This window comes from Equus quagga, chromosome 3 (genome assembly GCF_021613505.1).
Source record: "Equus quagga isolate Etosha38 chromosome 3, UCLA_HA_Equagga_1.0, whole genome shotgun sequence".
Taxonomy (NCBI): Eukaryota; Metazoa; Chordata; class Mammalia; order Perissodactyla; family Equidae; genus Equus; species Equus quagga.
Genome location: NC_060269.1, coordinates 29123129 through 29699844, shown reverse-complemented (window position 1 = coordinate 29699844; position 576716 = coordinate 29123129). Strand labels below are relative to the sequence as shown.

At 41.7% G+C, this 576716-nt stretch overlaps 2 protein-coding genes across 4 annotated transcripts; one reads left to right on the top strand and one right to left on the bottom strand.

Annotated features, from left to right (window-relative positions):
- Positions 1-123665: 123665 nt before the first annotated feature.
- MAML3 (mastermind like transcriptional coactivator 3) lies at positions 123666-516055 on the top strand. 2 transcript variants are annotated; one of them, XM_046656355.1, is made up of 5 exons: positions 123666-124929; positions 354250-355842; positions 504724-504969; positions 509112-509193; positions 514871-516055. In XM_046656355.1, the coding sequence occupies exons 1-5, from the start codon at positions 124456-124458 to the stop codon at positions 515866-515868; spliced, it is 3393 nt and encodes a 1130-aa protein (XP_046512311.1). In that variant the 5' UTR covers positions 123666-124455; the 3' UTR covers positions 515869-516055. The 2 variants fall into 2 exon arrangements, with proteins under 2 accessions (XP_046512311.1, XP_046512310.1); XM_046656354.1 differs by having other exon boundaries at positions 509109-509193.
- On the bottom strand, positions 513238-551537 carry MGST2 (microsomal glutathione S-transferase 2). 2 transcript variants are annotated; one of them, XM_046656356.1, is made up of 6 exons: positions 551357-551537; positions 546494-546593; positions 526646-526716; positions 523779-523860; positions 516049-516265; positions 513238-514500 (listed from the first exon to the last, which is right to left on the bottom strand). In XM_046656356.1, the coding sequence occupies exons 1-6, from the start codon at positions 551412-551414 to the stop codon at positions 514474-514476; spliced, it is 555 nt and encodes a 184-aa protein (XP_046512312.1). In that variant the 5' UTR covers positions 551415-551537; the 3' UTR covers positions 513238-514473. The 2 variants fall into 2 exon arrangements, with proteins under 2 accessions (XP_046512312.1, XP_046512313.1); XM_046656357.1 differs by lacking the exons at positions 513238-514500; positions 516049-516265 and adding an exon at positions 523070-523292 and having other exon boundaries at positions 551357-551520.
- Positions 551538-576716: the final 25179 nt, after the last annotated feature.

The following is a 576716-nucleotide window of genomic DNA, read 5'->3' as shown; positions in this document are numbered from 1 at the left end:
TAGCAGGGGACCTTTGTGAGGAAGGGGAGACCACAGGCACTTCTGGACCACAGGACTCTGCATCTGGGGTGGAGTCAGAGAAGCAGAAACCATAGCCCTTTTTTTTTTTTTTGAGGAAGATTAGCCCTAAGCTAACATCCGCCACCAATCCTCCTCTTTTTGCTGAGGAAGATTGGCCCTGAGCTAACATCCATGCCCATCTTCCTCTACTTTATATGTGGGACGCCTGCCACAGCATGGTTTGATAAGTGGTGTGCAGGTCCATGCCCAGGGTCCAAACTGGCACACACTGGGCTGCCCAAGCAGAGCATATGAACTTAACCATTATGCCACAGGGCCAGCCCCAACCATAGCCTTTGATTTGTTCCTGCTCAGCTTTCACCGAGTCTGTGGCCTTTTCATTCCTGGGTCAGACAGCTATTGGCTGATTCTTCTCCAGAGCTAACCTTGGGGAGCCACTGTGGAAGGAATCACAGACTCCTCAAGAGAGACCTAGGCAACTGCCCACGTACCCTATGATTCTGATTTCAGCTACCGATTTCAGCTACAGACAGTGACTGAGTAGTGTTAGCTGCAAAGTCACCAAGAAGATCTTGCTCCCAAATATTGCCTCACTTGATGCCTAACTCCACCGTCATAAATCCAGTTGCAAGAGACAGGCATAGCTTTTCTTTGAAAGTCATCTGCAAATACTGTACAGGGAACGCTGATCGCTCCCTAGCCTTCTCCTGCTGATACCTAGAAATGTACAAACTACATTTCCTAGGTTTCCTTACCAACTGGGTTCCGGTTAGGTTAGGCCCAAGGGAGGCCCTAGCAGGAAGTCAGAGAGGAGACTGGGAGACGTTGGGTTATTTCCACCCATCTTTCTCTGTCTCAGGTGCTGTCTCTTGTGGTATCCATGTTTCCTCTGTGGTCCCAGTTCCCACCAGGCAGCTTGACAGCCCAGTGTCCTCCAGGTGGTCCAGGCTCTTCTCCCTTGGTACCTCCAACTCAGCCAACCTGGTTGGTCTATTGGTTAAGATTCAGTGCTCTCACTGCTGCAGCCCTGGTTCATTTTCCAGTCAGGGAACCATACTATCCATCTGTCAGTTGTCATACTGTGGTGGCTGCGTGTTGCTGTGGTGCTGAAAGCTATGCCGCCAGTATTTCAAATACAGCAGGGTCACCCACGGTGAACAGGTTTCAGTGGAGCTTCCAGGCTAAGACAGACTAAGGAGAAGTGACTGGCCACCCACTTCTGAAAAATTTGGCCACGAGAACCTAATAAATAGCAGGGAGAATTATCTGATAGAGCACCGGAAGATGAGAGGATGGTGCAAAAATACCAGGCAGGGTTCTGCTCTGCTGTACATAGACTCACAAGGAGTCGGAATCAACTCAGCAGCACTAACAACCACCTCCAGCTCTAGCCTCCAACTCTAGCTGTTACCATCTCTCCTTCATCAGCTCCTGTTGACTCTTCCACTCTTCCAACCCGTGTTTGTAGCTAGTTCCCCAATTAATTCCCTTTAGTGAACTACCTGACTTGGGCTCTGTTTTCTAGTCTCCACCGTGACTTATTCAGAGAGTTAGCATATAAACATATTATAAGTAAGCTTAATGCTTATTCTTTTTTTTCTCTCTGCAACACCTCCAGTAACAGAGGAGTCCTGGGGAGCTCAAGAAAGAGGGACTCAAAGGGGAGAAAGGGATGAAGAATTTTCCCCTTGTTTGTCTACCCTACAGAAGGCCCCTCTGACTCTAGGGTTGTGTGGGAAAGCCATAACTCCAAGCTCCCTGTCACCATCCTGCCATGTTACTCTCAGGCTTCCCATCATGGAATCTCTGCCCCAGCTGAAATCTGTTTGCCGGTACCCATGATTAATGAGCTCCCAACTGCAGCCTTTTGCACATCCATCGTCCCTCCCCAGAACAGCATCTCTCCTACTCACCTCTCTGTCTGTGTGGCTCTTCCTCCTTTGCAACCCTGCTTAAAGCCTGAAATCTGAGCCCTCTGTCCCTGTTATGTGTCCTTCGGTAAGTCACAGGTGCAATCTGAGCTCTAATGGTCTTGTGCTCTTTGTTTATTTTTGCCAGAGATCTTGTAGTTTTAATTGCACATGCTTTCCTATTTGACCAATAGAATGTTAAGGTCTGTATAGCTAGAAGGCCATGCCTATATTTCTTTTGCTGACTGTTCCTACCCCTCCCTCGGCCCCTTCAGCCCCTGGCAATTCTAACATCGAGCACTGCTCTAGTGTGTTCAACAAATATTGATATGCTGCCTAAACAAATTCCCTCAGCTAGGAAGAGAAGCCTATATCTATTTGTCAGGACAGCATGCTTTCTGTGGGAGCAACGCTGGTCTGAAAAACCTCAGATTCCCCTTTGACAGACCACCCCTAGTAGAATGCAGTCTCCAGGCATGAGGTTTGCTTTGTCATTATTTTTATTTCTCCCTGGGCCTTGCGTGTTTAAACCACATTTGCAATGGAGTTGCTTTTCCCCCAGCCCAAATCTCCTGAAGGGGATTCTTGCTGATGGCATCTGTGGCAGAGACGAGCTCATGCCTGAAGAGATAAATTATTTATGGTGAATGGTGCCCTAATGGATTGTGTGATCAATAATGCTTGGAATAGTACAGCAGCGGACAAATCACGGAAGGGCTAGAACGTGTGTCTACATCATTCTGAGAAGACTGGATCCAGCAGATAGCAAGAGGAAAAAGGGGTACTCATGACGTCAACCTTAAAATGGTTCTGGGTGAGGAGAAAAGTACAGCATTCCTTTTTTTTTTTTTAATTTAAAGGGACAGATCAGCTTTTAATCATGGGGATCACTGCACCAAAATGCAGCCAACATTATCCACTTACCAAAGACCAACCTTACTGCTCTCATCAAGCAAAGAGTCTCCCTATGTTTCTGAGTTCTCCCAGAAGTTCTGCAGAGAAAAGCTGAATTTTTCCCTGTGTGTTGGTACATGGCCTGCCTGCAAGTAATGAAGACATTAGTATCTGTTGCTCGGAGTGTTAATTGCTTCACTGTGCTTAGCTCCAGTTCCTAGGCAACATCCAATAGCTCAACAGGCCTCTTTGTGCAGACATGTGATCCCACATTTAAACTTGCTCAAGACTCTGCTCTTTTTGCCTGCTAGAAAGCTCCACTGGCTCTCAAACTGGAATTTCAAACTCAACATGTCCAGAACCAGTGGCCTTGTCTCCATATCGCTCCCCTGCCTCCTAACTGCTACCTCACTGCCCAGTCCCTCCTCCCGCACAGAGTCCCTTCGTTCCTCTTTATCTACTGTTGTCCTATCCGTAGCACCAACATCTTATATTCAGCCACGCCACCATGCCAAACTCTTCCCTTTCAAGGCCCAGCTCAAATGTCACTCCTTCCCTGAGGCCTCCTCTCAAATCAGAACCCTCATGGTACTTGGGTTTCTCCCACAGTAGTCAACATATTCTAACTGATGTTATGGATATTTGTACATGTGCCATTTCTCAAATTGCACCATGAACTCCTTCAGGGTATGGACCAGATCTTAATCGTCTTTGAATGTTCCAAAAAGACTTGCATAACACTATGGTAGACTTTCAATTAGAGTTTGTTGAATAAATGACTGAATGAACAGATCTATAAGCAGGCAGTGGAGGTGGCACAGGCAATGTTTGTTTTCTTTTTCACCTATATACCTAAAGGGTACAACAGAGAAGGGTGGTAAGGGATTAAGCCACATCAGAGGAATTCTAGGTGAAAGGTCTCCAAACTCTGTTTCACTAGACTGAGCTCCACTTCCCCTTTCCTAGATTCTTTTATATATTTCACAAAGACAGTACCAATTCCTAGTATTGCTGCCATAGCTCCAGCTGAACTGAGGAACTCAGGAGACAATCCTGTGGAAAGCAGAGAGGATCCTGGGCTCTTCTGGGCTGGTTTGGGTATGGAGAAGCTATACCAGACATTCCCAAGGCTCCAGAAGCCTCCAAAGGAAAGAAACAGATCAGAGTCCCAACCACAAGCACTGAAAAGTGCTGAGGTCATCACAGTGAGCAGCGTCTCTAGTCACTCATGTACTCCAATAACCAAGCAAGGTTAGTGGCAGGACCACAGGGCCTCAGGTTTCACTTCTACACACTCATACAGGGTTTGTCTCATCTTTCTGAATTGATGGGGTTGTCTTGGTAGACAAGGTCTGTAGGGGACCCAGAAAGAGAAAAGTATTTTTTACATGAAATTTGTACAAGGGCCTAGCCAGTAGTAGGACATTCAATAAATGGTAATTTCTTTCTGTCACCCCCTTCAGTTGGTACATTCCAAGATGCACTCCTGGATGTAACTCTCAAGAAAAGCCTTTTTGCGTAATCTCTAAAGAAAACTTTCCTTCAAGCTCTAGGAAATGGGCATCAAGGATTTGCAGGCAGTTCCCCAGACTAGGTTTCAGTAGCCACATCACATTGATTTCCAACACGTGTGGCAAAATCTCTCCTCGTTACTAGGCACTGTAAGGCTCAATTGTCGCAATGAAAACTTTAATTTTGTATTTTCTCACTTGGGTGCATTTAAGTTTTCAAACATAAAATTGAGCTAATGTCGTCTTTGAGCATTTCATTTACTTTTTTTTTCTTATAAAGGAAACCGCCCTTGAATATATTTGGCTGTGTGATTGCACAGTCAAATAAGGACATATTTAAATATTCAACTGGGTAACTGCGTCTACAATCTACTTTCATTACTGGCTTCCAACACCATACATGGATAGGAGCCCCTACCTTGATAACGTCTGTTGATATTCACTTTGGTCTCTTGTGAATGACATAAGCATTACTTAGCTGATTTATTTCCACTTCTAATCTTAGCAAATCACCTGATTATCATTGAGGATGATATCCATTCTGGAGATACTGTTCAGGATGACTTCAGGACTAGAAATAGTACCCGGCTTATTCTTAGTACATTTTACCTACAGATTTTACATATGAATGGGGAAATGAAAACCTTTGGATAATCAAGTAACTCTACACAGTCTTACATTGGTTCAACGCCCATGCGAAAAATCAAATCCATAATTCCGGCTTATTCCTTCAATTCCTCCAATTCTTTAAAGACAAGAATCTCAAAGCAGGGTATTTCCTCAATACCTTTTGGCAACAAGATTCTCCTTTCTTGTATAACTTTTCTCCTGGTCCATAACAGTAAATCATTGATGAGAGCATGAAAGAATGAAAAAATAAATAAAATGACAAAGACCTCTTTGACCTTCTGTGGTCAGGAGATTCAATGAGCTTGTCTCAATTTTGTACTCAGAAAAAAAAAAACCCAGCTGATCCAAACCATTACTTTCGAGAAATCAAAAACGTGTTCTGTGTGCTTTTGGCAATTAAACTTCTTTTTAGAAACATAAATTCTCAGAAAAATAGTGATTATGTAATTCTATGGCAGGTTGACAGTGTATGGGAAAAAGCATAATTTGCATTTATCAAAGTTCAACTGTAACTCATTGTAACATCACAACAGACCCATGCTCTCACTTGATTTTCTAAGCTATGAAGGATTGGGCAAAGGTCTACCAGAAGAAAGTTCTCAGGACCCAGACCTCACTCCAGCAGGAAATGGTGTTGGTGACAGAGTTCTGGGAGGCGCTTAGCCTGAGGCTCTCTGGAGCTGACATCCAGCACAACTGCCATCTCTGAGGAAAGCTGGATTAAGAGCTTGACACTCTGTGGTTATTAAAAGGGTTGTGAGATTATATATAGCAACGATTCGATTGAATATTCTTGAAGCCTATGGGTATAGAAGGGTCGGAGGGGAGATACTTTTGAATTTCATATACTCCACTCCTCCCCGACTCCACAGAGATGAATTGAAGTGGATTACTTTTTAGCTGAAAGGCTAATTCAGTACTTTACTGCTTTAGAACTTGCTAGAAGCAAGAAGGAAAGAATGACAGAGTTCTTTCTACCATACATTCCTCATCAGCTACATTCATCCTCCTCTCCTACAACTTCACCTATGCTCCCATCTGCAAAGCCGAGGTTAGTTCTCCATCATTCTCCATCTCCAATTCCCCTCTTGGGTGACAACTGCCTTTCTCCCTGGATCATGACCTAAATACCCTTGCTGCTTTTTGTAAGCTTGGCTCATTGTGGCAAATGTCCCTTTCTCAGGTCCCAGTTTTTTGAGGCATGTGTAATGTAAGAAGATGACTCCCTAAACCAACCAGCTCCTCGCGCTTGATCCATTGATGAAAATGTCACAGCCATTACAGAGGTGCCAGCCCTCTGTCCTAAGGTGGTGGCTCGTTCCAGAAGAAGGCTGCCTGGCATATACACACAATGTGTTTGAGGACAGGAAGTAAAGACTATTTCATCAGAAAACACCACATTAATCCATTTCCTTAAAGCCACTTAGATGCTAAAGAGCAAAAGCAGAATTCCCACCAGCGCTGTTGACATTTTTTGCCTCAGAACAATTCCCTTTCAATCAACAAAGTGAGTGCTTTGCAGGGCCTGGGCTTGGCTTGAACAGCACTAGAGAGACCAAAATACATTCCTTCAGCACCCTTCCAGCACAGACAGTCCTCCACCCAAACGGTCAGTAGGTCTTGGCTCCTTCCCCACCCCACATGCCCTGCATAGCTACCCGGTTTCTCTCCAGTGTTGTTCTGAGCCTCTGCCAACATCCAGTGATGAGGCTGACATCCGTTAGTGCTGATTATTCACGTGTTGTGCTTTCTGAGCTGGGGCTGGGCGCTGCCAAGCACCTGGAGGAGAACCCCAGTTCTGCCTGCTCTTTCCTCTGCTTTCTAAAGAAACCTGTAAGGCACCAGCAAGCATGCAGATGCAGGCTCTAGCCTTGCCTATCCATCCTCCCAAGTTGGGTGGACGGACATGAGGAAGGGGGAGCAGGAGGAAGGAAGGAGGTCAGACAGAAGTCTCGTGCCTCTCTGACACACCAGCTCTCTTTATATAGGAAACATTTCTTGTTCTTTGCTAACAAAGCTTTAGTCACTGGGAGCCTTATGCAGTCAGAGAATTTTGCTCGCAAATAAGGTGGAGAAGCTGTGATGTGCTCACCAAACCTGTTGCCTTTTTCTCTTGGACCCGCAGCTAGATGACCTTTCCCAGCCTCTTCAGTTAGATGGAGGCATGTGACTGAGTTCTGGACAGTGCAAGATGAGAGAAAGTGGTGTGTATTAACTTTAAGGCGGGTCCATAAGCCCTCCGGCAGGATCTGCATGCTCTCTCATCTCCGTTAGTGAACTTGGGAGCTGTGTGTTAAAGGCAGACGCTAGGTCCTCAGTGACTGGGGAACAATGGACTGTGCAGTGAGTGAAAAATAACCTTCGTTGTGTTAATGCCTGGAGACTTGCGGTTGTTGTTGCAGCAGCTAGCCTTACCTACCCTGACCAATACAATCATCTCCTTCCACGCCAGTCCCCGAATTGTATGGCTGTTGCTCCCAATTTTTTATATTTGGAGAAATGAAGAACTTACAGATCTTTAAAAAAGGCAAATGACATTACAGTTCTAAGGGGAGGGGGGTGTGTATTCAAATCCTTTAGCCTTAGAATCCATTTGTATCCAGTACTGCTCAAAGTAAGTAAATTCCATGGTAAAGCTTTGGTATTTCCAGTTTAATCACCGATTTGAGCTGTAGTAATATTTGTTGATATAGAGTCTATTCTATTTAGCTTCTAACTTGAAGAAATTCCCCTTGGCAGCTGAAGAATCCTAATTCCTTGAAAGGGAAAAATGAAAAAAAGGGAAAAGAAAGGAAAAGTGTTGGGGCAATTATAAACTGACTTTGTTCCTTATAAATTCGCATGACTCCTGAGTTGCTGTTTAGCATTACATTTATGTGTGTAAGTTTCTTGCAGACAAGGCCTACGCTTTATAATGATTTATATCCCTTACAATGGCTAGCATAGCGTTTTACAATTTGCTGGATATTTTAAAATAAATTCAATCTTTGTCCATCTTTTTCTTGCATCCATTAGATTATCCCTCTATTCAGTCATTTTGCATTTTTGGTCCCAAGAAAAGCAGAAATCAGAGGGAAGTGGAGTAGCTGATTCTCCCTGGGGAGGAAGGGAGGTGGAAGAAAGCCCCAAGAACTTAGAGGCTGGTGGGTCCCTGAGAAACGTCTCTTACTCCTTCTTCCAGGGGTTCAGGCTTGTGCAGGATTAGGGAGGGAAGATGGATCCTCCCTACCCATCTTGGTTGGTTCTGCCTAGAGAAGGAAGGCACCTGCATCCAGGTTCCCAGCTGGAGCCCAGGAAGCAACATAATCTCACAAAATAATACTGTTCTCATGTGCCAAGATGGTGTGGGGCACTGGTAGGATTCATGTGAGTGGAAAAGAAATGGGCAAAGATTTTGGAGAGCCTCTTGGAGATTTCTGAGGCCTGGAATTGTGGCAGAAACAGTTAACGCCTATGTGCCCAAGAGGTCCTGGAGGTAGCTGTGCGAGAGCTGGACGGCAAGGAGTCTTGTGGTCACGAACAAGGGGTGAGTCAGCAGCCACCTGGTGAACCAATAACTGAAGACCAGATGGCAAGGTGGACTCCTCGGGGGAGGCCAGCATGGATGGCGAATGATCCTGAGGACCAGATGTCCCCTCCCAATACCTGGCACTGTGTAAGCCTCCAAAATTTAGAGGCAACCCAGGAAAAGGTGAGAGGGGAGAAGTCAAATTAATTGAAAATAAATTTCTGCAACCCCAGAGGAACGGAGGCTTAAAGAGAAAAAAGCAAAACAAAGAATTATATTTCTGACACACCTGAATATTATGGAATGAAATTGATACCTGTTACTTGTGATCTAAGAAACAGGGGTTTCTATTAACCATAAAGAAAAGACAGAAGGAAATTAACTAGTATTGTGATTTCGAGAATAATGAAAACCCCACTTTCTCCCTCACTGCTGTGCTAGTCTGTGAATTTCCACCTTTATAATGTTTTCTTCTCTTAGATTTAAGATTTTCCTCTTAAAATACACACGCTGTTGAGGGATGTTAACCTTTTAGTCACTTACTACTTAATGTGAATCAGTTTATCCTGTGTTTTTCTGACATCAAGGTACAAGCAAGTGATATTTCCTAAAGAAGAGGAGAGAAAAAGAGGGCAAAGGATGGAGACAAAGGAGGGGCGTGGGAGGACAGGAGAGAAGGAATGAATCAAGAGAAAACATAATGTGCAAAACAAAGAGGAGAGTGGTACCTCTGAACCTGAACGTTGCCTGCCTCGTAATTTTGGGTAGGAGCAGCCATAAGGATAGAGCAATTCTGTCTTATTAAAAACTGCCCTGCTTCTCCTCACGGTGGCCACCCTTCCAGGGGAGGTGCAGCACTTGACGTGATTCATCTCTCAGTGCTGGGTGGGCTACAACAGCACATACCAACAGCAGTGCCCATGCAGCATCACCAGACCTTGTTCTCTCTGCACTCCTTACAGAACCTCACAAACTAATGAATTCATTAAGCCCCACACTACAGCTGCAAGGCAGGTGCCTATTAAATCAATTAAGCACCGATAAACATTATTTCAGTATAGAGACGGTGCTCCTAACAGGCAGAAAATATGATTCAGAAAAGTCCCAGGGCTTGGGAAATAATGGCTTTCTCTTGAGGAGTTAAATCAGCCTTTTGTGCGATGAGGCTGCAGCAGAAACAGAGCATATAAAGCAGGTGTTCGCTGTGACATGAATCTGAAAAGTTAAGCCAGGGTAGAAACAGGTAAATAAAAAGCGAATGTAAGACCTAAATCCCACAGCAAGGCCAGTGACAGGGAGAGAGTCACTCGGCAGCCACAGAAAGATACCATTAAGAAGGAAGAAAACAATGCCCAGTCCTTTGTGTACAAAGATAGTGAATTATTAGGTTTTTTCCCTCATCATGACCTTGTGGTATTGAGCAGCCTCCCCTCAGACAATCAGTGTTGACATCAGCTACATGCTCAGATCAATAGACATTTCATAGGATGTCGAGAAACTGTTCTCAGAGGCAAAGCAGGCAACCTGCGGACCTTGTCCACCTGCCATGTCACCTGCTTTGCTGGGAGATTAGGATGTGGAAATGGGTCAGCATCCTTCAGGGGCATCAGCGAGAGAGGCTTTTCCCCTGCACTTCAGGGATGAGCCAGTCTGCAGGTTATTTTCCACTAACCCAGGCACGTGGCCATTCATTAAATCTGGAAATAAATCATGCACTGGGCCCCAGGGGAACAGTATTTGTTTTTCAGGGTTCTAATTCATTACATCCAGCTAGAAAAGACAGCCACTCCACCCTTACCAGTTCTGAGAAAATAAATTGTTGCTTATTTTCAGCCTTTCTGCCTTAAGATTGCCCACTGCTGGTTTGGGATTGGCAAACAGCATTTCTCAAAAAGAAGATGCTCATTAAACCCATTTTGGATTTGATGCTGGTGAGTATTGATGCCGGGGGGGGGGGGGGGTTGTGAAGGCCCCCCTCATCATGAGCCTGCCACAATCGGATACAGATTCACACCTAGGCAGGTGGAAATCCCCTACCGGAGTTTGCACCATGTGCCCAGAGCAGTGAATATGAAATGTTCAGTGTAGGAGAATCACCCAGGAAACTTGTTAAACAACATCTTCCTGGGCCTGGCTCCCAAAGAGGCTGTGGCAGAGACCCAGGAGTCTGCATCTTTACAAGCCCTTGGGTGATTCTCCTGTAGGTGGTTGTGTGACCACACTTTGAGAAATCTCTCCCTGAGCCAAGCCCAGCCAGCAGGCAGGGCAACACGGAGGACAAAGCAGTGTGTCTTCCCATCTTGTGAAACACTTCTCTCCCTGCCAGTCTTGCCGACTCTCAGCCCTTGCCCTCAGGATCCTTCCTGCCTGGATTTATTCTGTTACTTCATTGCCAGATCCCGCTTGGCCAGCCTGACTCTGACCACTGACTCCTTCTGGAAAGCATGTATCTGTGTGGCTTCAACCCCAGTGTGGCGGTGTGTGGCAGATGTCATGTTCACATGGGGTGGTGGTGGACAGTTAGAGTTAGGGCTTCGGTGATTTTCTTCATGGTCCAGGCCACCAAGGTTACTTTTTTCTAGTACTGTACCCCTTACCTGCTAACTGAAGATACCAGACACAAGTTATAAACTCCCACCCCATGTAAACCCAAAGGGGAGGGATCCCCATCATTACATTATAAGCATTTTCTCCAAGAAGGAAGGAAGTATACTACTAAAATCTCCCAATTATCTGCACTAATGAAGCCATGGCACAGATAATCCAATTATTTTTTACTTTGAAATTAATTGCATGGTTTCTTGACAGCAGATATGCTTCCTAACTGTGCCTTATTTTTACTGGTGTGTGGCTGATATTTCCTAAGCCATATGCCAGCTGGTTGCATGGTGAGAGGGGAGTGTGTGGGATGGCCAGGGGAAGTTAGTATGGGATTTGATTTCAAATTTATTATGATAACTACATTTATGCTCAGTGTGTAAGCTTTCAAGTCACAGGGCCCAGACATTTGGACACAGAACACTTTTGACAACAAATAATTGTAAGAGGAAGACCGTGGACCAGTAACTAATTCTAGCTGTGTCCAGATCAGCAGAAAGGGAAACATATGTGATACCAGAGTGGATATGGATGGCATCACTGGGTCTGCACATCTACACGACAGTTTGCCAACATTTCAGGTGATGGGGGGTTGGGTGGGATGGCTTGTATGATCTCTTCTAATCTTAAAACTCCATGAACGTCGAACTGCAAACCCAGTGATCAGATGTGGGTCTAGAGAAGAGGGTGATCCTTGAAATAGACTCCACTAGCCTAGGAAACAGAACACAGCCACTAAAATTTCCTGCTGTCAGAATTTGGACTCGTTTCCTCCAAGTCTTTGAACAGGAGAATTCAGTTTGTTGGTCAGCCAATTAACATGTACCCAGATGAACTCTTCAGGGCCCAGGTCCTTTCCTGGTAATGGGCTGGGTCTTCATGTAATTAAATAGAGAATTGCATTCACGTGTGCAGGGAACTTTTATGCTTAAGCATACACTGAAGCAATAATGTCTGAAATCAAGAATCACTTAGTTTTTATGTTGGTATCAGGTGCTTCCACGGGAGGTAAACTGAGAATTGTTTGGCAGGCTACTGCCTCCTCCTCAATACCTTTCCTTGATATTGACACTGCCTGATTCTCCTGTTCATAGATGGAGAGAGTCACCGGGAAGTTGGAGGGAGATGGGCATTCCAAGTGGGTTGACCTGGCCTGAGACATCTGGAATCTATGCCTAAAACTGCCATCCTTAGCATTACTTGGTGCTTTGGAAGCCATGGTAGTTACCACACTTGCCAGTGTAGGTTTTAGGCTCTGGTTACAGGTGCCTCTGTTTGTAAGTACCTTGTACCCTAAAGGGTCTTCTTTAACTTCTTCTCAACTTAACCAAAGGGTTAGAAAAGGTATGGCTGAATAGGGGAAAGCTAAGTTAGGAACTTGTTTCTGAGGACTCTAACTTTTCTGCTGCCTGAATAACTTCTGCATCCTTTCTGAAGAGCAACCAGAGGCTGGCTCTGCTTGACTGTCCTCTTGGTAGCTATCTCCATCAATTCTGTAAGTGTGATCATCATCGAGGTGCATTACTCAGATCTCCTTTTAAGAGAATGTGTTGTGGGGACTATGGCTGATTGACAGTCTGTAGCTCCTGCACCTTTGGCTCCACTGTGAATTTCTGAACTGCTCCCAGCCAATGACAGAGAATGGTGGGGTTACTAGACCAGTCCAGTCCTGCCTAACTTGGAATTCTCTAATGAACTTTGGTTCAAGCCCTTCCCATCAACTCGGCCAAAACCTTACCTAGAACTGTACAATGGTCCATAGCTCTTCCCACTCACTCCTTCCTTCCCTGTTTTCTTTCATAGACGTCAGACCAACATTGTAGTCTAAAGACTATCTCCACCTACTCCTGCTCTTCTTTTATTCTTTGCAGGTATTTACTCCAATAAATATCTTGCACATCTAATCCTGTATGGGCATCTGCTTCTCGAAAGACACAGGAGACACCAAGAGGGGTCTGAGAAAGCTGGAAGTAAGATGGCATTTTCCAAATGGGTTACTCAATACCTGGCTGATAAGAAGGACCCCATCCTGAGTAGTATGTGGGATAAAGATATTCCCTGGCACAAGGTGGCAGCCTAATTGTTGAAGATTTCATATGCGGTTACCTAGGAAAACATTCTGATGGGGGAGAATGCCTTTGCCTGTGCAATGATTAAGACATTTGAAAGATACGGGATGGAACATGGCCTACAAGGGCAGTGGAGTTTGCTTCTTGCTACTAAATTGTACTGGTGGCCAGCAGGGGAATACTGGGAAATGGAGAGCAGTGACCATACAGATAAAAGCTAAATGTGGGAGCCAGAGGGCCTTGCTGGTGGCTTCTAAAGAGGCTTTCATCTCCTGCTGTGGAAGAGCAGATGTAGTTGAGGAACAAACTCAAAATCTGATAGTTAGGATTGTGAAGCCCCAGTGATGTTTAAATGCTCAGCGAAGGCAGATCTGTTATGGGATCAGAGCCCTGGTTAGGAAAACATGAGACCCTAAAAACTGGGATGGTGACATCTGGGTGGATAGTCCCCAGGATTTGATTCTGAACTGAACCCTCAGAGCTCTCAGAGGTGCCCCACCCCTCACCAGAGTAAGAGCTGGCATTTTTCCAATTCGGAAAGACACTGTGGAGTCCTCTCCTCTACAGGGTAACAGGTACTGACCTCAGGAGCTGTCCAATCTCTTATTCTGGCTGCCAGGCCAAAAACTAAGATTAAATTTCAGCATAATGCAACTGGGGGTATATTGGGTTTCATAAGGAAAGAAAGAGACGATATCCCAAAGAAGCTCCGAGAATTAGCTAGCATGAACTGGCAGGAGCAAGGGAGCACCCCTTGAATTAGATTTTGAACATGGTTGATCAAGATGGTTGAACTTAAGACTGAGGGCAAAACAGTTGGTCAGCCAGTGAGGGTGCTGCTTACTACCTACAATGAGAAGAAGGCACGAATGGAGGAGCAGGAGCAGAGGGTGGTCAATTCAATAAAAAGTCATCACCATTTGCTTTATTTCCTGGACATGAGAAGATTTTCAGATCTGGATCCCAATGACAAAGAGGTACCTAGATCTCTAGGCAGAATGACCCTGCAAACCATGGCAAATATGTACCATGATGATTCCCCAGTTCTTTCTCAAAGAGTTCTGCATACACTGGGGAAAGGAAAATACCCAGATATTTTGAGAACTATCAGACATAGTTCTTAGCTGGCATTGATACCTGGAGACCTGACGTGTTATCACAGGCCCCTGTTAGAGGTGGGGTTCATAAGGCCAGGAAATCAAATCGTGGCTAAAGCCTGGCTTACAGTGTGTCCTCTGGGTGGTCCGTGAATCCACCCAGTAGTCATGTCTCCAAGCCCTGACGGTGTAATTGGAATTGATACACCTGGCAGTTGGTGCAACCCCCACATTGTCCCTTGGCCTACTGAATGAGAACTACCACAGCAGGGAAGGCCAAACGGGAGCCCCTGAAATTGCCCCCACCCCTACCCTGTCTCCAGCTCAGATAGTAAATCAGAAGCAATATCATATTCCAGGGGTGGCAATTTGTGTCCATTAAAGGCTTAAAGGATACAGGGGTGGTGATCCCAAAAATATCTCTCTCTAATTTGCCAGTCCAGTCCCTATAGAAACCAGGTGGATCCTCAAGTATTACTGTTGTCTACTACAGACTTAGCCAAGTAGTAATCCTGATCAACTGCTGTGCCAGGTGTGATTTCATTGCTAGAATAGAGTAATAAGCCTCAGGTACATGGTACATGTATCAGCACATGACTAAAAAATAGTATCATAATAGTTCAATTTTGTTCTATGGCTTTTTAACTCACTTACCCTCTGTCATAATATAGTCTCAGGAGATCTGGACCATCCAGACATTCTGGGGAATGTCACATTGATCCATTACATTGATGACATCATGTTGATCGGGAAAGATGAGAAAGAGGTTGCTATACACTGAAGGCCTTGGGAAGACACCTGCACTTCAGAGGGTGAGATATATGAAGAATCAGGACACTGTCACTGCAGTGAAGTCTCTAGGGGTTCAGGACATCCCCTCTAAAGTAAAAGACAAAAGTCTTGCATCCTCCATCACAAACAAGGGAAGCACAGCACCTGATAGACCTCTTTGTCCTCTTCTGGAGACCTCACATTCCACATCCAGAAATAATAGCACATATACCAAGTGACACAGCAGACTGCCATCTCTCAGTTGGGCTTGGAGTAGGAATGGGGCCCTACATCAGCTCCAGGCTGTGAGGCAAGCTGTCCTGCCACTTGGCCTTTGATCCAGCAGACCCTATGGTTGTTGGGAGTGTCAGTAGTATAAAAAGATAGAGTATGGAGTTTATTGCAAGTCCCAGTAAGAAAACAATAAGGCAGGCTCCTGGGATTCTGGAGAAAGGCCATGCCATCTGTAGTAAAATTATAATATCTTTTGAGAATGCTCCTGGCATGTTTCTGGGCATGTTTCTGATGGAATGCTAGACCATGGGGCATCACATGACCATGCATCCAGACTTTCTATCATGATCTGGGTTCTGTTGGAATTGCCAAGTCATGAAGCCAGACAGGCCCAGAAGCAATCTATTGTAACATGGAAATTAGTGGAACCGGAAGCATGAAGAAGTTTCATGAGCAGGGAACCCATTGTAACCCATCACGCTTGCACCAGTGCCTATCCCCAGCTCTCTCCAATTGCCAAAGGAGTGCCCCATATGACCAGCTAAAGGAGGAGAAAGAAAGTCTAAGCTTGGTTTATGATGGGTCAGCTTGTCAAGGACTGTGAAAGGTCTGAGACTTTGCCCTGCTTGTGAGCTAAGAGTTTATCCTGCCACAGTTGTATGGAGGCTAGCAGACACCTTAAGGTCAGAGACAAAGAACTTTATTACTCAACACAACAGCAGTAGCTAGGGTAACCGCATTTTTTTGAACCAGTTCCCGGAGCTCCAATTCCTATAAAGCAATGCAAAGAATGCCAGGTGACACCTGCACATGTAGTGGGTTGCATTACAGGAGAGAAACCTTGAGCTTAGGAAACCCAAATCTTCTAAGTAGATAGTGAGCATGTCTGCTCTTTGCTCTGGAGGGACACGCTATCTCTGTCTTCCAAAGCTGTTGACTATACAAACATCCCAGAGAAGATGGTCTGGAACAAAGGCAGTAAGTGCCTCTCCTTGCAAACATGCAGAAACAATGGAGACCCACGGAGAGTTGTCTCTCGCATGACTTGATATGGGATGCAAACCAAAAATGAATGGTGGCTATGGGGCTGGCCTGGTGGTGCAGCAAAGTTCACACATTCTGCTTTGGCACCCTGGCATTCACCAGTTCAGATCCTGGGTGCAGAACTACGCACTGCTTGTCAAGCCATGCTGTGGCAGGTGTCCCACATATAAAGTAGAGGAAGATGGGCACAGATGTCAGCTCAGGGCCAGTCTTCCTCAGCAAAAAGAGGAGGATTGGTGGCAGATGTTAGCTCAGGGCTAATCTTCCTCAAAAAAAAAAAAAGAAAAAAAAAGAATGGCAGCCATATTACAGCCCTATTCAAGGGGTGACCTTGAAAGACAATGGACAAGGAAAACCTTCCCAATGGGCAAAGCAGGTAACAGTGCGCCTGAGGGGAGAATATATAGAAATTCCTGGGCTGACCAGAAGCCTGGGAGTAAAGGAACTGGAAGATTGGTGAGAAGTCCTGTGGTAGAGGCATGTAGATAGACAAAAGGACTTGAGCATTAAGTGTAAAGATTGTTGTATCACACTTTAATACCCACTAAAAAAGCATCCTCACAGAAGAGGTACTGAAGAACCAAGTAGACAAAATGACTTTGCCAGTTATGTTAACTATTCTTTGTCATCAGCTATCTCAGAACTGGCATAATGGACACATGAAAGGAATGGCCACAGAGACAGAGACTATGGATGGACCCAACAGTATTGACTTCCACTTAAGCAGGCTGGTCTAGACACTACTGCCTTGGAATGCCCAACCTGTCAGCAACCAAGATCAATAATGAGTCCCTGAGGTATCACTATTCCTCAAGGAGACCAATGGGCCATTTGGTGACAAGTCACCAACATTGGGCCCCCCCCCCCATCTTAGAAGGGTCAGCAGTTCCTCTTCACAAGGATAGGTATTTATCTCAAAATGAATTTGTCTTTCCTGCTCACAGAGCCTCAGCCAGCACCACTATCCAGGGGTTTATAGTATGCTTGATCCACAGTCTCAGAATCCCTAACAACATAGCATCCAACGGAGGGCCCACCTCAGGGTGAATGAAATAAGGCAGTGGAACCATGGGACCCCTCACCGTATCACATACCACACCATCCAAAATCTACCAGTCTCAGAATTTTGGAACCACCTTCTAAAAGTGCAGCTGAAATACTCTGCAACGACAGGATGCTGTTCTTCAGGATGTGGTATGTGCATTAAGTCAGAGACCCCTATGTGGTGCTGTGTCTCCAAAAGGAAAAATTACTGCGTTCAGGAATTAAGAGGTGGAAGCAGAATGACCCCACTTATCACTCCCAATGACTTATTGTACTTCTGCCCCCACAACTCTGAGCACTCCATGTTTAGCTTTCTGGTCCTGGAAGGGGCACTCTTGCAAACACAGCAAGGCACATTTTGTGTGTGCTTGTTATGTGTGTTTATGGGACATGTGTGTGGTAGTACAATGTGTGTTGTGTGTGGACATGTGAGAAGTTCCGGTATATGTGTCATGTGTGTGTTGTATGTGGTCTATCAGTTGTGTGATATGTGGCAGGTGTGTGTATGCATGGGGGGGTGTATGTGGTGGGACCATGTATGTACGTGGAGTGGAGGTGTGTTTGTATGTGTGTGCTGTGTGTGGGTGGATGTAGTATGCGTATATATACACATGTGTGGTTTGTATGTGTGTGTGAATGATATATGGGGGTATGGGTGTGCATGTGTGTTCATGTTTGTGATATGGATATGTGTGCGATATATGTGGGGTGTGTGAGGATTTCTGTATGTGTCTGATGTGTGCAAGGCATATGTATGTGTGGCATGTGTGTGCATAGTGTGTAGGTATATGTTTAGTGTGTGGGAATGTGTTTTCTGTGTGTGGTGTAGGTATGTGTGTGTTTTGTGTTTTTGTGGTGTGTGACGTGTGTAGAAGTATGTACTGAGAGTATGATCTGTATATTTGTGTGATATGTGGTGGATATGTATTGTATATGTGTGGTATGTATTTATCTGGGGTGTGTAGTACGTATAGAATTATGGGGAGTGGCATGTGTATGTACATGTAGGGGGGTATGATGTGGGGCATGAGTGATTTATGTGGGTGTGTGTTTATGTATATGGTGTGTGTGCACAAGTGTGTGCTGTGTGTGTTGTATATGTGCATAAGTATAGTGTGGGTTTGCTGTGTGTATATGTGTGTGATATATACGGATATGTGTATGTATGCTCTGTGTGACATGTATGTGTGTGGTGCATGTACGTGCGTCTGGTGCATGTGGTAGGTGTAAATGTGTGTGATAAACGGTGTTTGTGTGTCTGCAGTCTCTTTGTGGTAGGTATGTGTGTGATGTGTGTATATTTGTGTGGTGTATATGGAGGGTGTGTGTGCACAGTGCGCATGCACTTCATGCGTGTGGATGTGCACACATGTGTATGTATGTGTGTGGTCTGCACGTGCACGTAGTGTGTGTAGAGTGCGTGTGTGGAATGTGTGTATGTGCACGGGGTGTGTGTGGGCATCCAGCTGAGCAGTGAGCCCTCTGGGGGAACAGCTAGTGTCTCTTCTCCCTCTCACTTCCAGAGCACCTCTTCACTCCGCAAGATCTTGACAGCGTCGTGAGCCGACGAGAGGCCATTTCCCAAGTAGCTTGAAGGCTGCGTGACTCCCATAGTTGTCCTTGACAACCAGGCTCCAGCACCCCGCCTCCCGCATACATCACGCTGCCCAGTGTTGGGCCGGGAACTAACCAACCGTGATGTTGGCAGTCGTGCTCGTGCGCTCAAACCACCCAAGTGCATGTGAGGCGGGGCACAGGCACACAACTGCACGTACCACCCAGTCTGGGCTCCAAACAGCACTGCATTTTTAACGAGCAGACTGGCTCATTAGAGAGAAATGCAGTCTATAATTCCATGTTACATCGCCTTTTGGCTCTGTTTTGTCTTTGCAGACACCAGATCTCATCTATCGGAAGCTGCGTATGGCTCATTAAAAGGATAGCGTTAGGGAGGGGCAACAGCAGTGCTCACAGGCCAGATGCCTCTGTCCCATCCCTCCCTTTTTTTCATTTTCGCCTTTAAAATGTTTTCCTTTCCTGGTTTGGCCTTCTCTTACCCACCCAGTAAAAACTGTGGATCTGTAGTAACCGCCATCTATCAAGTACCTCCTCTGGGCCAGGTACAGGTGCACATGATCTGTGATCCTCGTGGCAACCCAGCAAAGTCAGCCTTCTAATGCCGTGGTGCAGATAAGGAAATGGAGTCTGCCTGCATGGAGGAGCGTGGGTGGGAAGCCAGTCGGTCTGGCTCTTCCCACTGTATCACCTGCATGTGGGACCACCCACATGATGGTTAGGGTTTAGCATTGTCTTGGTTCACTGAAAGGGGAGGAGGATTCTTCCCTACCTGACCTTTATTCCAAGGGAAATACTGTATTCTCATCAAAATCTCTTCTGAAATCTGGAAAAGCCCTATTTTCATATTATTTCTCTTAGCATCCCCATAGTTCACAAGACAAAAATTAAAATCTAGAGACATTCACAAAATGTCCCAGCTTTTTACGACCCCAACCAAGAATGCAGGGACCAAGAGCTCCTTTCCTGCCAGCTCTGTCATCAGTCTCTGTCTTCAAGGGACTGGCCCCTTGGACACTGCTGATCTGCTCTAGCAGTAAACCATGTACTGCATCCAATAAGTACAGTCTCGCCCTTTATTTCAGTTCAGTCACTGGGATTTTCAAAGACCTGTTTGTGACAGAGGTGTGCTCTGCTACAATTTTCCTCCTATCATCTAAATTGGCTCTTCTCTCCTTTGGCTCCTTAAGAAAAACCTGTTCCTGATTACGGTGATGTGTCTGTCGTAGGGAGGCAGGAAAAGAAATATGACATAGTGGCTATGAGCACAACTTTGGAGTAAGGCCTCAGATTCAAATCCTGTTTATACCGTACACAAACTTTGAGAGACAATTCACTTCAATTCTCTAAGCCTTAGTTTCCTCATCTGTGGTTGTGATGAAAATGTGTGCAAAGATCTCAACATGATGTCTGGCGCATGGGCAAAGTTAAAGGTGTTAACTCCTATCATTAGTGTTTCCAGTTGGACTGAATAGGAAACCATGTGAAATTTGCATGATTGTACTTTTACAGCAAGCCATTGATGATGCATCTATTTAGTTTTCCACTTGGAAAGAACATAGATTTGATTAATCATAACAAGAATTTAAAATATTTCCATTATTCAGAAATAACCTACACAGAGTCTAAGTTTGTCCCTTCCTTCCTCTCTTTTTTCCCAGTCTTTTTTTTTTTTTTGAGAGAGCCATAAATAGCAATTATATAGTCAGATTCACTGGCTCTTCCTCTCCCCGGTAACAGGCTAAAGCTTAACCTTGATTAAGCAACATCACATCTGATTCAAGTTCTCCTGCCTTCAACCCAGCCCCTGCTCCCCTGGGCTCAGCCCTGCGCCAGACTCTCCTCTCCCACTGAGCATCAGAACATTGCCAAGGCTAAGCATCCCCCAATTTTTCTTTTAAACAGTTGTCTACCTACTTGAACTTGGACCATTTTATCTATTCTACAAGACAGTCCTGCCGCTTAGAAAATGCTTGAGCATGTTAAGTTGTTTTGAAATGCCATTTCAGAAGCAGGGTCCTGAATCCAGACCATGCCCATGTATTTCACAGCCGCATCACATTGGCATTCTTTCATGGCCTGGAAACGCTTGCCACTTGCCCTTCCTGTAATGCAAGTAAAGCAAAATCTCTTGACAAAGCAAATTAGGAATAATAGATGGGTTTTTGGCACTTCCTGTGACTCAAAGCAAACCTATTTCTAGATTGTAAAGTATGAAAAGAGAGAGAGATCAGGTTGACATTGAGGAAAATTGAACATTGATAAATGAATTGCTTTCACTCAGTCTCTCAATTTCTCTCTCTCTCTCTCTCACACACACACACACATCTTTAAAGGGTACCTATTTCCCACAGATCGTACTTACGTTAATCTCAATTCAAACACAGATGCGCTGACAGCATTAGAAGTCAGTCATTTTCATTCACAAAGCTTTAGATTCCACTAAATTATTAAAGTGGGACAATGGACTTCCAATTTTGTGCCCAAACCTACTCACTAATAGAGTGACCTTCTTGTTATGGGTGAAGATATATTTGATGCTAAATTTGCTGCAAATTTTAACAGCATTCAATCTTGAGACTGTGAGTTACTGCATCCTACATGTGTTGGTACCTTACTTTGATTAAAAATGGGATAAATCAATGGGAGAGTCCTTTCACCCAAGGCCACGTTTCTTTCACATGAAGGTCATATATGCACTAATTGGACAAAATATAAATCGTGGTTCTCTCCACATTCAGTTTTGGATCCTGACCTGTTTTGTGTCAAGAAATCACAGGGAGCCCACCTTATGTCATCAAGGTTGGCTCAATTCACAGGTGATTTCCTTAAATCATAGAATGATATTAAATGCAATTCCAAAATAAGGAATGGAAAGTTCAAAGGGACATTTTTTTAAAAGCTTATAATGTTACAGAAAAGGCGATGGGAACCTTGACTTCATTTGCTTTCCTGTGTCAGAAATTTTGAGGACAGGAGAAAAATATAACTCCCACTGGTGACCCCACCATGTGCTCCCTGGGAGAAGTGATAAGGAAGAACTTCTATCATTTTGATCAGTTGAACAGCCAGTTTCTCCTTGCTTTAGGATTCATTGGTCTGGTCTCTAATTTCTATAAAGTTTAGAAATCTTGACCTTTAGTAAAATGGGTAGATCCCATTTTAACTTTTCCTGTTAAATATTAATTTTGAAGATTTTGAAGAAAATCATGCTAGGATAGTTTTTATTCCAAGATGCCCCTTCTCTAAATACATTTAATTTCTCTTAAAAATAAAATAGGTGTATTCACAGGAAAAGGAAATATACAAACCTGTTTCTTGAACACAGTGCAGGGTGTAGTCTAGACAGGAGTGAACAAAGCCAACATCTTCCACCCTCAGTGTCCCATCTCCCAAAACACACATGCCCCCAAATAGGGTTATCAGATAAAATATAGGATGCCCAGTTAAATGTGAATTTCAGATAAACAACAAATTATATTTAAGTATAAGTTTGTCCCAAATATTGCATATACTTTTTCCTTTGCTAAAGCTGGTCACCCTTCCCCAAAAGCCTTTAAGACAATGCTCCACAGCTGTCCTGGGGAGTCAGTGCTCAAGAGACTGATGATCTCACAGATTCAAGAGCAGGGAGGCACCTAAACGTCATTAAAGCAATCTTTCATTTTACAGATGATCAAACAGAGGTCAAAGAGATAAAAACCATTTTCTAAGGACACACAGCTACCTGCCCCTGTCTCCCAAGGCGGTGCTGTTCCCTCTAAGCAACACGCCTCCTTCCACTGTTCCTTGAGGAGCTGGACTCTGACTGTAGAATTAGCACAGAGACAAGTGCACCCCATTTCTCTGTGCCTCTGTCTACTACAAGTCTATCACCTTCCAGAGAAGGGAAATAGAACTGGCTACCTTCAAGGGGAGCAGGGGGCCAGGGGAGGCAAATCACAGAGAACAAAGCACAGATGAGCATCTCAATAAATTATCTTGCCACATTGGCTTCAGATATCATGTTTTCTTCACGTGGGGGCACACTCTGTTAGTAATTTGTGGTTACTGTGGTTGGTTACAGAATCTTCCCCCTGGAGACCTTTCTGAATCACAGAGAAAACCATTTGTCTTTGTTAGCCAACTTGCAGTCCTACCTAGAGACCTGCAGGAGGATGAATTTAAATAATTTCCCAAGAACTCTTCTGAACCTTGGAATCTATGAAAATTTAAACAACTAATATTATAATGTTCAGACCTAAGACTAGAATAAATGCAAAAGTAGCTCGGTGTTATTACAGAGCTTCAATATTACTCAAGGCTTTACAGAATCAAGGAAAATCCCCTTAAAGGCCATGGGAATGCCCTGGTTGCTTTTCTGAAACATCATCAGGAGGGCGTAGTGTGTTTGGTTGATGATGATTAAGGATGCTATTTATATGCATATAGGACACTCAATTGCCTTACTATTTGCAAGGGATACATTCTAGAGAGTGCTCAAAGCAGGACAATGCATTGTTCACCGATAAACAGAGATAACTGAGGTTGTAGACCCAAGTACCGAGTCCCCCCAAATTCCCAGAGACTCTCCAGTGGCGCAAGGGGCTTTATTTCCAGCTCTCCCATTCCCATGTCTTCTGCTTTCCCTGAGTAGCTGATTAGCGGGGCAGGGAGAGTGTTCAAGTGAAGCACTCCACATCCCCTTGCCTGAAGTGGTCCTAAGTTGGAGACACGGGGAAGGTCACCAGCTCCCCAGCGTTGGTTGGCTGGATGAGGGACTCACAAGGCGCAGGCAAGTTCTCTGGGACCCAGGGTGACAAAGACTGGGGCTAAAAAGCAGGAAATACAGCACTGCCTAAGAAGGCTTCCCACATAACCCAAAAAATGAAAAATTTAAGCCATGAATCTTATAGTTGGAATTGTTTCACATATCTGGGGGCTGCAAAAGGCTTTGGAGCCCACCTAGTCTATCTGTTCATCTAACCAGTGAAGAAACGAGGGACTCATAACCAGAAAGAATTTTTCAGTCTATTGTTAGGAGAGAGCCTTTCTTCCCCACACGGGTGGGTGAGCCTCATTAGTGTGAAACTCCTGGTGGTCCCCTCCTCGCCCCAACCTTATACTTTGCCTCAAGGAAGAAAGAGTGAGCTAATATGATGAGGAATCTTGGAAGAAGAAACTAGGTAAATGCCACCTAGCTTCTTCCTCCTGTCTCTTTTCTTGGGAATAAGCAATCCACTGGAAGCGTGTTCTGCTTGCCTCCTTCAGCGAAGGCACTCTCCTTGTAGGGAGGGGACAAATGGTCTGTTCAGGTACAGGGCTGTTGAGTAAGTTTGCTTATATCTAGTGTTCAGTATTTGGAATACTACTTGTCTTTCAAAACGTATAAGCCACATTCTTGAATATCAGCTTTGTAGTGATATAGATAAAAATTTGGCCTCCATCTGCCTTAGTCTTTTGCCTTATTTCTCAGTTGGTTCTGAATTCCAGCAGATTTACTGAGGGCCTTCAACTCCCCACATTCTTCAAGAGTTCTTTTTTATTTATTTATTTTTTTTGGTGAGGAAGATTGGCCCTGAGCTAACATCTGTTGCAAATCTTCCTCTTTTTGCTTGAGGAAGATTGTTGCTGAGCTAACATCTGTGCCAATCTTCCTCTATTTTTGTATGTGGGATGCCACCACAGCATGGCTTGATGAGTGGTGTATAGGTCTGTGTCCAAGATCCAAACCTGAGAACCCCAGGCCGCTGAAGCTGATCACACAAATTAAACTATTAGGCCACTGGTCCAGCCCCACATCAGGGGTTCTTAAACATTCTCAGGTCACAAACCAGTTTGAAAATCTCATGGACCCTCTCCCCAGAAAAACACATTCCCTGAAGCTGATACATGGGCTTAAACATCAGTTTAAACACACCTGCTTTCATTTTCATGATGAATTATATATGTTGATACATAAAGCAAGTCAGAAAGACTTAATAAGCTCTTTCTAGGAGTTTGTAAAAACACTGGTATTTAACAAACACCCACTAACACTCAGTTATTCTGGGCCCATGTCAAGACTGATTTATTTCATTAATTAAATAAGTAATTACTAAGGGACTGTCATGTAGCGGGCTCTCGATTAGGCACTAAAAGGGGACACAAGGAAGGACAAGATAATATTCTTGGACTCAAAAAACCCAAAGTCTAATGGAAAAAACACAATGGTAAGTAAAAGAATCACAATACAAGGTATCTTGCCTTAGGTGTGGCCATATTATTCAGCTCTTGCCAATGGATGAAATTGAAAGTGGTGTGTGCAACTTCCAGTTCATATCCTTAAAGGGAAGTAGCAAGCCCTTTCTTTCCATTTTCTGCCTTTCCTATAGCTAGAATGTAGCTGTGATGGTGAAAGTGGAGCATCCTTCCTGGACCTCAAGATGGAAGCTATGTATTGAGGATAGCAGAGCAAGAGGATATAAGAAGCTTGGGTTGCTAACACCATTGGGCCAACACAACAGCCCTGGAATGCTTACCTGGATGTTTCTGTGAGAGAGAAATTTCTGCCTTGTTTAAGCACTGTATTTTTAGGCCTCTTTGTTACAGCAGCCAAACCAGCATCTAAAGTTTGAGCTAATACAACACACAAAGGCACTGACTCATTGGTGAATGGCACATTCAATGTGATGAGCCCAGTGGGCAGATGGTATTTTTATTCTTGTGTTATAGACACAGAAACCAAGGCAAATAAATGATGTCTTCTAGCAAGTCAGAAGAATAGAATCAGAGCTAGAATTTTCCTCTTATGTTACTGAGTCTAGTACTTGCTTTACTTTGCATGTCTAGTATACAAGGATAGTCCTTGAACAAATCCTTCCAAGAAATTCCAAGTTGTTGACCAGTGGCTGCCATGTTGCAATCATTTTGCTGAGCAGTGTGGATGAAATACAAAGCAGAAACGAAGTCCTTGGTTTCGTGGCCAAGATAGTTGGTGGTAGAGGTTACTTAATCACCAAAATGAATGTATTGTTATATACTGACACAAGTTTGCTTAAGGAAAGGAACATGGACTTAAGAGAACATATTACAAAGGAAACTGACCTGGATAAGGGTAACTAGGAAGCCTTTCCTGAGGACATGTGCTTGAGCTGCATGCTGAAGGAGTAAAAGGATTTAATGAAGTAAAGAATGGGAGAGACAGAATGTTCCTGGTGGAAGCAATCATGTGTGCAAAGGCCCTTTGGTGGGAGGAAGCATGGCAGGTGTGAGGAACTGGGTGAAGGCCTGGCTGAAGTGCAGAGAGATAGGGAGAGAGTGGTGCATGATGAGATGGAAAGGTAGATGGGGCCAAACTACATACGGTCTTGAGGACCATGTTGAGGATCTTGGTCTTCAACATCAGACAGCTTCCTACCCAAGGAAGGATTTAAGCAGAGAATGGGGAGATGGGGGAGGATGGCATGATCATATATGCGAAGTGAACATTGATTCTGTCTGTATTGTGAAGAACAGATGGGGTGAGGGGTAGCAGAGTGAATGCAGGGAAATGATTGCAGTTGCCTAGGCAAGAAATGACGATCATTGGGACCAGAGTTATGTCTGGAGATGGGATAGTTGTTAGCTGGAAGTCAATTTCCTGGCACAAAAAAGAATCACACTCTTAGCCAGGTAAACTTAATTCACACGGATATCTCAAAAGAAGCAAGAGTGAAACCACAGAATTATGTAAATAGTGTGATTTGCAAGTGTGCCAAAGTTTCAGTGTCCACTATGGCAAAAATTTGCTTTTGCTAGAAGTTTTGTCACCTTTGACAAAATAAAGAGGCTTTTTCAATTTTTGGATTTGTGGTACCATCTCCCTCTCCTTAGAGAGCCAACGAATCTCTAATCATATAAGTTACATCCAGGATAAATTCTCATTTGAGCCTTTCCATAGAAATAAGCACACACCCGCTGTGGGTGTGATATTTGTTAAGTGACTAATACAGAAATCAATGGCCATCACGCTCTCTGGATGTGTCTCTACTGTTTTGTTTTGTTTCAGGATTTGTTTGTTTTTTTATGCTGCTTTTTCTACTAAAATGGGAAAATAATAATCTCTTTGTCTAAAAAGATCTCTTTGTACATATTCTTCAAAAGCTCATAAGCTACTTGAGTGAAACTATTTCCCTCCCTTTTTCACCAAAAGCACAAAGATAAGTTATTCCTTGATGAAATTATTGACTCTACATCCCACATGACTTCCTTCAATAGCAAGTAAATATTCCCTCAATAACAATGGATGCAGAATGGAATAAAAATGGAACAGCGTGGAGAATATGAAAATTCTTAGAGATTTAATAAAAGATTTCCAAGACGATCCAAGGAGGCTGGTTTTACACAAAAGGAAATTAGTAACTCACAACAGCCCTTCCCCCAACCCACCCCAGTGGGAGGGGTCTGCAGCTAGCGGGGCTGGAAGGTGACAGGCTCACGGATTCCGGCTTGGCCAAAAAGTCCGACTTGAGTCTGTGTTGAGCTCTATTTCTTTAAGCTCCCAAAAGAGAAACCCCACTCTGAGAAATGAAATCTCCTAGCTACCTTTCAAAATATTACTAATTTATATTAGGGATAATAACTATACATTTTTAAAAAAAAATTAATTCTGAAGAGCTTTCGTTTTAGACTAATCTTCAAGAAACCTTTCATTAAGTCCTTTCCAAACATACAGAAACTCAAGTTTGCAAAAGTGGTCCTTAAAAGGTGTTAACAATGAGGGAGAATAATATTAGCGTTTATATTGTTGGTATGTACATGGGGCCTCTTAACTAGGCTGACCAACCCCCTTGGTTTCCCCGGGACCGAGGGTAATTCTTGGACATGGATTTTTCTTTTAAAACTGGGACAGTTAGCGGAAACCCGAGATAACCTGGCCACCCTCTCTAATACGTATGTTCTGTTAATTTTCTGGAAAAGTTTAAGCATCAACTGATCAATAGGTTTTTATGGAGTACTTATATCTGCTCCGTACTCTCAAGGTACTGTGAGAGATACAGAAGGAGCATGTCATGAGGTCCATCCTTTGCCTGAAATTCTGTGGCTCCTCCGTTGCTTCCCAGGAGCTTATAATCTAATTTCTCTACTCAATGACCGCTTACTAAATATTGTCAGGCACTGTGGTTGGCACTTGGGATACAAAGATTAATGAGAAACTGAGTCTGGCCTCAAGGAACTTACTCTTGTGGAGAAGAAGGACCTAGATAAAATACAGCAAAACTTGGTAATGGGTATTACAGAGCTACAGCTGAGTAACAGGCAGAGCTAACTATGGCTGCAGATGCGTGGACACAATGACGGTACACGGTGATGGTACCAGGCAGCATGCGATTTGTTTCCTTCAAGCGGTGGTCCAGACTCTAGCTAATAAATACTGTAATAGTTCAAAGGAGAGAAATAACCCACTTTGCAGAGTCATCATCCCTATGTGTACAGAGGAGTTGGTTATTGAAAATATAGGATTTAAGGTAGACTATAATTTTAATATGAATTAATACAAAAAGGCTCTTGCACAGACCAATCATACTAGTACGTTATGAAACAAAGATTATGATTTATCCAGTTCTGTGCACATAAGTTGCAAAAACTAACCAACCAACAACTGAAAACAAACAGGTAGAGACGAGGTAGAGAAAATTCTAGGTAAGTATAATGGTGTCACCAAAGACTTAGGCTAGAGGCAAGAAAGGTTAACAAGCTTTGGTGTTAGATGGATTTACCAAAAGAGGAAAGCTCCATGTAGAAGATAAGGATGAGAAAAATAGGTTACAGTCAGGTGGGGAAGGATCCTGAACTGCGGAGAAGTTTGGAATTCCTTCTGCAGACACTGGGGAGCCACTGAGAGGCTTTTGCAAAGGGAAGTGCTGTGGTCAAGGTCAAAGTTATATCTTAAGAAGCTTAATCTGGCAAAAGTGATAACTCAGGTCTTGCATGAATTAGACAAGACTGAGTTAATGAATTAAAATCAAGGGAGTTTTACCATGTGTGGAAGGGAATACTAAAGGAAGTTCTCCCTTTTTACTGCAGAATGCAGCTGCTGGCTGGAGGGAGGGAGAGGTTCTTGGCACCTCCCTAAGAGGGTTGGGAAGTTGATCCACCTGCAGGGAGAGACCCCAGGCCCTCCCCTACAGAGAGAATCATGGCTGACCGGAATGAGCTCTTTCCTCCACTAAGAGCCAGCTCACCAGTGAAGAAGGTCACCTACAAGGAGAAACCAAGGGGACAAAATCTTCCAGCTCCAATTTCAAAATAAAAACAACCAGGAAAATGGTTACACCTAGGTATGTCTAGACTGAATTAAACAAAAGTAAAGAGAAAAAGCCTCTGTATCATTCCATATCATAGGCTCTTCCACATTCCTTTCTCACAGTCTATTTCCATTTCTAATTCTACCTGTGCAAAATATAATCATGCCCGCTTGTAATTACCTATGCATACATGAATACTAGGAAGTTAAACTTATTCTTCTATTTACAAAGACAGTGTGATACGTAGTAGCTTAGGAATTGCTTCTTTTCCCTGTGCTTTTAAATGTGCAACGAGTTTCTTTCTAAAACACATATTTGCAGATGTCACTTTAAACACTATTTTCTGAGATTATATTTTCCATAGAAAACAGATGTCTGCAATTATCCCTTTTTTGACCTCTGAGACTTATCAAAGTCAAATAGGTAATCATCCAATCAGACGGGCTATCATTATCAGAAGAAAAGTAATTATAATCTGAATATGTTTGAACATGATTATTATAAGCTTTAAACTGTTACACTTTTGATTGGGGCAGAATTGGAAGACATTATCACTTCATAATTCAAATGATGTAACTTCACTTGTTTTTGTCATTTAGAATCTGGAGAGCTAAATTTATTTAACAATATAATTCTTTAAACAGGAACAAATTATGCAATAATCTCTTTAAAACCATGAGAATGCTTCTCAAAATCTTGACAGTGAAATTAGGGGAATTTTTTTTTTAACTAGAGCAAATCAGAGCTCGGCACTGAGCCCGATCAGAGTGGGAAGCTTGAGGCAGACATGTTCACTTGACAGACATTTTGTGATCTGCTTGGTTCTGTTAAAGAGACCAGCTACCTTCCCACCTGCGGCTGGAGGCCCCCCACCTATTGCTGGCCCAAAGAAAAAAGAGTACTAGGCCGAATATGGAAATGGGTGAGAAAAAAAAGAAAAACTGTAGAAGAAAAAAATATCTTTCCCAAGAAGATGTGTAAACAGAAGAGTGAATTAGATTCAAAACCAAAACTGAGAATTTTTAGAAGGATTTGGGGGAAAAGAAGTGTTGAAAATGTAAGGTCTGATAGATATTGAATAAAACAGCATTTCCCATTGAAAATAATTTTGCAAAAACCTGGTAACACAATCCTTTCGTCCAGATGTTTGATGAGGTGTTTGCTTAGCTTGGTGAGAGGTCTGGATTTTTCTCCTCCATCTTTTCCAAGATCTGCTCCTTTCACGTTATGCTTTCAAGCTGATATGCTCATCTCCTGAGGAAGGAGGTGTGGAGAGGCAGGGCATTTCCGGGCTGTTGCTGGGGCCTGAGTTCACCTTGAATTGGTCAACATGTATATAGACGAGCGCTCAGAGAATTCTTGCAGCTCAGAAACGTGTGGCGTCTGTGCTCTCTGAACATGGCATGAGCTGAGCGTAGAAACAGTAAGAGACAGGAGCCTTTACAGTGTCTGAAAGGCACTGAATGGTTATTTTTCCATAAGCACAGCATTTCTTGGGACAATGGTTTAAGAGGCACCATTCAACTTGCAATTCTAGTTCTGCAGAGTGAAGACCTGAGGCTTCTCCCCAAATATAGCAGAATTTTGGTAAAAGCCAAGTATGCTCTTAATACCCTGCCACCTCCCTTGTTAAAAGTATATATTTTCTTCTTGTTGTTTCTTCTTGACTTGACTTCTTCCCTTCCCCTCTTTCCGCCATACATATGTATCCAATTCCTGTATTCAACAAAGACTCACTAAGACCTGATATGGGCCAAGCACTGTGGATATAGCAGTGAACAAAACTGACAAATATCTCTGCCCGTCTGGAGCTTACCTTCTAGTTAAATTCTTGCTAATTCCAGCTGCCGAAATGTTAACTGCTCACAAAGGTATTGATGGAGGATTGAAGGTAGTGCTTCCTTCATCACCCAGGGAATCAGCATCCCTTGGGGCAGAGCCCAGGGACAGTGTGCACTGTTAAACTCCCCTGGAGATTTAGATCCTCAGAATGTGTGAGAGTGATGGTGTAAGGTGTGACAACCCCCCAGAGATAGTGGGAGACTTGCAGAAGGGTTGATCTTGTGTTGCCTGGATCTTTCCAGGTGCCTCTTGGAATTTCACCAAGAGGAGAGGTACCCACTCGTTGCACCTCTCTGAGGCTGGGCTGCACAGAAACCTCCTGTGCTTGGTCTGTGCTGCACAGACTGGGAGCTCACTACCTTATTAATCTCTCAAAGGCAGAGCTCCTGCTTTATTAATATGACTAATGATTTATAATTCCCTATCACCTAGCACAGTGCCTGGAGCCACGTGAGTGCTCAGAAACCTCTAACTGAATGAATGGCTGTTGACTTCTCTTGCCAAAACTTTTGACGCTCTGCTCAGTCCAAGTGGAAAGAACTTTCTTTGTCTGTGAGCTCCCTGTTGGTCACAGATTCCCAGTCTAACTTATTATCTTGCAAGATGTCAAGGTGGAAATTTCCAGCTTGATTCTTACTCTGAATTTCCTCTAGCCCAGGCATTTAAATTATGGCACTACATTTCAATAGGGATATTTTGTTGATATTTATTCCACCATGCTGAGTATTTTGCACATCCATGCACTGCTTCTGATGGATTCAGCTTATTAAACTGGGTGGCGTCCAGCTGCATCTCCTATTTCTTCTCTTTCCTTCTAATCTACGTTCCAGTAACCAAGGCAGCCTATTAACACTTGGTGTTTTCGTCAGACCTTGCACATCACTGCCTTTGAGCCTTGTGATCACATCATTTCCCATTTCTTCAGAATATCTTTTCTCCTCACTGTTGCCTGGCTTCATTCTGTCCAACTGTCAAGACCCACCCAGCAAGCATGATGGCCCTGTCATCTCTGAGTAGGAGTACCCAGGAGTCTGAAAGACATTTTTTCCACAAAGCCTTTTTTGACCAGTACAAGTGATCTCTCTCCCTCTCATTGCTTTTATAATTATGTTTTGTGGAAATTATTCGACATCCTCCTTTGCTCTGTCAGTTAGGAATATGTTCTAGTTAGCCATTGCTGCATCACAATTACTCCAAAATTTAGTGGCTTAAAATAACCATTTTTATTGTATCTCATGATTTTATGGGTCAAGAATTTGGGCCAGGTTCTGCTGGCTGATCTTCTGTTTCATGAGGCATTGATGGAAGCCACTCAAAGGTATTTACCTGGCTGATGGGCTGATTCATTCACATGTCTGATACCTTGCCGGAATGGCTTGAAGGCTGGGCTCCACTGGGACTGTCACTTATAGCTTTTCCACGTGACCTCTCCGTGTGGTGGCCTCAGGGTAGTCAGATTCCTTACATGACAGCTCAGGGCTCTAAGAAAGAGTGTTCCAGCTAACAGGGTGAAAGCCATATGGCCTTTATGACCCAGCCCTAGAAGTCCCATTCTGTCACTTCTGCTGTACTCTATTCGTCAAAGCAGTTACAACTCCCTTGCCTCCAACTCAAGGATAGGAGATATGGATCTCACATTTTAATGGGAGACGTGGCAAAGGCTTTCTTGGCCATGTTTTTGAACTATCACATAATGTTTGGTTGCAGCCTTGTTTCTGGTGAAGGGACTAGAACAAATAAGCAAATGACCATAAGACTTTATAATTTTACTCTGGTATTCTGTTCTGAACTTTTGATGTTAAATTTTCTCCCCAAATATATCATTGCAAGCCCAGCAGCTTCCCCACTACTGTCTTCATCTTATGACTATGATTTGGAATAAGTATCCATATACCTGTCAGAATTGCCTAGTACAGTAAAACCCACAATGAAATGCCCTTCCCTATTGCAGGTTCATTACACAGCATGAAAAATCACATCCCCCAAGGACACAGTCTCAGATGGCATTTCTCCCTCCCACTGTAGTCTCCAGCGTGATGATGGTGTCCTGTTCAACCGGGTTCAAACATGATGCTCCTGTCATCTCTAGCGGAGGCACCAGAAGTCTGAGTGACGCCTTGTCTTGTGTCTCCAGGGCTCCACTCCCTCTGAGATCCTGGGCTCTCTGACCGACTCAACATGTCAGCAGGAGCTAAATGATGACCTCAGCGGCAGCCAAGGATTATTTTGGTTGCATTACTCTCTGTGATTATCCAAAAGGGAAAACAAAAAGTCACTTTAAAATGCAGCTTGTGCTCTTCTGGTGCAACAAAGGATCTCTTGGAAATCTTTTATTTTTTAAATGACATTATAATATATGCTTTGTTTTGTTTTCATCACTTTTATCGTCATTTCTTAACAAGGGCCCAAGTGGCTTGGCTGGGGTAAGGGGAAAAAAATTATAATGATTCATTTGTATACATTTGTCCTAGTGGGAATTTGATGTGGTGGAAATATTATTGGAATATTAAATTAGAGGCACTCAACACTATTCTCTGTTCTATTGGAAACCAGACACAAGGTACAAACGCTATATAGGGCCCATGAACGCCACTATAATTCAGTGATTCATGAATCACCCCTCCAAAGCACCTTGGTTATTTCTAAACTGAGTCAACACAGTTTTCTTCTGTGGCTGGTGTCCCTGGTGCTCCTCTTTTAGTGAATTCTTTAGCTAGCCCCTCCTTTCCCCAACTCAATTCCTTTGTTAACGTCCCTCCCTTAAGGCAAGAGCTGATATGGTTCTAGAGAGGATGGGACTAGGCAAGCATACACTCAGCTATCCTGAAGACCTCATGCTTTCCAGCAAACCTCTCCCAGCACAGTGTTCCCATCCTGGTCCTTAGCAGCTCTCCCCCTGAATCACAGCTGACCAGCTCCTGAGACCAGTATATCAGCCAGGATCTAGCCAGGAAACAGAAACCACAAGAGAATTTGAAACAGAAGGACTTGGATGCAGGAACTGATTACATGAGGGATGGAAGAGCCCAGAGGCCAGGCAGGGGGCAGTGAGGAACCCAGAGACGGCAGAGACAGGAAGGTGACATTGACACAGGGCAGAGGGAAGAGGGGAGGGGGTTCCGGAGCTCAGGGGTGTTGTCAACAGGTGGAGGCTGGAATCACAGCAGACCTACCCAGTAACAACTGGAGTCAGAGAGGCTGTGCAGCTGTACAGAAGGAGGGGAAGAGGTACATGTTTCTCCTTCCCTACCGCCATCTTCCAGTCACCTGTCAGTGCCGCCCAGCCTCCAGTCTTGGAAAAGCAATCTACAGGGGTCAGACCCCTTTGCTTCAGAACAGAGTAGGGAAAGGGCAAGAAGAAAACCCAAAGAAAACGGAGGCAGGATGTGCACTGCAGTAACCCCGCAGATCTATTCTCGTTCAGCTCTCAGTGGTCTCTCCAGGACCCAGCACACATCCATCCTCCAGCCCAAGGTCATTGGCAGCTGCTCGAAAGTCTCAGCTGCTGACATCTATTCTGAATGCGCTGATGTAAACTTGTCCAGTAACAGCCCTTCTTATTAAAGCCCCACTCTGGTCAAATCTCAGCTTCAGGCGACTTGTTCCTCCAGCCTCCCACCTTGGGCGTCTTCTCCTTGCTTACAGTTTTGCTGCCTTCTAGCTTGCTGTTGTTCCCATTGACTCTCCAGTGTCTTTACCAATTTGATTTTGTCAGAGATCCATTTTTGTAAGCTGATCCCTTGCTCCAGTGGGTAAGGTCTGAGTTTGGTATCAAATAATCCTCTTTCTCACCATAGAATATACTCGCAGTTCCTCTTCTCCAGCAGAAGGTAGTCTTTTGCTCTCAAGATAGGCCCAATTTAAGGTGGAAAGGAGTTACACCCCACTTCTTTGCATAAGAGCCTGTGTGACTGGAGACATTGTTGTGGTCAACTTTGAAAATACAACCAGCCCCAGGCAGAGACTTTATAGATTTCCTGAATCCTAATTAATAGTTTTTTATCAGATTTCCTCCCTCCCTCTGTTTCTCTCTCCCTCCCTGCCTTTTTATTTTCTTATAATACCTAGAGACAGGAAAACAATCTTTGGCAAGCAGTACATCTCTGCCTATAGCTTAATCACAGATTAAACCTTGAAAGATTTAATGACTATTTTCTCTTGATTTTCCCAGGCTAGACTCTCACCTTCACCACTAGTATATGCTAACGTATTAAAAGAAAGAAACTGAAATCAGGTTTTGTACCCAGAAAACTGACTCCACTTCCCCAGCTGGGAGTGGGAGGCCTGAGACTGCAGCTTAGGTGGGAAGATAGCTCTTGACCAAGCAGGAGGTGCCACAGTGAAAGGGGGTTTTTCAGTGCTTCCTGCCTGCCTGCCTTGATCTTTCCACAGGCAAAGAGGACAGAAAGATCAGGAAGAGTCTTTTCTGGAGTGGTCTATCTCCTACGGGGAGAGAGTGTTGAAGAGTTCACACGCAGAAGAGAAAAGATGGTCTTTCTTCCTGAAGTTAAGTATTCCACAGAAACCTGACAGATCACATCTTAATCACCAAGTAGAGGGCAAGATCCTTGAGGACAGTGCAGGCAAATACACCACACACTCTGACCGCCAAATAAGCGTTTAAATGCTTAAAAAAGAGAGGACAGAGGCTAATTTAGACCAAGTGAAAAACTCTGTCTCTGGGTTCCAATTTCCTTCTCTCAGAGGCCAATTTCTGAGAACTATTTATGATTGTGCTGAGCTTGGCTCTAAAACCCTGTGGTTTTCAAACCTTTCAGAGCTAGCCTTTCTTTATTACATCAAGTGTTTTGTAATGCCCCTTTAATATTTTGAATAAAATTAATAAACATAACCCATCCTCACACATTTCAAAAAGAAATCAACACAATGCTTTAACCAACATACAAGAAAGACACAACATTATTTATAATAAAATAATGGGCATTTCGAGGCGTAAATGTTCTAGCATTGTGCATTGTAACACTGGAAGTCGAAATCAAGTCGTGAGGCTTCACCCACGTGGAGAGGCCCCAGGAACGTAAGAGTCACAAACATGGCCGCTACTGGTGGGGTTTGCCATCGTGATGTGATTTTCCGAAATGGTAAACAACTCTTGACAATACTCTGAACAAAGCAGAGTGTGACTGTCTCCTTGATTTAAACGGATGAGTAGAATTCAGTGTATGTTAAAAACAATGCAAAAAGACCTCATGTAAACTTTTATAACTGAGTTAGGTCCCCAGATCTGTCAGATTTTTCCCCTGTGGGGATTTCCCGTAGAACACTCCGAAGTCATGTGGGATGCAAGATAATTTTGTTGTTGTTGGCCTCCACCCACGAAATGACACTAGTAACCCGTATCCTTGCAACAATCCAAAAAAAGCCCCCAAAATTTCCAAAATGCTCTGGAGGGCATTGGAAACCTGCTCTAAAGTGTTAATCAGCCAGCCTCTGTGAGTGTTTTCTAGGAAGGGTTCTAAAAAACTTAAATGTATGAAGTTATTGCTACAGTCATTATTTCCTTATCATACATGAGGAAACTGAGGCACAAAGAGGCTAAGTAACTTCTCAAGGTCAGGTCGGTGGAAGCCAAAGTAAACAGTCTAGAACCTGGGGAACCAGTGCCACTCCCTTTCTGGAGTTGCTTCACCATTCGTGACTTTTTTCCCAACCTGTTCTCTCCTGACAGGTCTTGGCTCTGATAACATGGTAAGACCTCCAGAGAATCACTGAAAGCCCTGTTTGCTGTTCTGTCCTGTTTCTCTTTCTAAGCATGACTCCAGCAGCACCGTCTTGGGGCCCTCAAAAGGACCATCCTCAGTTCACCCCTCCACGCTCTCTGAGCTGGCTTTTCTGTGGTGGGGCGCTGACCTATTTCATCCATTCTTGCGATATGATAACTAAACCAAGTAAAAGAGGCATAATTTACTGCCTGCCCTCTGCTTTTCCAATTATCCTGTTGGAGGCTCGCTAATTTTCTCCTCACCTCTCTCACCTCTCAGAGCTCTTCCGTTTGCTCTGTCAGACCGCTGGGTACAGCGATGATAACCGGTTCTTACTCCCCGAGTCATCTCAAACAAAGGCTCGCTTGCCAAATGGGATGTTTCAGAAGCGATTAGCTCACCTCTCACCCACAGCTGCTCAGCGGGCGGCACCCTGAGAGTTTCTGAGAGCAGATCTAGAATGCAGAGTGCTCTGCTCACCCCTCCTTCAGCTCTGCACGAGCACACTCAGGTTGGCCTCCTGTGCAGGTTGCTTGTAGGCTCTGCAACACCCATGGTCCTAAATTAAGTTGTGGAAGGCAAAGTCCATTTTCCTCTAGGGGACTTGATGTCAAGGAAGAAAACATCAGTCACTAGGTCTTTGAAAATCTACTAGCAACTCTGGCAAGGATCTCCAGTAGGACCTCCTCCCGGGACAACATCCAGCTGTATGTGATCTTTGGAAGAGACACAAATGCATTCGAACAGGATTATGCACATGGTTTTAATTTGCATGTGCCTGTAACAGTTAGTCTAAGGGAATTTTCAAATCATCACTTTGGTATTCTTCTCTTAGGGCTATTTCTTTTTCCCCCTTTTTCTTTACTCCTATGCAAGCGGCCACTATCATTGAACCCAACACGCTGTACTAGAAACGAGGAGAGAGAGGAAGATAGAAAAAGACAAGAAAAGAGACAAACCAAAAAGCAGAGCACATGAGGACTGTGGGGTAGAATTTTGGAGATCATAGTTTTAATCCAAAAGGCCAAAAATGGGGATCTTCAATATAGAGCCATTTGAGAGCCTGAGAGTAAACTCAGCCTTCGAAAAAGCATATAATCCCAGTCAAGTCACAGTCAGTATACATGATGTTTTCCTCAGTCATCAGCAAATATAGGTGCCATGAAAAAGACATCCTGTTCTCTTCCCACCCTTCTTCCTTTTATTGTCCCTTCAATTTTCTCCTGAATAAAACAAACACAGTGGCATTAATCCGATACTAAAGAGTCTGTCTTTCATAGGTCTAGTAGAGACATTGGTCAAGCTACCTGGAAATATTTTAAGCTTATCTTCCAAGAAAAACAAGGGGAAAAAATAAAATGGATTTTATTAGTTACATAAGTAAATAAAATATTTTAAATCATCTTTCAGACTTTACGAGTTCAAGCTCTCAGTGATTACAGTGCTGTCTAATAAGAAAATATAGTATGTCTGAGTCATTTCTCTTGTGTTTCAATTCCCCTTTTCTTGCCTGCTAGACTCTTTTGGCAACAAAACCTGGTCTTGTAGTGTCACATGCCACTGGTATCTCTTGCCTTTACCTCCTTCCAAGCTCTGGTCACACATGTTCTAACTACTCACTGGTTGTCTTCACCAAGATGTCCCTCAACAGTTCCAAACAGACACGTCCAAACCTGAACCTGCACCCCCTCAGCACAATCCCCCCTCACTCCCCATCCCTCCTATACACCCAGCCCTATGATCCCCATCCCAGATGGAAGTAACTCCATAGTATATTCGCTTATATTCAACTTTGTGACAGAGTATTTATGGACATGATGTATCCCTACACTGGACTGTAAGTTCCTTAAGAGTCAGATCTGTATCTGATTCATCTTTATATTCACCACATCATTTAGCCAACACCTTGCACACTGGAGAAGTCACTAAATGTTTATTTCATGGATAGAGAGGGCAACTCAGCATTGGAGGCAGTGGAATGGAGAAGGACTGTAATACTATTAGGACAAAGTTCAAGGCATAGGGAAGGGGAAGAATGTCCCTCTCCAAATGCCTTACTGAGTGCTCATCATTCCAAATGTTCAGTAAGGCATGGTTGACTGACTAATACTCATCTTTTGGGAAGCCATTGGAGTGGTGGGGTGATGGCATCTTATTTTCATTAGTCCTAGATGCACAAAGACAGGAGCCAGAGCAAGGGAGTATGTTATATATACTTTCTGCCTAGTGTCATGGGCAATAGACCCCAAGTCCCTGCCCCTGCTGGACTACCACAAACTTATATGACATCTACAAATTTCCAATGAAAGGTGAGAGGTCATTACTGTCATCCTCAAAGGTTTTCATTTTCCCACTATAGTATGAGCTTCCTAAGAATGAGGATCTATCTACCTTATCACTAACTTACTTCATTCATCTTTATAACTATGATGCCTGGCACACCGGTGCTCAATAAATATGTGTGGCACATCAAATGTTTCTTAGAGCTTAACATAGATGAGGTTAAAAATACTCATGTAAGGACACACAATTATTAAGAAAAACTATTAGTCAGTTGTTTTGTAATGTTCAAAGAAAATAGTCCTAGAATTAATAGGCATAAAATAAAATTTTTTTAAATATAAGCTCAGAGCAGTTTTTTTTTTCTCTCACAGTGTGTTCTCCAGACCACACTATAAGAATTACCTGGGCTATATTACATATACATACAATTTATATATATAGTATTTCAGATTCATGTGCCCCCACCCCAAAATGACTGAATGTTATTCTTTGGGTTGAGCATGGGAACCTACATTTTAAACATGCACTGTAGGAGCTGCTAAGGCAAACTAAAATTTCAGGACATTGGCCTAGAGTGACAAGTGAGAGAACTGTCACAGGGAGAGTTGAAGCAACTCTGAAGCTCAGTTATCCAAAAGATCCAAGCAATTCTCTCTCTGGATTCTTCAAGCATATGGTAAATCTCTTCTTGATTTGGATGGCTTAGAGCCAGGAAATTGGACAAGATGGCCTCACAAGATTCTTACTAAATATGTAATAGTATAAAAAACACATTTTCCATCATCCCTTCAAATTCAACATGCACAGGAACAAAACTCTGGCCTGTCATTTCTGTGGTGGTGATGAAAACAGCTCAATTGGTTTGTTTTCCTTGTAGTTGCTTTTTCTTCAGTTAATTAATTACATCCAATATTCTTGAATGCCTACTTAGTGCAAGGCCTGGGCAAGATACTTTAGAAGACATTGGGAATAGGAATCAACCATCTGAGAGGAACTCACCACCGAGGACATGTGACAAGAGGTAAGCAAATGAAAGTTAGGGAGCAACTCAAAACACTGGAGGAAATGTCACAAGACAGTGTTTGTTGAGTACATGAAATGAATCACGTAAATAATAACATCTCAGTGTGTTCTGAAGAGGGTGATCATTTCAAGCTGGGAGTACATTTGAGCCCAATCTCTAAAATGGGTGAAGATTTGGAAAGGCAGAAAGGAAAAGAAAGGGTATATCCAGGAATTGTAATGGCATGAACACATTTTAGATGAGGAGGGATAAAACCATTTGATAGAGGTGGAGGTTTAATCAGGAAAGGTGGGGAGAGATGAGCAAGTTGAAGACCTGCTTCGTGGGGGGTTCTCTTGGCCATACCAAGAGAATTGTGGACATTTTCCCATAGGGAAATTGGAGGACTGGGAGTCATACAGTTTGGAGAAAATAATTTTAACAGGATTAATCAGATGGCAATTTTAGAATGATATTTAAAGAGAAAAGATGTGAAGCAGATAGAACAGTTAGAATGCTATTGCAATGGATCAGACACAAGGGAAGAAGACTTTAACCAGGATTAGAGAACAGTGGGAATGAAAGGAAAGAAATGATTGTGAGAGATATTATGAAGTAAAGAAAGGACAACAGAACTCAGCAACCAAAGGGAGATGGGATTGCAAAGGAGAGAGGAATCAAAATGAGCATCCTTTCTCATCTTGTAAGTATTGATCACTGGTCAGCTGCATCCAACCTTTTGCAGACAAAGATGTTTCCTCTGTGTCTGAGCCTTGCCAATGTATTTTTCCATTGACTTTTATCAGCTTCAGTAATATCCCTGTCTGTGTGGATATCCAGGCATTTCTCTATAGCATTCTAATGTAAGCTGTTACCAAAGGGGCGTCCAATTCCACTTCTTGAGAGCAAACAGAGAGTCTGGCAAAAACCAGGCCACTGCGTCAGCGGTAAGTCACATCTTGGCACATCTGTCCTTCAGTTGAAGTACTCTTGGTCAGATGTAAGGAAGTAACTAGCAAAAAAAGTGGATACATGATATATAGATAGATAGATGATCGATGATAGGAGAATTATGATCAGGAGGAAATGGTCTGCACATACGAAGTGTCATCATTTCAAAAAAACTGAACCTCAACACTAGTTTCCACACTAGGTTTGGCTCTTAAGAGATGCAAATGCAAGCTATTCTTGGGGCTTGCTTAATAACTCAGAAAGAGAAGAGAAAGCAGACCCCGGAGCTCTTCAGGGAGAGCTGTGTTCCTACTTAGACACCATCTAAAGGGGTTCCTCCATTTCCACAATGAATGAATGTCTGACCAAATTTGAAAATAAGGAAGTTGAAGTGGTGACTTCAAATGAGAGAGAGGTTTGCAGGGCATTGGCCTTCTGTTCTGGAGAGGAAGGCCAATGACGGTGAAAGACAGCCTGATTATAGGGATTGTGTCTTATCCAGAGACAGGCAGAAAATGTCTTAACCCAAGCCTCAATCAAAAACTAGATATTTGATGGAGATGAGGATGGAGATGCCTCCTAGACATTTGGAAAGAGACACTGGCCTCAAGGAGAACCACAGAATACTGCAGAAAGTGGTCAATGAGGAGGTACTTCTGGAGAAAGGGACAACGTGAAACCTCCATTCAGATATGAGTAAAAGTTGCAGAGAACCTGTTAATAAACATCTTATTACAGCCAGAAAATGGGGGTAATTTCCACACCTGAGCCGCTTCCTGGAGCTGTGTGGGCAGAAGGAAAGAATCTGTGGAGCTCAAGTACCAGGCAAGGGGAGAGACAGAGCATCTCCCACAGACTGCCCAGGTGAAAGACCCCTCTGTGGAGTGGGTTTGGTAGGCTGAGAGCCAGAGCAGCGTGACCACCTCCGTGAGGAGAAGCAGCAGCCAGCGGTAGAAAGGAGAGGCAGCACTGTTCAGGGACGCCATTTCTGCCTGGGGTTCAAGTTTCTACCAGCTTCTCACCAATTCTGCCTGGAAATGTTCCCTGCTCAAGGAGCAGAGGCTGATACAGGGAATCACGACACCATAGCCAGAGGTACAGAATGGCAACAGTGCATGGATTATTCTGGCCGCTTTAGGGACCTGCCGGGGCAGAAGGCCATCATGTGGATACAGCAGGATAGAATGGTAACAATGATGATGCTGACAGGCACTTACTGAGTGCTTATCTCGTGCCAGGCACTGTGCTAATCTCCGTACACATTCTATTGCTTTAAGCCCTCACAATAAACTTATGAGACACTATTATTACCCCCAAATGAGAAGAGTGAGGCACAGAGAGGTTAAATAACTTGTCTGTATTTACACAGCCTGGGTTCCTCATCACTGCAAGATACCTCAGATGACTCTCCCCCATTTCTTTGTCTGAAAAAGCAACTCGGGGGAAGAACAGAGGCACAGATGAAGGGGCTCTCCCCTCAGCTACAGGCCTCTCCCACAGGGTTTACTCTCCCAAACAGAGGCCTTGAACAAAGCCTGTGCACAGAGCTAACCGAAAATCTTTACTTATCTTCCCAATGACAACCTGACACAGGCAAAGGGAAAAAATAAATTTGCTAAGCTTCAGATTTAGCCATTGTCCTACATCATAGGCAAGAGCATCTCTGTAATGATGAAAAGCACTATAATTTTAACCTTGCTATTGGACTAAACACAATTTACACCAGTGATGAAAAAAAAAAAAGAAAAAGATTTACAAGATGTAAGATAGAAAGATAAACTCTTGTCCCTTAGTGGCTATTAGAAACATTGCCAAAATACCATAAATGTGTGAAAGATGACATGATTATTTTTGCATTTCCACTGGGCATTTCCTACATTGCAAGAACTTATAGGGGCAGAAGTCCAGTATGCAGATGGTAGAGCTGAAGGGGAATGGAAGAAGAGCAAGCAGCAACATGCCCCGACCTTCCTCCAAGGAGGCCCCGCTGACCAAGCCCCAGGCTGGGATGGATGCAGGGCTGGTGGTATTCGGCATAGAGAGCATGCCCAGTCACCTAAGGTGCAACACCTGCCAGCATCCTCTTTATATCCTGCCTCCAGCCACCTGCTCTTAGGGCAGCTTCGATGGCAACACTCTGTCCCGCATTTCATCACGATTTGGTGTCAGATTCAGGTCCACCACAAAATCTGGAACATGAGAGAGCCGCCAGGACAGCCAAAGAGGCAAAAGGAGAACCAGCTGAGTTTTATCTACTGCTCTATAGACACAAAGCCCAATAAACAGAAGCTTCCAAGAAGTTAGAGCCACCAAGCTGGCCCCAAGGAACCAAGGGAGGTTTTATAAAAGAGAAAAGGAATAGACACCAGAATGCGGTTTAACCGAAACCAGCTTGAAATCATTCTTGCAGCTGGCCAGTCTGGACTGGTTATCCTGGAAGGGACCTCATCACCATTAGCATTTGAATGTCCAGTCACAGGAAGTTAGTCACAGCTCAGGCTGCTGAGTCAGGTCCAGGATGCAGGTTGTGTAAACGCCTGGGGGTCAATCAGGAAATGGGTCCCAAACTCCCCTGACCCAGCAGCCAACCTCATGAGCAGAAGGCAAATTTGGGCTTTGAGCTCTGAAGAACCTTGACAGTAGGATTGGCTTCAGTAAGATAGGACAACATCTGCTGGGGAAATCAGGGTTCCAAGCTCTGCTCTTCCTTTGGTACCATAGTCATTTCTTCATGTGGAGCTCAGCACAGGCTGTGCGCCTCATGGGCCTGTTATTAATATAGAAGCCCACTCACTGGGTAGGTTTCACTTTCTACAAATTGCGTACCATTTCAATGGATCCATCTCTCTCCAAAACAGATATTAAAGGAATTAATTATAGAGCATCTGCAAATCACTGGTGTTGTCCTAAAGAGAGATGCTCCGTCAATAAGTGCTGTAAAAATAGTCTTAGGAGGTGCTGGTGAAGTTAGTGCTGTGGAGTCCTTACGTGTATAGAAATAAGGGCCACACGCCAGAAGTACTGGATTGAATTATGGTGACTCCTGTGTCTGACCAAGAAAGTACTTTGTTGCTGTATTGCATATTCAAATTTAGGCTGCAAATGGAAAAACAGTTTTTACAACTCTAAATACACTTTCTACTACAGAGAATGGTGACTGAAGCGAAAGCAAAAAATAGCTGCTCGCAGCACGGTTTGAGAAAATCTAAATCTGAAAATGATCATTTTGTATTTGCATGCTACCAAATAAGGACATTGGGGAAGCAATGAGTCACCCTCACCCATATTCTAGCATTTACCAGGTTCCAGCACGAGGTGAGGGTCTTCTTTAAGATGAAATTTGGATATTCTAATATTTACATTAAACTTTATCTCACATGTGTAACCTTAAGTTGCTGTCTGAAACACGGACTGAATCACAATTTTACAGAACAGTTATGCTCTCCTCCAATGAATGATTTGAATACTGTCAAAACTTTAAATATATGGGAATAATACTTCACATTGGAAGAGTACCCTAGGCTTTCAAAAGTACTTTCCCCTACCTCATCTCATTTGATCACTTGTGATTCTCACAAAATCGAGGCAAGGTGTTTGTAAGTGTGTGGTTGTCATATTAAAATATCACTGAACTGTGGGTCTTTTTGTAGAGACAGGATGAATCACCACCGGTAGGAAAAAAAAGGAACAAACAAATGGAAACTGGGAGAGTTAGAGATCTAACTCCCTGTTAACATATCACATGGCCCCTGTAAAAACCAAAGCTCTTAAAGTGCCAAAACCCAGCAGAAAGCTTCAGGAATTGCTTACAACCTAAGTGTGTCTTCTCCTCTGTGCTTTTAGAAGACAGTTTAAAGAGAGTTAGGGAATGTTCTGGTCTTTTGTTTTGAAACCTCCTCTGCTTGTTGTCTACTTGCCTGCAGACTGTGAGATTGGTCTATTTGCTTTAAACAGACTGAACGACCTTTAAAATAAGCAGACTTCTCTGACGGGTTGACTTATTTTGGATGTGCAAAGATGTTTGCTGAGCTTCTCATCTAAGACTTGAAAATTTTTCTGTCTCACTGTGACACAGTTAAGAGTTTGAAGGGGAGCGCCGTCTGTTGTAGCACGTTTTGGAGGGTGGCAGAAGACAAATGCCTGCTCTACAGCACAATCAGCTGTCTGCACCTCCCCATGGATTTTTCATGAAACTTCGAAGGAAATCCATATTATTCAAGTTCCCAAGCACTAACTACCTTTGCCAGGAGACCACTGAACACAATTTCCAAAACTGGAAGGCATTCCTTCTTATGTTCCCAGTAGCTAGGTTAGCATTGGATCAGAGGTGCACTCCGGCCCTACATCCCAGGAAAAGCATTTTCTGGAGAGTTGTGGATAATTGCAATGGGTTTTACATATTAACTTATTATAGCAAAATAAATAAATGAAGGTGACATCCACATCGCACCCCTGCTTCATACAGAGGGGAAAAGATGAAAAGGGGAGCAAAAGGGACTGCCATCAAGCAACGACGCTTACATCCGCACCCCCACACACTGCCCCAAGTTATCAGCCATCTTTGAGGAGTTATCATACCTCACTGTGTGTGGGTTTCTTCTGCCCGAAAGGAGGCCATGAGAGTGCACAAGTCAGAGGGTCCTGGGTATCAGGACATCAAACAGCAGGTCATAATAGAAACCAGGGCTCGGGACACAGGGATTCTGGCCCTGCCTCCACCTCTAATTATTTCTGTGACTTTAGACAAGGCATTTTGTTTCATCTGTAAAACCAGGAGGCTGAACTAAGTCTTCTCCAAGGTTCCTAACAGCTCCTAAAAATTAGGATCCTTTTGGTAAGAAAGGGTAGGGAGGTTGTGAAGAGAGGCATAATTATCCCTGTCAGCTGGAAAAGAATAGACCTTGGTGGTGGGGTGAAAATAATCCACAAGGATTCCTTGTGATGGGTTGGGAAACTATATAGAAACAGAATTGTCTGTAGTGCATAACACGAGAGGAGATATATGAGACAATATAAAATGGGGCTCACGTAAGAAAGCCCACACCTTAAAGCAGAAAAGTCAGGCTTTTGAACGGAAGCTGTGCCCTATTCCTTTCTACATCTCTCCCCAGGATAATGTAGCACCTTGTGCACACAATTAAATGTCAGCCACAGAAAACATTTCCCTTGGCTTTGTTGTTCCAGAACGAGATTCTTTTGTCCTCAATATAATGGATATGCAGAAACAATGATAGAACAGAGATTTTTTCTAAAGCGATGACAAACACACTGCTGCTTCCTCCCTCCCTCCTTCCTCCTTATCCCCACCCCCAAAAATAAATCATTGTTCAAAAAAAAAAAGTCTCATTGTCTATTGTCCACGGAGATCTGGATCTGCCTAGGAACAGCTCTGGCGGGCACGCAGCGGCCCCGAGCAGCCGGTAGGTGGCGCACGAAGGCAGCGCAGGCGGGAGCGCGGGCCGATCCCGGGGGGGCTGGGGAGGGGGGGTCTCGCCGCCCCCGCCCCGCCCGCCGCCGTCTTCCACCCCCTCCTCGCGTGCTAATTGCTGGATGCTCTACTGGGACTTCGGTTAGGGGAAAAGAAAGCGGGAATGGGAGGCGGGGAGGGGAGGTGGGGAATCCGGTTCCGAATACACAAAGCCTCCGGGGTCTCGGCGGCTCAGGAGCAGGGCGCCCCCCACCTCCACCTCCTCGGGGCCGTGGCTCGGGCCGAGGAGCACACTGACCACTGCGATGAAAGTGGTGATCTGGCTGCGGAACCCCCACGCGCCGCGGTGCCTGGCGCCCGCTGAAGCCTGGACACCTCCCTCCCCAGCTCACCCATCCCCAGCGTTGGAGCCCAAGCCCACCCCAGCCGGGCGCGGGGATGCTTCCGACTCGGGGGACACCGGGGCCCGCAGGAGGAGACATGACCTGCCCCCCGGTCAGGTCCCCAAGCAGCAGGGTCTGGCTGAGCCCCAGAGCGGGAGGGTCCCAGGCGGGTGCGTGGGCCCGGCTGGCGCCATCAGCAAACCTCCTTCCAGGAGGAGCCGCGGCCAAGCCTGCCCCTCCTGAGTCGCGGGCTGGCGCTGTCAGTTCTTGCGACGATGAGGGCCACGCGGTCGTCCGACCCCCAACCTCTGTCTGGTCAAACATCGTGTTCAAATTCCTGGTGGCCTTCAAGTCAGAGGCCTGGGTTGAAACGTGAGCATTGACACCTGGGGCTTTGTGACCTCGGGGATGTTCCTCAACTCCCCAGCCCTCCATCTCCCCAGCTGTAGAAGGCCTCAATAATACCTCATAGGAACGTTGTGAGGATTTTTTTAAAAAGTGGAGCTTAACTTAGCAGGAGGCCTAGCTAGAGTAACTATTATTATTAACGACCTAACTCTCCTTGGAGGGGAGAAAGATGCACACTTGGCAGCCCTTGAGACAGATCTGGCATCACTCTTGCCTAGACTGAGGGGACGGGCTTCAAGAGGAGAGACAAGGGAACATCCTCAGACTGCTCCCTCCCAACAGATTCTTCCCATCTGTCTCTCTGCTGCCCTCAGCCCCCACCCCTCCTCCTGCGGCTGAGGCTGGGCGGAGGCTGTGTTAGGCCCTCCTTCCTCTCCCTGGGTGTCCATTCTCACTTGTTTTATGTCCCCTCAGCATTTGGAGAGTTTCTGAGAGAGTGTATCACACGGCCTTTGGAGTCAGACACGCCAGGGTTGGAGCCCTGCCACGCACCGCACTACCTGGGAAGCTGGGCAAGTCCTTCAACCTCCCTCAGCTTCACTCAGTTCGCTCCTCTATAAATGATAGTCATGACACTTAAACCTCATACGGTCCTGGGAGACCGTATATATAACCTGCTTGGCACGTACTGTCTCTTCGGTAAATTTAAAATTTTCAGTTTTACGGTTGAAGTTAGGTTAGATTATCTTGCAGAAGATAATGGAAGGTCACTGGAATTTCCACAGATATCCTCCAAAGGTGAACCCAGCAACTGCTAACAATTGGCTTCTCTACTCCTGTCTGAGTCAGCAAGGTTTATTTCCTCTCCAGGAAAACAGCAGAAATCCAGTGAGGACGCATTCTCCCAGAGCCTCAGACACTTAAATAGGCTTATTAACTTTTGGGGGCTACGAGATACCCATTTTAGAGTAATATTCCAGCTGGAAGGTTCTCTGGGAGAGTGTCTTGCTTTAAAGTTGCATTCTAAGCCACAGTATGTGCCTGGCTGATGGGTGACTCGGTGGCTCCTTCTTAGCACTCACATGTGTTATGCTACCCAAGCAGAGGTGTGGTGGCTCGGGCGTGGCACTCAGCCACCACCTGCCTGAGGTAGGCAAGAGATCGGGAACTGTTGACCTTTCTCTAAAAGGACACTTGGACGTTTCTGTGAGCATTCGATTTGTATAGTTCTTGGGAGAAGTTCAGTCATTAGGCAGACTGATTCCCATTGGCATCAGTAGGATCAATAGGCAGTTGTGGAGGCCAGCCTCCAAGATGGCCCCCAACAACTGTTGCCTCCTGATATTCATGTCCTAATGTAGTCCCCTCCCGTATTAAGCACAGCTGACTTGTGTACCAAGTGAATATTATGAAATGACACTGTATGACTTCCAAGGCTAGCACCTAAAAGACATTGCTGTCTCTTGCATCACTCACTGTGGGGAAAGCTGGCCACCATCTCATGAGGACGCTCAGGCAGCTGCACAGAGTGGTCCATATACTGAGGAACTGAGGCCTCCTGCCATCAGCCAGCACCAACTTGCCAGCCGTATGAGTGAGCCATCTTGGATGAAGCGGATCCTCTAACCCCAGTCAGGTCTTTAGATGACTGTAGCCCTGGCTGACATCTTGGCCTCATGAGAGGCTCTGAAACAAAACCACACAGTTAAGCCATCCCTGAATTCCCGACTCACAGAAAAACTGTGTGAGATAAAAACATGTAGGCCGGTTTGAGGTGTATAGATGCTGTATAGGTGACTGCTTCAGCAACCCTCAAAAAAGCCATGGGGCTTCCAGGGGCTACAGTGGGGCTAGTAATGAGGCCCCCACCCCCTCACTTAGTCAGCTTTGCTGGTTCTATACACAAGCCCCTTCTTGAGCTCACCTGAAGGCCCCACCTCCAAAGGATCTGAGGGAAAACCCAAGTTAGAGTCTCCCAGCAGCACTGAGTTAATAGGAGCCCTCACCTTTGTTTTTGAAAAGGCTTGAGAGTAGGGCATTCCTCCCCTCCCTGCGCCTCCTCCCCAGAGCCAGTTCTGGCACTTGGCCCAGTTATAAAATTGCCAGCACTGTCACTGCTTTTTGGTCTTATTATGAGTGTGTCTGTTCTGATGTGCTGGTTTCAGCATGTCGTGGGGGAAGTGTGAGCACAGAAAAGGAGGCTGTGTCAGATCTTTCACTCTTCCTGTTAGAAGCCTGCTGCTGAAAAGCCTGTGGGTCGGAGGGGAGGAGACAGGTTACCATGTCCTAAGGGGTATAGGGCCCCGCCACTCCACAGATCAGGTGTGAGAGCTACAGTGGTTGGTTACTTTGCTTCTTCCTGAAGTTTCCCTGGTCATTTCCATCGGTTGTCTGTAGCTAGAAGCATGTGGCTGAGCCTATGCCCCTAAAAGTGGTAGACTCAATCTCGTGTACCAGCTCCCTTGTGCGGGTCTCACACTTTTCACTGTTTGTCACAGTTAAAAATCACGTGTTTAATTCAAGCAGAGTGAATCACAGTGATTTACTAGATAATAGTCTTGCGCTGACCAAAGGCTAGTTGGAATCTTGTTCTTTCATGAAATATCTGCCAATGAGTATAGTTAACTCATAGTTTTGTTAAGTTTAAATGAATCTAAAATATCTGGCTGGATGTCTATACCGTTCAGCTAGAGGTCTGTTTTGTGTAAATCTTTAGATCCCCTAGATACAGGGTCACAACAGAGTTGGCTTTTGGGGAAACTTCACCCTCTTGAAAACCATCCTGATCCCCTAAAAATCCATTTCTTATTTTTGATGTGATTCTAAGTTTCAGTTTTTTATTTTTTTCAGAAAGTTTTATTTCTGCTATATTTTTAGATTCAAAAGTATTTATTTAAGGTGAACAAATGATACAGCGTACACCACTGCTGGAACTGCTTTTTAATTGAGAACAAAAAGGGAATACCTAGGACAAGAATATGCAATTACCACACTGACTGTTTTCAGTGAATTTTTGTCACTTGTTTATCTTATTGCTAACGTGATGATACAGCAATCCTTGGGAAAAGAATAACACTTGCGTTAAAGAACAAATCTAGATAAAAATGGAAAATAGAGTTAGCCGCAACCCACAAGGCCTTCTTTGGGAAGAACTCTTGAAGAAAAACCGACTCACACTTCACAGAAGAATATGGCACTGTCATTTTTCCCTTTATAGTGCCAGAGTGTTCCCGAACAAAGGCCTCAAGGCATTATCAACTCGTCGTCTATTTTTTGATGTGATTTCTATTTTCAGGACCCTGCTTTCCTCCCTCTTTGTTCCTGATGCATCTGGTCATTGGTGCCTTCTACTTTGGTCCTATCGTATTCAGTGTGACCAGCCCCCACCTGGAGAGTTCACCATGGTGACCACAAGTCAGACCGGCAGAGTTATTGTCTACCCACAGGACCAGAGGAAGACCTCAAGGATCCACCCACTCCAGTCAGACAAGCTGGAGATATGTGAAGTCTGAAGGATGATAAGGTTATTCAAACGATCTGGAACGGAACTGATAGATTATCAGTATATATCCAAGCCCTGGATATTGTTTAAAAAACAAACAAAAACCTTTTTTTTCTTTTGCTGGAATTTCTGATGGTACAGTACACAAGTCCCAATGTGTAACCTAACCAAAAATAGCTATACATTGCTTAGAAATTTACATAGCTCAACCGCTGACCTTGTAGAGTTAGGAAAAAAAGAAACTGAGGGTATTTATACTCCACTGATAAACGATGGAACAGGGTGTCTCTAAACATGTCTTCTGGCTCAAAAGTTCTACAGCTTAGACTCTCTAAGTGACTTTAATCTGATTTTAATGTTCATTCAATCAGTCAGACATTCAACAATTATTTAAATACCTATTATGCGCTGAGCACAGATAACCATTAATGAATAAGACAGACATGGATCCCTCCATACATTCTACAGACAACCAATCCACAAACAAGTGTAGATATACCTGCAACTGCATATATCCTGGGGGAAAAAATTAATGAATTCAGAGATAGAGAATAACATAGTGTGCCTACAGAGATGGATTAGAAATGGCCTTTCTAAGAAAAAAGCATTTAAGTCAACATCTGCACAATAAAAAAGGTGAACCCTTGCCACATGTCAACCTTCCAGGAAAACAACACAGTATGGGTAAAGAGCCTGAGAAGAAAAAAGTGTGATATGTTTAAAGAGTAGAACATTATGAATACAGAACTTTGTGGACTAGACAACATGCTAAATCCTAGCCTGTCAGGGTTTGATTGGGTAATTTAGTCTGGCCACCCAACCAGTTCTTAAATCCCCTTCACAATACTCCCTCTAAATAGCCAATCATCTGTGCTTGAGTCTCTTCACGCAAGGGAGTGCACTAACTCTTGAAGTGTCCATGCCAGTTTAGCTTAAAAATATGAATTTGTTCCAACCAGGAAGCTGGAACTAGAATCACGAATTGTAGTCACAGGCCTGCACCTGAGGAAATTTTCAAGTTGCAATGAAAGAAGCTACTTAGCTCTATTTACCATGCTTTATTATGTGGAGCGCCAAAGACATACAGCAGGATTTCAAGTTCATCATCCTTTTCAAGAAGAAAAAAAATGTGAGAATGATAAGACCGCTCTCACAAACTTCCCACATTTTTCTGGTGAACAAAATTCATGTCAGTATCCTGGCAAACCAATGATTGTGCAATGAAGTCACTTGTGCCCTTGAAAGACGGCCGGGTATTTGGGCCACAGTGGTGGGGTGGGAGTGACTTTCCTGTGATATTTGTGGTACATTACATAGAGGAAATGCACCGTATCCACCAGTTTTACAAAAGTCTTTGATAACGTGAGTTGACTTACACATGGCCTGTTATTGACCTGACAAAAGAAGCTCAATGGGATTCTATGAAGATTCTGCCAGTTATTTGAAGGTAGTCCCCACAGCCAGTCCATACTACTAATAGTTTGAGAGAAGTTTGAGTATTTATTTGTTCCAGAGTACAAGAAACCTAAGTTTCAAGGTGTTAGGGAGGTACTTCCAACTTAACAACCCACAGGCCATTCTCTCTTAAAGTCATTTATGAACTGTTATGTGGTGATTCCTAAGCCACCCTGCTTGAAACAGCCTCCCAAGGATTTTGGACCATCTTGCAGTGTTATAATACTGCTAAGAGTGTGAAAAGTCAAAAATCTGACCAAGAATAAATGCTAACCCATGCAGTGAAAAGCCTATTGGTAGCCAAAAGAATTTCACCACTGAAATATAAGAAAAAACCTCCAGTGAATTTTGCTGCTCAGATAGCAGAAATGCTCTAAAAGTATAAAAACTGTAGAAAAATAAAGCAAAAAGAAATCAGGATATCTTTATGGGGCTGGCAGGTGGAGTATGGTGCCCATGTGGCACCTGGTTCTAGACCAGACTAAATAAAAATCTACAGACCAGTTGTACAAATATCACAGCCACCTTCTTGAGCCAGCTCATGAGGATCACCTACCAGACCGTCACATTAAAGGGTAAGGCAGATTCACCAATATGCCTGGAATGCAGCCAGCCCACCAGGACTGAAGGGATGTTCGCTGGGCCAACCAAACGTCAAGAAGGGTTGTCAACAGGATGCTCTTAAAGTTACCCTGTGGTGAGCTGAGGTGGGACAACTCCAAGGAGTAGGCCAAAGGACTCCTTTCAAGAGTTGCTCAAGCATGACTTTTGTGATGACTTCCAGCTGTGGCAGCTTGGCAGCGAGAGCAACAGACCTTGCTGGCCAGCAGAAAGCAGAAATGGAGCTGATCCTTCTGAGCAGAGGCATCTGACAGTCAGCTCCATAAGAGAACCTATCTAGAAAGAGCAGCTGGCCGTGTGACCAAGGATTGGAATCATAAGCCGCAGGTTAGTCCTTGTGGTTTATACAACATTGAAGCACAGCCAGCTGTTCATCAGTACGGTATGGTGGTTCAGCACCCAGATTCTAGAATCAGACAGCCTGAGTTCAAATCCTGACTCCATCAGTTACTAGCTGGGTGGCCTTAGGACAGTTTCTTAACCTCTCTAAGGTCATTTCTTCACCTATAAAATGGGAATAATGGTCATACCTGCCTTATAGAGAATTCAGTGGTTGTATGTATGTCACCTGTTAGAACAGTGCCTGGCATATCAGAGGTACTCCATAAATGTTAGCTATATTATCAGTCTTTATGACTCCTCACAGGAAACTAGAGATCATGTTCTAGTTTGCCATTACCAGGTCAGTGTTCATATTTTTGCCATTTACTACTGAACGTGAAAGGCAAATTATTAAGAATTTTTAACATCACTTCCTTCCTCTGTCAAATGCAAAACATAATACTTCATGGGTTTTATGAAGATTAATAAAATAATAGGCATAAAACACCAAAAATGGAGCCTGTTACGCTGTTGGGGCTCAATAAATAGTAGCTATTATTGTTAGGTCCTGATGGCCTAGGGTCTGGCAGAGCTGTCCAATAGAAGTTTCTGTGAAGAGAGAAATGCTCCATGTCTGTGTTGCCAATATGGTAGCCAGTAGCCACTTGTGGCTATTGAGGATTCGCAAGGTGGCTAGTGTAACTGAGGAACTAAACTTTTAATTTCATTTAATTTTAATTAAAATATCCAGACATGGCGTGCAGCTAATGTATTGAATAGCGCAGGCAAGGTTGTTCAGGCTTCATCCTCTCTTCTCCATATCCTGTCTGTGCTCATGTCATGTCCATTTTGTTACCTACCTGGGGTTGGACAAGAGCAAAGAGAGAATGTAAAACCCAATTTTGGCAGGTTGGTATTGTGGCATAATAGAAAGAAGAAAAGGCAGTGAGTTTATGGGGACTGCTCTGTTCCCAGCTCTGCCTGCTGTTCTTGGGCACACCACTTAACCTCATCTTCAGAAGGGGAGATCTGATTCTGACTTGGCTTCAAAGTTCCCATCCATCACGTGATCACCAAGGGGAGAACACAGGAAATATTACATTAACTGAGATTATTTTTTAGGGACTATGGGTTGCATTTAGCTTTGTTTAGTGTCTCCCAAATGTAAAGGTCGTGCATATGAGTCTTGGTATACGAACTGATGTAAGTGAATAGAAAAAGGTAAAAAAGAAATTGAGGCCAAGAAATTAAACTCAAGGCAAAGAAAAAGGACTGTTGTGAAAAAGAACATATGTCGTATTGGAGCAGGGTGCTCCAGTTGTATCCCTATGCAGGTTTGTGGCCTCCAGCAGTGTGGGTGAGAGTGGAGAGTGCTGGGGAACTTTTGACTGATAAAGACTTTGGATACATAAACCCATAATATGATTTATTGTCTCTAGCTGAGTACAAGGTGGAAAGGAAATTCTGCCAAGCAGACCTCCTGGAATCCACCCTGGGTAGAATGAGCACAGGACAAGGAGCCTAGAGGTCTGTGTTCCTTCTCTGGATCTGTGGCTAACCAGCTGCATGACCCACAGTTAATCTGGCTAACTTCTCTGGGCCACAGTTTAATCATCTGTGCCATGAATTGGTTGGACTCGACTCCTACAAGCTTGGACAATCTGTGACTATGCTTAGAGCCCTAGAAACTTCAAAGATGCTTGCCTTTGCCAGGAGCCAAAAGTGTGAGAAATTACAGCACCTAAACCAGGTAACAACGCCCCCGCCCCACACCCACCCAGGTGTACACATACTTTTTAGTCTGCTGAAGAGGGAGGCCATGCCCTATTGGGCATGACCCCTCAGTCCCTATCTCAAACAACTATGAACCATAGGTGATGGGATCTCACTTGGCTATAATTCTGATTGATCTGGGCCTTGACAGTACCCAGAGAATGTCCTAGATTTTTTAGAGACAGAGCAAAGAAATTCCTGAAACTATCAGGTTGGTGGTGATGGTGTGTGTTTGTGTGAAGGTAAAGCGAGAAACCTCCCCACCTGCTCCTATAAATGCTGAAATATAATACACACAGTTGTCATCGCGGATGAGCTGGTGATTAGCAGGAGAAAACAACAGTGAGTTTCAGAATAGGAAAACCAGTGGCTAAAGAAAACCATCCAGGGTAACTGAGTTTATTAATCTATTTGACTTTAAATTATCTTTCCTCCACCATTTTTATAGTCTCTAAGTCCACAAATTGTTTTGAAACTCAGCCCCTCCTCCTCTGATTCTCCCAAGGCTGCTACATGATAAATAGCTCTCCATACCCTCCCTGCCCTCTCCCCCATTTCTTCTCACATTCCTTTCCATCCATGTTGATTCTTGCCAAGAGTAGGGTGGGAATCTTTACTCAACAGCCCACTTACTGCAGACCTCGTATCTAACAACAGGAAGTATTGGTTTTAGAGAACACCTGCGGAGAGATTCCTGTAGACATACGCACACCTTTTTCAGACCAGAAGTCCTCTGGAGGCAGTAAGAGCTGGACCTTGAACCCTAATAACATCACAATGAAAGTGGCGAGGCTGTAAGGCAAGCCACGTCCACTCTCCATATTAAGTCCTGCTGCTTCTTGACGTTACTGAGACTTCCCAGGTTGATTCCAAGGGCCACGAGAATAATCTCCCCTGTGGTTTCTACTTCCTGGTGACAGCCTGTCCCACTGACCTCCCTGGTCAGGAGAGTATCCTTCTCCTCTGTGGGGGCCCCTTATGACTGAATTTATGGCTCTTTTATTAGGTGGGCAGGTGCTTTAAGTGAGGGAGGAAAGAAGTGGCAAGATTTGCTTACAGTTTCAGTTCAGGAAACAAGGAAGTGGAAGAATTTATCCACAATCATTTTCTGACGTAAGGTTGCAAAATTCTTTGGGCACCATTGAGAAGAAGGCTTTTTTCTGCTTCAAGCCTAGATTTCTGGTACATTAAGACTAGAAGGGATTTCTAGATTATGAAAACTTCTATCAGAAGAGAAAGGGGCCTAGAGAGACAAAGGGGCCCAAAAGATCCTACATTACAAAGCTGGTTAGGGGCCCCAGGACTAAAGCCTGGGTGAACTGATTTCCCCAGATCTCCCCACACTCTCTCTCTGCCCTTGGTCATCTTCTAAAGGACCCTTCTGTGGTGGGCCTACACAAAAACAGAAAATCTCTGAAAGAGACATAGAAGATTGGCAACCTGTTTGCTAGCTTCTCTTTCTTTATTTCAAGGTATTCAGTATTCTGACTTTGCCCAAAAAATAAAGAGAGAAGAGAAAGAAAAGAGGATTAGATATCTTCAAAAACAAAACAAAGCAAATAAAGAAAACTGCTTTTTAAAGAAAAGTGTGTGCGTGTGTATGTGTGTGTAAAACTAGGGCCATATATCTTTTTGGAGTAAACTAAATAAAAATGTAAATAGCCTTCCCATTAAGTAGAACATACAGAACGAGGCTGCCTTTGCCTATTCCAGTTCTTAAAATCCTTAAAACTCAACGTGGGAACAAGTGATTCGCTCCACCGCAGACAGTGGGGCTCGGTCTGCTCTGCATTCTGTGAGATCGTCTCATTTCCTTTGGGCTTCTCCCGGCTTTCCCCCAACCCTTGCCAAGTTGTCTCTCTTCCATTATTAGTCATTCTAATAAACACTCCTAATAAACACAAACCCTATAAACCAATCCAAGATGCTACTTTTGGCTCCTGCGCTGCCTTTCGGAAAGACTGATACCTGCATTAACTTTGTCATCTGTCCTGGAGAAACCCAGCTGAGATCTCTAACATATTCTGTTGCAAGCTGCAATATAATGGACATATTTAGTGTACATTCTCTTGTTAAATGGAATCTGCATTCATAAGTGAACTAAAAATGCTTAATTATTAATAAGTCCCCCAGGGATTGCTGACATTTGGGATGATTTTATCATGCTGTAGATATTTAACAACATAATGTGGATGATGGTATCTAATTCAACCTCTCTCGTTTAAAAGAACATTCTCTCCCAATTTGTTTTGACTCATATGCCACATAGATTAGTCCCTGAACATCAGGCCCCGGGTGGAGGTAGAGGGAGCTTCCTGAGGAATGAGACAAGACTGAAGCTGGGTGACAGTGCAGGGAAGGCCAGGAAGAGGCACATTCAGGTAGAGGCAATGGTGCCAAGAGATGGAAGTTTCTGGAAAGATCACAGGAGTAGGGATCACTGGATTAGGTGCTAGGCTTCCAGTTCTGCAGCAATTTGCTGTGTGACTCTGATCAAATTACTTAACCTCTCCAAGACAGATTTTTCTCACATGTTTGGAAGGGAGAATGACACATTTCTTAACTACCTTATTGAATTGGGTGCAATATATGTGAAAGTACTTCCAATATGTAAAGCACTTTGTAAGGAACATATTCAAAGATGGGGAAGAAGGAAATAGCGTTTACTAAACACCCTCTATGTACCAGGGGTCGTGTTCAATACTTTTACAAACGAGAAGTCAATTAGTCTTAGCAAAAAAATCTAAGATAGGCCTGATTGCCCCATTTACAGAGGAGGATGTGGAGGCTCAGAGCTTTTGCTTAAGGTCATAAACGTAGTGAGTGGCGGAGCCAGACTGAAAACCTAAAGGGATAAGGTACGTATCTGAGTAGACAATATGTAAAGGGAAAATGGGTCACAACCTTAATTTTTAAATAGAAATGTTCAGTCAACTTAAGTATTTGGTTGACTTATACATGATGATATGCATTATCCCAATATATGAACGTTAACATGAAATTTTAATTATTTTGTCATCAGTCTAATTCTCTGTATAGTTCTAATATTAAGGAAGGAAAAATCTCTTAGTGTCAAAAATAGGTTTTTAAATAAAGTAAATGTTAAGAAGCCCTGACATTAGGTTTATATGATCTCAATCTGTTAGTAGTGGGTTGACCAATGACAGTGAGTTTTCGGCTCCTTACTTCCCTGATTCTGGGACGTCACTGTGAAACTGGCCTATGATGGAGGTTCCTCCTCCAATGGTAACAATTGTTTCTTTCTCCTCCATTTCTTTCTGCCCCTGTATTCTGCCCCAGGGTGGTGGAGATCTCATTTGCACACAAATGCTTTGTACACCGTGGCTCCTATTTTTCAGTATTCAGCCTGGTGATGAAGTTATTGATGGCTGTTTACGAGAGAGACAAAGTGGAGCAGGGTTTGGAGCAAGAGACCAGAAGCCAGTCCATCACCTGCTCCCTTGGTGACCTCACTTCACCTCCTCGTGCTTCAGTTTCTCCATCTGTTGGTGGAAAGAGTGACACACGATACCTTGCTGTCAGAGTGTCATGAACATCTTTGGAAAGCACTGGAAGATGCTAGAAGGGGCGTGAAAGACCCCATGCTTCCCTTTATGTGGTAAAATAAAACCCCATCCGATGGTCTAAAAATTACAGGACATACTTTTTAAATAAGATGATCTTATACCTGAAGAAAGTACTTGCGTTTCTTTCTTTGTCGGTGGATGGTTTTCCATGAAACCCACTTCAATGGCTGGACCTAAATATTCGTTTAAATAATGAGCAAATAAGCATAAGCCTGTACAAGGAGCACACATGGCTGCTATTATTACTACTAGTTTACTTTTCAACTACAAAATGCATCTCCATACCACTTTTAACATTTTTAATGTGCTTGCTCTCTTGCTCACACCACACACACACACACACACACAATAGAATTGTAGAGAGAAGGTATCATCACTCCTACTTTATAGATGAGAAAACAAACCAGGAGAAGTAAATGGATTGCCAAGTCCACACAGATAATTAGGGGCAGAGTTAGGAAAATAATCTAAGTCTCCTGTCTCAAAATCCAGTACTTATCCCTCTCAACTTCATTTTTTATAATCCTGAGGACTGAACTTTTTTCTCCTGTTCTTATACGTCTTTTTTCTCCACTTACTGATACCACAGGGCTGTAGGTGCCTTCTCCACATTCCTTCTCGGGGAGCGGAGCCCTCTAAAGCCGCGCTCTCATCCCCGACGTTCTCAAGTATGGTTTGCGGTGAACTGAGAGCTCAGACATGACTGTTTGCTTGTTAAGCTTGTTCCTCATTGCAAGCCCGAAGAAAAACCTGCCAAAAATCACATTACTGAGTCATCAGGACCTCCAAACGGCTCTAAGTGGAGGAGCCAGTCAAGCTGCACGAGTCATATTCAGGCTGAAATAGCCGCGTCGTGATGCTATTACAGACACGCATTTGCTTTGTATGTGCTTCCAAAGTGTATCCAGGCTGAAGAATCAGAAGGGAAAGCATGGGTTGAACACCAAAAGAGCACTTTGAACAGGTTTTTTTTTTTCTGTGGGGAATTAAATTGCAAAGATTATCAGAGGCTGATGCGGAAACTCAGACAAGCTACAGCTGAGGAGGCACTAACTCCATTGTTTGCACACATTCAGCTATGACTCGAGTTCTCTGCACGCCCTTGGCCAATCCAGGTTGCTATTACAACTCCTTCTGAGTAAGTACCCCCTGCCTGGTACCACTTTGCAGAAAAAGTTCTACTGAGATTTTCAAACAGTGAAACAGAGAAAGCTGTGAAAGGGAGCTTTCTCTGTTTCTCAACATGAGGGATAGCTAGCCCACTGCTGCTGGCCGTGGCCGGGCTGCCGAAGCTCACACAGAAAGAACAAACCCTCTCAAAGACGCTCCCGTCTGTCCCACTTGAGCTGCCACTGTCCGGGTGAGCATCCCTGAGAAATTGCCCTATAGAACAAGCAGCTCCTTTTCCACAGCAGACTCCCAGCTGCTCCCCACCTCTGAGGCTGCTGTTGGGCTTGACAGAGTGGCCGGCCCACATGGCTTGGCTCTCTCGCTGCCGAAGGCCTATTAGAAGCCCAAGCTGGAAGGCACAGGTGGGCATAAGCAATGCGCACTGCCCTAAGTCTTCTCCAGCTTTGGGTTGATGGGGTGAGGCATTTGAGGGTTGGGTGCCCTTCCCAAGCGTATCACCTCTGCACCCCTTCCTGAATAGTGCAATCACCTTCATCCACCCTAAAGCCCTGCCTGGAAACAGAACACTGCATCCAGCCCTTCCCCCAGGAGCCAGAAGGGCCAGATCTGGCCCAGAGCCAGGCTCTGAAGAAATGGCACAGGGCAGAGGGAGGCGGTGGGTGGGGCAGGGAGCCTTGTGTTACACATTCAAAGCCTAATTTTGGATCAGAGTCATACTTGTAGGCAAGCCTGAAAGATCACTAAGGCCCCAAAATGAACCCCCAGCTCTGAGGCAGGTCCTGGGTGAATCCTCAGCTCTCTTGCCCACATGCTGTTCTCCTTGGGGAGGTCAAGTTAGGCTTGTTTGGATTTTCACTGGTGTTGTTTTAAAGCCACGCCACTTGTCTTTTCACCTCCTGCTAGCTAAGGGCAGTGCACATGTTTGCAAACTGATGCAGCTGAGATGCCAACGAAAAGCCTGGGTCCCCCATGCTACTGCCCCCCGAGTTAGGCCTAGCACATGCCATCCTGCTTGAGGTGGCACCAGCTCAGACAATAGGCCACAGGGCCAGGGCAGCTGCAGGTGACAAAGCAGACACCTTCCTATTAACAATAAAAATGACTCTCTCTGACATGGAAGAGAGAGGAGACCAGACAGAGGAACGCCGGCCTCTGGGAGCTACACGAGAGAGAAGGGCTGCTCCCTGTTCTTCCAAGGGTGTGGGCACTTCCTTCGGAGAATTTGCTCCTGCCAAAAGCAGGCTGCTTCCTCCCTGGAACTCAGGGTATCAGGATGCCTGTTTGCAGAGCTGGCCAGCCAGCAGCCAGGAGCAGCTGGTTGTAATTATGCGTTGCAGCTTCAGAGGAAGTTGCTGGCTGCAGGAGCGTGTGCTGGGCCTGGCTGCACACTGGCTGCTGGGCTTAAGGGAACAATGGAGATAGAAACCGGTGGCAGCAGGGGAAGGGGAGGAGCAGGACGAGGGTGAAGACAGGCAGAAAGAAAGGGCGCGAGCTGCTCCCAGCGCTAAATATGGAGAACCCCGTGTCTGCACGCCAAGGATCCCTGATCCTGTTCCCAGACTTAAAAACAAAAGTCTGTGCCCCTCCGGGAACAGCCCCCTGACTTTTCTTTTAGAAAAGCTGTACCTGCGGAACACTGTATTTAGAGACGTGTGCCTGGCTGACATATTGAATAGCACTCCTTAGCCTGTTTAATCTAAATTGACTGCATCTTGGAAGCAGCTGGCCACAGGGAAAAACAAAAGAATTCATGATGAAAAAGGCAAATCTCTCTTAACTAGAAAGTACGGCAGCAGCAGCAGCAGTTAAACATTTCAGTACCTTGCTAAATGCTGTGCCCAGATGCCTACATCAGGAGGGAAAGAAAAAGACAACTTTATAGAAGTGAAATGTGGGTTAATTAACAAGTTTGGCGTTTTTTTTTCCTGGATGGAGAAAACTTATTAATGTCTGGATTTTTATACTTTCCAAGATTTCTTCAGGGTTTCCTAATTAGAACATAGCAGGAAAATGAACATAGAGGAAGGGGGTGGGAAATGGGTGGGGGGCTGTCTTCCCTGCTGCTGTGTTTGGAATCCCCCATCCTCACACCAGCAGGGAGCTTCTTTTCACGTATGTGGACCGTCCCATCCATGTGGTCGCTCCATGTTTCTTTTCTCCCTTCCATCAGGTTCTCTGCAGCATCCGTAAGGCTTGGACTCCCCACCAAAGTATTCAGAATCCCATGTTTTTGCCAGCTCAAGGAGAAATTTCAAGGCCCCAAATCAGACCAGTGGACAGGCCTGAGATTCCTGTGGCCTCCTGATGACCCCTCTCCACTTGTACGACTCCTGATTTATGTGGCTTTAAAAGGGCCAGTGTCCCACCTGGTATTGGGCACCCTTGATGTATAAAAGTGACAGCCATGCACAATGACATATTATTGGCTTGGGCTGGTAAATGAGGAGGCAATTTCATTACCTTTCTCCCTTGTCCATTGCCTAGCACAGGATTACTTGAAATGCTATCAATCAGTCAGCGTGAATGCAGAGAAGATGCCAGCCTGTATATGGGCATGGCAGCCTTGTTCCCTAATGATTAATGAAAATAAATGAGGACACTATTCTCTTTAGGACTGATTGCTAGGATCTCCTTATTTTCTGGGTGGAGAGATTATGGCAACAGGTCGAAAGGATTTTTCCAGTAGGGTCCCAGTAGGCAATATTTTTTCTTCCTTTTCCTTCTCTTTCCTCCAACCGGGGTCTTACATTTTCTAAACACACACACACACACACACGCAGTTAATTCCTAGAACTATGCTGTCCAGTGCAGTAGCCACTAGCCACTAATGGCAATTTAAATTAATTAAAATTTTTTAAAAATTGATAATTCAGTACTTCAGTCATTCTAGGCATATTGCAAGTGCTCCGCAGCCATGTGTGGCTACGGGCTACATACTGGACAGCACAGAATTACAGAACATTTCCGTCATTGCAGAAAGTTCTATTAGACAGCCTGTCCTAGAGCATCTATTTGCTCTTGAATCTCAGGACTCCTGTTCCTTTCAGAATCCTCTACCAATAATTTTTATGAAGGTGAAACTTGTTTTTCTTTAACCACAACTTAAATCAGAACTAATTAGCTTCCTCTGGGCTCCTAAGGGAAAGCTCCCCAGCTACTGTGCCAGTAGACCCTTTTCAAATAGCTAAGCAGGGTGTGGCATCGTAGATTTTGAAAGGACATAAAGTCAGCAGGATTAGTTTCAGGCAGTCTGACCCTCACCTATTCCTTTAGATAATTTTCCTAGGCGGTTCTTCATCATAATTAGAAGGAGCGACTGTGAGGCTAAGCGGTGAGTCAAGAAAGATACCAGGGCATCTCCATAAAAATTTGCAAAATAAATGGAGAGTAATGGCTCCTTTAGAACTACATGGTATATTACACTGCAAATTCCTGCAGGAGGCTTTGAAGCTGGGCGGAGATGCACAGAGCAAGGAGGCACTTTGATGCGGCTGGAACCACCTTCAAAGCTGCCAGGAGAGATTACAACAACTACCTGTAACCAATTGTTCAGGGCCTCTGTGTGTGGTTGGTGGAGACAGGGATTGGACCACCCAAAAATTAAACAAATAAACCCAAAGCTACACCGGAAGCACTGTACCCAAACTAACTACAACAAAAGGAAGAAAAGGATAGGATATTTAATTTAACTCTTGCTGGAAAATTAAAAATTGTACCAACACTTTCATGTACTTTTTTATTTTCTAGTTTAAAATAGAATCTTACTGGAATAAGGGACATACTTTTAATATTTAATAATTTGTCATTTCAAGTTCCTTTTTTGCAAAATTTCCAACTCTGCTTTATTCTTCTCTTTCATAGGAATGATAAACTATATATCTTATTAACAAGTTAGACATGAATACAAACTTTATCCTGAGCCTCCCAAAATTTAATTTAAGATGAGAGTACCCAAAGTGCAGGCTCTGTGACCACGTTATTGTTCACAAATTCTTATGAGCTTTTATTCTGCTGCATTGTGGGGAGGGTACCGGTGGGTAACAGCGGACCCTTGGAAGCAGATAAACAGGAAATTACCAAGGTTGCTTTCTTAGTCCAAGCTGCTTTATCACATGGCAGCTGTTATGTGTCACCACAAACCTTGGCTATCAGCTGGCCTGATTTTCCTATTTTTCAAGGGATAAATGTGGGCCCCAGCCTTGTTTGAAAGTGAAAGCTGAAACAGGGAAGGATGGTACGAAAGAGACAAGACTCGTCAAGTCCAGCTTGGAAAATTTTGAGGGTAGGAGTTAGAAGTATTTCAGAGTAAGAGATCCCAGCCCTTTTCTTTCTGACCCGCAGTGGGGAGTGTGGGGCAGTTCTGGGGGAAAGGAGTGTTGTCGAACGTTCGCTGCAGCACATTTCAGAAAATCAACGGGCTGTCTCCTAATCAGTGAGGCAGGGAGATGGTATGACAGAAGTGGTCAGCCTGGGTCCCAGTAAAACCTGGTCCCTTTTCAACCTTTCTCCCCATGCCGTGGGCTGCCTACCCTGTGAGGGAAGCAGCTCCAGGCTGAAGCAACACCTCTGAGAGTGTGGTTTGGCCCGTTTCTGAGTCATTAAACCTCCTGTGGCAGCTGAAGGCCACAGATCCTTTGGCTACAGCTATCAGATCTCTTCTTAAACTAGAGGTATCCTCATTTAAGCTTGGAAAAGGGCAGGTGGGGAGGAGGGAAGCAGGAGGGTGTCCTCCCGTCCCTCTCTGGCTGAGCCAGGCTCACTGTTTCACTCAGAGAGCAAGCAAGAAAGGTCCAAATAGTCCTCTGATCCTCGGTGAACAAATCCCCTGAAAACGAAGCTCCTTCATAATGAAGCTGGCTGTTTTCTTTTCCTTTAAGTCTTCATAAATCATATGCAGCAGTGTTGGCATGAGTCATATGGCTCGACAGCAAAGCTCCTGCTAAGCCACACAGCTGCACGGGACAAAAATACCTCGGTGAATAGAGTGTGTTTGTCCTGCATGGTTTATGGTATAAATAAGAAATCAGCAAAAATGTTGGGGTTCCCCAGCCTCTCAATTCTGCCTCCTAACCCGGTGGCTGCCTCCTCTGTGCCTTCAGCTGCCCTGTGTCAGCCCACTTCCCCACTCCCTTGCCCTTGTCAAGAAAGAAAAGGATCTGATCAGAGTCATTTTCATGTACTGATTGATTCATTGATGAGCAAACGACACATTTAAGTCTGAGTTTTTGTCAATATGGAAGCTCAGCCAGGTAAATATACTTGATCTTCTATTTCTAATGGAGTAATGAAAGACATCCCCCTTATGAAAGGACTCCAAAGATGGGGCAATATGGAACACAAAGAAATAATGTACATGTAACCCTGACCCTGAGCTTGCCCTTGGTGGGTTTGGAGGATCAGAGATGCCATTTCTCCTCTTAGATAGTCTGTGTCCTTACAGAGACATATCTGGGCCAGGCTCAGCTCCAGCTCCTCAAGGCCTGTTCTGGGGCTGCTGGGGTGACCAGAGCAGGCTGAGTCCATTCTGCTCCAGTCCAGGCCATCTGCAGTCTTCTCCTTCAAACCTTTTCCCCACTTCTCTGGCGGATCACAGATTGAGAGTCCCGCTCCCTCCTCATCCCCTCTCTCCCTCTCTTAGAACTTCCAGAATCTTGTCTTCTAGCAGCCTACTTGTATTATTTTGGTTAATATTTAATAATTCACATTGTACCCACTTCTTTTCTGTCCTTCTTGGATGAGTCCTTACGACGTCTGTGTTATTGCTTCACCGAGTAATAAGGTTTCTGACACTAAAGTGTGCTGCTGGAACGCATTTGCCTCATTAATGGAGGTATTGCTGTGTATGTGGGTCACTTAATATCTGTTAGGTGGCATATCTCATTTACCTTCAGATTAGAGTATCGTTTAATATGTATTTAGGGCTTTGGTTTTAAGAGATGTATTTTTTTAATTAAATACATATTTTGAGTCCTGACGTCTGACATGTTTTGCTTATATATAAAGTGTTTATATAATTTGCCTATCTAAGTTCAGTGAAGTATAAAATACATTAATGAATGATAGTAAATCACTCCACACATAAACCTCTATTTATTTGTGGCTGGACTAGAATCAGCCTAAGACTTTTCTAACATTCCAAGTACTATTGCTTTTGGATTTGCTTCCCCCAATACATAGGATAGAGTCCTGCCCGCGATGATGCTTTAGAACAGGTTTCCAGCCACATTTCTGCTTTGGGGTCTTAGGTGTAGAAAAACAAGGAGAAAAGTAGAAGACAAGACATTTACGGTGATCCCCTTTTCTCTTTGAACTATCTGTTGACTTCCTCAGGGAAGTCATCACCTGATGTGGTGAGAGAGAATGAACTTCAATGTCAAAGAGAACTGGATTTGAATCTATTAGCCTGTGACCTTAAACAAGTTGCTTAACCTTTCTAAGCCTCACTTTTCTCATCTTTAAAAAGTGGATAATGATACATATTTCCCGAATTGCTTGTGAAGTGGAAGTGCTCAGTCCACTCTCTGTCTGTAATGGTATTCAATAAATGCCGGTTCTCCTCCTATTCCTATCTTAACTTCAGTATTAGTATCAGATAAATCATATTTAGAAGATAATATGAGGAAGCATTTTTGTCCTGTCCCCATCACTGGGTAAGGCAATTAAGCTAAATTGTCAATTAGTTTGTGCATTTAGAATGTTACATTGGTCTCACATTGTGGAAGTCAAAGCACCAAGCCACTGCCAAAAGAGACTCCTTTGTCTGCTCATCAGCATGTGGTCATGTGGAATCAGTCCTGTGGGGAAGTGGGCAACAAGAGTCCCAGCCAGGTTCCAGGCTGGAGGAGGACCACATGAGGCATGGACCTACCTGCCACTACCAACTCCATTCTGGGGTATGTTGTGAAAGCCATGGAGCGTTACCTGCCACTCACCCACACATCCACCAAATTTCTTCTAAAGTACCACTATAAAAGGTTCATTCCTTCTGTTTAAGAGCTTGTCAGTGACAAACACACAACTCAAGATAGCTTTCTTAAGACATGGGAGTTTATTGGCTTATGTAACTTATAAGTTTAAGAAGGTGACACTGACTTCAAGTACGTCTGGAGCACATGTCTACGCACTAAACCAATCACTCTGTCTAGGACACACAAAAATTTCATTGGTTAAACTTGGGTCACAAGCCTACCTGTGGATCAAGGGACTCAGACAGTCCTCCCTACACTACATGGACAGAGAGTGAGTTTGGGGAGGTTTGCCAGGATAAAAAGATTGGTTTCTGAGCAGACAAATGCAATAGGTGTGGACTACAAGCTACTACAGAACAGAGAATATCGTGGGAATGTTAATATATAAATTCAGGTTGTCAGCTGGTGTATCAGTCAAGGGTCTAGTCAGGAGACAGAAACCACCCCAGTTATTTTAACAGAGAGAATTTAATATAAGGAATTCATAACTAGGTACAAAGTTGTTAACTAGATAACTAAATGTATAAAAAGAGGATATTAAATACTAGGGCTGGGGGGAGAAGTGGAAAGGATGAAATTGTCAAAATCTACAAGTTTGGAGGAGATGCCCTATAGAGCTAAAACTCAGACCTCCAGGGAGGGGTGATGCTTGGCTGGTGCTGGTGACTGGGGGCACACAAGGTGGCTTGTTCTGCTGGTGCTGGGCAAACTAAATACTGGATTCACTCACTGCTGTGGGAAAGAACTGCTGCTGCTGACTGAAGAAGTGGGGCTGGGGGGTTGTTTCCAGCAATGGCAAGCAGACCTCAAGCCAATAGGGAGTGAAAGGGAAGGAGTTAGTCCCTTCTCCTCCTCCAGCCTTGCAGGCTCCGTCTAATCCCCATGATTTTCAGAGCCTAACATGGAGCAGCTGGCGAAGGAGGAATATGGTTTGCAGAGTCCCAGCTCCAACATCGTAAAGCCAAGTATACAAGGGTGGGTGTGGAGCTGAGAGACAATAACTTCATAACTGGAAGGTAATCACATTTTAGTGTGCATTGGTTGCTTCCTTGAAGCTTAGCAGATAGTAAGTATACTAAAGACATGGAAGTTTGGGTGGCATTGAATAATGTGTGGAGATCTGAATCAGGATTCTCTCATACTTTCAAGTTTCCTTATTTCTTGGGCAAAGCAGACCTGATATCAGAGGGACTATACGGGGTATGACCATAAAATAAAGGGATGTGTTGCAAGGAAAATATTTCATTAACATGAGTTATTCTTTCAGGTATCCATGCTACAAGTAGGTTAAGCTTTCCCTTTTCTATCTAGGCTGTAGGTAGTCAATGTCTTGGTAATTACTGAGCCAGGTTGATCAAAGTTCAGCTGAAACTTCCTTATGACTAAGCATAAACAACCTTGCCAGAGGAAGGAGCCAGTGTGTTTATACGAAATGTTTGTCCTTTTTCTAAGGTAAGGTTCTTCTCTTGGTCAAAATTTCTCAATAGCTCTGTCACTTGAGGTGAGCTGTTGAAGACCTGAAGTTTCAGACAAATTGAATTTATCTAGTTCTTCTAACCATACTCATGTGACCACTTTGGTCAAAGCAAGTTTTGTGTGTGTGTGCTTAATAAGGCCAGGTGGAAAACACATATTCTGTGTAAGCAATAAATGTCAGAACATCAAGTACAATTTGGTGAACTTTAGTAAAACAGTTGTGAAGCAATACAGCCCTCTCTTTGCTCCAACAAATTGTGAAGGCTCCACTTTTCAAAAAAAGAGAAAAGCGGAACAGCGCTACTAAACCATGAATCCATTTTTGGTTTATTGTTAGCAAAAGGCTGTCATCAAAACTATTTTTATGTTTATTATTAAATGAGTAATAAATAACAATTGTTCCAAATAAAGATAAACTTTCAAGGAAAAAAAAATGATGGATATAGAAATCTGTCGTCCTAAGTGACTTTGAACATGATAAAAATTATAAAAATATTCTAATTTATTTCAACTAAGTGCTTTATAGTTTTTAAACTGCTTTCACATAATCCTCACAGGAACTGTGTGAGGTAGGTAAGAGTTATCATTCAATTTTATGGATTGAAAAAAAAACAAAAAGCAACTGAGGCTCCTAGAGGCTTAAGCATTTGCTTAAGTTGTAAATGGTGGAGCAGAAACCAGGTTTTCTAAATCCTAGATTGCGCATCTTTTCATTGCTACTTCCTTAACTAACTCTATGGTCAGGTTTAAGAAAATGTATAAAAGGAAGTGATCATAGCCTGCTATTTCCTATGTACCTAAAGTAGTAAGATTTATTCTTTTAGATAGTACATCTAAAATGCAATTTATAGATAATTGGGAAGCAAGATTTGGAATTTGTGAATAACAGTAATAAAAGCTAACAATTATTGATTGTTACTACTTGCCAAACTCTCTTCTTTATGCAACCTAAAACTACCCCTGAGATATATATTTCTCTTAGCCTCATTTTATAGACGGGTAAACGGAAGCTCAGCTAACTTTAACCAGTAAGTTGCAGAACAAGGATCCAGTCGAGGTTTGTCTGAGTCAAAATCCACACACGCTCCCCTTCTCCTCCAAGCGGGCTCAGCCGCCAGCAGGAATGCCTCCCTTATAAGTGCTGGTCCATCCTATTCTCCGAGACCTCCCGAACACAGAGTATCTAAAAAAGAGGGTGAAGCCACACCCTAACACACTGCAAATATATCCTCACCTGGGAAAGATATGAACTTCAGCTTTGATTTGCTGTATAATCTTGGTTAAGACCTGCCTTCATGTTCTTTCTCTGTTTACAAGGAATGACAATATCGGGGCTGTCTTCATGGCCATTTACCTGTGATTTATCTCCATAAGAGCTTGCCACCACAGGGACACACCATTGACCAGAAAAGTGGTCCTTTTCCCCTTACTGTGTTCAATATTCTAGAATGAGAAATGTCATGTAAATTCTAGTTATTACATAATTAACTATAGCGGATAATTTTTTCATATTGCAGGCCTGAAGGCAGAAACCAAAATTCAGTGCTGGCATAAGTAGTAGTGGTTTTTTTAAAAAATATTCATGCGCAATACAACATATTTTCCAAAATAGTTTGGTTGTTCTTACTAGCTTTGTGTCATCTTCAAAACATACCAGAGGCATTAATCCATACTATGGACTTGGAACTTTCTTTTTTCTGTTTAAAGTCTAACTTATTTTCAAACTATAAAACTTAAAAGTGCCTGAAACCACAAAACTTCTTTTCTTTGGCACCCATCACTGAAAAAGAGCTGAATTCTTTCCCCAAGGTTTTTATAAGGAATTTGCTCTTAGGCTAATACTTGTTAACTGAAGTTCTTTTTTCTGACCAACTTTTAATTTCCTGAAAATTGGGCTTATGATATGGAGAAGGCACTAACAAATCCTAACCTGGGATAATGAGCTGGATGGGAAAATAAGTAGTACATGGCTACTACCAGAGATGATCATGTCCACAGAATTTTTTTCCCTCCCAATTAAGTGTAGATGTGACTGTGTGAGCATGCAACAGTATTCCCTTAGTAATTGTGCTGGATTAACAGTCTAAATTTATTTTATGTAATATTCTTTTCAATAACAATGTCTATTAAAGACATCTGGTGAAAGTCTGTAATGCTTATTTCATGGATAGACAGCGTACGAGTGTGTTTTAAGGATTCTGTTTTCAGTTTAATGTTATGGGCTGTTAAGGAGAAGGTTTATGGGTGTAACATTATTAGTTGGAATTTGACTCAAATTGAAATCAGGCCCAAGAATTTACTTATCCATAATATTATGAAGGGCTTTTTAAAAGATTAAAAAGTTTAACTAAACAAGAATATTAGTATAATTTAATGTTTTACCTGCAGTTTTCAAGGCCATTCAAAACACTTCCTAATCACCAGATTTCAAATTCATATGTTAGTCTGTCATACTACAAGGCTTTTAAAAATCAGAAGTTTACTACATCAGCTCAATATTTTAACTGCAGGAGAAAAAGGCATATATACTTGCTGAACTATTTGATTATAGATTTAAAAAGAATCCCATATGTCATGCACCCTCGTTAGGATTTGAGGTGCCAGCTAAGCCATGGGGATGGTGGTGGAATGGTAAGGCACGGGGGCCCCAGTCCAGGCTTGGCCTGGACAGAAGCCACCGTACTAACACCATTGCCAAGTAGAAATGAATCACCCTACCCATTGGCTAGGCTTAGCATCCCTGTAATTTTATTTTAAAACCTCAATGATCAAGATTAAAAGAAAGCAATAAAACATATCAAATTTTTACTCGTGCTGTTTGAAGAGCCCCCCATTCTCCATGTCTATGGCCTTGACACTTCTTTTGGCATCACTATTAGTGACATGAGGAGTAATCCACCACTGTCAGGGAATTTGGCTGTTTCATCACCTACCTAAGAGACCTGCATAACTCCGTGGTGATTGCTGTCTAGATGAATTATGTGGCTCCTTCATGCACTTTTTGATTGAACAGTGATAACTCAGATAATGCATTATTCTGTGCCCCTCTCTGAAAGGAATCTGCCTTTTTTTCTTCCAGAGCAGTGAAAGAAAGACCTCATAGAGGCATTTAAAGTGACATCACCATGCCAATCCCAACTTATTACAATCAATAAGAAGCAATTGCTAGACCAAATTAAATACAATAAAGGTATATCTCATTGTCGACATTTTCATGTTTAGAGCTGGTGCTAATTGGTCATCAAGCTCTTAGAAACAAGTAGAGGAAGCAATGCCCAAAATGTAGCTGATAAAATTTATTTTATAATGTCAAATGTATACCTGCCAGTGGGAATCCACTGGCTTCTCCATCCAACCATCCATCCATCCATTCAATGTATATTGTTTGCAAGCCCACCAGATGCCTGGGCTAAACACTAGTGATTCTGCAGAAAGCTAAACAGATGTAGTGTTGCTTTCTTAGGATTTATAGTCTGTTGGGAAGACAGAAATTAAGTATTTACATGTGTGAGGAATTTTAGGAAGGAGACATACAGGATATTCTGCAAGCTTGTCACAGGAGATCCTAACCTAATCAAAGGAGTAAGAAGACTTCCCTAAAGAAATGATGCTTGAACTGAGACCTAAAGGATGAGAGACTGGGGAGGGAGACCCTGTGGCAGAAGAACAGCAAATGCAGAGTCCCTCAGGAAGGCAGGAAACGCAGGGCAAACACGAGAGACTGGGAAGTCCCTGATGAGCAGGGCCTCGGTAGGGAAAAGGAAACTGGTGCAAGATGAGGCTGATGATCCAAGCTAAGAGGCGAACAAGCCAAGAGAAAAAAAAGAATTATATCAATAAGATTTTATTATAGTATGATTCTAGAGGCATGGAGAATCTTTTAAAAAAATTTATGGGGGCTGGCCTGGTGGCGTAGTGGTTAAGTTCCCACATGCTGCTTCAGCGGCCTGGGGTTTGCATCCCTGGCTGGATGTACACGCCACTCATCAAGCCATGCTGTGGCAGTGTCCCACATACAAGACAGAAGAGGAGTGGCATGGATGTTAGCTCAGGGCCAATCTTCCTCAAGTAAGAAGAGGAAGATTGTCTACAGATGTTAGCTCAGGGTCAGTCTTCTTCATCAAAACAAACAAACAAAAAAATGTATGAAGTAAATCATATATACTGAGTATATGTATTATATGTATATATATCATAGCCATCCCTTGTGGTCTAGTGGTTGAGATTCAGGCTCTCACTTCCATGGCCTGGGTCCATTTCCTGATCAAGGAATCACACCCCCAAACCCCACCCCAGGCATCAGTTGTCATACTGGGATGGTTGCGTGTTGCTGTGATGTTGAAAGCAATGCCACTGGTATTCAAATACCAGCAGGCAGGCCGGCCTGGTGGCTTAGTGGTTAAGTTCATGTGCTCCACCTCAGCGGCCTGGGGTTCACAGGTTTGGATTCTGGGTGTAGACCTACACACGGCTCATCAAGGCATGCTGTGGCAGTGTCCCACATAGAAAAACAAATCGAGGAAGATTGGCAACAGATGTTAACTCAGGGCCAGTCCTCCTCACACACAAAAAAAATATCAGCAGGGTCACCCATGATGGACGGGATTCAGCGGAGCTCCCAGACTAACACAGACTAGGAAGAAGAACTTGGCCACCCACTTTCGAAAACCTGGCACAAAAACCCTATGAATAGCGGCAGAGAATTGTCTGATACAGGTCTGGAAGGTGAGAGGATCGTGCAGAAAGACAAGGCAGGGTTCTGCTCTGCTGCTCACAGGGTCACTAGGAGTTGGAAGAGACTCAACAGCACTAACAACAAATATATATAATATGTATATATACTATATATGGTGTATGTGTATATATATATACTGACATATAGTTTAAACAAGTATATTCTCATTAAACTATTCATAAACTATTATTTAAGCTATGTTCAAATGAAAATAATGAAATAATCATACTTGCACCCACCACCCAGCTTAAGAAATACATCTCTATAACTTTTAAGACACCCTTTATGCCCTCCCCAATATATTCCCTCTCCTTCATTTTTGTTTATAATTTTACCACGTAAGTGCACATCATAAGCAGTTTATTGGTTGTGTGTGTCTCCCTGAATTTTATATAAATGGAATTATATTCTATGTATTCTTTTGAGACTTTCTTTTTTTGCAAAAAATAATGTTGAGATTCATCCATGTTAACGTGTAAACATTTCCTTTTCATGGCAGTGGAACAGAACTTCAATTTATGGCTAAACTTCAGTTCACAGCCAAAGAAGCAAAGTAGTACAAATTTTGAAAATCTATAGGCAATTCTCAAATTTCTTCTTAGTCATTAGTATTGTTGACCTTCTTCACCTATTTTTGTAATAAGTAGCCATGGATCTGATAATGAACAATAAATGTGCCAAATAACAGCTGATACTTGCAAAAGGCTTTGCACTTCATGTCAGGCAAACCTGTCATTGCCTTTAATCCTCCCCACAACTGTGGGAGGTAGGCATGCCCCAAATTTCCATTTTGACAAGTGAGGGAATTGAGGTCTAGAGAGATCAGGTGACTTTGCGCCACTTTACATGGCAGAGGTGCAAGTGTTTTTCCCTCCTCCGCAAGGCCAAGGATTGAGCAAGGGGAGGTAAGACCAAGAAGGGACTAAGGCTTGAATGATTTGAGAACTTGTGAACAGTTTTTCCTGATATTTCATCATCTCTTTTTAACCTCTGGGTGTGAGTACAAAGACAGAAACATTCTGATTGAATCCCCAGGTCTTGAATTTACCCTTGCTTCTGGGCTTTAAGACTTGAGAGAAAAGCAACATTCCAAACCACTGCATTTGGTCTGTGAAAAGCTATGTTCAGAACCTCCTTTCTCTAACTTTGTAGTGCATTGGAATGTTTCGTGATGAGATGAATTTGCCACAAATACCTTGCATTTTAAAGTTTCCAAAGTTCTTTCACACTCTTTGTTTTTATTTATTTCTCACAACTCAGTAGCTTTCACGGGTGACATGGGCCCCACGGCGAAGCTGGACTTGGCAGGAGTTAAATGACTGTTCAGGGAAGTGGGCTTGTCAGCAGCAAAGTCCTTATCAGAACAAAGATATTCTTACTCCTGGTCCCTTTTCGTCTCCATTATAGCGTGCTCTATCTACATCCGAGAGTAATTTCAGTTATTGCAGCGCCTGAGATTATGTTCACATTGTCTCTGAGGTCTTGAATCTAAGTGGACTCCTGAGCTGATCCTTGAGCAGAAATGATTTGAAACGGGCTCCTCTGTGCAGAAGGTGAATTTCCCAGGCTGGTTCTGCAGTGCCAGGGCTGGGTCAGAACTGGACAGGCTTTAGGGGCCTTGGAGATGATGTGAAACCTTCAGTAGTGGTGTCCAGCTTGCGTGCCAACCTCTAAATTTGCATCTGTAATTTTTATTATCACCACTCTACCTCATTTCTTATGTTTTGAAATATTTTTATCTACAAAACAAACCGCTTTTAAAATATATAGGTCTTATCTTGCATAAATGAATGCCCTATTAGGCCTAACCCTGCACTAGCTCATGGGACTCCATAATACTTCCTAGGATGGTTAAGTGTCTGCAGCACAGGCCCTGAGATCCACAGTAGTCCCTTGGCATTTGAAGAGTGTGGATTCGTTGCTTGACTTATTCCAGAGAGACGCCGGGGACCCTTGACCTATACTGATTTGTAGTTTAGCTGAGACAAATTTGATTAAAGTGAGCTGCAAGGGTGGAGAGTGGACACCCAGATACTTTAGTTACTGAATGAACCTGGTCAACTGCTCGCTCTCTCAGTCTGGGAGCAGTCTCGCTGTTCTTTCTTCATTCTCAAGCAAAATTGTGGGAGATCTTATATGCTAAAGTGGTTATTTGACAGTATGGGGATTACAAAGGTCTTGGGTCTCCTTCTCAAATGCCAGGAGTCTGCTCTAGCCATTCACCACATTCTTTGAATGAAAAGCACAGGATACAATATATGTATACATATATGTATAACATACAAAAAAGATTGCAACAAATTACTCAAATATGAAAGAAATTGTATTTACTTGGTATGATTGGAACAGTGGTTCCCAACTAGTTAATTTTTGCCCCCAGGGGACTTTTGACAATACCTAGAGGTATATTTGTTGCAACTGGCCAGAGGGGATATAGGGGGGGTGGGGATGCTATTGCTTCCACTGGGCAGAGGCCAGAGATGCTGCTAATCATCCTACAGCGCCTAGAGCAGCTCTCTATAGCAAATGATTATCCAGTACAAAATCTTAATAGTGCCAAGGTTGAGAAACCCAGAATTAGAATATTTTCTCCATTGTTCCAAAATTTTATGACATTTTCATAATATACATATTAGTACATAATGTCATTGTGTTTAGGTTTTTTATCCTAAAACCAAACCGTCATAATTCTTACTTTCTGGAAAATTTGTTTTATGATTTAAGTCATGTCCTCAGCCTTCGTGAAGGGCTGATCAACCAAAAGCCAAGTGTGAGCCCTCTGCATCTTTGGTGAATGTGCTGTTGAGGACAGAGTTCACAGTGTTATTAAATTCACCTTATATAAAGATGCTCCAAAAATAAATTTTTCTTAGATCTCAGGGCCGGAAACAGTTTATCTCTGTTAGTGAACTGTTCTATTTTTTAATTTTGGACAATAAGCACAATGAGTTTCTCTCTTTGCCTTAGCTGCTAAGAAACTCATCCTCTCACCCTCTTTATTTTTTGATTCTTCCTATCTTCTCGTCTTGTTCATTTCTCCATCTGCACCTAACATGGTACTTTTTCAATTAATTAACTAACTAAAAATGCCCCTTCCTCCTATCTCCATTTCCTTCCATCCCATTAATTCTTTGTGTTTTCTCCCCATGGATTATTTTCTTTCATTATGGTTTCCATTCTGTATCTTATCTCTTTTATAATTTTAAATGTAGCTAATTTATTGTTTCTTTCAGATGGTTGCATTATCTTACATCCCGTTTGATGTTTCGGTTGCCTCTTTTTTTCACAGAAGATCTTTGCCTTTGTGTGATTTGTAATTTTTGTGCGTGAGTTTATCTTCAGTCGGAATTATTGTTTGCTTTTTGTTGTTGGAATCCCATGCAGCTTTGTTAGTTGAGGGATGAGTATGTACATATATATTCTTTTTGAAAGTTAGTAGTAGTAATTTAAAAGTATGCTTATATGCTATATTTCATAGTAAAATTTAATATAAGAAAGGCATGAAAATTGTTTGAAATTCTTATTACTTCATGATGTAAATAGTAATGGAATGAACTTGCTCTCATATAGCTGGGCATTATTAAATACGAGCATGTAGAATGTTAAAATATGAAAGATGTGTATATGATTTTTGTAAAAAAACTCCTGGCCTGGAAGTAACATACATATTTCGTCACATTTCTGTGGCAACCATTCCAATGGCCACACTTAGATGTAAAGGGAGCTGTACTCTCTAGCTGAGCAGCTGCTTCTCTGCTTTGATGGAAACGTGAATTGCAGCAGCCAGCTAGCCATCTCTGCCACAGTTGGCCTGATCCCAATGTAAAGGCCATTCTCCTTCCTTCTCTTGCCTTGTCTCCTCATGATTGAACCTTTGAATATGCTATGGTGTCTCCCCATCCAAGCCCTCATTCCACACTCAGTTCTTCTCTAGAGATGGCAGCAGGGGTTGGAAGAAAGACCTGTGTGCCCACCTGAGTGTTAATGAAGCCAGTCCTTCCCTAACCATGGAGAAGGAGTGGTGACAAGCTATGCTCTGTCCAAATATGTCTACAAGAAAGTTAACTCCATGAAGGCAAGGACTCTGCCTGTTTGTTCACCACTGTATCATCAGTACCTAAAGAGTCCCTGGCATATAGTAGGTACTCATGGATGTTTGCTGAATAAATATGAATGATTAAATACATACATAGTTTCTTTATCCTGTTTCCCACCTGGAAGAAATGGAATGTCTTTCTGCCCCTTTCATCCATTCCTCTTAGCCTTCGTATCTCATTGGACACCCACTTGCGCCACCTACAATGATGCCAAAATTTCCTAGTCTCCCATTCATCGTTCCTTGCTTAAACTCTCCGGTTTCTGCCTCATTCTGCTCCTCTCGTCTCCTGCCCTCTGCAGCACCCTCCGTCAGTTTGTTATGCCCATCCACATCTAGACCCTCTTCCTTTCACTGAAGCCTCCTTTATTTCACCTTAATGATGCTTAATAAAGTAGGAGTGAATATGTTACAGAATAATCCGCAAATGTCCTTTTGAAGCCTCTGATTTAAGTGGTGTCCCAAGGAGGCTTCAGTGGAAAAAACTGTACTTGAACCCCTCCCCTGACTGGATAATCTTTCCACCTGACAGGACAGGGCAGGTTGAGCCAGGCCACTTGGAGTAGTAACAATGCTTCCAGTTCCCCAAAGGCAGCTGCTTCACGCTCTGCGCACTGTCTCCTGCCATTGAGAGGCTCCAGCCAGCTCCTCTTTGGGGCAGAATCCCTGGCCTCTGTCCTTTGTGCCCAATGCTGCAGAGCAGGGTTTAGTTATTTCTCAAAGTCTCTTCCTCTTCCTTAAAACCCCGTCATATATGGCCCCTCTGTTTTGTATGAGCTAAGGCCAGGTGGCTGCTAGGTGCCCAGTGTTCTAACATCTCCAGAGTATATTATATAGGACCCACAAATCCAACTCCAACTACCTTAAGCAAAAGAGGAAGATTTGGAGGAAGAATGCTGTGGAACCTCTTGATAGTCAAGGAAGATCCCAGGAGAAACATGTGTCTGGAGGTTGCTATCTCTCCTCTCTATTTCTGTTGACAGATGTGTGGCATTTCCTCCATGCTACAAACTCATATCCACTGCTCCTCGGTCCAGAGGCAGGAAACATTCTGGAGAATGTTGCTGGTTACAGTTCAGCCTCCTGGAGCATGACCAGCCTAATTGTCAGTCTCAGTGCAAAATTATTAGGGAAGAAACTCATCAGCTTAGCCTGGGCCAGGATGTCACCCTTAGATGAGTTAAATCTGATCAGGTGACAGCATCAGAGTATAAAATGCCTCATTCATTTAAAAGATATTTTGAACATCTATTACATACAAAAAGCACTGTGCTAGGCAATGAGGATACAAGAGTGAAAGACAGATTTGGTCCCCACCCCTGCAGAACTTGCATTCCAGTAGGGAAGAGAATAAACATATAACACATTATCAAGTTCATGAATTTCACATTGTGATAATACCTTGATGATTATTGTGATAATACCCATGAATGTGCTACTCAGGTCTCCTTCTGCAGGGACCATATTTGACAAATGGCCCAGCTTCTGTGCCTCTGGATCCACCACCATGTTCCTTTGGAGACTTACCCTTCCCCGGTGTGGAGACACATCTTAAGGTGACCCCCAGTGAGTCATACCCTTGTAGACACCCCTTCCCTTGAGTGTAAGCAGAACTTGTGACTAGCTTCTAGGCAATAAAATATAATAAAGATGAAGGGACTTATTGCAGATGTAAATTCTCAAATCAGTCGACTGACTTAATCAAAAGGGAGATTATCCTGGTTGGGCCCAACTTAATCAGGTGAAAACCCTTAAAAGAAGGACTCAGATCCTCCCTGAGATAAGAGAAATTCTCTGGATGGTCTTGAAGAAGGAAGCAGCTGTGTTGTGAGGGGGTCTGTGAGAGGCATATGTGGCAGGGAATTGGGAGGTGGGGGGAGGCTCTAGATGCTGAGAGCAGCCCCTGGCTGACAGCCAGCATGAAAATGAGTGCCTCAGTCCTACAACTGAAAGGAACTGAATTCCGGCAACAACCATGTGAGCTTGGAAGAGGATCCTGAACTCCAAAAGAGAACAAAGCCTGACCAACACCTTGACTGTAGCCTGGTGAGACACTGAGCGGAGGATCCAGCTAAGCAGGGCCCAGACTCCTGGGAACTGTGAGATTATGAATGTCTGTTGTTTTAAGCTACCAGGGTTGTAGCAATTTTTTATGCCATGATTGAAAACTAATATATGTAGTAAGAGCTGGCACTTCCCCTGCAGTGTCTCATTCTCAGAGGCCACAATTGCCCCCCTCAGGCACTGCCCATCTCCTCTCTGGTTGCTAGGCTCATAAGTGGGGTTACATCTCAACAGACCTGGCTAGGTATGTGCTGTGCCTGACAACGGAAGAAAGAGATTATATACTACAGTGTTGTAAGAATTAGCTAGCATGTTCCAGCAGAAGCCGGAGTACCTCTGGGATTGGATTTCGAGGGTGCTTGATCAATAGGGTCAAATGTGAGATGGGATAAACATGAATTTATGGCCTTAGGGGCATTTTCTCAGGACACTGGTTTAACATTCTAGCAAGAGCCCTGGGGAACAGGGTGGTTCTTAGAAACCTGGAGAAATTGCTGGACAATGCTGAGCAAAGTGCAAATGCCTGAGTTGCCTAGGCAGATGGTAGAGGAAGGAATAAAGAGACTGAGGGAAGTGGGCATCATGGAATGGATGGATATGTTATGTGAGTCCAGAAAAACCATCAGAGGATTATGTTGGGTGGGAGGGCCCAGAGGACAGACTGTTTATCAAGGCCAATCTAGCTACTATTGCCTATGAATGTCCAACCTGTCAGCAACAGAGACCAATGCTGAGCTGCAATATGGAACTATTCCTCCAGGAGATCATCTGGCCACTTGGTGGCATATCAGCTACATTGGGCCCCTCCTATCCTAGAAAGGCCAGCTCTATATGCCCTTAGGATAATTTTCAATTCTGAGTATGAATTTGCCTTTCCTGCACATAAAGCCTCAGCTAGCACTAATAGAGAACTTACAGGATGCCAAATCCTCAGACATGATCTTCCATATAACATGACCAGGGGACCCATTTCACAGCAAAAGAGGTAAAGGAGTGGGTCCATGACCATGGGGTCCAATGGTCATATCATATAATGAACCATCCAGCCTCACAGAACACTAGAATGACCTTCTACTGTCACAGCTGAAGGGCCAGCTTAGAAGCAACACTCTGAAAAGATAGGGTACCACACTTCAGGATAGTGTATGCGTTAAATCAGAGAGGCCTCTCTACAGTGCTACCTCTCCAACGAGAAGAATACATGCATCCAGAAAAGGAGGGCTGGAAGCAGGTGTGATGCCACTTAACATCACTACCAATGACCAACTGGAGAATGAGCTCCAACTCTGAGATCTTCAGGGTTGGATGTCCCTTAGTCTTGCCAAAGGACATAGCAAGAGTCCATTGAACTATAAGATGTAATAGTTGCCAGGGCAAATTGTACCCTTCATGTTCCGGGACAAGCAGGCCAAAGGAGGAGTCACTATAGTAGCACGGGTAATTGATCCTGATCAGCAGGAGGAGCTGGAGCTGCTTTTATATACAGGGGCAAGGAGGAAACGTGTTGAGTCCAGGTATGCACTTGATGCTTCCTGGTACTTCTTTGCTGCTTTGGAACTGAGAAGGGGGTGCAAAAGCCAAGAGCTTAGACTCCTTAGGCATGAAGGTCTAGTCACATCAACAAGTAAGCCACCAAGCCCCACTGAGGTGATGGCTGAGGATGAGGGAAATTTAGAATGGATGGTGGAAAAGGGTGAAGATGAGTATCAATTGCAACCCTGAGACCAATTACGCAGGATGGGGCCATAGTTTGTACCACTAACTTCATTTTCTAAATTTCCCCTTGAGAAGAGAGACCCACAGGAACCATGGCGAAGCTACCTGAAGTTGCATGAAAAAGAAATCTGTGTGGCACAAGGAATAGATCTTGGTGCCTTAGTCAGCTCAGGCTGCTGTAATGAAATACCACATATTGGGTGGCTTAAAAAACAAACATTTATTTCTCACATTTCTGGGGGCTGGGGAGTCCAAGATCAAGGTGCTGGCTGATTCAGGATTTGGTGAGAACCTTTTTGCTGGTTTGCAGAGGGCATACTTCTTGCTGTATCTTCACATGATGGAGAGAGAGTGCCAGCAAGCTCTGGTGTCCTCTTCTTATAATGGCGCTAATCCCATCATGGGGGCTCCACCCTCATGAAAATGCACTTCTCGGATGACTAAGTGCAGGGAGCACAAGTGACTCCCAGCTGCTGCCCTTCTGGATCCACCATTGGGCTTGCACCAAGGCCAAACCTGTGGGCTCTCTACCCATGACTGAGCATGCTGGGAGTACTGATGAGGGTCCTTCAGGATGCAGGACTCCTCCAATAGGTGACTTTGGTTTGAAGATCCTCCATAGGCCTGGCTGAAACTTCCTCTGATCTGTACTGCAGTTCAAGACTCTTCCTACCCAACTCTCCTTTCTCCCTTCACTCTCCCCCTCACAAGTGTCAAACCTGAAACTGGTGGCTCTCCTCACTTCCCCTTGCTCCCTCTCCCTTTATCCTTCACAAGCAATTCCCCTAATAAATCTCTTGCATGTTTAATCCCATCTAGGAATCTGTTTCCCAGCAGACAAGTACTAAAATATTCCATAAAATATATAGGATGCTGGTTGCTATGATGGAGAATACTACGGTGGTTGGGGATGGGGAGGTGACTACTTTACATAGGACAATTGGAAGAGGCATTGGTGAGATTTGATTCCAGGCTCTAAGGAAGTGACTACTGACTTGGGATGTAAAGTAAGAAGAAGAAAAGAACCATTCAGAGAGCCAGAGGGACTGCATTCTGGCCTGGGGAATGCCGGGAAGGCTGGAGTGTCGTGGGTGAGGGACAGTGGCAAGGATAAGATGGAGAGGTCCACCAAAGGTCAGCTCCTGTGGAGTTTTGTTGATCACCTGCATAGGATGGTCAGGTAGAAACAAGGAGAACACCATCCCATGTGTATGAATAACACAGTGATGCAGAGTTTACAATTCTGTGTGGCAGCTCCTCCAGGTACTAATTTATCCATTCCTCCATCCACTTGTTCGTTCATGTTGAAGTTTTAATTCTCCAAAACAGAAAACTGCTTTCCCCTCCTTCATAGCAGGCCTGTAGAGCAAAAGCTTGTTTATAGGAGATCATGAAATTCTAGGGTCTGAACCTCAGCTTCTTAGATCCAAAAACTCAGTGTTTTCTGTCTGACCAGATGAGATCAGACGGTCAAGGATTCCCACACTAACCAAACTCAAAAGAGGCTGATGTTTACAGCAAACTAATACATAGAAAGGCAAAAGTATCAGTTAGTTAGAGTATTCTTGCTCTATAGCAAAACCTACCCAGGGAGTTAAAATTTAATCCCAGGATTGTTTTTATTAGCATCCATCCTCTCTTATTTCCCCTAATAGCCTCTTTTCTGGGTTCCACACAGATCCCACCCACGCTTGTGTTCACACATTCTTTCTTCAGACAGAGTGCAATGCAATTGATTAGATTAAAGCTTTCCTGGTTATAATCTCAGAACCATCATGCTTCGCAGAGCTTACCCTCTGGGTTATTGTGAGTGAATTTGGGGTGTTCTTATAACTTTTCAATTGCAGATTTATTGAAAAATTTTTTTGGACTATAGTTAGTAATAACTAGTAACAAATGATAATTATTAAAGATGTTATATCATGCTTGTTTATTATTGCCTAAGCCCTTTACATAAGTTATTTCATTAAATGTTTGAAACTACCCTGTGAAGGAGACATTCTGATCCCCATTTTACAGAAAAGAAACTGAGGCTTAGAGAAATTAACTGACTTGTCAATGTGACTTCAAAGCCCAGCTTTGCTTCCTTCCATTCTCTGTTATTTCTGTGCCCTTTTCTCTCTCCCTTTCTCTCATTCCCTCTTTTTCTATGTAATTTATTAAAAACTATACATGCAATATATAAAAACATTTCAAAAAATACAGAAGGGAGTAAAGTGAAAAGTAACAATGTCCACCTCATCCATTCTCACTTCCTAACCTCAGCTCTGGCCCACTGACATTCCTGGTAAAGGAAAGTCACTCAGTAACAGTTTTTTTGTGTAAATCCCACTATATTCTACACACATGGTCACACAGACACACATTTTTTTTCTTTGCGTGTTTTTTCTCTCAAAACATACATCCTGTGCATAACTTGCTTTCTGGAACATTTTCCCCTATCACTATTTACTGATGTATTTCTTTTAAATTGATTCATCTGGACACCACTATTTTCCATCCATCTGCCTATTTGTTTGGACACCAAAATCAAAGTATTTTAGTTACTATAGATACATTTTAGTATGATAGAACAATTCTTCCCCTCTAATGTTGGAATGTCTTGACAATTTTCATATCTTTTCCTCCAAATAGATTTCAGACACATTTCTTTATTCAAGTTCAAAACAATAACAGGACGGAAGAGGGAAACCCAGTAGCATTTTGATGAGATTGTGTTGAGACCATAGATGAATTTAGGGAGAATTGACATCTCTACACTATTGTGTCTTGCTCTCCAAAAATAAGGAGTATACAGTTTAGCTAAGAAATCATTTTTACAAACTAGTAACCACATAGAGTGTAGTAAGTGTTAAAACGCCATATGTGCAGGGTGTTATGAGTGTATAGAAAAGGAGTACAGACGAGAAGCACCTAGTCCAACTTCATGGTTGACTTCTAGATTAAAATGTATTTCCTACTTGTCGACTCCTGGATCCTAGTTCTGACTCCTGAAGCTACTCAGGATGTTTCATTTATCTTCCTTCTAACTGTTGAAGAAAATTTTCAGGTCTCTTAAAACTTATCCCAGTTAAACATCACAAATTACTTAAGTGACACAATTTTCCAGACTCTTCATCCCTTCCTTTTCTCTTGTAGACATCAACCTCTTAAACTGTGGTGCCCAGAATTTAATGCAGTAGATGCTTGGCCTATGAGGATTTCAAATTTGCAGTTTCAAGAAATTGTGTGAGTCTTCATGACACTATTTTCTTGAGGCACAAATTTGAATCACATAGGCTTCCGTGAGGACTATACTCATTTATCCGTCCATACCTTCACTCAACAAATATGTAGTTCACATTTGTGCTGGAATTGTCCCTGAGTGAGTCTAGCTGATTTTCAGTCATCTGCTTATGAGTCCAGGCTTGATGTTCTCTACTCGAAAGCACACGTGCATTTGGTGAAGAAATTGAGTGAGGATTCTATTCTATGTGAGGCTTCTGTATGTCTATCAAGACACTATCAAATATCTTGCTTTCCATGCTATATTTCTTTGTTCTTTTTTGCAGTTCTGTTGAAGTATAATGGATATGTAGTACACAACACATTTTTAATTGTACAATTTGATGAGGTTTTACATATGTATAAATCTATGAAGTCTTCACCAATCGAAATAATGAGCATATCCATCATCCCCCAAAGTTTCCTCATGCCCCTTAGTAATCCCTTCTCCCTAACTTCCTATCTTCCATCCCATCCCCAGGCGACCACTGATCTGTTTTCTATCACTATAGATTAGTTTGCATCTTCTAGAATTTTATACAGATGGAATCAAATGTATGTATTCTCTTTTGCTGGCTTTTTTCATTCAGCATAATTATTTTGAGATTCATCTGTGTTATTGTGTATATCAAGATTTTGTTCTTTTCACTGCTGAATAGTATTCCATCATATGGATATAGCACATTTTGTTTATCCATTCATCTGTTGGTGGGTGTGTGGTTTGTTTCCAGATTTGGGCTATTACCCAAAAAGCTGCTATAAACATTCATGTACAAATCCTGTGTGGACATATCTTTCATTTCTATTGAGTGAATATCTAGGAGTAAAATGGGCCAGTCATGTAATAGGTATATGTTTAACCTTTTAAGAAACTACCAAACTGTTTTCCAAAGTGATTGTATTATTTTACATTGCCAGCAGCAGTGAATGAGAATTGCAGTTGCTCTTTTTTTCTACTGCTATTAACAATTTAGTGAATATCCTTTCAGATACTTTAATGCACATATGTATATGTATATTTGTTATTGAGATATAATTGACATGTACCATACATTAGTTTCTGGTGTATAACATAATGATTCAATATTTGTACATATTGTGAAATAATCACCACAATAAGTCTAGTTAATATCCATCACCACACCTAGTTACAAATTTTTGTTCTTGTGATGAGAACTTTTAAGATCTAATCTCTTAGCAACTTTTAGATATGCAATACAGTATTATTAACTATAGTCCCCATATCATACATTACATCCCTATGACTTATGTATTGTATAACTGGAAGTTTGCACCTTTGACATTTTTCTTCCATTTCACACCCCCACTCCCTACCCCATCGCTAGCAACTGCCAATCTATTCTCTGTATCTATGTGTTGGGTTTGTTTGTTTGTTTTTTAGATTCCACATCTAAGTGAGCTCATATGGTATTTGTCTTTCTCTGTTTGACTTATTTCACTTTAGCATAACACCCTCAAGGTCCCCCCATGTTGTTGCAAATGGCAGGATTTCCTTCTTTTTCATTTGCTCTTTATCATCTCAAACACTTCATATGGTCTGTCTTTTTAATTTTAGCCATTCTAGTGTGTGTGTTGAGTATCTTATTAGGCTTTTAATTTGCATTTCCCTAATGACTAATGATGTTGATTGTATTTGCCACCTGTATATCTTTCTTGAGAAATGTCCATTCAAATCTTTGCCCTCTTTTTATTGGCTTGCTTTCCTTATTGAGTTGTAAGATTCCTTTATATACTCTAAACATAAGTCCTTTCTTGGATATATGACTTGCAAATATTTTCTCCAAGTTTATTTTTATGCCAATACCACACTACTGTAGTTACTGTATGTTTATAATAACACTTAAAATTATGTAGCCTACCTCCTTCAAATCTGTTATTTTTCAAAGTTGTTTTGGTTATTCTAGGTCCTTTGCACTTCCATATAAATTTTCGAACCATCTTACCAATTTATACGTTTTGAAAGCTTGCTGGGATTTAACTTAGATTGCATTAAATTCACAGATCATTTGGGGATAACTTAGGTCTTAACAATATTGAATTTTTCAATCCATGTACATGGTATAGCTCTCCTCTTACTTGAGTCTTTAATTTCTTTCAGCAATATTTTATAGTTTTAAGAGTATGGGTCTTGCACACCTATTGCCAAATTTATTCCAAAGTATATCAAATTTTTATGCTCTTGTAAATGATACCGTTTTTAAAATTTTCACTTCCAATTGTTCTTGCTAGTATATATGAAAATGCAATTGATGTTTTATTAACATTGTGTGATAAAATCTCTCTAAACTCACTCATTAGTTCTAGTAATTTTTTTAAAAATTTCTAAAGATTTTCTACATAGATGATCACTTTGTAAGCAAGTAATGACAGTTTACTTCTTGTTGTCCAATCTGCCTATTTCACTGTGTAGAACCTCCAATACAATACGCATTAGAAGAAGTAAGAACATTCTTGTCTTATTCCTGATCTTAGGAAGAAAGCAATCAGTTTTTCACCGTTAAGTATGGTGGTACCTCTAGGTTCTTTGTAAATGCCTTTTATCAGGTTGAGAAAATCCCCTTCTAGTCCTAGTTTACTGAGACTTTTTTCTTGACTTTTTTTTTTTCTTTTGAGGAAGATTAGCCCTGAGCTAACATCTGCCACCAATCCTCCTCTTTTGCTGAGGAAGATTAGCCCTGAGCTAACATTTGTGCCCATCTTCCTCTACTTTGTATGTGGGACGCCTGCCACAGCGTGACTTGACAAGCGGTGCATATGTCCGCACTTCGGATCTGAACCCGTGAAGCCCGGACCACTGAAGCGGAACATGCGAACTCCATGAACTCCAGCTCCATCTCCTCAACTTAGGGAGATGGCCAGGTCCTGCCTAGGGTCCCCCTCCCTGTACTGGGGCCTGAAAACTTTATCCAAGCAGGACACTGGGCAGCTGTAAAGATCATCTGTTTGTCTTTCCTCTCTCAATGGTCATTTTCCTGTGCTACTTGTTGTCCAACGTCGTAAAAACGCTGTTTCACATATTTCATCCATTGTTTTTACCTGTTTAGGGTGGGAAGAAAAATCTGGTTCTTGTTGATTCGCCTTGGCCAGAAGCAGAAATCCCTTATGTATTCCTATTCTATTCCTATTCGTATAGACTAAGATTGTTTTGATCCTTTTTAGAAGTCAAGTTTTACTGAGCTTTCAGTCCATCACAGTCTAAGGGTTTTTCATTTTTAACATTCAAATACCTGAAAATCAAGGTTTCCCCGACCTTGTACTTATGTGATTGATTGAGCAACTTAAAGTCAGCTCTCATGTTTATTCTGTTAATTTTCTTCGTATTACTTTTGGTTCTTAGGTATTTTGACTCTTGCTTCTGCCATCCATTCTACTATCTCGTTTATTAAATGAATATGTATCAGTGCCAATTATGTGACTGGCATTGTTCTAGATGGTACGGGGACACAAACACAGTTCTTGTTCTCATGGAGATGACATCTCAGGAGTGTGGGGAATACATCACACACAGATACAGAAATGAATTATTTCAGATAGTGATACATGCCATGAAGAAAATGAAACTGAATACTGTGACAGAGAATAACCAGGGTAGAGGAGTGGCTGCTTTAGCTTAGCTTTTCAGGGAAGTTCTTTGTACAGGTTATTGGTTGCAAACAATAGAAGACAACTCTGCTTAACTTAAGCAGAAAAACATTTTGGGGAAGAGTTTCAGGTACCTAATAGTGTTTATAAATAGCTGTATAGCCCAGCTTTGGTAGGACCCGAGGGAGGCAAAGCACAACCAAGATAAACTTACACGGTAGTCTGCATACCACCTCAACACCAACCAGCCGTGGCCATGGCTAACTGGACGACCATCACTATGATGAACTCCACTCACCTGAGATACTACTAATGTTCTACTGGACTCTCCATGGCACCAGAGCTGCCATGGACACTGCAACTTCCCCTCCCCCTGTGCATCACTCTGTTGAGATTTGAAACCAAGGACTGGAACAGATTGGCTGCATTCAAGTCATGTGCCCAGGTCTTAGTTTCCACAGGTAGGAAAAGAGAATACCTGGCCCTCAGGAGTTTTGATGGTGGGAGCCAGAGATGTTCAGTTGTTGGGCAGATAATTGACAATGTATATGGGGCTTCCCTAAAACGGTGACATTTGAAGTGATATCTAAATAATGAGAAAAGGCAGTCATATGAAGATGTGGAGGAAGCACATTCTAGATCAAGAGAGCAACAGGAGCAAAGACTAAAACAGGAATAAGCTTGGTGTTGTCAAGGGAAATAAAGTCCCTGGGTGGCTAGAGCATAGCGGACAAGGAAAGAGAGTCAACAGACAAAATCCAAGAGGTGGCAGAGGCGTGACATGTACAACCTGAGAAACCATGGAAGGGCATTTGCATGGTATTTGTGTTGCACAAGGAAACCCTTGGAGGATTGGAGGGTTATAGGAAGTAGAGTGATATGACTCCTCCTGCTGGTGTTCACTTAAAATTTAGAAAGCATTTTTTTTTCTTTTTTACATTAGATTGTAAAAATGTTATAGCAGCATTAAAGAATATTAGGAAAAAATAATTTTAAATTCCATTCTATTGGTACTAACGAGAGATTTTCACATATTGAGGTATATGGGGTAACTATTCAAGTTCAAAACTGATTCAGCTTGAACTGGAAAGCCTGACTTACGGCCCATCAAACATGCATTGTAAATCTGCTTATCCATTAAAGTAAGGAATCTCTCTTGAGATAAACAATGCATACTTCCTCTCCCATGGAACACCCTATTGGTAACACCCGGATTAGTCCCTCTCCTGGCATCATGGTCATGTTGACCTGCTAATTTGCAACTGAATACCCCTCTGAAAATGTATCCTGGGTGTGTTTACTGTATCTTCTTTGATCTAAAAAGATATAAGACTGTACTGAAACCCACGCTTCTCTGGAACGCCTTCTAAGACCTTCCTGGGTTATAATCCTCTCTTTGGTTCATAATAAATTTACCCCAATTTTGATTTATAGGTTGCTTATGGATTATTTGCGTCAACAATACCATTTTCATTTCTGCATATTCTCTTCGAATTTTGCTTTTATGCATACCTATTTTACATCTCTGCCCATGGTACATATACTTCCATGTTTTATTCTTTTTACTGAATATGTATATTTCTACATTGTTTAACACAGGGGATAACGCTGTACTGCACATTTGTCTTTATGAGCTTTCTTTAGAATGAACATTCAGGAATGGGATTACAGAGTCACAAGATACAAAGTATCATTTAAAATGTAATATATATTGCCATAGAGGTTTCTGAAAGAGTTGCATTGGTTTATAATGTTACCAAAGTTCATGAGTATATTAGTTTCACCAGTTATATAACTGCTGATTTTGCAGATGTAATTTGATTCAGGTTGCCCTCATTTTCATTTGTTTGATCTCTACCGCCACCCAAGCTCATTGAGACCACAAGGAAGCAGGGGGTGGGGCAGTAGGAAGAAGTGAGAGGGGAGGCATAATTTCTCTGGCCCAGCCTCCACCTCTAGGATTGTGGAACCGCAACCTAGACATGCCACTCTGCTCCTTCCTTGAGTCTCCTGATGTGTCTCACTGGTGTTATCTCCTTTACTGTGGCTCCCATTGCTGGCTGCTTTGGTGTCAGCTGCATGCTTCAGGGCCTGGGTCTTCGTGTCCTCCTCCTCCTCCTCCATGACTGCCCCCTTGTCCTCTGCCTTGTTTGATGGGTAACTGCTCCTCCCTTCCGTGCTTCCAGTGTCAGGTTACCGAAACGGGATAATTCCCACCATCCCCACAGCCACTAGCTTTGTTACAAAGAGTGCTTCCTGGTGATCTCAGTTTTCTTACAGAGATTCAAAGTCATTCATTCATCCAATATCTAATTATTCAACAGTGTATCAGTCAAAATCCCAGCAGAAAACAGATGGCACAATCAAACTGGGTAGAGTTTAATAAAGGAATTATTTGCAAATATGGGCAGGAGTTAAGGAAACCAACAAAGGATGATGTAGTGCCCAGGGGCTAGCAACGAACAGGGGCTGTTGACACCCAAAGGAACAAAAGGAAAGAGTGGTTACAGAAATCCAGAGAGAGCAGATTGAAGGAGAGGGCTGCCTGACAGGAGCTGTGGCCTTGGGAAGAGGGATGCAGGCAACCTCTGGCAACCCAACAAGGAGGATGTCAGGTGAACACATACCTCAAGTTCATTCTCCTCCTGCCCCCTGGTATTCTGCCATGCCCACTGGTTGAATCCAATCAGAGGCAAGAGAGCCTCTTTATGGCTCAGGAGTTGGAGGACACAATGGCAGCATCACTGCCCATGTGGACAAGTCTCCTGGAGATGAAGGATGTCCTGAGCTTCCCTTGATGACTGACATAAACATAAGGCCATCCTGGGGTTAGTCCAGATGATCTCAAGGCAAATAATGCTGCTGAGGCTGCCAGTGTTTGGAGGAGATGGTGTGAAGGGTGAAGGTCTTACCAGGAGTGTGAGAAGTTCTGGTGCCACCTCTTGACTCTCCCTAATGATGAGGAGATGTCCAGGGAGGGCAGTGTTTTCCTGAATACAGGAGATCCAAGGGCTGCTCTTAGACTCATGGCTTGGAGGTGCGGACATATTATTACTCACTCACTATTTTGCTGTGTTCAAATTACCCCATGGCCTCCCATGACCTGCTGTCTCTTGATCAAAAATATGTATTCCACTTATTTCATAACTAGCAAGTGTTGGCTCCTATCAGGTACTGGGAAAACAAATACACAAGCTACGGTTCTGTTACTCAAGAGGCTTCCAATCGAGTCGGGAGAGATCTAACTAGAACACAAAGTAACGAGCGCTGTGAGAGAAAAATACAAATGATACTATGGGAGCACAAAGGAAGTCAGGGAACGCATCCTGGGGGCGGTGGTTATCTTTTCTGTTGGGGGGGTTTCTCTGCTGAGAGCCCTCCATCCATTAAAATACAGACCCTCAGTCAGATGACATACTCAGAGACTCACTGAGACCCCATTGCTCTGCAAATTGTGAACTTTCTTCCTGTGAATATGTCTTTCAAATATATTTAAATATATTTCCTCTTTGGTGAATTATTGTTTCTATTCACCATGTTTTTTCTTACAAATTTGATTCCAGTTTTTTATATATTATAGATATTATTCTGTCATATTTGATGCAAATCTTTTTCACAGCCTAATTTATTCCTTTTAATGTTAGTGATGTTATTTTGCATTGTATGGAGATTTTAAAAGTCTACTCATTCAAACCCGTCATTTGTTAGTCTTTTCGGTTTAGATTGTTTATGGTTCTCCACAGCTGAGAACATTATCATTTTTCCACAGATCTACAAACATTTTATTCTATTTTCTACCAGATTTCATACAATTTTGAATTATTTAGTACTTTTAATCTATTTTTATTATGAATGATTTTGCATGTCCTTTAACATATGGGCATAAATTAATTCTCCTCCCCAATATTATAGTATTTTCTATACTATCATCCAATTTACTGAGAAAACTTTGGGGAGGTCCAGAGCCAGGTCTGCCAGTAAAATCACTAGAAGCTTCTTTTTGTGTTTACACTAACTCATTAATCAATATTCCTGGTGATTCCCCTGCAGACCACCTATTTCACTGTGTGTATTTTGCATGGTACTTGTCTCATTCCTGCCAGAGATAGTAAGCTTCATGAAGGTAGGCATCATCTATCCATCCCCGTCACCTAACAGAGTACGTTACACATTGTTTATTTGGCACCATAAACAATTGTTGAATGAATGAATTAAAAAAATAAGGAATTAAATAGCTCAGAATCCACCCACTGTTTTAATATCCATCTTCCTGTAAGTTCTCAAGAAAACGTGAAAGACTCTCAAATGCTACTTAAGCCACCTGACTCACATTATTTCCCAGATCCACTAGTCTGGTAGCCTTATCAGAAGAGGAAATTATGTCAGGCTCAGTGAACCCTTGGTGGATGCACGTTGACTCTCATCATCACTGCCCTCTTGTCTAAGTGCTCGCAAGACATCTGCTTAATAATCTTTTCTAGCACCTTGTCTGAAATCATCAGTAAGCTTCTTGATTTCCAGAATCCATTCCCACCTTGCCCTCACCCCTTTTGAAAACAAGGACAGGGGCCATGTCTTACTTAGCTTGGAATCCTCTTTGCTGAGCACTGTTCTGGAAAATAAAAAGTAGTTGCTTAATAAATGTTTAATGAATGAATGAATGAAAAATAGTGATTATCCGATAGAATCTTCCAGACGGCTTAAATGAAATTATCTAAATAAACATGTAACGTTGGGTAATGCACACCGTCAGCAAGAGAGCCGTGGTCCTCCTGGGTGTGATGTGAGGCAGCCCTGAGAGCGCTCACCGCCTGAGAAGGGATTCACAGAGAGGCGAAAACAGGAGCTAGTCCCTGAAGGGAGTTCTGACATCAGGGAAAAGCGCTTCCGGTCAATGTGATAATCCTCAAGTTTAGGTCCTTTGAGCAAGACATGACTCAGGCTGGGAAATGTTTGCAGAGCTGCAGCTTCAATCCAAATTGCTACTATTTGAAAGCCTTTTATTTTATTCCTTTGTCATTAAAACAAGAAAGCAAGAGAGCTTGTTATGTATCACAATTTCTTCTCAGGTCCAGCCACTTGTGCAAGGGTCCAAGCTGAATCACTAGCCAATGGGTGTGCAAGAAGAACATTTTAATATTAAAACAAAGTGCATTATAAAGTTATTTCCCTTTGAATATTTAACTTAATTCTTTAAAGTTATTGCACACGGATGGTGTTTGGTACCATTTGTCATAAAGCAGAATCAAGCTCATCTCACTGAAGGTCAGGCTGAAGGTCTTCCAGTTTAATGAAGCATCAATATTAAATTGGAATTAGGAAATTTGTATTGGAGAATCTGATAAGCAGTGCCCAATCTAAGAAGAGGAAAGCTAGCAAGGCTAACTAAGGCTACATTCTGTAAGGATGCGTTCTATCCAAGATGATCTCTTGGCCTGGAGAAATCACAGTACAGGTGAAGAAAAAGAATGCATACTCAGAGTAGACCTACCACTCCATAGGGGACTGGCAGCCGGGGTCAAGAGAGAGTCCCACTTGCTACCTTGCTCAACTCCACACCTCTCCGCAAGACTATTACAAAAACAGGGAGCCCATGGGCTGTAGTTTGCTGACAGCTGCCCTATATTCTCAACCTCTTCCAACAATGTTTCTTGACCTTCCTCTGGCTGACCCCTGGCTCTCTCTTGGACATGTCGTCCCCTGCAGCCCTCTCAGGCAGTCTAGTAGTTATTTGTACCATGCAACCAGAGGTAGAATAGGCGTTTTCCCTGTTCCATGTTGTTGCTTTGAGACTACGCTCCTTCTCTTCTTCCAGAAAACACTCAGCTTTGAATCTTATTCATCAGATGACACCACCCCTTAGTTTCGGCTATCTACTAACCCCTAGGCCACTATCCCTCACTCCTTGGAGATTTAGCAACTAATTCTATCACTGTATTCAAAGTAAGTCCAATTATTTTTCATATGATTCCAATAAGCAGATATTCCTTCCAATACCCTGATCTTTCAGTTCCTTAATCTCCTTTCTCCAGTGGCTTTGCCCTCCCTTCAATCTCTGCTACTCACTTCTATGGTCATCCCTTTGACCTTTTCACTATTAACAATTGCAACACCCAAAAAATCTTAATTTCAGACATTCTACTCTCTTACCACCACCTATTATCTCTCCAGCTGGTTCACTCTGGTACCCTAAGGAAAACAATCCTTCTCTACCACCAGGACTTTAATCCATTGCTGTTATCACCTTCTCACTGTTCCACTCCCTTGATCTGCTCTCTCCTCTCTTCTTCCAGTCTAAATTCCATAGTCTATCTTTATATCATCCCCTTGCATACAGACTTGACTTCTTGCCCCTCTCTCCCCTGCACCGGCTCAACTGAACCAAAACCCTAGTCAAATTTCAACTCTGCCTACTGGGTATTTGTACCCTCAAGGCATGTCCAAACAAACTCCCAAACATGGCCAGACAAACCCCAAACATACTGAGTGGTTTCACTTTAACTTAATGGTAACTAACCCCACATGGTCCTCAATATTGCCTGGCATTCATCCTGGTTCCATCACTTTGACCTGTTCCTAGGCGGCCAGTTCATGTCTTCCATCTCTTCAAACCTCCAACTTCTCCTCCACCCTCTTTGCTCTCAGCTGATGGTGTTGATTCCTATCTCACTGAGAAAACAGAAATGATTCTCCCAACAGCATATCCAACCACTACTTGCTATGCACATATACTCTACCTTTGGGTCCCATCCTCTCTAACCTACTCAAGGGCCTTGCCCCCACAAATGTCCCATTTCTCCTCCAGTATCACTCTGTTCCCTTTCTGTTGAATAATTCTTATTAGTGTCATAGCATGCTTTATTTTTCCCATTTGGAAAAAAAACCCTCTTGATTCTACTGCACCCCATTTATCTCTTTCCCTTCACAGCAAAACTTAAGAACTGTCTATTCCCCTTGTTAGCAGTTTCTCTTCTCCCATTCTCCCTTAAGCCCAGTCTAATCAGGCTTTCTTGCCCCCACTCAACCAAACTCCTCTTATCAAGTCACCAATGACTCCCCCTTGCTCAGCTTCAATGGGCAGTGCTTGGTCCTCATCTAATTGATCTATCAGCACATTTTCTACCTATGTATGCCTGGAAAGTCTACAGTACTTTCAGTATGCTTCTGAAGAATGGAATGGGGTTCTGGTTGTATGAAGTTAAATTTGTGGGATATAAACAAGTCAATCTATAAGAATATGTCTTATAGCTATTCAACCATCTGCCTTCTCTGAGTTAACGATGATTTATGACAGAGCCGTAGTAAGGAATGTTAATTGGCTTCATTTTAGTACACTTGGATTTGTTGCCAGGGACTGTGGATTGATGGGGGGAAGTTTTAAGGAACATTGAAATTTTTGTTTTCCAACTGAAACAGCTCTTCCACTCTACTATCTCTCTCAATATTTAGAATAACAGAGTAGTGCTAGATTTGGAATATATCTTACAGAATAACTAATCAAACCTTTCGTCTGATGGAGAAAGTCCAGAAAGGCTAAATGACCTTCCCAGAGTTTCACAGCCAATTAGCGCCCCGTTTGAGATAGAACCTGAGCTGCTCACTCCAAGTCCAACATCCTTTCTCTCCTACTTGCTGTTGACTCGCTTCCTTATGCTTCTCTCAATGGCCACATCTGCAGCCATACTTTTAATTCACTTTCAAGGGCTCCTTTTATTCTCCTGGACTGTGGTCATTAAGTCCAACATCCTTCCCCACACACTTGCAGCTGATAGGTTTTCTAACAGTTCTTTCAACGTGTACATTCCATCCTGATGCTTTTCACTCACTTTTTAGGGAGCCCTATTGTCTTCCTGAATGGTTTGGGATCTTTGGTTCCATCAAGGAATATACTTCATACTTTATCAGGCTACATCTGACAGTGGCTTTGATTTGTTGCTTTGTCCCCAAGTTATAAAAGAGATATGCTTGGCAGAATCCCAGAGTGCATTCCAGGGCCACGTACTTAAAGATGTTCTCGATTGTGCAACATTTGAAAATACAGTCCTAACACACAATTCTAGATCGGCTGCTTGTTCAGCCATCAGTCAAATGCAGTTGCAGTGTTTCCACCCCATACTTCGGGCAGCCTCTGAGCCTCCTGGCACTTTGTGACAGTCTTCAGAGCCCTGCCCAATTTGATCTGCAATTGGATTGGTTTTGTATTTATATGTACAACCAGGAAAAGGTGAGGAGAAATGAGGCGTTCCTCCTCCCCAACACACAAATGACAGACCTTGTCGGACAATAAGCAAAGACAGCTTGATGATATAAACGGGTACAAAGACCAGAGTAAAACTCACTAAAAGCTATTACCATACCTAAGCAAAGACTGAGTCAACTTAAAATGGGATTCCTAATAGCAGCTATAATGATAACTAACACCTAACTCTGTGCCAAATGCTATTTTGGACTCTTTATATGTATCATATTATTTGTATTACATTCAACCCTCACAACTCTATAAAATAGGTACAATTATGGATGAGAAACCTAAGGTACAGAGAGATTAAATAGCTGCCAAGGTCACACAGTTGATACAATAGTGGGACAAGATTTGAACCAGGGGTATTCTGACTCCAGAGCCTTCACTCCCTTTTTTTTTTGGTGAGGAAGAGTCACCTTGAGCTAACATCTGTTGCCAATCTCCTCCCCCTCTTTTTTTTTATTGAAGAAGACTGGCCCTGAGCTAACATCTGTGCCAGCCTTCCTCTATTTTGTATGTGGGTTGCCGCCTCAGCATGGTTGACAAGTGGTATAGGTCTGCACCTGGAATCTGGGCCTGTGAACCTGGGCTGCTGAAGCGGAGTGCACTAGATTTAACCACTATGCCATGGGGCCAGCCCTGGAGTCTTCACTCTTAACCATTGTATACCCTGCCTTTCTGGAAGTCACAAATAGAAGCACTAGCACCCACCATTGGCAGAACCAGGTGGAGATGTGGGGGCAAACTCTTTCCCTCTAAACAACTCTACTAGCAAGGCCAGCCCTTCAGTGGAGAAGAGTTCCTCAAGCTATCTCAATTGAGGAACTCTTAGCAGCATCCAATTTTATGCATCTCCACTTATAAATCCACTTTAAGATAATAATTTAGTCTCATCGAGCTTAGCCTACAGAGCGAGAATGCAAATCAACACATGGGCATTCTAGCTTTTTGCTCAGACTCTGTGGGTTTTGGTTAATGTGAGTCTGACAGCTCCTCTGAGTTCACCATCTGAATGCTGATGGATCAAATGCAGGGCTAAGAGCCAGAGGTCCCAGTGTAGTGAGTGCTACCCTGGGAAATCCAGCTGCTGATCTCTCCTTGAAATTGCAGACATCTTGGCATCACAAACCTTTTCCTTTGAAGCTTCAACTGTCCTATCTTCCTTATTAGATTGGTGGTTTCTTTTTTTTTTTTTTTAAGATTTTATTGTTTTCTTTTTCTCCCCAAAGCCCCCCAGTACATAGTTGTATCTTCTTCGTTGTGGGTCCTTCTAGTTGTGGCATGTGGGACGCTGCCTCAGCGTGGTTTGATGAGCAGTGCCATGTCCGCGCCCAGGATTCGAACCAACGAAACACTGGGCCGCCTGCAGCGGAGCGCGCGAACTTAACCACTCGGCCACGGGGCCAGCCCCAGATTGGTGGTTTCTTGATGGAAACTACCATGTTTCAGATGTCTTGGTATTCCCAACTGTGTCTTTCATTGCCCTGCCCACGTCCATAGGAAATTTCAGTGTGTTTCAGCTCACTTTCAACTACCAGAACTGCATCTCTGTGCTGAGAGCTTTTCCCCCTAGAGCAGCAGAAGGCACACAGCGGGCTGGAATTGCCTGGCAATTAATCTACTGCCCTTCCAATAGCCTTCAACAAATGAGTTGGGAATAGGTGTATAAATACCGCAGCACTCACCTCGCTGAGGTGGGATAATTCTGAGGCTCTGTGTTGCACCGTTTCACTGAAGGGTTGAGTTCCAGTCACCCACACTGGCATCTACCTTAATAACACACCCTTATTGGCTGCTTCCCAATCCCTGTTTCACTTCTCCACTCCTCTAGAACATCCATGTCCTCGAATCCTTGTCTCAGGGTCAGCTGTGGTGGGAACCCAAAATAAGACAGAGTGGGGAAGGCAAGTCATAGTTACAGAAGGCCTCTTGTGCCCGGCATTGTGCTAAGACTGTTACAGGTATGATTTATTTAATCCTCGCCACTGCCATGAGAGATAGGGAGCTGTTTCATAGCTGAGAAATCTGAAGCACAGAACTTGCTTATTTTGGTCAGGTAGCTGCTCAGCAGTCAAGCTGGATGCTGAACACTCACCATTCTCTTTGGCCTGATGGCTATCCTGTTTCCATCCTACCCTGTAGCCCAGGCCAGGGCTTCACATTCTGGAATCAAGACTCAAAAATGTGTGGAATCAGTTAGTTGATATTTCTGGAATAACCTCTGATGATTTATCATCCTCTTACCTTTTCTGTGGACAGATCCGCAACGATAAAACATGTATCAACATAAGCAAGTGTTTGAGACTGTGCCAAAGCTGAGGCAGGGAGCAGGCATGACTCATTAACAGCCTGCTCAGCAGGCTGGTCTGTAAAACTCTCCACATACCAACTGACGACAGACACAGAGGAGAGAAAAGAAGGAAGCCAGCTGAGGTGGAAAGACCAATGCCCACACTTACATGCCCAGTTTCACTCCTGCAAAAGCGCTTCTAAGCTAGTATGTGGACACAGCCTTAATCACTCCACTGAGAAAGACAGCTCAGTGAATGTTTAGTGTCTTCTCATATTTGGCAAATACGTGACCAGATTTTTTTTTCAGCCTCAGAGGAAAGCTATAGTTTTTTTACCCCAAAGATCTGTCTAGAGTCAGTCCCTCAGTCTTTATTGACCATATATAGAAACTTAGCGACAAGTTCTTGTTTTCAAAAACATTAGGGTCTAGTAGCAGGATTTACCAACCCAATCCCTCAGTTGAACTGAAAGTCCTCACTCTCCCCATTGTCCTGCCTCATCTGGATCTCAGAACGAAGAGCGACTGCCTTAGTCACCCAAGGACAGAATATTGACAGCTTTACTATCTTCTCAGTGATAATTTAGTAAGTATCTAGCTTCTAGACAGGCCTCAACTCCGAAGGTAAGACAAGCAGTGTTGAATAGAGGCTCTCCACACAGATCACCTATGAAGACCCTCCCTCTTGATATGATGAGATAGATTGTCTGTGAGGGAGTAATTGTCCTATAGCCACTATTGATTAAACGCTGAGAAACATGCTTAGGCTGCATTTGCTGTCAGCTGAACTAGTGATGGCTCTGTGTCTTCCTATAAATTCTTCTTTTCCAGCTGGGCTTTTTTGTGCTTTAGTATTAAAATAGACACTTCCTAATTAGACAGATCTCTGTCATGAGGATCAATCTGAGAACTTCTGTGGTATTTTCACATTAGATATCTCTTCACAAATCAACCCCGTGCTCTCCAGCTTTTCCAAATCATAACTCACTGAATAGCTCCTTAAGCAGGCAACAGCCACATAACTAGTAATTAGTGTCCTGTCAGCTGATATCAGCAGCATTAGTTTTCAGCTGCTGACATCAGCAAGTCCATCATATATTTAAAGCTATAGCTACTCTTAATTGTGATGAGTACATCTGAAATATCCAATTAATAAGATCTTTTTTTAAAAAAAATAAAGAAAACCATGTTTGGGTGAAAGTATATAAAACAAATTAAAATAAGGATTACAAGCCAAATTTCAGCACAAAAATGAGTCTGTAGGAGCCCACAGTGCTAGACAGTCTTCCAAGCTCTGGCACAGACATCTATCATAAATCCACAAACAAGTCTGCTGCCTTCTGATTAGAGGATGGAGTTGTTTGGTCAAGGTTATAGAGAACATCTGTTTTAATGACAGAAGTCAGTGGAAGAGCAGCACTTTGAGCCTCTCCGTTTTTTTATTCACTGATTGCTCATAAAAGAATTGGTGATTTTTTTCCAAATACGTTCTGATTAAAAATAAAGTAAAATAAATTCTTTATTCTTACTTCCTTATAGAAGGGAAAATACCATCTAAAGTTTGCATTTACTTGAAAATTCAAAAATTGAAATTTCAGAATGTTAATATTATCTGAACAATAGCTGTACAGTTTTTCAAAGGAGGTACAAATTGATATGACCATAATACAAAGTAGGAAAAATAGAATCATTTTAAAGAAATTAAATATGAAGAAAAATATCTATCTTACCATAAAAGCTATTTTCTACTTAGGAAATAATCAGAGAAATAATATTCTTTAAGAAATGTACTTCGTCTGTTATTTAACTTCTTCTATCCCCCCAAAGTACTATCAAAGTAGCATCTATTTTTAGACTTTGTTCTGAGGTTTTGCACCAAATTGATGATTGCTACACCTGCAAAGGCTTACCTATCAAATGGAGTTAGCATGAACCAGATCGCAATTGCAACTAAACTTATCAACCTCTAGAAAACCCAGCCTGCCACCACCAAAATACAAGAGCTCAGATTTAATAAAGGAATCCTAAACAGGTAAAGTTTTTCTTTCTCCACAATTTGAGACAGCATTTGTTCATCATATAGAAATGGCAAATATGCATGTTGGAAATTCAGAAAACAAATATGTCAGGAAGCATTTTATGCATCATTTAAAATTATATTTAAACAGTTCCCCAGCTGTAAATTAAAGAAAGGAGAAATTATGTGCCTAAGCTTTCATAAATGTCAGATACCAAATTCATAGAAATTAATAAATACAAATCAAGTACAATTTATCTTTTTTTTCATTAAATAAAACAGTAATTCACCAAGTCCAAATGAGAGTTACAGACAGTAACACATTATTAAAGGGAACAACGATACTGTATTACCAGAAATGTTTGTAACACATTAGATATGTTACCCCAAATGAACAGGAATAAATTAGAAATAGCATGTATATTTTATGACATATTGATAGTTTTTCTTCCTTGTTTAATCCATCCTTCTTTTCTCATAGTTTAACCCTTGCCCTGGGGCAACAAATACTATCAGTTCATGTCACAAACCAGTTCAGGACGATGCAATGGCTAATAGATCTGGGTCAATGGATAATAAAGGAATATTTATATATTTGGGCAAGATTGGGGAATAAAATGCTGATCCTTCACTAGCTTTTCCTGTTTGTTGACCTGCACAGCCACCTAACCCTTCTTACAGTTTTGAAAGGAGAGTCTGGACAAGGGGGCAATTTATATTGGTGGTTTGTAATTACTTGCAGTGGACTGGAACCCAGAGATGTCTCTGTGTTCTGTGGTCTAGTGCCAACTGGACTGGAGGGGGAGTGCTGAAATGAGAAAGGGGCAGAAATGAAGGCTACTTTCTTTATTAAAAAGTAACTTTTCAGATCATAAAACTTATGGTTTTTATGCAATTTAGAAATTACAGAAATAGATTAAAAAGTAAAAATTACTGATCATCTAACCCTGAGAGAGAATTTCTGTTAAATTTTGGTATGTTTCTTCTGGTCTGTCAAAATATACATATAAAACAAAATTTGAAGTATATCTTATATCCTGCTTTTATTTATGGGCATGTTTCATCTTATTAGGTATTCCTCAAACATGTATTTTTTATTGGCTACATAGTATTTTATTTTATGTACCATCATCTCTTGAGCCATCCCCTGTTGTTGGACATCTAGGTTGTTTCCAATTCTTTAATACTCTGGATAATGCAGTAACAAAAATATCCTTGTTTGTATATTCTTGTGTGCATCTTGGATTATTTCCTCAGGATAATTTCCCTATTATGATAAGCATGCTCTTGTTACATATTGCAAAATTACTTTTCAGAAAATGTAATACTGATTCACATGGCTAACACCAGTGATGGAGGGTAAAATTTAACTGTAGTCTTGCCAGCCCTCAATATTATAAATTGAAAAAAATATGTGGAAGTTTAAATAAGTGAAAATTGGTATTTCTTTTTTATTTTAATTTGCATGTCCATGGTAGGTGAATTCTGAAGAACTATTTCAATCGTTTTACTGTATTTATAAAAATACACATGATCATTAAGAAATAGAGAAAAACAGCAAAGAACATCTCCTATCTAGATATAACTAGAGACAACAATTTAAAATTTTTTATTTAACATTTCTGATATATATGGATACTGTGTACATATGAAATTAGACTATACATTATATTTTGTAACTTTTTCGTTGAACAAAATGTTTAGACACCTTTCCATATCATATAAATATAAAGCATTATTTTTAATATTTGTATAATAATTCATTATATACCATCTACTTAAGTAGTTCCGTATTCACGGGCATTTAGGTGATTTTGGAGAAACTGAACATTTTGATAATTTTTTTCTTTGCTTGAATATAAAATATCCTAAAATTTAAATGTTTTAAATAAAATATTTCAAATATACGTGAAAGTGTAAAGAATAATATAATAAACATTTCTAAGCCTACCACTCAGTTTGAACAAATCCCAACATTTTGCCTGTTAGATCAAATCTTTTTTAAAAGAAATAGAACAGTATCATATGATAAAGCCTCCCGTGTACCCCTCTCCAATCACATTCCCTTTATTTCTTCCCTAAAGGGAAATTGTGGTATAGCATTCCCATGAATGGTTTATATCTGTAATTGAATAATATATCCATCCATAAACAACATATAGCACTGTCTTTTTGTTCTTAAACTTTAAATAAATATTATTATACTCGATATAGTCTCCAACTTACTTTTTTCACTCAGCATTATATATTTTTTATTTTATTTATATTTTATTTATTTACTTTACATATATATATATATATATATATATGTTTGTTTGTTTGTTTGTTTGTTTTTTGGTGAGGAAGAGTCACCCCAAGCTAATATCCATTGCCAATCTTCTTTTTTTCCTTGAGGAAGATTGTCCCTGAGCTAACATCTGTGTCACTCTTCCTCTGTTTTGTATGTGGGATGCTGCCACAGCATGGCCAGTGAGTGGAGTAGGTTGGCACCCAGGATCCGAACCCACGAACCCAGGCACCAGAAGCAGAGTGCATTGAACTTTAACCATTTGGCCACAGGGCTGGCCCCTCAGCATTATATTTTTTAAGCTTTATCCATATTGAAACATGTAGCTGCAGGTCATTCATTTTCACAGCTGCATAGCAATACAGTGTATCACTGTGTCTGACATTTTATGTAGTCATTCTTCTATATTCAAGGACACTTGGGTAGTTTACAATATTTTGCTATTGCAAATAAGGCAGCAATTAATATTCTTGTACATTTACTTGTCGTGTAAGATTTTCTCTCGACTAGAGAGTATGTCCTAGAAAGGAAATTACTGGATGATCAAGTATAAGCATCTTAACTTTGCTTTTCAAATTGCCCTCCAAAGTTGTTCTACCGGTTTGTACCCCCAACAGTAGCACATGAGAGCCCATGTTACAGTCAGAATTTTTATTCCTTTACATCCAATAGATGTGAGAAGGTGTCTCATTTCTATTTTCACTTCCCTGATGATTAGTAAGGTTGCCCATCTTAACATATGGTTACTGACCATTCAGTTTTCTTCTTCTATAAATTGTCTGTTTGCATCTTTTGCCCATTTCTCCATTGCACTGTTTATTTTACTAACTCTTTGTGGGTTTGATACACAGCGAAAGACTTCTCCTAGTCTGTAGCTTGTCTTTTTACATATTTTGGGGTTCTGTTGTTGTTGTGTGGTTATTCTTGCTCTTGATGTTGAATTTTTAAGTTATAATATCATCACATTTACCAATATTTCTTTATGGTTTGGGATCTTGTCTCTTATATAACACATCCTTTCCTACACTGATTTGTTAGCATAAAACTTCTATATTTTCTCTTAAAAGTTTTGTTTTTCACATTTAATTCTGTAATACATCTGAATTTCTTTTTGGTATGGTGTGAGGTGGGACTCATTTCTTTTCCATACTCATTGTTTTAACGCTACTTGTCAAATTTTGATATTGGTTTGTCATGCAACCTCTGTCCTACACCAAGTTTTCCATAGGCCAATTTCTGGGTTTTCATATTTTGTTTCACTGGTTTGTCTCTCCTTGTCCTTCAGTCACACTATCGTGAATATTTTCATCTGGTATTGGGTCGAGATTGTCCCGTTTTTTTCTGTTTCCAAATTTTTTTGGCTAATGTTTGGCTTTTACTCTTCCAAATGAATTTTAGAATTAGCTTGTGAAAGTCTGTATTGTGTTTTTTACTGGAGATGTGTTTGCTTTTCAGATTAATTTGGAGGAAGTTGCCTTCTTCATAATGCATTAAGTCTTCTTGCCCAGGATCATAGCACTTCACTCCACTTGTTTGTCTTCATTCATGTTCTTCAGCAAATATTTTGTAAATTTTTTCAAAAAGTCTTATACACCTTTGTTAGACTTATTCTTAAGTATTTATAGCTTTTATTATGGTTATAAATTATTTTTGTTTATTTTCAAGTTGATTATTGTTTGTGTATAGAAATGCTATAAATCTATACTTTCCTCTTTTATCTAAGACATTTGGCATAGACCAAATTCTCTTATTAGTTCTAATAGATTGTCAGAATGCTTTTTTTGAACTTCTTTTATAGACATTCATATAGTGCACACATAGAGATAATTTTGTCTCTTCCTTTCCAGTTCTTATTCCTTTAATCATTATTTTCATCTTATTGCATTGTTGAACAATGGAGTACTAACTCAATCAGATACACTTGTACTTTTTCTTACTTTAAAGTTATAAATTTGTACAATTAAGAAAAGGACTTCTATTGTTTTCCATATTTGATATCCATTATCAGTTTCATTCAGTCTTACATTCAACTCATTTTATTCAGAGCTTACTCTGTGCCAGGAACTTTTCTAAGTGATGAGGATAGAGTTGTGAATAGGACAAAGTCCTTCATGGAGCTTAAAAGATAGTGAGGGAAACAGAAATAGATCACATATTTTTTATATATATTTATATATTTTATATACACACATAGGCACTTTCATGATATGAAGAAAAATAAAGAGTGATAGGAGAATGCTTATTGTAGATAGGGTGTTCAGAGAAGGCCTCTCTGAGAAATTAACACGTGAGCAGAGAACTGAATAAGTGAGGCGGGTTGTGCATCACAGGCTCTGAGATGGGATTCAGCATGCAGGTCATGTGTTAGGAAGTGCCCTTGGGACCAATACCTGTGGAAGTGAGAAGAAGGAGAGAAGAGTGGGCAGAGGGAGAAGCTACAGTGCAGGTCCATCAACAGCCTTGCCCATTTCAATAGGGAGCTCTAGAGCTACAATGACCCCAGCCGGGGTTTAGAATAACCAAGGACAAGGAGACTTGGCCTTTATACCCTGGTAAGGATCAGATGTTAGAGGTGGCTATCTCAGGAAGTAGTGTGACCATGAACAAGGTGGCCTTCTTCAGCTAAGACTGAAGAGACCATCCACTGCAGGCTCTCTACTGAGACTCTAGAAGGTAAGATAACAAGACCCTCTGAAGGAGATCTGGCTGAGCATCACAGGCCATGTGAAGATTTGGAAGAAAGGCAGTCCACGCAGTGGGCAGTGAAAGAAATACCTGAGTTAGGAATGAGCCTAATATGCCCAAGGAGCAGATGAGGAGCAGTGTGACTAGAAGGAAGCAAACAGGGAGAACAGTAGGAGATGAGTCACTGAGGCAGCATTGTCAGGCCATGTAGGTGATGGCAAGAAGTTTGGAACTTACCCTGAGTACAACAGAAGACTTTGGGGAGTCTTAAGAAGGGACATGACTTGAACTGAATTACGTTTTTAGAAGTTCTCTCTGGCTGCTCTTGGCAGACTTGACTACAGAGGAACAAGAGTGGAAGATGAAAGACCCATTGGGAAGCAACTGCAGTCAACTGTGTAAGAGATGATGCTGACTGAGACTGTGGAGATAGTAAGAATTGGTTGGTTTAAGGATATATTTGAAGATAAAACCAACAAGATTTAATGATGGATTGGATGTAAGGTGGAGGGAAAGAGAGTAGTCAAGGATGACCATACATATCTGGCCTGAGCAACTGGTAAAATGGAGTTGCCTTTATAAAGTCAGAAAGGCCCTGGAGAGGAAAAGGTTGTGTGTTGGTAGGGGAAGACGGGAAATCCAGAGTTCTGTTTTGGGCAAGTTAGGTTTGAGATACTTATTTTATATTCAATCAAGATATCGGCCAGGGGGTTAGAACTAGATATGCCTTTGGAGGTCACCAGTGCTCATGTGGTATTTAAAGTCACAGGAATGAATGAGATCATCAAGATGGCAAGTCTAAAGAGAGGAGGGAAAACAACGAGGATGGAGGGCTGAATCAGGGAATTTTAACATTTCATATCAGAAAGATATGGTGTCACCAGTGAATAAGAATGAGAATGGATGACCACTGATCTAGGAGGAAAAACCAGGGGAGTATAGAGTCATAGTAGCCAAGGGAAGAAAGTACTGCAAGAAAGACGGAGAGATCCTCTGTGTCAAAACCTGCTGAGAGACTAAAATAACAATTTCCCATTAAATTTGACAGTGAAATGGAAGGATTATAGCCTGATTTAGTCAGGTTGAGGAGAAAACATTAGATGAGGAGGTAGAAACAGTTAGTCTAGAAATATGATTAAAGGAATTCTCTTCTATTTATAATTTCCTAAGATTTTTAAAAACTTAAACATTTAATTTTATCCCAATATATTTGTTTGCATCTGTAGAGAATGATTTTTCTCTTTCAATCTGACAATGATTACATTCATTTATTTTATGATATTGAAACATCTTTGCATGATGAGAAAATGCCATGTAATTATGATGTATCATTTATACAGATATATACATATATGTATGTTGAATTCAATTTGTTCTTATTTTACTTAAGATTTTCCTGTCTATGTTCATAAATGAGATACTATTGTTTTATGACTATCTTTCTTATGCTATCCCTTTCTAGTTTTAGTTTCAGTTATACTACCTTCATAAAATGAATTGAGTAGCTTTTCCACTTTCTTAGTTATCTAAAATAATTTGTACAATACTAGGATTATCTGTTTAATCCCTATAAAACTGTCTGGGTCCAGGGTCTTTAGAGGTTAGGAGGTTAGGGACGGCATAGAGAATATTTTACTTCCAGATTCCATTGCTTTAATGGTTACAGATTTATTGTTGTTGGTTCTTTTTTCTTCTTGAGTCAATTTTAATGATGCCATTTCTTTCCTAGTTGCTCTGAGATCATTTCTTTGCCTTCCTGTTGCAAACTACATTTCTGAGATTCTCTATCCGATTAGCTAGTTTTGGTCAATGGTAAGTGTTAGCAGAAGACTTGTGGGTAGGAGGAAGGGAGAAGCCAAGCCATTTCTCCTGTCCTCTTTCTCCCTCCAGCAGTGGCTGTCTCTTTGGGGGTTTCACTTCCCATTAAACAGCTTTTCCCTATGGTCCGGCTTCTTCTTAGCCCCTACCACAAATCCAGCCCCGCCCCCAAAAATGCCATCTCCCCTCTTGGTCCCTTCAGCCCTAGGGGCAGTAACAACTAATCCCAGGGTTGCCTCACCACCTGCTGTTCACTTTGAAGTTCTCCTTTGTAGCAAGTCTCCTGTATTAAATTCCTTTCATTGGACTACCTGGAGGGGCTCTCTTTTCATGACTGGAACATGACTGATCCAGACGGTTTATGAAAAATCATAAAAATTAAATGTAACGACTACTCCAAATGCTGGCAAGAATGCAGAGAAACTGGATCACTCATCCATTGCTGGTCTAAATGTTAAATGGTACGTACGGCCACGCTGGGAAATAGTTTGACAGATTCTTTTAAAATTAAACATGTATTTAACATATGATTCAGCAACTGCACTCCTGGGCATTTACCACAGAGAAAGGAAAACTCATGTTCATGCAGAAACTTTTACATGAATGTTCATAGCAGCTTTATTCATAATAGCCCCAAACTGGAAACTACCCAGTTGTCCTTGGATGGGTGAATGGATGAAGAAGCTGTGGTATATCCATGACAAAAATGAGTCCTCAACAATAAAAGGAACAAAATATTGATAAATGCAACAACTTGGATGAAACTCAAGGGAATAAAGATGGATGGGAAAAAAGGTAACGTACTGAATAATTCCACTTATACAGCACTCTTGAAATAACAAAATTATAGAGATATAGAAAAGATTAGCGGTTTCCACAAGTTAGGGATGCATGGGAGAGGAAGTGGGTGTGGCTTTAAAGGGGTAGCAAAGAGGGAGCCTTATGGTGATGGTGTTCTGTATTGATTGTGGTGGTAGTTACAGGAAGCTCTTGATGTGCAGGCAATTTGTTCAGGAATCTTTTGCACTTTACAATCAAAAAGAGCAAGATAATGACAACCCGAAAACTCTGAGAATGTTGTTACAACTGAAAAGTACAGTTTCATGGAAGATGCAGAAATTTGCGTTCTTGGAATTAATCATGACATGGCATCTATGGTATTGATCAATGAGAATTACATTTTAATTTCATATTCATACAGTACATGGACAATAAAAGTTATTCTCTCTGGTTCAGTATAGTAAATACTGGATACCATGCACATTAATGCATTAAAAAATCCTTCAACTTTTAAGAAATATGTAGACATTTGGCCTTTTATTGACTAGAAGGTTTCCTATAATGTTGATTAGAAAATCATTCTGAAAAGCAATTCATCTAAAATTTTAGGATGTGAAAGTTTTAAGATTGCTAAATGTTTTTGCTTTGACATACTCCGGAGTACAATTAGGAAAAAGCTCTATTCTAAAATAATTCTTCTCCAATTAAATGAGTGGGAAAGGACTTCTTACTTCAAGTCCTTTTCTGAAATAGCAGTTTTTATAATATTCATCTGTTTGGGTTTTAATTTCCCTTATCATCACGGTTATGCAAACATGTCTCAATTTTTTTTGTTGTTGTTGTTTTTGTTTTTTTTTTGGAGGAAGATTAGCCCTCAGCTAACTACTGCCAGTCCTCCTCTTTTTGCTGAGGAAGCCTGGCTCTGAGCTAACATCCGTGCCCATCTTCCTCTAGTTTATACGTGGGACGCCTACCACAGCATGGCTGCCAAGCAGTGCCATGTCCGCACCCGGGATCCGAACCAGCGAACCCCGGGCCGCCGAGAAGCGGAACGTGCGAACTTAACCGCTGCGCCACCGGGCCGGCCCCAAACACGTCTCAATTTTTAAATACAGGTTTTTAAATCAGAAATGCAAGATACATCTCTTGAATGTTCTCAATGTATTAGCGATTAAAAATAACACTAGTATGTAGAAGGCAGATATAAAATTTGGTGATAAAATTTTTTGGATAATTAAAAAAATTCAATAAACTAGTAAGTTACTTTAATAAGTACATTTCATTTGACAATTATTTATTGTGATTGGTGATATATTTGAGTATGTCTTTATTTTGTTTTCTTTTTACCATCCTCTTCCTTTTTGTAATTTTCCTTCTTTTGCTTTCGGCTGAATCGATAAATACCTTTATTCCATTTTAAATATTCTTCTGCTGATTTTGAAATTATAAATTAAATTTCTATCCTTGTTATTGTTACCCTTATATTTTTAACCTATGTAACTATAAATTTTTATAAAAAGCTTTAAGTTATTCTTTATCACCATTCTCCTTAACACACTGAAGGTCTTGGCATGAGTCAGCCACTTATGGAACAACTCCTGATATTATTACATAGAGTTTTAATTTTTCCTCTTTTTTTAGCACAAAAAGATAATTATTACAGTCAATAGTTAATTAAAATATATCCACTTGTCAACTTCTTTGCTTATTATTATTTCTTCCATCCAATGTCTTTCTAGCTCCCCTGGTTCAAATCCTGATTCTTACCTAGCTGTGAGATCTTAATCTTCCTATACCTTAGTGTCCTCACTGTAAAATGGGGTTAAAAATGTGTTACCCTCATAGCAATATTGTGAGGATTAAAATTGATTGATGAGTGTAAAATATTAGCTATTGTTATAATTATCATTAGGCTCTTTTCCTTACATTCATGTTAATTCTTTAATGCGTCTATGAGGGGTAAACTTTGCATGGGTGAAATGTCTTTGTTTTGCCTCTTTTGAATGGTAGTTTAGTTTTAGTAGGAGAATCTAGCTAGATTGAAAATTATTTTTCAGTCTTTGGCTGTTTGAATAATTATTTCCTGTAACAGTGCTGATGAGAAGATTGTTGCCACTCCAGTTGCCCATCTTTTATAGGTAACCTGTCTTTTTCCTCTGGTAGATTTTAGGATTGTTTTGTTTGCCCTTGATGTTTTATAGTTTCCCTACAAAGTGGATTTATTTTTGTTTATGTTGCTTGGAATTTTTTGTGAACTTGTAGTTTGAGGATATATCTTCCATTCTGGAAAATTCTCAGCCTTTATCTCTTCAAATGTTGTTCCTCTGTCTTTCTCTTTCATCTATTTTTCACTAGAACTCCTATAGATTTATTTTGGAGCCTCTCCATCTATTATTCATGACTTGTAACTTCTCTTTCATAGTTTTTGTCTCCTTGTGCTGCATTCTATGTAAATTCCTCAGCACTATTTTCCAGTTCTCTCTTTGGCTGATTTCAATCTAGACTTTATCCCATCTATTAAGATTTTTAATTTCAAAGGATGCATTTTTCCAAAATTTCTAATCAGTCCTTTTTCATATATACTTGTTCTTGAGGATGTTCATATTTAATTGGTTCCTATAAATAACCACTCAATTGTGTAAATATCCACAGTTGTGCATCGAGGTATGGAAAATTCAGGATTGTGACCAGCTAAGTTTTCAAGAGGGTAAATGCTTTAAATTCATTCAATCTTATTTAGCTTTATTTTTCGTAAATCAAGTGCCTATTTTACGTAAAAATCACTCCCCTGGCACTGACGAGGATTCTTAGAATGTCTTATCTTCTGTTTAGCTTCCCATTTCATCAAGCTCAGGAAATCAACCATCTATCTGCATCAAACATAAGCACACTGCACACACATTCCCAGGAAAATCAAACTGAAGGCTAACGGACATGCAAAAATACAGTCAGTTATTTTATTATTCCTTATTTCTTCTCGGGCAGTGGAAGGGGCTCAGGTTAATTTGCATGGCTCACACAGGACAGTAATTAGAAGTTCCATGGATTTAGAATAGTACTGCCTTAGCCACAGTTCTGACAACCTGCCTCCAACCTCCCTTCAGAAAGCACTTCAGACTCATTCTTCTGTGCAAAGAAACCCAACATGCAGAGAGTCCGAAAGGATGTTAGAGAACATTTTCCTCACTAAAAAGATGTTAGCACCAAAGCATTTACTCAATGGCCCCTTTCAGTCTTTAAAATATAGCCAGTTGTCCTGGATGAGTTCTTATGTTTCCCAAGGGTGAAATGGTTTTGAGCTAGGACATTTTATTAATTCTGTTTCATCAGGAGCTCAGACTGAATGTGTCCTTTATATCTCAAAGGATCCCAAAGCCCTCAAAAAGTTATGTGCCAGATGATAACTCCCCATCTGAAGACCAGCCTTCTCTGAAGTGTTGGTCTGGACTGAATCTCGAATCTAATATTGATTCTAACTAAATGTGCCATGGGGTTGATTAGACTCACTGAACAACAGGCAAGGAATGCCTCAGTTTTCAACTTTTTGGTGTTAGATATATTTGCATTGGCATTTTCAATGGATTTTTTAATGCCCTATATTATTCAAATATTTTTCAAGGAAATGAATGTAGCTATTATATATCTTTATGCTTTAAAAAAAGATGTATGTATGTTGTTCCTTGACCCCTTTTCACTGTTTCATTGCATGGGTCTGTAACAGGGTTTACAACTTGAAATGTGAGAGCCCCTGTACTCATCTCTTCCTTAATAGGTCCCTGTAGCCTCACATTCAGTTCTACATATTAAGCGGGATAGCTTTCTTGTTGATTAGCTTTATTTATGGACAATTTCAGAATTGGAAGATGATATAGACATTAACCTTCTGATAGATAAGCACCAAGTCACCAGTAAAGTCAAGATCAGACTTAATTACTATCAGGCCTAGGATTAGAATTTGTGGTTCCTAACTCCTGGTCTAATGTCCATGAAGGCAGAAGGGCCTATAAACAAATATGAATATTTGGTCCATTCAGAAACCACCTGAGATGTCCCTAATACTTTGTAATGAGTCTATTAGTAGTATAAAAATGGTTACTTCTGACATGTTATAAACAAAATCAACAATTCATGGACCCATTATGAGGTACTTAAGAACTTTGTTTTGAAGGCTTTGAAAGGCAAAGGATGATAGCCAAAGGATCTCTCTGCAAATGGGCAGCTTTCCCAGATAGCCCCAAAAGGAAACAAGAATGAATGAATTAATGAATCAGAGTTCTTTTAATAGTTCTATTCTGATGTCTAATTGTGAAAGTAAGACCCTATGACTTCATCACAAGGTTTAGCACTCTGGCTGAAAATATTGACTAAACTTACGCTCTTTCAAGACTCTAAAATTCAAACAAGCTCTTGTCACTTAAATGGACAGAAACCCACAAAACCTTAGTTCATCATACGTACAAAACCATATTCAAAGTCACAAAGATTTTATACCATCATGAGTAGTATGTTTCCAAATGCTTAGTGTATATTAGGCAATCTCATTTAATCCCCCTAATAAACCAATGTGGTAGACCTCATAATTGATATTGATTCCATTTTACAAACAAAGAAACTGAGATTTAGAGAAGTTATATAACTTGTCAGAGTTCATGTAGCCAATAACAGCAGGGCTGGGATTTGTACCTAAGTCTCTCCGACTGCAGAGTTTAGCTCCAAATCACTATGGTATCTAAGCTCCCTTTTGGTACAGGTGGGTCCCAAGGCGAGCAGGCTCAAGACCCAGGAAGAGCCGATGTGTGTCAGTTCAAGTGTGAAGGCAGGAAAAACCCGACGTCCCAGTTTGAAGGCAGGCAGGCAGGAGGAATTCACTCTTACTTGCAAGAAAGTCAGCCTTTTTGTTCCATTCAGGCCTTCAATTAAGTGGATGAAGCCCACCGACATTAATGAGGGCAATCTGCTTTACTGTCTATTGATTTAAATATTGATCTCATCCAAAAACATGTACACAGAAAAACCCAGAATAATGTTTGACCAAGTATCTGGGCACCCTGTGGCCCCATCAAGCTGACACGTAAAATGAACCACCATAGAGGAAGAGGAGATGTGGAGAGGAAATCAAGAGTTTTGCTCTGGACATGTTAGGTTGGAGATGTTTATTGAACCTCAAAGGAGAGATGTAGTTAAGGAATTGGGTATAGAGACCAGTGTCCTTGAGCTATAGTATTTTTCTTTTCCCTCGTACATCCCATATGTAATCCTGATATAACATTCCTTGTGTTAACATTGACTTTAATTGGCCCTGCCATAGTTATTAAGATTAAATTGCTAATTTACTTACACTTATTTGACTATATCAGAAAACTTATTCCTTAAAACATCATGGCTTCTCACATTTCTGAACTTTCGCCTCTGCTCTTTCATCTTTCTAGATGCCCTCTCCTCATCTGTCCACCTGGAAAATATCTTTTTAAGATGTATCACCTCCTCCTAGCATCTTTTCCTGAATCTTTTAGACAAACCTCAGACTATAGACTCACATTCTTTCTTCTCTTCAGATTCTCCCTCCTTTTCTTTCTTTCTTTCTCTTTCTATTTTTCTTTCTTTCTAGAAAATAGAAAGTTCTCATTTTCTCTCTTTATTATACAATTATATGTAAATATTATACAATTAAGGCAATAAAGAAAGAATAAATGGTAGTAAAAAGCAACTAATGTCCCAGAGTAATGATGTTTAACTGGTTTTCTAGAGTTTGCTATATTTATCTACACAAAACTGTATAATTTTATAAAATGAGTATTTCTGTAACTTGTTTTATAACCTGCTTTTTAAAATTAACAATATGTCATGAAGAGCTTTTAATGTCAATCAATATAGTTGAACATAACTCATTTTAACAGTTGCTTATTTGAGTGTATGGCTATAATGTACTTTATTTATCTTGTCCCCTAATAGTGGCTTTCAGTTGTTTGCACTTTTTTTTTTGCTATGATAAGTAATGCAATGAATCATGTGTTCCTTTGCATGAGTCTTTTAAATCATTGCATAGATTTAATTATTTGGATATAATATAATTTTAATATAATTTATTTAACCAGTCCCTAATTGATGGATATTTCAGTCACACCACACACACACACACACACACACACACACACACACACACACACACACACGAGGTTGAAAGAATGGAAGGAAGGAAGGAAGTGAGGAAGGGAGGGAGGGAAGGAGGAAAGAAAGAAGGAAAATGTAGGAAAAGGGAGAATTATTGGCTCATATATTTGAAACTTCTAGGGCATCCTGGCTTTAGGTCCAACTGAACCCAGGACAGAAATAGTGTCATGAGGACTATCTCCAATTCATGGTTCTGTTTTTCTCTGGGTTGGCTTTATCTTCAAATAAACTTTGTCCATCTTATATCAAAGTTGCAAGCTTATGTGGCCCTTAACTTCCATGATTCCTGGAGGAGAAAATGTTCCTTTTCTGGTAGTTCCACCAAAATTCCCAGAGAGAGCTTTAATTGGACCAACCTGAGTCACACACCCATCTTAGAGTCAATCACTGTGGTCAAGAGGAAAGTGACCACATGCTCCTGGAGCCAAGGAGGGTTCAGTCTTCCCTTACCTCTGCAAACTTCATGGGTTGAAAATGTAGGTAGGAGGGTTCTGAAAAGGTACAAAGGTGTTCTGTTAACATGACAAGAGCATGGCAATCAATAAAAGGGGTGATTAGGCTTACATGTGAGGGGATGCACTATAATTAGTGTTCGGGTGGTGAACATGATGTAATGTAAACAGAATTCGAAATATGATGTACATTTGAAAAAAATAAAAATTTTAAAAAAAGCCAAAAATAACAATACTTAAGATGGATTAAGGGACCAGCCCCATGGCCCAGTGGTTAAGTTCTCGTGCTCTGCTACGGGGCGGCCCAGGGTTTTGCTGGTTCGGATCCTGGGCACGGACATGGCACCACTCATCAGGCCACGTTGAGGCGGCGTTCCACGTGTCACAACTAGGAGGACCCACAGCTAAAAATATACAACTATGTACTTGGGGGATTTGGGGGAGAAAAAGCAGAAAGAAAAAGAAAAAGAAGATTGGCAACAGTTGGTAGCTCAGGTGCCAATCTTTAAAAAAAAAAAAAAGATGGATTAACATAGTTTTTAAAAAAACACCAGTGCTCTTGTGGAAAAAAAAAGAAAGTTTTTAATGACTACAAACCTGTATAACATTGACCTGCAAGATATCCATGGTTGGAACTTCATTTTAACCAAGAGATGCCACACTGTTTCTGCTTTAAGGTTGGGTGACTCCTGCCCCTTGCCCATCAGCCTTGTCTTCTTGTCTTTTTGCAATATCTGTCAGTTACTCATCCACGGATGGTGAGCAGAATTGGATGGATGAACTTCCACTGTCCTGGACAGCCATTACTTCATCCCCATGCTAGATCTGTTCCTTATGGCAGCTGAGGTATTACAGACTTTTTACTTCTCCCATGCTGAAGATTTTCTTTAACAGAGAGTGGCAGGAGAAGATGTGGAAGAAATGAAGGGCACTGTAGCCAAAGCTGAGAACTTTGTTCTGAATTTCATAGACACCAGCTAATACACTGATCCTAAAATTGTCGCATTTCCCATAAGATTATTTTCTGACCTCACCAAAAGCCAACGTATAACCAGAGGCATGATTAGACCAAGGTATGTGGGTGACCTGGATAGGTTAGCCATTTGGTGGCCCTTGAAATCACTGTTTGGCACTTACTTAAAGGAGAAACTGAGAGTAGTGGAAGAGGCTAGATCACCAGTAGCTGTCTCCTCTCCCCTCCCAAACTTACATACCCCACTCAATAAAACAAAAACCCTGTGGTACCAGGACACACCCTTCTTAGCAGGCAAATTATTAACCATCTACCTTGGTATGACTCTAGGGTCTCCCAAACCCCACCCTACCACAACACCAGGCAGATAATCCTAGTGTTCCTCTTGAATACACAGTACTCCTCCTTGGAGTTCTAGAAAACACAGTTTTCTCCATCTCACCACACATTTAGTTGGGTCATCCTTAAACCTGCCCAGCTCAGAGGAATGAACAGAAATTTGAGGAAGCTGACATTAAGCGAGAGGATTAAACTCTGGAGCCAAAGTTAACCAGTTTGGAGCCAATGTGAATCAGGGTTTGGTGACAACAAGAAAAGAGGAATGAAATGATAATATGTTTGTGACGGAGGGTGGGGATCGGGTGGGGGAGAGAGGGAGAGTTTGCCAGCAAGAAAAAATTGAAACATAGAACTATTTTCAAACTCTTTTTAGCTGCGGAACCCTTTTTTTCAAAGGAAATCTCACTCCAATTTGAAAAAGAAGGCGGTTGAATTGAAGAGGGGCCAAGATCCAACCAATTCCTCTCCCCACCAGACAACAGCCCCCGAGGCCCCTCAGAGGGAATTCTTAGGGCTCAACGTGGCTTAAAAACCGCTGACCTCGACTGTCTACTAGAGTAACAGTGAAGAATGCAGTTTGCTCAGAGACATACTGATGTTGCCTAGGCTTTATTGCAACGTTAAACAGGGAGCACGCAGCTGAGGAACAGACGATATCAGACCATTAAACAGATACTTTGGGGTGATTTTTCACCAGACAATGAAAGTGATGTTTTGTGTTCTCAAACTGTTGTATCTTATTATTTTTTACCTTTTAAACAACATGTATAGGATGATACATCTTAAGTTGGGTGTAATTCTAACTAAACTTAATTTTTTTCCCAATCTCTTTCTTACTAGTTTTATTTTAACTGTGACAAACTTTTCTCTATCCCTTCCTCAAACTCTGGTCAATCTAGAGCTGACTACACTTCTCTTACATTAGCTTGTTGTATTATTTTCACTTCTTTCTCCCCACTAGATTGTTAGCTCCCTTGGGAGGAAAATGTTTCGGTTTAAGTATGCTTCCCTTACACCTGGCACAGGACTTGTCAATAGTCAGTAAATATTTGCTGAATGGATGACAACAGCAGCAACAGAATGGCTACAAGCCCCTACAACAACAGCAGCAACAAAACAACACAAAGGGATAGGCTAGCCCTGGTGGCCTAGTGGTTAAGTTCGGTGTGCTCAGCTTCAGGGGCCTGGGTTCGGTTCCTGCCCAGGTGTGGACCTACACCACTCTTCTGTCAGTGGCCATGCGGTGGTGGTGGCTCACATACAAAAAGAGGAAGATTGGCACTGGATGTTAGCTCAGGGCGAATCTTCCTCAGCAAACAAAAACAAAAATGAAAACATACACGAAGGGGAATCCAGACAGGCATATAAGACAGAGGCTTTGCAGCTGATGTGAATGCAAATTATGCACACTCTTTCAGCCTTCATTTCTCATCTATAAAATGGGAGTAATAATAAGGTGCATTACAGCTTTCTCAGGCATGTAGTTGTAATTGCCTTAAAGCCCTTATGTCGCCCATGAAGTAAAATAAGCATACATGGTTTGGTATATTCCTCTACTAACTCTTGGCACTCCCAAATTGTCCCCTTCCCCCTCCATTGTTTATTTTAGAGCACAGATGAAGTAGACAGACCTGTTGAATTAAAAAATATATATATTTTATAACTGAGAGCATATAGTTGAACTCATATTAAAGGCATATTTGGGCCATCTCTGGCTTACATATCTCCTAGGGTTGTTGGGATTCTTAAGTTGGTTAACATATGGAAAAAGCCTTGCCCAGTAGCTGACACATGGCCACAGGTGCACAATAAACGTGAGCCCCTTCCCCTTGCTGACAGACGGCAGAGCGCGGTGAGAGAATCTGTAAGAGGCTGGCCCTGATCCATTTGCCTCTCTTCCACCCCTGCACCTCTCCAAGCCAATTTACAGAATACCTCAACCCCCCGAGAGACAGCATTTTGAAAAATAAATCACACCTTACTATGATTTTCTTATACTGCATTCAAATAGTTTCTACAGAGTGGCAGCATAGTATTTCCCTCCTCGGGGACTGCTGTTCGGCACTGGTCACAACTCCCTTTCCAATTCTGTAACTTTGGTAAATTGTGAATCAGTCACTCTTTCATCAAATAATTCCCCAAACACAGTTACAGAGCTCTGTCATGGCCAGGCCCTGTGTTAGGCTCAAAGACCAATAAAACACAAGTAAGAGATAGACAAGAAAATCGACAGCTACAATACAATGTGCTAATGTAAGTGCCAACACAGAGAAATGCTCATGATTCTCAGAACACTGAGAAGATGATTAACCCAGAATGGGGGCTAAGGGAGGCATGGCCAAAGACAGCTTTTTGGAATAAGGACTCCTGAGCTGAATCCCTTCGAAACACTGCAGCAACAGGCTTCTGTTGAAGAGAGACCTGGGCAAAGTGCAGTAACTTTAGTTTCATAAAATGTAGAACCCTAAAATTAGAAGGAAGCTTAGGAACCTACTTCCATATCATCTTCCTTCAGTAGTGTGCTCTCTGGGCTCAGACCACCTGAGTTCAATTCAGACTTGGCTACTTTTAATTTGTGATTCAGTCTTAATCTGTGATTTAATCTTAAACTTTCTTGCCTCAGTTATTTCACTAGTGAAGTCGGTCTAATAAAAGAACCTGGAATAGAACAAATTTTCAATGAACGTTGACCATTAAAATTACATCCTAAGTTATTATTGTTGATCACCAGTAAATGTTTACAAGAAGAAAGTACAATTACTCAGTTCTTTGATTATTTGTTAAATAATCGTTTCTAAAATTAACAGTTTGGCTGCTGATAGGCCTTCAATAAATAAAAGATTTTATGAATATGTTCTCTCCAAATTTCAGAAGTTTTCAACCTCTTACATGGAAACCAGACCTTGTTCAAAGAAGGTGTTTTAAGATAAATTATTTAGCACTGAGAGTAGAGGTATGTGTGAAATAGAACGAAAGGCTTGTAAAAAATTTGTCTGCCATGGACTTTAGATAATCTTTCTCCTAATAACCATAAAACTATTATATACATATTAAAATACATGAATAAGAAAATAAACCCTATTAATTCACATTCCTCTCAAAATTTATGACATGGTCTATAGCTTAGCAAGCCCCTTCTTAACAAAAAGTGAAAATTAATAATGTAAACAGAATCTTGCTAAGAATATTTAAATACTTAAGGAACCAAACTTTTGAAACCCCCCTAGTCCATGGGGGATGTCACCCACGTACAATTGTTTCACTAGGTAGAGGGAGCTCATTAAAACAGCTCCAAGAGGCCAGTAATTGTTAGACTACACAGAATGTATGCTTCAAAAGAAATGAAACTCTACATCTTTAAAGATATTACATAATTAAGATTTTCAGTTAAATAAGGCTGACCTTTCCCCCTAATAAGGAGGTTTTATTATACACAGATACATATTAATATAACATACTCAAAGCACTAATGCTGAAAAAGGCTAGTCAAATTCACCCTTCTGGGATTTTTCCCTTTGTATTGCTACCTCCCCTCTACGTGAAGGTCAGAATTCCACACATCCAGTTAAGATGAGGGACGGGCCTGAGCCCTGGGTGCTCGTGATTCTGGCAGAGCAGATGGTGAGGGCAGTGGGCTCTTTGTCACAGATTACTTGCCCAGGCAATCGTTGTGAACTTCAGGGGATTTACAACTGCCTTCGATTTTTACTCTCTCCTCCACAGAGCTTTCTACAGTGTTTCATTCTGTGGGACATAACGGGATTTTGGCAACACTGGGCTGAACAAAGTTAAGTATGCTTTGCTGCAGATTTCTTGTGGCCTTCAACGTGGTAATAAATCTTCAAGAGAGAGATGCGGTATGGATCATCTCCTCCACTTACTTGGCTCAGAAGCCTTTCTGGTGAAACATCTTAGACGACTAGGTTCTTCAAAACACACTCTAGAAAACACTATAATAACACATCCCTGCACTGCCAAAGTAAAAAGTATAAGTCAGCTTTAATCCTTTCGATGGCAGCATTGTCCCAAGGACATAACCTCAACTTCTGGACGGCCGTGCACCATCTGGCTCCTGCTTATCTTCCCAGCCTCAGCCTCATTCCTTATCACACCATCTCACACTCACACTCCTGCGAGACAGAACTGTTGGGGGATTTGCTGAAACAACAGGCTTCGGGGCCTTGCTCTAGCTCCCCACTGCGTACCCACTGCCAACCTTAGCTTGGCTTTCTTCTAGCCAGTTTTCAGAATGAGTTCTGGAGAAACCTTCTTAGAGCCACAAGCATGTACTTGAAGCCTCTTTTATGTGTTCCTGTACCTGCTCCATATTAATCCCATTTCAGCATCATCTACTGCCCTGAGTCTAGCTGGCCATCATTAAGGTTGGGACTGTGTTCCATACGCTGTTATGCTGAACTCCCAGTGCCTACCACTGTGCCTGGCACAGAGAGGCCATAACTAAATTTACGAATTATTGAAGTGACAGCTACATCTTGCTAGGGAGTTGAGGGCACACCCCACTGCTGCCAGTAATTGAGAACTGCCTCGCCCACTCTGTGGGTATATATAAAGGTTTGCTTACCCATAGGTGGGCAGCAGAGGGTTCCTACTCTACCTGGTACAATTATGAAGCCAGTTCTACTGATCCACATTAATAAAGAAGCAGAAGTGTCCTATACACTGGAGGTTCTACACAAAGTCCTCTTTCTTAACACTGGAACATTGGGCCCTATCAGATGGACATAAGAGGATGACACAGAGTTGGCCTAAAGAAAAGTGAATCTGGTACAGCTCCTTAGAACTGCCAACTTTGGCTCAGAGCCAGAGCCTGAGGACAACTTGGTACAGGTACTTATTCAGCACACCCTTCTTCTATTTGGCATCCAGAGAGCTATCATCAAAGTCTGGGGATGCAGCTACATAATTTCTTTCTCATCACTGCTATGGCATCTCAGATTTCTTTGCCATTCTAGAGCAACAGCACTGATGATGTGGCCATGGCTCCTATCTGGAAGTTTTGCTTTGCAGCAGGCTCACATAAAAGATAAAGATGGTCATGCTATCAGAGTGCTTGGTAGGGAGAATGGACTAAAATTGCTTCCCCATTACTTGGATTTCTCTACAATTTTCAAGGAGTTCTTTAGGATGGTGACCAACAAAGCTGGCCACCTTATATGAATATATCATGAGAGTCTAGAATTAACCAGTATGAAAGCCTCTGCTTCTTCTAAGTTCACTGGAGCAGATTAACTCTCTAACTCAGAATCACTTGTCTGTGTTGCTCAAGACTCAAGTCTTGTCCACTTCCTGCTTCTTTCTTCTAATCATCCTGCACAATTAGGATGGGGTTTCTGACCTCAAGTATGTCACAGTGGAGTCCTGCACAGGTTAATTTCCTCAAAGACTCTTCTCCCATTGGCCATCATACAGCTTCACAGTCCTTCTTTTCCCCCATTTTGGTCTTGGACCTTATGGCTGCCACTCCCACCAACTTGATGAGATAAAAGATGGGTGCCAGTGTGTATGTGTGTGTGCGTGTGTGTATACCCATGAACAGCCAATCTTTCTTTTTTGTATAGTCCACTTATGCACTAAACTTGAGCGGCAAACTAGACTGTGGTTGTGCAAGAATAGCTCCATTTGTCAATGGGAAGCTCTAGGGTAAAGCCACAAAGTGTGGTCCTACACCTGCTGTTCCCCCAAAGAGAAGGATGCAAATTCTTGTGTATTTTTGGTTTCCTTTCATGATAGGAGAGGTAAATAGCTTGATGGGAATGCATGTTGCTGCCCTTGTTAGAATTTTTTTTTTTTCCAGAATGACAAACTTTCAATGAAAAGTTAAATTCTCGGGGCCAGTCACTGGCATAGTGGTTAAGTTCACACGCTATGCTTCAGCAGCCTGAGGTTCACAGCTTCGGATCCTGGGTGGGGACCTAGCACCCTCATAAAGCCACACTGTGGCAGCTTCCCACATAAAATAGAGGAAGATTGGCACAGATGTTAGCTCAGCGACAATCTTCCTCAAGCAAAAAGAGGAAGATTGGCAATAGATGTTAGCTCAGGGCTAACCTTCCTCAAAAAATAAATAAATAAATAAATTCTGAATCACAGGGAAAAGCTAGAAGTAGAACGCAAGTCTCAAAACTGAAGACCCAATGCTCAAGAACTTCAAACTTGCTGCCTGTGTAAATCAAATTGCAGTCATGTATGGGTGAGGTAGGTGTATGGGGTAGGGATAGGAATTAAGCTAAAGTGAAGAGAGAGCAGAGTGAATGCAGAGTCATGGTCTCCTCTCTGTAGTGAAGCCATGTGCTTCCTGAATTTCTTTACAGAGATTATTTAGTGAACGTGTGAAAAAGACAAAGGCCACTTTCTGATTTTTTTCTTATAATTTCTTACAACTTTCTTTATATTTTTAGAATCTGAACAGACTTTTTGCTATAGAACTCAGTTGAATTTCCTAATCGACTTGAAGGAGGGGCAGATATGATAGAGAAGGTTGTATGTTAACTAGCCCTCTGAAAAGTATGGTAACTTCAGTGAAAGATACTCTCTCACATTGGTTTCACGACTTACAGGAAACCTACACTACGTTAATCAATGTTTTGCTGCCCATTTTACCATATAATCCAGTGGATGTTAGAGATATATTTCACCATATAGACCTGATTAATTGAAGAAAAATATGGCTTCTTATTACTAACATTATGAGGTTAGAAATAGCATCCTATGCTAATCTGCAATGCCAAGAAATGAAGATGGTTTAAATCAGATCTCATGACTAATGCATGATACCCAAAGTTCTTTTATTCCTGCCTATTTTAGAACACTGGGGTGTATTTTTACCCTAAAAACTAAGTCTATAAAATTTATTGAGATAATACAAAATGCCTTATTATTAACAGCTCACAATCAAGATTTTGTCCTACTGATGATCACAGAAATGCTGTCTCTCCATTTTAATCTTTAAAGAATTATGTATATGCAATGGGTTAAGGTCACATTCAAGGATATTTGATCCTGAGTTGTTGTTATTGTTTTTGTAGATACTCAATATGTGGAAAGACAATAGAAAGTTTGGATTGCTTTCTGTGGTCGCGATTCCATTTTAATTGCACTTATTGTGAATTCATTTAAACAGAACGAAATATATCTAGCAATAAAGTTAGCCTGTTATTTTTGCTTGTTTTTGTTTTGGTCATGACAAACTGTGAAATGCTGTGCTTTTCCTATAGTTCTAGTCCATGAAATCTGCAATCTTTCCACTTGATTTATGAAGGACCCTTAATTACTGCTGTCATTAGCACCTAGTGTTCAAAACAGTCTGTTAAAATGTACTGTTACTCTCACCTCCAAGCCCCTGCTTGCTTTATTTTAATTTTTTTTGCAAGGGTAAGTAAAACAATAATAGCCTTAATAACAACAATCATTACGTACAGCGAATTAAATAATATTCCAAGTTGTTTGGTTCCTATTTATTTTTGTTTAGAATTCGGCATTTGTATGTTAAGACTGGCCTAGAGTTTGAACAAGTGTCCATAAGCAGGGTTATTACTAGCGAGGACTCCTTACCTACATTTTAAAAACAAGTCACTCATTTGCCTTTTTCTTTCCACATGGATAGGGATAACAGACAACTGCTGTGAAGCTTCAATGTTTCTGTCTGGTCATGCACAGTTCTGCAATATAATGCATAAATGTATAACAACAACTTGGGCTCGCCTGATACCTCGCTTGGAATAAGGAAATCCAGCCACGCGCGTCCACGCGGCTGTCCTTGCACGCGCACGCACGCACGCGCGCACACACACACACACACACACTCTCCCTCTCTCACACACAGGTCAAAAGTTGATTAATTCCCGAGATCCCCCAGAATCTTTCTTTTTCTCTTTTCTGGCAGCTTCGGCTTCCCAGTCGGGGTAGTAGCGAGGTTGGGGGCGTAGGAGAGGCGGGGAGGGCGCGGCGAAGGAGGCGGGAGCCGGGTGCCGGTGCGTGCCGCGCCCGCTCCTGCCGGGTGAGAGTCCGGGCCGGGTTTTGCGCCGTGTCCCCGGGCTTGTCTCACGGCCTCCAGCCGCCGCCGCTGCCGTGTTTACTGAGCTCGCGCGTCCTGATATCACTCCGCTGGCATGGAGGAGGAGGAGGAGGTGGAGGAGCGAGAGGAGGAGGAGGAGGCGGCGGCGGCGGCGGCGGCGGCGAGCAGTTGATCATTGTGATGGTGGCAGGAGCAGCGGCGGCAGCGGCAGCCCAGCCGAGCGTTAGGGGCTGCTCTCCGCGCGGCGTTTTGCAAAGGACTTCACCGATCTACTTTTGCAGTCGCCTCGGACTGTCCATGTGTTTACTTCCCCCAGCCCGAGGATTCGATATCTAGGTTCCTGTGAAATGCAACTGAGCAGCCAAAGTACTTTGAGAACACGGGGCGGCATAAACACCAAAACTTTTTTGTGGAAGGAAAATGCAATAAGCAAGCTTGCCGTTTTCCGATGCGGTGTGGAGTGAGTGTGTGTCGCGCGTGTCCGCACTGGAGGCATATGCTTGTGTGTGTACATGGGGTGTGTTTTTCGGTACGTAGGGAGAAAATGCTTGCCAACCACCGGAAATCTCCTGGAATTTATTAGAAAATAATGGATTATAAAAAGAAGGCAGGCAAGGAGCGGATCTCCCCTTGAGTTGCAACCCGATTTGCTGCTGGCTCAGTTTGTTGTGATTCTTTTTGTTGATAGGTGTCTGATGGTATTCTGATAACACCCCCCTTTTTTTCCCCTCGAGCTTTACAGTTTAAAAAAAGGAAACAAAAAAACCACCCCAAAATCTCTCCCCCTTTTTTTCGCCCCGGCGGGATCGCTGTTTCCATCCATGTGCTTGCGTCTCCCCCGCGTTCCACTTAAACTATTTTAATCCTTGGACCCAAGGAGGAGGCTGATAGGGGGGTGGATAAAAAAAGTTCTTCCAAAATAGTGTGCCCGGGGAGCAGGATGGGGGATTTCGCAGCCCCCGCTGCTGCCGCGAATGGCAGTAGTATTTGCATCAACAGTAGCCTGAACAGCAGCCTCGGCGGGGTCGGGATCGGTGTGAATAATACTCCCAATAGTACTCCTGCTGCTCCGAGTAGCAATCACCCCGCTGCCGGCTGCGGCGGCGGCGGCGGCTCCGGGGGCCCCGGCGGCGGTTCGGCGGCCGTCCCCAAGCACAGCACCGTAGTGGAGCGGCTCCGCCAGCGCATCGAGGGCTGCCGGCGGCACCACGTCAACTGCGAGAACAGGTACCAGCAGGCTCAGGTGGAGCAGCTGGAGCTGGAGCGCCGGGACACCGTGAGCCTCTACCAGCGGACCCTGGAGCAGAGGGCCAAGAAATCCGGCGTCGGCACCGGCAAGCAGCCGCACCAGAGCAAACCCCAGCAAGATGCGGAGGCAGCCTCGGCGGAGCAGAGGAACCACACGCTGATCATGGTGAGGGCGCACTGGCAGCGGGCATGGGGCGCGCGCGTCGGGGGGGGGGGCGTGGAGCTTCTTACATGGGGGGACAGGGGTCTGATTTGCACGATGGGTGAGGTGGGCTGAAGCCGAAGGGTTAATGTCAACTTTTCTGAGGCAAAAGCTGCCGTCGCCGCTACCTGTTAATCTGTCAGGGTTGTCAGATTTGGGGAAGAGGGGGCGAGAGGGGAGAAGCCAGTCACGACTGCGAGGGGCGGAGGGAGCCTGGAGGAGCGTCAGAGTGCGGCGCTGGAAAAGTTTTTTTTTCCCCTCGCTCCCTTTCTTAGATACCGATTTGAAAGAGAGTGAACCTAGAGTTGAAACCTCGCTCCTCCTCTTCACGCTCCCCATCCCACCCCACCCCTCGCCGTGCCGCCTTTCCTCCCCAGATCCGTCCCCCTTCGCCCACCCCTCTCAGCACTCCGTTGGGTGCAGAGAGAAATTGATGCTGTCGCAGATTCTGGGCGGGCACCAGGCCCCCAAACCCTGGGGGGAGTGGGGGAAGGGAGAGGCTCTCGCCTCCTCTCCTCAGCTCACCCCTTTGGGCTGAGAAAGTCTGAGAGTTTTGTGAATGAACTTTGAAGTGGGTGAGAAGCGAGCGAGGGTGGCTGCGCGCGCGCATTCGCGGGAGCGCGCGCGGATGGGGGCGCGGGTGCGCTCCCTCGCCGCTGGAGACCCGGGGCCGGCCCGGCAGGTGGAGCGGCGGGGAGGGTCGAGGGAGGAGCGGCCCGGCGGGGGCGGGAGGGGAGACCTACGCCCTCGGCTTGTGGCGAGTCCCCGCCACGCAACTTTGATGGAGATTCCTTCCTCTCCTCCCCTTAAACTTGTGCGCCGAGCCTTCCCTCCTTGGCCCCCCGCCCCGCTCCCCGCCAACTTTCCGGGCCAGTCTAATAAGCCCGGAGGAGTGGAAGGTAGCTGGGAGGTGAAAGAGGCTTAAATGGCTGGGTGGGTGGGTTCGAGGTAGGATGAGCAGCCAATGGCTTAACTTCTCGGGGAGGAAGGGGCAGTTCCCACCCCTAACCCTTGAGGGTAGAATCCTTTCTCTTATCTCCTCTCTCCGGTTCTTTTGCTTTCCTTTCTGGGTGGGGGGAGGCCGGAAGCTTGGGATGGGTGTCTGCCGCCCCCTCCCCCACCGCGCCGTCGGGGTTAGGGCTGCGCGCGGATGCGGGGTGGGCCGGGCGCTGGGAATCCGGGAGCGCGGCGGGGCCGCGCGCCTTCGCTCGGTTCCCTTGCAGACCGCACCGCGATCGGCGGCGCAGGGCCCGGCGCGGGCGGCTCTCTCGGTGTGCGGTGTATACATCGCGCACGCCCCCATTCTGGGAGTCATCGGCGCCGGGGTGGTGCCGGTGCGGCCGCGGGCTTGCGCCGGGCGCTCGGGCCGGCGCTCCTTGACAAAGAGCCGGCTTGGGGGGAGGGGAAGAGCAGCGGCTGCAGCGCTCGCTCCCCACCCCCTCCACCTCCCCCCACCCCGCACGTGAAGAGGAACAATTTGTTTATCTTGGGCTTCAAGAATCCTTCCCTCCTCCCAGTTCTCCGAGGCCGCCCAGCCCCTCCTCCCTCTCCTCCCTCCCTGGCGCGATCCTGCCCAGTCCTGCCGGCAGCACCTTCCCCCCTCTCCTTCCTCCTCCCCCCTCCTCTTCCTCCTCCATCCCTGTAGCCCGCCTTCCCCCTCCCTTTTGGAACGCGGCCGTGGGGGAGGGAGCGGGAGGCGCTTTGTCCGCCTCGCGGCCCAGCTCGGCCCCGGAGGCCGCCCCGCTGGGAGGGGCGCGGCGCCCCGCGGCCCTGCCCCCTCCCCCGCGGCCGCCCCCGCCCCCCTCGGCCCCGCTCCCCGCGCCGCGGAGCCAGCCCCGAGCGCGAAGAAGAGGCGGACTCCGTTTTGAGGAAGAACGACGGTCACAAAGTCAGGGAGGGAGGTTCTCGCTTTACAAACAGGAAGCCGAAAACCACTGACACACTGTAGCTTTTCTGATTGTACCCGGAGGCGGGGCCGGACCTGCATCTTGACTGTATCTCCTGTACCCTCCTGGTACCTGTTTCTCTCAGGGTCCGCGTCGTCTCCCACTCCCCGCCCCTCGCGCCCTTCCACGGCGGGGTGGGGGGGGGGGGGACTCGGCGAACCTAAGACTGAAGTAGAATTTGAAAGGCACTGAGAATTTCATGTTTGCCTACCCCACGCCCTGTTTTCATGTGTTTGTACACCTCACACGCACGGATGGCGTGGAAATGGGCTGCTTTCGTGAGGCGCCAAAATTTTAGTGCCACGGAGTCTTTCCCGACCTTTCCGGATAGAGGACTGCTGTGGCGCTTACCTCGCCAGCTGGGCAGTGCTGGAACAAAAGCCAAGACCGGTCCCACTGCCGGGTCGCTTTTGATCGCGGGCGAGAGGAGTAGAGTTTGCGGCCAGAAAGTTTTCGTGTTTGGGTTCTGTTCTCACACGGGTCCCCTATCGGCCCTCAGAGGGGTAAAAGGAGGACTCATGGTGCGCGCACCCGCAGGTAGAACCAAGCCCAGGATCCCGACGTTACCTGGAAGGAGGTAGCAAGCCCAAGTCAGAGCTTTTACTTTTGAAAATGAAAAGATAATGCTTACTTGAATGAAGGAGACAACAGCTGTTAATTTCGTAGTGAATCTCAGTTTAACAAGTTAACAACACATAGACTTGAAAAATGACTACCTGAAAATAACATTTTTCTGTTAGTTTTGTGACAGTAATTTAGCTTATTGATCAGACTGATGTAAACGCCAACGCTAGGTACAGAATAGTATATTCTGGCTTCAACAGTATATCATATATGCGTCTCCCATAGATATCACGGGAAGTATGTGTGATGAGTGTAATGAAAATAAACAGCTTTAAATCTTAAGCAAAGAGTTGCATGTCAATTCTGTGTGCCCCAAAAAGAAAAGAAATTAATATCATTCAATATGTTATTTTTTCTTTAAAAATAAATAGTTTAATATTCACATTGGCCCCTGAAATGAAAGAGTATTTTAGTTTAGCTTGTGTGTGAGATAAAATCTCGGAAACAGAGGTGGCAAAGAAATGTTGCTCTTCGTTTTCTTGAATTGGCTGCTGGATTATAGTTGTGCTCTGCTGGGGCACAGAACAATTATATTTAGTTCTGAGATGGGCCTATTTGGAAAGCCCTAAAGAAAAGCAATAATCAGAGGAAAATAATAATATGTAATGGTGATGATAAAAATAAAGATGAATAGGATTTTCTGTTTTATTGCTATTGTTTACCTTCTTAGGACAATGTGTCCAAAGTACTAACTATCGATTAGATGTCTTTCTGCCTGGCTTTGGTTAAGAAGGCAGTCTAATCAGAGCTTCACCTCTTTTGATTTGTATTCTCATCTTACATGTTTACAAGCATAGGCATGAAAAACAAACAAGCAAACAAAAAAACAGGATGGGAGAAGTGAAATAGAAATCTCTGGCTCCAGGCTGCTGGGAAGGGCTTGGGTTTTGTGTGGGTCCCTCAATAGCCCTCTTAGAGAGCAGTTAGCACAGGCCTGGGTTTGAAGCTGCCATTACCTCAGGTGAAAAGGTAGTTTCTGGACAAGTAGTCAAATGATGCCCCCCGACACACACTTGATTTATACAGAAGAGTTTTTTCCCCGCGCCAAGAGTTGCTGATGAGGACTATTGATTTCATCTACTAGCAAGTCTCAATTGAAAAGGTTTCTTTTCCTAAAATAGTTTTAATTATTTGTGCTAACGCGAGACATTGTTCATTCCCTGTACTTGAAGTCCTGGTTAGAATTTTAAGGTAAATTCCAATTGACATTCATTTTCAAGCCAAAAATAGATTGACTTGACAAAAATATAATCATTCACGCATGCCAGAAAGCATGATAGTGCAGTCTTCAGAATTCCAAAACCTTGGTAGTCTTAACTTGACCTGCATGGTCCCATGTTTCTGTGACCTTTCCACTATATTAGCACCATCATAACTTTCAGAGTGTGCTTAATTTGTACACAGCTTTCAGACTGCATAGATCTATGTGATTCCTGCTCTGAAGAGTTTATCATGTAAAATTCATTTGATAATAAATGTGTTAATTACTGAGTATTGGAGAAAAATGCAACCAGTCCAAAATGTTCTCATCCATTCTGGAATAGATCCAGGAAATGTCAACATATTCGTCCAGTGGTACACCTCCTTATAAATGACTGGTTTCCCATTTCTTATCCTTTTAGAGGTAAATTACTGGCTCTATATCCAGGTTTTCCGGCAAGCTTGTAACGCCAAACCATTTCTAAATCTCTCTTATGAACCTTTTCGCTGGCTTATCCTGTTCTACTGCTGTCCTGGGTGATTAGATTGACAGCTGTCTCCTTAAAACCCTTCCATGCCCACACAGGGTGTGCCTGAAGTTTGTGAAAAACTTTTTGAAAGTTCACTTGTCTTCTCTTGTCTTTTTCTTGTCTTTTAATTCTCAAAATGAATTTGTTTTTTAAAAAAAGCTCCAATGCGTATTTAATTATGTTGTTTATATTCTTTGGTTGTGGTCCATTTTATTTAGGACTGGGCAGCCAGTGATCAGAAAAGTAGAAGCACAGTTAATCATTAATCAGAATCTACAAAATGCTCTTCAGGCTGAGTTCCTTCCCAGGCAGAGCTGAATTTTCAGGCAGGTGTTATATTTCCTGTCTCATTAGGATTATAAGGGCAAGTTTTAGAATCTTTGTAGGTTTTCTGCCACCTGGTATGAGGAAATTGAACAGTCCACGTACATGGTTTACTGACATTTTTGTAAGAAGAAGGATGAGGATTTTAAACATTAAATAGAGTTATCTGCGTTTTTTTCCTAAATACCTCTCTGAGACCAATAGCTAACTTTTGTTAGAGGTTTCCTCACAGGGTTCTTCCATTTGGTTGAGGTAAGAATGGGGAATCTTTCTCTCTCCTTAGAGCCACTACCATAGAAGGAATCTATTATAATTAACCATTTTGCACGTTACATAGTAATTCTTGCACACATCTGAAGTTTTTATGTATTATTTAATGTCATTTTATTTGTGATTAGTGCACTGTGCGCTGCTTGTTAATTAAGAGTCCTGTACTATATTCTTGAGTTTCGAGTAGCTAAATGCCATCATCTCTTTCCACTTTACCCATCATAGAGAACTGTGAAATCAACCAATCAGACACCAAAATCTTACAAAGAGAACCATATTTAAAACTCAGTCCCAAGACTTTCATAATATCTGCCATTTAGGTCTCTCAAATAGCTTTGCAGTTTTCACTCTATTATTCAGAGGCTGATTATTGAGTTTTCAGATCCTATAGCTGCTTGCTTTGCCTTTATTTCCCCCTCCTGCTGCCAACCTTTTGGTCTTTTCGCTGATCGTTAGCACCTTTACCAAAGAGTGGGAAAAAGCAATAAGAAGGGAAATTTAATTTTGGTGCTTCCTACTCTCATAATTAATGAAACAATTGAGTAAGATATCAGTTATTTTGGATTAATTGTGGATTTGGTTTTGTATAACATTTGTTCTTCATTAGCACAGATAATAGAGAATAGACTGAATTTTAAAATGTCATTCATTCATTCAACAATATTGGTACACAGTCCATAGTGCTTCATAGAAGTTAAGATGCTAAATCACATTCTTGCATCCAAGACTTTGACAATGTATAGTCTTTGTAGATTTTCGGTATTACTCTAGCTAGGTTTAAAGGGATAACAGGTTTTTGTTTGTTTTTTAATCAGCATTCAGCTCGATATCAGGGTGTAATATCCCCTTCCTGTGATATTTTAACTAAAATAATATGCTTTACTTTCCTGTTGTTTCAAACTAATTTGACATTAGTTTCTGAAAACAAAAGCTGATTTACATATAACTGCTCCAAAGTTATAGGATCCCCCAAATTAAATTTTCATTGAAAATACAGCATGCTTTTCAGAGAGACACATTCCAAAAATTCATTATTCGTGTTTGTAAGTTGGAAATATAGCTTGTGGAAAATCAGCCATCACCAAGAACCGATGAATTCTCCTTAACTTAAAAAAATTTTTTTTTGTTCAAATCTAAGAAAGTTTAAAGAACTAAGGAAATAAAGTTGGATAAAATTATTCATAAGATGGAGTTGAGAGCCTGCTGTATAACAAAAACTTAAAGTTCATAGGGTTTCATTCAGTGGATCAGAGAAGGAGGACTTTTTTTTTTTTGAAGTCTACCTGGTTATTCCATCTGTTAAACAGTTGAGGGGCTTTTGAGTTGTGGATAAGCAACTCCATTTGGGAAAGAAGCACAGTGTTCCCTTAGGGCCACACACACATATGCACAGAAAAAGCAAATTACTACTACTGCTCAGGTTTTTTTAAGGCAAGCTGTGCAAACTATTCTTGGGGGAATTTAATAAAAATCTCAAAAGGCTTGCAGTACTTCCTCTGACATAAGGAAAGTCATTCCTTAAGAATAATTTAGACACCTTTTAAAAATTATATTGGACCTCCCCTTGGTTAGAATGACCTTTGTGTTGAAGGAGAATCTTTTAAAATACCAATAATTAACGTTCGTCCTCCTTAGCAATGGCTATTAAAAGTTGTGGAAAGCTCAAGTGAAATGTTTAATTTTTAAGTAACAACTTCCAGAATTTCTTTTCTGACTCCTTAAATTTCCGTTCTGTTGGGTAGAATCTGGTTGTGTAATGTTTCATGTTATGGACTCTCCAGCCTTCAACTACCTAAGGTTAATTGGGGCATATGTGGATGTTAATAGGATACATTGTTGTACCGGTCTCTTTCCCTCTCATGGTATCTTTCTCCACTTGCGGAAAACTCATGTCTGGATAGGGGCTTCTTTCCCTTCAAAAGAAAAGGCTGAAGTGCTCTGAGTCTATTTGTGCAGCTTCAACCTGGGTTGTAACTGTGACTCAGAAGGATTGCACAGCTCTAAAAGACAAGCTCTGTCAGTGCCCTTTGTTCTCACAGTAGTTGCTTATTTTTCTTTCTTTGATTGTTTGTTAGATGCTGAAAGTAGCCCAGTGATTGATAGTGAATCTAAAGGGACTGGCCCCCATTAAAGGGCTTTAAGGAACTCTAGTGGTAAGATGGGGGAGGCAAAGGGGATGAGGATTTTGGAGGCATCACCTGGAATGGATAGCAGTGGAAATACGTGAGAGAGATGATTGGTTTTGCTCGTTTGTGTAAACAGACAGTATCCTGGTGCCTTGGCAGTTCACAGAGGTAATGTACGCTTCTTGTAGTCTCTTCTGAACCTGAAGACCTTACTAAAACTTGAGTATGTATTTTGAAGAGTTAATGGCTATATTGTTTGTAGCTGGAAAAAAAAATCATATTCCTAAAACATTTCCATGCTTTCTTAAATTATTACTACAGCCATTTGAATGGATTTACTATGGAATTCCTTTAAATCAGTGATTCTCCATCAGTGGAGATTTTGTCCCCTCCCCGCCAGGAACATTTGGCAGTGCTGGGAGACAATTTTGGTTGTCACAACTGGAGGGGAGCTACTGCTGTCTAGTGGGTAGAAGCCAGGGATGTTGCTAAACATCCTACAGTTCACCCACAACAAAGAGTTACCCGGTCCAAAATACCGTATTGCTGCTGTGGAGAAACCCTGCTTTCAACGAGGAGTTCTCTTAGAATGTTGAAAATACACAGTGTGGCTTTACTCACAGCTTTTCAAAAACACTCTTATGACTTCAAGCGTGGAGAGAGGAGGAGGTGCTGGGGGGAGATAGAGAGTGCCTGGGAAGAAGTTAAAGGACTACTGTGTTGCGTTTTAGCTCTGGCCATGTAAGGACCTGGCTTTTCACTTCACGATTGCCTCTACCTCCTTGCCTGTCAGGAAGGCGAACAGCTGTCCTCCTTTTTACCTCGAGGAATGATGGTTAGGCTCAAATGAATTAATATATGTAAGAGTCCCAAAGACTTTATGGTGCTACACAAATGCTAGGCCTATTTTTATGAATTACTTTCATATCACTTAATTGTTGCCTCCTGCCCGAGTCCAGACTTAAAGTTGAGTGATTTGAAGTTTATTTTGCTCATGCATCACCCAAGGTTTAGTGACTGGGTATGAGCAACTGCTGTATATTGGACACCGTTTCTAGGTACTGGGGATACAGTGGTGAACAGGGCATCCTTGCCGTCATTGGACTCACACAGCAGAGCATCATTTCATGTTTCAGATTAGCTGTATGAAATGGTCTTTGTGGTTTTATGAGAACGTGTTAATGGAAGTCATTAAGAAACTAACATTTAGGAAAATCCTAAGGGTGCCCAATGCTTTGCATCTTCTTGCAAGGTTTCTCTAGTTACAGCTTTCTTGCATTGCTTTCCATAGCAACATTTATTTTATTATTTTTCAAATAAAATCATTTTGTAGGGGGAGAGGATTAGTCAGCATGGTGGAGAATAAGATTAAAGTATGGTTTTTAAAAATGAGGCAGATGATTGTTTTTCTTCCTTTTTTTTTGACTAGGTGACACTTGTAGCACCATGATCATGGCTTGACATTAAGCTTTTAGAGGAAATTAGACAAAGAGGAGAGCATTTAGAAAGAAGCAAGCAAAAAGGTGCAAGGACTTGAAACCATGTCACATGAAGAACAATTGGAAGACCTGTAGGTGTTTAGTCTGATTTAGAGGAAGATATGATTGCTTTCTTAAAATATTTGAAGGGCTGTCATGTGAAAAAAGGATTGGATGTGCTCTTTATGGCCTCAAGGGGATAACATTAGGATCAGTGGTTGGCGGTTATTAGGTGCCAGGCTTGGTTTAATATAAGAAAAACAATTTTATGAAAATTAAAGCTGTTCAAAGATGAAATGGGCTGTCTTGATGAGTGAAATGTTCCAGCAAAAGCTGTTCAACTGGCTGAAATGGTGGAAAAGGGATTATGACATCTTTCTTCTTTTTTTAATGATAAAACTTTTAAATAATACAGAAATAAAATACCAGTTAGATGAAGACAGGGACCTTGTCTCTTTATTCGTCTATTATATCTTCTTGACTAGAAAAAGACCTAACTGTATATAGGAGGAACACTAAATATTTGTTGAATAAATTGCTAAATGAAAATAAGTAGATTAAGAAATGACTTAATTCCTCTCCTCTGGAGTTACCATGGTTTAGAATCTCTCTCTCCAGACCTTCTTCTATTCACTTACATATATATTATATATTGTATGTCATCACACGTTAGTTTTTTCCTACATAAATGGAATCATGTTATACATATGGTTTTGAAATTCACTTTTTCCACATTAATGTATTTTGGGGATCTGTCCAAGTCAATACATATAGACCTTCAGCTCATTCTTTTTAACTGCTATATAGCATTCTTTTTCCTTTTTTTTTTTTTGAGGAAGATTAGCCCTGAGGCAACATCTGCCACCAATCCTCCTCTTTATGCTGAGGAAGATTGTCTCTGAGCTAACATCCATGCCCATCTTCCTCCACCTTATATGTGGGACGCCTGCCACAGTATGGCTTGGTAAGCAGTGTATAGGTCCGCACCGAGGATCCGAACTGGCGACTTTGGGCCACCAAAGCAAAATGTGTGAACTTAACTGCTGCGCCACTGGTCTGGCCCCCTATATAGCATTCTATAATATGAATATTCCATAATTTATTGAGAGACCCCCTCCCCCCCGTTGATAGACATTCTGGTAGTTTGTTATTTTTTGTTAATTAAACGTTGCTGCAATGAACATCCTTCTCCATGTATGTCCCTTGTACATATGTGAGCATTTCTGCAGCACAGATTTAGGGTTCTTTCTATATATGTAATATGTATAAACAGAAAAAGTTGACAAAAAAAATCTCTTAATCTAATAATGTTTAATATAGCACCTGAATCTTATTACGGCCATTTTAGTTTGTCCTGTTAAAAATACAGTGTTAGAAAAGCATCAACTCAAGGAACTGGCATTGGTCTTTGTAGTCTAAGGTGAACATTGTTACTTTTTAAAGGCTGTATATCTGGCCACACATCTTACAGGAATGACTTTCCTTCTTTTCATCCGGTCCTAAAGAGGAGGTTATGGATGGAGTAGGAGCCTAGTTAACCAGCTCCTGTTCATGAAGTGAAAGTGGGCAGTTCCCTTTCTCGGACAAGTTTGTAGTTCTCTGTGTCTCTCCTGAGCTTTGTGTCTCACAGGCCTGTGTGGCTTTATTTGTAAATGTATTTCAGTTGGTGATGTAGCACCTGGGGCAGCAGTAGGGGCAGGTGTGAGTGGTCGTAAAAATCGTGGGTCTGTGAGTCGCCAGTTCCTACAGGTTCGATTGCCCTGACTAATCCAGTCATCTGTGTAACATGGTCATAACAATCTGCTGACCTGGCCAGCTGTAGAAAATGCATCGAAGTGGACTTGCCTGGACAGTCACCTTATAGCATTTGTTTAGATGGTGAGACGTCCGATCAGTTTTCATTATACACAGGTGCTGAAGTGGTCTCAGGACTGCCTTTCGCTGGAGTTCTTGGTCATGTTCGTTTACTTTTGGCAAAACAGCTTCCCTACACCGAGATACTCATAACTATAGTCTATATTTTTATGTAGCGGGAGCAGTTTGGTTCTAGAAACTGTGCTCTTGGCTATAAGGTTATTCTACCTTCGCCAGCCTGAAGGGTTCTTTCATGAAAACGTTCTGTGAACAGCTGCCTTTTCTAAATAACCATGCTTCCCCAAGGAGCAGTCCTCACCTACTTGTCTTTCCTTTGGGTTTTCAGATCAGTTTGAACAGGAGACAAAATTAAGACATATGGTAGTGCTGGTCCTTGCCTGGCCTTGCTGTTTTATAATAAGGATCCCCACTCCGCTGTCTCCTGGCCTCACATACCTCTGGCCTTGTGTCTCCCTCTTTCTCCATCTCCTTTACCACCACCTCATGGTTCATCTCTGTTACAGTGATGGTCGGACCTGGAAACTTGTGGAAGGTGTAGGTGGCAGTTATTTGAACCACAGAAATAAACCAGAGTGGGAATGTAAATGATGGGGGGAGGGCCTAAACTTTACAGGTCCTTCTCGACCAAGGGATTCCAATAAACTAGACATTCTGCTTCAATTTATGACCTAGATACTGATTAGCAGCAGCCATTTTCTGCCTTTTAGGTGCGCCACATAGCATCTTACTGAGAAAAACCCTTTTGGCCAGCTAAGTTAATGCAGGTGCGTGGTCGGTACAGCCTTCCGGGAAGGGGGCTTCCTTCGTCTAAAGACAGCTAGGTATCTTCTGTTTCAGTAGCTTAAATGGCAAGAGTTGGTTGTGTACATAAAATAAGAACCTTGCTCCTAATCTTGAAGCTAGGCCATCCCATGTGATAAACTGAGAGATCCTGAAAGTTGCTGCTCTGGTCCTGCAATAAAATTTCAACCTTTGACTTTTCCTGCTGACAGTCAGGTTTAAACAGTGACATTAGTTTTGCTAGTCTACTGTCCCTCTGAGGAGTGTCATCTTGCTTTTTTTGTGTTTGCTTCTAATTTTTCATAGATGTTTTCTTTCATTTCTAGCAAGAGTGTTTTCTTTAAAAGATGACTTTCACCTAGGCACAAGGTGGACAACTGCCTTGCGTTTTGCATGAAGTATAACATTTATCTTTATATTGATTCTGGACAGATAAATGGCCATCTGTTTTGAATATTAGTTGTTTCATAGCTATCTGATTATAATTATTAGATAAAAACTGTTTTCCAAAGGCTCTTGAGATTACAGCTTTGTTGCAGTGAACTTCTAATTTCTAATTCCTTTGGGAAGCGTTTTCTTATTTCTCTTTGAAAGAGTCCAGAGATGATTTGTAACAGGTAACAAATGACTAGAATCAAGTTTTACCTTATTATGGCGTTTTAAAAAAACTTATCTTACAAAAGGTAAGTGTTTCGGACCTATTGGGTTTTTTTTTTGAAGATAATTCAGTAACCGTGGATATATTCATAAATAAGAGTATCTGGAATTTAATGTTAACACTTATGCAAAGAAATTTGACATATATGAGAGCTCAGCAAAATTTTCTGGATACTAAGTAAAAGACGTGAGATAAAATTGTTTTAATTGTTTATTTTTGATTTTTGGCTTCAGAATGTCTAAGTGATAATAAAGCCGGAGTTCCCAGCAGGAGGTAAAACATACATTCCCTTTGCATGCTCCCATCTTCTATTCCGGGCTCCTTTTGTCTCTGTTCTAATCCACTGTGGTATTTCAGGCCATCCTTTCTCCCTGTCTCCGTGAGAGGAGTGTGTGGCTGTAGCAGTGGACGCCTTCGCAAAGCATGCAGGTGGTGTTTATCTTTAATCACTTAAGGTATTTCCTCACAGTGGTGTGTGCAGATCAGCACTTCATGGATCATAACATTCTCTTACTCTTCACGTCCTGCGGTAGCCCTTTGCCAGATTCTCTGATGTTTGGTAAACAGAGGGAATTTATATAAAGAAGCAACTTTCTCAGTTTCGAAGTTGTAATGGCTAAATGGCTGAAAACGTATTTTGCAGTTTAACTAGGAATTCCTAAGTGGTTTGCAGCTGCTCTTGGGTTTTTACAAACATGTTCATTTTCTTCAGTGAAGCATGGAGACAATGATTTTAGATTTGGATTTCAGGCTGCTTAATTCTCACAATCTATTGAAGGAATATTTGAAAAAGTTGTTTGTCATAACAGTAAATAACCACATTCCAAAAATATTTTTGACAGGTTGTATTTGTTAGAATGGATTATTAATTTTGTGGAGCCCATAATGAACTAGAAGCATGTGATGGTAACTTTGAGAGTGACAAAGTATGACAAACTGGTACTTTGGGGATGAGGGATATCTGGCACCCAGGCTATTGAAATGCAAATAGGCTGTTGCTTTTTTTTCAGTGTTTGATCCTGTTCTTAGATTTAAAAGGCTAATACGAATCCTTCAGGGGCCTTTTATTAACTTTAAGTTTGCGGTCCCAGCCTGGAATTGGAATACTTAGAAATATGTCACAATAGTTTCAAGTAAGCGAGCTTAATGATAGTGTGTACTTGGAGAATCTAGTCTTGGTTCCCTCTGCTGAGGCACAGGTTGTCTGTGTTACTGGTTTGGTAGGCTTCATGTTTATCTGTGGTCTGGAATGTCAAAGGGTTGCAAACCTAAGAATTCTGCTTCCCTCTTTACCCTAAAGTAATGGTGTAGGAGTTTCTGCTATTGGCTCATGGGAGTGGGGACAACCGTATATGGAAGAGGAAAGGGGGATTGGCTGGTTTGGTATTCTCATCCACTCTTTATAATGCCATTCTCATTACTCTATTAACAAAGAGTGGATACTTTGAATGATTGTTTATGCTTGTCTCTTCCTTCACAGTATAATGCACACTTCACTTGTTTTCTTCAACTTTTCGTAATATATGTGTTTATGATACACTGAAGAGCAATAAATTTGAGAAGAGAGATAATTAGCTTTGACAGACTTACAGATATGAGACTGTAAGAGGAGGAAGCAAAAGAGTTGCTTAAGACAAGGATTCCATTACTGAGTTTGAGGGAAATTACTCAAGTAAGTTCTTCAGTGTGAAAATGCACAACTGTATGGTTATAGGAAGAAGTGGATTATTTTGATTTTTAAAATTTAAACATTTTTCATAGTTTAAAAGCTCTATTTTTTAGTTCTCAAAATAGATTTTTTTCTTTTGGTGAGGAAAATTTGCTCTGAGTTAACATCTGTTCCCAGTCTTCCTCTCTTTTTGTGGGGTTGCCACCACAGCATGGCTTGACCAGTGTTGTATGTCCGTGCCCGGGTTCCGAACCTGTGAACCCAGGGTGCTGAAGTGAAGTGCACTGGACTTAACCACTATGCCATGGGGCCGGCCCCTCAAAATAGAATTTTTAAATGGAGGAATTTAAGATACTGAGTAATAAAATGGGAGGAAGGAACAGCAACTCAGCCACTGGTGTTAAAAATTCCTTATGTTGTTCTCGGCGCCCTTGATCTTTAATCCCGTACATCATTTTTGAGGAAACTTTCTTTAACAGCTATCTTACCTTAAAGAGTAATTTTCCTTTTATTTTGGTGGCTTATGCATTCAAGGAAGTGGCCTTCAAGAAACTTGGCTCATTCCGCATTAACTTGACTTAGTAGTCCATCTTGCTCTTCCCAATTTGAGGATCCTTTGCAAAGTGGACAATAAAACTGTCTTGATGTCTATAAAGGAGATTAACCATGGGTTGGGTTAAATTGTTCCTATTATTCTACATTATTTTCTATTTTCTGGATTAAAAAGAAAACTTGTAGAATGGAGAGTGAGAGATTGATTATGGCAAAAAAGGGTGGGCGGTGAAATTCATGTCATCTAAGTAAAAGAAATCTAAGTAAAAGCAATGAGTAAGTCGGGCTCCGGTATTGCCATTATTTCTTTGGCTCTTCCTCCTTGGGCCAAGACATGCCCTCATTCACAATGGAGGTCATGATGATACAAGAGGAAAATAAAGGATCTGTCTAGGACCTTCTGAGATATACTGGCTTAATGCTCGTAAGAGAGAGAAGAGGAGGCTTTTTAGGGGAATTTCACTGAGAAAGAAAATGTTTAGACAGTTTACAGTCAAGTCTGCGGGATGAGTTACACTTGGTTACTGTCATCTCTGGGCAGCAGTCTCTGAGCATTGACTAGGGACTTGCTTGAAGGAGCTCCAAGGAAAGGAGAATGGGGAGAGCTGAAGGGTCTGAATTTCTCTATAAATTGAACCCGGTGTCACTGAGGGTCAGAGTGAGGAGCTCCTTGAAAATGTCCAGCTTTTCTTCTCTCCATACCCAGGAGCTGCTTCTGCTTCCCCCACCCGCTCCATTCCTATGTCTTTTGTTCCATGAATAAATATTATGTGGTTTGGTGCTCATTATTCTTTGATATGAAAAAAGGCAATTCATTAGGTTGAAGGAGGAGGAGGGGGGCACCATTTTTCACTCAGTGCATCAAGCGCAGTTACACAGATTTGAATTCCCAGAAAAGTAATAAAACAGTGAAAATAATGATAAACCAGCTCCTAGGCTGACAGCTGTGCAGCTCACAGGAACACTGAAGATAGGTCCCAGTGTTGCAGCAGGACAATATTGTGGAGCATATGGTGCCATTGCAAGCCAGTTGTTGAACTCGGTGCCCGGCTTTTGTTTGGGGGACTCTCCCAGCCTTGGGTCTGTGGTAGCTCTTCAGAAACTTCTGGTCTCATTGGGAGGAGGGCTGTTGGCACCATGCCAGCCTACTGCACGGTGGCTAACTCAGGCCATGCGGAAAAGCTCATGCTTGAAGAGCATTCACGCCTCCTTCCTTGGTCACTAATCAAATCATTTATTTGGTGAGTATAAATTGGGATCTTTTTCCACAGCAGCCCAGTGGCTATGTTACAAAAGGAAAATTTTCTATAGGAATGCCAATTAATTATTAGGTGCATTAATTCACTAGTGCTCAGTTCTTCTTGTGAGAGTGAAAATTGTTTTGTTTTGTGTTAGTGCTTTTCAGATGAACTTTGCACATTACTTCTTCATTCTTCAGGCTAGAATAGCTAAAACCAGAAAGTATGTTAGGGCCAGTGTTGCTGCTAGAAAGGAGAGAGAGTCCCCGTCTATCTAGTTTTTACAAGACAGTGCTAAAATAGGCCCTTTGCTTAGCATGGGTCTATTTTTTAAATGTGTGAAGCTGGCATGTGTGTGTGCATAAAAAGACTAATTAACTCCACTTTCCTCTGGAGGGGTCTCCTTGGCTGTCCTGTTAATGTGCTCCACGCTGGCCAGAGTGGTGCCGTGATGCTGAATCCTTTCTGACTTCAACCTCTATGTAGTCGTGGTCATCCATTCTGGTTCCTTTACTCTTGACTCCAAAGTGTAAGGGAAGATCCAGAAGGGCTGCATGGTCCTGGGAGAGTAGTTCCTACAAACATAGCAGAAGGCGAGTCTCAAAGAGAATCACACTCCATGAGGAAGGGCTGGGGCCTGTGCTATTGTGCTCCGTGCGTGAGAATATTTTTATTTCAGGAGCTAAAAGGAGAAAACTGATGGTCTTGATTCTCTGATTGAAGAGCACCAGATGTCACCATATTCTTGGTCTCTATGGGACCTTTTTTTGCAGAACACCCATAAAGGAGGTGTTCTCCTGTTGGGATCAGTGAATTTCTTTTTCTCATGATCGAATGTCATTACAAGGCCAAATCTAGTGGAAAAAAATATACATATATATGTATATGTTTATTTATTTATTTCTGTGATGTTCTACTAATCCCTAATCAGAGATTACATTTTAACACTGGGGTGCTGATACTTTTTCAGGCCTTAGTTTTACATTTTTGATCACTAGCCGTGAAAAAATGTTTTTAGATAAAAGAAAATAGATCTGTTACAAATCTTCTCTAAGTGGATATGTATTTGCTGTAGCATTCAGGGGCTGGGAAAGTTTATGTCTCTGTCCTGGGTGTGATTCGGAGCATCCAGAGAAGTGGTTGGGGTCCTGTTTTCTGTTTACTTGTTAGGTTGGTTGTAGGAGCTCCTTGACTGTGTGAACATCCTTGCAACCTTTCCTTGATGGTGTATTTACACAAGTCAAAGTCAGGGGAAAAGTATTTCTGTTTTCACTTTCTAGAGTTTTCTGAGTTAGAGGAGCAATCTTTACCTTCTCTCCCTTTAAGAAATGGAAGCAAGAAGGTAATGACAGAAAAAGACCTGTACTTGACTCTTCTTTCTCCTTCCCCTGAGCACTATGGCGCCAACCACAGCCACTCCTGGATGTTTTACTACTACTGTCACAATCTCCCCCAAGGGAGAATGTAGAGAAGGCAGAAGGAAGGATTGGGAATAAGAAGGAGAGCTAGGAGGGAAAGCTGGAGAAAAGGGGGAAAAGGAGATGGTAAGAAATAAGGCATTTCAGGGTGTTAAGAATAGGTGAAAATTTAGATAGATACAATATCCTTATTTGGATTAAATTAAATCTGTGAGTATTTTATAGCCATTTTACATTCACACAATAGTGTTAGACATTCTAATCATGCAGCACGTTTGTGGGACAAATGGAGGTGCAGGGAGACCCAGCTCACTTACTAGGTCACCAGGTAAGTAAGTGGCAAAGTGAAAGTAGAAACAGGCCATTCAGTGTTCTGCCTCTGGTGCAGCTTTTCCAGTTGCACTAGGAATGTGGAAATCCAGCTGTGTTGTTTTACAAATTTTTAGGAAATATAATCTTCAGGGGTTATGGGGACAGTTCAATTAAAAAAAACTTGCCCCCGATGTGATTTGTATTATAATTATTTAATACCTAAAGGACGCTTATAATTGAATTTTGGGGTGCTTCATTTACATTCTAGCTGGCGAGAGTTAGAAATACTGTCACTTTGTGGTCCTCTAATCACTGTCCCAAACATTCACAAAATGTCCTGTGATTCAATTATAAGTATCATCTGGGGACCGTGTAATTATATACTGTCTAGTTATCATTATAAAGCACCAGGGGACAGTGAGCCAATCAGGTAGCCCTAGTGACTGGTTGTTCATAACCCTGTAATTGATAGCACAAGGTGCTTTGGGTAATACTACAGATTTTATAAGGGAGGATGGATCTAATCTTAGGGGCAGGAAAGGGTTACTACTAATTTTTAAGTTACACAAATAGGACTTTTGAAGTAAATGCATACTGATGTGATAATATTAAATAACCCAACTGACAAATTTATTTATTTAGAATAAATTTATTTATTTAGAATAAATTTATTTATTTAGAATAAATGAAATATGACATCTAAAGATATAGACCAGAGACTCTATAGCTTACAATGAAAGAAAGAGAGAGGGTACTGTTGTGTAGGGAAAGCTATTTCCTTGTAAAACTAAAGTGAAACAAAGCACAATACAAGAAAATATGCCACATATAGGAAATAATTACTAGATATGGGTACCTAGTAATCTTTGAATTGAAGAATGGAGAACGAATGTTTTGAAGGATATTTGTACAAAATAAGGAGTCTTCTGCCTGCTCCTCCCAAGGCACCGTGGAGGCGTTTACTTGCAGACTTTGCCTCCTTCCAGAGCTCTTTAAAGTAGACACCAGCTCTCAACAGCCGTCGCTTCTGAGTAGTGTTCAAACACCCCTGACATGAGTCCCTTGGGATATCATTATCTAGTCTCATATTTAACCTTTTTCTAATAGCCTCCCCAAAGTCCAGAGTTTTTGGTTAGTGCCAGAGGAAGTTATAAAAGATGTTTTTCCCCCCCTTGACTGCCCAGCTGTGAGAAACATGGTTATCTGGAAGTCATCTTTGTTTTCCCTTTTTTTGTCCTATGAGGGACCACGTATATGTGAAAGTAAAGTGAGTTGTTGTTGAGATAGGCCAAGCTTTGTGGCAAGTGTCAATACTTTAATAAGAACTTCTCTTTTTCCAGTTTTTACTGAGCCTCTTGCTTGATTAACTCTATTCTTCTGGGAGAGAAGGGCCGGGGAGTACATACATTCATAGAGTATGTGCCTCTCCTCCTCTTCTCTCTTCCTAAGCTTATTATTAGTGAAGCATGCATGCCAATAAGAGGTCAGATACAAGCTGCAGAGCTGTGGACAGACCTGAGAGCAGCGGCGGTGGTTATACTGGTATAGTCCCCACCTTGGTACCTCCTTATGGTAAACAAAACCAGTTTGCCCAATCTCCACACAACCTCATGACCACTGTGCCTTTGGAAGGATGGTACTTTCTTATTAAGAGAAGCATATGGAAATGATGACGTCTCTGATGCCTTACATAGAAATTGGAGAGAGCATTCACGAATTTAGGAGGGTGGAGAACACCCAGAATGTCTCATTCTGAGAGGAGGCTGGAGGCAGATGATATAAAGAAACTTCCCCTTCACTGCTTCACAGCTTCTGGCCTGGTGTTGGGGGCAGTAGGCTGACTGTAGATGTTCTGGCCTCACCGTCACCACTAATGGAGATGGATGGGATGGGCCATGGAGAGGAGAGCTAGATGGAAGAAGGAGGAAGAAAAAGGAAATAAATAAGGGCAAAGACTGCTGGGAGACATTTGGATGTGGACTCTTCATTACCAAGAATTGATTTTTCAAATAGTGGGAGGGACAGTGTCTCCACTTTTCTTGGAGATAGCTTATATAAATTTCATTCTGACTTTCCTTCCTGGCTTGTGGTTCTGCACAACTTTCAAGGAGCCCTCTGCCTCTATTGAGTCCTTGGGCAGAAAGAGCTTGTGGTTCTGTGGGAGAAGTGAGGCCACCCCTTGAGTGGATCTCCTCCTTCTAATCCATTACTTAGGAAATCCCATCCTTCCCCTGATGATGGCTCTACCCTGTGCTCTCTGGGAGCTGCGCACAAGTAAACATCCAGCCTTTGGTCTTGGCAGAGGTCTACTGCTTTGGGGATTTCCCCTACTTTTCTCTTGGCCTGTTGTGTAGGTTTCCCAGGCTGAATCAACACCAAGCCAGTAACTTCCTCTGGATGGCTATATTATCCATCTGTGTTTCACAGACAGAATTTTTGATGATCGAATATAACAAATGCTCCCACTATCACTTCTGTCTCTGGCTCTCATCCCCATGATTGGGATCCAGTGTGGTCTAACTAAAAACCTTTATATTGGGAGCCAGGAAATCAGGTCTAGTTCAGGTTTTGCCACAATAAATTGTGTGACCTTGAGCAAGTCACTTAATCTCTTAGGATCACAAAACTCATTGTTTGATTCAATGGATTAGTAAGGACACTTAGAGTAGGAAGGAAACAGGTTTGTGAAATGCAAATTTTTAGTAACTTTGTGTAGCCATGCTGCTACTACCTTAAATCCTAGAAATATCTGCATCCTTCTTTCTGGCTACCTAGAGGCCCCCACCACAGCAGAAACAAACAAAGGCTGGAGCTTCACTGAAATGACTAGAAGATTTTGTCTAGCAGATCATAATTTATACATTTAATGCATATGTGCATGTGCCCTGCTTGGAAATACAGTGTGTAAAATTAGGCAAGTCAGCAAGATGTGAAGGGATGTGTCCTAATTCTGCTGGTCCTTTCTGTTTAAAACCCTGGGCCTCTCCTTCCCTTTTCATGCTCTCCTGTGCACGATGTGGTGGTTGTCCTCTGTTGCTTATGGGTGAGTGACCAACAGTGCATGGTGAGGTCCTTCAAAGCAGAGATTGGGCCTGGCTTATAGGAGGAACTCAAAAAATGTTTGTTGAATGGACCTGAACTATAATATTGGCTAAGATATTTCATGTCTTTATTAATTATGGTGTTAGTCCTGAATTTCAGGGCTAGAGTCTTAAATGTGGCTAACAAAACCAACTTTGTTTCTAGTTGGTTGGAGTCCCTTTCTTTCTCTTGTCTTTCAGTTGGTACTTATCCATCTGCCATCCAATAGCGAAACCAAGGCATAGTTTTTTATACCATTTCTTAATGATTCATAAGTAAAACCCTTCCTTCAATAAGGCCAAATAATATCTCAAAGATTTTAATCAGTTTTTAAAGATCATTATACAAACTTCAGTTTATAGGTCTTTTTAGCAGGTATGTATAGGTGAGTCTCAGGATGATTTTTTTAGACTCCCAATTTCTTACTAGTAGACTATCTCACAACATAATACTGTACCATTTTTAGTTGAATTTCCTTTGGAAATATCCATTTGAACAGATAAAATTGTGAGGGTGAGAAATGGGCCAACTTACAGGACTCACAATCTGTGCAAATGATGTGGACATAGTCTGTGAATATAGATATTGTTTCTTCAATTCTAAAGATGTAGCTTTATAGTAGGTTTACCAGTACTTTTTCTAAAGAAAGAATTTCATAAATTAGAATGCTTGGATTATCTCAATAAAGCAAGATAAATAACAGAAAACTTTCCAGATGTAGTATACTATCTAGTATTTTCTTGTATATATAGTTATTTTTCTGTCCTCTGCATCCCTTCCTTTGGGCAAGCATACTTTCTCTCTTGTTCTCTCTGACTAGTTTTGACAAGCGTTATGGAAAAACAGGAGAAGCCCTCATAATTAAGTCAGATTCAGAGTGTTTTGCTAACAGCTCATGTTCTTTTTTAACTTCAAGGTAAAAGATAAAAGTCACTCCAAAAAAATTAAAGGACAAGAGAAATGAACTTGGTTGAGTTTAACGTTAGTTTCTGGCTTGGGGATTACACAGATGATTCTGTTGCTGTAATGCACCGTGAACTTCTTGTTACATGCCACAATTACCCCTCCCCTCCCCCCAAAACCCGTACCTGCTTGGTTTTAAGTTTGCAGATAGAAGGTTTTTTTCTTAAATTTTTCTCATCTATCTTGTGTCTGACACCTGCTTAGACTTGTTATTGGTGCCCTTTCAACCAGTGCTGTTTCATTAGAATAGTTACAAATAATAGGCCATCAGCCTGAAAACTCCTCCTGTTCTCATTTTCTTTTCAGCTCTCTGGCAGACAAAGACTCAGCTTGTATTTCCAGAGGGCCAGGGGAAATTATTAAGAAGGAAAAATCTACCCTTTCTTTTGCCTTCACCTTTTGAAAATACATGCTGTGGTCAAAATCAGTTTTGACTTAATTTGATAAAAACTAGTTGTCTCATCAGAGAAGGAAGGTTTGTGTAAGAAATGAGGTGTGTGTGTGTGTTTAGGAATTTGGTTAAATTTTGGTTTTACCTCAGAATGGGATAGCTCATGCTTTTAAGCTATTCATTTATATAGCAACTATGTGGCTTCCAGAATTTGCCATGGCCTGGAAGGGGGCCTCCATGATCCTATTAATGGAAAAAGTAATAATAGTAACAGCTCTCATTTCATGAGTGCCAGACACTGTTTTAAATACTTTACATGTCATCCTCTCTTTTAATTTTCACAACCATCCTATGAGGCTGTTATAATTATTGTTTCCATTGAAAAGATGAGGCTACTGAGTCCCCAAGAGTTTTGATTACTTGTCAAGGTTCATGAGTGGTAGAACAGGGATTCAAACCCAGACAGTATTGCTCCAGAGGTGTGACTAACTACTGTGTCTGATTACTTCTCCGTGTTGGTCCTAGGAGGAGGCTGAGGGCTTGAGGACTTTGGAAGGCTGTTTTCCTGTGCCAGTGGAGCAGGGTTGAAGGGAAATCTTGAAGGTGCTCACTCAGATGGTACTTTTTTATCATTTATTCCCTGACTGACTCTCTCCGCTTTGCCCTCACCTCGAGGACTGGGTGATACCTCTGGGTTGCTGGGGGTCAGCTCTGGGTTGCCTGGCTCCTACGTGTGGCCTGATGGCCGTGGTTGTTCTCAAAATGTACTGTCTGCCTCTATCAATTTATTCCTCTCCCAGATTACCAAAGTCAGAATCTTATTCGGGCTTTGAGTAAAAGTCTAGAGGACTAGTGCTGCTGCCTTTGGAGCTGTGTGTGGTGAGAGCCTGCGTGTGCACACTTTTTGATGGTACACGCAAGGCTTTCCAAGAGCGCCAGGTCCTGGAGGTTAGGAGGAAGTCTCTGTTCCACACACGCAGTTGCCTGAGGTGAGCAGATGCTCCCTAGCAGGAACCAACTAGTGATCAGAGCTTGAAGCTGCATAAAGGCAGGGATTTTTGTTTCTTTTGTTCCCTGCAGTTTTCTGAGCCTGGAATGGTTCTTCAGACATAGTAGGTGCTCAGTGCAAATCTGTGAACTTAATTAATTTTATAGCCAAGCATGGTTGTCCCTTGGCACAAAGTTTTCTCTGTAAATTTCATACTTTCCTCTCCATCCTTCCCTTCTTATGAACTACCAGAGTTCTCTCATCCATGAATTTATCCACGTCCTTCTTGAGCGTATGAATACTTTTGGCTTCTGCACCTCCTGAGGTGATGAGTTCTCTGTTTTTATGAGGAAGAGATCTTGCCTCTTAGGTGTTCTAAAGCACCCTTCATAATCAAAGGTGGGAGGAGAGGTTTGGAGCAAACCAGAGAGGAAAATGGATAGATGAGGGGGTAAAAAAGAGTCATGGCACAGGCGAAGGGGCCTCCCCTGGGAGAAGAGGAGAAGTCTGTCTTATCACTTAGGTTTTGATGTGCTGGCGACACAGTCTTTGAGGCAATGGATAAAGGCAGTGATTCTGTAATTTAGTGAAGTGACTATTTCATGAGAGGAGTGGCTCAAAGGTTTGATGACACATGAGTTCTTTTGACCTTTCATTCCTGGTCAGCTCTTGATACACACGTACAATTTTGGGAACTAAGTGAAATATAGAATGGAGGCTTGGCTTCTGTTCTGGTGAATAGTGTCCTTAATATTAAATCTCTGTGCCTTTAGTAAAGTTACTTGATATCTAGGCCTCAGTTTCTCCACCTGTAAAGCAAGGATAATGTAGTTCCATCCACATAGTGCTGATGTGAGGACTGAGATATAATTCATGTAGAATTTTCAGTAAAGTTCTAGATACACAATAAGGATTCTATAAATATCAGCTGTTATTATTAGCACACTACTGAGATGCCTACTATTGTGCCTCGTGTTGGCAGGCTCAGCAGGTAGCCAACGTGATTTCTCCAAAAAAACTAGAGCATGACTCTAAGTGTGTGGTGGCTGTTGTAGGGGGAGTAGAGCTATTGCTGGCCTTCTTGTACATTGTACATCTTGTCTGGAAAGTATTTATCATGTGTAGACCCCACTGCAGTGACTTTCAGTCTAAGTCCAAATTCCTTCAACACTTCTTATTGGTTGTCATTCATTTTGGACTTGCCGTACACCGTCTTCCATTATTTATCATTGACCATTCACATGGCACCTTTAATGAGCCAGCTGCTGGGCTAAGCAATGAAAAAATACTGCAGCTGGGCTATGGTTCCTGCCCTGGAGGAGCTTGAGGAGGGTTTGGGTGGGTGAAGGATGGAGGTGTGAAACATGGGGCATGAGCAGGGAATCATGAGTGGTTTGTTGTTGTGAATTAGTGTTGTTGAAACAGAAGGTTCAGGGCAGAAAGTGGTAGGAGAAGAGGCTGGTAAGATAGGCAGAGATTAGGACGGAGAGGGCCTTATATGTCATGCTCCAGAGCTTGAACCGTATGATATAGATGAAGAGAAACCATCAAAGGGTTGTAAACAAGGGAGTGACATGGTCAGTAGACTTTAGATAAAGCACTCTGTCAGCAATATGTAGGATGGGTTTTGAGATGAAGACTGGAGGCAGGGAGGTCAGTTAGGAGAGCATTGAATACTCCAGCAGGAGATGTCGAAGAGCCTGAAGTAGGTGAATGGTAGGTAGAGATGGAGACGTGAGACCATTTTCAAAAAATATCAAGGAAGTAATCACTGAGTAGACCGGAATGATTGAGAGAAGTCAGAGATGACTTCAGATTTCTGGTTTGGATGACAGCATCATTACCCAATATAGGAAATGCCTTAAGTTTTGGAAGGAAGAGGATCAGTTCATCTTTGGACAATGCAAAGTTTAATGGGGTTATGGTCCATCCTGAAGGGATGTCAGTAGTCATTTGGATATACAGGCCTAGAATTTAGCCTGGAGGTCTGAGTTGCAAGTATAGGCATTGAAGATGGCTAAAACTTCAGATTGGATGAAACTGGCAAAGGGTATATAGCATAAGAGGAGAAGAACAAGAGCAGGAACCTTGGAAACAACATTCAATGTAGTTTTGGAGGCGGACATACTCAAAAGAAGACGAAAGAGGAATAGTCCCATTAGTGAGGAGTTGGGGGGAATATTGAAAACTAAGGAGAGTGTATGAAGCAAGATGAGGACCAAACGATGCCCTGGGATGTGGCAACTGGAAGCTCCTAGCTTTTTGTCAGGGTAGTTGCAATGGGATGGTGTGCATAGAGAGAGTGAATGAGAAGTGTGGAAGAGGAAAGGCTGGCTCGATAGGAAAAAACAGCATGCATAGGAAGGTAGGGAGGTGGCCAGGAGGAGGTCTCACCTCAAGAGAGAGGGCCCCCTTTGAGTACTTTGAGTAGTTGGCAAGCCTCTTGGAGATAGAGATATCTTGAATATTTGTGGCTTTGCACTTGTTGTTTTTACAATGCCTGTTGTGATCTATTATGATGATGATGATGATTATTTTAAAAGAGGGTCCATTAAATTGAATTATGGCATTGCCTCTTTAAGACTTAGACATTCTCCTCTACACAGGAGTGATATGATCAGTTGGTTTACTTGTGTATGAGTATGTGTCTGTAATATAATTTGGATTCTTGCAAAGGACAAGTAAGAGAAATAAAGTCATGTGATTACCAATAAAATATTTTGTGGTGAATACTTTATTGTTTTCAAATACACACATTTTAGTAGCTTTTATTTTGTAAAAAACATGTTCTTTTTATTGAGTATTTATCAGTTTACATACATTAATATTAATTTCTGTTCTGATATGAGTTGCAGCGTCTTTTAATAGAATCTATGCGAATGGAATGTCAAAACTCCAGGATATTGAAAAATAAGCTAAAGTTGGGCTTAATTAAAAAAGCAAAGTCGTTGCCCAGTTTCTTTAATTAAAGAACATTAGAGAACAATTAATTTCTATGAATCATTTCTTTTGGAAGAATTTGCCTTTTCTGCATTATAGAATCTGACTCTTTACATTGGATATAGGGTGTTTCTAGACTTGGTATCAACCTGGTGGGACTTGCCTTCTTGGCAGTTTCAAACGTTGGACAAGCTACTCTGTTCATGATCCTAATCATGGAATTCAGCATGCCCAAGGGTCTGCCGCCTGCACCATGGACTTTCCTGTAGTAAGGACAAGGTGTGATCCATGTTTTCTGGGAATTTATTAGCTAAACGACTGTGAAGAGGAGGCAACTCATGACTTATTAGGGCTGGAAATAGGCCTGGTAGCCTTGAAAGTCCAGACACGAAATCCACCTTCCCTAGTTGGTCTGCTTTTTAAAGAAGTACCTGGGCTTCTGTTTTATGATAGCTTTTGGCTTCTATTCTTTCATCTAGATTTTATTGTGCTTCTAGGGATAACTTGTACAGGGTCCCCAGGCTCTTGAGAGAACACTTCCTAATGGCTTTTATTTCTTTCCAAATTAAGACAGACTTGGAAATGTCGGAGCGTTTTTCCCTCCTGGAGGTTTTCTCACCAGGCCTAGTCAGTGCAGTGTAAGGAGGCTGCATGACTCCAGGAGAAACAGCAATGCACGAGGCACCTGCTGGGAGCTGCAAAAAGAAGTCAGGACAAGGCTTGGTCTTGGGTGCATTTAGGGGCTAATCAAGAAGGCAATATCTTGGGCATAGTTTCAGAGTAGCTATGATTTTTTAGCTCTCCATTCACAGGTGTCAAGATGCTGACATACATGGCAGTGAGCACAGTGGATGAAGACTAGATGTTCAGGAAGCCTCAAGGAAACTTTGGAGAGAAAAGGCAGAATGTGTGATTGTTAAAAAACTCAGAGAAAAGGGTAAAGGTAGGCCTGTTGGAAGGAAAAGCATTTTGACCGCTCAAGTTGGAAGTTTGAGAAGAGGGAAAACTAGTAAGTGATCATTGGAAAATGTTTGGAAATTTTGGAGGAAAGTCTGACTGGGTTTTCCCTTAAAACTGGAGTAAAATTTAGGGATTTGCATTTCAAGCTTTATCCACTTTGGAGTTTGTAGTGAAAAGTGACACAAAGGGAGTGTTATTTGTCTTGACGCTGAATAAAACAGACCTCACCTTGCTCTACCCCAGAAACCTTACAAAGATTTTTTTGCCCTGTCTCCTTCCCCTTTTTTATTTATAGGTGAGTTCTTTCTCACCTCCTCACCTTTATTTCGTTATTCAGAGGGTCTGTGCAGTGCCTGACCGCACAAAAAGAAATCAACTTTCTTTTAAAGATGTTGCCCCACAAAATCCAATTTAAAATTTTTTGCTCTTTAAATCCTTCATCTCATTCAGATCCAAATGGTCAGGAGTAAAACTGGACTTCAAAGATGATTCTCTGATGGAGCGGGCTGTGCCGTTGTTTTCTTCTGTGCCTGGAAAGGGGATTCCTCGGAACTGATCAGGCTTAGGAACCAGAAAACAGAAGGTATCATGAAAGTTACATTTGAGAGAGAGAGAGAAAATATGAAATTATGTTCAAGAAGTTCACCCACTTGCACATCTTAGAATAATCAATTTCTCATCTTCTTTTTAAAAACTTAAGAATATATATGTTTCCAAAAAAAATTACTCATAACTCCACTATTCAGAGGTGACATGCTATGAAATTGGGGTATAACTTTTCAGACCTTTTTTTTATTGTGTGTGTGTAGACACATATGTTACCTTTACCCTTTTCCCACAATTGTCAATCCCTTATAATTAACTTCATGGTTTATTTTGTATGTATTTTTGTAAGCCACCTTCCACCTTTTCTGGGACAAGGTAGGACTAAATAAATATGGGGTCCCAGTGTAGTTTATTGTAAAAGTAAATGTGATCCAAATTGTGCCAGCTCTTCTCCGATTGTGGCTCTCTCTTTAAAAAGCTATAGAGCTTTTTACCTAGGAGAAGTTGGAAATGCTCAAAATTTCTATTTTTGTCTTTTTCTAGTATCGTGACCATATTGGTTTAGTAGAGAATGGAGGAGATTGGAGGATGAGATAGTAAGAAAAGTATTTCAGAAAAGCTCAAATGTTATCGATATGATCAGAACTCTAAGTACTTGAAGTACAAGCGGATATTTACTTAAAATTTAGTTAAATAGTGCTGTGCTTTATTTTAAGAAATGATGATACTTTCAGTTTTACAAAATATTTTTACTAAATGGATTCAAGCTTGATTATTCTTGTCATCGAAGTGTTTTTCTTTAGATAGTTCACCTCAGTACCCTTTAAGTACAAATGCCTCTAATATATTTTGTAAATTTTGTTTTGGTTTATAAAACTTGACCTAGATGCCATTTTGAGGGAACAAAGTCAGTTAATTAAATAAAGTTTATCTGTAAAACTCTTTTTGCTTTGCCATGTAGAGTCTCTATCAATACAAATAAATCAGTGGCTAATATATAAAAATAGAGGCTATCCCCTCACCCCAGGGTCTTCATAGCCGGACACATCCTTTTCTGTTTCAGAGTGGGGGTTTAGTCCTGAATGCCAGCCAAAGAATATTTCTGATTAATTTCAGAGGACATTGAAACTTATTTGCTATTAGAATCAAGGGAAAGAGATGTTATGTTGTGAAGTGGCCAAGACAGTTTTCTGAGGCTTCAAAGATCAGATTATTTATGTGAAAATAAGGAGTCTTTAACATTTTAAATTTTACTGGCAATGGTAAGTCCCAATGAAACATTAATATTTCAGCCTCTTCAGCACAATTAGAGACGATAAATCTCTGCTTCAGAAACCACTGTGCAAAATAAAACAAACAAAAACTTTAAGAAGCCAAGAAGTTGAGTCTGAGCTCATCATAGTTTATGTGCCCAAATGAAAATGACTTTGCCTTTTGATGTTTCTCTCTATGGCATATCCAGGGGCAGAATTTTCAGTCAAAGAGCTCTTCTGTAAACTTAGAAAAATGTAGACAATATTAAAAGCTTAATACTAAGTCTGTCCCTCAGTCTGGATTCAGAGTTTTTAGCCCAAAAGATTTGCTTTGATACTGGAAGTACATTTTCCCTAAAACCACCGTGTTTAAAAAAAATAATAGTTAAAGATCACCACGATGTAACCCATTCCTAAGGCTGCTGTTGACTTGCAAACTGAATGTTACTGTGCCTCTTTAGCTATGGGAACAAGTGGCAAAGGACACCTTTTTGCTATCTGTTGGTAATTTCAAAATGAAAAGTGAGAGTGAAAAGAACAGCTAATAACATAATCCATATGTTTCTCCATGAGGGGAAAAAAAAGATTAAGGAGAAACTGTTAGATCTTAGCTGTGACCAGTCTTTACATGGGAAGAGATTAATTCTAATGGACTAACTATATCTAAAATTAGAACTGTGGGAAAAGGATTATATGCAACAAAATGCAAAAGATTAATGTGGAAGCATGATTCCTAAGGATTGGATACCCTTAAAATATTAATCTACATTAGACACATTTGCACATTTCCATGTTATCAATAAGGAAATAGAGAAACAAGAATGATATCAGTTTAGCTAAAGGTGTCGTTAATTTGTCTTTGGTTAATAACTACTTTTATAAGACATCTAGCTTGGATGTGCAGCTTTTTGTATAAGGTATCGGTAGTAACCTGTAATTTCATACTGCTCGTTACTCATTAGGAGAGGCTCTTAGAGTCACATGGTAGGCGTCACACTTTGGTTAGCTTTTAACCTCAGGAGAGACTTGATTGTGATTGGAAGTCTCTTTTCAAGCGCACAGTAATTAGTAATCTGCTTCTCTAGCACAGCTAATAGTAGTTGACTAAATGGAGAGATTTAGAGATGTATGGCCACAGAAGAGTGCCTGTCTTCAAATGCATAAATATTGTGTATCCCAAAGTGTCTCTTTAGAGGATACTATAAGTCTGTAATGATTGTATTTAGGTACAGTAAATGAATCACCAGTTCGTATCCATAAATGGATGGTGAGGTGTAAGAAAAGTGTATCCAGGTCAATTAAATCTAGTTCTTTCTAATATGTCTTTAATGGCTGAATCTAGGTTCCTTTTGTGTCACCTGAAATGGGTAGACAGATGGTTACAATTCCATCTCAAGCATATCTATTAAAAATTGTTGATTACAGTGATGACATCTTTTAAAATGGTCTAGAAAGGGTTATGTAGTGGAAGACTAAGTAGGTTTTTCTATCAGGTGAGATTGAAGCTGAGGACAAGATCTTGAGGTTGACCTTATCAGGGTGAATTTTGAAAACCACCTTTACACTCTATCTAACTTTTCCCTTGAATTCTGTGGGAAATGCTGTCATAGACTTTGACTTTTAGAATGTACATTGAAGGTGTCTTTAACTGAAGCTGCTGCTAACAACCATTCCTAGCTAACAAGCCTGCGTGAATTTCCAAATCCCTTGTCAAAAAGTAATGATTGGTTTGGATGACTACATTTAGAATGTGGGACCCTCTGTCCTTCCCCTGTGTGCCATCAGACGCCTTGGCAGAAGGAGAGAATCTAGTCAACTTGGACCACTTGGTCAGAAGTGGCTCTTGTGTATGTTATTTTTGCCACTGGAGAGAGTGTCCTGCTCTCTTCCCCTGCTACAGCTTGTTCAATTCCAGTGGGCTGTAATATAAATATTGACCAGAGAAATGAATCAGGACTGGCCCAACTATTTTCAGTGTTACATACTTCCATCTGTTAGGAACTCATTTTTTTTCCACAATGTGATATAGATGCCCACAAAGGTAGTCAAGGTTGTGATTCTGCTATCAGATTCTCATGTGTAGTATGTATTATTATTATTATTAGCTGATACTTATATGGTACTTACTGTGTACCAGACACTGTACTAAGCATTTTACTCTTACTAGCTCGTTTAATCTTCAAAACAACCAACAAAATAGGAGTATTCACAGATGAAGAAGCTGAGGCACAGAGAGGCTAAGTGACTTGACCAAGGTCATACAACTAGTAAGTGGTAGAGCTGTGGTTTGAACTCTGCTTCCAGAGTCTGCGCTCATGACTATTATTTTTTAAAAGACCGAATATAGTTTCCTTTTTTTTTCCTCCACAGGAAAACCCTTAAATATTTTGACTTATGGGTTATAGCTGACATCAGAGAGCAAATCTTTTGTGGCCAATGTCTAGCTGTAGACTCTGAAGAAATGCCTTCTGTGGAGGTCGCGATTCTCATTTTAGAACATTTTGTAAATGAATTTAGTTTGTTCTTTTAGAGTTTCATTTATTTGTACATTTGCATATATTACTAGATATGATTATCTGTGATGAGCCTTGAAAATGCGTACACACAAACTGCCCTGAGGATTACCAGATAAAATTCTCCTCTTTAATCTGAACTGTTGACCTCTGATATTGTCTGATATACTTAGAGAATCTGTTTTGCTCCTTGCATAATCTCAGATTTTTGTAACTTTATTAAGGATATAGCTGTAATTTAGAAACTTTTTATTTGTATTTTAATGAAACCTGGGAAGGTGGCATCAGATTGGACCAATATCTCTATTCTCTACTTAGGATTTTGATGTGTTTCATGAATTTTCAAAAAACTTTGTTTTATAAAGAATTTCTGATACCTCATGTGGTCACTGATGGATCATTTGAATATTTTCTTAAGGAAATAAATATTCTGTAAATCATCCTTTTTAAGTTTTGTATTAAGGATATGCTTAAAAACAAAATTGCATTCAAATTTAACTTTAATTGGGGGATTCGACTTTTATATGGTCAGCTTCTCTAAGTAAAAGTGGAAATTGAGGAATTCTGTTGGGAATACCTTTTAAAAGTCTTACTTGAGAGAGAATAATGAGTGTTTAAGAAAATATGAGGGAAGTCTATGGATCAATATAAAGCCAAACCTTTGCTTCTGGATAATAATAAGTAAGATATAAGGTAATGGCCTTCCCCATAATTAGGATTTTGCTTGTATTAAGACCCTAAAAATCACCACAGATCACACTAAGGATAAAAGAGGAGACAAAGAAATCTCCATCCCGAGAACAAAAAGTAGAACATTTTTCTTCCACTGAGGAAGAGGAAAGACAGTCAAAGTCTGGAACGAGGCATGTTCTGCAAGCTAGAGATTCGACCCTGAGTTGAGGTGCCTAGGTTATTAGTGAGAGCACTTGGAAAGCTTATACCTCGGAGGGTGATCCAAGTAGCTCTGCTCTGTGTCCGTGGGTAAATTGCCCTATGCTTTTTACACCTGTGAGGAGAGATCTAAATCCAAAGTGCTGACCCTTGTCATCAAGACCAATCCCGTGACACTTCTTTGCATGATGTGTTACTGATTGAATTTGGCTGACTGTATTTAGCTTCCTTAAAACCTGCTGCTGTTTCAGTTGAGTAAAGCATGATTCACTTCCTGCCCTGTAGGGTGTAAACCAGCTCTAATGGTTTAGTCTGGAATTGGCCAAAGCCATGGAGGATGGAGAGAATGGCAACTTTTGAAGCCGTGGGGTTGGTGCCCAGGGTTAGCGTGGCAGTTTCTAACCTAACTCTCTGAAGGAATTGAATCCTTCGAGGCATCCAAAAGGCAGTTGGCTCCACGTGACTTGTAGTTTCGAGTTTCTTTGTCAGCCTCCTCGTCCTTCTACTGAAGTAGACTAGACACCCTCTTGATTTCTGAGGACTGGCAATAGCCTAGAACATGCAAGAGCAATGTTCTGTGTGTAGGTGTCTTCCCCTGGAGACCACAGGAGCAACACTTAAGGGCCAGTTATGAATAAGGAGCTCCCTGCATCTTAAAGTACAAAAGGGCCGATTCTCTTGGGGACCCTGGACATAGGATGGAGTTGTTTGGAGTACATGAACAAAAGTGAAAATTCAGAATATAGGAATACAGTATGACTAGATTAATTTGAACCCAGGTGTTCAGAATTTGTAGTAATTGTAACATAACTTTTTACTTCACATGAAAGAGTATCAGTAAACAACAGAATAATAAAACAGGAGTAGGGGAGAATATTTAACCCATTAATAAAGTAAACTGCCTTTATTTAGAATCATCTACTTTTTTTTTGTTAACAGGGAACAATAAAATAATTGCAAATAAAATCACCAAAGTGAGGATATTAAAGGACATGTATTTAGCAAATATTTATGGTCTGTACCATTCTATCTATTTCAAAGTAATTCCTAGTTTTTATTAGTCCATGTCATCTTACCTTCAATATGTGAATTAGTAAATATTTTCTGTGTTTAAACTGGCATCTTCATTTCCAATGACTTTGTGTATTTGGTGGGGAAACCTCCTATAATAAAACCTAAATTTAAAAAGGATGATTTTTGCATTATAAAAAAGAATCTTAATTTTTTCAAGGTCTTTACCTTCGTATTCATTTAATGGCAAGATTTCCCCATACAAATGTTTGGTTATTTGTATTCAGGTTTTCAGAAGCATTTCAGTTGCATAAATTGAGTGCACTTACTTTGTGCTCCTTATGCATCAGTTTCCAATTCATCATCAAGGAATATATAGAATATGTCATCAAGAAATGACCATATGCAATTGTTCTTAAGTCTCCTACTTGCCTCTGAATATCCCTGTGGTCCTGGGGTCTGCCCAAAGAGACCAGTTACGTCCCAGATTCATCCTGGTGCTGGTTTTTGTGCTCATTGACTTGTGTTATTGTGGATGTAAACATTTATGTATTAATGTGCTTGCCCCAGTAAGAATTATAAGAGATATTTTGTAGCTTTGCATCCTCGACTTGTTTATGAATTGTTCATTGAGGGCATTTTTTTCTAGCCATAGTTTTATTTTAAAAGTGAAAATTTAGAGTGAAAGCGTTTGTGTTAATTAAGAGTGAACTCTTGAGTTTCAGGAAGAGGAAAAACTTGTACTTTAAGACTTAAAAATAAGCTGTATTGTTATGGGCTATGAATAACTCAAAAGTAGTGCTAACTCATGTGGAAGTCTTTGTGGAATAAAATCTTTGGGTAGAAAGGTAATGAACTGAAAACAAATTATTTTATATATCTATATAGGACAAATGTTTAACAAAATTTCAGCAGCATAATTAGTACATTGCAGTGAAGTAAAACTTCATGGCTCTTGTCCTATGAAATATTATGGCTCTATAGGGTACAAGTTTGGGGCTTTTTATTTAAATAAGACATTTTGTTTATGAGTTGTATGAAACAGCGGTGTAGTTTCACTGTTAAAAATCTAGTGCAACAAATAGAGACAGTTGGAAATTTTAACACTAATTGAATATTTGATGTTAAAGGATTATTATTAAAATACCTTTTAGATGTGATAATGGTATTATGGTTATGTTTTTGAAAAAAGAGACAGTAATGTTTAAAGGTACATTCTGAAATATTTACAGATAGGATATCATGACTGAGATTTGCTTTAATATAATATGAAAGGAGAAAGTGGATGTCTTAGTTCTTTTGGGCTGCTATAACAAATTACCACAGACTGGGTGGCTTATAAATAACAGAAATTTATTGCTCACAGTTCTGGAGGCTGGAAGTTGAGATCAGGGTGCCAGCATGGTCAAGAGTTCTCTTCTGGGTCACAGGCTTCTTGTATCCTCATATGGCAGAAAGGGCTGGGACTCTCCCTGGAGCCTCTTTGATGAGGCACTAACCCTGTTCATGCAGGTTCCACCCGCATGACTTAAGCATCTCCCAAAGGCGACACCTACTCATATCATCACCTTTGGGGGTTAGGATTTCAACATATGAATTTGGGGGGGCACAAATATTCAGGCTGTAGCATTAGATGCCAGGTATACATGGAACAGGATAGGCCATGAGTTGAAACTGGGCAGCGGGGATTCATTACGTTATTCTGACTACATTTGTATGTTTGAAATGTTTAATAACAGAGTTTTAAAAAGAGAAAAAGACACACACACATATATACAAAACTTACACAGTAGAAATACATGGATATTTCAAAGATAGTTAAGGAGAGTTTCAAGAAAGGAGGTGCCTAAAAATATCAGCAGTTTGATTACAGTGCAATTATATACAGCTATATGCAGCTACATGATTTTGAAACCCAATAATATTGTAGGTTTATTTTAATTAAGATAAACCTCCACTTAGGTGAAAGGAAAAAGAACATTTGCAGTTTTGGGAACAGTCTTTAATTCATCAAACATTTTTTTAAAAGCCCCTCTTTGCCAGAAACTGTAGAGATTGCTGGAAATTCAAAGAAGAACATGGACACAGGCCTTGTACTAATGTAGCTGGTGAGATTTCTACATGTCATTCCCCAGTATCGTGTCATAAGGGCTCTGCTAGACTTATAAAAAACGATTATAGAAACACAGAGGTTGGAATGTTTTAATTCTACTTTTGTAAGGCAGGAGGAGCAGGTAAGGAGCATATCAGGAAAGACTGTGCAGGGAGCTGGCATCTGATCTAGGCCTTGAGGGATGGGCAGGGTTTTTCTAGGCAGGGAAGGTGGGAAGGCCATTACAGGTGTAGGAAGCAGCATGATCAGCAGCACAGAGGTGTGAAAAGGAGTTCGGCCAATGGTAATAGGTTCGGTGAGTGCGAAGAACCAGGTAAAATGGGGTCGGCACTGTGGAGAATGAGGCAGATACAGGAACATGAAAGTCAGATCTAAAATGTCAGTTCTCCCCCCAGCCTGAAGAGGAACATCATTTGTTGAGTTGTTACCCTAAATTTCCAGGTCCAGTTGCAGGCTTCACCTGCGACTTTGGGTAGGATTTGTCACCCTAGTTTGATTGGAGGAGTTCTAGGTATCCTAGCTGCAGTGTCACTTCACTTGGGTGAACAGTCTGGCATTTGTGTACAGATGAAGTTTGTTAACAAACAGCCAGCAAGACTCTCCACTCCTCTGCCAAACAGGTTCTCCCGTGCTTTTGTGGGAGTTCTGGTGGCTATCCTACTTTATGTTGAATGATACTGGAGGGGTTTGAAGCCCATCTAGTAGGTATGTCCTCAATCCTGGTTCCTGGAGTAGAAACTGGAGGCTCTGACTCTCTCAGACCAGTGGAGGGCTGTCTGACTGGCCTCGCTGAAGAATTATTCTCCTACTGCTAGACCTTAGGATCTGTGGGCAAGAAGCTGGAATTGCTTGTGAGCAGAGGTGGGTTTTTACCATGAAGCAGGTGAAGCCTGCGCTTCAGGTCCCGTCACTTGCACGGCCCTTTATAAAGTTCTGGGAGGGGCCCTAGAAATTTTCATGTAGTCCTTCTTTCTTTTATATTAGTAATTTTATTGTTAAAAAATTAAATATCATTGGCTTCAGGCCCCACAAAACCTGAAACTGCCCTTCCTTCTGAGCATCTTAAAGAAAGTTCTTTGCTTTATTTTTTCTTTCTGAAAAGAACAGATAACAATATCTCCTCTCTCATAGATGGATCACAGAGTAATTACTAAGCAATTGTATGTAAAATGGAACCAGAAGCTATTTTCTGAGCAAGTGAAATGTGACAAATAATTTGGTACTGACACAAGAGGGGAAGGCTTCCTTCCCCTCCTCGTTGTAGGTTCCCTGGTTAGGCTCTACTACTTCTGCAAAGAAGCTGTGCTAAATTTGGCCCTGTCCAGGGCAGACTGGCTGACATGCTGTCCTTTGTCTCTACCATCCTGCACTTGCTTTGGAACTCTGATCTCTGTGTTCTGACTTTTCTCCTCTCTGACCTGAAGCTACCCCATGGCTTTCATAGCCCAGCTGTGTATGGCCAGTTAAAGCCAGTTCTGATGTCACTGGGAGTGAGCCCATGAAAAAGGTACACTAGGCTACTTTCTCCAGATTGACCAGAGATGTTTCCATCTACACTTAACAGACTAACACTTATTTTTACACTGCTTTCATTAATGTACTTGCATCATAGTCTTGAAAACCATCAAGTCAACATATTACCTTAAAAAATATGGAACATGACTTGGAGAAAAGGCTACTTCTTGGATTGAGGTAGGGAAAATAAAACATGGGTCTAGAATATCTTGTTGAGCCAGAAAGTAGAGGGAGTGGTCAAAGAATCAAAAGGATTGAGGAGCCTGCTTGGTGGGCTCCCACTGGCCAAATTGGGAGAATTTGAATATCAAAATAAATATGGTAATGGATTATAACCAATTTAGTAAAAGAAACCCTAAATCTGTACTGATACAGGAATTGAACAAATAAGTAAATGTGTGTGTTGGGGGAGGGGGAAATAGCAAAAGCTCTTACTTAGAAGGCCAGCTAATAAGTATAAAAGGAATGATGGAGTTACAAAATCATCAATGTATGCTAAGATTGGTAGGTAAAAGTTTGATGAGGAACAGGATATTTACATGGTCTCAAAGTATCTCCCCACAGATTACAAAGGTAAATATGGTAACTTTGTATAGCAGAGAAATCGAAGGGATATCACTTTAACCCAATGATCCAAGTTAATATTGCCAACACAGAGACAACCAACATCATTTGCCTCTTGATATGATGCGCTAAAGACACAGAATTATTTCTGAGTTATTCCAAAAAGGAATTATGTAAATCTAATCATGAATAAACACCAGACAAACCCAAATTGAGGGTCATTCTATAAGGTAATGTGCCCATAATCTTCAAAAATGTCAAGGTCAAGAAGACAAAGAATTACTGAGGAAGGCAGGGTAAGGGCTGGGACTACAGAAATGAACGAGTTGAAGGGAGAGAACAAATACTTCCATTCTTTCTTTTGGTTGTGGGAGCTTCTGGCTTCCTCAAGAGGGGGTTTCCAAACCAGTTTTCAGAGTTTGCTCTTCAAGTGAGGTGGCATAGTAGAGAAGAACCTTTTAAATGAAGATTACAAAAGATGTTACAGAAAACTGTTACAAGTTGGATCTCCTCTCACGATGTGGGGTGACAGATAGGAAATTCTTTTGCCAATGGCAACTTGTTTTCCAGCTCTCTTCTATCAAGACCTTTGTATTTGTTGTCTAAATGGTGTTTTTCAAATTCCATCGTGAGGGAGAGGGGACAAAGCTGGGATGACTAAGTGAAATCCACAAATGATTATATAAAAACATTTCATCAAAGTGTTGTCAGTTGGCAGAATAGATTGGAATGTTCTAGTCATGGGTTGGCTATTTTGACTAGAGATTACTCAACATCCATGTGTTTGCTGGCATCTTTATCTGTGGTGTCCTATAGAAAATTACACAAACTACTGAATTTTTCTATTAGGAAGCTCAGCCTCAGTTTTATCTCATACCATCTTTGTCCAGCCTCTGGTAATGACTGCTAATGTGGCCAAAGGAGGATCAAGAGAACATAAAAAGACCTGTCCACCAACCACCAAATAATTAAAGTGACTGTGTTACAGAGGCCTTTGGTTAATCAGGCTTTTCATGTTTGTTATATAATGTATATAATGCCATGTTTAATGCATAGTGTACGTAATGTTAGTTCATAACTACGATGTTTTGACAGCTGGTTAAATGTTTATGACTGTGGTTTTTAGGATTTAGCCTAAATAAAACACTTTAGGCTCATTCTGACAGGTGTACAAATACTAATCTAAGAATTAAGTTTTTATACTTAAAAGTTACATACTTTTGTTCTTTTGTGGATTAGTATTTGTTCTATCATATGAAATTGCTTATTTTATTTTAATAGGAGTATTTTATGTTAACCACGAAGCTAAGTCCCACTTCATTTAACTTTCTTGGTAGTTAATGAGTAGATGATGGGTATGATTTTATTTCTGTGAAATGACTGAAATTAGAAAAGGGTGGAGCAGCCTTACCAAGAGCTGGGTGCCCACACCTGAAAGGTTATCTCTCTCCGTGCCCTCGTGTTCATTTTTGGCTCTTTGTAGTTTGCTTTTCAAGTCCATGTGACTTTTGACTTTGCCTTTAAATTTAATTACTCTTTCCTGTAAGTGCTTTTCTCTACAAGGTTTTTCCACAAAACTGTTTGCTGGCCAAAGTTCACTTTTTAATACTGTATGAATCATATTTTTCTCAAAGACAGCATTGTACCCACCACTAAGAATGTGCAGTCCTGAATCCAAAAATCAGACAGTCAAGTATCCATTTTAGTTATTTGCATGTGAAGGAGAGGGGTTCAAGAGTACTGGAAAAAATGATGATAGGAGAAGTGTCCATATTGAAGGCCTCTGCTTGTTCCTGATTTCCACCCTTGTGAGCTGTCGTACTGTTCAGTGTCACACACTGTCGTAGGGGGATTGTAATACTGTCTGAGGATTGCAGTGGTAGTAATGAAACGCCTATAGAATAGGCTGAAATTGGGAAATTTTCCTAATTTCCTTACTCAAATTTTAAAAAATCTTAAAGTGATAATCAGTGAACTAGACATACTTATATATCCCTCTTGCTGGCTGGGCATTCTTTGCCTGCAAAGGGACAGTTCACACACAGTCACCTACGTTTATACCAGTCCCAGCCTCGTCTTTCTCCCACACGGCCTCCCTTTCCACTTAAGGTTTCTTTTAGTTTTTGCAAAGCAGCCATGTGAGAGGAATAAAATAATTTTGAAGAGCATTATATGGTGGGAATTTTGACAATAAGTGGAAGATGGTAATTACTCTCTTCCATTAGACTCAGTGGCTTTGGACAGATAAGCTGTATTGAAACGTGTGACCAGGGCATGGGATCATGGATTGTCTTTCACTGTTGTCATGGCGACAGTGATGCAGGTGGCCTATAACTGCCGGGCTGTCAGATCTTATACATCAAACTGGTGCTAAGTGAAAATATGTTAGAGGCATTGGGGAAAAAATTGCCAGCAGTGTTTATAGGATCAGCTGGAGAAAAGCTAGCCTAGTTGGAGAAAAGATTTTCGTTAAAAGCTCTAGGTGATTCTGAAGAAGTCAGAGTTTTTACTTTTTATTAACAAGATGAAAGTTGACTATTAAAAGGAAAAAATGGTGTCTGGATGTTGCACTGCTGTCTGCATACACATAATTAACATGATGCCTTTCTGCTTCCCCCTTGAGCTAATGTGATAATGTAGTGGTTTCAGAAGAGGCAAGGAGACACCGTGTGGTCTAGAAGCTTTGCTTGGGGCTTAGGGAACCTGCGCTGCACACTGCAAAAGGTTTGAGCCTTCTTTTTCCAGAGAGATTCACTGAATTTTTGTTAGTAAGAAGTGGTGAGAAATCGTTGTAGAATTCTAATACAGCATCTTAAGTATCATATAGAGTTATGCTCAGTTATGCATATTGGACTAGATCTGTGTGAATGTAGGAGGGTACATTCCAATATGCAGAGTTTCCTCTTTGTGAAACACAATTACCACATCTCTCTTTTTTCTCTTTTTCTTTCCTCTTCTTTTTTTTCAATATCTTCTCTCTCTCCTTAAAAATTTGTAAATGCCTTAAACTGAAACCCTCAAATGCTAAGCAACAATGAGTATAACGTGTGTGTGTGTGTGTGTGTGTGTGTGTGTCTGTGCACGCATGTGTGGTGCCTTGTCTCAAGAAGTTGAAACTAGCTTTATAGTTCTCATTTAATCATACTATCTTGGTAAATAGGAAGAAAAAAATCATGTATATTTCCATTTCCATGTTATATTTGAAGAAAAAGAGGTATCTTGAAGTTTAAAAAGTATTCCTGGGCAGGACAGTCTGTTCATTGGTGAGTTAAGCATAACAGATGAAGCAGTGGATAATTCCTGGTAGGCCCCTGAGTTAGGCAGTGTGGCCCCAGCTTCTGACATTTTACTTGGGGTATCTTCTTTGGCATATTCTTCAGCATTGAAATCTAAGTTAACAGGAGTAGGTATTATTACATTTATATGCCATTGGCATGTAATTATCAGTTAGATTGTTAGGGATTCAGTTTAATCCACACACGTGTACTGACCATGTACTAAATGGTAGGTATTTTGCTTGTACTGGTATTCAAAAGGAAGTAGCTCTAACATTTGTTAAGTACCTAGTATATGTGAGGTAATTAAGTTATTTAATCCTCACAGTAATCTTGGAAAATAGATATACCATTACAATTTCACCGATAAGAACCTCGACAAAACCAAGATTCAGATGTCTGACTGCAGACTCCATGTATTTTTTTTCTACTATGTGGTTTCAAGAGATGTAGAAGATGAGCTTTGCCTTCAAGGAGCTCACAGTTTCATTGGAGACCCAGGGAAGCATTTAATAATTACAATATAGCTTGTTAAGTGCTATAATAGACATATGCACCAAGGAGTACAAAGCAGGGGGCATCTGACTCCCAAGGAGCCCATAATGGAGCTGGTTATTAAAGGATGAATAGATAATTTGAAGGTAGATGAAGTGGAAAGGGAATTCCAGGCAGAGGGGACACCATAAGTAAAGACACAAAAGAATGAGACCATGGAATATTCTGGAATGAGAAGTATGTGTGTGTGTGTGAGTATGTGTATGCATGTGTGTTGGGTTGAGTTAGTTATTTGAGGGATGGGAGCAGGGTAAAAGTATATAAAGTGATTCCCTAGAGTTAGTATAGGATAACCCAGTATGTCTCTTGTCATATATGTGATTTGGGGTTCAAAGACTGTGGTTGTGGTTGTTGCCTTCTAAGTTCCTACAAGCTGGAGGTTGTTGATTCGCATGATAATTCCCTCTAGATTTTGTTTTATTTTAATTTCTGTTTTTCTCTCAGTACCTTCTCATTTTTCAGAATAGTTCTTGCTCACCCTTCCATTGTCTTTTCTTTCATCATTCTGGTTGAAGGCTCTCTTCTTTACCTAAAGAAGCATTTTTTCAATCCATAGTCTGTGAGACTCTAAATAAAAGAAGATATTAGGCAGAACAGGTAAAGAGTCTGGTCACGTATCAGTCCCAGAAAAATAATTTAAATAATTAAGATGAGAAAGATTTGTACGTTCAAAGGACTCAAAGATGATGGTTCTTCAGCTTATCTATACAGAAGAGACAAAAGGATGACAGATTCCTTTGAAGAAGATTCCTATGAGGAGGAACCCATAATTTTAGAAAGTAAAGTGAAAGCTGCCCTGAAAATACTGGGAAGAAATAAGTCACCAGGGGTGGATGGGATATCAATGGAATTATTGCAAGCCACGGAGACTAAATCTGCCCAAATCCTAATGAGAATATGCCAACAAATGTGGAAAACAAAACGATGGCCTCCAGACTGGAAACACTCTTTCTATATTTCTCAAGCCCCAGAAAAGGAGATGCCAAGTTGTGCAGTAACACTAGGACCATTGCTCTAATTTCCCATGCAAGCAAAATGATGCTCAAGGTGCTGTAAGAAAGACTTTTACCTTATGTGGAGCAAGAAATGCCTCACCTCCAAGCTGGATTTTGAAAAGGGAGACATACATGAGATCTAATTGCATTTATTTGTTGGCTACTGGAGTGGTCCAAAGAATTTCAGAGGAAGATTAGTTTGTGTTTTATAGACTACAGTAGAGCCTTTGACTGCGTGGATCCTGAAAAGCTATGGGCTGCTTTGAAAGAAATGGGCATGCCTCAGCACTTGGTTGTCCTGGTATATAACCTGTATTGGGAATAAGAAGCCACTGTCAGGGTAGAACATGGAGAGACATAATGGTTTCCTATAGGCACAGGTGTCAGACAAGGGTGCATTTTATCTCCCTGTTTTGTTTGTATACAGAATATATGAAGCAAAAAACTGGGTTAGATTCAGATGAAGGAGTGAAGATTGGTGGAAGAAATATCAACAATCTAAGATATGCAGATGATACCATCCTACTGGCAGAAAGCAGCAATGACGTGAAAGGACTTCTGATGAAAGTGAAAGAAGAAAGTGTCAAAACAGGACTGCATTTGGACATCAAGAAGACAGAAATCATGACTACAGGACTACGCAACTTTAACGTAGACAATGAAGACACTGAAATTGTTAAAAATTTTGTTTACCTTGGTTCGGTCATCTATTTAAATGGAGACTGCAGCCAGGAAAGCAAGGGAAGACTGGTGCTTGGAAGGACAGCAATGAAGGAATTAGGAAGGATCATCAAGTGTAAGGAAGGGTCAGTAGAAACTAAAGCCAAGATTATCCACACCCTTGTGTTCCCGATTACTATGTACAGGTGCAAAAGCTGGACAGTGAAGAAGGCTGACGGGAAAAAAATTGATTCATTTGAAATACGGCGTTGGAGGAGAGCTCTGCAGATACCCTGGACTGTCAGAAAGACGAACAAGTGGGTCCAAGAGCAAATTAAGCCTGTAGTATTGCTGGAGGCAAAATGATAAAACTGAGGCTGTCCTGCTTTGGGCACATCATGAGAAGGCAGGATTCTTTGGAAAAGACTATAGAGCTGGGACAAGTAGAAGGCAGTAGGAAAAGAGGAAGACGAAATATGAGATGGATTGACTCCATAAAGGAAGCCATTGGCATGAGTCTACAGAAGCTGAGTAGGGCTGTTGAGGACAGGAGATTGTAAACATCAGTCATTCATAGGGTTGCCAGGAGTCAGAGCTGACTTGATGGGACGTAACAACAAGGCTGATTGAAAACTAGACTCAGCTTTAATGTCTGTGCTAACTACTGACCAATATATTTTCATCATGTAGTTTATATACATAATGGAGATTTTAGTCCTCCATTCAATAATGTGCATAAATTCTCTGCTTTTTGTTTTCTTGTTTTCATAAAGACACCACCCCCTTTTAACACTAACTCCCTGATTAATAGATTTCATTCTAGAAATTAATCTCAGGGTTTTGCTAAGCCTTGCCTATTTTAGATCAAAAAAGAAAAATAATGAATTGTTCTCGAGCTGTGATTATTTGTCGGTGTACAAATGGCCCAGGTAGTTATAATACTGATGACTAAGAAAAAGATGACATTAAAGCCAGAAAAAGTGATGAAATGGAGTGTTGGTGTGCAGCAGCCTGCATTGCCACACAAACTAGTTTGTCGATATAAGATTTCAGATCCTGGTACTTTAGAGGTATTTGGAAATACCTATTTTTTGTTTTGTTTTGTTTTGGACAAAGAAACTAGAGTCTAAGGTCGCAGTTGCATAAGGAAGATTCTTCTTGACTTTTACATCTTGCTTGTCTGTGGATGCCCACACGTGAATGTATACTTCTGTTGGATTGATATGTCTAAGACTAGTGCATATAGCAATTTACCCTGTGTATTATGTAAGGAAATCTACTCCAAAGAGCTGTAAATCCCTTGACCAGAACTGGGGCTTATGACAGTAAGGAGAAATTGGAAGGAAAAGAATATTTCTGTGACACCCAGGGCTAAATAGAAGGATTAGTCACTTTACCCTTGTCTCCAAGCAGGGAATGTCTAATCAAAGAGAAAGATTTTTGGAAACAATAGAAAATGGAAAATTAATTTAAGCTTCCTCTCCCTCAATCTTTTTACATATCTCAGGAGGGGTTCTTCTTTTTTACTAAGAAAAGTCAGTTTTTACAAAGAAATATCCTGAAATAAAGATGACAAGTGATTCCTTCATGTTGGGATGACTGTCCCTGGTGGTATAGCATAATGCAGAGTGATGGGATTGTTAGTAAGGAGTCTTAAAAGTGGGATTAAGAGCACTGAGGTGGAAAAAACATGCTAGCTCATTTAAAATCGTTTTTGAATTTGGAAAACTGTAGCCACTTCATATTCAGTTATAATTTTTTCAAGGACAGAAATGTTTTCCTAATTATTTCATTGGGTGTTTTCACAGCCAGATCTCAGGATTTCAACATCACATCAATGGCCAGTAGGTATCTCCATCACTGGATTGATGGTCATGGATATATTGACCAGATTGTGGAAGAGGGTGTCATTTTTTCCCTACCATGTTCCCCACAAGCAACGTCTCAGAGTTATATGCCCACTTATTAATTTGTCTGTTAAGCTATTTAAACAGGGAGCTGTTTTGTTAGACTTTACCAATACCAGGGTTTGTAAACAAGAAAAATGGATGTGATCTAACTTGAAAATCCCCTGGGGGGGCCGGCCCTATGGCTGAGTGGTTAAGTTTGCGCACTCTGCTTCTTCGGCCCAGGGTTTTGCTGGTTTGGATCCTGGGCGTGGACCTAACACCGCTCATCAAGCCATACTGAGGCAGTGTCCCACATAGCAGAACCAAAGGACCTACAGCTAGAATATACAACTATGTACTGGGGGGCTTTGGGGAGAAGAAGAAGGAAAAAAAAAATCGGCAACAGATGTTAGCTCAGGTGCCAATCTTTAAAAAAGAAAAGAAAAGAAAAGAAAATGCCCTGTAGGGAATAACCCTGTTTTGACAGACAATGGCATGGCTGACCTGTTGGATCTTTTCATGTTTAATTCCTATTATTCATTCCACAAGGTACTAAGAGTTTCTGTAGGAGCCCTTGACACTTACCTGCGCTTAGTTTGGCTCAAAAAGTAGAGCAGGAGATATAGACTGATGAGAATTTGAATGGAGTGTCAAGCTAAGACCAAGATAATGTAGTTTCACATGAAACTTCTAGATCAACCAGTGGTTAAATCTAATATCATTACTAATTTGATCACCATTTTAAAGTGTTTTTTTTCAAGTTATAAGTAAAATGATTTATCCACAAATGTGAATTAGTAAAGAAGGATTTTATTTTACACAACATCTTTTTGTGGTAAGACACAAAAAAGGTATAAGGGAGTTACATGCTGGTGGTGGTGGCTGTGAAGAGAGTGGAGGGCTGTCTGTGGTCAGAGAGCTTCAGGACAAGGACCCTGGAATGTATTGCTGCTAAGCAGGGGATCCTGGTGGAAATATCAGGATTATCTTTTATTCCTTACATAAGCACTCTGGGTCTTCTACACCCACTTAGAAAGTTCAGAGAGAAAGGCTGAAAGGCTTTAAATTAATATCTCAGATGAAGGACAATGCCATTAACAGAATATTAAAATATACACATTAAAATATATATGTAATTTTAAATTCCTTTAGTTTGTAAAAAAGAAAAGTTTTATAATAGTGCCTTAATTCTCTTATTTGGGTACTATATTGTTGGTTTTTAGTACCAAATGAGCATCTCTATTTGAGAACAGAGGTTACCGATATGTGTACAGTGGTACATACTGTATCTTTACTGGGAGAAAAGAGTAGAGAAATATTATTATGAGTCATTTCCTGACCAGTAGGATGGGTTGGCCTGTCAACCAAAATTTGGTCTCTGCTGTGGTAAAGCTGAGAATGTGGTTTTGATGTTAATGTGGTAGTAGCCAGTAAGACCGAAGATGAAGCAGAATTTTTACCTCATTAGCCACGTCTTAGGGTTAGCTTGTAAGGCTTGACCATCTTGCAGAGCCCAGGAAAGTGATGTCGTGAGGACAGGTAATGGGCAACATAGGTTTCATCTCTTTCCAAATTTCATCAGTCCTGCTGTGTCTCATATTTGTTACGGAATGATTCACATAGAAAAACCATTTGGAATTTTCATATATCTTTAAAACAATGCTTCAGCGTGTCTTAATGCTTTATATAAAGTTGTAGCTCTAATACGCTGGTTTAATTTTACATGAAACCAGAATTTCAGATGAAAGACTTCCTAATACACAAAAGAATCTCAGCTCTTTCTCAGAACCCAAACAAACACATACATAAACAACAACAATAAAAGAGTTCCCATTAAGATTTTTAGAACACAAATATCCATTTAAATGCACCTAACAATTCTCTGCTAGCAGCCATTTTAAATTATTGTTCTTTTTAAAAGGAAAATCCAATATAGTTGAAAGCTTGTGCTTTATAAATATAAGATGCTTCTTTGCATTATCTGAGAAAAGGAGAGAAGCAGGTCTTGCTTTTTTGGATTTAACATATTTTAGCTAATCAGAAAATCTTTATTAATTGCATTTATAAGCTACATAGCACAGCAAGAGGGTCTTTGAAGTTTATTGGTTACAAAAACGTGATGAAAAAAATTAAATTGTATATTACCTTGTCATTTTGCACAAAGCGTGTCATTGGGTTGTGCCCTGCCAGTGGCTTCTAGTAGGAGAGCAAACACTGGTTCTCAAGCCCTTCCTCATCATTTGAGAGGATGGGGGCGTTTCCTGCTGTTGCAGCAAAGCCAGCATGGGGGTGCTGGGAGAGGACTCAGCCTGGAAGAGTAAGTTTGAGTGTGAGCTACATTTCCTGCCTTGCTAAGAGTCAGTTTTTCTGGATTTTGTACTTGCCTTTCTGCATTTCAGCTTCCTTTCTCTCCTTCACATCCATACTCTGGCCTCCATTCCCTTAACTTTGTGTAATGGGAGATTACACAAAGCCATTTTCTGTGGACATAGATTGAGGCGGTGGTGGGACGGTGAAGCTGTCCACGACAGCACAGACAGCAATTGGGTGGATAGTATGGGAAGTGGCAGGGAGCCAGGATGCACACCGCAGCTCTACCACTGGCTAGCTTTGTGATTTGAGGAGATGTTATGGACTGAATTATATCCCCCCAGAATTCATAGGTTGAAGTTCTAACCCCCCAGTGTGACTGTATTTGGAGATAGCACCTTTAGAGAGATAATTAAGGTTAAATGAGGTCAAAGGGTGGAGCCCTAATCCCGTATGACTGGTGTCCATACAAGAAGACAAAGAGACACCAGGAGAGCCTGTGCACAGAGAAAAGGCCCTGTGAGTCACAGTGAGAAGGTGGCCACCTGCAAGCCAAGGAGAGAGGCCTCTGGAGAAACCTTGATCTTGGACTTCTAGCCTCCAGAATTGTGAGAAATTTCTGATGTTTAAGCCACCCAGTCTGTGGTATTTTGTCATGGCAGCAATAGCAAACTATTACAAGAGAGTTACAAAATCTTTCTAGGCCTCAATTTCCCCATCTAAATTTAAGGTAGAGTCTTTCCTATGTTATAGGATTGTTGTATGAGAAATGACATAATGCAGTCAGCATAGTGCCTCAATAGATGCCGTCTCATATGTGGAAGAATCAGTGCCTGAAGAACAGGCTAGTGTCCATATTCTAAGAGCCCAGGATCTTTGCCGAGTGCCCAGCATTACAACAAAACAAGACAAATCATTACATATGTAGGTTTTGAGTTTTCCACCACATTTTGCCTGGCTGAGGCTTTGTGGAAGACCTAGACGTATGGCACAGATCGTCCCAACACATGTTATAGCTCCTTCAAAAGTTCGTTGAATTCTCCATACGTTTTAGTGTTTTCTTTGCTATACTTTAAAGACAATAAAAGGGAAATCCAGTAAATTTCAAACAAATGCTCGGCTGACCCAGCACGTGGAATTGCATCTACTCATTCAGGCTATTTTATCCACTAGAATCACATATATCTGCAAAATAATGATAACTTGAATTTACCTAGCATTGTTTGGCCAAGGAACTGAAGAAATCTTCAATGCATAACCTGATTTATTTAACTTCATTTACTTCTAACTTATACTGATCTAAAAGCTATCAGATATGATTCTCCCCACGAGATAGCTAGACAGTTGAAGGCACAAAGATTTCTTCCTCACATGCACAAGGGGTGTGGGTGGTAAAAGAATGGAATGGGGAGTGTCCTGGCTTCCTGTACAGTGTTATACTGGGTTGTTCCTGAAGTTATCTGTTAACTATATCTGTCCAAATATTAGTGACGAGTCTGTCTTTTTCCTTCTCAAAGTAAAGAATAAAGCTTAGGTTCGTCTAATACAATGTTCTTTACTAAGCTGGCAGTCAGTAAATCAAATCCCCAAACAAATAGGATTGAACACCCACTCTGTGCCACGTCCTGTGGCATAAGGGTATAGTGTAAGATGTGGGAGCTGCCCTCAAGTTGCTGATCATCTGGTCCAGAGAGATCTCCCAGGCTGTAAGACAGTTACACAATACACGTGTGTGCACATTTCTTTAAGATAAGTTAGGTTTCCCCAAACTATTCTATCTGTTGACAAAAAGGAGAAGTATCCCCTTTGGAAGAAAAGTATTCTATTAGGTAGCTAGGACGCTGAATCAAAAGTGATGAAGATGGCGTTCCAGTTACCTATTGCTGCTAACAAACCACATCAAAACTTGGTGGCTTAAAACACCCACCATTTAATTATGTCTGTGATTTTGTTAATCATGAATTCAAGCAGGCCTCAGCTAGGTGATTATTCTATTCCACATAGCATTGACTCTGGTCACTCAATGGTATTCAGTGGTTGTCAATGGTTGGTCTGGTCTGGAGGGTCCAATATGGCTTCCCTTGCCTGCTTGGCTCCTTGGCAAGGATGCCTAGAAGGCTGATCTCCCCTGGGTCCCTCTTCCTCTCCATGTAGATTCACGGTCTCTCCATGAGATTTCTCCGCTAGGACAATCAGATTTCTCACAGGGAGGTTCAGGGTCTCATGAGACCAAGACCAAAGCTGTTAGTCATATTAAATGCTAGTCTTGGAAATGGCATAATATCACTCTATTGGTCAAAAACGATCACAGGCAGCTCATATTCAAGGAGAGGGAAATAGATTCAGCTGTCAATGGGAGAACAATCAAAGACTTTGTGGCCATCTTTAATCTACCATAGATGGCATACACCTCTGTGATTTGCTGGCAGGAGGGTTAATTTTTTTTTTTTTTAAATACAGCCAAAACTTCATTTCCAGTGCATTTTAGTTTCCTTTTGCCAGAATTTGAAGCACCTTGGAAATGTCTTGCCCCATTTTTACCTTCGATCTTCTTCATGTAAGGAAAGAATACTTAAAAAAAAGAAATGAATAAAATTTGGTCTATCATGGAGGAACTAACCATCCTGTGGAGAAGAACCATCATGGATATAGATAACTGTAGAACACAAAGCTTAAGTAATAAATTTGAGAAAAGTTTCATCAAGGCATGAGTGGAGCACTGAGCCAGCCAAGGATATCGGGGAGGTTTTCAAAGGGGAAGTGGCATTTGAGCTGAGCCTTGAGGGGGACAGTGGTCTCTACAGATGGGAGGGGGTGGAGTGGGGATGGCATCTAGGAGGAGGGGCAGAGAGAGTCAATGCACCAGAGCAGATGGTGTGCTCCGCAAACAATGGCCGGAGCCTGGAACGTGGGGGCTGTGGTCGTTCAGGGGGCAGAGGTGGGGTGGTCATGGGAGGCGAGGCTGAGCAGATGGGTTGGGGACATGTGGACTTTGCTCTGAATGCAGATTTGTTCTGAATGTAATCACCGTAGAAGGATTTGTGGCAGAGGAGTGCCGTGATCAAATTTCTGATTCTGAACGCTCTTTCTCATAGTAGGTTTGGGATGGATTGGAGGAATTGCAGACAAGAGGCCAAGAAACCAGTTAGAGACTTGTAGTCTAGGAGACGAGTCATGGGCAGCAGAATGGAAGAGAAAGGTTTTGAGAGTGATCTGTTGGGGGAGGGGGCGGTGGAACAACTTTTTCTGAATGCCTAACCCATGTCCAAATACTCTGCTTATATCCTTTAATTTATTTCTCTTGAAAATCCATTTTTCAGATGAAGTCACTGAGGCTTAGAGACATTTAAGAACCTCCTTGACATTGGATAGCTGGAAGTGAGTAGGATTGAGATTCAAAGTCAGGTGTGTTTGGCTACAGAGCGTCTTTGACTTTCCATAAAACCTCATTGCCTTACCCATTAAAAATAACTGAAAATTTCTTATTTAGGAGACTAGGTGGATTGTTGTGCCAGCGATAAAAATAGAGAACACAGAATTTTGCTTAAAGCTTTTAAAAATGTTTGCCCCTGAGTTGTATATATGTATGTATGTGTGTGTATCAATCACATACTTCCAACTTGAAGATAGTTTTAAAACACTTAAAACTTTCAGCTAGTTTCTTTAGTTTATCAATTCTGTTGACTTAAATGTTAGAGAGAAGCAAGTAAAATACACAACTTAGGTCAGTTTACCTGTTAACTGCCTCTATTTTTTGTGCATAAATTATTCTTGGCTTAATAACCAGTTTTATTGCATATTAGAATCTTGTAAACAAAGAATCTATTGTGCCACATATGGAACAGACCAAGACAGCAGGGAGGGCTGGGGAGGAAAAGTACAAATGAGTCAGAGAGTAAGAGAAACAATGTAGCAGTTCTTTTGGAACTTCCTCTGCATAGAGCTACATCTCCCCCTCCCCCTTCACAAAATAAGTCACTTTTCTCATTTTAAGAGCAAAAAGGCAAGCGGGACAACAATCTGTGTCTCTTCAATTCTATTTCTGCCTAAACCCTGAAGGCCAGTGTGTGGGTTGCTCTAGCTCTCTGCGTTTGGCTTCCCAGGTGAACAGCCTGACACGAACCAGTAGCCACAGGGCCTTTGTGCTTGGGTGCTCAGGACCCATGGCTGCAGGCTAAGTCTCACTTGAAAATGCAATTCTTGGTGCAGATCACAATGAGATGTGAAAATGATGGCATCCGGAAGGTTGGTACCGCATCCACTTGGTTTCATTTTCCCAGGTTTTCAGAGCCCTTGGCAACTCCCCGGTGATGACATGTAAAGGATGAGAAGAGGGATCTGGATTCTCTTTTTTGTTGCTGACGCTCCATGGCTAGAACAGAGCCTGTGTGTAGTAGGTGCTCAGTAAATATTTACTGAAAAAGTGATGGCTTAAACGCCATGTGCCAGGTTCTGCTAGGTGCTTTGTGTCTGATGTCTCGTTTAATCTTCACAAAACAGTGAACCTAGCCCTCCATTAAACAGAGGATGAAATCAGTACCCAGAGAAGTCCAGTAACTTGCATGTAATAGAGCTGGAATTCAAACCTGGATTTGTATAGCTCTTAAACCCATGCCCTTGTGAGTGCGCTGCGCTATTATATTCTTTATAAGAAATTGTTTGGGTATAAATCATACTTCACACATGGCAAAATAGAATTCACCCCAATTTGAAAATATGAGTACTCTTAAGAGCTCCCTAGATGGATCACATAATAGGTGCTTAATAAATGGTGAATAAATGAATGACTCATGTGTATGTCTCTCTAGTCTGCTACGTTGTTCTTAACTATTGTGGAGAAAAATATGGAAGACCCGAAGATTTTTAACTTTAAAAATGTTATTTTCAAGACAAGTTTCTTAATGGAGGTGGGTTGACAAAAATGTCTAACCAATCAATGATAGCTGTTTAATGCTCCCTATCCTATGCCAGTTTGGAAACATTTGGTAAAAATGCAATATTGGGAATGTTGTAGTAATTTCCCCCATCTTGCTAAAAGTGTTCATTTCCCTCTTGTCACCAGGAAGGGAAGAAAGAGTAAGCTAGGAGATGCAGTCGTGAAATTTCTGGTTTTTCAGGAATGGTCAGATAAGTGGCCAAACTTTAGCTTCTTTCCCATCATTCTCTTTACCTAACTCTTTGATATTGTTCATAGGATTAACCAATTTCTTTTTTCTGTCCACCCTCCACCCTTTCTTTCCCCTCAGTATATTCCTTCTTGCAATATCCTGTTTCTAAAAAAGTTTCTCATTTAATATTTTCTAACCCAACAGCCTTTTCTTTTAATCTCATTTCAAACTCCTGTTTTTTGTGAAAAATAGCCAGGTATCTCTCATCCCCTCCTTCTTTGGATTTACCTGGCTTGTACCTGCTGCACCACTAAGGCAGTGATGAACACGTGACTGGTATGAAGTGAACAAAACCCAGTCTTCACCTTTTCCCTCATGTAAGCTGCACCTGTATATTTGAGGGTCTCAAAAAAGGTGGTGAAAGGCAGTGGGACAGAAGAAGGAAGAGAGAGACAGAGGAGAGAGGGTCATCGAGACTGAAAGAAAATTGTTTCGGAAGTGGAACCTGCCTTGAAATAGATTCATCTCTTGTGCTCTTGACCTGAATTTAAATCTTAGTCCATTAGCGTTTTGCATGGATGGGGAGGTGTGGGACATGCTATATTTGGTAGCTTTTTGGCAGATAGGGTTTCCTGTTTCACTGTGTTTTAAAATAAAGCTGCATATACAAATGAATTCTCTAGGGTGTTGAGTTGTTTTAGGTCACACACTCTTGGTGGGCAAGGCATGTGACATGGTCACTTAACAGTTCCACACTGGGTGAGGTTAAGCAATGGCTCATTTGTCAGATATCTCAGCAGTAAAATTTCCAGATCAACACAGTCTACCCCAGTAAGTGTTAAAATTTAAACAAAAAACAAAACCAACCCAAACACTTTGATAGAAATCCTTAAATCTTTCTTAAAATATTCTACATTTCCTTTTCTTTGCAAGTAGAGAATATTGGACAGAAATCAACTCTTTCTTGCTATCTCAGTCATCATTATAAGGGCAAATATTGTACCTCTCTTGTGTGATGGTGTCATTAGGGTCTGTTAATATGTGTGGAACTCATTGTCCCTGAACATGAAATGTCCCCAGATTGCTGAGTACTTTGTGTTCTTTTAGTTCGTCTCTTCTTTTGCATATGGTTAACACTTGCACTGTTATCACTGTGTCGTGTTGGTCCCTAGGAGCCGCTTTCCACCCCAACTCGCCTCATATTTTACATCTGACTTGCTATGACTGGGGAATGAGATAGCACAGATTATCAGAGGTGGAGTTAAAGCAAGAACAGATAGACTCTGAATGCAGACCAGATGACCCCGAAAAACTTATCTCTTTAAGCTCTAGTGTGTGTACTTTTCTGTTATTTTGGCTTCTCAGAAGCATGTTCGACTGAGGTTCCAGATTGTATTCTGGTTAGTTAAGGTTTCAAGACAAGTGAGCTGTCATTTTGTGACTCATCGTGTACTGTTTTAAGCAGCTACGCAGCCTCAGAGAATAAAAGGATGTCTAATCATCTCCAGTTTCCTGTCATGGTTGACGTCATTGTCATCGTCATCATCTCCAACTCCATCACTTAAATAAGTACCCAAAGTACAAGAGTTGTCAGACAAAATATGTTACGTAGACACAATCCTTGGTGTCTAGAAGTCTGTCTTCTTTAAATAGATAACACCAAAATGGATCTAATTCAGACTAAGGTGTTGATTGCCAGGCGGTAATAGATGGCGTTAGCCAGTAATCTGAAAGTACAAATTCAGCATCCCAGTTGCTGAGAGCCTACTGTGTGTAACAGGTATCCATTGTGTGTAATTAGGTGCTGAGACTAGAAGCAGAAATATTATAGTCCCCCCGAAGTTGACCTTAAGGAAGTAGATGCAATAACAGAAATGTGTGTGAGCTGTGTGGGAGCCCAGAGGAGCAGCATACAGCCTAGTCTGGAGGTGGAGAAGCAGAGAAAGATGATACTTGAGCAAAGTCATGGTTATTAGCTGGATGAAGGGGTGAGAGGGGCTGTTCTGTGAGGAGGGTGGAGCCTCAACAAGAGCATGGAGGCAGGAAGCATCCTGGTGGGGCAGGCGCTGAGTGCAGGTCCGTGCTGTAGGGAGTGACTGAGGTGAAGGTGGAAAGGAACACAGGTTCCCGAGGGTCATGCTGAGGGGCTTGGAGAGCGGGGCAGAGAGACATTGGACCGTGGAGTTAGATTTATGCATTAGGTCCCTCCTGGCAGGGGTTTTAGTGAGGAGGATGGGTTTGGGCTTGAACTAGGGCCATGGCCTTATTTCTGGAGCTAGGAGCTAGATTTGAGAAATGTGTGTGAAGTACATTTCAAAAAGCTTGCAGATGGGATGTAGGAGATGAATAGAGAAAGCAGTAAAGCGTGACCCCCCCAGCCCCGAGTGCAGGTGGTGTCACACACGGAAGCATCACACTGGAGAGGAAAATAATGGATTCAGCTTTGGATATGTAGGTTTGTCCTGTTTGTGGAGATGTCCAGGCTGAGCTCTCAGTATGTTCTCGGAGAATCTGGGGTTAGTAGTTCCACCGATTTGCTCTTTGAAACTTGGAGAGAGCCACCGAGGTTGCTGGGAATAGATAAGGTGAGAGCAAGATTCTTCCCATTCAGTGAAAATCGAATCTGACAAAAGAAAGTGAAGAAAGATAGGGTGTACCCGCACTGCAGGGGACTCTGACTTGTTTGAGAAAAGCAAGGCTCCAGACTAGGGGCAGCTCTTGAGACAGTTGATAGCAGCGGCCCAGGCTGTGACAGGGCAGCTCCTCTGTCGATGGGCGCTCAGATCTGCCCTGCTGATCGGCCTGGGTTTTGTTCTTGGCCGTCAGTGGCCGGCTTCCAAACCTCCACTGGGCTCCCACTCACGGGGGAAGGGCCAGAGAAGAGGAACTTGTTTCCCCATAAAGTGACTTTTGGCTTTAAGACAAAAGAAAAAGAACAATTTATTGCACACTTTATGATCCAGAGAGAAGCTATTGATCAGCCGAGAAACAGAGAGAGAGAAGATGCAAGAGAGACAGACAGAGGGAGGAAGGGAGGGAGAAGATGTTCAAGTAGTTTATTCATCTTGAAACAACATTTTAAAAAACAAAAAAGCGAAAGGAAGAGAAAGTTACTTTTGTGGGGTCCTTAATTAGGAAGTTGACACTCTGGCCACTAGCTGTCTTTGGAACTACTGTCCATCTTTTGAAGTGCTCTCTCTTCCTCAGAGATGGGTCAGGGTGATGACTTGAAAGGAGCAAGAAAGGAGCGAGTTGCTTCCAAGTGGAAGGTTTTCTTAATTAGAAGGCCCTAGAGGACATGAGGGAGGACCATCTGTCTCCGCTCGTGTGGCTGGCCACGGTCAGCATTGGTGGCTCCTGGTTGGCTTTATTTGAGTTGTGATTTTTCTTTGTGATGCACTGAACAGATTCCCTTCTCTCCTATTCAGTGGGGAGCATGTAGCCTGAGGATGGCAGTTAGCTATAGCTAAGCCATCTCTTCTTTGCACAGCCCAAGATGAGGTGTACAATTAGTTTGGCACCTCACTAGCCCTTTCAGACGTTCTCTGTGCACACAGTGGGAGGACAAGTCCGTCCTCGGAGAGCCCCTCTCTCCCTCCGCCTCCCAAATTTCTCCTTACCTGGTTGAAATCCTGGTGTACACGGACCTTGCCTGCAAATAGAACTGACGGCACCTGTACGTCATCAGTCCCGGCGAAGCTCATTGGCAGAGAAGTTGCGAGTCTTATTTTAGACCCAGAGACTGGGCTGTGTGGATCCAGCTAGAACAGGTCTCTTCCAGCCTCAGGGCCGGCCCTCCTCCTCCGGTTGCTGGGGCTTCAGAGGGTGGAATGTCAGAGGGAGCTTGCTGCTAACTGCAGGGTGAGCAGGACAACCTCGCTGCTATTTAGCTGGGAAAAGGAAGATGCTGACAACCCTGAGATCGCTTACCACCCAGCAAGCTGATATTCTGCCCTCCACCCTGGCGCACGCTGCCTTCCCAGTTGCTGTTAACTGACTAGTGCATCAGGCAGGAGCTCGGTTATAAAAGATCCTGTCTGTTCCTCGAATTCTCGTCCTTTCCTCTTTTCTTCCATAGTCAGAGTTTAAAACATGTGCTTATTTCCCTAAAGTAGACCAAGTGCCTTCTGAAGGACGTCTCAGGTTAGGTTAATACATTTCAACTAAGATCTGCTTCCTCTGCAAACAGGGGAGGTTTCAACCTTCTGGGATAAAAGCCTTCATGCCGTGAACAGTGGTCCTAGATTTGATCCAGGAAGGCAGAGTAAACAAAATGTATGAAAAGGCAAGACTTGACTTTTGTGGTTAGGACCCACTGAGCAACCAGAAAGGATATCTTTTCAGAAATTAACAATCTGGACATGTGATCTGGCAAAAGCTTTTTTAAAAAAAATTTAATTATAAAAATTCACATCTGGTTATGCCTTTACAGAATCTTTTTTGTTTAAATAAAATTTTGTGACTAAGTATAAATTTACCACAAACCTATCATTTGACAATAGGATACAAATATAATTTTTAGATATTTCAACTCAGGATCACGTAAGAAAATTCACAAGTTCCCTATAGTTTAGGGCCAGTTATAGATGGATGAACCCCCCGTATAGAAATCTGAGTGCATAAAAGAGCAGTGAGAACTGAATTAAGGTTCTCCTGTCTTCACATTTGGACACTGTGCCTGCCTTGATTTCACAATAATATATTGCAGTCATTCCTGCCACTTCCACTACTTGTCTCTTGTCTGCTGTCATGCTTAGCAGCTAAAATTTCTATTGCTTTAATATGACCATCATTATTAGTGACTTGGGCTTTTAAGAGTCAGATATTCCTTTTTTCGGTTGCCTCAATATAGACCCAGGCTCAGAACAAAACCGGAGTGTGGTCAGGGATCCTCGGGTCCCTCTGGAGCAGTTTGGAGGGCTTCTCTTCACAATACCTCTGCAGCCCCCACAGAGCAGCCAGCAGTGAGGTGTGGGTTCCTCCAGCCCCTGGTAGCCAGTCACCTCCTGTCCCCGTTTCCTGTTCCGCTGTCTACTGGGCCGGGCCCCTGACGGCACAAATTGAAACGCAAATGACAGCAGTAATTGGCTGAGAGATAAACCACAACGAATGAGTGAGCAGTGCGGTGGGAAGTTAAGTAGCTAAGTGACAATTACTGCTCTGCAGCCTCCGGGATCATGAGCAGTTGGGCCGTTTGTTCTCGGTTTTAAAGGAGCAATAACACCTTAATTGGAGGAGGGCTTCTCGGTTAACGTGGCTCACCCGGATTCTCATCTGATTCTGCTTTGAGGAGTGAGAGTAGGTGGCCTGGAGAAGGATTGCTTTGTTGACTGCCTCCCCCCAACCCTGGACCCTTCCCCTACTCCAACTGGATTAGAATTTTGGAGATTTATGTCCTTGATTGTGGTAAACTGAGAGGTGGTTTAGTTTGAAGGTTTCCTAAAAGCTCTCTTGCAGGAGGGAGGCACTGGTTGTCTCTCTGTCACAAGATTCTGGTGTCTACATCACGGAAAAGCAGGACCTTAAACTCAAAGTTGTCGTCTTTCCCTCCAGGAAGTCCATTAACCCTCTCATTTTCTTTTTAAGAGTTTTATTCCAGAAATGATCTATCAGCCAGATACAGCAGTGAACAACAGAAATGGTCCCTGCCCTTTTTGGAGTTTAGAGTCTGGTTTGAAGAGACGGATAGGAAAGAAATAAAACGATGGTCTGCTATTTTACTTGCTCAAAGTGAAGATCCTTAATAAAGAGAAGCTTGGGGTCCTGTGAAAGTTGGGGGACACAGGGGAAAGGAGAAGATGCAGTCTAGTGTAGGCTGGGCTAGGCCTGCCCTGCTTTCTTTGAAAGGCCATTTGAGCCTTGTTCTGGTCATAAACAACCATTAAGATGATGAGCTTGGACTTGAGATAAGCAGACTAAACAAACCCATGAACTAGTTGAGAGCCTTTTCTCTGTGTAATCTGCCTTTCTACTGCATTCAGACTAAGTTCTCAGGGTCTAAATACCTTACAAGTACTGTCTAATGGGCTCGTCAGTTTTTGTTTGTTTGGTTTCCTTCAGCCTAGGCAGCTTGGTCACTTTTTACTAACCATCCCCTCTGGTTGAAAGGGTTCTAACAGCTTCTTTTGCTTGTGCAGAGAACTGGTCATTTCAGGAAGAGGGGCTTATCTGCTTTGGGACAGGTCCTACCTCGAGGCCCAAACCTACATAAAACAGCAGAATGATGAAAGGAAAAGTAGACCCTTACTAGTAGCAGGTGGGAGAAGCTCAGCCCTTCTCTTGCCTAGTCTTGGAAGGCCTTAGGCAAAGCTCACCTCTCAGATAAGGCCAGCTTTGCCGCAGGCCATGAGGGTGGAATAGGAAGATGCAGTTGGACCTGATTGTGAAAGTCATCTATGTAGGGCTTTTTGCCATGGTCATGCACTGCGTAACAATATTTCGGTCAACTGTGGACCACATAGAGGACGGTGGTCCCGCACAATTAGTACCTTATAGCCTAGGTGTGTAGTAGGCTGTACCATCTAGGTTTGTGTAAAGACACATTGTGTGATGTTTGCACAATGATGAAATCGCCTAATGACATCTTTCTCAGAACGTATCCCTGTCATTAAGCAATGCATGACTACATACACTTCTCCATGAACTCACCAGGCACAGATGGAGATGCTGGCTTGTCGAATTGGAAAAGGCCTTTCTGTCCAGTTGCTGAAGAAAGCCTAGATAAGACTTCATGGAATCACATGGTAGTAGCTATAGACTCTCCAAGAACATGAATAAATTGTTCCTTTAAATAAAGCTTTTCTGCACAGGGTCTTAGCTTTGTGGTAAGAATCAGGCTGTCTAGATTTGGATTCAGACTCTGCAGCCTATTAGCCATTTGACCTTGAGACATTGGTTAATCTCTCAGTTTCTCAACTGTCAATGAGGGTAACAATGTAACTCCTATCAGGATTGTTCTGAGAACTGAACGAGTTACGATAGCACTTAGTAAAGCTCTCTGTAAGCACTTAGAATAGTGCCTGGGACACAGTAAGTGCTAAGGAAATGTTAGCTGTTGTTGTTAATGCTGTGTTGTTATTATTCATCTTCTGTACCTCATATCTTTAGTATGAATCACAAGAGAAATAACAACATTCTAACATTCCGTGAACGCTATGCAGGGCCTGGGCAGCCCCAGCATCATTCCCACTTGGATTCATTTTACTTTCCATTGTTAGATGCATCACACTGGAAAATGAGCTACGCAGAAAGGATTCTGTAGAATGTCTGTCTAAAGATTAAAAACAACACTAACACCACAAACACACGCAGCGAATTATTTAGATACAAACTTGGTTCATCAGTCTTGGAACAGAATGATGATAGCAAATACAGAAGGTTAATGTTAACTTCTTAGGGGAAACTATCCAGCTATTATATTGTCAAAAATTGCATTGAATTTGGAGAAATATATTTTTTAATGCCTTAAGTCATTTAATTCACATACAGCAAAATTCACTCCTTTTGTTGTCCTGTTCTGTGAATTTTGGCAAATGCGTAGTCATATAATTACCACCATAATCAAGATACAGAACAATTCCATTGCTCCACCTCCAAAGAAAATCTCCTCATGCTACCCCTTTGTAGCCAACCCCTCCCCCTACCTTTGGTCCCTAACAACCACTGGTCTGCTCTCTGTCCCTATAGTTTTGCCTTTTCTGGAATGTCATGTGAATGTAATCATAGAGTATGTAGCCTTTTGGGTCTGACTTCTTCACTTAAATGCATAATGCATTTAAGATTCATTCCTGCTGTTGTGTGTGTCAGTAAAGAGCTTATTTTTAACTCATAAATCACTGAATTCTAGAGCTGGATGGAATTTTCAAGATCAGAGCCAAACATTCTCATTTCCCAGGTGAAGAAACAGAGACCCCCTAGGATGAAGTGACTTGCCCAAGGTCATGAAGCCAATTAAAGAAAGAGCATGAACTTGGAATTCAGGCAGCATCTGTTAAGTCGTGCTGGGGTTAAGAAGAACGTGTAGCTGGTTGTCAAGGGGGACTTCCATGCTTCTTCTTCTTATTTTTGACCAAAATCTGATCAAGGAAGCTGAGCCTTATTTATGACAGTTTTGGAAGGAGTAGATTTCTAGGAGATAGAATTTCTTTAGAACATATATGGATTAGTCTCTTGGTAATACATTTCTTCCTGTGGCACATCTGTATGTTTGCTGGTATTAATCATAATTGTGATTTAATAACAGAGCTTAACCTAAAGGCCTATTATTTATGTTGTGTTTACGATAAGTTCTTTTTGATATCTAATTTATAGCAGTTTTCTGAATATTACTATCTTCTTTTTTAGTTGACATTTTAAATACCAATATGTTTCTAGGTGGCTTATTCTAGAAGACACAGCTAGTGGATCCAGATCGGAATTAAGAGCTATTGATTCCTTAGTTCGCTTCTTAAATAATTATTTGTGGAAATTCTACTATGAAGAAAGCACTGAACTATGGGAGATACAGTTAATTAAGAAGTTTACGTTTGAATAGGTACTATGAAATGGGCACACAAGAAATTCTAATTCAGATAAGTTCTTTTGAGTACACCTGGAATTTTGCTAGGCACGGTGAAGATATGAAGATGATAATGCAAACTCGCTTTCCTCAAGAAGCTTATGAATACCAGAGAGAGGTACAAATAGAGTGCGATTGGAAATGCGGTTTCTCTGTTGGGAACCAGTTGGGATACAGTTTAGTGGTGCATAAAGCCGATGCGTAAAGGTCAGAGCTGTACTATAGGAATTTTATCTGGTAGCACCACATAGGATAGATGGAGGGGCAAAAACTGGAAACTGAAAAGAGTTTCCTGGGAAATGCTTTAGCCTGGGCAGAAGTGAGGAAAGCCCAAGCCGTGGGGCAGTGGGAATGGAAAGGGAAAGGTGTTTTGGAGGTGGAACTAACTGGGTGAAAAAGGGAGCGTTCGAAGAAGAGTATGAGATGGTGCCCTGGAGGACTGGGCGGGCAGCCCTGACTTGATAGAGAGATTGGGGTTTTCCTGGGAGAAGGGGGGTTTAGGTAAGTGGATGGTAGAGAATTTAGCAAGGGAGGTGGGAAAGGGCTTTCTCCCTGTGACCAGGTCAATTTTGTGTGAATGAAATTTTGTGTGAATAATTTTTCCTATGTGTGGACCTGTTAATAAATATTTATGATTGATTATTACTCATTTCCAGAAGGCTAAATAGTTTCCATTTTCTTTGAGTAGATAAGTCTGGTTTCTGTCCTAAAGAATTGGTAGCGTAGGTAGTTACTATTAAACAATTATTTTTGACCCCTTCTCCCACCTACGGCATGATTCAGTGCTTAAAAAAAGGCAGTGTGTGTAGTGAAGGAGACAGACAGTTTACACAGGATGGAATACAGACCATAAATTATCACTCTTAAAAGTACACGCCCTAGTTAGGAGTTAAAGGAACATATATTGACAACTTTAAGGTGAAGTTGTGTATCTAGAAGACTTAGAAACAAAGTAAATAGAAGTTTTATACCCACTTTTGATCACAGTGTGGGAAAACATCTTCACCTACATTTTTCTGATGTTCTTATAAAAGGTATGATATATACAGGGAAGAAGCTTGCAATAATTAAGAAAAACTAAAACTTTACTTTTCATGGCCTTAAAACCATAAAAAAAAACTGCAAATAATTGTAAAGAATGAAGTTTCTTATGGCAGCATTTTTTACAACAGTGAAAAACTAAAAACAGTACAAATCCCCAAATAACAGAATATCAAGGCAAACTGCTTAATAGGATATTTTATTTCTTAGAATGGGATGCTGTGAAAGGGACATGTATCTAGAGGAACATTGAGTGGCAAGATGTGGAAGATCGCCTTGGACCTTCTGCTGACAGCTAGAGAATATGCCTTTACTCAAAGAACTTAGAGTCACAGAAAAAAATGAAAGTTTATAATACAGGGAAGGGATTGGTAGAAGAGTCTGTTTGTGTTTTCATTGTTTTCCGAAGTGAGTCAAATGGGGGCACAGTTGAAAACAGGAAGAAAATATCTAGTGAAGTAGTTTACTGTTCCTTAGCCCCCCCACCCTGCTCTCTCTCCTCCTCCTTCCCCTCTGTAAGTGGTTCAGGTTCCATTTATATTAACTCTATATTCACGAGACAGAGTGCTAGGATGAATTAAACTATCTGTGAGAGTCTGAAAGCTGGTACTTTAGTTCTGATTCTGTCATACCTGTAAGATCTGGAGCCAGTCACATAATTTTTAATATTTTAAATTTCCTGGTCTTCTCTGTTCTCACATTGATGCTGAGAAGATCATTGAAATAAAACAGGTAAAAGCACTTGAAGCATTTTGACAACTTGGTAGTATTTTGTTTAACTCTGCTGTGAGCAGAAAGGGAAATAAAAGAAATGGATCCCAGAGCTGAACTGGTGAGAGTTTTGAGTATGAAAATGTGTTTGTCAAAGTGGAATTAAAGAAAGAAAAGTTGCAGGACACTATGTGGACAGGGTCTTATGGCCAAGTTTTGTAAAAGCCCATGGGCATGTTAGAACCCTCTGCAAAGATCAGCTATTCCAGCTTAGAGCAACTTTGAACACATCGCTGAAGCTTTTAATGTTTTATGTATGTGCAGAAAGATGCTCTTATATCAGAAAACAAACATGCATGGAGGGTCTTTAAGAGCCGTTACCTAGATTCAGAAAAGACTTGTGTTGAATCCAAGAAGGAAAAGCATCTTGGTGAAGTGGGAAGGTCATGTGAGTTTAGTTAGGGCCAGAATTTCCTTTAGTAAAGTAAATTTAGACCAGTTAAAGGAGAAAGCATAAATTTTGACTGGTAAAAATATAAAAATATTAGAGGCCTGAGAAGCAATTTGTAAGACAAATGGCCACAGATATAAAATAATTAAAAATGATGGTTTTCAGAACAACTGGAGAGCTACAGTCTCTGGGAGAATGTGACTGTGAATGAAGGCAGCAGCTGTATCCAACAGTGGGATTTCAGGTGTTTCTACAGTTTCATACTGTTGTATGGCTGCCTCATTCTTTATTTTGAAACTGTATTATAAACTCAAATTGCAAGGTACTTGTGGGCTAAGCATGCTCTTGTGTGAGAGACAAGAAAAGAAATCAGGAGTATTTTCAGAATTCTCGGTTTCATACTATGTGTTGCTTGCTTTGGCCAAGCAGCTCTAAAAACATGACTTTCCTAAGGAGCTTGTGTGTGGGCACAGAGAGCAGGAGTCAGTCAGAAGTGAGAGGGACCAGGGCAGGGACCCATCTTATGTTTTCCTTTTCCTAAAGAGTCAAATAGGGGCAAACTTAAGAGGGAGAGAACCCTTTTAGCATATGAGTGAGGAGTAATAGCTATCGCAGGTGCACAGTGTGGCACAGGTAACCAGGGCAGGGAATGAAGTAATTGCCTCCTGAGTTTTATAGGTACCGTCAGGCCTGGGCTCTGTCCCCTGTGAAACTGACCCAAACTGGGGGTGTCCTTTGAAGTTACTGACGGCTTCACTTGGACCAGCCCTATGACTGCAAAGCAAGATGACTAACTGGTCCCAAATGTGTAACTACCCATTACCTGTTTGTTAAGAGCTTGGGAAGAAATAAGCAAAGAAAACACAAAAACAGGTTAGACAACAGCTAGTTAGACCTTTTGTTTTTTCCATGCTGTGGCTGCTAGGTAAACAAATCCTTGATTTCGTGAACTTGTTCACAGCCTGCTGACAGCTTCGATGTGGTCCTGGGAGCAGATACGGAGATGCAGATAGCCCTAGAGGAGACTTTAAAGGGGCGCATTTCCAAATTACCACCCGGCAACTGCAGTCTCAGTAACAAGAACAATCGCTCGACACTAAACAGTATGAACTATCCTTTTTAAAAAAACTGTTTTCTAAGGTTGCTATTTGACTAGGTGGTTAATTGTAGGAAAAAAACGCAGCATTTTAACTATTAGACCTTTGTATTTTCCCATCTTACGATAAAACCTTGAACACAATGCGTTCAAGCCATGTCTGAGTCTGCAAGGTAGGTTAAAGGATTCTCTGTCTCTGAAAAAATAAGCCTTGTTTATTGAGTCCAAAAATAGTTGCTAAAACTTCCTCTTTTCTTTTTGTTTATGAATCTTTTTCGTTTTGGAGGTCAGGAAACAAATGCTGGCTTGAGGTCGTGCTTCATAAGTAACCGGAGGTGAAAAGTGGAATATTAGGAGTAAAGTGATGGGAAAGGAGGTGATGAGGGAACTCTGAGACATAACTCCTCAGATACAGGAAGTTGGAGAATTTAGGAAGAAATAAACTTGAAAATGGCAGATCTACCAGTAAAAATGTATAATGAAATAAACAACATCGTCATTGTCTTGGGGACTCTGATCTTTAGAATAATAGAATGCCAGCATGACAGACTTTCATTCCTTGTGGACACATGGATAGGACATTGCTTGTATGGCAGCAAATCATAAAAAATAGCTGACAAAAATTTTGTAAACAGGTAAAACATTTAAATGATTGTAATAGGACAAAGAAACATGGCTTTAAATTTGTGTTTGCCACTAAAGGGTAAATATCTGAGTAGTCATTGGCCCTTTGTCCACTAATTTATATTTTCAGTAAGAGTTTGGCAAAGTTTCTCTTAAGTGCATATTGTAGGATAACAGGAGTCATTCATTTATTCATTCATTCAGCACCTATTGAGTGCTGAGTGATGGTGACATATCACCAGAATTAGGGAGACACGGTTGGCCGTTCTCTGCTGGCAGCAAGGTTAACAGTTGCACCTGGTACTCCCAAAGTCGAGTTCCACTATCAGCAGGTTAAATCTAAGGTGTTTCTTTTGCTACCGAGTTTCTTTGAAGCCTGCAGGACAAGCCAGTGCGAGGGAGAGAGCTCTGGCCTGGAGGAGGAGGGGAGTGGGCCAAATGCCTATGGACGGCCTGGGAGAGGGAGGGAACGGCAAGTTGATTTTAAAACAAAACAAAAACCCCAAAGCTTGCTGTTGATAAAACATCATTTCGCCTAGTTAAAAACGTGGAAGGCTTAGGGGAACCTTCTGGTAGAACTGAGAGAGGTCAATCTGAAGAATAACTACAGTATCCAGAGAGGTGCATGGCAGCCTGGTGGCATAACTTTCATAGGCAGACGTGCATGTTAGAAAAAGCATATGATTCAGGAAAGATTTCAGTGTCAGGTTTGAGGAGCCCAGATGACATTTATTTGCCAACAAGGAGCATATTCATCTGTATTCCTCCTTGTTTTTCTGATTACTTAAGATTCCATATTAGACCCTTGTAACCCCCTAAATCTGGCCCCTGGGCAAGAAGGGTGAAAGTGTTCTGAAATGGCACGTAGTGGGAGTGTTTGTTGATCCGGACAATGATTTGCTGAGCATCAGTTACAGGCATTAAAGTAGTGAGTATTTTCTTCTCCTACCTAAGAAGAATGGGAAATATGGGGAAAAATAGGAGAAGCGCATTACTGCTTCTAAAAAGGCAAAGCTTCTTTCTGAAGATGAGCTGGGATGTACTGGAAAGAGACAAGACCTGAGTTTTATCATCAGTTCTCTACTTACTAGCTAGGTTGTTTTGGAAAAATCACTTAGCAATTCAGAGCCTTAGTTTTTTCTTTCATAAAATGGGGATAATAATTTCTACACTTCTCCCTCCTAGATTTGTTGCGAATAAGAAGTGATATTGTTCATAGAAAGAATGTTCATAGAACATTCATATGAACATAATGTTCATAGAAAGAGTCAACTGTTAAGCACTGTATATACATGTAAGATGATTGTTATTAAAAAAATAATAATAACATACCCAGCATGGACTAGCACTATTGGCTAATCTCACCTGTTTTCAGAGATCAGTTGCTAGATGGAGCCTCAGAAGTACAGTTGACTTGTAAACAGAACTTTTTCTGGTTCTGTTTGATGTTAGGGCTGTTGGTTATGAGCTCAGCCCCCGTGGGGCCCAGGTGTTGCACTCTGGTCTCCAACTTTAGGGTGCACTTGTAGCAGTTTTGACAAGTCCTAAATTCAGTTTCTTTAAAAAAAAATTCCTGAGTGGATTCGTTCTGTTCTGGGGAAAGCCTACTGGGTGCTTTGTGACTGCCTTATTTGAACTTTCCCCCACAATGTTGCTGAGACAGACTTGGCCTGTGAGATTGAACACCGTAGGCAGTGGACCCTGAAGGCCTTACATTGATGCAGGCTTGTGGTCACGGTATGGCACCTACTGTGGGCAGAGCCCCATGTTAGGCCCAAAAGGCTACAGGGAAGGAGGAAGGACACTGGGATGCAAATGGAAATAAACCATTCCTCAGATTCTGTGGAGATGCTCCCCGTGCTGCAGGCCTGCCTTCCCTCCCAGAGAGAGCATGCTGCTTTACCGTGTATGTATGCTGTGTCTCTGTGTGGCTTGTTTTAAATTGGACCAGGCCTGAAAAATGAAAGGGAGGAATTTCACTCTGAGAACATATGGAGATGACCAAACTCATCCCGCTTGGGCCCCCCAGCAGAAGAAACTTGCACTGTTGTCATGAACAGTAGTGTGTCATAAAACATTCTTTCCTTGAACCCTTTTGAGTGGGAAGGAGGCACAAGGGGAGAACACAGCAGGAATTCTTTCTTTTCAGCTTCTTCCTACCCTGTTGCTTACATTCACTCAACAGATCTTATTGGGCTGCTCCTGTGTGTGAGCGAGAGAAAGAGACAGAGCGTGTGTTTTATGGAGGAGACTGATTAGCTTGGGCCCTGTTTTTGTTGTCATTGGTGGTGCTATGGATCCTATTTTATGTTTACTGCCCATTGACATTTCTTAAAAGGAGTCTTCAAAGCAGAAAGTCCTATTTGGAAGACAGGTTTCTGGGCAGTAAAGTTGACAGGGTTTAACATTGGGAAAGTAAACCTAATAGAAAAAGAAAGCAGGATAAACAACTCCAGCTCCATTCCACAAAGGCTTTTGATGGGAAAAGGCCCTGTTTATGAAGCTCTAGGGGCAGGGCTACACCGCTCACAGCCTTCAGCCGGGAGAGCAGGAGATGTGTTTCTTACCTTCCCACTAGATGACCTCAGCATTTGCAGCAGTGGCTAAATATTAAAGCCATTAGATAAAACCATGCCAGTAAGACTTCAGTGTTTACTAACAGGATTTCTCAAATCAAGTCCCTGTTGACTTGTTTTCACCTCTCTACCTCTTCCTCCTTCCAGTCACCCGATATCAGTGCTCCTCCCTTCGTCAGCCAACCAATGCCTGCATATTTAGTGAAATTTGCATTTATATATTGAACTGGAAACTGACTTGCTTAAGGTAACCAAGGCAGTAACTCAAAAGTTTTATTTCAAGAAACACACAGTGTTGGTATATAATGAGACTGTTGTTGTGTGGTCCTTGGGCAGACCGTTTTTCTCCTCAGTAAGTCGGTGAGGGTTTTGCTGGTGGGATTTCAGGAGTGGGTTGTAGATGTGTGTTTACATTTGTGTCCATGTACAAATGTGTATGCATATTTTGGTTTTCTTGATGTGTTTAATGCTATGACAAAGACATTTCTTATACCCACACCTCTTCATAAACAGAATTCCAGGAAAAAAATAGCTAGGCAGAGGAAGCCTAAAATATATTTAGAAGATAAAAGTGATATTGCTATGACCACAGAGAGTAAAACAAAAAATAAAGAAGAGGTAGAGGGTGTAATGTGGTCCATGTATTGTAACATATGTCTTTATAGTAAGGTATGGGGGAGAAAGGAACCCATCTAGGAGATCATATGTTTTGTTTAATGATGTATAAATATTTGGCTATTCTTAATAATTAGAACTATTAATTACTTTTTCCTCTATAGAGACTATTCAGTTCAGAATTCCCTTTTACATACAAACAAACAAAAAGATTGTATGGAGTTTTGCCTTATGTGGACTAGATCAGCAGTTTAAAGCCAGGTGTTGGTTTGAGTGGCATCAGTGTCTGAAGCTGAAGTAGCCATCACTGCTAGCTTCTCACCTCATTTTCTGCAGTAGCCAGGAAGGCTTCTGCACTGGGAAAACATAAATCAAAGGTAAAAACTGAACAACAGAAAATTTTCATATATTTTCTTAACTCCATGGTGAGTGCTTACTATCTGCAATTTTAGATTTTAGGTTTTTTAGCAGTGCTCTGCAAACTGCCTGTGGCGAAAGACTAGTTTCTCCTTCTCCTATTTCCAATCCATTGTGGACCACATGTACAGTAAAAATGAATTAGTAGAAAAATGATCACCTGCTTGGATGTTCCTTCAATTACAAATTGCTATAAAGGCTTCTAGCTGTGCACTTCTAGGGCCTGTCCTCATCCTGTGGATGTGGAATATTACCATGTTGGGGATGCGCTCTGGGTCCAGAGACCATACGTTGAATGACGCTGTCTTCAGGCATGTTTTGACCTATGACTGGAGCTTCTGCCTGTGATGGTTAAAGAAAAAAAACAACTAAAGAAGAGATATTTCAGCCATTTGTCATTGCTGCAAGCATTTCTGTGCTAGCTCATTCTAGCTCCTTCATTAGTATTTGCTTTCCATTCTTTATATTGTGTACCCAGGGTTAATTACACATGTCTTAACTTCCCGTTTCATACAAATTAACCTTTACTTCCAAAATATAAGTGATTACATGCGCTTCTTTTCCCCAAAAATAACTACCGCACTATGGTATTCTTTGTTCAAGGAAGTAGCATATTGTTTTATTTTTTTCTTAAATACATTTGAAATAAATCCAAACACCTGTCTTGCATTTTGTAAACATATATTTTGGAGTGAATTACACCTTCCATGATTCCATACATTCTACAGGTCAGTCTGAGACATTTACATAACAATTAAGAAAATAAATATTCTGCTAACTTCCTGTCTTTGGCTTTGAATGCCTATAAACAGGGCAGTAAATAAGAAGGTCTTGGGATTAGTAATGCAGAATTCACTCTGGTTGGGGGTCATCTGGGAAATACCTACTTTCTCATATATGGCTAAACTTTGACTAAACAGCTTTTAGGATTCAGAGGCAACTTTCTTTTGGAGATGGGAGTTGTTTACTCTTTAGTTTCCCAATGAAAGGAGTAAAAATATAGATATGTAGAACTATCATTTGCTTCTTACATTTCCCACATTCATTCATGAATCTAATTTCTCCCAATTCCTTCCTTTTTTTAAAGACGGTTGACCATCCTGCTGAAGAGGTTGCCTCCCTTTTTGAAGAGTGAGGCAGAGGTTTCTTTGTCAGTGGTGAACACCAGAAAAGAGAGGGCGCTGAGCACCTGATCCCAGTTTTGCCTGGTTTTCTTAGTGACCCTACTGTGGGATTCAGAAGACGGAGTTCTCATATCTGGATGAGCAGAGCCCTTGGGGTTTTCATGTGCCATTGTGGACATAGTTTAGTAACTTAGCATGCACCCAGACCTTTCTCTCTCTCTCTCCTGCCTATCCTTCCTCCTGTAACATTGGCCTCTAGGACCTGGGAGGTGGCAGTGTCTGTCCATCCATCCGTCCGTTCCCCCCCGCCCTTCCTTTCCAGTCCTCAAGATGGGCCCTAGTGAATCTGTGCTGAGTTAGGAGCTTTCCTACCCTTAGAGCCAGCACCAAGCAGTTCCGTCGTCCTGGTAGTAGATGCTGGAGACAAAGCTTAATTTATTGGACTCTATAGCTGTCTTTTCATTTTTATGCCATTCTTGTTTATTCTTGCTCTACTCCACCCTTTTAATCTTTAATTTTCCCTTTTTAAAATTTTCTTGTAAAGATACAAATTACTCATCAAGTCCTGGCAGGCTTAAGGACTGGAGTGCGAGGGTCTTCTAAAAGCGAAGTTCGAAGTGGCCACCGCTGATCACCATGGCATAGCCAGTGTCACATTAATAGCCCTGAGCTCTTGTAGCTTTGCTCAAAGCACCGTGTGGGAGGCACAGAAGTGTAATAAAAATGGTAATGATTAAAAGAGTCCTATTTTTCTGTAGGGTTCTTCTGCCATTTCTAAACTAAAGTGGGGGTCATATGGCTTATGCTTAGCTGTTGATAAAGCTGGAAATCATTAGTGTGGGAGTGGGTGATATATTTTTAAAAACCCAGACATCCTATTTTTGTTCCTTGGTGCTGGAGTTGACTGCTATGGTGCCTTCTTGTCCTTTGCCTATATTCTTTATCCCTGTTGTTTTTAGGCCTCTTGGAAAGAACAAAGGAGAGAGGAAGAGAGGAGGGACAGACCTAACTTCTAGGAAAGGCTGTTGGTTGCAACTGATTCATTTCCAGAAGTATTTGGGGACAGAAGGACTTGACCTTACTTTTAACTCTGCTTTGCTCAGACGGGGAGTGACTTTGATAAATGCTACTAGTCCCCTGTGCAAAGATTTGACATCTGTTATCCCTAGTGAATAGCACAGCAACCCTAAGATAGCTGTTATCATCAGCCCCACTTGGAGGATGAGTAAACAAAGGGTGGAGCGGTTTAATGACTTGCCCAATGTCACAGAGCTTTGTGAGAGTTAGAATTTGAATTCAAATCTGTTTGACTCCAAAAGCTAAGTGTTGTGTTGAGAAGGGGCAATGTGATGGATAAACCCATTGGCCTCTTCTTCGGACGCTTCAGGGCTGCCTGTGACATGGGCAGCCAGATTTTGTTGGGTGTGGAGGGAACAGCCGTCTGCTTCCTTTCATGGCAGTGGTGACTGGGCAGGTATGAATTAGGAACACTGGTATTATAAAGTACATTGATAAGATTTCTGCTCTAGACGTAGACAAATGAAGAGAAGATTCTTCAGGGTGTTTCAAATTAAAGAACTTGGCAGAAAATATTGAAGATAAGAACACATTCCCTGTATCTGCACATGAGTGGGAGCTGTGCCCCAGTCAGGGAATAGCAACCTCTGGCAGCCATCTTCAAGAACAACTTTGCAAAAGATGGTTAGAAGGGACAGATAGATGCAGGCGGGTTTCCGGGAAACGGGGTGCCCATGCAGAGCCACAGGTGAAAGAGGCCAAATGCTAGCTCAGAATAGATGGCAAAGAAAATGAGCTTTTGAGAAGGGTAGAAACAGCCTCAACAAAGTCTGACGAAGCAAAGGGCACTGAGAAAAGTAGGGCATAGGTGAAGGCAGGACTTTCAGGGAGCCCGAGACCTTGAAGAGAGACAGAAAGGAAAACTGCACAGTCAGTACAAAATGATTGGAGACTGCTCAATCTAAGCACAAAAATCTCACTTGTCTCATTTTTATATGCACACCTCCACCAGTCAAGAAGATTGGTTGAGTTTTATTTTTATTGTTTGTTTTACAAATGCAATGGGCATATATTTTCATTTTGAAGATATAAAATTTAAATGTTAAATATCTTTTCTTTTTTTTTTTAGATGGTGCAAAAAAATCTAAAGCAGAATCCTCAGCCTCCATAACATCTCATTTGATCTTCACAGACCTTGGGTTGGGGGATAGAGAGGGAATATTCCTGGAAAGAATAAAGAATAAATAACTTTTATATTGTTTTAAAATATGTAAAGTGCATGTATGTGTATTATATGTTCTTCATAATACCATGGGAGGAAGATTGGTTGGTGAACTTATTAACTGACAGACATCTAGATTTTGATGTCAGGAGCACAAGAGACTTGCATTTTGTTAACTTGTCTTTTTCCTGTGAATTTATGTTTTGCTTTTTTCTTAGTTCTTTAGTCATTTTGGAGAATCCCAACCATGTCTTGGCCAGGATATAGAAAGGACTCCTTATAGTGAAGTGGTTAAGAGCCATGACACTGGAAGGGGAAATACCTGGATGCAATTTCTGCCTCTGTCACTTGCTGGCAGTGTGATCTTGGGCAAGTGGCTTATCCACTCCAGTTTTCTCATCTGTAAATTGGCAGTAACACCTGCCTCTGAGAGATGGCATGAGGATTAAATGAGATGATAGATCTAAAGCATTGAACATAGTGCCAAGCCTGTAATAAGTACTCAATATAGTAGATTGCTATTACTGTAGTTATTATTAGTTTTCTCCCCCTAGAGGTCAGTTGTGGTGGCTGCTGAGGATTTTGCCTGAGATGTTTTCTAAGAACCAGGGAGAGCTGGCAGATAGAAGGAAAACAGGTAGAAACTAGGAGCAGCTGGGGATGCATAGTGACGCTATTCTTCATGGTTTGTCCTCTTCTTTTTCCAATTTCTTTGCTCCCTTCTCTGAACCTGGCCTTGTATTTGATTTTGGTGACCCTGGTTCCTACTTAACCCTTAAGGTTTCTCAGTGGTTTCCTCTTCAGTACTCTCCAATCAAAGTACTAAAGTGAGTTGTTGGCAAAAAGTAAGATATGGGTTATTTTGAAGACTATTTTTTCCAGTTTCAGAAGCTGTGAATGTTGATTGACGTTGACTCAGAACCTGCTGCCCTAAAGTGGCAGGTGGGAATCCCCATACCTCTTTCTCTTGTATTCCTGTGGGTTCCCAGCATAGCACCTCACACCGAGTAGGTGCTCATTGATGGGTGGGGAAAAACATCCAAAGGGTCAGGGAGTATGTCTGTCTGTACTAGAGTTCTTCTGATGGAAGTTCATGAGAGATCAAGTTGAAAAGGTGGATATAAACTGGTACAGAAAACCAGACAGTGGCAGATATGTCAATTTTTTGTCCTCCCATCAGGTTCACTAGGGCTGTTATCATCCTCTTGCCCTCCCCTCCTCCCCCAAACCCACACACACTCTTTTTGTTATACAGGTGGAGGAGTGACTTAAATTTAGAGAAATTTTACCCTGGAAACATGTTGTCAAGATGAACACATGAGACCCCCTGTTTCTTTTTACATCTGTGTGAACCCAGAAGAGGTGCCAAAGAAGTGACAGTTGCAGCCAGCATATCATCTTCTATGTCCCTTTGTATTTTTCCATTTCTGAGGTACTTATGTCTAGAGAAGGAGGGATTATTGGCAGCTATTGTGACTTCTAAATGGTTTTCTTCGTTATTAATATGTCGAGGGAATGGGTGGAAGGGAAGCCGGAAGTGTCTGGATGACAAACCAATGTTGAGGTGTTTGTGGTTGCTGTTTGGATCACAACAGGCTGTCTGTTCTTTCCCTTCCTCCCCCACATCCACCGCATGGCCTCCTATCTCAGACATGAACACATTCTTCAAATGGCACATTCTGGGACATTCTTGCACCCCACACCAGCCTGCCCAAGGGACTTTAGGATAATGAATGAGAGCTTTCTTAACTAATGATATTCTTGACCATCTGTCCAGCTGGTCACTGAGAACATAAGGCAGATGCTCTTTTTTTTTTAAATCCTGGTCTTTGTAAAATTATAAATGTAAAGATTTTTCTTATTGAAGCTGAAAGAGGATGTCTGTTGATACATTTTCACTGTGGGTTTTGTTTTTGTTAAGTATGATTACTGTGAGGCAGTGAGTCTAAGAAAAAGGTGATTATTTTAAGTCCTGGGCTAGTGTGTCTGTGTTTATATTTATTCTCTGCCACTTTGGATTTCTCAGTGTTAAAAAAGTAGGTGTCTTGACCCCTCTGTTTTTAACATTTAAAGCTAACAGGGGCAATGGGAATTTAGGAAGGGAGGGGGGGTCTCACCTCAGTGTAAAAGCTATAAAATGAGAAAGCTGGGCAAGTGTTTGCTCCTGCATGGTTTCGTCGAGCTACACGACTGTATCTCGAGGAAAAGGCTGGCGGGCTCAATCAGATGGATCAAGTTCAGAGCAGCCTTGCAGCTTTTGTGGATGGTGTTTCTGAGAGGAAGGAGTGGGTGTGTGCGCTCAAGTCCGCACACACGTGTGTCCTCTGTGGCAGCCCTTTCGAACAGCTGTTGAGAAACTGCTGGTTGTTTTGTCCTCCCTAACAATGACAAGGCATGGTATGAATGCTCAGGAACTGAGAGACAAAGAAGGCTGTAAAAGATGGGACTTCGGCAAGTGATCCTGGAAGCTGGAGTTTAGGGCAGAAGGATGCCACATTTCCTGCTGACATGACACACTTATGTCTTGTGGGAAGTTGGGCTGTTCTCATAAAGACCCGGGTGCCGAGCTGCAAGGAGACTGGCCAGCCTGGGCGGTGCTGTGTAGTTATTACTGTGGAGGAGGTTCCTTTCTGAAGAGGGACGGGGCATTTCTACTTCCTAGAGCTGTTTCAGTGACGACCACCTTGACCAAATGCAGAGGGGAAAATCATTTGTGTGTGTACAGTCTCAGTCAAGTTCAAATACAGATGACAATAAGCTAAAGTATAGATAAGTTGCCTTGGGTAGATGTCCTTCTCAAGAAGCTCATTTGAAGTCATCTGCCCATTCTGGAGGGTTTAAAACTTGTTCATCGTCACATAGGTGCCATCTTTATTTCAAGGGCTTATTTTTTGTGATTCTAATTCGGGCTTTGCTAAGCAGAGGCCAATTTCATTTTGGTTCTTGGATGTCGGTGGCGGGGCTGCTGCACAGTGTTTTCCTTGTTTTTGTGGGTTCTGCCGTCGGTTGTGATGCTTGCTTTTTGTTTTTTTTCCCCTCTAGAGTGTGTGCTACTTTATTTTGATTATCTTCATCAGTGAACTGAAAAAGTAAGCTCAATTTCAAAAGGGAGAAATGTTTTCATAATGGAAAAACATGATTGTAATAGGTTAAGATAAGATTGTCTGTAGGTCTCAAAGTCAAAGTACTCACTTAGGTTAAAATATTTAGAGAGTTCCTTTCCCAGGCATTTATTTTATCATGAATTTATGCAATTCATTCAACAAATACTTCTGAAGCCTTTTCTAAGTGCCAATATTAAAGTGGATACCAGAAATGCAGTGGTGAATAAGATGGATATGTCTCTGTCCTCACAGAAGTTGGAGTCTGGCTCATTTTTAGTTTCATATTTTTTTAAAAAACAACTCCAGTGTGTGACCTTTCTCTGTAGTGTGATTTAACTCTATATTCTGTTCTGTAGGCCCTCTGCCCACAAAAGCCACCTCTCCTCTCTCCTTCTCTCATAACATCAGGAACCTCTATACATACTAGACATACAATGGATTTGCTTCTTTTTAACTTTATTTTATTTTTTTTAATTTATTAACCTTTATTTTAATTTTTTTAATTGCAGTAACATTGGTTTAAAACGTTATATAAATTTCAGGTGTACATCGTAATATATTTCAAATTCTGTATAGATTACACCATGTTCACCACCCAAAGACTAACTATGTGGATTTGTTTCTTAATCTGATTTCCTCTACGGAAGAAAGAGGCAGCTACTCCACGGTAGAACCTTGTCAAAGGAAAAAGACTCCACATTTTGCCTTCTCCTACTGGATAATAACATTTTGAAGTTGTAATAATCAAGGTGAAAAATTTTTTATGTCATGTTGAAGCTGATAAAATTACATATTGATTATGTGATTATTCAAGCAACTTAGAAAACCTGATTTTTCTTAAAGTTATCCATCTTGGGCATTTCCTTTGTTCCTTTTCACATTTTTCAGAACATAAAGGAGGATAAGAAGTTCTGAAAGTCTGATCTGTCAAATTGTGAAATTTGTCAGCAGCCCCTTCAATGCTTGAATTGAACATTGAACGTTTGGAAGTTTGGATTGAACTTCCTTCTAGTAGGAAGGTAGAGAGGTAGATAGAAACTGGACAAAATGAGGATTAATGGGTAATAATTATATGAATAGCTAACATATATTGACTGCTTACTGTCTACTATGGAATGGTCTAAGAATTTTTAAATAGCAATAATAATACAAAAACAACACATATTTATTGAGCGCCAACTATGTGTTTGGCCCTATTCTTAGCCTTTTATAGGTATTTACACATTTAATCCTCACAACTACAATATGGGATAGGTGGTATTATATGTTATTGTTTTCAAAATGAGAGAACAGATTTTAGAGGGGTAAAGTAATGTGTTTTAAGGTCCAGTTTGTAAGTGATAGGGTCGGGATTCAGTTCTACGTTTTTCTCACTTGAAAGGTGAAAGAGTAAGCTCCTGGTAGAGTTCTCTTTCCTGAATAGTGTTTTTCTTCCTTCTCTTACAAATTTAGGAACTGGCGTAATGAGTCTGAAAAGTTCCTGGGCAGAGGCCCTCGTATCTACCCCATATTTTGGATACTCTTTTGTGAGTTGACTTCAATTTGGTGGCCGTGCCATACCTTCCCTTTGAGAAAAGGAATCATAATATGCCTTCCAAACATTTATTGACACTCCTATGTAAAAAGCCTGTGTGTGCTCAGGTTTATCGGCACAAATTAAACTATCTGCAAGGAATTATAGAGAATGCAAAGACTGAGAAAACCATTATGACAGTTGTAAAACATGGCACCAAAATTTTTTGATACTCATCCCATTGCGAGGTGAGGTCTATATCTCCTTGTATCTGGGCAGGCTTTTGACTACGTGGACCAACAGAATACGTGGAAGTGATACTTCATGACTTCCAAGGTTTCCACAGCTAGGTCAGAAAAGGCCATCTGTCCTAACTTTTGCCTGGTCTTCCAGGGACCCTTGCTCTGGTGGAGGCCAGCTGCAACTTAAGACCAACTACCCTACTGTCACTTACCTGCCATGCAGATGAACCATGTTGCATGGCCAGCCCAGGGGAGCCTTCTGATAATGCAGGGCCAACAGACTTGTGACTGTGACTGTGACTGTGAGAAATCCTAAGTGAGCCCTTCCCAAATTTCTGACTCACTAAAACAAAATGGTTGTTTTAAGCCACTGAGTTTTGGGAAGGGCTATTATAATCTACAGGAATTAACTATGCATACAAAATCTAAAAATCTTCAAGCTTTGAAACCAAATACTATGTGGTTTACTGATTTCCTTTTTTTTTTTACCAATTATGTTGAAAAGGATCATCACTTATAATGTGAATATATTGCAGTGTTAACAGTGGTCACTTAATTTAGAGATAATATAAATTCTAAATAATATTTTCCATGTAGTGATTTCTGTATTTATTTAAAAATTACTAGTATTTATTCTAATTGTTTTAGGAACTTTGTTCCTCAACTTATCCTTTCTTTTCTGTTCACCAAAAGCAGGTAAAATAAGGTTAAGATGGACATTTGTGTAATACCTGAAATATAAATTTTAAATGTTTGAAAACTTTAGATAGAGGAGGAAATTCAGTCTTATGTTATTTTTATTATCACAAATAGATTTAGCTGCCTAATCTTGACAGCTGAGTATGATTTTTGCAGAATAGCACAGATAGTACAGAAAACTCTCCTGCTTTGGGAATTTAATACTATCAACCACACCCCTCCCCATTCCAATTACTTTTATATTCTGGGGCCTTATAATTTATAGCATATGAAATTGTTAGCAAGTTTTATTGTAAATACCTTAGGCTGTCTCCCTCCTCTGACTTTGTGGCTGTCCCCAGCACTTCTCTGAGAATCTGTGTGACAGATTTGCAGACTCTTGGCCATTTTGATAACTGGGCTGAAATCGTGTCCCTGAGCAGGAGAGGAAATTAAAACCTTTCTGAGAGCCTTGGATCTTTTTCTCTGTTCCTTCTCTTCTTTTTTCTTCTCATTTTTCTTATTCTCTCTCTGTCTCATAGACACACACACACACACAAACCCTGAATGATCCACTGGGGTTGTAATATTTAGTGATTTCCTTGATTACTATCCTGAGTCCTTCTCACTGCTTCCAAACTAATGAAAATATTCCAGAAAGCTTTGATACTGGAGAAAAAGCATGCCAAAATGCATCATTCAGGGATTCATATGTGAACACTGTTGTTGAGATTGCTCATATAAGAGATGCTGGCCCTAACCCATTTACATATAAGATTGGAAGTCTTTGAGATTAAAAATAGCCTGTGTGGTATAAAATCCCCTTCATTCTGTGCGTGAATAATTGGCATGAAAAGATTTGCAGTTCATCTCTCAACACTGATCTAAAGATATCAGGTTCAAAGTGATACTAGTCAAGACTTAAATTGGATGGGATCTCCCAGAAAGGAGGCAGCAGCTAGTAGGATGAGAGAATCTGGGCAGTCCTGGTACTGCCTGCCAAGTGCTCAACTATTCCAGACCAGGTCAGGCTGTAGCTTCTGCAGCAGCTCCTACACAGGCCTTCCGTGTTACGTGTATTCCCTGCCTCTGTGACTTCACTGGAAATAGAGCTGGGATTCACTTAACATTTGTCATTTTATAATTATTCAGCTTTGAATCCCTAAACTTTACATTAGTCATTTTCAGCAATATGATTGTTTGGACTCCTATTTTTTGGATTTACTTGTCTTTCAAACTAAAGTGGAACTCCTTCCTCTTAGATTAATTCCCAGGGCACATCTATCCACATACATGTCAAATTGGGCAAGCTGCCGACCTGTGTGGTCTGAGAGGTCTAATCTGAGAGAGAATTCTGTAAGTGTCAGGATGATACTTCCTAAAACCTCTGCTATGGATAGCAAGCAGAGAGATGCAGACCTTATTCAGGGAACCAGCATGTCTTAGGAGCTTTCCTTTATTGTATGTCTTCCATGCAATAAAGGTACTATGTTAGCTATATAATAGTTTATTTATTCCTCAAAACAAGTTCAAAGAGATTATCCGCACTCCATTGTTAGAAAGTCAAGACGCAGAGTAGTTACTAGTCCTGCCCAGTAACAAAGTTGTGATCAAACTCAGGTCTGTCTGCTGCTCAAGTCTGTGCCCTTTCTGGATTCTGATTCTAACACATCAGTCTTGAAAAGCAAAGGTCTCATCTGGGATGTTTCATCCATCTGATTTACTTGTTTTCACCCATCCTTTCTGGTCTGCCTCGTGCATGAGACACATGGATGTGTCCCTGAAAACTGTGTGTAAATCAGTCATTGCTAACAGTGTGCGCTAAGAGGCCTCACGATTTAAGCTCTTACAAACGAGGAAGACCTTGAGTAAATCCTTTTGTAAAGTTAGGATGTCATGCACTGATTGAGTAGATGCTTACTGAGCAGCTCCTTCATGGCAGGAGCTGAGTGTTGGTATGCTTCCTCATGGAGCTTACTATCGGGTAGAGGTGCCAGCAGGAATTGGTGGGGAGGGGATGGGGCAGAGGAAAGCCCTTTTTATGATAAGAATAATCTCAGACTGATTCAGTTGATCTATAACTTTGGATTTTCACATTTTCGATTACTTTTTAAACAAGGAGTAAAACTTAGAACTCCTGTATGGGCTGGGAGATACTTTTACGGCAGGGATCTGCCAAAGGTTGAAAAATCTTAACATGGGTGAGTCAGGGCCTAAATTCTCCCCGCAAACTCTATTAGCTTTGCAAGCCTGATGATTTGTGAAGGTCAGCACAGACTGTCTGAGCTGAGTTTAATCCAGAAGGTTTTGAAGATGGTAAAGCCAAAAGACATTGATTTTGAAAAGTTACAGGTCTGTGGGTGAAAGGCTGCTCCTGATTTCCCAAGGCATTTTATGGGAGAAATCGTACCATCAGTAGAGCCAACTGCTCCGTGCAGTAATTATATTTATTTTCCTCCTTCTTCGATAGAATAAATACTGGCAATGTGTGTCAGGGGCAAAAAAAGAAACTTCAAAAGAGAGATGAGATTCTATCTTGATGGAATTTTACAAAGGAAAGTAAAGGCAAACCATAATTGCAAACACACCTGAGTATTTAATGTCAGCTTAATTCATACTTTCACCTCCATATGTGTACGCATCACAAAACGCCTTTTGGATTTTGTTGGCAAGCCCTCTATAGAATAGAAAATCTTTACTTCTGTTTCCCTGTGAGGTCTTGGCATTTCATGGTGGACATAGCTTCATGGATGGGAGTTCTACCCTGTAAGTATCTTTACATGTCAATGGAAGGTAAAGAAAACCTCAATTCAGACAGACATGTGGTTGAAAAAATGTGATCTCTGTGTATTTAAACATTTGGCGATTTGGGTGAAAGAGTTTTCAGTTTCAGGAGATGAGAAATTTGGAATGATTGGAGGCTTCCAGCAATTTGAAAAGAGCCTTGAGAAAGCCTTCTAGTAATTAGAAGAGAGGTTTAAGAAAGAACCTAAAAAGGCCCGCTTTAATTTTAGGGCACAGCTGTCGTTCTGTTGTTTTTGGTAAGATGAGGAGGAATGAGGGTCCTGAGAGAGAGGCATGCTTGTTTTTCTGATAGGGAGACAGGAAAGGAAGGGGCATGCATCTCGATGGACAGTCTGAGCTGATCAGTACACAACACTGTGAGATACTGGCTTCCGAAGAGCAGAGTCAGAAGGGCTCAAGTCTTGTTCCTTATCGATCTGCTGGGAACCAGAGGACCCAGTCTCAATGGCTACCCTCTACCTTTCTCTGAGGAATCAGACAAACACACTAGTGCTTGAAGAGTAGAAAGGCAAAAAGCCCAACTATATAAACAAGAGAAACATTCACGGTTCAGTAAAAGCCCACGATAAAGTACTTTTCTATGCCACCTATTTGGTAAACTTTGGATGAGATTACGTTCCCTTTACATTTTGTCTTATATAACATCTTCCTCATCAAAACACAAAAGGCGTATAATGTGCTCTTACATTTCCTCTGGCACGAGTGTTATATCAGAATGCTAAGATCTCTCTTTTTTTTTTTTTGAGGAAGATTAGCTCTGAGTTCACATCTGCTGCCAGTCCTCCTCTTTTTTCCTGAAGAAGACTGGCCCTGAGCTAACACACATGCCCATCTTCCTCTACTTTATACGTGGGATGCCTACCACAGCATGGCGTGCCAAGTGGTGCCATGTCCACACCCGGGATCCAAACTGGTGAACCCCGGGCTGCCAAAGCAGAACGTGCGCACTTAACCGCTGCGCCACCCGGCCGGCCCCTAAGATCTCTTACTTAAGGAACAGTTAATTATTTCCCCCTCAATTCAGTCATTCCTATAGGCAGTTTCTTTGTAGAGATGCATTTTTTTTTCTTGAAATACCTCCCAAAGATCAGATTCTTCAAAGAACCAAATCAAAAGAGATTGTTAGAAATTCAGAAAGCAGACACCCGTTTATGTGATTAAATATGGATTATAATCAAGCTGTTGAAATTTGCTTCTGATTTTCTCAATAAGAAATGGAGTTTTTCTAGCTGCTCTATGGAGAGAGAAGAGGGGGGCATGAGGTGTCTTGATACATTCTTAAATAATCTCTCTTTTCAACATGCCAAATGTGACTTATTCTACCAGTATCCACCCATAGCGTCTGTTTGTATATTGAACATTTCAGAGGGCACCAAGCAGCACGTCATAGTGCTGCTGTATGTTTAGCAAAATCTTAGGCTAAAAGAAGAGAACTTGAAATCTTTTTCCTTGCCCTTTTTTTTTACAGCAAGCAAACAAGTAAACAAGGCACTTTGACTTATAGTATTCTGGATGGTCAGTTAATATCAGTTGTAGTATCTCAGCCATGTGCCAGAAGATTCTGATTTCATGATGTTTACAAATATGAAGATCACGTGTCCTTTAAACAAGGATCCCAAAGTAAAATGTGAAAGGAAATATTGGCTCCTGTGGGAAATAGATTAGGAAATCCTTTAAGGCTATCCAAAATGTGGATCAGCTAGCTTCAGGCAGGAAGCAGAGAAAGTGCTGACAGCACCCACTCAGTTTGTACGTGGGAGGAAGTAAGAGAGCCTCTCTTACCAGTGGACACTAGCGGGTTTTGGTTTTCCACATGAGAAGGTATAACTTGAGTCATGTCTTCCTTGATTCCTTCCTGAGACGGATACATCTATTCCTTTTTTTAATATTGACCATTTATTACAGTCCTATCCTACTCTTGAGATTTGTTCTCTCTCTCTCTCTCTGTCTTTCTTCTCATCTTTCAGTTCACACCTCGCTGTCTCTTTGCTACATAGCTCAGTGATATTTAAAAAGAAAAGAACGATGAAGGCTTTGGGATCCAGCTAAACTGAGTTCCAGCTATGTTTCTTCACAGCCCTGTGATCTTAGGCAGGTTCCTCAACAGCCCTGTGCCTCTGGTTTCCTCATCTAGAATGGATAACAATACCAACTTCATGTGAGGATCTAACTAGATAATGTACATAAAATGCTTAGCACAGTGCCTGGCACCTAGCAAATATTTAATGAACGATAGTTATGACTGTGATATTAAAAATATTAAGATGAATGTTGCAGTGACTCACTTGTAAACCACAGAAACATTTCACCTCCTGGAACTCAGTTATTCAGTCACCTTCTCTGCTGATCAGGAATAAAAACAAGGAAATATTGTACAATTAAGGAAGTAAGCAGAAAAGCCTCTAAATAGCCAAAATAGATACCCAAAATCTATGCCCTAGAACTATGCACTTGCATCCCAGGGTTGCTTTTCCAGTTCTTACGCAGTTCTTTACTCATTTGATCCTATGTATTTGTATTTTACACATGGTCTTTAACAACTGTGATGGCTGATTTCTAAACCTATAGCAGATTAGATGACAGCAAATTAGAAGGGAGAAGGACCAACAGAGGCAGCTACATGGTGGGCAGAAATAAGTAATAACTCAATAGCAAATAGAAGGAAAACCCATTGAAAGCGGACAGAAAACTCTAAGAGCACAGAAATTCAGAGCCATTTAGTTGGCCTGTGTCAAACTCACTTGGAGGACTTGTTAAAACACAGATGGCTTGGCCTCACCCAATAGTATCTGAGTCAGTCAGTTTAAGGAGGGTCTGTGTATGCAGTTTCAACAAGTTCCCAGGTCTTGTGCTCCTGGGACCACACTGGTATAGAGACAGTACACCATCGAATGGTATACTGCCTAATTTTCGTGATCCAGAGACCAAGAAGGAAGCTTAATTGTGTTCGCTATTCTCTGTTCAAGAAAAGGGGCTTTCGCTCCATTCTAGAAAGATATTATATTCAAAATAATTAATTAAAAATAACCTTTTTGTGCGTAAAGAGGGAACTTTCAACTATCCAGAAGAGATGGCAGTCCACAGTGATGCATTGTCTGAGACTCCTGGGTAGCCAAATCTTCAGGTGTTGTTATAATGATGGTGGGAGGTATCTGTCCTCACTTGACAATCCTATTTATGATTTTTTGGAGGTATGTGTGTTTGTGTGATTGCTGTGCCTCCTCCTCCTTTTCTTAGTGACTTTCTAGACAAAAAGTCTTCACAAACAGATGTTTTTTCTGCCACACCAACTGTTTGATTCAACTTAGCTCTCATAAATAGTTGAATTTGTTTCAGTAACAATGTCAAAACACTGGGCTCTGTGGCAGTTGCATATACAGGCACCATATTGCCATTCTCTTCTCAGTTCCTTTTGCCAGTCAGTGGTAATTTCTGCCAACACCAAATGAAATAAAGTCTAAGTAACAAGTCGTGTACTAAGGTGACCGTTTGTGGAAGAGGCAACAGCCTTCCTCATGAAGACCATCTCCATTCTGAACATGAGATTTAAAATTTTTTTATTAAGTTAGAGGAAGATGTATCTAGATTGGCAAAAATTATTACTGGCTAAAGTTAAATTTTAGTAACTAGGTATAAACCTGGTCTTGTTACTTTTTTGAATTGACATATTGGAACTCTTGCATTATGGCAAACTTTGATCATTGTTTTGATTACAGAAATCCTTCAGAATTCTCTCATACCAGACCTTCTAAGAAGAGCATTTTGTTTCTTGCTAATCTTAGAAGTGCTGGAGTGCTGTCTTCCTCCTATATCAGGGGCAGTATGTTTTTTAACTAGAGAGAATGTAGTCTTCCATATCATAGTTAGCGGATTACTTTCATTAAGCAGATCTCTCTCTAGGATAAATCTCCTAGGTGCAATGAACTGTTTAACTTACTTAGGGACGATGTTTTCTTTTGAGTCCAATTCTGCTAAAAAGTGATGACTATTCCCAGGGTGTTCACTGAAAAATGAAATACGGCTTTAGGGTTTGGTGCTGTGACTGAAGGAGTAGGAAAAGAAAAGGGGAGATGAGTAGAGCTTTGAAAATCCACTTCTGGGTGAGGGTGCCACATAGAAATCTACATGAGATGTGCATGCCTTGTTGTCACTACTATGATATGAAATCTGAGCCATGGTATTCCTTGATGATAACTTGGACTAAAAACAAAAATGCCTGGTACCACAGTTGCTTATGCTTCTTGCCTGTTTAGCTGAGCAGATTATTCTCTGCTGATGTCATTAAATTTCAACTGAAACCTGAACCCTCTGGCTGAAATCCAGTGGCATGTATAGTTAGATTTCTATTTACATGTGATCATGCTGATCATTGCATTAATACTGTAATTAGGAATAGGTCAAACCTTTTATTTCTGTCTGAACACTACAAAATATTCAGTACCTTATTTAAATAGATTCTAGAATGTTTAAGAACATCAGAGTATCATTTATAACAGCAATGTTTTAGGTAGGCAATGGCTATTCAAACACTGTTTTATAACATAAATATAGGTTCTGACACTCTCTATAGGAGAAATCCATAACATAAGCAAGACATTAATTTTCCTTTTAATTTAGTATCTGGCTTTGAAATGGCTTTCTATGCGTTTACTGTGCTTGGCCATGTTAGCACTGATCTAATGCCCTGTTCAATGAAATCTTTATAATATTTTCTAGGATATGTGTTACTGAGCTGTATCAGGGGCAGGGTATTGGAGTTAAATTGGGAGAAGTTAGTCCATCTTGGTTCACAGTTTTTACTTTGATTTCAGGCCGGTGCTAATGAAGTCTGTGACTTCTAATGGCTTTACTGTCCCTTTTCTTTGATGCCGTTGCAAATCCCAGCTAGACTCTTCTAGACCTTTATTAATATAAATAAAAATTGATACTGCTTCATATATCACATCACGTATCTAAATTAAAGATGTTTTGGGTTCTAAATATAGTAGCTATTTTGCTGGAGAAAAACATTTTTACCCATGTTTTAAATGCGTCTTACATTTGGAAAAGATGCATATTTTATTTTGCCATTGCAGTGCCATAGAAACCCTGAGAATTTCTGCAAAACTAACAAATCCTTTTATTGTTTCTATCTCCTAGCTTGGTCTTTAACTCTCATAGACACATTTAAAAATCATCAAGGTCAGTTTTCACCCCAGCCTCCTTTGTACTGGTTGACTCCCTTCAGTGGGGAATATGCTAATACAAATTTATAAAATTTGACCTATATCGCACTGTCTTCTGATTCAGACATGGTAATAATCCCTTTATTGAACATTCATCCATTTCTTTATGCATTTCTTTTATGCTTTTTTAAATATAAGGATTTATTTTACTTCCTTCATGATCAGACAATGAGAATGTCAGAGCATTTCTTTTCAGCTTTGACCTAAATCCCCAGTCAGTAAGTGCTCCTAAGCACATTCCTTAGGAACAACGTGTTATCAGATTTTTAAAACTTTTCCATCCCTAAGTATGCTATACGGTAGGGGAAAGTGATTTCCTTCAGGGAAAGGAACATTCTGTCTGCCACTAGTCATTTCTTCAGGAAATGTTTACTGAATTCCTACTTTCTTCCTGTGACTGTGCTTATTGAAGACCTACTGTGTCCCTGTGAATGTGCTGGGATATTACAGTGAATAAGAAAGATGTTTTTCTTTCTTTCATCAAGCTCAAAGCCACCCTAAAACTTTTGATAATATAATGATAGCTATTTTTTTGTAGTATCCAACTATTTCAGACAGATTTAAAAAATGAAAATAAACCTCAAGTAGAAATAATGGGAGTTGTTCTAGAAAGCACTGAATGATGGTTCTGCTCTACATTTAGAATTTCTAGGCAGTAAGTGAAATCACAATGGAAAAAACAATCTTCACCTGAATCATGATGTTCAGCATGCGCAGAAGAACAGATGATAGAACCAGCATTTTACATACCAGATACAGTCTTTGCAGGAGAAAACATATCCCCAGACTCTTCTTTCATTTCTCTCATGCCTGTTGTCTTGTTCTTTTTCTTCCATTTCTCTTTTCTAACTGTGCTTGGATTTTTTTTTAAGATTGGCACCTGAGCTAACGTGTTGCCAATCTTTCTTTTTTTTTCCTTCTTCTTTCCAAAGGCCTCCAGTACATAGTTGTGTATTCTAGTTGTAGGTCCCTCTAGTTGTGGTATGTGGGATGCTGCCACAGCATGGCCTGATGAGCGGTGCCATGTCTGCACCCAGGATCCAAAGCGGCGAAACCCTGGGCCGCCAAAGTGGAGCACGTGAACTCAACCACTCAGCCACGGGCCTGGCCCCTGTGCTTGGGGTTTTTGTTGGCTCAGTTACATGAAGACTCATGTTTAAACCCAAAGGATTAATTCAGAAGAATAAGTACTTTATATGAAAACATTATTGTAGTTCTTTTTAAAACAACAAAAAAATTATAAGACAAATGAAATGCTCACTAATAGGGGAATAACAAAACAAAAATAATAGGAATACCAGAAAGCTGTAACATGATGTTGGGCACTAAGTTGAAATGTGGAATCATGAAATAACATAACTGAGACAAGGAGAATACAGATACTATGAATATACATATTAACAATAATGCTATCTCTCTAAACTCTTCCATTTCATATCTAATATCTATCTATCCGTCCATGGACCAAAATCAAGCAGAAATAATGAAAGAATTACATCAAATATTAGGTTATTTTTCTTACCACAGTGACTTAAATTAGTAATTAAAAACATATTCTAAACATGAAGGGCTTTCCTCCAAAATAAATGAACTGTTTAAGGGAAAACAAAATTCTATTTTACTTTTTAGAAGAATCATACTTGTTTTCCCTTACTGGTCCATTATGTATTGATATTTAATTTTAAAAGGGTATGGTACCTAATTTTTCAGATGAATAAAATAAAACTTCTCCAGAAATCCACATTCTGGCTTTTAAGAAAGTCATTTTTTTAAAGAGAAAATGAGAGTAACTCTACATTTAATTGGAAGTTAAACTTCCATCAACTTCAGCCATCTGGAACCTGGAAGGGGGTTTAAAAAAAACAAAATAAAGGGGCTGGCCTGGTGGCACAGTGGTTAAGTTTGCATGTTCCGCTTCGGTGGCCCAGGGTTCGCCGGTTGGGATCCCGGGTGTGGACATCGCACTGCTTGTCAAGCTGTGCTGTGGCAGGCATCCCACATGTAAAGTAGAGGAGGATGGGCATGGATATTAGCTCAGGGCCAGTCTTCCTCAGCAAAAAGAGGAGGATTGGAAGCAGATGTTAGCTGAGGGCTAATCTTCCTCAAAAAAAAAAAAAAATTACAAATAAAAATCTCTGAGAGAGTGTGGGGGAAAACCCTTCACAACGAACCCCGGAGAGGCCAGAGCCACTCTGAGATCCTCAGCAAGCCAACCAAGTATGAAATAAGAGAACAGACTAGAAGCAGTGTGAAAGCCAGAAGTGCAGAGAGCAGAGAGTAGAAGAAAAGAAAGATAAAAAGCAGAGTTGGACACCTGGAAGCCATGGCAGTTTGGGGTCTTCAGTGTAGGGTCAAAGAGCTCTACTGAGTTCAACACCACCTCTCCCCCAATATAATTGAATAAGAACTTAGTATTACTAATAATATTCATAATGATGATCCCATAATAAGCCTTCAAGAAAATGGTATTTTCTGTTTAAGAATACAACTATGTAATGTTTTAGAAAGATTTCCATAAAAACAGCTTTTACTTCAATGACTAAAACTTCAGTATCTGGATAATTCAATTATGTGGAATACTATATTTCTCTTAAAGCCAGATAAAGTGCTATCTTAGCCATCATTAGATCATTCTTTTGCTGACCAAGAGGCTGTTCCTTAGATTTCCTGTTTTAATGCCAATAAATTGACTGATTTTTGTCCTCTTCTTCTATAATTCCACAAAAAAAACCTTCTGGCAAGTAGTATCAAAGAATCAGTCTTTTGGGGCAAATTTCATTTTGGATTCCTCAGACATGGTTTTTAGTATTTTTTTTTTTTTAATGAGAATAACTTTCTAGTTAACCTTTTATTAACAAATAGAGCAAAAATTTACCATCTCATTCTCTGATATTAAAAAAGTAAATAGCTTCTGCAGGCACAAAGATGAGAAGGCCTCTGAGATTGAGAAGGTGAGTCAACGTGGCATTTCAGTATTTTATAACTTGGCGGTTAACAGCGCCGGATTTAGAGTTAGAATGCATGGATTTACTAGCCTTATGTCATTGGACCAGTTACTTAACTTCTCTAATCCTCAGTTTCTACATCTAAAAAAATGGGCTGTATGTAATAGGGCTGTTGGGATAATCCGTTTAAAGTGCTTAGTTTAGTGCCTGTACGCAGTAAGCACTCAAAAGTTGTGAGCTATTATTATTACTCACTGATTTGTTTTAATGGCCAGAAGACAAAGATGTAGAGCGTGATTGAATCTTTTCTTAATGACTCAAGGGGAATATGAAAAGAAAACTAACATTAACTGAAGACGACCTGTGTGCCAGGCCTTGAAATAGGTGCTTTTTAGAAGTATGTCTTGACACCCTTAGAAGATACTTGGGAAGCTGAAGTATAGAGAGGTTATTCCTGATTATGAACACCAGTTAATCTGCTGAAGTGAAGGTACCTTGTGACAGGAACCATGTGGCCTTGAAGGCTGTGTACATACATGTAATAGGTACCCCAGTGATTTCCAGAAGGATCAGTCTTAACCTCCAGGTAACACCTCAGTCAGTCTTCTCTGTCTGTGTCTCCCTGTCCTTATTTCTAATGCCTCATGCCCTTGTTGCTGCAGCTGATTCTCATTCCCCTCTTTTTCTTCCTTCTCTTCCTTCCATGTGCTTTTATTTCTTGTCTGTTATCTCTTCTGTCATCAGCTATCCATTTCTTGGATAAGTAGGTCTGTTGTAGACACGGAGAGCCAGTCAATGTCTTTCTTGCCTGTTTTACAGCTGACTGACTGACCCCTCGTCAGGTGACCAGTGTAAGTCCTTGGCTTAGGGTCTGGCTCTTTGGCTCACCCTCTGTCCCTGGCACTTAGAGCACTGCCTGGCCCACATGAGTATTCAGTAGGGACTTGATGAAAGAACTCCTGATGTGTATTTTTGGCCTTTTGGCTTTTTGCAGTCATGTTTACCTGTGGCTGACTGCTCAGGGGCTATGTTTTTACCTCCAGAGAGGTGGTGGGATATGTGTTTCTAAGCTCCTTTTGAATCTGGGGTTTTCCCAGAATTCTAAAGGATCTAGAAAGCTAGATTCAGATAAGCAAAATATGGCCATAGTATGATTTACATGTATTCATTTAGACAGCTGATTAGTGACAGCAATTCAATACCCTCTCTTTAAAAAGAATAAATAAACGAGCAAACAAAAATAATAAGAAAACTGCCCCCAGGGAGCTGTCTAAATAAGGGGCAAAAAATTCTGTCTGCTCTGGGACCTTTTTTTCAGATTAGTATTGGTAGTTTATCAAATACAGTAAGCCTGCTTGGAACAAGCCAGTACCTTCCTAATATACCCGTAGAATTGCAACAAACAGCAAAGAAGCACATTTATTTTAAATCATTTACTTTTAACGAATCAATGAGCTATTTAGGGTAGGGGGGTAGTGTCAATAAGAATAACAAATTCTTGAATGAGAAGGGACTTGAGAGGCCATGTGGTGTGACCTCAAATAATACAGAAATTCCTTCTGCAGAATCCCTGACAGATGGTCATACACTTGTGTTTTGAATACTTTTTAGTGTCAGGAAATGTGTTATTTCAAGAGGCAATGTATTTCAATGTTGGACAGTTCCAGAAGTTAAAAAATAAAATTTTCATACATTAAGACAAAATTTGTATCCTTTCTAACCTCCATCCACTAGTTGCAGAATATTTATTAAATATTTCTACAGTTGTATTTTAGCATAAGGTGACCAAAAAGCTGTCAAGCGTTTATTGAACCCGAGTGGAAATTCCTTACTGTTTGATGCTGTGATGACATTGAAGGTTGTCAGGTAGTCTCTGCCTCTGGGGAGCTCACAGACTAGTTAGCAGACAGGATAAACACACACTAAATTAACTGACAAGTGATGTTCAGAGGACTGAAGCTTTCCTTTTCCTGTCATAGATATGGAAGTCTTAAAGGAGGAAGTTAGATACGGGAAATAAGCCTTGAAATATGAGTATGATTTTGCCAGGCAGCAAAGGCATGAAAACAGGAGAGGGGAACATAGGGTTATAGGCAAATAATGAAGAGACCACCCTCCCAGTAGACACAGAGGATAGTAACGGAAATTAAGTTAAATAAGAAGGATAGGGAGGAACCTGAAAGCTCTGACGAAATCTTTAATTAATCAATCCATCACGTCTTCTGCTACTGTTTTTCACATCATAAAATAATACATGCTTGTAATAAAAATGCAAACAATACAGAAATGTCTTAATTAAAAAGTAGGAAGAAAAAGAACTTATCTTTTTGTTCCCCTCCCCATTCTCTAAACCTAACCACAGTTTTAGCCACTTGATGTATATTCTAGGAATTGCAAAACTATGGTCCGTGAAGCAAAGCGAGCCCACCACCTGTTTCTGTACGGTCCACGGGCTAAGGATGATTTTTACATATTTAAATGGTTGGAAAAAAGAAGAAGAATATTTCATGAGATATAAAGATTGTATGAAATTCAAATTTTATTGTCCATAAATAAAGTTTTGAATTTTGTCAATAAAAAGATTTGTGGAAATTTGCTTTCTCTCTTGTTATGTAAGTATCCATATGAGAGCTTCGATTTTGCCTTTTGGCCCCCCAAACCTAAAATAGTTGCTAAATAAATAGTCCTTTACAGAAAAGATTTGCTGGCCCTAGTATATTTGTTCAAAAAAATTTTTATAAGTATACACACATATACATGTTTATGGTGTTCTGTTTTTTTAAATAAACGTGGGATTGTATGAGCCATGTTATGACAAAGTTCTTTAGATCTAAAATGATTAAATAAGTAAGCGCCACTGTTGGTTGTGAGGGTAACAGGTGTCTCAAAGCCAGACAGCCCAGAGGAGAAAGCCAAGGATAAGGGAATGTGGCCCGTGCAATGATACAGGTGTACAGTGATGTGCTCCCAGCCTGGATTATCTGAATTCAGATGGGCGTGGGAGCCAGAGGTGGGACATTCCAAAAGAATAGTCCAGGCATGTTGCTCACTGAAGGAGATGAGATGGGGATCAGTCAAAGGTGTCCCCCATTTTCAGGTCAGTACTGTGGAAGACACGAAGAATATTGGAAAGGACTGCTGGGGGAGGCAAGTATCAGACTTGCCAAATTTGAAGAGGTCTATGCGGCTCTAAGCAGGAGTACCAGTTGTTGGTGCTGACAATTCGTGTTACCATCTGAAGAATGCGTAACCCCTCACCATGCATTTGGATCTTGCGTGATTGATTTAATAAAATACAGTTCTCATATTTTGAATGAGGGGAGTTCTAGGTGCCTGTTTTCAGCTATATACAACGCATAAGCGATGTTCGTTAGGTTAAAGCTGGATATTTGGGCTTTTAGTTAAAACACTATCTGGGAAAGGAATGAATCATGGGGACAAATTTATCACCATTTACCTTCCCTATTAGGGGAAAACAGTTGTAGATTTAAGAATATTTTGAGGGCAGGAGCCTCTCCTTATACAGAAATACGTGGGATTTTTGAGGGACATTTAAGGATGTCATTTCTACCACCCTCATCCCACTGAACAGATTTTTACACATGGGGCTGTGTGATTCATGGCATAGTCATAGAGGTTTACTTTGCATGCATAATATGGGTTTGTGCTCAGGTGTGTTCTGCTAGTGTGAAATTCTGTGACAAAGAATGAAACTTTCACTGTTGTCTGTTAATTAGACCACATAACTGGGTAGCCCATAGTAGCTCCACCTTGTGGATTGTGTCTCAGTGGTGAGCTCATGCAGCTACTTTCAGAGATAGCCTCTCACTTAATGTTCATTTTAGTGTTAAAATGCTAGACAGGGAGGTAGCTATAGGTGGGTCAATTAGCCTTTCATTTGATTTCTATTGGAACCGTGTCTGGGTTTTTCATAGGTGTTACTTAAGCCTTCCACATACTATTTTTTTTGCCTTAAACCATTTCGTGAAAGCAACCAATAAAAGAGATCACAAAATAAGAAACTTGAAGAAGAATGTAAATAGAAGGACATCCCAACTCTGAGACAGGGGCACAAATGAACACACGGGGCTGAGGCATCCACTGAGGTGTGAGGTAGACCTGACTGTCTTCAGAGGGAATTGCCTGGTACCAGTGGCCCAGGGGCCGAGCCATGGGCTTTAAATCAGGAAGCCTGGTTCTTACTTCTCCATCTCTACCGGCTTGCTCTGTAACGTTGGCGAACTATAGAACTCCTCTATTTCCCAGTTAGGAAATGAGAATATCACAATTTAACATCCAGCTATTCCACGTGGAGAGTTTGGAAATAAAAAGCAAAATATTTCTGAAGCACTTTGAGCATCCTCAGAGAAGAGTGATATTTGAATGTTCATCATTACTAAGGTTCTGTTCATTGCGTCCCTATCTTGGTGAAGACTCATTAGATATCCTTTGCCGAAAAGGAATCCAGCTGTACCATCTGAACCATGACTTTTATAATCATGCTGACTTACTACTCCTGGCACCTTTAATGTGGTTCTAAACTTCATGCCCATATGGGGGGAAATCGTGGATTCTGTTAGTAGTGACATTGTTTCTTGTTCTTACTGGAGAAAAGAATCATAGACTTATAGATACTTTTGTTATTAACATATAGGCACTTTTGCTATGCTTTCAGAAAAGTATGACTTGGACTTTTACAATTCAGTGGATTTTTTTTTCTCAGTGGGAAGGGATTTCTGGGATCTGACTAAATGCGTCGTGTAAAAGAAATATGAATTAGTTACCAGGCTATTAAAAAATGGTGGAAGTGGAGTTTCCAAAAACCTCTATTGTATTAGTGCTTCACTGTCATATTTTTCTCTATAGAGGAAAATTCAGTGGATGCTGGATAAAAGTTTCCTTTTTCCCAAGATAATTTAATCAGGTATCAACGAGGATTGTTAAGACAGTGATTTCACCTCAGTGAATCCAAAGGAGGTGTGGGCTCTTATCAAACTACGTTTTCCCTCAGTCTTGTGTAGAAACACCACTAGTTAGTGTCTTTATGCGAGGGAGTGTGTCTTCACCCCCGGGGTGAAGACCGCTGGCCTATTAGGAGGTCCCGAGTTACAGGTTCTGAGGCCAGCCAAGGGGCGAGGGGCTGAAAGTTTTCTCGTGCAGGTGTTAGCCCAGAGTATTGGGAAGTGTGTTGGGTGGAGCCCGCCTCAGTGGAGCCAGTGGCTGGTTTTGAGAACCTGCTAGGTGATATGAGGCTGTACAGCTGTGCCCCGATCAGTAGGTGTCACTGTAGTCAGTGGCTTTTCCTGCTCAGAACTGAAGGGGTTAATTGGGGTTGGTTTCCTTGGGCTGAGAGAGGTCCATCTGTGCCCTGCAGGGTGTATGCCTTTGTCCCTAGGGCCCCAGTTGATCCAATGAAGGGCCCCAGTCCATACTCAAGGCACCATTTTTCTCTTAAGAAGGGAAGAAAGATACTTTCCCATCTATCTTTTAGAGTCCAAGGCTAGCCTGTTTGGTGTTATGGGCTGGGTTGGGGTGGGGTGGATAAATAGGTGAGATAATCCTTCTAAAGTTTTCTGGGGACCTAGGACAGAGGGGAAGGGAACATTATAGTAAGAGAAATGAAAGAATATGGAAGAGCAGAATACATTTCCTTGTTGCTACTGGCCCTGAGCCCTGTTACACTCAGGCAGTGTGAGCTTTCAGTACTTCTCTTAGCATCCTTCTCAGAAATTTCCCCTTTACCGCAGAGGAAGCAAAGAAAAAAAATCTCTTTCTAGCAGAGATGTAATTCTCTTTTGCCACTTTCCACTCCAGAAAGTTAATTTTCAGACACTAAAATGGAATTTAGGATTTAGAAATAGCTACTTTGTTGACTAATTAAAAAAAAAAATCCTGTGATTACATAGCCAATTGCTTTTTCAAGTACACCCAATTTTACTTTTTCTTTTCTAGTAGCACCCTGGTGTGAAAACAAAATAAAACCTAGTAAACTCACTATAGAGTTTTAGATTCATCTTAAGTCTTATTTTTTGCCTGGATAACCCATCTCTCTCCCCTCCCACCAGCCATGCAGCAAAGTGTAGTTTGTCCTTAAAAAAAATACATGAAGGCATTATATATGATTTATACCTAGATACTCAGTAAAAATAACTCATCTAGCCTTTGCTCCCCACCCCCCACGCCCCCCGTAGCCTGCCCTTTGGTTGTTAACACTCTGATTAAGCCTTGCTCTTAATGGTACAATATGTTAAGCTCAGACTGCTCTCTTTCTCTCTCTCTTCCCTTCTGTCTCCCTCTGAGCGAGTGGCTCGTTTTAAACCCTCCGCACACTCGCTGAGCCAGGTGGCGTTGCTTCCTGCCTCTCCTGCTCGCTGTTGCTAAGTGAGAGGCACCATATCACACATAAAGCTGAACCAATAGCATCCTGACCCCCATAGGCTGGTAAAAGCTGAAGAAAGAGACTCCCACAGTGTTGTCTGTGGCCGGTGGGTCCTCCTCCCCCTCCTTCTGCCCTCCCACCTTTTCTTTTCCAACAGGAAGGGGAGGCGGTGAGGGATGTAGGAGGAAGAGGGAAGAAAGAGAATGGGGGAGGTGAATCCTAATATGCCTTGCTGTACTTGAGATAAATGCCATTTTTTCTTTGTGAAGAAAAGGAATGGTCGCTTCTCTTGAGCAATCACAGACCGGCAGACGTGCTTCTTTCTGCCCCCAAACTGCCTGTGTTGTCAAAGCTCAAACTCTGAATAAGATATCTGTCGACCTCCATATCTGCTTTGCTTCTCCCTCTCTTTTTCTCTCTTGACATAGCTGTGAATCTTTCAATCTCCACAGTTTTGCAGATCTTGGCATCGCCTATTCATCCTTCATCTTCTCCTCTCCTGCTTCCTTTCCGTCTCACGATATTCTCCCATTCCATAATGCATTTCCTTGAATGTAAAAATCAGCAACGGATATTTTATATATCGCCCTTTGGAGGAAGTCATCAGATCATCCTAGGGAATGGGGCAGGAGAGGAGGAATATTTATAAAGGTAATTAAAAAAAATATCCCCTGTTAAGAATGTCATAGTTCTTGGCAAGGTCTGTGCAAGCACAAAGTGAAATGAAAGGCTGTTCTTAACTGGATAACTGCCAGTATAGACAGCCAGTGGTATAGTTGAGATTATACAGAGGAAATGACCTTTCTCCTATAATTACCTGGATATTTTGGGCAACATCAGACCCAAGTTACCTGGGTAATTATGGCTTTGTAGATCTGACCTTGAAACAACAGATTCCAGTTACGTTTTTTGTGGAAAGTGTTTGCCGTCTTTGGTGATAAAAGTAGTGAAGGCAGCCACTGTTTTTGCGACCGTGTGAAATCCAGTTACAAGGAGACTTTCTTCGGTTCTGTGCCCAGTAGGTTCCCAGTAAATTTCTCCTGGCCTTTTGGAGATGGCTTTATTATTTGGTCACTCATGTTCCTTTTGAAAAAATAACTTGTGTTTATTTCTCAGTCGAGGGTGTTGTGGTTTCCTGTAACCTATTCCTGGATTTGCTTGTGTTTTGGTGGGATATCAAAAGGATGATATTCATGGTTAAACTGTCCATTTCCATCAAGAAATTTTCCTTTCATACTTAAAATACTATCCTACTACTGGATCAGAAATCCATTCCACTTAGTTGTTATCACACAGAAAAGTGATCATTATTCTCACACTCCACCTGCTTTTTTCAGCCTTTGTACTAATTTTTGTCTTGTTTTTTTTGAACCAAAACTAAAATGTTTTCATAAAGGGAAGCATGTGGGATCTGATTAACCAAAAGGGAATTTCCAGTGAAAAACCTTACCAAATGTTGAGTAACTTTTTGTTTTAAGAGCCTATCTTTTTTTTATTATGAAGTAAAAGACAGTTGATGCCACCAGTTTTCACATACACACCATTTAAAGCTAAAATTCGTAGATAATCTCCAGACCTCATTTTACTAACTTTCAGTCTCTTCCAGGTTAAACCAGAACTATTTACAGGTAGCCACACGCTCAGATCTGAGTGATATCTTTGTCTTCTGCCATGCCCATTTTTGAGGGGAGGTGTTAATGACAAACTGAGGCTCCAAAAGTAGGCAAAGGAGTTAAAAAAAGAAAGGACTGGCCAGCATGTCCTGTAAGACTGACTTGCCCGCAGTTGGTCAGTACGTTGGTATTATTAGTTATTATTCATTCACGGCTCATCTATTTTATGTTCAGCCCTGTGCTGAGAGTTTTGAGCTGGAAATGCAGTGTAAGCCAGGTCCTGCCTGGTGCCTCCGTCTCTGGGTTGCAGCCCTCTCGGTTTTACCAACTTCATTATTCAGATACAGGCGCCATGCTCCAGCCAAGTAGACCTGCCAGGCCCAGCTCTTCCTGCTTTTCTCTTTCTAGATGATAATTCTCTTCCTTTCAGTCCCTGTTTCACATCCACCTGTCCACCTCCACTGCCCTGAATTTCCTTACTCAGCCATCCAAGCACAGATCCTTTGAAGTCCCTCAGCACTTTCTCCCCAAATTTGTACTTGTTTAACATTCTTTCTAGATATTAGTTATGACTTCTCTGTGCTGGATACCTGATGTGGCCTCTGTTTTCTACCCGCTGTACCTTTGCTGAAGTTAGGTTCTACTTCCAGACTGCTTCTCTTCCCCCCTCCCTCCCTGTGGAAATCTTAGCCTCGGAAGCCCATCTCAAATACAGCTTCCTCAGGAAAACTTTTCTCTCAGCCTCTCCCATTCAGACCGCATCTTCCAGTCCTCTGAAGCACCGTAGTCTTTCTTCCTACCTCTCTTTAGAAACTCCCCATGTTCTGCTTTAACTTGTGCTTTCTGTATCCTTGGTAGTGCCAACAGCTCAGAGGAGGGCTGTAGCCACTCTCCTATATTCCGCATTGGCCTCCCTGCAAAGCCACTTCAAATAAATGTATAATTACGTACAGACTGCCCTTGCTATGCAAACCCAGCTTCAAGACAGTCTCCCCAGTGCCCTTTGCATCCCAATTGCTAACCCTAAATTCCTCCTTTATAGAAATTCTGAAACTATGTCCTCCCCACTTTATTTTAAGCTATGCAGGGCCGCAGCTGTGTCTTCCTCGTCTTCCCATTTCCCAAAGTTTCTAACATAAGTGCCCAGCGCCCAATAGGCACTGAAAAATACCTATTGAATTGTCACATCGTGAAGCCCAGGAAACCTTGAAGATTATGTCTGAACCTTAAAGATTACGTCTCTAACTCACCAGGTTTTCAAACTGTACGTGTAGGGTAGAGTGGAATCTTATGTGAATATTTTAAGTTAGATCATGAGATCAAAAAGTTTAGTTAAATATTATTGTACTTATCCATCAGGAGAGGCTAGGTGATGATATAGTAACAAACAATCTCCAAATCTTAATGGTTTTAAACAACAAAACTTTAGTTCTCGCTCACGTTTATTGTGGGTCGCTGGGGAGAGGAAGAGCTCTGTTATCATCGTCACTCAGGGGCTCATTCTGACAAAACTCCCCAGTACCTCATCCCAGTGGTTGTGCCAAAGGAAAGAGGGCTCCGGAAGGTCGAACAGCAGCAATTTAATTACAGGCTAGAAATGGTACCTGGCATGCGGCTCACAATTTATTCCTCAGAACTAGTCACATGATCCCATCTAACCACATAAGGGCCAGGAAGTGCAGTTCCTCCTGCAAGACAGAGCCAGAAATATTTGGAAAATGGCATGAAATAACTCCCACACTTTATTATTTCACTCAAAGGTTTTTAGACGAAGTTTATATTTAATATTGAGCTCCACCGCATGGAGAATATACACAAATCCTCTCCCTTTGCATACAGTATTCTTTCCCTCACCCACCAAGACAGATTGCTTTGCTTAACTCTAGAAGACTTGGCCACAGCAATTAAGGGATAAGTGGTTCTGTTGTCTCTAAGTATAAAATGGAGAATTTGCCCATTGTTTACACCTCTTCAACTGCTCTTACCAATACTTCAGAGGCTCTTATGATGGGTAAATTATGCTCTAGGCACCTATCCAAGGACTGCCCCCAGGTTCACTTTGAGTGTTGCTACAGTCAGGATCGTACAAAATCAGTACAAGGTTTTATGAGTTTATTCTAAGAAATTAGTCAGAGAGTGTACGAATACTACGTAATAGCTGCATTATTTTTCATAGTAAAAATCTGGAAACAGCCTAAATATCCAACAATAAGGGGTTAGCTATGTTAGTTATGGTCTGTGTAGAAAATGGAGTGTATGTAGCCATTAAAATTATATATTAGAAGAATATTTAATAAGAGTAAAAAAATGTTAGCAATATATTGATTGCTAAGTTAAAAAAAACAGGCACTAGAACAGAATATATAGCAGATTCTGCTTTTTAAAAGTGCATTATAACTGGAAAGACATATGCTAATATGTGAATGTGAACAAGGCTTATCTCCGTGGTAATATTATGAGTGGTTTTTGTGCTTTTTCCCTTGCTTTTTTTCTTTTTTTTTTTTTAAGTAAGCACAAATGACTTTTGTTGCGCATAAGGAGATATGTAAATATCTCTGGCCTCTGATGTTTGTTAATTTCAAGTAACATTCATGGTGTTAGTTCTCTTAGGTGAGCAGTTTGGAATAAGAGGCACACAGACAATTCTGGTATATAGTGGAATGGGCCTAGTACCAAGACCAGGGTTCCGAAACAGTGTTCCTGTGGATCAAGAGACAGTTTGACGTTAGTTCACACTTGTCCACGCATATGCGTTTTACCATTTCTTGCCCTTTCTTCCTCTGAGGCGCTGTATAGATCTTTCATGGCATTTGACTTGACATTTCACAGCTGCTGCAAATCCACTAAGCAGGGGCATGACACTGGCACTTTGAGGCCGCCGGTAGCACATTGGTTTGTAAAGAGACTCTAAATTTGCTGAGATAGTGAAAAACTGGCATGTATTTATTTTGGGATGATACAAATTCTTGTGAAATAGGGACCCATTCTGGAAGAACTTGTTACGCTCATTCATCTTGTGTTGCTCACTGAGCTATAATGCTACAGCTGTCATCCACTTTCAATGAACGATTGTCATATTGTCAATCCACAATAATACGTAACAATTTTCATTCTCCATGTTGAAGTATCGCCATTGTAGTATAATTCAGTTCATATTAACAATGCTTTGATGACAATTCCTTTCCACTCCACCCTTTTCGCCCTCCCTCTCGCCTTTTCTTAACCAGAGGGAAATGTATTTTGACAATATCTCCAGTGTTAACAGATTTCTGCTTTTAAAACATTTTGGGCCCATAGCCCTCGTTGAAACTGCAGAGAACACGTCAATCTATTTTTTTCTTTCTTATGGAACTATCTTGGGATTAGGTAGTGCCTTACCCAAAGGAACTGAAAGTATTTTTACCCATTTGTCTTATTTATTCTTAAAACATCCCCATGGAAAAGGAACATGTATTATTATTCCCTTTTTATAAGGAGCATAATTAGAACTCAACTCTCGTCACTTTAGGTTCTACCATCTGTTCCTTAGAAAAGGCTGCGTATTTTTCTAAGTTTTAACAGTGATGTCAGGAGCTGTTTACTCGGAGGAATTAACTACTCTAATGAATTTATATTCAATGATTTTCCCTAGAGGGGAGATTGGTTCTATGTATGAGTCTTCACCAATTTTCAAGGTACTTTCCTGTCACAATAGACTCTTTTAAACTGATTGAGAGTGTTGTCTTCGTTAGAATTTTCCCAAGAGGTAACTCTAGGTGGGCACAGTTGATATGATTAAAATATATTGTGCATTCTTGTTTAAGTTGTTCCAGGTACAGTGCTGCAATTTTAAAATTAAAAGTTCATCGTGGCTGTTGGACGTTTTCACTTTTCTCATTTTTTAATTCTTTGCTAGTCCAAATACTTGCCCAAAAACATGTGGCAGAATGTGGGGAGATGGAGAGAGTTCGGGGAAGGGAGGAAGTTGGATGTCAGAAACCACCAGAAATTTTTGTAAGGTCACGAATCCCCCAGATGACTGCTTGGAAAATGTTACAGTATCGCCTTCCTGGGGCCTCTTCCTCAGTATTCTTATAAACTGAAAATCAGGGCTTTTGAAACAGCGCATTTCTCAAATACAGAGAAACAACATTGAAACTGGGTGGAGAAAAGAATTCTGTCTGGGATCTGAGAGTTGAACAGAGCCTTAGGCAAATGAATATTGATTTAACAGATAGAAGTGTCTCCTATTCTGCATCCATAAATGAAGACTTGAGAGAGAGAGAAGAGGGGTGAGAAGCAGAAGGGAAGGGAAAAATACATTTATAAAATATGCATTTCATGTTCTAATTGTCAGTGCTGAGTGCTATCATGTATGTTGGAACAGCCCCGAATTTGAACAGTTTGTCTCTTTGTCCCCATAGTTAGACCTTTTTTTTTTTTTTATCAGACTTGGGTCCCTTTCTGTTCCTGAGCCTTTCAGGGCATTATACCACCCAAGTGTAGACACCTCAGGGATGTGAAGTAGAAGACTGTTACTCAACAGCTTGGAACAGGAAGTGGAGACCCTGCCACTAACTGAAACCTCAAACTTCATGTAAAGTTTGTACCCACTTGGAATATTGCCAGGGCCCCAGGACGGCTATCTCTCCTCCAGCCGGAAGCACCATGGGGCCCACAGGAAGCTCCACAGTCACTCTTTGCATGCAACACTGCCTTGTCACAGGGTCCCTATGCAACTGGGTCTGACAAATGAGACGTCAACCTTACTTTTGACTTTTCCCCTTTTAAAAAACAGCGCTATATCAGGGTGGGGATACAGTGGGGGTAGGGATGTGTGTGAGGCGTGGTCTTGTTGACCCATTGTTGGGGTCACGGATAGGGGTAGGGATGAGGTTAGGGGTAGGGATGTGTGTGAGGCATGGTGTTGTTGACCCATTTGTTGTTTATAAGGCAATCGTTTGTGGTATGGATAAGCTCTGCCTGAAGCCTTTACAGCCACAAGTTAGAAACAGTCAACATGACTTTTGCATCCCTTCCTTCATTCATTTATTCACTCCTGTTTAATGAAATGGTCGACGGTGCTGGGTCTGGAGTTAGACAGCTGGGCTTGAATCCTAGCTCTGACATTTCCTGGCTGTGTGATTTGGGCTCACTACTTACTTCTCATTACTAAAATGTGGATAACAATAATTCCTCCTTCCCAGGAGCTTCGTGAGGATTAAATGAATTAATGTGTGCTCCAAACAGCACCTTACACTTAATAAGATCTTGGTAAAGGTTAGCTGTTTTATTCATTTGTCTCATAAATGAGAGACTCCTATCCAGATAGTCTCACTAAGATCTCTAGTTAAAGGTCTCTCATGAAATAGTCAAGCTCTCTGGGTGATGGAATTGCAACATTCTTTTTAAATCTTAGAGGCAGTTCTTTTTGTTGTTGTTGTATTTATCATTGTCTGAATCATTCTTTAAAAAATAAATATTTTCCCATCTTAAACAGTGCTAGAGATGAGATCTTTCCTCTGATTGAGGGAACGGGCATGGATTTAATTCCATTTCCTCAATTTTGAATCGTTGATCCCCCTGCCTTGCCTTCTCTTCCCTTCTCTTCTGTCTCTTCCATCCTCTTTCTTCTTAGGTCCCTTTATCATGGTTCTACCTCTGCCCTACTCCACGGAGCCTGAGCTAGCAAAGGTATACATATCCAGTGATATGTATATAGCCACTCTCATTCATAGCTGTTGCTCCAAGACTCACTCCCAAAGTAGTGTAATTTGCCTCTCTAAACTTTGGAAACCTCAATATGCATTTGTACAGAAATGCTTGCATATAATTGGACATTAAAAACTCCTGCCTAAAGAAAATGAGGTCTGATTTTAAATGTCAGGAATATAAAAGTTTAAAAAATATTCACAGTGCATCATGCCACACAGTGGTTCCATGATGTCTTCCATGAAAGTTGCAGAGAATGCATTTCAGAGTCAAGCAGAATGGATCAAACACTGGATAAATAGTAATTGTAGTTCTGCTCTTTCAGGGATTTGAGTTGAATTAAATGCATTAGCTCAGATTGTCATAACGTCTCCAGAATAGAAGGAGAGTAATATTTTATGTTTATGTAATAGTAGAAGAAGACTATTATTATGCATAATATATATATGTTTGAATCCTATTTAAATCAGTGGAGGGTTCATTCCTGACACTGATTCCCATACTCTGGCAAGATGAGGTCAGTACGAAAGACATACATACGGTAATTACTCTGTGTGTAATTTAACATTTGCATTTTTCACAAAATTATGGTGTCCTTTAGTTAAGCACTTTACCTGCGTATTGTTGGTGTTTTCACAGAGTGTGCTTAAATGTTCTCATTTCTGTTGAACATAATGGTAGATGTAGTGTGGGTTAGGAGAAGGAGAGATGGACGCCTTGGTGGATGTCGCCCGTATTAACCTTGCATGGAGAGAGGAAGTTGCATTACTCGTGGATGTTCAGGTGGGGAAAGATCCTCACCCTCTTCCTAGAGATGAATTCTGTTTATGAATTCTTCATGATGGTTGAAAACCACACATGATGACTACCTCGCTCTCAGGAGTTTAGGTAAATTTTGAGGTGTATCTCCTAACTTTGGGATGTATTTCTTTGTTTCCCTCTGTCTCCTACTCAATATCCATTCACTCCTCCAGATGATTAGAGATGCCCTCAACCTGTGATGGACTAGAAATGAAAATGAGAAAGCACTCCTACCTTGAAAGATCTTGTAAGATCCCTCCTTCCCTCTCCCTCTCCCTCTTTTTTCTCATATGAGACTAGATACACTGCTACATAAAAGCAGAAGTCAGGCAGTGCCCTGCCTTTTTTCCTGGGCCTTTTCTACCCTAAACTTTCAGTTCTTGAGTGCATTCTGGTCTTACTAGTGTGTCCACCTATGTCTTCATGCAGTCCGTTTTCCTCATTCACTTCTTTAGCTTCTGTGAGTGTTTGTGTATGACTGTTTGTCCCCCTGCCCCAGCAGGGGCAAAGGAGTTGGCCTTTGCTCTCGAGTGTGTTTTCTTTTCTTTTTTGGGGGGTGGTGGAGGAGGAGGAATTGGTAGTGATGATAGTAGAGTATATTTGGTTTTAAGAGGTAAAAGAGAGCAGTCTCAGAGTGCTCTATAGCAGTGTGTTAGCACTCCACATCAGGGTAGCTCTTTGTTGGTTCACCAGGACAGTCTCCTGAGGTACTCCTTTTGTCAAATACCTGCCTGACCTTGTGTTCGGGAAGCACTAATGAGGAGTAGGAAATGCAGAAACGGAGTGAGGGGAGTCGTGCAATACACAAGCAGGGACAATGCAGCATGATGAATGCAGTGTGAGGGCTGTGCCTAAAGTGCTGTGGGGCCAATAGGAGGAGCAGAAGAGGGAAGGATCTGGAAGAGGTGAAGTCACCTTAGGGTCAGGGCATGCTGACTCGGAGAATGCTGATGTTTCTAAGCAAGGCATGTTGAACTCTCAGACCACTCATGTGCACGAGAGTAAAGATTGCCATGTGCAGTCACCTGGGACATGGCCCCTTGGCTGGTGGGTTGCAGGAGTGAGTGGGCACACAGATTTCCACCTGAATGTGCCCAGGTGACCCTCCTGGGGAGGATTCCAGCAGCAGGTCGGATGTTATGGCATCATCATCCAAAGCTTCAATGATGTTTCCACAAATAATGTCTCAACCTCACCAGCCTCACCTTGGCTCTCCCTTTGGAATTTACTCTTCTTTCTGTTATTCCCTGAGACTTCATTCTAAGGAAGATATGGCATTTTGTTTACTTTGCCCTAATTTACCTTAGTGTTATTCCTGTATGTAGAGAAGTAGCCCTGTCGTTACAGCTGTCATCCCAGGAGCACCTTCCCAAATAACAGCTGAGCTTGGCATGTGCCAGTCTCTGTTCTTTGTTTTATGTAGACTAACTCCTTTAATCCTCATAACAACTGTGTGAGGTAGGAACTATTATCTGCATTTTACAGATGGGGAAATTGAGGTACATGGAGTGCAGTATTTGCCCAAGGCCACACATTGAGTAAGTGGTAGAGCTGGCATTATAGATCCAGACAGTCTGGCTTAGAAGTTATGCTCTAAATACAGACTAGGTCCTTCCTCGAGATACTGTGTGCAGTCATGGTGCTGGGCCTAGGAAGTCAGGGGAGGAAAATGCAAGATCCTTGCCTCCAGTAGAGACAAAAGACATGTATAAAAATATCAGAAGCCGTGTAGGGGTCTCCCCATATTGACGTGTTGCCTTTTGTTTGTTTTCAACAACCTTAAAGTTTTATTTAGAGTAATGAGAGGTGCACCTTGCCAGCCAGCTGTGTGACCTTGCACGAGTCATTTTGTTCCCTGCCTTATCTGTAAACTGAGGGAGTTGGATCAAATTATCTTCAAAGTCTCTTCCAGCTCTGAAGTTGTTTGGTTCTGTGCTTTTGGAGAGTTTTCACATAGAGCACTCAGTGGCATTAAAAACATTGAGTGCTTCCAAGTGCATTTCTCTCTGATTCTCTTCTTCACCCGTGTAGAATTTCTGAAGCATCCTGTGATCTTTATTAATCACACAGAGACTGTCATCTTCTCAGACTCCAGTGGAATGGCTAAGGTGCCCTCTGCAGAAGATATCATGGCTAATGTTCTCATTACTGACTAATTGGCTAAAGAGACTTCTCTCACATTGCATTTAGCCTGATTGATAGTTTTCTATCACCTGATGGGTGGAATGGACAACCAAACCAATTATCACTGCAAAGAGAGGCCCATACAGCAGAGCAGTGCAGCCTGAGACAAAAGGCCCTTATAGATTATGTCTAGTCAGGGTGCCTGCTGAGAGTTTGTTAAATGAAATGATTTTCTGAAAAGTACAGTTTGACATGCCTTGAAACACATGTACCTTAGGTCACCCTTAAGCTCACTGGGCCTTGTCTTATTGAAGGAGGGTGTGTTTCTGGTTATGTTTCAAACATGGATAGCTTGGATAACTAGTTAGCTGTGTAACTAACACTAGTTAGCTTTGTGCTGAGTGAAACTGCATCCATTTGTTCAGCACTGAAGCTGCAGGCCTCCCATGAGTCATGTCACACCGAGACACGCTCTCCTTAGATGCAATCTTGTAGACATAGGGCATTACTCAGATTCCTTTTTATATTCATTTTCTTTTTATGTTGCTTAGGCTGTTTAGAGGAAATAATATTCAGGTCACTTGCTTAGTCATTTAAATTGAGTCCATTTCTTTTTAGCTAATGCATTAATTCATCGAAATCTCTGTTTAAAGCATAAACTCCACTTTTAGAGTGGAAGAATAATAATGTAAGGGTTCACATTAAAAACTGAGTCAGGGAACTTCTTGATCAGAAGTTCTTCTTGATCCTTTTTTTGAAAGCAGAGAGTCAGAAGTCATGTATAGTGTTTCACTCTCAACAGCCTTGATTTTTGAGTTTTTCTGGGAAAGAAAAGTCAGGGTTCTTAGTGCCTCACTTTCCCAGTAATCTACTGAACTGTATTGCACACTCAGCAGCAGACCAAGAGATGCCAGTGAAATAATACGATGTCTCTACTTCGGTTGCCCCTAAGCAGGGCCACAGTGATGTAAGCTTATGCTTGGGATCTTTGGAACTTGTGACAATATTGGCATCATAGAAATTCTTGTGGTTGAAGCAAGTTTCAGTCCATATTGGAAAGTAGGAATGAGGAGCCCAGGGAATGGCTGTAATCGCAGCATGCACCATGTCAAACTCCTGAGTGTTGTTATCTTCCACTTGTCTTCTTTGCTTATTTTTTTGAAAAGAGGAGCAGGTTGCTTAGTTTTTCAAAAAACTGAGATGTGATTGATACTAAAAGCTGTACATATTTAATGTATGCAACCTAATGAGTTTGGAGATAAGGATGCATTCATGAGACCATCACCACAATCAAGGCCATAAACTTATCCATCATCTCCTGATGATGTTTTCTTCTGCCTCCTTTATCTTATTTTTTCACAGCTTTTTAAAATATTTTTTTCTTTTGTGGTAAGAGCACTTAACATAAGACCTACCCTCTTAGCAAATTTATATAAGTATACAATTCAGTATTGTTTATTGGCCCTCTGTGGTACAATAGATCTTCAGAACTTATTCATTTTGCACGTTGAAACTTTGTAGCCTTTGACCAACATCTCCCCATTTTGCCCTTCCCTCTTTGAGTTGTCTTCTAAAAGACACACCAAAAATTTGCTTCTCAAGATCAGCTCTAGGGGACCAACTGCCGGGAAAAGAAATGAAAGAAAGCAGGATTATTTTTGTAACCTAAGAACTTTTAAGTAAATTGTTCTTGTGTGACTGTTAAATAGAGAGAATTAGGAAGAAAGAACATTTCACTTGGCGTAGAAAAAGGAAGGCTGGAGCGCATTGACGGTGCTTGAGGCAGAAAACAGGAAGCTGTTCCTTCTCATCATCCCCCGTTCCTTCTGCCCAAGGAGATCCTACTATAGCTGTGCTTGGAGTCTGCACCGAGCCATCAAAGAGGTCGAGGCGAAGGTGCCGACCCAGCTCAGCACTCGACTTGAAAGGGTCATTGTGTGGCACAGCAGTGGCATGGCTGTTTCAAGAAGAGCAGGTTTGAAATCGTTGTAGCTCTTTCATCCTCCATGTAGTATTCCCTGACAATGACGATGGAGCCAGTAAATACTTATGTTCCTGCCTGGTGGGTGACTGAGGTCTTTGTCTACATCCCGCCCCCAACTGCTGTATCTACCTGCTGCAAATGAATCCAGGAAAGCAGTTGTGCCGACTGTGACATGGGCAATTGATAGATTATCCTCTTCCGTCATATTAGCACTGACTGTGTCAGAATGGGCCTCAAACGCATTAGAAAAACACATGTGCTTATTACTTAATGAAAACCTCGACCAGCAGGGTATCTAAGCTCAGTTAACAGCAGAAATACTGTTAACAACAGAATAAGGCTGTAGTACAGCAACAGGCCATTTAGAAAAGGAATATGTCCTGATCCTTATGTTCCTATACAATCATTCCCTTTTGTAGGTATGCTTTGTTTCTGGTTTAAGTTCATCTCACTCTATTCTCAACTATGCTGTTTGTTCTTCTATGAGCTCCTCGATAAGAAATAACAGCATGGTAAACTCTAACAAAAAAGTAGACAGTGTGTTCTGAAAAGAAGTAAACTAAAGTTTTACCCCTCAACCTTAGATGGCGCGATTTGGTGTTAAACTTTATTGTTTTATTAGCATTTTAATGGGAAGACTTCCATATATTCCCCAGAGGTAAAGACATGGTTTGTTTCTTAAAAGCTATATTTTGTTAAGCGATGATTCAGTAATTATACTATTGGGTAAAACAAGGAGAAAAATCTGGGTCCTGAGTTCAAACATCAGATCTGAAAAAATACTGTTGATTTCACTCATTTGGAACATGAACTTTCCATCTTTGAGGGTTTCACCTGAGAACATCTTTGGTCCATATTATTGGACAACTAAGCACGTTTTTAACCTGTATCTGGTAATTGTTTTGAGTAGAGCTTGTGAACGTTATTCTGCCTGCCTCTACCCATGTATAAGCCCCACTGATGTGTTATTTGATTTGGTTATACATCATTAACTGGAATTTACTGGCATTAGACAAGCAGGGAGTCAAAATACAATCAAATAATGGTAATGCCTTTTTTATTGCTCCATCTTCAACTCTAAAGCAAAACAAAAATTCGTTCAGTTACTGAATAGTTGAATTTATAGATATATTAGCATTGGACAGTAAAGCATCAGCAAACTATTAAGAGTTTAAAGTTTTTGGAAATGTATTCCTTTTCTGTCAAAGTCAGATGACAGCCAAACTATCACATGTCAGATGTTCATTTATAAGGAATTAACTTCCAGGTTGAGTGTTGGGATCAGTTTGTATTCGTCTCTTCTCTTCAATGAGGTCACCTGATAAGCAGCGAGAGCACTGGCCATGGATGAGAAACCCTGGGTCCTAGTCTTGCCTGTGTCGTGATACTTGGCTGGCTTACCTCACAGGATCCTTGTGAAAGGTGTAGAAACCTTTGGAAACACTTGGGTGCTATACAAAGCTAATGCTGTTGTTATTATTATTATTATTGGTCCACACTGTGAGAAGAGCTGTATATAATGATGACTTTGAGACCCATTGCAAGATGGTTAGTCATAGAAAACAATTTGTTTATGTTCAGGTTGTTGTAGTTTCAAAGGCAGGTAAATCATTTAATATATCTTACAAAGATTTTTAGATAAGAAATGAAAAAAATTTTTTGAAGTCTCACACCATTACTTAATGCAGGCAGACATCATTCCATTTTATACTCAGTGCCTTGCCAACATTTGAACATGCACACAGTTCTTACACATAAATTATTTAATCCCCCTTACAGCACTATGTGATGGGTACTGTCGTTGTACCCATTTTACACATATGGAAACTGAGACCTACAGAGATTAGGTGATTTGTCCAAGATCACAGAGCTGGTAAGCAACAGAGTTGATCTGAATCCAGATACCCTGATTCTAGAATCAGTGTTCTTAATCACCGTGCCATACGGCCTCATGTAGCACCTGGTGCAAATAGATACCCAGTGAGTATTTGGTGAGTGATTATCAAATGTCTTTAGAGATTCAAGGTGCCCTTCAGTCTGGGATCATTCAGCCTTTCCTTCTGACCCTTGTTTCTCAGTATTCCACCACTCAAAACCAATAAAACCTTTTTTCACCCTGTCTTCCACTTTTCACTTTTCCTTATATTCGTTCGTTCATTCATTTACTAATTTATTCTTTTGGCAACAGTTCTTTTGATCCTGTACTCCAAACTAGTAATACGGAGTTTGGAAAACAAAACGAAGTACATGGCGTCTATGCCTGTAGAGTTCACAGTCAAATGGGGGAGGCTGAATCATAAGCAGAGTAGTTATGGTCTTTTGTAGAAAGAATCTATAGGAAAAGTATGAGCAGAAGAAGCTGTAGCAAACTGTGTGAACTAAGGGAAGGCCTCATGGGGCAAGTGACATTTGAGCTGGAATTTAAGATGTGTAGGAGTTTACAGGTGGAGAAATAGGGAAGAACAGAGGGAACAGTATATGCAAAGGCAAGGAACCAGAATATGGAAAGAAATTCAGTATGGCAGTGAAAACTGAAACTAAAGGTTTGGGTAAGATTGTGAAGAGCTCTAGGCCGTGGGTTCAGCTTCATCCTGTAGGTGAAATATTTGAGATATCTCATGAAGATGAGGCCCTGTATACATTTATTGGCACCACTGTACCTCCCTGGTAGGCCCTTTCCCATACCTTGCCTCTTTATGCTCCATCTTTTTCAAGGCTTGAATCCTTCCTGTTCTGCATGAGCTTCTTCCTTTTCTGAATTCCTACATTTTGTATTTGGAAATTAATTACTACCTCTCATTTATGGTCATCTTTTCATGGGCTGTGTCCTTGCTACAGGGCGTGACAGATAGTTATGAAGGGCAAGAAAATGATCTTGAAATTTGTTTCTACATGGCTCTCAGTGCAACGCTGGTCAGGCTGTGTTCAATAGGTATTTTTAGGTCTATTGATTATGTGAAATCCATATAGGAAGAAGAAGTTCAGCTCGATGCTTATTTTTCTATATCTTCTTGAAAAGTCAAGTACCAACTAGTGCTCTGAACACCTATTCATAGTTACAAGCTGGTGGCCTTTTCCAGAAAACACAATTTCTCCCTTGCTATAATCTTTTTTTTTTAAAGATTTTATTTTTCATTTTTCTCCCAAAGTCCCCCGGTACATAGTTGTGTATTTTAAGTTGTGGGTCCTTCTAGTTGTGGCACACGGGACGCCACCTCAGCATGGCCTGATGAGCGGGGCCATGTCCGCGCCTAGGATTTGAACTGGCGAAACCCTGGGCCGCTGAAGCAGAGCTCACGAACTCAACCACTCGGCCATGGGGCTGGCCCCCCTTTGCTATAATCTTTTGACCAGAAAAAAATCAACCAGAGCATGAGAGCTAAAAGGGATCTTGGAGGCTAAGCAGCCAGTTCCATTCCTCATTCTTTACAAACAATGAGAGAGTTTTGTTTTGCTTTGTTTTTTGAATGGCAGAAATGACATAAATTCATTGCAAGAAATTTTGGAATTTATCCAAAAGTGCAAAGAAGGAAGAATAGAAATTGATCATGTTCCTAGATCACTAGTAAGTTTTCCTTAGAATAAATGTTTAGAAGTGACATTGAGAGGTTGAAGAGGGTTCACATGTTAAAAGTCTTTTATAACATATTGCTAAATGCCATTCAGTGAGATGATACGAGTTTACCTAATTGTACCAGCAATGTGTGTGTGAGTCTAGTATTTTTATTTTCAGGTAATCTGCAACAGAAATTATTTTCAGATAACTAACAGTTTTTGTAGTCAAAGGACTTTGAGCTTGCTTAGGCGTCATGGAGGAACTGAATGGAAAAGTGAGATGATTTTAAATATCTGGTTTAATTATAACAAATTAATACTTTTAGTCTCCTTGAAAGCAGGATAATTTCAAGTCAGAAATTATCATTCAGATTAAAACCACTCTGCATTCAATGCTAGAGGTTCAACAAATTCCAAAACTAGGTCATCTGCCACAAAAATAGGCCAGAACAACCACTTTCAATTTTGCTTGAATTTTATCACTCACTCTGATAAAAAGGCACTTAACCTCTTTGAGCTTCCCTTTGCCTTGTCTTTTGAAATGAGTAGGTTGAACTAAACTATATCTAGAACCATTTTCAGTGCGATTATAGAACCCTCTCTCTAAATTGATATGGATACAGCTAGAGCTGTGGGAATACTGTTTGGTGGGTGGGAAGATGAGACCTGCCTAGTTAAAGGCTGAGGTAAATCTGAGGCTGAGCTAGTTAGGGTGCAAAGTTCCATGTTTTCTTTCGACAATTTTTATTTATTCAGTACTCGCTGTGGAAGGTGTTTGGCCAGTCAGCCAGAACAGAGGCTGCAGAGTTAGTTCCAGCTGCTGATACAGTTGCTTCCGGTCAGGTTTGGGAGTGAGGGATGGAAGAATGGAAGGCAGCAAGAATGAAAGTAGACCTCTGGGAGAACTGAGCATAGTTCAGAGGGTGGAGAGATCACACTCAGTTGGGAGAGAAGGAAAATCTTTGTGAGGGAAGAAATTTTTCAGGTGCATCTTGGCCAGTAAAGATGATAGAGGAAGTTTCTGACTAAACTTAGTCTTGTCATTTAACAAAATATCATGATGTCTGACCCTATGAAAGTTTAAAATTTATGGGTAGAAGTTTCTATGCCACTACTACAGGATTATAATAAAATTTAGGTTAAATTCCAGTTCAACAAATGTCATTCATGGAAAATCTTTGTATAACCAATATTGCGAAGCCTTTGCTGATGGATCACTGATTTGAATCAAAATTTAATATAACAAAATTTCGCTGAAGGAATTGTGACAGGCTCATAAGGTTTGTTGTCTATCCTCTAATAACGTTATAGTCCCCTCACATACAGTCACAAACTTCCTCAGAGTTGGAAGCAGGATGAAACTTTTTGTTCTCTGCTGTAGTCTGTAAGAAAAAAAAAATGACTTAGTTCATTTTTAAATATTTATTCTTTGTATAATAATATTATATACACAAAATCCCGGCTTTGACTCTTGGCGGAGAGTTGGAGGTCCAGTGTTCTGATGATTTCACATGGACACACACTGGCTGTATTTGAGGAATAAATATTTCAATCATAGAATGAGTAAGCATTGGAAGAATAATGGAGAATTTTTCTTTGTTGTTAATGTATTTGTGCTTCTTTTTGCTTTGAATGCCCCATTTTTAAATTTTTTTAATTGAGGTATAATTGACACAAAACATTGGTTTCAGGTGTACAAAATAATGATTCGATATCTGTATATATTGTGAAATGATCACCACAATAAGACTAGTGTACATCCATCGCCCCCCATTTTTAATTTTTCTACTATAAGAGAATAATGAGGGGCCAGCTCTGTGGCTGAGTGGTTAACTTCGCACGCTCCACTTTGGTGGCCCAGGGTTTCACCGGTTTGGATTCTGGGCGTGAACATGGCACTGCTCATCAGGCCACGCTGAGGTGGCCTCCCACATGCCACAACTAGAAAGACCCACAACTAAAATATGCAACTATGTGCTGGGGGGATTTGGGGAGAAACAGCAGGAAAAAAAAGATTGGCAACAGTTGTTAGCTCAGGTGCCAATCTTTAAAAAAAGAAAAAATAGAGACTAACAAGAGTAGTCCTAACTTGTGGCAATATTGAAGGGATGGGTAATGTAGTGCAGACACACAGCATCACTAGATTCTGCAGCTGCTTTCTGGTTGGATTTTAATCTCTGCTGTCACTGCCTATCATGAGATAACTAGAGCTTGAGTTTTTTAGATGGTATTATATGCTGATGCTGTGTTACTAACCTATGTAATTTCTGAGTTTCTCACGATGAAAAGTGGGAGCCTCAATCTCTGCCTAATGCTGCAGAGCCTGGAGAGGTAATAATGATGATGATTTTTTACTATCCCTGGGGTTTAAAATGTCTCCTCTGTTAGGAGGATTGCCCAGTGGCGGGGAGTAACCTCAGAATTCCCTCCTCCTGAAGCACTTAGCTGGCAGTGGCTGGAAGCTTGCATTTGTATCTCAGCAACCTGGGATACTAGGATGGAGAGCCAAAAAAGGCAGCAGGGAGGTGAAATGCCTGGAGAGTGGAATGGAAAGAAGCTGAGATGAGGTTTCTAGTTTTTAGAAAATCCAGAAGCAAGACAGATAGAAAAGAAAAGAAAAACAACACAAGGAGAGAAAAGAAGAATGGGAGAAGGTGAATGGGATGGAGATGACATGCCTTGGAATAAACTGTTCCAAGCCTGGCCCTTGTTTCTGTTTAACCAGTTAGTAAAAAGCTGATTTTTGCCTCCTTGTGGCATTTATCTTCACCCCAAACAAAGAGTCTTTTCCCTAGGATGTGTGTGGACATTTAGGGCATGCCCCTTGCCAAAGAAGCTGTTTGTTGTCCAGTGTCTTACGCATGGTAGTTTATCAGTAAATGGTTGTAATTTAAAAATATTTTAATCCTCCGTCTCCTCCAAAGCTGCCACAAAGTTACTGATGTGTGGTTGGTGTGGCATTTAAAGATGAAGAATACAATTTTCCTAAAAAAGGGAGAGGAGGGGTAGATGAACCATGGACAGGATCAGTGCCAGATCTTGAAGAAGAAGCAAAGAATAAAAGGGGAGATAAGTCAGGGTAGACATAGATATCAGGATAGACAAAGAGAAAGATGTAGTGGGGAAAAAAGGATCTGTACTTCGCTTTATTTGTTTCTTCTCTCTCATAAAAATGCTGTATTTAATCCCAAATGAAAAAAGTCTGAATATGTGAGTAGCTTTCAGTCAGAGGAGGAAAAAAATCAACTTATTTTGTCTCTATCATCTTATTTTGTCAAACCAAGCTAAGAGTCTTCTTTAAACTATCCACAATAACTTCAGTTAAAAATATAGATTTGGGAGCAAGAAATTTAGATTTATTTATTTCACATGAATTTTCAAGAACATAATAAATTGACACCTTTACTTATTTCAGTATTGAAAGAAAAATGCGCACATTTGCTAAGCTGATATAAAAAATGGCATTTATGTAATAATTATGGGTGTTTTATTTCAGTATTTTTAAAAGAAGCATATAATTGAAGTGATGTAATATTTCCAAATACTATTATACTTACTAATATAGTAATAAGCCCTCTTTTTCTTTAGTTTGTGACTTCTTCCTAGTTGGACTCTTTAATATGAATCTTTCTCTTAAAATTTTCCCTATTTTAAAAAAATGCATTTCTGTGCTACAGTACAGGATGTGAAAACTAGTTGGTAATTAATCTAACCTACCAATTAACAGTCATAAATTCAGATATCACACAATAAGAAAGGAATAAAAAGAGAAAGAGTGAACATATCTAAATCCAAATATGCGCATGGATATTACTCAGAAAAGAAAGATAATTTAGCGTTTCTCTTAGTTTGTGGTCTTTACAGGCATAATTGATAAATGAGACAGATAATTAATTGTCCTCATTGCAATGCCAGTATTGAAGAGAGGAACCATCGCTGGAAGTGGCCAAGTGTGCTATTTTGAGGTAGGCACCTCACAGATAGGGATCATCTCCCTTTTCCTCAGTTCAGTCCTCCTTCATGCTGTCGTGTGCTGAGCAGAGTTTGGTTTTACTGAGATGGTATCTGTCCCGCTGGGGCGGGAGCAGGTGTGTCTGAGCAGTCTCTGAGCAGTTAGCTGGGTCCTGTGGTTCTGTAGCACTTCTCAACTTGTGAAATGGGGGCAGGTGCTTCACTCAGGGTCAGTGGTTTCACCACAAAGGCTGGCCAGACATCATTGGAAAAACCAGAAGCAATATCCAAGTGACAATGACAACAGTGCAGAAATAGAAGGAAAAAAAGGAGAAACCTGAGAGTAAATGAAGTCTGTCTGTAGGACTCTCACAAGAGAGCATGAATCATCAGAGAGGTTCCAGAGTTACAAGCAAGAAGTATTTATGGCGATCAGTGGTGCAAAGGGTAATAATACAAACATAATAAAGAAGAGAAAGGAAGGCATACCAGAGATAAAGGAGGCCTCGAATTAAATGAATAGGGAGATAAGCTTAATGATTATGCTCAAATGACTGAGCTATTGATGGCAAAATGGCTGAGCTTCTGAACTGCTTTTTAAAACTGGCCTTTAAGAAGATAAATAAGGATAATTAAACAGTAATGAAGACCCGTTTCATTAAAAAAAAGAAGAAAACAAATAAATAGGCAAGGTCTTGAACGATGTGTTAACCAGTGTTAATGGAAGTAGTAATGAATTCATCAAAATATGGAAGCTCTCCTTTGGAAATCTTGAAGAATAATGAGAGAGGGAGAGAAACCACTGACACTGGAGTAAAGGATGGCTATCCGATTCCAAATTGTCCAGAGCACTGTTGGCAGAGATATCACAGATAATCAAAGCACAGATTCATCCTAATATCTTCTTTGAGCCACTTTTTTCAGAATCCTTACCCCAGGAACCTGCTTATCATAGCTGCCAATAAGACTCTAAATTGAGCTTTCTCTCTTCTTCCTGCCCCATCCATGATCCAGTGTCACTAGTGCATAGTAAAAATAACAATTTAAGAGAGCATTGTCCTGTATATTTCACAGAAAAAGAGCCCCTGAATAATTAAGTTCTAAATAGAATTATTTTTAAACCTGTTCCAAGCATAGTACCTTACCATAGTATTCCATAGGCAGTTGTTGAATAAATAAATGAATTAGGAAAACTACATGACTAACAAATAGAACATTTGAATGGGTAAACATATCAACATCTAAGGGATATTAGAACTGAGCCACAAACAGCAGAGATTTATAAGCTTTTTATGTTAGACCAACTTAGCTGATTCTTTTGAAAATGTGGAAACTAGTGGACAAAAAGAATGCACTAGATATATTATTACTTCTTAATACATCCAGACGTTAATGGAAGAATTGATACCAGGTCTCATGAAATCTAGTTCAGAAAATGAATTCAAATTGACTTGCATGTGTCAAATTGATTGAAAATTGCTTGGAAGACTGAAAGTGTAATGATAAATGGCAATGTATTGAGTCTAAAGGAGGGTGGGAATCTTTGTTCAACATGATCTTATTTAACATCTTCATTAATTACCTGAGAAAGCACATAAACAGCACATTTGTTAGGCTTGTAGAAGCCAAATAGAGGGGTGTTTTTAAGCCCTGGATGGGGCAGAGGACAGTACAAAGGGAACTAACCTGTTCAAGAACAGAATGATGTTAATAATTTGATTAAAATCAGCTAATGTCCTGGCAGTGTTTACTCCCCGCAGAGCACAGTCCCAGGCACTGTAGGGGATTAAAAGATGAGTTTAAAGAGACTCAGCAGCCAGATCTCGCAAACAGCTAACTATACCGTGAGGGAGAATGAAGGAAGTGCTGCTTTAGGGGGAAAAGACAACTGCTATGGGAGCAAAGGAGTGATGCAATTCTAACTAGAGCAGTCAGGACTGCAAATTCATGTTGTCACACTGTAAGAAAAACTCCTGGAGCAAGAAACATTTTGGGGAAGTGACTAGGGTCAGGTCAAGGATAACAGCTTGTACAACCAAGAAGCAACAGGACAGAGTGACGTTTTTCTTCAAGCACACAGTATGAGCCACAGAGTATGGAGTCTGAACATTGGGCTCATCCAGTGCAAACTCATCTCTCAATGGGACCTTTTAAAAATATTCTTTTCTTTCTTGTTTTAAGGGGAACTGCTAGATACTGTCCTTAATTTAGTTTTTTTATTATGCTCCAAGGATTAATCCTATGGGAATACACATAATTATGTAAGAAAGTATTGCACATAAAGATGTTCAGTAGAGTATTTATAATATTGAACAGTTGGCAACCCCCTGATGTCCGGTAGTCGGGGAAAATTTAAGTAAAGTTTACTGTCTCCAGTTGATATGATATTCTCTAGCCATTAATGGGTGTTTATGAAGAAGTAGAATAGGAAAATATTCATATTTTAATGTTAGGTGAGAAAACGAGGATGCAGAATTTACCATAGAGCCCGATTAAAAGCAAAAAGCTAGTATATGTTTAGAAACAAAATGTGTCAGTGGTTCTTTTTCTGGTGGGGGAGAGATGATGCTAGAAAATGTAGTATTGGTTGAGTCTGACCAACTAATTTGTTCAGGATGTTTATTCTTGCCTCTAAAGGTTTTTATTTGCATTTTAATATGTTTTGATGAGCCTCTAGTCAAGATAATTAGGGAAAGTATAATGATTTAGCTTATGTGGTCATTTTCTTTGAAAAAATAAAGCAACTTATTTCCCAATTATCGAGGGATATTAGCTGTCCTGAAATGGATGTGTATTAAGCACACCTGAAATGCCAAATTGACATTTGGCTCTTGGTCTTATAATAAAGGTATAACCCCATGGGTCAAAGTCAAGGATGTACCTTATAATCACCGTGATAAAGGAGGAGCTGACGACACATCGAAACAAGCATTCATACGCACCCCCCCCCCCCCCCATAATTAAACCAATTTCTCCTGAGGACTGAGAGCCAATCAGTGGGTGAGATTGTAAACGCCAAATGCTTAAGGTGAGCAGGGATACCAGGTTCATTTTATTTAGTATTTTTCGAACAGTGGTTGGGAGTACTGGCTGAGATGCATACTTCTAAAGGAAGTTGAAGCAGAAACAGCAAAACTAGAGCTGACAGGCTCGTCCTCTAAAATTTCCCTGAAACAATGTTGGCACCATCCTGGGGGGTTCTTTTTCTTCCTGTCCTTCTCTGTTCACAGTTGCCAGGTGTTCTTCCCTTTAATTCTCACTTCCTTTACCTGACCTCAGTCTAAGAACTGAACTAAATACCCACGTGTGTATCTGACCATTTCTAGAGTAGTTTGTTTTCAAAATATTTTACTCATATATCTCTTTTTCATCAAGATAGAAAAATCTTTCCATATTCTTTATCAACATATTTTTATCCTGAAAACTGTAAAGTGTATGTAGAAGCAAAGAGAACAGTGTAATAAACCCTCATATACCATCACTCAGATTCAACAGTTATCAAGATTTTGCCACATTTGCTTCATCTAGCCCCTTCTTGTGTGTGTGTGTTTGTTGTTTTTTAGGGGTTTTTTTTGTCAAAGTAAAAATCTTAGTACCATTTTACCTTTATTTACTTCAGGATGCATCTCTAAAAATTATAGAGATTTCTTGTATAACCATGATGCCATTATCAGACCCAATAAAATTAACAACTCCTTGATATCTTTTAATACCCAGCCCATAATAAAATTTTCTCAGTTATCTCAAAAAGCCTTTTCCAAGTTGGTTTGTGCCAATCAGAATCCAGTCAAAGTCCACACATTACATTGGTTGTAATGTCTCTTGTCTTTTTTTATCTCAGTCCCTACTTCCTCCACCCACCCTTAACAGGTTGAAGAACATTCTTTTAATGACTTGGAAAATAGTCATGGAGTACTGTCAGGAAGGAATTGGAATAACAAGGTTGAGGATAGTTAACTTAGCCCATTTTCATTTCCATGAGAACTTTTCCAGAATTCTTCAGATGGTTCTCTCACTTCTGTTATTAAGCATTTGAGAAGGAGATTTCACAGGCTTCTTAGGTGAGCCAGTCTCACATCACTGAACAGACAGAACATGTTTTCTTGTATCTAACTCTTCTCCTTCATGATATGTCAGGCCTTTCCCCCTTGATCTGACTTCAGTAGAACCAAGAGGGCAGAAACTCCTTTTTCTTTAGTCATATCATGGAGTTCATGTAACTCCACGTTGTGTTCCTCAACGATTTATATATTTTTATGGTGATGGTTCCATTGTTTTGGAAATTTAAACAAGAGGTAGTACAGTATAGTGATTAAGAACACAGACTGCTGGATTCATATCTCAACTCTGCCACTTCCTAGTGGTGTGTGACCTTGGCGGGTCACTTATCCTCTCTGCACCACAGTTTCCACATCTGTAAAACTGAGATAATAAGAGTACCTATCTTACGGTGTTGTTGTTAAGATTAATGCACACATACGTACATTGCTTAGAATAATGTCTGTCGCATGCTAGTCATTTATTTATGTTAGTTATTATTGTTATATCAATATGTCCTTGCTACAAAAACAAGAAAGTAAGAAGTCAACCTTAACTTGTAGACAGATAACCCTTAGTTTTCTCTAGAGTGTTTTAAGGGAGAAAAACATGTAACTAAAAGTAAAAGGTGAATAATCTTGTGAAATTGTCTAGAAGTTATATTTTCAATATTAAGAACAATCCTCTGGATTGTGATAATTCTTCCCCCCAAAAGTTGAAATGTCAGAATTAACAGCATTTCAAGTGAAATTAGCCGAGGATGTAGCCTAAGAATGTAGGCCTAATGAATCAGTTGCAAGAGTTTACTTCATTTCTCTGTTTTGGGTGAATAATGTTATTAAACTTGCATATTTAAGTGAAAAAGCACAAGAAACTATTTTAAAAGCCATGTCTGAATGCCAGCAAATGTTTCAAAGAACAAATGTAAGATTGTTTTAACAATTCTTTACAAATTCCCTCCCTCCACTTATCCCCCCAAAACAGCCTTTGCAATATTAGTGCTGGGCCTGGGCATAAAGGACCGAATGTTAGGGGTGTAAAAGAGCCCATTGTCTGGGCTGCTCCTGGGTGATGTGAGTCGCTCCGGAGGTGTGGGCTTAGCAGGAGGGAGCTAGCTGGTCTAGAGTATCTCCACAGAGCCTGGCTTCTATGCTGTGGACCATGGCCACTTGAGCAGATGAGTTGAAGATGCTCTTAGAACCATATGGCTAGACAGAGGCTCCAGCCATCATGTGTCATGTAGTCCAGGTCCCTCAGGAAACTGAAGCTCTGGAAAGCTAAATGACTTCCCTAAGTCGCACGGGAAGGAAGGATGGGAACTTGGTTTGCTTTTCTCTTGTTCCAGAGTTCTCACCTTCATTCTGTACAAAGATGTTAATAAGGGTTAAGTAAAAAGGATTATGTGGCCACAAGGCTTGGGAAACACTGGCTTATATATGTTAAACAGGTGTCTTTCCTGAAAGACTTCTCAGACCCTTCAATATCTTAAAAGGGAGATTATCATGCAGCATTTCTCAGATTTATTTGCCCATGGAACCCCTTTTTTATTGGATATGCTTTGGGTAAAAACTACCACGTGCAGTCTTTTACTTAAATAGAGCACATGAGACAAGAACTGAGGGAGAAAGTAATAGCATAAGCTCATAATATTTATAATAGTCATCTTGACCTGTATTTGAACTAGGGTTATACATTCTTCTATTGAATTAGTAATGGCAGATGAAGACAGAGAGGGAAAGGTAAAAATTGATTAAACTGCTTATTTAGTGGGCAGAGTCAAAAAGAGATGGGCATGTTTTATTGTCTATTCTCAATTCCTTGAATTGTATAAAGAAGAGATGAATTTCTCTTCTGACTATGCCTCTTGTCCCATTGCTTCCTCACTGGCCTACACAAATTTTGCTATTTCTAGAACCAAGTTAATCCATTGTTCTTTGCTAGGCATCTTATTGATCTTCTATGTTATTAATATTCACTTTTGGCTGCCACATTAGCTCTAATGAACCATTTATGTTTATTTTTAGCACACTTAGAAAGTTGGGATGTATTATCCAGATTGCATTCTGCTGTGCAGGAACTGCATCTACAAGGAATTTGAAGTGTCTCCTTTTCCCTTTTTTCATGTTTCTCCCACCTTAACTTTACTTCAAATGGAAATAAAAGCAGTCTCCAATTTGTGGACAGGTTGTTTCAATTTGCGGGGGAACACAGTATTTATGTGCCCATAAAAACAATGTTCCTAGGCTAGCCCACTAAAAAATTATTTAATCCATAGTGATTAAAATGCTGAACATTTACAATAAAAAGGAAGCAAATTTTATTTGAAACATCATAAGATATATTTACCCACTTTTTAACAAGTACTTCTCTCTCCTGCTCAGACTCACTTGCTGGACTCAGGGACTGACTTAGGGTCCCTCCAGGGCTATGGTGGTGTACAGTATAGGGTTAGACCCGGAACTCTGGAGCCAGGCTGCTGAGAATTAGTATTACATCTCTGCCACTTACTCTGTGCCTCTGGTAGGCTATTTGTCTTTTTGGTGACCCAGTTTCCAGATCTCTAAAATGAGGATAATAATAATACCTATCTTATAAGGTATCCACAATAGAAATGTGCTAAATAAGTGTTTGCTATCATTGTGATGACGGTGCTGATGGTGGAGGTGGATCTGATAAGAGCAGTGGAGTTGAGGATGGGGCTCCAGCCAAACCAAATTAGATAGAAGTGTTGAGGTCAGTGGCATCAGGAAGAAGGTGGAGAGAGTGATTTTAGGAAAGTTAAACTGGCCAAAGAAGGGAAAGAAAGAAGAAAGACTCCCAATATAGTTGTGACTTGGAGTTGGATTGGGAAAAGAGGAATCAGAGAGGGAAGGAAAATTCTTGAGTTGTTAAAAAAAGATGAGAAAAAGAAATGAGATAAGGAATGTAGGTCATTGGTTTTGCCATTGATCAGCTCTAGACTAGTTCTGATTCCTTAGCTACTTTGAACCTCAGTTTTCTCATTGTATAAGCTGGGAATCATAGTATTAACCTTACAGGATTGTACAAAGATTAGAATAATGTGTCTGAAAAGCCTGGCACATATTAGCCCCTCAATAAATGGTGACAATTGTTCTCATATAAAGGTTATGTTGCTAAAGTACTTCCAGCAAATCACTCTTTTTTCCATCCCTAGTTAATTTCTTTTGCTTAAGTAATCCATGCTCACTTTTGAAAAGCAGAAGATTAAAACTGTTAAGTAATTTGTCCAAGATCATACAGCTAGGAATGAAGTGGTTAAATTGGGATTCTGAGCTTGCAAGCATGACTCCAAAGCCTTGCTCTTAAACAACATACAAATTTGTAAATCCCGATGGATGTAGCATTGTTGTTTTATTTCTTACAGCTCTACACACAGAAAAGACACAGCCTTCTATTCTCCACACGTTGCTGTTTTCATTTCTATGTAACTGGTGACTGCACTTTAAAAATGAAAAAGTGACCTACACCTTTGCTTTCTGTGCATCAAATCTTGTCCAGGAAGCATGTATTTGGCCTCAGTTTGTTTCCCTGGCAGCTCCCTACAACTCTTCTGAGGATGAAATTTTGCGTTGTCACTTGACCCAGACCTAAATTTAGGTAAATTTACAAGAGTGAGCCAATTTTTACAGAAAAGCTGACTCTAGGGAAGGGCCTTTTTCCCCCCAAGTCGATTTTTTATTTGTATTTGATCTCTTCTGCATGGCATTTGGCCCTCCTCTTTGCAAGTTTTGCAATTTCACTGTCCAACAAGCACTATCTGATAGGAGTTTTAATAAAACCCTTCACCCTTCTTTGTGCTCAAGTAAATTTGTCTGCTTTCTTCCAATCCCTCACAAACAGGCTCCCCCCCACTCTGCCATAGCTGTTCCACACAAGAAAATCAAACATGCAAAAAGACCCTGAACAAAAAGAGTTCAATGCCAAGGCTGAATTATTTTCTCTTTATTCTGTAAAATATTTATATACTGTTTAGTCAACATCAAACTGTTTGAAACCATTATAAACAAACCCGGAAATATGTGTTTTATAGCCCTTCTATTAGCAAATACTTGAACCGACCAAATGCAGAGACAAAAATCAGCCATGAACGAGATTTTGTGGTGCAATTATTTTATGTGTTTCTGAAAATTATATTTTTAACATAGCTACTTTTTTTCCCTGTCTTTTCAGTTGTCTCCAAATCTTCTCCCCACTCCCACCTAGAAAAAGACAAGGCTCCTGTTTGCATTAGAGCATTTACATAGTCACATCTTTCCTGGAGAAATATGGCAGCAGCTGAGATAGCACAGACCTTGTTAATACTTAACACTGAATAAACAGGGCAGGTAATGACCATTGTTAATACTTCCAAGCGCAGTCCAGCAACACAGTTGACAAAGGTCAGGAGGAAAAAAAGTAGCGCTGCTGTTTGCAGTAGGAAGAACCTTCTGCAATGAGACGTGAGAAAACAAGGGACAGGCTTACATCCTCTATCTTAAGGCCTTTGTCCCCGGGAGTACTGCCGAGCTCTTGCAGAACCGGTGTTGAAAGATTTGCAGTCTCAATACTGAGAAAGATGGAAACTTAGTGACAGTCTTTAGTACTAGGAAGTGCTTGCTTTAAAGTACCCAGGCCTTTAATGTTTCTCCAGGAAAATGCAGCAGTCAGATTAACCTACCTAAATATTCTATTAGAGGCAGCCTTTTATGCCAGCTTCACTCTGAACACTCCTAGCTGCCCACTGTACACTGAAGTTACATGATCTATCTTTTCAAGGACCTTGCGGTATTTGCCAAAAAGGACTTCAGTACCTCTAAGAGTAACTCACAGGAGACACCTGTTAGATTAGGTGTTATTTTCTGGAAAGATGCTTAAGCGCTTAGAGTGCAGAGCAGTAGAAAGATGAAGCTCTAAGATCGATTTGGGGTATCTCCAGGGAGCTTCCTCATGCTATTGACCATCACCATAAGCAGGAACCAGTCATCTGGGGGAACAAGCATCTTCCTGTGCCAGAGACTTAAGAATCTATTTGTTCATTCATTTATTTTCATTCTTTCATCACTCTTAGATGTTTATTGAGCATCTGCTATGGATCAGGCCATTTCCTCAGTGCTGGGGATAAAATAGTGAACAAAACATTGTCCCTGCCTCAAAGAGCGTTAGGTCCAGTGAGGAAGACAGACAAGGAAAGAGGTAATTACAGTATGGTGAAATAATTTCAGGACACATAAGGTATGCTTCACCCAACCTTCTGAGGGATCTGGGAAGATTTTGCAAAAAAAGGGTGTGTTCGAAGCTGGAGGATATGGAATGATATAGTCAGTCCATGTTGGGTGGGGCAGTTTTCAACCCTGAGAAAACAGACCAGATCCCTGGAAAAGAACATGGCCAGTTAGGGGAACTGAAAGTAGTTCAGCATGGCTGGAAGGTCGAGTTCAGGGGTAATTTACAGATTAGTCAACAGAGAACAATAGGAACCCAAGTTGGTCAAGAGGTTGAGGTTTAAGTAACAATTTGGAAGAAGAAAAAAAAAGTCATTCTCCAATTACTAATTTTTTTTTTTTTTTACGTATTTCACATTTGAGTTGAGAGGTTTTGTAAGATTTCAACTATCTTCAAGTAATTTTTTCATTTTTCAGTGTTTCGGTCTTATTTCTAGTTTATTCTCATTCAGTTATTACTGCTCTGTGTTAATTACAATCATGAAAAGTTGAGAAAACACATAGATGCCCAACATCAGGAGATTAGTTACAGAAATGTAGTTAAGTTAAAAATATTCTACGTACAGGGTGGTCCTGTGGCCCCATGGTGTTGTGATTGGGTTTGGTGCACTACACTTCGGTGGCCCAGGTTCGTGGTTCGGATCTCAGGCAGGGACCTACACCACACGCTGTAGCGGCAATCCGTATACAAAATGGAAGAAGATTGGCACAGATGTTGGCTCAGGGCTAATCTTCCTCAAGCAAAGAAAAAAAAGAGGAAGAGTGGCAATAGGTGTTAGCTCAGGGCGATTCTTCCTTAGCAAAAAGAAAAGAAAAAATATATATATACACACTATGTATATTATGGACAATACAGAGAAAAATTATAAAAAGTGTTGAAACTATATGGAACCATTCATTTTTCAACTCATTTTTTTAAGGCATTAAAACATGAGTAGCCAAGACCATTTCTAATTCATTTTCCTGCCTCTCTCAGTACCAAGCAGGACCTGACTGATAGTAGACTATCAAAAATGTTTGTGGATGCATTCATGAATGAATGGGAAGCACTAAGCATGGCCACAGAGACTACTGGACTTTACCTTTCACCAAAAAATTAACTGCAGAAAAGGAATTGCATGAAATTGGACAAAAACTGTTTTGATTAACGTCATGTTTGAAATGAGTAATTTAGGGCCTAATAACTGTCCAATGCTTTTTCTATTCCTTTCCATTATATGAAATTAGTATATTAAGATGGAAAAAATTGTTTTCCTTATGTAGAACATTTACTTTATCACTGCTACAAAAATATCGCCGTGGACGTTTGACTTATTCATCATATTCCGCAAGTAGATATGTGTGTATTTGTTTTCAGTATTCACACATTCATTTCCACTTTAATACTATTGTGTGAAGGGTTTTGATTTTTTATGGTATCTTATACATTTGTTTGGTTTTTGTTCAGTATATGTATTGGCAGAAGCTGCGACATGAGGAAACGAGATACCTAGAGGTTTAAATTAGAATCAGGCTTAGTTCTCTAATTAAAAATTTAGGTTATTTGAACTTGGGATATATACACCAGCCACTGTATATAGATGGCCCCTTAGACTTGGTAGAAAATTAGCCAATTCTAACTAGCACTAATCTTCATTTCTTTTTTGATTTTTTTAAAATCACCTTTTTATTTTGGGGTAATTGTAGATTTACGTGGAATTGTAAGACTTGATACAGAGAGATCTCCAGTATTCTTAGCCCAGTTTTCCCCCACAGTAACATCTTGAAAAACTATAATACAATATCACAGCCAGGATATTGACATTGATACAGTCAAGATACAGAACATTTCCATCACCAGCTGAATCCCTCATGTTGCCTTTTTATAGTTACACCTACTCCCTTCCCTGCCTTTTTAACCCTGGCAACCACTAGTCTGTTCCCTATTTATATTATTGTCATTTCAAGAATGTCATTTTGAGCAATCATGCACTATGTAACCTTTTGGGATTAGCTGTTTTCATTCAGCATAATTCTCTGGAGATTTGTTCAAGTTGTTACTTGTAGCAATAGTTTATTCCTTTTTAATTGCTGAGTAGTATTCCATGAATGTGGCTATACCACAGATTTTTGTTGTTGCTGTTGTTGTTGTTAGGAAGATTGGCCCTGAGCTAACATCTGTTGCCAGTCTTCCTCTTTTTGCTTGAGGAAGATTGTCACTGAGCTGACATCTGTGCCAATTTTCCTCTGTCTTTTGCATGTGGGACACTGCCACAGCATGGCTCGATGAGCCATGTGTAGATCCCTGCCCGGGATCCGAGCCTGTGAAGCCCAGGTTCCCAAAGTGGAGCACAGGAACTTAACCACTATGTTGCTGCGTCGACCCTACCACAGATTTTTTAACCTTTCATCCATCAAAGGACATATGAGTTATTTCCAGATTATGAATAAAGCTACTATGAACAATCCTGTACAAGTTTGTCTGTGGACATAATTTTACTTCTCTGGGATAAATGCCCAGGAGTACAATTGCTTGATCATATGGAAGTTGCATGTTTACTTATTTTTAAGGAACTGCCAAACTGCTTTCCAAAGTGGCTGTATTATTTTGCCTTTCCACCAGGAAGGTGTGAATGAAACAGTTTTCCTGTATCTCTGATAGCTGTGTTCTGAGGATTCTTAGTGCTGTGTTTTGAGAATTCTTTATATATTCTAGATACAAGACCTTTATCAGATAAGAGATTTGCAAATATCTTCTTCTAATCTGTAATTTATCTTTTCATCCTCTTAAGAGAGTCTTTCATGAGACAAAATTCTTTAGTTTTGGTGAAGTCCAGTTTATCAATTTTTCCTTTATTCATTGTGCTTTTGCTGTAAAGGTTAAGAATTCTTTGCCTAGCTCTGGATCCCAAAGATCTTCTATGTTTTTTCTAAGATTTTTTATTGTTTTGCATTTTATGTATGTCTGCAATCTATTTTTAGTTAATTTTTGTATGAGGTGAGAGATTTAGGTCAAGGTTCTTTTTTTTTTGTTTTGCCTATGAATGTTTAATTGCTCCAGCTCATTTGTTGAAAAAGTTATCTTTCCTCCACCAAATTGCTTTTGCGCCTTTGTAGAAAAAATCATTTGAACATTTTTATGTTGTGTGGATCTATTTCTGGGACCTCTGTTCTGTTCCACTGATGTAATGTCTGTCTTTCCACTAGTACTGCAGTCTTGATTACCATAGATATATAAGTCTGGAAGTCAGGTAGACTGATTCATTTCACTTTCTTCTTCTTCTTTATAATTGTTTTAGTTATTCTAATTTCTTGCATTTTCATATAAATTGTAGAAGATTCTTATCTTTATCTACAAAAAATCTTGCTGCAGTATTGGTAGGAATTGCCTTAAACTTGTATATCAATTTGAAGAAATTGACATTTTGAGTGTTCCAATCCATGAATTGTTGAGTTGAGTGTTCCAGTCCATGAATTCAGTATCGCCCTCCATTTATTTAGAACTTCATTGATTTCATTCATCAGCATTTTTTATATTTCATCATGTAAATCCTGTACGTGTTTTGTTAGATTTGCACCTATTTTTTAGTGATTGTAAATGGTATTATATTTTTAATTTGGTTCCCCAAATTTATTGCTAATATATAGAAATATAATTATATTTTTCTATGTGAATGTTGTATCTTGCTGCTTTGCTAGACTCACTTATTATTCTGGGAGACTTTTTTCCCTAGATTCCTTGGGATTGTCTACTTAGATAATTATGTCACCTGCAACTAAGAACAGATCCTTTCTCATCTGTATATCTTTTATTTCCTTTTCTTACTTTATTGCCTTGACTAGCATTTCTAATACTTGGCTGAATGACAGTGGTGAGAGCAGATGTCCTTGCCTTGTTCTTGATCCTAGAGGGAAAGCATTTAATCTTTCAACATTAAGTATATGGGTTTTTTTTAATGCTCTTTACAAACTTGAAGAAGTTTCTCTCTATTCCTAAGTATTAAGATTTTGAAAGAGTAAAGAGGTTTGAATATTATAAATCTTATAGGTTAAGCTTACTGTTTAGCTTAAGAAATTATTATACAGCTTATCTTCTTGACACTTAGATATATCTTCAGGACTTATGCAAAACAGGGCGACCCAGACTGATAGACATCCTTTTTATTGCCATTTCATAAGAGATTTTAACTTTCATTTCTTCTTGCTTTTTCTACTTGGCTTTGATTCTTTTCTTTTTCTGTTTTGTTTTTTTTTCAAATGCAGCAATAGACAATAGATAATTGATCAATGGAAGCCTTTTTATTCACACTTTAAAATTTTATGTGTTTATATTGAGTATATAAAAATATTTCAAAAAGCTATCTGAAAATTTGTTTCAGTTGGGATTCCAAATTAATGTTTGATTTCTGCTTGCCTGCTTTCACTCAGAATTTTGTTTTAGAATGTGCAACTTTACTTTCTTCTATAAAATTAAATATTGCCAGACCTACTCACTAAGATGTCTGTTTCTTCAAGGCAGCCTATGAACATAGAACAAATATTTCTTTAAGTTATGAAAAACACCACCAACAAAAGTTAATTCATACAAATTATATTCTGTTGTAACCCATCATGTCACTCTACAATATAAAATTTTTGTCATTACATACTCTTTTATATCATCATCTGGACTCTAAGCACCATGAGGACAGAGATTATTTCTTTATTATTTGTCTCATGTAAATGAGGCACTCAATAAATATTTGTTGAATGACTGAATAATTTCTGATGGCTGTGTAGTATTCCATTGTCTGGATACACCATCTTTTATTTAAACAGTTCCTTATTCTTTAGGCTGTTCCAATTTTTACAGTGATGGACATGTAGCTAAATCTTTGTACTCTGCTCCTGCCTTGATGAGTCATCTGATTTCAAATTAAGTTATGTCTCCATTAGACTTTTGAATGTCGTTTTTTTTTTTTTACGCCCTTATAGGGTCTTGTCATTTTAATCTCTCTACTCTCTGGTTGTTTGGTTGGATATTTATGTCAAGCTGCTTAGCAAATGAGCATATGGCATTACTTTACTGTTCCACTGTAATGTTGACAAGTTAGAACAGTGTTAGATGGTGAGCTCTTTAGAATTGAGAAAAAGGTTGACCAGGAAAGATTAAAAGCTGTGACTAAAATTTATAAGACTAATTTAGCAGAAGAGCGTGGAAAGGTGATTTCAAGTTGTGTAGCTTCTGCAGTGCTGCTCCTGCAGAGATTGGCTTTGTTCAAACAACTGAAGGAAGTGTCGTCACCTCCTGAAGTGTCTTCTGAGCAGTTGAAGGTGTAGTGAGATCTACATAGCACTTTATCAGAAGAGGCAAGGAGTCCCAGCACCATCATTAACGTACATTTACTGACTATCTGTGATGGTCAAGAAAGAGTCTCTTTTGGGGAGTGTAGAGAGGCACATAGATACCAAAAATATGGTGTTTTCCCTCAAATAACTTACACAAGGGCTGAGGAGGTAAGACTGAAGCCCTGTGATGTTGCGGTAGGAGCTCATGACCCAGAATTAGATATATCTAGGTTTAAACCATGCCCCTTCTTAGATGTATGGCTTTGAGCAAGTGTTCTAACTTCAATAAACCTTAGTTTATTAATCTGTAAAATGTCAATAAAGATAATATCTAAGTTTATTTTGAAAAATAAATGGAAAAAATGTATATAAGACTCTAAGAACAGTGCTTGGCATGAGGTAGGTGTAAATTTTTTCTTAAAAAAATAAAAATGGCACAAAAGACAGTATAGTGTATTGTGTTAGAGATAATAGGGGATTCAGAGGACAGAGATTACTTATGGCTAGGGAGATTAAGGAAGACGTCACAGAAAAAGGTAGAGTCTTAAAGGGTGGTTGGAACTGAAAGTGGCTGAGAAAAAAAAGTAAGGAAGGTATTCCAGAGGAAAGGGTGACATGTGCACAGGAAGGAGGAAGAATGACGTGGTGTGTTCATGGGCTGTAGGTAGACCAGATGGCAAGGGTGAAGACAGACTCAGATACGTGGGCTCCCCAAGTATTTGGATCCTTGAATATTGTGAACATTTTCTAGTGGGAGACTAAGGAGAAAAAAAGTTCTTCTATTAATGAAATCAGTATACTTTTCTTCATGTTTCTTTTCGTTCAAAATAAGATGTCTATTACATGCTCTGAATGAAACATGACATTTTAACTTATTTGAACTTGTCTTTCATTTTACAGGGTTTTTTTTTATCAGTCATAATTGGATGCAGTTAGTCATACTCACCATGGACAGATGTAATTTATGTGAATACAGTCACATGGTCTCTTTGCCAGGGCATTGTTTGCTTTGATAGGAGTGGGTCTGGTTTACATTTCGCTAGTGAGTAAGGAGTTTGAGAGTAGAAACCCGAGTTAACCGGCACTGTCTTTCTAATTTATTAGTGGTGTTTCAGTGCCCTCTATGGGATGGTGCCCAGGCAGTGATCTCATTGGGCGTCTACTTTATTGGACAATGAGGATGGAGAGGAGTAGAACCTAGAGCCCAAGTGTAGATTAGAGCCAGATCCAGGGGAAACTTTGTCTCACTGGTTAAAGATATGGATTTTATTTGTTAAGCAAAGAGGTCTCTTGGAAGGCTGGTAAGAAAGCTCCAAGGTGGAATTGAGGAACATTTATTTGGTGATGAAGTGCGTGAGAGAACTAAGGCAGGAAGCTCACTAGGTGGTAACTTGGAAATATAGGTGTGAGGTTGTGAGTTCTGGCTTTAGACAGGAGTAAAGCAGGTGGAAGGAATCCAAGAGCTGCAGGAAATGTGAAGAAAGAACTGATGGACTAGATGGCTGATTACGTATAGGAGGGTGGGAAGAGGGACGGAGCCAAGACAACCAAGATTTTAAGTGACATTGACCCTCTAGATATGCCTGTCACTGGAGCCTGTAATATGCACAATTTATGTCTTCGCAAATACAATATAATAGATTGTCATACATCATGGCAACTAAAGCTAAGATTTCAGAAGCAAAACTTATTTTTGTATCTAAACAACACTCATTCTTTTATCTCCTTTTCCTCATTGAATGACCTCCAAAGTAAAAATCTTTTGGTTGCCAAACTTGCAAGAATTCTGTTTTCAAAACTTTCTATTTTAAGGTCCCTTCTTTGTAAGAAAATTTGTCTGTTTGAAGAGATTAAATAACAGATAAGAGCTTAAAACATCTGTAGACCTTTTTTATATTACCTCTTTAATATTTGTAAAAATTAACTTAGACTTACTAATTCAGAACTTTTGATAATTTAGGTAGGAAGAAATTTCCATTATAATTCTCCATGAAAATGATTTTCCTCCCTTTTCCCTTTTTTTGGGGAGGTGGAATGTTTAAGCTGGGTTTGAATAAGAGAATAAATTGTTTATAGCACTTTGGAAAAGTGATTTTTATGCTAATGAAAGCATCTTTTCTCTACATATACAGAAAGTTGCCAGTCTACAAATGCAGAGAGAGGTTAGATGTAGTTAGTCAAACCTTAAACACTAATAAAAATCATTAGGACTTAGTTCAGTTGAGAAAAAGAAAAAAAAACCCTTGTAGTAAAACTAATGAATATCCTTTCTCTGTTTTGTAAACAAAGGAAAGTATTTAGGGCCTATATGTTTCTTATATATTGTTTAATGGGATCATTATTTCATTTGTTTCTCTTATTTCAAATTAGAAATAGCTTCGTCTTTTTATCAAGTGCACCCCTCTTTCAAAATATTTTTACACTCTTTTTGTTTCGACTTATCCCAAAGGATTTTTCCTAACATGAACAGATCTTACAAAACTGTTGTAGATATGTGAATATACTCAATAAAATAGATTCAAGTAGATACCTTAAGGACGAATGCTTGACAACACATATTTTATTGATTTAGTTCTAGTTAGCAATGTGCTTGAAAACATACAGCATTTCTTTAAATAAAAATTCTTAGTTCTAATTTTTAAATGGTTCAGACTGATCTTCCCCCTACAAAGAGAATGTGAATTAAAGAGCAAAAATAACTATACTAGCAAATAAGTCTATATTTACATATTCACTTGGAATGAATACTAACATTTAAAAAACACTTCTACCATATGGCACAAACATAGATATGTGTGTACATATATATAGGTGTACTTATCAGTGGTACAAATTTCCAATCACCCCAGTCAAAACATCTGATTAAAATTTGTTCCTTCTGCTGAATGCCAGATACGCAGTTTAGAATCAGGTGAAATGAGCCTCTTTTAGAGAGGTCTAGAACTAACTTCCAAACAGGGCCCTCATATTTGTAGCTAACATTAATGATTTTTTAAAAGTGGAGAATAAAGAATGAAGTTTCTCTGATGCGCCTTCATTTCATTTAGTATATTCTATACCACTTTCATACGTGTGAGGGTAAAGTTATCTTTTGCACAGGGAAACAAAATTTTTAGAACGTGGAAGAACCCAATAAAAGCAATGCCTATTTCCACATGGTCTTAGCTGAAAATAATTTCTCTGGATAACCAAAAGTTCATTAATTTTTCTGTACTATCCAGCCATGTGCTCAGCAAATGGTAAGCTCAGCCTCAGGATATATAAATAATGGTATTATGCTAAGATACATTCTATCTCAAATGAGTTTGGCTTAAACTGATAAAATTCCTGTGATTCCAGATACCTCTCTAGGTACTCAATACGTATTTGTTGAATGAAATAAATGGCTAGTTCTTGTGCCTGGATTACTGAGAACAGTTTCCTTGACTTAAGGAGAACTTCTTATTGAAGTGATGTTTAAAATATATTATTATTATAATACATGTTGCAGTTGAGTAAGAGAATTAACTAATGTAAAGACTCTTAAACATTGGTCAGACTGGTTAATTGAGGACAAAAAAAGAAAAGATCTCTTGCTAACCAGAATAAGAGACCAAAGAAAAGGCTGGGAGAACGCATTCTACACCGAACTGTGGAACGGACTAGGGGAAGTGAGTAAGCTCAGGTCAGATGGGCAGCCTGTGCGATGGCAGGGCTGAGGGAAAACTTATTCTAAGAAGAAAGTAAGTCACTTCATGCTGCAGCATGAGGCCTGTGGGAGCCTGAGGGCCATTGGTTCCTGACTTTGACTCCTCTCTGTGTCTTCCTGGCAGTTCCCAGTTTGTAAACCAAAATTCTAGAGACTGAAATGCACGTGACACATTAACAACAGGCACAGGCTGATGTTTTGTCTCAGCATTAGCTGTTGTCAGACTTGAGCAGGTGGATATCTATGTCCGTACAGTGGTGTCAGTACAGACTGGATTTTGGGTATGTATCATGGTATTATTGTAAGAACTCAAACTCACGGGAATAACTGTACCATCAAGTCTTGGTTGAAAGGTATTGGAATTTTAAGGAAAGATGACCCTTTTTGATATTCTTGAAGTCAAGATTAAGCCGAATATGCAAATTATAATTTATGAGCAATTTCACTGTCCCTTTCCTGACAAATCAATTGGTAAGAGTTTTTGGCATGGGGAAGTGTACAGGTGGATCTACGTCCCTGTGAATGCTGACAGGTTGGGGCCTGACAGAAAGGTCTGTTCTATTGCAAGGAGTCAATTGAATATCAGGTTAATGTGTGTGTGTGTGTGTGTGTGTATAAAGCATGTTTACGGATATAGATTCATCGCTTTTTTCCATTCTCATAAATTTTATTTGTTTATTAGAGTAAGACACATTGAGATTATCTGGAAGATGAACTATGTATATTCAGTATCTGAAAATCAATATAAAGGCAGGCTTTTAACTTGTGAGGGAAAAAAGAATAAGATTCGTCATTTGCCTTTTCATCTCTTATCTGCGCATAGTTTCTCATCATAGTTCCCTCAGGGAACCATGTCAGAAGAGAATAAGAGGCAGGAAACTCTGTTCCTAATAAACCTGCTTTATTTGAAAAAAAATGGTCAGAAAATGTTTGGTCCTCACCATGTGATATGATTCTAAAAGGTCAGCAACCTGTAAACACCATGCAAAAACATTTTAAAAATATTCAAACTCTGGGACTAGCCCAGGGTAAATATCACAAATATTAACCCTAGACATTTGGAATCTCTTTTCTCAGCAGTCCAAATTGACTTAACAGCACCCAGCAATGCCATTTCTTACTGATGAAAAATTCTCTTTGACAGTAGGGCCAAATAAATGACTGAGTTATAGGACTAATGTGGCCTTAAAGGGCCATGTCCTTAAAAAGGCAGGTTTTCTCACTGGATTTAGTCAAAGAGCAGGGAAGCTGTTTTGGTGGTTGAAAGCCAGTGGCTTCTCCAGGATGGCATGAGAAGAGGCATAGAGTCAAGAATTAGAGCCCGGTAAGACTTGTATTTTCCCCTGCCTTTCTCAGTCAGCTGTTGATCAAAGAGTGTGATCAGCCTGGTCTTCCAAAGCTGTCCTGGATGGGTGGCTTTGGAGTATACCTGATCCTCCCTCCCTTTAGTTCCAAACAGCTCAATTTAAAATGGGTGAAAAGGCAAAAGTAACATAAAGAAACCTGTTTTCAATGACTATTTCTTCTTCCTCTTTCTTTCCTGATCTCTGAGGCTTCCCTCGCCCCACCCCCAAATGTAATGAAATACAGAAATATTTCCTATTCTCCCTTTGCCTCATTTTCCATACCCCTATTATTATTTTTGCTACTAGGAATTGGCCTTAGGAAGAATCCCAGGAAGTGAAGGCCTTAATGATGATGATTTCTGAGAAGGACCAGCCTACTTTTCTTTTGAGATTTTCTGCTCTTTAAATGAGCGTAGACAATTTTCCTCAGGTTGGTGATAGATTTTTAGCTCCTGTGAGGTCTTTTCACCCTTTACCACATTTCTTTTTTTTTTTTTTGTAGTCTCTTTTAAATCTTACTTTTATCTCTATAGAAGTTAATATTCTCTTCAGTGGAAATTTATGAACAAAACTATTTAAACAAAATGCAGATAAGAGATCCCTGTATGTTTTCTTCATATAACGTTTGCCCGAGGAACGTATAGGGCAGCATCCCATGCTATAGGATGTGTAGGTTTCAGAGATTCCTTTTCAAAATTGTTAGCCATGTCTATCCCATTTACCACCAGTATCATGAAGCTTTTTATTTCTGGACTGTAACCAAGTTTATATTCACTTGTGTATAGTATCTATTAAATGAGTTAGTATACACAAAGCACTCAGAATAGTGCCTGGCACAGGGTAAGCTCACTGTATTTGCTATTATTATTACTACCTACTTTATTGCTTTTTTTGACAGAAGAATATAGAACGTCGATTTCAGCTCATCCCCAACTATGGTTGGCTGCAAAGTTGACCCGGAAATTCTTTGCCCATTAGAGGTCAACAGAACTTCTTCAGTTGAGGGAGAAAACATGCCAACTACCTTCTTCTCCACTTTGCTCAGGGGTCTTGAAATGTTCCCCCGATTTACTTCTTGTTCACTCTCATCCCAACCAGGAGAGCGAAGGGCTACAGGTCCCTCCTCCTTCCACTCCCCTTCTCCCTGCTGGCACTTTCGGATTAGGGACAAGATGGAAGAGTATTTTTTTTGGCACCTCATTTGTTCTGATAAAAAAGTGTCAGCCTATTCTACAAAGTTCACTTAAATTTGGAAACCCTTACATGCACATCATCTTCGGTGTCAGTCTCTAAGCAAAGGATGAGTATACAAGTCCTAAAATTCAAGGTCATGAGACTAAATAATGACTGTTTACCCACTTGGTGCTTTAAAACTGACCTGTGTTTCCCACAAGATGTCTTGAGGTTGAGTTATGTCACAGCAGTAATGTCTCCAGCGCTGTTGGGTGAGATGATTTGAGAGAGATCAGATTTCATCAGGTGACAAGACTTTAACTCCCTGTTGCAGCGTATAAAAACAATTAAACATTAAGTGCATTACTGCAGAGGGTTTGACTCACGTGTGCATACCAAAATATTTTTTTTCAAAGACCTATGAAATAGGAGCATATCTCCCTCTGAATGTTTCTAGCGCTCATTACCAAAATCCATCTCCAGGATGTATGTTTTTCTGTTTTCTCTTTCTAATCTCCTTTTGGGAGAATGGAGGGTGGGTGGAAATCCATTTTCCCAGCTAGATCTGCATTGTTTCAGTTAGAAAAAATGTTTTGTTTTAATTTGTTGTCTGATGGTATTGAAATATTTTTTCTAATCTGTTGTTACTTAAAAGAGCAAACCTTATTCCTGTCATCATGTGTTACCTTAAGTGTTGTTCAGTAAGTGCTTTGTTTGTAAACAGACAGTGGTTTTAAAAAGATCCAGTCCTGTGGTGATCGTGTCTCCCACATCCTACTGTGGCTGTTTAGCAGCTGCGCCGTCAGTTTTTCTCTTCTCTGTGTTTTAGTTTTAGATCTCAGTTCTGAGTTGATTTTTTTTCCCTAATGTTTTCTAGGTTAAGGAAGATTACACATATTACTTGAGAAATCCCCACTTCTTTTTCTGTCAAGGATGACTAGGAATCACTAGTGAATTAACCCGTTCTAGATCTTTTTTAGGAAAGAAGAGAGGCAAAATATTAAAAATTCAACCCCTCTGCATTGTCTTATCACTCAAGCTAAACAGGACAAAGCGTGGTGTTACCATGAGGTTAATTTATCAACACTGTTAACAGTCCTTGTATCCCAACTCCCATCACACTTACAACCAAAATTTTTCTACCTGTGTTTTTCGAACAAGGACAGATTTGAACTACTTTGCTGGACTTCTTTTTTCTTCTTAAGTATTTATTTTATTTCACAAGAAATTCTAAACTCTTCAAGAAATCAAAATCATTGTTTGTTCTTTTGATAGTTGAAAATACAGCTGTACTGGGGCAGGTGATAATGGAGAGGTGTTATTTCTTATCTTTAAAAAAAAAAAACAAGAAACCCCCCCCCAAAACCTAATTAAAACGGTAGAAATCCTTTTAGCCGGGAAATGAGTGTGTGTCTCTCTCCTTGGTGGAGCAGCTGCTGTGAGCCCGTCAGCTGGCGAGAAGGGAGTACGGGTTTGGGGAGGGGGCTGTGCCGGGCTTCCCTGCCAGCCCCGCGTGCTCTGCGTTTTCTCTGAGCCTTCATTGTCTCCCTTCCAGTCGCATGGTGTTCTTTGTCTGCGGTGGGTAGCTCATGTCACCCGCTCCACAGCCAGTCTCACTCAGCCTCTGTTCGTCCCATTTTCTTTCTTTCTCTTCTCACTGCACCCGCCTGACCGCCCTCCCAACCCTCCCAGGTCCCTTCCTCTCTTACTGGTTTTATGATTCAAGTGATTGGAGCGCATTTTGGTGAAGTAAATGCTCAAAAGGTACAGTTTCTAATGAGCTTCAAAGAAGTAAAGAAACAAGATATGATGCCTTTAAAATTGACAGTGTGCCTGTGTGGATTTAGGAGTTATATGATCTTGATGTAACAGTTTCGAGTTAAAAGTTCTGAGGGGGGGGGCGCTTGAATGGGGAGGTGGTGCTAGTCCTTAAGTAGCACATCAATAATAAGTAAAGACACTGTGCTATTGAGTAACACCCCCTCCCCCAATATTCTGGGATATTGAGAATCCCAGTGTACCCAGTGTCAGTGTACCCTGGCTTCTGTGCCATTGTTAATAAGAAATGAAATGCGACAACAAATGCCTTGTGAATTTAAATAGCCAGGTACTGATGTTCAGAAAGCCTTCTGAAATAAACACGCTAATCCAGTCTATCTTGTGTAAAGCATTAATGGCTTGGTGGGGCTTTACTCTAAACAGCCCTTTTACAGTCTCGCTCTTCCCTTCTGCCCATTACCTGGAGCTTACAATGCTTTTTAAGTGGTTTTCTTGCTTGTGCTGAGGAGGGGAGCATCGAGGGGAGAGAGGTTGGGTTGACAAGGCTCTTAAAGCCATTTGTAATTCATACAAAAACTTTCCTTGGGGGAACGTAAAGCACTTCACATATGGAAATCATATAAGTGGGGCAGACTTAATTCAAGGAGCCAATCCCTTATTGTTATAGATCTAGAAACTGAGCTTAAAGGATGTTTCCTAGGACACAGAGTCAGAGTGTGGCCACACTAGGACTTGAATCTGGTACTCTTTCAGGGGCACATGTTAGTAGCTTAGTCCTCTTTGAAAGATGTCACTGGTAAAATGTTATTATCTCCACTTTAAAATGAGGAGCAATAAAACACAGAAAAAAGAGCATTGCGCAGTGTTAACCCTCTGTGCCAAAGCCCGTGAGGTGGAATCCTGTCTCTCTCACAGCCCTCCTAAGCTATTTGAGGTTAATCATACTGGCCTTATAGGCATCATTTCCTTGCCCCCAGCCATCCCAGAATTCTTGTTTCTGCTGCTTTTTCCTGCACTGCCCCTAACCTACCCCTACCCATCAACACCATTCAGTGCTTTTTCTCTTTATACCCAAGGTGTGTCCTGTATTTCTCTTTGACTAGGTACTTCCCTCCCACTATATCTTGAACTCTGTCCAAGAGCTCCTTCAAGAATTTTCCCCTAGGTAGCCTGAGCTAACCCATGTTCCCAAAGAAACAATGCTAATGTCATTTCCAAAGGTACCCAAACCTAGTGTGGCAGGATAAAAGCAGAACAGGCCTGGGGGCAGGAGATCAAGCCCTGTTGCCTGTACCAGGTCAGAAAACGTATTAACTCCTATGGACTCCCATGCCAAGTTCCTTCCAACTCTAGAATCTTAAATCTTCATATACATTTGCAGAGAGGAATTTTGAGAATGAATTGATCAATTGAAGCATCAAGCCAGTCAAATTGTATTGTTAAAGGCTCAGGCTCCTGGATACCCAGATCTTTAGTCCCACTTTGGAGCTGGGTGCTTTGACCCTCCATTGCTCTCCTGCTGCCTCTGTGGAAGCCGTTCCAACCAGCTCCACTGCCAGTGCTCACTCAAGGGACCAGTGCTGCTGGTAAAGGAGGACCGCTGGGACTTCTTCAGGACAAGGGATGCTGTGTAATTGGAAAATGAATTCTAATACACACGAATTTCTTATCTGCCAAGTTGGCTTGGATATATATCTAGTAAACAAACCGAGGGGTACACGTAGCTGTTTTCATGTTAGTTGAGTTTCTGTGTGGTGTGCACGTTCTGACTCTCCTCCAGAGTGCAGGCTCCTTAAGGGGAGCCAGGTAATAACACGATGTTAGGGCTGGGTTGCAACTTAATAAGTAATTATTGATAATGACAGCAAGTCCTGGGTCTTCTGATTGTAAGTCTAGTATTTAGAACCTGTAATCTTGTGGAATTTGAAGTCAATGTTGTCTTCTGAATATTTACAAATGTATCATGAAAATAAATTTGATAGAAAGTTGACTGGTCTTATTCTTTCCCATTGTGACTCATTAAAAATCATGATTTGTGTTTTCTGCTTCTACTTCTAAATAAGTTCTCCCACTTCAAGCCTCAACTTGAATAATTTTTCAGATTTTAAACTTATTCCAAATTATAAGTTAAACAGAACAGATCTCAGATAGAGTTCATTTGAAGGATTTTCATCTTTCCATGTTGCTGTGAAAAAGGCATAGTAGTCAAGGTGTGAATCTGGTTTTGTTGTTTTTTTTGAAAAGGAAAAAGGCTCCCAGTATAAGTTATAGCGAATGGGTAAAGACTCGTTGTGGTTTTCAAAGAATCACCTGGATAAATTGGGAAGTGTTGGGTTAATTAATACACAAAACCTTTGATGAATCAAGGTGTGCATGTGTACAGATGAGTAGATAGGTGAGGGTATTCATCTGGCTTTTTGTCACCTGTAATTTTGACCCATTTTCTTACATAAAGTGATGGCCCAGGAGGGAGTCAGCTTAATTTTTCATACACAGCTCTGTACCAACTTCAGAGACTTTGACTTGTTGTTACTTTGCTACTTACAAACTCTGAGACCTCTTGGGGGCATCTTTTAGGCTCTTGGCTTTCCTTTCACTGGAATTGTAACGTGCTCTCTACCTTCCTTAAATAAGTATTATAACAATTATCAGGATATATGAGATAACATCCCCCCTGAGAAAGACATTTGGAACCCTCAAAGTGGTATCATTATAGAGAAGAAGCTCTGAAAATGTGTTTCAGCATGGTTAAGAACTGATGGGGGCTCAAACTGCAACTGCACATGGAGAAAATTGGAGTAGATGTTGCAGATTTAACACACATCTATTCCATTCTGGGCTGAAAGAGCAAAATCAATCTGTGTTTTGTTAGTTTATTTGAGATTTGGTTTTTTGATCATACTTGCATTGCAATTGAAGGAACAGAATGCCAAATCTTTTCCTAATTCTTTGTTCTTTTTCCATGGAGGGCACTATTAACACAGCTAGATCATTGAACCAATCTCTGTCCTCCTCCACACCACCATTATTCTCTTTTAGGAAGAAGACTCTTAAGCAGAAGTGAGGTTGGGATAAAGGTTTGGCTAACTGGCCCTGTAGTTGGGTTTTGATGTCAGTAGAGGAAGTCTGGGGTATGGTAATTAAAGGAGAAGCATTCTGGTCCACTTTTCTGGTTTTTGTACCAATTTGTTACATGATCTCAGGCCACTACATTGATGTTCCTTTAAAGGGCTGGTATTGATTTTAACTTCACCAGCTGTGGTGAGTTTTAGTTGATGTTGGCAAAGCTCTTTTTATTCCCAGGTTGAATCGTGCCATAGGAAGTGCTGTGTTGTGTTTTTTTTCCTTCATAGATAAGGGAATAGAAATTATGGATCTCCTACTGCTTTGCTGGCTCTTTTTATCTCATAATTTCATACCTATAGCAATAAAGAGTCACTGAAAGTAATGAACAGTCTTTATGAAGGTCCGTGAAGACGACCATGACAGTTTTAATATATTAATCAAATGGTATTGCTGTTTAACATTAACAACATCTCAATCAGATGCTTGACTAGAGATTAACTGGAAAATCCACTGTGACTTTCAAGAGGAAGATCGGGCCAAAAACTAAAATGTAGCGATGATTGGATATTTTAATATTTAAGGGAGTTTTTTTTTAAAAGATACTTAATTATATCCTTCATACAGCATCTAATATAGATGTTTGATGAAACATAGTGGACAGAAATATCATAAAAACAGGAGGAAATAAGCACATTTTTTTGTCAAAACATATGTGGTAATCCACATCTATGAATCAAGGGTCATTTACTGAGTTCCTTCTGTATATCCAGAACTGGGCCCCCATGGTTCGACTTAAATCTTCAATTTATCAATTGTGTTTTTATTCTACAGTTTCAAGTTGAGCCTTATTCACTTCAAAAGACAAATGTTTTATCAGACATACAAAGAACTATATAACATTTGACACTAATGAAAATCATATTGGATGGATATAAATAATCTGGAGTGCTAAATTTCTGTGTAGTATACACAGCATTTAAAAATAAATCCTGGGGCGGGACTTCTGGCTGTGGCCAAGTAAGGAGGTCAACAAATCCTCTCTTTAAAAAAGCAAATATAAAATTGGAAAAAATGAACAAAAACAATCATTTTAGTGCTCTGGAAATTGAATAAAGGCATACAACAATTTGAGAAATGTTTATACTAGAAAAACTGCTGCACTTTGGTTAAGAATAGTGGGGGTGTATGGAATTCTTGCCTGGGGCTGCACCCATTCCGTGACCAGCTCAGTTGTCTTAGAGGTTCTAGGGGTAGGGTCACCACCTCAGTCCATAAGGAATGACAGGTTGCTGCTGCTGTCAAAGACAACTGGCTTGATTTGGAATGGCAGGCAGCTCATGACCAGTGGCATTGTCAGTGGATATAGTGGTCTTGGTGGCAGGAGATTGGAGATGGCCAGTGGCTCTGTTACCCTGAGGTTGAAGTCATGGTTGGGGTAAGCGTATTTGTAAATGAGGCTGCCCACATATGCAGCAGACAACAGGGAACCCAAGTCATCCACACACTCCTGGCTAATCCTGAGGCTGAGCATATGCTCACAGAAACGTGAAAGGGCCCAATGGAGAGCAAAAGCTGAGACTCACTTGAAAATGGCCCAAACTTTGAGAGTGTTCTCCACCCACAGACAGATCCGTCGTCAGAGAATGGAAATCTTACTGACTTGAGGTGTTTGATCACAATCTCTGTCAACTCATTGGCCAATCATTACATTGATTATAACCAAAACATTGGCCAGACATGTTCAGACACAGGAGTGACAACTAGGAAGCCAAGATTAAAAATGAAGACAAGAATTGAAAAACAAAACAAAACAGAGAAGAGACTTAGTGACCTCACACTGCAGGGGAGATGGATTTCACAGAATTAATCCAGGCAAATTACTAAACAACTAAATAAAGAAAGAAAAACAGAAACAATTACAGCCCTCAGGGGGAAAATATCACAATCCAGAATTGCTACAATATTTTCATCTTTAAACTGCGTTTTCAACAAGATATTATGGGATATGCAAAGAAAGAAGAGAACGTGACCCATATCAGGGATAAATGCAGTCAATAGAAACCGTATGAGTATCCCATTAATGTAAGGTTGGTTTAATATCTGAAAATTAGTCAGTGTACTATACCATGTTAATAGAATAAAAGATGAAACCACATTTTCATCTCAATAGATGTAGAAAAAGCATTTGATAAAACCCAACACCCATCTATGATAAGAACTCTCAACAAACTTAAGAATAGAAGAGAACTTCCTCAGCCTGATAAAGGGCACCTACGAAAACCCTACAGCTAGTATGATATATAATGGTGAAAGATGAGATGCTTGTTTACTAAGATAGGGAAAAAGGCAAGGATGTTTGCTTGTGACACTTCTCTCGTGACACTTCTGTTCAATATTATACTGAAAGTTCTAGACAATGCAACAAGGCAAAAATAAATAAAGCCATCAAGAATGGAAAGTTTATTTGCAGATGACTTGGTCCTGTATGTCGAAAAATCCCAAGGAATCCACACAAAAAACTATTAGAACCAATAAACATGTTCAATGAGTTTGCAGAGTACAAGATTAATGCACAACAATATTCCATTTCTATTATAAGCAACAAACAACCTGACAGTTAAATTAATTGATACTATTCCAAATAATGTAAAAAAAAAGAAAGCTTAGAAATAAAGTTAATAGCAGTATAAGACTTGTACAGTGAAAACTATAAAATATGGCTGAAAAAAATGAAAGATCTTAATAAATGGAGTGATATTCCAGTTCATGCATTGGAAGACTAAATATTGTCAAGATGGCAATTCTCCCCAAATTGATCTATAAATTCAATGCAATCCCTATGTGAAAATCCAAGCTGAATTTTTTGTAGAAATTGACAAACTGGCTCTCAAATTTATAGGGAAATGCAATGGACCTGTAATAGCTAAAACAATTTTGAAAGAGATGAACAAAGCTGGTAGACTTACTCTACTCCATATAGTATTTCAAAATGTACTGTTAGAGTATTCAAGAGGCTCTGTTATTGGTGCAATTCTATTCTATATGGAACAGAATTGAGAATCCAGAAATAAACCCTTACAATTTAAACCTCAAATAATATTGTTTTCCAGGAAAAGATTTATGTTGTAAATCTATGTTACTGGACATTAATATTACCATTCACAGCTAGTAAATATTATTCTTACTCTTCACATGTCTTTTTAGTACATGTAATTCATAATCATTAGAAATAATCTGGTAACTAGATTTTATCGTATTACATGTGCTTGTTAGGTCTGTCAAGGTAAATAAATATTAAGATTTCTGTGTAGTGGGGTTAGTTACTCATATAACTATAGAAGTTATAGTCAAAAATACTTCAGACTCTGAAAAGTGTGAAAAAGTTAAAAAAATTAAGAATTACTTTATGTTAGAGAAGGATAATTGTCTTCTAATTCTATCCTGTTTGTTTTCCTACAGTCCTGATTTTCTTTTCTTTTATCATCAATTTACTTTAAAAATACTTAGTATTTAAAATGTTTGAATTATTCCTTTCTAACTTTTCATTGAAGTATACATACAGGAAAATGCACAGATCTTAAGTTATACCTAGATGAATTTTCACAAAATGAACACATCATTGTCACCAGTACCGAGATCAAGAAACAGAATGTTACCAGAAACCCAGAAGTTCCACTTATGCCCTCCTCCAGTAATTGCTACCCCCCAAACAAAAGTAACCACTATCATGACTTTAAAAAGTCCTTTAGGGGCTGGCCCCGTGGCCGAGTGGTTAGGTTCGCGCGCTCCGCAGCAGGCGGCCCAGTGTTTCGTTGGTTCGAGTCCTGGGCGCGGACATGGCACTGCTCATCGGACCACGCTGGGGCGGCGTCCCACATGCCACAACTGGAGGAACCCACAACGAAGAATACACAACTATGTACCGGGAGGCTTTGGGGAGAAAAAGGAAAAAAATAAAAAAAAAATAAAAAAATCTTTAAAAAAAAAAAAAAAGTCCTTTACTTTATTGTAAGAACGTTTAACATGAGATCTACCCTCTTAACAAAATCTTTAAGTGTACAATACAGTATTGTTAATCATAGGTACAATGTTGTATAGCAGATCTATAGAACTTATTCATCTTGCTTAACTGAAACTTTATGCCTGTTGATTTGCAACTCCACATTTCCCCCTGCCCCCAGTTCCTGGCAACCACCATTCTACTCTTTATTCTATGAATTTAACTATTTTAGATACCTCATGTAAGTGGGATCATGAAGTATTTGCCCTTCTGTGACTAGCTTGTTTCACTTAGCTTAATGTCCTCAGGGTTAATCCACATGGTCACATATTGCAGAATTTCTTCCTTTTTGAAGGCTGAATAATATTCCATTGTGTATACATACTACATTTCCTTTATGCATTTATCTGTCGATGGACATTTAGCTTGTTTCCACATCTTGGCTATTGTGAATAGTGTTACAAGGAACATGGAAGTGCTACTATCTCTTCAAGATCCTGATTTCAGTTCTTTTGGATAAATATCCAGAAGAGGGATTGCTGGATCATGTGGTTGTTCTATTTTTTATTTTTTGAGAAATCTGTCCATACTGTTTTCCATAGCAGCTGCAACATTTTGAATCCCTACCAACAGTGTGGAAAGGTTCTGATTTCTCCACATCCTCACCAATACTTGTTGTCTTTTGTTTTTTTGATGAGAGCCACCCTGACAAGTGTGAGGTGATTCTCATTGTGGTTTTGGTTTGCATTGTCTTGGTGATTAGTGATGCTAACCATCTTTTCATGTATCTGTTGGCTATTTGTATGTCTTCTATGGAGAAATATCTATTCAAGTGTTTAGCCCGTTTTTAAATCAGGTTATTTGTATTTTTGCCATTGAGTTGTAGGAATTCTTTAAATATTTTAGAAATTAACCCCTTTACAGATATGTGGTTTGCAAATATTTTCTCCTATTCTGTAGGTTGCCTTTTCACTCTATTGATTGTTTGCTTTGCTGTGCAGAAGCTTTTTAGTTTCATGTGGTCTCTCTTGGCTGTTTTTGCTTTTGTTGCCTGTGCCTTTGATGTCGCATCCTTGAAATCATTACCAATATTCAAGACCAATATCATGAAGCTTTTCTCCTTGGTTTTCTTCTAAGGATTTTACAAGTTAGGTTCTTTAAGTCTTGAATTCGTTTTGAGTTGATTTTTGTGTATGGGCTAAGATAAAGTTCTAATTTCGTTCTTTTGCATGTAGATATCCAGTTTTCTCAACACCGTTTAAGAGACTCTCCTTTACCCATTGTGTATTCTTGGCACCCTTGTTGAAGTTAAATTGACTGTATATGATGGATTTATTTCTAGGCTCTCCGTTCCATTAGTCTATGTTTCTATCTTTATGCCAGTACCATACTGTTTTGATTACTATAGTTTTGCAATATATTTTAAAATCAGGAAATATAATGCCTCCAGCTTTGTTATTTCTCAAGATTGATTTGGCTATTTGGGCTTCCATAGGAATTTTGGGATTTTATTTTCTATATCTGTAAAAAAGTGCCATTGGAATTTTGACAGATTGTATTGAATTTGTAGATTGCTTTGGTAAATTATTCCTGAAGTAAATATTCATGTGTGTGAGTGTGTGTGTGTATATGTGTGTGTAGGGAGGGAGCAGTCGTGCTAAGGGCAGGGACGAGATAAACAAAATTATTAAAATACCAGACCCACAGTTATGGCATTAACATGTTCCCTGTTCTTGTCCAGTCCTCTAAAGGCCTTGGCCATTGGCTTTCAGAGGAAAAGAGTAGCCTGACCAAAGTACCTGGACAGAAAGACAACCAGAGCATGAATCCTTTTAGCAGGATGAAGCTTATCACAAATCACTTGGTGGTGCTGGTGGGATAGGAACTAGGCAGAATCTCCTGGTTTCACAGAGAGTCCTCTAGGGTCCGTGACTCATGGACCTGTAATAACATCCCAAACTGGAGAGAATTCAACTGAAAAGTTACACACATCCAGTGACAAGTCCAACAAAATCTTTGTCCAGTTTGCATGATAGAGATACCATAATAGGGAGGAAGAACAGGGAGAAGGCAGCTAAAGCCAGAATACTAGAATACTTCTAGTATTTTATCCTTAAATGCCGGTTCGGGGGAAGCTGATGCTTCTGATTCTCCTGGTGTTCTCTCTGGGAAAGTGCTCCAGAGGCCTCATTATTTCATTAATTCACACAATGCCCCTGTGGCATAGGTAAGGTGGCACATATTATTAGGAACAATATTGATAATGGGACGTGAGTGAATCCATTCAGAATGTTTTTTTATTGGAGCACAGCACCTTTGGTGGTTCTGGGAGATTTGTGTCCTTGGCCAAGATTTTTGCTTCTCTCCCGACCAGAGCCCTGCTCTGGGTTGTGCACTTGGATGGACGGTTCATAAATCCCTGGGAAGGGGCAGTCCTGCTGACGGAGGTGACTTGCAATTTAGTAAACCTGTACCCAGTAGCTGCCTCCGAGAGGCAGCCCGAGAAGGAGCAGGTTCGAACAGCAAGCACTCCCTTGGATTCTGCACTGCTGCTCAGTGAGCACAGCAGGATGATTCTCCCAGGAATGTGTGGCATTTGAAAATATCGCTCCCTGTTTAACCAGGGGTAAGATAAGGACACATTTATCTCACTTCCCCATCAGAGGATCTGGCTCATTAGTTAGGAGTTGCTTTTTAGGAGTTTTAAACTGAATTTTATTGAGATAAAATTTTCGTTCCACAAATGCACCAATTTTAAGTGTACAGTTTGAGCTTTGACAAATGGTTACTCGTGAAACCACTGTCCCATTCAAGATATACACTCTTTCCATCATCCTAACATGCTCTCTTTTGCCCCTTCTTGTCCCTGGTTTGTGTAAGTTTAAGCCGGGACAACTCAAACTGTGAAGTGATTTGTAAACGGCAGTTTAATGGAAGCCTTTAATGGACTTAGACTTTTCTGTTCTCTCCACCTCATGAAGAGGGAATTTATACTTGTCTGGAAAAACTGTTAAAACACAGCAAAAATAAACCTCAAGAATTAAGTGTGGGACAACTCTTCTGAGGCTCGCCCCTACCTTGCCATTTTGATTAATTACCATTATTGTTAAGCCAAAAGGTCCGTCAAACTAGTAATTGTGGGACAGTCCACTGTTTCGTAAAAGACTGGCACTGAAGCAACAGAAGACAAGGCACTGCAAGCCCGGCGAGGGTTGGAAAAGACTCTGCAAACTTACAACTCGGCTTCTTCCTGAGAACTCCCATGTTGTAAATGAAGATGACCGTGAAGAGAGAAAAAGAGATGCCGTACCCCAAGAAGAGATGGAACTGACTTATATTTTGACAAGGTAGAAACACGAAGAGGCAGATTTCTTTCTCGACTTCTCATGGACACTATAGGAAGAGCATTCTAGATTGGGGCATTGTGGACATACAATGATAATGCATGGCCTTCCCACCACAGAAGAAAAAGACAGGGAGTGACCTCATAGCACTGGAATTCTATGGTGACTGGCGGGCTGTAGAAGAAATAGGTTGGCTGTTTTTCTGCTTTGCCACAGCTTCTGTTCACTCATTTTCTTCGAGGCTGTTTGTTCATGGGAAACTGCTGACCAGGATGCCTCAAATTATGCCAAAATATTTATAAACAGTCATCCCCTCGGGAGACAGGGTGAGGGAGAATATTGCTTGTTTTAAAAGAAACCTTAATGTAGGGCAGGTGAGTGGCTAATTTATCCATTTATCTTTTTAACGTGAAGGGAAAGAAGCCTGCTTTCCCTGATGAAAAGCCTTCACAGTGGCTACCTTACATACTACTTCTCACACAGCCTTAAGCCTTTTCAAACTGGCAGGTCGGCAACACTCCGGTTGATAGTGCAAAAGTGCTAAGTGCATTTGATTGGTATCATTACTGGTCTCTAGTAATTGATTACTGTCCACAGTGAAATATTCAGGGCAAGCGCACAGCCAATAGCAATCACTTAATCCATCATGGCTGTTTGTTCCTCATCTCCTGAGACCTATCAGCCACATGCTATCCGACCCCACCAGGCAAATTGCTGATGGCTGCTTTGTGTGTACAATTTACTGTGTATTTACTGCGTTTCCTGTGTTAACCGAAACCACTAGCTTTAGTGAACAGGGAAGCACAGGGGAGGTTCTTGCTTTGCAATGTCAAGTTCACTCTCTGGTTAACCTCTCTGGCCTCTTTTCATGGAGATTTGTGATTCATCAGCACTGGTTTTTGTTGCTTTAAAAAAAAAAAAAGTCGAGTGGCAGTAGTGGTTGTATTAGGAATATTAATTGTGAGACTTGAGATAGGGTGATTGGAATGAGATCCTGGAGGGTTGTTTGTAATGCAGATTTTTTAGAAACAAGAAGTGGGAGAATAATGAATAACAACCAGAACTAATCAGTTTTGTGCACGTATGTGTTTAATCCAGTAATAATGACTAAAAGTAGTTATAAAAAGAAGTAGAAATTCAGTGGCTGCACCATTTTCTCGGCTTCCTTCCAAGATGTTTTATCCTTGGATCTTGGCAAATATGCCTGTCCCTGATGTACACTAGGGAACTTTGATACTCAACTCAAAGAAACACAATAGAAGGAGGAGAAAGAGGTCAGCTGGGAGGAGAAGAATAAACAAATGACTGTTACATGTGATAGCACTCCGATGACAAGTGATAATACTGTCTACGACCAAAATCAGAAAACGCACAGTTTATGCTCAGCAGTCTATAGGAGAAAGAGATGAGAGCCACAGATGGCAGAAAGCACATGTTGGGCTCTGCTCATCCTGATACTGCTTTCAATAGAGCTGGAAGAAACAACAGGATGGGTGCTACGGGATCCACCAGTGAACTTGGGAAGCCAGCAGGAATAAGACTGAGAAGAGTATGAGGAAGTATCACCTTAGCGACAGCAAAGCAGTCCATCTATTTCCCTAGCCACTTTTTAGGAGCTTATATTCTAAAATTTATAGGAAGAAATTGTTGTAAGGGTCTCCGTGAAGATCTTTGTTGCCTCTTTTGGTGTTTTGGGGGTTTTGCTTGGAACACTCCTTGGTATCTGTTGCACACAGTGGAATTCTAGCTAATTCCCCACAGGCGAGGGCAAATATGGGCATGTATGCTGTGCCCCGGATAAGGCTTTCAGTGGGCACCTCCCTACACATGGCGATTTCCAGAGAGCACACAATCTTAATCCTTGTACATATGCATTCTTCATCTGGGGCCTCTTAGCTAAATGACATAGACAGCTGGTTTAAGGGGTTCCCAAGTTGGTTGGGCATGTTTCCCTGTTGATCACAATCCATTTTAACTCAAATAAATAGATTAAGCACATTTAAAAGCACTGACCTTTTATTGTGTACTATGAGACTTAAATTATTGCAGGGTATTGGCTCATCCTTCTGCTTATTATCCAACATCTGATGTACTTTATGATTTGAGGATCTTTGAGATTCGAACTTTCCTTCTCTGGAGCTCTGCTCCGTGGTAAGATTTTCCTTCTCTGGAGGCTGGTGTTACAGTCCTCCTCTCACTCTTGAGTCACTGACATTGAGAACTAAAATAGCAATCAGTAAGTAAGTTCAACTCTATTGCTAGAAATTTCTAGACTTAGCCTGTGCTGTGCTAATATCTGTCACTCTTCTGTACTTATTTACCACTCAGCAACATTGAACACTGTTGACCATTACCTCTCTGTAAAAACACTGGTGTCAAACTGGTCTGAAAGGGCTACATACTGTATGATTTTATTTTTATGACATTCTGTAAAAGGCAAAACTATAGAGATAAACAGAACAGTGTTTGCCAAGTATTTGAGGGGGAAGCGAGGATTGAATAGGTGGAGCACAGGGGGTTTTTTAGGGTGGTGAAACTATTCTGTATGATATTGTAATGATTAATACATGACACTGCAGTTGTCAAAACCTGTAGAACTTTACCGCACAAAGAGTGAACCTTAATGTATACAAATTAGAAAATATATAGTTAGGAAGTCAAAGGATCCTAACATAGAATGCAGATTGTGACAAGAATCTAACTATTACAAATATATGAAATCACTTCACTGAAGGGAGTAAGGGATGAAGATGCTGACCTAAGTAGCTTTAGAAACTAGTGGAGACTGTAAAACTAAAAGTAAAAGGAGCTGTGCTCTGATAGTTTTTTCCTATGGAAGGCACAGGTTAACAATTCTAAAACAACTATAATATATATGGAAATTGAATAATTAAGTAAATGGATGGTGGATTGTGGGCAGCAGGTTTCTCACTGTTGAAATGGGGGGTTACAACAAAGCAAGGAGAGAAAGCTAGAATGATCCATGTGGTAATAGATTAGAGTTGGGGGTGTTAGTATGAACTCCTGTTTATCTTAATATAGATACATTAGGATGCAAATAGAAATATTTATAGATATGTCTATATACACAAGTTAGTATACACACATATATTCCTTTGCTCTGTCAATTGAGGGGACCTAGAAATGACACCTCAGTAACAACACACCTAGTGCCCAGATCTTAGTTTCTGATATCATTCTCCAGTAAAAGGAGCCAGGGCTTCTTGAATAAATGGCTGATCATAGGGCTGGAGCCGGAAATAGAGAAGATGAGCCTGGAGAATCTTGTAATGCCAAGAAGTAAGGAAATGTTAAAAAAAAAACAAAAAAAAACCCCCACAATAATGGGGGTATGCCAGAGGGACACCAGAGCCAACTGAAAGAACTCTCATGGCCAACACTGGAACAATCTGAGCAAGAAAATAAATAAAGCATTGGATTATAACCCAAAGTATAAAATAAACACCCATGAGTCCATAAATAAATGATTGAATAAATAAATAAATGGGGAGAAAGACAAATCTCCCCTCAGGAGAATTCCAAATAACTCATGTAACTACTCAGCCATCAAGGAGATGGAACATAATTTCCCACTCCTTAAATGCAGTCACATCGTCACATAGTGACTCCCCCTGAAGAAGAAAGTATGGAAAGGGGGAAAAAGAATGTACAGTGAGGAAATCTGGCAAACACTACCTCAGTTAGATGATGAAGGCTCATGACGGTGACAAGTCATGTTGGTATCATGCACCCTTGATATGATGTGATGAGAATGGCCCTTCACCTCTGTGGACTTCCTCTAAAAACCCATAAATTCAGTTTAGCCATGAGAAAAATATCAGACAAATCCCAACTAAGTGATATTCTACATGCTGGTCAATCCTCCCCAAGTAGTTGACCAGTCCTCTCCAAACTGGTTATCAAAAACAAGGAAAGTCTGAGAACCTATCACAGCCAGAGGAGCCTAAGGAGACATAATGGCTAAATGCGATGTGCTGTCCTGAATGGGATCCTGGAACAGAAAAAGGACATTGGTAAAAACTAAGGAGATCCGAATAAAGTATGAATTTTAGTTAGTGATGATATGTCAATATTGGTTCATCAGTTGTGATAAGTGTGCCATACTAAGATGTAATAATAGGAGACACTGGGTGCAGGCTATATGGGAACTCTCTGTACTACCTTTGCAACTTTTCTGTAAATTGAAAAGTCTTCATTATGGGCTGAATGTCCTCCCCCCCCCCCTCCAAATTCAGGTGTTGAAGTCCCAACCCCCAGTACCTCAGAATATAACCATATTTGGAGATAAGGCCTTTAAAGAGGTGATTAAGTTAAAATGAGGCTTTTAGGATGGGACCCTAATCTAATACGACTGGTGTCCTTATAAGAAAAGGAAGAGACACCAGGAGTATACTTGCACAAAGGGACGACTATGTGAAAAGACAACAAGAGGGTGGCCATTTGCAAGACAAGAAGAGAAGCTTCAGAAGAACTTAGCTCTGCCAGCACCTTGATCTTGGACTTCCGGCCTCCAGAACTGTGAGAAAATAAATTTCTGTTGTTTCAATCACCCAGTCTGTGATGTTTTGTTACAGCAGCCCTAGCAAACTAATATACTAGTCTAAAATAAGAGATTATTTTTTAAGAAAGCACTGGCATTCTTTCTGTTTCCAACCCGGGGCCTTTGCCTCCGTTTCTTCTCATCATTCAGATCTCAGCTCAAGATCACCCAGAGGGGCCTTCTCTGACCACACAAGATTCTCTCTTAATCGCATTACCCTATTTTACTTTCCTTCCTGGGGCTTACCACCAACGGTTCTTTTGCTCATTTGTTTATTCATTTGTTGCCTGTCTTCCTGCGGTGGAATATGAGTTACTTGAGAGGAGGAACCTTGGCTGTCTTGTTCCTTGCTGAATTGCTAGCATGGAACACCAGGACCAGTGCTGGCTACATAGTAAACACTCAGTAAATATTTGTTGAATGGATAACAAGCCCTTCTGGAGTCTGGGGACTCTTGATTTGGACTATTTGTTGGCTTCTGTTGTTCGACTAAAAGCACCTCTCTAAGTCTTTGTGAGTTACTGGAATCTAGAAGGTGGGCAGACTGTATAGCATGTGGCCCAAGATGTTTGATTTTTGATATGTTCTCCTGTCTAAAGAGAATGAAGCAGCTTAGATCTAAACCAGTAATGGAGGCTGCGGATACTGTATTGGCCAGAGGCCCTCACCAAGCCTCAGAGGCTGGGACAAAATCAAGTCAAAATAAGACTATGGTAACAGCCAAATTTTGTATGCAGACAGCGAGAGAGGGAGTCTCTCAGGGAGCAGGATGAAGTGTGGCGTCTGAGTCTAAGGGTGGATATAGTCTTCGATATCTGTGGGTATAGGAATTGAAAGGCCAAAAAGGCCCTTTAAGATGAGGTGAGGGATCCTAGAGCCGGGCTCCTGCCCTAGGATAAAGAGGCTGGTAGGAACTAGGGCCTCCAGACAGTTGGTTGGGCATCAAGGCTCGTCTCAGGCTCTGCAGGAAACTGAATGGATGGGGAACCATATGCCGGGAGCTCTGTGGCAGCCCAGCCAAGCAGCTAGTAGGATAGTCCAGGAAGACTACAGCTCAATGCTCAGTCAGGCCCTGAGACTCTGTCCATACCCACCTAGACCTTGTGTGGGGCAGGTAGGATATTCACAGACCCCCCTTACTAATGGTGTTTGCTCCAGGAAACCACTAATCCAGCTGTTAGTGGCCGGGCCTGGATAGAGCTCATCATATGGAGAACATATCACATGGTATCATATGGAGAACAGCATTGTGGGCAGTGTGGGTGGGCCTCTGCGGCTGGGGCACACAGGCAGGTGGGATGGTGGTCTACACAGAGGGGAGGATGGATGAGCTCTGGCTCTAGGCACAATATGTGGAAGACATGTTTAAGTGAACGTGATGAAGGGGATTTAAGGATGGAGCTATGAGCCAGGCAAGTCTAGACTTGTTTATATCAGCTTGAAGAAAAAGACATCTTAGACTAAAATGTTTTAAAATTTTATTTCCCAGCTTTGTGGTCTTAAACCTAACACAGGGCCAGACACTTGCAAGATACTTAGTAAACAGTAGCTGGTATTATGATTTACTCATACCACACAGGAAGGTTTGTTGCTTTTGTTCCTGTCAGTTTCTCTAAAAGTAACTAGCCCTTTGAAAGTGAAAGGGGAATGTGTACTTGTTTCACTGCCATCTGGAAATGGAGAAGTGACGGATCTGCTTCCTACTCTACAGCCGGTTCTGCGAGGAGAGGCCAGGTGGTGGCAGCTGGATAGGGGCAGACTGACAGGCAAGGTCTCTGGGAGGGATGTGATCCATGGGAGGGCCAAAGGAGCGACCAAGACCAGATTGGAATGGAGAGCCAGAAAGAGACCCAGGTTCTCTGACAACGAACCAGGGCCTAGGTTGGAGACCCTGGAGAGAAAGAATGTCACATATGCTCAGTGCAGTTGTGTGTTTTCTTCTTTCTTATGATGTGGTTGGTGCTGGAAAGTCATAGGAAGCATCTGGAGGATGTGGTGAGAGTGCAACTGCCCCTTATCCAGAAAGAGAAAGAATAGAGAAGCCATGCTATGCCACTTGCTTTTAAAGCATTTCAAGATCTTCATTTTTTTGTAAGACTTTCCCTTCAGAGAGAAGTGGCTCTTGAGACACACTTGCCACCTGTTGAGGTGTTCACTCCTCCCTTTGATAGGCCCTCTTGAGAGGTCCTGGCTAATGCTGGTTGGGCCTTGGGAGAGGTCTGCAGCCAGAGAATCCTCCTCTGTTTGGGTGGCTCACCACCCCCAAGGATAGAAAGCCCAGTGTGCCATGCATTTCCCTATTTGCTTATTGCCTTTGAAGCTGAAATCAAGAGGTAGATTTTGGTGCAAGGATTTCTTTGTGACCTTCGTGGGCTCCATTTTTCACATCTGCTTCTGATTCAAGTAGAAGGAGCACAGACCTGAGGGATAGGATGAGTTCTAGTCCCAGCTGTAAAACTAACCAGCTGTGAGCCTGAAAGCAAGTCTGATCTCGCTCTGCATCCTTCTCCACCCCATCCCCCACCCCATTGGGAAGATGACACGGTGAGTCATGATAACCTCTAAGGTCCCTTTCAGCTTTCGGGTTCCCTGATTCTATGATTATGAATTTCCTTGAATTTCTGTGCAGGAACAGAAGAGAGCATAGAACATCCTTTTAATGCTTATCTGCAGATTTAATCTAAATATTCCTAAACATTACCAATTGGGACAGAATGTTTCAAAGCAGAGTCTGACTGCATTTTTAAACAATGCAAATTGCAGGTTTCGACTTTTCTACTTAGTGTTGTGTGAAGGACACACCTAGACTAAAAACGTTATTAGTTCTTCATAATTGGTTGATCTTTGTCAGAGATGATTTAGGGCGAGTTTTCTCACCCTCAGTGCTATTGACATTTTGGGTTAGATAACTCTTTGCTATGGGGGTGTCCTGTGTATTTGAAGGATGTTTAGCAGCATCCCTGGACTTTATCTCCTACATGTGAGTAGCACCCCTCCACCCACAGATGTGAGAACGAAAATGTCTCTAGACATTGCCAAATGTACCCTGGGGGGCAAAATCCCCTCCAGTTGCGGTCCACTGATTTAGGGTATGTATTTGAAAGGCAGAATAATAAATATAGACGCAAACTTAGTTACTCAAATGCCTCTGGGAGAAAAATGCTGAATTTTAAAGAGGTAATAGTAAAATTTGAGTTAGCCAAAGTGTTGGACCCCCTTTAAACTCATTTCCTACATACATACCATCCGTGTATACCTCATCAGTGCACTTGAGCTATCACTAAAGAGTCAAGAAAGAGGACCACCCACCTCTTTTTCTCCTGAAGATATCACATGATTCTAAATAATATTGGATGGCTGAATGTTAATTACCATGTTTTAATAATTTCTTAAGAAATACCTGAATAAGATATTAGCCTCACATAGGCAGTATTTTCTTGCTGTGACTCTAGTCAAGTCTTAATGTCTGCATAGACCGGTAAAGACTATGTCATAAACCTTCTTTCTTTTCCCATTTCCAATATGTTTGATTACACCAAAGCTGATGTTAGTTAGAAAGATTTGTTGTCATCTGCATTGATTACTATTTTGGAGGAGAAGAAAACATAATGAAGAGAAAAAAGAAAGAAAGGAAAAAACCCCAGAAGAACAAGATCTGTCTTTCCTGTATTCCTTTTGTGTTCCTGAGAGCTGATAGAGAATAAATTGTGATATGTGTGTGAGGTTTTGCCCTGCCATTCAGGCTGAAGTTGCCTTAAAAGGAAAATATGGCATGCTGTACGTTTTCCACTTCCTTCTTTTTTAGTTTCCTTTCAGCTCTTCTCAGAAATCTAAGCAGGAAGAAAATTGCAATCAATTATGTTTAGAAACAACTGAAGTTAAATCTGACTGATATTTGTTTATAAAGCCATGTATTATTTTATTTTCAGGGCATTTCCCGTTTCTCTTTTGCCTTTGAACATTCTCCTTACTCCTGTGGTGAATATCTTTTGTTTAATCCAGACCTGGGTATTGAATTGATTAACAGTCGCTGTTGGTTGGTAGTTCTGGATGTGGACTCTCGAAGTCAGCCCTTGCTTTCTTCCCATGGTCTTCCTTTAGTTCAGGCCTTCATAACGTCACACTCCCATTATTGTAATAACCTCTAGGCTCTCCCACTTGCAGTTCAACTTGTGAGGTTAATTGGCCTCACACCTTTTTCTTACATTCATACATTCATTCACGTGGGCCCTGTTTTGTGCCAGACATTGTTCTAGGCTCTGGGAGGAAAGCAATGAATAAAGCAGACAGAAATCCCTGCCCTCATGGAGTTTACGTTCCACTCAGCACTTGGGGGAGAGGTCGCAAATGGAGACAGACATTTTTACAAAATAAATAAATAATATAATATGGTAGAATATGGTGGATGTTATGGAAAAAATAAAGCAGGGAGGGGAGATAGTGAGGGGGTGTGTATGTGTGAAGGTGAGTCTGTGTGTATCTGTGTGTATGGAAAGAGCGAGCTGCAGTTTTAAAGAGATGATAGAGAAGGCTTCACTGAGAAAGTAACTTTCACATGAAGACATAGCCAAACACGTAGGTACTGGGAGGAAGAGCAGTCCAGGGAGAGGAACAGCATGTGCAAAAGCTGGAAGCATGTCTGGTGTTTGAGGAAAGGTCTGAGAAGGCTGGTGTAGGAGAGAAGTAGGAAGTAAGTTGAGAGGGTTAATGGGATGGGGGAGCAGATGATGCAGGGCCTCCGAACCATTTCAAGGACTCTGGCCTTTATCTGAGAGAGATGGATGCTGCTGGATGGTTCTGAGAAGAACAGTGTGTGATCTGACTTACGGGTTAATGGGATCATGTCATCAAGTCACGTGTCACTTCCTCTACTGAAACCCACCACTTGACAACATAGAATCCTGTTATCCAGAGTCAAATACAAACTCCTCCTCCTCCCTCCCCTACTCAAGAACTCTTCCACTCCCCCTACAAAAGCCCTCTGTACTCTCAGTAAAGAATGACCCCTACCCTCTTCAAATTCTACCCACTTTCAAGTCCAAGTTGAAGGTTCTGCTTTTCCAGAAAACCTTTTCCACCCCCAAATTGATCTCTTTCTGCTCTGGCCTCCTATTGTATTGATTATTTATAGGATGCATTTGGACTTGATCATATACTGTCTTGCACTGTTTGCTAATCAGGTCTCATAGGTATCATACCAAAAGGTCCATAGGATTTGAGACCTGGAAGAATTTGAGACCCAGGAAGCATCTCTACTGACTCCTTCATTTTACAGATGAGGAAACTGAAGCCCAGCAAAGTTTAGGACATTGCTCAAGTTCGCTCAGCTAGTTGTTTAATGTATAAATAGCCTTTCATAATGACATTATAAGTTCATTAATTGACGATACCATGCCTTATACTTCCCCGAAGTCCCCTATAATAGTAGTTAACCTAGTACTTATGTAACAGATTCTTATTAAATTCAACTAAATGGAAAAGTAAATTGATTTTTTTGGTTTTTTTTAAAGGAATATTGTAGGCCCTTAATTCATCCACCACATCTTGAATTCACAGATGTTCTAGATGCAGAAAGCCATGTAAAATACTTGCATGTGATTTGGCTTTGGATTTTAGGGATTTGCTTGTGAGTGTGGTTAGGAGAATGAAAAATTTTGCCTATCCTAGAGGTTTTTGTTCTGATGAAGTGGTAAAAGATAATTCTATCGTCTATACATGATACAGCTATTTTCATTACTTCAATAAGATTTATAGAGGCCATTTGGATTGAAAACAAAATGGGTTTTACCATTCTTTGTCCACAAGGGAAAGACAGTCATGGCTAAGTCCTATTCTCTGAGCTGTTTCTTTGGAGAACTAGTGGTTTTGATCACAGAAGTAAACTTGCAATGTTCACAGATGCTGATGGCCTATTAGGACTATTTCAGGAGACCCAATTCCTCCTTTGACCCAGAGATGTCCTTGTGAAGCATAGGATTTACTTGAAAACACAGCTCCCTGAGGGGACGATGCTAAGTCCCTGTTCCAGTAATAAGTGCACAATGAAACAAAGTGGTTTCCAAGAGTCTGTGGTCCAGAACATAGACTTCTTACTGAACCTTTAAAATGCAGACTCATCCAAACAAATCAATGATGATTTTTCAGTGTTTTAATCTTTACCAGTAAATTTAGCACCATTTTGAGTTTGGCCTATGTATGACCAAAACAACTGGCTAAAGTATAGAAAGTGAATTCGGTCTGCCATTCCCATTCACACAGCACAGCCAAATAAAGCTCCTGAGGTTTGAAATAACTTGTGGAGAAATCCTGCTGGCCTTGGAGAACTCTTTTAAAGTCCAGTATTAGTGGACTTTTAAATTTTAGCAGATTTTTGACTATTACTTTTATTTGATGGCAACTATTTTAGTGGATTTCACTTTTGTAGCAATTGAAAAAGCATAGGGAGCGAAGTCCAGTGGCTAAGGTGATTGGTGATCCCATGGAGTGATAGGACCTTGAGTGAAAAACAAGATGTGATTATAAAATCATGGCATCTGTTTTCTGATGAGGCTTGTAAACAGGTTCTGATGGCCATTTCAAAGATGAGCTCCAACAACATTTTGAGCAATGGATTGCATATATTTTTGTAATAAACCCTAGTTGTGTCTCCCAATGTGGCTACTGCTGTGAAGGATAACACTTATTTGGTTTCTTAATAGACCCCTGGTATTTGCAGATTTAACATTTTGTGTATTTAAAAGAACCCAAAAGATCTGAAATAGGAAGAAATTTTTAGTTTTGCCAAGGCATAAGTTTGAATCTTGATTTTACAAGCTGTATGGGTTACAGGAGTAAGTGGGTTGACTAGTGAGTGAGCTGAGCCCACTGCAAATCATTCCAGTTGCAAAGGACCATCATAAAGGTCTCTTCCAAGTCTGAATAAGGTAATTTTCATAGAGTGATAGAAACATGGTGTCTTCGTGAGAAATGGCTCCTGAAAGAAAGTCAAGTGCTGGTATTGGAGATGGAAGTGAAGAGGGCTAAGAAATTAATTTTTCTTAACCAGAAAAATGGAAGTGTTGAGCAGATTAAAGGGTAGTTCATGACCATAAATGAATTTTCTATATGGAAATAAAAATATTTAAAATAGTTTTGGAGAATAATCCAGCTATACAAAAATAACTCCTTAAGAGAGAAATAAGTCATGAGAGGTTGAAGAGATCCCTTACATTTTCAGTCATAACTTACATTACAGTGAAGCACAAGGCAAATTATATGCTATAGTATTTCTGGATTTGGGGATTCAGGAAGACGGAAGGTTTAGTCTGTAAGTTCTGTTGTGTTAGTTGAGATACCAGCATCATTATGTGTAGTTATACCTAGTGTGTGTCCAAGAATATGAGGGGAGTTGACATTTGAAGTAGAGTCTGTTGAGCTAGAGATGGAGAGTTCTTCAGATGCTTTCGGTAGTTCAGTTTACAATCACTGGAATGGTAGTTGATTGCGAGAGGCCCAGTAGACTGGTGGAGAGTCACAGCTGCAGTGCCACGTAAGTAGCTCAGAGGGCACGAAGGGAAGTGTTCATAACTAGAGGAGATCATTCAAAAGGGGTGGGGGCTGGTGACTGTACTTTTTGAGAACTTGAGAGGAGAACTGAGATATGAAGAGACTGCAAAACTAACCCCAATGTCCTTAAAACATAGATAGGTATTCTAAGCCTTCTGAGTGTAATACGATAGTTTCTAATTATCAGTAACAAACCTAAAATGTAGACTCTTATTTTCTCATCTGTGGTCATGGGAAATTCTATGTCCTTATCTGGAAACTGGAAATAATACAGTAGAATAATTTAGATAGTTGACTGCCTACTGTGTGCCAGGTACTCTTCTAGGCCTCTGGAAACACAATGAAAAGTCATAGGCCCTGTAAGGCACTTCTCATAGTGAGAAGACAGACATGAACATGCCTCATGAGAATTCTGTGGAAGTTGCTGTAATGAAGATGTGTATGAAGCACCATTAGAACCTTGGAGAATGAGCCCTTAAGTCTGCCTCAAGATACTTAGGCTCATCTATTCTGTAACTGACCTTGTTCCCTCGTTTGGAGAAAAGAAAATGATACTAAGGCCTTGAGAAATTAAATTATTTTCCTCATCATCTGTCATCTAAACTACTTGGGGATCCTCCTGACCTCCCTTCTGCTTACTAAACTTCTGATTCTTTGGTCCATTCATAAACCAGTGCTCCATTGTCCCCTTAAATCCCTGAGTGGATCTTTATTGCCTGCACAGTACGTCCAGTCTCCCTACCATGATTTTCAGATGTGCCACCATCCACTTTCTTCCCATCACATTCCTCCACCAACTGTGCTTCAGTACCCCTACCTACTCTCCTGTTTGCACACCGCCAGCATTTCCTACTTCCGGCTTTTGCTCATGCTCTTCTTCCTTGCTCAGCTTCTTTCCACGCATCGGAACTCAAGTAATTCATTCAAATGCTACCTTGGCCATGAAGCCTGCTCTGATTCTCCCAGTTCGATTTAATTACTAATCCCTTGCATTTGCCCAACACCCATTTGCAGACAACTTCCAAGTCAATAGTTGCATTCTGCTTTGATCATGGCTAGTGTTTGTGGTTCGAGCTCTTTTGTGAAATTATAAGCTCCTGGAAGGGGCTCATAACCCTCGTAAGCTACTGACCTCATAGCCTGTGGTCAATAAATAAATCCTCATCTAACGCTGTTGAATATTGCCCAAGATCAGATGTTAGCTGCAGATCCAGGTCTAAAAACCTGGTTCTTCTTATCTATATCAAGATTTTAGGAACTCCAAGATGTTACCTAGCATGTATTCACTGCATTAGTTGCTTCACCTCTCAAAAGCTTCTTTGTACGTCTGTGGTGCAGAATTGCCAGTGTTGTCATGGCTTCCAACATTTATGGTGGCAGCCAGATTGAGGAGGTAGTCAGGATGAATGTGTTTATGTCGAGCACGATTTCCCCATCTACAATAGGCCCTATGAATATTTGAAGGGAAGTCTGGAAGCTGTTTCCTATGAGGGAAGTTAAGTTGAAACGTAAGAAGTAAAAATTAAGTAATATTAACATAAAATCTGTATTGTGAATTCTTTTACATAAATATGTTACCATTGTAGGGAGAAGTGGTGTCAGGGAGCTTTTCAAATGTCTACATTTTAATACCCAAATGAAGAATTTGTTGTAAATAATGAAATGTGGAAATTCTTCATGCTTATAAAGGTCCTTGACAAAAGAATGTGCTAAAAGGAGATTCAATGTGTGTGTGTGTTCATTTTTCCATGTGTAATTTTCTGATGAAAAAATGTTGGGAAGCAGAAGGGAGAAGGGGTGAAGTGAGGAGTGACTGGCTCAGTTTTTGGTATTTGAAACCAGTCTATCTCTCGTCTGTCGATCTGTCTCAACTGCATCGCGAGGGGCGTGTACAAATCTCTGGTCAACCCAGCATTATGTGATGGGGTGAGGGCTCTGGAAAGAGCAGGAGGGCTGCAGATCATCCTTCCCTTACAGTCTGCAAGCCCCTTCCTCTGCAGGTCAGGGCCCATCATTATCATGATCTGTTCTTCGGACTCAGGGAGCATTCACCTAAGGTCTCCCATTTACTGGCTGGCTGGCCCCGCTCCATCCAGTCCCTCCTCAGCCTGGCTCGGGCCACCTAGCACCTTTTACCTGTTCCTCTTGCTCGTGTTTGCTGTCTGGTCTGTTTACAATCACTTGTCTGTACGCCTCCAGGCAGATTTGGGGAAGCAAGCTGACCAGCTTGCTTCCCTGGAATGGGAAAATGCTGGTAGGAAGGAAGGACCCATAGCCTCCCCTGTTCTCCACTATTCGACAGAGAGGATGTGCTCTCTGTACTCCCCACAACCACTACAGTGTTTGTAAACAAAGGCATTTAAGCAGTCATCTTTGCTTGAAAAAGTCCCTCCTGAGAGGGAGTAGGTAAGAGCTGGCCCCTGCAGTGGCACTGCAAGATGCAAGCCCCTCTGCCTGTCAAGGTGGCAGATACTTGACCTCACGTGCCTTAGTGTCCTCATCTGTAAAATGGGGACAGTAAAACCCACCTCATAGGGAATTTGTGAGGATTAAGAAAGTTAACATAGATACAGCTCTTAGAAGAGTGTCTGGCCCATAATAAGCACTATATAAATATCAAGCTATTATTATTGTTAGAATGGTTTGCCTGCTGCTCGAGAATTCAGTTTATAATTCTTGGAATGGACTTGTCAAGGGGGATTTTTAGCGTTCTTGACTGGAGGAGAAACTAAGGCACTGAGATAAAGCAGTCAGCTAATGGAGGTCCCATGAAGGCCATAGTGTTACTTGACTTAAAATACATGTACCCATTATGGGCCTCTGTCTACCCTCTGCATATTCTAAAGGAGGCATAGACATCCTAACTCGACTCCAAAATCAGATGGAGCCAGGGGTGTGTGTCTGTTGCGATGACTGTTGGGAAAGAGGGGTTGAATTTAGATGAATGTGTAGCAAGAAAACAAAAGTAAGATCTGAATACAGCACAGGGCTGGCCAAGAGGCACAGAGGCTCCTTTCCCCTTTGCCCAGGTGTTTGAAAAAATTGTCTCCAAACCTATGCCAACCGAAATCCAGTCCTGCAGACACTGTGATTTTGCAATTTGCTTGCATCTGTGTTTTGCTAAAAGCTTTCAGTTTTAGGTGCCCTCAAGAACTCTTCAGACCTGGCAGGGAGAGCCTCTCTCATTGCCTTCACTGGGAAACTGCTGGGAATGAAGAATAGATGTGTGTGTGTGTGTGTGTGTGTGTGTGTGTGTGTCTTAAAAAGAAAACCAACTTAATATTTTTTTTCACGTTATTTTTAAACAGGAATGTACTCTAGGCTTCAAGGAAATAGAGTAAGATTGTATTCTAATGCCAGCTTACTCCGCAGTCCCTTTTCCTTCTTGTGTTTCCCAAATGCTACCACAGGAAGGGCACAAATGGAGAGGCAGAAAGGTGACCTCAGGGAAAGAACCATAAATTTTGCAGAGGTGACTGCTTTCATTGAACACCTATAAGTGTCTCCTGCTTTTCATCAGCTTCTTTTCCTTGGCCTCTTACTCAGCAGTGAGGAATTCCCAAATATCTATGCAGAGTCCCTAAGAGAGTTATTTTCCATTGCTGCTGTATACTTTTGTATTTGTTTCTTCTGATAGAGAATATAAGGATTTTTTTGTGTTGCTCTTAAGTATGATTAAATTTATTCCCAATTGTTAAAAATGGTATGACTACTCATTTGTTTACCAGAATATATGTGTCTACGTCTATTTCCATGTCTGTGTTCATGTCGATATCTATATCTGTCTGTCCTTCAGATAGATCTGTAGTCTTCATGACTTTTTTTTAAGGTCTTCATGGAGCAGGGCTTGTGTACTTGATTAGCAGCAAGTCCAGAGGTCTCTGTCACTATCGTTCAAGAAGATCCAGTATTGTGAATACTCTTTCTTTCATGATGACTATTTTTGTCACTGTTAAAGCTTTGTTAGCCAGGCTTCTAGCTAGTGTAAAAATCGTCTATCAAAAAAAAAAAAGCTGGACTCCAATTTAGTGATAATAATGTTACCAGTTTGACTGTGTTAGAAACTGATCAGCAGCCAGAATCTCTGGTTAATGTGCAGATTAGCTGGCAGTCATCAGGCCCTGGTAAGAAGCATCCAGGGGAGTAAAAGGCTGTCCTGTGGCTAACAGATTCTTCCACCGGAGTGGTAAACCCATCCCATTAATAATCCTGTCAAACTAGAGACGAACCTAGTGAATTTAAATGCATCTTAGGAAAGGCAAAGGCAGGGACATATTCTGCCTGTTTTCCCTTTGATGAGCTGACTGCCACCATTTTTCTAACATGAAAAATCCTTGCATGTTTCTAGTTCCTAACATCTGGCGAATGGTAGGGGGTCTGCTGTGCCGTGTTCTGCATGTGTTACAACCTAATGCGTTCATCATAGATGGGATGCTCGGGGAAAAAAGAATTTTAAAAGTTCAAAAAATAGGAAGACTTTAAAACATATATTTTTGCAGCGCGAATAGGTGCACATGGTACACAATTCAAAAGATTCAAAGGTGAGGGTGATGGGAGCAAGCAGAAAGACTCGACTGGAAGCAGGTTTTTCCCTGTGGTTTGTTTGCAAGCAGTATTTTGTCATGTCAGCTGCTCTGCCCAAATCATTCGGGTTTGAGGTGGTGGGCGAAGGGCGGTGGCTTTTTGTTCACTTGGTTTTGGCTTTTGCTGATGGAAAAAGACATGAGTACAGTAGAGTCCTGATGCAAGTGTTTTTCTTCAAGTTAATTACGTTACTTGGCCAGATATTTTTCTCCAGTGTTCTCCCTGCCCCCATCCTGTGAGCGGTAGCCTTCTTTGCATTTGTGTTTTTATAAGACCCTCACTGGCCAGGCCAGCCCTGTGGCCGAGTGGTTAAGTTCACACGCTCTGCTGCGGCAGCCCAGGGTTTCCCCGGTTTGGATCCTGGGCACAGACATGGCACCGCTCATCAAGCCATGCTGAGGCGGCATCCCACATGCCACAATTAGAAGGGCCCACAACTAAAAAAAATATATATATGACTATGTACCGGGGGGCTTTGGGGAGAAAAAGGAAAAAAAAAAAGAACCTCACTGGCAGTGAGCAGGTGTAAAAATGTGAAAAACAATTAAATAAAGAATCTCAGATAGAGTAAAAGTAGAATGAAGGCATGATATATTAGAAAGAGTTGTATGCATTAAATATACAAAAAAAAAAAAAAGCCCCTACAAATTTTCTGTTAAAAAGGCAGATTTCTTCTTCTAGTGTCTTTTTTTTTTTGTGAGGAAGATTGTCCTGGAGCTAACATCTGTGCCAGTCTTCCTTTATTTTGTATATGGGATACCGCCACAGCATGGCTTGATGAGCTGTGTGTAGGTCCAACCCCGGGATCTGAACCTACAAACCCTGGACCGCTGAAGGAAAGCGTGTGAACTTAACCACTCTGCCACTGGGCTGGCCCCTCTGGTGTCCATTTTAATGTGAAATAGTTTTTTGTTTAATTTGAAGCAAATCATTTCGAATATAGGAGAGGAAATAAAGATATTAAGCTGCCATTATTCTCAGAGGTAGTTGCAGGGAACAATAAAAACCACCGTGATTGCAGCCTTTTCTGCGGATCCAAAGGCCACAGAGGCTGGCTGAGCTGTGCCTTCGAGTTCACGGAAGGAAGAGCTTGGAATGAGCCAAAAACAAAAATGGAGGAGTTCAACTCTCAAGGTCATAGAGAAGAATTCTGAACTTTCAGCATGTTTGTGTCATTAAAATCCAAATGGCTTACTTATAAGATTTTGTGGTAATTATACAGATCGTGAGATTGTCGTTTTAAAAGAATACTAACAGGGAGTTATTTTTGGCTTATAAAGACACAAGGGCATGTGGACTTTTTCTCTTCAGTAACAAAGTAGAAACATTTTAAGAGACAAGCTGTCTTGGAATTATAGAATACTTTTACCCCTCCTGGATGACTACAATTTAATTATGAGAACAACAGTGTTTTCTATCTCTGGGGTCACTTGTTATTGTGTACCAGAGCAGACTCGTACAAGTGTGTGAATGTGCACGTTTCCTCCTAATTCTTTGTTCACTAAAGTCAGGTTGATACTTGAAATCAGCCATAGTATTTACACCATAAAAAGTGGCAAAAGCTACATACTGGGGCTTTTTTTCCTAGAGAGCTAGTTATTAAATATTTACCAGCACCCCATTGGATATAAAGCCTAACTGAGTCGAATTAACCAAGATATGGGAGAAATTTAAAATATGTAGAAGAACTATTGTTTGGAATTCAAGCAGTGTATTCCAGGGGTAAAAAATCTAGTGGAGGAGCACTAGGAATGTGGCGTTTGTGGCAGTTACCACAGTACTTTCCAGGAGTTGTGAGAAATATGTTTTTCAGTTATTCAAAGTAGCTAATGGCCTCGTCTTACCATTTTGAATGGAGTGAATTGAATCATATGTTTGTCAAGTGAATATTAGCCGTATGGTAGGATGGTCCTCCATCTTGCAACAGTTCCCCTTGTGGAACATAGCTAAGATCTGTCCCTTAAAATGATAGAGTACTTCTGGGAAGGCTCTAAGAGTTAAAATATGACCGGTTCTAATAGCTAATATTTTACAGAGACAGAATTTAAGGTATGAGGATACATATAATAAAAATAGTAAACAAAGATCAAATCACTGCCGTTTTTTTTTCATTGTCCCTAATGCTTCCCCATCATGGCTGAGGTACTTTGAACAAGAATAGAGAGTTACTTCTATTATTGGGATTCTCTGAGCTAATGGATAGTCTGACTCGCAGTATAATGCCATTCTACCAATGTATTTTACATTTTTGACACAAAGGATTATTGGCCAAGGGAAATAGAAAATGTGTATCTGTTTTGTTGTCAGCTGCTTCATGCAGACTTCTCCTTGTCAGCCAGGTAGACAAGATATTATGGTTGTGCTTTCGGCCAGTTGTCATGACTTGGCCCAATTACTATTCCTTATACCCTTGCTACTCAAAGTATGGTCCGTGGACCAGCAGCCTTGGCCTCAGCTAGGAGCTTGCTACAAACACAGAATCTTGGGGGGCATTCTAGACCTACCGAACCAGAATGCATAGTTTTACAAGATCCCCAGGCAATCTGTATGAACGTTAAAGTTTGAGAAACACTGCCTTACCTGCTCACTAACTTCATCCCCAAACTACCCCTTCCATACATATTGAAAGAAATGGTGGGTTTATGACACAGAGAGAAACAAACTGGAAGTTGGATAGATGATGGAAGAATCGATTTTATTCGTGGTTATTGTCTTTCTCTTCACCTGGCTCTAGTCTCTTTTACGAACTTATTTACAGAGGTAAAAAAGAAGCACTGTGGTATCCCAAATGTAATGAGAGAATTAACCTGGAACCCTGTTTTCTGAACTATTTGACTATTTCTAAAGCTTGCTTTTACGTGGTAAGCTGCTAAAGTTGAAGTCTGACATTAAATAGCATTTCTCTTTCTCATTCCTCTCTTTTTACCTCTTTCTTGCTTTCTTAAAATTAAACTTTTTATTCTAGAACAGTTTTAGGTTTACAGAAAAGGTGCAAAATAGTACAGAGAGTTCCCATCTACTTCATGCCCATCTTTCTTGAGTTTTGACCGCAGTTGTGTTTCTGCTTTTCCCCAGATTGGCAGTGTTTCCTGGCTAAGGAAGCAAAGTTGTGGCACCTAGTGCAAATGGTATTTGATTAAGGCTAATTACAGTGCTGTCACATAAAAAGGGGAGAAAAGAAAGCTGGCTTTTTCAACCAGCAATGAAATAACCTGCTGTCTATCTACTGACTTAATAGCTTTAATTGCCAGAACATAATCAAGATCTGGTGAATTTGTTTGAACATATCAGCAGGCACCAAATATTTCTAATGAGATCAAGTTGTCTAACTAGTTGTGTTCTAACTCGAGCTGAAATCGCTCTGACAAAGTGAGTTTTGTAGCCTGAAAGACCACACCTATTGAGAAAGACCCACTGATATGATGATCTGAGTTATTAACACTCTTTGGACTAAGAAAGTTATAGGTTTAACATGACCATTGTATAGTCATCTAATATGACCAGCTGAAGCCGATCATCTCTCAGAACAGATGCATTTCAGCAGATGCCCACAGGACAACGTGTTTATATTTTTTCTTTGACACATGAAATTTGAGAAATTTTTATTGAGATTATCTAACTCAGATGAGCAATAGCTCTAATATGTCTGACGTCTTAGTTTGCGTGATGGCTTACAAGTGTATTTACACTACTTGGAGGCTCATTCTACTTCCTATTTATCAAGAACTTTTTTCCAAAGAGTGACATAACAAAAGTGGGCATTTCCTTTAGCAGACTTTGTTAGTACACTTAGACCATAAGTAAGAGTCACGCTGAAAGCACCCATTCTTCCACGTTTGATTGTCTTCTACTTTCTGACTCTTAGGAATGTAGAACCAGAAATTAAAGTACCTATGAGACAGTCTGCCTCCAGGAAGCCAGGCCAGGAAGTGAGTCTAACACATGATTTTGAAAAAGGGGGCCCCTTGTGAGACCTTGCGAGGACAATCACATCTGACTGACTCTTCCCCCCATTCAGATACTTGGTACCTGCTTCAGGATAATCTAATGGAAGGTCGTCTCTTGGTAATTGAGTATGTATACCCTTGAGCTTTCTCAAAACGGATCTTCAAGTGAAAATAAGCCTTTTTGTGGAATAGTAAGAAAAGTTCCTTCACTATTTAGTAATCATTAATTTCCTCAAAGGAATTCAAACTTTTTACAAACATAATAACCCATCAAAAATAGTCTGAAAAGGGGGGCCGGCCCCGTGGCCGAGTGGTTGGTTTTGTGCGCTCCACTGCAGCGGCCCAGGGCCTCACTGGTTCGAATCCCGGGCGTGGACATGGCACCGCTCATCAGGCCACACTGAGGCAGCATCCCACATGCCACAACTAGAAGGACCCACAACTAAAAATACACAACCTTGTACTGGGGGACTCTGGGAGAAAAAGGAAAAATAAAATCTTTAAAAAAAAAGTCTCAAAAGAAGGTAAATGTAGCGATATTTTCTTAACTTTTCAGAAACTGAGAGGTGAACTTGCAGAGGCAAGAAGTAGACCCAGTTTAGTGGCCCCAGTCGGTTCCCTGGAGACCACCTTGTTAGGGAGGACAGTCAGTGTTAGCTGGCAGGGCAGTGGAGAGGTGACAGTTTCTGTCTGTTACCCTGCAGCCCCAAATCTGTTGCTAGACTGGACTTAGTGATTTAGGCTCACTCTAAGAAGCCTCTAGATGTCCAACAGAGCTATCTGCTGGGTAACTCCTGGACTGAGCAATGGGGACTGGAGTACAAGGACTTGGGCTGGAGAGGATTCTCCGCATTTCTTTTCCTCTTCCTTCTTTTCTAGGCAGGATTATCCTGACCTCTTTGCCTCCAGAATTTCCTCCTGACAGGCCCTGACAGGCTGTGTCTCCTATGAAGCTGCTGAGGGACTGAGAAAGCTCTTTGCTGCTGATTTTCAGATGTGCAAAAAGCTTCGCATGTCAGGAGGACCATAGGAAGGAATAAAAGTCTGGGGATTTTGCTTTTCAAGTTCCTACTGGTTTTTTGTGTTTTTTCTCTATTTTCTTTCGCCTCATCTACTAATTCTTTGAGGCTTAAGCGGCCCAAAGTGAAGTTTGTCCTAATTTTAAACTTGCCTCTGTGGCTGCCCTGTAATTTTCATTCCGCAGCCTAAATTGGGACGTGTCTCCGTGGGTTGGGCTCAGAACATCTCTTTCGGTGAAGCTTTAACAAACTACACGTGGTACCGCAGAAGAGCTTTAGCATGAAAACCCAGGATTCCGTCTTTGTCAGAAGACAACATGGGAAACGCTTTGTCCACTTTTAGAAGGTGGTGAGGCAGAAGGGGCAATTGCAACCATTGGCTGAAGCCAGTCATCTCGCAGAACAGACGCATTTCAGCAGATGCCCACAGGACAACGTGTTTATATTTTTTCTTTGACACAATGAAATTTGAGACATTTTTATTGAGATTATCTAACTCAGATTCTTTTTCTCTGTGTGTGTACTTCCAAGATTCAAGCTATGTCTTTTGCCATGAGGATCATGTAATTCCCTCATTTTCTGTAGGATCCAGCTCCATATCTTCCTTCCCCCATAAAGGGCTCTTAAAATAACCTCAGACCGCCATGAACTTTCCTTTCCTCTGAATTTCTAGGACAGGCATGTACTTGGAGCTCTGTGGTTCTCTCCAGCTAAATGATACTCTCTGCTTTCCATTTCGTCTATGTCCACTACATGCCAGACATGAGGTCAGAAATATAACGTGATCTTAATGAATGGTTTTTCAATTCATTAATGATTATCCACTATAATAATCTAAGAGTCAAGAATTTTTGCACCATTTTAATCATGGGGACTGATGACCTTAAAAAGTTCCACTTCCATTAGAAAAATGGAATATTTATACTTGCTCTACATAAATCTGCCCCACAAATAGGAAGATAGATTTATATTTCGCTGGGAGCATGGAAGAAATCAGCAGTCGTGATCCTAGACAGTTCTTTCTTCAATAACAGTCAATGTTTTTCCAGATTAGTCCATTATAGGTAACTTGTTCATTTCCTTCAGGACCCAGAGTGCCTCAGAAACTTCAATACCTGCCAATAGCTGAAGCTGAAAAGGCCCACACTCCCATGAAAACCACTGCTGGCCACTTAGTTTTTCAATTCCTGGAACTGAAAGCACACCTGGAATCTGCCCTTGATAGCAGCCTTCCTTTCCGCCGTAGAGCAGTACCCAGTACGAAGCAGCTATGTCTTGACTCCTATCCATGCCATTTCAGGAACTGATGTGTTCTGCAGGCTTCAGAATAAGGATTTCAGCCTGAAAGCAGTCCCATAGGCTGACTCCCCATGGATGTAGTCTCAAGACAGCTAGGAAAGGCCCATGCTCAGGGCCTCTTGAGCACATTGATCTATGGGCTATTTAATTTTTACAGGTAGATGTCAAAAACTGCAGAGGCTCTATTTTACCCTACTTAGAAGCTATCCAGTTAGCTGCCTTTTGTATATAGCAGATTTTGGTAAAATGCTTTAGTTCTTCTGCTGGAAAAGACATACCAGTGAAACTTATGTGCTTGGTGAGCTCCGGGGGTTATAGTCTGGTGCCCAAAAGACCAACCTCCTTCAGTTGGTCCCCACACAGACTTGTTAGCTCCACCTGGGAAAAAGAAATGGTCTAAGAGCTGCGAATTTCAGCTCTCATCCAGGATAGCCATCTTACAAAAATGTGCCACTGGTCCCAAGAGAAATCAACAGAGAACGATGGATTTGCTGGCCTGAATCCAACACTTCTGCAAGAAAAACAATGCAAGCACAGCTCTACAAAGTAATTAGTGTCATTGTCATATACGTGAAGGACAATGGAGTATTATTATCATTGTACTCCTGATACTAGTAGTTTTCAGAGCCCTCAGGGATAGATACTGTAGATGCATTGGAAAAATGGAGGAGGAGCTCTGTTGACTACAGAAGCAGCACAATTCAAGACCTGAGTGTGAAGACAGACGTGGATTCGGCTCTGGTTTCTCCAGTAGGTGACTCTCTGGACATGCCCCAAGCTTTGCCAGAACTGCTCCTTCTCCTTTATGTGCTCCTTAAATGCCACCTCTTCCAGGAAGCATTCTCCATCCTCCCCCTGCCGGAGTAGGTCTGTTCTTACTGAGTGAGGTGGTACTCTGGCAGTGTAATTCTCTACCTTACATTATAGCTTTGTGTGTACACTTTATGTCTCATCTTTCCTGCTAGACTATAAAGTCCTTGAGAGTAGAACCTCTGCCATATTCATGTGTGTATTCTCCACCTTGTCTTTGGTACACGGATCACACCCAGTAAATGTGTGTTGAAAGAATAAATGAACGAACAATGACAGCACACGGACACAGGCCTAGAATCTCAATGGTCATATCGTATCTATGCTTTCCCGACAGAAAAGGGTCCCCACACAAAGCTCCCAACAGGTGGAGTACTCAGAAATACAAAAACGAGGAAACGGACAACTGAGGACACTGAGAGATGAAGAGTAATAACGTCATTTGACTTCTTCCACTGTGTCTGGTTCTGCTCATTGAATCTCTTGTCTTCATTTTATTTTTGTTATCAGGGATGGGTATTATTTGTGGAATTCACTCAGAAAACTTAGTAATTTTCCAATATAGTTAATATTCAGATATGAAAAATCTCTTACAGTTTAAATGGTGAATAAATGCTAATTTATACATATATACTTATGCTCAGAATGCCTAATTAATGATCTTCCGTGTCAGTCACAGGTATGTTAATGAGCAGCTTCTGCTCCCGTGTCATAATTGCATTGCTCCTATGTAGCTTAAGGTTGGGAGAACATTTTAGCTGAGGATTAGCAAATGATGCAAAATAACGACAACAAAACAACTAACAATTATTCAGTGATTCGTAAGTTTAGGAAATGTGGAAGTATATGATCATAACAATTTAGTGTCAGAAGAAGTAAAGGCAGCCAAAAAAAAAGCAACTGGCTACTTTCATAGTCAGTCTCCATTTGCTGATTTTAAAAAAGGTTTGCTTGATATGTAAAGCTACCTTTCTTTGGTCCAAACACTGAATTCACCATTTTTCTTGCTGTGAGGACAAAAAGGCTATGTGATAAAGGGAACTCTGTCAATAGGTGTTGTCCTGTATTTAGATCTGTTACATTTCTCAGAACCCAGAAATGCCAGCTTCTAAGTATCTGTCATAGTCTTTCTTTCCTTTACCTTCTTAATGTATGTTGGCTTCTTCCCCAGACTCTTGCATATTTTTTAGCCTTAAACCTTCCTACTTTAATCTGACAGAGTCAAGTTGGATTTGATTCCTAATTTGCCACTTTTTGGCTGTGTGACTTTGGGAGAGTTAATTGACCTCTCTGAGCCTCTGTCTCTTCACCTGTAAATGAGGTAAGAATACCAATCACGTTAGAATAGATATGAGGAATAAGTGAGTTAATGTGTCTGAAGCCCATTGCAAGGCAGGTAGCAGGTGAGAGAATTGTCCCCCCCCCCCCCCCATTTTCCTTCCCTTTTGCTATTCTACCCTTATAAATGGAGTGGTTAAGAACACAGCATCTGGAACTGGACTGTCTAGGTATAATTCCTGGTTCTACCATATTCCAGTTGTGCCACCTGAGGCAAGTTACCTAGCCTTGCTGTGCCTCAGTTTCTAGATATCTAAGATGTCAGAGCTTGGCATTTAGGAAGTGCTCAAAAAAAGTCAGCCATTATTATCTGACAATCCAAGCCGCTGGGTGAGAATGGCCCTCTGCAAATCAGTCTGTGGATCGGTGTCCTCCACTCTGAGCACCAGGAGCCCTTCTCCTGGGTTGGAAGCAGAGTGCCCTAGCCCTTTGTCAGGGACAACAGGGGACACAGATTCTGCCTCTGCTTCTAGATCTTCTGCGTGTGCGGGCGATCTCTTCCGATTCTCCTTTCGTCTGTGGAGAAGCCTGTCTTCTCTGTGAGAGTGACACAGGAAGAGGTCTGCCGTACGCCTCCTGAGCGTGTGTCGCTGCTCTCCCTGTTTCTTTGTGCAGGGGTGGAGTCTGGAATGCCCAGTCTCTCAGTTCCTCCCCTGTGCTGTGCTCCCCTCTCCCCCTCTGACAGGCTGTGGGAGGAGTAAAGGGCTTTGTGCCAAGCCTTTCATTTGGGGCTTCCATTTTTCCTTTCTTTTTATGCCAGAGGCAAATAGTTGAGTTTGCTTGCTGGCAGTGAGACTTCTGAAACCGTTCGGCTAGCCCTGACATTTTTAAGATAACGAATTATTCTCCAGGTGGTATCAGAATTTGACTTCTCACGATCCTGATCTATCACTGGGGTGTGCTGATTGGATTTTTAAGAACAATGAAGCAATGAATTCTAATAACTGACCCTAAATAAGCGGTCAAATTTAGCCCCTTAAGCTCTCCAGATAAACCCACAGCCACAGGGCCAGCACTTTATATCTAAGGTTGTGATTTAAAGATTTCAAAATGCTTTCAGAAAAACTCATTTGATTCTCACATACCCCTGAATGGGAGACTCGCCAGAAATTATTATTCCCATTTTACAGTTAAAACAAAACAAAACTGTAGCTCAGAAAGATTAGGTGACTTGTTTACTACCTATACAGGTAGGAAGTCCAGGGTCCTGACTGGAACTCAGAGATTTTAAACCAGTAGCTTCGATTAATTAGAAAAGGCAAGATGATGCTGCAGTAACCAATCGTACACACCCTCCCTTCACCGCTTGGTTCCACTGGCTTAACATGACAGATGTTACTTCTTCTCCATTGCCAACTCGAGTCTGTGGGAAAAGGGTGGGGAGGCTCAGCTCCACCTTGTCACTCAGGGACCCAGGCTGACAGAGGCTCCACCATCTTAGGGCACTGCCATCTCAATATGTGACCTCAGGGTTTTCTGTGGCAGGAGAAGAGAATATGGAGAATTCACACCTGCTCTTTCTTTGTGGCAGGTGAACGCGTGGACAGATGAGAGCGGGGTTTCCCAAGTGTGCCTTGGCACAAGTCAACTCACTCTTGTTAACAATATGGTTTCCTACCCTTCACCTCAGAGTGACTCAATTGGAATGTTCAGGAAGTGGGGCCCAGGAGCCCTCCTGTTTTGCCAAGCACTATGAGTGACTTGTGATATGTACATTTAAGAATAATCCGATCTAGCAAAAGGGGCAACTCCCTCTCTAATTTCAGCCTCCTGTCACCATTGGAAGGAAAGGAAAGTCTCTCGGAGGATGAGACAGTTAACCCCAAGGATTCAGATGAACTGTGAGAATAGCAGCTACTTCTACCCAGCCCTGGGGTTTTCAAGAAAAGTACAGTTTTACGTATTTTTAAATGTCAACACTTTGTACCACTGGTTTTTGAAAAAGGCCCTGGAGACTAATAGTAGTGTCTATAAGCATTCTTCAGGTGGTCTGAAAACTGGATTCTTTCAAGATTTGTGGTTTTTAAACGTAACTTTTGACTGGGTAATAAATGCCCCAAGTACTAAATTCAAAAAGTTACAAAAAGTATACAGTGCAAGATAAATCTCTTTTCCATCCCTTTCTTCCTGTCTCCCAGTTTCCTTTCCCAAAGACAACAACTGTTCCCATTTTCTTATGTTTCCTTCCAGTGACATCCCAAGCATATATAAGTGTGTATGTGGGCATAGGCTTTTTTTTTAACCCAGGTGGTGCCCATACCATGTATAACATCTCTACCAGATTTAACATCTATGTCATTGTGTCTAATTAAATTGATACTTTTCCTCTGGTATCACTTATTAATTTTGTGTGGTTAAAATATCTTTTGGGACAGAGAAACACTGAAATCTCCAGTGGCTTACCAATATAGGTGTACTTCTCTCTCATGCAACAGTCCAGTGTTGGCATTCGTTGGACAAGCAACCACCTCCTTTCATCCTGAAGTTCCTCTGTGGGTTTTGGAATCTTTTGCTTCCAGCTGGTGGTTGGAAAAGAGAGAACCTAGAGGATCATGGAGAATCTTGCTGTAGATTTTTATGGGTCAACCCTGGAAATGGCACATCGTGTCTACCCACATTCCTTTGGCAAGAACTAAGTCACATATCCCCATCTAGATGCAAGAGAACTGGGGAAAGTAATCCTTGACTGGGCAACCACTTACCAGGATCAAATCCACATAGGTAAAGGGGTGCACACATCCTTGATGGATAGCTAGCCGTTCTGCTACCATTTTCATCCCCAAATGTCCCTGATTTTTCTTTAATTACAGCGAGCAGGATTTTTTTTTCCTCTTGGCACGTGGAAGTACAGTGGGGGATTTGATAGGGATTTTTATACCACAGATGTGGCCTGTGCGAGTTTGAGAATCACTACTTTATACAGGAAATCAAAGATCAAGTTCAGCTTTTGCCCCTGCTCCTCTGTGAGCCTAGATCCCAGAACTGCCCCATTGCATGTGTCTGTGGACAGGGAGACCTGCTCCCTACCTGATCACTTCATTTATTTGACCTCGTCGAACTAAATGACTTCCCTGTTATCTAACCCAGATGGAGCCAAGAATAGAGGGATTCCACAATCCCCAAATCCCAGTTTGCCTCTCAAACATTATAGTGATATTATAATAGTCCTTTTCAAGCTTTAATTTAAAGATTTTATTTTTTCCTTTTTCTCCCCAAAGCCCCCCCGGTACATAGTTGTGTATTCTTCGTTGTGGGTTCTTCTAGTTGTGGCACGTGGGACACCGCCTCAGCATGGTCTGATGAGCAGTGCCATGTCCGCGCCCAGGATTTGAACCAACGAAACACTGGGCCGCCTGCAGCGGAGCGCGTGAACCTAACCACTCGGCCACGGGGCCAGCCCCTCAAGCTTTAATTTAATGGTCTCTCTCTCTCTCTCTTTCTCTCACTCATACTAGACTTGCTACCCAGCAATTTTCTGGCACCCTTGTTGCTTACGAAACTTTTCCTTTGCTACTACAGAAGAAAAATGAACAAAAACAAATCAGCAATATAAGGAACTTTTGTAAGTTAAATGTTGGAAAGGGAGAAGTTCATAAAGCTGCTGGGAGTGTAGGAGCCTGACCCTGTCCCTCCCTCCTCTCAGAACCAGCCAACAGCAGGGAGGGGGACCTGACATCGTGGAGGGACTGGCTCCCTCCTCCGTAGCTCTGCGTGCGTCAGCCCCCAAAATAGAAACATTGGGATGAAGCTGTGATGGTAAGGAAAAGGCAGGAGGAGGTGAGCTGCTTCCATTCCCTACCCTCCAGGCCCCCACAAGCCCCACAAGGTCACTGCTGGACCTCGGGAAGCAGGGGAGGAGAGGCCCAGCATCGCCTTGGCATTTCCGCATCTGTTTTCTCTCCTTTGCTGGTTTGCATGGACTCTGTGGTCGCTGTTCTCCATGTCAGCACATTCAAAATTGCTGACTGTAAACACAGAAGGCGGCATGCCTGCTACTGAAGAAGCCACAAGGAAAACAGCTTTGGGCAATGGTGGATTTTCTTGGTGTGACATATTCCTAGCTCTCAGCACAGTCCCTTTACAAAGTACAGGGCTTTGTGGTTTGGGTGGGATGGGGAGAAAGAAAGAAGGAGGGAGAAACAGAAGGAGGCTTGGCTTGTTGAGATCTCTTCTTAAGGAAATAAATATTGTTTTTCTCCTGGGTCCCTTCTTTGGGAGCTGGAACAGAAGAGGAATTCATACAGCTGAAATGAGAGTCTTGCCAGCAAGCAAAATGAGATTATAACACCTAAATCCACGTGCAGAGAGAATTTGGGAGCCATTAAGGCAATGAGGTAGATCTCGTGATCTTGAAAGGAAATGCTTACCAGAATACCATTGCAGCCCGAAGTGCGTCTTCAAGTCCCACAGGCTGGCCCACAGTGGCATGGGGCCACAATGGTGGGAGGTGCCATTACCACAGGGCAGGACTTGGCTGGACTCTGAGCTGGGTGACAGCAGGTCTCTCGGGCCCCATTTGGGGACTTCCACAGACCAGGGTGTGTGTCTTTGTAGCATGTCAAACCACAACCATTCACAGAGGGCATGTGGATTAGAGTCCACCACAGTCGAACCAGGGAGAGTATGTTAGCCACTTCCAGAAAGTTTTCCAGTCTGTTGCTTGTACATAAAATAGCCAACTTCATCTTCTCTTATAAGAACTGCCTGGGAAGTCAGGATACAGGCTTGACCTACTAACAGTTCATAACTCTCTACTGAGAACCTCCTATGTGAAAGGTGATAGAGGTGGGGTTCTTGGGTGTATTAGTTCTCCAGAGAAAAAGAACCAATAAGAGATAGATACATATGAGGATACATATACCAATAGGACATATACACACACATATATCATATATATGTTATATGTATCCTATATATCGCCATATATACCCTGCATATCTACATATGGTCATGCATTCCATAATGACTGGGTTATGTTCTGAGAAATGCATCGTTAAGCGACTTCATTGTTGTGCGAACATCATAGAGTGAACTTACACAAACCTAGATGGTATAGCCTACTACACTCCTAGGCTATATGGTACTAATCTTATAGGACCACTGTCGTATATTCGGTCTGTTGCTTACTGAAACCTCGTTGTGCAGCTCATGACTGTATACATGTGTGTATAGAGAGAGAGATTTATTTTAAGGAATTGGCTCACATGGTTGTGGGCACTGGCAAGTCCAAAATCTGTAAAGCAGGCCGGCAGGCTGGAAATTCAGGTTAGAGTCGATGTTGCAGTCTTGAGTCCAGAATCTGCAGGCTGGTAACTCAGGTAGGGTTTCTGTGTTGCAATCTTAGGGCAGAATTGCTTCTTCAGGAAACCTCAGTCTTTGATCTTAAGGCCTTCAAATCATTGGATGAGGTCCACTCACATTAAGGAGGATAATCTGATTTACTCAAACTCTACTGATTTAAATGTTAATCACTTCTAAAAAACTAACTTTCACAGCAACATCTATACTGGTGTCTGACCAAAGAACTGGGCACTATAGGCTAACCAAGTTGACACATAACATTAGCCATCGCATAGGGAATTTGTACATTGAAAGTGGAACATTATATTCAGGTGCCCACAGGTCAAATAATAGAGATTTCTTTAGAGTAATAAGTTATGTTATAAGCCAAGCTGTCTCAGTGACGTGCTTGCTGGTTTTCTTGTGACAGATTGTGCTTGACGTAATTTCTGATCTAATGGACATTCAGTGGAAATAGTCCTTTTTTCCTAGATGTCAGAAGAATAGTACATGGCCTAGCAGAGAGAGCACTGAAAGAGCAGGAGTTGAATTCCTGATACTGGCTTTGTCTTATGGTAAGAGCCTGAGCGTAATTAATTTCTCCCGGCACTCTGTACTTGGAGAAGCATGTCAGTAAGGCATGGAGGCTACATTGCCAGAGGGGAGAGAGTGAACCCTGGGATGAAACTGCCTGGGTTCAAATCCCAGCTCTGGCCCTACTTGTATGTTGTTTAACCTACCTGTGCCTCGGTTTCCTCACACGTACAATGGGGATGATAGTACCAGTTTCTGCCTCATAAGGTTCTTATGAGGATTAAATGTATTAATATATGGTCTGCGCATAGTGCCACATAAGTGCTTCCTATTATAATGATTACTTCCTGGGACTATCAAGAGATAAAGTCTGAGTAGAGGATGGAGATTATTGCAGGAAAGTTTTTCAAAATAGATTATACATTGGAAATTTGCTATAATTCAGTCCATATTTGAGACCACTTTATAGTGTTGCTGTTTAGGGAATTCTGTTCATAATCCTCTTAGAGGAATTGAAACCAAGATGGAGGCTCCTTGTATCAAATTCTGCACTGTAGTTAATAGTGTCATGGAAAACTTCCAGCGTATTAATAATGAGCTAATACACCTATGAATGTTAAATGTCTTGGAAGCAGTTTCCTGATGAGCAAATAGCAGATGTGGCAATGGCCATGGTCTAATTGCCCGAGAGTCAGTTAAATATAGTTTTTAGTCCTTTTCTAAGCAGTTATTTGAAAGCTGAAGTATTTTCCCAAAAGGCCTGTCAATTGTTCTTAACAGCCCAATGAAGTGTAGGGGTCCAGTGAAGGAGTGTGTAGGAGTGTGTTCGCTTCCTATACATCTACTTTATCTTTATAAATTGTTGTCTTTTTTCTAGATAGGTCTTTGTCTTGTATACTTCCCTGTGTGACTTTTTGGTGTAAAGTGGTAGCTTTTATTTTTAAAATTCTGATTCAAAAAATAATGCTAGTTATCTTTTATGACGCTCTCCTGTGTGTCAAGCACCATATTAAATGCTTGACTTGTATCATCACACATAATCTTCAGAAGAATCCAATGAACTAGGTACCCTTATTATCACCATTTTCCATTTGAAGAAACTGAGGCTTAGAGAGATCAGCTTGCCCCAGTTCCATGATAGGTAGCTGGATTCTAGGTAGCGGGAATACAAAAGCCCAAATACTTTACCTCTGCCCCCTAATGCTCTTTAAGTCTGGTAAATTAAAGTCAGCCCTACCTTCTGCTAGGGGCTTGGAGGTGTTTTGCAAGGTGTGGGCTGAGCTGCTCTCGGGTCTGTAATTCTTTTATCAAATAGTACTGAGTCCAATCTGGTGTGTTTAGGAAGTTGTAATTTTCGTGCCAGTGTGGTTAGTGTTTCACTGAGCAGGACTGTCCTGGGTTCCTGACAGCCAGTTCTCTGCCATGGACAAGTTTCATCTCTGGAGGAGATTCGAGACAGTCCTTCTAGGAGGCCCAAGCCTAGGAACTGGGCTCTGTATGGCGCTCCCCGTCCATTTAGCAAGCAGCACTTCATCACCTGGAGAGCAACAAGGAAAATGCCATTTAAATAACTGTTTAGAGCTAAAGGAAGGACAAAGCAGAGATAAAATTTGCCAAAATGTTAAGAAAATGTCCACTCGGAACGAAAAACGAAAGCAGTACAATTTTCATGTCTACTGTATGTGTATTTTCAGAAAGAGTGATTCTTTTCTGCAAAGGAGACACTAATGTATCAATGACTAAAGTTAAAAAAACAGCAATCAGAGAGGTTGCACCACGTGAAGACTCTTCCTCTATATTTAGAATAAAACTTCGTGTTTTTACTGTCAGGATGTGAACTTAATTATAGCGTGTTGCACACTTTGCTTTTGTAAAGGGGATATGTGTGTGTATGTGTGTGTATGTGTGTGTAGGTGTGTGTGTGTGCGTAGCTTACTCTGCCTGGAGAAGTTCAGGTGCTATTTTTGTTTTCCTTTTGAAGTATCAGTAGGAGTTGATGTAAGATGGTTTGAGAAGTATAATATTTCTTGACCCTCAGTGAACTAAGCTCCCTGAGGGCAGAAAGCATGTTTCATTCCTGTTTTATCTCTCACCATACTACTTAATAATATTTATTTCCTTAAATAAAACTGAGGATGTCAACTGGGCTATTTAGAAGAATTTCACTTTGATTTTTACTTAAGTAATGCACTAATTATTCTACTGAAAATAAATTTTTTCCAGCATGGAAACTTATATTTTTAAAAAGTCTGTAATTATTCGTTGTATTATCCCAGAATCAACAGTTATATGTTTGCTATAGTTATTTCTTGACTATTTAGGGATTCCCTTTGTGTGTTTGTACATACCCATGTGTTTAACATTGAAAAAATTATTGCATTGAGATTATTCATATTGTCAGGCTCATTGCACAGACTGAAAAGTACTTGATTCTACCCACAAGTCCTTTATATCAACTGTGAAAATTTGCTCAGACCCTCCTTCCCTGAGTCTGAAATAATCAGCCTGAATGGTTTGTCTAGATAATTAATAAACTCCACCTCAACTTTAAAAACCACCTTTTAATGTGAATCTGATGTATATATTATCTTTAGCTTCTGAATATAAGATTTTACTGCACCTTGCACATAGTAAGTTTCCGATATTATGTATATTGAATGATTAATTTAAAAGAAATCAAGATGGAACTAAGAAAGATGAAACCATTTATAAGCTCACATTTTGGGGGTATAGTGTTCACAAGGTTTATTGGTATTTTCCATTCTGATTCTACCATCACACCATTTGGGGAAACTTAACATTTTCTCATTAGAAGATGTCTCGTGCTAAAATAGAATGTAGTTAATCAGGACTGAAGAGATGTGTGGTGCATACACTTATTAAGGAGCAATCCGCTGGCTCCTTATTACTGCTGTTAGTTCCCAGGCAACACCTTCCACTTTTTTTTTGTTTGTTTCCTACAGTGGCTTACCAAAAACTACTGCCTGAATAAATGCTTTGGTATGATGTGCATGGATAGGTAAATGAAACCGTGCTGGTAAAATCATGATCTGGAGGAATTAATGCCTTTCAACAATTTTTGATTTAGTTCAAAAATTTTGATTTAGTTTTATTATTTCTAGGGAAAAATACACTTCGGATAAACAGTTATTAAATATCTATCCGGTGTCAGGCTGTCTAAACTCAGTGAAACAAAGTTTGTGAAGCTAGTTTAAAGTTGTGATGATTTTGTTACTATTTAAATATCTCCATGCAATGAAAACTTTGACTTTAAATTATATCTGAAAGAGTCCTGTGGAATATGCTGTCTTGTCTGTGGTTTGGTTTTTGTAGTAAGGATAAGTGTTTGGCTATTATTAAGGAGGAATTGGCATCCAGCAGTCATTAATCCATACTACCAAATATGAAACTTCAGGGCTTAAGGATAAATCTTTTCAAGAGTGTTTCTTAAGGTTTTAGACAAAGTCACATCAGTGTATTGCTGGGTCATTTAAACATCTGAATTCATCAGAAGCAAGTAAAATGATAATTCAAATCATGTGCAGGAATGGGAAGAGTTGTTTGCTTTGGAATAATTCAGTTTTAATCAAGAAAGTAAAATTTAAAAAGCAAGGAAGCTTATGTCTCCTTAGTGGCCCAAGTAAGTTAGAAGGAAAAACGGATGCCTGAGAGACTGAAACCGTCCAGCCTGGACCTCAGATCAGAACTCCCTGGAGGGTAGCCTTTATCATTTCCAAGGGCTTGGGGTAGGGGAGCCTCCGTTTAAAAATTGGTCTTTGCAACCTAACAAAATTTGTCCTGCAACCTAACCTTACAGTACCATGTTGTCTTCTAGACTTTTTGTAGTGCATAATCAACAGACTCTGAGTAATCAACAGAAAGGTAGCTGTTTAACATATAAAACCTGCTACTGCAAGATCTCCATTGTACATATTCTAAACAAGTAAATCACACACATTTGGTGTAGGTATGGAATCCAACTCCATATGTATCCATCCACCCTTGGTCCCGGTTCTTTCTATTTGGGTTTGAGCCAAAAAGATCCTCTTCACAATCACTTGAATCCAGAGTTTGTCATTCCCTAGAATTTCAGGAATGCTGCAGTAGGCTTATCTCCTTAAACCCTAACCCATCATCATGCGCCCATCCCCCATAGCCTACCTCCCACCCCAGGGCTCAAATTACATTGGCTTCCTATTCTTCTTTTCTAATGCTCAGTTTGTTTCTTCTCTACTTCTTTTCTCTATTTTCAAACCAAAGACTAAAATTTTACTTTTCCAGCCCCTGGCAGTTTTCGACCTCTCTGGAGCCCGTCTCCAGGCCCCATCAATTGTGGGTCCTCTTTATTCTTTTCCTGTCAATCATACCTGGTTTCTCCAATATCTTCTTTTACTTCCATATGCTGTAAAGATTATAAACCTTTTTTTTTTTTCTATAACAGAAGAAACTTTTTGCTCTTTAATGTTAAATGATTGGAGGGGCGAGGTGCTATTCAAAACAACCCTATATTTTAAGTTTTTCATTTTGGAAGCATCTTTTTATTTAAGTGAAACATTCTTTTATATTTTTGTCAGCAGCCCGTTTTACATGTATAGATAAAATACATTTCGATCTTATATTTTTGTTTAAAAATTATATGTTTTGTTGAAGAAAAAGATCAAAATACAAACTCATTTATATAAACATTTTACTGTGGCAAAATTTTAATATGGGTTGTTTTGAATTATGGTGGTGGTTGTTCTGATACAGCAGAGCAAAAAATGTTGCCCAGATTAACCTGTCAAACTGAAAATGTTTTGTCTCTCCGTGACTTCACAGATATCTGCTTTATTTAGCCTTGAGGAATAAAATAACCAAATCACGATTCAGTTTTTTAATGTAACTGCTCCAACATGTGTTTCTGTGTAGTTTGCACATATAATATGTACCTTCTTTCCATGGAAAAACTATAAATCTGAGTTGTTTGTAATTAATATTAGGAATATATATACAACAGGGCATACATTGGTAAGAGAAAAAATAATGAAATTGTATCTTCTTGAAGTTTGATTTAAATCATCTTTCTGATGAGTGATTTAAATAAGGTACAACCTAAGACAAACAGGGCCCCGTGACCTCATGCCGTGGTCATAGAATGGGCTCTCAGATGACATGTCTGCTCCAGTTCTTCTGGACAGTGTCGTGTCCAGATTAATCAGAGAACTTACTTCAGTAATCACAGGATGGCTCCAGGCCACAACATGTTTGTAGCAAGGAGAAAGGGGGAAACAGCAAGGCTTCAACCTTCTGTTCATCAGCCTTAATAATACGACAGGGTAAGTGAGCAGTGGACTCTTGAGTCTCTTAGCTTGGCTGTTAAAGAATGTCATGAAATCCTCTGGGTTGGGTTCTCCTTGGGGTTATACCTCTTTGTTTTGGTGTTGAACTTCTAATGTGAAGTAAGAGAGGGTTGTGTGGTTCATCCAGTTGTATGTCATCACACTGAAATATAAGGGTTTGTTAAACCAAAGGGCTCAGACGCTGATCATCCCTCTATGTCTTGCCCCAAGTGAAGTTTAGCATGTATCAACCCTCTAACCATGCACACATGCACATAATACATGCTTACACACATACAGGACGTATGCACACAGTGGTACACATGCCGTAGTTGATGTCTGGTCATTATCATCATTCTTTCTGCCGCCAGAATCCTCCCCTACCCTGAAATAAAAGACTCTAATGCCACCACCACCACTAACAACAACAAATTAAGACTACCCTAGTTTTGTGCACCAGAATGAGGCTACAGCATGACATTGGGGAGAATACTTCTTAACAAACATAATATAAGTACTGTTGAAAGTTTTATACCTAATTCATCGACCTCCCTCTGTATGTTGATGGCTTTGCTTCGGAAAGTTACTCTCAGTGATACATTCATGAGTCCATGGATCATTCTGCAGAATCTGTAATATGGTAGGAAAACCAAAGATTAAACACATATAACAACTTAGGCTAGAAAATCTTAAACCCTGAAAAGAATTTTCAAAGATGGTATAAATATAATTTATTACCAAATTCCGGAATTTGGGCAGCACATGTTGCCAATAATGTACAGCTAAATCTAGAAATAGAAAACAAAATAAAAAAGCCAGCATGTCTTTATGAAAACTAAGAGAGTATTATGTCATTGTAATGAAAGCCTAGACCAAATCTACATAGTAGGGGTGGAGAACAGTTTAATTTATGATTGCAATTGAACTAACGCAAATATGACATCCAACCCATTCATCAGCATCATTCAGGATCTATATTTAACATAGATTACAGGACAATATCATTAATAACAAAGTCTGAGAATTGAGCCAACTCCTAAGTTATACAAGCAAATCTTAATAAACAACAATTCACTGGTATACATCTCTGTGTGCTGGGACATGGCGGAAATGCAGTCTGAGCTGTTCTGTGTTCTTCAAGGGAAGGGTGATATGCACAAGGCATTGCATCGCGTTGTACATGTAAAGAGAGATAAGTGCTGGCGTCCGTTTGAAGGAATTCAGAAATCCAATGTGCTGGGGAGAAGCCAAGTGGGTCCTCAAGGAGGGAGCCAGGTTTTGAAGATGAGTATAAGGCAACTAACAGAGATTTTGAGAAACAATTTGCTTCCTTTCTCAGCCAGCTTTCTTTGGCCTGGTCTAAAATATACCACGTAATATTTATTGAATGCCTTCTCTATGCCAGGTAATTTACCTAGGTTACTGCCACAGTAGTCCTAACAGAATTTAGGAATTATTATCCCTTTCTACAGGTGAGGAGACCAACCTTGGAGCAGTTAAGTACCTTGCTCAAAGTTGCATAGCCAGGAAGTAAGGGAGTACAGATTCTAATCATTCTTTACTGTAGCTGCCCTCATAAACTTTTAGATATTGCTACATACTGAATGTTTGTGTCCCCCCAAAATTCATATGTTGACATCTAACCCCCAAGGTGATGGTATTAAGAGGTGGGGTCTTTGGGAGGTGATTAGGTCATGAGGGCATTGCCCTCATGAATGGAATTAGTGCCCTTATAAAAATGGCTGAGCAACTTCCCTTGCCTTCCCCAACATGAGGCTTCAACAAAAAGTGCAACCCAAAAGAAGGCCCTCACCTAACCATACTGGCACCCTAATCTCGGGCTTCCAACCTCTAGATCTGTGACAAATAGATTTCCGTCATTTATAAGCCACCCAGTCTGTGGTAGTTTTGTTATAGCAGCCCAAATGGACTAAGACAGATAGAGTACCAATATGACATAGATTGAACAGAATAAATGTGGAAAAAATAACCTCGCCAAATACAAGTGAAGGTGGTTGCTGGCAAGTTAAATGAAACAACCAAAAGCAGTATTAGCGATGCAGGCAGCGGAGGGACAGGCATGGGAAGGTGTAGGGATGCACCTAAAAAACAATTTGAAACAGTGCAAAAGAGCTATGCAGGCTGGAAAATCAAAGCACTAACAAATGCTTTGGCATGTCGAAGTACATTCAAATTCATTCTAACAAATATTTATTGACAGCGTCCTATGCAGAAGGATCTGTACTGGTGCCTTGTTCAGACATATAGGAAATATCACTGCCCTCAAGAAATTTATAGTTGAATGGAGAAAAAAGACATCTGACAATGTGTTAAGAGCTCTCATTAGAGATATTAACAAAGTGCTATGGCAGCACAGGAGAGAAGAGACTAATGTGTAACTGAGATTTGGGGAAGGATTTGTTGAGCATGGGGCTTCAGAACTGGCCTTGAAGAACAGACAGAGCTTTGGTCAGTGGTGATGGAGGCTGGAATGGGAATGAGACTGTGTAAAAAGGGCATTCCGAACACTGGTCAGTAGGCACAAAAGTACGTGATGGGAACACCAAGGGATGCCTAGAGGATAGGGTCAAAGTTTGTAAGCCAGGTTGAGCCATCTTTTGGAGAATCTGGATTGTCATGCCAAGAAGTTTAGACTTTACTCAGTAAGCCATGGGGAGCCTTGAAGATTTCTGAGCAACTTAACCATGCCTGGACTTGTGCTTTAGGATGATAATTCTGATGCCGCAGTCAAGAATGAAAAGAAATGAGAACATTTACAAAGTTTTTGCTGTAATAGTTTATAATAGAGGTAAAGGAACCTCAACCAAGTCTGTGGCAGGGAAAAAGGAAGAAACGCATACAAGAGACAGTCACTGAAGTGGCAGCATCAGACAAAATAGGGAGAATGAAAAATGCCAAGGAATCAATGATGCAGCCGTGGGTCTTCTTGAGTAAAAGTATCAAGTGTTCCAGAAAGGAGAGGAAGTAAAGCTGTTTATAAAATACAAACTTAAATTAGAGGCCAGGCTTCACAGTGTGCAGAGTGAGGAAGCATTATTGGTGACAGACCTTTCTTTAGTCATATATATATCAAGGTTATAAAAGATTATTAGCGAAATTGTGTCTGGGAAAGACAATAGCTGTCCCACACATTATGTGAATTGGGTTTGTGTATATACAAAAGTGTTTGTGCACTGAATAGGCACTGTGAATACCATTGGCCATACATTAAAATTAGTGTCATTTTTATTATAACATGTTATATATATCTTTAAATTATATCTTTGTTAATATAAAGATAATATATGTTTAAATATATATTTATATATAGTATTATTTATTGTTTATATTTATATATGATATATTAAGTATATATTTAATAGATAAGAATAATATATAATTATATATAATATATAAAAATAATACATATATTTCATATATGTATCTTTAAATCACCTTTGTTAAGAAAAAGATGACCTCCATTGACTTGAATTATCATTTTTGTTTTAATTTAGAGTTTTATCTTCATCTTTTATGTAACCCTTGAGGCAAAATGAAACTGTGCAAGTATTTCAGAAGGCAGCAGGCTATTAAAATATTTCATCCCTTTCATAACCACCACTGCCAGCACTCCACTCCCACAGCCATATCATATCTTATCACTCAGGCACTATTATAATATGTAATGTGCTAATGTGATATCGGTGTATGCATTAGAACATCATTTTCCGATGTAGAGCTTTGAATAAGTATAACAAGCCTTACTAACTGGTAGTAGACTCAGCTTTTGGCCTTAGCTTGCCTCATCCTGGCTCTGTGACTTTGAGCAAATCACTTCATGACTCTGGATGTTAGTTTCCTTTTCTGTAAATGGGTGGACTTGGACTAGCTGGTCACCAGGGTCTGCCCCTGTGTGAGGTACCCCATGCTCCTGATGCCCGGGACTTGGCACTGCTGCCCGTCTCTCCCAGTTTCTAGTATTGAGCATCTCCCCAACGACTAAGGGCAGTTCAAAATGTTTGCTGTTATAGTTTCAGAATATGTCATTACCTATATTTTAAAATCTCTTGGCCTTGGGGACCACACATAACCCTTGGTGACCAGACTCTGAGAGATGTAAATGTGTAGATGTTGGCACCAGAGACAGGAAAAGCAGGGAGCATTGTGTGTGTGGTATCAAAGAAGTGTTTTTACCTAGCAGACAACTACTCAATTAGCATTTGTCTATCTAGCCTCAGAATCCAGCAGAGTTGAAGTCTGTGGATCTTGATCTGTCTGGTTTGTGCAATTTTGAAGTCTAGGGAAATTGTGTGAAGGTGGGAAAAAGTGTGACGTGATTTATAGAGGCCATTCTCCTAAATTCATAAGTAGAAAGCACATCTGTGTGCAGAGAATCATAGGAAGAAAGAGACACGTTAGGAAGGGGCCAAGAAGCTAGAGGAGTGGCTGACGTAAAGTTGAGTTCTGCTGCGGTTGCCTTTGAGGTTAAGTAATAAAAATGTGCCTTGATATAGCATTATCTAGACCAGACTGTTGTCATTAACCCTTAATTCACTTTAAATTGTCACTGACATAAATCCTGTGGTGTTTTGTTGTGGTGGGTTAAATCCATGAATGAGGTTAAGAATGAAATATTTAGTTCTAAGAAACAAGAGTGCAATAATTACATTTCCATGAGGAGCAAAATTTGATGAAATTATGTGGATTTAATTCAGTACTGAAAGAGAACTCTCCCTACAAAACTTTTTTATTGAGAGTGAGACTTTTAGAAAATTCAGCTAGTTAGAAATACAAGATGGCAAATAACACCACAGCTTCCCTCTCTCTTTCACGTTCTCCTGGGTTAAAAACAAAAATAAAAACAAACAAGTGTTTTCTGACATATTTTTGGATGATAATGTGATACAGTTGTTTGTCACCTGGTAGAAACTTGACCCTCCCTTGCTTTCATAAAATAAAAATAGAATAGAGGGGCCAGCCTGATGGTGCAGCAGTTAAGTGCCCACGTTCCGCTTAGGTGGCCTGGGGTTCGCCGGGTCAGATCCCAGGTGCGGACATGGCACCATTTGGCAAGCCATGCTGTGATAGGCATCCCACATATAAAGTAGAGGAAGATGGGCACAGGTGTTAGCTCAGGGCCAGTCTTCCTCAGCCAAAAAAAAAAAAAAAGGATTGGCAGCAGATGTTAGAATAGACTCCGGAATCCAGCCTCTTGGCTCTCACAAGTAAGATGAGTTTCTAATGTTTTGGTTCTTGAATAGCCCTACTGAAGCCATGATTTCAATGGGACTTCCTTTCATGGAGTCACTTTTTAAAAGCTATTCAAGGGGCATTGTTGGGGAGATGACGGGGACAGATAAAGAGGAGGAGGTGAGAGAAAACAAAGATATCTTGGAAAATTTCTAAACTATTCTTTTAAAACAACAAGCAAAAAAAAACCCTAGGAAAGCCGAAGCATTGAGAATCAGTGTTAGATAAGGAAACACCGTCTTTCCTGAGAGCAACCACCCTGACATTGAACGTGATAGATTTATGATTTTCCCAGGGAAGAGAAGGAAAGCAGGGAGTGGAGGGCCTATTAACAAGAAATTGCCAAAATCGCTTTTGCTTGCTGAATAGGAAGCTTCCTGAGTGTTGTTTGTTGAATATATGTTTATTGCTTAAATCTATTTCACGTATGTTATTTATTTATAACTTTAAAGATAATTTAATATGTAAAACCTCCTCTGCTGAAATGTGGGTATTAATTTCTCAGCATCATTTATTGCGCTTATGGCTGATGGATTGTTATGAGTCAGAACTAATAAACTTGTAAGGATTAATAGAATATTGGTCTGGAAAAAAAGTAGTATCTTTATGGTTGCCACGTAACTGCATCTGCCGAGAAGGCTGGATTACATGAGAAGACTGCTGTGCTCTGTGTCTTGCTGAAGAAGGAGGGTGATGGGCAGTAGAGAAGAGCAGTAAAATGGATGATTAATACCTTCTAATTGAGTGGATATTGGCAGCAGTATGTTGCCCAGGTCATTAAGTGGCTGGCAAAGCAGAGATCTTTTGCTAAACATTGTTAGACTTGCATGGAAGTACCTGTTCTATGGCTTGGGCCGGGTGATGCTAAGGAAACTTGGCTTTGTTGAAACAAACCAGGCACAAGATTCAACAAGCAGAAAATTGCTATATGCCTTAGGGTTTATTTTCTCTCTGCCGATAAAGAATCTTGCACTCCACGTGTGTTACAAAGTGTTGTTAGGGCAAAGAGGTTTACAAAAACAACGTCAGCAGCCCACTAGATTTCTTTGACATTTCGGGAAGAATGCGTAAAGAGTTGAGTTTGGTTTTTTCTCTACCCCCTTGAGGAATACCCTGTTGGAAGCTCAGGTCCCTTAGCTACACATGCTTTTAAGTCTGGGGTGGAGAGAGCCACGTGGTTCCTATTTGTCCGTTGATGGAAGCAGAAATAGGAGACCTGAAGAGCCCCTGTCGACTTGCTCACCCTCTTTCTGAGAGTGATGGACGAGACTGAAGGCAAGGAGCATCTGCTTTCTGATTAATGGAGAATGACATCACTGCTGCAGGGAAAGCTGAAAACCCAGTTGATGGCTGGTTTTTTACACGTGAATCTGTATTTTCCTTTGAGAGAAGAGAGAATTTCCACATGCGTTTTTACACAGACTCTCATTTCCGTTTAATTTTTCTCCATTTCCTCTCCCCCATCTTCCCCTCAACACACAGTCACACACACTCTCTCTCACACTTTCTTTCTCTGGGTTTCCCCTCCCTGCTGTGCTAGCCCCTTGTTTTCAAACAAAGCCCCAGGCTGACCTCAGGAAGTAGAAGGGGACTCTGGGTTAAGAGCTGCCTGTTACTGTAATCGTTTATTAGACCTGAAGTTGGATTGGCCAAATTGGATTAAATAAATATTTAGCAGGCAGAAGCTGTCCTGACTGTGAACATCAAAGGACTATGACAGACTCCACCGCCGGCTGCTGGCATCAGGCCCAACAGTACAGCAGCCACCACGGGCTTTCAGCAGCACGACCTAGGCCTTGACAATCCCAGAAAAAGACCAATTTGTGGTTCTTTATCAGTGAAAATACAGACATATTTAAGCAAATTCACGTTGATAAGAAGGAAGGCTCTTCAGGGTGAAATGTATCATGCCTTGGATGTCTCCCCATCCTGCCCCCTGGCCACAGACACACACTCCAGAGTTTGGGGGTTTTGGGGTGTTGTAGTTAGTCTCTGGCAGCAAGCTTCAGAGTAACAAACAGCGACATGTTCAATTTACCTCAGAAGACAAAGAGGTTCACTCTAAGGATGCTTGTGGGCTGGGCCTGAGTGGAAAAAATCCAACAAGGGAATCTCTGGGGGCAAACCACGCCCTCTCAAGGTCACACAGCCCAGCTATCAGCTGTCTTGTCTGTGTGTCTGTGTCTTTCTCTATTTTTTTCCTCCCTTGCTTCCCTCTCCAATTCCCTTCCTCCTTCCTTCTTTCCATTTGCCTTCCTTCCTTCCTTTCTTTCCTTCTCTCTCAACATCTCCGTTTCCTCCGTTTCCCTTTCCTCCATGGCTCATCCCACTCCTTGGCCTCGCTTCTCTGTCACTCTTTTAGGTGTTGCTGCCACTGCTCCCTGCACCTGTTTCTCTCTCTTTCCAATCCATTTCCCAGAGTCAGAAGCTGATGGAGCAAGCTGATCTTTCAAGCCAGCCTATGTCATACAGAGACCACAAGCTCTCCTTGGATCCAGTGTTCATCCCTTGTTCAATCAGCTATAACCAAAGAGAGATGGCCTCATGTTCAAACCTTGTAGACTTTGGTTATTTCCCTTCAAATGGAGATATGGGAGATCAACCCTGCTGGTGAAAGAGTTTGAAACTAGATTAGTTCTATGAGTTCCATATTATCTTTTCCAATTGTTTGTTAGTCATGCAAACCTACTTTCAAAGGGATTTTGGGTAACATTTTTCTACAAATAAAGATTACTAGTTGACTATACTTATTTGGAATTTGCGGTGATTTTAGCTTTTGGGTTGATATTTCCTTGACCTGCAAAGACTTGGTTCTAAAATAGTGTCTATTAGTCTTGAAATAAATGATTTGCAAGGAGGTATTTAAAACTCTTAAGCAACTGTTTTTCAGCTCCCCTTAAGCATTTTAGAAGTACTCATTTATGTGTAAACAATCAATATGCTAATTAAAAATAAGCCTTATCTATTTATTGAAGCACTTAACTGACTCCTAGCCCCTGTTAACTAAGCAACATTTTGCTAACCTTGGCGTGAGGTATTGCGTAATCCTGAGATCAATGAAACTTAACTTCTTTTAAGTATTTTATAATTCACTCTTCCCACAAGATGACATTTCTCCATTTCCAGTCAGTCTGAATTAGAGGGAAATATAAAAAAATTCCAAGATATCAAAAAATATCAACATAACAAAAACTTCTAAACTAGTAAGGAACAAATGTGTAAATTAAGCAATGAAATCTGAGCAGAGGGACAGAGGGTATATGGGAAATCTCTGTATCTTCCCCCTCGATTTTGCTGCGAACCTTAAACTGCTCTGAAAAGAATAAAATTTTAATAATTCTAAAAAATAATAAAACAAACAAATTTGAGCATAGGGAAAGTTAGTATCCTGATGTGAGAAATAAGAACTGAATGCCTTCTAGTTACATATTTTTCTTACAAAAATTTGGTCAAAGAAAGGCAGTCAAAAACACTCTTCAAAGTATTATGCAAGTCAGGAAATTATTTCTAAAGTACATTTTAGAAGTTCTTTTCGCTCTCCAAAAGAGATTCCAGAAAAAGGGATTACTGGAGACTACACAGGAGCATTGTTGACATTGTGAAGAGATTTAGGCAGGAGAAAGATAAAGGCGCCTGATGGAGAGAACCCATTCCAATGACCTACATGAATGTCAAGAATTTCAGCATAGTGAAAAAAATTAGAGGAGGCATGAGGACACGTTCCAGAACATCAGGCATTGTATCAAAACATAAAAACATAATTAAATATTACTTAAAATAACAAAACATGAAGTGGGAAATATTTCAATATGTCTCTGCAGTTCTAAGCGGTTCGCAGTAAGAGGAAGAAATGGTAGAGGAAACCCTGTCAATGGTCAAGTAGTGTTTTAGCGTTGGTGAATTTTAGTTGCAAGAATGATATTTTTGCTCAGGCTACCACACCTCTCATCCAGTGAAGATTAATGGAAGGATAAATGAGATAGAGAGGAAAGAGGAACCTGAATGCAGAACAGCTGGGCTTTATGGCACCTGGAACTCAGGCTTGGTTTAATCCTCTTCTGTTGCCATCTTTGAGATTCATAATAATTTTTGATCAAGAGGTCTTGCATTTTCATTTTGCACTGGGTCTTACAAATTGTATAGTCAGTCCTTCTGGAACAGAAGGTTCCTTCATAGCATCTCGGGACACAAGAACCACAGCCTAAGTCATTCCAGGAGAAAGAAGGAAATATGGACTCCATATTTCTTCCAATTCTTCTACCTCACCAGTTATCTTTCAAGAACTAAAAATGTGACTGTAGCTGCCCTTCTCACCACTCAATTTACACAGCCTACAACTGGCCAAGGCTTGAAATTCCTATAGCAGTGACAAGGCCTTCAATTTCGTAATTAGAAACAAACAAACCAAAAATTTAAAAAATCACAGAATCAATTGGTACCATAAGAACCTAAGTAACCAACAGATTAAAATGTAGTTAATCAATAAATAGTGTAAAGGTCTAGTGTCAGATTACTCTCCATTTAGACCTAAGAAACTGGGATTTATAAGAGGATATCTGAAAGGGTACAGAGAAGAGGAAGAGTGGCCATGGAGGGGAGGAGAGCATTGTGGGGAAGAATGGGGACAGCACGCAATGACGTGTGTCTTTCTTTCCGATTCAGTTTTCGCTTTTAACTCTTCCTTGCTACTGTGTGAGAGTGCTTTCAGTTAACCCTTCCATCTTGCCAACTCTGGTTACCTTAATTGATAAGGGTGTTTTTTAATCTGGCAATTTTGTAATGAGGGAGTTTAATCTCTGGAGGAATCACTGTTAATATCTTCAGAGCTGTTGAGCTCCTTAATAGTGGGTACTGTCCTTTTCGTCTTTGCACCGTCAGCCCATCTTTGTCCCAATGAAGGTCCAATGCACAGTCTTCGTCAGTTCCCTTGTGAACTCAGTCTATGAGTTCGTGTCCGCCAACTCTGCCTGGAAACATTTTCTGGTGGTGGACAGCTCTTATGGTCACAGAGCTTTTCTTGGAAGATAACATGGACTTCTCCTTCAATGTGACTCTTTTGTCTCCCCCGAAGAAGAAAAATAGTCCCTGTTTAATCTGCCACCAGATTAAAATTACCTACGTTTCTATAGGAAGCATGTTTGTTTTAGGAACCATTTTAGCAGCTTCATTCTGTGAGAGCCTTTAGAGTAGGAGGGACACCTTGTCTAAGACAAGGCTTCAAGTCATTCACCTCTACAACCAGTGGGAAGGAGGAGTGGGGGATAGTGGATGCTGACTCATTCCCATGTGGTCATCTGGCTGGGGCAAGGCTAGCATCCATGCCAGACTTTCTTACAGCCCATGGGTCTACAGTTCCAAACATCTCCATGATCTAATAGAAGAAAAATTGTTTGCTGTGTTTTCCTCCACTTCCGTCTTTCCTCTTGCCCTATGGCACAGTTAAGTTGCCTAGCATCTTGCAACAAATGAACAAATTTACCTCTTTCCTTTCTTCCTTAAAAAGAACATAGCAGAGGCTGTGGCGTAACAACAGTTGACTCATAGTTGCTTCTCCAGCCTGAAAGCCAAATATTCTCCAGCAAGCACAGCCTATGCCTGTACATTATGTATTAACTAATAAGTGCTGTCATCATTGTGTAGATCCGAGTACATTTGAGTTTAAGCTGTTCCCTGAGGTAAACTATCCTTTCTGAATAGTGATACAGCGTTAATAGAGTAGCCATGATGGTTTCATTCTAACTCCAGTGTTCCAAAACTCCCTGGTGACTGGAGTTACATGGCTCTGTTTTAATAGCTTCCAAGTCATAATGGATAAAACGTGGACAATTTCTAGTTTAGAGAGTGCTAACTATCTAACCTCAAAGAAAAGACCACTTTGTGGAGATTATCACTGCCAATGGCTAACCAGCACCATAGGTAAATTAAATTTCATTGTCATCTAGAAATTTCATTTTGCTTTTTAAGGAAGTTTTCTGTTACCTCGAAGATTTAGCATTGCTGCTAACATGTAACGTCGTTGTTTGTTAGAAAGTTTGATTTTTCTCTCCTTCTCTGTCCACTCATGACAAAGCACCAAAGTGGTCACATGGGAAGTGATCTACCTCAACTCTATATTTTGGGGATGTTGGACCCTTTCCCACCATCTTGCTTATATCCTAGTTTCTAACTCTGATAGTTTTTTTATTTTATGTTTTTTAATTTTAATTTTAATTTTTTGAGGAAGATTAGCCCTGAGCTAACATCTGCTGCCAATCCTCCTCCTTTTGCTGAGGAAAACTGGCCCTGAGCTAACATCCGTGCCCATCTTCCTCTACTTTATATGTGGGGCGCCTATCACAGCATGGCTTGCCAAGCAGTGACATGTCTGCACCTGGGATCTGAACCGGTGAACCCCGGGCCATCGAAGTGGAACATGTGAACTTAACTGCTGCGCCACCAGGCTGGCCCCTGATAGTTTCTAATATTCTTCCTTAAAATCCTAAATTTATCTTTGACTCTTTCCTTACTCTCCTCATCTAATCTATCGTCAAATGTTGTTGATTGTGCTCGTGAAAGCTCCTCATGTATATCCCCCCCTCTCTATACCTGTTGTCCTTGCCCCAGTTCAGACCCTATCTGATCCTCTAACCTGTATCAGTAGCCTCCAAACTGATTTATCTCCTCCAAAGATCTTCCCTGGCCATAAATCCCCCCTCCATCCTGAGTCCCACTGTGTCACTCCTTTTTGGTCACTTCTTGCTCACAAGCTCTCAGGAGCTCTCCATGGCCCACTGAACAGAGCCCAGGTTCCACCACAGCCAGCTGTTCCCGGTGCTGTGCTCTAACTCTAGGCACTGTGCTCCCTTCATAGGCCTTAGTTCCCCACCAGACTCAGCTATCCCTTTCCGCCCCTTCTCTCCATGCCTCCTTCCTGTGCTTCTATTCAAGCTGTTCCCTTTTCTTGGGCACTTGTCCCTAATCTTCCTAGGTCCCATCCTGCCCATCCTTCAAGATCCACAGCTTCTTCAGGAGGTCTTCCCTATTACTTCAATCAGAGTGTATTTTTACCTTCCTCTACATGCCCATAGCAATTTTTTTGTTTCTCCTAACACTCCTTACTTTCTGTATTATTTTTATATATTTCCTGGTAGGCCATAAACTACATGAAGGCAGGGGCTAAGATCCATCCTTGTTCCACTAGAAGGCCTTGTACAGGGCCTTAAACACAGTACATGCCCATTAATATTTGCTAAATTAATAAATCCATTTCCAATCTAATCAACAAATGGCTTTGGAGCTGATTATTAAACGTAACTATCTTTTAAGTTAAAAGGAGGCTATTATGGGCATCACACTGATGGAGAAAAAGTTATCAATAAGGAAAAGGAAAGGCTAAAATGAACCCTGTGATGTTGGATTAGATTCAGAGTAATATGTGCACACAGATAGATAGATAGATACAGAAATATAGCTGTATGTGCATATAAACGGGTTAGTACACATACATGTATTACCTAGCTCTGTCTGCTGAGAAGGCCTAGAAGCAATAACCTTACTGAGCACCTGTATCTTGTTTCTAAACACCATCCTCCAATTAAAGGAACCAGCCTCCTTGGAGAAGCTGTTGATTCCAGGGCTCAGGCAAGGAAAACACAAAATGAACCTGGAACATCTTATAGTGTCAATAAATAAAGAAATGCTCCCCCCCCCAAGAAAAGATAAGGCCTTACTGAAAGAACAAAGGATTCAACATTAATGTGTTCCCAGTGACCAAAGCTGGAACAATTTGGGCATAAAAATAAAGAATGATAGTATTGAATTTTAACCCACAGAATAAAATGAATATCCAGCAGTCCCTACTGATTTTAAAAAACAACAACAACAACGAATAGGGGAGAAGGGACACCTCTTCCTTAAGTAGAATTCTAGATAATAAATTTGAAAGGAAGGTGGGAAACAGAATCATCATTAGGCAAATACCCCAGTAATAGTTGTTTCAGACAAGATCCGCAGATGGATGCTAAAATTAGTGGATAACGTTTAAGAAGAAACAGGATTTGCATAGTCTCCGCATATCTCCCCTAAAATATTTATTACAAAGGGAAAGATAGTAACTTTACAGTGGAGAAACCAGCAGATACCATCCTAACCCAGAGATCTAGGGAAATATCACCAGTAACAAGCCATATAGACATCATGGACCCCTTGATATGAAGCACTGGGAAGGACGCGACATCCTTTTGGTAGTGCTCTTGCTAAAAATTTCTAACTTCATTCCAGTCATGAAAAAACGTTAGACAAACCCAAACTGAGGGACATTCTGCAAAATAACTGTTCAGTATTCTTCAAAAGTGTCAAGGCCAAGAAAGACATGGAAAAACTAACAAATTGTTACAAACCAGCAAGAGCTAAGGAGAAATAACAGCTAAATGCAATGTGTGATCATCTTGGTTAGGACTGTGAAAAAGAAAAAGGACACCAGTGTAAAATGGTGGAATTCTAATATTGTATGAATGTTACTTCCTGTTCTTGATAACTATACTATGGTTATGTAAGATATTAATATTAAGGAAAGGAGCATAACGGATGAGAAGGACTTTGTACTATTTTTGCAGTTTTTCTGTAGGTCAAAAAATAGTTCAAAATTTAAAAAAAACTTTTTAAAGGGAGGCTATTAGTCATTAATATTGTGAACGTTTCCTTGATCAAAGAGGATCCAAACTACCTTTAAAGAAAGTCTAGCAGTCAAATATCTTTTGTATTCTTTCTGCTCACCATTCCTTTCCACGTCTTACATCTCTTGTTTCCACTTGTTTCTAGATATATGTGTCTAACAGCCTGTGCAAAAAAAGCTCTTTCCTTCGGGTCAGAAAATACAGAACATATGCCATCTCTGTATGTGGGTGTTTGGTTTCGAGCTGACCAGGGCTCTCTCTGAGATCTCTTCTGAGAACATGATGCAAGCAGCAGCATTTTCTCCTTTTCCTAGACCTTCCCATCACCCTGGGAAGTTGTTCGAGCAAGACCAGCGGCAGCCCCCTGCATCTGCGCTTTCTCCATCCTCCTGTTTCTTCTTGTATTGTGACTTGGCAGAGTGCTCGGGATTTCCAGTCCTAAGGACTGTTGCAATATTAACTTCCTTTGCCCTCTCTGTACCTTCTTCTTTTCCAGTGAACAAGTTGACATACCTTTCTTTTTTAACTTTTTATTTTGGAAATGGTGAAACATACAGAAAAATAAAGAGAATATGATAAACTCTTTGGCAGTTTGTTCTTAACCAGACAGGTACCATTTCCAAGGGTCATCAATGGTCTCTACACGATTTTGCATAGTGAGGATGAAGGTGACAGCACTGGCCCCAGTTCCCATACTTCTTCCATACTTACTTTTATACTCTTGGTTTGGGGACAATACCTTGTTTCTTGGCCACTTTATCTTATCAGTAGGAACAACTGCTCTGTGCAGGGACCCACAAAAGATCCTCTCTCCCACACCTTTGCACCAGGCAGATTGAGGTCATTCCTGGCGTGGCTAATCAAAGAGGACTCTCTTGAAATGTTCTGCTTCGGGACCCAAATTTAATTTATGTGTTACTCTAATCTCAAAATCATTTTTTGCTCTAAAGGTCTAATTCTTCTAACAGAAGCCGAAATCATGTTTTACAGATTGGGCCTCTGTGTTACCAAACACTGAAGGACAACGGAGAGCGAAAGGTCACTGAACCAGAGTTCTTCCAGTTGTTAATCTGGGTTTTTCCATCATGGGTAGCCGGCTTTAGGAGTCTCAGGTTTTATTTCTCACAAAACACTCCAGCAATTTTTGGTCGTCAGAAAGTGATGATCTAAATGGATACTGAAATGAGATGAATAAGATGCTCATTTCCTGAGGGGAAGAAAGATTTTTACATCTTTATCCAAGTAGGATATCAAAGTGTGAAACTATATCTCTTTGAGAGAAGTAGTAGTTGAGAGTGAAGCTTGCCAGATGATGAAAGTACTCTTTAGAATACCTCACTTCAATGATTTGAATAATCATCTAACAATTTTATAATAGGATATGATTTTTATTTCATGGTGGTGAGAAGGAATGCCATTTCTCGGTTCAGGATAACAGAATTCAAAATGTTTACATGGAGGGAAAATTTCACGTGTTACAAATTAGAAACAAGAGAAAACATTTTTATGTAGATAATATGAAAGGTAAAGATTTCAGAGATGGTTCTTTTTATATTTTAAATTAAAATAATCTCTTAATATACACACAAAGAAGCAGTCAAAGCAAGAGGAACACCCTCCTGTCCACCTGTGATTGCCTCTACTTTGATCATCTCAGAATTTCTATTAACAAAATATCCTCTCACTGCATTTCTCCATCTTTGGAGTAGAATTTCTTTCTGTGCTTTTATTACAATTCAGCTGTTATCTCTGGATTAGAATGACATTATAAGAACTCAGGGATTTTGTGAGTTTCTGTGTCTAGGGAGAGAAAAAGAGAGTATGTTGAAGAAGTTTGGGGTCAGTATCACTTTTTTATTCCATGATGATATTCTAACACTAAGAAGAGAAAAGAAATTAAAATGTGCTGTTTCTGCTGAGTGGAGATGAGAGAGAATTCATGTCTTGTTGAGAAACAGATCTAGCATTCCTACAGACTTTAGGCTGAAAATACAGTAACAGGATCATAAATGAGTCTCGTAAATGTATTGGTCTATCATCTTTGTAAGTTTCTCTTCTTTCCTAATAAAGGTGGGTAGGAACCAATTAACTGGTTTCTTTTTTTTCCTACACAAAGAAACTAAACAGCAGACCTATAACCAATAACAGGGTTGGTAACTTATAACCTTATAAGTTATCAAAAAAATTATCTACCTTTTAAAAAACTAGGGAAGCATTCAAATATTCTTAGAAAGTTTTTCATCCCACAAAGATTTAAAATTAATTGTTTTGGCACTTAAAAAATGTAGCCTCTACATATGTCTGTCTATCTGTCTGTCTATCTATCTATCTATCTATCTATCTATCAAGTGGAACACTTCATTCCCCAATGTGTAGGATAAGCAAAGCATTTATTATAATTTTCTGACGGGTTTTGTCATAGTGCACTCATCTATATTTCTAGGCCTGAAATAATGAGGCTACTCCATGAATGTTAAGTCAGGAAACCAAGGAGAACACAAGAACCAAATATACCATTTGTGGCTTATGTAAAATCAGTAATTCTTTACCTGACATCAACAGTTATGGGCATGGATGTTTACTGCCTTCTGCAAGTTGCCATGATGGTCGGTTCCCAGTTAGTGACACAGGGACGTGCAGGAGAGCGTCTCTTTGAAGGGCGGGCCGGTCCAGCGTGCTGCTTGCCTAGTGGAGCTTCATTCCTCAGTTGCCCCACCGCCAGGAGCCTGGGGTGTGGGAGCGGGACTTTTTTCTAAGGCGGGTGCAATGAGTAACAAAAAGGCAAGTCTAGGGTACAAGGCCAGGCCCTCTATTGTTCTGGGGACTCAGTGTATGCTGGTCTAGAGGCCCCATAAACCTGTTTATAGATTGCATACTTTTCAGTGTGTTAATTATCTTTCTGGAGCCCTATCATGAGCAGAGCTCACTCCACCTCTTGGCCTTGGGGTTCAAAGATCACATGAGGTTGCAGGCCCACTGAGCACTCTGGCCCCACACCCTTTGAAGGCTCAGCTTTATCCTTACACCCATTAGCTGGGAGCTGCTGCTGCCGAATGCTGACAGCAGCGCTCTGGCTCCATCTTGGCTGTGTCCCTTGTGCCAGGAACCTCAGGGAATAGACAGGGATTTGGCAAAATTCCTGGTAAATGGACGGCGCCCCAGTGAGCATTGTGTATAGCATTTCTCAGTGTTGCCAGACACATACCTTGCTGCTTTCTCACTCTTCCTTGGGAAAGAAGAGCCATTGAGGGGCAGATTTTTAAATGAAAACCAGGGAAAAGGAAAAGAAACCCAAGCCCTATATCTCTATATGACCAGAACTTAAAAATAGAGGAAAGGATTCACTTTTCCAAAACTTTTCCTTCTTGGGTCAGAAATAAATTTAAATCTGGTGTCTAATTCCCCTGATTTTTCAGACTCACCTAAGGGGGAAAACCAATCCATTGCCTTATCGACTTGTATCATTAGCCTGAGGTTAGAGACCCACTGTTCTCTCTGAAGCAGGCTTGCCTTCTGCTCTCTGCCAGTATATTATCCCTCTATCATTTTTGCTCTCTCTCTGTCGCCTTTGATATGGTAATGATCTTGTACAAGAAAAGCCATTTTTTTTAATATGAGTGCTTAAGGAATTAAAGGTGAGTGAGAGGTGCAGGGTGTTAAGAAGGATGGCACTTTGTCATTAAAAAATAAATAAGTATACCCCTTGGAATTAAAAGAAAAGGAAAAAAGAAAGCAAAAGGGAGCCAAAGTGGGAGGACAGGCGGGTATCTCTCGGCAAAGGCAGGAGACAGTGTACTAACAGGCTGGCTTAAAGCCCTCTTCACAATGTGGAGTTGCTCTCCCTAGCTCTCATTGATTTCCCTCTGCCCTCCACAGACCTGGCTGCAGTTAAGCCTTGTGTCCTCCACGTGATGCTGAGCCGAATCAGATTTTCCTTTTAGTTGTTCGATCAAATTTTCCTTCCTAGAGCTTAGAAGGCACACTTGGGACCATAGAGTAATTGCCTCCCCACACTGAACTGCTGATACCTTTATTGGATTGGCATAGGGTTTCAGAGGACTGTGTTTAACATGCAGTGAGCCGCAGCAATGCAAACAGCTCCAATGTTTAAACAAGCATCCATTAGGCCAGGAAACAAGGCGGTGCCAGCCCATTTGGTGCTCTGTAGTGCTGGCAGCTTGAGGTGAGCAGGGCAGCGGGGCACTGAAGTGGGAGAGGGCAGGCGCGAGGAAAAGGGGAGGAATTGTCATGTCGGAGAAGGAACAGATTCTCTTTAGATTTGCGGAAGAGGGAGTGCAGGGGGGAGGGGGAGAGAAATGTTGTGGCTCGGGACATGTGCAAAGCTCATTAATATCTCATTATGTTAGAATTGCAATCTCCCCGCAGATTGGCGTTAACATTTGCGGTGCCAGAGGAAGGGCTTCAGGAAAGTGGCAGCCTCCCCCCGCCCCCTTTTATGCAAGCCCCAGCAAGCTCCAGACGCTTGCTTTGCACTGAGGGAGTGGTGGTGTTGAATTTGTGACGGAAGGCTGTGAGAAAACCCCACAGGAGCAATAGTGAGCGGTGCAGGAGTGTGAACTGAGACTGAAAACTGTAGTTTGTAAATAACAAAGTGACCAGCTTTCCAACGTGCCAGCAAGCCATGGAGAGGAAAGAGAGTTGACCCCAGCCAGGAAAGGGAAATTGTAGGTCTGAAATATGAGCCATCCTGGAGCCTGGATGTGAGGGGCAGTGTGAGTGGCAGGAGAGAGACTAGCTCCAGATTTAGCCCCAGGCCTCCCAGAGAGTGCCGTTTGTCCGCCAAGTTTGCTCTGGGTTTCTGGAAGCTCTCTAGGATCCACCAAGGCAGCGTAATGTGGAGAGGAGAGAGGGGACAAATGAAGAGTAAAGAGAAGAAAAAAGGGCAGGGGCTTCAACCAATGGGATTTGGGAGGACTGCATTCTCCACTGCTCCCACCTGCCCTCGTTGCTATGAGTGGGGCAAAGAGAAAGCTATAAAGCAGATAGAATGAAGGTCGTGTGCAGGGGCCCCGCTCTGTTCAGATCCGACTAGGCTGGGCTCAAACCGCTCCAGGCTGTACCCCAGAGATTAAGTCCCCCTATGCCTCAGCTCTGTAGCACTGGCCCCATCTTGACCCCCGCACCTCATTCACCCCAGGCAGTAATCCCAGGGACTCCAGACTGACACTATGGCCTCACGGGAGGAAAAGTTGGAGCCATGTTCTGTAGAAATTACAACTTTCCTGCAGACACTTAATCCTGCTCTGTTAAGGGATCAGATGTTTCTCCCTGCCCTGAACAAATGAAAGGTGGGTGATGGCCACTTTAGCAAATAGTTACATAACAGTATGTACCAAAACACAACAGTGTGTGGATTTTGTATTACGAAGCCCCCTTAAAGTAATTTGTATTAAAGTTCTTTGATGATATCCCATTTCTCCCTTTTTGTTTTCAGGAGTTCTTATTTCTACCTTAGAATTTTCTTTCTGCAAACATTTGGCATTCAGGTTCTGTTTCTAGCAGGAGTGGACACAGACATACACACGGATCCACAGAGATGTCGCCAATATAAAAGCAGTGAGCATCCTGGAAGCAGGGAGCAAATGAAGGAGCACGTGTACCTGGTTAATGTCATGCAAAGTCACAAAGGCCAGTTTTCAAGTATGGTTTGTAAAGAACTTTATGGTCACACTTTGTTCTGACCTAACATGTATTCCATAAAAATATAGATTCTCTATTAATTTACATAAAGGCAAAAAATTAAGTCATCATTGAAAGCTGTTTGTATTCCTTTAAAAAAAAAAAAGCTGGTCATATTGCCCATTAGTTTGTTATGTATAGCACTGCTTATAATGAACATTTAAAAATAAATGTATTTGATAATCACAACCAAGTTTATTTAGGTTAGAAAAACAGTTATGGTGTACAAATATTGCTGAGAAACAAATTTAACAAGGCTTTTTATTTTTACAGCATGGCCTCTATAGTAGAAAAGAGTAAAATTTAGCCTCCCAAGTATTAAAATCTATTATTCTTTTGACTACACAGCTTTGACACATCAAGCAAGAGTCATGAGAACAAAGCTAGGAAACTATTAAATTGCTATAATTTCATAGGCAAGCATAAGAGAAATATACCTTCTATTGTTTACATGTTGACTTTCCCAAGCCTGATCCCATTAAAAAAATGAAAACAAAGAATCAATAGTAATGAAAAGTACACTAGACGTCTAAGGCTTAGCTTTGGTATTCAACTACTACAGGTCCGTGTTGTGGAGGTAAAACATTCCACAGGGTCTTGCCTGGTTTTCCAGATGCTGCTCCTGTCCCTCAGTCCTTTTCGTGACATGAGCAGAACCCACATAGACTTGTACTCTCCAGGCTGTCATTTCCTAACATCTAGACTCTTCCATCTTAAATCCCTTTGCTTTCCTTTCCAGGAAAGAAGAGAATGGAAGTTAAGTTTCATCTCCCAACTTTTTACATAACAAAAAAATTATGACATCCAAATTGCCCATTTGAGGAGAGGAGAGTGATATAGCAGAATTACAGTTCAAAGTAAAATGGGATTCAACTTTCAGTTAAAAAGAAAAAGTGAATTCCTAGCTCCTTTCAGGCTTTTGCTATGAATAAAACTTTAAAGCGAAATATCAGAAAATCAAGGATGAGATGGGACTTAGAGAGATCTTTCATTCCCTCTTCCATCCCCCTTCTTCAATGAAGACCATATCTAAATCATCCCAGATGGCTGTTCTATTTTTAAAGATCTCCAGAAAAGGAGATTCTACCACCTCCTCAGTAACCCATTCCAGCATCTCTTGTTCCTCATTGCCAGAATATTTTTTTTCTGAGAGCCATCAGAGAAAAAAAAGACGCTATCCTAGATTTAGGGACCAGCGCTATTCCTCAATGGGCTTTTATCCCACAGTGCGTATAAGGATGCTTGAAGGCAGGGGTATTGCCTTTCTCTCTTCAGTGAAAAAGACTGTTTTCTCTAATCTTTGGCTTTAAATTACATTTGTGAGCTTTTTGGAGGTCAATCCAAAATTCCCTGAGGGCGTGCTGTGTACACAGCCCTGTCCTAGGTAAGAAGATGAGTCATCAAGGAAACATATTCATGTGTATAATCTAAGAGAAGAATAAGGTGACACACAACCGCAGAGCTGACCATCTATACTGGACAGGCTTGTGCATGCAATTTTTCATTCATTCCTTCCAGAAATAAATACTGACTACCAACCACGTGCCAGTCCCTATGCCAGACACTGGACACGGACACATTAGTGAAAAGTACGGACTAGGTCCTTATCTTCAATAAGCCTACACACGAATGGGGAAAGAAACCAATACCACGTCAAAAATACGAAGCAGGGTGATTATAAATTGTGATAAATGGTATGAAGAAAGTAAAACAGAGTGATGTGATAAGAGTGTAAGTGGAGATGGGCAGCTAATGAGACAGGGTGGCCAGGGACAGCCTTTCTGAGGAGGTACTTGAGCTGAAACCTGAAGGATGCTGAGGAGCTGGGAGGAGCAGGTTGCACACAGAGGGGACAGCAGGTGCAGATGCAGAGGAGGAAATGAGCAGGAGAGGTCGCCCTGGCTAGAGTGTAGTGGTGGAGAGGAGGGTGGCGTCAAATGAGCTTGGAGACACCAGGTCACCCAGCGCCTTGTAGTCCACGGTTACAAATCTGACTTGAAGAGAAATGGGAATCTATAGAAGAGCATTAAGCAGAAAGATAAGCCTTGATTAATGTTTTTAAACGCTTACTCTGGGTGCTCATGGAGAAGGTTGGAGAGGGGTGGGATGGGAAGCAAGGTTAACAGGAGGAAAGGGTCCAAGTCCAGGGGAGAGATGACGGTGGAGTGAACTCTGGTGGGGGCAGGCAGTGGAGACTCAATAAAGGAGATAGATAGGAGGAGTGTGTGCTAAAAATGCAGACACAGCGTTCCATATATAGGTGCGCCCCCATTTTAAGAAAACAAAATGCATAAAATCAAAAGTTACAAAAAAGAGTGATTATTCCCTTTATAAAGTGATTCACCACAAGTATCTATTATATGAAGTGAGAGAACTTATACATGGGTCTTTGACTATAAAGTTTAATAAGAGATATAACATCTTAATAAACAGATCATGGAATTAGAAGGAATCATAGAGGTCATTTTCTCCTACCTTCTCCCCAGTAAAGAATCCCCTTTGCAAATCCCTGACAGATGAACATGCAGCCTTGGTATGAAAACTCAAGGGACAGGAAGCTCATTAGCCACACAAGGCAGCCCTTTCTATTTTGAATCTCTCTAATGGTTTTTAAAAGTTCCTCCTTAGATAGAGGCTGAATTCTTTCTCCTCACAACTTCCATTGATCTTAGTTCCATATTCTGGAGCTACGTGGATTAAATCTAATCCTTTTGTTGCATAGTAATTGTCCCCTATCTAAAGAGGAGCTATGGCATTCCTACTCCCCAACTTTTATCTTTCTCCAGCAGAATATCTTCAGCTCCTTCACTTGTTTCTCACATGGTATGATTTTGGGGTCCGCTCTGCCCTGGTCATGCCCTGTCGCTGCACTGCTGCCTGATGAGTATGAGGACTCCAGAATCAAGACCAGCCTTCCAGATGCCCTCAGTGTAGAACATACAGAAGTCTCCCTGGATTTGGAAAACATACATTCATTAATGCAACCTAGAATTGCAAGAGCACGTGGCTTTGAACTTCAGGAAAATCAAAGCTACTTATAAGACAAGTTCCATCCAATCTTATTTGTTACTGCTAACCTGTAGAGAGTTGTTCTTAAACTTTTAGAGGATCATGGACCACACTGAGAATCTGATAAGAGCTTTAGATCCTCTTTCCTGAAAAAAGACATATACTCACAAAATTCTGCATGGAATTGTTTGGGGTTCTCCGAGATCATAAAATCCATTTTTATGTAAACTTCAAGTTTAAAAAGTCAGCCATATCCATATCGTGGAACTCTGGTTCTGTCATCTAAAACTGTATATTTGCATTATCTCTTTATTTGATAACAATATCGTACAGGGGCATGAATAACACCCACTTGAAAATTCCTACTATGGAATTACTAATGGAAGAGGAAAGTTAGAAAAAGTCTTGCAGTGGCATTGTTGGATACATTGCTTATGTTACCTCCTTTAGTCCTTACACTCATCTTCTGAATGAAGCAGTATTAGCCATATCTCATAAGGAAAGTGAAATTTAAAGATATTAATAAAGAAAAATAAAGAGAATTAGCAAGACCCAGGCGAAGGCAATGCCAGCATAGTGTGGTTTTTACAGCTCCAGCAATGAACTATGGTTGGCAGCTTTTAAGAGCTTTTAAAAGCTGAGTCTGTGTTTACCTAGAGCATGGCATTTCAGATGCTCATGAGCAGGTTTAGTTTCCTAGGAACTGTGTGCTTGTGTTGATGCCTTTGCAGTGAGGTCCGTGGAAAGCGGTCATCAATGTGATTAGTCATTACTGTGGCCCACATGGGCAGTATGCCATCACCTACACCATTGTCTACAGGGTCAGGCTGGAGTTGGGTTAGTGGCCAATATATATTTATAACTGAGCAACTCATACAGCTACAGAACCGTTCTGAGAACATCTGAAAGACCTACAGCCGTTATAGGAAATCCACTTTCGGATGGTACTTCCTTATGTGCCAGCTGATCACTGAAAGAAGAGAGCAGTTCTGAGGACGCTTTCCCTCTTTTCCTGTCTCGCTTCAGAGCCATGCTTACTTCAGAATAGTTTGCAAATGAGAAATACGTTCCATTCACAAGTGGAGAGGCATGTAATGGGAAAAGCATAGGCTTTGGAATTCAAATCCTAACTCCTTCACACCAGCTGTGTGACCTTGGGCAATTTATTTAATCTCCCTGAGCCCCAGTTTTCTCGTTTGTATAAAGGATGTTTATTACCTTGCAGGGTTGATGTGGGAGCTAAGAGAAAAGATCTTGGGTTTGCCTGGCATATAATGGATGCACAACAATTGGTTGATGTTTGCTGATAACGTTGAGGAAAGCCTAAATTGTTGGGGCGGGTCTGGGTGACAGTAGGTTTGGTTCAGCAGTACTATCAGTATTACCCTGGTTTGGACCTGGAACCCCGAGTGATTCCAGAGGAATTCCTGTCCCCACCCCGACTCCTCATCATCACGAAAATATTGCTGAAGATAAGAAGGAGATCAGAGTGTATCCACCCTGAATCCATCCTCCATGCGAGGCACCATATCACAAGGGGGTTCAGAGGACCCCCCCCCCATTGCTGCTTAGCCCCCAACCTCAGAAAAGGTACTGAATATTATGGTACTTTGGGCTCACACACGCACAGATCTCTGAGATGAAGCGGTGTGGAAATTCAGCAGTTAGCAGACCTCGATGGTAGTTTAAATGGACATTTCTGAGAGAATCCTTGGTTAAACAGTTGTCAGAGCAGAACTAAATACTAGGTAGGGCTGGTACTGCTTAGATAGTTTCTGAGACTCTTTGTGAAAGTTAAATTTAAAACTAGAGATAGGGCCAGCTAACCTCCTCATTCTGTGAGTCATTAGATGTAGACTAGACTTGGTCATCTCCCTTTGCTAATAAGGAAACTGGCTTAATTAACTGAAGGAAATTAACTTGGATAATTTTGCAGCATGTCTGTTTCCAAAGAGGGGCTGAATTTTTCCCTTCCTGTGAGCTGACGCTCATACAGCAGTTGTTAATTCGAGAGCTGTGTGAGCATGTTGTTGTTGCCAACTGACAGATGTAGTATTTTCCTGATCAAACTCTCCAGCCTTTCTCCTTGCTCCTCCAGCAACTGAGAACAGAGGAATAAACTATCCAGAATGATTTTGCAACATGGGAGTCATTTGCATGTCTTTGTAATATGGGAGTCGAATGCCTATTCTCAGTAAATATCAGCCTCCCAATTGACTTAAGATAATTGAATGATTTTAGATTTATTGTGTATAGACTCTTCTCCTCAGCCAGTGATTCTAAGCAGGCATAAAATCACATCAGAAAACCTGAGTTTTGATATTCAGGTTTGCTCACCTGAGTTAAACCCAAAATATGTGGAAATTGGATTATCAAGTCCAGACTTGGATTGCTTTGTCGATGAAACCTCAAAGTCTCCAGTGGAGCTGAAGGTAATGTCTCTCTTCAGAGGATACTCTGGGGCAATTCTGAAAAGGACAAGGAGAGAAAGATGCTTTTGACTCTATTCCAATTTGTTTCATTTTCCTTTTTAACTGATTTTTATCCTCTATATAATTTTCTTTCCCAATCAGTTTTGAATTTCTCTGATTTACTTCCAGATGTTTGTTGTGGTTCGGTTTGGTACAACTGCCTAGGCATTTTGCTGTTCTTTTTCCTTCCCTGCCCTTAGTTTAAAGGAGGTCTAAGCTCGCAGTGTAGCTATATTTCTGGAGAGACCTGCCACCTTTACAGGATTTACTGTGGTCATTTTCTTTTTTTTTTCTCCCCACAATATGGTTCTTTGTGAATTAAAATCAAGGTTCCTGGGGCTGGAGGTAGGAATAGGGCATGGGAAGCCCAGCCACATTATGATGAATAATAATAATAACTGTCTCCCTCTGTTGTGAGCTCTTCCAGGCCGACTGTGTCTTATTCATCTTTGCATCCCCAGCTTCTCACATAGAGTCTGGTGCATAAATGATGCTCAGTGAGTGTGTGTTGAATGAGTGATCTAATTTTTGCAAATCCCTTTATAATTTATAAAGATACTCCACATAGCAACATGGGGTGATTGTTTTCAAGACCTCAACAAAACCATTTCCTCCCTCATTTCGTTATGATTGTGAAATTGCTTCGGAATTTTGGAACAATGATACTTTTACTGTATGCCTTTCATGAAAAGCCAAAGTCTAAATGCTTTTTTTTTTTTAAAAATGTTGAGGGGCTATGGAAGAGAGGGATAAACAGATTTAACTGGATACACTTCTTGGATTTTTTTCTTTACAACTGCAGTTCACAGGTCTTTCTCTCCTCTTTTACTAGGATATAGGTGAATTTTAACAAAAGCAAGGGGTACGTTTTAAAGGCAGAAGAGCGAGTAGGCAGAAGGGAAAGACTTTGTGTTTGTTTTTCTGACTTGTGTTTTGACTTGGCAAATGCTCAAGGTTATTCTGCTTAACCAAATAATCCACATTGCTTCCATGTCAGCAATCACTGAGCTCTCCTTCCGAAGTATGCCAACCAGACTCTTCTGTTGAGACTTTATGAAGGATTTTGACCCTTGTCCTGCGCCGCAGTCAGTGGCGATGCTGACCCCACAAAGCCCCTCGGCTCTCATAGCCATGGCACATCCGCCTCTGGGAGAGACTCACTCCAGAGTTCATAACCAGAGAGCTGTTTCTGAAATGGCTTACTCTGTTGGCACTCATTACCTTAATGCTGCCTTTTTTCCTTAAAATGCAAGTGTAAAAGCAGGAAAATCATTGCATTACTATTTTCCCGAAATCAAAGGCCAAAGTTAGTAAAGCAGACAAACTTAGAAATTTTAGAAATTGAGGAAGTCTTTGATTTTTACAGGTGAAGCAAGAACCTACTCAGGCTTAGAACCCAGAAAAAAAATTTAGGGGCCAAATGTAGGTAAAATAAAATCCAGAAGAACTTCCAGGTAATGACAGAGCTAAGGCATTGCTTGTACACATCCACTTTACGTGCTTCTGCCCTGACATACTGAGATATTTTTCCCCTCTCTTGGCTCTCAGAGCATACAATTTAGTGTGTTTATATGCATGCCCAGTTTGTGCCTGTGACAGACAGACAGAAAGAAAGAAAACCTTTTAGTAAGGAATGTGGTTCAAAATATATATTACCTTGACTTACTGCCTATATTATCACAGTATGCCAGAAAGTGTATTGCTCATAGGTGGGACGCACAGTAATTTGGAAATACTCATTTTGGCCTTGACACACGATGACCTTGGCCTATTGCAGATTCATGTTCTGCGGCTATATTAGTGCCTGGAGCTGCCATAACAAAGTACTACAGACTGGGTGGCTTGAAACACCAGAAATATATTGTCTCACAGTCCTGGAGGCTGGAAGTCTGAAATCAAGGTGTTAGCAAGGCCCTGCTCCCTCTGAGACTCTGCGTGGACTCCTTCCTTGCCTCTTCCTAGCTTCTGATGGTTTGCCAGCATTCTTTGGCATTCCTTGGCTTACAGCTGCATAACTTCAGTCTCTGCCTCTGTCATCACATTGTTTTCTCTCTGCGTGTCTCCATCTCTTCACATGGCCATCTTCTTATAAGAATGATACCGCTCATGTTAGATTAGGAGTCCATTCTACTCCAGTATGACCTCATCTTCACTAATTGCATCTGCACATAATAGAGGTGACTCTTTTTCCAAATAAAGTCACATTCTGAGCTACTGTGGAATAGGACTTCAACATTTCTTTTTTGGGGGGAACACGATTTAATCCCATAGCAGTGCCTATACCTCTGCTTCAGAGCCCCCAGAAAGTTTCCCTGTTCTTCTCCTGTAATGGACCAATTCTACCAATTCTTTCACTTCTCTCCTCAAGCCCTTGGTTTTTCCTCCTCAGCAGTGTTCTTCCTTGGAGGTGAGGTCCTTGCCTTGACGTCAGTGAGAAAATCAAAATTATTGGAGCCAGGCTGCCTTGTCTCCTCCACACACACTCACGCTTCCCATCTCCACACACCTCTCTCTCACATTTGTCTGTAAGGCATTCTTTTGATGGCTCTGATGTACCATTCTTCATTGTCTCAAAAACAAATATCTCAATGGGAATGTAAAATGGTACAGCCACTATGGGAAACAGTATGGATGTTCTTCAAAAAATTTAAAATGGGGAGCCGGCCCATGGCCAAGGAGTTAAGTTCCCACGCTCCGCTTTGGTGGCCCAGGGTTTCACTGATTCGGATCCTGGGCGCGGACACAGCACCGCTCATCAGGCCATGCTGAGGCGGCGTCTCACGTGGCACAACCAGAAGCACTCACAACTAAAATATACACCTAGATACTGGGAGGTTTGGGGGAGAAGAAGAAGGAAAAAAAAGAGAATATTGGCAACAGATGTTAGCTCAGGTGCCAATGTAAAAACAAAATTTTTTTTAATTAAAAATAGAACTACTGTATGATCCAGCAATTCCACTTCTGGGTGTCTACCCAAAGGAATTGAATGCAAAGTCTCAAGATATTTGTAAACTCACGTTCATAGCAGCACTATTCACAATAGCCAAGAGGTGGAAGCAACTCAAATGTCCATAGAGGGATGAGTGGTTTATACATAAAATGTATGGATAGTACATGGAGTATTATTCAGCTTTTAGACAGGAAGGAAATTCTGACACATCCAACAACATGGATGAACCTTGAGGACCTTATGCTAAATGAAATATTCCAGTCACAAAAAGGCAAATACTGTATGATTCCACTTATATACCTAGAGTAGTTAAATTCATAGAAAAAGAAAGTAGAACGCTGGTTGGCAGGGCCTGAGGAGAGGGGGTAATAGGGAGTTGCTATTTGATGGGTACGGAGTTTCAGTTTTGGAAGATGAAGAGTTTTGGAGATGGATGGTGGAGATGGCTATACAACAATGTGAATATACTTAATGCCACTGAACCGTATACTTAAAAATGGTTAAGATGGCAAATTTTATGTTATGGATATTCTATCAGAATTGGACGTTGCAAACACAATTTTTCATTTGTCCTTCCTTCCTTAGTGTCAGCCTCTCCTACTCCCTGACTTCTGCTTCCTGACTTCTTCAAACCCACTCAGGACTTCCTTTTCTTGAAACAACCTTTACTTTACCTCCTGACATGCAAGCTATGATGCGTTCTTTTCCTCTTGCTTTTCCAAACGATTTCTTATACACAAGAGTCAAACTCAGCATTCCCATTTTTCACCATTTCTTGTTATTGACCAAAAAACAGGCTTTCGTTCACAGCTCAGTTCTACAAGTTTGCTATCCAATACGGTAGCCACTAGTTGCATGTAGCTATTTTAAATTTAATTAAAATTAATAAAATTAAAAAGTCAGTTCCTCAGTAACACTAGCCACATTTCAAGTACTTAGTAGCCACATGTGGCTAGAGGCTAACATATTGGACAGTGTAGATACAGAACATTTCCATCATCTCAGTAAGTTCTCTTGGACTCATGGCACTGTTCTTGAACAAGGATTCTCAAAATCATGAGAATCACCTTGAGGGCTTGTTAAAACACAAAGTGTGGACCCCACCCTTAGAGTTTCTGATTCAGGAAGTCAGGGGACTGGCCAAGAATTTGCGTTTCCAACAGGTTCCCAGGTGATATTGATGCTGCTGGGTGTGTCCCAGAGGAACCCTCTTAGATTCCTAGTGAATTATTCTGATATTAATCTAATGGTCTCTTAGTTCTCATTTCAGAGCTGCAACTGACACTAGAAATCTGACCACAAATTATTCTTCTTTGTTTTGTCCTACTTTCTTGATGAGGTTTTATTTTGATCTCCCACTGATACGATTTCTTTGTCTCTTTACTGACTTCTCTCGTCTAATTAACAGGACTCATCGCCAACTATATGTTCCCTTTCTTAGAGAATTTTTGCACTTAGATTGTTTAGGCTGCCTCATATGTATGCATGAAAGACTCTCAAATAAATATCACCTTATTTCTAAGGCCATATCTTCAGGTTTGTGGGATAGCTATTTGGATATATCACTACTCTTGAACATGGTGATGTTAAAAACTAAGCTGCTGTGTTTCTACCCTCTCTGACCATGAGCTGATGCTTCCTGGATATCTGATCATTGTCACCATGCATTTCTTTAAGTGATGTTGAGATGCTTGCATGAAAAGCTCCATAGAAGTGTCAAGTATTATGTGTACCTGTTCATTAAATATTCATGCAGTTAGAGAAGTCACCCCTGCAGTATGCTGAGTAATTTCCTTAATGCCTCTCCTCCTGGTGACCAACTGTTTTATAGACTTAATCTGCTTAATCCTCTCTACGAGGTATCCTAGAGGTCACACATGAATATGCCCGTTTTCAAATTAGGAATCAAGGTGCAGAAAAGTTTAAAAGAATAACCAGAGTCACAAAGCTGGTTATACTTCTGCCAAGGAACTCCAGCCCAAGTGTATGACTCCCTTGCTAAGCCCCCAGTTCCCATGCAAAGCCCCCAACTCTCATGCCAAGCTCTATTAAAGAACACCAAGCTTCTGGATTTTAAACGTAAAAAGAAATTGCTAAATGCGATTCAAGGCGTACTTCGCATAATGCGTTTCTGTGACACTTCATAGTAATGAGATAATTACCATGACTACAGTATTAGAGTATACATATTCTGATAAGTTACAGCTGTAAGAAATCAGTAATGGCCATTAATCATTCTATGTTCATTCTTTATGAATCTCAGACTAGAAGTTAAGCTGCAGAGTTCCAACAAACCTAAGACAAATTTTAGAGTCATCATCTCTGCCATTTAGATGAAGAGTTTATGAATACAATAGACTCTCCCTAATTTAAACTAATTTGAGCAAACAACTGCCTGAATTGAGAAAAATCCGAATTGAAGTGCATATAGTAGTAAATATATACTACATGTGATATATTTAAAAGTAATAACTACAATTCAAACTAGGCTATCAAACTGTTAGTAAATAAACATCCTTGGGGAACTACTTTAATTAATATATGAGAGGAATTCATAATACATGTATCAATTGTTTTATTTAAATTTGAGTCTCTTGAGTCCTTGAATTCTTAAGACCCATTTCCGTTTTAAGTAGGTTAAGCATTCCCCTTATAATCTTTATTATACTTATTCTTTTACATAGTAAGCTCTTTTTTTTGTACATAAGAATAAATATGAGGTTGGCCCTTAGCCAAGTTACAGCTAAAGGCAAAATTAGCAGGAATTGAATTAATCAGGTTTTACTGCACAACGCATAGAAACAGCAATAGACGCAAACTTTTTCCTTCTTTCAAAGTAGGAATTAGTTACACATTTTAGAAAAGAACCACAAGGTTAGGAGGAAACTTCAAATGTCAGTTGGTTCATCTTTGAACTATACCCAAATTAACCTAGAGAGATTAAAATTCTAGGCTGTTAAATCTATAAGAAATTTTAGAGATTATTTTGTTCAGGCAAAAATGGAGCAGAGAATAGTCAAGTGACTTCCACAAAACACACAGCTTGGTCATGAGAGAGTGATTCTAGGACCCAGGACGCCTGGCTCTAAGCCTGTGATTAGGCCCACACCTGTCTACCTCTTCCAGATGAACCTGTGGTGGTGCTCACCCAGGAAAAGTGAGCAGCTCCTACTTGTAACCTGGTCCAGTATCTAATTACCAAAATTGGCACATTCAGGCTCTTCATGTAATTTAAGGCCATTTACCCAAAATCATACATGGTGGAGATGGAGAAGAGCCACGCACTGTTCTATGAGTTAGCCAAGTTGTGGTTGCCAGAATGGAAACATCGCTATTGTCTGTGTCTAACAAGTGTTATGCCTAACAGGAGCATTTTCCTGTAGACACTTGGGAGCAAACTGAAAAGGATGCAACAGGCTGTGAATTTCTTTGAAAGCCGGGGTCTTGTGCATCTTTCACATCCTCTGCACCCAGCTCAGCACCTGACAGCAAGCCAGCCATCAAAAAGTAAAAAATTATTTTAAATGAACCATGTAATTTACATACTTGGGTTTCTGGGTTTTTTTTGAAGATACTTGTGATTAGGGTTTGTTTAATTTTTCTCTGAAATTTGCTAAAACCAAGAAACCTTTGCAGAAGAGTGTAATGAATTCTTGCTCTCTGACTTAAAATGAGGATCTTAGTTACTCGATAACTACCTGCCAAATTCAGTTGCGCATCTGAGTTAACAGTGCCTTCCAGGGCGATTGTGAAAGTGAGTCATTGATTTGAATTCGGAGTCCAAATAGAGACTCTGTTGGAGCTGGAACAAGCCTTGGAGCCTGGGTAGTCCAGCCCGCTCAGTTTATAATTGAGGAAACGAAGGTCTGGAGAGGTTAAGTAACGGCTGCCCGATCACATAATTAAGTTCGTTTAGTTGCTGTGCTTTAGTGAGATCTGGAAAACGCCACATGCATATTTTTGCTTTTTGAGTTCCTGACATTTTCTGTTGTGTACACTCAGGGTATTTTTAAATACTGATAAGCATGTGAATGCAAACCTCATTTAGTTAAATCGGGCAGTGTGGGCAGTCTTCAGTGAAATCTATTACATTGCCTTGCTTGATGCCTTTATATTCGGCTCTTTTTGATTTGTGGTGTTTGATTGGACAAAAGGTAACTAAATAGTCATTGCAGGAAAAAATCTTCCTTTCTTTTACATTCACGTAACTTCAAAAATATCCCTAAAGTCATCGTTTGTTGTTAGAAAAAAAATTTACTTCTGAACTGAGGCCAAGGTGAAAAAAATTCTGTCTCAGGGGAGTTTTCGAGAGCCATAACCATGCAAAAGTAGTATTTTACAGAAAATATTATGCAAACTTAACTGTGGCATTATAATGGAAACTGCATAAATAATATCTGGATGGCTAGGTAAGAAAGATAAAACCATTGAAATACGTACTTTTGACTCTGCACTGTTACAGTACATTTACAATGCACCGCAATTTGAACAGAAAGTTGACAAACTCTGAACCTGTTATGGGCAGCGTGATATATTGCACTGGGCATCAGGCTGGAGCAAGGAATACCTGACTGTCATTCCTTGTTCTTCTTCTGAATTACTGTTGTGGCCCTAGGCTCTTGTGCCTCTGTCTTCCCTCTGTGCGTCTCTCTGAGGCTTAGGTGGATTATCAATGTAAAGGAACGTTTACTAAGCCTTAGGGAACAAACAGTCATTATTTAGAGCCTCCCAAATCATGGCAGGCTGCTTCTGCCTACTCCGATGCTTTGCTTAGAGTCATCTCAGACTATACTTCTTTGCTAGTAGTTGAGGGGTGAATGTGAAATGTATTTTGAATTTGGAATTATAATTGAGAGACAAACACTTAAAAATATATATATATTGTTAAGCTCTGTACCAAATAGCAGTGGTTGAGCTACTTGCCTCAAGACCACGTCTGTGTCGTATTGATTCATCAGTTAAGGATGGCTTTCACAATTTGCTTAATTAGCTATACAGGGAATGATATTGGATCATGTAAGGGCTGAATTCTCTCTCCCTCGCCCCCCCCCAAATTCACATATTGAAGCCCTAACCCCCAGTACCTCAGAATGTGACAGTGTTTGGAGATAGGACCTTTAAAGAGGTGATGAAGTTAAAATGAGGTCATTGGGGTAGGCCTTATTCCAATCTGACTGATATCCTTATAAGAAGAGAAAATTTGGACACACAAAAAAACACCAAGGATCCACATGCACAGAGGAAAGGCCATGTGAGGACACCACGAGAAGGTGACCATCTACAAGCCAAGGAGAGAGGCCTTAGAAGAAACCAACCCTGCCGCCACCTGGCTCTTGGACATCTAGCCCCCAGAACTGTGAGAAAATACATTTCGGTTGCTGAAGCCATCCAGTCTGTGGTATTTGTTGTGGCAGGCCTAGCAAACTAGTACAGGTCACTTCTAATATTTTACCTTTTACAACCAACTTCTATCAAAACGAAATCAGAAGTTAGCATTATGACTGTTTTTCCTCTCGTGTCTCTCAAAGCCTTCTGGATAAAGTCCAGACTTCTTCACATGGCAGACAAGCCCCTCATGATCTATATAGCTCTTCTTCAGCCTGGTTTCTCAGCGCTTCTTCCTTGCACTTTGGCTCAAGCCAGACACAACCACTTGGTTTCACTTAGTAGCCATAGCTTCTTCTCCTCCGATGTCTTCACCTCACTGTAAATCTTTGAAGTCTCAGTTTATGTATCAGTCACTCCAAGAAGCCGTACCTCATCTGGACTGAGTGGCACTCCCTCCTTTGTGCTCCCACAGCACAGGCACCTGCTTCAAATGACCTTGTCCTTGTCATCTGCTTCTTTCCCTTTTACTCTGAGGGCTCTTGAGGTCAAAGACACAATTTTGTTCCCTAGTACATCCCTATTGCCTGCTATAGAAGCCAGCACACAGTAGGTGTTCTGTTAGTTGAATCAAAACATGAACAGATTTGTGCAAGATATTCCTTTAAAATAGTTACTGAGTACATAACTATGGAAGACACTGAGAGGACGGAGATATGTTTAAATCAGATGATTAATTGTATTCGTTTGCTAGGGCTGCCCTAACAAAGAAGCACACAGGCTGGGTAGCTTAAACAACAGAAATGCATTTCCTCACGGGTCTGGAGACTAGAAGTCCAAGATCAAGGTGTCAGCGGAGCTGGTTTCTCCTGAGGCCTCTCTCCTTGGTTTGTAGATGGCCATATTCTCCCTCTGTCTTCACATGGTCTTCTTCTGTGTGTATCTGTGTCCTAATTGCCTCTTCTTAGAAGGACACCAGTCAGATTGGATTAAGGCCCACACTAATGACCTCATTTTATCTCCAGATACACTCACATTCTGGGGTACTAGGGGTTAGAGCTTCAACATATGAGTGAGGAGGACACAATTCAGCCCATAACATTGGTCATGAGCACTGGCTTCATAGATTTTTACCACCTTGATATATCCCTGGGGTGAATGTAGACTGCTACATTGCGGACTCCTTTGGAAAGTTATTTTCCTTAAAGATTTGGTAATGAGTATACATCTTCGTCAAGAAAGGGGCATTTTGGAGTTGCTTGTTGTTTTCAGGGGTTGGAGTGGGCTGTTATTTTGGGAATTCCACACCTCCAAGAATAAAGTCCTAGAGGACTAAAGTACTGAAAATACTTTAGAGTAACATGATGGTTAATTGCCAATATTACTGTCCTCACAGGAAATTCCCATTCTGAAATGGCTGGTACTTGGTTAACCCCAGGAAATTCAGAGGTCACATGTCAGTTTCCTACCCAAGAGATAAAAACGTCAGGTCCAAAGTTTTTCCTCTGACCTTCACTGCTCATCGACCTTCAGGACTGGGAAAACTCTGTGGAACACCATCAAGTCTTGTCTTTTAGCTTCACATTGGCTGTCCAGGATTTAGACTTCCATTCCTTAAAGGGCTAAGAAAGGGTCCACGTAGGCCCAACCTTGGTCACTCTCTGAACATAATTGAAATCGCTGCCCACAGAAGTCAGAGGGACGTTGTGGGGAAGAGGCTGTGTAAGTGACTCCGACTGTTGCTATAACAACAGTACCCTGGTCTAATTTCTTTTGAGAAATGAATTTCAGCTGGTGGGATGGAGCCGCGCAGCTTCTCCCCACAGATGAAAGCTTTGCTGTTTATGGATTGAGTGCGTGGTGCTGTGCACGCTGCTGCCTGAACATTTTCAGAGGCAGTGAAATCACCCCATGTTTGCCTAAATGTGGGAATGTGCCTGTCTACATGTGGACATCTTCACCCACGGGTGATTCATCCTGGAGAGGAAAATCCTCTAGTTCTGCCTTGTCTCCTATTTGTGAACAGTTACTCTAAAGACATGTAAATAATGGCAATCCCCTTGTTGGTAAATGAAGGCAAGTCCGTTAGCTTTCAGCTTTGGAGTAAACACCTGCTATGAAATGGAGGTTTGGAAGTCAGGCACTATGTAGAAATAAGAATAAGGTCCTGTTTGCGCACTCACTGAGATGGGTGTGTGTGTGTGTGAGAGAGAGAGAGAGAGAAATAGAGAGAGAAAGAAAATTCTCTTCCAGGAGGTATCTCTTAGCTTTGCTTTATGCAAACTACAACTCACAAGGAAGAGCAGTGTCTGACCTCTTTGAGGGAAACAAGGCTTTTTATAGACTAGGAGATCTTGTTTCAATACTTTGATTTTCCACAGGGAGATAAACACGTGCTGGGATATTATTCAAAAGCAGCGTCATCAGGTCTGGGCGCTGTGAGCTATTTGCGTTCCCTAAGCTGGTGCTCGACTTCAGAGCCGTGGAGGCACTCCTGGAAGGGGCTAAAAACAAAACTGAGAATTTCTCTGAAAAGAAGGGACATTTTGAGTAAACAGTGAAATAAAAATAGTCTTGATTCCTACCCAAGGGAGAGAAAAGTACTTAGCCTCCCTGAAGTGTTTCTCCTTCCCGCCTCCCTGCTCCCAGAAAACAAACAAATCGAAACCTCATGCTCAGTTGCAACATGCCTGTTCTCTGGTCTGTGTTGCTGGCGTGTAAGTCTCCAGCTGTGAATGATGCAGATAAGATCTGATCTTTTCATTTGCTCACTTCCTCCCTATGGTTTTCCCTTCTTCCTCATCAACCTCCTTCACCGTCATTTCTTTACAGCTCTAAATGAAATCCCATTAGGAATCTCAGATTGTAATACAAGGTCATGCATACAGACACGTTTGAATAGATAATGTATGCATGACTTCTAGTAAGAGATATCAGGAGATATTCCTAAGGAAATTGTTTCTTGTCCTTAAAAATAAATGTGATGTAATATGTGTGTGTGTTTATGGATAAGAAAAGACAGAGCAGTTCAGGGTTCAGATTGTGGAATTCTGATGGCAACTGCAGATCTCAGTGGAGCTTTTCCTACAGAAAGCTACTGAGTAAAGGAGGCTGCCCCTGGGATGCACACATCTGCTCCCTCCTGAAGTTTTCAGGGCTGCAGCTATCATCCCTTCTCAAACATACGATAAATTTGCAGAGTAACATCTTTCGTTGTAGAGGAGCGCTACGCTTTTCTGTGAATCAGGCAGATCTGACTCAAAGACACAAACACATTCTCCTTAGACTGTCACGACACAGGTGTCTAAAACACTTTCCCAGAATTTCTAAGCAAGATTTACTCATGTTTGATCAGGAGAGGAGTCATAAGACACAGAAGAGCAGAGTAGATGCCAACACAGACTTGAGAGGTAGGTGGAACGAAGTAAGGTGCTGCTGCGTGCCCTGGGACAAATTACTATCCTCTCTGAGCTCATTCCTCATCCGTCATAGGGTTACGGTGAGGATTAATCAAATTAATCAAGGTAATACAATGTACAGCATTTAGATTGGTCCCTGATACATGGTAAGCTCTCAGCCAATTAGAACATTAAATGACAATAGAATCTTGAAATATTTAGCAAGCAGTGAATCAAATTCTCTGATAAAAACTTAGAAGTTTAGAGCTTTCTATTGAAAACTATGTGAGGAGACTTGAAAATCACCCTGGCCATTGCAGAGATAACAGTCTTGGTTTTAATGAGTCATTAATAATTTTGTTAAAACACCAATTCGAACTACACGTATGGAGCTTATGAAAAACTTTGTAACTTCAGATATAAAGAGCACACAGGATTCCTGTGACTTGTGATGAAAATATAATTTATTCATTCAATTGAGAGAAAGCCAAGAGCCTGTATGAACACCTACGTATTGGAAATATGGAGATTTGAGGAGATTGCGGGACTCAGCCTTTCTGAATGTCAAGGGCTTGACTGCCACTGCTCCTCATGTTTTACCATCCGTTCTCAATGTGTTGCTGTGCGTTCAGTTGGTGCTTATTACACATTTAAAAAATAACTAAAGGATAAAAGCATACCTAAAACTTCAGCCACACAAAAGAAGATTTAAAATGCTTTTAAAGACTCTCTTACTGTGGCATCTCGCAGCTAGAATTGGCTGAGGCTTCGTGTTCCAGACAGTGACAAGAGGTACGACCACTCTTTTGTACAGCTGAGACTGCTTGGGAATAGAGTTTTAAATCTGACTTATAGCAAAAAGGAAAACAATCATGCTCCTTTATAAAAATAGCCTCAAAGTTCCCCAGAATGTTCTGTATTGTGCTGTTCCCCCCTTGGGCTGGGGTCTCAGCAGTTCCCCAGCATTCCCTTGGGCCTCTGTAGCTGAGGTTTCAGAAGCCCAGAAAAAGGAGGATGAAGCCCCTTTTTCAGATGATCTTTTTCTTCCTGGAGCATTTTATTTTATTTATTTATTTATTTTAATTTTTATTTTTTTCGGATGTACATCATATTTCAAATTCTGTATACATTCCATCATGTTCACCACCCGAACACTAATTATAGTGCATCCCCTCACATGTGACCCTAGTCACCCCTTTTGCTCCCCCCCCCCCATTCCCCAGTGGTATCCTGGAGCATTTTAGAATGGAGATTTTTTTAACTGCTGATGGCTGACATCCCCTCCAGAGACCCAATATTTCCTACTGACCAGGTCCAGAGAACCAGAGAAGCTGTGTTCTGGGATGGTCGCAAGTAGAGGTTTTAAGCTCTTGGCTGTCAAGGAAATAACGTGTGTGCGTGTGTGTGTTTAATTCATATGACTTCTATTATGTAGTAAAGTTGTTTTCTCTCTAAAATAATGTTAGGGGTGTATGAGACTGACAAGGGAGACTTCAGGAGTCGTGGTAAGATTTCTCTTTTTCTTTTCGTGTTGCTTTATTCTTCACGTAGATCTCCTTAAAGCAGACATGCTCAACCTCTGTCAATACGTGTCTGACATGTGCTCACTTTCTGGTGGATCTCTGTTCTTGGGAATAAGCTCCCCCTCAGCACCTGGCACCCAGGCACACGGCATGCCTCAGTTCAATGAGAGGCAAAGGTGAGTCTATGACATGGAGAGAGAAAATGGGCTAGGGTACTCCTGTGCTCAGAGAAACCTAAAATATAAAAAAGAAACATTGTCATGAAAAGTCCTATAGAAATCCAGCAAGCCTCTGCAGAACTCAAGATCCCCTGAGGTTCAGAATCTCTCAGTCTAGAGCATTGTTTCTCAGTCCTGTCTATGAGCTGTCCCGGAGTATCACCAATGAACTCAGGAACATTCTATATTGACATTGGGTTTATATGCGTCTGTGTATTAAAAAAATAATCAAACCAACAACCTCAAAATGTCAGAACTCCAATAGAAGTATTAGTCTAGGTCAGAATTTCTAACAACTGGACATCCTGGGGGCTGGCTCAATGATGTAGTGGTTAAGTTGGCGCACTCTGCTTTGATGGCCCAGGGTTTGCAGGTTCGGATCCTGGGTGCAGACCTGCACACCGCTTGTCAAACCATGCTGTGGTGGCATCCCACATATGAAATAGAGGAAGATTGGCACAAATGTTACTTCAGGGACAACCTTCCTCAAGCAAAAAAGAGGAAGATTGTCAACAGATGTAGCTCAGAGCCAGTCTTCCTCACCAAAACAAAAGAAAAACAAAACTGGATATCCTGGACCAACTACCTTAGATACTGTGCCTCCAACCTGTGTCCCAATCTGGGCCCCATCTTGAGCTAGGAAATCAGAAACTATGGAATTGAAACCAAGAAATCTTATTTTTAAACAGCCTCCCAGGTCACTTTAAAGTTGGATAATCACTGGTCTAGATAATTGAACCTCTAAATAAACCTCAAAAGATCCTTTCTAAGGGTGCTTAAATCTAAAAGACAGTTCTGGAAGTGTTTTGCACACTGTTCATATTCTACTAATTAAAATATCTAACACATGAGTATTCTGGGTCACTCATCAAATAACATTAAATAAGCAAGTCAAATGTATCCATGGGTTCACATGCTTATTATCTGCTGATAGAATGAAAGAGAATAACCATGTGAAAATTGGTTCAGTGAATCATCTTCTGGTTTGACCAGAGAAGATCAAAATGACCAAAATGTTCTCTTCGAGCATCTGCAAGCTGAGATTCCAATTCATCTTCAAGTCTTGGGAAATAGTTGTGTGTTTAATAGTTGATAAAGGAAACTCACTCACACATTTGTTTGGAGGGGGTACATTGTTGGATGAAAACCACTTGAAGCCTTTGTATGGAAATTTAAAATTCAGCTATGAAAGTATCCAGCATTTTGAGTTCACATTTATATCGAAACACATGACCTTGGTAATGTCACATAAAGGCTCAGCGTTTCAGTTTCAGTTTTCCTTTACACAAGTCTCTTTATGTGCTCTCTAGTTGTTCTCAACATAGATTCCCTGGACTCTTAGAGTCCTCGAAAATATTAAGGATGGGACAGTCCTCGAGCCCTTTCCAACATTTAGAAAATAACTAGAATAAATTGTACATTTACTCAAATGTCATGAAAACACTATGCAGGCCAACATTTTCAAGTTCCTGCTTTGGAGATCAATTACATAGACTCAGTGTGGTTATTTGAGAGATCTTCTTAGCATTCATTCATTTGCACAATCCCATGAGGGAAAGGAAAGCAGTTATAGTATGGTGTGTATTACGATGCCATGGGAGCAATGGAGGGTCTCCAAGATCAGGAGTTGTGGGGAGGGCCTGTCAAAAGAGACTGTATGGCAGGTAATGTCTAAACTGAATCGTGAAGGACAAATAGAATTGTTCAGGTGAAGAAGTTGATTAAGAATATAACATATGCAAAGGCTCAGAGCGAGACAGAGAATAAACATCGTGTGTCCTGAGAACTGCAAATAATTGAGTATAGCGGAAGGTTTAGAGTTGATTGGTGTCAGAGGGCAAGTGGAGGGGAAGAACGTTACAGGTGATAGCGAAGACTGGAGAGGTAAGCAGGGATGAGGATCGAGTTGTGGAGGGCCTGTGTGCTGAGCTTAGATGATGCTGAAGGTAGTGGACAGCTCCAGAAAAGCTGCAAGTGAGTATTGGGCATGATCAGGTTCAAGTTTTGTAAAGAAAATCACAGCCACAAAGCAGAGAATGGGTTGGAGGGGAGGTAAGGCTGGGGCAGAGAGACTTGTCAGAAGCTGCTGCAGAAATCCATGAAAGAACTGTGGAAGATCTGAACGAAGGTAGTGGCATTGGGGGTGGAAAATGAGAATAAAACTCATTAATGATAACAACAGATAGTTCTTGAGGTTTAATTGGGTGTAGGTGGTAGGGAGTGGGTGGAATCAAGGATGATTCTGGAAAACAATCTGAGAGGGCATGATCACGATCAGCATTGGAGCCCGGTGCCGTTGATGAAGGCGTGACTGTGCTTGGCCATCCGGCATGAGGCTGGAGTGTGGGCTGTGGAGTCAGACCTGAGTCTGAATTTGAATCCAAGTTGAGCCACTTCCACCTCAGCTGTGTAATCTTGGACACAGTGCTTAATCTCACTATGCCTAAAGTTCCTTCTCTGTAACATGGTTATAATAAAACCTGCCTCTTAGAATCACAGGGAGTAGGAGACAAGGAATCTGATGATTTACACTCATGTCTTCTGTCTTAAAATCTTCATTATTAATAGTAATATCATCATCTTTATTCCCAAGCTCTGTGATCCTGCCCAATTTCATGCAAAATCAGGGACAAGGCAATAAAGAGTATTTTTGAACCTACTAACACTGCTAAAAATCTAAAGAATGTCAACTATACTTAAAAAAAAAAAAAAAGCCTAAAGGAGAAAGAATCTTTTTACCATGGACATGCTGGCCAGGGAACCCCTAATAACCTGCTGGGAATGAGGCCCCTCTATGTCAGCAGAAACCTGGTAATCTGAGCCATGTTCTTCCTTGTTATGTGTGTCACCCACCCCTCCCCATTCTACTGCCTCCAAAATACTGCCCTTTCCCCTGAACTATCAAAGCAGTACATGACCTGTCCCAAAGGTTTGCTCTGAGGATAAAATACGATCCTATGTGAAAGTGCTTTATAACCCCAAAGGCACAGCTGTTCTTATTACAACTGGTCTGGGTGTCATATCACCTCTCTCAAACCATTCTCCCTCCGCCTCTCAGTTTCCCTCTCTCTCTCTCTCTCTCTCTCTCACACACACACACACACACACACAAACTCACACACACACAGTTTCGTAGAAATGCAAGCCATCAAGCCACTCTGTAGACAAGAGACCTGTGCTAGAGCCATTATGGAAGAGGAATTGTTTCCTTCAGAGTAATTGACACGTGATAGTGGCACATATTGTCATAGGCATTGGATGAACAGCATACTTCAGCTCCTGGCACCACAGCTTCCCTTAATGGGAGAAAACATTTATATGTAATAATAGCAATACAGGAGCAAGGAAGCTGATGCTCAGTAAAGAGTTTCTGTGATTCTCCCTCAAGGGCACAAATCATGCTAAGAGGCTTCCAGCTTTGTAAGGCAGAGGGGCCAAGGACTTCTTAAGATAAGGCTATTTGGGATGAGATTCTAACCTTAGTCCTTGGAGTGTGGGGGAGCTCACAAGGACATTCCCCATGTGCAGTCAGCCGTTCTCATGCTCACTGAGCAGAGAGTTACAACTTGCAAGTTACTCAGCCTTCTCCAGCATTCAGCTTCTATTTCTTCCTGCCAACTCTCCATCTATCTCCCAAGAGGGACATAAGGAGAGAGTTGGACTCTCAGACCTCCTTTCCAGAGAGCAAAGGATGATGAGACAGACAGTAGGGATGCTAAGATTGCTCTGCTATCGTGGACACAACTAAACAAAACATAAAAACCATAACATAGCATCTTCAGCGATGTCTTTCCTATAGTCCCAAATGCTGATACATAAAAAATATGTCAAGATTTGGGTTAAAGGGGCCAGCGGTGGAGAACTTTCAGCCCACAAGGAAAAGGAAGTACTCAGCAGCTCCATTCAGGTCACATGCTGGAAATGTATTTGATTTGAACTTCAACAATCCAGTGCTGTTCTACAATCTAGGACACGAATGCATTAGCACTTGGACTTGGGCTTGAATTGCAAATTTGATTTTTGTTGTTCATATTAAAAAAGCTACACCAGATGCTTGGAAAACATTCAGGTTTTGCTGGCTAGGGAACAGAAATATTATCATTCTACCTATTTGTATGTCAGAGATCCAGAAAGGAATCTATCTCAGTTGCAATTGTGGCTGTTGGTATCACTGAATTTAAAATAGTAATAGCTTAAGGCTTAGTGGGTGCTTACTGGACACCGGCCATGAAGCTAAGTGCTTTCCACATTATTTCATTTGAGTTCGTCCTCACAGTAACTTTGTGAGCTACATATTATTAACCCATTTTGCAGATAAGAAAACCAAGGCTTAGGAGAGTTTAAATAAGTTTTCCAGGATTAATTCATTCAATAGGTATTTATTATCTTACTGTGAACTACCAAGGACCCAGTAGTGAACAAATCAGAAAAATCCCTACTTTCGCGTAACTCACTTCCTAATGGAGGGTAGCATAGCTAACAGTCATGAAGTACCAGATGACATTTGTATGTGTTTTCTCTTAGATGGAGGGTCTTGGGTTTGAACGCAGGCATTCTAACTCCAGAGCCTGTGATCCTGTTTCTGCATTCCTGCCGTGTACTGCCTCACCCTGCTAGGCCCACCCGGCTGGTAAGGGGTAAAACATGGGGTTCCCACCAGGTCTGTCTGTCTCCATGGTCTCGGCCACCACTACTTTACAGAGGAACAAATTGGAGCATTTGTCTGTATTTCTCCATCCTGCCCATCCCTTCATGGCCTAGAATAGAATCCTGGACCTATGCTTCCTAAAATAAAGTCAGGTTCATTTTTAAGACAAGTGCTTATTTTTTTAAGGTTAACATCACTTCACATGGTGCTGAGGGTCTCAAGCCTTGTTTCCTTTAGGCCCTGAAGCTGTGATATTTGAACTTGCCACTATATCTTAGAGCTGTGTCCAGGTATCTGCCATACCTACGATCAGAACCACGGTTTCCTGGTTTGTTCAATAAATATCATAATTTTCTAGCTATTTCTATGTAATATGATGGATTGAACTAGTATCTTCTTTGAAGTCAAATTCCAGTGTGTTCCAGTTAGGGCCTTCTTTTCAGCAATTCAGGGGCTTCCACCAAGTGACTGCAGACAGGGTGCAGTGTTGTGATTAAAAATACAAGATTTAGGGGGCTTGCCCACTGGCATAGTGGTTGGGTGCACACACTCTGCTTTGGTGGGCTGGGGTTCACAGGTTCAGATCCTGGGTGTGGACCTATACACCGCTCATCAAGCCACACTGTGGTGGCGTCCCCCTATAATAAATGGAGGAAGATTGGCACAGACGTTAGCTCAGGGACAATCTTCCTCACACACACACACACAAAATACAAAATTTAGGAATAAAGATTAGACTAGATTTTTGCTCAAGGACCTTTTCTGTTTACTTTTAAAATAGAATTCTCTACTTATGAGAGAATAGCAATAAAATGCACTTCTTGGAATCCCCCACATCATCCCCAGATTGGTTTTATTTTACATGGGGCTCCTCTAGAGCCTTAGCAGTTCTACACGTGAGTGTCAAAGTGCAGAGTCACAGGGAATCCTGCTCCTCTCTTCCATTGCTCTGTAATACACAGCACCTTTGCCAAGAAAAGGAGAATGCCCAAGTGGAGGACGGCTCTGCCTCCTCTCTCCCTCCCTGTGTCATTCTGCCTTCTGCCTCCAACTCTGTAAAGTTACTGAAACCTCTTCTAATCTGAACTAGTCTTCCTTTTGTCATTCAGCAAGCATTTTCCCAGTACCTACTTCATGCCAGGCTCCTTCACCAGAGCCCCATGTGCTGTCCCTTTCTAGCAGAAAGGAAGGGGGCAGCCAGATGAATTAGGTTTATAGTTAATAAATCCATAGACTTAGCAAGACTTTTCTTAACTGGACTTCTTAAATGAGTCTGTGGGGTGGACATAGTACTCTCCAGGGCAAGAGAGCCCCTTACTAGGAATGTAGACTCTCAAAGTGAGGCAATCCATGTGGTCAGTGGGGCTGCCTCCTGCTCTGATTCAAACTCAGCTCTTTCAGCCCCTGTGAATTAGACAATAGACTCGTTTACTCAATTTACCATTATTTATTAAGCACTCCTATGAACCTGAACACTGGGGGCAGCCCCTTGGATACATAGTAAGCACGTCAGCCATAGTCCCTACCTTCTTGGAGCTAACTAAACAGACACTTAAGCAATTACCCCAAAGTATGATAGAAGCTATGAAGGAAAAGTGCAGGTTGTTTGGAAAAACTTATTCCAGGATATCCAACCCAGTATAGGTGGGTCAAAGAAGGAACCTAATGTAGTTAGGATGGGGAAAGGATGTAAGAGAAGACTTCGTAGAGGAAGTGAAACCTAAGATCCAATGTGAAAGATGAGTAGCTATTAACCAGGGGAAGGGAGGAGGGAGGGCGAGGAGTATGTTCCGAGAAAAGACAACAGCATGTACAATGCCCTAGAGGCAGAAGGAAGCTTGGCGCACTTAAAAAACTGAAAGAGTTTCAGGAAAGTTGATAGAAAATGTTTGGGAAGGGATGGGGAGGTGATGCTGAGCAGAGAGTCAAAAAGAGGAGCCTGAAATGGTAAGCAAGAGCCAGCTGAAGCAAGCTTAGTTTGGATTTTAATGTAAAGACAATAGAAATCATTGCAGGGTTATAAACAGGAGGGAAATATATTTTTTGAAAGAGGTGGTAATATAGAGACTTGATTGATGGAGAATAAGACAAAACAAAGGAATAGATGAAAGAGTGAGTGGATGGATAAATGGAGGCAAGGCAAAGAGACCAGTTAGGAGACTGTTGCAACAATCTAGCAAGAGATAATGGTATCCTGGCCTAGGATCGTAGCAGTGAGGATAGAGATAAGTGGGCATATTAGAGTCATATTTTGGATGCAGAATCCATAGGGGTTGGTGACTTGTGATATGAGGAGTTTCAAGAAAGCTCAGGTTTCTGATTTGGGTAACTGGGTAGATACTGAGATAGAGAACATTGGTGAGAATCACATTTGAGTAGCAAAAGATAATCAGCTCAATGTTGAGATGTGTTCAGTTTTAGATGCCCATGAAACATTCAGGAAGAGAACATTGGAGTTGATGGAACTCAACTGAGAAGATTGGGCTGGGTACCTTGTTATGGGGTCATCAGCCCAGAGAAGATAGTTGAAGCTGTTATAATGGATGAAATTGTCTAGGCAAGCATGTAGAGTGAGCGGGGAAGAAAGCTTAAGATATAACATTGAAGAATCTCATCATTTAGGAGAAAGAAAGAAGAATACGTAAGAGACTGAGAAAGAGCACTAGACAGAAAGGAGGAAAGTGTGATATTATGGAGAGCAATGGAAGCATGCTTTTAGAACACAGTAGGCTACTGTATCACAAGGTGCTGGGAAGTCAAGTAAAATAAGAACTGAAAGGAAGTTTTGGGTTACTTTAACCTTCATTTCTAATCTTCATTTCTGTGCTATTCAGGAAATGTGTTAAATTCCATATTCTTAGAGAATTTTTGGTGTTCTTTAAAATATTGTTGATTTAATTCCTTGATGTTCTCAATTAAGGTACATTGAAAATCTTAAACCCATCTTTAGATTCTTAGATGAGAATTTAAAGAATTCTTTAAGAATCTAAAGATAAGTATTAAGATCTTTCTAGAGTATGATACATTTTGATCCAAGTCTCACCCCTAGCATTCATTTAGAAAATAATAATACGTGATTCTTCCCTATGAGAGAAGTACTATCTCTTTTCTTTTGTTCCCTCACCCTCCAGTCTTTTCCTATTTCCTATAGCTTAGCCTTGTGAGCTCTCCTTTTGGATAAAACCTTTTCCCATAGAATTTGAATTAAAGCCTGGCTGATTTTGAAATTAGAAGTATAATTTCTTTCCTATTATTCTAAACCATTTAAAAGTTAGTTTATAAAAATACACATCACCATGCTTAAAGAGTAAACTATGCCTTGGAGATTTAGTCATCCTTTTTCCTGTTTCTTTTCCAGCTCCAAGAGACTGTGAAAAGGAAGTTGGAAGGAGCCCGATCACCACTTAATGGAGATCAGCAGAATGGTGCTTGCGATGGGAGTTTTTCTCCAACTAGCAAGCGAATACGAAAGGACATTCCCCCAGGGATGGAAGCCATCAACAGTTTGCCCAACAACATGCCACTGCCTTCAGCCTCTCCTCTTCACCAACTTGACCTGAAGCCTTCTCTGCCCTTGCAGAATAGTGGAACTCACACTCCTGGGCTTCTAGAAGATCTTAATAAGAATGGTAGACTCCCAGAGATTAAACTTCCTGTCAATGGTTGCAGTGACTTGGAGGATAGCTTCACTATCTTGCAGAGCAAGGACCTCAAACAAGAACCTCTAGATGACCCTACTTGCATAGACACATCAGAAACATCACTTTCAAATCAGAACAAGCTGTTCTCAGACATTAACCTGAATGATCAGGAGTGGCAAGAATTAATAGATGAATTGGCCAACACGGTTCCTGAAGATGACATACAGGACCTGTTCAATGAAGACTTTGAAGAGAAGAAGGAGCCAGAATTCTCACAGCCAGTGACTGAGACCCCCCTCTCCCAGGAAAGTGCAAGTGTGAAGAGTGACCCCTCTCACTCTCCTTTTACACATGTCTCCATGGGATCTCCCCAGGTGAGGCCTTCTTCTTCTGGTCCTCCCTTTTCTACAGTCTCCACGGCCACTAGTTTACCTTCTGTTGCCAGCACTCCCGCAGCTCCAAACCCCGCTAGCTCACCAGCAAACTGTGCTGTCCTGTCCCCTCAAACTCCAAACCAAGCCCACACTCCAGGCCAAGCTCCATCTCGGCCTGGAAATGGTTATCTCCTTAATCCAGCAGCAGTGACAGCGGCCAGTTCAGGCTCGGGCCCTGTGGCTGTGCCCAGCTCCGACATGTCTCCAGCGGAGCAGCTCAAACAGATGGCTGCACAACAGCAACAAAGGGCCAAACTCATGCAACAGAAGCAGCAGCAGCAGCAGCAGCAGCAACAGCAACAGCAGCAGCAGCAGCAACAGCAGCAACAGCAGCAGCAACACTCAAATCAGACTTCAAGTTGGTCTCCTTTGGGGCCTCCATCCAGTCCATATGGAGCAGCTTTCACTGCAGAAAAACCAAATAGCCCAATGATGTACCCCCAAGCCTTTAACAACCAAAACCCTATAGTGCCTCCAATGGCAAACAACCTGCAGAAGACGACAATGAATAACTACCTCCCTCAGAATCACATGAATATGATCAATCAGCAGCCAAATAACTTGGGTACAAACTCCTTAAACAAACAGCACAATATTCTCACTTATGGCAACACTAAGCCTCTGACCCATTTTAATGCAGACTTGAGTCAGAGAATGACACCACCAATGGCCAACCCCAACAAAAACCCCCTGATGCCATACATCCAGCAGCAGCAGCCACAGCAGCAGCAGCAGCCACAGCAGCAGCAGCCGCCACCCCAGCTCCAGGCTCCCAGAGCACACCTGAGTGAGGACCAGAAACGCATGCTTCTCATGAAGCAGAAAGGAGTGATGAATCAGCCCATGGCTTACGCTGCGCTTCCATCCCACGGTCAGGTAAGTGTGAAAGTGAGACACACTTTAAGCAGTTCTCATGGTGTGTTTCAGACTGTCGATGTGTGATGTTCTCCATGCCTCGGCAGTAGCGGGGTTTAATTACCTGCAGAAATCCTTCCTACACATCCTCATGTTCTTGCCAGGTTTGACTTTTTTTTTCCTTTCTTCTAAGAGATGGGAAAGGGTGGTACGATAGACTTTCCTGTATTTGAATACCTAGGAATCAAACTCCTTTTATTGCTGACAGTAGATAAGAAACCAAAAATTGCATAAAATTCTCACTCTGAGGAGGCAGTCTGCAGAGGTCACATGGCGAAACGTGGTGCTCCTTTAGTAGCTTTTCTCTAAGGTCATGCAATCCTAGACTCGGGTGGTAGGAAGGCCAGAGCATTTAGGGGTCCCTACAACAGCTTTAGAAAGCCCTGAACAGCCCTCGCTTATCTTACTGAATTATGAATATTGGAAATTTGGATTCTTGATGTTCAAATGTGGGAGGTTTTTCTGTATTATCAAAGTGAAATGGAGGACAGGTTTTTGTAAGACCATTCAATGTTCAAACATTTGTTGCTGAACTAGCGCAGTTGGAAGCTGTTTCAACCTCACGACCTGGGAGCACAGGAAAACCTCTCCAATTCATTCAGCTCTAATTCAGGAAAATTTGATGATGAGTATGCCTTAGCGTTGTCTCAAAATAAAGTCTCCTCTTCCCCACTGTCTTTCTCCATGATATCCTGGTTTAGGGGTGTAGGGCTTTCAGAGATCTGTGGTAATAATGAGTGGCAACCAGTTGGGGAGTGACTACTCATTGACAAGCGTTCGCTCTCCTCAGCCTGACCAGTGTGGCAAGCAACCAATTCTCCTTTAATTTATCACTTTGTCTGCCTTAAAGGAAAGGAGGAGTGGGGAAAGGCATTGTTCTGCTGACCTTCCCCCAACTTGAGGTAATTCACAAGCCATCACTTACTGCCAGTTGCTATTCTGTGCCTCAATTCTCTTAGGATGCCACCATTTGCATTGTAGTTGGAGATTTTGCAGAAAAGTCTTTGCTTTAGGGGCTCTCATGTGCAGACAGGTTCTAACTAGTGCTTGGATGTGTGTCCACAACTGGATGCATTAGAAATACTGGGAAGTCTTGCAGGTGGATCTTACATCACTAGGCAGCCAGCTGTGTGCATCTTGTATCTCCTGGTGTGTTCCGTCCATCGGTCTGTCATCGTGCGCCCCCGCCCCACCTCTCCGCCAACCCCCAGAAGCTTGATGGAGGCCACACGGCCGAAGGTGGTGCCGACCTGCAGAGACAGGACTGAACTCTGTGGCTTGCTTCTTGTCCGTTACAGCCTTCCAACCCCGAAACCTCATAGTGGTTTCTTGTCTGCACATGCCAGCCACCTCTAAAGAAATTCTGTCTGGAGAAATAAAAACATAGCTTGGTTTACATCCACTGCAATCAGTAGCTGGTAGAAAAACATCATTGAAATGTGAACTTTTATGTTTTATCTTGGTTTAATTAAAAAAGCGTATACCTTTGGAAAGTGCAACATTTTATACACTTCAGTATTAAGTTCTGAAGCAGGCAAAAATATAGGCAATATACAGGGATGTTTGTTGTAGCCAGACGCATCAGAGGTTTGTGAGGTGGCAAGCTGTCAGAATGGTCTGTTGTTAATCTTAATACAAATCATGCTTCTACATTCACAGTTTTTACGCCAGCTACAGTAAAGTATTTCCCACGAGCCAGACCAAAGATGATTAATCCAACTCACAGGCTCTGCAGACATGTGGGTGCAGTGTGAACCCATCCTCACTCCCCACCCTCACTAAATGTCTTTCGAAATTTGCTAACTTGGGACAAAGTTCTTATCTTTGCTGGAACATGAATTTTAAAGGTACTTATTTCAGGTCCTTATGCTTGCCTGACTATGAGTAACTGAAGCCTTGAGCTGCAGAGGTTGTGTTTGGAAAGGCTCAGTCAGGTGAAGAAACAAAAGTGGTGGTTTTCTGGATTCAATCTGTGGGCTCCTCCTTTCTTACTTCCATCTCACCAGGTACTTTCAGGGTAGACAGCATCTTTCTTTTTGAGACCTCATTAGAATCATCACTTCTTAACCTCATAAAGAACTGCCAAGCAAAGGCATGCTTTTTAATGAAATATTAACTCACCACTGTTTGAAACAAGCTTCAAAATACATATATAAACATGTGAATATCTTTCTGCAAACATACCGTTTATTTCATGCGTTTATCTGATTGTGGAGCAGTATTTACATAGCTCTCCGAATAGTTAATTACACTATATGCGAGTACACTGCACAAATTCGAGCAGGAATTACAGGTGATATATAAAATATAATTATAGTTAGGTGTAGTTCAAATTTGTTTGCTGCTATTGCTAGTGAAAATTCACTTTTTTCTTTGTTGGGCACAAAGACCAGGATCAACGCTTAGTTTTAATGAAAGCCAGGAACACTAGAACATTTATTTCAAGATAATTATCTTATACAGATGTTTACTTATTTGGGACATTTGCAGAAAATGCCATTTCTCTCAGAAATGAATCAAAATTCACTCAGTTCCTGGGAATTTCAAAAAAGAGAGAACCAAAAGTAGAAACAAAAAAAATCTCTAATTTTTTAATATGTTTTATCTAGTAATTCCACTTGTCAGAATTTACATAGTATTCCTTATAATTGGAGAATTGAACAAAAGTTTATGTACAAAGATGACGCTCATGGTGTTACTTATGATAGTGAACAATTAGAACAAAAAAATAGGTATTTTAAAAAAATAAATAATTTGCATGAAAATCATGATATTAATGGGTGATTAATCACATGGAGATGCTCATAAAATGAGTGAAATAAGCAGATCATACAACAGCTTGTATGTTACAACTCAGATTGTGCTTTTTAGTGTGTATAGAAAAATACTGAAGAACTAAAATATTAGAAATACTATTTCTGGTTGGTAAATTTATAAGTGATTATTGTTTTCCTCTTTAAACTTTACGAATTTTCTAAGTTTTCTATAATACGTGTATGTTAATTCTACCATCAGGAAAAATACTTTTTAAGGAAGGGAAGTCCTATTTTTAAAAAGTTTATACTTCACTAATTCTTTTTTAAAAAAAATCCTTATTTATCCAGTTTGCCAGTTGGATTGAGATGATACCATTCTTTTCTGTTCATTTACACATCTCAGTTGTAAATCCCTGCTTACGAGAGAGTTCCAGCACCCTCCTGCCCACACTCACTCTATTTCCTTTCTCTCTCCACATCCTCTTCTCACTCCTTACCGTCTTCTCTTAATTCCTATAAAACTTCAGCTAAAATAGTGACAATGAAAGTATCAATAAAATTTCCACCACTCTAAGCTTTCACATCTTCTCTGGCTTATGTTCTTATATTATTTCTTTGATCATTTTTCCTCTCCCTTTTCTCTTTATTTACTTTCTGAAATTTCTGTTCATTGTGTATTGGACCTTATGGATTGCTGTCTAATTTTTACAATATATGATTCCGTGGTGAAATAACCAGAACTTACTTTGGTTGTGTCTATCTATTATCTTTTCCTAATCTTGTTGTTTCTTAAGGGCAGGCTCTCTCTCTCTCTCTGTCTCTCTCTCTCTGTCTCTCTCTCTCTCTCTGTTTTCACTATCTTTTGCCTCGTACCTAACACTGTCTTAAATATAGGGATGTTTAATAAATCATTAAGCATGGTAATTATCAAAGTTCTGGCCACGAATATGTTTACAGCTGATTCTCAGCTCCGATGGAGAGAGCATCAGCACAAATAACAGAGCTGCTTTTGAGATCAAATAGAAGAACTGGAAAGGCAAGTCTAGAAAGAACCCTTTGATAGGAGGTGCTTATCTGGAACCAGTGGAACAACAGTGAGATTGCTGGGATGGCAAATTCAGTCTCCATGTCTGACAAACAAAACAACAACGGAGCAACTGTGAAAGAAGTAAACCAAAGCAAACGACTGCTGGCTGGTCGAGGAAGGCTACAGGGACACCCAGAACCCAGGAATAATTCCTACATGGAGTAGTGGAAAGTGAATAGTTTCTAAAACGTGATGTTAACTTTTAGCAGTTGCAATCATAAGACTAGATACATCATAGACTATCTATACCTGTGTGTTTTCTGTGTGTGTGGCTGTTTATATCAGAATGAGTCTTTATATGTTGATATTTTGCAAAACGTTTTCCCCTTTCAGTTTTATTTTACCAAAATTTCTTGGGTACCTTGTGAAGTATACTATTATAAGCTTTTTAGCCATAAAATCTCCACAAAAAGAACAGAGCTCCAATATTCACAGCCATGGTGGAAATCTCTTTGAAGATACGTTTTCCTTAACTTTAAAAACCTGGAGTCCCCTTGTTTTAGTTTCCTTAAAATATATATTATTTATTTTCTTTAAATAATACATGGCATAGTTCAGAAAGTCAAATAGTACTATAGGGCTTATGATGAAAAACTCAGCCCCTGCTTCATCCCCTCCATTCTAAATTTCTGCTTCCCAGAAGTGACCATTTCAATTCATTAAGTTGTTTTCTCTTATTTATCTCCATAAACTGCTGTTTCTTAATTTTTCAATTATTTGATTCTATAGAAGATTTAGTTCATTTCCACTGCCTCCTCACAAATATACACAACTCCTCTCCACACACTGAGTCTTTCTTTTTTCTTCTTCAAATTCTCTATATAGTTATATATTATCATAAATTCTTTTTGAAGTATTCCATATTTACATGACTGATTTTTGCACAGTGCCTCACACTTTAGCTATGTAGTATGCTATGATTATATTTCCTTTCTTGTACAACTTTTTGTTTTCTCTGGAATTAATACCTGCCCCTTCTTTTTCATTGGTCTTATCTCCTTATCTACCTTCAATCCATTCTCAAACTTTTCTTCCAGTAAAACTTTCAATATGATCAAATAATCTATTTTTCTTACATTTTCTTTCCTTTTTTCTCTCTTTCCTTCCCTCTCTACCCTTTCTCCCCCCACTTCTCTCTCTCTCTTTCTTTCCTTCCTTCCTTCCTTCAATGTCCTGAAGGCTTATATATACCCTCTTGTTCCAGTCTTCTTCTAACTACAGTTTTCTTCGTCTGCTGCTTAACTCAAGTCCTCCTCTTTCTTCATTTAGTCCCTCAAATTAGTGGAGCACATGCTCAGAGCGTCTTACGAAAGGGTGCACAGGCAATTGTTTCTATGGAAAATATTTTTGAGAATGTCGTTACCCTCACATTCGGTTGATAGTTTGCCAGATGTAGAAATATTGTTAAGAAAACACATTCAGTCAGAATTTTAAAGGCATTTCTTCACAATGCTGTGGGTTTCGCACTGTTGGAAAGTCCAGTGAAATTTGGATCCCCATTCTATGTATATAACCTGTTTTTCAGTCTGAGAGCTTTTCATATCTTTTTCTATCCCTGAAAAGTCATGATGATACACCTTAATGTTGCTCTTTTTCATTCACTATGTCTGATACTGTGAACTTTTTAGAAAAATCTGGAAACGTGTCCTGAGATTAGTTCTTGTATTATTTCTTCAAATATGTCTCCCTTCCCTTCTCTCTTTTCTTTAACTCTCCAGAACTTTTAGTCATCATGTATTGAGCCTCCTGGATTATTCTCTAATTTTCATATCTTTTAAATTTTCCATATCTCTGTCCTTTTGTTCTGTGTTCTCCAACTCTAAGATTAAATGTTTCATTTTATTTATCACATTTTTAATTTCCATAAGTTCTTTCTTGGTCTCTGATTTACCCCTTTCCATCTAAGGATATTAATTATCATTTTAAATTAAGTTTTCTTGTGCTCCCTGTTTGTCTCTGTTTCTCCCAAGCACCCTTTTTCCATTCTCGTTTTATTTTTCTTTCTTTCACATTAGAAGCTTTTCTCAAATGTCTGTTGAAGAGTGAGGCACAGTAAAGCTAATTACTTGCTCTGTGTGCTTGTCAGACGTGGGGCTTTGCTGTAGGGGGATTGGACCAGAACCTGCCGTTTCACTGGGTCAGTGTCTGTAGACTTTTCCCCTAGTCCCGGTCAAAAAGACTCTGTCAGTCTCACCACTGAGAGTTGTAAATCTGGAGGCTGGCTTTCTGAAGGTGAGCAGGGGAAGGGAGTCAGTAGGGGATGGTGATGGTGAGGGGTGGCTCAGCAATACTACGTAGGCTTTCACTTAACCTCCCTTTGTGGGTCCTCAACCCACCCTCAGATAGGGCTGGGATCCAGGATTCCAGAGTCTTGTGGCTTACTCTCTCCAGAGAGTAATATATCTTTGTTCTCCCAGTCTGGGGAAGTGTGTCTGGTCCACTTCTTAATTAAGCAGGACTTTAGCCAATTTTTCTTTTGTGTGTGTCCCCACCTCCCACCCTGGCATTGAGGTGCTTCTGATTCCTGAGTCTTCACGGTATTCTGTAGCTTGAACCATCTTGCTCTATTTTTGACTTCCCCTGCTGCAGGATTAGATTTAGCTCCATCTAAACCACTAAGTCATTTACTACCCTGCCATCTGATGTTCATCTTCCAGAATTTTGTTGACACCCCTCAATTGCTATTGCCATCTCCCATCCTCTTCTTGAATGTTTATATCATTTTTATTCCCTTATTGTCATTGTACTGGGGTGTTGGAGAAAGCCAAGATAAATATGAGTGTTCAGTCTACCAGAGGCTCCCTTGGTGACTTTCAACATCTTTCTGTTTGAATATCTAATATTGTCTAATATTTAAATTTATATTTTACAGCAAATTTCACATTATTGCTTCTAACATTTTGGCCTTTAATAGAGCTGGTTTCATAAAACCTAAAGTGCTCTCTTAACATAAAATTTACATATGTCAGATAACATGTATTCACAAAAACAGCAATGTCAACATGATCATCATCTATTTTAGAATAAGATCTTGTGGTTAAAACCATTGAGTAGTTTTAAGAATCTTGAAAATATTGACTGACTTCAAGGACTGTAAAAACAGTTTAGGTTCCCTGACCCCGACTAAGCCAGTAGTTCCTGGCAACTTAGACGCCAAGTAAAATATTGATGGAATGCTCATTGGTGACTGCATCCGGGGCCTCCCAGCTGAGGGGAAACCAGTGAGCAGAAGTGCTACAGATATCCACATAGTAAATGAAATGTTCCTATTGGTGGGTGTAGTAAGTCATTTCCTTACCCATACTGGCATATTTTGAAAATCCTGATTGATGTTCTGTCAGAGTCCTGGAAATATAAGGCTAAGAGTAAGCAGAAAAGGAAAAGTCTTAGGAAAGGAATTCATTTTATAAAAAAATTGCGGAAGAAAGACATTTTAGTTAGCCCCTTATGAGAATACTCTTTAAAGGTTTTGTGGGACAACAATATTCTTATTTACCAAGGGAGCTTACAACCCATCCAACAATGGTTCTGAAACTTGTGGGTCTAAGAATCTCCTGGGGACGTTGTTCAAGATGCGGGTAGTCTGATTCCACTGCCAAAGACTCAGAAACAGTAGGTTGGGGATGAGGCCTGGGGATATGCATTTAATAAGCAACCACCAACACCACTACTGTTTTCTAATGGAGAAATAGTATGTAATTCTGAAACTGCAATTAAAGCAACCTATGTTTATTTCATTGCTTAAATATGGCAGTTATTGTCTGTGGAACTATAAATTCTGTCAGGTCTAAGACTTGTATCATTTCGAGTAAGATGGAAAAGTTAGGGTATTCTGTGCTTGATGGATTTCTTTTTCTTTTTTAGGATAGAGTAAAATTTTTTTAAGAGATCAAATCTTGTGGATCCTAGCTATGTTTTGTCAATCATAGAATTACTCCTGTTGATTTTCTTTTTTTTTTTTTTTTTTTACTTTTTTTTTTTTTTTTTTTAATTTTATTTTTTCCTTTTTCTCCCCAAAGCCCCCCGGTACATAGTTGTGTATTCTTCGTTGTGGGTTCTTCTAGTTGTGGCATGTGGGACGCTGCCTCAGCGTGGTCTGACGAGCAGTGCCATGTCCGCGCCCAGGATTCGAACCAACGAAACACTGGGCCGCCTGCAGCGGAGCGCGCGAACTTAACCACTCGGCCACGGGGCCAGCCCCCTGTTGATTTTCTTAATAAGACAAAACCAGTCCATCCTCCAGCTGCCCACACCCGCCAACTCCCACCGTGGTGAAGGGTGGAATTTCCCTTCATTTCTCCAAGAGGGGGTTGGTTATTCATTCCTGTTTCAGGACCTACTGAGGACATGACGTTATATGTGCTGAGCTGCTTTTCTCAAGATCTACAGGAAGAGAGACTGCCCTGGAATGGAAAGTGCCACATTAAAGGAAGCACCAGGTTGACTTAAGACCTCTTTTGGGATATCCTCCTCAGGGCAAGACTGCTCTCAGGCACATCAGCAGGGCCACAACTCACTGTTCCGTGTTCTAATTGTTACATCAAGGATGGCATCCAGGCACATTTCCCAGGTGCTCCTGGGCTCTAAGGAGGTGTCACCTTGGCCGGACGCCCCGTTTGATTCTACTTCCTGAGTCTGAGATTCCTTTCAAGGTCATTCACTGCACCCTAGGGCCGTGTACAATGCTCCCCACTGGATGTCCAGTGCATTCACACATAAGAGAGTACTTCTAGCTTTATTTTTTCCCTGACAGAATCCTACTAGCCAAAGGGTTCTGTCATAAGTATAGAAAATTATGAAACTTGACCAAGCATACCCTCCCCCGGTGTATTCACTCCTAAAATTCTAAATATTATGGACTAAAAAGAGATACCAAAATAATATCATGTACAGTGTCCAGCAGTGTGCAGTCTAGTTGAGGAGATAAGGAGGCACACACATCGAGTCAATACAAGGTAGCCAGTGGTTCAGGGCCACCTTCCTAAATTCTACATTAAGGGTCATGGGCAGAGGGAAGGCGAGAGTCACTATAGCCTGGAGTAGACAAGAGCAGCCTCCAAGGTGGAGCTAAGCTTTGAGGTAGGACCAAGAAGGAGGAGGAGTTAGATGGATGGAGGGTGGGTGGAAAGACATTCTGGTACAGGCAAAGGGTCGTTCCTTAAATGGGCGTTGCAGATTATAGCCAGGCTGGAGGGAGGGGTTCATGTTGGGGAGCAGTGAGGTGAAATGCGTGAGAGAGCAGTGAGAGGACTTTCTGCTATTCGAAGTGTGAGACAGAATCTCTATCTGGATGCGGCATTTAAAATTTAAGGAAAACAGGCACAGCAGCATTTAGAGGAAAGAAATAACAGAACTTGGTCATTAACTATATAATAAGATGAAAGGGAAATGAATCAAATGTTTATCGTGATAAGGTTAAATATTAGGGTGGTGTGATAGTTTCTAACAGATGATGAGCATGTCATATGTAAATCTAAATATCAAATCTTATTTGTATTTGACAACAATTCAAACACTTATTTATCTTACTATATATCTTATATATGATATATATGTATCTTATATAAGATAAATATTTATCTTATTATATATTTATAATATATAACACTTATTATTTATCTTATTCTTCTGATTTGTGTTTCTCATTTGTTAAGGTACTTGTTCCAGGCTCAACAAAAATGTGAAGCAAGCTCCTAGAAATTTTTTAAAAGTTTGTGTTAAATTGAGCCACAAATAAGCTACTCCTGTGTTTTATAGTTGGGCTTTTTATTTTTACGCGTTCATTTTTCAGTAAGTTCTTATTATTGTGAAAATGTTGTTTTCATTATTTAGGGGAGTAACAGACTATCATATGTTGCTTTTGCCTAAAATTTCTGTTATGAGGATTTACTTGGTCACATCTATTACTTGAAGAGAGCACTCTCTAAAGATAGTCATGATGCAAGTATATCAGAGGAACAGGTTTTCCAAGCTTTAAAACATATTATGTCATCATTCATTAACTATTCATAGCAACTCCGGGCTTTTCCAGAGGTTACAAAGCTCTTTGGAAAAAAGAAGTGCTGTTTTTCTATACAAAGCTATTCTATTGTATCTTGGTTCCTGAGCAAGTTTCTATGGAATTAATCTTTTTGATGACACCAAATGGTTTGCATCTGACCCAGTGCATAAAGGATCAAAATACCTTTCACGTTAGTTAGATTTCCAATACGTTGTCATGATTAGTTAACGTGATTCATGAGATTATGCAGGTTACCTATACATTTTTATTTACTAAACAGTAAATATTGACCCCAAATAGTATCCAAACTGATAACTCCCATTTATTAATATTATGATTTCCCAGAAGAGATTATATAAACATGCCTGCATTCTCTAATTGCTTTTGCATCTGAGAGTTTACTTGGGTTTCTTTTCTGCCCTGGGCTCTAGCCAGTTCACTCAAAGGACATCAGTGGGCTTATTAGGCCAGGAACACTTTCAGGGCCAAGCTGAAGTTAGGCAGTGGTGCAAGGGAAAAGGTCATCTCTGGGTGTAGAGAGCGGTCCGCCTCAGGTCACTGCTACTCTTTCTGGTGCCTTGGTGAGAATTAGGAAGAAGGCAACCCCTCTGAGCAGATGGACTGAAGCCACAGCCCCACAGGCACCCAGGTGTGATGGTATGATAGTTGTGCTATCCACCTCTGGGTGCACCCGCTCATTCTCTAAAAGCCGCTAAATGCAGAGCAGAGAGTCAGCTTCTCAGGTCCATGCAATAAGAATCTGAGTTACGTGTGCCACGCCGTGCCCGTTGCTCAGGCTGTGGCCAGTCAGGGCCTGTAGTGTGATGCCGTCAGGCTGAAGGATGACTGAAGGTCCTGGAACACAAGGCTGTTCACGTCTGCTGCAGAGCAGCTTTTATGGTGGATAATGCCAGTTTCAATATCACCTATTAATAAGATTTTCATTGGTGTGGCAGAAAAGCCCAGAGCAAAGAGCTGGAAAGTCTTTGGCTTTCGCATCCCTCTAGGAGCTGTGATAGGCTTAGATGTTCTGAATTCCAGACCATCCAACACCATGCAGTAGACATATAATGCAAACCACAAATACAAACCATAGAACTTAAAAATTTCCATTGGCCACATTACAAAAGGCAAGAAGTAACAGGTGAAATTGATTTTAATATATTTTCTTTAACTCAGTATATTTAAATATTATGTCAACAAATAATCAATATGAAAATTATTAATGAGGTATTTTACATTTTTTTTCATACCAAGTCTTTGAAATCTGATATGTCTTTTACTCTTACAACACAGCTCAGTTTGGACCAGTCATGTTTCAAGTGCTGAACAACCACATGTGGCTAGTGGGCACTTGTTGGACAGGGCAGGTCTAGAATAAAAAGCAAAATCTGCTCTGTGATCAGAAAGGCAATCAAGAGGACCAGAGGTGAAGCAAGATGAACATTTTTTTGCTGTTTCAGAGCCGCTGACTCTTTATGTCACCTTTTAAAAGCTGTATAACCCTAAAACTGGACAGGATAGGTTAGTGCTTCCTACTGCTCTCCGCCTGCCCGGGAGCCCTCATCAAAGTGGCCCTGTGCCCTCTCCTCCAGACATCCCACACACCGCAGCCTCTGTGCCCTTGTCGTTAGAATTCACCTGGTCTCTGTGGCCCACTGCCTTCAGATACTTCCACAGCCATTCATGTGTAATGTCGCTCCTTATCAGGAGAAGGAACACAGCCCTTATTCATCCATGCCCTCTCCTTGACATAGAACATTTGTGAGCAGCCTTGGGGCCATATAAACATCCTGTGGCGGGGTCAGGAGCACCTGACCCCTTATTAACATCTCAATGAGAGTGGCTGGTGCTCTGGGCTTGTTTTCTAGGGTTTTGATAAGCTTCATTAATTGTATGTTGAGAAAAGAAGGTGTACAGCTGGAGAAGAACCCACTTAGCTCCACATGAACGTGAATAATGGGACAGTTGGCAGAGTCATAAATTGGTGGTCTAGTAAGAGAAACTCGTGAATAAACACAATTCCCCAAAACACCTCAAAGCAGGCCCAGTCTTCTCCGCTTTCTCGGCACTCTTTCCCAAGGCTTCCTCTCTCTCCGGACCTGAGAACCATCTGGGTGTGAGCTGGTGTGAGGTCAGGTACGGAACTGCCCTGGTAGGAAGGTGGCAGGGTATAGAGGTCAGGAGTCAGCTCTAAATGGACAAATCCTCAAATGCTGACTTCATCCCTTCATTACCTGTAGGACCTTGGGCAGGTTACACAACCTCTCTGAGTTTTAGGTTTTTCATTTAGAAAACGGGGACGAAAATAATAGGGTTATGATGGTAATTCTGTCTTAATTTATGGAAAGCATTCAGAATAGTATCAGACCCATAGTATGTACTGTGTGTGTTTTTTAAATTAAAAACATTAATCATATCACATCATGTTTGCGGTTTTTTTTTAACGTTAAGTGTTTTTTTTTTGGAAGGGAAGAATTCACTCTGAGCTAACATCTGTTGCCAATCTTTCCTCGTTTTTTTCCTTCTCTCCAAAGCCCCAGTGCATAGTTGTATATTCTAGTTGTAAGTCCTTCTAGTTCTTCTATGTGGGCTGCCACCACAGCATGGCTACTGACAGATGGGTGGTGTGGTACTGCGACTGGGAAACGAACCCTTTGACAGAGGGGAGAGCATGGAGCTTTAACCACTGGACCATCAGGGCTGGCTCTGTTTACACTTTTTTAATCCTCTAGAAGAGTGTAACTATGCTTCAGTTTTCCTCTAAGCCACCTTTATTCCTTCATTCATTCAACAGACATTCATAATGTACCTGAAATGTCTAGGCATTTAGCATGCAAAGAAGGAAAGATTCTGGAGAAACATGTTATCATACACTTGTGAAAATTATATGGACAGGAACTGCAAACAAAGTGGTAAAATTGTATTAATACTCTCTTTGAAAAACCAACTGTTAGTGAGTTTTAAATGCTGATGAAAAGAGTTTTCTTTCATCCTGACTATGACAAGATTGATCCTCTTGCATTTACCTCTGTTTAAAATAAAAACTGCTTGTCATACTTTAATATTCAATATGAAAATGCAACCTTTTTTGTTTACATGTGTTAAATCTTTATTATTATTATTATTATTTTGCTGAGGAAGATTCACCCTCAGCTAATATCTGTGCCAATCTTCCTCCACTTTACATGTGGGTCGCCACCACAGCATGGCTGACAAGTGGTGTAGGTCTGTGCCAGGGATCCGAACCCGTGAACCTGGGCCACCAAGGCAGAGCACACCAAACTTAACCACTACACCATGGAGTCAGTCCCTAAATGATCTTAAATGAGGGAAACACCTCAAGAAAAATCTAGCCACTTCCCCACCCCGTACCTTAGAGGTCTCTTAGATTCTTAGAGGCCTTACAGTGCCCTGGTTATTTCTGGAACCTTATTATATGAGAAAAATCATTTATTTTTGTCTTTGTTAATCAAAAGCTAAAAAGGAAGGTGGAATTAATTCAACTGAACACTTAAAACAGCTAACCTTTTTATGCATTAGGAGTAGGTAAATAAGTTTTCCAAAAAAAATAAAAAGTCACTACTTTAAAATGCTTTTTTTTTTTCTTCTCATGGGGTTTATTTAGATTAAAACTGGCATTTTAGTAAAACTTTCAAAACTTAACTCCAAAATAAACAAGAGCTCCATTGGAAAATTTACTGTATTCGTTACCTATTGCTATGTAACAAATTACACCCCAAACTTAGCAGCTTCAAACAACAAGCATTTATCATCCTACACAGTTCTAAGGAAATCTAGGAGCATCTTAGCTGGGTGGTTGATGAGGTTGCAGTCAATCTGTTAACTGGGGCTGAGGTAATCTGAAGGGTAGACTGAGGCTTTCCAGGGGAAACCCTCACGTGGCTGCCGACTGGAGGCCTCAGTTCCTCACCACATGGACCTCTCCACAGGGCTGCTTGAGTGTTCTCATAACATGGCAGCTGGCTTCCCCGGAGTGAGTGATTCAAGAGAGAGCAAGGAGGAAGCCACGATGCCTTTATGACAAAGTGTTGAAGTCAGTGCACCTTCGCTTCTTTGTTATTCTATTCATTTGAAGCAAATCATTAAGTCCAGTCATGCTCTAGGGGAGGGGGATTAGTTCTACCCTCTGAAGGGAGTGTCAAGAATTTGTGGACATATTTGTAGACACCATAATTACCATGAAAGGCTTTTGACATTTCATAAAGTGCTTAAGTGGTCTTGGCACAGGGAAGAACTGAGCTGGCAGAGATGAGCAGACCCGGGGCGGGCGGGGGGGGGGTTTCATGTGGATTGGGATGGTGTGCTGGAGTCAAGGAGGGGAGGAAGCAGGGGAGAAATCATAGAATCCAAACACACCAGAAATTTGTTGCTTTCCAGTTTGCAGCCCCAGACCCGATATCAAAGCTCTGCCTCCTGGCAGAGGATTAATGTAAAGTTCTGTGGTCAAATGTGAAGAAGCCTCTGGTTTTGTTTAGAGTAAGAAATAAACTTTAGAGGACCTGGCGTCTGAGCTCTTATCTTGTTCACATGAAACCCAACCCCGTTAGTTACATGATTTTTCACTTCTGCTTTAAGAATTCTTTCCCTCACCTGTTCACTTTAAGGCATTTATTGTTTCTACCTATTGTTTCTATTCCTTCTCCTGTCTTCTGTGCTCTCTCTCCTACTAAGTATTTCCCCCTGAAAACATTGCACGCTTGATGCTGCAGTTCGCTTCTGCAGCACCTCAGAGTTCTTCCAGCACATCCTCCACTTCCTCTGTTTTCCATTGCACAACCCAGGTGCTGCCATTAGTCTCATTATAACTTCTTATTATTGAATATTTCAGGGGCCAAAGCCCTCACTGCCCCATGCTGTCCACTTAGTCATCCCTCTCCACATTTGTATTATTCACAGCAAGATGCATGCACGCAAATCCTTAAGTCCCTCAGGCTTTTCTTTCCATTTCCCCTTCAAATATGAATCACCTAGCAACATTTATTGAGGACCAGTTGCACACAAAACTGTATTCCTGTTACTGCGAGCATCATAAAGATGTAAAAGGCATGGTTCCTGCCCTTAGGAAGTTTATCCTCTAGTAAAAGCTGGATTAAAAAAAAATTTTAAATAATAACAGCATGCAGATTCCATTATATTCAACAGAGTGACATGTAGGTCCAAGTTACAATGATCAAATTCAAGGGTTATTCGTTCATATACCTTTTAATTGAGAAAACTAGCTGTCTTTTGGATTAAGTAAGTACATGTGCCTTGATGAGAAATATTGCTGCAAGAAAATCACTTCATGAGGTTGACTTCCTAGTATTAGAAACACATCTCACCCAATCTGTTGAAAATTCAAGTGTGTTTTTGAAACCAAAATAAAGAAAGAAAGCGTTTGTTAATAATCTGTAAGAAAGATACCCCCTATTAATATAATAAATAATTAGCTACAACTGGTAACTGAAGTATAAGCAGAAGAATAATTTATTAGCATTCTTGTTTTTCTTATTTTTTAAAAGACGTCAGCCCTGTGCTTTGATTTACTTTAGTTTTAATGAACTGTTGCTCAGAAAGGGGAGTAGGGGAATTGTGGGCCGTGAAAGGTTGATAAGGAATAGAAAGTGCAGGCTGAGGAGGAGCAAAAGACAATGGCTTGGGAAGAGAACTGCAGGCCGTGAGGAGGCCCCTCGGAGCTCGTTATTAAGATCTAACCGGTGATACAAGAAGCCATGGGTAGTCATTGTAGGTTTCTGAAAAGAGGAGAGTGCTATCTTGATCAGAGTGATTGGCAGGAGAGATGCTAGGAAACAGCACACCTGGAACAAAATAATTAGGACCTGACTGATGTGACCCTGGAAATAGATCCAATGAAAAAGTAAGAGAAGGGTGAAAGTGACCTTGGGCATGAGTAGGGACATGTAAGGAAAAGAGGGGTCAAACTTGACTTTGAAACATTCAACTTAAAACGCTGAGGATAGCCATCAGTTACTGGGAAAAGGAGAGTTGACCAGAGGGGACCATTTTAACACTGTTTGGTTTAATTGTCAGTTGGATATTCAGTTAAAGATGTCTTTTGTGGAGAAATAAAGGACTAAAGCTATGCGCTTCAGGTACATCCACATCCAAGTGGTAGTTGAAAACATGAGTTGATCTTGCAGGATGTTGTACACAAGAAAAAAAAAGAGAGAGAGTGTAGCACTAGGTCCAGAGATAGCTTGAATTACTGACTAGCAAAAATAACAAGCATACAAGAAATACCTGTGTGTATGTGTGTATATCGAGAGAGTGTATATGTACATATGTATTTGTGTATATATACACATATATGTATTCAAAAAGTATCTGAAAACCCATTCATAATGTTAACCCAATTAGTTCTAACTGCTAGAATTAAAAATGATGTTTCTTTTCTTTTCCCTTCTTTCTTTTTTTGCTTAGCTGCATTTCCTAATTTTTCCAGTTGAACATGTATCACTTATATAAGTTTCCTCATAGGAAGAAATCATTTTTAAATCCTTGGTGAAATGAAAGAGAGAGGAATAGAATTTTCAGAGTCAGAATAAAAGGGAACCGTGAAATAAGGGTCTCACGATGAGGAAATTGAGACCCTGATAGTTATGTGATTTATTTCTAGGCTTTCAAAATAAGAGTATGAATTTTCTGAAGCTGGGGCTTAAAAATATATCTGTCAAGGAGAAGAATGGAGTTATCCTCCTCTTCTGGAACTTGGATTGGTTCTCAATTAGGGATGATTTTGTTTTTCCCATATCCCAGTGGACATTTGGCAACATCTAGAGACATTTTTGGTTGTCAGAACTGAGGGAGGGGAATGCTGCTACTGGCGTCTAGTAAGTAGAGACCAGGGATGCTGCTAAACATCCTACAATGCACAGGACATCTCCCACAACAAAGAGTTATCCAGTTCAAAATGTCAATAGTGCCAAGGTTGAGAAATTCTGATCCAAAAGAAGGTACATATTAATGGCTGCCATCCATAAAATGCTTGGTGTGCCAAGAGCTGTGTTAAACACTTGGCATGAATAATTTCGTTTTATCTTTAAATGATCTTGGAACTCAGGCATATAAAGTTAAGTAGCCTGTTCAAGGTCACACAGTGAGCACTGGAACTAGGAACCAAAGGAAAGTCTATTTGAATCTAAACCTGAGCTCTCAAACATTATGCAATTTTGCCTCCATGTTGACACTCACAGAGTGAAATGGGAGCAAGAAAGCCATCTAAAGATCCCATGGGATCTTCTGGTCTTATTTTTTCTACCCTTGCTAAGGCAGTGGCTTCAGAACCACTTTTATGTTCCTAGACTGCAATGACTGGGAAAACAAATTTTAACACTTTTCTGTGTCTCTTCCCTTTCACCCGTCCCTCCATTCTCGTCTTCACAATAGATGTTTATTTTTTATGAGTATTTTGTGCTTCTGTTGGAGTCGGGGGTTGGGGTGGCTGTTTGGTTGGTTATGCAAATGGGAATGGATATACTTCTGATCTACAGGCCTTTTGATCATGGAGAAGCAATCTGAAAATGTCTGAGAATTCGTACTTTATTGTATTATTTTAGCACACTGGCAAGAATGCAGACTTACATTCTTACGTTGTTCTTATGCAGCTTCCTGGGTCTCTTCCCCGTTATCTTTGGATAAAGAGTTCTTGTCTCCAGCCTCCTAAAGTTACCTCACCCTCCTTGTCATTTTCACCGAAGGACACTGCATATTAAAAACAAAAACTTTATTGCTTTTAGAAAGCTGAATTCCTTGGGTCCTTGAAAACATAGATCAACAACTCGGTGGATCTAATTGGCTTGCTTGTCAGCTGAGAGGGAAGAGTAGAGTTCCCCATTATTGTGTACACTCGTATATTTTCACTCTGCTTCCATCGCTCACCTCTTCTTTTCTGATTGAAAATTAAGATTTTTAAAGAATTTTGTCTTATATATACTAAATTACTATAGAAGCAAGAATTGCAAAGTACCCGTGAGGCTCTTCCATCTATCTTCCCTTTGCCGTCTTTTCCACAGCATCATGGGGTCGAAATCATTAGTTCTGACATTGACGTGTTCAGAAAGACAATAGCACATTTCATAGTGCCCCACCCATTTTCTTTGGCTCTCTCTGGATCACACAAGATTATTTTAAGTAATAAAGTGTCAACAGTAATAAAATTAGGAAGGAAATTTGGATAGACCTATGCACAGGAAAGGACTGACTTTAGAATTCTTTTCCTGTGAAGTTTTATTGTCAGAATTGAGTTTCTTTTTTAGTACCAATGTTATCACTCATGAAGAAGGAGAATTTGTTTGTATCCTTTATCCTGTTTTGATTTTTAGAGAGAAATTTAACAAATTCATTATTTCTGCACATCCTATTTCTTTAGACATGAAGTTATAAAAACAGAATGCTACCATCTTTTGAGTGAATACAGTGTTTCAAGCATTGTTCTACATGCTCTACATGCATGTCCCCATTTAATCTTCACAAACTTTATCATAAAGGTAGTTTCATCTCCTTTTATATGTGAGAAGACTGAGGCTTAGAAGGGTCAAGTGATTTTTTCCCTAAGGGCACATTACTGTTAAATGGGAGAGCAGAGATTTGCACTCAGATCTCTTTGAATTCAGGACCCAGACTTTGCTTAACTTCTGTTCAAAACTTCCTTTCACGTTATATATTAAACCTGAATTTCAATATTATTTTCTTTCAAAGAGCTAATAGCATTTTCACATATTAATTTACTCTCATAGTATCAAATAGCTAAATGGAATGAATTCATAATATCAAATGAGTCTTGAATGATCCTGTGGCCAACCTTCCATATATATCCAGTGTCAACAGTACTGTCTGAGTGCCTGCTAAGTTTGTAGGTAGTGCTGCTTGAAGATTGAAGAGAAAGTATTGCAACTGCACAGTTGAGTGCACAGTCATCATTTTCCTGAAAAGCCCTAAGCGTAATCAGGTATCAGAAACAGTCTCTGGAATTTTGGTTAAAAAGTGTGGCTGCTGTACACACACACACACGCACGCACACGCACACGCACACGCACACACACGCACATGCACACGCACACGCACACACACACACACACACACAGATATGTTTTCCCATTTCCTGCAGTACCTAACACAGCCCCAGGTACAAAAGAAGTGCTTTACAAATGATTGAAGGGTTGGATTCATCTCTAGAAGTTGAAAAGGAAAAGAATTGAATTCCAGAAGGATAATTATGGTATGTTGAAACCAGGAACCAGTCCACTGATTTTGGTATGAGTCATGGAGAAGCCAGGCCGTCTCCACAGCGGCTCTGAAAGGCAGAGAGGAGCTATGGTCTCAGGACACAGGTGGATCTTAGTTTGAATACTGGCCCCTTCATGTACCAGCTGGGGAGTCTTCCCCAAGTTATCGAGTGTACTTGAATTTCATATATATTTCTTCACTTCAGTTTTCCCATCTGTGAAATGAGCATAATAATATACTCAAAGTTAATTTATTTATTGTTATCATTATCAGCATTATTATTTTAGGTAGGGCATCAGAGAGAGACAGAAACTGTTTTCATTAAAAACTTCCTAATTTGGAATCAAACCAGTCCTGGTTCAAATCTTACATTTGATGTTTAATAACTATATGCCTGGAGCATGTCTTTTCAGTTTCTTTATCTGCAAAATGAGATGATAATGCCTACCTTTCAGGGAAGGTTAAATATGGCAGATGTCAAGTGTTTGGTATGTAGCAGATGCTCAACAAATGTGAGCTCTGGTTATTATTTTCTACTTACCAAAGCTGGTGAATTACTTTCCTAGAAGCTTAGACCGACTTCCTTAGTACCCTCTAGGCCCATTGGGTTTTAACTTTTCTTCTTTTTAAAGTAGCACAGCCCTTTGAGAATACAATGAAAGCTACAACAGTATCAACAGAAAAATACACATTCTTAACACAAATTTGGATGCAGTTGCTGGGGATTCATAGAACCACAGCCCCGGCCCCCACAGGGTAAGATTCCCCAGTTTAGGCCCAAGAGGATAAAAAAATATATGACATCCAAATGGAATGACTATTCACTTTGTAAAAGGACTTATAGTATTCCCAGTATCATTAAAATAGAATTCTGTTTACAAAAAAACTCACTTTATTCAGAACATTTCAAGAACACATTTATTTCATTAACAGAGGCAAGACTCTTTTAACAAAACGTATTTATCAAATGCCTATTATGTGCCTAATAAGGTGGTGGGTGTTATGAGGAACAAAAGAAGCTTAACATGTGGTCCCTGCCCTCAGCCCTTTCTGTCTAATTGGAGAGGCAAGTGAACAAGGCAGCATTAGATGTATTAGTGCTATATGCTGATATAATCAAGTGCTAAATTGTGTATGCTTGTGTGGGTGGGCGCACAAGCCTCACATATCATTCTCTGACCTTGAATTGTACACAAATCATTAGCGTCAGACTGGAATTGTCGACTGCTCCCCCACCCCTCGTCTTTGCTTGGCCGACTTTCATCACAGCTTCTCCCTCTGTATCTGAAACGCATTTTAGAAAAGAGGGGGGTGAAATAATACAGCGAGGAAGGGAGAAAATTCAGCAAGGAAAAACGAGGTCACCTGTCTGTATATGGTTACCACTGCAAACGGACTCCACATTGGACAGGGTCTGACCCAGGATCACCCAAGCTTCATGAAAACCTCTCTGTGGGATGCCCAACCGCTTCTCTTCCCTGTTTACAAATTAACCACTGAGACTTCTGTCAGTGACTGAATCTGAAGAGAGAGAAGAATGGTGCAAAAAGAAGGCGGCCTGGCTAATAGGTCAGGTAATCCCGCCACATTGAAGTTCTAGACTTTGTTCAGTATTCATTGCCAAAATGGCATGGGAATTTAGCCCAGAAGATCTGCAGGAAAATTGTTGGGTGAGGAGACACAGGCCTGCCCTTAACATTTATGGGCCCAAGGCAAGAGTACAAATGTAAGCCTACATACCATATGCTTCATATTTATTCCTTATACATCAAGCTAACTATTAAGTAAAATATGTTGTATCATCATCTGACCTTGACAAGTATAACTTCGTAGCCACAGGGAAGGCCAGTTTTGAATGTAGAGCCTTTCCCTCCTGGGGTTTCTGCAGCATGGGTTCCTTGGACCACCCAATTCTCTTTCCATCCCTGGCTCTATGCTATACCACAGGAGCCTCTCACATTTATGGGACACTCCAGCCCACACCTTCAAGGTCCATAAACAACCCCCTTCGCCACTCTTTGGACCTAGAGGTGCACACAGCTGTGTGTCACCCTGCCAGAGGAAGGACCTGGGGAAGCAGACTTGAAGCCCTCTGGGCAGGGAATTTGGGAGTTCCAGACATCCAGAACATAGTCTAGAAGGAGGAGGTGGGCTCTTGCCTTGGCCCTGCAGACTACTTGCCCTGGTAGGGAGGGATGCGGCCAGAGGAAAACCTGATCGGACCCTCTAAAGCTGGGGGCCAGAGCAGGGGGCCCTCAATGCCTATGTCTAAGGGCATAACTGGAGAGAAGAAGGGAGACTTAGGAAGGAGTTTAAGGGAAAATCATTAAAACTGCTCAATTCAACTTGGGGGGGGGAAGAGAATATGTTAGGAGGAGCCAAACAGGACAGAAGAGAGGCTGATGAAAACAACGGAGAAGGCCAGACCTGGATCACCTCTACCAAGATAAGGCCTCTTAATTTATTATTGTGTTTAGTTAGGGAATGAAAAAAAACTGCTTTTACAGAAGCCAAAGGGCCCCATAACTCAGGGAAGAGATATGAAAGGCAAAAAGAATGATGGTTTTGGAGCTAAAAGCAGGCCTGGGAATGATTTCTCCCCAAGGTCACCTGGCTCCATCTTGCTTCTGCACCTTGTGCCATCTGCCTGCTGTATCCTGGCCCCTGAACCCGTTCAGAAGGAAGCATTCCACCTTATTGTCTTCTCCCAGAAGAGAACCAAATTGAAGGTTAATTGTGATTCTCCAGGGAGAAAAAAATTACATTTTAGAATATTGAATATTGAGAAATAACTTATGTAGAATATTGAGTATAAATATTGAATATTTAGCTAAGACAAAGAGAAGATAGTTGCTGTATTTGAAATTGCACTATTTGCAGAACTAAAGAAGAACAGATTTTAAATTTTGCACAAATATACCTTGTAGAATTGAAGAAAATTCTAATGACGTTTCAACATTGCAATTTATCTCCATTTCACAAGTTCTCTTTTTGTTTTACGAATAAAGTATTTGAGTGATTTTGGAGGGAAGAAAATGAGTAACAAGTTAAGATTTGGCAAAAAAATCAAGATACAACTTTATGTTACTATTGTCCTAAAATTATTTTTATCCATACTTAGCTTTATTCTGAATCGAGTTAGTAGGCAGGGAATTTGAGATTCCTTAAGAGTCCTTTAACCCCTCTTAACATTATCCCTTGGCTCCTAAACATGTTGATGGCAATTATAGATGGGAGTAAGTGAACGTAGTTGACTTCTGGTTTTCAGGAATTTGTCATTCAGGATTTTTATTCATCACAAGTGAAGTCAAAGCATCATGGTATGAGTAATTAATAATTTTACTGGAATGTGAATTTGAGGCAAGCATGGGGAGCAAGCAAATCAGAGAGTTTGTGAATGAGCCACGCAATGGCCCAGAATGACCCAGAATCTGCATCTTCTTTTCATCTCTGCTTCCCTGCCTGTCATCTACCTTGAAGTAGCACTCATGAAATAAGAGTTTGTTATTATTCATCCCTACTGTTTAGGTTTTACAAATTTTGTTAAGTTCACGTCTGACATTACTACAATAGTGATGTCGTTGACACCTCTGGTGGGAAATTACTTTTGTGGCAGATATTATTTTAAAAGCTTTAAAAATTTCTTTGGTCCAGTGTTTGTCGAATCATTGTGGGTCTGAAGGTGTGACCCTAATGAAATATTCAGTTATAATTTGCCGTATTTTCTGGGGAAACTTATCTGCTCTTGTAGTATTTGCAAATTTGGATTCAAGAATGTTTCTCGATACTTTCCCCTCAAATGTCAAAGGTTTGTGGTACAAGAAAAATGTTTGCCCTGATATTATCACAGAAGGAGGAAGAAAGTGCAGAGATTAGGAAGTAAACACACACAGGACGCTAATCATCATTTGTTGCATTTGCTGCATCTTATATTCTTTCAAGCTGAAGACGTTCATCTTTCTATTGAGAGAAGACACAATATTACTGTGCACATTTCATAGATGAGAAAAAGACAGAGAAAAAGTATGTAACATTCCAAAAATGTTGCAATACACAAATGAACAAACCAGGGCTAGTGATATAATAATAAAGTGAATATTTTTTTTAGTACTTGAGTGTTAGACTTTATGCTAAGCATTTCACAAATATCAATTCCTACCTTCACAGCAGCCCTATAATGAAGGAATTACTATTATTGTTTCCATTTTGCAGAAGAGGAAGCTGAAACTCAGAGTATTTCAACAGCCTAAAAAGGATCACATAGCCAGTAACTGGAGCCAGGGTTCAAATTCAGGTCTGTGCTGCTTCCAATCCCAAGTTGTCCACTCCACATTGCCACCCAGATGCAGGTCTTGAGAGTCCTGTTCTAGTCCAGTGTCCTTCCACTTCTTATGTAGGTATTCGTGGACTCATTCATTCGTTCATTCATGCATTACTGAGCACCTCCTCTTGCCAGGCATTGTGTTCTAGGAGTAGACAGAGAACGTGAAAAGGAGTAGCCACTCTTCCCCAGCACATGTCTGGGGAAACCACTACGTAAACAGCTAGATTACAGGGTAGCTTGAATGGCCAGTGACGAGAACAAAGAACAAGGTGGGTGGTCAGAGCAGAGAAAATCAAAGGTACATTGGAGCTGAATATCAAAGGATGTAGAAGTTTGTCAAAGAGAGAAGGGACTCCAGACAGGGCACTGGATGGTCAAAGGCACAGCAGAGTCTGGAGCAGGGAAAACGGTTGCTGGAGAGAGAGGAAGGAGAAGGTGAGAGGCGTCACTGCCTAACTCAGTGGTTTCCAAACTTGTCTGTCCATTAGAATAACCTGGGATCTTGTAACATTTTCAAAACCAGGCCGCGTTCCAGACCAATGAACTAACAATCTCTAGGGGTAGGATACAGGCATCAGTATTTTTCCAAGCTCCCCAGATGATTCCAATGTGCAGACGATTTGGTAGCCACTGGCCAAACCAACCAGGAAGGACTTAATCCTGGAGTATAATCAACAAGGGCTTCTAGAAAAAGAGACATGATCATACTTGTTTCTGGAAAAAGTAACTTTGTCCACACCAAGGGTGCACCAAGCAGGGAGTGTGCGGGGGACGCCAGCAGGCGGAGGAGGCAAGGGTGCAGCAGCCTGATGGTGGGCCTCAGGGGAAGCTTGCCCTTTAGAAATTGAGACTTCGATTCAAAGTAAAGGCACTTCTTGGCCAACTTTAAATTTCAGGCTATTAACTAAACTTCCATGGGTTGAATTTCCCTATCTGTAGTATGGAATTTATAGTATCTGTTTTGCTTATTGTAGGGCTTGTGAGAAAATATATATAAAACGCCTAGAAGATTGTGTGGCATTGGACAGACCTTCATATACGTGACTGCCCTTAACCCTGTGGAATAGTGATGGGAGGATATTTTGTGATAGGTTTGTTGGAATTTCAGATGGTGGGACAAGGTTGGAGGGGCAGAGAGAGAAATAATAAGGGGGAGCCAAAGATACCTCAGGTTTCTAGCATGGGTGTGGATAAAATTAGACAGTGAGAATGTACACAGGGAGATGAGAAGGAGCCAAGGATAAGCCTTTGGGAACACCAATATTTAAGGATTAAGCAGGCAAGCAGGAAACAGAAGGAGGGAAAGAGACAAGAAAGAAGTATCTGGGAGTCTGGGAGGTTAAGGATTGCCAGGCAGGTCTGAGAGTTGGCACCAGGCAACACCACAGAGAAGTCAAGAGGTCAAGGGCTGGAAAATGATGCATGAATTGCATGGTAGTCCTACGTCTGCTAGGGAAAAGGAGGATTTCATCTTTTAGTTCAGGCAGTTTTTTATACATAGATGTATATTATGTGTGTTTATGTAGGTACGTATTTGTAAGTATATTTAAAAGGATAGACTGAGTGCCCTGTAAGCTGTGTGTAATCTGGGCACACAGCCTATACTGGAGCCAGAGCTCAGAGGGTGCAGGAGGTAGTAACTGACCCAGTGCCTGAGTAGGCAGGTGCAGGGCAGTGGTCAAAGAGAACAGACAAGCCCAGCTCTCCTCGGATTTCAGCAAAATAAAAGGAGTGGATCTGTCCCACTTTTCTTTATTTTGTGGGAGAATAAAAGTTGGCTCAATTAAGACAAAAGAAAAATACACTTCTCCCCCTTATCCGCAGTCTCAGTTACCCGTGAGCAACCTCAGTCTGAAAATATTAAATGGAAAACTCCAGAAATAAACAATTTGTAAGTTTTAAATTGTGCACTATTCTGAGTAGCATAATGAAATCTCACGCCATCCCCCTCTGTCCCACTCCCATGCTAGAAACCCAAGGTATCCTTGGCTCCCCCTTATTGTTTCTCTCTCTGCCCCTCCAACCTTGTCCCACCATCTGAAATTCCAGCGAACCTACTGCAAAATATCCTCCCATCACTATTCCACAGGGTTAAGGGCATTCATGTATGTGAATGTCTGTCCAATGCCACGCAATCTGCCAGGTGTTTTATATGTTATCCTACAAGCCCCAGACGTGAATCGTCCCTTTGTCCAGCATATCCACACTGTATGTACTACCCACCTATTAGTCACTTAGGAGCTGTCTTAGTTATCAGATCGACTGTCTTGGGATCGTCTGCTCCTGACATCTAACCATCAACATTGTCATGGCTGATCCTTCTTCCGATGTATCATCAGAGGGTCCGATAGTAGCCTAATGCTGCGTCACAATGCCTGGGTCATTCACCTCACTTTATCTCATCACGGAGGCATTGTATCATCTCACATCATCACCAGAAGTAGAGAGAGTACAGTACAATAAGGTATTTTCAGAGAGAGACTACATTCACATAACTTTTCTTACAATATATGGTTATAATTGTTCTATGTTATTATTAATTGTTAATCTCTTACTGTGCCTAGTTTATAAATTAAACTTTGTCTATAGGTCTGTATGTATAGGAAGAAACATAGTATGTGTTGATACTATCCACAGTTTCAGGCATCCACTGGGAGTCTTGGAAGAGTATCCTCCTTGGATAAGGGGGCATGAATGTAGAGAAAGAGAAGACTAGAAGTCAGTGTGTTAGCAGCATTATGCTCAGCTAAGATCCATTCCTGGAACTTCCCTACTTGTTTCCATGAGATCCATGGCATGGGAAATTCCCCTTTGGGAACTTTCTGGAATATGGCCACAAGAAACCCCTCTCCCAAACACTTTTCAGAGAATCCACAAAATTTCCACGTCTTCAGAAGAACATTCTCTGGAAGCAGATTGATAAACCTGAAGTGAGTCTACTCCAGATGCTGGTAGGAAACCACTCCATCCTCCTTTCCCAGGCTCTGGGGTGACGCTCAGCATCTTATGGAAACGGGACCCTGACTCCCATCGGCCACGTTCCTCCGCCTCTGTAGCCTGAGAATTAGTGACTCTGGCAACTCAGGCTGTGGGTGTTGAAATATCTTTGTTGATAAATGAAAATCTTTCTGATAAGATTTACATTTTATACCTTAAGAGCGAATCAGGTGCCTCTGTCCTGAGGCCTCCTGAGAGGCTGCGTGTGGCAGCTGTGAGAACGTGCCTGGCTGACCTTGAACTCCAGGCCCGTCTGCTGCTCCCTGGACCCCATCGCTGCTTTTCCACAGAGGCCACGCTGCCAACGCTGCTCCCAGCCAATGACTGACTAAAGCACACCCGTTCCTCGGTGGCAGGGGACTCCCCTGAAGGCTGACTTTGACTCGGGGACTCCCTGGCAGTCATGCTGGAATTTCTCCAGACCAAGTGGCTAAGACCTCACTGATCTCTCTCTGCCCTTCACTCGGGGTCAGACTTGCATTGCGTTCTGATGGCTCTCTCCCCATTTTCTCTCATTCAAACATTTTCCCTAAAAAAAGAAATTTGCACATTTAATACCATCTTAGTGTCTGCTTCTTGGAAGATCTGAGCTAACACCCACTGTATTTAAGTGGGTAAGAGAGTAAGTGTGAAACGAAGCTGGATTCAAGCTTTAGCACTGCGCTAAGGACAAGCAGAGTAATTAACCTCTCTGTGTATCAGTTTACTCATCTGTAAACTGGGAATAATTTTAGTATATTTCTCGTAAAATTGTTGTGACTATTAAATGAGATAATTCATGTAAATCAATTGACACTTTTCTGATGCTTATTAAGCACTCATTGTTTGTTACTGTTTTTGAAGTGTAACACTATTTTCAGAGTTCTTTATTCCAATGTACTTCAACATATTATATATAAAATATAGTAGAATCTCTGATAATGTTGGTGTCGCAGGACAAGACTTTTCAGGGTAAAATCAGAGATGTTTTTCCTGTGAGTGCATCCCTGGGGACATGATTTCACCTACCATTTTAGCAGATGCATGGCATGCTGGGATGGATGGTGGTTCTAACAATGTCTGCCCTCTGACATTGTGGTATTATTATGTCTTGAGAGCTGGTGTGGTAATAATGCATGATGGTGTCCTCAGAGGTGAGGGATGTACCTCAAACTTCCCTTGATTTTACTCTTGTTTTTAGGCTCCAGTCTTGTCTTGGTGGACAGACACTTCTCATCATGATTTTATTACAGATGACCTGACTTCTGATCCAATAATGATAAATCCAGTCTTAAAAGTGATTCATTTTCTAAAATTCTCAGTGACCAGTTAGATCTCCAATATCCAAAGCATCATATCCTGGATTTGTTGACCAGTGTTGCTGACATGTGGAAAGCATAGAATAGCATGTGCCAACCGAGAGAGGCTGGTATGATGACAGAACAGCCAGGAGTTGAGAAACTGCATACTAAGACTGCAGGCAGCGCAAGTCCCGTCCCGCCAGCCCCCCCTGCACCCCCCCCCCCCCCCCCCCCCCCCCCCCCCCCCCCCCCCCGCCCCAATCCTCCCCTCGGGCCTCGCATTTCAGAACACAGTTCTTCTTTCAATGAGTTTTGTTGAGCATTAACTAGCTATGTGGGATGCAAAGAAACATATGACAAGCATTCAAAGAACTTAGAATGAATTCTTTTTTAAAATAAAGTCTCATTATTTGACCAAATGGAATAATTTCCACTGGCATTGCAAAACAAAAGGAGCCAAGAGTCAACAGGGAACCCAGCCATAGTTCTGTCCTGCCCAAACTTTTTATGAATGACTTGGAAAAATTATAAAGGGCACGTTTATCAAGTTGGACGTGAGATGGGGCTGGGAAGAATAATGAATACAGCACATTGAGGGAAAGAGTGGAGACCTAGAAAGAGCTTCACAATTTGGAATGTTGGGCAGAATCTATGAAAATAAAGTTGTATCAGGAATCAATGTAAGGCTTGCCAGTTACCATGTGACTTTAAACAAGTTACGTAACTTCTCTATGTCTGGGCCCTTAGGTATGAAATAGGAATAACGGCGGTCCCTACACATGGGCTTGTTCTCAGTGTTTAACTCAGTGCATGTAAAGTACTTACCGTGCCTGTTACACTGTGGAAGCTCAGTAAATAGAGCAAATACTCCTTTCGGTCTGCAGCTGCCTGATGAAAGTATATGGTAAAAAGGTGGGGATGGGCCACTGTGACTGATGCTTATCAGACCACATGCTGTGACATAGGTCCAGTGAATGCCACACTTTAAGAGAGAGAAAAACTAGATTGAGTTCAGAGGAAAGTAGCCACGATGGTAAGAAAACTTAAAATCATATGAGTAAAGGTTAAAAGAACTGAGTATATTTAGCCTGAAGTAGAGAAGACTCTAGTAGTACAAAATAGCATTTTCTAGTATTTGAAAGATTCTCGTATTTAGACAGTTTAGATTTATTCTCTACCGAGGGCCCAAAGATAGATATTTCAGAAAGATAAATTTTGGCTCAATCTAAGGAAGAATTTGCTAATATTCAGAGCCGCTCAAGGATGGTAACAACTACTTCAGGAGGAAATTAAGTCCTTGTCACTAGAGGTGATCATAGGCCAAATGGCCACTTGATGAATTGGTGGGTGGACTTGGTGACCTTTAATGTCCACTCTCTGAAACTCTGTGATTCTGAGAATAAACAAGGCTATTTTAGTCAAGACAATAAGCAAGAAAACTTATTATCAATATATTGATTTATTACACACCAAAGAAGAAGATCTAAGACTATTGGTTCAGAAGCTGGTGATGGCAATTTCTCTTTCAGGTTCACTGAGCGGGGAGCGGGACTGGCGGGGTGGGGAGACCTCCATCATGCTCTAGAGCGAGCGCTCCCTGCTTGCCTGTCCTCTTGGCTTTCTTGGGTGTATGTGAACCCACTAGCTCAAAAACAGACCTTCTGCTTGCCTGGGTACATGAGCCAAATAAAGAGTAGCTCAACAGACTGCTTATTGTTTATCTTTCTTAATCTCCTTTAAACCTCTTCCTGCGTCAGACAGCAGTAAACCCGTTTCAGAGGTTAAGCTGATTCCCCACTCCTCTTTCTTTTGGGTGTTTAATGTCACTGATATTTGTGTTTCCTGTTTGCTTTGGGTTCTATTTGTTGTTTAAAATTACAAAACTTCATTACGCCTATGCTAATTAATTATCTTCTTTAATGTTGTGTTTTCGTGACTTTTTCTTATTTGGATTTTCTTTCATCTTTTCACTATTAGAATTTAAGATTTGAACCACACAGACACTCTTATACAGTTTTGCCTCTCCTTTGTGTATTTATATTTATTGTTGCCTTGAGCATCTGTTAATGTTACAAAATAGCATTGATATGGTTTATTAGTTGCAGTCTCCTAAAAGTTACAAATTACATTCTTCAATAATAGCAAAGATTATACTTGTTGATTTACTTTCTTTTGGCGGGGGAGATGGGGCACCCAGAACTCTCCAGGATGCTTTACAGAATCACAACGTTTAGAGGTGAAAAATTGCCGCTTTTCTTAAAGGCACAAGCTTTTCACAGCTTATGTGTAACTTTAGCTCTGACTCCAGTAATTCACAGCTTCACAGAACTTGGACAAGAGGCTTTACTGCAACCTTTAACTGCCTGAGTATAACATGTCAGGATGAAGCCATTCATTTGCTTTCTGATCACTGGCATTTGACTCTCTGAGCACTACCCACTCATTCGGCTTCCCCGGTATCTTTCTAACCAGAGAACTGCTGTGGGCTGGAAGAGAGAGTTAAGGTCAGTCGTTGCTTGTATCCATCCAGGTTCCCCACATTGCAAGTCCTTGGAATTGACCTTTTACCAACAAGAGGATTCTTCTCCTGATTCCTCTCCTCTGCCGCATGTGAATTTGACTTCATAAGTGATAAAAATTGTATTCAGGGGCCAACCCTGTGGCCAAGTGGTTAAGTTCGTGCGCTCTGCTTCAGCAGCCCAGGGTTTTGCCAGTTCAGATCCTGGGCACAGACACAGCACTGCTCATCAAGCCATGCTGAGGCGGCATCCCACACAGCACAACCAGAAGGACCTATAACTAGAATATAAAACTATGTACTGGGGAGCTTTGGGGAGAAAGGAAAAAAAAAAGAAGAATATTGGCAACAGATGTTAGCCCAGGTGCTAATCTTTTAAAAAAGAAAAAGTTATATTCATCTTATTGCTTAAGAATATTCTTTGACTGCACTAGCAGGCACCCAGTTCATGCTACACACGTTCCATAAGTACCTATTTCCTATGGGTTTTTCTCTCCATTCACTCCACATATACTGAGTACCTCCCAAGTGCCTCGCATTGTGCTGGGTAAGAACAGGGCAGTTGAAAACAAGACATGGGCATTGCCGTCAAGGAGCTTGTAGTCCACAGGGGTGATAGACAGCTGCAATGCTGCTGGAGTGAGCTGGGATACTGGTAAACACAGGGACGTCTGGAGTCCCAAGGAAGGGTGCATGTCCAGACAGTGGAAAAGGAGTCAGTGTAAGGTGGATGCCCTGAAGAAGCGAGACCTTAACAGTCTTAAAGAGTGAGTGGGAGTTTTCCAGAGCCAACATTTGGAATAAAACAATTTTTATAAGGAAGCATGTAATGATTTCCTCATAATGAGTCTATTTTGTTTTCCTGTAGACTCACGACATTTTTGCTGCCATGTGAAAAGTAAAAGTTAGCAAGAAGGGGTTGGTAATACAGTCTCCACTACTCTCATGCTCTCCGAATGATAGCAAACCTTTGATGCCCATGATAAAGATGAGATAATGTGTATAAAAGCACTTCGTAAGGTAAAGGGAGCCATACAAATGTAAGGTTTTAGGTTTAGGACTATCAAACAAACTTTCTGGAACGTTTTTCACTCCTTATAAATTCCCTAGTGATTTTAAACCTGAAGAACTGAAATCCTTTAGAAAGATGAGGCAAAGAACACCATGCAATGCATGTAGATATGCCACTAGGATGATAAATCTTGTACACATGAGACAAAGACAGGGGGACATTTTAAAAATTGCTTTAACTGTAAAACATATCTGAAGCCATTTTGTTGGGACAAATTTCTTTTCTCTAATATGTACACCGATAAACTTTTTATTCCGATGTTAGATTATCTCTTTGCATGAAACACTTTTTATCTCGCAGCAGCTTTATTCCCTCAGATCTCGAAAAGTCTCAGACTATGAGAATTATGATCCACCAGCATGTAGCACAGGATGAAGTTCATCTTCAAAGAGAGAGAGCACAGGATTGCTTAACATATGACAGCTGCTCCAGCTACACCCCCATTCATCTGCTGGTGAGTCGTCTAGAAACCTCAGACATATAAAAAGACCCAACTGTAGGGGTGAGAGATGGAGCAGAAGATGCAGAGCCACCCCCAGGATCAGATCCATTGATTGAGAATTGGAGGTAGATGGTGGTTAGTGGTTAAACAAGCTGAATTCCCTCTCTCCTGAGTGAGAGCACATGCATGATATAGGAAAAAGAGGGAGGCTGTGGAGGGGAATTGAGAATGATCACAATGAGCCTTAGGAGTCTAAGACTGAGAGTCCACAGCCTGGCTGGGGCCTTGACAGAGCAGGACATTCCTCCAGCGGAATTTGTCTGACAGCTACCATGCTGCTGGAGAGAGCCCTGGATGGCCAGAGCACCCAATGCCGTATTCTACAGCAAAGGGCAGGCCTTCCTCCCAAACAGCATTCAGCTTTGACAAGTATTCTTAAGCATGGAGTGGGATCCCCCTCAGGATGGCGATCTCCTGGACTGCAGACCATGGTTTTGCTCTCTGCTATTGCCCCCAGGCCCAAACTAAGATTGAGTGGATGATCTGCAGCTTGGGGTTATCCATGAAAATATTCCTCCCATTAACTCAGGACATTGAGAAATGGTTTTCTCTATTACTCTGTCATTTAACATCATTGATTCTGACCCTAGACCTAGATGGGCCCTCAGAGCTCATCCAGTCCATTCAGCAGATGACCGTCCCTGGGACACATAGGGTATAGAATTACCAAAGGGTGTGGAGGAAAATGTATTGTAATGGTGGCAAAAAGATTAGGAGCGTGGTCCATATTTTGCCATTAATCTGAGCCTTGTGGATTTGAGTAAGCCACTATTCGTCTCTGGCCCTCGATTTTCTCCTTGGGAACTGAGGAAGATGAATTAGTAGCAAAAACAACTGACATTTCTTGAACCCTTACTCTATGCCAGGCACGGAGAGGAAAGCTTTGTAGACATCAGACTTAATTCGCAAACAACCTATGAGGTTATTTTCCTCCATGTTCGGGTGAAGAAACTGAGGCATGCAAAGGATAAGGAGCTTACCCAAGACCTCATAGCTGGTAACAGGCAGAACTGGTTTTTGAACCCCATCCAGCAGCCTTAACCTTAGAGGAGGGCAGTATACTGAAGTTCCTTCCTTAATATCCTCTGACTTTCTGACTGGGGTGCCTAAGACCTTAGCAAGGGAATCAACACTCAGGTGTTATTATCAGCTTCGCTGCTCTCTTCAGCACAGAGGTGAGCAGAGATCATTTGCCTCCTGAAGAGCCTTTTTGTGTGTTATTGCCCAGCCTCTAACACCCTGCTCCCTAGGGACCGCCGGGCCATTTCCATAATCCTCAAAGCATCCTTCCAGCCTTGCTCCTTCACTGTACCCAGCAAATACACCTGCAGGCCCCCCGCCTGCTCCTCTTTCACTGTTTGTTTGAGAATTTAAGGACTATGTATTCTGTACCTGGAATATATAAGCATCCTCAGCAAGGTTAATTAGTTTGGTTTTTACCATTTTCAAAGGGGGAACATGCTGTTATTATGAGGAAAGAAGCAGCTTCTCTGATAGTACTGTTTGAAATGGATGAAACTTTAAGTAGACTAGAAGCCTGCCATTAGTCTGTATGTGTAAGTGGAAGCAGAAATGAGAAGGGCGGTTCCCTGGAATGTGTAGGAGCTGGGTCTGATTGCAGTTCTGTAATGGAATTGCTGCGTGATTCTGGTCACTTCATTGTCTTAGTCTTTCTGTGTCATCAGTTCTTTGTCTACAACACAAGAGGACAGTAATAATTTGTATACTGTGCATTCCCATTCACAGGTCATTTTCACATGCATTACTTTTTTTAATTCTCACCTGAAAGGACAAGTATTTTATAAATAAATAAAGTGAGGCCCATAGAGGGTACAAGACTTGACCAAGATTACCCAGCTAATAAAATTAGGGCAGATCCAGGAGATAAACCTGATGTGCTCTTTCCATTTCACAATAGCTGAGTCTATGAGGAAGGCAGAGATAATTAACTAGAATGCTTCTTATGTAGTTTGGCAAATTTGAAGTTCCTGGAATGGATTACTAACAGTACAGAAATAGGAAAAGTACCATACAACTAAAAATACACAATCCTCTGAATCTTCGTGAACACTGGGAATAAAATTAAGCTATTGATGATAGGTTTCACATGTCTTTGGACCTGTGGTGCTTTCTATATCTTTTACATTTTACTCTGTGACCATAACGTGGGCAAAAGTTGATTTGCAGAGAGGTTATAAAAAACTATGAAACTTACCCCTAGAATTGTTATGCCTTGCAAAGTTTTCATCAAGTTTTGTTCAATAACATGGTAATGATATACTGATTAAATGATTTTTAGCAAAATAGAACAAGTGTTCCAAAATATGTTTTCAATAATTGCAAAATTTGTACTTCCTTTGTGTCTGATTCCCGTAGGTGGTGAACGTATGAATCTGAATGATTCTGTATGGTTAGTACAGCCTGTGACATAGCTGGTAGACCCAAGGTACAGACTGCTGTGGTGCCATCCCAACTCAGATTTCAATTAGCAGCAAGCCCCCAGGTAACCAAGGTCTTCAAACTCCCTTCTTTGTCAGAGATACCAAGTACAGACTTAGAAGGGCCACTTTCACTTCTCTGTTTCCTATCGGTGACCCCTCCACTCTTCACTCAAGAAGCTCGAAGGTCAGTTTCTTACAGGAAGGGCCCTTTACCCTCCATCAATGGTCAGCTCTTCACAAGCAGCCATCGTTTTAATGTGAGAATATCTACCTACGAGCCAAAATGACCACTGTCTGCCGACATAACCATGCTTTCCTATTTCCTTTGCAATCTCAAGAGGAGTCCTAGAGCCATGTACACAAAATCCACTTTCTGCAGAAGGGCCTGAGCCAGTGTGCCCACCCAACCTATTTCACTTTTTTCGCTTAAAAGCCCCATGTTGCCCAGCATGAACAGGGACCCTCTGTTTGGAAAATGGAAATAATGAACTATTTATGTGTTGGCTGTCAGTGTTTGAGAAGAGAAAAAGCCTGAAGACATAAAACAATTTGGTTGCTCTTTCTTGCTGTTTTTCTTCCTTTTCTCCCATATTTCCCTCCAAGCTCCCGCATTTACAGCCTTGGGCATTGACAATATAAATTGGATTTTCAGAGTGAAAGGAAGCTGGCCTTCCTTTGAGGAGTCTCAAAAAGCCCTGGAGAGGAAGCAGTAGTCCAGGTGGCATATTAAGTTTGTGAAACCAAACAGACCAGCCAATAGCCAGCCTAGGCCATAGATAAACAGCAGCCTGGGAGAAGTCAGATTGTCTTAACTGTGATGCTCTGTATCTGAGAAGAGGTTGGCCTTCAGTTCCTGGTTCTGGTCAGTTCTAGGAGCCCCAGTGGGGAGTCTGCAAGATTATAGAGCCATTGGTACCTTCAGATAGAAAGCACCTGAAGGCATGGTATGTGAAAGGAGAATGTATTTAGAGAAAGTTCTGGAACCCAAATGGCCAAAGGGGTGAATCTTAAAAATCCAAAGAAATTTCATCTAAAACTACCATAATTTCCCACTTTTCTGGAAAGAGGCTCTGAAAATATGGGTAATCTTCTAAGGAAAGCCATATTCTACATTTTAGTACTTTTCTTTCATCTTGCAAATAGTCCTCTCTATCTTAACATGGGTTTATATGTACAGTGAAAGTTTTATTCTCAACAATTCTGTGGGAAGGAAAGAAAATATATGAAGTTGAGGTTTGTGCCACTGCTAGATGTTGACAGCACAACCTAGCTTAGCATGTGGGCTCATGGAAAACCTCCGACAGTTCCGTCTAATTTATCATCCAAAGCAGGACACTTTTGAGGGTGAAGGGACACTAACCAAATGGGTCATCAGGACAACCGCTGTACGCTGGAAAGGTCCTGGGCAGAGCAGGAGGTATGGTCATCTTAATTACGCACAGGGAGATTAACTGGGTGAACACAGAGTGTAAGACATTAATAATGACTTGCACCTCTCTTTTAGGATTTTGTTTTGCCAGTGTTTAAATGTTTCTCTTTTACACAGAATCATATAGAAGCTTAAATTTCATAAAATACTACCCACTCCTTTCTTTTGTCCTGTTACAAGCTACAGGACAACTAGCTTCAAATAAATAGGGTCTAGAAGGAAAAAAAAAAAACCCACTGAATCTAAATAAAATTGGGTTTTAGGCAACTGAGAATTTTAAGCAACCTAAAAAGATGGTCTACTCTACCAGTAGTTCTCTTCACCCGTAAATCCCACGTAAGTCACGACACACATGGTTTTTTGTTTATTTGTCTATTTCATGAGGAAGATTGGCCCTGAGCTAACATCTGTGACAATCTCCCTCTGTTTTTTGTCTATGGGACTCTGCCACAGCATGGCTTGATGAGCGGTGTATAGGTGTATGCCCAGGATCCCAACCCCGAGAACCCCATGCTGCCGAAGAGGAGCATGTGAACTTAACCACTACACCACCGGGCTGGCCTCCATGGTGTTTTTTATGTAGTATAAATGCCCATATGTAATTTTTTTTCTAGTAAGCATCCTGAGCCATGTTTTCTTATAACATAGTTTTCTCTGTAACTTCTCTAAATTCCAAATATTATTTAAAATGTCAACAATTATAGAAAAATAGCTTTTCAGAATTTTATGTAAAATTTCAAGGAAATGAACTGAACCACAAAAGGGATGTTTTGATAGGATCAAGCAAACATGACAAATTAAAACTGAGTGGTTAAGTTACAGCGGATCTCATTTGGGTTAACTACTCTGTGTGAGGATTTCGTTGCCACCAGCTGCAGTACTGTTAGGATGCAAGTGATTTTCAGACTGAAAATGTAAAACTATGCTTTCCAGTGAGGCTCCTTCTGCCTTCACTGTTTCCCATTGCTGCTGTTTCTCCTTCTTCTGAACAAGCTCATAATCTAACCTCTTAACTAGGGAGAGTCAAACTCAGATGTACAGTTTCACCCATTTATCAGCCACGAGGTCAGACCTTGTCTTATTTTTTCCCCCACGTTTCTTATAGACGCAGAATCTGGGCGCTCCTTTCAATGTATTTGCTCTAATCTTTTTCTACAGGAAGTTTCTAGGGACCAATCAGAGCCAAGCAGTTAATATACTTTTCCTTTTAACCACTTAGTCACTGGTCTGGAGAACTAATAGAATCCTATTACAGAAGGACAACCCTGAGTTTTGTTCACACACACAGAGCAGTTCAAGTATATCTGGTTTTACTCTATGATACCTGTGTTCGTGCATTATTTTTTCCTTTTTCCTGAGATCAGAATAGTCATATATACTATTAAATATGTATCCATGAAAAAAGACGACATGAATGTACAATGCAAGGAACGGTAAGATTTAATAGTGTTTAAATATGTGTGTCAGGAAGAACATTTCCAGAAAAGGAGAACAGTAAAAAGGGAGCAGAGATATTGCTGAGCAGGAAGGCAAAGAGAGAAACGAGAAACCGGGGCTCATCCTAGCAGATTGAAACTGGGGGCATTTTCACTTCAGCTAATTTTTCTCAGTTGTTTATAATCTCAGCCATAAATAATGGCCAAAGAATACGCTTGGTGTAATTTCATCACATAAAGCATGTCCCTTTTCTGATCACTATATCCTCTCTATTGAATTTCCTCTAAAACTTGACTCACCTTTTCTCAAGTCTTCGAGGAAAAATAGATCTTATTTTCCATTTATTTCATAGTTAAAACTTAGACAAAATTTATTCTCTTCTTTTGTGTTTGTTTATATAACAAATAAGTGCATATTTCTCAATGACGAATTTTTTTAATTGGTTAGAATTTTATGATGACATTGTTATTTTGCTCATTGTGGGATTTTTAAGTTAACTTTTGTCTCATTACAAAAATAATTTGTGTGTATTATAGAAAATGTTTTTGAAAATGTAGACAAGCAAAAATAAGAAAATGAAAATCACAACACCCCAGAATAGCCACTGTCAAAATTGGTGATGTGTACACTGTTTTTTTTAATGATTAAAGGGCAATTTTTGAGGGCAGGAGTCTGCCCATTTCAACATTGTATGTTTGTAGATGCCTGTATCTCATGCATTAATGCTGCTGGATCTATACGATAGAATAATTTTTTTAATGACTGGAATATTTAACCAGAAAATATCTGACATATGCAGCTTCTGCTCAGCTCTAACGGTGCCCTGGTGAGAAGCAGCCGTCGATGTTGTCATTTCTGTGCACACACACAGACATCCATCCATCATGAATATTTAAAATTCAATCATTAGGTGCAGCAGCAGCGACGACAGCATATTTGTTGCAACTGATCAGCCACTAATGGTTTAAAAACTTAGAAATTGGGGGCTGCTTTTGTCAATTGAAGAGGATTATTCCAAGCCACTGAAGCCCCTTGTCAGGATGGAAAAGTGTATTAAAAGAGATGGCGTTACACACCCCAGGGTCGCTTACAATATATAATTTACCAAGCACACATGTTTAAGAGAAAAACGGATCAAACAGATGAGATTGGAGATGCCTAAAATAGTCTCCTGCCCAGAGCAAACATACTACCAAATAAACAAATAAACAAAATATTCCAAATTCTGTTTCTTCCTGAGTCCCACCCAGACAGAGATTTCTGCTTACAAGGGCCTCGTGCTTTGTGACCTAAGCTTGGCACTCCGGTCATTCATTCTTCCAGATTAACTTTCCTTTTCAAGGGAGGCTTTCACAACAATAGAAACAGAGGTGTATTCCATTGTCACAATAATCAGGTGAAGTATGTTTTCTTTCATTACCAGGAGTTTGGTGATCAGCCATGGCTGGAAAGTATTCTTTGAAGATTCTACCTTCTGTGCTTAATTTGAACAGTACACCGGTGCCGTCAGCTTCCTACCACTAGCCACAGCACTTTGCTTCTTAATCACTCCCCACTCCCTAAATCATATTTAAAAGGCTTTGTATAGAGGCCAGAAAATGTGTTCCAGCTTACCTGACACTTCCTCATAACCTGAGCTGTCCGAAGTCCTTGAGAGAGAATGACAGTATCAGGTATGCACGGAAACACACTTAAAACAAGCCTTATGTAATCTCGAAAGACTCTTGCAGGAACCACTTGTGTTTATGATTTGCTCGACAGATTGGATCAGTGAGTGATCTTGTTCTCTCCACTCTGCCCTCAGCACCCAGCTTTCCACCCTTACATGGACTAATAGTGATCTATCCTAACCCAGAAGAAAAGAAGAGTGTATGTAGTTTTTTAATGTTCTGATTTTACTCAACCTGATTAATGGAGGAAGGAAGACTGAGAAAAGAAAGAGAGAGGGAAGGAAGAAGATGTGTTAAGCAGTGAAATTTGTACCCATGTGCAAGTCAGTCAGAGCTCAATTCCATTACCCCATCACTGGCCCGCCTAGATTCAGAAAATCCTAAGTGTGAACTGTGAAAATCTTACTGAATGATGTGAGAAAAAGCAGATCCATCCAGTCTCATTATACTCTTTTGCCCCCCACGACACACACACTGCCTTTCTGCCACCAAAGAGCTGTGATGTGGATCAGTAGTTTCACAGGGAAAACCACACAGTTTTTCTCCAAAATATCAAATGAGTCACCTTGATGTTCTAAATTACAGGATATCCTGATGAAGCCACGCAAGAGGTATTTTTAAGTATAGAGGAGAAGGAAAAGTGTTTAAATGGAGCTATGCTTTAAGGACTGTAACTGTAGAAAAAAGCTCTCTCTGCCACCGAAAGTCATAAACTACTGACTATTTTAAAATACATCTTTGAATATAAAATAATACTTAAACTGTTATTAATAGATCACTTAGTTCTTAAACTCTTCCTCTTACGGACAAAAATGGTGCTTAGTTTGGAGAGAGAATCTGGGTAGTGAAATAGAAATAAGGTGCCATGCTAGCTTATTATAATCTATAGTTCAGTCGACAAGGCTCCTGGCAATCTGCAGAAAGGGAAATTAAGGCACGGAATGATCTATCAAGGACTGCATAAAAAGGCAGCCACCATGTTGGGGAGAAAGCACTCCAGCTCTTTATTTTTTTTGTTACTCTCAAGGTGTCACAAATAACTGTAAGAAAGTCTACTTGGGACATTTCAAACTCTGTGAATTGTCTGGTTATATGGATGCTGGGATATCCTTCTGCTCCTACACTATACTTTAGACTGAAGGGTTAAAGATCAACATTACCCCGATAAACCTTACTGTGACTCAAGATTGACTTAACCAGCTGTAATTTTCCTACCACACGGATTCAATCTGTTGAGCAAATAAAAATCATTTTGAAAATGACCTACCTATGTATTTATTCAGTTCGTATTTCAGAATTATCATAACATTGGGCATAGGAGATGGTGGTGCCAATGAAACTAGCATAGACCACTTACCATAGATTTATAAATGGGACTACAAAATAGAAAATAAGAAATCACATCATATGTGAAAATAAGAAATCATATCACAAACGCTTTAGTTTGGATAAGCATCTGTTCCAAATCCAAAAACACTGCAATGAGTAAAATTGTATTTAAAATGGTTTCCCACTTTGTCTTGGTCTCAAGGCAAATTCCTGGTATCGTTTACTGTGTGAGATCTTAGGACGGTCATGAAAAGAATAAAAGAATATGGGCATTAATTGAAACTTTCTGACATCTCTATGTCCAGAAATGAACTCGTCACACAGCAAAAGAAGATTCCCTTGCACTTATTTAGTTTTTCTAACTTTAGTTCCTACTTGGGTATCCCTGCTAATTTGACCCGATTCAGAAACCCTGACCTTGGATAAAGACACTTTTCTATTTTCATTCTTTTGTTTTTAAAGATTTTTTTTAGTTTTCCTTTTTCTCCCAAAGCCCCCCAGTACATAGTTGTATATTTTTAGTTGTGGGTCCTTCTAGTTGTGGCATGTGGGACGCCACCAAAGCAGGGCTTGATGAGCAGTGCCATGTCCACACCCAGGATCCGAACCGGTGAAACCCCAGGCTGCCGAAGCGGAGCGCGCAAATTTAACCACTCGGCCACAGGGCCTGCCCCTCATTCTTAGTTTATAAGTCTTTCTCCATTTCTGGGCTGATGAACCCCTCTATGTGCTCTTTCTTGTACAGCCATATGTCTAGTTCTTTCTCCTTCTCTGTCACTATCCCTGCTTCTCCTCTTCCGTCTTCTTACTTCTTTGTGTGTCCTCTCTGTTGGACATGCTGCCATTTCTTATTCCCCACATACTTATTCTCTCCTTACTGTCTGCCCTCAGGATTCAATTTGGGAGCTATTAGGCTTGAGTAATTATTTGACTGAAAAGTCAACGCCCATTCTCTCTCCTTAAAAAAAAAAAATCCCCTTCAGGAGAAAAACCGTGTTGACGATATAAAGGATATAAAAAGGAAAGAAGGATAAATAATGTGTGCTAAAATCAGACTAAACCGATGACAGGCTTCTGCTCAGCCCTCTGGCCTCTGAGCAGTGGCTCTCTGCCTCTGCTCACCAAGGCCCCAGTCTCTCTGCTGCTCATCTTCTAGTCCAACTTTAGGTCATTCCACTATTGGTGGCCTGCACACTTGGGCTGTTTTCCCGTCCTTCCTCTCTCTCACCCACACTGTCAATGCCAGCCCGTCAGCAACACATGAAGATGAGCAGTCAGCTGCTGGGAGGGGAGGGGACAGTCTGTGGCAGAGAAACGGAGACTTTCCAAGGCACTAAGTAGACGATTAGAGCAGTACATGCTGCTCTGACAGCCTAATTGTCACGACAGATTTCAAATGTGTTGGCAGTGATTCTAAAGCCTATAGAAAAAGTATCAGGTCTTAAGAGATTGAAAAGTTCAGATGGTCTACTCTTTGCAAAGAAGTATGCCTAGCTTGGTATTGTCAACCCCCACATCATATCTGTGCCTAATGAACAAGATAAAGACACCAGAATGCCACCAACATCTGAACAGTGGCATCTAATTGATTTTAATCTTAGTTCAACAGTTTGACCAGAAGGATGTTTCAATTACTCCCACCATATGGGACACTGAGGATCTGATTAGTGGGGATGCTCTCGTTCTTCATTCTTTCAAGCACCTACTCATTATTCTATAAGTTGTTGTCTCCGTCAAAGAAATTTGCACCAGCGGACTCAAAATAGTATTCATAGATACTTGAAGGTGCTTATCTTACAGCCAGAACCTGGCGAAGGTTTTGGAACAAGCTGGGTGCTACATAAACCGATCATCCTAGAGCCATTGGTGTAGCAGCTGCAGACTTCCACTCTAGCCTCACCTCACATATTAGTTGTGAATTTGATAAATGCCATTCTGAAGAGCAATTGATTTATTAATTAGCTGATTCAGAATGTTCTTAGGACTCATTTGGGATATGGAGTCATTATAATTTAAAAATGTCAGTGCAGTGCAATAGAAGACGAAAATGGCACCTCCCAGGGGCCCTGTGGGCAAAGCTTTTTCCTTTGGTGGGTGGGGTTTTTCTCCATGACCAGAATACCGCCCACAGGAGGTCACCTCATCGGGCCTTTGAGTGAGGTCTCAGGAAACGAGGGAAGTTCCTACTGTGAAACAGCCAGGATTCAGACTAGGATGGGGACCAGATCAAGCAGGAGAGTTTGGGCTATTAAATTCGGAATAGCAGCAGCTTCATTAGAATATGCAAATGAATTAAGGTCCTTTAGTTTAGGGGTCACTTCTAGAAAAACCCCAACTGTATATAATTACTTATATCTATGAATAGATAGTCCAAAAATTCTTTCCGACAAAAGATTTGATGAGCTGAGAAGGTAAAAATATGGACTAGATTAAATTATCATGGATATTAACTAACTAGGTTTTTGTTTTTATTTTTGCATTGTCCTTAAACATGGGTAATTAAAACCTGACAGTAAGTTGGCATTTTTGTTCATAGTTTTTGAAACACTCTGTTCCCCTGTGCTGGGACTGGTAGTAAATCTAAAACTGTGATGTATCAAGTTATTGTCCAGTATGTTTACTAAACATGAGCATATGTACCCAGAAAGGTGTTGTGTCTTAGAAGCATACTCACCTTTAGAGAAAAGACAGATGTTCTTTGTGTTGTGTGCTGAGCTCTACAGTAGAATGAGGGGTGGGTTGGGGGACACAAGGTAATTGCCAGAGCCCCATTATCCAATGGATACACACAGAGCTTTGGGGAAGAACAGATGTCATTGGTTATAGTTTTAGTCCTACCTTTTCTCTGGAGCAGGAGAAAGTTGAAGAAAGCATCTGCAACTAACAGAAAGAGGCATGCTTATTTACTGTATTAAAGCTCTGCTCATGGAATGGACCACAGACTGCATGACAGCTTCCTGCAGGCCCAGCAGCTTGTGAAAAGTACTCTCATAACTCCAAAAATCAGATCACCTGGCTTCCTGCACAGGCTCAGTGCTCAAAATGGCACTGAGCGGTTGGAAGGGAACCAGCAAGGACTTTACAGTCAGACGGATCAAAATGTGAATCCAGCCCTAGTGGGGTGATTAATCTCCTTAGGCTTTACTTTCCTCGGCCCGTGTGTGTATATATCTGTGTCTGTGTGTGTGTGTGTACGTGTCTCTGTGTGTGTGTCTAGAATTCTGCCTCCTAGCATTGTGGAAATGACTCAACTGGATAATGTTTCTGAAAATGACTTATACACAGTAGTTGCTCAGTAAATGCAAATTCTCTTTCTTTTTTCAGATATCTGATGCAGTCGCATGCCTCTTGTGTACTTTAGTTTCCTTGTATATAAAATGAAGGATAATAATGTCAACAAAGATTTATCGGCTTAAAATTCTTCTATTGAAAAGCAAGTACTCTAGCATCAAAAAAACAGCCCTCTCTTCTTTTCAACTCTCCTTTCTTGTCTGACACCTTTCAAACCTCTCAGCTCTCTTCAAACGAGAACTTCGACCCAGTGTCCAGTCACGGTGCACGAGCAGGACTGTACTCTGCACGCACTGTGAATGCATCACCGCTGTGTGGCTGGAAGCCTTTGTCCTCCCAGGGGACGCCTTGTCTGCAGGTATTGCCCCCAGCCTGCAGTGAACTCAGGACCTTTAATTGATCTTGTGTGCATCTGGCTCCTCTGTGATACCAGGAAGAATGGAGGTTGCTGGCCCTGGACTTGGTCCTGGACAAATAAATGTGTTTGTCAAAGCCCTTTCCTGACATTCGTTGTCTCAAGCCCAGGTGGCATTGTGGAGGGTAATTAGTTCTCTTTATTGGAGGGAAGGTCAGGAAGCTCTGAACTGCTTACCAGTGGACACATGCAAAAAGATTTTGTTAATGCAGCTGTTACTTGCCTTTTCATCATGCTAATGGACAGCCTGTAAGAAATTTAACTTCCTATCACTGGCACCGAGCAACACCTATCAAACAAAGCATTGTTTCTTCTCACTGTTGATAAGTGTGACTTGTGGAGGCCAGCGATAGGATGCTCATTTTTATCTGCTAAGTGCACAGCGCTTGTAAAAAACCAGCAGTGGCCTTGTTACCACTTGACATGACACTAGGTTTAGCTGTTTACATTGACACGCTGCTGCATCCTTTTAGAGCGGCAGCCGGGGGTCAGATTCATTAGAGAGCATCAGTGCCGACAGTGAGGTGGCGTTGCATCTGGTGGGATTCTCCCCGCTCCCCTGTTGGAAGCAGCAAGGGCTGGAGCTTGCAACTGGGAATTAGTGACTTTTACTTCTTTTCTTTGTTATGACTATTTGAGACCCCTGTTTATTCTTTGACCATACATGGAGAAGAAGAGAGAGAAAGAAAGGTCTGGGAATAGCATTCACCCGACTGATGAAGAAAAGGAATGTCGGGGCCTGCTGCGTGTTGCCTGTCTCTTTGCTAACGTGAGGCTCTTTGTTGCTTAGGAGGGCTGCCGAGAGGGAGTGAAATGCACGTGTCTTTCTTGCCACACAGCAAACAAGGCTGAAAAGCGGAAGTAAATTGAGTGGAACTCTATGCTCGGTCCTTTGTTTTCTCCCTTTCCCTCCCTGTTTGATGAGTATTGCCTTGACAAATTTGGTGGCTAGACTGCCTTATAATACTTGAAGCCACAATCTTTTGGTTCTAATGTTGTTATCCCTTTGAACATTTAAGAAATGGAGCGTGATATTCCAGAATCCTCAGTTCGTTTTGCAATCACTGTGACTGGATGAGTTGCTGATAACCTAGAATGGCTGGAGTGCCCGGTGCATCAAGAGCTGGAGCCCAGGTCTTCACTCTCGCCATGTGTGACTCTCCATCCATGAATCCAGGTGCAGCAGAATGCACAGAACAAATGAGAAGCTGCCTGTGCAGCTCTGTCAGAAAGCTGTGGAAGAGCATGCCGGCTGCAAAGGGCAAAGAGAGCAACCATCTTCCATAAGTTCCGGAACCTCTGGCACCACTACACGTCGCTGACATACCTCCCGCCCTGTCACAGCTTCTTTGACAGGCTGTAGAAGCTCCTTTCCACCTCTACCTTTCCATGAGGATGGAAAGCTAATTAGTGCATTTCCTTGGGTTGAATAATACATCCATTTTAAAAAGCAACTACCACATCATTCTGCCCTTGCCCTTGGAGTCTGGATTACTTCATTTGTCAGGAATATCCCTTTCCAGGCCTTTTCTTCTAGCTGCTGCTGCGGACACTGTACAGTGGGTTCTTCTGTCTCAATGATTCTTATTAGGTCATGCTGGGAGATATTTGGGCATTTTCCTAAAGCACATCATATGACTTAATAGTGCCACTGAATCACAAAGCTCTGAGAAGTTTTATCAGGATCTGCCATGGCTTTTGATACCCAGTTTGTAAGTCCATTTTTGTCAGCCTGGCCCAGAATTCACCAGCTGCTCTGGGGAAGAGATCCCATCCCATGAACTGTGTTTACATCTATGTCTTCTTATCCTGTAGTCCCAGTACCTAGCCATCAAGGCAGGATCCCAGGGGCCAGGAGCCATGGCTCCATTTGGTGGTTTAGTGTGGTTTACATGTCACTGCCGTCTCCATCCAGGTCTTTTCCAGGTCCTGGGATGCTGCCAAGAACTTCCATGCACAGGTGGATGTTCGTGGTGGCATAAGTACTTGTACACAAGATGCTTTTCTGTCTTTGGGGGCTTTTGACATTTTTCTATTCACCTGAATTTACCAAGAATGAGTCACATGCTCTTCCAAGGGTTTAGTGCTGGGTCAGAAAAGGAGAGGAGTTGACTCCGGGTACTCATCTCCACTGCTTGCCACCAGCAGCCGCAGCTCCTCCCCCTTGGCCCCTCCCCACCATCTCCCCTTCGTCTCCACCATCTCCTTGTCTCTTTGCAGGTCATTTATAATCAGCAGCCATGGCGTACAGGCCTCATTAGTGATATAGCCATTCCTTCAGTGCTTCAGAAATAATCATTTAGAAAAAAATGCACGGTTTCCTTCCCTTGAGAGCCCATGAGTGATGAATTTATTTCAGTTTGGCTGGCTTGGCTGTCTTGCTCAGCCTTATTTCCATATTTATTTCAACAAACAATGTAGGGTGGGAACGAGAAAACACATGCTGGGTGTACACATGGGCTGCATATCTGCTCTCAAACACAATTCCTCTCGAGGGAGGTGTAAAAGGAATGCCAACAAAAGTACCCTCCATTTTAAAAAAGAATCGATCCATCGGACTAGGATGGGGTGCTGTGTAGCAGGTTAGCTAGTTAGGGATTGTCTGTATTTGAAAAAGTGTGGGTAACATGCCAAAAGCAATTGATTCTTAGCCCCCATCCTGGTAAAGAAGGTGTCTCAGGAGTGCTTTAACCCTTGACCCCCCTTGCTCTTGTAGGCTCTGATTTGTGTGATGGTAGACAGCGATGAACTTTCTGTGCAAACTGAGAATCAGATGCCTCTGTCTGATTCTCTTCAAGCAGGCCTCATTCCCTGTGAGTAGGGAGGGTGTGTATGGGGATCGCAGGCTGCTCTGACAAGGAACGATGCCAGCAGGTTCTTGATGGCAAATGGTGTCCTCAACCCAGACTTGCAGATGTGCAAGCCACCTGGCTTCCAGAAATCTCTCTTAAAAGACTTTCCAGTTTTACTGAGAATATGGCCCAGGCTTGGCACTCAGCCCACCTGAAATTTTTAGGGTGAATGTTGTCAAGCAACTTCAGCCACAGGTTAGAAGAAAAGACCTTGGAAATCTGTTTACAGCTGTGTCACTGACACTGTGTCAAGTGGCCAGGCACGCCATGTCACCCTCCTTAACCTTATCATTACAGCTGAGAAAGCAAGGTACATACCACATCTTGATTCTGTGGGGATGCCCTGAAAGTGGCAATTAGTGTTTAATAATAATAATGATGATGATGATTTTTCTGTTCTAGGGTGAAAGGAATGAGACTGTGCAAAACAGTATCTGGTCCTAAACATAACATAACACCGCTTTTCCTATGGAAAATGTAGACATTGCACCCATTTTACATGAGAAAGAACCGAAAAAGCAAAGAGTAGAAAAACCAAGAATAAAAATGTTTGATTCAAGGATCTGAACTTCCAGAATTTTCTTTTCTCAGAAATTCATTTTACTAAGCTTAGGATACCTTTTTCTAAGAAAGATGTCTTTGGGGAACCAAACTAGCTCAATAGACAAAGCAGGGGTGCTCAGGGCTGAAGAAAAAGATGGATTAGACAATATCTAATGGACACTATCCTCCCCCAAATTAGACTCAAACTAATACTAGAAAGGAAGGAATTTCAATAGGGTAGTAAATATCTGTAAGGTAGGGAAATACTACTGAAATGCAGTATTTTTTCTGAAATAACCCAAAAAAGAAAGTTAAAAATCTAGTGCCTGGTTGAAGATTAACAGTAGATTCAGATAAGTGCTAATATCACTATTAAGAGTAGCCCTGGAACCAGAGAGAGGCGTGGGTGGCACGTACAGGGCAGCCTCCAGCACCTTGCCTTATCCTAGTAATGATGATCTAGGGAAATGTGTCACAAACGCAGTCTTTGCTGATCCAGACCATTCCCTTATTGGAGTATAATCTAATAGATAGATCTCTCAGTCAACTTATCTTCCATGCTTTTCATCTAATACAGACAGTACAGATGGTTTTTATTCATCCAAAATAGGTTCTATTACCCTTATAATTAATAGTATTATGAAATAATTGTTAAGTATGATGTGGGAGAAAGTGCCTTCTCTTACCCTAACTGAGAGAGCTCAGCTGTGCCCTTGTTGGAGAAGAGATTGCAATAGGGATGTATTGGGGTTGGTAACTCTTGAGCAAATTAAAGGTCTGTAAGCACCTCATACCTTCTTGAAAAAATAATGGAGTTGTAATAAAAACAGTATTGTTTTGTAAGTGAGAATAATGATGTATTCCACCAGGAATAAGGCTAGTCCATGCTCTCCCGCATTCCTTGGCCTTTGGAGAAATGCACAGGTGCCAGGAAGCTGAGAAGGGCCCCTTGCTGTACCATCACAGGAGGGCTCCAGCACTTTGCTAAGCTCCTGGGGCTTGCTTGCTGGAACTGTGGTGTTCCATTTTTAATTGGTAATCTGACCACCTCTAAACATGGCGTTAAGACAGCAGAAGTTGATAATTGAATAAAGTTCCTCATCATTGTTGTTTTGAATTGGAAATAGTTCTCATAACAACCCTCTGAGGGTATTTCCTATCACCAACATAACTCCTGCTCATGTCATCTGATACTGTATAGGCCTGTGATTTTTATTATATTGATGCATTTCTGCAAACTGCCTTTTCTAGGTTTTTTCTTTTACCAATGTGTTGGCAGATGATAGGAGGGTAAAAAAGACAAATTGATTGAGTTGCTGAAATGTAGGTGTTTGTTCTCTATTACACCTTTCTGCTCCTGTTTGTATTCATCTATTTATGTATCTATTCTTTTGGTACATTTTATAATGTGGATTATCTTTAGAAACTGCTATGGAAGTAAGGAGACAGAATGGTGAGTCTTGACATCTTACTGGCATTTCAGCCCTAGAGAACCGAGGACCATAAAGATCCACCACCTTTACTGGCCTCCCTGATGGGTTCTGTGTAATCTACTCTCTCCTGCGGAACCCCAGTAGTACTCTCTGCTGCAGACCCCCTCACCCAGGGCTCCCTTATCTTCAAGGCTCAGCATAAAAACATGTCCTGAATATCAGCTCCCGGAATTACAAGGTTGTTCTCCTTTCCATTATAGAGGTAGAATTTTTCTTATAATCTTTGCATTTAGCTTTACTTCTTTTGAGCCACAATAAAGTCCTTCTTTGTGGAAATAATATTTGACTCCTCTATTATTGTATGAAGGAAATGAAGGCCCTCTTTGGAAAAGTTATATTAAACTTTGGGTGAGAGGCAACAGGATGTGATAGAAAAAACTCCCAAATGAGAATTAGGAAAGCTGGGTTCAAGCCGAGGAGCTGACACTAGCCATTACTCATTTTGCCTCAGTAACTACAGGTCACAGGTAAAAATGGGGATGGATCCCCATTAGTAAAATGAGGAAGTTGAATTAGATCATTTCTAGCCTCCTTTCAGCCTTAAAACTATTTTTTCAATCTGTGAACATATAATATTATCCTAGGGATCTGCGTGTTACTACTCACTGCTGGATGGACTTGTAAACCCAGTCACTGGCTAGTCATAGTTTCCTGGTTCATAGAAACCCATAGGTTCAGAGTCTAGAAGGAATATGGCAAGAACCAAAATAAAATCAGTCTGAGGATGCCTCAAAAGCTGAAGTCATGCATCTTCAGTCAGTCAGCAGCATTCACCGGACACTTAGTATCTGTAGCATGATATCAGGCACCTGAGGCAAAAGCTAAAATTCACTCTCTACCAACACAGGACAGAAACATACACGCAACCGAGGGTGCTCGTGCATGCTGCTGACACGTGGGGACATCTCAGGGCTGGGATGAAGGGGTCACCTCTCTCCCTCAGCCTCTGCTCCTAGAGAAAACATTTACTTTAGTTAACTTTAGTTAACTCCAAATTACTATGCAAGAACACGCCTTAGAAGAGGGGAGAGCCCCTTGTGTTATTTGTCTGTCCCTATTACTGGGGTTTTTGCCAGAGCTGTTTGCTTCCTTACCCAACTGGAAACATGTTGGTGGAATGTGAGCAAGCCCAGGACTCCTTTAAGATAACTTTTCTATTGGGAACTGAACACCGTTGACTTGTTGGGGTAAACATAAAATCAGGACCTTGTGCATGTTCCACGTCCTCTCTCTTAGTATGTTTAACTCCCCTCCCATCTCTCCCAGAAAGGGGTGGTCACCCTTTCATGATGTCTGTAGTCAATACAGAGTTGCTGAAATTACTCTGACTCAAAATTAGTAAAACTCCCAGATCGATTATATACAGTGCTGCACGTTCAGTGAATTCTGCGTTTGTCCACCCTTCCCCCGTGTCAGCCCAACTAGGATCTGGCAGAGGTGGCAGGGTATTTTAGGGCTTTGCTGCTCCCAAAGGAGCCAGCAGCATCAGCTTCTCTTTGGAACTTGTTAGAAACGCTGAAGCTCAGGCTCCACCCAGGACCTACCGAAGCAGAATTTGCATTTTACCACCATCCCAGTGATTGCTGTGCACCTTCGGGCTTGAAAAGCCATGTTTTACAAATGGCGATGGCTGGGCGCAGGGATCCCCAGGCCTCATAGAGGGGTGGCAACTTGGGTTTCCAAGAGTCGGAATAAGCTGAGTCTAGTGGTGCCAAGTAGAAGCTACAGGGAATGCTCCCCTCCGGAGAGCTGCCAGATCTTTCAAGCCTGCAATTGTGATCCACAGAAGATAACATTGTTCCAATGGGAAGAAAGATCGATGTTTAACCACACAAGAAACCCATAATATCATCAGTTGTTTAATATAGATTCCAATGGAAGTGTGTAAATCCCCTGGCAGAAAGCTTTTGTGTAGCAATGAAGATAAGTTTCCTATTAAAACCCACAGTGGGCTGAAGTCTAATTTCAAAATGGCAGTGTGCCGTATTTTCCATTTCTATTCCCTTGTACCTGTCACCAAGTCACATAGTGATTTTGGATTTTTCTTAGGGTAAAGTTTCAATGCAAACCAAAAGCAAGGGGAGCATCATTTTCTTCTTCCCAGCTTCTTTCACTGATTTTTCCTCTTAAAAATCGTGGGTGTAGATTTCTTCCAACTCTTCAGGAAGCCCACCCCCCACCCAAAATCTATCAAAGACGCTTGCCTCTGACACAGAGCCCCTGTGTGAGAGTGGATACAGCTCTTTACTTTGCTAAGAGCTTACAGGAGAACCCCCACCCCGCCCATCAGTGGCCTCACCCTGGTTCCGACCAGCTGCTTTTTTTTTTTTACAAGCCCTTGGAGACTGAAGCAAATGGCCAAGTGGGTTTGTCCCCAAGCCACACCCTGGGGTAGTGATGATGGAGAACTGCAAGCAGCCCACCCTTGGCATCGAAGTCTTTGAATAGGAAGGGAAAGCAACAGCTGTGAGAACAAATTCTTTCATCGTAAACTTAGGGCCTCTGAACTCGCAGTGGAACCACTCTATTTCTCATAGTATTCCTTCTACCAGGACCATGATTATCTTGCCGGAAAGCCTTATTTCTTCGGATTTCTCCTGTCTTTTCTCTTTCCCCTCGGCTGCCCCCTTTTCCTCCCGCTCCAGCCTCCACGCCTCTGCTCTCCCACTCCCCAAATCGAACATGTACAGATTTTACGGTTCACTGGAGAATAAGTGGCTGTCATTTCACAGACGGGCCAGGATGTAATTAGCCACAATGCATTGGAGTAATGGAACAGATGTCTCTTTGTAAACTGAGTTTGCTGCCGAGCACCGCGTGTGTGTGACCTACCGACTGCTCCAGGCGATTCCACGCTGCTCCCTCCCCCTTCCTTTCTCTGTCTTCCTCTGGTTGCTCTCTGGGTTCCCGAGCCAGAGGCTGGGCTAACTTGAGTGTTTGTGTCTGGTCTGTTTTTGTTTTTCTGTCTGTGCTGCCCTGGCTCATTTCTGCCACTGAAAAGCTACGGGTGATATGACGGAGAGTGAGTGAGCTGAACCTACGTTTATTGATGTACTCATTCACAAGAGAAAAGGTGATACCTCTCTTATGAGATAATTGGTAGTTTCAAGTTGCACTTATTACTGGATGATAATGCACCAGCAAAATCATAAATTACTGTTATGCTCTCTGGTCTGCTGAGGTTTTTCTGAACTCGAAATAAAGGAGCTATGTCCCCTTTCTTCTAAGGTTATTATTTAAAATTTAAGAGGAAGAACTCATTCTGGTCACCGAAGGATGATGTACACAAATATCAGATATTTTAATATACTGCCAGATAACCTTTAAGATCATTGGTTTACACAGATTATCTGATCACGTGGACCTCTCCTTTTCTATGCATTTCACTTTAATATGAAGGTCTTCCTTTTAAAAAAAATTTTATTTATTTTTTTTCGGTGAGGAAGATTGTCCCTGAGCTAACATCTGTTGCCAATCTTCCTCTTTTTGCTTGAGAAAGATCGTCGCTGAGCTAACATCTGTGCCAGTTTTCCTCTGTTTTATGTGGGACACAGCCACAGCCTGGCTTGATTAGCCGTGCTTGGTCCGCGTCCGGGACCCAAACCTGCAAACCCCAAGCCACCAAAGCAGAGCACACGAACTTAACCACTATACCACCAGGCTGGCCCCTAAAAATTTTTTTTTAAGTAATAACTTTTGTACATCCTTACATTTGAGGCTGAAGTTATAGTAAGAAGATATCAGGCAAAACTCCTGCCGTATTTACTCTGTCCTCTCTCTCCAGGGAGAAGAGAAGTACAGACAGTAACTACATCCAGTTCCTCCCTTAAGCCTCCTGCACTTTGGGAGGAAAACAATCGTTATTGAAATATGTGGAGAATCAACTCCCTGGGATGGTACTGGCCTTTCTTCCTCAGGATACCATGTTTGGTTTGATTGATTTTTTTTCTCCTGGCCACATGCTCAGAATCTCTGCTCTGGCCACACAGAGGACAAGGCGATCCTGTGCTCAGGTCTAAAGTTACGCTCCAATGTGTACATATATTTGGTACCTTTGTCAGGTGAGAAGTACTCTTCTGGTTCTCACCTTGGTCCCCGGAATCAGGAAGGCCACATCCTCTTGGTCTGTGATAGAAGATGTTGCTGTGTAACACGCCTTTATCAATAAGCAGGGAGGGGTGTATTTATCATACGGGAAAACTAACTACAGTGAGACAGAAGCATCTCATTCTGAAGGCTCTAATCGGAATCTTGGGTTTGGGTTTGGGACTTAGTGTCAGTGCATCTTAAAATATTTGGTTAATACAGATTTTTCATTTTAAGATTTTAAGTGTTTATTATTTTCCCAAAGTAGAACCAAAGACCTTCATTCTTGCTTTTAAAAATCATTAAAAATTTAAAAACAGAAGACTAATGTTAATTTTTACCCTGAGGATTTTATAGTAAATAATAGGTGGAAACAGATCTCTGGTGTATGAAATTGATACTTCTAGTGGTTTAGCAACAAGTAATTGGAAACCTCCTCCCCATGACTTCATTGATTGTTTCTTGCTTATGAAGGTTTAAACCTCTCCTGTGTTCTGAGGGATTTTGGTGGTCATGATTGTGTCATTGGTACGAATTTGGAAAAGAAAACTTCTCGTTTTTGTGCTAATCTCCTTATAGCCTAGCAGCCAGAATATGGAGTACCCAATATGCTCTAAGTACTCTTATCAATATCGCTTTTATTGTTTTGGTATCATAACTCAAAGGAATCCTTTGTATCCTCAAAGTACATTAGAAGCTCCATTGTTAATATAACTATTTCTGAATGATCTCTGCTTTCTAATTCATGCTAAATTGGGATCAATTTCAGAGGAGGTCAGTGATCGTCTATGGGATCATGTTGTGGTGTCTCCTTGAGGAAAGATGACAGGATCATGTCTTATTTTTTTATCCTCCTCAAAAACTGATGCAGTGTGCAAAAACAGTTGGTGATTATTCTAACATGAACTAGATTTCCATAATGTAAATTATATGGGATCATATAAAACTTGTAATTTGAAATTACAGATGTCTGATATAGCCAGGATGCATAGACATTTTATAGAATCTATGGATAGAAAGGACTGTCAAAGTCATCTGGCTCAACCTCCTGTCAAGAGTAGGAATCTCCTCGAAAACTCTTTGTCCAGAGTCCTTGCTTATCATTCATTTTCATTTTTTTGGATATAGAATGATTTGAAAGTCCTTCCTTGCATTCAGCTGAAATCTTATCTCCATACAACTGCCACCTTGTTCTTCTGTTGTGACACAGGGTAAATCTACCCCGTTTTTCATACGCAACCTTTAGAAAACTAACAAAGCTTTCGTATTTCTCCATCTTCTCTTTCCCAACTTGGACATTCCAAGTTCCTTATATTAGCATGAACGTCTGACCCCCGTCACAAAGGTTGTCCTCTTTCTAACATGCTTATAATAACTGATATCTTTCTAAAAATGAGATTCCCTGAGCTGTATATACCATCTCAGATGTCATTTGACCAATGCAGAGTTCAATAAAAATTATCACACCTTGCCTGCAGCTTTAAGGTGCTTGCATCAATTAAAAACCTCAAATCTTTTAATATAGACCACATTTGACAAGATTTTCCTAGCGCAGTTACTCTTGTAACTACTACAAGAGTAGTTAGTGTTTGTGAATCTGGGTATTCGAGTATTAATACATATCTTTCCTGGCCTGGTAAGATTTATTTTTTTCTTGCAATTGTCATTCTTCCTGCTTACTATGCCAGGAGACAAATTATTAGTACAAATGGAGAGCAGAATTCCTTCAAGGGCTGCCCATCACCACACGGGGGAATCCAGACCCCTAGGTATGCAGAGCCACCTTCATCATCTGCTCCCTGTCAAACCTTTGCAACCTCATGCCTGTTGCCCCCTCATACGTCCTGTGGGACCCACTAGTGCCGTTCCTCAAATACAACATGTTCTTCATGTCTTCGCACAGGCTATTTCTCTCCCTGGAAGGCTTTGCTCATGCGTTATCTGACTCATAACTTCTACTTCTCTTTTAAGACTTAACTCAAGAATCCCTCTCCTTAAAGCTCTATGTCAGGATCATGAGGAAGGGGCACACCGGAGGGTTTCCACCCCATAACCAATCCTTGAAGCCAATGTTCCATGTGTATTTTTGTATTGTTTTGTTTTCACATTCTCAGTAAAGACCATAATTCACTAGCAATAAAAATATACTTCAAAGAAAAAAAAAGAACTGCCTCTTCTGCAAAGCCTTCTCTGGCCCACTTTCAACCTTCGTCTCCTTGAAGCACCTCGTCTGCACTATCAGTGCAACATTTATCATTTCCTATGTTGCATTCAACTTTTGGCCTTCTCAGACGTTCAACTCCTTGATGGTCAGGGTTTTGTTTTTTCTGTGGCATTCCACTATCTAGGACAGCGCCTAGTATGTAGTAAGATTATATGTGTATATGATATCTCTGCAAGTCTACTAGTACATTTAACTCTCTGTGTTCAAAAGGACAGTGAAAGAAGTTATGTGGAATGCCTTCCTCAGGTCAAGACACCCTGACCTATTAGCATAGTAATACCATTAAAAAGAGAAATGAGCCTCGGTGGTTTGAGGTTTTTCTTCCCCTGTTTAAAAAGCTCAAGCTAGAGCCTAGTGTCAAGGCTTTCTGACCATGCTGAACATCCACTTAACTCACTGTTATGAATACCACTATGGCTCTATCCTAAGCCATATTATAATTGTTTTTTTCCTAAATGTTAATGGGCTTTTGATTAACTGTAATTGCATATAGGAACCCACACTGAGGACTAATTATAGGTGCTTATTCACCCATCTTTTAAATCCCTACTATGTGCAGATATGTCAGACAAATAACATCCTTACAGCTCTGTAATGACAGTGTAATCAGCAGACAAGACAATACTGGATTCTTCAATTACATGCTCACTTTTTCAAGAGTTGACATACCACCACTATATTTATCATCAATTAAATTTCCCTATATTAGTTACTTGCAGTAATTTTTGAGGCAATCACCTCAGCTCAAATTGCCATAGCAAACCACATAATCTCACCAAATAGAATTATTATCAGCACTCATCATCCTCATCAATTCTTTATTAAAGACTCATTTCTCAAACCGTTTTAAATTGTGGCTTAGAGTAAGTCATTTATAACCACATTTTGGAAATAGGCACATTATATTTCCATTTCATAAATATGTTTTATTAGTAATGAGTACTATAGTATTAGATTACTATTAGTATTCTGAGCATAGGTTGGAAAATGCTTAATTAACAAAGATATTGGATTGGCAAAAATGACCCTGGGCATATTTCTTCTTGACCAAATTATTGTCTATTTTTTTTCCCCTCTAGTTCTTGGTAATTTTTAATTGCATGCACCTCTCTCAGAGAGTGTATTTCCAAGGGTCTGTGTAGGGAAGCTGAAACCCCACAGAAGCAAACTTTCTGAAAAGACTTCCCTGTTACTGTGTCAGGCTCTCCCAGTACCTTCCCCTGAACTCAGTCCCCAGTTCCTTTTTAGAAACCGTCAGCAGTCAGTCTTTGTTGGTGAAGGGCAACGCTGGGAGGGAATCTTTTGTTTGACAAATCATAGGGCAGCTAGATTTCTGTTCTGGTTGTAGTAAGCTAAAACTGGTATTTGAAATCTGGAGCCATTTTTTCAGTCACCCTTTGGGTGTCTTTAATTCTGACAACACGTAGCTCCCTATTTTCCATGCTATTTCAGCCTCACTTTTTAGAAGAGCGATGAGCACCAGAGGGTACACTGTGCCAGGAAAGCCATTGAGATGTTGCCCCCCAGACTGTCACGTGCGGAGACTGGACTAACCTTGGGCACGTACAGATCTGCTGTAGCCAAAACCTTTTCTTCCTTCTTGTTGTTTTTAATTAGAGCTTCTGGTTTACTTTCTTTTTGTCCTCAACTCTTGTTGAGATTCTCCCATTGTTTTTGTTTTATTTCATTTGTAGTGGTGCCTTCAGCCTCCTTTTATCATCTTGTATGAGATGTGTGTTCTTTCTGGTATTTTCCAATATTATTTTTCTGAAGGAGAAGGCTCTTTTTGTGATGGTTTAGTGTGTTCCTGCAAAGGTCGCGTAAGTGTTCTCTGAAGAAACAAACTCAAGGCTGCGTTTGCGGACGCTTTGCTAACACAAAAGAGCATGAGTCTGTGTTTCAGCGTAAATACTGGAGTTGTGGGCAGCTTAAGCCTGAAGTGCTGGCTGGTTCCCTAACAGAACAGCAGGCAATTATGTTACACTCCGGGAGCCTCCACACATAAGGCAGTTCCTTATGCAGATAGTTGTCTGAGTGAACAGGAAGAGCAGTAGAAATGTGTGAGAGAACGTGGCTTCTCCTCAGCAATTGATTGCGTCCTAATTGCGGGTGACACCGGTCTATCCATACTTAATGTTTTGCTCCGATATCGTTCCTAAGGTCCCTAGGTATGGGATATCTAATATGGCCCTTCTGTTCACTCAGCAGGTAAATAATCCCCAAGTTAATAAAAAGGTAAGGACTTTTATGAACACAGCATTAAAAGACTCCACCCAACCACGAGTTCATACCGGGAGGGAAAAGTAACCTTTCCTGATGTCCCTCGTGGCGTAAGCAAGTGAGCTGGCCCACGCTAGCTTTCTAGAATCCTTTGTAAAGTTTTCCCTAAAATGATGTGGAAGGGGGCACTGACTCAGGAGGCTAATGTGGAGGGCTGGGCTGGGGATGGCCAAAAGGGGCTGCTGGGGAAGGCTGCTCAAGAACAACAAAGAAACCAACGACACACTCTTAAATGGCTTCTCAATCAAGAGGCCTCTTTCTTTGAATCAGAGTCCTACCCTACCCAGTGAAGATGTATAGCACGTGCCCCCTTCCTCCCTCAGGGCTCTCCATGGAAAAGAGGGCAAGGGACTCAAAACCACTCCCAAAGCGATATCCAGGCCCCAGGTTACAAATGAGGATTGATGTTAAGCTGAGAAACTGTAATGGCCTTATCACAGCGATCATTCTAGAACACCCATCTCTCCTCTTCTCCCTTCACATCTGACTGCTTATCTATTGTTCCTCATTGCCAGCGCTTGTTTGAAGAGCTCTGCAGCATTTGCAGGTATAAAAGAATGTGCAACTTTTTTTTTCCCTTGAAGTCATTGTCTATATTTAGGTCAGTGACGTGATGAGAGATGTTGATGTGTTTTGTACCTCACGCTGAAAATTGCCTCTCCTCTCCGGATACGGAAGAATGGGGAGCCTCTAATGGCCCCGCCTGGCGCTGCGTGCCTTGCAGCCCACGCTGCCCGTGGCTGCGGGTGGGACCTGCCCTGTGCCACCCGCCGACACTCGGCACAGTGTCGCCGCAGTCTCACCCTGGCCTCTCTGGCACTCTGTGTGAGAGAGGGGACTGTCTTGTAAAAAGGTGAGCAGGAAGGTCGCGGGAAGTTGCTTTATCCTTTACCTGGCGTCCTCACTCGCACTCTGCTCTGTCAAGTAGAAAACGCGGCCCTGATAAATCCTGCCCACAAAGGAACTGCGCCTTTTTAACATGCAAATGTTCAGTCAGAGAAAGTAAATAGACATCTCCTCCTTCAGGGAACCGGGAGACAATCACAGCAACCAACCCCCCACCCCACCCCCAACACCAGTTCCCTTCCCTCTTCCCATTCTAAGAGAAAGAAATTCTGAATTTTTCCCCCATTATTCTTACTTTTTTTTTAAAGGGAGGGAGGGGCTTGCATTGAATTGCTCTTAAGCCACTGTCTTCCACCCCAACTTCCCGTCTAGATAGGCTTCATTAATTTGATAAGCCGACACCAAAAGAGAGGGGTAGCAGTGGCAGGGGGGAGGCAGGAGGGGCTGCCTGGGGGCTGCCCTGAGGTTTTAGAAGATGAACTGCTAATGATGTTGAAGACGTACCTTTTCAGACTGCCTGGTCCCTCCGGAAAATCAGGGTCCTCTTTCACTTACTCTGATTGTACTGCAAAAACTGAAAAACAGGGGCCTAGTTGGAACGGAGGAGGGGGCTGCGGGCTTGGGTGGGTGGTGGCAAATAGACAGATGCGTCTCCGAGGGGGAATCGGGATGCGTCAGTTACACAGCTTGAGCGGCCTTTGCTTTAACTGGGTATCTGATATTGTCATGCTAAAGAGTCGGAAACTAATGGGGGGAAATAGATTAATTTGGTAGGTCATTTATTGAACAGTCTTACCTAATACTTACAAACTAGTGAAATTAGTGTAAATTGGCAATATGAATATTTTGATCAACATCTGTGACCCTTGAATTCAAACCGAGTAGGATGCAACCCACAGAGCTTTTGACATTTCAGATGCACTAATCTTTGCTAGCTTTTCCCATCTTGTAATGTGATAGAAGCTGATTATACCTAAGAGAACCAAGTGTAGGATCTACCCAAGAAGTCCCAGTTTACGCCATTGTCCTGGTTTGGGCGAAAAATTATATATTTGCCTAATTATACCTCTCAGCAACTGGGAGAAGCTGAAGGATCCTTGGCTTCAGTATCATTTTATTTTTATTCTCTGTTCTCTTGCATACTTTCAAGATCAGTCTTAAACATTTACTGAAAACAAATGTGTGAGGCACCCTGAGCATGGAAAGCCATGTAAGTGAGGATCTTTTCTCATTTTAGTTAGTGGCAATATAGGCAATTTGCAGATTTAACAAAAATCTTGAATATTCTTGATTCATAGATCAAAATCATACCCTGGCTTGTGTTGCTTCTGAAATAAATACTGAGTTGGGGGTGGGATGTCAATGGGGATCATTAGTTAAGTGAAAACAACCCAGGCTACGGCCCCCCAGAGTTTCTGCTTCAGTAAATATTTTACTTCCTCCTCAGTTTTACCAAGTGACAGTGATTGTTTGGCAATGTCAGAGCTCACTGCCTGGTGGACGCCAGGAGCTGCTTTGAGCCTGAGGGGTAGGGGGTGGGGGTAAATATTTCAAATAGATGAACAGGTCTTGGCCTGTGGACTTCTCAACTGCTTAACTAGAATCTAAATTAGAATGGTTAATAAGCATGCATTCATTAAACAAATATTTATTGAGTACCTGTTGTGTGGCAGCCACTGTTCTAGATGCTTAAAATATATCCATGTTCAAAAAAGGTAAAGACTCCTGTCCTTGTGCAGCTTATGTTCTAGCAAACTTTAAACATAATAAATAAACTATATATATGTTAGAGAGTTGTAAGGGCTATGGAAAAAAGAAAAAGTAGAGCAGGGTGAAGGAGGTGTTGAAAGATATACCGAGGCATATTAAAAATATTGAGTTTATTTGAGCAAAAACCAATTCAAATTGGGCAGCAGCGAACCTGAAGTGGTTAGGAGCACTCCACCATGGACAGGAGCTCAGGAAAGACTTTTATAGAGAAAAAGCAGCCGCAAAGCAAGGAGATTATTTGATTGGCCATAGCTTAAGCATTTGCCTTATTTGGAAAAGTCTAGTAGGCTGTTGGTGGTTGGTTGTCCTTAGGTTTTGATTTCTTAATCACGAGGCATTTACAGACTTAGGTTTTGGTTTGCTTGCTTATTAAGGTATTAGAACCACCTCAGTCTACTGGCCTGCTTGTTTAATTAATTTAACAGAGGGTAGAGTGAAGGTCCTGGGCAATGGGTTTATGAGCTGCTGATGCCTTAAATCCCACCCCTGTCCCCCTCTTGAGCAGAGCCCACACACAGACACCAAGGACAGGGAAGGTCAACACTCACACCCAGACACAGGAGGCCACAGACCCAAGAGAGATGTGACCCAGGCAGCAGCGGCCACAGTTGATTATCTTTGTTGCACCAGCCCTGGCTGCCGCGACCAGTAGCTGTCCGTGTGTATGTGTCTATGAAAGAGTGCAGGGTTGGAAGGTGGGTACAGATAGTTAAGGCCCTCCCTTTGGGCTGGAGGGCTGGCCTCAGCAGTCCCAGTTCAGTTCAGGATTCCCAGCTAGAGTTCTGGGTTCCTTTTCTGCCTTTGCCAGTGGTTCATCATGCAACCTTCACTGTGAAACTTACCTTTTCCTGACAATGCTCATATTCACAGAATCACAAGGTACAGGTATTAAAATTTGGCTCACCTGGATGGTGAGGAATCATTTATTGATGCTCTAAGAAGGACCAAGCCAGATATTGAGTTCCTTAACACCCAGGGACATCTGAAAGGCAAAACTACAAAATTTCCAAGTTTCCCTTATGTATGGTCCATTTTACTCATTTAAAAACTGTTTTTTCCTCCCTGCGTGTGTTTCCTCCCTACAGCTAAATAGGAGAGATGAAGGCAAATACCCCCACACCCACGCCTCGGCCTGGCGTGGGAGCATGTTGGGGAGAGATACTAGACAAGCATTTCTTCCGCTCTTTAGTCAGGGCTCTGCTTGCTGCATCACTGTGAGATGATGGCATCAATTTGGTTGCAAAGCAAAGCAGACAGAGTTCTGATTCTTCTTTCCCACTCCTTACTGGGACTGAAATTAGGATTCCTGGCTTCCTGCCTGATTAGGGTTCGAAATGTGGAGCAGATCACTGACATGGGCCCATACTCCCCCGTGCAGGCAGCCATCCTGCCGAAATCCTGATGTCTGTGTGTGCTTCTCCAGCTGCTTTCTTTTTGTTTGTGGTCAGCAAAAGGAAGGAATGGATTCAAAGAAAGCCCTAGTTCTGATGGAGCAGATGCCGTGCTTAAGTGTGGAGAACATTTACCCTGGCAGAAATGCCCTGCCCATATGTCTAAGCCCAATAAGGGGACTCCTGAGACTCAAAAGCATGAGGGCTGATTTTTCCTCCAGCAGACCTGTTGCCCAGAGAGGCAGAGTGGGGTTAGCAGGAGTCCTGATGCCCAGAACTCACACTAGAAACTCAGCTCTAAGCACAGAGTGGGAGGCACAGCCCAGCTGCAGCTCTTTTGGTCACTGAGGCCTTGTCGTAAGGGCCACTGCTCCCTTGTTTGCCACCATGATGGTGATAACCATGATGATGATGATGACGATGATGATGATGACGATGATGCTGCTGCTGATGATTCTGACTTTCAATTGCCTTACCAACACAAAGGGCTAAGAGAGCTGTGTGACCTTTAGAAATTTCTAGTCCCAAATGGATGGTTTATTTCTGGTTTCATCCACTCTCCAAATATTGAAGTTCCGTAGGCAATTGTGAGCATGGAATTAACAATTTTCAAAAATAGGTACTTCCTGGATGCTCACACTTCAGCTGGTACTATGATGAGTGTTTTATCCCCTTTTTCCTCACACATCTTTTGAGTTTAGGCATTTTTACCCACATTACACAAATGAGAAAAAGTGACCCTGGCTCACAACTCTCCAACTACCAGGATTATAGAGTCAGGCTTTGACCTCAGAAATGGCGGGTTCTAATGGACAGGCTGAGTTCCCTGACTCTTCTCCTGCTCTCAGCCTCTCTGTTCTCCTGGGAGATGTGTGGTACATAGACATGCCTTGCAGAAGGGCCTGGCTTACTTAGATTAGCTTGTTGCCTAATATGTGTGTTTCTCAACCTTTGCAATAGATAGTTCATCTAGTTAATTTAAACTGAAACTCAGTGATCAGCTCCCTTCAAGCAGACTAAATAATCCATTCCTATCATGATAACGATAGATTTACTCTGATAACAAAAGTTGTTGCTTCTAATCAATTTGACAATGAGTTTTCTCATAGGAAACTTCAATCAGTGTCACCAAACATTTTATGTGTGAGAAACAGGCATAGAACAATTTAGGAGTATGTGGAGAAGTCCTCAAAAGTATTCCTATCCCCTGACCCAGTGATTCTACTTAAGGAAATTTATCCCAAGACTGTGATCAGAGATGTGATAAAAAATGTATATATAAAAATGTTCACTGCAACATTATTTATAGTGGTGAAAATTGGAAGAAGAAAAGCAAAAGAATGATATGACCAAAAGTAGAGGATTGGCTAAATAAATTATGGTTCATTCAACTGAAAGAATATTTCAAAGCTGTTAAAGTATTTTGGAAGAGTGTTTAATAACATGGGGAAATGTCCATGATATAATAAGTGAAAAAAAGTAAAATATAAGACTACATGTGATCCCAATATTTTAGGAAGAGTGAGAATGTAAACAACTTGAGACTTTCGGTTTAGCAAAATGGAGAATAAGTTTTTTTCTTCCATTACTAAATCTGGAGTAAAGATTTTAAGAAATAACCTAGAGAAAATTGTGACAATGGAAGATATACTTTCTCCCATCAGCCTAAGTTCCAAGTGAAATGAGTAATAGGATAGCCAAAATTTCTTCATGTTTCTCTTTAATTTTCTTCTTTTCTTTAAAACATATTTAAGGGGCCAGCCCAGGGGTATAATGGTTAAGTTCACGTGCTCCACTTTGGCAGCCCAGGGTTCATGGGTTCAGATCCTGGGCATGGACCTACTCACTGCTCATCAAGCCATGCTGTGGTGGCATCCCACATACAAAATAGAAGAAAATTGGCACAGATGTTGGCTCAGGGATAATCTTCCTCAAGCAAAAAGAGGAGGATTGGCAACAGATGTTAGCTCAGGGTCAATCTTCCTCACCAAAAAAAAAAAAAAGAAAACGCATTTAACCCAAAGTTATAAGCGGATATATTTGCAATTTCGTGTTCTTTCAAAAGCAGTCACTTTCAAAGAAAAGCAGAGGCCTCTATGCCATTTGTGTAACAGCTGCTTCATTGCCAAGATCTTCAAACAAGTTGGTCGAGTGGCTTACAAACATTTTCCTTATCAAAAAGTGGCAAGTAAGTGACTTGCATTTCTGACCTGGAGGCATGAGTCATATCCGCCATCCATTCTTATGGCCTTCGTATGGATACAGAAGGTAATTTCTTCTTTATCTTAAGGGTGAAAGGGAGAGAGTTAGGATGTTGGCATGCTGAGCACAGCACCATTGACTAAATGAGAAAGCCCAAGTCATGAAAATGCTATCTTACCAGAGGAGTCAGAGCAGAAGAAAATGAACAGGTTCTTCAACACATGGGGAAACTATGGATGGACTGTGTGTGTCCCCTAAGGACTTTTGACATAAAGTATAAAATGTAAACACTTAGAATCAGTTGAAGGAAGGCTTCAAATCTCAGTCGGATTAGATTAGAGAGAAATCTGAGTCAACAATTTGTAAGAAAGCTACCTAATTATATCTTGATATTTGTACTAATCTTGCTTTCATAGTTAATCATATCTCTGAGAACACTTGCGTATTTGGAAAATAAAGTCATATCTACCTGTGACCACTTACCTGGTGGCAATATAATGCCCAATTGGAAGAAAATACCCCAAAAGAAGTAAAAATCAAATGGGGGACTAGCCTTGCAAATCTAGCCAATCAAATAGTTGTAAGCCTTACACCTGTCTTCCCTAAGCCAACCCTGAGAAAAAAGGATAAGATACTGAGGCAGCTTCATGTAGGGGATACAATTGGAACCCCGTTACCTATGGAACAAAATAGTGACTTCCTAGCATTACATTCAAGATTATATATCATCTGATCCCAAAGACCTTTCCAGCTTCCTCTCCCCCTCCCTGCATCTCTCATCTCTGCAGGCACACTGTGCTTTCCTCTTTCCCCTGAGTGAGCCACACACTTCAGGGAGTCGCAGCCTCAGCCCATTATGTTCTCTTGGCCTGAAATGCTCTGCTCATCAAGATCACTGTCTACTTTCCAGGTCTAGTCAGATCCCACCTCAGTCAGAAATGATCTGACCATCCTTTCCATATCTGGAGATTTTTATAGGTGCCTTCATTTCATGTTTATTTCATTCTGCCTTACATTTTAGCTGCTTATTTTTGTTTCTCTCCCCCATCAGATTGTTACTCATCTGCAAATGCCTCTGATACCAAGCCAAGTGACCTCATGCAGTGGTCGCCTAATAGGTGTTTGCTGAATTTGTCAAATACAGGATGTATATGAATATTAAGATGTTTGATACAGACCATATGTGCAACCATATTTTCCAGGCAAAATATGTCCAGAAATCTGTCCTTAGGACAGAATCTTTGAAATCAGACTGATGCTGAAAGGCCCAGATTGTGAAGGCTACTGTAATATCAGCCCATAATAATGGCTAACATCTTGAATGTTTGCTACATTCTAGGCACTACACTAAATTCTTTCTATATTATATCCCATTTGATCATCCCAACAACCTTATGAGATTGAAGTACTATTACTGCCCTCATTTTATCAATAGGAAGCCAAGACTTGGAAGAACCTCTTAACCAGGAAGCCAAAGGGCCACTGCACAGACTTGGCCTGTGCCTTCTTCTCAGGGCTTCTCTCTCTAGCCTTGGATGAGGCCCTACTAGCCGCTGATTGCCATTATTTGCGCCGTATAGCTGGTATCTGCTTAGTTCAATCACAAGGAAGTGGGCCCCACAACAGGTGCTAGTATCTTTTGTAAAAAACTGTTTTGGTTCTGACAGGTTTTCACCAATTATCATTGGTATTCAACAGTATTTGATGATTTTCCTACTCTTGGGAAGCTCTAGAATATATCCGCTCCGAAGTGGGATAGGCTTCTTGGAAGTAAAATGGTCATCAATAGGAAGTATATTAGCATTGTCCAGAGAAAAGAACCGATAGGATATATATAGATAGATAGATAGGAAAGAGGAGATTTATTATAGGAATTGGCTCCTGTGATTATGGAGGCCGAGAAGTCCCACAATGTGCCATCTGCAAGCTGGAGAACTAGGAAAGATAGTAGTGTAATTCAATCTGAGTCTGAAGGCTTGAGAATCAGGGGCTGATGATCTTTGTCCCAGGTGGAGTCCAAAAGCCTAAGAACCAGGATTGCTAATGTCCAAGGGCAGGAGAGATGGAGGTCCCAGCTCAGGCAAAGAGATAAAATTGGCCCTTGCCTTGCTTTTTTGTTCTGTTCAGACCCTCAGTGGATTGGATGATGCCCACCTGGATTGTGGACAGGGATCTTCTTTACTTAGTATACTGATTCAAATGCTAATCTCTTACGGCGACACCCACACAAACACACCCAGAAATAAAGTTTTACCAGCAATCTGGGCATCCTTTAGACCAGTCAGGTTGACACATAAAATTAACCATGATAGGAAGGAAAAGCAATATGCCTTCGATTAGCTAGAGGAAATGTCATAGAAGAGATGAGTCCTGCATTTAGCAAATTTATTGAGCACATACTATATGCCAGGGACTTAGTAGACACTGGGGACAGAATGCTAAACAAAACAGAGACAGTCCCTAACCTCAGGCACAGGGGTCTAACGGAGACAGACATCAGTGAAGTAATCACACAGACTCATAATTACAGCCCAGGATGAGGTCACGTGCTGTGAAGGAAACGTATAGATGACCATGAACATGTATAACCTAGCCTAGTGAAGGAGCAGACAGTCAGAGAAGACTTCTCAGAGATCTGGAGAACCAATAGAAAGTAAGTAGGGCAATGATTCTCAAAGAATAGTTCCAGGACCAGAAGTATCAGCATCACCTGGGGACTTGGAATTGCAAATGAGGGGCTTCCACCCCAGACCCACTGAATCGAAAACTCTGGGGGTCGGGCCCAGTGTTCTAGCTTTTAACCAGCCTACCAGGTGATTGTGATGGACCCTGAAGTTTGAGAACCACTGCACCAACAGAAGAGGTGGGGTGGGGTGGGACTGAGGGCAGAGCCTTCCAGCTAGAAGAAATAATGTAGTGAGGCCCCAAAGCTGGGAGGAAAATGACGAGCAAGTGGAGCTACCAGGAGGCCAGCATAGAAAGCAGAAAGTGGGGTGGGACAAGGCTGGAACATATGCTGGGGTCGGATTGCTTCGGGCCCTGTGGTAAGGATTCTGCCTCCTGTCCTGAGAGCCATGGAAAACCTGTGATCATTTGCATTTTGAAAAATCCATCTGATCACAGAATGGAGGACTGATGGAGGGGAGTAGACTTCAGACCTCTGATTTGAAAACTGGTAGAATGGGGTGATAGGATTTTGATTCAGAAGGAAGTGAATGGGGTTGAGATATCTTGAGGAGGTGACAGTGAAAAGGCTTTGGCAATATTTTGAAATGGGGACTGAGGGAGAGAGATGTGTCAGGATGGAGCCTAGGATTGTGAAACTAGATGGATGGTGGTGGTTCTGCCTATTACGCCCTCCCAAGAACATGGAAATACTTGAGAGGAAGATTAGTAGCTGGGATGGGGACCAGCTATGGCAGATCTTGAGTTCCAAACTAATGATGTTGGATCACCAGTGAAGGCTGGCAGGGTAACATGATGGCAGAGGTATGTTTTGGGAAGATTGATCCAACACTGTTAAACGCAGACAAGAACCCAGGGGGAAGAAGACCATTATAGTAACTCTAAAGATGCTAAAGGAGTGCTTCATTCTTTCTAATTGTAATATAAAGTTAGCATTTGGAGATGACTATCAAATTCGTATGCCTTCATTCGTTATATTCCATATGTACGGCTATATGTCTTTAACCTATAAGTCCATATAGTTTAGGAATAGGAAAAGATCAACTTTGAGAGTGTGGAAACTCGGTCTTTTTTCCTTTTCAGCTTTCCATAACTAAGCAGACATCTCGTAGTTTAATGGAAGCTCATGCTAATTAGAAGTGAAAGACCCACACATAGTAGGTGCTCAAAAAGATCTGTTTCAATTGGATTGGATTGACATCAGTGAAGTAGTGAGAGAAGACCCAGCTCAACACTGGGTTCCTCAAGGGGAAAGGGGAGCGTGATGGTGGCCTTTGCATGAGAATTAGGACCTTGGTGACCCCCATCTGTTCCTCCTTCCCTCCCTCCCTCCCCCACTGCTGCCATGGAGACATGCCGGGAATCACAGTAAGCCTTATACCCTAGAGAAAACAATACTCTGTTTGAACGGTGTAAGTTGGCCTCTAACGTGCACGGTCTGCAGGCCCCATCCCCCACAATCAGGGGATTCTTACAAAAGGCAGCTTTCTACCAGAGGGTCAGCGACACTGCCCCCTCATCGATTTGAGCCCATTTTATCCCTCGGCACTCTCTACTTGTTTGTTTTTGAACTCACACCACAGCCTCAATGCTGTTGGTCTCCTTTTGGCATGAAGTTACTGATGTGGCCGTCTGCTCAGGCCCACAGAGCATCGTGCTTCTTTCTTTTTTGTGTCGTCTTGTCACTGCTGTTGACTCACCAGGCTGGGGCCATTTGAGCTAAACTGAATTAGTAACAATGCAATCAACATCTCTATTTTTATCTTTGCTCCCCCACCCTTTCCCCACTCCTGACTGACTCACCATTTCTAGATCTCCGAGCTTGGCAGTCTTAAAAGAATTATATTGGGACTGAAGAGAATATATGCACAGATGTGATATTTCTACCATTCAATCCAATGAGTTTTCTTTTTTTTTCCTTGTGGCACAAGGGTTCAAACGTTATAAGTATTATTTATTATGCTCATCGTCATCCTTATTGTTGCTGTGTTCCTGCTCAAGCTGCTGTTTCTCTCCTGAGGTCTAAGAGGAATTGTAAGCAAGGGAGAGAGCCCTGATCTGATTTCTGAAACTCATCTTCAGAGAAAACTTCAGTTTGAACCGAAACTTTTAACTTTATCTCAGTTGAATTCTGGAAGCCTGAACTAGAATCCTTGTAAAGCATATACCAAACAGAATATAGTACCATTACCTGTAAGAATTGCACCATTAATGCAAAATATCTTTTCCAGCCTGGGCCTCTGCATGCTGATAATTAAATTGATGTTATAATTTGTAGACATAAATATAAGTTAAGAGCCTGGATTTTTGGCGTCTAGCTTTGAATTGCACTCTGCTGCTTATTGCCTGTAATCTTGGGCTAGTTACTTAATTTCTTTGTGTCTTAATTTTCCCATCTATAAAACGGAGACTTTCACCTCTCATTCATACATCCTAGTATATGTCTCATAGAATTGTTTTGAAGATTAAATAAGCTAATATTTATAAAGTGCATAAAACAGCACCTAGCACATAAGAAGTTGTCAATAAATGTTGGCTATTATTATTCAACAGGCCCTATTTACTTGTAAGAGAAATGACTCAGTCTTCAAAAGAGTTTACTTTTAGTAAGCACAGTACACCTCAGGATTTTACCTTCCTTTATTTCAAAATTTAAAGGCTATCCATTTTATGGACATTTAAGTGGACACTAAGTTACAGAACAGACTATTGTCTTTGATTCATAAGTAGAGCTTTCTAGCTTTCCACGCTGCCTTTCACATAGGCAGAATTTTAGTCTCATTTCATCAAAATTAGTTTTTGGCTCTCATGTGGTCTAAATCCAAGTGCACTTGCTTCTTCTCCTCCAAATAATTATATTTTGCATACACTGACTTTTCCTTGGCTTATCTAATGCTGCCTCATTAGACTCTAAAGCCTAATGATACTATTTCATTTCTACAATACAGCCATGGAAATCACATATGAAACTCTGTAGCAAAGTTTTCCCTTTGTCTTCCATCACCCAGGTCTCTCCCTCACTCAGCCCTACCCCTTTACTGGATGTGGGGAAGGAGGCCAGTTGCTGGGCTAGTTTGGCAATAGTCCAATGGAGGCTCATAGAACGCAGATGCAGGCGGGATCCAGAAGGTCCTCAGAAAACTCCCAGCAACTCTGTGAGCCCCCAGAAACTATGTTATCGCTATGGCGTGCAAAATCTAGGGGAGTTGCACCACCCACCTTTCAGCTGTCAAAGCTATACCAAAAATTATCTGAACCCTAATTCATTGCAATTTGGTCATATCTACACAACAGCCACAAATCAGGACGCAGAGAAGCTTAGGCACAGGTGCGTGGGGAGCAGTGCTACCAACATTGAAATGTTCCCCTGTGACAGGAAGCACTGGCAGGGTGGCTTCCAAACCTGAGAGGATTAGAAACACTCAGTCTCTTTCATCCTGTTGAGGTGTCCAGTGATAACTAGTAGGCTCTTTTGTTTTTCAATCATTATCTTTATCCAAGTAACATGGTTTCATGATTTGAGAGGTCACATAATTCTGTAAAGCTTATGTGATGAAAAACAGCAATTTTGCCCACCCCCTTCTCTTCCTGATTTTTGTTCCCCAAAGCTTTAAAATATTTAGCAGTTTCTTCTGGTATGAACCTTCATATTTTTAAATAACATGTTCCTACAGTTCTCTCTTGATTATCATGTTTTAGATATTACCTGTTGACTCTTTACCGTGGAAAATATGGATTTAACTCACTTACTCCTTCCACCTCTCAAACATGCTTTGTCTTCCTCCATCTTCTCAATTATTGTTATAGCACAACTTTTGGTGAAATGGGTAGTGTGTGTGTGTGTGTGTGTACTATGGCTGCATAAATGTTGTTCACGGCTGAACCAAGTGGTGGACTTTGATTACATTTCTCTCTCATATATCTTTTGCTTTTCCTGCACTTATTGGCCATATTGCTTTGTTTGCTTGCTTAGTTTTTTGTGTTCCTGTCCTTAGTCAGTCATTCACAGAATCTTCATCAGCATTGGAAATCTCTCAATACATTTGCAAACACCAGGTAATCAATCCATTTCTTCATGGACTTTTTCCTCCTGGAGTTCTGCATCCTTCTGCTCCCACCTGGATTGGCGCTAAGACTGATGCAGAGCTGACATCTCAGTCCTTCGCTCACCTTGCGCCTATGTTGGGTCCCCTGTTCATGGATCCCAAGTCTTCTCTAGCTTGGTTTAGTCCTCATTTTAGTGGAATGTACCCTCTGATAACTGCCTAAGAAAGAGTACATGAGAGTTGCATTTTTGAGGCCTTGCCTGTATGAAACTAGCTTTATTCTTCTCTCACGTCTGACCAGCCATAGGATTCTAGGCTGTAAATCACTCTGAGGAGGAATTTTGAAGAACTTCATGCATTTCCTTCTGGCTTCCAGGGTCGCTCTCAAAAAGTCCATTGCCGTTCTAATTCCTACTCTTTGGAAACTTATAGGATCTTCTTTTTTTTTGATTCCTGGCTTTCTGAAATTTCACAGTGATGCACCCTTATGTGGCCCTTTTTTGCATTCTTTTTCAGGGAATTTTCTAGGCCTTTTCAATATGGGAACTCACATCCTTCAGTTCTGGGAAATTTTCTTGTATGATTTATTGATAATTTCCTCTGCTCTGTTTTCTCTATTCTCTCTTTCTAGAACTCCTATTATTTGTATGTTGTACCTTCTGTACTAATACCCTATTCTCTTATCTTTTTCTCTTCTATTTTCCATCTCTTTAACTTTTGTTCTACTTTTTGAAAGATTTCTTTAACCTTAACTTCCCACCCTTTAGTTTAATATTATTTCTGCTACCATATTTTTAATTTATAAAAGTTTTGTTTTAATTTCCTAAATGTTGATTTTTATACCATTTTGTTCTTCATCCATAGGTTCAATAAATTTTCTTTCTGGGAATATATTAATGATTTTTTTTAAGTGTTCTCCTGTTGCCTTTATTTTCTCTGTTTTCTCTTTTTCCATTGGTTTATTTCAACTCTACCTTTTGTGTCAGAGGCTTTCCTCAAATGTGTGGTGATCCTTGCCTATCCATTCATTGTTTAGAGGAAGATATTAAAAGTCTAATGGAGAGCTCCATGTTTATGTGAGGACTTTGAAGTGATAGTGATTGGCCTGGAACACAGCCATAGGACGTCCAGGATCTATTAGTCATTTCTCATAGGCTGGTTAATTTCTGTATCAAGGAGTCTGCTGGTCTTCTGTCTAGGAGATATAAGACTGGCTGCCAGTGTTCTTGAAGCCCAGTAGGGGAAGTATTTGGAGTGGGGTAAGATTATCTCACCATTGACTTGTAGATTTCCGCTTAATTCCTCTGTTTCCAGTCTAGTAACCCCACCTTCAACTGTGCTTTGTTTCCCTGTGCTTCCACTGCTTCAAAGAGGAAAGCACCAGCCCTTTCAGGATGTAGGAAGAATAGTTGGATGGCCATACACAGAATGAGAAGGGTCTCAGAGTCTAGTGCTTCTTATACAGACTTTCAACAACCCTCCTGTTTTTTAACCCTATCTATACCCCCATCATCATAGGTAGCTAGTGCCTTCAATTCCTGAGCTTTTTAAGGTTCTTAATATACATTCATTTGCTTCTCCTTGGATTTTCCCTATTGAAAGTTTAGATTTCAGCTTTTTTTGCTCTGCTAAATTAGTTACCACTCTGCTTTCCCGTTTCCAAAATTATGTTGACATCTCATATCTGCTTTTGGCTCCTTTCCTATCCTCTCAATGTAGAGTTTTATGTTTTTTAAAAAAAAAAACATCTCTTTTTTGTCATTTTTGTGGAGTGTGGGGAGATAAGGTAGAAACAGAGTGGAGATAAACATGTTATTCAATCTGCCATGCTTAACTGCAATTTATGAACTGACCCTTTGTTTCTAAGGGATACCTGTTTCTTTATGCATCAAAATAAAACTGTCTGGGTTACTTGGCAAGTCCCTCATCCTGGACTATTTCCACTTGGGGCTGCCATAGTGATGTGGGTCTGTATCAGAAAACCTTTAAGAAATGCAGTGTGCTCTAGAGCTATCCCTGGTAACATAAGTCAGGTTTCCCTGGTTTACCAGTAAGTAGTCTGAAATTCACAGAAGATCAGAGCCAACCAGTTCCCTGGAATCTGGACTGAGATCCAGGCCCAAACTCCAGAACAGCCTAAGGAACTAGAGCTCCCCAAGCTATGAGTCTCAGTATGAGCTGGAGAAATCACACCATACTCAGCCCCTTGTTCAAGGCTTTTCTAGACTGTTGGCACTCTGAAAACATAGTTTATCATAGTATAATAGTATATCATAGTATGACTGAGGTCGTTAGGTAGATTAGATTTAGGTTCCAATTCTAGCTCTGCCCCTTAGTAGGGTGTCAGTTCAGATCACGTTTGTCTATATGCAAGAAGCACTAGATTAATTAAAAAGGTGTTTCACTTTCCTCATGTAATAAGAAGCCAGACATAGGCAGGTGAGAGGAAATGCAACTGATCCATGTTGTCAGATATTTGCCACCTCCTTCTATCTTTCTACCCCAGTCTGTGGCTTTTATCCTCATACTTGTTATCTCAATGTCATGAGATGGCATCTGCACCAGCAGCCTGACATCTGCACTCCCAGCCCAAGAAAAAAGAAGAAAGGGACAAGGGGAAGGGGAAGGGGCCAATCAAAAATTCCCAACATACTTTACATGCATCTCATTGGCCAGAACTGTGTCACATGACCACCCCTAGCTGCAAGGGAGGCTAGGCAGTCTTTCCTCAATTACAATCAGGATTCTAATGAAGAAATGAAAAGGGATATTAGCTGGGCAGCTAACAGTGTTTGTGCCTCACTAGGTGTACATCCTTGAGCAAGTTATTTAATCTCACTTAGCACCTATAACCTTATCTGTAAATTGAGAATAAAATTATCTACCTCATAGAGTTGCAATGGGAAATAAAGGAGAAAATGTCTGTAAGACACATAGCACCATACCAGGTATATAATATGCCCTCCATAAACATTAGTTTCCTGCTCTGTGATCCTTAATATTAGTCTGATTTCTGAACACACCACACTGTCAGCATATGCTGTGAAGACCTATACAGACATACATTACTTGATAAAAATTGTTTCTTTTGAGCATTACACAGTACCTGTTGACAGAGCATTAGTAAAAATGAAATTTGGGAATCACAAGTCAAAAAATGTATTTTTAGCCTAGAATGTCTGAATATAAGACAGCGAATATAAGACTAGAAAGATGATTTTAGATCCATGTCTTTTATTATAATCCTTAATCTTCCTTTATATCCCTTTCCTTTATAGCTGTCCCACCCACCAACCTCTTTTTACCACACTCTTCCCTTGATCTCTTGAGAGAATCCTTAATTTGTATTTACTGTTACTTATCTACAAAGCTTTATTATGCAGTCATTGGACTATCAGTGTGTGTGTGTATGTCTGTGTGTGTGTGTTTCTTTAATCAGCCCCAGTGACTGACTGCCCCTTTGCTCCCTTCACATAGCAAGCTGTGTGAAGACCTTATAAACCAGGTTGGGTCGAGGAGGTGAGGAGGCTAATGGGAGGGGAGGGTTGTGGCCAGCCAAGCCTACAACTGAGGATTTATGAAAACTGCAACGGTCTATTAGAGTTTGGGTGTCAGAGGGTGAGAACACATATGGTTTCTGCGTTTTTATGTCCATGGAATTTTCCTGCCTGTACATACGATGGAGTGCTTTGCGTCCTGCATTGTTTCACACTCCATGCCCTGTGACCGAACATGTGCAGTGCACAGTCTAGCAGAGGACAGGGACCCAGGGTCACATTTTAACAACCTCAGTTGGAAGGGATCTTTGTTTTCGTCTCTCCAGCTAAATGAGCGCTGGTAAGACGGGGAGGTTTGGTGCTGTGGTTGTTTCTGTACAGTGAAAAAAGAAACAGTGTTCCAGTCCCGCATGAGCCAGCTGCCTCCTAACTCACTCAGCAGCTTTGAACACATCCTCTCAAGATAAATACAGAAGGGAAAGAAAGAAACCTCTCCTGTTTAAAAATGCTTCTCTTCCCTTGTGGCCCTTTGCTAGCCGGTCTTTGCCTACATTGAGTTCTGGCTGTCTGTGTAGAAACCAAATGCCACAGTCCAAAGGAGAAGCTCTTTCACGGGGAAAACAAAAGGCAGCTGTCAGTTTAATCCCAAGCTCCCTGATAACATTCCAGCAGAGTTCCTTTTTCTGGAGATGAAATAAGAACCCTGGCAGGCCCTCTTGACTGGCCACATAAATCATTTGTAGTAATTGCTCTGAGAGAGGAGTGCCTCTCAGACTGCGCAGTTAGAAAGCAGGGGAATCACACACCAACGTTCTCATCCTCTCTCTCTCTCTCTCTCTCTCACACACACACACTCACATGCACACTGTGCCGTCGCCTCTAGCTCATCCCACACATGTGCACATGTACCCACATGCCCGCCCCCTTTCCTCACGGCTCTCTGAGAGGAGTTGCTCACACTGGGATGGGCTCAGCGAGCCATATTTTAAAAAAAGAGCATGGCACAGAATATAATAAATAGTCAGTTTTATGTTTCCTTCTTTTTGAGCTTGAGCCAATTTAAATTCTTCTGGAGTACGGTTTGGGAGGGGCTCTGGGAGGAGTGACAGGAAGCGTGGGAGGGGGAGAACACAAAGGTAAGAGGGGGATGGTTATGATCTGGCTTTGTTAGGCTTCTCCATTGCCACGTATTCTATGATGTGTCACCTGTTTCCTCCTTTTTGCCTTTTCTGGTGAGAACTGAGATGTGGTCATAAAAATCCCCCACACTGGGATCTGGGAGCTGCTGCTGAGGCTTGGCAGTCCACTAAGGACCGAACTCTCAAAAGCCACAAAGCTATAATATCCCTTCCCCTCTGTGGCCAATAAAGATGGTGATAATCAAATCACAGGGCTTAGAAGTGGTATGGTGCCTGTAGCGGTTGGCCACAGGCCGGTGATATACACCCTTCACTGGTACCCTGATGTATGTTCATTGAAAATATCGAAGCCACCAGAGATGGGGAGGGGCGCTCCACAGCTGTTTGAAGAATGAACAGATGGATGAATGAATACATGAATGGGTAGATGGATGAATGAATGATGAAACAGTAGAGTTCAGTGTTGTGTTATGAACACAGCTCGAAAAGCTAGGAGAAGTGCAGAGCTTCTGTGACCAATGAACGCCTTGTCCCTCTCCACACACTGTAAGTGTTAACTGTCCTCAACACTGTGCCCATGGATAGAGAAGAGAAAGTGAGGAAAGGAGGAGCTAGACATGAGTAGAAGGGCGTACATTTCCCCATGACTGTTTGACTAGCCCTACCTGTGAACCACCCGCTAAGCTAAAATTCATGATCATTTGTTTTGTTTGATAAGAAAAAATATCAAACTTGGAGTGCATCACTTGTGCGCTTTGTACCCATATGCCTAGAGCCCATTTTACCTTTGTTAAGCTAATAATAAAATCAACCTTCTTTATTTATTTCCCAATTTTTTGACACCATCTATCTAACTTCAAAAGGAGAGCAAAGTGTTGCCGAAGAAGTGTGTTCCGCTTAGTCTACCCCAGGCATACAACTAGCTGTGTTCCACCACAAGTCACTTCTGCCGTGAAGGTGCGTGTATTTTAGGAGGCATGTGTGCTTATTTGAGGAATGCTGTAGAGTCTGAGCTCAGCCCATCCTGGGGTGGATCTTTCTCTTATCTACTCCACCCATGACCCTAGAAGTAATTAATCATTCCTCTTGGCTACCAAGCCAGGTTTTATAAATCAGCAAATGTTTGTACACTGGACCAAAGATGGCTCCTATGTATGACGAAACAACGACATTCAGGATCAAGGCTTCTCAGATATGGTTAGTAAATTTTTGCCTAAACTCCTAGATCCATTTAGGTTGGAATTCTAAATTCAGTCACACACACACACAACTAATAATAATAGCTTATATTTGTATGATAGTTTACAATTTGCAAAGCAGCTTTCCATATGGCGGGTCTTACCGGTCACTGTTTTTAAGCTGAAGAAACCAAACTTGGAGAGAGATAAGTGACTTGTTTAGGGTCATAGAGCAAATAAGTGGTGGAAACAGGAATGGAAGCCAGGTGATGAGACATCTAGCCTCATTTGCCATTGAGTAAATATTGTCTCTCTAAATTATTGTGGTGAATTTAGCAAATTACTTTTTACATTATATTTTAATGCTAACAATTTTTGCTTTAGAAATTTTTAAAAAATATACGCATGATATTTTTTAATTCATGCATAATCATACCATCCAAAATGATCTCTCCAATGTCATATGAAGCGATTCATTCCGGTCAATTCTATGCACATAAGACTAATAGAAAGCTTTGATTTATACAGTATTAAATCATGCAGCATTTGGCTTTGTATCTTACTTTTTTCACTTATCATTTTATTGAAATTTTTTTCTTTGTCATTAAACATTCTTTATAAAACATGATTTTTAATGCCTGCATAATTTCCTCTGGTATGACTGTACCATAAATTATTTAAAATTTAATTTATGCCCTATTGTTGAACATTTTAGTTGTTTACCTTTTTTTGTTTATGAACATCCTTATAAACAAATCTTCAGTGGAATTTCTGATTAGTTTTATAGTATAGATTCCTAGAAGAGAAATTGCTGGGCTGGAAGTTATTAACAACTATTTAGGATCTTGACATGTGTTGTATAATTGGTTTTCAGAATGATCTCAATTTATACCAGCCATCTGAGTAAAATTCCTCTCCATACCCTTTCCAGCTTTAAGAATTATGACTTAAAAAATTTTTTTTTCTGATATAAAAGTAAAAAATATATCTTGATGTTTTAATTTGCATTTGTATGATCATGAGTGAGATTGAACATCTTTGTTAAGAATTATTGGCTAAATTGAATTTTTCATTCATAAATTGTCTTCTATTTGTGCCTGTTCCCCATTTTTAGAATAAGATATTTCTCCTTTTTTAAAAACTTAGGTATTAAAATTTTTTTTATTTTGGTTTTTAATCTGCCTCTTAATTTTTAAGTTTTTTTAATGTGCAGTTTTAAAATTTTTATGTAATGAACTGTTAACCTCCTTTTTTGTAACTTCTAGTTATTTTATACTTAGAAAGACTTTCTGCCAAAATCATTAAATTTTGACTTTTTAAACTTTTTTTGGTGTTTATTTTTTACAATTAATTATATGCTTTTCAGAAAATGTATTTTGGGATAGTTGTGAGGTACAGCTCTACCTTTAAATTTTTCTCCCAGATTTTGTCTGTCTATTTAACAATCCTTCCTTTCCCCATATTTTTAACATTTAATGAATTCTTAAGATCTGTTTTTGGACTATCATTTCTCTTCCACTGATCCACCAATTTTTACACCAATAACACAATTCTCAGTTATTCTGGCTTTATAGTAGGTTTTAATGTCTCACATTGCTTGTCTTTAACTGCTTAGCTCTTCCTCTCAGTTTATTTTTCCAGAATAACTATTAAAATATTTCGTTAAATTTATACATTAATCCCTCTGGAATGTTGATCTGAATGGCATTAAATCTATAGGATAATTTGGGAAGAACTGACTTCTTTACAATATACAGTCTTTCCGTTCCGAAAAATGAAATTTATCTCCATTCATTCAGGTCTTCTTCTATGATTCTCTAATTTTCTTCATATAGTTCCTATTCATTTCTTATTAAGGTTATTCCTGGGTAACTCGAGTGTTTAATTATTTCTGTTTCTGAAATCATTGCAAAGTGGCATTTTTAAAAGGAGGGTCCTGATTAGCTAAATTGGGGTTAGAACAGGAAAAAAACCAACAGAACCTGACAAGCTAGAAGTCATTAGTAATTAAATAATTTCCATCTGAAAACTAATTGGATTAAATTAACCCACTTTAAGGTATTATTTCTCAGATGAGAAATGTCCAACTGCTATTCTTGTATCACCGTCACTGGCTTTCCCTGGTAGTACACCACTCGTAGTCAGTGAGTAGTGAAGAATATATGAACTGCATGACTCTAGTAAATTCATTTTTAAACAAATTGCCATTTGTCATTACTAAATGGCAATGTTCTAGACACATTATTCCCTACATCTGAAGTCACACTTCTCTCCTAAGTCAAGATCAGGCTTTAGCTCAGTAAAACTTTTTTTTTTTTTTGAGGAAGATTAGCCCTGAGCTAACTACTGCCAATCCTCCTCTTTTTTCTGAGGAAGACTGGCCCTGAGCTAACATTTGTGCCCATCTTCCTGTACTTTGTATGTGGGACGCCTACCACAGCATGGTGTGCCAAGCAGTTCCATGTCCACACCCAGGATCCAAACCGGCGAACCCCAGGTCGCCTAGAAGTGAACATGCGAACTTAACTGCTGCACCACTGGGCCGGCCCCTAGCTCAGTAAAACTTTTATCTTGATTTCCAAAAACATACATTTTTCCAATACAAACTGAACATTTTAGTGTGGTACTACTTAAACTTACATATCTGCGTGAGACTATATGCAGATATAAATTAATATGTTTGTAGAAAGAGGATTACAGAATTTTAGAGCGTAAACAGACGTTAAAAATCAACTCGCCCAAGCCATCTGGTCTTACTGGGATCCAAGAATGCTCTAAGATTGTTAGTGAGATCATATTTGTGTGTGTGTGTGCGTGTATCTTCATGTGTGCGTTTTTCTGAGGCGAAAGTCTGTAGCTGAATTTCATGTACTTGCCAACTGTCTAAGACCCTACAAACAGTTGAGAATGACTGGGCTGCTCTAAGCCTCTCATTTGTCAGTTGAGAAAGCAAAGGCCCAAGTTGCTGAGGACACATACCCTTGGGCACACAGCTGTTCGGGGGCAGAGTCAAGGCAGGAAGTTGGGTCTCCTTTTCCCAGCTTTTTCTGTGACACCTTTCTGCACACTACATAGGCAAGTTCTACCGTATACTTGCACACATCATGTGAACTGGGTGTGGCAGGTGACAGAACTAGTGTGGAATTTGGAGCCAAGGCATCAAATTGAGATTTGGCTCTGGACTCACTACTCATGTGACCCTGGGCAAGGTGTTCAACTCTGGCCTCAGTCTCCTCTTCTAGGAAATTGAGTTGCAGGAATAGGAGGTATCTCACAGAGTTGTAAAGAGGATACAATGGATGATGTATGTGTGTATGTACATACCTAGGTACTTTATAAACTGGAGAGTGCTTGCGAGTGTTAGCTATTATTTTCATCATGGCCCTGGGGGAATTGTGGTAAGGGAAGCACGGTGAAGGTGTGTTAGCATTAGTAACTTTCAGCTGCCACCACCACGCATCTCAGCCTCCACAAGAGCCAGCCTCACGTTGATTCGCCCTTTCCACTGCTTTGATAGCAAACGTGTTCACTGACTTACACATGTCCAAACACCTGCTGACAAAAATTCTCTTTATGATGACGTGCCTAGAAAAAGGACCTGTAACTCTTAGAACTTCGTAAGGGTTCTCTTTCTGTTTTGCTATATAAAATCTTTATTTTTTCCAAAAAATGGCAAGCCTGTAACATTTGAAGGATTATGGTAAACTATAGTTTAAAAAAGAAATTTCTTAAAAACTTATATCTGGCACCACTTGCATTTTGAATTGGTCCAAAAACTTCATGGAGAGTTCACCAGTTCCTACTATTAAGCATCTCGGGAGAGCCACAAAGCTGGGTATTTGAGAAGGGAACATTTATGAAGAGGAGCAGTTCTATAGTTTCTAAGCATCATAATAGGTGTTCACTTAGCACTGTTTGCTATAGAGTACAATGAGGCACAAGACATTTTTGTCATTTAGGTAATAATACCTTGCATTTGAAAAATGCTATTCAGTTTTCAAAATCACTTTACAACATTATATTTAATGTATAAATATACAATTTATTTAATCCTCTCAACGGTCCTGTTAAGAAGGAATGATTATGCTCATTTTTAAAGTGAGGGAATGGAGATTGACTGGCTGGAGCCCCACACTTAACCATCAGCATAGCCGGGACTTGACCCCACTCCTCCCACATCCATCTGTCTCTCACCTGGAAGGCTCTTGTCCTATAACAAACAATTATACTCAATTTGATTTTTTTAAAAGAATGTAATGATTGTTCTTTTCTTTTACAATTTGTATTATTCCAATATATTTGAGTAGAGGGAAACAGAGACGTATTCAGAGAATGAACAAAAGGAAAAACAGTGAGCCACTGCTAAGATAATGAGAGGAAGTCAGGCATAGCAAAAAGCAAAAAGAAGTGAGTTGTTCATGGGAAAACAAACAGTGAACAAACCCAACAGCAACCCCTGGACAGGAGAGAGAGGGAACTAAGGAGAGAGAGAACGGAACACAGTGACAGACACTTACCCAGCTGTAGCCAGGGATGCTGGGCAGAGATGCACATTAGAAGATGTATATTATCTTCCAGTAGGAGGTGCTAGTCAGCTTAAGAACCAACAGGCTCATTCCAAATGTTCCCCAGTTACAGGACATCTTCACACTATCCATCCTGCCCTCTACCTACCCCATCTGGGACAAACTGCATCCCAGTTTGGGCCGACCAGTAATTGAGATTTCTAAGTAGTTTGTTGCTAATCTGAGCCCTAGGATTGAAACGCTACAGCAAAAGAAAACCTTGGTGCTTAGAAGTACCCAGACCACAGTATCCTGAAGCACACACCCAGCCTAATCCTGAAGGGGGCAGTCTGTCAGTCCATCTGGCCCCCTTCTGCCCAGGTCACTTGGGCATCTGGGGAGACTAGACCTGCTGCAGCCTGCCCTATACTTGGGAATTAACTTTTTATAAGACTGGACTCCTATTTCACATCTTTTCTCATTGAACAACTTTCCCGCTTGAGTTATTTGCTCTGCTCCTGATACTAAGCATCATCACTGCCTGGAATTTCTAAAGATGCAGACATGAACAGACGTGTGTGTCCACATGTGTACACACACCCTTTTCCTGCTCCCTTACATTCGGGCCTCCCTTGGTTGCTGACCCAAGTCTAAAAATTTGTCCTCAGTTTTGCCGTGTTCACCAGCACATAGCTGTGATGGCCTTCCTTTTGATGGAAAATAGTCCACTGTTTCTGAGCTCACGGTTTAGGCTCCCCTTCTTTGTCCTCCTGCCCCAGGGCTTTATCACTCTCAGCCTACTGCAGCTGAACCTTGCCCTGTGGTAAATGATCATCTTGGAAGTATGGTTTCCAGATATGGAAAACAAACAAACAAAAACAGGAAGCCCAAGTTAAATTTGAATTTCAGATAAACGACAAAAAATTTTTGGTATGTGTGTAAGTGTGTTAGTATAAATTGTTTATCTGAAATTCAAATTTAACTGAGTGTCCTATATTTTATCTGGCAACTTCCCTTGGGAACCGTGCCTCTCCTTGGGAAAGCACTCAATGCCGTCTCAGGAAGAGGTCTGGTGATGGTCATCGCCCTGTGCTAAAGGTGGTCTTTGCCATTGAAACTGGCCCATCCAGTAGTGGGCTCCTAGGGACCCTGAGAAGCCTGGTGATTTCTAAGAACTAAGCAGATTCCGACTTGAGCTGCCAGTCAAGCCCAGGCACATCTGAAGCCCAGCAAGCACCAGACCAGATCCCTAAAAAATCTCCCCACCTGCAAGCCGCTCTTTACAAGCATCAAAATGTGATTTTATTTTTCTCTCTGCCAGAATTTCCTCCAATTTTCCAAATAAGGGCCCAAAACATTGCAGATAACTCAAATAATTTGCCAGCCCTGTGTCTCCTCAACAGGATTACTGGTTGCGAAATAAATGAAATCAGTGTTGTTTACAACTCATCATCCAAAATCATTATTCATTTTGGGCAAATGGCTGTTTGTAAAACTGGTCTGCCATATTTTGAGTCATTATCTTCCATTCCTTTCAAAATTTAAAGCTGACTTTGAGTTTTCAAATGAAAACAAATCAGAGGCCTTTCTGATTCTTTCTGTTTTGTCGAGTGTGTGCAGTATTCCAGTGAAGGAGGCCTCCTTTGTTGCGACGGTCCAACTGGCAACTGAAGAGGTGCAGCCCTCTTTCTTTTCTTCTCTTTTTAAATCTCCCTCTGATCCATAAAACTTTTAAAAGAGAAACTTTATCATTTTCAGTGAGTTATGTATTTCACTCTGTTTTTCATCTTTATTTATTCTCATCATCAAATCAAATCCGAAGTACACAAGTATTCGTGACAGCCTCACACATAGGAGTTTATCTCTTGGAAAGGCAACATCTTTATAAATTTGCCTTTGCTGAGACCACACACATAGGCTTCTGTGTGACTCTGCCTGCCTTCTCAAGGAAGATGGGACAGGTAATCATTAAGTAAATTTAGACATAGAAATGGCCTGCTTCCAGTTCTAACTACCACTAAATCATTGCACTTATCAACCTTCACCAGGAAACATTTAAGAATATTCACTTTGGGTGGTGCAGGTAACATTAAAAAAAAGAAGCGTGGGCTATTGAGGTCTGAAAAAAATAGCCTGGCTACTCTTTTCTGAAATATAAATAATGTTTGTCGTAGATTTAATGATATGATAATATACTTATATATTCCGTAGTATGATGGAAGAATACAATCAGTTATGTTTTATACAATGATTTACACTTTTTTCTTGATATTGTAAATATTTAGTCTCATATTCCTCTTTTTCTCCTGTTTCCCTTACTTCTGAAACTTGAGAAGGTAAATATTAAAATGTATTTGCTTCTGTTTAAATATGAGTCTTGGAGCTTACCAGGAGCCCTCCCTCTGGAAAAATAATTGTAAAGTACCACAGTTGAAATCAACTGTAGCTGTGCTTGATGTAGCTATGCCTGTCATCCTTCCCCTCCCCTGCCCCGGTGTCATCCTGCTTCTAGTTTATAAGCTTCATTTCTAGTGTTCTGCACATGAACCTGATAATATATTGTCTTATGAGGACAGAAAGAGTTTAATTAAGTGCTTTCCTTGGATTTTTGAGTTTCCTTCCCACTGCCCAGGGTTTAAATTAACCATCTATTTTTCCTTAATACACACACACACACACACACACACACACACACACACGTACATCTTGTGTATGAACATTGTCTAGTTATTTTCTGAGCTCAGTTGCTTCAACCTTGAAAATAGAATAGCTGCCTTTATCATTAGACAATTTGTAGCATTAGGTTGATAGATAGCGTCAGGATTTTTTTCCTTGCAAGACTCTCTTGGAGCACTGTTGATCCCAAACAAATAGAAATGGTTATAACTCATGGAAGTGATTCGCTTTAGAAGAAGTTGGTCATTTAATTGTGTGCAGCACTTCACACACAAAAATGGCCCTACTCACCTGCAAACAATAAAGGTCATGCTCTTGAGAGTCCTTGCCCAGTCTTTGAAACTAGGAGAGCAGAGGTTACAGTAAGGCTGGCTGGGGCTGGAATTCTCTTACTCACCGTGGAGCAGAAAAGAAAGCGCAGGAAAGAAACTCAAAACCTTACCCGTAAGTTTAGGCTGCTTTAACCGCCTAAAATAATTACTTACAGATCAAGAGATTCAGCTGCGTTTAATCTGCCCAGTTCAGATAAATAGATAAACTTATTAGATATTTAAAATTACAAAATTTAATGGGTGGAGGTCACAAATGGGCCTGGTAGAGGATCAAGATTTAAAAAGAAATGCTTATGCATCCTTGTAAAATTGGATAACTTTCCCTATTTTAAAGTACAATACCAAAAGTACTTTTGTTGTTTTCTTTAATTTTGGAGGTGAGGCCCAGACTAAATTTAGAAAACTGGCAGAATGTCAGTGTCTGAGGGCTTCTACTTTCTACACTTGAAGGAGCAGTTGTTTTGTGGGATTGGCCCTGATCTGTCCTACCTCCTAGACTGTAAACCATGTGATACTTGTCTTATGGAGATTCCCAGAGGTAAATAACATCAGGAAAGCGCGCTGTGATCAGTGATTGCTGGGCTCTGACCGTAAAAAGCTAAGGCACGTAACAGCTATGGCCTCAGTGTTGACTTTATCTTCCCATTGTGCTTTACAATAAGTAAGATGTGGGCTACAAAGGGGAAGGAAATTTTGGGGGTTTTTTTACATATATTTCACACCCTGCCTTTTATATTTCAGACAGGTTCAAAGGAAAATTTTAAAACTGACCTTTTTAAAATTCGTTATAGCTTGAACAAATTTGTGAGAAAAGTAGCGTTGTTATCCCCATTTTTAAGATCAAAGCAGAGGCTCCTAGAGATGGATAAGTACTTTCCATGGGGCAGAACTAAGGAAAATTCTAAAGCTTTGTCCCACGTCTAGTTGGGCCCATCGCCTTTCAATACTAGCAAATGGAATCATACAGTTGTCCAGTTACACAGTTATAATAGAAGCAGTGTTGACAGTGGCCAGCCAAGTCTAACTTTTTGTGCCCTTCCCTGTAGAGTACTGTCCAACAACTTGGATACTGATTGAGTTATGTGCAGAGTTTAGCTCTGCCTAGGATTATGAATAGAACGTCAGAGATAGGGGTCGGCCCCGTGGCGGAGTGGTTAGGTTCGCGCGCTCTGCTTCAGCAGCCCAGGGTTACACCGGTTCAGATCCTGGGCACAGACATGGCACCGCTTATCAGGCCATGTTGAGGCAGCGTCCCACATGCCACAACTAGAAGGACCCACAACTAAAATATACAACTGTGTACTGGCGGGATTTGGGGAGAAAAAGCAAAAAAAAAAAAAAAAAGAATATCAGCGATAAAGGCACTTTGAGTATCTTTGGGTTGAGTTGGGTTGAAACAATTAAAGTTGTTGACATTCAATTGTTTTGATCTACAAAAATGGCAATGTCATGTGACTCAACCTAATGCACACGGCTCATTTTAAATATTTGGCACCAAGTTCAGAAAGAGTAAATGACTTTTTTAATTTATTTTATGAAAAACTTTAACCAAATAAGTGTTGAGGGACTACTATAATGAACTTCCATATACATACTACCCAAATTCAATTGTTAAGATATTGCCACACTTCCTTGATCAATCCCTCTCTACATTTTTTTTTTTCATGAGGAAGATTCACCCTGAGCTAACATCCATTGCCAATCTTCCTCTCTTTTGCTTGAGGAAGATTAGCCTTGAGCCAGCATCTGTGCCAGTCTTCCTCTACTCTGTAGGTGAGATGCCTCCATAGCATGGCAGATGAGTGGAATAGGTCCATACCTGGGATCTGAACCCTCGAACCTGGGCCACCCAAGTGGAATGTGCAGGACTTTAACCACTTGGCCACAGGGCCGGCCCCTTTGCTGAGATATTTTAAAACAAGTCCTAGACCTCAGGTCACTTCACCCCTACATTGTGTATATATGTATATTCAATCCTAAAATATATTTTTTATGTAACCATAGTGTCATTATCACACTTAACAAAATTAATAGTAATTCCTTGATCTATATTACCATGGTCTCAAAAATGTTTTTTATGTTTGGCTTTATGATTGGTCTTGATCCAAAGTCCACCTGTTACGTTTGGGTGTTGCATCTTTGTTTCTTTTCTTGGGGCAGAGGAGGACATTTATTCCATTTATTCTTTTTTTTTTTTTTCTCTTGCTGAAGTATTTTATTTATTTTTTTTAAAGATTTTATTTTTCCTTTTTCTCCCAGAGCCCCCCGCTAGAAAGTTGTGTATTTTTAGTTGTGGGTCCTTCTAGTTGTGGCATGTGGGACGCTGCGTCAGCATGGCCTGATGAGCAGTGCCATGTCCACGCCCAGGATTCGAACCAGTGAAACCCTGGGCTGCTGAAGTGGAGCACTCGAACTTAACCACTTGGCCACGGGGCCGGCCCCTGAAGTATTTTTAAAGCAAATTCCAACTACGCCTGAATTTGATCTCTGCCTCCCTGTGTGGTCACCAGCCAGCCAGCGATGCCCTCACTGCCGAGAATGGGGGAATGCCCTTTTCCATTGAGGAAGTGGTGTTTGGATTAAGTCTCTTTTAATCTGGAGCAGTATTCCCCCTCACCTCCTTTTTATTATATGCTCTTGACTTGTTTAAGAAACTGAGGCAGTTGTCCAGTGTCATCTTCTAGATTGGTCTCTTCAGTGCCACCTGATGTCGTTAGCTTATAAGTGATCCTAACTATGGCCTCTCACCCCACTCTCCTGACCCCAAGGCCAGTGCCCTACACCACATCCTGAGCATGAACCTGCTGACATGTTCATTGCTCAGATGGCTGGGTCCCCCCCTTAACTGGACTCTAAGTAGTTACATATCAACATGTGTATGTGTTTATAACTAGCATGTTTTTATTACTTTAAAACAATACTAACTTTAGTTGAAGTAAACTATAAAATTGTGACGTTTCATAGGATGTAGATATTGTTTTCTTCAATTATAAGAACAAATGGAAGGCTGCGGTTTCGTTCAGTGGTCTCATATGGAGCGCCTCCACCACGCCAGGCACTTTGACATGATCACTTTCAGGCGTTGCAACTATCCTATGACTTATCAGCCCCACTTTACAGATGAGGAAATTGAGTTTACAGGAAATTAAATAATCTAACTAAGGCTCTTTGTGTCCAAGTCCAGTGCTCAGGTATAAAATAAGATCTGGAAAACCTAACTACTGAGTCTTTGTTGTAATCACCATTCATTCATTCATTCATTCTTGCTATGTCCCAGGCATTATGCTTGGCTTTAGTGAATATTTTTCCTTTTCTGATTTGTAATCATTTTAAAGCATATATATTGTAATGTTTTTATAATTGCTACTGTAGAAGGATAGAACTACTCTGCTTAGGGTTCATTACCTAATATTAGGTGTTTGCTGTAGGTTCTGGAAGGGTGAGCTAACCGTGGCCTGTCCAAATCCATGTTGGTTGGTTTGTTCTTGAACACATTCATATAACTAGATTTTCCACTATAGTGGACCAATTCCTTGAGAGGTTGGAACCACAGAGCTCACTCTGTGAAAAGTCTGATAAGATACTCCAGCCTGGAGGAATTTAAATGCCACTGAAAAGACTGGGAAGAGGGTAGCATCCCTTAAAATCCATGTAGGATCTTTGTACCAGCTGGGCTTCATTTCAGAATCTACTGCTGTCATTACAAAATAGCTGTTTTCTCTTTAATCTGTGTGCCACATTGCAACAATTTTCATCAAAAATATATTAAGCCCCTGCTGTAAATTGGCCCCACACACCCTTGTCAGACACGTGAAGCGTAAAATATCTTCTTTTTTCAAAGTTTTTCCTCTCTCTAAAGCCCTAGCAGATATCAGCAGTTCCTGAAGCCTCATAATAGTCCATCATGTCTGTAAGCCAAGGATTATAAAGCGTAACGAATCTGATTCAATGTCAGAGACGGATCTTATCCTTTGTTTATAAAAAAATTGTAGAAAAGGCATTCTAGAACAAAATAATAAAGCCCCCACATTTCCATGTGTGACGAATCTCACCTCAAATTTGCCTGCCCAAGAGAAACTAATTTTCCAGCCTCACAGAAGAGGTTCCCAAGTGCTACCTAGCATTTACCCTACCAGAATGCCCGAGTGTCGTGATACACCTGTGCTGAAGAAGAGACAGTTGTACTTCGAATGGGGGTAGGTGGGTGGGTAGGTGAAGTGGGAGTGTCTGCCTGTGAGAGACAGAAAGAGAGAGTGTGTGTATTTTCAGGTGCATTTCTATGCGCGTACATCCGTGGGAACACACCTGTGGACCACCCTCTCTGAGAGCAATTTAGCATCCTCCACAAGTGTTTTACCTCCCGACAGCAACGCTAACCATGTTGTAAGTTGAGTCAGCTTGAAACCTCATTCCAGAGGGTCACAAAAAAGACACAAGCTGATTTCCTGCTTGCAGCTTTCAAGACACCACAACTCTGTAGTAGAGGTTTGTCAACCTGATGCCAAGAATGCCCATCTGTGTTATGAAGAAAAGAACGGAGTCCATTCCTTACTAGAAAATGTGACTTTGAATATTTTTTCCACTTTTTGGGTTTCTTGTAAAAGAGAATACAAGAACCATGGTTTCTTAAACATTCCCCAGAAGCTCCTATAACAAAATAGCTTTGACAATTTAACAGGAAATTGCCTCTGATTTTTAAACCATTCTAATTTCACCCTTAACACTCACTAAAATGCATTCAAAAACATTTCATGTGTAATATGCGTGACACATAAAGCATGACCCATTCAATTGAATTCAAATTTAGTTGACATCCTTATATTTTTGTTTTTAAAAAAACAACAGCCAGAAGTCTACATTTTAAGGGGCTTCCAAATTTACATGTTTGTTTTCCTCTTCAGTAAAATGTCTGTGAAATTCAACATTACGTTAGGGTTGTTGTTGAGTTATTCCTTTTTTTATTGCTATTATTAATGAAATTTCAAGTTAGACAGTTTTTCAGGCTTTCCTGAATTTCAGGATGGATTATTGACATACCTGACAGGCAGGATGCAAATCTTCCATTGCTTCAGCTGTGCCTGCTTGCCTAACTTGGTGTGGCTGCCCTTTCTGAGCCCTGGGGAACAAGCAATAGAACCTCGGTCCCAGTCACTTTCTAAGAGAGAGAACTATATTGGTGAGGCAGAATTATTTTTTTCTCAAAAACTTCAGCTATTTGAGAGCTTCTAGGTGTCATTGCCACCAATACTTACTTTCCTTCAGAAAAGAAGCCTTCAGGGCAGGCAACCTCTTGGCACCTGACCCCAGTCTATGAAGCAGTAGGAAGACAGGAATAATCTTCACCGGCTCCTCAGAGGAGTAAAGGCTGTTGGCAGTACCAGCTGCAAGAAGAGAATACAGATGTGCTCCTCCAGTGTGGAATACAGATGTGGCCCCTCAACTGAGAGCAAAGAGGCTAGCATTTTTCCAATAGAGAGTCATTTTGAAAACTGGAAGAGAGCTTTTCAGACCAAGTGGAAGGCCAAATCTGGAGGCCATCTCAGTGAGTCATAGGGGTTCACGTTATAGAGCCAAGGAACTGCTAGGGTAGAGATGGAAGTGATTAGAAATGACGGTATGCTTAGGACTTACGAATAGACATATAGGCAGGATCAGGAATAGAGTGAGATGAGTAAGTTACCCAGGCATTCATTGCATAGTCAGCTTGGGTGTGGGGACGCTGCCACCCCATTGGTTGCCTGGGTTGATTTTGCAGATGTAACCAGCTGACTTGGTGACTGCCCTCCCGCCTCACCAGTTTACGTGTGTCCCTCTTGGTACCGCACACCAAGTCAGAGAGAAGGAGAATCTTCCCGGGTAGAGCATCATTCTCTGGCCAAGGGTATGTGGTGACTTTGTCTGTTACCTGGCATTCTGAGCAAATATGATATTCTGGTTAATCTTATTGGACTAACTAGAATCCTGAACATAAATATTATAAATTTTCAAAAAAAACCCCACATTACCTTAAAATGAAGTAAGTACAACATAATCTTTCTTTGATAATAATTTATGTTACTTCAGGATCATAACAGGGTCGGGGGTCCTGGGCACAAACATCCATCACCCACGTAGGACTTCCCTTAGGTACATGAGTACTTTCTGACGTGGAGTTCTGGCTAATCTTAAAAGGTGAGTAGCCAAGACGTGCAGTGCTATTTGTTTGTTCTTTCTCCTTCTAATTAGGAAGGCAATGTATGCTCAGTGCACAACTAAATAATATTCTTCTGGGGCTGTACTCCACCAGTAGATACTACAGATGGAACATTCAAACATCCACCTGTAGATGTTTGCTAATAACACATGAACGAATTATAGAAGAATGTATATAATACCCTCCAGAGCTCAAGATCTGCCTTTCTGGCCTCAGAGAGTGTGTAAGATGAGTTCTTTGGTACAAAGCAGTAGAAATCAACGCAGGCAAACCGAAGCAAAAAAAACTATTGGAAAACTCTTAGGTAGCCCACAGATTCTAGAACACTGGCGAACCATGCTTGGCAAATCATCGGAATAAGGGCACATCTGGGGCTCTTTTAATAGGAAGTAGTATTTAGGCTTTTAGGATGCCACCCCAGAATGTGTCAACTCCAAGTGTTGACACCTTGCATCAGTCTGCCTGAGACTTGAAGACTTAGGAGAGAGTGTCCACTTGGCCGGCGGATCATATGCAAACACCTTGGTGAGAGGAGAACTGGGCATCTGCCTGAAAGTTCCACAAAGTCAGTGGAGATGGCTCCACAAGAGGAAAGTGAGGCGCCGGTACCAAAGGGAGGATGGGAAAACTAACATCAATAAATGTCCTCCACAGAGAAGTCCTTCACTCACTCTGAGTCTTCATGTTCGTGTCTCAGTTGTGAACAGGGTGGGTTGGCACTTTTTCCATGAATCTATACCTCTTAAGTTTAGGCCAGATGGGCTGGAGGGAGGAGTGACTCAGGAACGTACAGCATAACTGGTAGCTTTTATATGAATAAATGAATATTCTTTCTTTAGATGAGTAAGAATGGATTTTGCCAGTGAGGTGATGCCCACTCATCCTTATTAGCATTGTTAAAGAAAACCTGTTCTACCAGAGCTACAATTCTACCATCCAATGTAATGTTAATCGTGTTAATAGCTTCTAAAGGTCGTGTATTAAACAGAAAAAGAAGGGCTTTTGGCATAGTCTGGTACTGAGTATATTGCATTACTCTTTTTGCTATCTGGGTAGCTTATAATCACAAAGTTCGTGACATTTCTAATGCTATATATCTGAAAATACAGACTGGAATAGAATAGCTGTGTGATCTTGGTTAATTCGCTTAACTTCTGTATGGTTGTGAAATAGTATGCTTGTAGAATGCTTGTAATTGAGAGCGTATTAATGTGTAAGTAACATTAGTAAATTACTGTCAAACAAAATTTCTTTCTCAAATATCTTACACCTGAATTGGCGTTAAGACATCAACTTAAATCTCTATTCCAAAACCATCTGTCCTGTTTTAAATATGCTCTTTGTGAAGGATGCCGTTTGCTCATTGATAAGGGAAGAAGTGGAGTCAGTGACCTCTCAGGTCTCTTTTAAGTCTAATATACTGTGAGCCTGAGTCTCATCCCTTCGTACGTGACAGTGTCGATGTTTTCCTTCTGCACTCTTCATATCTCCACGAGCAGAATTGCATGCTTGGCCCCTGTCGCTGTGCCTGAGACTTAGCAAGTGCTCAGTAAATGGTTAAATTGAATTGATTTGTTCAAAGCAGCAAAAACTTATGTAGCACTTTCCGCATTAATGCTTCTCTAGCCTCCAACATGCATCAGCCCAAATACTGAAAAGCTGTAAGTCCAGAGATTCCAGTGTAGCTCGCCCTCCCTGGCAGACGGAGCCTCCGTAATTGCTGTGTCCATTTGTCTGCAGCAGTTGCTCTGGGAAGGAACAGCTTCTCCTGTAACAATGCCAGGGAGCTTTAACAATAGCTTATGTTAGTGAGGAAGTGATACAGAACACGTGGCTAGAACACAATGGACTAGAAATGCTGTACAATATGCTCAGGGTTCTGGAATAATACTAGTTTTGGAATAATGTGCCTTGTGGCCAGCTCAATGGCTAACTTTCAGGAGGGGCATTGCCCTGTATTATGAGTAAACCTGCCTTGAGTCTCATCTTGAAATTAAGAGTGTTAAAAGATAAATAAATGCACCGAAGGGAATACTTACATATATTATGAATCTTCTTTTCATTATATTTCAGAAGAAATTTATCTGTAACTTTATAAGTCAACGACATAGTCTATTTGGATAAAAGTTACCTTGTTTTCTTCGAGGACAATGGATAAAAATGTATTTTATAAACTTTAAAGATTTATGTAAGGATAAGGCTCAATTATAAAACTTTGGAAATTCAGTACATATTAAGAGTTAAAAAGATCCTGAAAAAATGTTTCTATCTATATTTTCTTTAAGCTTAATTTAATGTCATGATATCAGCTCAGTTTTATATTCAAAAATTCTGTATAGTTTTTGTTAATATGGTCTTTTTAAATGATATGACCTCCATGCAAAACTCCCAGAACAAAAAAGAGGGGACAGGGAGCCGGCCCCATGGCCAAGTGGTTAAGTTCTCGCCCTCCACTTCGGCGGCCCAGGGTTTCCCTGGTTTGGATCCTGGACGTGGACATGGCACCACTCGTCAGGCCACGCTGAGGTGGCATCCCATATGCCACAACTAGAAGGACCCACAACTAAAATATACAACTATGTACTAGGGAGATTTGGGGAGAAAAAGCAAAAAAAAAAGAAATCAGCAACAATTGTTAGCTCAGGTGCCAATCTTTAAAAAAAAAAAAAAAAGAAGAGGGGACAGTATAAAAATTTTCGAGTTTCTCCATGTTGCTGTGGGAACTTAGTCAAAAGCTGGTTGGTTAAGGATATTTTAACATAAGATTACTCAGATACAGCATTATTCACAATAGCCAAAAGGTGGTAACAATCCAAATGTCCATGATTTGATGAATAGATAATCAAACTGTGGTCTATCCAGACAATGAAATATATTTATTCAGCCTTAAAAAAAGAATGAAATTCTTGTACATGCTACAACATGGATGAACCATGAAAATATTACACTATATGAAATAAGCCAGACACAAAAAGATCAATATTGTATAATTCCACTTACATGAGGTACCTAAAAGAGGTAAATTCTGAGACAGAAAGTAGAATAGTGGTTACCCGGGGGGAGTTATTGTTTAATGGGTACAGAATTTCTGCTTGAGATGATGAAAAGGTTCTGGAAATGGATGGTGGTAATGGTTGCACAATATTGTGAATGTACTAACGCCACTGAATTATACACTTAAAAATGGCTAAAATGACAAATTTTGTTATGTTTATTTTCCGCAATCAAAAAAAGTGGTTTGTTCTACACATCAAGAAAAAAAAGATTACTTGGGTAATAAAAAAAAAGGGAGGAGTGGAGAACAATATATTGTTGGGGGTTTTCATTATTATTATTGGTTTGTTTTACTTATATCCCTTGAGTACATACTTACTGTAAGACAGGTCCCCTACTAAGATTGTTGTAATTCTCACCGTGCCCTGAGAAGTTAGTGTTTTTAAGTGCCCTGATTTTACACGTGAAAAAACAGATTCACAGAGTTCACCTAACTTTCCTGAGGTCACTCAGGCATGAAACAGTGGAGCCGGGATCCACACCAAGCTCTGCCCGGTCAATGGCTCAGACCCTTTGTAACACCCCACACTGCTTCCATGAAGAAGTCATCTTCCTTCTTGGAACTCTCCATCTCTCGGCATCCACAGCATTCCTCATTCTCTTCTTGCTGCTCCAGCTGCAGTTTCTCGGTCTTTGTCATTGACCTCTATTCCCTACTCTACCTTTTCCATAAACCTTAAATGAAATGATGAATTCACCAGAGAGCTACCTGCCATTTCCTCTTCTTCCCACACTTCACTTTCTCCCTCCTCTGCTGACATGCATGTTCAGTGTTCACCTTGGGACCAATGCCTTCTAGGTTTACTTCTGTACCCCACCCTCTGCTTCATTCCAGATGTGGACTTAATCTTCCTCTATTGGTCACTAGGGTAGAGTCCACTAATGTCACAGGCTAGATGGGTGGCCCCTTCATCCCCTCACTGCTTGCTGCCTGTTTCCAGCATCCTCAGAGAGATTTGTCTGACAAGCTTCCTCAGGGAGTTGTTAGTCGAGAGGGCCTGAATAATTACAGATTTCCACATGATCTTCCAAACAAGGTCTGAATGTCCCATGCGCCAAGCCTACACATTCCCACAGTTGGCTAGACTTCTGAGAATATCACTCTGGCACCTCAAGCTCCACATATTCAAAATCTAGTTGACAGCTTCATAAGCTTCTCAGTCACCCATATTCAGTCAGCTTCAACTCCCATGTCCAGATCCTTCCATGCCTTTTGCATCACCCCCATCCTCTCCAAACTCAGCAACATAGCCCTCATTGAGGTTCTAAAAGATCTTTGGATTAACCTCCCTGTTGTTCTCTTATCTCCAGTATTTTCTGTATTCCCAGACGCCCTAAAAAAACAGATTATATATCACTTCTTTAGTCAGAAAACTTTGATGCCTCCCCAATTTTACAGACTAAAATAAAAACTTCTTACATGGCATTCAAAACCCTACAGACTCAGATTCCAAACCCTCATCCAAGTCTTACCCCTGCCACACCGTCACCTCCCCCTACCTCTGGTCACCCTGGACCACCAACAGTTCCCCCACACAGACCTGCTTTTCGCCTCCCTTAGCTTACTAGGCTCCCTCTGTCTACACTGTGTTACCCTCTGGCCATCCTTGCTAGGAAATGCTCCCCTTCTTCAATGTTCAGTTCAAACACCCTTTGTGAAGCCTTCCCTGGTCCAGGCTGCTTCAGCCTGCCCCCCAATCAATTATAATCCTCCCAATGTTTCTGCACACGGTGAGTTCCTCTCTTGTGATATTTGACATAGTCTGCCTTATATTGTTTTCAGTTGTGTAATTAAAGCTCCTTCAAGGGAAAAACAACATTTCGCTGCATTTTGTCTCCCCTATGGCACTTAGTCTACTGACTTTCACATAGTAGGCCTTTAACAAATGAGATAAATTGGATTCTGTTTGAAAGGATTGTACTGGATTGGATGGTCTCTAAGGCCACTCTCTACCATTAAACGGTCTTGGTTTTATGAAATAAATCTAAGCCAAATCTTTCTGTATCAGTAAAAATTAGACACAGCTGCAAATAACAGATCTTCCCCACGCACCACTCTCATCCCCACCCTCACCCACCCACCCCCACAACAGTGGCTTAGACAGCATAGTTTATTTTTCTTTTTCATAAAGGAAGTACAGGAGTGTGCAGTCCAGGACTAGGATGGCAGCTCCACAAAGTCGTCAAGAACTCAGGTTTCTTCCAACTCTCTACTCTGCCATGCCTAGATAATGATGCTCATGCTCTCTAATGGCTTCTAGAGCTCCAGCCATCACATATGAGTTCCAGGCAGAACTCCTCTTCCAGGAATAGAAGTCATGCCCTCCTTGAAGGAAATTTCCAAGAAGACCTCCCCAAACTTTCACTTATACCTCATAGGCCAAAACTTAGTTTCTTGGCAGTTCTGCGAGAGAAGTTAAGGACTATAGCCTTTTAACTGGATAGTAATAGGTCCAGCTAAAAATGGGGAAAATGGTACTTGGTAGGCAGCTAGTATTCTCAGCCACATTCTTTTTCTTTTCCTGCTTTTTCTCCCCGAATCCCCCCAGTATATAGTTGTATATTTTAGTTGTGGGTCCTTCTAGTTGTGGCCCAGCCACATTCTTAATGGTAGTTTTAAAATTGGGAGGATTTCATTCTGTCAGTTCCGATATCCTCTTGCAGCCATATAGGGGAAAGGATTGCAGACAGTTTGGAGCAAAGCACTTGGGACGAAATGCAATATATTTATCTTTTTCTTGGTATCTGACAAAAGAAACCTGGAAACGACCATGGAAAAGCATCTAGTGAACTCACTGATCCTACTTTCTATTCAATTAAAAGAAAAGCCACCATGAAGAAAAGGAAGGGATGAGAGTGCAGGAGGTTGGCTGGCCCCCTGCTGCAACCACAGGTTACAAAGGAAGCCAGAATACAGGATGGCTCTACAGGAAAATGAGCAGTCTGCTAGGATTCCTATTTGGGTTTTTAATGTAAAATCCAAATGAAATGGGAAACATTTTAGGATCATGTATTCTCAGCATAGGAATGAAGGTGCTTCTTAAGGCTGAATTTGACCCTGGTGCTTCACCTTCAGGCATGTTGTCCTTAACTTGTTGGGATCTTTGACCTCTGACTTAGCATAGCATCTTACCAAATAGTGCTTCATTCCATACCTTTTAAAACCCACTGATTTCCTAAAGTGTGAAGAGAGTAGAGGGCAAAAGCTCTAAAGCAGGGAGTTAAGTAGGAAGCATTGAATTGGCACGGTTAATAAAAAATTAAGGATTGCTGTGCGACACTTCAGGCAAAGTTAAGCAAACTGGGGGATTGGGAAGTGTGAAAGCAGATGAAATTTAATTTGGTTAAGTGTAAAATAATGCACTTTGGGAAAAATAATCTAAACTTCTCATAATCTCCGATAGGCTCTGAACTCAGTAAAATAATTTAAGAGTCATGGCTGATAACTTGGGGAAAATATCTGTCTGGTATACAGCAGCAATTTAAAAAGCCAATAGGATGCTTAGGGGGGGTTAAAAGAAAAAATAATATAGAACATTTAAGATAACATATAAAATGTTAGTGCTATTCTGTGTCCAGTTTTGGTTATCGTAGGAAATATTAAATCCCAGAAAGGGGACTTGAAAATAGTTTAGTAGAGTAGTGCAACTTGGGATTTATATAAGCTTACTGACATGGAAAATGGCATTTTGGAAGAAAGAAGAGGAGGTGTGATATAGACAACAGGAATAACAACCTAGAAAGGAACTCTTCCTCCTTGGTTCTAGTGTCCCATGATATGGAAAGGCAACACTTGGTGAATTCAACAGAAAAGAATATTAAACAGGGGCCGGCCTGGTGGCACAGCAGTTAAGTTCACACATTCTGCTTTGGCGGCCCGGGGTTCGCTGGTTCGGATCCCAGGTGCGGACATGTCGCCGCTTAGCACACCATGCTGTGGTAGGCGTCCCATGTATAAAGTAGAAGAAGATGGGCATGGATGTTAGCTCAGGGCCAGTCTTCCTCAGCAGAAAAAAAAAAGAAAAAAAGAATATTAAACAAATATAAGATGATCTTTAACCAGTGTTCCTTCAAGTTGTAAATTTCCCTGTTCCGGGAGGGAACTTGTATTTGATTAAGGGGCACAGAATTACATTAACATTTGTGTCTGTTCTGCTAAGAACAAGTAAGTGAAGTGTAAGGAGTTTCCCTGTGGGATACTAGACCAAGTGTGGGTGTGAACTGGGGAAGGCTCAGCTGAGTGCTGCTCGCAGCTGGTGAGAGAAAACTGAACCAAAGGCTCGGCGGCCAGCCCCAACCGAGTCGTGTACGTGTTTCTGGTATATACAGAATATTTATTTTCCCTCCAGCTACACTCTCATGATTCAGCATTTCCTTTAGCAACAATTGGCAGGGGTGCTTCCGGAAGGCAGAGGGTGTTTAGACTCTGCCAGAGGACGTCCCTGGATGGAAGAGAAGCAGGGCTGGGAAGCGGGGCTGGGAACACATATCATTTCCCTGAAATCGATATATCGTCCTCTCTTTCTCCAGTGGAAACTGTACTTGCATTAACCCGGCCCTTGACCCCACTTTAACCTCACCTCCTGAAACACATAATCCTGGGTTATCCATTTTCCAAATATAAGTAACTGCTGAGCCGTGATTCCTGCAGTGAACACAACCCGCCCGGTGACGGCAGCACTGTTGTATTGACAGATGTGTCTGTTACCGGCTGACACCTTGGAGAACCGATTGATTGGCTCAAACAAAAATCTAAAGATTTATTTGAAGGGCCAGATAGGTCCTTCACAGCGTTTTCTCAGTTCAAGATGTCAGTTCTGCTGTAAGAACAGGAAGCTAAAGAGCGGCCACACTTTTACGGGTATTTTGCCAACAGGAGACAACCCAATTCCCACCTGATCTCTGTGAAATTAGCATCTGAGCTGAGATTTACGGGCCACCCTTCTTAAGATGTATCAGTTAAAATGATGCTTGAAGTCCCCCGAATACTGTGAAACACCCCCTGGTCCCCCTCCGTTGTTTCTCACATCCTTGAAGCACGTTAGCACTCATGACGCTGTATTAGTTTGCTAATACAGCACGTGTATTATAACAGTGTACCAGACGGAGGGACTTAAACAACAGGAATTTATTTCCTCACGGTTCTGGAGCTAGAAGTCTCAGATCAAGGTGTCAGCAGGGTTGATTTCTTCTGAGAGCCATTCTCCTTGGCTTGTAGGGAGCCGTCTTCTTCCAGCATCTTCACAGGGTCTTCAGTGTGTGTTTGTCTGTGTTCTTATCTCCTCTTCTTATAAAGACACCAGTCGGATTGGATTAGAGCCCACCTAAGGATCTCATTTTAACCTTAATTACTTCTTTAACGACCCCATCTCTAAGTAGGTACAGTCATTCTGAGATACTAGGGGTTGAGACTTCAACATGTGGATTTTGGTGTGTGGGGACACAGTACAGCCCACAACAGCCCCATTTTACCCCCATGAATTTAAAACACAAGATTTAATGACTTTCCCTGGTCATGTGGCAAGTAACTGTTGGAGTTGGAATTGAAATTCACAGTTCCCTTTCTGTCACAAAGGAGAAGCTTGCAAACCAGAAGTTGCTCCCTGCTCATTTGTCAATCAAGGACCTTTCTTAAAACACAGAGCAGTTCCAGGACCAAAAACTCTCAGTAGCATTTCAGATGCAAGGAAATCCATTTGTTTTATCACAGGAAAAAAAAATTAGTGAGGAGATATGTGAATGAGGGGACAGATCTCTCCACACATCACCTCGGGCGCTGGGTAGCCATATTGTTCTTGCTGGGTGATATCTTGCCAAACAATGCTCTACAGTGCGACACCAGCTGAGCAACAGCCCACAACCACATGCAACCTGTTCTTGTCAGTGGGGATCACCATATTCCATACAAAAATAAAAAGCTGCATTTACTGCCCAGTTCACTCATCAGGAACACTCTGATCCCAGAATAAGCATCAGTAACTGTTTTATTTCTCCTCACAGCCTTTCCAGGGGAATTAGGAATACAGCTTGGCTTTCAGTTTTATTTTCTGCCCAGAGCCCTACTAAAATGAACTCTGCTGTTTAATATTTAAACATGTAAATAGCAGAATTCCATCCATGCCCTTGATAGCAGGATCTGGCAATGCTTGGTAAGACCCAGAAGCTGAGGGGCAGGCTGTTGTTCAGACAGAGGCCACCCAGGAGGCATGTGGCAAGGTGGTTAGGAAGACAGATATTAGCTCTGGCCTCGTAAGCTTTTGTGTCCAAGCTACCCTTCTAAGCCTGTCCAGGATCTTCCTCTGGTGGCAACAAAGAAATGAAGCAGGAGAGACCCTCCCTCAGGCCCCAAATTGGGAAGCACTCCTGATCAGAGGCAAAAGAAGGGGCCCTGCCTTGGCCAAGGCATAGCCCAAAGTGAAGGCCCAAGGAACAGGGTGCCCTTGAAATTTTGTTGGTCTTTCTGAAGAATGGAGAAAGCACCGCATCGAGGGACTATATAGGGAGAGGTGGGGATTTTAAAAAGCAATGCAAATGTGGTTCCTTTTTAAGGAAGTGAAAGAGATCCTTGAGAAAGGAGATACTGTCATGTGCTGCATCATGACATTTTGGTCAACGACGGACCAGTTATACAGAGAGTGGTCCCATAAGATTAATACCATAAAGCTTAGGTGTGTTGTAGGCTATACCATCTAGGTTTGTGTACGTACATGCTATGATGTTCACACAATGACGCATTTCTCAGAACACATCCCCATTGTTAAGTGACCCATGACTGTAGACACGTGCACACACACACACACACACACACACACACACACACACAGGAAAACATGAGTGTTCATGCAGTAGCGGCTTAAGGCCATAGAGAAATATTCTTAGCAAGTAGAAGTAAATCACACCAGGAAGAGAAGAGGAAAGAGGTGAAAAGGGGGCCCCGGAGCCTCCCGGGTAACCCCAGGGCCACCTAACCAGACGCTGTGCTTGCTCACTCCGAGTTGGCTTGTCCTATCTCTAGCCAGGATCCCTTGGAGTGCCGTTGGAGATGCAAGACAGTTTTAGAAACAGGAAATTGGAAGTGTTCTGCTTAAAATACTTCAGGCTGTATGTGCGAGAGAGAAAGAGAGGGTCTGTGTGTCGATAAGAGGAGCACTTGTGTGGACGCACCCAGGCAGGCTAGTGGGCAGCCAGGCGGGCATCGGGCTGGCCTGGCCTGGTTGATGCTTCTCTTTGACAAAGGCTCGCTTGTTTTGCATAGCCATTTTCTTTGAATTTCAGAACCATGAGTCTTCTCTTCTCTTCTTCTTCTTCTTCTCTTGCATCAGGGAAACCGTTGTGCACGGATGCTTGGGAAAGTAAACATATGCATTTTAATATCTGTGGCACCCCCACAGTCAGTGAGTTGTTTCCTCCACCCAGGTGGAAAAAGGATAGCGGGCCCCTCTGACATGCTGGTTAGTCTGAAAACAGACCGCTAAATGCATAATGAAGAGCCTCTGAGGAGTCAATCTGCATGTTAAAATGGTGTTCAGCAGCCCGGGCTGTCACACAACATAATTTGAAGATGAATGTGCACACAATCAGACGGCCAATCGCTGACTGGCAGGGTCCCGGCTATGAGGATTACCTGGCGGCTGGGTGGCAGCGGGGCTTCCGAGGGGCCACAAGTTAACCACCCCCCTAAATCTGTGATGAGACAAATGAGCCCTTTCTTGGCCCTGCCCAAATATGCATGGTCAGACTGATGCCAAGAGACAGTCTGAACTCCAGAGGAGCAGTTAAGGAAGTGGGTATTGATCCCAGCAGAAAGACACAGGGCTTTCCGCACGTTGGAGTCCAGGGGCTGCAAGTGATAACAAAGGAAACTGTTCAGCTTGACACTTGGAAACAGAAAAGCCAGTCTGAGCAGCCCAGCGCTGGCAGGTCCTGCCCACCACGGAGTCCGTGTTGCAGCCACTGCAATGACCACCGACACTGCGGTTCACAGCCCGTAACAGCCTTCGGATGAATGATGCGTAGATGCCACTTTCGTCTCTGAACGTTTGACAGCAATTAGGACCTGACTCCGGGGGCAGGACATCACACAAACACAGGATCACTGGAGGAAAGAGGTTAGAGCAGGGAAATTAGCCATCTGCCTGGTGAAGACTGTATCCTCGAGGTAGCATTACATAGGAACAACAGGCAACATGTATCCATTTTCGTTGTCCTGGGCTACAGCTAGTCAGAACACAAAAGGGCTTATAAGCACCATGTTTTCTTTAAGGCCGTGTACTGAGTGAGGCTGCATTTGCCTTTTTTTGTTTTAAATTTGAAATGCCTGATGGAGCTGCAGCTAAATGCCAAGCCCTGGGGAAGGGTTTGTATTAGCTGGAGGTTTTATGCATTGCTCCCTTCTAGAGGTTCCCAGATGCTGAAAATAGTCAGCCTAAAGCCAAATTTGGAGCATAGGAAAGAGCAGCAAATAAAACTGTGAGGCAGTACTTTGGATGTTGCAAATCCCCATCTGAAAGATAGAGGGAAAAAAATGCTTTCTGGTGAGGAGTGATTCCCAAATTGAGCCTCAAACATGTTCCTGCAGCCTACAACTGCGAGGTTGACAGCAGAGGCCCCCTGTTTAAAGTGAAGCCTCACCCACAGACGCTGCAGGATCTGGGCACACGCACCAGCGGGCCCAGGCCACCAGCTTTGCAGTAAAAGAGCACAGCCTACAGGTGCTCCTGTGCCAGGCTTCGCCATTCATTACAGGCCAACTGAGAGAGGTACAAGGAGGGCCCACCTCCACTTCCCTTCCTGAGAGCCCTGTTAACATGGGGAGAGCCATCCAAGGAAGTCTGTTTTACAGAGATGTGTGATCTAACACTTTTGTCTCTGTGTCCACATAAACTGTAAGTTTCACTATGCCAGGTTGGCCAAAAAGCCAGTTACACTGTTAAAAAATGTTTTGGCTGATTTTTTAAAACTGATTTGACTAATCATGATTTATGAGTCAGGCATATAGATCTAGCCTTAATTCTCGAGTGGCATCATTTGTCCTCTCCCTTCTACTTTGCACAAAGTTACATCAATGCTCGCATTCCATGGTATAGTTCCCCCCGGTCCATCCCCCTCCCTCCAGTCAGATTCAGCTTCTGTTGGACCAAAAGGATAATCATATATATTATCTAATCAAATGACATAAATGGGGTGCTTGCACATGGGGAAAATGTTGTGAAGGGACTTTGTCATCCTTAACATTTAATGCTTTTTATTCTACTCAATCACCTTGACCTTAGAATGCTAGATATTTTCTCAAGTTTTCAGGAAGAGACAGCATCTCCATGAAGGGAGTAGCTGGCATTGAAACCAGTGCCCACGTACTCCAGCGTGAGATAAACTTTGCTTGTGTTCACTGTCCTGGAAGTAAAACCACATTTCACCGCCCTGTCTTCTACCACTTTCTGCCTCCCTTTGCCCACCTCTGAAATTAAAATCGTGATAGCTAATCCTGCCTAATGCCTGAGAATGAATGACGCCAGTGCAGAGAAAACAGCCATATGGGTGCGCAGTGCAGGTTCCATGTATGGGAATGCTTCAAGACCATTAGAAGAACGCTGTCACCATAAATCCAGTCTAGTAGTAGAATTGGGATTTTGAGGTTTACCAAACTTAAAGACCATGAAGTTTACCAAATGGAAACCATATGCCTCAACCTCTCAAACTGTAGAAGTCCCCAGTTTTATATCAGTGTGTAGGTATAAAGAGCTTTCCGTTTCATTGTTCGCACTCCAAAAATTCAGCCACTGAGTTGTACAGCATAAATTCTGCTCCATTAGCAAAGGGTAGATTATGTTGCTTCATGTTTTAGATTGTTTCTGGGTTTTCTTCTACTACTTTATTTTTCGATGATGATGTGCAACGCCTTTGAGGATAGTACATAAATTAAGAAGTCACGAATTCATAATATGCAATGCAATCAATATCCAGAGACTAATGCAGTTTGAGTAAGAAGCTAGTGGAACCAGTTGTAGTGACTGGGCTTAGGGGCAGAGGGTGTTGAGCATCAAAATTATGATTTCAATGACTATCCTATGAGCAAAGGTGAATTACCAGAGCCTCTGTAATTCTTTGTTATCAGAGATGGGAGGCCCATGCATAGCCACGTAGAGGATATAAAGCAGTTTTGTTAAAGATCACTTGTGAGTAACATTGAAAAGGGAGCACATACAGGGTGAAGCATTCCACATGCCTTTGCAGTTTGGTAGAATAAATGCACAGTTCATGCTTCTATTGAGACATTTGGGGTTAGTTCAGAGTCTGTCCTTGGTCTGAGGTTCCTTAAGCTGTGTCACAGATTTGTGGCACCCACTTTCCAGGTAGATGCAGGACACCCAGAGAATTCTCAAATTCTAACAGACCCAGTTCTCTTCTTCACCACAAAGGTAGCCATGATCTCAGAATCTGTGAACAAAGAAGGAAGGGCCTTTGGGTACCAAGTGGGTTTTCTGGATCAGGGCTGTCCAGTAGAACTTTCCCAAACGTGGGAGATGTTCTGTATCATGGTCCCATAGTATAACCAGTAGCCATATGTGGCTATGCACACTTGAAAAGTGGGTAGTGCAACTGAGGAGCTGAATTTTTTATTTTATTTTATTTAAATTTAAATAGTGGGACTGCATTGGACAGCACGGTTCTCGATTTTCATGTGCATCTTGAGGAGCCTGGAAGCTGGAAAGGGAGCACATCAGCTAGCCTAGAGGCACGAGAACAGCAGAGTCCACGACTTGACAGAGAATAGCACTTACACGAACGACATATGGCTTGTGGCCTACAAAATAAACTAAGACTGATCTGGGACAGAGTAGGGGAAAGTCTTTCCCTGTCGGTCTCCCCTCCTCCACTCATTCTAATTGCAGAGAGTGGAGAAGGGGCCTCTGTAGTCAAGCCTGGTTATTGTCAAGCTCAATTTGCCATGACTTTTATTTTCCAATAAGCAATCTGGCCAGCTGTGGCTGAAAATGAAATCACCAAAGCAGACAGTCCCTCACCCCTCCTCCAACTATTGATTTATAAAGAATCTAGTCCATGTTCCAGTCTGTCATCATATCCTATGGTCATATGTATCACTGCCAGATCCCAGGATACAGATATAGTCTAAGAAATACTTCTTGAAATGGACAGCAGATATTAACTTGTGTTTCTAAATTTGAGAAGATTTTACTGGCTTTTCTCAAACATTTTAGAAGCAGTGTTAAATGTAAAAAAATCAGGGTTATAAGCCTTAAAAAACACAATTAAAGCTGTGACCACTTGGAGGTCATAATTTATTTTTAAAATTCAGTTTCTAAATTAATTTCAGTTATCTTCCGTTTCTATCAGCTGCCTGATGATAACACTTTGGGATTTTGAACTGAAGGGCAACAAAGTCTACTATAAACTTACCAGAGTTGTGTATTTTGTGAGGTCTGTAAGTCAATCAATCATAAACATTTACAGAGCCCTAGTCAAAGACTGCCCTCAGCTCTTTGGGGAAATTAAGAACAAACATAAAATAGAAGCCATTGACCTTGGTCTTAAGGTCTTGGCTAACTGGCCGGGGCAGTGGTAAGTCATTGCATGCAAGGCCTACAGAAATCTTACAATCATGTCTTCCAGGGGTCCTTCCCATTGCTCCTTAGTCCAATTCTGCATGAAAGTAGGCTGTATGAAGGTAACTTTAGGATAATTCACAGCATTTCCTATGGCAACTTAAAATCACAAGGGCCTTACAATGTTATAGAAATAGAGCTAGGGATTAGCTCTCAAGAAAGGTGAGGGAGCAGCTCAGCCTCTCATGACTGTCTATGAAGAAGGGAAATGAAAACCTCAGTTCATTCTAACTTGTGATCCGACTCAATGGTTTTTGAGTCGGGTAGTGGATCTTACATCCCCATCCTTTTCTCCTTCTACTCTGACTGACTTCTGAGACTCAAGGTCAGTCCTTGTTGCTTTTTCTTTTGCTCAGGGAAATGCCCCTAAGATTCCCTGATCCTGTAGGGATGATGCCCCACTGGCTTCACCTCTTCTCTGGGACCTCAGTGGAGCAGGCAAGGCCACCTACTTCCAAGGTACACAGCCTTGTGAATCTCTGAATAAGCCCAAAAGATTATCTAGTCCATTCACAATGTTTTCTTTTGCACATCTCCAGTTCTTGGGATAACAAGTAACAGCTTGCTTTTATAATCAGCCTATTCTTTATTCAACCAATATTTATTGCATTACCCCGATGTGTCAGGTACCTGTTTGAGGCTTGAGGATACCATCGTGAACAAGATAGATTAAGTTCCCACTCTCAGAGTGTACATTTCTAGTGGCTGGAGAAGGCCTGCAGAGGTGACACTGGAGCTGAGAAAAAAGGACAAAAAGGAGCCAGGCAAGTGAAGAGCTAGGGCAAGAGTGTTCCAGGCTGAGGAAGCAGCTGGTGCAAAGAGGGAACAAAGCTGACTTGTTCCGGAACAGCAAGAAAGTCAGTGTGGCTTAAGAGAGCAGTGGGGAGAGAGGAATGGATGAGCTGAGGACTCAGCAGTGAGAAGAAGCCAGATAATGCAGGGCCTTGAAGGCCACGGGCAAGAGTGTGAGTCTTACTCTAAGCATGATGGGAAGTCTTTGGATAGTGTTGAGCAGGGAGTAACATGATCTGATTTATCCTCTAAAAAGCAGCCATGTGGAGAATGGATTGAAGGAAGATACAAGGATCTTCCTGGCTTGGGTCCAAGCAGGGGAGGATGATGGCTTGGACTGGGAAGGTGGTAGTGGATTGAAAAGTGGTCGCATTCAGACTTGGTTCTGGAGGGAGAGCTGACAAGATCTGCTGAAGGCCTGGATTGGGGGTGAGTAAGGAAAGGAAGGAAATGAGAATAATTCCTACGATTTTTTACTTGAGATGGTGGTGGTGTTTACTGAAATAGGGACGACTTCAGCAGTGGGAGAAAAACAGAACCAGAAATTCTGTTTAGGATATATGAAGTCCAAGATCCATATTGGCCTGCTTACTGTTTTGATTACCCTGCCTTTCCCCGAGTTCCTCCTTCTAGCCAACTGCATACTCTCCACCTTTTTATTTAAGCCTGTTACTTCTTGTCAGTCTCCCCTGCACATGGAGAAAAGTGGATCAGTGCCCCTCCAAAACCCTTCCTGTATTTGAACACTGTCACTGTCACCCCTTAACCTTTTTTTCTTCCAATCTTTTTATCTCACTTTGGAGGTTTTTTGGGTTTTTTTTTTTTTTTTTTTTTGAGGAAGATGGGCCCCTAGCTAACATCTGTTGCCAATCCTCTTTTTGCTTGAGGAAGCTTGTCGCTGAGCTAACATCAGTGCCAATCTTCCTCTATTTTATGTGGGATGCCACCACAGCATGGCTTGAGAAGCAATGCTAGGTCTGTGCCCAGTATCCGAACCTGCAAACCCTGGGCCACCAAAGTGGAACGTGTGAACTTAACCACTGTGCCACCAGGCCAGCCTCTCAGAGAAACATTTTTCTACTCTTTTAATCATGGCTGTTGCTGGTCTCTGGATCCTTACCCATTTTCTTCATTTCATTTTATAAATGCTACAGCCAAAGTAGGACACAGAAGTCTAATAATGGTTTAATGCCAGTAAAACACAAGGATTGTTTCCTACCCTCTGTATGTCTCTTTTTGAGCCATTGCAGGCCCCAGGATGCTGTGCTTTTTTCCAGGGACACCCCACTGGGGTCCTTGGTCCACCTGTGACCTCTGCCCGTGCTTTGTCATCCAGTGTTACTGCCTTTTGTTTTGAGGTTTAAGTGTTCTGTTTTGCAAGTATCTGCTTTGGGCGTATTTCCGTCCTGTTTTTGGAGTCGTCCAAAGACAGTTCAAGGAAAGACTTACCCGACTTGAGAGCCACTGCCAAAATGGCTGGGAGCCCCACTGCAGCCCTGCGCTTTTTCCTACAGCGGCCATTGGCTTCCTTATTTTTCCCTTACCCATCACTGTGCATCTTCATAGCTTTCTAACTGGTTATCATCTAATCTGCAGAGTCACTTCCTTTACCCTCCCAGGAAAGGTTGTTAAGAAAAACAAAACCAGAAAGGGGCGTGTGGGTTTTCTAGGGCCCAGTATCAAGACAGCGGCCACTGTGGACATGATCAGATCTCAAATTTATCTCTTTAGACATGTCAGCATGTTATAGTTCTTGCTAGACAATTGCAACACTTCCACACCAAAATACAGCCAAAATTAATATTCCAGAATAAAATTAGAGCAAAATACCATAAATTAACTGCGATTGATATCAAAGAACTGTTGATTTACAAAATAATCATTTTTTTCAACCTACATGAATTGGAAAATTGTTTATGCAGATGCATTTATCACTTGCCTTGGGTTAATACATTCAAATTTGGCATGCTGTTTGGTGGAAAATATTTATGTAAGTAAGATTTTTATTTCCCATAAATAAGTGAACTGGCAGAGGGAGAAGCAGAGCTTATCGTATTATATTTGGCTCTGCCCTTATTTCCCCGAGATGGGGGAAGGTGCAGAGTCTTCTCATAGCTCCAAGTTGTACCTTCAGCGTGAAAGAAAACTGAAAGATTTCCTAAGCAGCTGGAACCATAAAATGCTTTAAACTAAGCTGAAGGTAGCAGGCTTTTGAGGGAACCCTGAGTACAGTGGAAAAATAGGATGTCAAAGGATGTCCACCGTGCCTTTCATATAGTCAACAGATAATGACAACGATCTCATTTGATATATGGGGAGGATATAAACAGTAACAATGGAGCCAGGATGTATCGGAAAATAAAATGCAAACCTGAAATCAAACAGAAATCAAACTGAATCATTCTCCCCCCAGAACCACTTCAGTCAGCTGCTAACTGTCCCTTCTTTTGCTTTCCAGGCCCACAGCCCATGGTTTAACCTGGGAGATTGTAAACTCCGGTTTCATTCCTCATCCTTAATTTAGCTAGACAGAGCTTTGAAATGGCAACTAAATTACCTTTTGGTGAAATCAAATCTTCCCTACTAGCTTCAAGCAGAGAGGAATCTAGACCAAGAGGGCCAGCTAATGTGCCCCAGCAGCTCCCCGTCACTCTCTTAGAGCTCGGAGAGGGTGCACGCTGTTAAAGGGTTACCACATCTTTGTCCCCTGCAGTTTATCCTGTGGGGGGTTACTCTATGCACAGTCTTTTCTCTTCTGACTGCCTACCTAGCAGGAGGTTGCTCAGGGCAGTAAAATGTTTATTACCTGTTTATTGTGTGAGTAACTGCAGTCTAGGAGGAGAAAATATTTCCCAGGTTACCTAGGGCAATGAAAATAGGATTAAGAGTTCTGAGGGCTGAGGAAGGAGCAGTATAAAACCCAGAGAATCATATAGCATGCAGCCCTGGGCAGCCTCAGTACCCTGCATTATCCTTTCATTCTAGTCATGGTGACTTTTCCTCTTCTTCTCAGACCCGTATAATTCACCGTTATGGATTTGGGGATTGCCAGTATTCTAAAAGTAAGTCCTCTCCGAAAGAGCGTTTGGCTCGCATCCCAGGTGGAGAGATCCAATTGCACCGAAAGACAGGTCATCGACCTGATTAACGCTTACGTGCACATTCATTTCTCTTTCTTCCAAAGTAAGTTACAAACAGCTTAATTTCCACCAATTTTGCAGTGTGAAGATTCAAGAAAATATCATATAACAGTTCCCTATTATGCAACCGCCATTTGCGCTGAATTCAGATATCGTGGTTTGGATAATTCATGTCTAAGATTAAAAACTTACTACCATAAGTCGTCAATTAGTTCTTAAACATGATTTTCCCCCTGCTGTCCTCCGCTCCCTCACCTTTTTCCCCTTCTTAGGATTCTTCCTGTCTCAGTCATTAAGGGAGGAACACAGTATTTAAATCCTTTTCACACCTCACAAAATTGCACTTAGCAATCTCTGTATCTAAAATACTGGGGTCCCCTAAAATGCTGTTGCTCCTAGGAGGGAGGCTACAGGATTGAGCCCTAATTACTTTCAGAGTCTGTTGTCTCTCCATTCATTTGTCCATTCATTTGTTCATTCATTCTTTCATCCTTTTGACAACTAAGGATTAAACTCCTACTATCTGCCAACCAGAGTCCCAGGATGGCCAAGTGTGGCTTGCTTCAAATCCTAACCATTTGTTTTAGATTCGTAAACTTGAAAACTGTTTCAGAAGTGAAGTGCACAATCAGAAAAAATCCATAAATGTGATTTCACATCTGTTGTTTGCAATGTCTCATCAAATTCAACATTCCTCTTCTCAGTCATCTTCTCCAAGTGCCTGTTTGAACTCAGGTCCAAAGGTGTCAAGATGCTTGGGTACAGTTCACACAGCATGAAATGTGGGTGATTTGGTAATCGTATCAATATGATACATATACATGGTTTTACCAATAACTCAGGCTCCACAAATTCACTCCCCTCTTTACCTGAATTGTTGGTATTATTAATTGGGGCAACTTCAGGATCTTCTTTTTATTTTGTTTTGCACAGGCCCATCTTCTGTTCCTGTGAACACTGAGCCTTTTGGTAATATGCTGACTGCCACCCCACCCTCCCCACCATCTATGTTGGAGTTAGTTTTCTCTAGTAGCATGGATCCATGCACACGTACGTGCCTGACCATGGAGAGTAAACTCCAGGGCAGTGGAAAACAGCTACACCAACCAGCACCGGCAGGCATTTATCCTCTTGAGAACTGAGATTCCCTTGGTCCTTTCATGATATCCTTCCTTGGGGTTGAGGAACCTGAAGCACTGGGAGGGATTTAAAGTCTGTGGTCTGATGAACAGCAAGCTGGAGAGTGAAAAGGCCTAGCAGTCATGTCAATGCCATCAGATATTGGGATTCTCAAGGTGTGGGGACCATTGTGAAGCTGATGAACTCTTTTGCCTTTTCTCTGTTTCTCGTCATGAGCACATGGTCAGTCAGTAAGTTTCAGAGCTGGAATTAAAACTAAGAATCCCCAAGTTCATTGTTGGTTCTATCTTCAGCTTCTGAACTTCAGTTTTATAGACTAGTTTCCTTGCTTCTTTTATAAAGTACTAATACAATTTCTGAGTATACGTGTAGACTTTTTTTTTAAAGATTTTATTTTTTTCCTTTTTCTCCCCAAAGCCCCCAGTACATAATTGTATATTCTTTGTTGTGGGTCCTTCTAGTTGTGGCATGTGGGACGCTGCCTCAGCGTGGTTTGATGAGCAGTGCCATTGTGGGTCCTTCTAGTTGTGGCATGTGGGACGCCGCCTCAGCGTGGTCTGATGAGCAGTGCCATGTCCGCGCCCAGGATTCGAACCAACGAAACACTGGGCCGCCTGCAGCGGAGCACGCGAACTTAACCACTCGGCCACGGGGCCAGCCCCAATATATGTGTAGACTTTTAAAAAATGTTTTACCTGATGTGTTAAAGCTGATTTTGTTATAATATTTTCACAGGATCATAGAGCTGGAGGAAATGTAATATATTAGCTCAGAGTTCAGACCCTGTACTGGTACTTGAATCCTTTCTACAGTATCCCTGCTAAGTGGTTTTCCAACCTCCACTGGAACATGTACCGTGATGGAAAGTTCACTAACCCGTTTGGATTTTGGACAGCTCGTCCTTTTAGGTTTTGCTATAATACACGTGAAAGTTAATGGAGGGCCGATAATGTTAAGATGGCTTCTTAAAAATGTCTGTGAAATAGGTGAGCAGGACCTATACCTGAAGAACTGTAATATCCTTTATTTTTTATTTATTTGCTTTAAAGAATGGAGGGAGGTTAAAAAGACAGCAATGGTTCCTAAATCTCAATGCGCAAAAGAATCACCGGGTAAGCTTCTTCAAATGAAGATTCTCAGGCCCCACCCCAGAGAACCAAGTCTGGGATGGTCTCCTGGAATCTGCATCTTCAAAGCACCTACAACTGATTCTGGAACGAATGTTCTCTGGACACCTAATGAAGAAAGTTTGGCTTAGGTTGGGAAATCTGCAGTCTGAGAAACTAAGGGTTTCCTGAGACATCTTTCACATCTTCTATTTTCTCAACCAGAAAATTATTTCCAACAGCTAAACTCTGGACGCATAGAGTGTGCAGATTAACTAGTGGATTTTGCCCATTATTTTACAGCCTATGGTCCCAACTACTTATGTAGGAAATAATAATTTAGGTCTTAGTGAATCTTCTTCCCACTGTTTGCTGATGGGTGACGTGTACTGCAGCATTAGTGCTAATCCCCATGGAATCTTTTCCCTCTTCCAAGGAAAGGAAGGTCTTCTTCACTACGTGACATTTTATTTATGCATTTAAATCATTTAAAGTGGCTGCACACTGAGATAGTTAGGAAGGACACTGCAAAAAGGGTCCCTTTGTGTTGTGAAAGCTCTTTAGATACAGGACCATCAGCCCATAGCATGAGGCTCATCTTAGTAGTGCTCTGAGACCCGCTTTGAATCTTGGACCCATCACAGTGTGCAATGAGTCTATACAATGGCTGCCCAAAACCTTCCCTAAACAGAGCCTCTTCAAAGGAGAGGGCCTGCGGCTCCTCTATTTGTTAGATATTCAGCATAATACATCACTGTCATTTTATAAACCGAAGTCATAACTTTGGGTGAAGACTTCATGAATGGAGAAAAGTTGGAAAAGATTCAGTGTGCTGTAGAGAACTCTCTAGAAGGAAGGTGTGGTCTAGATCCTTCATGGGACAGGGAGGGGCAGGGTCTTTGTATGAGGCATCCTTGCCATCCAGTTACCCTGACACATCCAGTCATTAGCCCTTTCACAACCTCTGGGCAGCCTTTCCAAACAGGTTTTCTCTCCATAGTACTGTCCACTCACGCTTTCTGCTTGGCCCCTTTTGCTTTACAAATATACACTGAAGCCATATCCTTTCAAGAGAAACTTTCCCTTATGTCATTTATTTTATTGTGTAACATTTCATTAGGGGCCAGAAGATCTTGAGGGTGTTTGGAGTTCACCTTTGGGCTAAGGGCTCTTGAGCTAATCCTAAAAAGAGGCTAGTAGTTGGCTGGCTTCATTCCAGGGAAGAATCCCAAAAAGGAGAGTCAGACATTTTATTTTTAGGGACAAAGAGCAACTTTCCAAGTGAGTGCCTGCCTCGCCCTCTGACATCACCATCCTATTCTGGGGACCAGCCGGGTGGCGTAGTGTTAAGCTTGCACACTCCGCTTTCGTGGCCCGGGGTTCCCTGGTTCAGATCCCAGGCATGGACCTACACACTGCTTATCAAGCCAAACCGTGGCAGACATCCCACATATACAGTAGAGGAAGATGGGCACAGATGTTAGCTCAGGGCCAATCTTCCTTAGGAGAAAGAGGAAGATTGGTGGCTGAAGTTGTTAGCTCAGGGCTGGTCTTCCTCAAAAAAAAAAAGATCCTGTTCTGTCCTGCTTCAACCCAACCACCACCAATCTCTGTTCCTCCTCCCTACCTACCAGCTTTCTTAGGAGCCTGGGAGGAGCTTGTTACCGGGGACACCAACAGAATAGTCCTTTTGAAAGAAAAAGTCTAAGTACTTAAGTGGGGACTTATCTTTTCCTTTCCTCACCCTTGCCCCATCCAAGGGAATAACTGTTGGACTCCAAAGAGCTTCCACCCTAAGCCCATTTAAGCCAGAAGTGCCCAAAGATCTTTTCCAATACCATTATTTACTTTATTCATATTCAAAGGTAATGAAAATGTTTCTCAGGATGTCTCTGAATCCTCCTGAGCATCATATGTATATATAGATTTTCCTGGTGATTATACTATTAAGTCTTATCATCTCCTGTAAGACACACCACTCAAAATGGTTTTCCTAGAAAACGCTTATTATGGTAAACTAGAGAGTGTCATGGCCTTCTCCGTGGATTACAGCACAGAACAGGGGAGAACACACTTCATCAAAGCATTTTTTTGTTCCACGTCCCTGAGGTGAGTCCTCAGGAGAGTGTGTTTTAACTTAACCTCATCCGCTACTACATCAAGATTCAGGGACTCACAGCCCCTCCGAGTGTGAGCATGGCATCCCCGTTGTGTGGGAGAAGAGCATGCCTGCCTGCTCCCAACTCCTGGCTGAGTCCTCAAAACCCAAGGGTTCTTTACTACTAACCTAGGAGTTCTCCAAGTCTTTGCTGATGGTAGGGCCTCTGCTGCTGCTGAGATTTGGAATTCCTTTAGTGAATTTGCCTAGAGATGAGCTTCCAAAAGAGACTGGAAGTATTCTTCCTAAACACTGTGCTCTTACCAAAGCAGCCACAGCCAGGGATAGGCTCGGCCACAACCCGGGGCTCCCATCCCTCCAATCATGTCGTCTATACTTTGTGTGTTGCTGACTGAGACCAAGTGAATTTAGACAGTCTTGTCCTATATTACTGCCTAAGAGGAAAGGGGCGAAAACATGCTGTTGACCTTAGGGGAAGCAGGTTTTTGAAGAGCGAGTGTCCAGTGCTTAGTCCAAGAGAGCCATGCTAGCTCTCAGGCCTTGATTTCTGTCTATCCAAACCCCATACATCTGCCGGTCCCAAGTCACACTGCAGCAGAACTGGTTTCCACCTTGGCCCACCAAGGCCACCTTCTCTCCATCCTTGTGGTACTAAGAGCAGCACCAGAATTCACAACGCTACTGCTTTATTTCAGAAACCTCGGTAGAACAGTTTAAGGATCTGGTGTTACTTATTTACACTGCTGTTGATTCATAAGGAGGTACTCACACATTTAAACCAAATTAAACGTTTGTACTTAACTAACAGAGCCCTTACTATTACATTGTTAAGGCCAGATAAAGCTGAGCAATAGTATGTACTAACGTGTGGGAATTATAAAGCAACTTGTTTTCTTAGAATTAAAAATACTTTTCAGGGAGCCGGCTCTGTGGCTGAGTGGTTAAGTTCGCCTGCTCCACTTCAGCGGCCCAGGGTTTCGCTGGTCCGGATCCTGGGCGTGGACATGGCACTGCTCATCAGGCCATGCTGAGGTGGCATCCCACATAGCACAACCAGAGGCACTCACAACTAGAATATACAGCTACATACCGGGAGGCTTTGGGGAGAAGAAGAAGAAACAAAAAAAAAGAAGAAGATTGGCAACAGATGTTAGCTCAGGTGCCAATCTTTAGAGGAAAAAAAAACTTTTCCAATACGTTATCCTTTACTAAAATCTGGACGTAGGCAAATAACTAAACTGTGGCAAGAGACTATCAAAAATATCTTTGACAAGATCCTTTATAAAACCCTTTAAAATGCTTCAGACACCAAGATTTTACAAGAGGACCTTTTTGTTATGGACCTTTTTGTTATTCACACACACATGTGAATAAAGGATAGAGAGAAATGGAACTTGCTATAGATGGAAATAATCCGAGTGGTGGCCTATATGAATACTATCTGCTATCATAAATAAAACCCATGCATTTCACTCAGCCAGCCCTGATGGCCTAGTGGTTGAAGTTTGGCATTCTCACCACTTCGGCCGCCCAGGTTCATTTTCCCATCGTGCAACCACACCACCCGTCTGTCAGTTGCCATGCTGTGGCAGCAGCTCACATAGAAGAACTGGAATGGCTTACGACTAGGATATACAACCAGGCATTGAGGCTTTGGGGAGGGAAAAAAAAAGAAGAAGATTGGCAACAGATATTAGCTCAGGGAGAATTCTGCCTTGCAAAAAAAAAAAAAAAAAAACCCTGCATTTTAATGGAGCAACAGCTGTTCATCTCTCACTCAGCACCTAACAATCTGATATGGGTGTTTTTGTTCTTCAGGTAGCTGTTCTTCATATGGTGATGCAGACACCAAGCTTGTTTCCTCTTGGGCCTCTGCCTCCTTGCAGCCCCTTCCCAGTCACAACTTTCTACTGTGGAAAAATAAGCACAATGGTTGGGGGACAGTTAGTTATTTCTGCCATGTGGACTTGGTTACTTATTTAAAAGTTGTCTAGTACACAGGAGAATATGTAAGTTTTCAGAGGACACGTTATCACAATGAAAAGTCAAATTCACATTATATAAATTCTAGAAGATCTGATGGGACTATAGCTGAGTGGTAGACAAGCAGCAGATGTAAATCAGTGTGAAGAAATGTAAAGCCATGTATCTAGGGAAAATAATCCAAATTAGGTTGTACTAATGGTATGATAATGTCCCAAAGTATCAGATTCCATTCAGAAAATGGACATGAGAGTCATTACACCATTCTCTGAAGACATGGATACAGTCATGGCTATTACAGCCAAAGAGTCCACCAACATAGCGGACAGCCTCTGGTGGAAGATTACAAATATAGCAAAATAGTCTTGTTCTGAATTTTGATATATCCTCATCTAGAATATTATATACCATTCTGGCCACTACATCTCAAGAAATGACTTACCAAAACTAAAGAAGCTTCAAGAAGGAGCCAAGTGATCAAAGATGGTGGTTCATTAGGTGGTTATAGGCCCCTTTGAGAATCTCTCTTACCCTTTACCCCAGAGATGTGTAGGCATGTGCACACACAACTTAGCATGCAATTCCATGCCCATCCGTGGCTAACTTGGGGTGCTCAGACCAAAGTTAGGAACCTTTGGTTTATGAAATACTGTGTAAGAATAAATTTAAAAGTTTGGACTCTTCTGTCTTAATACATAAAGACAGAGATGCTGTATGTAATCGAATTTTTTTTTAAGTCGGCAAGTGTGTGATTAGTGCAAACACAGGCATGTTCACCAAATCCTGATATAGTAAGACAAAATCAGGAGAACTTCCCTGAAGTTTGAAAGAGGCAAATTCAGAAAGAAAAAAAAATAGCATCACTGATTTATATGGCTGGTTTCATAAGCTTATGGAATTTCATTAACTTACAATGTGGTAATACCAGAACTATAAATAGGTTTTAAAATAGCTTAAACTAATTTGATGGATGATAGATCTAGGATGAGAGATGTTAGAGAAAACTCAATGGTTTGGTATATGTCCCTAACCATTTGAGGTTGACATCAACATAGATAGCCATCTTTCCTAACATGTCCCCCATTATGTCCCTTTGGTACCACCAAAAGAGATTCAGTGCTGAGCTGAAGGATTGGATGGTGGGCCATCCAATCTCCAATGTGGAGATTATAGGTTAGAATTGACCACCTGTGCCAACTGGGAAGTTGTGGTGGTGCGGATGTTTTATTTTGTCTGTTTCTTTTTTGAAGGTAAGGGGATATAAATTGATTTATGGAAGTGACCAAATTGGTATGATAATGAAATGAGCAATAATAGGGGTACATAGGCTTGTTTTGTGTGCACAGGACATTTTCGTGAGGTAGAGAGGAACATGTTTCATTACCCCCAGTTTTTCATGTGTATATACTGAAATATGGAGAGTAAGCAACTAGCACACCTTGCACATAAAGTCTCATGAAGCTCACTAGCGCCCCATAACCATGGCTGTAGAGCCCGTGTGCAAGGAGACAGTGCGAGAGAAAACCTTGGTCCTTTCTTCAGTTCCGTTGTTCATCTGCTGGGTGCCCTGAAGCCAGAACCTTCACCTCACCTTGTCTTCATTTACCTCCTTGCCAAAGAGGGTGAATGAGTTTTGAAATCAAGCTAGAGGTGAGAAATCAAGTAATGGTGAGCTTGGCGTTGTCTGGAGAAAAATGACAGGATCTGAGCAGTTGCCCATTCTGTTATCCCCCTGAAATGGGTACGACACCTGGGTGTGGCTGGGTGCCAGCCTTATTTTGTAATAGTTTATGGTTGTTAATTTGGGGAACCACAAATTTTTAGACGTTCCCTTCACTGCCACTATCTTGTCACCTATAGCTTAAAAAATATATATATATATCATACATGAAGCAAGTTGACTACTGAGTGCCTTACAAAGCAACCAGTGATGATCACTTTGTGGGGAGGAGAACAGGGAAAAAGATGAACTAAGGGGAAACAGCACCTTGATCAATGGTCAGTACATAGTAGGTACTCAGTAAATACTTTGTTCTTCATTAATTGAAAAGATTATAGACTTCTAAGGATTTTCTAAATAGAAAAAGCTATGATATGATTTCCAATTTTTAAACATCTCACTCCCTTGGACATTTATTGCATACTCCAAAAAATACCTTGAAATGAAGGAGGCATTCTTAAAATATTTGAGAGGCTGAAAATATAACTATTGCATTGGAATATTTTAGCCTGTGCAGTAACTTTGCACTGTCAAGCCCAGTAAAGCCAAAATCAGGGCACCCAGATGCCATTTTGTAAAATATTAAAACTCCGATCACAGTTCCTTTCCTTTTTTATTTTAAAGACTATTTAACAACATTATAGACAATATGGAAAAGAGACAAAGGAAACATTCATAGCCCCTCCATCCTAACACCACAGGTAAATTCATTTTTTAATATTCCCTTCCAGATTCGGACAATATGCGTACATATTTTTGTCCATATGCATCACAGTTACCATCAAAGTGAACATAGAATTTTTTGTTAGATTTAGATGTAACATGTAAGAAGGATCAGAGGGAGAAGAGAAGAACCAAAGAAAATAAATAATAATCACCTCAGTTAAATGATGGCCAAAATAGCAGCTGTTAGTAGGGCTGCCTAAGAGAAGGTGGGCATCTCTTGTCATCCCAGCTAGAACTAACCAGCCTGGGGGACTAGTCCCACAGTAGGCACTGGTGATAACCTGGCAACCATTCACATCATGCTTGGGCCCACTTCTGCTTCAGCCCCTGCTTCCTAATAATTCCAGGCCCAACCCTACTTTGTGAGCTGCCCAGAGGAGGAGCAGCTACTGAGGCAGGAATAGAGCCAGCGATGACAGCTGTGAGCCAAGCTGAGATTGAAAGAAAGTAGATTTCCTGTAGCCCCTGCTGCTCTGAACTGGGATGTGGACATTGCTTTTACCTGCTTAAAATGGCGCCATCCCACAAGAGAACACAGTCTGGCGGTTGTGTGCACCGCACTTTCTAACCACATGGAGATGTTGCTATTCTTTCCCCGCCTTTCCAGTAGAATGCCCAATAACAACAGCAACGACATCTTCCATCAGGCTTCAGGCTTTACAGAGTCACAAAATGCTTTTGCATGCATTAGCTCATTATATCTCCACAACAGCCCCAGGAGGTCATCAGGGTGATCCTTATTAGCTCCACATTATACAAAAGGGAAATTGAGACTTGGAAAGATGAGGCAATGTCCTAGGTCACAGAATAAAAGTTAAGTTGTTTTTGGATCCACTGGCCATTCTGGAAAGAGTAGTGGCCTACTCTGTCCCAGCAACATACAATCACACACACTCACCCTTGTCCATACTCAAGTAAGCAGCTTTGCCAGATCTGTGACACAAGTAGGGAGGGACCTTTGCAGCCGGGCATTAGTGAGGAGGGCATGAGGTTGCTGATAAGGGAGTCTAGCAAAATGATGTTTAAAAATAAATGGTTCCTGACCAAGATGGAAGAGGTTTGCTTGTCAGCAGAACTATAGATCCAGGTATACGGTGTCTTTTTGGTGCTACCATTTCTGTCTCATGTTATTAAAAAATAATGTATTGATTACTGCTGCTTGAGTTTACTCGGCTTAGAGAAGCTGTTTATTTTTGAAAAGTGGCAAAGGTAGGAAATTACCTCCTTCGCTTTGGCACAGTTTCTAACGCATTGTTTGGAATCTCGGAGCCCACCTTCTCCCCCCTCACTCATTTCTTTGTAGGTTTAGAAAAGGAGTATATCGGTTCAGTATTATTTTAGCAACAGAAGCGCTTCTACTTTGGCTATTTTTAGTGTGTCAGATGCACTCTGCCTGCCATGAACTTGGTATATTCACGTGTTTCATTCAGCGGCCGCTCTCATTGGGAAGGAAGCCTGTTCCAGCCCTCTGACCACCATAGTTCCACTTTTACAGCTGCTCGTAAATTTCTGAACATGCAGAGATGTCTTTAGCTGTGACTCCAGATCTTTCCTGTTGAGCTGCAAGATACAATCCTGCAAGCACACTGAGGCTAAATATACCTTCTCAGTCCAGCCTTTGGCCAAATAAACAGGGGCAGCATCAACATGATTTTTTTTAATCCAATGCTGAACAGATTTTTTCTGTTGGATTAATTAAGCAATTTTGTTCCTTTTGGCAATTGAAGTCATTTCACCTTCCTCTGAGCTTTTAACCCCTAAGCTTTATTCTCTCCTGATTCAAGATCTGACCAGAAGCGCTGGTACAGAGACCTATACCAGGTAAGTTTTAATACCATGCAGCTCTTAGTTCTGTGCTTCTACTCTGTTAAACAGCTGGACCCACAGCAGCCAACTTAGGGCAGCGCCTTACATGTTCTCACAGAATCCAGACTCTTCTTCAGCTTTGTCTAGGGCTTTAGTTATTTGGCGGAAGAGAGAAATGCCAGGATTTTCTTTAAGGAATGTATCCTTTGGGGACTTGAAAAAGGAGAAGAATGTTAACTTCCTTCCAGGTCTAGTAGGGGCCTGTAGTAGGAGAAATCTCTCTGGAGTTAAGGTCTTGTTCACAAGTGATGCATTGACCTTTTTACCAGACCCTGATAAGTTAAATTGTTGTTCCTGGATAAGTCCTTGGATTCTCAGAGAAAGTTCTCTTCCCCCTGAATCTTCAGAACCAGTAGGGTACAACAAATGCCACGAGTCAGTTTCCCTATAACCAAGACTAGCCAATCCCAGGCCATCTGTACACCAGGAAGACACTATGCCCAGAGAAGCCTGGCCTTTGCCCTTGGACCACCAAATCTGCATCCCTGACTCCTGCCCTCCTGAGGGAGGCTGTGGAACTGTGCCTACCCTCCCCTTACCAGATGAAAGTCCATTCAGAAGGTTGCTAGAGTCAGTGGGGTCTACAGATCACTGTTTAGTCCCACCAGTGTGCTACCTGCCTCTTACCCAGGGTTCACTTGGGAGGCACACGTTTTGGCCATCAGCCCAGCAATGGAGCCTTGTCTGACTCTTGTACACTCTCTCCAAGAGGCCTGCAAAGATGAGCCTGAGGATTTCCTTTGAGAAAACCACTCTCTCCCCTCTCTCCTTCCCATGTCATTTTGTGGTTTATGATGCTGAATATTTCTGTAACTCTCTTTACTTTGAGGATATCTTTTTAGGCTATTATTGTTTGGCAAACACCATTACTCATCAAAATTTATTAAGCAGGGACAGCCACAAAAGCAAAGGTACTAAGCGGTGGGCTTGCAAAACCAACAAGACAGGAGAACAAGAAATGCAAATGAATAATAATAACTATAGCTCTCCCTTATTAGTGCTTCCTAGAGCTAGGTGCTGCTCTAAGCAAGATATATATAGTAACTTAGAGAAACCTCACAACAATCCTGTGAGGTTACATCCTTTCTGTTAGCAATTCTTCCTTCAAAGGAAACATATACAGTATTTATTGGGCACCTACTCTGTGCCAGGCACTGGGCATATAGCAATGAACAAGATAGACAACATTTCTTCCTCGTGGAGCAGAGGAGACATACGGTAAGGAAACAAACAATTGCAAAAATAATTCCTAGAGGGTAGGAATTGGTTGAGACTCTGCAACTTGAGCAAGAGTCTGTGCAAGTCTGTGCCTGTGGCGTGCAAGCCCTTAGAAAGCGACATGGGATTCCGGGCTCTCCTCCCTTCCAACCTTTCCAGCCTAATTTCCTCCTGTCCCATGCCATACACTTCACAGTCCAGCAGCACATGAATTGTCCACGGGGCTGTTTCTTCCCTCTATTCCTTTGCTCATACTATCCTTGCTGCCTCTAATGCTTTCCTCAGCCGATCCTTGTACAGCTTCCAGAATCTACTCCCCCAGAAAACCCTCCTTGGCCCAGTCAGGCTGGGTTAGTTGAACATCCTTTGTGCCTCCAGGGCCCCTTGTGCTGATCTCTATCACTGCACTTGGCCTCAACACCTGGCAGGGATCTGTTGCGGTGTCTGTTTTCTCACTAGCCTGGGTGCTCCCTGGGCACATGCTGGGTCCGTCTTTGTTGCCCCCGTCAAGTAGCCCAGGTCCTCACCTGCAGACTGCTACCAATGAATGCTTTTTGGATGAATGTGGATCTGTGCGTGAAAATGTGCCTTCTCTGCCCTGGTGGAAAAAGTTGGGAATCAAGAGACTGTCCGTTTTCCATAACAGTAATCAGTGGGACAAAAAGGGAGCCTGCTGGGTGGAGCAGTAGAGGCTGGCAGTGCTGGAGCAGGGGAGGACGAGAAGGGGACCAATGGTGGTGTAGACCTCTCCCACTCCCCTAGGGGACGCCCACCTTGACTCTCTTTGAACAGTTGCAGTGACCGAGAACTTACTGTTTCATCAAGCAATCTGTTCCTCTGTCATGTCTGTTGAAAAGTTCTTCCTTATCTTAAACAAATGCTGCTGAAGACTTTCAGAGATTTGTCCTCTAGAACAGAATAACTTGACTCTCTCTTCTCTATAATAACACTTCAAGTATCTGAAAAGTGTTATCCTGACCCATGTGAGACTCATCTTTCCTTACCAAATAGTTCTAGTTCTTTCAGCTACTTCTCACTATCGTGTCACACAACTGGACACCTACAGCTTCTTGATGTCTCTTTTAAACATGGCGTCCTGAGCTGAACACTCTTCCAGATGGCTTCTGATCAGTATGGAGTATTTAATGGTATAATTTCTTTCATGAACCTACAGCTTAAGTTCAAATTCACGTGTTTTACAGCCTCATCAGTTTGTGGTTTTTATTGCTCTCGTGAGCAGTGAAACTCCTTAGTGTTCTGCATACAACAAACTTTTGGCGGGCCATGTTTAATAATTATGGTCACAGCAGCTACTAGTTGTTGAACATGTGCTGTGCCATGAGCCAGGCACTGTGCTCATCATTGTACCATCAATAACTTTCTTCTCCCATCCACGCTGAGGCTGAGTGAGGTTAACTAATTGGCCCAAAGTGCAGGATTTGAACCCAGCAGACTGTCTGACTCCAAAGCCCACGTTCTGTTTAACCCACTGCCCTACCTCCCATCCTGAACTTGTACAGCTGATTTTTTCACATAAATTTTAGACTTATCTCTGTTAAGTTTGATCTGAGTTTCTGCTCTACTTTCCAGCATCTCAGAAACCCCACAGGCAGAGTTTTCAGATTATCTTTTTCAGGTTTGTATCATCAGATCTGCTGCCGTCATCCAGATCGACGACAGTGCCTTCTAGCCCTCCATACGAGGACCCTTTCCAGGTTGACATCCTCTGGACACAGTAGGGGCCAGCCTTTCCATCAGCTTCTAAGAAACCTGCCTTTCTCTGCACCTTTTTCCATTTTGTCCAAAAGTCATCATGAGAGAATTTGTTAAATAGCATATTGGTTTGAAATATGTCCTATATGTAGCGTTCCTCACACTCTAGCAGGTTAACAGCGCTAAGGAATAGTGTGAAAGGTGGCCTCTTTGGTTTGTATATTTTCACAAATTCTCAGTTTAATCTTTCATCCTAAAGTTTTGCCAGAAATCAGTCTCATGCTCACCTTTACCCCCGGTGTGAAAGTGAGCAGTTGCTTCTGCTTCAGGCTTCGTTACTCATTCTCATCTTCCATTATTCATTCATTCATTCGCAGCATCAACAGTGTTCCCACAACCACAGATGCAAAAATTTTTTATCTTAAATCATTTTCCTTTTCCCCAAACATTACAATAATGCATACTTCTTGTGAAAATATGGGAAGTACAAATATAGGTAAAGAAAGCACAAAAAATTGTCCAGTGATCCTAGAGATAGCCTCTAACCTCTACTAATTCTTTTTATAATCTAGAAGGCAGTTTGCCTAGGCACTAAAGTAATTTATGGCCAAGATCTAAGGATGGTTTCCCACCCCTAGGGCAGGAGCTTCAGCCTAATTATTAGCTAGAAAATTAGTACGGGAGAGATGCTGGTTCAAGGTGAGGAAGAAGGCTGGGCCCCCGGGCAAGAGTGGGAAGGATTGTGGGAGTGGTGGGAGACAGGGTCTCCCAGCCGTGAGCCTGAAGGACATCTCCCTGTTCCACCAGGGCTGTTCTGTTTACACTGTGTCCTTTAATGTGCTGATATTCAAGGCAACACGTGGTCGTCCCCCAATCCTCTTGATGTTTCCCCAGAGGAATTCCTGGGCTGCTCTTCTGCTGTGGTTTTTCTCTTTCTGTCATAACTGTTGTGCCCCAGACTATCCGGCTTGATAGTTTTATCTGGACACATTTCTTTCTTCCCCTCAAACGTCAGTTTGAACATCACGGATTAGAAGAGGAATCACATGGGCGGGAAGGTTCCCTCTGGGTGACTGTGATATGTTGGACATCTGTCTCGAAATACAATCTGTTCAGTTTAGAGCCAATCTCTCAGTCAATCACTGTGATTTTTCACAGATGGATGGATGGACAAACATCTAACAAAATGTCTTGTAGATTCTCATCGAGAGAAGTTCAGGTGCAGCACTGCCCAGAGGTCCCTTCCAGCTCAGTGATTCTTTGAATGCATGATTGATATTTTGAAAACGGGAGTATCACTTGATATATTTGTCAGTGGCTGGTGATCTTCGTGAAACTTCAGTACAGTCCAGGGAAAGCCTTAAAGAAGAGATGAATCGGATAGAGGAATTTGGGGAAGAGATGAGCTAGTCATCAGACGGCATGGGTAGGAGTGTAGAAAAGCCTATTCTGGGAAAGTTGTTGATGGAAAATAAAGGGGGAATCAAGAGAGGCCAGAAGTGTCTGATACCACACAGAACATAATCCTGCAGTTGAACGTGGCAGGAAAGGATAAATGAAAATTGCAGTAACCATCATATCAAGAACTTAACCCCAAAAGGCAACAGTAGGTCATACAGGTAGAGATTTCAGACACAAATCAAATTATGTGTCTGGTATCAAATGAACAGTTGGGCATACATCAGTCTTTCTGACCACGTCTGCACACACAGATAGCTAACAATCAGCTGTGGTAGCCACGCCTTAACATACTATCAAAAAACTTTAACAGATACATTCAGATTCTACAGTGCCTCCTCAGTTCTTTTCTTTTCTATAGCAACGTGTACATGGGCCACATCAGCCAAGTAGGAAGACACACCTTCTCTTCCTGGCTGCTGGGAACGGTGATTAGGATAGGAGCCTCAGGAGAAGCAAGTGGCTCTCTCCCGAAACAAAAAAAATGTTGACTCATGGAGGAGTCAGGTGGGAATTTAGGAAGGTTCGTGAAGCAGGTAATTACAGATCTGTTTTCTGTCATTCATTCATTCATTCGCTGAGTCCCTGCTGTGTGACAGGTGCTGCAGGAGGCAAGTGGGTACAAAGATGAAGACTGCAAGAACACTCACGGCCAAACAGGGGGGATACACTGGTGAGCACATGGTTGTAATACAGGCAATAAGAAGGCCAATGGAAAAAAAGAGGGGAAAAAAGGAGACCAGTGGAGAAAAAGCAGAGGGCGCTTTGGATGCTCAGAGAGGAAGCAAGCAGCTGAGCTGATGACAGGGAACACTTCCAGCGTGTCATATCAGAGTTCAGTGTTAAAAGATGAGTAGAAAAAGTTAGCCAGGTGAAGAATGAGGGTAGGAGGGTTTGAGACATAGGAAACAGATAGAGGAGGGCAGGACACATTCAGCCAAATGAAAGTAATTTGGTAGAGCCAGAGTTAGCGTGGGGGCTGGGGTGGGGGCAGTCCACTGACAGGGCTGGGGAGCAGTCACGAAGTGTGCCCTACTCAGGAATGTGATTATTCCCCTGCATATGGTTGAGGGGAGCTGGAGGGGATTAAAGAGTACAAGCGTGATCAGAAAGATGAGTCTCATGACTGGGTGCCTCGAGGGTGTCTGTAGGGCAACAAGAAAAGAAAACGGAAAAGCAGCGAGGAGACTAGCAGAGTGAGCCAAGGGAAGTGTTGATGACCTGGACCTATGAAATTCCAGGTGCGATGATATTAAGGAGGTAAAATCTTCCAGATTATCTAATGGATTAGACCTGAAGAATGAGCGGGGAAAGGAAGAATCTAGGATGGCCCCCTGGCTCAGACATCAGGCCAGCAAGATGGCAGCACCATTTTCAGAGGCATGAGTTTGAGGCTGGACTGGAGGGGGCAGCGAGACATAGGGTAGCTCATTTCACTCTGGTTCCACTGTGAGTATCTGTTTGCTGTGAGAATTCACTTCCAAGCTGCTGATGGTAGGAGCTGTACTGGCCTGAGACTTCGTCATGCATTCCTATCAGGTCCTGCAAAGCTAGACAACCTACCCATGAAAAACAAACCTTAGGGAGAAGGGGAGGGGCTTTTGGCTTTGCAAAACCTGGATGGTTCCATAGGGAATTATTCTTACTTTGGTTCTCAAGAATATTGTGTGCTGATATTCATAGTAACAACTGTGCCAAGATGTCAGACATTGACTCAGTCCAGAGCAATGGACTGAGCAATGCAGGTGGTGGAGGGGAGGGAGGCGTGTGCAACCAGCAAAGAGCTGTCCATGCTGGTAGGAACCTAAACCAGCTTAGCGCAGCCTAAGTGTGAAAACACACCCAAGTCATTTCCAGAAATGTTTTATCACCAGTAGCTTGAATTTGCACACTGACTTCTCCGAGGCTGCTTCCCTGTGAGGTGGAAGTTAGCTGGTGCATTGGGGTCCATTTAAGGTTTAGGTATAGTTGTTGGAATAGTCTATGAGAATGTTGAGAGATGACATTTTAAGGCCATCTTTCCCTCTTCAGCTATATGTGATTCTGTTACATAAACTAACATACTTCTGGCTTTACTTTGGATGTCTTGTGGGGCGTTATCTTCTCAAAATTAGAGGTCCATTTCATTCAACACTATGGTAGACTTTAAAAGGGAATAACCATTGATCAATGCACATCGTATTTTTCAAAATTAGCCATTTTTTTCATGGAGGGGTTACTTTTAAAACATAGTAAACAACTAGTAAATTGAGATTAGAAGATTCAAAGTAGCATTCTTCCACAGATAATCTACTTGCTTTAATACTCTTCACAAAGTTGCTTTTGTCATCTACTATGTGCAGATTTTCTAATGAATTATGTAGATGAATGAGTAACTTTTGAGCTACCTTTGCATTTCTCCTTCTCCCATTTAGATCTATTCTCCCCAGAGCATGGAGGATATTCTAACATAAGTTCTGCAGAGCTAGAAATTTGACTTCAAACTTTCAAAAACTGTTCCCAACCAGCTTGAGACCCCCGTGTCAATTAAATAAATTGAATTAGAAATTACAGAGTTCGGGGCCAGCCTGGTGGCGCAGCAGTTAAGTTTTCATGCTCCGCTTCTCGGCAGCCCGGGGTTCGCCGGTTCAGATCCCGGGTGCGGACATGGCACTGCTTGGCAAAAGCCATGCTGTGGTAGGCGTCCCATGTATAAAGTAGAGGAAGATGGGCATGGATGTTAGGTCAGGGCCAGGCTTCCTCAGCAAAAAGAGGAGGATTGGCAGTAGTTAGCTCAGGGCTAATCTTCCTCAAAAAAAAGAAAGAAAGAAAGAAATTACAGAGTTAGAGTTTTTTGGGTTTTCTTTTTTCTGTTTTAACTATTGCCATATCCTGATACACTGCCTAAAATTCTGACAGCCAGACAAATTTCAGTAGAATTCCTAGCCTCTAGTAATTTCATCAGCAGAACTACCCAGTGATATGTGTCCGTGTTCACCTAATACTGACATTCAAAAGCTCGCTCTCTCTCTCTTTCTTTTTTACTGTTGTAGTAAACCATATATAGGGACCAAAAAAGTAATTTGAAACCCTGAATCAAATCACTTGCAGTTGTAACAGAGCAGGAGATTCTAACGTGATTGGTTGCTCTCACTGCTGGCGTAGTTATCTTTGATCCAAGAGGCTAAGGTTGTGTGAGGTCCAAGCCAAATAACAAAAGCAGGCTTTCTCTAACGTCGTTCCAGGCGCTTTTCATTCCCAGAGCCTACAGGTGTTATCCTGGCTTAAGGCTGTTGAAATATGGAACAGCAAACCAGCTGTCATTCATAAGAATTGGCGCTGGCCAGCTGGCCAAGCCAACTACAGAAATAAAGACATGCCTTTTCACTCTGATACACGGGGGCCTTACCTCTGAGCAGACGGCTGAAGAATCTCAGGTGACAGCCCTCAGGGACAGTGTTTGTGGTATTCAGGCACTCACCACCCTGAAGAGGCAGGGCAGGAGACATCTGTTGTCAGCATGCTGATTAAGGAAAGCAAAGACTGGCCTTGCCTCCTCCCCAGACTTTGGGGAGAGGAGGAGAAACTGAGGGAAAAGCTTAGATGACCACATGCTATAAATTAATCTTCTTCGCAGTGTCTTCCATTGTCTTCATTAGGAAGGAAACATGCAGAATCATAATTGCACTGGGCAATTGGTCATTTTTAAAAATTGAATCTGAAGTGGAATACAAAGGCCCTTGTGTATTCCTGATGGGAGTGTAAATAGGTTAAGTCTTTCCAGAGGGCAATTTGGGAATATGTTCCAAAACAGGAGCCTTAAAAATATGCATGCTCTTTGACACAGAACTTCTACTTCTAGGAAGTTACTCGAAAGAAAGAATCAGAGATAGGCACAAACATTTATGTACAAGAGTGTTCATTTCAGCATGAACTAAAATGGTGAAAAATTGAAAATGATTTAAATGTCCAAGAATAGATGATTGGGTAAATAAATGATAACACGTCCATACAATGGAATAATATGATCTTTATTTTATTTGACTGATACTTGGAAGGAAATTTACTAGGTGAAGAGCATTTTCATTAACTCCTACTTCCTGCTCCCACCCCAGTCTCAGAATAGAATGAATTATTCCCTCATCTGTGTTTTGCTCATTATGTAATTCTTTGTTTCCATACTTGTCATCCTCCTTATGTAGAAGGTACTTTCGGGTGGGCCAGTGCCCATGTATCTTTATAGCCACAGGGCCTAGCACTGTGCCTGGCACACGCATAACACCTGCTCAGTAAAGGTGGATGTGTGAAAGGAAGGAGAGATAGACTAAAGGATGGAGAGAAGAAGTCAACAGGACTAGCATTTGATAATCTAATATCTATTTGGCTTGAGTAGCCTTGCAAACTTATTCGTTGTGACCTCAGCCTCAGGGAAGAGTGTAGGTAAAGAGCATAAAAGGTCTGCAGTGGCCCTAATACAGATTTTTTTCCCCTTTAGTCATTTTGTAAAATCATATTTTATTTTCACAGGAAGTTTTAGACCCTGGATTACAAAGGCCTGATTATAATCGTTCTCTCACCAGCTTCTAAAACTCATCTTTAAGTTCCTGGTCAAGATTTTTCCCATTCTGTACTTGTCACATTCCTTCCAAATTTGTATCAATATCCATAATAGCAGTTAAAATGCTCCTAGCACAAAAAGTAAATAAATAAAAAGAAAAGAACAAAGAAAGGAAGGCTGCTTAATGGGAACAGAGTTTCTGATTGGGATGATGAAAAGCTTCTGGAAATAGTGTGATGGTTGCACATCGTGAATGTACTGAAAGCCACTGAATTGTACATTTAAAAGTGTTCTGTTATGTATATTTTACCACAATAAAGGAAGGAAGGAAGGAGGGAGAGGGAGGGAGGAAAGAAAGAAGGAAGAAGAGAAGGAAGAAAGAAAGGAAGGAAGGAAGGAAAGGAAAATAGAAATTGAGTCGTGTGGAACCCGCTCTTTCTATAAATCTGTTTTTTATTAGTTGAGCCCTTTCCTGAACAAGATTCCAGACTTCAGTTAGTCTTTTTGAAGACAGGAAGAATAAATTCCTCAGGTTTGTATTGCATCCTATTATCTTGACCTAGCAGTTAGGTCCAAAAAAACCTCCCCAGCCTGCAAAAGCTTTGCCATCCCATTTCCTTCCCCCATTACCTCTTCCCAGTGTCACCACAAGGAAGTGGCTGATGACCATAAGCATTAGTGGCCTGAAGAACTATGGTTATAAATTTAGAGAGTCATTTTTTTCTTTTAAAATTATTGCCTACCCATAGCTTTTTTTTCTTCCGGAATCAAACTAAAATCATTTTAGTGCTAGTCCTCGGTTTATTCAAGTGGCCATGTTACTTCTTATGTATACACATGTTCTCTTGGAAGAAATGCATGCAATGCCATGTGGTAGAGATATATTTTAACTATCATTAGAAAAATACAGACGGTGTTTGTGCTAAGTCTTGCTCTGAATGACGCCATGAGAGGGAAGCCCTGGCTCTGAGGCTTCCCATGACCCTCGGCCACTTTGCCCAGCCGTCCTCTCCTGGTTCCCAGAGGAGAGGGTGAGGAGTGGTTATCCTTAGTCACCCCTTTTCAGAGGTGAGGCTGTGAGCACAGAGGGAGCCAGGCTAGGTCCAGGGTGGACGCTGCCGTGGGTGGAAAAGTGACCACTCCTCTGGCCTCCTGGCTGTAAAGGAGCCTTAAATACCATATCTCATTGATCCCGAGATGCACGTCTTTGCATCTCTGAAGTCAGGATGCATCCTATAACTCAAGGCATGCCATAGTTTAGTAGGCAGCTTTTTTCTTTCTTTTTAGAAGTACATAATGTGGGCCTTAAAATGTATGAGTCTTAGAGCTGATGAAATATGATATATTAGGGATAATCTAAAGATAGTCCCTCTCTAACATTTTGTGGAAATCCCTACCTGCAAGGAAAGTTAGGATGTGAATCCCTGAGTCACCGGCAAGTGAGAAGACAAGTCTATTTCAGAGTCAGGCCGGTAATTACAAGCTTCATATTTCTCCTGCTGGGCCCAGACCACAGCAGTAATAAAGGCAGTACGGGCTTCCTTTTACATGGGGGCTCTGTGGAGGTCTCTGCTTGAATACGTACCTTTCTTTATCAAAGAGGCTATATTGTAACCTTGCATGCAGACGCTACATGAAATAAGAATGGATCCTTTGTGGATTAGAGGTCAAAGATGTCATTGTCACTCTGTGACTTGCTGTGGGCAAAACTGTGACCTGGGCTGAGTTCATTTCAGTGTCCTCTCCTTCTCTCCCACCAGGCACAAGGTCCTGTCCCCTGGCTCCCTGGGTCCCAACCTACCCATCCTGTGTACCACCCCTTAGAACCTAAGCACTCTCTAGGGTTATGGGCTGTGTGGGTTATGACCATCCAAGTAACATGTTAAGTATCATAGTCATCTCCTAGAAAACCTAAACCTGAATGTGAAAATGTTTTATTGAGACAGAGACATGGGAGAGAGACTTGTAAGAGGCATTTTGTTATCAGGTAGATCATACCTATGGGTAACTACCCTCCCTGCCTACACTGAAGACTTGTCCTTTGCCTAGTCTGCATGCCAGATCTAGAGTTACAGCCTGAAGACTGGTGGCTGGTATTCAGGTCTAAAAGTCTTCCACACGGGAAAGGGCTAACTGGATCACTGGAGACCACTTGCCCGCTGTCCCAAACGGGAGGAGACACCTCCACTCCTACCACCCGCAAAAGGATGATCATTTTCAACTAAGCCCAAAAGCAGACATGTGAAAGCAAGACAAAACGCTCTTCCCAAACCTCCTCCCGTCCCCATTATAAGAAAAAAAGGGGTGGGTGGGAGGAGTGATGAGACTTGAGGACGGGCAATGCTAGGATGAAAATGTGTCACTAACTTTTCAAATTCAAAATACAGTGGTCTTAGAGAGACCATTTTTAGGTAAAATATAAAAAGAAGTTCACTGAGCCTCAAGAGAGCCTAGCTGCCTCTTGAAATGTATTTTTTTGTCAGCTGCACCAGAGTAGACTTCTGCATTGAGGTCAGACAGAGGGAACAATGGGGGAGAGAATTCCAGTGTGTCAGGTTTCATCACATGACATGAGATGGTTTAGATACAGCTCCATCCGTAACTCTCAGGTTCAAAGAGGATTTAAGGCTTAATATCTCCAAAGAACAAAGGGGGAGAAGACCCTAAAGTGCACCAAAGGCCATTTCTAGATTCTGCCTGGTTGGCATTTAGTGCAGAGGCAGCAAATGCTGGACAGTCTGCAGAAGGAGGACTAGTGACCCAGCACCAAGACAGCCTCTCCTTCCTTCCGAATCACTTGATTTTATTGGAGGTGGAGAGGGACCCACTGGAGAGGTCCTATGTTAAGTTTCTAAAGCTTCTAATGCCACCAGGGAAGGGGCTCGGGGATTGCCCCCCTCTTTCCCTTTCTTATGTAGCTGTAGGGGCACCCAGGGGATCTTAACCTCCCTTCCCTTCACTTAGCATTGAAATATCATGTGGGCAATGAGCTGCCTTATCTTGGGGGACTGGAATTCTTGCAGATGAATTCCAAAGCTTTCTGCCATTCAGAGTTTCTTGTGTTTTTCACGGTTGTGTTTGGCATCCCATTGGCACTTCAGGGTACAATCAAATTCACTGTCACTCTAGTGACATGAATAATCCATCCATATTAATGAAATGATAGCTGTTCCCTGCCATCTCTTTTCCTGTTCTTAAGCTGATTTCAAATAAATGAATCTCACTTTTGGGGTGGGGGGATTTCCTTATTCAACTCCACTATTGAATGGAGGGACAAAGAGATAATGGAATGATGGTGATGCAAAATAACTGTAAAATAATTACTGCGTTGCTCCAAACTCTGTATTATTCATCCGTGTAGTGAGAGCTCCTGTTCAGTACCACACTTGAGTGGCAACCTCACCAATTAGCACTGCCGCTGCGGGTCTGTGAATTGCATGTGAAAACAGAATTTGTCCAGAAGTGCTCATGCAAATTGTGCAACACGAATGTGGCCTCCGTGTCAAGGCCTTTCACGTGTTCTGACAGACTCATGTCTTTCCAGATTTCTCTGATCGGTGGCCCCCCTTGACAGTTACCACAGCTCATAAGCCAAAGGAAACCGCTCCTGTTGCTATGAATACTATGTCCGTGGTGAGGTTTACGAGCTGTTCCTGCGGCTGGGTTTTTGCCTCAAAACACAATCAGATTTTCACCCGGATCTGTGAGAAAACAGACTAGGAAGGGAATATATGCAAATACCTATGTTAATGCCACCAAACCTATAACTTGGCCCCATGGTGCTTAAGAAGCCTTTTCTCTTAGTGAAAATTATTTTATCACTTTAGCGTTAATGTATGTTTCATGTTTTAAAAATCTGCATTAATGCAAAGAAACCTGAAAAGCAAAATCGTTAGGTCACATATGAACTTCACTCTTATTTTATATAATCAGGGTATGTAATATCTTTGTAAATATAGTAACTATACATTTATAAACCATTCTTTGCTTTTCCCCAATTTGAAGAAATTCCTAATCTTTCCTGAGGACGAAAATATTTGTTCCATTTGAGCTCTCTTTAGAACCATTGGGTTGTTTTTTCTTGGCAGTTTGGAGGCCTCAATGGGGAGGAGGAGGTGCCCTCAGGCATTTCAAGGGCTCAAGCAGCTGCAAATCATGCCCACACTCTGGTGGCCAGTGACACACGATCAGAAATGGCATGCTCACAAAGGGAGGCCCCCAGGACAGGCTCTCTTCTGAGGCCAGCAAAACAAAGCCGGGGTGAGCTTGCAGGCCTTGAAAATGGCTGCCCACAAAATATCTGGTGGGGCTGAGACCCTCCTTCATTTTTCCCTGCCCTTCCACAATCCAAAACCTCAGGAGCAGTCACTTGAAATTCTCCACTTTCCAAAGCTAGCTGCATTTGGACTGAAAGTAAAATAAGAAATTTCACCCCGATATTGCCTTTGTTCTTTACCCCCCAAATGTATAGACAACAGAAAGCACAACTTTGGATTAGAATGTCTCCAAGCCAAACTTCACCTGCTGTTGGGGACGAGGAGGAAGGTGTCTGCTAGCCAGAGTCTGTTCTTGGACTTTCCTCAGCCTGATTCTTCTCCAGCAGCATCCTGCTCCCTCAATTTCAATCCCTTCCATTTAGATATTTTGTCCTCCTCTCCCCCTTGCTGTCTGTTTTTGCTGTTCAGTATCACATATCCTTTTCTCCAGTGGGTTCTTGACTTGACTTCCATTCCTTCAACTTCTAGCCCCTCCTCCTGGTATTTAAGTCCTTAGTGCCTCTATTTGGGAATCTGGGCTATTTCTCTGGAGCCCCTATAGGGAAAGTGCTCGGCATTGAGACTCATGGTGACCAGCACTGGAAACCCCAACCTAGACAGTGTCTCCTCTTGTGGCTCAAGTGCCCTAACCTTCAATTCCCAAGGACTCTCTTCTCTATTGGTCCCGGACAGTTTAAAGGGATGGAGGCACTCGACGAGAGCCTGTGAATAGAGGGAGCTAATGGAGCACAGGCTGGTGTTGAGTTTCTTTTCTCATCCCCTCTTCAAAGGCCCAACACCTCTACATGGGTGATCCTGCCGCTCTTAATAGGAATCGGTGATAAAATCATGTGTGCAAGGAGAAAATATCGCACAAGATTTTTTAAAGTTCTTCCCCGCAAAATTCATTCTCTAACTAAAGGGATACAGACACTTAAAGGGAAAATCCCGTCTAAAAGGGGAAGAAAGTTGCCCTGTGCTCTGTACTCTCTTGCCCCCCTCCCCCAAACTCCCAAGTTACATTTCCTCTATCAGTGGTGCAGAGCGTGTGGATTTAGTAGTAAGTTCTAAGGGTTTAAATGGATTTTCCTCCACCTCTACCTCCCTTTAAAAGCAGTCCATTCTACAGAAACAATATTTCCGTGCTGATTTCCCTGTGTATTTTGAGGGGAGGGCCCCTTCCGTCGCACCCCCTTTGCATCTCCCCAGAGCACAGACTGAAACGGCTGAGGGCTGCACACAGCGGGTTCACAACACAGGAGCAGCGAGAGCTCCTGCTGCCGGCCTTTGGCCACTGCATAAAATCGGGAACGGGTGGCCCAGAATTCCTTCAGATGAACTGCGACAAGAGCCAGCCTGGCCCAGGACAGCAGATGCCAACACCCCCCACCTCCGCTTTCCTGGGCTTTTGATTACCTTTGCCTGATCAAAAGAAGGAAAGCAATCTGTCTCTCTTCTACTTGTTTCATAAAAGAAAACATAATCATAGTTTGACACATTACTTTTGGTGGATGCACAGAAAGAATATCCTGTATTAGAAAGGGAGCGAGGAGAAGGAGGGGGGAGGCTGAAGGAAAACAAATTGGCTGCCTGCAGAGGTCCAGTGTCAGACGTCAGAGGAATCTTGTTCCTTCAGACGCTGTGGGAAGGACCATGGCAACGAGGGGCCCACTGAGCGAGAGAGACAGATGGGGAGATTTGCAGCCCCTCCCTCCGATTAGAAGACAGAACAAATAGGGAAAGCAATCCATTTTCCAGAGGCCAGTGGTAATTTCAGAGTGTTGTAGACCACAGTATCTGCTTCTCCTCAACGTTGTCTCAATACAGGGTAGGAAGATTTTCAAAGAGAAGATTTTTCATTTGTCCAGAGAAGACACCCAGTCTCCAAGTTGCTGATAGAAAGTGTGTGTTTACCTGGAACCACCAACATATTGTTCAGTCATAAATGTTCAATGCCCCAACTGGTTTTGTAGTGATTATTTTGTTTGAAATTATTTTTACTACCATCTCTAGTTTAGATTTAAAAGATTGGTGGGATAAATGCAACATGAACTATCTTATGAAAATATATCATACCATTTCTGTTGCAGACAAGATTTAGCATTAAGACCAAGAGTGATTTTCTGACTTTTTAAAAAATCCAATATAGAGCTTAAACCCACTAATTAAGCCTAGGAGATACTTAGTTATCACATTTCTTATGAATTCTACTTGTCGTTAAAACCCTTTAATTGGGCCACTATCTAATTTTTATTATTCCTTGTCAGGCCTTCTTGAAAAAAAGTTAAGTGAAACACTTAGCAGGAAGTAGAAAGTTGGGGAAGCAAGTTAAGGAAACACAAAAAAGAAAAGGTTTTTTTTCTTCCCAAAGTAGTTTTGGTGATATTTCCTGTTACTATTTGGCATCTTCTCTTCATCCCCAGGATATATTGTTAGTGTTCTGAAAATATTCAAGATATATACCTACCATCCTACTCCCGGTTGAGCCCAGTGGGATGTTTAAAATACTGTATACTCAGTTCACATTTAAATAAATTCAGTTTTTAAAAAGCAGGGAGGACAAAGAAAACTGGAATTACTGATGCCCAATTTTTAAGCAGACATCACTACCTCTGCCAGATTTCTGGTAGCTGCCTGAGGGCAGAGTGAGAGACTAGAAGGGAGCAGGAGGAGGTGGGGACCAGTGGACCAGAGAGTGACCCCAGACATTTGCATATGGTAAAGAGGGTGTGAATTCTTATTCTTGCCAAAATATACCTTGCAGTTAAATTTGACTCTTTACTCTTCAGTTCCCACAGTCAGTAACCAAATCTCGGCCAGCTTCCCTTCACCTCCTGGACGCGTTACTCCAATGGCTGCCTACGACCCTGCCTCTCCACTTTTCTCCTTCTGATCCAGCCCCATTCTGATCTCTGCTTTACCTGACACCAGCTTAATCTTATAAAAGTAATGCCTTTATCGTTTTATTTCCTTTAAGAGCCTGCTGTGGCTCCCTGTCTGTTGGTTAGGTCAGATGTCTGTGCCTGCATTCAGACCTGTCCGTGTTCAGACCCGCCTGCTGCACAGGTTTTCTCCCACACACCCCACATACACTTCAGCTTGGGCCTGGGCACAGACCCCTCCCTCCTTGCAGGTGGCTGCTCCTTCCTTCTCCTCTGCTCACTCAAATCCAAATCAGTGCTTCTCTCAAGGCTCCCAGTCAAGCCCCTCCTTATCCATGGAGCTCTTCCCAAGCAGAACCAGAGAATTCTAGGGCAGTAGGAGCCTTAGAGATCACCTGGGCAGGTGTCCTCACTTTATAAAGGAGAATACTGAAGCTCAGCGATGTTCAGTGACTTGCCCCAGGTCAAACAACCCCTAGAACCCGTGTGTCCTGCCCCCTATTCCACCCCCTTTCGACTGTGTAACTCTGAGCATCCCGGCTCTGACCAAGCTGGCTTTATGGAAATCCGATGGAATAGGAGCACATGCCACACTCTCACCCTTCACAAGCGGGGATCCTCCTTGAGCTTTTCACTGAAGGGAAACCATGTCTCTCCACTGGGATTCTAGCATCTCGACAAGACCGAGGGCGTGACTGCCCTTCCCCTAGATTCCAGCCACAACACCTGCCACTGTGCTGGGGTGCTGGAGGCCCCTGGGCACTCCTTGAGCAATCAAAGCTTTTTAAAAAGCGGGATGCATATCTGAATGGAAAGAAAACTTGAATGGCAAATTATACGTTCCACACATAAGGTTCTAGTGCTCAGATTTGGGGTGGAGGGTTTGTGCTCTATGCTTGTTTCCTGGGTGATAGATGCATTTTGGCCATGGAGTGATTGTACCTTCCTGCATGTAAAATCAAAACAAAGTTGTAAGCACACCCAAACCTGTAGCCATCCCCATGGATTTTTGTGTCCTAGTGAGTAAGTCCATTGTTTGCTTATTTGTTCTGTTTGTTTGTTCCTTTTACCTGTGGCTGAGTATTCTCTAAGAAAAGTCAACTCTGAGACCTAGAAACTGAAACTGAAAATGCCATTAGGGTTGTGCAGTACTGTACAGCTTCAAGTGACAGGCATAAGGCTCCGTGTTCTTGAACCAGATCCCTGAACTTCCATCAGGTTAGCAGGCTTGGCAATATATTTCACTGACCTAGTCACCCTTCCTTATCTGAGTCCCTTAGCAGAAAGTGAATCAGAGTCTTCCAGACCTCTCGAGGTTCCTACCCAGGGTGTGTGCACATCTGACTGCAGGATACATTTGGGCTCTGTCCCCAAAAAGCCTCTGGAAGGTGCTAAGAGTGAGTGGGACTTTGCTACAGCCCCAGATATTTCCACAGTGATGGGCTCCATGGCACAGGGCTGGCCCCTCCATGCTGTGAGGTATCTCTCAACATCCTACACATGGATGTCCATTCCCTGGGGGCTTACGTTTACTGACTAATGGAGACTTGGCAACTCCCTCTTTCCTTGGATTGGTCTTGTCAGTCTTTTTTACATGCTTCTAAATATAAACTAAGAGGTAATGTTCACTGGGCCTTATATAGAAAGTATCTTCAGTAAAAATTAAGCCCCGAGAACCTAAGGCAGATAAAGAAGGGAATCTCACTCTTGCTGGGTTTTCCTGTATGCCACATAATGGGGACCTGAGACAGACTTACAGTTCAGTTTAGAGGTTCATCATCCCCCATCTCCCCACCTTTCAGCAGGTTTCCAGCTGTTTATATTTAATCTCAGCTTCCAGAAAAGGTTTGGTTGACTTGGGAGGGATTTCATCATTGCTGATTGAGAAATTGTTAAGATAGGGGGAGGATAAAGAGGAGAAGAAACCCAAGGGAGAAAGTGAAGTAATTAGTTAGTTGGAGCAAGGTAAAAGAAACTCAGTGTGTATATTAGAGAAACGGTCAAAAGGTAAAGAAGACCAGAAACGTGATCCTTCGTGCTGGGGAAGCTTGCTCAGGGTGATAAATAGCCTGAGCAGCAGGTTAGCTCTCCCTCTCCGACTCCAGCATTAATCAGCCCGACCCTCCTGTTCTGATTTTAACCTCCTACAAGCAGTCAACTCTGAGGGAAGTGGTAGTTGTGAACGGTCTTAAAGCAGGCGTGCGGTTTTAGGTGGAGAAGTGTGTACACGAACCACGCGTGTGTTCTAAAGGCACTCGCCCAGATCTGGGGAGCATAGCAGAAGGGGGGTATTCATTCAGCTAGCTAGAGGAAGAACTGGCACAAGAAATTTGGGGGGAGAGTGGGGAGGGGGTGGGCATTTGAGGTAACATTATGGGAAGAGGTCAGACGTGGCTTTAGCTTCTGGTAGGAAAGAATAAGAAACTGGTGATCCAGCCCAGATGTTTAAGCAAAAATATTTATGCTTTTAAAGGGGATCTGTGGCAAGTGATTTTTGGCACATAACCCCCACTTTGAAGGCCTATATTGCTATTGTCAACACGAGTGGATTTATTCCTCACTAAAATGAAGGCTTCCCATAAACTTCACCTTCATTCTAGGGTCTAGTTCCATATTTAGCTATCAACTTAATTGTTATCCTAATCAAAAGGTGGTCATTTGTGAACAGGGGTGTTTTCCTATATAAGGCTGAGGAACTGATCTGTTGAGAAAGAACAAAATATGAGCTGAAAATGTAGGCCCCACCTCAAGTTTCTAATTTCCTCATTATTATTAATATTGATGACAATGAAAGCAAACATTCATGAGCGCTTACTGTATGCAAGCCCTGCTGAATCACGCTGCCTGAGAGCAGTCCTGATAAAATGAGGGACGAGTGTAAGATCTGTGGAGAGGAGGATTTCTAATTGCTTCCAGATTCCTTTCTCCAGGTTACTGGAGGGACAGGGGGCGGTCAGGAGCTGTGTTTACTGCAACACAGGTGCAATCAAGGAGACCCTCTTTCAGGTCCATATTTCTTCTAAGACTGTTTTTATCCCAGTTTGTCCCCCAGCTCTTCTCAAGGTTCACAAAAGACCTGGGCCACTTCTGTTTTTTGGAGTTACCAGGTATATTTACAAAATGAAGAAATGCCAAAAGGGTTAAAAAAAAGAAGGTGGTGTTTTTATTTTTAAAAATACAGTGCAGTGTAATTATGCCATTCACAAGATAAACACAGGACTTATAAAGAATGTTCATTCATAAAGGCTTTAGGCAAGTGCAGTGTAGTAACAGGACACAACTTAAAGCCGTGAAATAGAAAGTCTCACTCAATCCTGTCAAGGTTTCTCAATGTAAAACCTCATGTGAAGAATGTATCTGAAAATCTAAACTCGAGGATCACTGTGGATGTAAGGCACAGGGTCCAAGGACCCCATCCCCACCTGCCCATAGGTGCAAGCTCCTCCCCTAGACTCCCTTTCTCTAGGAACCTAGTTCTCAGCCAAAAATCTCTAAATATGTGAAGTAACAAGCCCAGATTTCTCAGTGTTACTGCTTTTTCTTTCTACTTGCTCATGCCCTCCCCCAGATCCTGGCCTCCTCAGACCCCAGCACAATGCTGGCCTGGCTTCTGCTCTCAGGAGTGTGGCGAGGGCTGCCCTCCTCTCTGAGCCTCTGCATGATCATACCTGGTTTGCCCACAGGTAGGTTCAGCAGTCAGAAAACAGCAGAGCAGGCTGACATGGACTCCCCCCCTCCCCGCCCCTGACAGCATCTTCTGGAAGGAGGGGAGAGCAGAGAGCCAAGCGCAAGCAGCCTTGTAGAAGGGGCTTTCCCCAGGCAGTCAGAGCTAGTGTCCCTCGGCTACCCTCCGAGGCTGCAGAGAGGAGGGAGGAAGCCCCTGTCTTCTCTTCACAGCCCGCCCTCAAGCTCCAAGCTTTCCTTTCCTTCTTCCTGTCCTGCAGTGGTTGCAGCAGAGAGCTCCATTTGGCTGCATGGCAGTGCTCTTGTCTATAAACGGAAACATTGGCCTGTCTCCCAGGATAACACAAGATAGGCCTCTGCATCAGTTATGCAATCTTTGCTGTGATGACTTCATCAGAAATGGGGGGAGGAGGCAATAAAAGAGAAAAGTATGGTTTGGGGAAACAGTAGCTCAGGAGAAAACTCTCCCCAGCAGCTCTGCTGAAGACAGCTGAGACTCCTGCCTCCCCCTCCCTATTTTTACATCAAGGAAAGAAAGGCAGCAAACATATGGCTAAAAAACCTAATTCCTGGAGCAGCTGACAAACCACATGCAGTCCATGTGTCCTGACAGCGGCCACTCGGATGCAGACAGATGCTGTGCCCACCCCTGTGGGGCAGGTCTCACAGCCCCTGGGGCTGGGGTTTTCCTACAGCCCCGCAGAGAAGACAACCTGTGGAGGCAAATGATCGTTTTCACTGTCTCTTGAGTTCTTAAACTCTAAAGATTGGGCTGGTTCTGGCCATGCTCTGTGCTTTCAAGCCTAGAATAGAGAAAAACCACAGAAAGTAGATGGTGCCACAAAGGGAAGCTTGTCCAGGTGCACCAGAGAATTCTTAGAAGATGGTCAGTGCCCTTCAGAGCCTTCTCTGGGACTTGGGAGCTCTTTGTCGAAGCAATGCCAAGCTGGCCTAGTTGCTGAACCTGTAGCCAAACTCAGTTTGTTCACATTCATGCCATGTCCAGGTCTTGAAAAAGACAACAGCCACTTAAGGATGTTTGTTATACACTCAAGAGGATAAGGTGGGCTCAGGTGGAAATAGTCCAGGTCCCGAACACAACTGGGGCCCCCTTCAACTCACTACATTCTGTTCCATGTCTGTTTAGGCTAAGTATTCTTAATGAGGTTTGGGTTTTTGTCGGGGGAGGGTTGTATTATAGTTTAATAAATGCTTTCAACGTTGGCCATTTAGGTTGTTTTTTCATTTTTTCCTACTCTGCATCATTCAAGCTATTAAAGATAAACCTTTGCACAAAGCTGTGAGTATTTCCATGAGATGAGTCCTTAGAAATGGGATTTCAGAACAGGATGTATTCACATCTTTGATCACTCTGTGCTCTGTTCTGGAAGCCATCCCTCTCTTGTCCACCTAAGCCATTCCGAGACATCACTTCCTCTGAGAAGCCTTCAGTTCCCTCTCCAGGCACAGTCAGGTGCTTTCACCACTGGGCCCTATGCTCTGCTGTCTCCATGTAGAAGGCCCAGGGATGTGGCTTCTACTCCTCCTCTGCAAAGATGCCACCAGCTGCTCAGGAACTAGGGCATCCTCGCTCCTCATCAGAATTATGGAGTCCTTGAAAACAGGCTCCCTTCTTTCTTTCTCTCTTTCTCTCTCTCTCTTTCTTTTTTGCCAATTAAAAGACTTTTTCTAGGGCATAAGTTTCTTAAAATAATGCTTACTTGAAGTAATACGTTCTTAATAGAAAATGTGAAAGAGTATAAAAATAAAAATCACTTCTAATTCTGTCTAAGGTGATTATTCTGATTACTCTCTTAGAAACTGCTTTTTCCCCCCTTAACTATATATTGTAAGCTTTTTTCTATGTGATTAGATAGTCTGAGAAGGCATGATTTTTATTGGCTGCCTAGTATTCATGGTATGGATGTACCATAATTTATTTAATCAAGCTCCTATTGTTGCACACTAATGAACTTTTAGCCAATTTAGAGTTGCTTTGGTGGTGCAATTAATCACAACAAAGGGATCAAAAGGACTCTATAATTTACATCAAAGGCAGAGGAAAAGCATAACTCTCAAAGTTGTGTTTCCATTGGAGGGACCTATGGTAACTATGTTCAAAGCACTGATAAGAACAAATGGTATTTTTGTTGTTTTTACCCCCAAGAAAGTCCATGAAAGCCTGACCTTCCTGTGGCCCAGGGCACTCTCGTCTCTTGCACTGGACCACCACCTTTAACCCTTGCTTAGTTCTTCAGTGGAGGTTCTACTCAGTTGCTCGGAGAAGCAGTTCACTATAGGGCCATCTTTTATTCTCCTCTCCAATCATACATGATAGTGGTTTAGGCTAGAATTCATCACAGCCAATTAGTCAGTTCAGTTCAGCAAATATTTATTCTCTTGCAACTGTGCACCTAGCTCTGTGCTGGACACTGCAAGACTCATACAGACCTGCAGATCCTGCTGGAATGATGCCGTACAAGTCTCATCCTACCAGAAAGTTATCCAAGCATTTGAAAAGTTGGAACTTTCTACCTCTCCTATGTGACCTAGTAAGAAACAGTGATACAATCATATATATACAGTGATCACGAGCACAGAAAATATATTATTGCATACAGGGGAAAAAAGCTGAGAAGAAATATAAAAACACATCAAAATATTAACATGGTCACCTTTGAGTGTTAAAAATGAATATTGCCTTTTTGTTCTTTCTAGTTTTATACAATTTTTTCAAATTTTCCCAGTGATCGGGGGGAAACTCAGCAAAACATGTATTTTTTAAATAGTCAAAAGTCCTGGTAGGAACTCCATTCTGCTCATTGTAAACCACGTTTAAAGTCCTAGTCCTCATTGTCTTAGGAGCTAAGCTAGAACCAGAAACACAGCACTTCCCTCAACTTGACTTTCTAGAACTGCATGATCAAGAGGTTATAGCAATAACAGTAATATCAACAAGCTATTTGTTAGACAGTCAGGGCGGGCCAGTCACTGGGCCCATGATGGAGCTAAGTTTCTACCCAGGCCTGTTGGGTTCCCCCGAGATAAACTGCTCCTTCTTAGAGGTTGAACAAAGAACTCTGCTGAACCCATTTGGCAGGCTTAGCATTGGGCCCCAAGTTACCACCATTTCAGTGATGAGCTTCCTAAATTGATAAACTGCCTCAAAACTCAGTCATCTTGGGGACACCACCAACACACATCATAAAACCTTTTTATCCAAACTTCTTCAACAATCTGCTGAAACAGAGGGGTTTATATGGGGTAGGCCCTGTTGGGGCTTTGCTATGAATTTATTGTAAGCAACTCTCCAAATTCATAGTGAAAAATTCTTCTGGACAAGGACAAAGAAAGTCTGTAAAAGAAGCCACTATCCTGAAACCAAGTTCCTGCCCTGACACTTGACCAACTTCAAAGAGAATTCTAAGGTCTTATTTTATTTTGTTTCTTCTTTCCACTTCTGGTTGAGTGGTCTAATCTTATGCCCTTTCTTTAAATGTCGAAGTTGATACGACAAAGGCATCCTAATTTTGGGTATCAGGCAACTTATAAAAAATGATGTGTATTTTTGTGCTCTTTCAACTTCATCCTTTGATCCCAATACAGTTTCTACCTTTTTATTCTATGCCCATTCCTCTCTCCCCTTACCCCCTTCCCATTTCTCTTTACTCCAGAGTCCTCTTGGGTGGTCTGCTCAGTTTAGACCAGATGCATGTTATGGTCAGTGGAAAAGTCAGCGTCCCAAAGATACCACCACCAGCTATGGGACATCAGACAATACTTAACCGCTCAGAGACTTGAGTTTTTAAAATAAATAAAATGAGTTTAATTACTCAGGTGAAAGCACCTGGCAGGATGCTTTGCATACAGTGGGTGCCCCATAGGTGTTAGCTGTCATCTTCCATTGTTGCTTCTGGTCTTCTCCATGTTTGAAGAACCCTTTCCAGCCAGAGGGGACTTTCCTCCAATCATAGCTTTCCATAGTTCTACCTTATATCAGATCAGGGACGGGAAGTCTAGTGATGTTTGACACTCCCTTCCTGAGCAAAGGAGTTTACTGGCCTCACCCCTTCCTCAGTCTCGGCTGCTCCTCAGCCTCCATCGCAGAGTTGCAGGAGGAGTGACCTTCTTGGAAGAATCATGGCCATAGGGTCCTTTCAGAATTCTTGGTTTGTGTTGCCTGAGCAACTCTCTGAAAATTTGGGAGTTTTGTTTCAGATGCAGACTAATTTGCAATACAAACCTAAGCAACTCAGCACTCTGCTTTTGAAAGTGCAGGGTTTGCAATCTAATCAGGGTACAGAGAGCTCAGATGCCTCAAGTTGCAGTCAGTGCCCATAAACCAGGATTGTCTGTCCCAGTGATTCTCAAACTGTGGGACATCTTAATTACCTGGAGGGCATGTTAAACCGCTCCCAGAGGTTCTGATTCAGTAGGCCTGAGGTGGAGTCTGAGAATTTGCATTTCTAACAAGCTCCAGGTGATGCTAATGATGCTGATCCTGGAATCACACTTAAACCCTCGATTTAACACATTATTGTTCCTGAACTGCCTATACTTGGGGGGGGGGGGGGGGGGGCGCGGAGGCGTTAGCATCTTCTTAGCCATTTTCTTTCTATAACTCTTTCATCTCTTTCATTGTCAAGAAAGGAGTCTTATAAATAGGATTTTCATTTGAGGAGGTGGAAACTGAGACTGAGAGGTCAGATGGTTGCCTCAGAGTACCAGTTGAGTTGACCACCCTGAGCCTCTGGGAATCACAGCCAGATGCCTCCACTCCACCCCCCGTGGGTGTCGGATTCATCCTGTGCTGCTGACATGAAACTGCTGAACGCTCTCCCAGCAAGTATGATGTTCTGCGTGAAACGTCAGCTTCCACCTTTGAAAAGACTTCCTCCTCTGAAACTTAAAACTTGAATAGTACCTTTGCAAGAAGAAAGCCTCTGGATACTGGGGAGAGACTGGACAGAGAAGTCTCTTGATGTATATTATCTAGGCAAAATTGCGTTTGGGCTGAAGATTGACTTAAATTTTTTCTTAATTACTTGACCTGGTCCAGTGTGTGTGAAAAGCACAGATTTGTGTTCTGGGACGTCCTTTTGGTTTATGCATTATTTTTATTTTTTTCCTATTATGAACAACCCTTCCTCTCTGCCCTCCTGCCCTCTGCGCCTGTTTCCTTCCCGGGCCCGGGCCCACACGGTATTGGGGGACGGGAACGCGGAGCCGCCCGCCTCGTCGGTTTCTTTGTTAGGGACGCCTGCGCGCAGAGGCATCTTCCGGCCTGCCGGGAGCGCAGGGGCCCGGCTCCTGACTTCTTAGAGTCCCCTAAGGACTTGTAAGCATATAGGCTCGAGTCGAGAGGCTAAATTACGCCCTAGGGGACTTTTTAAGTAAAATCCTAAATTTCATTTAGGCTGTTCGCAGACCATGCGATTGCAAAGACTCTTGAGTGGAGGCTCGCCCCTCCGCGCCGCCCTCCCGCGCCGGCTTTGTGCAGCCCGGGCTCCGGAGACCCTGCCTCTCTCGGGCAGTCCGCCCCGGGGTCTGGTTTACGCCACTCTCCCTCCCCTCTCCGGTGGCCTCCGCCCCCCACGATCTCCTCCGGCTCCCAGCCCTTCCGTTTCCTTCCACGGCCGGTCCCCAACCCCCACGTGAAATCTTCCTCCCCTCGGGCTGGAAGAAAAGTCGGTAACAAGAAACCAGTTCAGTGTCAGTCGGGGAGAGGGGGGAGATAACCCCAGAGATACACGGCAATGGAGAGAGAACTCATTTTGTGTAAAGAGGGCCTCGAGTCCCCAGGGAATTCCTGGATTGTCTCAGGCTGTCGTGTGTGATGTCCATCACGCCGTGCGAACACCATCTGCTCGGTATTATGCTCTCAGTTGCCAGGCTACCTGCTGTACGCTGTAACACTTGACTGCCTGGCTCCACGTTCGCAGCGTTAGCCCAGACGCGCGGGGCGGGGGGACGGAGGCGGGGGAGGAACCGGAGTCATGATTAAGCCATCTGCAAATGGGGGTGGGGGGCGGGCCACGCCACGCGCGCTGAGCAGGCGAGCTGGAAGCCGGAGGACCGGGCTGACACCACCATCTGCTGGGACAGAGGAAGAACAGCAGCTGCTCCTTGTTCCCCGACGAGGAACGCCGGGAAAAGGCTGAAGCCCAGGGCGTCCTCGAGCCAGTTCTCCGCAAAGTCCCGTCACCCCAGACTCAACCACCGCCAGCAGCCTTTTCTGATCCCACCTTAAGGAGCCAGCAATCTTTGGTTCGCTGCCAGCCACCCCGGGCCCTCTCTCCAAACACTATGCATGTTCTTCAAAACACTTAAGAGAAATAAAGCTTCCCTACGCACAGATTTATAAATAAACAGCTGGCTGTTCTGGGGAGATATTTTTACCACAGCTGGTTTTTGAAGTAGAAAACTGCTTCTTTGCGGGGAGGCAGAGTGTTTTTTACACCTCCTACCTCGCCTCATCCCTTAGAAAATCGCGAAGATCTTTTCCTAGGAGAAGACATGTAAAATAGATTCTTGGTTTTGATTTTTTATCCCCCCCTCCCTTTATTTTACTGAAGAGTGAGAGGTTTGGGGAATGTTGACGATCTGTGTAGCCAATTGGATTTCTGAGAGGAAGAGACTGAATTAAGATTCTTGGTAGAAAGCAAGGGAGGTTGTCGGGCAGGGGGTGGGGTGGAGAACAAGCCAGTAATTAAAACTAAAAATACTGCATCGTTTGGCTTCAAGGCGTTACATTTCTGGTGACGAAAGCTCAGCCTGGTTTTCTCTAATTGCACACACAGTGTGTGTCCTCCTTAGAAACAAGAACAGTGGCTTGAAATCCTGAAATTCGACAGACTCTTGCTCATTAAGCCCTCTTAGACTGGAGGTTAAAAGCCACCATATAAGATGAAGCAGCTAATGGCCTCAGCCGGCTCAATTTGTAAGGCGAATCACTTGGTGCATCTTCACACGTTGGAATATACACCCAGGTGTCACTCACCCGCTGTTGAATGCAGCAGAGCTGGTTGGGAAAGTCCTAAAGGTGTGCCAATCTAGAATCACGCATGTTTCATATGGAAGGCAAACCTTTAAAAATGCACATAGCCCTCCTGCCGTTATGTTTTCGGGTCTTTAGTGAGAAACCTGAAGGCAAAACCTTTGGCAGGAAATCATTTAGGGAAATATATAATCCTGTGAAGTAATAACCTAACTGTCCCTCTGGGAAGGCTTTTTCCCACTGTGCTTTTGAATTATTTCTTTTTGCTCCTGGAAGACAGGTGTCAAAAGTGGTTGGATGTGGGGCTGGCCCCGTGGCCGAGTGGTTAAGTTCGCGCGCTCCGCTGCAGGCGGCCCAGTGTTTCGTTGGTTCGAATCCTGGGTGCGGACATGGCACTGCTCATCAAACCACGCTGAGGCAGCGTCCCATATGCCACAACTAGAAGGACCCACAACGAAGAATATACAACTATGTACTGGGGGGCTTTGGGGAGAAAAAGGAAAAAAAAAATAAAATAAAATCTTTAAAAAAAAAAAAAAAAAAGTGGTTGGATGTACAGATGCCTCTCCGTATTCATGGGGGCCGCATCCGCAGATGCAGCCCCCCCGAATATGGAACCCAGGGATACTAAAAGCAGACTAGGAGACTTGAGCATCCGTGGATTTTGGTATCTGCGGGCAGTGCTGGAACCAATCCCCTGAGGATACTGAGGGATGATTGTATCATCATCACCTCATTTGCCTCTCTCTCCCTTCTTTTCCCAGGTGGGAGGCTGGGAAAGCAACATGACACCACTTACCACTCCTGGGCATGTGCCCCAGCTAGCAGGACTGGTCACACAGAACAGGACTATCTCAAAGTTCACCAAGATAAATGGGGCCTCCCCAGACCAGACCTTCTCATAAAATCAAACTGAAGAAAACTTTATCTTCCCTTGGGTTTCATTTTCTTTCCAACTCTCTCCTCCTTATCAAACTGGAAAGTATCAAATATACTGAAATACTCAGAAAAAACTATGTGTTTTTGCTGATTGGTTCACTATTTATACTTCAATGTGAGTTCATTTGTTACAGTGTTAGGTCAATCAGCCATTTGTCTCTAAAGGTGGCAAGAAACACCTTTATCCCAGTGGAAGGAAGGGCTTAGAAAACAAGTAGCAAGTATTGAGAGGAAAGGGAAAACTCTGAAATATCTTGACCCCTGCAGGGTCAGTCATAAAGTAAGCTTTTGGGTAGCGTAAAGGCTCCTGGCATTTTTGAGTATAAGGTCTTTTTGATATAAATATTTCATAGCTTTCTACCTGATAATTGTCTATTTACGGAGAAAATACACAAAGACGAGAAGTTTTATTAACTTCAGCAACAACATTTACATTCAAAAAATAGAACACAGTTCATTTATGAGAGACATACTTATATATTGAGTCTACAGGCAATTCTTAGGTGCACACTGGGCACCCTGGAGCCGTCGTCTGGGAAAGGTCTGAGCTAGTGGAAGGAATACTGAATTTAGACCCCAGATCGGTGTTCTGGTTCTGCTAGTTCTGGTTCTTCCATTTACTAGCTGGGTGACCGGGACTACTGCACTAACTAACCAGAACTTCTTGGGATATTGTTTCCCGGGTGAGAGGAATAATGGTGTTTTGCTTTTTCATTTTGTTTGGGTGGGTGGAAGGAGTGAAGAAGATGCAGTTTAGGTATCTCACAGCAGGAAAGAAAAGTGTGACTGGCTCAGCACCACACGTTGGAGGGAAGCGGATACAGCAAGCCCAGGCTGGGGGGATCGAATCCAGGACTGTGTCTCTAGGAGAGACAGAGACCAAACTCGACTCTGTGTTTTAAGAGGAAACTGCCAGTGTGGTTGACTGTCTATACAGAGAAGGTAGCAAAGCAAAAAGAGGAAAAATATGAAAATCCAATTTGACTGGATGAAAGTTTTTTTAAATGACTCTAGAGTTATTCACATTCATTTCTTAGGATTTAAGTCATAATCCTGCTTCGCAATATGACTGTCTATATCCTTCCATGTGTACCATTTAATTTGTGTACATCTCAGACATCAGCTCCTCTGTGTTCAGATTAATTACTTGGAAGTTGAATGAATTAAAAGGAACATTTCTGCAAAATGTTCAGACAGTACTTGCTATTACCAAGTGTGCTTGGTAGAATGAACAGGGAAGGAAATGTCCAGAAACTGAATCTTATGGTCACACACCCACTCTTCCCATCAGAGTTTTCCCCAAATGGTCTACACTGTCTGGTTGTTACAGACTTCCCCTCGGAGCACATTCTCCAAGGAGTCACTTGGGCTGTGTGTAAACAGGTCCTTACCGCTTTACCTCCTATTCCCTAAGGACCAGTCCTTAAAAGTTGCCATCATTTAACTGACTAACACATAATTATAGAATCAAGAGACCCAGTTCAACCCCCCCACGTTTAAATTATGCCAGACATTCTCGACTCAATTCTATTTTTGAAGATGTTGAGAGATTACGTTTCTTTGGTCAGTGTAACATATTCGCAGTTCTCACCATCAACAAGTCTCACTAGCAGGATTTTTTTTTTACATATATCAAAGCTTTCACATGTTGCAATTAATGAGAATCCCATTAAATAGCAGATCTGTTGATTAATAAATTCCAGCAGTCTTCTGTAAATGTGTCTTTTACCAGCTAAGAAGTCCATCTTGGCCAGGTAGGCAGCAAGGATTAAGAGTCAAGGTCAGGCTGTCTTGTTCCAGACTTTAAAGGTGAGCCCAGCCTCACCTTAAAGGCTTATTCCCTTTCCTTTGGAGGAACACAGAATGTAGCTGAAAACCCAGGCCTTGTCCCTTAGGCAGCCCCATCCAAAACAGACAGGACTTGGTCTCAGATTTCCCAGAGCCATACTCTATTACTGTCCCCCTGTAGCCTCTCCAGTTCTACAGTAGTAAGGCCAAGTTTGAAGACTACTGGGTTGTTTTTGTGGAAATATAAGGTGTCTACTCAGGACCCCTTAGGTCTATAAGCCAGAGCCTTTCCCCCATCCCTCTTCCCCCGTGCTTCCCTTTAAATGTGGAATTGCTGCATTCTCTTCTTTTCCTAACCTCCCAGGAGCAGCATCCAGTTGGGCTTCCCCGGACCACAGGCCCCATGCAGTCCTCCGTAGCCCCAGGCTCAGGCAGCATGGTCTCAGGAGCCAGTCCCGCGGGTGCCGGCTTCCTGGGCAGCCAGCCCCAGGCAGCCATCATGAAGCAGATGCTCATTGACCAGCGGGCCCAGTTGATGGAGCAGCAGAAGCAACAGTTCCTGCGGGAGCAAAGGCAGCAACAGCAGCAGCAGCAGATTCTGGCCGAACAGGTAACGTGCGCCCACGGCGTGATTCATTCGTTCAGCAAGCATTTATTCAGCACCTGGTGTCTGCGAGGGAGTTCCAGTCCTTTGCCAAGATATTCACAGTCTAGCATTTCCCAGGATCACAGAAGAACCTGCAGAATTTAGACCTTTCAATTAGTTAGGCTTTTTCTTAGAATGAATTAGTTTGTTCTTAAAAGACAGTCTTCAGCCATCAATTTGAAGGCCCATTTGCCAGAGGCATTTCTTCAATTCAAGCCTGACTGCTTTTCTTCTAGTTTGTAGTAGCAGGGTCTATGTAATCAGCATGGCGGGGTAGAGGGCTGCCTTACATTCTTCGTAAACGCTAATATTTCCAGCATGAAGAAAAAAGAAAATAATTCAGAGAACTTTGTTTCTTGGAGGAAAGTGTCAGGAGGAGAATTCTACAGAGTTGGTCATGAACAATAGAACAGGAACAATAGCAGAATAATAGGGCCCACAGAACTGCCTGGAAACCTGAACTCGGGGTCACAGAAAGGGTGTGAACTTAAGAAAATTCTCAAAATCTTTTAAAGCAGTTTAGGAAATCTTTGAGTTAAAGGAAGGCCTAACACAAATAAAGCTTCACCTTAGAATCATTGTCCGCCTTTGCCATATAATTCCTCCAGCTTTGAAAGGAAGCTTCCCTGAGGGCTGCTCCTGGAGGTTTCAAGGTGTTTTGCTTTTCAAGATCCCCAGGCTGGGTTTAGTATTATCCCAGGAAACACGTGAGGCCTTCCACAAGAGATCCCTAGGTGGCTCCTGTGGGGGGTCTGTATGGGGCATCGCGCTCTTTTATTATAGGAGGTGCGAGCTTGTCCTATAAGGCTTAAGGTCCAATAGAGCTCTGCCCCACAGTTACCCTTCTAGAATATTCCTAATAGGATCAGAATTTTGAAATTTATCAAGCATCCTCCACCACTTAGATACAAGATACTGTGTGGGACTCAGGCATGTTGAGGTCGCTAGTAACCAAAGCAACAGTTCAAAGTAACACCAGTCATCCTCCAAATAGAAAAATTGTACTGTTGAGCGCAGTTCACTTATGTTCCTTTTTTTGCTTTTGTTCCTGAACAGCTGTGTAATTATCTCCCTTTTCACCAAGGTCAGTCAGCCGCCTGGCAGCTCTTGTACAAACAAGCCTGTATCTCTCTCACCCTGCGTAAGGTGTGTGACAAGGAACCATGCTAATCTCTCTCAGGCAGTGATAAATGGAGCTGCTAGGGGGAGCTGGGCTTTGTGACTCCTCTCCTCAGCCAATCCCAGGAAATTTCAGGTGTGCCTGATGTTTTGAGTGATGGCCTTTCATATGTTTGCTGTGACCAAGGCACAAAGAGGAGCCGGGTAACCAGGCAGAACTCAGTTGTGCCAGCCCAGGAGTGTCCCCACTCAGTGAGGTCCACCAAACCCTGGGAACAAGGAGGGAGGCAGAAGAGTGGGAGAAAAGCTGCCACAAGATGACGCCCACAGACGAGGAGGAGAACTTGGGGAGACCCCTCAGGACCCAGGACACAGAGAGATACAGAGATCCCTGGAAAAGATGAGGAAATGGGAAACTGCAAAAAATGAGTATAATTCCTTAGTAACTGTGTGTATGAAGAGAATGAAGAGGGACCCAGGAAGAATGATTTACTCGGGGTCACAATCTTTTGCTTGTGGTATGATTTTCGAAAAACCAGCTAACCTCTCTCCTCCTCTGCCAGGTTAGGTTTTAATAATTTACCAGTCTTCCTCCTGTAGCTATTTTAAGGATCACACGGAATAATGTGTGTAAAATTCTATGGAAACTGCACAAATGTGTGGGGGGACCTGTCACATGACCCTGATGTCACAGAATGTGATGTTAAGAGCTGCAGCCACATGTACCAGCCATCCTGGGGGCGACCCAAGGGACAAATCCCACAAATGGAACCCAGAGACTGCACTGAAGAAACTGAAGTCAGTGTAGCATCTTACCTGCCCCTCGAGACATTGCTTACTGATGCAGACTATGCAGGGGTCACCAAGCGGTAGGCTGTCAACTTTTTGTTTGAGAATGAATATTGCCATATCAATGCCAAGCTGATTTTCTTAGTCTCTGCAGCAGCATTGAAAGTGACCTAACAATTTCAATTTTAAAACGAGCATATTAGAAACTCTTGGGTTTCCTGAAACGACATGTGAGGGAAAACAGAAGGATTTGGGTTCTTGCGTATCTCCGGGGACTCTGTAATGATTCTCAGTGGACTTAGAGATCAGAACAGCAGGTTGAAAGCAGGCGTGAATTAACATTTAATGCCTGGTTCTCAAAGAGCGCAGAACGTCACCTCTCATCCACTCACAATAGTTCAACAGAGCCTAGAATTTTAGATCTGAAAGAAATATTAGACCTCATGATGTCCCTTCATTTTAAAATGAGGAAAGTGAGGCCAGGGAGCTTATGTGATTTAGCTGAGATCGCAGAGTTAGAGAGAAGCACAGCCAGGACTGCAGCTGGGGCGTCCTGACTCCTAACTGGGGGCCCCATCCCCAACCCTCCGCAGGCTACCCCAGGGCTCACTCCCAGTTGTAAATGGGACAGTTAAATTCTTACCTGATATGGGACATTTGGCTGAGGAGAAGCTTTTAAGTGCTCAGCTTGCTCTCAATAATGCCCTTATAATGCTGCCTAACAAATTAGCATGGTTTCTTGTCCACACAATTAATTAATTTCACAGTTTCAACCGTTTTGTGCAAAACACCATGGTAGGCACCAGGGGATTGGGTGAATAGGGCAGAGGCTGTGCTTTTCTTTGGTTGCCAGAGTGCTGGCTGGCCTTGTCCAGAAAAAGAAAAAAAAAAAAGAGAGAAAGAAAAAGAAAATTATAGAGCTCCCCAGAAACAAAAACAAGAGAAAAAATAGAAATAAACACATGTGTTAAGAAGCGGTCAGTGTGTGTTATTTTTGTAATGAACACTCTCAGGAGCAGGGCCCTTGCTGTATGTTCTCTGTAGAAACGTGCTTAATGAATATTCAGCAGCTACAGAAGGAGGTTAAAAGACACCCCAGAGGTCACGCAGCTACTTGAATGCAGACCAAGACCTAAAACCCCTTCCTCTGGTCTTTCCACCTCACTCTTCTTTTCTTTCCCTTTTCACATACAGCATGATAGTGATCACAGTAGCCTTTCCATGTATTGGTAACACCGCCAGTGGTGCAGAATCCCCGCGAGTGGAAGAAGAAAGACTAAAATGCGGGCCTCCTGGCTCCTGGTGTACGTGGAATCCTGCGCGGTTTCCTCGAGGCAGTAAATGCTGCCTGTTTCATTTGTGGGGATGTCTTTTACAGGCAGTGTGGCCTCATGGGAATAAAATTAGCCTTTTTAAAATCACCCCTGAAAATCCCATCTTCCTATACCTGAAGCATCTATTTAGGTCGTTAAAAACTCATTGCTTGTCCCTTTGAGCTCTGTCCCCACAATGCTAAGGAACACATGCAAGCTGATGTTGGAAAGTCAGAATCAAAACTGCCTCCCTGAGTACACGTTCCTCGTGAGCCAGCAAGTCCACACGTCAGAAATGCCGCAGATGGTCACCAAAAGACGTGGGCAGGGATGTTCACAGCAGCCGTATTCGTGACAGCCCCAAGCAGGAAACACTCTAAATGACTATCACTAGTAGAACGGGTAAATAAATTGTGGTCTATTCCTATGATGGGACACTATTCAACAGTGAGAATGAACAGACCACAACTTCATGCATCGACACGGATGAATCTCACAAATATAACGACGGGTGCAAGAAGCCAGACACAAACACATTGTACAGATCCACTTATAGAAAGTACAAAAGCAGACATCACTAATCTGTGTTGCTAAGTTAGGATAGTGGTTCCGTCAGGATCAGAGGAAGGGTAATGACTGGAAAGGGGCGTGGGGGACTCTTGCCAATGTTCTTTCTTGTTCTAGATGCTGGTTACTAGGAGTGTGTTCAGTTATGAAAACCCATCAAACTGTACACTTATGCTTTGTGTTCTTGCCTGCATGTGCGTTATTCTTCAGTACAAAATTTAGTTTTTGAAAAAAAACCTGCCTTCCTGGAACTGCCAAGATATTTAATTGTGTGCTCTCTCCCCATTCCATCCCCCCCTTCTTGTCCTGTCCTAGCAGTTGCAGCAAACGCATTTGCCCCGGCAGCACCTCCAGCAGCAGCGGAATGCATACCCCGTGCAGCAGGTCAATCAGTTTCAAGGTGAGGCCGGTGCACACCTCTTCCATCGTAGCCCTGCCGGTTGTGAAGTGTAAGCGAATGTGTAGCCAGTGACGTTGCCCTATGTGCTGTGTTTATGTCCGGGTAATGTTAAAAATATTCAAGAACTGGGCCGGCCGGTGGTACAGCAGTGAAGTTCGCATGTTCTGCTTCCACGGCCCAGGGTTTACCGGTTCAGATCCTGGGTACAGACCTACGGACCACTTGACAAGCCATGCTGTGGCAGGCGTCCTGCAGATAAAGTAGAGGAAGATGGGCACAGATGTTAACTCAGGGCCAGTCTTCCTCAGCAAAAAGAGGAGGACTGGCGACAGTTGTTAGCTCAGAGCTAATCTTCCTCCGTGGAAAAAAATATTTAAGAACTGAGTATACCAACCACTCATAGAGCATTCTTGGAGGCCCCCTTGCTGTGCCAGGCATTAACCTTTTGGTTTCCAGGTCCCATACAGGTCCTAGTGGGCCCAGGGAGGGGTCAGGGTGGCTGTGGGGGTGGGACTGGGACAGCTGTTCTTTACCAAAGATACAGAAGTATTTGAATAGTTTAACAAGCAATAAGGACATACTGGTGCCTGTTGGCCCAGTATCAGCCTTGTTTGTGCCTAGATTGTCATCTCAGTGACCACAGGGGAAAAATCCTGTGCTACATCTTTCTTGCTAATCCCAGCAGCTCAGCTGACCATGGCCCTCACTTCCAACAACCAAAGTGCAAGAACCTGGCTTGCAGCAACTGCTAATCTCTACTGAATATAGAAGACAAACCGGGCCTTGGGTTCGATTGGACTGTCTCGATCCTGCTGCCCTTTGTGGAAATTCCGAATCATGATCCCAGTAGCGATGGGCGCACCGGATGCCCAGCATTGCCATTCCTTTGTAAAGTAGAAAGTCCACTCAAATATCAAACCTTCCATCTCCAGTGGAGAGAGCTCCTGAGGGTCCTGTGTGGGGTGGAGGATCAGCCTGAGGACCCTTCCCAGTCTCATCCACAGGAGTGTTCAGGGGGCCACAGGGGTCATCTAACGGCAGAAATCCTGATTTTTGTCCTCTGTCCTTTTTATGGGACCTAGATCCATGTGTCCTAACTTCCCAAGTGTTACCTTCCCTTTGATAATCTGACAGAAGCTATGAAGCCCCTTGCACAGAAATATGCACATATGTAAATATATACAAACTTTATCATTTCACGAGTGTTACCCTGCTCAATAGACTGTGGGTGAAAATTTATGATCTAAAGTAGCATTTTTGTCTTTGAGGTGCAATACAGGGAGTTTGTGAAGATAATTTAATGAGCCACAACCAACTTTGTGTGTGTGTGTGTGTGTGTGTGTGAATGAGGAAGATTGGCTGTGAGCTAACACCTGTTGCCAATTTTCCTCTTTTTGCTTGGGGAAGAGTGGCCCTGAGCTGACATCTGTAGCAGTCTTCCTGTATTTTCTGTGTGGGACACCGCCACAGCATGGCTTGATGAGCGGTGTAGGTCCACACCCAGGATCCAAACCTGTGGACCCAGTGCCGCTGAAGTGGAGCACACTGAACTTTCCCACTATGCTTACCAGGCCAGCCTCTCCACAACCAACATTTTTTAAATGACATACAACAGAAAAGAAATTATCAGAACATATCATAATAAGGGAAACTTTTGTTTCTGTTATAAACCCAAATGTACATATACTGGATCACACACTGTGAGCTGTGGTTTAAAAGTCTGAAAGCCACTGATGTCCACTGCCAGATCTCACGGCAAATGTCTGTGAAAACACTGGCACTAGAGTAGGTCCCACTGCCTTCCGTCCCTGGACATTTATATCACTTCAGACCCCTTTGGACTTGACACAGGTAAGGCAAAAGGAACTGGGCTGTCCACAGGTGTCCTATGCACTAAATTAGTACCAGAATTCTTGGAAGAATTAGGTTTCTCACTTGGTCATGGATGGGGAGGAATAGGAGGTGGTCATTGTTACGTGCACAGATATTGTTGCAGACACAGAGCCCTCCAGAGTTTATACTCATAGTTCTCAAACTTTATCTTACATCAGAATCATCAGCAGAGCTTGTGAAAACACAGACGGCCCCGCCTCACCCCCCAGGTTTCTGATTCAGTAGGTCTGGGGTGGAGCCTGAGAATTGGCATTTCCAACAAGCTCCCAGGAGTTGTGGCTGCTGCTGGCCTGAGGGCCACACTTCGAGAACCGGTGCTTTATATTACGAACTAATTAAAGACATGAAATCTGATAAACCCAGCAGACTGTCTCTTGAGTTTTCTAGGTTCACAACGTTTATTATATTTGAAATAGAGAGGCCCACCGAAATGTAATAATTCCCGTGTATTATGAGTTATTCTGAATGCTTTGGGTTTGGTTTAAAATAGTTCTACTCTTTGAACTTTTCTAAAATCCCAAGCCACAGGTAATCAACCTAAAAATTTAGCTACACTTAAAGCTAAACAACCAGTGACATTTTTTAGGATCCTTGAGATGATTTATAGGATCTTTTTTTTTCTTTTTACTATCTTCGGCATTTTCATGTATTTTACTAACACCCTACATATCACAATGTTATGGATCTGGGGAAATAGCAAATTACAGATAAGAAATATTGTCCTTGGAAAGAAGTTCTGGTAGGAATAACTTGCGTGAGGCCCTACATGTTTTCTCGCCACCACACGTTTCAAAGGTTTTAACGACTGTCTTTCTTTTACTGAGTTTTGTGCCTCTGGGCAGTGTTACATGCCCATGGGGAAAAGCTTATTTTCACAAATATAGGGCTTCTTGTGAGTGAAAATAATACGTAGACCCTTTTAAGAAAAAATTGCATATTATCATCTCTATTCAAATTTGGAAGATTTTCTTTGACATTGTGATGTTAACCAGCAGACAAGAAAATTAATTTGACTACAGTGTCTCACTATAATATCTGTTTTAGACAAAAATAAAGAAGTAGGATTAATAAAAGGCTTTTTTTAAAAATCACCCTTTTTTTTTTTTTTCTTAAGGATTGGCATCTGGGCTAACAACTGTTGCCAATCTTTTTTTTTTTTTTTTCTGCTTTTTCTCCCCCACCCCCCCCCCCCCCCCCATACACAGTTGTGTATCTTAGTTGCAGGTCCTTCTAGTTGTAGGATGTGGGATGCCGCCTCGACGTGGCCTGACCAGCAGTGCCATGTCCGCGCCCAGGATCCGAACCCTGGGCCACTGCAGCAGAGCATGTGACCTTAACCACTCATCCACGGAGCTGGCCCCAATAAAAGGCTTTTTGTTTCTCTTAGGTCAAAAATATGATGCTGATTGCTGATTTTAAAATGTCCTTTTTTTTTTTTTTTTTGGTGAGGAAGATTGGCCCTGAGCTAATATCTATGCCAATCTTCCTCTACTTTGTATGTAGGATGCTGCCACAGCACAGCTTGATGAGCAGTGTATAGGTTCGCACCCAGCATCTGAACCCGCAAACCCCAGGCTGCTGAAGCAGAGCCTGTGAACTTAACCACTACACCACTGGGCCGGACCTAAAATGCTCTTTTTTTTAACCAGTAGAATCACAACTAGATAGTGCAGTCATTTAAACTCAGTAAAAGTAAAAGTTGGCTTGGATTAATGTTTTTTTGTTTGTTTGTTGTCTTTGTTTTTGCTGAAGAAGACTCACCCTGAGCTAACATCTGTGCCAATCTTCCTAATTTTGTATGTGGGTCACCACCACAGCATGGACACTGACGAGTGGTGTAGGTCCATGCCCAGGAACTGAATCCAGGCCGCCGAAGCAGAGCATGCCGAACTTAACCACTAGGCCACGGGACCTGCCCTGGATTAATGTTTTAATACCTTTTAAAAGGCATCGCAGCATTTTTGCCTTCCTAAGAAAGGAAGCTATTTCTCATTCACAAAATTAGTCCCAACAATATCCAGTCCCTCAACATATCTGTTATAAATATATGACAAAAATGTACAAAGTATGAAAGTCATTTCATCTGTTTCCAGCAGCCCATCAGCCTGTTTATGTAATTTCAGTCTACCCAATCAGTCTCTGAGTCAGCAATATTTTTCCATTAAATTTTTTAATAAACAACTCAATAACCCATTTCACCACAGTTGATCAGATTGGCCCTGCAGTTGATTCAAATTTAGTCGTTAAGGTCACAAAACTTCATAACAAGATTACAATTCAGTGTTTAAACAGCAGCTTTTTAAATTTTTTTTTTTGATCTCTTAGATAGAATTAAGCTTAAAACAAAAAATTGAAACATTTCCAAGGAGCTCCCTCACATCTTTCAGGTTTCCCCACGGTAACCATTTCATTTTTCAATGCAGCATGATATTGATCTCAAGCCACAAAAACTTAAGCCATAATCAAAATTCCCATAATTTTCTTTCTTAAAGAAAGAAAGAAAATATGGAAACACATATGCTACCCAGAAATCAATACCCCCATCCGGAAGACAAAACCACGTTTCAGTTATCTGCCAAGGTGCCAGGTTTAACGAGGTTACACTATTGTCATCTGGTTTCTCATCCCAGTTCCAGGTAGGAGCAGATTTGCATATAACATCGATTGGCTCCCATGCTGCATCTTTTTTTAAGAGTCCAGGAAAAAACTATTTTTCTTTTTCTCGTAGACTTAGTCATTAGCAGAGACGTAGAAAAATCCATTTTGGTGTACCTCCTAGCCCTTCGCAACATTGACTGGGGTTCTGAGGGTGACATTGCTATTCTCTTGGCTGGTTTGGAAATTTCCTTAGAACATGTAAAGAAGGACTCACTCAAATGCCTAATTAGAGTTGAGGTCTTGGCATTGATGCTCTGGCCAACTTTTAAGCAGCATCATTAGAACTACGCTAGCGATCTACTGAAAGAAGTAGTCACTGCCCGTTTGAAGGAGTGGACTTTGCTGAAGAAATGCGTAAAGTTCATTGCCAAGTAGCAAGTAGCAGGATGATTTCTTTTTCTAGCTCAGGAAGCTGGCCAGTTTGCACTGACATGTTATGATTCAGAGAATCTGGAGCATGTGGAAATCTACAGAGTGGATCCAAAAATTTCCTGTCTGTCGAAATAACTTCTTAGCGGAAACAATGGCCTTTAACCTCTCAAATCCTACAAGTCTCAAGGGAAATTAGTCTAGTGGTCTTTATTGATAGTAGTCTCTGCTGAACCATGTTCCATTTCACAAATAGAATATGCAAAGTGATCAGCCATTTCTTCTTAATTTAGCCCAGAAGGTGAATTCCCTCTCACCTCCAAGAAAAATGATCTCTTATTGGTTGAGGATGGCATCATATCAAGAAGAGTAAGAAAAAACTTGCTTCTGAAATGTGAACAAAAATAATATCAGGGTATATAAAGTGAAAAACTCAACTTAGAAAGCATGCGTCCAGTATGATCCCAATTTTTGTGTGTCTATTTATATATAAATAATAGTTGGAAGTGGTCATCTCTGGATGGCGGGAATTCAGGTGACTTTAATTTTCATCTTTGTGTTTTTCAGTGTTCTCCAGATTTTTCATAATCAGCATATGTTATAAGCAGAAGAATAATTGTTTTTTATTAAGGATTTGTTTTCAGAGTAGATCCTTTCATATAAAAGAATTTGTCACTCCCACAGAAAATTCCAACAACTTGTTACAGTACATTCCTTATCAGAAGAGTGAGTGATGTGTGTCTTTTTTTCCTTGCAGGTTCTCCCCAGGATATAGCAGCCGTGAGAAGCCAAGCAGCCCTCCAGAGCATGCGAACATCACGGTTGATGGCACAAAACGCAGGCATGATGGGAATGGGACCCTCCCAGAACCCAGGGACAATGGCCACAGCAGCAGCCCAGTCAGAGATGGGACTGGCACCTTATAGCACCACACCTACCAGCCAACCAGGAATGTACAGTATGAGCACAGGAATGACCCAAATGTTGCAGCACCCAAACCAAAGTGGCATGAGCATCACACACAACCAAGCCCAGGGGCCGAGGCAGCCCGCCTCTGGGCAAGGGGTTGGGATGGTGAGTGGTTTTGGTCAGAGCATGCTGGTGAACTCAGCCATTCCCCAGCAGCACCAGCAGATGAAAGGGCCGGTAGGCCAGGTGCTGCCGAGGCCCCAAGGCCCACCGAGGCTGCAGAGCATTATGGGAACAGTCCAGCAGGGAGCACAGAGCTGGCAACAGAGGAGCTTACAGGGGATACCTGGAAGGACTAGTGGAGAGTTAGGAGCATTCAACAACAGTGCCAGCTACCCACTTCAAGCTGGCCAGCCGAGGCTCACCAAGCAACACTTCCCACAGGGACTGAGCCAGGTCGTGGACGCTAACACTGGCACAGTGAGAACCCTCAACCCGGCTGCGATGGGTCGGCAGATGATGCCACCACTTCCGGGGCAGCAGGGCACTAGCCAGGCCAGGCCGATGGTCATGTCTGGCCTAAGCCAGGGCGTCCCTGGCATGCCAGCGTTCAGCCAGCCCCAGGCACAGCAGCAGATGCCCAGTGGCGGCTTTGCTGCAAGCAGCCAGAGCCAAGCCTATGAGCGGAACCCCCCTCAGGACATGTCATACAATTACAGCGGCGAAGCGGCTGGGGCTTCCTTCCCTGGCCTCGCGGACAGTGCAGACCTCGTGGACTCCATCATCAAAGGTGGGCCTGGGGATGAGTGGATGCAGGAGCTTGATGAATTATTTGGAAACCCCTAGTCAAGAGGGGCTCCAGGAGCCACAACTCTAGTGGTTAAAGCTTAACGTGAAAAAGAAACAGGATGTTGACCCATCCTTGTTTTTTCGTTTTTTTGACCCACGTAAACTGAGCAAAACTGCAGCTGGCTGACAGTGGAAGATCCAGGTGCCAATCCACAGCCCCGCGGGGCCTCATTTCACCTGATTTCCACAAGCAGTCGAGACGAGATGCCATGCAGATCCCTGCTGTGAGAGAGGGAGACACGCCAGAGGCAGGTGGGGAAGACGAGTCTGAAGCCCCTGTGCTCGGCACTCCCTGTGACCACCTGGCCCAGCAAGAGCTGCGCCAGCCAAGACGGACTGCTGCCCAAGGTGAGGTATCCGTCTGCCCCTCCTGGCCCAGGTCCGGAGACTGCAGCTTGGGAGACACAAAAGTGACAGAGCCTCAGGCCAGGGAGAGTCCCACAGAGGCTGCTGGGTGGTTGCGCAGGCCCAGAGCACAGGTCAGAAATGCGCTGGACTCTGGCTGGAAAGAAATGTCAGGCTTCAAGACATGCTACTGTATTTGGAGGGTAGACACGAAGAGCAGTGAGATGTCTCAGGGAGACGACGACAGATCCTACAGGCCTGTCTCCTGCCCCGTGATGACCCTCAGGAATTTGAGAGGCGTTGCTGTCGGCTGCCTCACAAGGATTGCCAAGTGAGCTTGGAGCAGGGTCCCTCCAGCTGTCCTGGGGGACAGCCCTCTGCTGGTGGCCATGGTGGCCATCCCTCCAGGTAGTTGGGCTGGAACCTCTTGGGGGCCCGGATGATACTTATACGTCTAGGCAGTTCCCATCTACTTGTGGCTGGATGCTGTGTGTCTGCCAGCATGCCGCCTTTCTCCCTCACCCCTGCCTTTATTTCTCCTTGCCTCCACTCCAGCCTGCCCTCGCTTCTCCTTACAGTCTATCCAAGAAGAAATGAAGCTTTTGTCTCTAGGGAGCCTGGGCAGAGTCAAAATAAATGCAAGAAGAACTTAGACAATGCCTGAATTGCAAAGGCGACACTGGAGTTTTCTGTCTCTAACGTGTAGAGTTGAGTGAATATTCTCTGCTGGGAACTGAGTGGGCTGCTCTGCTGATGGATGGTGGGTTTGTATGAGCTGCATCTGATACCTCTGGTACACCCAGGGAGGAATGGCCTGGAGGTCACTGGCTCTGGCTCCCCTTGGGAAAATCCCAGGGGTGATGCTCTAAAATTGGCCTTGTCCTTAATCCTTACTCACCGAAAAGACAAATCTAAAATCCTGAGAGATGAGGAACTGAAAAATCAATTGCTCCACCTTATACATTTTGGTGATAAAAAGGAGGAAGATATGGTTCATTTCATATGGGCAGAGTCATCCACTTCCAAAGTTCTGTACAGTTGTTCTCCTTGTAATTCACTCAAATTTGCCCTAACCGGAGACTGCCGGAAGGGATCAACAACCTCTGCTATCTAAGGCTTGTCTCTGTAGTCCTCGCCTCCCCTCCCACTGTCCTCTTCTGGAGGCCATGTGGCCTATTGTTGTCCCGAGTAAGAAGGGCGTGTGCTTTTCTCCTACCACTCCTTCCCTGCGTGAACGAAAGGCTGGCTCCCTTCTGTGCACTCACATGCAACTTGCCTCGCCAGAGCCCAGGCGGGGCTGTGGGGAGCAGGACTGGCTGCACTCAGGGCAAGGTCCTGAGAAGGGGGGTTCGAATGGAAGGCTGGGGGCAGAGGATGTAGTGAGGCGGCAGGCAGGCAAACACTGCCCCAGATGTGCTCGCCGTGTACCAAGGTTATACAGTTGTGCGTTGCTGACAACACGATACATTCTGAGAAATGTGTCCTTACGCAGTTTCATCATTGTGCAAACGCAGAGTGTCCTTACACAAACCTAGATGGTATATAGCCTACTACACACCTAGGCTGTATGGTACTAATCTTATGGCACCACCGTCATACATGCGGTCCATCGTTGACCTGAACGTGATGTGGCGCCTGACTGTGGATCTACTCAGCAAGGGGCAGGATGGAGGCCAGAGCGGGCCAGGTGGGTGAGAGCCCAGGCAGGGGCTGTGCTCCCTCTGGGAAGAGGTGGTGGCAGGGTGACTGTGAACTCCCTGCATGGGGAGGGACACCACCAAGGAAACTCTTGAGTGGAAACAGATGAAAACCAAAAAAAAGAAAAAGAAGTAAACAAACAAGAAACAGAATACATAATTACCTTTTTCTGAAAGGTACAGGAAATAAATATATAAGCAATGATGAGAAACTGGAGGTGGCTGATGGGGAGGAGGGCACTTCGTTACCTTTTCAAAGCTTCCTCCAAATGTTCAGTACTGGGACCAACTAAATAGAGAGGTAGATTTTAATAAGGTTGTTTTGTTTTGTTTTGTTTTTCCTACGGTGCTGATGTATATGTAATGTCTAAAAAAGTTATTTGTAAATAAGTTTTTACAATACTGCAGATATCACTGGGTCTACTATCTGTAAAAAATATACATATAAATATATATATACTGTTTGTTTAAAATAGAGTATTTTTATTTCATTCCTTAACTCATCGTCACAGCAGTGGTATTGCACTTCAGATGACATCTAATTACTAATTTGTACTGTATGACCTATGGCAACTTGCTCCATTTTATTCAGATTTTTCTAGTTTTCTGTTTTTACTTTGTACATTGAGCATTGCTTATTTCCTTTTAATAAATGTACAGAACTCTGAAATGTAGAAATGAAGTGATGTTGACATACCACTTTTAAAGGAAAAACAAATGAATAAAAGATTGTTATCTGAATCAATGCAAAGTTTAGTTTCTTTTAGGATTGTCACTGGATCTCCAGTCTTAATTAGGCAGATATATTATGCATGAGTTTTAATTGATTAACTGCAGTTCTTGTCTCAAAAGTTTGGTGTCATTTTTTTAAACACTCATGTAACAGAAGAGATCAGTCAGTCATTCCCAGCCTTTTTAATTCAACCACACAGCTAGAATATTCTAAATTTGCACTCCGGGGGCTGTGGCAAAGGGAGGAGAGCAAAGTCAACTTTGGAAGGAACATACTGAAGTCCATTTTAGATTCAGTACCATAACAATTCATTCCCCCTGGTTCATTCAGAGGACTTGGAAAATTGATAGTAAAATTTTTCTTGAAAAAGGAAGGAAACTCAAGGAATATATTGGGGGGAAAGTAACTTGCCTGGACAAGCCCTGAGATGGGATCTGAGCTCCAGCGCCCCCTGCAGGAACAGGCAGAGGCTGGGACTTTGCCTGAAGTTGCCCCTTGTTCGGTTTCTTGCCTGTCTCTGTCCCGTTTTCCCTCCTAGGAGCCCTTCGTGAACAAATCACACACATGTGAATCCACCCCTCCACTTCCAGAAGACCTGACCCAAGACGTGCCATCAAACATTAAAAACATAGTAACACAACACATTTCAAAACTGACTGGGTGAAGCAGAAAAATAGGCCACCAGAGCAGAATAAAGTCATCACCAAAAATAGATCCGAAATAAAGGTGAGTTTTAATATATACAAACCAAGGGAAAGAATGAACTTGATCGTAGAAGAAGAGGCCAGCTCTATCACCGTGGGCTGTGCTTCCAGACTGGCTGGCAAGTAACACTGTGGAAAACAATGCGACACTGGGCTTTGTCCCAACAATACCGGCTCAGTACTCTACCAGGTACCATGGGATGGAAAAATAAGCTGATTCGTGGCTGGGGTGTGGGAAGGCTGATGTCAAAAGTGAAAACATGAAGCTCTGAGAAGAGTTGGATGATCCCACTAGTCCTGATTAATTCAAATAAAATATTTTTATTTACACGGAAATTTGTTCTGCACTAGGTGAATGCAATACCTTTCTCCTTTAAAACGATGTCTTATATGTAATTGTATTGACCTTTATGAAATCCCAGTGCAGTAAGTGCGTGATGGAAGAAGAAGGTGGGCGAAAATAGACATCTATCCAGGAAGTCACTAGGCATCCGCCCCAGTGAGAAAGATGTATTTTATGGCTGAAACTTAGAGAACATTCAAAAGCATTAGATGAGCTATTTCTGTCTTTGGCCTTCTTCAAGGAAGACTGTGTCTGGAGAAAAAGAGTGAAAAACAAATGACCTGATATTTTTTCCTTATTAATGACTTTTTTGGCCACACCCCACCTACCTCCAACCTGCGAAGAAAAGCGGGGGGAGGAAAAACCCCTGGGAAGAGAGCAGGGCTGCTTGTTTGCATAACCAGCCCATTTTCTTCTTATTTTCTTTTTCGTCTTTTTTCCTCTTCTTTTCTCTTCGCTTTTCTCCTCTAGTCTTGTTTTTTGTTTTAAGTTCTAAGGTCTAGTGTCCTCTGGATGAGCTACCACACACAGACACCCGTCTCATTTCATGCAACAGGCAGAGGTCATTACAACAGCTTCCACACACATGGCCCCAGTGTCCCTGCCATGTCCAGGACAGCTGCTGGGCCAGCACTAATGCTGCGGCTCTATCCATACCATAGATCCCAAATCAAGCATACAGCACTCAACATAAAAAGTCTTCAGGGGCTGGCCCGGTGGCGCAGCAGTTAAGTGCACACATTCTGCTTCTGTGGCCTGGGGTTCATCGGTTTGGATCCTGGGTGTGGACATGGCATCGCTTGGCAAGCCATGCTGTGGTAGGCGTCCCACATATCAAGTAGAGGAAGATGGGCACGGATGTTAGGGCCAGGCTTCCTCAGCAGAAAGAGGCAGATGTTAGCTCAGAACTAATCTTCCTCAAAAAAAAGTTCATTCAGAGCTACCAAGAACTTGATTTTAGATTTTAACTTTGCTTCAGATTTTTAAAAATTTCATTGTGAACATTTTCAAACAATCAGAAAAATAGAATAGTACAATGAATAACTATACACTTACCAACTCAATTTAATAATTGCTAACACTTCACCATATATGCTTCACATACATATTTTGCAGAACCATTTCAAAGTATACACCTCCAACCACTTCATCCCTCAACCTCTCAGCATGCAGCTCCAAGGAATCAGGACATTCTCTTCTCTAGCCACAATATCATTATTATCACACCTAACACAATTAACATTAACCCCGTCATATCATCTAATTCTCACTCCATATTCAAATTGCCCAATTGTCTCCCAAATTTCTTCCAACATTGCCATTTTGTTTTATGCCTTTTTTTTTTTTAAAGATTTTATTTTTCCTTTTTCTCCCCAAAGCCCCCCTGGTACATAGTTGTGTATTTTTAGTTGTGGGTCCCTCCACTTGTGGCATGTGGGACGCCGCCTCCACATGGCTTGATGAGCGGTGCCATGTCCGTGCCCAGGATTCGAACCGGCGAAACCCTGGACCGCTAAAGCAGAGCGCGAGAGCTTAACCACTCGGCCATGGGGCCAGCCCCATATGCCTTTTTTTTTGGTAAAGACTTTTAATACAGAAAAGTTCTTCTCCATCCCTTTTTTCATAACATTGACTTTTTGAGGCAATGAATCTGATTTCTGAAAATAAAATTAGTCAATTTACTAATATACAAAAAATACATATGTAATTGTCAAACAGATCAGAAACTCACATCTCCGTGGCCAGCATGTTTACTCTCTGTAGCCGAATTTATAGAAATTAAAATAATCAAGAGGTTGCCTTGGTGACAAAAGAATTAGAACAAAGGCAATAAATTCTATAGTTCAGATGTTTAAAGGTACAAAGGTCCAATATCCTGGTGCACCCATTTTCTTTTTCCATATGTTGTTTAACCAAACTATGTGTGTGTGTATTTATAATTTGCACCTATAAATTGTTCCAATTTAGATGCAAAATAGAAATTGTTTTAAAATCCTCAAGTGTAAGATTTGGAAAGTTGTGGTTTTCCCCCCCACTTCTAAAGTATATGATTATGCAAATAATTGCACTTTCGGGTCAAAGATTTGTGCACTCTTTTCTTTCGCTGTCTTCAATATATAAAATAATTAAAATGTCACAATACAAATCACCATAACCAATCGGAATACTAAAAATACCATAGAATCAGCATTTTAAAATATTAGCCCCATTTTGTCTAAGAGAAAACTGAGGCAGAGAGCTACAAAGTGCTGGGGTAGCATAACCAGCAAGTGGTAGAACAGGTTTAACATCTAGCTCTGGAGTCTTCACTTCCTGCTACACTACCTCTATTGACCAGATGCCTTGTCTGGAGTCAAACGGCCAGTGAGTGAGGGAACCGGACTTGTATCCAGGTACCCCATCCCAGACTAACACGTTCTCCATGTACTTTAAGACATTTAGTACTGCTATTTTAGATGCAAGGGATTGTCATGTTTTCTCCTCTACTCTTCTGGAAACACTAGTGTTTAAATGCCTTTATTTCTTTTTCTATTATTCATAGGCTTTGTAACTTCCTTTGTACCCATAAAAAAGAAAAGTTCCAATAAACAGCTTCTGGAAGATGCCCACGCCAGGCTCAAGGCTGTCCAACTTTCTTTGGAAAAATAGACAGAGAGCTCTTTTCCTGATGTTAAAATGTGTTATATAGGCTCATAATTCTGCTTTCCTAAGGTCTCTGAAGACTGTGAAGTGGACTCATTCCCATTTTACAGATGAAGAAAGTGAAGAAAGGTCATTTGCATTGTGCTAGACGGTGACTGCACCTCAGGGTCACAACAGCAGCCAGCCCCAAACCCCACATGACACCCAGAGTGCAGTGGAAACCAGCCTAGGCTCTCCAACCATGACCATGACCCTCCTGCCCCTCCCCAGGGGCAAGAATATTCACTGAGCCCTGGTTTCTGGATGGTTCCTTGAAAACGATGTACCTTTTCTCTTTTTCCTTTTTTCTTTATGAAGTCCATTTTCACAGCCAGATTTGTTTTGTGCTCTTAGTTGATCACTCTCTTCTCTGGCTACTCTATGTGTTTGCCTGACTTCCCCCACACGCAGCCATCTGTTGCTTTCCTGCAACCAGTGAAGTGGGCTCAGCTGCCTTATCAGTGTCTGTGTGGAGCTTTCCATAAGAGAGAAGCAGTCTCAGAGATGAGTGATGGCAGTGGTCCCTAGAAAGTCCAGCACACAGGTCAGGCTGTTCCTCCCCACACAAGCACGACTTTAGCATTGACAACTAAAACCAGGGCTCAGAGCAAACTTCATTTCTTAAACAAACAGGAAATTTATATTCTCTAACCGGTATGTTTCTACAAAGCCATTTCAAAAAAAACAAAACGAAGACTTTCATTTTTTTTAATTGAACAAGTGACACCATATAAACTTCAGAGTGGAAACATCTTCTGCAAGCATTTGAGCAAAGGGAGGAGAAAAGTTAGAAATGCCTCAGTTTCTTGGCAACATTGAGGTCTAGGTATTCATCCAGAAAGCTGTTTGCAATCCCCAGGGCGCCCAGGATGGCCAACAAGGCCAAAATCCCCAGACCCAACCGGAAACCAGTCATCCTGCAGGGTGGATATGAGGGAAAGAGGTTATAAACAGGGCTACAGTGATGAAGCCGGGAGTCCTAAAGTAGGCTGCTCATCATTAACACCATCTAGAACTTCTGTGTTCTTGCCATTTGAAAATTTTGATTCATCACATAAAGGGGAAGCCAACCACAGAGGTTAATTGGCTCCTTTGAACATTCAAAGGATTATCAAAGCTGGGCAGGATTATTTCCTTGGTAACATCTTGGAGATAGTGCAACATTTTTGCAAGGATTTAAAATGTGGTGGTCAAGGAGTGCACATTCAGTGCACAGTTTTATATTTGCATGTTCTGCCTCACATCTAATCACATACGGCCTGGTGAGACTTGGCCTCAGGCAGCATAAATCTCTTTTGCAATCACAACCATCAGTGCTGTTAATACTCTCAGGAAGAGGAAACTAATTCAAACTCCATCCTGCTACTTTTTACCTAAACACCCAATTCTTGGGTTCTCCTTACCTTTTGTTAGCAGCTTCTGAATATCCCCAGAAATACTGGTGACGGGCATAGATGTACACCAGACCCAGACAAGTAGCAAAAACTATAGAGAAAAAAATAGAGAAGATAGAGAGTCTGATGGCAGTCTCTCAAAATGTGATGTAAAGACTGAGAAAATACTCATAAAACATACATCTGACAAAAGACTCATGTCCAGAATATATAGAGAACTCTGACAATTCAATAAGGAAAGAAAAACAACTTAATTTTTAAATAGGCAAAATATTTGAATAGACAATTCACATAGGAAGATAGACAAAGGTACCAATAAGCATACAGACATTTTTTCAACATTATTCAACATCATTCAATATTAGCAAACTGCAACTTAAAACCACAATGAGAGGACACCACTTCACACCTACCAGAATGGCTAAAACTAAAAAGACTGATGACACAAAATGTTGGCGATGTTGGAATCCTCATACATTATTGGTAGGAATGCAAAACAGTGCAGCCACTCTGGGAAAAGCTCTGGTAGTTTCCTATAAAACTAAACATACTTTTTGACCCAGCAATTCCATTCCTATGTATTTAAACAAGAGAAATGAAAGCGTGTGTCCATGAAAAGACTTGTACAGAATATTCATTGCAGCTTTATTCATACTAGCCAAAAACTGGAAACAGCCTAGAAGTCTTTCAACAGGAGAATGGATAACCAAACTATGATAACCACACAATGGAATACCACTCGGCAATGAAAAGAAACAGATACTCACAACAACATAGTGAAGCTCAAAAACATTTTGCCGAGTAAATGAAGCATCACACAAGAGTACAATATTGTATGATTCCAATTATGGAAAGTTCTAGAATGGGCAAAACTAAACTATGATGAAAAAAATCACAACAGTGTTTGCCTCTGAAAGGGGTTGACTGGGAAAGGCATGAGGAAACTTTCTGGGTGGCAATCATGTTCTATATCTTGTTAGGGTTTTGGGTCACATAGGTGTATATAGTTGTCAAAACTCATCAAATGGCACACTTAAGATTTGGGCATTTCATTGTATATAAGTTTTACCTGAAAGAAACGTAAAGTGTGGCATGAAGTTCTGCCATCCTGTCCAACGAATAATATCACATCCTCCCTACATTAGGGACCCTCTCTCTTCCTCAGCACCTCACAGATACAAGTTGCCAGAGCCCTCTTGTACACACTTGGAGTCTATCTCTGGGACTCTGGTAGGTTAGACAGAACTAAATTTGTTAAGTTATTCAGTCACAAACATTTTCTCTAGTTTCTACCACATACAGGTATTATTCTAAGAACTAGGCTTAGCAGTGAAATAGATACAAGCTCCCTGCCTTTATGGAGCTTACCAGCTGAGACAGACAACAAGCAAAGAGGAAAATGAGAAGAAAATTACAGATCTGAACGTGCATTGAAAGAAATGAAGAGGAAATGGGCCAGCGGGCACTGGAAGAGGCCACCTGTAGAAAGGGGTCGGGGAAGGCCTTCCTGAGGGGCTGACATTTGCTTTGGGGCCGGAAGGATGAGAACAAGAGGGCCAATTGCTGGAGAAGAAAGGGTGGCAGGGCCACCTAGCGTCTGAGGAAGTGGAGAGATTGTGAGCATGTTGAGGTCTTGAAACTTCCTATCTAATGATTACTCCCACAAAGCCAAGGAGAACTGTTCAGGGCAGTTAATAGGCTACCTACTCTGGGTGAGAAAGAATGAAAAGAAAATTATGACTCGCAGATACCCAAGAAATCCTTTCCTGACAGGCAGTCAGCCTCAGTCAGCTCATCACAGTGAAATCGAAAGGGTCGAATGGCAGAGACTGAGTCCCATTATCAAAAGGCACTTTTCTTATTAGCTGTTGATGTGGTCTCACCTGACAAGAAACAATGGCCCCATTCATGCCCTTAAGGGACAAAAATGTGTATTGGAATAAAGTTAAGAAGTCGTTCTCTGAGGGATATATTATCTGAAATTCCTCAGTTGACGGCAAAAATTACAAGAAGAAGGGATAGGGTTGCCTTTGAAAACAGCTAGATTTTGGTTTATTTAAATCTTAGCAATCAAATGTCAAACTCAAATGAGGCAGTGAGAACTATCAGAAAGCAAAGGGATTGAATTTCTCCAACTAAGGGAGCTGGTGCTGGTCCAACCCCCTGTGAAAGGCACAGAGTTTGGGTAAAGCCTTCAGCTCACCAGGGAGACCCCAGTCAGATAGAAAGGAGATGTTTGTAAAGTTGCTACATACAAACAATAGCGCTGCATCATCCGGAACTCTTAAGAAAAGAGACGTGGATGGTTGGGTCAAATACCTATAGACCCCGCTCTGTACTTGGAAGCTAACTTTCTCCTACATCGGTGAAGGTTAAATTGGACAAATAACCTCTCTGTTCTTCAGTTTCTTTATCTGTAAAGTAGAAGTTAATTACTGAAACTACCTCATAGGAAGGTCTTTAATCCTATGAAACCCATGCAGGAGATAATATACGTATAAAACTTAAAAATAGTACCTGGCACAGAGTAAGTGCTAAACAAATGTTAGCTATAATAATTAAGGTGAATTGTTAATTCTGTGTTCTGTTCTTGCAGATAAATTAGAATTTAGAGTGTTAGGTTTGAAGATAAATCTTGTGTCATTTTCATCCTGAGTGCCCAACATAGTTTGTTCCAAGTTTTTTAAAAACTACTGAATTGGAATGAAGCCAGAGTTAGTGTACCTGCAGAACAGTGCTCTGTGATGCACAGACATTGCTCATTTTGTTTAAAACAATTTCCAGGATCAGGATATGTGTGTTTACATGTCTGCTCCTTAATAGTTCTAAGAACTGTAGTCATCATTAGGACAGAGTTGACCGTATTTTAAAATTACCTTGGTTGAAATACCACCCAGCCATCCACAATGTAATCATGAATGCAGGGTAAAACTCCACACTGTTTTGTCTGCAAGGAAAAATAAAGACATGGGTTATTTTATGAGAAAACTATACACCAAAGCATTGAGTTTTCATCTAGTGGTAAATGTCCAGTGTCTTCTTACAAAAATAATATAAGAATTTACATAAAGAGTTTAAATGTCCTTACATGCAAAATGAGTCTTTCAAGATGGGACTCAAACCTCAGAGCATGGCCAAGACTCGTTCTCCTACGGGCAAGCTGTCATTAGTAGAAATGAATTGTAGCACTTTTCCAAAAGACAGGCCTTGAGATGGTCCTGATTCTGAACCTAAAGATCATTCTGTATCTTATCTAAATAACTCAGAAAATAACTCAATTCATAGTAAGTGGATTTCTTCCCCCAAATTCCCTCACATTATTGCCTTCCACTTGAGATACTCAGCACATTAAAAATGGCATTTAAATAAGTCCCCTAAAACCTCCTGAAGTAAGAGAATGAGCATATTTTATTCCCATTTTATGGAGAAAAAACTAGGGCCTGAGAGCCCAGGATGACTGATGCCTTGCAGAGAATCAAAGGTAGACTGTGTCATCTCCAGATTCCAAAGCTCTGCCCTAATGTCAAGTCAAATTGCTTCTATTCATAGTAGACTTGGATGGAAAATTTGATACTATTTTAAGCACAGGGAATAGTTCTCTGGGAGCTATAATTAATTCATCTGCACCTAGCAAAGGGAAAAAAGATGAATTATATTCATCTTCCTTCCTGTGCTACACCCCCAAGTGATCTTGGTTAGGTTGGCTGAGCTCTTTGCTGACAATCTCACAACCAGAAAAAACTTTAATATAATTCATAATAAGGTCTTGAGTTGATCCTGGTGGAAGAGCCACAGTCTACAGGATTATAAATGATCCCACATCCTTCCTTAAATAAGCCTTAAAGCTTGTATACTTAAGGTTATGAGGTAATTGACCCAGAAATAGTTGGTTCTGGTTCTTGCAGACTGAGTTTTCTAGCCCAGGTCACCATGAGTGACGTTTTTTTCTTAATGAAAAAAACAAGTTTTAGTTTTGTTTTTGTGACCAAGATAGTGACATAGGAGGCTTCTGAACTTCCCTACTCCCACAGATGCACTGAATGTGTAGCTACACACAAAGAAATTCATGCTGAAAGAAATCCAGAAGCCAACTGAGTGACTCCTACACATCAGGTGAATGAGAAAATAGCCACACTGAAATGGGTAGGAAAGGCTGAGATACACTCACCCCATAAACACTACACCCAGCACAGTGCCATACAATCAAGAGGGAACCCTCAATTTCAAGTTGTTCCCCCAGGAGCAAAGGATTTGGACATCTAGCACTCCAACTTTTAAGACTTCCACTTGACAGCTGGGCCCCCAAAACATCTAGCTCTGCAAACCAATGGGGCTTGCATCTATAAGACCCACAGGACTATAGCAAACAAATAAGCAGTTCTTAATGAGTACATGAGCACTCACCCCAGCTATCCTTCCAGGGTGCAGTGCAGAGTGAGCAGGCAAAAACACTTGTCTCCAGTCTTTCCCAAGAAGGGGTTTGACTACATTCTTTACAAGCTGATGCCCAAGGGCCCAGCTTCTAATTTAGCACACATCTAGGAGCTGGCTATGATCCTCTCTGGAGCCCTGGTGCGCTGATGGGGACTTCTCCTGCTTTTCCACTTCAACTTGCTCCAATGATAAAACCAGATCGCCAGCATTCATTTAGAAGGATCTTGTACACACATCTGGGACCCCAGCTTTTGTGGCTGCCACCTGAGAGACAGGCCCCCAAATCACCTAGCTCTGATAGCCAACGGGACCTGCATTCACACATCCTACAGGACCATAAGGAGCAGTTTTAAACTTTGCAGTCCAGAAGGGAGTGGGATGATATCTTCAAAGTGCTGAAAGAAAAGAACTGCCAACCAATAAAGCTCTACCCTGCAAAGTTGTCCTTCAAAATTGAAGGAGAGAGAAAGTTTTCTAAACAAAAGCTTTAGGATTTCATCATTACTAGACAGTCCTTAGAAGAAGTGTTAAAGGGAGGTCTTCAATTTGAAATGAAAGGATGTTAAACATGAAAACATATGAAAGGATAAAACTCACTGGGAAAGATAAATATATAATTAAATTCAGAATACTCTAATATTGCAATGGTGGAGGGTAAATCACTTACAACTCTAGTACAAAGGTTAAAAGACAAGAGTATTAAAAATAACTACAACTACAATAATTGGTTAATGGAGACACAATATAAAAAGATATAAATTGTGACATCAAAAACATAAAATGGGTAGGGAGTGTAAAAATGTGGAGTGTTTGTGTGCATTCAAAGTTAAGTTGCTATCTGCTTAAAATAGACTGTTATAAATATAAGATGTTTTATGTAAGCTTCATGGTAACCACATAGCAAAAGCCTATAATAGATAGACTAAATATAAAGAGAAAGGAATCAAAGCATACCACTACAGAAAGTAATCAAATCAGAAAGGCAGAGAGCAAGAGAGGAAGAAAGGAACAGAAGAATTACAAAACAGCCAGGAAATAATTAATAAAATGGCAATAATAAGTCCATAACTATCAATAATTACTTTAAATGTAAATGAACTAAATTCTCCAATCAAAAGACACAGAGTGGTTGGATGGATAAAAAAAACAATGCTCAACTTTATCCTGCCTACAAGAGACTCACTTCAGCTTTATGAACACACATAGCCTGAAAGTGAAGGGATGAAAAAAGATTCTCTATAAATGGAAACCAAAAGAGAACAGGGGTAGCTATACTTACACCAGATGAAATAGACTATAAGCCAAAAACTGTGACAAGAGACAGAGAAGGTCATTATATAATGAGAAAGAGATCAATTAATCAAGAGGATATAACAATTATAAATATTTATGCACCCAACATCAGAGCACCTAAACATATAAAGCAAATATTAACAGATCTGAAGGGAGAAATAGACAGCAATACAATAGGAGTAGGGGACTTTGATACCCCATTTTCAACAATGGACAGATCATCCAGATAGAAAGTCAGTCAGGAAACACTGGGATTAAATTCCACATTAGATCAGTAGACCTAACAGACGTGCAGAACATTCCATCCAAAGACAGCAGAATAGACATTCTTCTTAAGTGCACATGGAACATTCTCCAAGATAGATCAAAGCAAGTCTTAATAAATATAAGAAGACTGAAATAATATCAAGCGTCTTTTCTGACCACAACAGTATGAAACTAGAAGACAATTACAAAAGGAAAACTGGAAAATTCACAGATATGGAGAGATTAAATAATATGTTCCTGACCAACCAATGAGTCAAAGAAGAAATCATAAGTCAAATAAAAAATATCTCAAAACAAATGAAAATGGAAACATGACATAAAATTATGGGATAAAGCAAAATCAATTCTGGAGGGAAGTTTATAACAACAAACAAAAAAGCTCTCAAATAATCTAACTTGGGGCTGGCCTGGTGGCGCAGCAGTTAAGTTTACGCATTCCACTTCTCGGCGGCCCGGGGTTTGCCAGTTCTGATCCCTGGGGTAGACATGGCACTGCTTGGCAAAAGCCATGCTGTGGTAGGCATCCCACATATAAAGTAGAGGAAGATGGGCACAGATGTTAGCTCAGGGCCAGTCTTCCTCAGCAAAAAGAGGAGGATTGGCAGTAGTCAGCTCAAGGCTAATCTTCCTCAAAAAAGAAAAAAAATCTAACTTTACACCTCAAGGAACCAGAAAAAGAAGAACAAACTAAGCCCAAAGTTAGTAGAAGAAAGGAAATAACAAAGATCAGAGCAGAAATATGAAATAGAGACTAAAAAGACAAGAGAAAAGATCAATGAAACTCAAAGCATATTTTTTGAAAAGATGAACAAAATTGACAAAACTCTAGCTAGACCAAGAAAAAAAGAAGACTCAAATAAAATCAGAAATGAAAGAAGAGATGTTATAATCGATAACAACAATAATAAGGATCATAAGGAACTATTATGACCAATTATATGCCAACAAATTAGACAACCTAGAAGAAACTGATAAATTGCTAGAAACATACAACCTACCAAGACTGAATCATGAAGAAACAGAAAATTTGAACTGAGTAATTATTAGTAAAGAGATTGACTCCATAAGCAAAAACCTCCCACCAAAAAACGTCCAGGACCAGATGGCTTCACTGGTGAGTTCTACCCAACATTGAAAGAAGAATTATTACCAATCCTTCTCAAATTCTTCCAAAAAATAGAAGAGGAGAGGATACTTCTAAACTCATTTTACAAAGCCAGCATTACCCTGACACCAAAGCCAGACAAGAACACTACAAGAAAAGAAAATTATAGGTCAATATATCTGATGAACATAGATGCAAAACTCCTTGACAAAATATTAGCAAACCAAACTCAACATTACGTTAAAAGGATCACACACCATGATCAAGTGAGATATAAAAGGAACATGCCTCAATATAATAAAGATTATATATGACAAGCCCACAGCTAATATCGTACTCAACAATGAAAAACTGAAAGTTTTTCCTCTAAGATCAGGAACAAGACAAGGGTGCCCACTCTCGTCACTCCTATTCAACATAGTACTGGAAATCCTAGCAATTGGGAAAGAGAAAGAAATAAAAGGCGTCCAAATTGGACAAGAAGAAGTAAAACTGTCTGTACATGATATGATATTATACATAAAAACCCCTAAAGGGGCCAGCCCAGTGGTGTAGTGGTTAAGTTTGTGTGTTCCACTTCAGTGGCCCGGGGTTCACAGGTTTGGATCCGGGGCGCAGACCTAGCACCGCTCTTCAAGCCATGCTGTGGCAGCATCCCACGTAAAACAGAGGAAGATTAGCATGGATGTTAGCTCAGACACAATCTTCCTCAAGCAAAAACAGGAAGACTGGCAACAGATATTAGCTCAGGGCTAACCTTCCTCACACATACACAAAAAAAACTGTAAAGACTCCACCAAAAAACTGTTAGAACTAATAAATAAATTCAGTAAATTTGCAGGACATAAAATCAATATACAAAATCAGTTGCGCATCTATATTCAAATAACAAACCATCAGAAAGAGAAATTAAGAAAGCAATCCCATATACAATTGCATGAAAAAAATAAGATATTTAGGAATAAATTTAATCATGGAAGGAAAAGATCTACACACTGAAAACTATGAAACATTGATGAAAAAATTGAAGAAAACACAAATAAATGAAAAGATATTCCATGCTCATGGATTGGAAGAATTAATATTGTTAAAATGTCCAAACTACCCAAAGCAATCTACAGATTCAATGAAATTCCTATCAAAATTCCAATGGCATCATTCACAAAAATAGAAAAAAAAATCCTAAATTTCATATGGAACCACAAAAGACCTTGAATAGCCAAAGAAATCTTAAGAAAGAAGAACGAAGCTAGAGGCATCACACATTCTGATTTCAGACTGTATTACAAAGCTATAATAATCAAAACAGTATGGTAATGGCATAAAAACAGACACATAGATCAGTGGAACAGAATAGAGAGCCTAGAAAAAAATTCATGCATATATAGTCAATTAATTTTCAACAAAGAAGTCAAGAATATACAATAGGGAAAGGATAGTCTCTTCAATAAATGATGCTGGGAAAACTAGACAGCCACATGCAAAAGAATGAAACTGGACCGCTATCTTACACTATACACAAAAATCAACTCAAAATGTATTAAAAGCTTGAACACAAGACCTGAAAGCATAAAATTCCTAGAAGAAAACATAGAGGAAAAAGTTCACTGACATTAGTCTTGGCAACGATATTTTGGATTTGACACTAAAAGCAAAGGCAATGAAAACGAAAATAAAGATGTGACACACATCGAACATATGCACAGCAAAGGAAACCACCAACAAAATGAAAAGGCAACCTAGGGCGTGGGAGAAAATATTTACAAACCATATCTGATAAGGAGTTAATATCCGAGATATACAAGGAATAATTACAAACTCAATAGCAAAAAAATCCACATAACCCAATTTAAAAATGACCAAACACCCTGAATAGTTTTCCAAAGAAGACATACAAATGACCGATATGTACGTGAAAAGGTGCTCAACATCACTAATTATCAGAGAAATGCAAATCAAAATCACAATGAAATACCATCTTATACCTATTATAATGGTATATACTATTAGAATTGGATATTAGAATGGTTATTATCCAAAAGACAAACTACAAGAAGTGCTGGCAAAGATGTGGAGAAAAGGGAACCTTGTGCGCAGTTGGTGGGAATGTAACTTGGTACAGCTACTACGGAAAACAGTATGTAGGCTCCTCAAAAAATTAAAAATAGAACTACTATGTGATCCAGGAATCCCACTCCTGGGGTATATATCTGAAGGAAATGAAATCACTATCTTGAAGAGATATCTGTACTCCCATGTTCACTGCAGTATTATTCATAATAGTCAAGGTATGGAAACAACCGAAGTGTCCATCAATACATGAATGAACAAAGAAAATGTGGTAAATATATATACAATGGAATATTATTCAGCCTTTAAAAAGAAGGAAATCCTGCCATTTGCAAAACACAGATGAACCAGGAGGGCATTATGCAAAGTGAAATAAATCAGATGGAGAAAAATAAAGACTGCAAGCTATCACTTAGAGGTAGAATCAAAAAAAAAACAAAACAGTAAACTCATAGAAACAGAGAGTAGAATGGTGGCTGCCAGGGGCCGGGGGGTGAGCAAAATAGGGAGAGGTTGCTAAAACGTATAAACTTTCAGTTATTAGATGAATAAAGTCTGAGGGTCTAATGTGTAACACAGTGCTTATAGCTGATAACACTTTATTGTATACTCAAAATTTGCTAAGAGAGTAGAACTTCAATGTTCTCGCCAAAAAAAAGAGTAAATATGTGAGGTGATAGATGTGTTAATTAACTTGATGGGGGGAATCCTTTCACAAATTATGTGTATATCAAATCATCAAGTTGTACACTTTAAATATCTTACAATTTTATTTGTCAACTATACCTCAGTAAATCTGAAAAAAAAATCTCTAACAAAAAAAGGGAAAAAGAAAGCACAGTTACAAAGTAAAATTCTTCCCCTATTCTCCATAATGTCACAGGAAATTGTGGATGGGTCAGCTCAACCTTATTAGTTTATGCCTCAACTCCATGAGAAAAAGCTCCCTGATAATAATTCAACCATCTCCTAAAACTGGGCAAGAAAACTGCATAACTCAATGCTCATCTAAAGACCTGGCTGGGGCAAAGTCCTGAAGCATCAGTGGAAATTTTTAACCCCAGCCCCCATCAAAGACAACAGTGAAGTTACCCACATGGCCCTCTAAGTGCCAGGAGACCATCAGACCCCTAGAAAATCAGAAACGCATGATATGAATGCAAAATGCTTTCTTCGTCATTTTTTAACAGTTGTCTTTACAGCCCAAAAGGCCACTGTTGACCCAAGAAATGTCTCATCTTGAGCCTAACACTGGTGATACCCTCACAAACCATCGCCACAACTTTCTAGTACTGGGGGAAGTAACCAAGATTTCTCTTTCTGGTCTTTCCATCCTTGGCATTATTTTGCTTCTGATGGTTGCCTTTTTACTAATGTCTTTTAAGTTTGTAAATTGCTACCATAGGTTAAGTGAAAAGATACTTTATAAATTTGTGCGGTCAGAAAAATCACAGCTATGTTAAAAAATAAACAGGTTCCTAACATTTCCCTTTCTTTGGCTAGATCCAGAGAACTGTTTTCCTTGAAGTAAAAGAGAGTAACAGCAGAAGAATGCTCTACTTTCTACATGCATTGGAAGTTTATGCAGTCATTTTTGCAAACAAAACACAATTGTCCCATCTTTTATCTAGTCTTGTAACACACCTTAAGTTATTCCAAATTTAAGGGTTAAGTTTTTCCAAAACACAATTCAAAATTAGCCATGATGAGATTTTTTTAAAATCACCTTCAGAATCAGTGCATTTTATTCCTCATAAAGGTTTAACTATCTAGAACTATTTCTTTCCACTGTACTAGTGGCCTTGGTTGGCATGTAGGGGAAGAGAGAGAATATTGTCTAAGAGCATCCTAGCCAAGCCCAAATTGCACTGCAGAGGGCAGAACCTGTGGGTCTGTGGCCTCTGTGGTCTCTGTCCACAGACATTGATATGCATGTGCGCTCTTGTGTCTCTTTGGTGCAGGAAGAAGAAGGCCTTTGGGCAAGAAAGAGAGAGAAAATGAGGAGAACAGAAAGATGTTACTGGGCCTTTTCCCCCTGCCCAAGCTGAGGAACTCTTTTCACACTGAGTGGAGACCAGGCTGAAAGGTGAAGGATGGCATTCATGAAAGACTTGGTGAGACCCCAGACAGGAGCACTGCCATACCTCGATGACGAAAGTGACAAAGAGCTGGGGAGAGCCATGGCCTTCACCTCCCTCTGCCACAGACCACAGAGCAGCACCGTTGCAGTCATGGAACATTCTAGAACCTGGGAAGGGGTACCATGCTCACTGGAGGACTGGAGCAGGGCAGTGGCACAGCCCCTCCCTTAAATTGCTTGCCAGCTGGGGCTCCGGGAAGTAAGTGGGAAGTTGGGGGAAGAGGGTGCTGAGGTCCTGGGTGAGCAGGGGTGGTTAGAAGTCATGAAGACTCGGGCAAGGATGGGAATGTAACTGCATTTCTGCTCCCAAAGGACAAAGCCTGGAGTACTTGAGCAGTTTAGTAGGTATCTCTGCAGCCTCCTCTCCCAAGAAAGGAGACCCTTTGTTCCCTACAAGCAGTTAGTCATTGTTGGTCTCACCCCAACCTCATGCCCCTCCTATGCTCATAGTACTTTTCTCCTGGTCCCTCTTTTACTGACTTGCCTTAAGCCCTGAGGCTTTGTCTATTTCTTGCTATCATCTTTCGGAGACTGAAAATAATTCTCTGATGGCCAGTCATGGAGCCCTGCCATTTCTAACTGTCTTCTCTGCTGCTACCTGCTGAAAACACCAGGTAGTGCTTGGCCTGGAAATAACTGCAATTTCGTTCTAGCTGCTCATTATGGTCTCCCCCACCCCTCCACCATGTGGCCATCTCCTTCTGCCACCAGCACTTCTGGGCCCCTCCAGACCCCCATATCACAGTTAACTGGTCCATGCCCAGATGTGTCCCAGCACAGCTCGTTAGCAGTAAGCTGTCAACAGACATTGTTCAACTCAAGGGGACCAAACTCTGAAAATTCATTCTGACCCATCCTATCAGTGACCAATTACAGTTACATTGACATGAAAACCAAAATGAAAATAATTTATGGTCTCTTTTTGGACAGGAAGGCAGATATATTCTGTCCTCTTATTACAGGAGATTCTCAGGAAAAATCTCCAAATGAGACCGAAAACAGCTGGCCACAGCTGTGTCAGTTTCCCTGGGTGGGAATGGAGGGTATGGCTGATTATGACCACGAGTGGACTCCCCATTTCCTGCATGTCCACACCGAGGGAAAAAGAGTCTGTCTACTCATTCCCTGGTTAAAGCCCTCTCTGCACAATAATCCTGTGCTCTTCGCTATTTAAGCTTCCCATAAAAAGATTAGGGAGAAGCTTCTCCTTTGTTATAGGCAGATGTCACCCTGGGCCTCAAATTCTACCCAGGGGTAATAACAGAGAGAGTATTTGCTGGAAGGACAGTAGGGTGACCAACCATCCAGGTTTGCCCTGGACTGAAAAGGTTTTCAGAAAGTGGGACTTTCAGTTTTAAACCAGGACAGTCCCCCATAAAGAGTCCCAGTTTCCCTGGAACTGAGGGGTTTCCTGAGACCCTGAAACTTAAGTGGGAAAACCAGGAAAGTCCCAGACAAACTGGGAAGAGTTGATCACCCTAAAGGACGGGCTGACAGAGCCTGTGAAGACTGAGTAGTTAAAGTTGCCGAAACCCCCCTGGTCCATCCCCAACTCCAAGGGAGTCTGTGCCTGGGGGCTCAGGAATGTGACCCCTGCAGATTCCTGCCTGGATCGAGGGCTGGGAGCAGCGAGGTGGTCCCACACTGTGTCCTGTTTGGGTCTTGTCTCAGTCACTAAGTATACTACAAAGTTTACCTCATTTTGGAAAAAAACGAATCAAATTGTGGTCTGGCAGCCCTAAATCTGGCAGTCCCTAAAACATTAGTCTCCAACTTTCTTTGATTGCATCACCCTAACAGTTGTATAAGCCTCATAAATATACACATATGTCCTCCTGTAGCAGGAGTGGCTGGCTGACAACAAAGATGGCGTGAAGTTGGTGCTGTGCAGGAGCGGCCCAGTCAGGGACTGCATTTCCCAGCCTCCTTAGAATTGAGTGGGGCTACTTCTTGCCAGTGGAAAGTGAAAATGAAAAACATCACTTCTGAGCCAAATAGTTAAGCAGCTGGTATGCCAAGCTCCCTTCCCCCCACGTATTGGTTGAATGGAGAGAACCTCTGAGGACCTGGATGGGGACAGACTCCTTAGGTGAAAGGAGTCTAGGGCTCTAAATGATCATGTGGAAGGCCATGCGGCCAGAAAACACCGGTATAGGACTTGACATGAGCAAGACGTAAACTCCCATTATGTTAAACCCCTGGGAATATGTGGTTGATCTATTAGCACAGCTGAAACATTCAACTGGAAAAGAATATCATATACATTATAAAATACACACAAAATGGAAATTAAAGGATAATATTTTAAGAATAAATATAAATAGAAGCTCCAATATTTTCCTCACCCCCAGAAGAGATCACCTAATGTGCCCCCTCAGTGTGTACACATCACTTGGGAGACTTCTGACTAAAACACTTCTGAATATTTCTGCTTTTTGATAGATAGATTCCTAATGGACACACAACATGAAACTTTGCTTATAACAATCTTATTCGTAGGAAATCTGAACCATCTGCCAAAGGAGAAAACCTGACCAGCCATAGAACACTTCCAATGCCGTGTTTATGGTATGACATCTTTTACAAAATAAAAAGCAGACAAGACAACTTAAAGGAGGTTTTCCTCTTTCAAGTTTTTTGCTGCTCCTTTTTCTTTCCCCGTTTGTTTTGGTGACTCGCTCTGAAGCAGTGAACTGCACACCGCCATGAGCTGCTTGCACTTTTAACAAATGACCCAGCCTCCCTCTGTTGACTTTAGACACTGGGAAGCCTTTTGGGTTATCTCTCTGGCTTGGGGGTCAGAGCAGCAGGTTATTATGCTCAGAAAAGCCTTGGGGAGGAGAGGTTACTGGAACTAATCTTTTTATATAGATCCATAACTGTCTAAATTGCTCCTTGCCAAGTAACCCTCGTGTAGGGACACCAGAGGGAGGATGCACTGGTGGTGGGAGGGCACAAATCTAACCAGCACTTCAGTGGTGCTGCTTATAAGGAACAGGATGAGCAGAAGGGGGAGTAAGCTTTGCAGTTCATCCAAATTCCAGCTGCCTCTCGTCCCCTGACTACCTGAGAATCGCCCAGCCTATGTGATGGAAGCTATTTGGTGGTGGCACAAACTAAATGTTCATCTCCCCCCAAAATTCATATGTTAAAGCCCTAACCCTCAGTGCAGCTGTATTCGGAGAAGGGAGTAATTAAGGTTACTTGAGGTCAGAAGGGTGGAGCCCTGATCCAGTAGGATGGGTGTCATAAGAAGAGACACCAGAGAGCCAACACACACCAGACAGACAGACTGACTGATTCTCTTTCACTCTTTCTCTCTCTCTCTTGCTCTCTCTCTGTGCACCAAGGAAAGGTCACGTGAGGACATAGCAAACCAAGAAAAGAGAGCGTTCGCCAGAAATCAAATTGGCCAGAACCTTGATCTTAGACTCACAGCCTCCAGAACTATGAGAAAATAAATGTCTGTTGCTGAAGCCGCTCAGTCTGTGGGATTTTGTTACAGCCGCACCAGCTGACCAACACACGTGGTTTGTGGAGGAGGATGGGGTTTGAATAACTCAGCATTTAGTCATCCTCTCATCTTGGAGATCCCTAGCCCTTTACAACTCAGTGGATAAGTACATCTTGTGCTTTCAGCTAACGTCTAAGATGGGTGCACTTGTAAGAAAACTGGAGATGTGCTTACTGTCTCTCTTTTATTTAACTTTTCTGTACTTACTGCAAAAGCAGGTGACTCACATTACTATAATCCTAGTGTATTAGCAGAATATTGGAAAAATTATCATCTTTGTGCATTTTCCTTTTCTCCATAGTTTTTAAACATACATTTAGGTCACCAATTCTCATTTCTAAATTTCAAGATTAGAATTCAAAGTGACTAGAAAAAGTTAGTGAAATGGAAAAAAAATTACAGAGCTATAGTAAAGTAAGAAGAGGCTAGTATTTCCAAAGAGGACTCAGATGCATGACAATTGGGTTTACTTGTGCCTTGTGGCGGGTTAATTCTGGAACAGGAACGGAATAATTCAGCATTAAGCAAACAAGGGTGCATCAACAAGAACAAAGTAAGAGGCAATTCTTCTATCCTCTCAGACTGATGAAACCATTGTTGGGATACTCTATATGTCTAGATTCCAGGTTTAGAAATAATATGAAAAATTTTAGTCTAAAGAGAGCAACCAAAATTTTTAATGATTGAAAAAAAAAAAGCTAAAGAATTAATGCTACCTAACCTCAAAATCTAAAAGATGAAAGACACTTAATAAGGGTCCTCAAGTATATGAAAAAGAGTGAGGTCATCAGCAGCTATTCTCTTCCAGGGAGGATAGACCCAGAGGAAATATATTTAAATTACAAGATCAATTTATTACTTGGATCTACTTTTTAGATTTATAAAAGCCCTTAATCTAAAGGGATCAAAGTGCTCAAATTAGACTAGATAGAATTTCCAAGCTCAGCAATAACATGAAGAAATGGCCCTTGGTGAAATCATATTTTCATAATTTTTAAAAATGTATTCTGTCAAAAGACTGCAAAACTCTAGAGCTAGTCATCTCTAAGTTCCCCCCTGTAGGAGGAGAAGAGGAATTTGAACGAGGACTCTAGGAAGGGGCCCTGGGCTGGTCACTCAGGTATGTTAGGCTCCAGAATGATCATCTCTGCTTGGCAAATGACTATCCAACCTGACCTCAGATAGGAAACAGGTACATAAGTGGTGGTCAGAGGGACCTTGAAGTGATTGCTATGAGATGTCAAGTTCCACTTAAAAATGGAATTAGTCATAACATCAGGCTTCTTGGCTCTGCTTGGCGCAAAGCAGCAGGAGAAAAGAGTTGAGAAAAGGCAGCATCTCTGTCATAGCCAAGGCCCTAAGACCTTCAAGGGAGGCTGACAGGACTAGACGCTTTGGTCCAGGAGAGCCAGAGAAGAAAGTGCATTCCCTCTCAGGGATCTGCAGAGCTCAAGGGAGCCCACCCTGGAAGACAAGAATGGGTAGCCAAATAGACTTTGGAATGAACTGGTTATCCCAGAGTATCCTGCCTGAACCACCTCAGATAAAGTCGAAATGGTTTCCCTAGCGATGAATCTAATCTAATCTGGCCTTAGAACCTAAGGCAAGAAGGGGGCTATGCTGTGGAATATGTAAGAAGAGATTCAGTGGAGTAGGGCCAATCCCATTCACCCTTCAGAGAGAATCCAGGAGCTACTACTGTGCCCTGAAAGGTATTTTATGGCTCCAAATCCCGCCACGCACCATCCCCGCCCCAGTGATTGGTTACTAATTTTTAACCCCTCTCTGTTCTGCTGTGACTAATCAAACAGAACAAATGAAACACTTCCAACAAGGAAATTGGGTTTGTATACTTATTTTATAAACAACAACTTGAGAGGCATGTTTGGAAATGGTGTCCAGCTTTATTCCGAGGACAAGAGGAGGCCAGGCAAAGAAGAGGAGAGAGAGAGAGAAATAACTTGAAAAAAAAAAATCAAATTTGTGCAAACTATGAGAACAAACATAGAACCAGAAGTGGTCCAGGGACTTAGCCTGCTGGGAGCCCAAGGCTCCCCAACAGGAAGTTCTCAGATGATGAAAGACAAAGTGGGAAGATGTGGAATGTCCTCCTGTGACGATTTTTATAAATGGTATGGGGTCTCCCAAACTTTAATCATTAATATATCACTGCCAAAATTTTAGCCTTTCCATATACTACTTACTATTTTCTTATAACCAACTATTTTTTTTATTTAAACAAATTAGGGAAAATGAAATTTTATGTTTCTACTGCAAGAGGAAAAAGAGTATCACTTTCTAAATAAAAGATAAGCATAAAACTAAAACCCATGAAAACAAAAAGTTATCAAATTCTCATTAGATGCTATTGATTGCTGAAGGCTCTGAGCCTGAGACCCTTTCTCAGCTGAATGAGGAGAATGGGCGTTCAAGAGGTGTCAAGAACACATCATGAGGACTTCCTGCCAAACAAGGCAGATTGAACCCATGTTAATTTCTTCTCCCTCCTGAAATCTCACTAAAATGCCTGTAAAGGAACTGAAAATAGATATAAAGTCATCAAGAACAAAGAGAATAGGAGCAGGTACAGCAGTGGAAGAGAGATCTTAGCAAATTTCTCAAGAGTGGACAGTACTTGGAGGAATAGTAGGTAAATTGGCAGAGGGCAGAAAATTGAAACCTATGTGCCTGCAGAAGGAAGAACCAGTGAAGACAGAGAGGTTCTCCCAGTACCCCAAGAAGCTCAAGGATTGGGGGTACCAGGTACCTTGGAGGCCAAAGGCTGAAACAGAAGAACTGGATGAAAGACTGTGTAAGGAGGGCTTCAGATCCTCTCCACCTCTGAGCCGCCCTCCTACTCCTCCATCACAGGAGGTGGAGGTTTCTTGTCTGGAGAAACTGAACCAGAGAATCTCTGGGGGCTCCAGGAACAATGGAGGATGGTGTAAAATTCTGTACTGAAAACAGTGCAAATCCACATACTGCACAGTGGGAGAATTTCCCTGCTTCACCCACCGCACTCTCAGACTACTCGAAGTCAGGCCATTATACCCATCCTCATCCCTCACCCCTCACTCCCCCATCACCCCCTATTCTCTCTGCCCTCACAGGGAGTTTAAGAGTTTTCCCTAGAGAAACGAAATGGTTCCAGAAAGACGACCTCCACATAGGTGCTGACATTCGCAGGCCCTCCAGTAGAAAGCTGCCTACTGATCAATCTCCCTTTAGCGAAGATGCCCACGCAGTGAGCCCTGCGCATGCGCACAGAGCCTCCAGTCACTCTCTAAAGCCTCTTTCTTATACTTGCACAGATAGCCAATCAAGAATCACCTGACATTCGAGTAAAGACTCTAAGATCTCTTCAGCTCAGATCTGTTTGCTGGACCCTTGTCTTCTTGACCTCGTAAGGCCGGAGGACTCCAGGTTCAGTTGCTGGTCCTCTTCTTTATCTACACCCACTCCCGTAAAGATTTCCTCCGGTCTCACGGCTTTAAATCATCTTCATGTGCCAATGACTCCTGAATTTGTATTCCCAGCTCAGACCTCTTTGCTAAAGTGCAGATTTGTATATCCAACTGTCTATCTCTACTTGCATGTGTAAACAACAATGTATTAGCCAGTTTGTGTTGCAGTAACAAATGATCCAAGTAGCTTAGTAGATCATACTGCTTACGCCTTAGCTGAGGCATAAGCCACATCTGAGACATAACATGACAGAAGGGAACTTCCTGGTCTTCCCCTCAAACCTGCTCCTCCTGCAGCCTCTCTGTCTCAGTTAATCACAATGCCATCCTTTGGGATGCTCAGGCCAAAACTCTAAGTGTCACTCGTGACTCTTCAAACTCCATATTTATTATGTCAGGAGATTCTATTGGCTCTATCCTCAAAATACATCCAGAATCTGATGATTTCTCATCATCTCTACTGCTATCTCCCTGGTTCACGTCACCATCATCTCTCACCTGTATTTTTTCAGTAGACTCCTAACTGAATTTTCTGCTTTTCCCAATGCCTCCATATAGACTACTCTCAGCAAAGCAGACAAAGTGATCCTTTTAAAACATAAGATCATGTAATTTCTCTGCTTAAAACCCTATAATGATTTTTCATTTCACTCAGAGAAAATGCCAAAGTCCTTACAAAGGCTTTCAAGGCGCTATGTGATCCATCCATTACCTTTCTGACCACCTCCTACCGCATTCTGTCAGCTCTCTCTCTCAGCCGCACTGACTTCCTTGCCAACCCACCAGGCACATTCCCATTTAGGGTCTTTGCATTGGCTGTTCCCTGTGCCTCAAGAGTGTTTTCTCTACATGTTCACATGGCTAACTCCTTCACCTGCTTCAAGCCTTTGCTCAAGTGCCACCTTCTCAGCGGGGCCCACACTGACCACCCTATTTTAAAATTGCAACCCACGCTGTTAACAGCCCACCCCCATACCCCCATGCAATGCTCTCCTCTTTCTTTTATATCTTAACACTTGCTAGTTTCTTACATAATGTGTTATTTTGTTATAATATTATCTGCTTATTGTTCATTTTCTGTTTTCCTTGGCTAGAAGGTAAACTTCAAGAGGGCAAGGATCTTCATCTGATTTGTTCACTGCTATATCCCAAGCTACTAGAACAGTGCCTGGTATATAGAAGTGCTCAATAAATATTTAATGGGTGAATAAAAAGTAAAAATGAAAGACAAAATCCAAGATAGACAATAAAAAGGAACTTGGAAGAAACAAAAATGATACACGAATTTTTTTAAACCAAAATATTATCATTATAATCCTCAGACATAAGAGAATAAATTGCATCCATGAAACTAAAAAAAGATGATTTAACAGCAGCAGCAACAACTACTATAGAACAATCAGAGAATAGCAATTAATCTTAAGAATTAAAATTGATATCTGAAATTTTTTTAAAAAATCACTAAGACGTTAGAATTTCAAGAAATTTCCCAGAAAGAAAAAAAGTCCAAGAAGGTAAAAAACTGAAGATAAAAGAAAACTAGGTGAGCAGTCCAGGAGGTCAACATACAACTAATATATGTTTTAAGGATGAAAGAACAGTGGCTGGCCCAGTGGCCTAGTGGTTAAGTTCGTGTGTTCTGCATCAGTGGCCCAGGTTTTGTGCATTCAGATCCTGGGTGTGGACTTATGGCTCATCAAGCCATGCTGTGGCAGCATCCCACATACAACATACAAGAAGATTGGCACGGATGTTAGCTTAGTGACAATCTTCCTCAAGCAAAAAAAAGAAGAAGATTGGTAACAGATGTTAGCTCAGGGCCAATCTTCCTCACCAAAAAAAAAAGAAAGAAAGAAAAAAAAGAAGAATGAAAGAACAGAGAAAACAAAGTAGAGAAAATTTGGGGAAAAATAATAATATCAAAAAAAATTCTAGAACAGAAGGACATGAGATTTTAGGCTGTGAAAAAGCCTCATCTAGAGTTCAGCATAGTGAAGCCAAATTTCACTGAGCAAGCACAACACTATAACATCTCAAGGCACTGGGATGAGGGGAAGATCCTAAAGCTTCCCCAGTTTCCAAACTGATCCAAAGGATCAGGAATGAGAACAGCACAGAACATCTCAACAATATCAGTGGAAACTAAAAAATAATGGAGTAATATTTTCAAAATTCTGAGGGTAAGGATTTTTACCTTAGAAATATATGTCTAGCCAAGCCATCAATCAACTGTGAGGCAGAATAAAGGCATTTTCAGAAATGTAAAGTCTCGACATTTGACCTACCATTTACCTTCTCTCAGGAAGCTTCCATAGGCTGTACTCCACCAAAATGAGAGAGAAAGCAAATAAACAGGAAAATATGAGATCCAGGAAACAGGTGACTCAAATCAGTAGAGGATAAGGGAAATTCCTAGGATGATGACAGGAAGTCTCAGGATGACAGCTGTGTGGCAGGCCTAAAGATCAACCTCCAGAATGGAGCAGAAAAATGGAAGCCTCAAGCAGATGGCTCCAAGAAAAAAACCCAAATATATGACTAGATTACTTAATGTATTTGAGTGTACTAAGAGTAGATTTTCAGTTCTGTTGAAGAATCGGGGATGAAACTAAGCAAAGAAAAAACAAAGAGGTGATTATTAACCCCAGGTAAAGCAAAAGGTTGCGTAAGAAGGAAATGTAATCATAATACACTATTTGATTCAGCTTTGAACGTTATTTACCTAATCACAATAATATAAACATTGGCTATTGATTTAACTCGACAAAGTGATGAAACTTTACTGGAAGGATGAGATAAAGAAAAGAAGAAGAGGAGGAGCATGAGATTCTTTCTTCCATAAAAGGAAGTCAATTGGTAATGTCTAAAATTTGTGAATCAAAGCAGTGAAAGCACAGTATGGACGTAAATACCAAAAGGAGTGATCGAAAGAGGTGCCAATGGTTGTCTCTGGGAATGGATTGAGGACAGAGAGTTATTTGTTTATATAAGGCTTGTCATCTCACTTTATCTTCAGACCACATAGATGTAGTACTCTTAGAAAGATGAATATTAATTTTGGACTATAGGACATACTGGCACCAAACAAATACTTTCCACTTGACATACCCATAAAGATTCAAAGACAATTGAAATGGGAATGACTTTCTTATCACGTGGTTCAATGTTATTTAAAATCATATCTAGGGCATAAAGTTTCAATCAAATAAAATGAATAAGCTCAGAAGATCTGCTGTATGGCATTGGACCTACAGTCAACAATAATGTATTATACACTTAAGAATTTAAGTAGGTAGATCTCATATTGCATGTTCTTACCACAATAATTTTTTTTAAAAAAATCGTGTCTATACACCTCTTAAAATTATCTCTTGTACTACCAGTGGTATTCATCCCATACTTCAAAGCCTAAGGAATAGTCTGTACAATCCTGCTTGGAGCAAACAGGTAAACAAGAGACCAATGTTGCCAATTCAAGGACTATGACTTGCCCAAATTGATTCAAAACATAATAAAAAGACTGAATAGTCCCATAATCATTAGAAAAATCAAATCTCATGTTTTAAATTTTTTTCCACAAGGAAAACATCAGGTTTAGATCATTTTACAGGCAAATTCTAATAACTTTGAAGGAACACACTCTTCCAATCTTATTAAAATTCTCTGAGAAAATAATTCTCTAATTTATTCTGAGAGACTAGTGTAATCTGGATATCAAAATGAGACAAGAGCCATACAAGAAAGGAAAATTATAGGCCAACCTCAATCATGAACATAGATGAAAAGTCACAAAGTGTTAATAAAAGAAGCGAGCGATGTATAAATGGTGATATGCGCAAGGTTTTAAAAGCACTTCGTGTGGGGGATGAAATATAAAGGAGCCCTAGGGTCTTACAGCAGGCAAATTCATGGTGTTGATGGTGGAACATTCTCAGTGGATCTGAAAAGGCAAGGTGCATAAGATGATCAAAATCGCTACCAATACATGTGAAATGGAAAGCTTTCTCTTTCTTATAGGTTTCTAACTTTAGGAAATGGTTCATGGGCAGAGAACAATACTGACCCACCTCCGTTCTGAAGTGGAGAGGAAGAAAGAGAAGATAGAAAACAGATAGTGTAACTAATCCAACTTAAGGCTATCAAATTCTCAGGGTGCTTGAAGGGGCTCTTTAACCAAATTGCCATTCTTAGAGACATATAGCAGTCCTTCCTAAGATCCCAGCCTTTTCCGTAAATGCACTCTCTGAATTTGTAATATAGGTGGGTAGAGACTCCGTGCACTGGACGCTTCAAGCTTCAAGGATCACAAGAAGGGTCTTAGCTGTGAAGAGTGCTTTGTTATAATGGGCTATCTTCTCTGCACATCTTCCCCCTAGTCAGGAATTGTGTGCATGTGGCAGGCCCGGATCTCTGAAGGGCAGGAGAAGCATTACTTACTGTGCACGAAATATTCTGTCAAATTCTGGTGACCCAGAGACTGCCGGGGGCATAATTTTGTATTTTAATCTTGCCCTTCCTACTTGAAAAGCAAAATAACCTGCAAGTAAAAAAGAATTAATGTTAAAAATGTGCAGCATCATTATTCATTCAGAAAATGCAAATTTAAACCACAATTAGATACAACTATATACCCACTAAAATGTCTAAAATGAAAAATACAGATCATACCAATTAAAAAAGACAGACAGGTGAGGATATAACAGCAACTGGAATTCTCAAACAGAGTTGGTGTGAATGTAAAATGGTACAATCACTTTGGGAAAACATTCAGAAGGGATTTTTTAGCTAGACATGCATCGACCACACGACACAGCCATTCTACTCCTGGGTTTTTCCCCAAGAGAAATGAAATCGTAGGTCCAGGCAAAGACTTGTACACAAATGCTCACAGCAGCTTCATTTTTAATGGCCAAAAATTAGGAACAACTCTGTGATGGTTAATTTTGTGTGTCAACTAGGCCAGGCCATGTGCCCAGTTCTTTGGTCAAACACCAGTCTAGATGTTTCCGTGAAGGTATTTTTTTAGATGTGATTAACATTTACATCAGTAGACTTTGAGTAAAGCAGGTTGCCCTCCTTAAGGTGGGGGGGGGGGGGGGGCTTCATCCAATCAATTGAAGGCCTGAAGAGAAAAGACTGAGGTCCCCCAAAGAGGAAGGAATTTTGCCTCCAGACTGCCTTTGGACTCAAGACTGCAACAACAACTCTTGGAATTTCCAGGCTTCTAGCTCACCCTTCAAATTTCAGATTTGCCAGCCCCCACTATTGTGTGAGCCAATTTCTTAAAATAAATATCTGTGTGTGTGTGTGTGTGTGTGTGTGTGTATTCCATTGGCCCTGTGTCTCTGGAGAACCCTAACACAAAGGTCCATCAACAAGTTGTAGATCAACAAATTGTGGTATATCCATACAATAGAATACTACTCAACAGTAAAAAGGAATGAACCAGTGATACACAAAACAACATGGATGAATCTCAAAATAATTATGCTGAATAAAAGAGGCGAGACCAAAAAAAGTACTACTGAATAATTTCATTTTTTCAAAATTTTCAGAAATGCAAATGACACCATAGTGACATAAAGCAGATCAGAGGTTCCCTACGGGTGAGCCGGGCCAGTGGGGAGGGTCACAAGAAAACTTTTGAGGATGATGGCTCCCTGCCTGACTCAGTTTCCCTATGACAAGATGGTTATGACTTTCTCCTCCTCCGTTTGCTGGATGGCGGGTGTAGGATCACCAGCGTCTGGAGATTTGTTCTGTGAATCTCGCACTTTCAGACTCACACTTCCTCCTCTGTGAGCCGTTCTCACCTCCTGTTTTTATCTCCCTCTTTTTACCCCGTAATTAACTTCTGGGATCTATAATTTCCCTTCAGATTATTTTTTCCAGTTTCAGTTCCTTACCAGTTCTCTCCAACACTATTCTAGTCTCACTTATTTTAGTCCCTCAACATCCATTTCCTACTTGCTAACATTTTAAAAATAGTTTCCTTTTCCACACCAAGTTTGTAGCTTCAATCTCTCGTTGTGTCATGGTACTGGGGTGATGTGTTTCCTCCTGAAACACGATACTATCTCCCCTCCGACAAGAAGTCAGTAGATATTGAGCCTGGTTGAGGAAGGGTCTCCCAGCGGGCTGCTTCCCTGATCCTAATTCCCCTCTGCTACAAATAAACGGTTGTTTCAGATTTAAAAGCTGGAGCTGAACATCTGAAGTGTGTAAACGCTTAGCGCTGGAATCTTCCTCATGCAAACGGCAGTCACGTCACTGAAGCCTGAGAGAGTAGGGTAAAGCTAAGAAAAGTGTGGGATTAGCCATTACTGTTCCCATCCCTGGGTTAAATGCTTGCAAGGCAGCATAAATCTGGAGAGACCAGTGGCTCATAGGCCCAGCGGGAGCCAAAACGGAGGTCTATCCACAGAGGGAAAAAATGGGACTCTGCTATTCTCGACCCTGCTGAAATCATTGCTTCTAACTCCGCCACAGCCTTGGAGAAAACACTAGCTGTCTAAAGACGGCAGGAATGAAAGATGTGTGCCCCTAGATTTATTCACTGGTGTGAAAATTGACTTTAGTGGAGCCGTTTTAAAATGGCTTTCCAGAGAAGCTGCCTTGCTGTCTTGAACCTTGGGCTGAGTCAACCCTTGGACTGGGCCAAAATAGCAATTGTTTTACAAGCCCTTGTTTGAGAAGTCAGCAGAACGAACATCCTGATCGCAAAGACTGAGGATTGCCAGCTTTCTGAAGATAGAATCAACAGTCAATCAATGTTTAGCCAAGACTGGCTTCTGCCTCCAACTCCAATTAAAATTCTTTGTAATGTAATTTCCCTTCTTTGCCTTTAAAGCCCCTGACTTTTACTCCCTAGCAGGACAGTTTGGGTTTCCACCTGAATCTGTGCTCCCCGAACTGCAAGTTTTTGATCCCAAATAAATGCTTTGCCTCTTAAACTGGTTTCTGTTTTTGTAGGTTGAGGTTAGCAATGAACCTGGAGCTTCAAAATGAAGCTGAATAAGGGAAAGCTTTGAAGTGCTGTCCTTCTCTAGGCTGGCACGGCACCTGGGTGGCACGTGTCTGCAGGAGCAGCAAGTGGGAGGCCCGAGCTTCAGGAAATGGAGAGACTTCTGAATACTCCCCACCCAGCCCACCCCCAGCCCCAGGAAGGGTTCAGTTGGGCTAGTACAGCCCTAAGGGTAGAAGCCCCTTTCTGTTCTCTCGGATCACAGCCTTAGAGAGACCATGGCTACCCTTGGGACAGCATGATGAGGGTGGAAAGGTTATTTCAACACTTTTTCTGGAGATCTTCAATTTTATTTCCCTTCTTACCAGTTGATTAAAAACTACTTGAGAATAATCTCCTTTGGTTTTGCCTGTCTTTTCTCTTCCCTGGCTTTCTCCAGAGGAACACGTGCGCTGGGGAGAGTGAATGGACACTCCCCTCACTGCCCCCCACCCCCCCAGCCACAGCTGGGCTTCTTCACCTTGTGGCTACCTCTCCATCCAGCAGAAGCTTCTCTCTGTGGGGAGGCAGCTGAGGATGGGGACTGACAACCTTGGGCCAGGCACCCTGGCGGGCACTTCTTACTCAAAGTCCTGTTTATCCCTCTTCCACGAGGACACTGAAGGACAGAATATCCTGGCCAGGGGCACCCAATTAGTAAGTGTCTGGACCAGACAGTTAGGAGTGTGTCTATCTTCAAAACCTGAGCTGCTTCTACCATGGGGCATGATGTCCTATCTCCATAAGCACCAGACTTTTGCAAAAGCAGCAGATTCTGGTTCTTAATGCCAACTAAACAGCTGTGTCTTCTCTTTCTCTCTCCCACCCCGTCATTAAACATTCTCTGTCCACCACAAACCACCCCGGCAAGTCTCCTCTCCTGCCTTCCCACTCCCACCCACTGCCTCACCCAGCCGCTCACCCTTCTGCCGGAGTTCACACTGTTCCCTGGACCCACCAGCAAACAGAAGCCTCTCTGTGAGGATAACAGAGGCTCTGTCAGCCTGGGGCATCTGTGGACCCGCTTCTGTGCTCTCTGCAGTGCCGGCATGAGGGCATGCGCAGGGTCAGCAGTGCCTATGAGTAAGTCTATGTGAACTAGGGGTTGTCATGGAGCCCTTCAGACCTAAGTGCTTCTTAAATTGGGAATAAACATCCTGTTCTACTCCAGAAAAGATTGTGAATCAAACTACAAAATGTGTATCTTCTTTTTAACTTTTTTTTTTTTTTTTTTTGGTGAGGAAGATTGCCCTGAGCTAACATCTGTACCAATATTCCTCTATTTTGTATGTAGGACACTGCCGCAGCATAGCTTGATGAGTGGCGTAGGTCCACGCCTGGACCTGAACCACCCACCGGGCTGCCAAAGTGGAGTGCACCAGACCTCACCACTACACCACAACACTGGCCCCAAACGTGTATCTTAAGGTATAATATTTTCATACACTCACAAAACAGCCTGGCTAGGCAAGATATCGAGCATGCGTGCAGGCTGGCCTTTATCGTCGGCTGTGGCACCTTTGTGCTTCGGGCTGGCCGGGCACCCGGGCGGTCAGAGCCCTGCCCTGCCTCCTGTACAAGCACTTCAACAAATAAAGAAATACACATCCCTGGTAAGAAGTCTTGCTCGCCAGCGCTCAGACCCTTCTCCCCATTTAGCACGTGAAGTCAGCATTGTAAGAAAATATGAATTGAGCAAACGGGAGCCCTGTGGAGAAAGAGGCCTCTGCTTCACCAGGCAGTCACGATACTGTATAAGCCTGGTGGGGAGGCACTTTAAAATTTGGAATGAATTACTTCATCAGAAGCTCATATTTCTCAGGGAGATTTTTTTAAACCTGATAATCATAACTGCCATAGGCAGTTTATTTAAGAAAACACATTAATTAAAAGATCAGGGTTCAAGTAATCCCAGCCACGATTTATAAGCAGGAACTACGCTACCTGTGAAACGCTTGTAATTAAAATATATGTAGCTCACTCCCCCCAGGTTAGCCTGCTTCTAATGCCTATTTGCACCGGGCTGGGGGTTATAACCACGGACGAGGCAGAATCTCCGGGCTCGGAGGGCCCACCACGTCTCTGTTGGGAGAACTAATCCCTGGGTTGTTCCAAATCTCTGCCTCTCCCCAGAGAAGGAGGCACTGATGGCCCTGAACAGACTGTGTGCTCCGTGGAGCACACAGGGCCACCAGCAAGTGAGAAACTCAATGTCAGACTCCCTCCCTCTGTCACACACACACACACACACACACACACACACACACACACACACACACGTTGCCCGGGACTCTTACTTTGCTGACAGGCAGAGAGGAGAGAGACAGCAGCTAGCAAGATTGAATTCCCAGCCATCTTTCACACGGAACGTTCTGGTTCACGGAACTATTTGTAGAAATCAAGGGGAAGATAACAGAGGCACTTTCGACTTTGCAATGCTGACCCTCCTTATAAGGTAAACAAAGCTAGGGGAGGGGGAAATAAAGGAGGATTCGAGAGGCTGGGTGACCTTTGCTCTGGAACTGGAATCAGGAAAGCAGGCGGGTCTGGGCAGCCAATCACAGATCTTTATCTAGCCTGGGAGTTGCTTCCTGAACTTTCTGTAAGTCTGTTTCTTCGCCAGCGCAGGGTTAGCCCTCCAGCAGCAGCACCTGCAGCTGAACCAGCTTTTCAGCCACTTTGAAACCCATCTCCCCTCCTCCTCTTCCACCCTCTGGACCCCTGTATCCCCTCCCTGGCTCCAAATGCTAATTTAAACTGATTCTAACTTAACTCCCAGTAAATGGCAGACCCAGGATTTGAACCCAAGTCCAGCAGATTCCAATTGTGCCCTATCCTCTGTACCCCACTGTCACCTTGACTCTCCCATGATTATAGAGACCATCAATTTTTTTAAATTGAGACATAATTGATATATAACATTGTATTAGTTTCAAGTGTACAACATAATGATTTGATATATGTACATATTGCAAAATGATCACCACAATAAGTTTAGTTAACATCTATCACCACACAGTTGCAAATTTTTTTCTTGTGTTGAGAACATTTAAGATCTACTCTCTTAGCAACTTTCAAATGTACAATATATTGTTGGTAAATTATCGGTATGGTCACCATGCTGTACATTAAGTCCTCAGGACTTATTTATCTCATAAGTGGAAATTTGTAGCACAGATTTTTAAAAAATAAACTAGGATCTATGTCCTGAGAAGGAAGAGGGCTCTCGAGAAAAGAAGTGGCCCAATTTTTCCAGTTGGCACCTATAGGACACATGGCGGTAGCACACATGGTCTCCATGCCAGTCTAGGGCCTCCGCCTTGTCAGAGCAATGCCCCCCCAACCCAGGGACAGCCGGTCCCTCCACAGCCGGGGCCTTCTTCTGCACACCCCATTCATAAGGGCCCCTGCCCTCTGTCAGCACAATCATTTTGCTCTTTAAAGATGCAGCTTCCTACAAAACAAAGTTGGGGTCCCTTCCTCAGCCCACCCCAGCTCCTTCCACGGGCCTGCACCTGGGCTCCCAGCCTGGACACTTCCTGATGACACAACCTTGGGCAGGATTCCGAGCCCCAGTTTAATAAAATGCACTAATAAGGGCTGAAGGGAAGTTTAAATGAAATAGGGCTGTAATGAGGATTGAATTAGTTGACATTTATAAAGCGCTTAGCACACGGCGCCGGAAAAAGCGTTCTGTGCATTTGTCAAATAAACACCAAGTATCTCAAAAGTCCTTAGCGTATACTGTACTTAATGTTAAAAGATATTTTTATAAGGTAAAAATCATGCCGCTTGTACAAATATAAAATGAAAACACATCAAAGATTTTATTGAATTCATTAATGAGGGAACTAATATGATATTTTAAACAGTTCAAAGGAGAATCTAACACATATATAGTGTTAAAAAACAACATTCAATCAAGTAAATTTTAAAGATCTTATTAGCTTTATTCAGTAATTCATAAATCACGCGGCATCCAATCTAACAGAGAGAAAGGAGTTCACCAGGGCTGGCCCGGTAGTGTAGTGGTTAAGTTCACACGCTCTGCTTTGGCAGCCCGGGGTTGGCTGGTTCGGATCCTGGGTGTGGACCTACACACCACTCATCAAGCCATGCTGTGGCGGCATCCCACATAGAAGAACTAGAAGGACTTACAACTAGGATATACAGCTATGTACTGAGGCTTTGGGGAAGAGAAAAGAAAAGAAGAAGATTGGCAACAGATGTTAACTCAGGGCCAATCTTCCTCACCTAAAATCTTAAAAAAAAAAAAAGAAAAAGGAAAAAAGGCCATGTTCAGCCTGCAGACTGCCAGGGTGCAGCTTCTGCTTTAAAAAAAAAAAAAAAGAAAGAAAAGAAAGGTGCTCTGAGGAGCTGTACAAAATGAAAGACTTTTACAGGCAGAAAGGAGCAGGAGCAAGGAAATTATATTTGGTAAAAAACAAATTGGGCATTGCCAGAGTGCTTTCTTTAAGGGGATGGCAGGGGGTTATCAGGTGGATTACCTCACTAGTACTGATCAGCTGATTCCTGATTGACTGGTTTAAGATTCCACTTCTGGGAGAGCTGAAACTATAATTAAGTCTCTGTTTGCTGATGTGGTGCTTAGCACAAGCAACTCCATTTTGGGCCTGTTGTCTTGTTTTTAATGATAGGGAATATGGAATGCTGAAATTAATTTACGAGTAGTTGCAAACCAGGTGTGCTCACAGCACCCTGCTGGTCTCTTCAGGATCCCTCTGCTCTCATTTTTTTCTTGAAATCATTGAAGACTAAGATTATGTAAGAAGACAGATGCTAGAAGTCCAGGACAGCACCCAAACTGTCTTCTGTATTTGATTTCATGGTTTTGGCCTTCAGGATATGGCAGGGACTCTAAACTCAAGCCAGCTGCCCTGAACCCGCATCACCATCTACTAAAATAACCTCCCCAAATGACAGGCCTCGACCGAGAGGCTTGGGCTGGGCCTGTGGGCAGGCAGAGGCTCTCCGCGTAAGAAAACTGCTCCGAGAAAGAGAAATAGCAGAGGGGAGAGCTGAATGGGGAAATGGGGCCCTTGGCTGATGGCCACAACCTTTGGGTGTTTATAACTCTTGTTTTGAGAAACCCCGGTACATCCATACTAGGAAACTAGTTTTAAAAAAACAAACAACTCGGGAGTGATGTTCTTTGGCTCCCACCGAATTCCCTTCTTCCTATTTTCCAGACAAGTCCTGAGATTTCCTTCCAACATCTCCCAGCCAATTGGGTCCATCCCCAAATCCAGGTTCTAAGAGATGGTTGACACAATGAAAAAAAAAAGTACCTCAAGTGCTTTGAACCCTGTGGATTCATGCGTAATCTGCTTTAATAGATCTGAAAGTCAATGTAGATCGTTTCTGCCTCTAGGAACGTATAAACCCATGGAGCTTTGGATAATGAAATGTTCATCACCTTCTGGGGTGATAAAACTTTCAGATGATTCCACGGTTGACATACTGCCATAGCAGTGACAGAAAACAACAAAAATTTGAGTTTCTCTGTATATTTCCCTTGAAGGTACTCTGCACTCCCTGGGCCCTCAAGCCCTGGGTGGGTGTAGAAGAGACAAGACCTATCTGTGGAGAAGGCCATTTTACACACAGATCCTTCTGGTGTATGTCCCATTCCTTACATTTTTGTAAGAAAAGAAAAACAAGAGGAGAAACAGCATATTGATAATTATAGTAATGTGTTTTTAAAATGCTTATAATACCACATATGCTCAAAAGGAATCTCTAAGGGTTTCTGAGAGTTTAGTTGATTAGTTAATCATTGTTTTTTATGAAAATTGTACTCTGGGTAGGGCAAAACAGAGGCCAACATTTGGCAATATAAAAACAACTCTGAACCGTGTGAAAGAGCTGTTGTCATGAAATGTAAACTCTAAATGTATCTATTTCTGTATAATTTTGGTAATAGATGAAAAGAAATGATATATTTAATTATAGAAATGTTCTCTCTCTGATCAATTGCCCCCCTCTCTCTCCTCGCCCCAAATTATTCCCTGGCCTCAATTCTTTTGTTCTATCCTGATTGCTCAAAAATGACAGCTTGTCATCCTGCAGCATCTCCTTCCCAAGGATGCCCAGGAATAATCAGAGTGATCACAGTGTCAACGACGAGAATACTCTTGATTGACAAATGGACCCTGTAAGGCTCTCCATGAGTCTAGGATTTATTGCATTGTCTTTCTGGAAGTTCTGACCCATTGAAGAATACAGTAACAACACAGCAAGTGTTTAAACAAAGCTCAGATAAACCAAATTTCAAATTATGCCCCAACCTACATGTTGCAAAAATTTAGAGAAGTGCAGCAATCCTGCAGAATATTTGCTCCCCTTTCAGAAACCAGAGTACTTTGCTCTGTGACCCTAGGTGTGGAAAACCAAGATAAGGCAGGCCAAGGCATTTCCCCTGTTGAGGAGGCCTTTGCTCTGGGATGGGCTGGGCATAGGGCAGAGGATTACAGGTGGGTTACACCAAGTCTTGGGTGGAAACTGCCTGTCACTCAACACCAGGAATGTCCCATCAAGGCTCAAAGACAGAGAGAAAAGAAGAGCAGAAAGGAGAGGAATGGACGATCAGTTCCCAGGGAGGTGTAGGAAAGAGCACAAGCTTTGAGCTAGTGATCCAGGCTCACCTCCCTGTGTAGTGCTGGGTGAGTTCTTAAGCGTCCTGGACATGTGTTCTCAAAGGGAAATATAGTCCCAATCATACAGAGCTCCTCTGATGAGTTAATGAAATAACGTGAGGGGAGCAAAGTGCACAGAACCAGGCCTGTGGCAGGCTGTCCGAAAGTCCTCTCTGCCGCTTGCCCCACGCCCTCCAGCCCTGGGAGGGCTCAGAAGAGACAAAATCTATTTGTGAGGAAGGCCATTTTACAAAGCCCCAGGTGGTCGCAGAAGGCTGTTATAGTTTCTGAGACTGCGCGGATTTCCCAGAAGAATGCAAACTGAGTATTTGGATTGCTTCAAAATGGCTTTTGACAGTAATAGAAGGTCTCCACCTGAGCTGTCTTCAGTTTACGTAAGGCTTAGGAGAGGATAAAGTAAAGCAGGATCTAGAGGCTGCAGAGGAGAGTTAGAGACCCTCGTTCTTGACAACTCCGAGCACATGCGGCCCTCGTCACACACACACACACAAACACACACACATTTGCACATACTCACACATCCACACTCATATACACTCACACCCACGCAAAACACTCATGCGCACATTCAAAACACCATCCCCCACGCATACATACCCACGCACACTCACACACTCATATAGTCACATGCACACACACTCACTCTACACTCATGTCCCAAAGGGGGATGTGTAAGCTGAAAGTTTAGACCTCAGAACACATATTCTCATGGAAATAATATTATAAATGGTGGCCATGTTTCCAGGTTACCACACATGAAACAAAATTTTAACCTGTGTGAGGGAACATACTGCATATTGTCAATTGAACAATAAAAAAAGGAACAAGCCTAAAAGAGGTTTGCCTCTTTGAGTTCATCATTACCAACGCTTTTTTTTAAAGATTGGCACCTGAGTGAACAACTGTTGCCAATCTTCCTCTTTTTTTATTTTTCTGCTTTTTCTCCCCAAATCCCCCAGCACATAGGTATATATTTTAAAGATTTTACTTTTTCTCCCAAAGCCCCCAGTACATAGTTGTGTATTTTTAGTTGTGGGTCCTTCTAGTTGTGGCATGTGGGATGCCACCTCAGCATGGCTTGACGAGAAGTGCCATATCCACGCCCAGGATCCGAACAGGCGAAACCCTGGGCCGACGAAGCAGAGAGCCCAAACTCAACCACTCGGCCGCGGGGCCAGCCCCCCTAACTTCTTCACTGAATCTTTGGAAGGAAGTACTTTAGAGCAGGGTAGTTGGCATGAGCACTCTGCCCTGCCTGCCCTGCCCTGGGAGGAGAAGCCCAGGGTCTCTGGGAGCCCAGCTCAGAACCAGATTCATAGCCTTGCTGAGACAGAGCAGCAGGAGGTGGAGAGCCCTGAGCCCAGATGGCTGAGGCACAGCGATGGGCCCAGGGCTCCTGAGAGGGCCTCGCTCTGATGGGGCCTCTGATGTCCACCCCCCAGCTCCCAATTCCAGCCGACAGAAGGGAAGGTCTGGGCCTGGTGCCAGGCCTGTGCCGACCACCATACAGAACCGTCTCAACTAATCTGCACAATCAAACAATGAGGTACATATTTTATTCCCAACTTTCAGATGGAGAAACTGAGGCTCAGAGGTTAGTGACTTGCCCAAGGTGAGTCCAACCCAATCCTGCTGACCCCGAGGTCTTTGCTCTTGACTTTGGCTGCACATTGGAATAACCTAAGGGTCATTAAAAATACTGATGCCTAGCTCTCCCCACACACAGCAATTCTGATTTAATTGGTCTCAGGTTCAGCCTGGACACCTGAACATTTTTAAAGCTCCCCAGATGACCGTAACACACAGCCAAAGTGGAGAACCACCATCTTAACCAGTATTTCTGTGTGGTCCTCACCACCCACTCCTGTCACCTGAGGTGACATAAACACACAGGTTTCTGGGCCTCCTCCAGGATCCATTACTGAGCATCCATTTCATGCTGGCGAAGCACACACAGCCTCACACAACTCGCTCAACACTCCTATGAGGCTGAAAGATATTCCCGTCTTACAGATAAGGGAACTGAGATCCAGAAGGCCTCCAGAGCTTGCCTCGTCATTCCATCTCACTGCTTCCCAAAGAGGAAAGATCTTACATCCTCTTGAGGTGGGGGTGGGGGGAATGAGCGAGCTGGTGGAAGCCAAAGTAAGCATCAGTGGAGCCCAGGAAGGAAGAAGAAGAGTATGGAAGGTTCTGCAGTGGCAGGAGGGAAGAGGTGAGGCTGGGAGGAATGGGACCCTGTGGGCCCCAGGGTGCAGCCCAGAAGGAGTGTAAGGAGATTTCCTTGGGAGGAATTCCTGGGTGCCTGTGGTGGGGGGGGAGAGACAAACATGGGAGGGAAATGGAAGCTGAGATAGAGGAGAAGGGGTGCTCCGAGGTACCAGCAGAGGTAAGTCTGGCTGGAGCCTGCATCTCCGCTAATTACAGGTCGGGTCTGCCAGTACTTGCCAGTTAACTGGCTTTGATGTCCATCTAGACTGCTGGTTTTCGCATTCGAGTCACCAAGGGCGCTTTTTAAATAAACACCAATTTAACTGAAAAATCTCTTGGATTTTGTGACACCGGGATGGCCAACTACTGCCTGGGAGAACTTAGTGAGATTTCTATGCACAAAGGAAGAGAGCTTACCCCCTCTGAAGTTAAACCATGTTTCTCTTCAGCCTGTCCTTAGGTTTAAATGTTTTCTCGTGCATTGCCGGGTTCCTTCCTTAGGCATCTTAAGTAGACGTAAAGGAATCCAGCACAGATGGTGCAGAGCGATTGGGCTGCTTAAGAAAAAGGCGGGTACTGTGGTTTCCCTGAGTGTCTCTCTGGGGCTTGTTAAGGCAGAAGGAAAGGGCAGCTATCTCCCTCTTGATGAGAAAATACAAAAGGTCGCAGATTAAGAACAAACAGTTAAAAGCAACTCTTACTTTGAAATGTAGCACTCAACCTGTCTGGGCTGACAGGCCAGACAACAGTAATTGCAACAAGACTGTTATAACATGACTCAGGAACACTGATCTGAATAGACCGTAGGCCAAGCCGTGTCCTGCAGAAAAAGAAATGTAACAAATCAAAACACAACACCTACCACCCTGAACAGGAAACCCCAGTGTAACACCAGGAGGCATGGAGCCTGTGACTGTTTTGTTCCGCTACCTGAGCAAGAGGATAAAGAATTTCAGAGATTGGATGCTGGTTCTCTTTTCTTTTCCTTTCTTTCCTTTCCTTCCTGCTCTCCCTCTGATTGTGCTTACCTGTGTTTCTGGGACTTCATCAGCAAAGCATCCTCAGAATTTCAGTCTCTGGCTGGTCCCAGCCAAACCTATCTGGGACCAGAATTCCACACAAAACGGCTTCATCTGCCCTTCTACGCCCTCTACCTCCATAAGCCCATTTCCCATTCTCTTCTCAGAGGACCCACCGGCTCATCATCTCATTTCATCCCTAATCTGCAACTGGAAGATTCTGAACAGCTACACATTCAGAGCTGCAGCAGTGGCTTAAACTTTCTTTCCATCAAGAGATGTTATATTTTGTCAAGCCACTAGGGGGAGTAAATCCCAGGGTTACCACAACTCGGGGGCTGCAACGCCTCAGGAGGAAGGTGGAGTCTCAAGACCAGCCAGCCTGAGGCCAGCGCTCAGCTACAGCTTCCTCCTCTGACCTTCCGGGGGGGCCCCCAAGAGTGCACATCAGCAAAACTGGAACACATTAGTTAACAAAAATTGTTTGCCAAGATCATTTCTAAACAATGCCCTAAAAAAGGTCAAGTTTTCAGAGATAAACATATTGACTATTTCCAGCAAGAGACCGGTGACACACAGGAGGTTCAAATCACAGGAGGCAAACTCATGGTGCTTAAATGTGAAATAACAGGATTTAACCCTTAACGCGAATCCACCCAAAATTAGACACAAACCAAACAGACTTTGCCCTGGAGACTTAGGTTCCATCAAGAAAGGGTTCAAAAAAGGACACTGCATATTTAGCACCCCTGTGGGAGACTGCAGGAGGCAGGCAGGAGTGAGAGGTGAGAACAGACAAAAGCAGCCCCATTTCATGGATACAACAGCAAAGGTAGGAGATCTCATTTTTTTTAATAAATATTTTGAGGAATCAGATACCACATATTGGACTTTGATTTGATCCTTCAATGCACCTCTGGCTTCTAGAGTGGTTTGGTGAAGTTAAAAAGTACTCTGCATGGCACTTTCCATAAATTCTTTGGGAAGGAGCAGGTCAGAGAGCCGGGGAGATTCTTGGGGTCAGGCAGACAGTTTGGCTGGTAAAACATCAGAGAATGAGGCCTTCACCCACACCCAGCATGAGGGCCCCGCTTTGCAGGGACAGAGAAAAATCTCAAGCAAGGAAAGGAAGGAATCTGAAGATATTTCCAAGAATACGTGTAAGTAGTATTTGCCCATTCATTCATTCATTCCTTCATTCATCAAATTCACTGAGCACCTACCACATGCCAAGCTCTGTGCTAAGTATGGGGATACAGGGCTGAGCAAGACGACAGCAGCCCTGCTCTTGTGGGGTTTACAGAGGAGTGAGGACAAGCATTAACAAGGCTTCCAAAGCAAGTTCACTCACGATCATCATGATGAGAGCTCTGAGAAGTCGCCGGTGCCGTGGAGCACGCAGCAGGGGGCTAACCGGGTGTGGAGGCCAGAGGAGTCTTCACAAATGGGACATTTTAGCTGAGGACTGATAATAAAGTGTCAGCTAGGCAAATGGTGTGCAGGTGTGTCTGTTGGGGGTGGACAGGTAGGAGAAAAGGGGATGTTCCAGGCAGAGAAACAGCAGCAAAAAGGCCCGAAGAGGGAAAGACCATGGCATGGTCAAAGAATCCTGAGAGGAGCCCAGGGTGGCTGTGGCACAGACACCTGGGAGAGGGGAGCGTCTGGTGATCAGGGCCGGCCCACACAGGGCCATGATAGGTATGCTTACTTTAGACCTGGGGTTCTCAACTAGGATGATCGTGCCCCCCACACACATACCAGAGACATTCGGCAATGTCTGGAGACATCTAACTTGTTACCGCCAGGCAGTGAGGTGCCACTGGTACCCAGGGGGTAGAGGTCAGGGATGCTGCTAATATCCTGCATTGCACAGGATAGCCCCCACAACAAAGAATCACGCCACTCAAAATGTCAGCAGTGCTGAGGAGGAGTCACTAAAGGGTGTTAAGCCAGGAGATTTTGTGGTGAGATTTGTTTCAAAAATATCACTGTGCTTCAGTGTGGACTGATGAGGACCACCAGAATAGACATAAAGAGATCTGTTAGGAAGGTACATTGTGGTCTAGGCAAGAGAAGATGGTGGCCTGGCCTAGTGGCACGTCAGTATGGGTGGAGAAAGGGGAATGGATAACAAAGACTTTTTTTTTTTCGTGAGGAAGATTGGCCCTGAGCTAACATCTGTATCAGTCTTCCTCTATTTTGTGTGTGGGATGCCACCACAGCATGGCTTGAATGGTATGTAGGTCTGCCCCCGAGATTCGAACCCATGAACCCCGGGCCACCAAAGCAGAGTGCACAAACTTAACAACTATGCCACCGGGCCGGTCTCAAGAAAGTTATTTAAAAGAACAAATCAATCGGATTTGGTGACAGATTGGTGGTGGAGGGCAGTTTGGCCCACGCTCTCTAAAGCAGCAAGAGCAAGAAGCAAGGCTTAAATGCTGAGGCTTTATTTGGACGGTACAACACCAGGGCAGCCAGAGTGAAGGAAAAGGGCAGAATGACGGGGAGCAGTGTGTTTTCACCCGGACCACGGCTTCAAATGAGCTGAGATGAGACACGGCTAGTCAGCGAGCAGGCATACCCAGCCAGCCGCCCAGGATGTTTTTGGATAGGCTGTGGAGAAACTTCATCTCAGAACGGTCCACAGGAGGGAGAAGAGAAGAATTTATCCTCCATCTCCCATCTCTCATTAGTCAAAGTTTCTCTCTGTGGCAGTTTTAAAACATATCTGCAAATTCTTTGACATTTCTCCCCTCATGAGCCAGGCACTACATCTTCTCTTGCGAATCTGGACTGGACTTAATAACTCACTCAGCCAGAAGAACGCAGCAGAAGCGATGACTTCCAAAGCTAGGTCGTAAAAGGCCATGTGGCTTCTGCCTTGCTCACTGGAGCACTTGTGCTTGGAGCCCTGAGCGGCCCTGGTACCCTAAGGCCAGATGGGGAGCCCGTGTGTAGGGGCTGTGGTCGACAGCTCCAGCTATGGTCCCAGCCAACAGCCAGCGTGAACTGCGGGACCCGTGAGTGAAGATCCTTTCAGGCGCATCTAGTGCACAGCCGTGGAGTCACCTCCAGCCATTGAGTCTCCCCAGCTGTGACCTCAGCCATCAAAGAGCAGAGACAAGCAAGTTTTACTGTGGCCTACTAACCCACATAATCCATGAGCCTAATTAAATGGCTGTTTTAAACCCCTAAACTTTGGGGCAATTTGTCACAGCTGAGTAGTCACTGGAACAACCTCCTTATGAGTTAATGACTCAGCCTTACAGGTTGCATCATTTGGTCCCTTTGATGTCACCCCAGGCCCTGTGGTGTGGCACTTCACACAGGAGCCAAGAACACCGACTGGTGGTCCTCAGGTGGCAGATTACAGATACCCCACGGGGAGTAAGTCGGCCACAGTGGAGCTAAGGTGGAGCATGTGGCTGAGGATTCAGGAGTGAGATGAGGTCAAGAACATTGGACACAGTGCCCTAGATATGTCTGATAAAGGGGTAAGGTAGAGGGAAGGCAGGAGTCAGGATTCCCATGTTTCTTGTTTCTGACTTGACCAACCAGGTAGATTAATGATGGTGCAATTTACTGAGATGGGAATTAGATTTAAAAAGGAAGCTCCATTTGAAGTTTCTGTGAGTCCATTGGATATGGCAAGAAGTGGGAGCCCAAGTCACCAAAGATGGTCAAGGCCATTGATTCTAAGATTGCAGGGTCCCAGGGGGGCTTAAGGGTCTCTCTGACTCTTCTTTCCCATGTGATGAATATTTTCCAGGTCTTAGGTTGGGACCCTTGCCCAGCTGAATCGTGTATTTCAAGAATAGAGTGGTAGAGAAGACAGAGGTGGCCCCCAGGAAAGCACATGGCTTCTGCAAGAGCTGCCAAACATAGAATCATGCCCTACGCTCAGGGGAGATGTCATCAGATTTATTATTTTTTTTAATGTGTGGGGAAAATGTTTTAGTTCTTTTCTATTATGTTGGAATCCTTTCTCAATATGCAACTCTCCTCTTCTCCCTCTCACCTTCAACCCAAATTGCAAATGTTCTACATGTGTGTAATGTTAGTCTGTTTTGCATTATTTAGATAATTGGTGCCTTTCACTCATGTTCTTGTCAATGTTGCTTTAGCTCATGGACCCATCATATTCCCGGGCCTGGAGGAGATCTCAGAAAGTAATAGTGTAAAACAGTCACCTGTGCCCGGATGCCTAAGGTGATGGGAGCCCACAGCCTCCTGCTCCTGATCGTGGGAAAGCAGGATCCTCTTCTGAAACAAGAGGTCACGGTCAGGCCTGAGGACACCAGCTCTGATTCCTGCCAGGGCAGGGCCATGGGCCTCCCACGACCTGCTCCCTTCTGTTCTCCCAACACACAGGTTCATGTTCTTCCAGAACCTCTCCCAATCCACCCACTAAAATTTAAAAGGCAGTGTCTATAGCAGTAATAACTTTTGATTATTACAAAATTATGTAAGGGGAAAAATACAAGGAGGAATGAAGAAGGTTAGAAGAGGTGAAGCATTTACTGAGGCACCACGTTCCAAGTATTGTACTGTTCTAGGGGCTTTTACCGCAATGAATCCTCACAAAATCCTGTTGGTGTTAGTGACCCATATTTTTTACACGAAGAAACTGAGGTACAATGAGATTAATTAACCTGCCCAAAATTATACAGCTAATAATACGCAGAGGCCACTTTTGACCCCCGTCCAGTGCTCTTTGCACTATCACTTTCTTCCCAGCAGTCTTTGTATTCACCCCTCTATCACTTTTACAGAACGGAAGTTGTTTCTCTAATAAGTTTGCGGGGAGACCGGGCTGTGTGCACAAGAACGATTGCACCTCTCCCGGAGCCCCACCAGATGGCGCAGTGAGAGGCTAAAATCCGGCTTCTTTTTATCAGTGCGCTTGGCGAGACAGAGAAGCATGGGGGAGCACAGCTGCACGGAGCATGTCAAAACAGAGTTCTATTTAGGAAAGTGAAGCCTGCTGCCTGGCCCCGTCTCCCACCGGGATCCTCGGTTGGCTCTCCGCAGACTATAAATGAATTTGCTTCTTTCTTCCTGCCCCATCCTACTGCTAACCCACATCGCTGGTTCTATTTTCTCTCCATCTCTGACACAAGGGCACTCGTCCCGCCCACATCAGGGAATAGTGTGTCCTGAAGAGAGAGGGCAGCAGCTGAGCTGGGTGGTGGAGAGAATTAAGGCCTGCAGTCCTTCCCCATAGCAACTGGTGGGCCACTTCCCAAACATATCCCTTCACACCCACTTACCCAACACCACCCCCCCCCCCCCCCCCCCCCAACACATACACAACATTCACACAACACGCACATGCTGATCTAAGGGACCTGTCTTTGTCTGCTCAGCCTGCCATAACAGCGTATCACAGACTGGGTGGCTGAAACAACAGAAGTTTACTTTCTCGCAGTTCTGGAGGCTGGAAGTCCAAGATCAAGGTGTAGACAGGTTTGTTTTCTTCTGCGGCCTTTCTCTTTGGCTTGCAGACGAGCTCCTTCTCTCTGAATCCTCACACGGCCATTTGTCTGTGTGCACATCCCTGGCGTCTCTCTCTGTCCTAATCTCCTCTTCTTCTTTTTTTCTTTTTTTTTTTAATTTTATTTCCTTCTTCTCCCCAAAGACCCCCGGTACATAGTTGTATATTCTTAGTTGTGGGTCCTTTTAGTTGTGGCATGTGGGACACCGCCTCAGCATGGCCTGATGAGTGGTGCCATGTCCTCGCCCAGGATCCAAACCCGCGAAACCCTAGGCCACTGCAGCGGAGCGCACGCTTAACCACTAGGCCACGGGGCCCGCCTTTAATCTCCTCTTCTTCTAAGGACCCCAGTGAGATCGGATTAGGGCCCAAACTTACAGCCTCGTTTTACTTTAATTACCTCTTTAAGGCTCCATCTCCAAATCCAGTCACATTCTCAGGTACTGGGGATTAGGGCTTTAATATATGAATGGGGGAGGGGGACATAGTTCAGTCCATAACAGCACCCAATCACTTAGGTTTTAAAACCCAGAGTAGAGGGCAGAATTTTGTGCTTAATTTTGACCCCGAGAAGTCACAGGAAAAGTCATAGGTCACAATATGCTCATGAAGTTCACCTCATGAACTTCATCGATTGTGTGATGTTAAGGATAAATATGGCTGAAACAATCCAAGGAAAGGCAAAATTGCAAAATGGCAGCCCTGATGGATCTGGCTTGCAGTCTCTAACTGATGCTCTAACTAGAGCACCACCAGGAGTCCACTTCTCTATGAAGGCACCATTTCCCCTCATCTCTCTCCTTTGAATGCCCTCCAACAGAGAGCACTTCTGGAGGTCACAGAACTCCCTCATCCTCTGGGATGGGTCTACCTGGGAGATGGGTCTTGGATGGCAACCAGGATCTACCTGACACACCCTACCTGACACACACCTTGCTGTAGGGTGGCAGAGTTGTCCCCAGGGTGAAAATTCAGGCCAGAGGATCTGTTCAACCTGGAAGCATCCCAGGCCAGGCTACATGGTGCCTCATTTAGAAGAAAGTCATAGAGAATTAAGAAATCCCAAAGAAGCTGTCCCTTTCCAGAGGGAAAACTGCAGAAGAGAGACAAGGAAAATGCCTAGTTAGAGAATAAAGAGGCAGCTCCTGTCTGACTGTGGCCAACAGGCCTGACGTTCAGAGTCTAGTTCCTCTAAGCTGGGGAGTAAATGTGTGGTCATTTTGACACCTATGTTTCTCTAGCACCTGCTTTTTCCCAGACTGCTCCCCTCCCCACTCAAAGGGCAGACTACCTCTAATCTGATAACCTACATAATTCTCAACCCACTCTCTATTTGGCCCTCTCAAGGGCAACTTGCCTTCTTCAAGATGTAAGATTTCTGAATTCGAGTGTTATAACGTGGTCAAGTAAAGTTATAGGATGCTGCAGCCACAGCTGGGTATATGCAATATGTGTGAGTCCAGCCTCAGACTCCAGATCTGATACACTGAGGCAGGGAAGGTGAACTGGTATCCAGAATAAGTGTATATTGTAGTGAGATATATTCCCTGCATTATGAAAGTGGTCTTTTGTAATCAACCTGCAACCAGGGAACTGGCTGATTATTTGGGTAATGGTGACGATCTCTAGGACAGTTTTGCTTCTCATCTCTGCATATTCAGGCTCTGTTAGCCTAGACATTTTAGTTCCCAAGGGAGGAATGCTTCCACCTGGAGACACAACGATGGTTCCATTAAGCCAGAAGTTGAGACTGCCATCTGGCCATTTTGGGTTCCTCAGGCCAGTGAATCAACAGAGAAGGGGGGTATGTACTGGCTGAGGAGATCCACCCTGATTATCAAGGGGAATTTGGGATCCTGAGGAGCATGTCTGGAATGCAGGAGCTCCCTTAGGTGTCCCTTAGTACTCTCATGCCCTGGATTAAAGTCCATGGAAAGCTACATTATCAGGACTGCTAACCTGCAGACCTTTTGGGAATGAAGTTTTGGGTCATCCACCAGGCAAGGAATCATGTCCAGTCAAATTTGCTAAGGGCAAAGGAAATATGAAATAAGTAATGGAAGATGGTAGCCGGCCTTGGTGGTCTAGTGGTTAAGATTTGGCACTCTCACCATCGTGGCCCAGATTCATTTCCCAGTTGAGGAACCACACCACCCATCTGTCGGTTGTCAGACTGTGGCAGCTGTGTGTTACTGTGGTGCTGAAAGCTATGCCACCAGTACTTCAGGTACCAGCAGGGTCACCTATGGTGGACAGGTTTCAGCAGGGCTTCCAGAATAAGCCAGACTTGAAAGAAGGACCTGGTCACCCACTTCTGAAAACATTGGCCATGAAAACCCTACAAATAGCAGCTTGGAGGTAGGAGGTGATGAGAAGCTGACATGAGTTTCAGTCTATCCTCATGGGTTCCAGCTCATCCTTGGAGGATCTAGTGTGTCTTGCTTCCTCCCCTCACATCCGTCTTCCCTTCCCGTGGCTGCCCTATTGACGTCAGTCCCCAGCAACAGAAGCAACAGCCGCAGATAGATAACCAGCTCCCACACTGCACAAGGTCAAACTCCTATAAAATCCCTTAACACATATGTCTGTTGCTATATACTGAATGTTTGTGTCCCCCAAAAATTGATATGTTGAAATCTTAACCCCCAATGTGATAGTATTTGGAGTTGGGGGGTTTGGGAGGTGATTAGGTCATGAAGGTAGAGCCCTCATGAATGGGATCAGTGCCCTTATAAAAGAGGTCCCAGAGAGCCCCCTTACCACTTCGGCCATGTGAGAACACAGTGAAAAAAGGTCCACGTATGAACCAGGACACAGGCCCTCACCAAACATCGAATCTGTCGGCACCTTGATCTTGGATGTCCCAGCTGAAGAACTGTGAGAAATAAATTTCCGTTGTTTATAAGCCACCCAGTCTGTGATATTCTGTTATAGCAGCCCAAACTAAAAAATAGATATGTGTGTGTGTGTAAGTACGTATGTGTGAGAATGTGTCTTTCTGCTTCTCTCATTGAACTCTGCTGACACAGAGTGGAAGGATGAAAATGGATGCCAAGTAACAAAAGGAAAAAACTATGCCCATTCATGTCTTGTTTTTCCTCAGCTCTCTTCCTCACCCTTTCTTTGTATTCCTTCCCCAGCCCTGTGTTGCAGGAGGCTGACCTACACAGGCTGTGTATCCCAGGCTCCTCCTTCAGCTGGCTTCCAGCTTAGTTTAGCCAATGGAAATTCTAATCAGAGCTAGAAGGGGAAGGAGGAGAAAAAGCCAAGGAACCGCTCCCTCTTGTCTGCTTTAGGCACGTCTCTGGCCCTGTCTGCATCTCTTCTCTATCTCCATCTCTTTCTCAACACACCCACCATGGTTTCACCTGTCACCCAGTGACTTTGTTCCTGGGCACTGGTGATGCTGTCTCCATCTCTGTCTCTAGCCTAAGGATGGGAGAGTTTCTTGCTGTTGCTAATCTTTGAGTTGCCTCCCCAGCTCATTTGGCTTCTCAGTCCATCCATCTCTTATGGAACCAATTCCCTGTATTGGATTCCCACTGTTTTAGATACTTACAGTAGTTTCTTTTTCCCTAAATGGACCCAGACTGATACAGCCCACTTGAAGTTTGAGTTCATAAACTTAAAGTGAGACCAATCAGGATGGCATGTGACACTCAGCTCTTCTTCTGGTGTAGACACAGAGTAGGCAGAAAGTTGGATTTAAGTAGGGCTGGAGTATTGCCAGGAAAAACTGATGAGGGGAGAAAGAGCTGAAGGTGATTTGAAGGATGGCCCAGAGATTCTAGGTGAGTTAGGAGATAAGTGAGATTATGGGAGGGTGAACAGCAATGCAAACCTTGGAAAGTCAGTGAGTTAAAAATCCAAGTGTGGCTGATCATTTTTAGAATGAAGGTGCTACAGGGAGTGAGCAGAAAGATCTGTAAGGATAATCAGGGGTTAGGATGCTTGAAATCAAAATTTTGGAAGAGGCACAGCAATTAGTGATGACAAGATACACGATATGACCAAGGGAGTGAGTGACTGCGACAGGCTGGAGGACAAGATCAATGAAAATGAGCAGATGAAAGAACTACGAGGTCAAGGTGTTGAATGGGTTATCTACTGGATATTGAAAAGCCAATACCCACTCTAAGACTTCTAAAGGATTTGGGTCTCTCCTCTCTTGCTTAAACCTTGGAGAATGGGGATCCAGCTTGGCCTCTCCTCTTCTCTACCTACTGTCCTCTCCCTCACTATGACCCTCCACACATGGCCAACGTCACCCCTCCATTCCCCAAGCCCCATTAGCATAAAGCTATTATGTGTAATAGACATTTACCAAATATTTGCAGATAAAAGGAGACCACAGCAGAGCATAAGGCTAGAAATAACTTAAAACTGAACATCACACATAAAATCCTGGAGTCAATAGGAATTTCTCAAGGATCATTTTTCCTCTTAGGTCCCAACCCTGCCAGTTTTGTTCAGGTCACCTCTCTCTATGGAGAATCTTCTCTACCTTTCTTCCTCTCCCTGTCATCTGGTCCCCCAAGCTCCCTTCACTGCAAGTCTCCAGGGTAAGGCTCTTAAATTCATGTACAGTGAATGTACAAGCCACACTTGCTTCCATGGCAGCGGGGGTGGTGGGGGGGCAGGGAGCAGGGCTCCCACCTTTTGTTTCTAAAGAAAACAGCCATCAGTCTCTAAGATTAATTCTGCTCCTTCTCAAAAATACAGAATTGCAACAGCCATGGGATTGTTCTAATAAAGCAACTTTATCATGGTCCTATTGCCCAAGATAAAATGATGCCCTGTAGACGACAGTGTTTAAAATCTGAAAAGCACTTTTCTAACTCAAATATAAGATGAGAGAAATCTCATGCACAATCCCACAGCCCAGTCTAGTAAGAAGACAATTCAGGAACTGAAGATCTGTCTGCAAGGCCCAGGCATGCAAACTTGGGGAAAGCAGGCTGAGGCTAAATGCAATGCTCAGTTGAACGCATGCTTGAATGAAGGAATGAAGGGTGGATAAGTGTATATGATAGTGTGATTTATAGTGAGAAATATGCATTTGGTCTTCGTCCCAGTTTCTGGCATAGAGCTCCTAAAACCCTTGGAATTTCCTAAGTGATAAGAACAATGGGAGCATCTTTTGTTATAATATGTGGTCTTTCGACCTCAGTTCCTGAAATAGCTCCGCAGCCATAAAGGTGAAAAAAGTGTCTTACTCATAACAAACCCCTTCAACCACACCTGAGCTTATGTTAAGGAAGTGACTTTTGGAAAGCCCCCTAAGGATGCGGTCTTGTTGCTAGGAGAACGAACCATGTGATTATAGTGTTGGAACTTTCAGATGCACACACACACACACACACACACACACACCCCTCTGGGAAGGAGAGAGTGACTGTAGGTTAAATCAATCATCAATAGCCAATGATTTGATCAATCTTGCCTACATAATGAAGCCTCTATAAAAACCCAAAAGAGCAGAGTTCAGAGAGCTTCCAGGTTGGTGAACACATGGAGGTGCTGGGAGAGTGGCTCCCTCAGAGACAGCACGGAAGCTCCTCTCCCCTTCCCACATGCCCTGCCCTGTGCATCTCTTCCATTTAGCTGTTTCTGAGTTATATTCTTTTATAATCAGCCAGTAATCTAGTAAGTAAACTATTTTCCTGAGTTCTGTGAGCTGCTCTAGCAAATTAATTGAACAGGAGGAGGGGGGTCATTGGAACCTCCAATTTACAGCCTCTAGGTCAGAAGCACAGGTGACAACTTAGACTTGTAATTGGCATCTGAAGTGGGGGGGGGGGGCAGTCTTGTGTGATCTGACGCCAGCTCCAGGTACTGTCAGAACTGATGAATTATACGACATCCAGCTGATGTTGCAGAATTGATCAGTGTGGGAATAAACCCAGACATCTGGCATAGGAAGTGTTCTCAGTGGTAGTGGTGTGAGGGTAGAGGAGAAACACAGGAGTGTATTTTCCTTTACAGTGTAATACAAGAAGATGTTTAGTAGGCAGTTTTGGGGCCAGCCCAGTGGCATAGTGGTTAAGTTCACCTCTCCACTTTAGTGGCCTGGGTTCGCAGGTTGGGATCCCATGCATGGACCCTCACCACTCATCAAGCCATGCTGTGGCAGCAACCTACATACAAAATAGAGGAAGACTGGGACAGATGTTAGCCCAGAGCCGATCTTCCTCCCCCCCCCAAAAAAGGCAGTTTTTAGCCATCTAATAGAAAACATTTCAGAATCATGGTGGAAGCCAGGTGAGGTTGGAGAATGAACAGGAATGAGAAAATGGATAAAACAAGTGCACCTCTCCTTTTCTAGAAGCTGAAGGTGAAAAGGAGAAAGTGTAGTAGCCACTGAATTCCAGCACTGCACGTCACAATCCATACTCTGCTCTGCTGTCTGGTTATCTACACACATCATGTCTTCAGGAGACCCTAACAAAGGACACTTCCTGAGCCTCCAGCTCTTCATCCTCCCATATGCCTCGGGCAATGCCAGCTATGCCATTTCCTGGGTGAATGTTTTCATAGAGTTTTAGGGAGAGAAGTAAAAAGGATAGGCCTGCAAACGTGGACAGAAGAGGAAGGAGATGTGTTATGGAGTGAATCATGTCCCCCCCAAAATCCGTATGTTGAAGCCCTAACCCCCAATGTGACTGTATTGGAGACAAAACCTTTAAGGAGGCAATTAGGTTAAATGAGGTCATAAGGGTGGGGCACTCATCCCGTAGGACTGGCATCCTTATGAGAAGAGGAAGAGACCCGAGGGGTGCATACACACAGAGGAGAGGCCAGTGAGCACACTGAGAAGGTTGCTGTCTGCAAGCCCGGAAGAAAGGCTTCACCAGAAACCAACCCTACCAGCGTCTTGATCTTAGACAGCCAGCCTCCAGGACTGTGAGAAAATTAATTTCTGTTAAGTTCCCCAGTCTGTGGTACTTTGTTACAGCAGTCCAAGGAGACTAACACAAGACAAAACAAAATTAATTAATTAAGATAAATAATGATAATAAAGGGGGGAGCTTCATCTAGGATACTGAACCTAGATTTTTCTTCACAATTTTGCACAGGTCTGGCTCTAGCGGCATAACCGGAGAGGGAAAGGGAGAAGGGGAGGAATGTGACACATACAGCTTCGTCACACAGCAGGACACTGGCTCCACCCGGTCCAGCACACCCACCTCCTCCCATCCTTCCCTCCCTCCCTCTTCCACCCTTTGCCGTCCTCGCTTCCCTGGACTTCTGGGGCTGGCTGTCAGACTGAGGCCAATACTCTGCCTCAGACAAAAGCAACTGTTTGAATTGGGAGCTCTCCGCCTTAATCTTGGGTTACTTGATAGTCCTCTCAAAGGTTCGCTTAGTTTTTAAATATCCCAGTTTAGATAACTAAAGTTCCGTGGTGGGAGTCGTGGATTTCTTTTCCTTCTGATTGATGCCAGGATCAAAAGCAGCTTTAGAGTCTTTCCTGTTGTTATCGACCCATCGAGAGCCCCTGTGCGCCAGAGGCCTCGCTCTGATCCCCTCAACGCCGGGGTTGAGGGAGGATTCTGCGAGAAGGTTGAAAACTGTGCGCAGTGTGGGTACCTTGCTTGTCTCTTCGCAAGCTTGTAATGGACCCGAACTGGTGTACCGCTCACCAATTCATTCCCCCTCCCTTCATTTCCAACCTTAGGGGGAGGCTGCGTTAATTAGTTAAACAGCTGAGCTGCCCAAAGGCTTCTTTTCAGCTGCAACGCTCATGTGGCTGCGTCCTTTATCACGGGCAGGTCACTGCTGCCAAGGGTGGGCGACAAAGGGCGGCCTTGCGAGGAACGCTTGTTTAAACAAGACCAATTTCCAGCCTACTTTGCAATGCAAATAATTACAAGAGCGTACCCGCCTTGCTCCTTAGAATTAGATGGAATAAAGATACTTTGGAAGGATATGGCTTGGTTTGTTTCCAGCCTTTTTCTCTTATGGCTAAAACCAATTTCTCCAGATCATCCTTTGGTTTTGCTGTGTTCAGAGTGTATATCATAAGGAAAATTATTCTACAGGAAGAATAGTTTAAAACAGGAACCACTTAATGTCGGGTTTTTTGCTTAATTTCTTTCAAATAGTGTCTTTTTAAATGGGTCTCTTAAAACTGCTGTGGAAATGTTATTTTTATGTGCCCAATTCTAGGCCCCCTGGGCATCTGGGCATCATTAGGTCATCTTGCTTGCAGACCTGCAGGAGGTTAAGCGGGTCTTAGCATTTCTGTGTCTGGCCAGGTGCCTGCCAAGCGCACAGTAAGCACCCACTAAATAATTTCCTTGGTGAATTATTTATGGTGCAGTTGCACTAATCTTCTGTCTTAGACTCTAATTCACACTATAAAATGTTGGTTTGGCCATTTTGTACATCCTTTTCACAAACGGGCGGTTCCCCTATATTCATTGCATTGTTAGCAGTTCAACCAAAAAGTACTGCCACGTGCTAGATGATGTTCTTCTCTGGTTAATTTAGTTTGTTGTTAAATTAATACTCATAAATATTACCAAGATTGCCAGTCTTCTGATAGTTCCTCTGCCAGTGATTCTCGAACTCCTAAGTATGGTGAAGGAAGCCTAGCTTTTTTTATCTCTGAACTCAGAAACATTTTTACAGATGAAATAAAACATGGTAAGAGGCAACACTGGAGTGGATGGAAGGAGTTCTGGGGCATTCCATTCATTCATCCACTCGTACGTTGACACAGGCATTCATTTGGACTGAGCCCTGCCTTAAGAAGACCACAGTCTAGGGAAACAAATAAACCAATTATTACAAGATAAAGTGATAATGATGGAGATTTTCATAGCTTTTTTATTTATTAAATGTCACCATTTGGTTGGCCCAGGAGCATCTTATACAGGCGGTGGGCTGTAGCAGATATTGGTACTCAGATAAGCCCATCTTAAGCATCGGAGCCTCATGGCTTTGGTGGCCTCACCTCTTGTTCTGGACAGGAGGCAGGTCAGAGGAGCAGGGATGCTGGCCAGGACTGGGCACAGAGGAGCTGCATAGCTTGCTACAGCACTTTAGCCAAGGCCCACAGCAGGCCTCTTGTCTGGGTTTCCAGGAACAGCTGCCTCCTTACCATTCCAAAAAAAAAAGCCAATAAAAGAGGCGGGTTATCTAACAGGTCACTAGCAAAAGACTGTCCTTTGGAATAGTTCAACCCTGATCAGTGCTGCGTGCTCAGTCACCAGCTATGTGGAAGAGGCACAACCACAGCAGACAATGGGGATGGGAAGAAAGCCAGCCCCTCTGGCAGGACTTTTAATGCTCAAATACAAGGGTGGCTGTACCCCCAGGAGCCCCACAGTTGGAGGCACAGAGCCTTCCACTTAATCCATCTTGGAGGACAATTCGTCTTGAGCAAGTCCCTCAGAGGTAGGCCTGTGGGGAGCTGCAGTTTTTAGTGCAATGGGAAAGACCTGGCTTAAGGGGGCCAGGGCGACCGTGGGCGTGTCTTAATCACACCCACTTTGTTCCAAGCGAATGTTATCAGCTCTTCAGAAAACCTTTCGAGAGAATCAGGCGAATCAAGTCAAGCTGCCCTCCTCTCCGTGTGTCCTGGTCTGTTTTCCCATGAAGGACGTGAAACCAGCAGCAGCAGGGAGGGAGGAGGCTCTGCACAACCTGGCTTTCTCCATCCCACTCCACTCCATCCTTCTGCTTCCCATCCATCACCCTGAAGAAGTCACTTTCTGGAGTAAGCTGTCTTTATCCTGTCACCTCCAAAATGGCTCTGTAGATGTGTGATCCAGCCCTCTGAGGTGCAGGATTAAGGTTCCAAGGAGGAGCAGGAGAAATCCAAGAGAGAATTCAATTCAACTCAAAGAGGGGACAATATTCGCCTGACTGTGCCAAGGGTCTCACTTTCTCCCTGACCAAGACAGCCTTACTGCTCCTTTCCGCTTGAGTAAAAATTTCAGACAGGCTTCTTCCTGACCTCTTTTCTTAGAGCATTTTCATTCGAAAACTTGTAATTGCATATTCTTCCTCTGCCCCTCTGAGATATATGTAAATCTTAAAAAGTCTCCAAGAGTTTTAGAACCTAAGAACGTCTTTCTCTAGGACCTGGGGACCATCTTTTTGAAATGTAACCATCAAAGCAGATGGCTCTGCTACCTCTCAGTCTCACTGGGAGGATAGGAGCCTAACTTCAGAGGGACACTTTGCCCCAAGTTGTAAAACTACCTCCTGTTATAAAGATAGGAGAAAGTTGTTAGTAAATACAAATGGCCTATGACCTGCCCCGCCGCCCCCCCCCCCCCCCAAATCCTTCAGTACTTTTCCACTGGCTCACTCTAGCCTTTAAAAGCCCTCCCGCCCTCTGCTGCAGGGCAGTGGAGTTCAGACTGAGTCCTGGCCTCTCTCCCTTATGCAATAGCCTTGAATAAATCTTTCCTCACCTGTTGAACTGTCTGGTGCAATCTTGGCTTTGACGTCTCCTTCCTCATTCCACCAAAGCCACCTCATTTCTCTGTAGCAGTGGCTCTCAAACTTGGGTGTCTTTCTGAATCACCTGGAGGGCTTGTTAGAACATAGTCTCTGAAGCTGTAGGCCTGGGGTCCGGCTTGATACATTGCCAACGTTTCCAGGTAAGATATCACTGGTCCAGAGACCATACTTTACAGTGTGTTTGCACAGACTGTCTTAACCCTCTGAGGCCCCTGGAGTTAATGGGGGCCCCAGTACACCGTCCTGTAGTGTGCTTATTTCTAGAGCTGATGAAGATGCTTCCTTTCCCACTATACTCTCCCTCTGTCCCTTTTTAATGTGTGCTTTTCCTTTCCTCTCTGGCCTTATTCCTTCCTTTCCTTCCCTCTCTTTCCACTCCCAGGTCACAGGAATTCTCTTCCAAGCAGCCTTCTCCTTCCAAAAAAAAAAATAGTAGCTTGCTACTCCTTAGGGTAGCCCTTAACCTTTCCATCTTCAAGGCTGTAGTTGTTTTTGTTTGTTTGTTAACTGCCGACTCCTTCTTGGAGCCCCCTTGGCACTCTGCTTCCCTGGGGAGGGGGGAGGGGCTTCCCTCATACTCCCTGGTTACCTAGCAACTTGTCTCCTTGCTGACAAGTCACCGCCCCTTTAGAGATGCCAGCTGATGTGCAAACAACAAAGGGAAAGTGACACCCCTGCTCCACTTCCCCTCTTCGAAGGCCTCCCTGTTCATCAGCACTGTGATAAGTGGCTTGCTATGGGCAGGCCCCCCGATGCCCCCTTCCTGATTAAGCCAACCGCACTCCTCCTCCCAGGGATCTTGAAGCCATGGCAGCTTGTCAAGTCTCCGAGACGCTGGGTATGTACTGGGAATTTCAGATTTAATCCCTAATTACATCTAGCCCATCACCTTTGTAACAGGAGCCATGATAGTCTTTTCATTGTGGTCTTCGAGTCACTGGGGCCCTGTGGAGAGCTATATCCATATTCATGCATGTGTTTTCTATTTCGCTACTATATCCTCGTTAGACTTCAAAATGAAGGGAGCTTTTCTTTTCTCCTGCAAAAGCATTTATGAAAGAAGCTGTTTGCTTAACACCTGCCAAGCTCCCTCCATTACCATCCTTTGTTCCTTCTCTACACATTCATGAATTAACTGCTTTGGGCCCAGGGTTGGTAACCAACTTTAATTTATCACAGAAGACACAGACGCCCCCAGGTAGTGCTTGTATAATGGTAAGTTGGTTAATCCTGGACCAACTGTGGAAGGAAGGTTTCTCAACCTCACTTTCTGGAATCCTGAAAGAGACAGTAGAATATGAAAGGAAAAAGGGAGAGAGATAGAAAAAGAAAAAAGTGAATTCCACTCTTAAAAAAAAAAAAAGTATTCATAGCAACAGTACTTACAACAGAGAACAATAGTAAATTACCCATATTCCTGATAGGTGAATGTCCAAAAACATCAGTATGGTAATACAACAGAAGATCATTAGATCAATTTTACAAATGGTAGGCCATTTATACAGACCATTCCAATCATAGAGATAAATATACCTTTAAATATACATAATGTATGCAACATATAAATATATGTGACACATATTTACATATACAGTAATTCAGAATTCAGTAATTCAGAGGAAAAGAATCCAAGAGGGCTTAAACGCACTGGTTAGATACATGCAAAAATGTATGTGACTGTTCAGAAAAATTAGAAGAATATGTGAAAAGTATGAATAGTATAGAGCTTCACTGTCCAATATGGTAGCCACTAGCCACATGTAGCTATTGAGTACTA

Bases quoted from the DNA above. Each gene is read 5' to 3' on its own strand.
- MAML3 (XM_046656354.1), top strand. From the start codon at position 124,456: ATGGGGGATTTCGCAGCCCCCGCTGCTGCCGCGAATGGCAGTAGTATT. The intron at 355,843-504,723 runs GTAAGTGTGAAA...CTAACCTCCCAG, and splicing joins CGCTTCCATCCCACGGTCAG to GAGCAGCATCCAGTTGGGCT. The intron at 509,194-514,870 runs GTGAGGCCGGTG...TTTTCCTTGCAG, and splicing joins GCAGGTCAATCAGTTTCAAG to GTTCTCCCCAGGATATAGCA.
- MGST2 (XM_046656356.1), bottom strand. From the start codon at position 551,414: ATGGCTGGGAATTCAATCTTGCTAGCTGCTGTCTCTCTCCTCTCTGCC. The intron at 516,266-523,778 runs GTAAGGAGAACC...GTGTCTCCCAAG, and splicing joins TCAGAAGCTGCTAACAAAAG to CTGCAGTCTCCGGACCTGGG. The intron at 514,501-516,048 runs GTGAAATGAGGC...TTCACATTTCAG, and splicing joins CGACTGCTTGTGGAAATCAG to AAGCAAGTTTTTTCTTACTC.